At 48.6% G+C, this 576716-nt stretch overlaps 7 protein-coding genes, 1 long non-coding RNA gene, 1 other non-coding gene and 1 pseudogene across 17 annotated transcripts; 6 read left to right on the top strand and 4 right to left on the bottom strand.

Annotated features, from left to right (window-relative positions):
- The first annotated feature begins 116068 nt into the window (after positions 1-116068).
- TRNAK-UUU (transfer RNA lysine (anticodon UUU)) lies at positions 116069-116141 on the top strand. Its single transcript has one exon. It is a non-coding gene; the product is annotated as a tRNA-Lys (tRNA).
- Positions 116142-126040: 9899 nt separating this feature from the next.
- LOC149341848 (protein FAM117B-like) lies at positions 126041-269053 on the top strand. Of its 3 annotated transcripts, none has more exons than XM_089544097.1 (8): positions 126041-126676; positions 239978-240138; positions 244114-244200; positions 246126-246350; positions 247098-247166; positions 247310-247466; positions 253831-253969; positions 258715-269053. In XM_089544097.1, exons 1-8 carry the CDS (start codon positions 126412-126414, stop codon positions 258902-258904), a joined length of 1293 nt encoding a protein of 430 aa, XP_089400223.1. In that variant the 5' UTR covers positions 126041-126411; the 3' UTR covers positions 258905-269053. The 3 variants fall into 3 exon arrangements, with proteins under 3 accessions (XP_089400223.1, XP_089400225.1, XP_089400224.1); XM_089544099.1 differs by lacking the exon at positions 126041-126676 and adding an exon at positions 228699-229170; XM_089544098.1 differs by lacking the exon at positions 126041-126676 and adding an exon at positions 229204-229588.
- On the top strand, positions 173833-178172 carry LOC149341849 (uncharacterized). 2 transcript variants are annotated; one of them, XR_016282976.1, is made up of 4 exons: positions 173833-174105; positions 174328-174417; positions 175506-175617; positions 177502-178172. It is a non-coding gene; the product is annotated as an uncharacterized LOC149341849 (long non-coding RNA). The 2 variants fall into 2 exon arrangements; XR_016282975.1 differs by having other exon boundaries at positions 173833-174417.
- Positions 269054-270275: 1222 nt separating the features above from the next.
- PGAP3 (Per1-like protein PGAP3) lies at positions 270276-297218 on the bottom strand. The gene is made up of 8 exons (XM_089544100.1): positions 296547-297218; positions 293256-293408; positions 291008-291070; positions 288187-288248; positions 286461-286597; positions 283062-283263; positions 281536-281709; positions 270276-275482 (listed from the first exon to the last, which is right to left on the bottom strand). Exons 1-8 carry the CDS (start codon positions 296916-296918, stop codon positions 275410-275412), a joined length of 1236 nt encoding a protein of 411 aa, XP_089400226.1. The 5' UTR covers positions 296919-297218; the 3' UTR covers positions 270276-275409.
- A 234-nt stretch (positions 297219-297452) lies between these two features.
- LOC149341845 (late secretory pathway protein AVL9 homolog) lies at positions 297453-337359 on the top strand. Its single transcript, XM_089544092.1, has 17 exons — positions 297453-298027; positions 299447-299576; positions 300173-300258; positions 306313-306541; positions 307538-307617; positions 307830-307899; positions 314852-315014; positions 315589-316011; positions 318218-318368; positions 319857-320123; positions 321917-322051; positions 323201-323339; positions 326020-326100; positions 328903-329026; positions 330255-330308; positions 331626-331717; positions 335225-337359. Exons 1-17 carry the CDS (start codon positions 297950-297952, stop codon positions 335368-335370), a joined length of 2448 nt encoding a protein of 815 aa, XP_089400218.1. The 5' UTR covers positions 297453-297949; the 3' UTR covers positions 335371-337359.
- Positions 311842-312506, bottom strand: LOC149341846 (uncharacterized; annotated as a pseudogene).
- Positions 337360-339945: 2586 nt separating the features above from the next.
- Positions 339946-342540, bottom strand: Cog7 (conserved oligomeric Golgi complex subunit 7). The gene has a single exon (XM_089544084.1). The coding sequence runs from the start codon at positions 342233-342235 to the stop codon at positions 340004-340006; it is 2232 nt and encodes a 743-aa protein (XP_089400210.1). The 5' UTR covers positions 342236-342540; the 3' UTR covers positions 339946-340003.
- Positions 342541-342605: 65 nt separating this feature from the next.
- Positions 342606-466908, top strand: GckIII (Germinal centre kinase III). 5 transcript variants are annotated; one of them, XM_089544089.1, is made up of 8 exons: positions 342606-343174; positions 441586-442134; positions 452290-452475; positions 453807-453952; positions 455900-456122; positions 458772-459113; positions 461370-461566; positions 463377-466908. In XM_089544089.1, the coding sequence occupies exons 1-8, from the start codon at positions 343160-343162 to the stop codon at positions 463387-463389; spliced, it is 1671 nt and encodes a 556-aa protein (XP_089400215.1). In that variant the 5' UTR covers positions 342606-343159; the 3' UTR covers positions 463390-466908. The 5 variants fall into 5 exon arrangements, with proteins under 5 accessions (XP_089400215.1, XP_089400214.1, XP_089400211.1 ...); XM_089544088.1 differs by lacking the exon at positions 342606-343174 and adding an exon at positions 384066-386273; XM_089544085.1 differs by lacking the exon at positions 342606-343174 and adding an exon at positions 400129-400563.
- A 2470-nt stretch (positions 466909-469378) lies between these two features.
- Positions 469379-544076, top strand: MED14 (mediator complex subunit 14). Its single transcript, XM_089544083.1, has 36 exons — positions 469379-469602; positions 472439-472580; positions 475692-475824; positions 477363-477457; positions 478836-478914; positions 479619-479748; positions 483138-483178; positions 484163-484250; positions 484708-484815; positions 485269-485312; positions 488032-488120; positions 488858-488996; positions 490958-491072; positions 492031-492156; positions 495372-495450; positions 498813-498972; positions 499524-499890; positions 503465-503496; positions 504656-504781; positions 506224-506300; positions 511187-511298; positions 511700-511898; positions 516090-516181; positions 516297-516449; positions 521231-521308; positions 523937-524013; positions 526207-526324; positions 526952-527236; positions 529561-529711; positions 531549-531776; positions 532159-532409; positions 533209-533391; positions 535970-536077; positions 539066-539188; positions 541261-541447; positions 543872-544076. The coding sequence occupies exons 2-36, from the start codon at positions 472468-472470 to the stop codon at positions 543931-543933; spliced, it is 4548 nt and encodes a 1515-aa protein (XP_089400209.1). The 5' UTR covers positions 469379-469602; positions 472439-472467; the 3' UTR covers positions 543934-544076.
- A 2158-nt stretch (positions 544077-546234) lies between these two features.
- LOC149341841 (uncharacterized) lies at positions 546235-573867 on the bottom strand. 2 transcript variants are annotated; one of them, XM_089544090.1, is made up of 7 exons: positions 573622-573867; positions 558355-558483; positions 557172-557381; positions 553710-553818; positions 549337-549416; positions 549220-549248; positions 546235-547633 (listed from the first exon to the last, which is right to left on the bottom strand). In XM_089544090.1, exons 1-7 carry the CDS (start codon positions 573707-573709, stop codon positions 547526-547528), a joined length of 753 nt encoding a protein of 250 aa, XP_089400216.1. In that variant the 5' UTR covers positions 573710-573867; the 3' UTR covers positions 546235-547525. The 2 variants fall into 2 exon arrangements, with proteins under 2 accessions (XP_089400216.1, XP_089400217.1); XM_089544091.1 differs by having other exon boundaries at positions 557211-557381.
- Between the last annotated feature and the right edge of the window lie 2849 nt (positions 573868-576716).

Genomic DNA, 576716 nt, shown 5'->3' with positions numbered 1-576716 from the left:
CCCGTATACAGCGCTCCTCGAACCTTCCACCGCTCGACCTCGAGATCGCTTTTGAGGACGCCGAGGATGCATGATCTACGTACGACAAGGCGCGATCTCTGTATGTGCGCGCTGATATCTGTGCGCTTCTTCATTTGAGGTTGAGTTATGTAACGACTGGCATTCCTGCCTGTTGCTGGGATTCGACGTCGTCGGTGGCTGAGCTACCTGTCACGCGAGGGAGGCGTTGGGCCACGCGACTAATCATCTCGGCTGCGCTTCATGCCCTGTCTCTGCGTTTATTTCAACCCGTCGCCGTCCTTCGTGCGTGAATTCTGCGAAGTCTAGGTGGCTTTGGTTTGGTCGCTGGAAATTAGATGCAACCGGCGGCAGCTTTCGTCGCTCTGCAGGGGTGGAAGGAGTGCGCCCGATTACGTCGTCGAAAAAGATGACGGAGCGGACAAGAATAGCTGACGTATGCTTCGCTGAGCACCAACACAACATTTCACGCGCTGCACTACACGTCTTCCACTTCATTTCCCTAGCACACACGGGAGTGCACGGAAGAAAGAAGGACGCGGCTTCGCCGGGTGGTCTTGCAAGGCTGTTCTTCGAGTGTCCCCATCGAGTTATGCGCGTGTGCTCACGCACAGAACAGGTTAAGCGTCCAGTGGCCTTTCCAGTAACGACTCAAGAGAGCTTTCTGTCGCGAGGCTGCAACTCTTCTGCATCTATCTCAGCCGCAAGCAATGTTGGCTTTGCAGTAACAGACATGCATCGTTTTCATCGTTTTTCCGTAGACCGATAGACTGAAAAAGGGAGCAATAGTGGGTTCTAGGACAGTATGATACTCAGTGCGAGGTCCTGCTGTTTAGCTGTATACAGCCCGGCTTCATTAGTCTGGGTGCAGCATTTAACCGCATACACCATCGATGTTTTCTTATTTTCTAGCGAGCTTTTCGAGCATGTGTGTATGTGCTTTACGAGTGAAAATATTTTGTTTTGTTTTTTTCTAGCGAATGTTAACTGCTTATCGTGGGCCCTGATCAAGGTGGTTAAGCTTGGTGTCAAGAAACGGGCACAGCGATATACAAAACACACCTGCCAATATTGTAACATTTCGGAGCAATCGGATAGTCGTATTATATATTTCATACATGTGAACAAATTTTTATGGACAGTTTCAGTAAGTTTTCATTTTTGTTGCTGCTGGAATATTAGCCTGTTTGAAATTCTCTCCAAGGTGTTAGTGCAGTAAAGAAAACATAAAAAAGGTGTTTATGGAAGAAAAGATGACGGGAGCTTGCCGCGATGGTACGGCGAGTGATCCGCGTCAGCTCCTTAGCGAAATTTTTGACGAAATGATGATAGAATGCATAACGAGTTTGGTGATGGTTGCCGGGATCGTCCATGGATATCTAATATATCACGAATGTCTGTTATTGCGTTCACCCGCATTGTCATATGCTTTGTGCAATTTTCGGTTCTCGCTTCCTCACTATGCCTGCATGCTTCGTGGTCGGGGAACGCGTGAACTTGCCTACTGAACCTCAGATCGACGCTCGTTATCCCTGTTATCGTCGGCAGCACTAGATTGGCTTTTAGAGTGAGGTCTCTGATGCGGCGACAAAAGCGAATTGGCAAGGACGATTTGGCAAAGAGCGCTGGAAAGCCGCGAGGGAAGACTCGAGTAATTTCAGGACGTTTTTCTCGAGGCGTCTTGTTTCGTTTCGAGGATAGCACGACGCGCGAGCTGCCTGCACTGTGTGGTCACGTGATTGAGGACGCACCTGTGTCGTGCCTGTGTGCGGCAACCAACACCAACACCGACTGCGCGAAACCTGGGGAGACGAAACTGAATAACTGGCTCTGTGGAAAGCTCCATTTGCCATGTTTTCCTCGTGTTCACGATGTGATGCCTCAAGGAATGCATCTGCGAGCAGCATGATTCTAAGCAATGCAGCTCCCGGAATGCTATATACAGTATATATAAGCATTACGTCACTGAGTAATACTTGTTGGGAGCCTAGATGGTGCATATTTCCAGAAAAGGGGGGTTGCTTCTGTCCCGTCTCGCTTGCTGTCTGTTGTGCTTTGCGGTGCTACAACCTTTTTCTGGAAGCATTACGTCAGACGCTATTAACGCCAGCGGCCAAGTTCCCGGTCGTGTATAATTACACCTGCAGCTTTTTGGCATCGCTTTGGTGTCGCGTGTGCCAAGCTTCAATTTTACATGAAGCTATGCAGAATTTCGGCGTTGTGAAGAATAATAAGAAAAATGATGTCAATTAATATGCTCAACCCCCGACTCTTCTTTGTTCTGCAGGCGAACCTAGGCGTACGAAGGATTTATAAATGTCTACTCCGCCTGTTCTCAAGGTCTTCATGCCACTGCTCGTTCGGTAGCCACTCCAAGTCACGAATACCAACTTATCTATCACATCCGCCGAGAGAAAAGTTTGCATCATTTTTATCATGTCAGTACTCGCTTGTGCATCTAAAGCTGATGCTTATCGGGCTGATCAGAGAGCATGAAGTTAAATTAGGGACAACGCAGCGAGCTATGGAAAGAAAGACGAGAGGGGTAATACAGGATGAGAGCAGAGCGGGTAAAGAAACAAACGCGATTTAATAATATTTTAGCTGAACTCAAGCAGTGAAAATGTACAAGATAAAATAAGAAAGCCCATTCCGTTATGTTTTGTTAAATTTCAACGACTGTTGGCTTCTTTCATATATTTATAAGGATGACTTGTAATGTGAAGAGCGGATAGCCGATGTTCGCTTAGGGTAACGGGATGGATTCCAAAAAGGGAAGGGAAACGTTGGCCAGAGACGGGTCATGTGGACGGATGGCATTAGGAAGTGTGAGGCTATAGGCTGAACGCAGCTCGCACAGGACAGGGTTGTTTAGAAGGATATGAGAAAGGACTTTGTACTTCAGTGGACGTAGCTGGAATGACGATAGTTGTGGTGGTGGTGATGATGATGATGACGCGTCTGCCCTGCCTGGAGAGAGCTTTGCTCGTAACATCACTGGCCGTAAGTCAGCAATTATCAACACGAAAATTGCTCGATCCTTTCAGCTCAGAGTGCAAGTTTCATTGGACTGTATTCATTTCCCACAGTAGCCCGTCGTTCTTGGAATGAAGTAGCAATAACTGTCGCTGCTTGAAAGTAATCAGCAACGCGCAAGTTGGTCGAATGAGGAAATGTGCAGTGTGGGAAAATACTGGGACGGGCTGACATCCCTCCAAGTTTCAGGAGGCAATGCAAAGTCCGTGCACTGCCCGCTGTATGTTTTCCGCCGACATTCCCACCAGGCGACAAGTACAAACGAGAGCCTCGATCCTCCTCCTCCTCCTCGAGCGTCACGCGACCACACACACGGCCCCGCCGCACTCCGAGAAGAGCGGGAAGCCGCCGTCACAGCGCCAGCAGCACTGTGCAACATCAACAAACAGGCGCGCAATCACGCTTTCGCGCCGCCGGGCGTGAAAGTGACCGCTTTACGGCCACACGTCTCGGTTCCCGGCCGTGCTGTGCGGCCCCCCCTCCTTACCGCGGCGAAGAGAGCGGTCCGGGAAGGAAAATGCAGTCTGTGGTTCCTCGTTGCGCGCGGCGGCATCTCGGACTCTGTTTCGGGGAACGTGAGGACGCTGGGCAAATTCTCTGCCGAGCTAGTGCGTCCGTTTCTGTTTTGTTTGCTTCATTGATGTCGCCTTTCTAGGCACAGGTTGGCCGGAAGGAGAATTTTTTTACTTCTGTAGCGAAGCTACGAGCTACTCATGTACTCTCATTTGAATCCTATAGCCAAACGGGCGAGTTGGTGGTACATATTGAAGGCAAACAGCGCAACGACGCAGACAGAGTGGAAGAAAACACAGGACAAGCGCTGACTCACAACTGAAATTTATTCAAGGAAAGCAGTACATTTTATAGAAAAAGTGGCCAACTTATCAGCTAGTGCAAAGACAAAACCCATGTTTCTACGTGGCATCGAGGTAGGCAACCTCACTGTCATATAATGAAATAGATGGCTTACAGACGCATAACCTTGTTTTTTTCTTCATGTGATATGCTTCCATAATCTCACGTGTTAATCGGGCCGGGTGTTTGTAGAGGATATCCCAGTAAGGCAATGAAGGAAAACAAGATTGGCAGTCTCGAACATGGTCAACTAGATTATTAGATTTGTTAGCTTCCAGATTTTTTGCATGCTCTTTCAAACGTGCATTGATGCAACGCCCCGTCTGCCCGATATATATTTGTCCGCATGACATTGCGATTTTGTATACTACCTCTTCTGCGCATGGCACATACATTGTTTCGTGCTTAACCCCACAAGTTGTTTCAGATTCTTTTCGTTGCTCAGCCTTTTTTTCCAAAACAGCACAAACCCTTTTAAGTTTCTTGGGTGCGGAAAAAACAACCCCTACGCATACCTTTTTGCCACATTTTTAAGATTATGTAACAGGCGATGTACATAAGGGAGAATGGCAAACTTTTTTCTTTCCTTCTCTTTTCCCGGACTAGGCACCAAATATGGATTCTTAAGCTTTCTGGCTACCTTGTTTACAGCCCAATAACATAACACCATCTGGGTATTCAGCTTCCTTTAACCTTTTAACTTGTTCATTGAAGCTATTGGTTGCCATATGGATACAAGATTTTGATAATGAGGACAAAAGAGATGAGACAACAATTCCTGTTTTAACTGTTTTGGAATGATGCGATTTATAATTTAACAGCGGTTTTTCCATCCTTGGACGATATTCCCAACAGACGTGTCCCGTCTCAACCTTCAAACTCAGATCTAAAAATTGTAGCTTGCTACCGACCGTGACCTCAGTGGTGAACTCTAGACCTAAAGCATGTTCTTTAAATACTTTTAGTACATCAGTCATGCGCCTAGAAAAGTTAGTTTTTTCTACAAAAATTAAGAAGTTATCGACGTAACGAAAAATGCGTGACGCCATTCCAGCCAGCATGCCAGCATTTGAATGTTGAAATCAGACATAAAACTTATAAGCACGGACCTCTCAGCAACATGCAAGAGGAGGTACACTGAGAGCGGTGGGTCCTATTGTCTAGTGCTAATAAATAATCATCCCTAACGTCCGTTAGGCAACTTCTACAGATAGGACGCTGTAGTGTTGAGCCAAATAAGACTCACGCATGGACAGGTGTCTACTGCAGCTTATTCCTTTTGCAAAGCGCGTATGTTTTACAAACATAGCGAACGTGTCTGTGAAACTTTTGAAGAAAGTCGATGGGCAGGACGGCCTTCCCCAGGCGTTGTTCGTTTGATGATTGCGACGCTATTTATGGACGCCGTACGAGAGGCATCCTCGTGTTGTTGCGGATGAAATCCTAGAGCTTTGACGGGACGGTTAAATCTAAAATACAAAAACGAATCAAATGCCTCTTACCTTTTTTTGGTTCGCTGCAAGGAAAACCTCGCATTCTGAGTGTTTTTCTTCTGTATTTTTTCTTATTTGATGTTCCTGATCCCAAACCCTTTTTTCTATCCGATTGTCTGAAAAATGCTATGCCAGACACCATTCCAACATCTGTGTTACCTCTGGAGCAGCTGGATTGCTCACCAAATCCTTAAGAAAAAGACCTAATAACTTTTTTGAAACTCTACTGTCTTTTGACATTAAATTAATTTGCTTTAATCAGGACTTTCTGGTACCTTTTACTGATGAATTCTTAATAACTTTCTAAAAAAAATTGGTCACCGTGGTTCTAGTTTCTTCCTAATGATTGCTTTTCTGAAGACTTATTCTTGACTCTGTGATGTCTTACCAGCCATTGCAAAACCCGCCGCAAATAATCAGTTCCGTACTGCAAATTGAAGGCCGAAATAAAAAAAGCAGTAACAAAAAGAAAAAACTTCCCAGATTTGGGGGGATCCGAACTAACCACCTTCATATGTTCAGCCCACCGCGCTCACCACTACACCAATAATTTATCTTTATTGCGCGGAAATCAAATCCGCTGAGCTACCAAATGCTTTACGTACACACCTGCTATCCCGCGATGAATACACACAACTCCACGTTTGTTTTCTCTTTATTGCATGGGAAAACTGCCGAAAAGGAAAATCTGAATATGCTCATGCCACAAAACACTAATCTGCATAATACCAGCCCGCCATTATTATGCAGCCCAGGCTGCCGATACAACGAGATAGGAAATAAATGCTCAGTAAGTGCCTCAGCCATCTGCCTTCTGAAGAGGTTATACAGGCAATCTAAAGAAATGCGCACAGTGAGGAAGTTAAAGGTGTCAGCAACTTTCTTAAGGGATCTCCACAAAGGCCCCTCACGTGTCTTCGTCGATGCGAATAGGAAAGGCAAGTAAGCACTGATACGCCTAATAAGCGCAGCTACTAAAAAGGAGTGTTTTGCCAATTAAAAAAAAAAAAGATTCGCAACAAACTGATGCACGAATAAGTGAACATCGCCTGTTCTACCAAACTCTAGAGAAAGAAAAAGGTTGTCACGACGACGACGCATGGTATCCCTTTGGGAGCGCCATACGAAGGTAACGAATATTCTGTACATCACCTCCACTTTCTTCCTCACGCAGTGTAGAACCTTCAGGACGTAGGCAAGTGTTGCAAATAAGAAAATGTTGCAGACTTGAGCCCGAGCGAACACTGACAGTTCCCTACCTATGCAATCCTGGGTTTGTCGCATCATGGACGTTATCTGTGAATCCCAGTAGGCTCCACTGTTGCGAATTTGGTGCAGAGGAACCCCTAGGCACTGAAGGGAGCCGCGGTCTCAGCTTATGCCACCAGAATGACTTGGCCTCGTACCCCAATGACCCAACCAAAATGCTCTGGATTTCTCTAAATTAAGAGCCACACCTGATACCTACCAAAATTGTTCAGTCAAATGTAAGGCCTGAAGTACACTCTTTTTGTCAGTACGAAAGACGGCGACATAATCACCAAAGGCTAGAATCTTAATATCACATTGTACTGGGGAGAAACCACAGATAGTTACGCTGTTTATAACACTGAGGCAAAATGGTTCAAAATGTAGGGCAAACAACAAAGGCGATAATGGACAGCCTTGGAGAACAGACGATTTCAGTGGCATAGGTTTGGTCAGCTCTTCGTTAACAATTAGCCCTGTATAGGATTCCTTATAACGGAGTCGTATGCCCCTCAGCAAAACGTCACCAATATTTGCATGTTCCAATACCGCAAACAAGAAATCGTGACGAACTTTATCAAATGCCTTCGCAAGGTCAATTTGAATAATAGCTGCTTGGCCGGTCTCATCTGATACTCCAATACGTGCAATAGGGATGTGGGTTTGGATACTCTGACCTCTGATACCGCAGACCTAATGCGCGCCTATCAAGTCAGCGACAACTACCTGCTGACGACCACAAAGAACCTTAGCAAAAAATGTGTAAACTGCATTACAGAAGGAAATAACTGTTTCCGATTGCAATAACCTCACTAACAATGAAGCGATGCGACCGTCACTGACATTGTTTGCACAACGTATATTAGTTTGTGTTGTTGCACTTGTCACTTTGGTATTTTACTATATATTTTATTTATTCTTGTTGTTCCCACCATAATGTTAAAATGATGTATTGCTGATGCTGGCATTAGAGCTTTATACTTGTACTGTTATTTTATTGCTTATGTGTGCCTTTCTTGTGAAACTGTTTTGTTTTCCCACCCTGCTAGAATCCCGACGCCAAGAGGCTGCGTATCAGTGAATCGGAAAATAAATAAATAATTGAGGCGGCCTCACGGAAGCAAAGATCTTTTTCGCTCAACCGGTTGTCATCTTGACGGTTTCGAAACCTGCCCTTGAAAGGTTAAAGCATGAGTTCCCCTCTGCGAGGTTGACCCTTAGTTCTCCGCACTCGGTGCAGAAACTGCACAGCACAACCGTCTTTGTATCATGCACCAACCAGCCCAAATTTCCACCCTTTTGAAGCGTCTTTGTAAGTTTGCAGTGGGTATACCTTCGTCTTGGGCAACGAGGTGGCAAAGTGCATCGCCCGAAAATCGCTGTTTGCTGATCCGTCAAGAAAGGTTCCTCAACATTCAGAGGTCCTGAGAGGAAACAGAGCTCAACCATTTCAGATCTCTGTGGTGGCCACGGGGCCACCCGACCAACCGTGTGCGACCGAGGGACTAAAGAGATCTGAAGCTGATCTGCTGCACCACATTAGAAAGGGTTGTGCCTGTAGCTCAACGCGAATGCATAAGACGGGTCTGACATCGTCACCGCTGTGTGCTTTGTGGGGTTTGCACGTGGATCTAGAACGTTACCTTATGTGGTGTCCAGGTTACTACGCGGAAAGATGTGTCCAACTCGCTTCCTTTAGAAGGGCAGGAGAGCAACACGGTTCACTTCAAGACACTGTTTACCCGCGTAGAAACCGCCGATACAGACAGCCGCTTTCCGTCCTTTTCTGAGTTTCCTTCAAAACACTGATCTGGACTCTAAATGGTGGGAGCAGCGGTTGATGGCTATTTCGAGGGCTATTTTGGGGCACAACTGTGGCACAGCTGTGCTGTGTCACAGGTCTGTGCTCCAAACTCTCGCATTTAATTAGTACTTAGGTGTCGCTACAGTTGAGTAATAGCCATAAAAATAATCGCAAGGCTAACCCCACCAGTAGCTTGCATCAACCTCAGCCTCAACTTTCACATTCCGCCAGGCTGTGCGATGATGCCAGCTAGCAGAAGGTTTCTCTGCTAACCCAGCCAGGAGACGAGGGCAATGTCAACATACTGGGACGTCACTTCGTTGAGTGGCCTCTACGCCCCGTAAGGCTGATATCCTCCGTCCATACGTGGCATGTAATGGCTGTCCTCAGAACTGACATATCTTAACCAGCTAATACGAAAGCAGTGTGCACACTGACAATCCGTTCAAACGCGAGGCTATTTCGCTTCGCGCATAGAAAGCGGCGTGGCTCCGCTTGCTCTCAGCTTCCGCAGAACTGCACGGAACTTATCGAGGCGAGCTGCGTGGGACTGAATGCGGTGGCAGCGGCTGCAAAACGCGGAAGTGGATGTTGCCATCTGATTGAGCTCAATCCTGCGGCGAACGCTGGCCGCACCGTCGAATTATGCAGCCCGACCGGGACTGTCGTGAATACGTCCACGCCGCCGTGGCCGGCCCGGCGGGGGAGCGGAAGCGCCGGCTCGTGCGCTCTAGCTTCTCTGCACAGTTTTGATATGTCACGTGGTTTTGACAGCATAGCGTAACACGGGGACAAGGTGGAAAGTGGTACAATCGTCGATGTTAGTGTCTCCTTCTGCCTCGCACCGTTGTTACTTTGTGTTGCGAAAAAAAAAAAAAACAAGAAAAATCCACTTGGCAGCCATTCATCACAGCGTAGGCCAACGCCGTGTTAATGTTTGTTTCTACCTGAATGGGACCGTACACCCAGCAACGTAACAAGTTCTCAGCGCGATGAACGCTCAGCAAGTACTGGGATCAGGGTTCGGGCGAGTTAGTTCGTCATGACGAAGCTTGTAGCGCTTGAAGACACGGACAGATACGAAGTAGACTTAAACGAGTGGTCTACTTCGTCGCTGTCCATGTCTTCAAGCGTTACAAGTGCTCGGAAGACAGCACAAAGAAGTGCCCATCTTATGTCTTACTATGTGCGCGGATTCATTGCGGTGAACATTTCTTCCGCAGGCACTGTGCTCCGTCTTTTCAACGGGGCTTTCTGGCCTTCCTGTCTTCACCTTCTGGGTCCAACCACTTTCACCAATTTGATCGCATTCACCGCCTGTCGCACGACAATAGTTACAACATGCATCGAGCACTACTGCCTCATCGCTGAAAAAGCATATCAAGGCATGTGTACTAACCAGCAGACGTCATCACCACGCCAGGAGCTGCCCTGTCGCGCTAAACGATTGCGCGCAGAGGCTCCCTTTGCGTCCGTTGGCCGCCTGTGAGGAACGCCTGCACGACTGTTGCACGAGCGCTGTCCTAGCACAGTCTTCTTTTCGGAGGTCGCAGGATGCAGGGCGCATGGCGACCGCGCACGCCTTCAGCTGCTAGTGTGTAGCTGTCGTGCTGCGCGACGTTACAAAATGCGGCAGTGCTGCGTTGTACCCCTGCTGTATTGCTATGATCGTGATTGTAAGCTTGCACCATTCTCGGAGATTCTCCCCGACAACCAATCAGACGCACATTCTGGTTCATGCGGAGCTAAAACAAAATTCAAATATCAGTCAAATGCTGTCAAGGAAGACAGAATCGTGTTTAAGTGACCCTGCTTTCCAAGGTATTTTAACTGAACCCAACCACTCCGGAACAGTCGTTATAGTTGCTGCCGCCATTGCTGCATGTGTGCTTGGCGGAAAGAATGCACGCATAAAGCCCTGGCGAAATTGCACGAACATGAAAACTCAACGAAGCGAAATATGGGCACTGAACGCTGGTCCAAATGTGAAAACGCGCGATTAAGTACCTTGAGAGAAATGCGAAAATAATCAAACGTGCGAGCTCTTTACATTCATGTGAGTTGACTGCGGCCGAGAGCGAGACATGAAGCATAAGGTGAAGTGTACGACGAGGAATGGCGGTAAAGTGAACCGGAATGGAATCCGGTTTGCTACGTCGCACGTGCGTAAGCGGTCGTACCATCTACCATCACTACCTGCGTCGGTCTTGTAAGCCTGTGCTGCGTTCGGTTATTAGAAAGTTTGAGAGGGTAAATCGGCTGATTTGGTAACACTCGTTCTAGAAGGCATTTCATTCCTGCGGTTGCCAACCAACGCGCCAAATAACCTCGCCTCGCTGTCGGGCCGGTATTCTCGTGCCGAGCACATACGAGCAAAAACCGCTGCAGTGCATTGCTTGGTTGCCCGTCGCTGAACGTCGTTTCTTTTTCACTCAGTGCAAGCGACAGTTGCCGCTGAACAAAAAAATGCTCCAACCGCTTTAGTCTCGAGTCAAATAATAACGCGTTCATTGTTCTCTTTTATTTATTTACTTTTTCAGGCAGGCATACTCAGTCGGAGCACTGCCGAAGACTCGCACTATACAGTGACGCAGTTATGCACTTACTGGTGAAGTAATGTCTTGCGTAACCTGCTGTTCCAGCCTACCGCCGAGACGTACAGAATAAAAACTAAAGCAAAGAGAGCTGATAATATCGACTACACTGGCACAGTCTTCACTCGGCTGGAGGACATGCCACTGCAAGTCTACCGCGTGCTTAGACTTCGATCAAGCAGGTGCGTGAAGACGCATGTGTTGAAGAGCAAAATGCCTGCCATGCATTAGATCGTAAGTACACGGCTCCACCGAACAGCAACGCACGCGCAGGAACGTGCTTATAGAAATAAAATCAGCGAGTGCCGCTACATGCGCGGTGTGTGAGGGCTATAAAGGAAAAAGAGAGCTCAGTACCATACGGCTGGGTCAGGGCAAGCGTGTGTGTGTGCGGCAATAAAAGGAAAAATGACGACGGGCATTCCTGAATGCGAATATTTGCGCGGCGAACTAGCAGGGCAGAGAGAAGAGGCCGCCGCTGGGTGGTCAGCGCAGAAAACGCCGGCAAGACTGGCTGAACGGCAACCGGCGCTGCACGCGAAGCGAGCCTGTCGCTCTTGACAAAGGACCCCTTTGACCGCGAAACCTCCGTGACCCCCGGCGGGTCTTTGATCAGCCTCAAAACGAGCCACTAAGTAGAATACACCGACTCGCTGACCGCACGCCTTTCGGCGGCGGCTGCTCTCCGACTCCGCGTTTCTGCCATGCAGCAGAGCCGAGGCTGAGGAGTAACTGTGCCCGCGACAGCGACTTCCGAGGAGGAAAGACGAACTGGTCAGGATTTGAAGTTGCCTCATGCTGTGAAATGTGATGGCGCATGCATCGACAAATGAAACACAAAAAAGGGGCAAAATTCATCACCTTCTTCGTGAGTGCGGTGTGCACCTGGCTGATGACTGTAGACTATGTGGTCACTGGACGGCAGCTTTTGGCTGCTTACCTTAGCCCGCCAGCGCTCCTGCGTTTGTCAGTCACGTAGGGCTCCTAGTGACAGGTGCTCTTGTGAATGCGGCTATTGGCCTCTCCGTGGTGTTCACAAGCAGCAGTGAAAGAAAAAAAAAACCTCTGTGTACTTGCGGACAGAGGCAGGAAGCTCGCGCTACCGCTTCTCCGTGCTTGGAGGGATTTTGGAGAACGCGAGAGCATCTCGTTTGTTTCTAGTACTATCACCAGTTGCTGTAGCAGCAAAATGGCTTTGCGGCCAAAAAAAAAGTATCTTTCGAAGAAAGGGGTCATTATGACGCTATCTCTATGTAGGCATAGATGCAAATTTTCAAAGGTAACTTTCTCTTAACATTGGCACCGATATAGTCTCACACAAGCAACACGGCGGCGCATAAGGATGACACAGGAGGGGAAGGGGATGTACATAGAGGTGTGCTCCTCTTTCAGGCGAAAAATTTTGCGTAGAAAAATTATGCCGAACCCCATTTCTTCGAGGCAGTAAATCCAAGAAATTCATGACTTAACCCCCCCCCCCCTCCCAACTCCACCCTGTGGCAACCACCCTCCCCAGCGGTAACCTATAAATCCGTCCCTATCTGTGTCTCAGCTTGATTTCTGAGACGCAGTTATGATGCATAAATACAGAATTACAAACGCAGTAATTCCCAGACATTCTGTATCACGTAGTGTACACGCGTCTGTGGTCACGCGGTCCGTGGCTTTCTTTTTTAAACAAATATGCGAGATAGCGCGTTGCGCTGCGTATAGCTCCACTTCTGGAGTTACTTTGTTCTGACGCAGAACGCTCCACAGTTAGTAAAGCGTCGTCTGTTTTGAACAGCTTGTGATGACGAGACATCGTGCCTCTATGAAGCCGTCCCGAGCAGGCCTTGTCTGGGCCTGTAAAATTAGAGTCAGGCCGCGCTCAGATTTCGCTCGTCCTGGCGTATGCAAATGTTTCGAGACCTCAGTGTGTTTCAATCCCGGTGGGTGAGCTTTAATAGTAATTGCAGCCAGAGAAAGCATAAACAGGCACAGCAGTGTTTCAGTGAAACGTGAAGTGTTAACCATTCCTTTTCCCTTCTCTACAGAAGCTACAACGAGAGCAGAGGAAAATACAGCGGATCGTCGGTGAGAACGAGACCCAATAGTACCAAAAAAGGGGCAGGAAAAAGACTAATGCATGACTCCTCAGTCTCTTTATTACTTTCACTAGTTTGGGAACAGTTTGGATCCATGCACTGAACAGGTGCTATCATTTCTCTTGTTCTCAAATAAAAAAAAAACATAATAATGTGAAACGTTCAGTGCGAATACAGTTGTAACGCCTGCACAACAGTCTCTGTGCGACCGGCTTCGACAGCACTGCACCCTATTGAGGAGGCATATAAGTAAGGAAGCGGGTTTCTTGGAGCATATTGCCGTCGCGGTACAGCGCTCGACACAATGGAAGCAGATTTGCGCCTTTCAATTTTTCGCTTCATGACGCGACCGAGTTTGCACAATGGCATGTAAAGAGAGCTTTACGTGAAGGATTGCGCCAGACCGTTCACCGATGGTGTTGCAATGTCCCTTCAACCCACTATTGAATATGCCGTGCTTTCTCCCAATATAGTTAACGTCGTTAAAAGAAAGAAAGAAGCGATTCTCAGAGCGCATACAAGATGAGCCAGCGTTTATGGCGGCTCGTTTGAAAAACCAGTTATTGCCATCAAATTTCTGTGACAGCTGTCCTGAGCAGGTAGAAAGCTATTTGTTCTTTTCACTGGCATTTATTTAGTTCATTTAGTTAAGGCCAATCGCTTATGCTCGGACAATGAATGCGGCAGTTTTTACAGGAGTCCTAATCCCGCAGTTTGCTGCGAAGAAAGAGTGGCTCTGTCATCTTGCAGTACTTCTCGCCTCGCTATGCCTCGCTTTTCGTTATATACCTAGTAAACGATGGCTTTCCCAGGATCCACAGCACCGTTAACTCTCGATTTCGCTGCAAACGTACTGCGCGACAAAGACGTCCACGCATCAAACTTGATGCGGGATATGTCATAGATCACATCTGAGAACAAAATGACAGCATGTGCGGTGCTTGATGATTGAAAGCGTCTTGTACGCATGAAACCGGCCGCACAAGCGTGTGAAGTCGACTCTGTCTTAGTGTGGATGTTGGCCTGCGCTCGTCGTGTCTTTGGTAAACGGCTGCCTCGAATTTCTTGTAAGATGTCTGTTGCATATAAGTGATCGTGGGAGGGAACAGCGCGAACAAAACGACAGACGAAGCAAGAGGACACAAAGACAGCGCTCGTCTTTGTGTCCTCTTGCTTCGTCTGTCGTTTTGTTCGCGCTGTTCCCTCCCACGATGTATTATTACAAACTCGCCCAGCTATCCATCCTTCTTCAATGCATATAAGTGAGCACGCCGTGTACATTTCTCCGGGAACATGGATATGCGTGTAGCTTCGATTCCTTCTGTCTTCCACTTGTTGCAGTGGTAGCTTTCAACGGCAAGATGTCCGCCGATCTCGTCGTGCGACGTCCACTCCCGGCCCGTGGCGCAGGGGCGGCGCAGGACATCGTGTGTGCGCGCGCGCGCGTGTGTGTGTGCGTGTGTGTGTGCGTGCGTGTGTGTGTGTGTGTGTGTGTGTGTGTGTGTGTGTGTGTGTGTGTGTGTGTGTGTGTGTGTGTGTGTGTGTGTGTGTGTGTGTGTGTGTGTGTGTGTGTGTGTGTGTGTGTGTGTGTGTGTGTGTGTGTGTGTGTGTGTGTGTGTGTGTGTGTGTGTGTGTGTGTGTGTGTGTGTGTGTGTGTGTGTGTGTGTGTGTGTGTCAGGTGCTAGTGCTCTCCTCATGATGTCTGTTCAGAACCGATTACGTGTTTGCTTCAAGTAAAACTACGCATATGTTCGTTGTCTTCTAGACCATCAACGAGTTCAGGAGGACGTACTCAAAAGCATAATCGTGAGCGTTGTCGATAACTTATGCGCGTATTTCGTCAAGGTGCCGAAGTGCGCACCCGCGAAGCTCACCCGAAGCGACAGTGAAAACAAGACCCTGTCCGGGCTAGAACGACCGAAACGACGCGCAAACAGTGTCAGGGTCCCGAATTTCTCCTCGAGGAACTGCAGCTGCTCTGTAGCCTGATACCCCTGTAAGTCGCAAAAGATTCGTGATGCATGGCGCTACGCGGGCCTTAGCGTGAGTTTAACAACCCATTACATGTTCTATTCGGGACAGTATAGAGGGGCCACTTAAGCTCCGTCTTAAGGGCATGTCGCGATGGCGTGCTGGGTAAGTTCCATATGTGCAGAAGGAGGTCGCTCTCTATTTTATACGTTCATAGATCCCTGGGAGTCCTCATACCCTTCCCGGCATAGTGGTGCAGCGGTTAGGCGATGCGCCACTGCTCTGGGATAGCAGGCGCTCCCAGCGGAGGGCTTAGTGTGGCCCAGATTGCTCTTCCCGAGCGACCAATCATTAATTTAATGGTCACCTACCATGGTGGGCAGTTTGCTCACTATCCCATGGGCAGGTTACGATGGCGCTGCAAGGTCACGTGACCTAGGTTGGTGGCCAACCTGGCTCCTGGGTTGCACTCTCGGGGCCACCTGCCAGTCATGCTCGTGATGTTGCACACACGGCGATACCCGGCTTTACCTAGCAGAGTGAAGCTATCACTTCAAAAAAAGTAGTTGCTGCCTCGTCGATGGTAACAGTCATCACCATGGATAAGCATAAGAATTACCGCTGAAATCCTCAGCAGCTGCGGTAATCGCCTGCTAATTCTTCTTTCGTTTTGTTCTGCTTTGAAACTCCTGAACTCTGTATAGAATCGGAGACTGTAGGACTAAAAGGAGATTGAGCTAGTAAGGGTAACTGCTCGCCGTAGCGAGCAGTTTGCCAGGAAAGAAACCATCGTATCATCGTTACACAGAACATCGTAATCCCCGATCTACGCTACCTCGCTTCCTGGCCTTCGCCCTGCGCTTGCCACGCGTTCCGCGATTCGTCCCTCAAACACATTTCGCGCGCCTCCGTGCGGCGTCAGAGCCAAAGCGAGCGTAGTTTCATGGCACGTGCTGGATCGTTCGCTCGCGGGCGTACGAAAAAGCTTCTCGCGTGCGCACGGGACCGCGGCACCTTGAAGAGCCCGCTGCACCCCTCATGCGCGGCTTGTCTCTTGTGGAGATCGCCGAGTGGCTATCGGGGCGCACGCCATCCTCTCTGCTGCTGCATTCTCCGGCCGGGCCGTGGCTAGTGGCCCATCTCATTGGCGCTGCCGATCACGCTCGCTGCTCCGCCAGGGCAGGACGTCCGATCGCGATAGCGGCGGGGCTTCAGCAGGGAGTTGGGCCGCTCGGCGAGATTCCCTTTCGGTGAGGTCCGAACGAAGCAGGAGCGAAATGAGGCCCGATAAAGACGCGCCGGCATGCCCCGCTCTGTGCCTCGCGCTCAGCTTCCTATATGCGACAGCTTGCCTTAAATGCATGCAGCGCGGTGGGACCTGTACTGCTGGGGCTAGGAAACCGGAGACCTGATTCGCGGCAGGTATTTTCAGTGAAAAAGAAAGCGAATCGTGTTTAGGCAGCTCGCAATGAAGGCAAAAACGCGATTTCCGACGATGCGACGACAACCACGTCTGCGGCGGTCAGTGTAACATCATGAAGCGTTTTTTTATTTATTTTTTTCTTGCGGTTGGCTTCGTGCTTTTAGTCCGGAGACTAGCTAGCTGGCGGTATAGCTGCGGGTTCTTCAGAGCTGCACGCTTTTGGGTGAGAGAGGATGCGCTGCGGTTTCTCGAAGCGCTCCGTCTTGGCCGAGTTATAAACAGGATCGCGCGCGGACCGGGCCATCTGGATCGACACCGGCTGGCCTTGGACACAGGCTCGACGTCGCGGTGTCTTCTTCTTCGCGCCATCTCTTCTTTTTTTTCTCTCTCTCTATCTTTCCCGCTCTCCTTTGCTCGACCGGTGCTGCATTTGCGGGCGGCCGCATGGCCAGCTCATTACGATGCGCGCGCGACCACTGCAAGCTAACGTGTGCGCGTTCCGTGGAAACCTCATGTTCTCCTGTCTCAGGGCCGCTGCGACGCTGCTTGCATCACGGTCGCGGTTCATATCTCACGTCTCTCTTTTTTTTTCTGCCTTTTTATGCCACGGTTGCTTCTGATCTTTTCGGGGCACCGCCGACTACTTGGCTGACCTTTCCAGGAGTCGCGTTGAGGAGCTGGTCCGTAATCGGGGGCCCTTAAAGGGGGGACGGTGGCAGACTCGGCTCGGTCTTCAGCGTTCGCTGCGCCCGCTAAGTGTGAAGAGTGAATTATTTACAAGCTGAAAAGAGACGAGATTAAGTGCTCGGTTATTTGCTCTCCAAAGTGCGCTCTTCATAACTCCATGTATCGACTGGCGCGATCATTAGGGCCCGGTGTGTCCTCGGGGCGATCGGCAATTGGTATGCAGTTCAGTCGGCCCTCAGGGGGTCCTCTCGAACGTAAGAGATATGGCTGAAGCTGTCGGTTATTTCAGTTTTTTGCTACTAAAGCTCGTGTGTTGGTATCAAGCATCAAGTTCGGAGAACCTGGCGTGGGGCTCAAACGATCTAGGTGACAGCAGCACACAAGAACGTTCTTGATGGCGATGACTCAAGGAGCATTGCCACCCAACATGAAATCAGTCAATAGCACCAGCCACTTAGGCATCCAGTTCGCAGCTTCGGGCACCGAATTCCGTTGAGGAGGCTTTAAATTTCATCTCTCGCGTATTTCATCTTTTTCGTATTTTTCGTATCTAATTCGTATCTAGCGAATATCTGTAGTAAATATACATAAAGATCTGTGACGAGTACTTGCGGGCTGAATTCCTATAGTGGTGCCACATAAAAAATACTTTGGTAATTTGTATTGAATGAATTTCTGTAGTGAAACTGCATCAAAATTTTCGACGAATTCATGTGGACTTAATTAATTTCTTTAGTAATCCCATATCAAAAGTATGTAAATAATTTGTATTGCATCAATTTTTATAATGAAACTTATCTAGATCTTTGACGAGTTTGTACGGTCTGATCTGAATTTCTGTAGTAAAACCACATCAAAAATTTCATGGGGTTTAAATAGAAGTAACGCCACAGAACCTAAGCTTCTGCCGACATCCTGTTGAGTCTATAAGAACCCCATAAAAACTCAACAAATATGCTATGTTCATTTCTATAAGGGGCAGAAACTTCACAGTTGAAAAAAAAAAATCGTCCTGGTACTACTACGTCCTACTCCTAAATCTACTCCACATTTCCCCTAGACATTGGATCAACTTCCCACTTCGAGTTGTTGATCAATTCGCTCTCGCCCTAACATAAGCTTGCCGTCCCGGTTAGCTCAATTGGTAGAGCGACTGCTCCGGTGAGGTTGTGGTCCCGGGTTTGAACCCGTGGACCAGGACGAATTTTTCTTTAACTACGATATTTCTAAGGAAGCTATATAGCATTCCTTTGCAGCCGTATGACAGCTCTTGGGTGGATGTCAATCACTAATTACTCCCTTACTACGCCGTTATTACTGCGCTGCTTTCCGCGAAGTAGTCGTAGCCGTCGCGCAGGACAAAAAGGTGGCGCTTGTAGCGCTGGTGACTTCACGACTGCCTTTACAATCTTCTTGATTGGTCGACTTTATGAGTCCATAGCGCTTCGTCCAGCAGTGGGCGTCCATGAAAGTACTCAAAAAAGACTCCACCCCAAGCAGCAATTTTAGTGGCCCGTCCGCCACAATCACAGCATGCCCTCTAAAAGTACTCACACAGCGACGTTTGCTCCACGTACCAGAACTTTTAGCTTTTTTTTTTCACCCAATGCATCGCTTATTGCCTTGTATATGTGCAAAAAATACTTCAAAACGATTTATTGCTGCAGGGTGTCTCGCATGTACCCTCTTCAGTACGATTTGCGAGGAAAGGAACAAAGACAGTCTTCACAGCCACTCAGGGAATTACGGAGGGCACTTAAGAAGCTTACGTACGAGTAATGAAAGAGCATTCCAATTCTATTCCAATTCATTTGCATTCTAATTTTATTCCTATTCTAACAAATTCCATTCTAAGTATATCCCAATTCCGTTCTAATGCTACCCTCTTCCTATGTAGTTTGTGCACTTGTAAGTACTGGTATACTGACTATTACTGATTAACATTTCATATTTTCCCGCCTTTGATGACGTCACACCGTTTCAACCACTCACGAGTTTTTAACACCGCCACTTTTTTGGGCGACGCCAAGTTTTCGCGTCAATTAGTCATCTAATGCGTTCGCATTAACACTAACACCACGTTATGCGCTGATCTCTCTCGGCTGCTCTGCTGACAAGGAGAAAATGACGTAAACCCCGTGCGTTTCTTCTCGACTTCATCATCATCATCATTTATTAACCCTTAAGGGTCCCGTGGGGACATTACATAAGGGGGGGGGGGGGGGGGGGGATACAAGTGTCCGACGGTCATACATAAGAAAAGGCAAAAAAAAACAAGAGAGAGAAAAAAAAGAATAAAAACTAGAAAGAAAGCTAGACAAAGCAAAACAGTAAACAAATTATGAACTCAATCAAAGAAAATGTGAGAAACAAGCAAAATAGTAAATACATTAATATGGTCAATCAAAAACAATGTGAAAAAAAACATACAGAAATACACACCACAGTAAAACAACGCGTCCAATAAAGGGATCGTTTTGTAGCACATCGCAGCTGATACGTGGAAAGTTTTATTTTTCTTGGAAATGGTCGATGAGTAGCTGTCTAAAGTTGGAAGGATTAGTTTCAACGACAATGCTTTCGGGTAGGTTATTGCAAAATTCGATCGCGCAAGGAAGAAACGATTTGTTGAATGCATTGGTGGAGCCGTGCAAGCGCTGTATGCTAAATGAATTATATAAACGGCGAGATGATCGTACCGGAGTGCGCAGAAGGTTTTCACGAAGTGCTGCAAAATTAAAGTACAGTTTGTGGAATAGGCAGAGGATTGAAATTTTTCGGCGAAGCGCTAATGATTTGAGACCGAGAGATGATTTCATGAGAGTAACACTGAGCCGAGGTGTGTACTGTGAGGTGATGAAACGTGCTGCCCGGTTCTGGATGGCCTCGAGTGAGTCAATGAGGTAGGCTTGGTGCGGGTTCCATATTGTTGAGGCGTATTCTAGTTTGCTGCGAATATATGTTTCATATGCTAGTTCTCTGATGGCTGGGGGGGGGGGGGGGGGGGGGGGGGGGACATGGCAAGTGATCTCCGGATGAAGCCAAGTGACCTGGAAGCGCTAGCGCATAATTTCGTTATGTGATCTGCCCATGTTAGACTAGTCGTTATCTCAATGCCGAGGTACCTGTATGAATTTGTTTGAGACAAGACTATGGAGTCCAGGGTGTATGGGAAATAAAGATTGGAGCGTTTGCATGAAATGTGCATGAATTTACAGTTTGAAACATTGAGCTGCATTAACCAGTCGGAGCACCACTTCTGGATTCTGCTGAGGTCTTCCTGTAATATTGTCTGGTCACTGCTGTTGCTGATGCAGCGATAGATGACGCAATCGTCCGCGAAAAGACGGACGGTTGATGAGATGCCAGAAGGTAGATCATTGATAAATATTAAAAACAGTAACGGAGCAAGAACCGATCCCTGGGGGACCCCTGAGATTACTCGAGTAGTTTCGGAAGTACGACCGGCGATGACTGTGAACTGTTGGCGGTTGGTTAAGAAGCAATGAATCCAGGATAAAGTAAGAGGGTCGAGTGACAGACGGGAGAGCTTGGACAGCAGGCGTTGGTGGGGGACGCGATCGAGGGCTTTGGCAAAATCTAAGTAGATGATATCGGTTTGAAATGAGGAGTCTAAATTTAAGTGAAGATCAGTAGTGAGCTCGAAGAGTTGTGTTTCGCACGAAAAGCCTGCCCTGAAACCATGCTGAATGAGAAAGAAAAAAGAATTCTGATCGAGGTGAGATGCAATTTGTGAGTATAATATGTGCTCGAAGAGTTTACACGAGATACATGTCAATGAAATCGGTCGGTAATTCGAGGGGTCGGTGCGATCTCCAGCTTTGAAAACTGGTACAACTTTGCTTATCTTCCAGTCTTCCGGAAGTTGGCTAGTTTCGAGAGATTGGGCGAAAATCAGTTGTAGGATTTGGCTTGTAATGTATTTTGTTCCTTTGAGGATCTTGGCGGGGATGTTGTCTGGTCCAGGAGAAGTGTATGGTTTCAGGTTGTCAATGAGATTTAAGATTCCCTCTGACGTGTTGACAATAGGTGGCATAGGTGCATAGTTAAGGTTAGGCAGGTCAAAGCTGCCTATCTCTCCCGTTATGTACAGAACTTTGGTCCAAGGTGTATTGCCATTATTATTACTCGCCGTTTACGGCATTTATTTTCACTTCCGTCTTATAACGAAGGGGTTTGTAACGTCCTCCTCAGTCGGCGAGGTTGGCTGTATACGTTCGCCTTTGTTGTGTAAGAAATGAACCTCTTCACTGCTGATCGCCAGGGAGGTCTGTGGACCCAACTCCTCCCACAGCCTTGGGCCCACAAGGACGCTCGGCAGTGTTCTTTCTTCGGGAAGCGAACAAAAGGAAAGTGGCGTGCGCGCATGCCTGCGTGCATTCCGCCGAGTTAGGCAAGGACAGACCGGACGATGGCCCTCGTCGCCACTGACTCGTCTCGGTGCGGTTGCGCGCGCGCAGTTATGACAGATGGTATCTCGGACGAGGAACTGACGCTCACTCGTGGCCTGGGGCCATCGAACACACTACGACAGGTCGCCGGCGCGCGAGGAACGCCGTTTCGACGTACTCGATCGAGTGTCCAAGGCCTCGGTTAATAGCACGGGTCCCAGGGCTTGTAGCTGCATAGCTGCTTGGAATAAACTTGCCGTCATCCTAAATCTCGTTCCGAAGCCACTGAAACAATAGAACGAAATATGTCATTAGTGGAGCGAGCAAAAAATTAGACGCCGCATTCTCTTGCATAATGCATGGAGTGTGAAAAAAATGACGCCTAGCGAAAACGTTGGGGTTTCTGAAAACTAGTTCGATAAAAATATTTCGCATACTGCTAATGTTGGGGATATATTATACAGATCATCGTGGAGGCTAGCGGGCAAGAACCCTACGGCTTTTGTTGCTCTTCATCGTCCACGTATAGAGGTCTTCTCTCTAGTGGCCGCGAGTTGAACTTTCTTTAGTAGCATGGTCATCTAGACTTTTCTTCCTGCAACCGTTCACAGCAGGTGGCGTCCGTCCAACTCAGCGGCCAGCGTTAGGCTGTGTGTGCTTGTGCGGTGTGTGAAAAATAGAATAGCAAATAGCTCTATTCCGAATGCCACGTTTTCCCGCACGGTGGGTTGGAACGGGGAGGACGCCGAACCGGTTCGCTAAGTCGCCCGAACATTTCGTTGCGGAAAAATTCTGGACACTGAATGCAGGTATAGCTGCAGGTACTTAGTCCAGATTGTCTGTGAATAGGATAGTCAGCTGTTATATTTAATTTTGCAACAGGCAGTGCCAGCCTCGTAGTGATTATAAAATATGTTGTGGTCCTCGAAGGTGGGAGCCATCATGCATCAAGTGCAATTCCATCTGATCCGCCATGCCATGTCGTTCTTTGCCTTTGTAGGCTTTCTAGGTGCACACACAAAACATAGATGTGTTTGCCTGCAGCCCATATCTTCAGGGCCATTAACACTACGAAAGCTGCATGTGCGTTTATGAGCTAGAAGACGCAAGCCAAAGAAATACTTGTCTCGCTATTATCGGCCGATTTCGCAGGTAATATGCGCTCGTAGACAAATATTGTTTTCTTGTCGCGGATGCCAGGGCATACGCTACACCGCCATTCACTTCAAAACAGTGGCAATCCTTCCTTTTCGTTACGGACGTCACGAGTTCAACTCTACGGGCAGATTGATTTTTAAATCCAATTTTCTGTACAATAAATGCTTGTTTTGCTCATGTACAAACGTCGAAATGGCGTGAAAGAGCCAGGTAATTAATTTTTACTCACAGCGATTTTAAGGAGTTGCCCTCATTGCCACTTTAATGTCTCCTTTCTCTCCATCTCTCTACTATAGTCTTTCTTTTTTTCCTCTTTTTCTATCTTGTTCAGTTTTTTATTTCTGTCACCTCCAATGAAACCCGTTCGTTTAGAGTACAGGTATAGTACAGCTGCAAGAATAATACTGTTTTTTTTATCAACTCTAAAAAACGATGGCAATGACCTTGAGTCTCTTCATCTAGGGATTTGTATTGTCTAAGCGTTATCCACAAATGCCGCGTGCTGTTCTCGAGCAACAAAACGAAGAAGAAATCGTTCGAACGTCCTGCCCATTCACGTCTTCGTACACCTCCTGATTCTTCGTCGATCCTCCAGTACGGACTTGGGCCACTAGACGCCTGGCGAACAACATCCACGTAAAAATGTCTGAGGCGGAGACCACGAACTCGATCGCTGGAAGAGATCGGACCTGTAACGGAACCAAGAGCGGCTCGGCAGGCAGCGAAGTTAAACCCAAGAAGCGCGGATCGCAGGGCCGCTCGCGCAAGAAGAAACCGCGCACCGTCGCCCCAAGAGAAGCCCACACTGGGTCTTCCAAGGACTCATCCAGGAGTAGCGGATCCACAAGCTCCAAGTCATTCGGTTCAACGGGGCGAGCGCCCACCAGTGTGGCGCCAGAAGCGGCTAGGGCTGGCGAAACGCCTGACGTGCCAACGGCAGCGACACCACGGCCGGCGCCCTCGCAAGACTTGGTAGCGCTCCACTCGACACAGACCAAGGAGGAGTTGAGTACAGCGGACTACCTAGCAAATTCTGCAGCTGAGTGCTCAGGTAAGCCTACGACGAAGCCTGCAGCCATGCCTCCAGCTGTGCTTGCAGCCCAGTCTCCAGGACGTCCTGTGCCTACAGCTCCAGCTAAAGCTTCCGCGATGCCTGCGGCGAAGACCTCGGCAGAGGCTGCTGTTCAGCCCAAAGCGGCGGCTGAGGACACGACAACAGGGACGGCTGTTGGTCAGCTGCAGGTCGACTCCAACGTTCAAGCCGCCACGACTCCTGCGGAAGGGGCCGTTTTGTCGAGCCACACGACTGGACCGCCGAAAACGGTGGATCACTCTGAGGCTTCTGTAGAGCCTCCTTATTCATGCCCATTGACTTACGAGGACGTTTTCAGGGATGGAACTGAAGGGAAGACCCTGGCGAAAAGCAGCTTTCTGCCGTTCGACCGCCCGGACCCTCTGGTGAGTGACTGTGCCTATAGGCAGTGTAGGTAATTTCGAGCAGTAACTCACAGCGACTGAGCTTATGAGGATAACTGAGGGCGACCGAGGCTCTTACTTCCCCTTTTCTTATCGAAAAGAAAGAACTAGATACCTCGTCCATTGGTTCTACATCATTCACAACCGTCCGAATCTGCGAAGGTTGCAGAGGTTTCAGCAACAGGTTGGACTGAACTTAGCTGCTTCTCAGTGCAGTCGGCACAACGAAGCGCACTCCAGGCAACAATATCAACCTTACTGAACCCTTTCTCCTTATCTACGTGCAGAACTTAACTGCGCATGTGGTTACTTAGTCGAACGTCTTATATCTGCTTCACTGATGGCTTGCACATGCGAAACGCGGTAGACGGCTGTAGCCTTGAAAGCGCAAATGAAGTTACTAGTAACTGTTCAAGTCGCCCAGCTACGCTCACTAGCTCAGACATTAAGTTTATGCAGCTGTCTCAATAACCCCAGGAGCTCAAAGCAAATATCTGTAGCAGCCGATTAAGCCGATTGTACGATGCGGAACGAGGCGCAACAAAGCTTGCGGAGAAGTGCGCTCGATGTTTTGCGCGCTCACTCCCGCGCTCATCTTTGCGCAGGTCTCTCTGTCGGGCAGCAGCCTCAGGGCGCTGGGTCTTGGCTTCAGGGCTTGCGTATTACTTATCGCCGGTGTCACCGTGCTGCTCGCCTTGTTGATTATTGTGCTCGGTATATACAGGACCGATGACGTCGACAATATCCTCTGCAGCACTGCCGACTGTCGTGAACATGCGGCCTTGATCACTACAGGTCTGGACTACAGCCTCGACCCGTGTCACAACTTTAGCGTCTTCGTGTGCTCGGCATGGAAGCAACGACCGTCGCCTCTGCCTCAACAGGTCATCGAAATGGCCCCCTCGACTCAGGCTGACGCACTGGCGAAATGGCTGGTGGGCTTCAAGAGCATGCTGGATACCGGGACGTCGAGGATACCGGTCGGCGACAGAGCTGGAGCCATGTACGACGCTTGCTTGTCTAGGAATGGCTCCCAGGTCGCCTTGCTGCGAAGTTTTATGGCCGAGCTAAACATATCATGGCCCGACCGGCCGTCACTCAACGTTAGTCCAATGCGCGTCCTCGTAAACATGGCGTACAACTGGCACACACCTCTTTGGTTCGACGTCCGCATTGTAAGCACAAGAAGCATTCGCGTAATAGTTTTGAGCCCGGGAGACTATGTATTTCCGGCTTTGAGGCGTCACAAGCGGCTCGTAGCTTCTGGAACGTACGAAGAGTACTGGCGCACCTTCTACGAATCATTCAGAACCGCCCTGTACCAAGGCGACGAAGTTTCTCCGGCGACCGACGCCTCTAGAGTTCAGCCCACGCCGTCGGCGGAGATGCAAGGCTTCGTGTTCACGGCGCTGTTTAATGCCACTACAAGGGACATGCGAAGCACTCTTCGTTCTCGTTTCAAGATCGAACACTTCGACGAAATGGCAAAGAAGGCTCATGCCTCTGAGTGGCTTTCCGCGCTAGAGGAAAGCCTCAAGCCTTCGCCTAGTTTCACATCTGCGGACGAGGTTTTCGCCAGTGGCATCGACGTCGTGGCCGCCACGGACGCCATATTTAGCCGGTACACAAGGGCCGATATACTCGAAATTATCGGTTGGTCCTTCGCCGACAAATACGGACCGCTAGCGGACGACAAGCTGCTGTCGGGAAAGTTCGGCGAGCACAACTCGCTCAACGCTCGGCTTGTGCTATGTGCCGTCGAAGTGGAAAAAGCGTACCAACCGCTCGTCACGGGGCTTTCCCTTGTGTCCCAGTTTTTTCCCGAAACAAGGAAGGCAATCTACGAAGAGCTACACAGCGTCGTCAACACGGCTCGAAATATGGTCGCCGACGCCCGTTGGATGGACGACAACGCCAAGGCACTTTTGCGGCTCAAGTTCGAAAACGCGAGCTTCAACCTGCACACACCGCTAGTGACTCGTATCCGAGAAGCCTTCTCTGCGGTGTATAGCGCATTTCCAAGCAACTGGACCTCGTTTTTGGATACCTGGAAGGCAGTCCTGCAGCTGAGCGCACAGTCGAAGCGCCGCTACGCTGGCCACGACGGTGCAGCGAGTATACTCGCCGGCTCCCGCTTGGCCTACTTCGACTATGATTACGTGTCGAACGAGGTGCTCATGGCGGCAGCAGCCCTGTCGAAGCCTTTCTACTACACAGAGGGGACCAAGTCAATGTTCTACGCTGGTATCGGCTTCTTTTTTGTCAAGGAGCTCCTCAAGTCCATTGACGACACTGGGATAACGGTTGACCTGATGGGGAGCATAGGCCTGTCCAATAAGACCGACTCCGGTAACGCGAGCGACCCGTGGCTCTCCGCGGAAGCGGTCGAGCGCTCGCGCAAGAGATCGGCGTGCCTGCAGCCTACCCACGCCAGCATCTTTCCGGAGATCCCGGCCCTCCAGGTCGCCTACGCCGCGTTCACGGGGGCTCTGGCTTCACTGAATGATAGAGAGAGACAGCTTCGGGTTGCGATTCGCTTCACCGAACACCAGGTAAAGAAACCGATTCCACAAAGCACCCATGCGATTGTTCTTCAGTCGGTGTTCAGTCTACATTTTGGGACATGTGTAATTTATGCATGCTTACAGCTCCTGTGCATCCTCGAAGGTGCAGTGAAGCGCACTGCTTACCTTGCCAGGAACATGAATGCGGACTGCCACGAAATTTTATTGCATTTAATTAGTACCGTGTGACAGAGGGAAACGACGCATACGAGGAACTGCGCACGTGTGCTGCCCTTTTCAGAAGTATAGAGTCCAAAGGTTTTAATTCTGGGCCATGCTGTGTCCAGCCTTCCATTGCGCTTGAAAGCGATAGCAACTCTCATCCCCACCCCTTCATAAGTTACAGCCTCAGCGGATGCTACACGAGATAGATTGGCTTAGAAGTAAAGTCCTTGGGTCTTTAATTTTGACAAATTCCGTACGTGTCGTGTTAGATGACGCACAATATACGTAAGCATGCAGTTCCACACCTTTACGGCCACTTATTTTTAAAGGACTATGTGCACCAAACTTTTGCTTGAGTGTTTTATTCCTTCAGACGATGCGTCCGACATTAGTATACAGGGAGCAGCCCATGGTATTCGACTACGACCGATAAATAATTTGAAATTGAATTTCTTTTTGACGCTGCTTCGGTTTTCGGTTGTATCAACCGAAGGATGGTTGTTACGTTTAGTCGAACTTTAGGTCACTTGAGACGCGGAAAAACTGCAATACAACTTCTGATACGTCGTTTATTGTAATTCTAGCTCTTTAAGCAGACTGGTTTAAGGGCTCTACTGAGTTATAACTACGCGTCAGTGTTTATATTGCAGTTTTACCTTTCCTCACGTGACCTTATCTTCAACTACACGTCACAGCCATCATTCGGGTGATTAAACCGAAACAGCATGATAGAAGAAATTCAATTACAAATTATTTAATGGTCGTAGACGAATACCACGCGGTGATCCATGAATTCTAAAGTGTAACGCATCATTTGAAAGAAGAAAACACGCAGTAAAATTAGGTGCCTTTAGTCCTTCAAAGGACGGCGCGTATTTTTATCCTTCAGCCTGATCAGAAAGCCTGGCGGTGGTGGCAGCGCGAGTCGCTTATACTTCGACGTTTACTATGCGCTCAACTCTTTAAAGCGCCATGTACTATACACAATTGTGCACACAGCGAACTCGCATCGTTTCCTCTGTCCCACACCTGTCATTGATTTCTTTGTTTCAGGCGAATTTAGTATTCTTCATATCGCAAAAAGAGTGCATTTTTAACCAACTAGAGAGCACATTACACAATATTTCGACAAACAGTTTTACAGGTTTGGTCCCCAATAATGTCAATTTTTTTTTCTCAATTTATTGCGTCATATGCATATTCGAAACAGGGTGATTTCATGATATCTCAGGTGTTTATATGGCAAGTTTTGGTAGTTCCGATGTTTGAGTTTTCAACCATTGGGTTTCAACCAGTTTTCAACCACTTTGTATAAAATTTTGCACCCGCCCGTAAAAAGTTAAGCGTTGATGTTTCGCGTTGAAAAACTGACGATTTGGTTTTCTTGGGGCCTGGATATGCTATTTAGGCGGATAAATGTTTTCATCTAAGGTAACTAGCGTCACCTGAAATAGCAAGCCAACAAATATAGCATCGGCCAAAGGCTAAATCGAACACGGCGCTCACATTGACGTCATAGAGATGTCGTTCGTCCTTGCTCCGGTCGCTGTTCTTTGCGTAGTCGCGATCTCTGCTGCGGCGTCTCGCTTGCATTGCGACTGACGTTTTTGTCTCTGCTTTTTTTTCCTCACGTGTGTTGAAATCGCCTTGCTGTGCTGCAGATGTTCTTCCTGACCATGTGCCATCTGATGTGCGCTCAGCACGGTGACGAGGGGCCGCTGTTGGGTGACTGCAACAAAGCGGTCAGCAACTTCCCCGCTTTCGCCGACGCGTTCAGCTGCCCCAAGGGTGCACCCATGAGTGCTTCGAGGGACTGTCTCTACTTCTGAATGTCACGCCGAGGATGGACAGACTCGTCGGCGCCACACCGCAGGACGAGTGCCTGCGTTGATAAAGCGAGCCGTCAACTCGGACAGCTCTTTGGACTATGCTTGATAACGTGCTTTTGAACACAACTATTGCTTACTCTGCTCATGTTATATTTTTTTTTCAGTCTCTTTTGTTTCCTTCATCGCGCTGTAGGCAGTCGCCCGTGTAAGCTTCTTGAAGATCCTATACGGAAGGTCCTACACTCTTTAGGAAGTAGGAAAATGTGTTTCCCTAACCGCGGCTCTTTCCGTATCATTCTTTATGTTCTTGAATTCCGTGTGTGTGTTCTGTGCATTCGACCATGTACTCTCCCGTTCCTAATGTAAGCAGAGCCTCGTAAATACCGAAGCAACAAGCTGTTCGGCGTGTGTTTCGATTATAAATATTGCCTGTTTGGAACATTTTGTGAGGCGCATGCAATACGATTCCGTTATCATGTAGCAAAAGTTTTGAGGTGCGGACATTTTGCACCAAACATGAGCTCGCCTAAATTTCTTGATTGCTTCTTTGCGCACTATTCAAGAGAAATGTTTTGTGAAGCAACTTCGGAGAGCTGTACGTTGCACATTAAGTTCATCGTAAACAGCGCAAAGGGACAAGAAAACCAAGAACCTCGCACGGTACGTCGCTCCTGCGGTGTTGGTCTGGAGCACATTCACGTCCAGGAAGAACGGAAACACTGAGGAAAAGCGAGCCCGATGTATAAAAATGTACTTCAGTAGAGTTAGTTGCTGGGCTAGTTGGTATTCGCGAATTAAGGTAAGGTGTTCTCGAATCAAGAGTGCGACCCCAGCTGAAGTCAGTGCTGTGTTCGTCTTCCTTCCAGTCCTTCTCCATCTCTATCTTTGGCCTTATTTATGCCTTTGCGCTGTTTACTAAACCTAATTCGAGAATACCAACTAGCCCCGCAACTAACTCTACTGAAGTGCATTAATTACTCGTCGTTTTCGTACAAACCGTCAATACAGCATTGTGCACTAGGGCTGCCATGTGCTGGCACTCGTGCAGCGCCTGCGACTGAGAATAGTGTAGCTTATTGTGCAGTTTCTGTGCATAGCTTGCCGAGCTGGCCAAACGCGAGGAACCAGTCGCATAAGGAAAACTAACACTTTGCACACAAAACCAAGCCGTGATTTCTGGCTCACGAATTCTGCTAAGAAGACATTTTTACCCTCTCTCTACAAACTTGTCTTTTTTTTTTGGTCCCTGCAGTTTCTTGATCGTCCTTTCTTCAGTAAAAAATTATATCTTGGCCATACATGCGCATTCAGGTATTTTAAAGTATGCCGGGAACAATGTTCGGCGCAGAGATTATATCATGTTCCTCTTAACATCTGCGCAGCAATTGAAGCTTTGCTGCGTGTGACGTTTATCTGTCTTCGAACAGTGACGGGTAAGCCTTTTTGCTTCCTGTGTACAGCGGTCCGGCGTGCACACAGAGAGGAAAATTTGAGATGATGCTTGTTATCGCTTTGTTATGTGCAGCTTTCGTCGATGACACTTAAAGAATCATGATTTGTTGCCGGAGCCGCAGCTCTACACATGACGATACCCAGCAACCGCCCAAATTCGCGATTTCCGTTTATAAAAGTTCATCCAGGGCTACATTCGTCGCCATCCGTTATTTACGGCCGACTCACAACACTAAAGCTGTTTTGGTTGAAGCAGCGAGTCAAGCGCCGTCTCGACGACTCGCCTTTTGCCGTGACGCGGTCATCATAGCGACGTCGCGTTCTTTACGCAAAAACACGGCCCTGTCCTTAGCTCATTTCGTTCTACACAGCGTGGCATCTGAAGGCGGTCATTTCAGTCGAGTCAGCGGTTTTATAAGGACAAGCTCACGTTCTTCGGAGACTCCTACGCAAATAGATGGCTATGAAAGGAGTCGTGTAGCCGTATACGAATGCCAGCGACGCCTTTTGCTGCGCTAAAGTTCAGAATCGCCAAGGTTGCGCTTGTGGTGCAAACATGCAAGACGTTCGTATTGGTAGTCTCGTTTGTTTCCATGTCCCGACATCGACATAGTGTCGACGTTCAGCCCGGTGTTCCGGGCGAGGTGCAGTGCAGCCACATTCCTGTTTGCGTGACTTCAGGGGCCACCTGACCGCGACAGCGTTCCGTACCGAAAGTAATCGGCGGAAGAATAAGCCGCGTCTATCGCCGGCATCGAAGGAAAAGTCTCACGGGCCGGCGAGGAACTGCGCGGGCGAACATTCAGGTCACGCGGAAAGCTCTGGGGGAGGAGACCGTGCCGTACGCTCGCGTCCATGTTTTACACGAGCCCGGTGCCCTTCGCGCATGCGTTCACCGGCGAAGCGGAGCGGATGCGGAACGGACAGGCCATGACGACACCGCTGCAACTTGTGAGGGGCGCAAAAAAATGTTAACGTGCGCTTATGGTGGTGGTGGTGGTGGAACTTTATTACCAGCGGATTAGAGGAGCGACCCGAGAATGTAGCAATTCTAAATAATCCGATGGAGAGTTTCTATGGTACAGCGTTACCGTATACCTCTGCCGTATGCTGCTACAGGCAGCCGTCGCAACGCATGCGCAGAAGGCCCCGTACGTGACCTTTCAGGGTCATCGGTGCAAGCGCTGTAGGCGGCTGGTGGTGTAGTTGGTTGGTTGGTTGGTTTATGGGGTTTAACGTCCCAAAGCAACTAAGGCTATGAGAGACACCGTAGTGGAGGGCTCCGGAAATTTCGACCACCTGGGGTTCTTTAACGTGCACTGACAACGCACAGTACACGGGCCTCTAGAATTTCTCCTCCAAAGAAATTCTAGCCGCCGCGGCCGGGACCGAACCCGCGTCTTTCGGGTTAGCAGCCGAGCACCATAACCGCTTAGCCACCGCGGCGGCAAGCTGGTGGTGTAGTGAGAATGCGGTTAAGCTCTCTACTCTCTATAACTGGTTGACGTCACTTGCATCACGGGTACATGGCATGGCCTTGAAGATATCTCTGAGAACGCCTTGGCACTTGAGTTGTTTTACGCGAAGCTATGATGCGCTTCAGCGGTGCGTTGAAGCCGGAAACAGAAGTGCGTCAATCGCCATTCACCTCAATACGGCTGTATACGAAATCACTGGTGAAGGCTTTTGAAACCAATATTTGCGTTCTATGCGCTGCTTCCCAAGATGGAGGTAAATAATTTTATGTAAAGAGCTCACTGCAGTCGTCCGAGAATAGTTTTTGAAAAAACATTGGAACCTCGGACGCGTAAGCTGCGCGAATCGAACTGGGACCATCATGAGGACAAGTTAATATCTAATTCCCTGTCAACTAGACTTTCGCAATCGAGAGCGGGATTCCGTCGATGTACGCAGGGACCATGCCGTTGACTTAGCGTATTACTATTGCACTGTGCGTATGTCTGTTTGAAAAGGGATGAAGCTCACAGGATGGTTACCAACCCGCAATTCAGCCGCATCTGTTTACGGAGATAAATGTGATACCGCTTATTTATTATTATTTGAATTTGTCTTCTCCGGTAGCGAACGCGTGACGTCACAGTGGTCGTACAACTCCGAACGGCGCACTGCAGTTGCGTAATACTTGACGTCACTGCATGTTGACCAATAAGCTGGCACGGTGTGGCGGCAACGCCGCAGGGCCGAGAAACGCGCATGAACAGCTGGAGCTGCTAAAATGCATAAACATTTCTTCCTCATCCTTGAGAGTTACTTCGCTGTCAGTTCATACTGTTAGATGATGTCGTAATTGCTCTGCCCAGAAAGAACTCTTAACGTCGCATACCTTGAGTCCCGATTCTTGTAGCATTTCCTCATACCGATCAGGGACATATTGTAAATGTGTTTGCTTGTGAAATTCCTGCGGAATGCGAAAAGCAGAACCTGCTGACACTGTTTGTCGCAGCAGGTGCAGTTATCACCAAATGAGCCGTGGGATTACGCTATGACCGGTTGGATTACGACATATCCCAGCGAATTCTCAGTTCTGGCCTCAATAAACAAGAACCCTCTTTTCAGTCACATGCACTTATAAGGTGTAAAATGTATCGAAGACAAGTATTGTGCTGAACATCTTCATTGCCGTGGCCTTACATTTTGTACTCTGCCGAGCAGTAGGGCTGGCAGGTTGGCCTAGACTAGGAAGTGTGCATAAATTGTTACGTGATTTCAACTTGCTGCACGCTTCTGTTCCGTTTGATACTTGACGACCCGGGATAGTGTGAACACTGTGTCGCAGGTGCCAGTAAACCGTTGTTTACATCTTTTTGCAGTTTAGCTTGTCTGCTCTAATTTTAGTAGCTTATTATTTGTTGTGCTTTCATGTGCGTTTTAGTTATATTGCATCAAAACGGTGCAGATGGATTGACCAAATGTGAGGCGAGCTCCTTTCAGTGGTCCTCGCAACGACCAATACAGCTCAGACGGCATCGCCACCCTTACATCGCTTCATAATCTTCAGTGCATTTCTCCTGCATCCCTGAACCATAGCAAACCCTTAACGATTCGGGGCAGAGATACAAGTCCAACACCGTTCTAATGCGTTTTCACTAGAACCTGCAAGTTAGCAAACTGGTTTCATCTGCAGGTTAATGATGATGATGATGATGATGATACCGGTTAACCTCCCTGCCTTTCCTCCTCCTCTTCTTCCTCCTCCTTGCACTGAACCCCCATCCTGGAAAACTATGTCCGTCCATCCGTCCGAAACCTCGCTTGGCAGGTGGCAAAGTGGAGAGCGGGAAAAACCCCTTCTTCACTATTAGGGAGAGGGTAGGGAGAGGGGCAGGGAAAGTGAAAGTGGGAGAGGGAAGACGAAGAGGTGGTGAGAGGCGACGGTTGGCGGGTGAGAGAGAGTGGAGAGGTAGTACGGCGTGTCACACTGTAATTGACGCACTTGATCACACCATGCGCTCGCACGGTGTGAACGTATGGAGGCCGCATGTCGGTATCTCTAAAGTTGTTCTTTGTGTTTGTGTTTGCATAAAATAGTGATGGCGAAGGGTACAATATTTAATCGCAGGATAGACATCGGAATGGCAACGTAGACGGCAAAGCGACAGCCTAAATGTTATCGCATTTCCTTGGTTAACGCATCGCTAAGAAGGCACCTAATTTTTTGGTCTTGTTTCCTTCCAAGTACCAGCCATGGGCAGTATCGAATATACATTTATTTCGACATTATCATTCGATACATATTGTGTGTCGGTATTGGGTACCGCTTGACGGAAATGAAAGTTTCGTAGTATCAGCTTCGAAAGTACATCTTTAGTGTATCGTGTGTTTTAAAAATACTCGATACTCAAAAAATAAATCTGCGGCAGATTTAGAGGCTGTTGTGAGTCAGACGGCGGCGCACTCCCTGGTGCGCCGCCGGAAGAAGAGCAATTCAGAAGAAGAATTAAGAAGAAGAAAGATACACAAAAGAAATTTACATTTTCGCTTTATGGAGATTTAACGTTGAAGAACAGCGCAGGCTATGAGGGACACCGTAGTTGAGGGCAGCGTTTCGATGTATGGAGGCGAAACGCAAAAAAGGCGCCCGTGTGCTGTGCGATCTCGGTGCACGTCAAGGATCCCCAGGTGGTCGAAGTTATTCCGGAGCCCTCCACTAGGGCACCTCTTTATCTCCAACCTTTCTCCCTTCCCTTACGGCGTGGTGTGCGCCGATATAAGTGAGACAGATACTGCGCCATTTACTTTCCTCAAAAACCAATTTACGGTGATGCGGAAAAGGGAAAAGAACGCAAAATTATTGAAGCGTTGCAGATAGCCCTGACAGGTGTGCAAGTAAGGCTTCCATCCGCATGCACAGGAAGGGAAGGGAAAACTTTATTTACACTAATGGTTTTTCCTGCGGTTTGGGGGCATCTTCAGAGACTTCTTGGTTCTACCCCCAGGAGCCTTCTCTGTCGAAGTCGTCCGCCTCTAATCAGTGGTCGGTTGCCCTCAGTCCAGGGCTCCGCTGGCCACTGCCGCCCGTTGAGCTCGCTGTACCAGACCTTGTTGGTCTTCGCAGCGGTCGCTGGACAGCAGAGTCTCCCACTGCTCCGCACTCGGGTTTTGTATTTTGGGGACCACGTCTATGTTTTGGCAGGCCCATGTGATGTGGTATAGTGTAGGTTTTTCGTCGCACCAGGGACATTTGTTCGTGTATATCGTAGGGTGCATTTTGTTTAGTATATGTAGGTTTGGGAAAGAGCCTGTTTGTAATTGTCTCCAAGTGACAGCTTCCTCTGTGCTGAGAGATTTGTGCAATGGGGGATATCGCATTCTTCTGCCGCATGCACAGTAATAAATTGGATGTTCTTAGCTTGAAAAGGGGACTGTTCGTTTGACTATATTGTGCATTTGGTGCGAGTGCGCTTTGGTGTTAAGGAGCTGGCGCAATAAACCGACTAAGGCTCTTAAAGGGGTTGCGAAACACTGCTTGAGGGGATACCGGCTATACTTCAGGTGGATTCTTTATGACACACAGATGTTGACTGAAAAAGAATTACAGGAATCGATGCACAGGAACGGGAGTTATTCAGTGAAGAAATTTCAAAATACAAGCAAACAAAACGCTGCCCTCAACTCGATTTTGGCGGGGCTTCCCACTCCTATTTCGCTCTCCCAATGACGGCACCTGGCGCAACCAATCAAAACAGCCTGCCGGAGCACGTCGCGGAAGTTTGCACTCCATGGTTGCCTGCTCTCTGTAACTAGTTCTTGCTGAGACTGGCAGCGTCGTTTCCATGCCAGAGCTCTTGGTGGTGTATTTGTATTTTACTTGCTTTGCAGGGCTTTTATCTAAGACAAACAAGTTGTTTTTGTTGACCTAAAATAAAACGCAGACAGGTGACAAAATGTGTCCCTATTTATTCACACAATTTGCAGTATATTTACTGTTTGTCCGATCATCAAGCTCGCGCCAGGTGATGTCATATCCGCTGCTAAAAACCCGCCACTGTGTGGCGACACCATCAGAGCCATGAAGTTGTTTTTGGGAGGACATAAAATATTAAAAAACGAATATATGCGGTATTAACGACGCTAATAGCACCATTGTAACTCACAGTATGCGATCAACAGGCAAAACAATCAAAAAGGATTGTGTTTCTGGGCCCCTTTAAGTGGGCTGGCTGGTTGCTGAGTCGAGACATGTTAAGTAGCGCAAAAAATGCACGGAGAGTACATATGTGTATAGCGTGTGTCCTGTCGCATCTGTGCTGTCCGCGTCTTTTTCTGCGCAAGTTAATGGCTCGCTGCAATAAGCCACTTGTTAGCCTTCGCTCGTCCCGTGAGTGTCTTTTTTGTGTCCCGTCCGTTGAGCAGTTTTTATGTTTAAACAGTGTCATACAAACTACTCTAGCACCGCACTCTTCTGTTAAACAAAATTCTGGGTGAATAACTGTTCGGCTATTCCCAGAGCACGGACTCGCAGCTTTTAGCACAGGGCAAAGGCGACAGCCGGAAAGGAGGCAGCCGGTAAATGTATACTGCTGTAACAAACGGAGAGCATCAGAAAAAGTTTCAAGTTTATTCGTATGTAGTTAAGCGCTCAGAGAGCGGATCGCATGAAGGGCACTAGCCTTAGAGAAGATTTTGTTGGGCTGCTTGAGGAAATGATAGTTTCAACGCCACCATGGCTTCATTCCAGAGCTAAATTCGCCCACAGTGGAGCTTTAAAAAAATCGTGTGGTTGGATTAACCGTTTCAAATACAGTGCGCTGTATCAAATACACAAAGATTTCAGAAACCACGAGGGAAGCTTCTTAACTTAGCCAATAATACTATCAAACTTTATTCGCATTGACGATTTCAGGGGTGCATCGAAGTATCCACAATAGAGTATCGAGTATTTGTGTCGGAAATTGATTTCGGTTCCGTATATCCTGTATCAGTATCGGAAATACAATTTTTGAAGATATCGGGTATCGGTATCGAAGATACTTATTCGAGGTATCGTGCGCAGCTCTGCCAAGTGAACCCAGTGAATAAGCCGAAACGTCTGTGCCAGCTATACAGGAGACGCACGGTATAGTTGCGGTGACCCGCGAGTTTGTGCGTCCGTCGTATGTTTTTTTCTTCGTCTTATCCTTTTTATGTGCACCGCCATCTTGAGCGCTCAGAATCTGCCACGCGAGTTCTCGTCACTACTACGCTCCTATGCGCTATTTTAAAGAGGTAGTTGAACGCTAGCCGAACGAGTTCACTGACGGAGCACAAAGGTTGGAAACCAATGCGTGCTCTTTGCAGAGAGCGTGGTGGCGTCCTGTGACACAAGTGAGATGCAGGCGTGCACTCCTGCCGGCAGGAATGCGAAATTCAAGGCTGTCCGCGTTCTGTTTCATTTCAGCGCACGTTAAAGAACCCCGGTTGATCAAAATCCCATCCCTACACTACAGCGTCTCTCGTGTGACCCAAGAGCAGCTTCGGGATCACCACATTCCGTTAGCTCCTACCTTATTCCCGTAGTCGTTTCGATCTTAAAATAGTCGCGCTTGCCAAGCAGCTGACGGCCCAGCTTAACTCGCATGGCCGTCGTATTCCAGAAAGTCGAGAGACCATAATTCACGGCACCGCGCCGTGCTTCATTTTCTCCCAGCTCGTGACTGGCTAGTTACTTAGCCGGCGTCGCCCGGCGTGTCCCAACGGGATCTTCCTACGTCGCCTAAAGCGCGCGCATATATAGACGCGGAGCCTGTCCAGCGATCCACTTCCTCGTGCGATGTGCGCCGGACCGTGTAACGACGGCCGATCGCTAACCGATGGAGCGGCGTCTCCTCCCGACCAGCTGGCCGCAGCGTGACGGCCTCCCACGGTACACTTTCCCCGTGCGCGACCTCCCTCTTTCTTCGTCCCCTGGGCGGCCGTGCTCCCTCCCTGTGAGAAGTGCGCCGGCTGGCCGAATCGAGCCTATTCCAGGCAACTGCGTCTCGAGCCAGACTTCGCAGATCGTCTGGCCGACCGTGGCTGCAGAGAGGGGTTGACACGGCCACTCTTACCGCCACGCGGCTGACTCGTTTCGGAGACTTGGCAGGCGCGTTTCGGTTGCGACGAAATAAAGAAGGACAAGTAGTGATGACCTGTATCGGCACCCGGTGAATGATCAAGCGTGAAATGCTCGTGCAGGTATAAGCTACCGCGTTTTGGCTCTGCGCAGATCGTCATCGCCGACCTATGGCACAGTTTTGTCCGTTTACTGGGCGACTTGGAGCAATCGTTTATTGGACGGCTCGCAGTGCACTGAAGTCCTGCTCTTCGACGACTGCCGTTTGCATTGCCACTAAATATGGGGATACTTTCGCAGTTTTTCGGCAGTAGGTATGTCCTGCTGGTTCTCCTAGACAGTGAGCACGGTTCTTAGGGAATCGGCACACGGGGAGGACAAGAATAAAGGGTGAACGGACACGTGTGGTCATGCCACCTGGGTGCATAATATATGAATATGCACCAAGCTTCTCAAGCCACAAAAGCAGCCAGGAAGATCCAGCTGGAGGAACATAAGCGAATGGAAGAGACGCCACGTCCAGCAGCCAAGGAACCTGGCCGGTACTCATTGAAATAGCAGCCATGGAGTGTACTACGTGTTCCCTGCAATGCATTTCATGCTTACGTCTACTATCAAGAACGATATATAGGCACCATTTCAGTGCGAAAGCACTATTCCGATGAGTAATCCCCGAGCAAGATCTTGCGGTGTTTGGGGGTGTATCCCATCACTGCCGCGCTCTGCCGTCCCCGCTCCCGACGCGCGAGGGCCATGTGCGTCGGAATCACCCGATCAACCGCGCGGCGGCGATGGACGCACGCTGCTCGTGCCGCGTCCATGGCCGCGTCTTTTCATGAGGTTGCCCTTTAAGCGGTGTTGCCTCAATTGCTCTCGCTCGTCCTACTCTTTTCAACTACTTTGAAACCTTACCATTTACGACATGAAAAACAGCGCGATAAGCCAACAGTAAAGTAACAAGACAAGTCAACGTTCATTCAATTATGCTTTCACACATTTATAGAATTTAGGCAAAAACTCTCTCTCTCTGTCATTTCTTTTTTGTCTCGATGCTGTGGCCATTGGCCATCCAGGCTACAGTGCGCATGACCCTCGTTTGATGTTCCACGCGCGGCGATATTTAATGGAGCCTCGTATCTAACCATCGGCATCGCGATGGCGCCATAGCCACGAAGGGCACACTGCGACGCACACGAGCACAGGCGACGCCTTGGAAGCAGCCTACGGGCCCATGTTACACCGGCTCTCTCGTCCCGGTTGCCTGTCTCGACTGCATTCCCTTAAGAGCTGTCCATAGCACGCATCTGCCAACCTGACTCTTCTCAAACACAACGTTATATTCATCCTTCCCGGCAGCTACACAATCTTCCATTGACTTCCCTTTTCTTCCACCATAGTGGCTTCGGACAAAAATAGTTATAATAATTGTTATGATTATTGTATTATATTGAGACTACACTCCGTGTTCCTATGCACGTTAAAGAAAAATTGAGTGAGTGGCCCATTGATTATTTTTAATAGTAGCGGTGGTAGCAGTCGTAATAGTAGTAGTAGCAATGGTAGTAGTGGTAATAGTGGTAGTATAGTAGTAGTCGTAGTAGTAGTAGTATAGTGTGAGGCCATGTTTAGTTGCAGTAAAGACTGCCTTTTTGCATCACTCTATCGTTCGATCCTGGCGTACAGGAAGGAATGAAGCTTTAGTAGCCGCAGTTTCATTCGGAGTTAAGCATGAACCCCCCCCCCCCCCCCCCCCCCCCCCAACATATCCGCAGCCAACGCAGAAAAACCAGCCCCGTTACTCCCAGTTATTTCATCTGACTCGAAAAATTCAAGATGAGGGTAAGCTTCCCTGCGCCTACTTTCGTCAGCGCACCGGCACGGAGCGACGCCTCCGAGACTCGCACTGACAGGCTTAACGTCGCGCTTCTGGATTTCTTTCCTGAAAAGCGTGCCGCGCAGATTACAGCCGCTCGCGGCAAGATCGAGTAACACGTGTCGTCGCTGGTGCCTAAGCGCACTCTCGCTTAATCGATTTTAAATTCGATTTGCCCGGTCTCCGAATTGAAGTGAAGGCATATGATCCGCAGGAGCCTCCTCAGTGCAGAGACGCTTCTCTCTGCCGAGATCGGTGGCTTGGAGCAAGTGTTTCTGTTCAGGGCGAGAATCCGACGAGTGTAACGTCATGCTTCCTTGAGATAGGAGCCGCCCGTGATCGATGGCTGGCAAAGAGCAGCGATCCGCGGAACTCACGGTATATACACCCCGAATCGCGAGCATGCTCCACGAGTCCCACTGACCTTGGCAGACCTTTTACTCTTTCGTTTTTCTGCAGGGGTCGGCCTAGCCGGCCTCTCTCTCTCTCTCTCTCTCGTGCACGGCCGAAAGGCACGTGGCCAGTGACCCCGAGGAGAGTTATAGGTGCGAGTCGAGCGAAATCAGCCGCAGCCGGCGCGCTCTTACGGGGTCGAGCCGTGCGCGCGCAAGCGGTCGATACCCAAAGAAAGTCACGCCGGCGTGCATGCATACGCCGTTCCGAATTCGCTGCCCCGACCGCCTCTGCACGGCTCGATGAATTCTGCACCACTACACGCTAGCGCGTGCGACTGGCATGTATACTATAGGCGGTGCCTACGCGAACCTACGCTGCGACAATGGGAGCCTCTGCGTCTCAAGGACCCGCTCACTGTACGCGCCTCCGCATACATGCGGCGCCGACTTTGAAAAGTGTTCTTCGCGAAAGGCAATTGCTCCTTTCAAAAAATGCCGGCGCGGCCCGCCGAAGCGAGAGCGCGTCCTGTTATGTATAGGAGGAGGGAGCACGCTGAAGCTTCGCCCTATATGTATGTGCGCTCTGGCCCCGAGACCCCCCGCGCGCTGATTAACCTGCGTTGGCGGCGGCGGCGGCGACGACGAGAACCGCGCCCGCCAGCGCGCTCCCCTTGCTTTTGACCTCGCGAAACTCAGTGCGCGCTCGGTGCGTCATTAATCTTGAATACGATAGGGGCCTGGGAGCGCGCTGCTCTCGCGCACTATTCCCGATACGCGTAATTGGGCATTGTGATGCTGATGTCAGCTGAATGGAAGGGGGAGCGATACGAGAGCATTCCAGAGCAGCCTTTTTTCTTGGGTTTCTTTTTGCTGCTGCTCCGCTCGCTTTTCTATAGCGTCTGCGTGACCTGGCGCTGGCCTGTGCCCCAGGAGCTCAGTTAATGACCAATTGGATAGGACTGCAGCGATGGTGTAGAGGTAGAGCGTCCGCCTCGCGTGCAAGAGGACGAGGGTTCGAATGCCGGTGCCGCGCGATCCTCCACCGGATAAAGGAAAAATCCGCGTGTTGATGGAATTGCATAACCAAGCCTGCGGTCCGGCCTGATATTGGTCACCAAAACCAACAACGCACTTCCTCACAAGAACCCGACTTGGCAACAGAATAAGTGTAGACAGTTGTTAAGCAAGCTATAGAAAGAAAAGATTTTTATTGCGCAAGTGCACGGTGAAGGAGCATAGATGGGCACTGATAGCAGAGGTGCTCATGGAAGGCCGTTAACCTTCGGCCAAATAACCCTCGGCCCTCCGTTCCTAGCAGCTGCGTAGCAACTGCCCAAGACGGCGGTCAGACGTGTGACGCAGCTAAGTATGCGAAGGTAATGGAGACCTGCGGGCAGGTCTCCATTAGAACCTGAACCTGGTGATGTTTAACGCTAGAATCTTATCACGTGAGGCTAATCTAGCAGTGCTGTCCGAGGAACTGGAATGTCATAGGATTTTGTAAGGTTAAGAGGACAGGTGAATTCGTATACGGTGCTAAAGGGCGGGCACGTACTATGGTGTCGTGGATTAGCCGACAGACGAAAACTAGTTGTGAGAGTCCTCATCAATCAAGATATAGCTGGCGACATAGAGGAATTCTATACTATTAACGAGATGGTGGCAGTTATCGTAATTAAGTTTAATAAGAGGTACAAAGTGAAGGTGGTACAGGCCTCCGCGCCTACATCCAGCCGTTATGATCAGATCGTCGAAGGTTATGTAAAGGCGTGGAATCAGCAACGAGCAAAGTAAAAACACAGTGCACTGTACTGATGAGCGACTCCAATGCCAAGGTAGGCAAGAAGCAGGCTAGTGACCAGGCAGTAAGCGACTATGCCATATGCTCTAGGTTTAGCAGGGTGGAGGAGTTACTACTAGAGTTCTCAAGGAGAAATAATTCACAGATCATGAATATCTTTTTCGGCAAATGAGGGAGAACAGGAAGCGGACGTGGAAGAGCCCGAATGGTGATTCTAAAAAGGCAATGAACTTCATACCGTGCGCTCACCATATGCATGGCATCGTGCAGGATGTGCAGGTCCTAGGAAAAGTGCGTCGTAGCGACCACAAGATGCTGAGGTCTCGAATTAGTCTATACTCGTAGAGGGAACGGAAGGAACTAGTGAGTCGGAAGTCATCAAGAAGTTAGCGGTAAGAGGGAAAGTACACGAATTTAGGATCTCGCTGCAGAACAGATGTTCGGCTTTAACTGAAGACGACGACCTTTTTGTTGCATCAATGAACGATAATCTGACAGCTATCGTTATGGAGTGCGCCGTAGAAGTTGGCGGTAGGATGGTTAGACAGGATACCGGCAAGCTATCTCAGGAGAAGATCTGATTAAGAAACGCCAAAGCATGAAAGCCTCAAACTCCACAGAGAGAAAGAGTTGGCAGAGCGATCAGTCAATAAGCAAAAGGTAACCGACATAAGTAAGTTTAATATGGAGAGAATCTAGCATGCTCTAAAGAACTTAGGTAGCCTAAAAGCGGTGAAGAGGAAACTATGCATAGGCAAAAACCAGATGTATTTGTTAAGAGACAGCGAAGGCAATGTCATTAGCATAATGAATAAGATAATTAATCGAGCCAAAGGGTTCTGCACAGATCTATACAGTAACCAGTGTAATCAGGACGTTAAAGAAAGAGGCAGTAGAGCACAGCACTGGGACATCCCGCCAGCAACGAAAGAAGTAAAGAAGGCTTTAGGAGCAATGAAAAAGGGGAAAGCTGCTGGTGAGGAGCAGGTAATTACAGCAGATTCGTTACTTGCAAGATGTTGCACTTTACCCAAGGTGCAACACCTTGCGTCTTTGGACATTTCTCAATGGCCTTTGCGGAGCCTGTTTGATAGCGGTATTAGTCTGTACCTTGGAGTTCCTTTAGGACCTTTACTCCGTTGTCCTCTTTTGTGCGCCGCAGCGCCTGTTTCTCATCGCTAAATGTGAGGTGACATTGCTCATGCTTCTGACCAAAAAACTTATTCAGCGGTATTGTTAGTTGTATACTGTTAGGACTGTGTGTGAGAGAGAGAAAGGGAGGGAGGGAGGGAGGGAGGGAGGGAGGGAGGGAGGGAGGGAGGGAGGGAGGGAGGGAGGGAGGGAGGGAGGGAGGGAGGGAGGGAGGGAGGGAGGGAGGGAGGGAGGGAGGGTATTGAGAGGAAAGGCAGAGAGGTTGCCCTGAAAAATGACCATCTGGCCTGCTACTCTAGTCAGCACTGGGAACGGGAAGAGGAGAAAAAAGAGGACTGTGAGCGTACTAATGGGAAAACTATGAGGACGTGGGGATGCAAATGTGCTCTGCACTGAGTAAACGGAATATCATATTTTTGAAATCTCCTGGGCCCCAATTTTTTTTCTTCTGTTTAAGGCATGAAATGCTCACAAGAAACCAGCCAGCCCACTACTTTCAGTCAACCGATCGCAAAAATTGGGAGCCACTGAAAGCACAGCCTGCCGAGTATCTCGAACTTTCGTCCGCGTTATGTGAATGTCTCTGCGGTCTCAATATCGCAGTCTTGCCCAACGTAATGTGTCGCCGGTCACGAAGCAACAAACAAAATGGTTGTTTGGTTTATGGAGTTTAACGTCCCAAAGCGACTAAGGCTATGAGAGATGCCGTAGTGAAGGGCTCCGGAAATTTCGACCACCTGTGGTTCTTTGACGTGCACTGACATCGCACAGAACACGGCCCTTTAGAATTTCGCCTCCATCGAAATTCTACCACCGCAGCCGGGATCGAACCCACGTCTTTCGGGTCAGCAGCCAAGCACCATAACCAATGAGCCACCGCGGCGGCGATGAACAAAATAAAAATAATAAAACAGAAAGCGACGGTGCAGCCAAACTAACCTCTGGCTTCAGTACCTTCTTCTCCCTAATTGCTGAATCAGCACCACAACCGATAACACAGTTTCTCAGAAAAGAATGCGCATGAGCGACAAAAGGTGGCGCACAATTATTGTTGTCACGCTTAGGACTGCTGTCCTAAGAAGTCACTTCGCTTCCGTTGTTGCAGCTTCAGCACTTGAATAATTTCGCTGACTGGCCCCGAAAGTACGACCTGAAAGGTATAGCGTGCTCATCGTCATCCCTAGCAGCCATTCTAGAGATCTGATACTGTGAAGGCCCAGAAGCGTTATCATATATAGTGGCATGTCTGGCCCAAACCTTATCCCGTCTTTGCCTGTTCGAAGGTCATTTTCAAAATTCGTTATAGAGTATCAGAGAAAAAAACACAGCCCAGGAAAAGTAAGACCCAGGGGGAATACTTTAATGGGTTTCAGAAGTGTGAGCATGGAGGCAAGGACCAAACCTTTCTCTCAAAATTACGCGCTTTCTGTGCTGTCTCTAAAATCTCCCTATTCCTTCTTTTTATGCGACATCTGTATAATAAAAAAATGTTGCAGACTTTGTTCCGCAGTATTGTTTGCTTATATATGGTGCCTTTCGCAACCTAGACATCTTCCTTGAGACGTAAGAACCAGAAACCGGCTGAGCCAATAATAAATTTAGCTCAGTTTTTTAGAATAATGCAGTTCTGCCGAACCACGGGCAGCTGAATCTTTGTTTGCTCTTTCCACGATACCGAAATCCAATTGTTATTCCACACGCCTGCTTCACGTACCCTGGGTGGACGCTCCCAACCGAAGTGGACAGCCTAGTCTTCCACAGCTCATCTGTATTTCGAAGGATCTGCGTTCACTCGCTGTGCGTAAGCAATAGCCAAGCATCAAGGTTGCCAAGCATGCAGCACTGATGTTATTGTATCACTAAAAAAAAAAGAAGAATAAAGCGTCTTGATAAACATATTTCCCGTATGCAATGCTTTATGTACGTCGTATTCTGTGTATGCGCCTGCACATAGGGCAAAACTCTTCGCACTTGACAATGGCGTATGGTAAGCAGAAGCGCATCGATCGGAGTGCCCGCTTCAGCCGGTCGGCGAATGAGCTGAGTGCAGTAGACATAGCGCTGTGAGGAGGAAGCGTAACCTGTTCGGTGTTGCAAATGACAATTGCAACAAATGGTGCTATCTGCCGGCGGGTGATATAACAGAATTACACAGTATGACTTCTGCTCGCCTTGGATTTTGCATGCTCCGCTCGTTGGACACCTTTGCCCGATCTCCTCCTCTTCATTTGACCGCAGAACCGTCTTCCCCATCTGTCAGTGTGCGCTGGCGTGCGAAAATAAGGTTGCTCAGTGTGACTTCCTCTCGCTTTCTGGCATCAAAACTCACTTTCTTCTTGCAGCTAGGTTGCGTCAAGTTTTTGCCGCGTATGCATGTTGTCCGCATGTGCAATTACAGTCTTCATCACATGAGAGTATCCACCACTGCCAGTGGCAACGCTTCAGTCGTATTACTTGCTGTTCGTGTGATTCACCGTTCATGCCGCGATTTACGCCCGCCTGTCAGTGTTTTGTCCCTCGGAGCACATTGGTCAGCTCTTATATAAACGCATGAGGCGATTTAAAGGGAGAGCGTAGGTTTCTAGAGGCATAAGCGGGCTTCCATATTTTTCACCAAGAAGGACCGCATCTGTCCGTCTGACTGTCCCAAACTAGCACAGTTATTCGACATCTCCCAATCAGTTCGGAGGGAAGTAGAATCTATGAACGCGAGCCGACGGCTTCCATAAGGGTGGCTCTAAAGCGCTCGAATTCCAACCACAAGTCGGCCTGGAAGCCGTCGTCGTCCGCTCGAAGCTTCCACTCGACTGCGAAGAAGTCGGGAGAAGTGCGTTGTGGGCCTCAGTGTCCGAAAGCCTCGTTCGTGAGAGCGAAAGCCTCAAGATAGCTGCCACATCTTCGATCAGACTTGGTGGTTTCAGACACCTGGCAGATGAAGTATGCAAAGTCTTGAACGGCCTCGATGCTTTATAAATAAAGTATTTTCACAGACACAAAAACTGGGCAGAAAACTGTACCGTCCTGTTCTTTCCTTGTCGTTTATTAAGCGCGCACTAACTATAACCCGACAAAGACACTTTCACAGCTCGACGTTGCCGCAGGGTTGTTCAACATGGTTCTGTCGTCGAGCAAGCGATGCCTAGGCAGGCGTCATAAACGCCGTGCGCGTGCTCGGTGCGTGCCCACAGGCGTGTGGAGTGGTTGTGGGCGCATAGCGTCACTCAGGCGTTTCGATGGAGGCGAAACGCAAGAGGCGCCCGTGTGCTGTGCGATGTCAGTGCACGTTAAAGATCCCCAGGTGGTCGAAATTATTCCGGAGACCTCCACTGCACCTCTTTCTTCTTTAACTCCTACCTTCCTCCCATCCCTTACGGCGCGGTTCAGGTGTCCGCCGAGATATGTGAGACAGATACTGCCCCATTTCCTTTCCTCAAAAACCATTTTACCAGTTTTACTCTCTCACGCTACCTGAAGGTCGTATACTGTCCAGGGATTGGTATACTGGCGGCGCGGATGCTTCGTGAAAAGGTGACCCTCACGGCCTGCGCCTACGGATGAGCCTGCGAGATGAATCGGGCATAGGCGTGCACTTTCTTGATGCGGTCGTCGTTTTTATAGAATCGCTGCGCGGGCAATAAGGAAGGATTATTCCGAGAGCACGTGCGTCCAGATTTTGCCAGCCCGTGAGGTATGGCTCAGCAGCGGGCGCGCAGCTCCGCTCCGTGAACAACACACTCCGTGCGGGCGGCCAAAAAGGGGTCATTGGCGTCGTGATGGGCTCCGCCTGGCCAGACCTGCTCCCGATGGGCGCCTAATTGCGGAGGCCTCCTTCTGGGTCGTCTCCAGCGGTTGTGCAACAGATTGATGGGTGTGTTATACGGCCCGCAACGATCCCGCGCTCTGCGTGTACGGGTAAGCTTCACCGCGATCGTGCTTTGTCCTCCGCCCCTTCACCTTCCTCGTAACTACTGCGCCGTTCGTCTCACTGAAAGTCGCCCGACGCGCGCATTGTTCTTCTGCAGCACAAAGAGTGCACGTTTTTCGCCCCAAATACCGTGAGCGCTGCAACAAGCGCTGCAGACTGGCGCAGTGTCGCCCACGCATGCGTTCGTCGTATGCGGCGTGTACAGGTGCCGTCAAAAGTAAATGGAAGGCAATATTCACGAAAAAAAATTAATCATTGGCCCCCAAATTAATGCGTCCTTGAATACATATGTGCAGCCTAATTGTGATTTTGCGAATTGCACTGTGCACCAACAAGCATGAATTATTAAGCTTTAGATTTGAAGAAATTAAAATTTTTTGACAAAGTCGCCTTCCATTTACTTTTGACTGCGAGTGTACGATGCAGCTGAACTGCGACGCGGGAAACGAGGAGCGCAGAACAATACCAGCGAGATGAACGTGCATGGAAGTTCCGACTGCAGTCACGGCACCATATGAAGCGTTCTCTAATCTAGTACTTCTTTCTTGTGATCTCCATAACGTCAACTTGCCTTTCGCGTTCATTGCTGCCACTAAGCTCAGTAGTAGCAGACGTTCCATTGTGTACTGAAATACGGTATGCAAGACACAAGTGTGAACTATAGGTGGCCAAGGATATGCCGGAAAGCAGAATGAGGAAACAAGAACTGGAGGACCGCACCTGCGCATGACATGTGCTGTATGTTTCCGCCGGCTGCACCTAGCAGAAAACGCTTAAGCTTGCGATTGTTGTGAACCCTTCGCATCATCACCGCATCGAAACTGTTCCTGATATCCTGCTTTGACTGATCTACTAGTTATTTCCGTCAATTTCCTGAGTGCTATGTGACAACCTCCAGTTTCTTCACGTGAAAAGGAACGCTTGTTCGTTTCGCGTTCATTGTACTATAGTTGAGCCGGCGCTGGAGGAGTCTGGGCTTTTGATATTGACCAATGCAGAACAGAACGACCTAGCTACTCTTGCACCAAGGCGCAGAAGCACGCATCGATTAAGCGCGGTTCCATCTGCTCGAGCTGAATTTCGCGTGGCTTTTGTTACGTACTTCTTCCCGCTCGAAGCGGAAAGAAACGGATCCAGTACTTTGGGCGCGCAGTCGCTGGAGTGAAATTTTCCAGGGAAGATGTTTGCCTGTGAGAGGCAGTGCGAGCTTCAAAAAACTTCAGCCTTCCACATTTAACACTAGCACGCTAATAACGCATTAGCATTCTTTCTGCAGACGATGTCGCGATTTCTAATCACTGCACTATGCGACTCATAATGTGCTACAAATATCGCTCTGTAAAAATATATACACGAAATAATCCCTCACTCATTGAAACCGAGGAGAGTATACTAGAATACTGCTCTGTTTTTATGGTTGTGCAGATTTTAGAAGAAAATTAATTGGGGGGTCATTTCAGAAAGGGTAATAATTTCGCAAATAAAAAATAAAAAAGCTCTGCGGGACGCTTAAGTCACCCTGAGAGTGGGACGCGATAGCATTAGATTTCACATTTGTTGCAGCTTCTATTGCAGTCGCACTGCTAACTGCATGTAGCAGGTATCCGTTATCCCGACATTTGCATATATCATTTTTTTTTTTCTGATTGCTTATTTCGATTCTGTGTCTAGGTTGCTGTCCAGAAACAAGGTTGCTCATGACGCGGTGGGCAGGTTGTGATGACGTCACAAGGTAACGCGAGCTCTCTCGACTAATCATTAATTTAATTTCGACCTGCCACTGTGGGCAGGTTCTGAAGACGTCACAAGGTCACGTGACCTGTCTCGACCAGTCTGCGAATTTCGGTTTTGGAGGGACGGCAAGGTAATGCTAGCTCATAAAAAGTCATATGCCGTCGGTGGGATCCGAACTCACAACCTCCGCATGTTGCGTACGATGATCTACTAACTGAGGCACGCAGAGGCGGAAACATTTATGCTCCGTGCAGCCTCACCTTGAGAGCACTAACCTGCACCACACAAGTGCCCCTTGCGATGTGGCGCAAGGCAATCAGCGGCAGCTGCGCGAGGACCCTCTCGTGCTTCCTAAGGCATCAAGGCTGACTTCGGGTGCAACGAGCAGACTAGTAAAGCGGCCATGAGGGGGCTTACTATAGCACACATATTTGAAAGAAGCCTACAGTTTTTGAAATCAAAGAAAGCATAAGGGAATGTGACTGTTGTCATACATGCTATCTATGTTAGGGTTAAGTGCATAAAAACCACATGGTAAGAAGTGGTGTGTCCGCAACTTCCCACGTTGATCCATTGATATAGGGTAATCCCCCAAGGATGAGTAAGTTTGTAGTAAGGGAGTAATTACTCATTGGCATCCACCCAAGCGCAGCCATATATGACTACAAAGGCAAGCTGTACAGCTTCCACAGAAACTTCGTAGTTAAAGAAAAATTTGTCCTGGTCATGGGAGCGAGCCGTCCCGATTAGCTCAGTTGGTAGAGCGACTGCCGCGGTGAGACGGTGGTTCCGGGTTCGAACCCCGGACCAGGACTAATTCTCGTTTAACTACGATGTTTATGTGGAAGCTATATAGCTTTTCTTTGTAGCCGTATGGCTGCGCTTGGGTGGATGCCAATGAGTAATTACTACCTCATAGCTACACTCACATTGCACCTGGATTTGTGTCCTCGTAGTTCCCGCGCTCTTTACCAGCGAACTACACTACCTGTCCAAGGTCAAATCGAAGCTGCTGTTGAACAGATGAGCGTTACGACCACATTACAGCCTTTCCTGGCATTTCTCTCGTTCTATCTACTCTTCCTGCTGCGTTCGCCGCTCGCCTTTTGTTAGGGCTAGACTGAGTATTCTTCTGCCGTTCCTCTTTACATGTTTGTGGATCCTTTCGCGTTTGTTTTGGTAGCCAGACAAGCGAAGCACTCCGCTTGCCAGTCCAGCCAGCATATAGGCTCTTCCCCCGTAAGACTAGCAACATATTCTATATGTACACACCCGACCAGGAAACGCAGCACCAGCTTTTCTCGATATCACGGGCGATGGCGTTAAGACCTGTTCTGCAAGCTCTTATGTTACCTTCTAGGCAAATCATCTGCTTGTTCTTTTTTTCCCTACCGCTATGATTGCTGACTATGTCTGCTCAGCGCAACGCGACAGGCAGGGTTCGCGGGTGTAAGTCGACAGCCGCAGTTATTTCGGCAGTCAGTTCGAGGTGCGGAAGTGTCGGTCCCTGCAACCCATGACGAATGCATCGACATCGGCGCAGAAAACGCGGCGTAATTCGTGGGACTCGCTCACCAGCTACACGCCTACACACGGCGTTCGCAGAGGTTATTCCAGGAGACCGCGTTCAGGTTCCGCTTTTCCCTGCGTAGACGTTTACGTATATGGAGCAGAACAACGAAGAACTCCCGATCAATCTCTGTTTTCTTGCACCCTGCGGCGTCTACACCCGCTGCGGAACACAGATCGCTCAACAGGGCGCCCCCCCCCCCCCCCCCCCCCCCCCCTCTGATATCTGCTGTTACTTCCGGCAGAGGCCTGTACCTGCCAGAAGACACGTCACAGCTAGTTCTTTCTGCTGCCGCAGTCACCCTCTACACAAACCAACTCAGCTCTGCACTCCACATTGTTCTGACAAGTGTAATAGCTAGGTGCTGCGTTACATAACAAGCTGAAGTCGTCTTGAAGGTTTTGCAGAAACTGTTCTGGATGAAAGCCAGCGGCAAGTTTCGATTTCTTTCTTCAAACTCCGATGAAGTGATTAAGAAGCACGACACCGTCACAGTTAATTTTTATACACAGAAGTTTGCTATGTTTTGGATACACTCGATGTCTTCGTGATATTTTTTCTGCAACGTCTTCTGATGATGCCATACCAGGGCACGAAGTTCCACCTGCCTCAGCCTAAGGTCGCTGCTCTCTGTTCTCGGTTCCATACCTCCACAAGGGTATATACCTTACTATCGGTGAACCTAATGCCGGAGAGCCGCTGCCTTATGGGGCGGGAAAGACGGCATTCAAACGAGCTGTGTAGTGTATTGTAGGCGGAACGGTAAACCACTTCCGTTTAGAAATTCCGAATCATCCTTTCAGATGTGGATTGACGCTGAGAAAATTGCCAGGGAAAAAAATGGCTATAAATGCAAACATCGTCTGAGCAAGTGAGAATGCGTAGGAACGTTTGTTTGTTTGTTTGTTTGTTTGTTTGTTTGTTTGTTTGTTTGTTTGTTTGTTTGTTTGTTTGTTTGTTTGTTTGTTTGTTTGTTTGTTTGTTTGTTTGTTTGTTTGTTTGTTTGTTTGTTTGTTTGTTTGTTTGTTTGTTTGTTTGTTTGTTTGTTTGTTTGTTTGTTCCTGGCAAATCATGTGGCAATGATGGGCATCCGCGGTTTGATCGCCACCTGTACAGTTTCTACCCCGAAGGCTCGAGTGGCAAACATGCAGCGTCACCACTGAGGCCACCGCCTCGTCACGTCGCAGCAGCTGCTCCCCTCTATTCTCGGCAACGGGTATACCACAGTATATGCGCTGTGCGAATGAGGACCAAACAAGCAAGGACGAGCCCAAGCGGTCGAACTTGTCAGCAGACACGTGTGAAACGCTGCTAAACTCGCTGCCCCTTTCGCCAGTGTCTCGCCGGTGGAAACATTGCCCTTTGCCGGCGCTGGAAAAGAAAACAATATCGAAGAAACATTTACACTTTCGCGCACGGTAAGCGTATCACAAGCAGCACCGCGCACTGTTCCAACTTTAGACGCATGCTCTCTGGTGCCGTCTCTGCAGGACGGGAGAATTATTTTCGTTCTCTTTCTTCTGTCGTGCAGCAGCCAGCCTGCGCTAGGATGTCAGCCACGGTCCCCCGTGTGTGCCGCATCGCTCCGGGGGAGCGCACAGAAATTCCCAAAGGGGTGCCATCGCAGAAGTACGAAACTGTCATTGAAAGTATCAAGGAGGCACTGATACTGGCGAGAACGGATGTAGTGAATAAAAAGTTAGACGCATCGCATCCTTTTCGACATCAGTTATCCGTCTGGGAAAGGATACGCTATTACCACTTGGTTCTTTCCGCTCCGACGTCAAAAGGGAAGCGGTCAGAGGGCGAATTGATGAAGTGATCACGAGACAAAAAATTCGCTGTGGCTTAGCTTGGTTAAGCCCGGTAATTGCGAAAGCAATATCCGTACGTACGCCATGGTACAGCTGGTAGTGTAGCTGGTGGTGGTGCTTGTGGTTAGACTTGTGGTGATGCATCGGTTATATAATCCAATCCAATCCAATCTCATGCAATCCAATCTATTCCAATCCAATCCACTCCACTCTAATGTAATCTAATCTAATCCAATCCAATGCAATCCAAACCAATCCAATCCACTCCTATTCAATCCAATGTAATCTAATCTAATGTAATCTAATCTAATCCAATCCCGTCCAGTCCAATCCAATCTAATCTAATCCAATCTAATGCAATCAAGGTGAAATGAAGGTCAATGGTGGTCACCGCCGCGGCACGATGGTGGTCACCGGCCGCGGCACGGCAACGGCGTGAAAGTGCAAGTAGTATTGCTTTCGCAATAAAACTGTGCCTCGGCGACCGCCGAGATCCACGGCAGTGAGCCTCTAACAGCGATCGCCGGTGAAAAGGTAAAGAAGACAGCCTTCGTAGAAAAGGAACAGTTAGGAGGCGATGTACCACATAGTTTCCAAACATGCTCGAAGAAGGCTGGAACGCAAAGTTGGAGCGAGTTTCCGAGTTGTCTCGTCGCAAGTTGTAACGCAAAGCTTGAAAGAAAACACGAACAACCACAGTCGAGAATGGAACATGTGCATGGTTTGACGAGGCGTGTTTTATCCTAGGTTTCTCGAGAAAAATGCGAGACAGCTTGCACCGTTCTTTGCTTTAAACGGCGCATGCAGTCTTGCGTTAAACAGCGCAAACGCCAGAAAACCTGCGAACAAAAAGCACGTATTTTACTACCAAAGCACGCGCCCGCCTGCAGCCACAAAACGACATTCACTGACCGTAAACTTAGCGTGCTTCTTTTTTTTTTCTTTCTTTCTTTTCGCCATGTCGTTCATTGATTGTTGGCACTTACGCAGCGTCGTAAACTTTTGCAATCTCTTCATCTTGATAGCTCGCGCTGCCCGTCAACGCTTTCCTTTTTTTATATAGGCGGTGCAGGTTGTAAACTTATTTCCATTACGACTGACTTCGTTTACGCATCTGGGTCGTCAACGGTTGCTGCAAGCACGCTCTTGGCGTATCGGTTTGAGGCAGCAAGGATTTTTTTTTTTTTCTCATTCGACTTGAAGCAAGTGAGGTGTCTCCGTGTTATAACTGGCAAGGAAAAATAACCAACACGCAACGCTAAGTGTCGGATGAGGACGATGCACTGAAGCTATTGCCTGATGTTTGTGACAGCATCACCTGTGAGCTGTAGCGCAGTGGTCGCGAGAGGTCGTGTCGGTAGCTTTTTTTAAGCATGAAATGCTTTTAGCTCCGTTCTCCCCAAGCTCAGGAGAACATCATCCGGGAATCGCGGCGAACCGGAGGGAGAACATGAAGTGAACCTTGTCGCAAGCTAAAGGAACGGGCGCGCCGGGAACGGAAGCACTCCGTGCCGGCTTTTGAAGGCGCTGCAATCGAGGCGAAGATCGGATTACTAGCTGTAGCGCTGTAACAGTGCGTGTTACTACAGCGATTCCACCTCATCACTCGCAAGCCGCGACGCCAGCCGGCATGGAAGCACCGCAGCTTGGGGCTAAACAACAGAGAGATCCAAGACGGACACAAAAAAAGAAACAGTTGCGGTTCAACCCGCCTTAGCCTAGTAAGACGAGCGAAAGCTCAGTTAAGCATGGTTAGATATGGTTTAGCTTTGATTAAACTTTATTGCATACCAATGGTTTGGCTTGAAATTTTCTTTATTAAAGTGAGGACTGTCTTGTGATCCGTGACGCCACATGCTTTTATGTAGCGAACGGCGCATCACGCAATTTCCGGCAGTTACGAGAGCGCCGTCAGCTCCGCGTCGACCGGGATGTGGTGTCGCCCGTTCTGCGGACGGCGAGAGTTCGTATGGTTACATTTCATGACATAACCATGCACTGCCGCTTAGGTAGATTTCTATATCCCCCCGCACATAGTTCTCTCACCAAACCCCAGGAGGTTGCGTGGAGGCAACTCCAAACGAACACCTTCCCCAACCCCGAGATACATGCCCGCATATATACCCTGGGGTCTACTCCCCTTCCTGTCAACTATGTGGCGAACATGCCACTCTAGCCCACATACTCTGGGATTGCCCTCGGGACTCCCCCCCCTCGAGGCTTGCAGCTCTCGAATCCAGACCAGTGGGAGGCCGCATTGCTCAGTTCCGACTCGGACACACAGATCCGGGTTGTGACAAGAGCCCTAGAAGTCGCCGAACGCCACGGGCTCATGGCCGCCTGATGGGGCTATAACCCGACACAGTCTGCTACATTTGTCGCGGAAATAAAGTTTATCCTCCTCCTCCCAGCTGTGGGGAGCGCAGCGAGTAACGTGATTCGATAGTTGTGAGGCGAGCGAGCGCTGTAGGCTCAACGCGCGCAGCTGCGTCGAGGCGCAGCGAGTCACGTGTTATGACGTCAGAGCCAAGCCACCGCTCCTCCTGGTTTGAAGGTCAGATTTCACAGCCACATGACCTTCAGCTTTGTACGGGAGGCGTAGAGCTCTTGCTCTCGTCATGGGTCATGACTCTCGTTCTTCTCATATAATGAAACTTGGCGCTAGCTTGCTTGCTGTCGTCGTCAGTAGCGAAATAATTTACCGACGAGCTTGATATGACGGCCACAAAGTTCATTGTATAGTCACCTCGTGTTGCGTGCCCTCAAGTGGAGATCAGTGTTGCTTCTTTTGACAGGCACAGCTCTAACTCCATGGGTTTTAGCGCCGTCAGTAGTGCCTCACTGTTTCACACGAATAATGGTTTTGTACGATTACTCCCGCAGATAGCGAATAATCATACAAATATTCAATTCGGTTTCGAGAAAGCCCCCATAAACCATTATAAATCATTCGTGTTGCTAGCCGTTTGCGAGATGAAGTCGCAATTGGGGCATCCTCAGCGCATCTTATTTTTTTCCTCCTCGCTGCTTTCATACATTACCAGCGAAAGCTGTTATTGGTCTATCCTGAATAAATCTTGATGACAGTTGTCCGGCCTTTGTTTAGACAGTGCCATACAGAGTCTATAAACAGTCCACTGATATCCTTGCAGTGGTCACGCTGTTACAAGTTCGTGAAAGGAGCGTCGCCTATACCTCGTCAGACGAAGGAAAGCAGCGACGGGATGAGAAACGTTTGTAGTAGGAGTATTTAATAGTATCCCAAAGTGGTTCAGGCTATGAAGGACGCCATAGTGGAAGGCTCCGAAAATTTCGACCACCTGGGTTCTTTAACGTGCACTGACACCGCACAGCACACGGGCTTCTAGAATTTCGCCTCCAACGAAATTCGACCACCGCGGCCGGATCGAGCCCGCGTCTTTCGAGTCAGCGGCCGAGTGCCATAACCACTGAGCCACCGCGGGGGCTACAACACGAATGAGTAATGCAGCAACTATATGTATAGTCCGAAAAAACTTGAAATTTACACTAGATCTTGTCGTGGAGAGTAGGCGTAAGCATAAAATGCATTGCAGGTGAGGCGTACCACGCGGGCGTCCCATAGATTGTGGCAGCTGCATTCGAGTCTTGAGGAGCCATCAGCCGTTTTTCTTACCTGAACACCGTCCTTGGCTTCCTTTGCCTCCTTTTGGTGTATAACGCCAGAACGCAGTATACCGAACTCTAGAACCTTCGCCTCGGCTGAGCTACGCGTGCTGGCGCCACCTCCTCTTCTTCGGCACATGTGCCTCTCTTCTCTCGCAGCGCGGTTGAGGTTTCCCCCAGAAGGGAGATAGTTACATACTACGCCTTCCTTCTTCTCAAAGCCAATTTTTCTCTGCGTCCTATAAAAGAAATGCAATCTTTTTGGTTGCTGCAACGCGCCTATTTTTTCAACGTGAGGCTGCGACGAGCTGCGCGGCCCGCGCATGCGCAGTAACAGCGGCGTAGCACCACCTAGAGATGCTGCTGTTGATTCATGTGCTGCCCCGGCAGCAGCACAGCACTTAGCTATAAGCGTGTGACTGAAAGTTTCCCCAAAGCTCGTTTAAGTTCACCTCGGTGTCCTTCCTCCGTTCTGGCGCCATGGTCACTCACTGCCCGCCGACAACGATAGCTAAAAACATTTCAAGCCTTAAAAAGCTGCGAATGAGAAAGCAGACGGGAGGAGAGTGCAGGCTACGAGTCCAGGAGAATGATGTAATATAAAACAAGACCTCCTATTCTTACTCTGAAGAACCCAATGCAGACGCATCGCTCCCGAATGCTCAAGATCTGTGCTCCTGAGAACTTTTTTGTGCGTGCAGCACAATTTCCTCTTTAACTTTTTTTATTGCACGGCAATCTAAAGCGTATAAACAGTGAGCACGTACAACAGCATTCTCAGACCATTGCCTTGCTCAAAAGGGTGGTGGTGAAAACCGTCCATTTAATTAAGAGAATGGTTTGGTTTATGGGAATTTAACGTCCCAAACCGACTGGGGGGACGCCGTAGTGAAGGGCTCCGTAAATTTCGACCGCCTGGGGTTCTTTAACGTGCACTGACATCGCACAGTTAACGCGGCTCTATAATTTCGCCTCCGTCGAAATGATTGAAAGGAAGGGTGACGTGCTCAAGTGTATACGTGGTCATCGCGCGCTTTAGTGGCAACATAAAGTATAGTGTCATGAACTCTGTTCGTCCGCCTTCGAACGAGAATACGTTATGACATTCCAATCTATTATTCCCTCGCCAGCCGGGGACTAATAACCGACACTCTTGTGTTCAGCTGACAGTTTCCTTCGGAAGCGCCCAACTGAACGCACCACCGCCATTCGAGACGAAAAGAAATGGAAAGGGCACTGAAATTGAAACCGAGAGAGCAGTGGCGAGGGGGGACACTGCAAAAAGTGAAAGACCCCTGCAACAGCGCCTTGCACGAATTCATGACTGCGCGCAAGCAGAGCGACCCGAGCTGACAAGTCGACACCGCGTGCAGGCACGCTGGCATATACGCACGCACACACGGCTGTCGGGCTGCGGCGGCAGCGTCCGGAAAGTGGGTCGCGCGTCGAGCTTTTCTTTCCCATGCATGTGAGGACGAAGAGCGTCGCGATCCCGCTCACGCACGCCGCGGAGACATCCTTCGCATTCCTCGCATTCATCGCGGCCGCCGAGGAACGCGGGCCCGGCGGCGGACGGACGCGACCTGGCACGATGCGCAGCCGTTCCCGCGTCGCGCGCTCGTGACTGATCTGTCACCCGTGGGCGCACCACGGCTCTGCTGCAGATCCTACCGAGACAGAGACAGAGCCAATGGAGACCGTTTTCGCGATTGTGTGCAAATGCACGCCGCCCTGTCCCCCCTCTTTTCAGTGCGACCAAAGCTGCGTCCTCTAAGGGAAGATACATCTTGTAGAAGCCGTGGCCACTGTCAGGCCGAGTGCCGGCTTTCAGTCCAGGTGAATAAATGTCCGGCGAATAAAAATCGTCAACTAATTGGCTTCTATTACATGTTTTCTTGCCCCATTGTACTTGGCGAAAACTGAGGCTGTGCGCGACGTCATTCCTGACGTCTGTGCGGTGCTCATTGCTCGGCAGGGTATGTTATAAATAAAGGAGTGAACCAAGTCGTACTAACGAGGTAGTTTGGGCTCGTTCGTGTGACATGAGATGAAAATATGTAGTAAAGGGAGGGCATTTAATTGGGTTTATTGACAAAAAAAAAAACAAATTGAACGAGGGAGGGGGGAGTGGGGAGCCTCAGGGCATATACATACAGCGCATCACAAAACGAGGACAACAAAGAAAGACGGGAGACAAGCGAGCGCTAACTTGCAACAATTTATTCTGAACCGCAGAGCAAATACAAAGGCATGTGATGGCCTGACCTCATGCATGCGCAGCCAGCAAAATAATCAGTGACATCGCAAGTTATGCAACTCCTTCCGAGACAGAGCAATAGACTACTGTGACACACAAGTATCAACTAAAGTATCTGTCATTTCAACTCAATGATTTCGCGCGTCAGGTGGGAATTGCTTTTCGTGACGATGGTACATTCTTTTTAGAGTGATCTACACTAGAATTCTGCTTTGAGTTCTGCACTTGGATCTACAGTAGATTTGAATTTCCTGAAGTGATCATCGAGGAGCCCTCCACGCATGCCGGTCGCATTTTTACTATGTTCACTGAGGCGATCGTATTAAACGCAACTTCTTAAACAAACGTTCGGCCTCCGCGGTGGCTCAGTGGTTATGGCGCTCGGCTGCTGAGACGAAAGACGCAAGTTCGAACCCGGCCGCGGCGGTCGAATTTCGATGGAGGCGAAATTCTAGAGGCTCGTGTACTGTGCGATGTCAGTGCACGTTAAGGAACCCCAAGTGGTAGAAAAAGCGCCGATCTCAGTGACAAAAAAGCTATGCTACGCTTAACAAGGTTTGTCGATCGTGGAACCACTTCTTTGTATTGTTTTGTAGCGCTAAGCCTCACTACAAAAATCATGCCTTAATAGCTAGCATTCACTTCCACTTTGCACATTTCTACAACTACTGCAAAAGCTTCGCTTACGTTCAGGTATCAAAAACGCAACCTTCGGGAAACGCCCGTAAGCATATCAAACATTCGTTCGGCCTCAACTTGAATTCCCGTCGTCCATTTGGTCATCGCACCAGGTATCTCTAATCAGGTCACTCGAGTCCATAGAGAATTGCGCCGCGCGTTTCATCGTCAGCGATCATAACACGCACTCCATTGTAACTACCCCGAAGACCTTACGAATTTTTGCACCTTTAAGTCCAAAAAGAACGGTCGCGCTCCTGTGCTTGCTACAAAAAATGCGTTACAGCCAGCATTTGACATCGACCCTTCCCTCTTTCGCAACCATACCGTACTTCAACATTTAACCGTTGAAGTTTCGAGCGCCTGTTCGGACGCACGAGTGCGTTTATCAGCGCTGTCATGTGCTGTAACGCTTCGACTGTACTGTTCTTCCGGCATGGTCATGCAAGTAACAATCGTTACTCGGCCGCTCTGAGTGAAGTAATAGTTGATATATTCTCTGAGTTTCCCTTGGGTCGGTGTGTTTTAAATGTTGAGTAACCGCTATAGAGAAGACAGGAGCGTAGCGAAACACCGAATGACCTCTGAAATTCGCATTAGCGGCGCCAGCCTGCTGCGTTGAAGCTTCTAACTATTTTGTAATCTAACTACTTTCGCAATGATTCTGAAGTTTAAATGGACTTTGAATGGATATTGAATAAACAGACTGGGGAGCGATATGGTGGTGATGTTGTCCTCGCTATTAAAAAAAATATTTTCATCCACTTCGCCGCCATCATTTCGAATTGCACGACGAATGCATATGGATTGAAGTTAATCTAAAAGGCACAAAAAAACTTAATTGTCTGCTTATACTAACTGTAACATCTCTTGGTGCCGACGCATTAGAGCGTATCCTCGAACCTCTTGGCGATGGCCTTGATCTGGAGCGCTACCAGGTCACACTTTTTGGCGACTTCAATGTTCCTGATCATTAGTGGAAAGATGAGGGCTAATTCTCGAACGACGCTCACCTGTCAGCCAAAGCTGCTTATTTGTTTAATTTTTGTTGTGTATCGAACCTTGAGCCTGTTAACCCATGCGGCGACGCTTTGGACGTGCTACTGACGAATATCAGCAGCCATACTGTATCGCCTGTTTGTCATCCTCTTGTTGATGTGTGGCATGTTTCTTTTAGTGCTCCTTTTTTTTTTCTTCCAAAGCCTTTGCTTTTGAAATAGTCAGACACTCGCCCCGATTATACCAAGGTGCCAAGGGGAATTTATTAGTACTTTCATAAGAACAGAAAATTGGGCTGGTTGGTGAGGATTCATACTTGGCAGCGCGAAAAAACAGGTCCAAAGCGAACGAGCGCCTGTGTGGTGTCTCCTCGTTCGCTTTGCTCCTGTTTTTTCGCGCTGCTGTTTTTATGACTATATGCGCGGCAGTGCCCACCGTATCAATGTAGCAGTCGCCTGACTGACAAACTTCGTCAGCGAGGCGATGGATCGTTTTATTCCGCGAAAAAAACACAGAACGTCAAAGCACCCTTTCCGATTTTCAGCCGAACTGAGGCGTTCTAGGCGCAGGAGGCTTCACTCACGTAGGACTATGAAGAAGAACACCGACAACGGCGTAAAAGCGGAGTTCAAGGTCAGCAGAGCCGAAACTAAAAGGCTGTGTAGACGTGACAGAGATGCTTATCATGATTCTATCGAGAAGAGCCTCAGCGACATCCGCAGAATTTCTGGCGCATTGCTAGCGCAAGAGCCAAGCATCCCACTCTCCGCATAGCCCTGATTTCAAACGCCAGCTATATTTACTGACGCTTCAGATATTTGTGAGATGTTTGCATCGTACTTACAGGAAACGGCACTAGCGCTCTTGCTCTGGAAAGCGACGGCGCGTAGTGTGTAATGCAGCTAAGAGTTAGTACAGAAGATATTGCCGACGCTGTCCGTCATCTACCACCTACAACATCCGATGGCACTGGTGGCATCCCTCCTTTCGTCGTTGAGCGTTGTTGCGACGTCCTGGCGCCACTTCCACTGGATTTTCCCACCGCTTGGAAAAAAGCCGGAGCGCGCACTGCTCCCGGCAGCTGCAGGCCTGTCTCCCCTCCGTCTACCTTTGCTAAGGTGTTTGAGGTAGTCATTCATTCACAACTGCCGTTTGTATTCAGAAGCCATCTACACGGCTATCAGCATGGTTTTCGAACAGGTCGTTCCGTTGAAAGTAGCCTTGTCAGTTTTCTTAGTATAGTGTTGCTCCTGCAGTCTTCTGCCAAGAGCAGGTAGACGCTGTTAATTTTTGACTGGAGCCCGGCCTTTGATGTAGTAGACCACTGCATTCTTCTGGGAAAGCTGTCGAATTATGGTCTAAGTCCCATTACAGCTGTTTCGCAAGCCACCTTACAAGGTAGGCAAGGTCGCGTGAGCTACGGTGGACAAAAGTCTCATCCCTTTAGTGTGACATCGGGGGTTCTCCAGGGATCCAACTTGGGTCCTCTGCTATTCAATCTCTTCATCAATGACCTTTGCGAAATTGTTGCTCACTCTCAGATGTCCCAGTGTGCTGGCAACCTAACGATATTCCACATAATCCGCTCTCCTCGTGACTGCAGCTTAATTCAAGAGGATGTGAACTCTGCGCACAGACGGTGTTTGTCAAAAAGTTGAACTTTAACGTAAAAAAGATGCCTCAGCTCTTGCAAAGCGGTGAAAGCTGCAAGTAGGACAAAGCCAGCAGACCACACTGACAGAGCGCCGTCAGTAACGCCAACTTGTACAAGTCACGGAATAAATGTATAGTGGGACAGCGCATAGCGAAAAACTCGGTGACTGAGTAACTTCCTCACTGAGCATGAATTACAAAGGCAGCCTCAGTCCATGTCTATTATGATAATGCGAACCACTTTGCGTGTTCGCGGTCTGCGCGCTAATAGCTGTGCGACGCAGATACGCAGCGCAATCGGATCGAGTCTACACTAACACTGCGTTCTTTCCCTTTGAACTGAGTTGACAAACATTTCCGTTTTATGCAGCGTCAAAGCTGATGGAGTATTTTTAGAGCATGCGCGTACTGTTTTGCGATAAGAGGGCTCCGGGAAACGGATGTACTCGTAGCAGCAGCCACAGGCGCAGTCTATTTTTCCGGGCCGCTTTATCAACACTTTCGCGACGTCGAATCCGCGTGGGAGGTAAAACCGGCACTCGGATATACGTGCAGAGATAGCCACTACGGGGATTCGGCGGAGTGGTCGTGCTCGCTGTGTTGCAGGGCTCTTTCTAAGCGGTTTAGAGGTTAGTTCAGTAGTTTGTGTTTGAGTGAACAATCCAAATGGTACAGTACAGTGAGTGCCGACGATCTCTGCAGGGAAGTTCGAGTGTATGCAATGCTACATTGGACAGAACAAAAATGCGAGGCGTCCGTGGGCTGAGGGCGAACGTGCCAAATGAAGTGTGAATACGATAGCGAAGGAATGACTCGGTCTTCAGCCGACACCTAAAGGGGGAGAAAGCAGTCCGAGTAATGTAATTGCGGAGATTAACTAGGTATTCAGCTGTCATCTGTTCGTCGCAGTTTGTACAGGAACGGAGATGCAACAGATCGCTTCTTCTTGCTTTGTAAGCAGATTCCACCAATAAGGGTTTAAGCAGCATGTCCTCAATAGTGCCACCATTTTTTTTTCTTTTTGCCGGCATCCGGCATACCTATACAAAACAAGCTGCATAGTCCTTATTCCAGAGCCTTTGCGACGTCACTATTTGTCTGTGCGTCTGGCTGTGCTTGTTTGTCACTTGCATGAGGTGCACATGATTTGGGCCCACAACACGTTTGCGTGCACGTTTGTGCGTGGTATGATTCATTCATTCATTCATTCATTCATTCATTCATTCATTCATTCATTCATTCATTCATTCATTCATTATTTATTTATTTATTTATTTAAATGAGCGCGCAAAACACAGCAAAGGATTGACACGTATGCACGATGCCGTCACGACAGACTGAGCTATATACAATGCAAGCATCGTCGCCAGTAGTAACCTGCCAGACATATAGGCAGAAAAACTTCTCTAGTTACATCAAGGCCTGTCTCGTATTCCAGCAACCCTTCCTCAGTTTTCACCGTGTGCTGCTGACAATGTAGTCTTCAGCCTTGCATAGTCGGGCAGGCGTGGGCAGTCACGGGGCTGGCGTAACTTGTGAGCGGGGTTTCGGGCACGGCAGAAGACAGGTCTCTTCCTCATCTATACGCTTTTCATCGCGCTTCGTTAAAACGCAGAGGCTCTGACGGCTCCGAGATTGACGCATCAATGGGGAGCCGCGCTTTGTAGTGCATGAACGGCGCTGCATGTGAAGAGCGCTGACTCAATTTTCAGAAGCTGCGGGAGCCTGCGAAAGTTTTACTGGGGACGGATGACGCTGCGACGCTAAATCGCGGGCGTTTCGTTGCGCAAACCGTTTAGTGCGCGGCGTGGGTCGTCGTCGCCTCAGATCAGCCAAGCGCGCGTGGGGCTTGCTGGATCTTTCGTGGGGGAGAAAAAAAAAAGGTGTAAATAAAAGTAACTAAAAGAAACAAAAATGCGGCTTCTCGCTCTGGTCCGTCTCCCTTGCGCGTGGCCCGCGTATGTACTCGAGTTTTTCCGTTTTGTTTTGTTGCGCCCTACTGAAGACCCGGGATAAAGCGGTGCTGCGCTGTAAAAAATAATAAATAAATCATGCCTCCTCCCTTTCAGAAAACCGACAGCAGCTTTTCATTTGCCCGTCCCTTTCTCTAACCGCGCTCTGCTTGTCGAAGGGTGCGCTCCTGCCAATCTTGCTCTGTTTTCATTTCACGCTTTTTTTCTTCCTCGTTGGCGCCCGAGCAACTGGGCGTTGCGACGTTCGTGCGGCTGACTGCGGGTCGAGAGTGGCGGCTGCCCGAGATTACCGTGGGTGCGCGTGCCATGATGGGCGCCGCCGCCTGCTCGCGTTTGAGCGAGAGCAGCCAGCGTCGCGCGCGCCCGGGGATTACGTCAGTGGACGGCGCGAGGCGTCGGCGGCGACGTCGACTCATCTGGGGTGACGGGGGCAGGGAGCGGGTGGGCGACGGCTGCACTGCCATTTCGCCGCCGAGGCGGCCCAAGCAGGTGCCAGCGACGGCGGTGGCTGCAATCAGAGCGTTACCATCGCACGAGCGCACCCCATTTGAGGGGAGCCAGTGTGGGCTTTTTACCAGAAAAAAATAAAAAATGCTCGGTTAAAGGGTGGGTGTGTGTGTGAGGCGGGCGGAGGTAATGAAGTCTTTAAATTGTGCAGACTAGAGGCACCAGCTTCGTCCCCGAACTCTAAGCGCAATGTTTCTACTTCATTTTCGAGTTCCACTTGGAGGTCTGTGTGGTGTATGGAACTAGAGGGCCAGACTGGTTGTGGTTGTTTTCGGCGATTAAAAGGCAGCACGCAACCACAACGGGAAACGTGCACTGCATTCTACATACAGCATGTGCGCTCGGCTGGTCTGGGTTACGTGTACAGTCAGGCCGGAATGAAAAGCGAACACGCATATGTCATACATTTCTGCTTTGTAGCGAGATATTCCTTTACAACCTATTTTCGATTATGGATTTCAGTAGGCCCTTTACCCAGACACATGAATCAGGTTAGTTGTACACTTCAGCTGAAAGTAGGCAGGTAAAATATTTCGTTTTCTTGACATGCTCTGTTCGCGTTTCATTCCGGCCTGACTGTACACATGGTGACCCTAACTCTCTCTACGTGTGGTCTAGCTTAGGCGGAATTTAAAAAAATATCGGAAAAGCTGGTTTGGAGGATGGCGAGACCGGTGTACCAGCAGCCTTGACGATCCCTGCATCCGCTGTAGGTTCACGGACAGCACAAACACTGCTGTGCCGTAGCATCTCATCCATGCATGCATTGACATCTTGGCAGCTTGCATCGGCGCTTACTGTACACCTGTGTCAATTAGTTTCCTTATACCCTTAAGTCGCAACGAACACATACGACATGGCTTCGAGGAGCAAGGTTCCTGGATTACCACACACAGCTTGCTTACGGAAAGGTTCAGAGCGAAGAAGAGCAGACAGAAAGGACGAAGGAAAGACGCTGCTTATTGAGGAGAAGAAATATCGCCCCTCTTTCCCCGGCCCTTCGTTTTTGCTTCTCTTTACATGAAAGTCCTGCCCCCTCCTGTATCGTCGCAACAATTGTTTGCGTTAAAAGGGCGCGTTGTTGAGCTGGTCGGTACCGTATCCAAAGAAGACGCGACAACAAGGACACTGACACAACTCTGACTCGAGTACGGCGATCTTCATTCTTGGCACGTAATAAACAGAGAGGGAATCCAGAAATGACAGGAAATGGGCAGAAGGTTAAACCTCACAGCAGACCAGAGCGGGCCACAATGATAAAACCTCGTCGCCCTGGTATGCGATCTCTTTCACGACAGAGGAACCGAAGACATCGCTTATCATGACGATTGCGTTTTAATGAGTGGTGAGTTTTGGTTTGTTCCGTGGAATGTCTGTTTCCTATTTCCTTTCTTTCTTTTTGCTTCCTTTCCTATTTATTGCTTAAACGAACACAGCCGTAAGTAAGCGCTATACCCTTGTTATTCTTGCACAGCGGAAAACTCATTTCAGTTAGATGTTTCATGGTCAAGAATCTTGGGAGCGCACGAAGATAGCACGTAAGGAGAAACATGAAGCTGCAGAACAGGTGCTGCCTCCTAGATTCGTTTTATTTCATGTGCTAGTCATATTTTCTATAGGTTGAACCTGTATCAAAATAGAACCACCAAAGAGCACATCAACGTAGAGTCGTATTTCAGCGTAAAAACTATTGCAAACCATACCGACACAGAAGAACTGCGTTGCTTCATTTATGTTGATATGGCCGATCCAGCATGTATAGAAGGTGGCTGACACGCGCAAAAAAAACAGAGTTGGATGTTAGCGCCGGTTCTACGTCTTTAATGTTTCTTCTTCCGTTCCATCTTCTTTGCGCAGCAAAGTTGCTTCTTTTTGTTCCGTCCTGTTGCACTGTTCAAAATCTTCGTCATGTAGTGTGTAGTACGTTGATGTCACATGGTTTAGTTTCCCACCAGCCTCGAAAGGGAAGCCGACGCAGTAATAGACTTTGAGGACAACCCCTTTTCCTTTAATGCGCCGCAGCGTCTATGGCGAGCTCAAGAGCGTTTACGATAAGCAAAGCTATCAGGGCGGCCATCAGCCGTGGCTCGACTGCCGTCTCTATAATCGGTTCGATTACTGGGTCCCCTGCAATCCCGAACAAGTCGCACTTCGGGAATGGCTTCACCAACTACCCCTCTCACCGTTTGCGCTTCGACTCGAACAAAAACAAAACACTTCTCGTCACTGCGAAAACACTGTAGCGAGCGAGCGAAGTACCGCGCGATCAGAGATCCTCGCGAGGTTGAGATACGCAAAAGAGGGTCTTTTACCTCGAGTAAACCGGGCCAGCACGTTTTATCGCTCGAAGAATTGCTCAGGAGGCGCATGAGGAGAATTCTCTCGGAGACTTTCACGCGTCCTTAGCCGTCGTAAAACAGCGACCGCGCAGAGTTCCACGGGTTTGTTGGCAGCACACAGCGCGACCAGTTACGCACGGTAAAATTTGACAAATTGCGCAGATTACTTCGCACCTAACCGGTTTCTTAAGGAGAAATACGCAGGCAGGTAGTTAAACGGAGTGGTTTGGAGTGCTCTAGTGTGTCTAGGTACTGAATGCAGATGATAGCGCTTTTCACCGTCGTCTGGTAACACTTTACCCTGGATCCATTTCAGGTGCCTAGCGAACTCCGTGCTATACGGCCAGAGCAGTGCATGCTTGCGATAATTGTGGCTAATATGTTCGTCATTCTTCAATTTCAATTTCTGACGAGTTGCTGCTCAGCCCTGCGTGAAATTTTCGGCATTTTGTTTCATTTAGTGAAGCATTTTAGAAGGCTGAAGCGAGAGCAGTGTGCGGTAACAGTGCATGATTCTGTGCGAATTATGACTGGGATCAACGCGTGCACTAGCGAAATCTGCTAGCACAAAAACAATCGCCCCAGGTTCCAGAGCAAATTCATAAGCGCAGTAACTATATGTGCTTAAAACAAACGTCATTTTTCTATTAAAGTGATGTCACGTCATTATAGGTTCAAATTTTTAAGGCATAATAAAGCAGTTGCATGGAAAGTTTTTTTTTTTTCTTTTCAGCGTGATGATAGTAAAGAGCTCTTTGGCCTTGTAAGGACAAGATAAGACAAAGAAAAACTGCCCTTTGCAGGGCGTCGGCGACGTTTCAGCTGGGGCTGCAGCAGAAAATGGGCTTCGGGCTGTTTACCACCCTCGCCAATCGCTGCGTGCCAACAGGATGCAGCTCAAAGTTGGAAATCGGGAAAAGCGGCGGGGCATCCTCAACGTGATGGAAAGCACAATGGTCCAAACAAAACTTGATTTTGTTAAAAACTGGAAACTACTAGGAAAATGTTTTGTTTCTGCTACGGCTTTGATTAGCAGTACTCAAATTGTGCTAGTCCCTGCCTGAGATGTGCGAAAAGTACTTTTTCAAAAGCGAATTAAATACGAATAATGTAGCTATAGACTGGATTGAAGTCGAACCTAATACCGATAGAACTGTGTCGAATATGAATCGATATTTGTACGAATGCTAGCTACTTATGCGAGTATTCGTACAAAATGAACAGTCGCACGGAATAGCGAAGCGCTAGCTGCGCGGCTGCTGTGCGGCGCTATAAGTTGTGGAGTTGCTGCTGTATAGCTGTTCAGAGATTCAACACTGATCTCCATACTCAGGACTCAGCACGAAATCAGTTTATTAGAGGCTTTTAGCATTGCGGCGATGTATAAGCCTAAAGGTATACTTTAGGGTGCCTGGATGCCCGCTCGCCTCCGCTTTCAGGGTGCGGACACCCTTTGTACCACCCCGCGCCGCTGTTTCCCCCTCGCAGCGGCATGTTCCAGTCGCGGCAATGTTTATTTCATACCCAGCATATCTGAAGAAAAGCATTTCTTAGCGGGAAACCTTTTATGAACGTATCTTTTTTCATATAATGTAAGATTTCACTGTAAGAATCAATATATCCGCAGTTCACCGGACGGCAGTCGTACTTTTTTTTTTCTGTTAACGTTTTTCCTATCGTCAAAAGCTTTCCCTATTGGTTTTCTATGGCATTCTTATATGTCCGATGCGATCAATGCAAACACTTTAACAGAAAGAAGAATGGACCATTACCTCTAATATTTCCGCAAGTGTATCTTGCAATTTTTTAATTTTCAGAATTTTTGTCCGAGAAAATGGGATACGGTTCGGTAGCTTGTAGAGGTACCGGAAACAGTATTTCTGAGAGAACCGAGTATCGTGCCCAGCCCTGTTGGTTACGCGCCGAGTGCGAATGAAGCCTAGTGCTCCAAGAGGGCATCCCTCGAGCGCACAAGAGATGTTTCCATGAGCTGGCGCGAGGTGCGCTTGAATCGGGGCACCCGAGATTAACTCTGGGTCACAGAAGGCACCGACGACAGCTGAAGCGTCTACCTTAATTCATGTGTGGTGGTCGCGTTAGAATTTTTTATTGATCTTTTTTCACATGTCAGTGATTGATATAGGGTGTGTGCTAACAAAATATGAGCCTGATTTTCTAATCACATCAGCTTCGGTTATCTCCCTTAAGTCTATATTATTTTACTCTTTTTACTCTGCTATTGCTTAGCGCTCGTGTTTGCTTGTTTGCTTACTTGCTTGTTTGCTTGCTTGCTTGCTTGCTTGTTTGTTTGTTTGTTTGTTTGTTTGTTTGTTTGTTTGTTTGTTTGTTTGTTTGTTTGTTTGTTTGTTTGTTTGTTTGTTTGTTTGTTTGTTTGTTTGTTTGTTTGTTTTAACTCTGTGCTCGTGTGCACTTCTTCGTAATCAAACAGATAACAAAACCAACGCCACTTATAGCCCAACTGTCTGTGTTCTTGTGCTCTGTGCGCGTGCGTCATTACGCCACCGATCGTCGGTCGCTTGAGGTGAACGCCCGCTCGGAGGCCACTGCCCCTCTATTGCTTGAATAGAAAACATGGCGGCCGTGTCTCCCATACCAACATCATCATTATCATCATCATCCTCAGCCTGACTACGCCCACTGCAGGGCAAAGGCCTCTCCCATGTCTCTCCAATTAACCCTGTCCTTCGCCAGTTGCGGCCATCGTATCCCCGCAAACTCCTTAATCTCATCCACCCACCTAACTTTCTGCCGCCCCCTGCTACGCTTGCCTTCTCTTGGAATCCATTCAGTTGACACCGGTTATCTTGCCTTCGCATTACATGACCTGCCCAAGCCCATTTCTTCGTCTTGATTTCGACTAGGATGTCATTAACCCGCGTTTGTTCTCTCACTCACTCTGCCCTTTTCCAGTCTCCGCCTATCATTTTTCTTTCCATAGCTCGCTACATTGTCCTTAACTTAAGTTGAACCCTCTTTGCTAGCCTCCACATTTCTGCCCCATAGGTGAGTACCGGTAAGATACAGCTGTTGTATACTTTTCTCTCGAGGGATATTGGCAAACTTCCATTCATGATCTGAGAGAACCTCTCATAAGCGCTGCACCCCATTCTTATTCTTTTAGTTATTTCCCCTCTCATGACCCGGATCAGCTGTCACTACATGCCCTAAGTAGACATATTCTCTTACTACTTCCAGCACCTCGCTTCCAATTGCGAACTGCTGTTCCCTTGCTAGACTGTTGAATATTATTTTGGTTTTCTGTATGCTAATTTTCATTGATCACGCTTTGCAGTGCATGTCCTGAGTGGCTTAGCAAGGCAATGTCATCAGCGAATCGTAGATTGTTGATACCAGCAATTCTGGACCAAAGCATTTTCTACGGGAAATAGTTTATGAACGCAATTTTTTCATATATTTTAAAATACCACTATAACAGTCAATATATCCGCGGATCTCTCCGCGGCAGGCTTGCATTTTTTTGCTATTACTATTTTTTCTATCGTTAAAAGCGTTCCCCGTTGATTTCTTACGGCAGGCTTAACTGTTCGATTCAAGAGATAAAAAACTTCAAAGGAAAGATGTTGCTGCGCATCGAGACAATGTACCATTAACTTCAACATTTCCATAACAGTGCCTTACAACATTCTAATAATCAAACTTTTTGTCCAACAATGCTGGACTTGGACGCAGGCGAAACGAAGAGCAATTTTTTAAATTATGTGGAATACCTCACGTTTGCTGGAAAGAGTACCTTATTTCGAAATGCACTAGGAAATTTCGCACTCAATTAGCCTCGCCCTTTTCGAAAATTGGCGTGTTCTATCGATTCTTAGAACGCCCTCGAAAAGACCTTGACACGCGACACATTAACTAGAGCTCTTATCGGCTCACCGTCCTTCGCACCACTGTAACATGACGAGCAAAGCTAGCCGGAACAACCACGGTGTAGGAACAACCAAGGAACATAACTATAACATAAACATGACGAACTTTAATAAACGTAGTTTTAAAAGAGTAATTCAGCCATGTTACATGGTTATTCACTTAATGCTGGAAGTACGGCTGAACAAGGCGTAATCAAACATTGACATCGGAGCTAGTAGCTAGACAGAGTTTTTATTTCAAAACTCTACTGAATAAAATATAAACATTCTGCATCCCGCGTAAACAGCATTCAGTTGCACTAAACTTTTAACTGGGTGCTTGCCAGCACAAACAGCAGCGTAAAGAAGCGTTTTACAATGCAATAGAAACAGCACAAACAAAAATAAATCAAGGCACTGGAGTGCCAAATGTGATAAGAACAGAAATTGCATGGCACTGATTTCGTGTAAAGAAAACATTGAGAAATCAATTTTTTGTCGTGAAGATTTGCTTTAGGGCACAAATTATCTAGTCCAACAACGCGGTAAAAGCCCCGTATCCGCAACGCTGCCGTGAACAAGCCTATGACAAGCACACTATCATCATCAGAATAACATCTAAGAGGGAAGCCCTTTGATTCCTTCTTGAACTTCTCAGGCTAAAATTTTAACTCCATTTCCCGAATTGAAATGTTGTAACCTTCTGTTTTATGCAACGCATGTTCTCAGCAACTTTCCTCCATGATGGTGACCTTCCTCAAACTCCGTGTTCGTCGCCAGAGTATCCAGTGGAAATCCCGGCTGTTAGGATGGTGCTGTCACCTGGAGGCAGAGAGATGAAACCGTCGCTCATTGCTGCGTTTACGTCCTGGAGAGCCTGCAGCACCGCAAAGCACGTGCCAACGTTCTTGAGTGCGGGCACAGGAACCAGTATTATTCTCACTTGGGTCATGTAGAACTGAACAGGCGCTGCGCCGTCTGTATATTGTTCGAATGCCTTGTTCAGGGCTCACCGAAAGTCCTCATGCCAGTCCTTGTGTGTCTTAAACAGTCACCGAGAAGTGCGATGGAACTCCTCCTGTTGTCTCTCCCGCAATAGTCAGATTTACAAAAGGGCGTCAAATGATGGCGAAACGGCCAGCTATGTTCGCCACTGGATCCCCCGCTATATGCTGAAACGAAAAAAAGAATCCTTCACTACTGCTGATCACCTTCAATATACGTAAATAATATACCGGGTGTTTCAGCGAACTTTCAAAAATTTTCAAAAATAGGCATCTTAGGGTAAAATTATGGCTTTTGCAGCATGGTATTGTCAGGCATGGCCGACACCAGAAAACAGGTGAATCATATTAACTAGTGAGCAGATTAACTAATTTCTAATAATTAACTTTTTAACTATTATTTATAAGTTCCTCGTTGCAATTATAGATCTGTAGCCGGTCGTTAGTAATAACCATATCAGTTTTTAGAATTTCAAAAACTATTACCTTTGGAGCTGTCGCTCGACAAAATTTGGCTTTTTCGACTAGTTACGTGCACTGGAGGGGTTGCTTTGCCTGCATGCTTCAAAAGCGCATGTATTTTCGCACGATGCAGCCAAACTTTGTCGAGAAACAGCGGCGAAGGTAATTGTGTCTCCGAAGTTCTAAAAACTAATATCACTATTACTGATGACAGGCTATGAATCTCTAATTACAACTAGACGCTAACTCCACTAGTTAAAAAGTTAATTATTAAAAATTAGTTACCCACCTTACTATCTGAGACGATTCACCGGTTTTCTGGTGCCTGCCAGCACTGGTAATACTATGCCACAAAACCCATATTTTTACCCAAAAAGCCTATTTATGAAAATTTTGAAAGTGTTCGCTGAAACACCCGGTATATCTGTGTGTGTGTGTGTGTGTGTGTGTGTGTGTGTGTGTGTGTGTGTGTGTGTGTGTGTGTGTGTGTGTGTGTGTGTGTGTGTGTGTGTGTGTGTGTGTGTGTGTGTGTGTGTGTGTGTGTGTGCGTGCGTGCGTGCGTGCGTGTGTTTGTGTGTGCGTTTGTGTGTGTGTGTGCGTGCGCGCGTGCGTGCATGTGTGTGTGTGTGTGTGTGTGTGTGTGTGTGTGTGTGTGTGTGTGTGTGTGTGTGTGTGTGTGTTGGACAAAATTTAAGCTATCAAAATAAACAAGGACACCAGATTTCTCGTTTTTTTATATTATTGACGAGTCCACAGGAAAGACGCCTGGGCCTCTTAATTACGCTATAATTAAATTGCTTATGTCGTGTTTTTACGGCTTTGGTTCAAAAGTTCGAACAGTGGCTTTGACGTCACTTGGAGGTGAGGTCCCGTGAGAGACAAAAACAGCGATGTAGTCGCTGGTTTTTCGCTTCAATTAATTGCAACTTTCACGTGGGCCTGTCACAAGAGCCAGAATGAAAACTAATGAAAAAGCAGTTGTATCGCATTTTTTATGCCTAACGTGACTTCAACCGCACTAGGAAGTCATAGCCATCAAGTCCATGACACCATTGCTGCAGCCGGAACTGAAACTATGTGGGAGCGGAAATTCGATCATAAATTATCTACCCCCCATTGTGAATTCCACATGGTTATTTATGTTTTTATTTTAATGACCTGTGCATCGTTCATTCTGAGGGAAAGAACACTCAATGAAACTATAATTTTTCAACTTATTTAGTGATATCAACTGCGCTGTTTTATTTCGGTTCGGTCAGTTATTCCAAGTTCAGACTCAGAAACTGCTTTCGGTTATCATACCCAAAAATTCTGGGCAACAGCATTTTTCAACAGGAAATAGTTTATAAACTTTTTTTTTCATGTATAGTGATCTAACTACAACAATTAATATATCGTCCGATCTCCTCCAGGCTGGCTCGCTTTTTTTTTTGCTATTAACGTTTTTTTCTGTCGCCTAAAACGTTCCCCGTTTTTTTTTTTTTTATGGCAGTCTTTACTACTCGATGCAAGCGACGAAAAGACTTTGGAATATATATTTTGCTACGCATCGAAAGAATGGACCATTACCTTCTATATTTCAATAACAGTACCTTACAATATTGCAGAATTCGATTTTTTTTTTCTCTAGAATCCTGCACTTGAAATGAAAAAAAAAAAACGTTTCCAATGGAAAGCACAGCTTCAGAAGCAAACAAACGATATGATTTGTTTAAAGGGCGTAAGAAGACGTCTTCTAGCAAGTTTCACTTGCAGGCGTTGAGTGGAACATTATGCGATTTTTAATGTTGTGAGAGAGGCTGCTCGGCATTTCCACCCGCGCATCGAGTGTCGTCAGGGTGCACTTGTCTCAGTTATTGTGACGTCACCGAACCCAGTGGTTGTTCACTAAGAACTTGCCGGCGACGCCGACGTCATCAGGAATCAGGTATCCGGGTTGGCCGCGCAACCGTGACGTCAAGGTAAACTTCAGCGCTGGCGCCTACCAGGTGGGTGAAACTTCTTCTACCTCCCGGCAGCCGCGAATTACAGACGCCAGCGCCAATTCCTCCTTCAGTTACGTCCACAGCTGTTGGTGACAGAATAACGGCGCATTAATCTGCATGACAACGAACGACCGAAACATGCGGGCGCGGGGGGTGTTCGCATGGCATCTGCTTCACGCGCGGACTAGTCCAAAATCGGGCCCGCTAGGGGAGGTGGGCGGATGTATCGTTGTCCGCCTGCTCTGTGCGCCGCACTTTACTTGAGTTCTCGCGCACCATTTTTTTTTTTTTTTTTGCTGTTGCGGCTTATAAAATTAGTTGCGGTTTTGTTTAACAATGGTGTACTCAGCAGTGGGTCAATGTGCGAAGAACAGAGAAGATATTTTCTATGATTTTATTCACACATATATCCTTCCCGTTACTTTCAGGATATTTCTCAGAATACATTATATGTCTATTTAACAGCATTCCGTACAATACTGATAATGTGCGTCGACACATCAGAGGTGTTAAGGCTATCCCAAAAGGCAGAGCTGACATTTTCGCTACATTATTTGGCGCATCATTCTCGCAATACCTGTGCGATCATTCCGTGCATACTGGTCACGCAACACAGAAAGGATCATTCTGTGCACAGTGAGTGCATGCAATTTTATGTATGCACTGTGTGCCTTAAAATCGTAGATAATTGAAAATGAATTCCAGTATTTATGTGAAAAGGTAGAAGCAAACCATTACCACACAGTGGCCTTCACTGTCCAGCTAATATATGCGACACCAATAGAATTCAGTTAACATACATTTGCAAAATCGGTTCCTACAATATGCCGACTCTTCTGCGGACCAAACATTAATGACTAAATCATAGTTCATGACCCACGGCGCCGAAATGAGCGGTGGCTTCCGAGAAAGCGAGCGCAGGTAGCGGTTCCAGTCGTATTTATGCGGGTCTCGCTGTACTCCTCGCAGTTTCGAAGGTCACGAGCACCAAACCAAAGACCACCGTAGCTATAGTATCACCGACGTCGCTAACACATGAAGGGACACGACGACAAAGTGTCTGTGACCGACATCGCTAAGCAGGCGACAGCGCCCGAGATAACACGACTGACAGAGTTCGCGAAACACGCAGAGGATGCGCGGCGGCTACAGCGGCCGCGCGGGTCAGAAATTCAAAAGGGATAAAGAGAGATCTTTTCTCCTTTCAGGAACTTCGTGCGGTTAGATCTAGCCCTTTATCACAGACGGCAGCGCCAACTCCTCCTTCAGTTACGTTCATAGCGGATGGTGTACAGAGTTACGGCTTCCGTTTCTCCAATTAGACGGTAATGGAAGTTTCTCACGCTTTCCTGCCCCCAGCTGCGCCTACCAATACCGAAACTGCCGGCGCAAAATCGATTGTGAATAATTATTAACGTTGCGCACTATGCTTTTGAGCTCATTTTCACTACCACTAGGCCTCCAGGCCTTTTTCTAGGCAGGAAAACAGACACGCAACAACTTTGGGTCTCTAACGTTCTCACATATTGATAGTCCTTAGAGTGGCTAGTTTTTTTGGTTGGTGCATACATTTTCTCGGGAAGGAATGGCGCTGCAATAACAGGGTAATGGAAGAAGAGAAGCTCGTGCGCATTGTGTTCGTCGTCGTTTTCTGCTGTTTGCAAGTGGTGTAGAGAGCGTGGGTGGCCGTTTGAAGACGCATGTCATCTTCCAATGCTATCAGACAAAGAAAGCATCAAATTTTTTGGATAAATAAAAAATGTCTGGACTTCGTCTAACTTTTTTTTATGCATTGAAAGCGACGGAAAAAACTTTGAGGGCGGCTAAACTTTGATAGATGGAGGTTGAACGGTCCCATCAGTGTCAGCGGATTGTACGGGAAACCCAGCGGTGCGCGGGAGAAGCGTTATTCCGGTAGGCTCTTTTGCTGCCTCCAAGAATTTCAGCCTAGGCAGTAAAATCTCGTCTTCGGGCTCCTTAATGCATTTCTTCTTTTTCCAAACATTACAGTTGGTAAAATAGATTATTGGCTGTCAGTCCATTCCAGCACACATTCCAGGTGCGCTTCTATTGATTGCGCGTAGCCGCTGGACGTTTCGAGCAGCACGCAAGCTCGAGAGTAAATCAAGCGAGTAATGCCGACAGCGAGAAAACAGAAGAAACACGGATCGTTCTGCAGGCGCTGTTCGACCAAGCAAACTCGGTTTTTATGGTTCTACGCTGTTTCTATGCACGTTTACGTTTCAAAAATGGTCGTTTAGTTAGTTTTTTTTTCTTCTTCTATTTCATCGCCTAATGCGACCATCGCCGTCGAACTTCAACATGAGTTCTTCATTTTGCTTCCGTAACCTGCCACAGCTGTTTTGAAGTTTGCTGGGAAAGTGAATTTGCAAATAGAGAGAACTAAAAATTTCGACAGGCCGCGCGGATCTGGCGCTGGAAAAGGATTATTGGCAAGCTAACTTGCTTGTGACACGTTTCAAAGGAGAAGGGCCGCGTAAGGGTCGTTATTCTGCTCTTCAATACCGTAATAGTGTTCGCCTACCGAACACTTCGCTTACCAGAAACCGAATTCATTGAGAATGATTTTGTACTCTGCGTCCTAACTCTGGCATTTCTCAGCTGCGCTTTGACAGCACGGGTAAGCCGCATTTCATGACTTCGCATTGCGGTCGTCGTTTGAGGTAAATTGCGGAAAGAAAAGCTAAATATCTCCCCATGCCTAATGGAAACGCGGAAGGAAGTTGGATCGCACAACAGAAATAGTCGTCTTGAAAATGCTGCGCCTCTTACCGATGGTTTAGAGCCGGCTAATACCCTGCCGGATAACGCACGTCCTCCAGACTGAGGCTGCGTAATAAATACCGAGCCAGACTGGCGCGCTAACCGCGCCGTCTGGCATCGATCGCCGAGCGTCTTTCAGTTCCGCACAATACAGAACCTGCAGTCACGTGTACTTCTTCTGCATGTACCCCCATTTCCTCAGGTGGAGGTCTTTATTGTTTTTTTTTCATTCACCGTTCCATGTCTTCCATTCAATTTCGCCCATATCGCGCGCGCGCCTGTGTGCGTGCGTGCGTGCGTGTGTGTGTGTGTGTGTGTGCGTGCGTGCGTGTGTGTGTGTGTTTGTGTGTGTGTGTGTGTGTGTGTGTGTGTGCGCGCGCGTGCGTGCGTGCGTGCGTGCGTGCATGCGCGCGTGTGTGTGCGTGTGCCTGTGTGTGTGCGCGTGCGTGCGTGTGTGTGTGTGTGTGTGTGTGTGCGTGTGTGTGTGTGTGTGTGTGCGTGTGTGCGCGTGCGTGTGTGTGTGTGTGTGCGCGTGCGTGCGTGTGCATGCGTGTGTGTGGGCGTGTGCGCGTGTGTGTGTGTGTGCGTGCGTGCCATCGCATTTTTCTTATGATTACTTTGTGCCTTTTTTTCATTTCCTTAATCTTAAAGTGCGAACTTCAAGTAAGGTTAAAGCTCGTGCGAAGGCGACTCCAAAAACGAGTACGCGAACCAGTAACACGTGCCCTCAGATGCCCACACACTCACACATACAACCACAGCCTTTTTCGCACAGGTGCTTGGCGAATGATTAGGTGGAGAGAAGTAAAATTGCAGTGAGGAAAGGAAAAGTGCGCTTACCGAAACGTTCTGAATGAATCGCCTCAATCTCAGACTTAAAGGGACTATGAAACAAATTTATTGAGATTATGTAAAGATAGGCAATCCATCACTCGTCACTCCAGCGCAAGAATTTTTGAGCTAGCATCAATAACAACGAAGTTATAGGCGATTAAAAATCACCCTCCTCCTCTCCCCCCTCAACTCGTACGCGCGGGGCACCATAAAAAAATAAAGAAAACAGCTCCGGGACTGGGCTCCGCCCATGAAAACGTCATTCGCTGACGTTCGGTTTACAACTTCCGGTTGTCGCACTCGCGAGGAGCAGCGTGCGTCGGCAGCGTCTCTCCGGTCTCGGCGCTTTCTTGGATTGCGGCGCGCGTCGGGTTTCTTTGCTAGTTGGCAGAATGGACCCGGACCTGTTCCCGGCTCACACAATGTTTTATTTTTTTGTGCGCTGGTTCGGCCGTCACACCGATGCTGCCAAGTCTTGGTGTGAAACACCGTGCATATACTGAGCCTAGCTCTCGAATGATGTTGGACACCCGGCTGCGGGATCGCAAAATCGCGCCGCCCGGCTTAGAACACAAGGAACATACGGTATTACGGTCGTAAAACGGACGGGAGAGTCAAAGAAGGTCGGGACCGAGTCTGCATGTCGAAGCAGCAGCCGAATGTGAACAGCAGCAGTACGTAGCCGTCAGGACAAGGCCCTCCGCGACAGCTAACGCTTCGAATTCGTCCTGTGCCCTAAGTAAATGCGGCACCTTTTTTTAAGTTCTCGTAGATAAAATTGTCTTCCATCGCAGATCATATCGTGTAAACGTCCATACCGATCGCTGTAAGCTGGAAACTCACCTTCCCGGCGGGAAGAAACAGTGTCGGCAGCGACTTCGGTCGAAGCTTCAGCTGCTTGACATTCATGCCTGACTATCGAACGAGCGCTGGGTTATAGTAATAAGCGTCAGGTGCGAAGTGCCGACCGCAAACGCGGAGTCTTCGGCGTGCGTGCGACGCTGGCAGTCCTATGCGCTCCATCCAGGCTGCTCGCTCACGCATGTCTCTAGGAGTAACATGCCTGAGTTCAACACCTCGCCAGTCACTGGGTTTGCAGCCGACGACACAGCAAGGCGTATTCATCTTGGGCGGTCGAAAAAGGCACTGCTAGTGGCTCCTGAACTCGCGACAGAAAGAGGCGGCAGAGGTAAATTAAAACCATATGCGCGAAGGCAATGCCCTCGCTCGCGCTTGCCCCAGGGGGTCGCGCGGCAGCTCGAGCAGACGATTTTCACCGCTACCGGAAGTGTGCCCGTGACGTCGAAGCTGCGGCGGCTCTAGCGAATGACAGCGTGTGGTGGCCTGCCGACGTCATGGGACTAGTGACGTCTATCTTCCCGGTTTTGGTTTCAGAATTGCTCCCTACGAAGACACCAAGCGGCCCGCGAATTTTGAAAAACACGGTTTTTAAAAATTCATAATAAATTGCCGGCTGAGTTCCGAAGACTCATACTTGGTGTCAATGCTTCTGAGCATCACTTCTAACATTTGCAAGCGGCTTTTAATTCTTTTCATGGTCCCTTTAACTACTGAGGTGCGTATTTCTGAGAACGTGTGCGAGTTATATCCTTTCAGCGCCTGAATTCGGTTAAAGTTTGGCGATATTTTCATTCCTGAATAACTCGCACGCCGCGCACGCTGCCTTCCTTTTCTGCCGTCCATAGAGCATTCAGCTCTTTTCGCCGTCAGCGCTCTTCACCTTGTGTCGCTTCGAGCACCAATCTTCCGCCGACTGAGGGCCAGAACATTACCTATTGGCGCTCTGTTCTTGGAACATACGCGAGCCTTTCATTCGCACACTTTTCGTCTGGTTAACGGCAGACGTCCCATCGTTAACCTCCCGAGACCGCCTTTTCCATGGCGGCATGCAGGTGCTGCCTAAATGGGCGCCGTTAGCATATGTATGTGACGATCCCCGCTCTCGCGTCACGACCGGGAGTGGGGATACGGGGGTCTAATGGTGCGGTTCATGGCGCACGCCGCTCAGGCTCCTTCTTTTCACTGCGGTTTAGCTGTAACTGTGCCGTCCTCAGCCAAGCGAGAGATGGCTGTGTAACCGGACTGCGATAATACCTGGTTTTCGTCCGTCGTCTTGGTCGTTCGTTTATTTTGGTGCCACTTCGGGGTTGTTTCCGGTTTTTGTTTGATTAGCACAGTCGGATACAAATGAATAATGAAGCGGCAAATGCCCCTCAAAGCAGGCCCTCCAGCCAATGGCGTCGACCGATTGTCATGACGTCGTATGTATTGTTCACTCGCACCTGCTATCGGGACACCTCAGAGGGCTGGCAGTCGCAAGGAGGTCAACCGCGATTTAATGTATGAACCACTACGTCATGAAAATAGGTAAACGCCATTGGCTGGAGGGCCTCCTTGGAGTGGCATTGGCCGCACCGTTATTAAGCTGCATCCGACTGTAGCCCATTCCTTACTACCAAATATTTCTTAATTTATCAGTTTTTCTGCCTCCTTGCATGCGGAAAGTTGTGTTAGGTGCTTCTTGGAAGTTTCTTTCATTGTCTCGTTGCGTGTGCGCCTATAATTTATTGTGTCTCTTTATCCTATTATGCCTGCCTGCCTGCCTGCCTGCCTGCCTGCCTGCCTGCCTGCCTGCCTGCCTGCCTGCCTGCCTGCCTGCCTGCCTGCCTGCCCGCCCGCCCGCCCGCCCGCCCGCGTGCCTGCCTGCCTGCCTGCCTGCCTGCCTGCCTGCCTGCCTGCCTGCCTGCCTGCCTGCCTGCCTGCCTGCCTGCCTGCCTGCCTGCCTGCCTGCCTGCCTGCCTGCCCGCCCGCCCGCCTACCTGCAATGAGCTCCTTTAGAGGTGCTCCCGTGCATGTCGCTTCCTACTCCGTCGTTGCTGCGCGATCCCAGAAGTGTTTGTCCGCTTGTGCGTGTGCTTGAATGTTGCGCAAAATCTAAGGCCTGGCGAGTTGGCGTTGTAGCATCGCGGGAAAAAAATGAAGCAACAAAGGATACGGAGCGCTGTACTCTATATCGCTGTTGTTTGTTTGTTTGTTTGTTTGTTTGTTTGTTTGTTTGTTTGTTTGTTTCTTTGTTTGTTCTCAAGATGCTGAAACTATTTTGAAGTATTTATAGACCTTTGCATCGGGCGAGGGAGTTGTCGAAACACCTCCTCTCTGTAGCTGTCGGAAACCGCTTCCGCCACTGCTTCCACCGTGCTAGCGCGAGGTGCTCACGACAGTCCGTTGAACAATATGGCAGCGTCCAGGGAGCCCTTATTGCAAGGGTCTATGAATACATACCAAGCTGAGTACACTCAACTTGGGAAGTTGAGTGCACAAAAACTTATCTGGCATTCCGCCGACTCTTGGATGGGCCCACAGAGCGACTACTAGACGGCCAATGGCTAACCTGCTGCGTCCTTGGCCGGGCACCGGTCATGCGTAATTTAAAGGCTTCCCCGTGCATAACGTACATATTTATGCTTGACTTTCGCGTACAGACCCAGCTCTAACCTTAACGCGAATGCGCAGCACCGACTGGGCTCAATTATTACCCTGATCACGGTTATTATGGCGTAGTGCATCGGGGTTCGCGGCATCCGTCAAGTAGTCTGGTTGGGCCGCCATTTATTCAAACGAGAGACCCTTATCTGCGCACAGGCGGCGTGAACCGAGAAGTAAGCCAATATTTTACGCAGTTCTCTCAGCGTCTCGCCCAGAGGCCGTCCTATATACTCGCTGATATCGTAATAGAGCGAATAATAAGCGTGCCTTTCTGATCGAGATGGGAGTCGCACCTCGAACCTCTTGATCTGTTATCCAACCGGTTGATCCTTGTCAGCGCCAGCGTGCTCTCGCAGCAGGAAACGCTGTCGGCGCAGCACGCATTGCCTGCTTAAGTTCGTAGAAAACTCTCGCAAGTCACAACCAGCAAAGGCCTATGCAACGCTCCGTGGATGACCGCAACAAATGTCATCCCTGCTGTGACGCCGCTTCGGGCTTGGTTATATGCTTCCGACTGCGGAATAAAAACCGCATTTCTTTCCTGCATTTAATGTGGGCTATTTAACTAATTTAACTTGGGCTATTTTAAAACAAATTTCTGAAGAATAAACATAATAGAAGGGAAAAAAACTGCTCCACTTTTAATCGAATCTGACGTGCGGTTCTAGCTGTAGTAATACTCGCCGGATTTGCACTTCCCCTAAATCTAACTTAACCCTTGCACGTCCCATTCGCGCTGGATTCGTGCGCAAATTGCCCCATGTTTTCACCTGTCTAATATAGTGAACGACGGGGACACGACCCAGTGGTGTTATTAGTGCGTATAGGGTGACCTGCAATTACTCTCAGCGGAGAACCCGGCGAAAGGGCGAGGGGAGAGCGCTGTGAAAAAGCTCATCGATAGACAGCAGCGATAGACATAAATCAATGCTGAGCCTTTGGCGTTTCTAGGGTGGGCGCCAGTGCTCTGGCGGGTTTCTAACCCGCATGCGTCCAGGCGTGCCCGTTTGCTTTGTGGGAAGAATAGAAGAAAAGTTTGGTTTAGTTTCTGGGGTTTAACGTCCCAAAGCGAGTCAGGCTATGAGGGACGCCGTAGTAAAGGGCTCCGGAAATTTCGACCACATGGGGTTCTTTAACGTGCACTGACAAGTTGCAACAGTAGTCGCAGTTTAGTGGGGCAGCAGTAACTGAAGCCAGCGTGTGTCAGATGCAACGCGTACAGAGAGCCAGAAGTACTAGAAGAGGAAGTAGGCTTGGCAGAAAGTCCCAAGGTCGTGAGATTCGATACTGAGACGTGTATATCGTGTTCACTCAAGCGGAGAACGGTAGGCTTATTGAAGCTTTCGTCCGCATCAAGCGTACCTCATATTTCGTTCAGCCCACCAGGCCATACACTGCTAGTTTCTTTCCATGCATGTGGTTCTGCTGCGTAACAGGCGTGTGCTGTGGCAGAGCCCTATTCAATTTCTTTCGTGAATGAACTCTCTCCTTACCGCGCCGTAGGCAACCGGTCATATATGACCCACGTTTTGAACCTGCCGCCAAAAATTCAAGACGGTGCTCCTGGGCAAGCTGCGCCATCCAGATTGCTTTTATAACACCATTTCTTTGGTTCCAGCTTTTTAAAGCGAAAGCTTTACTACTTGCACTTTCAAGCCTTTGCCGTGCGACGGCGGTGCACATGAAATGACCTTTCGCATGACCTCTGTGTGACGTCACGCCGAAGAGCTCGGCGACCATCTCGCGCCGTCTGCGAGTAGTGGCGGTGCCACCGACGGCCTTAGATTAGATTGGATTAGATTTGATTAGATTACATCAATTTGGATTGGATTCGATTGGATTATATTATATTATATTATATTATATTATATTATATTATATTATATTATATTATATTATATTATATTATATTATATTATATTATATTATATTATATTATATTATATTATATTATATTATATTATATTATATAAGATTAGATGAGATTAGATTACATTACATTGGATTGGATTGTATAACCGATGCATCACCACAAGTCTAACCACAAGCACCACCACCAGCTACACTACCAGCTGAACCATGGCGTAGGTACGGATATTGCTTTCGCAATGACCGGGCTTAACCAAGCTAATCCACAGCGAATTTTTTTCTTTTTTTCATTTTCTAACGCGAGGAGGCGATGTGAAAAGTGAAGCTTTGAACGGACGTAGTCCGCCGGTCGCCGATCATGGCGTCCGTTTCGCCACGCGCTCCTAAAAGGCGAAAGGCTAAACTGAGCACTTTTGTCGTTCTTATGCTGCCTTTATTTTTTTTTTTAGAGCAGTAGTGGTGAGTTAGAAAACCATGCGGAATGGCCGGATTTGAGTTCCGATTGCGAGACTTCGTCTAAGAGGCCCGTGATATCAGCGCTCGCTCGGTCGTGTTTCGTTTTGCCGTTCACGCTGTATTTTATGCAGTGCGCTTGATTTGTAAATTATGAGAGTGGTTTTATTTGGTGCTTTAGGATTTTGGCAACATACTGTCAGGTTATTTTACCAAATGCGCCAGAGATTTTTTATTAGGATGATCTCATGGAAGGCCACGCCCGTTTTCATCCATAGAACTAAATCGCTACCAACAGAAAAAAAAAATGAAAACGTAGGAACTGCAAGCTCTCGTGTAAAAGAAAAAAAAAACAAGAACAGAACTCAGAACAGCCCCGCCGCGGTGGCTCAGTGGTTACGGCGCTCGGCTGCTGACCCGAAAGACGCGGGTTCGATCCCGGCCGCGGCGGCTGAATTTCGATGGAGGCGAAATTCAAGAGGCCCGTGTGCTGTGCGATGTCAGTGCATGTTAAAGAACCCCAGGTGGTCGAAATTTCCGGAGCTCTTCACTACGGCGTCCCTCATAGCCTGAGTTGCTCTGGGACGTTAAACCCCAATAAACCAATAAACCAAACCAGAACTCAGAACAAGTGTATACTGTGCAGCGCACCCCACAACTACCCCCACTTCGTGTCCTCACGTGACTGCTTTCTCCAGTGGCGCAGCAGTCATACTGCCAAATTTTAAGGGCCACGGAAAGCGCAGTGTGGGTACAAACTTGAGCGAGTCTGTAACAGCGATCCATGGTAAGTGAGGTAGCGCAAAACGGGACAAGGGACAGAGAAAGCGCCTGTGTTGTGTGCGTCTTTCTCTGTCCCTTGTCCCGTTTTGTGCTACCTCACTTATCAAACTGCTGTGTAATATATATGCACGCACCTGAAAATCGCAAGAATGGTAGATAAGAACATGTGCAACGTGTTGTATATATTTATTTTTGTCATTAATTTCTGGATCAGTGCAGCGGCTTATTTTTGTTTTGGTTGTATCCGTTTTTGTGTTACCAGCTTATTTAAGTAATTAATTTTCGAATAGTTTTGCGCACACAACTCGCATTTTTTTATTCGGAAGTATATAATCAATTAGCTACAGTTTGATATATCGCAATGCGCAATGCGCTGCAGCCTGCTTTTAAAAAAATGCAGATAGGGCGCGGAACGAAAGAAACGCGGTCCCGGCGCGCAGCGCACGCGTTAATCACAATGAGCCAACTCAGCTGTACCTACGGGCCAGCCAATGTCTCGTTGTTAAACGCGTTCGTCATGCGACGTTGATTGCACAAAGTTGCAAAACTTTAAGCTGGGATGAAAGTTAACCGCAGCGAAGTTCAGACGCCTCGGCATCCGACCCCTTACAACGTGGCTTGAAATATTGCGTGCCAAGAGTGCTGCTTGGAGCGATAAATCATCCTGCGGTGACCGGCCGACGCACAATTTGGAGCCCATATGTGCTACAGCATTGGCGCGATGCCCCGGAGGGACCGGTGTAATCGCCAGTTCGCAATTCAGCGAGCAGGGCGACTGTTCGGGCTGTGCGCTTCGTTGCCGGCCACATAGGCAAACACTGGAGCTCCGCCATGACCGACCCTCTCTCAGGAAACATCCGGGACTGGATGTGTAGCTGATGCGCATAATCCGCAACAAAACCTGCGCGGGCACTTTTGTCGTTAAGATCTTACGTGTAGCCTCCCAAATGTTAAATTGCGCGTTTGTGAAATCTCAGCTGAGCACTTTCTATTCTATGTCTTGAGTGTGAGAGCACTAATCTTGAGGTTCTGACTCGACCAAAGTCGTCTAACATTTGTCTGTCCGTCCGTCCTTCCGTCCGAGAGCAACATGGATCGCACAAATTCCACCAGTGGCAGCACCTGCCTTCCCAGGGGAGTGGCACACCACTTAACCGCTGCACCATATAGCGCCAGAAGTGGTACGAGGACTCTCAGTTATCTGTGAATGTTAAGCATAAAAAGACCGATCCTTCACATATGGATGCACCGTGCTGTCGCTCTGTATACGAATCTTGTAAACTTTTCTCTCTTTTTTTGTCGTTTATTTATTTTTCATGACGAAAAACAGAGGAGAAACAACGAAACACGCAGCGTTCTGGCGTGTTATCTCTTTTTCGTCCCGTCTCTACGCTCTATTCTCCGCCATGTGTTCTAAGAAAGTCTTTGAAATCGCTCCAGAGAAACGTTTCGTCGGAACTTCGATGGACAGAATATATCAAGGAAGGTATTTGCTTAAGCGTTCTTTGCTGACGAATTATTTGATGTGCCATCAGTTGTAATGTTTTTCACGAATGCGTATATTTTTATTACTGTCCCGCAGTTTGCTGTAGAGTGTCAGGGGTTAGCGAAAAAAAAGGTGATTTCTCTTGCTGCAAAACAAGAAGCGGAGCTATCGATTCCCTGCTTAAAATGTAGCCTGGCAGAGAGGCACGAATAGAATCTGTGCGCCATTCTTTCCACCCTGTTCCGTCACGTTGCATTTAAAAGCTTCTTTCCTCAGCCTCCGATAAAAAGGAAGAGATATCTTTCTTTTAAAAAGAAAAAGAACTGCAGTGACTATGTCTAACATTTTGATATCGACGGCGCGGGTCTATTTTCTCAGCACCGAAAAAAGCATATAACTCGAAATATAAATTAGCCCAACTTTTGGCTTCTATATCGTCACATGCTGGAGAAACAAAATCTGCCCCGAAATAAATGACTTTAGCTGCGCAGCTTTCCTCCGTTAACTAACCCTAGCTGAGGCGTGTGTAGTATGATCCCCATACAACTAAGTGGCTGCACTGCTGAGCCTCGGGCGAGTTAATTAATCGCTCTTTATGCCGCCGCATTTGACTGCGAGCGCAGAGAGCCGTGCGTAATAGATAATGCACGCTTCTCATAACGCCTGATCGCGGCTGTCTCTCGTGCAGTGCGGCAATGTGCTGGGCTGGGGCGTGTTTTAGCGGGCATTGCATAAATTATCGGACAAAGAGTATTTTCTCCTGAAGCTATGGTAAGGGGCTATGCTGAAAACCTCTCGGCAGAAATGCGTGCCTACGCGTATAGTGTAGAAATCGCAAGATGAAAGCAAAAAGTTTAATTTTGCGTGCAAGATTTTATTTAATCTGACATCCAGACGGGACACATGTGAATTGTGCACCGCTCTTATAGGCAACGCGGTCGGTGCGGCGACTGAATTCTTTTGCGAAAGACAGGTCTCAATGTAATTACCGTTTCTTGTGTGATCGACGAACATGGATGCCCACGGTGTTCCAGACACGGAGTGAAATTCTGCTGCGGAATTATCATGCTGAGAGTGAGAGAAATATGAGGAAAAAATGTTGGTTCTTTCTTTACGATATTCTTTAAGAAGAAAACGTGCTGGCATTTAGGCGCTACTTCAAAATATTGGGGGTCGCGGCGCCCTATGATTTGTCCACTAGTGGTCACGCAAGAAAAGTATACAACAGCTGTTACCGGTGCTTACCTATGGGGCAGAAACGTGGAGGCTAACGAAGAGGGCTCAGCTTAAGTTAAGAACAACGCAGCGAGCTATGGAAAGGAAAATGATAGGTGTCACGTTAAGAGATCGGAAGAGGGCGGAGTGGGTGAGGGAACAAACGCGGGTTAACAACATCGTAGTGCAAATCAAGAGGAAGAAATGCGCTTATGCAGGGCATGTAATGTGAAGGCAAGATAACCGCTGGTCCTTAAGGGTAACGGAGTGGATTCCAAGATGAGGCAAACGTAACAGGGGGCGGCAGAAAGTTAGGTGGGCGGAAGTTTGCGGGGATACAGTGGCCGCAATAGGCAAAGGACAGGGTATTAATTGGAGAGACATGGGAGAGGCCTTCGCCCTGCAGTGGGCGTAGTCAGGATGATGACGATGATGAAGATGGTGGTCACGCGGTGTTAATGACGTCACAGCCCTCTCAATTGCATTCATAGATCGCAAGGAGTGCTCATAGCACTACAGGCACAGTAGTGCGGCGGTTAAGAAATGCTCCACTGCCTCGGTAGGTTGCTGTTTCAAGCGCACCTACCAGTGTGGCTTGGAGACCCGGACTGCTCTGCCCGAGCCCCCGTAAGGCTCATGCACAGCGCAGTGGTGAGCAGGGAGAAACTGCATTGAATTTGGCAACGGTGGGCAGTTTGCTGACAATCGACAGGCAGGTTGCCATCTGCCATGGTGGGAAGGGTGTGATGACGTCAAAAGGTCACGTGACCTCTCTCGACGAATCGGGAGATTTCGTGGTGAATTTCAAATCTGGCGCTGCTCCCAGACCGGTCAGTTGAGGGTTACGTGACCCTGATGAAGTGATCAGGAAAATGACCAATCGAGAAATTTCGTTATGGAGAATTCGGAAGTTTTTATGAGACAGCGGCCTTAATTCTACCACATTAAAAGGGTATGGGAGACGGAGGTAATAAGGGAGGCGGGCCTCACAGTAGAGATAGGGCGCCTCGATTTTAGTGCAGCCGATTGGAGGGGCGTTTTATCGAGACACTTTAAGTAGGGACCGTTTAGTGCGAACCCTCTCCGATCACTTGTCATCAGACGGCGCGTTCTCACTGGTTAGCACTTCAACATGGCAATGCTATATTTCCGTTTCTCGGAACGCCGCCTCGTGATAACGTCGTCACGTGGTCAGTTTTCTGTTACGGGATGTACTACCTACTACCGTTACTGCGACGAAGTCAAAGATGCTGGAAACTTCGGAAAACCTCACTGTAAGAGCCACTGGTATAAAAAGAAAACCCGAAAATTCTTCAATCCCAATGAAGTCAAGTGGCCGCTCTTCTAATCTTGGGACCATTGAAATTTGTGACCACTTGAAATTTGTGCGCACTTGAAATGTGTGATCACTTCCAGAAATTAGTAAACCTTAACCTGGTTAGGCTTTATTTCAATAGTGATAACAGATCGCGAACTAGTGTTAAATACTACAGACAATGTCCGTCTAAGCACTGAACACGCGTCAGAGAGCGTAGCAGGCCCTCTGGATTATCGCGCTCCGAGCAGTCTACCGAAGAACAGCAGCAACTATTCCCAGAAGCACGATTTCGCTAGCATATTTATTCCTCGTGTCGAACCCCTCTTCAGCGACGGCACCTTGCGCTGAGAGCTATCATTTCGAAACTTTTCACCGCGATTGCTTACACGTCGGAGGAGCATCTGTTCTTGGATGTTCCCGCCTTGGTAAGCGCGAAATGAAAAAAATTAAAAGTACTGCAGCAGCAGCACTCGCGTGAAGCACTGCAGGGGCGTGGCGGAGACGGCTGGGGCAACTTGCTCACAGCTCCGCGGCCCACATAAATCCCCTCTAAACAAGGACAAAGTGCTCGCCGTCGACGTTCTGGTATAACACCCTTGTGTATGTGGGAGGAGGGAAATCAAGAAAGATGTACGTATATACGGGGCGGGATATTGATCCGTGTTCGTTCCTCGCAGTAGCTGCTGCTCTTGCTGGCCGGTTAAAACTTGCGCGATAGCGTCGTCAGCCGGGGCGGGAAATTAAACGCGGGTTGGGAGTTGGGGAAGAGGACGGGGGCGAGTACGCGTGTTCCCCAGACGGTTCAATTTATTCCGGCAGATTCCTCGCTCGCCGCTGAGCAGCACAGGCACAGCGAGACCCGCTACCGAGAGAAAGCGATGCGGAGTGCAGGAGAAGCAAGGACAGAGTGAAAGAATGACACAAAAGCCTCCGCTGCGCGGGAGAGACTGCAATGTATGCGAATTACCGCCGGCGCCACTGCAAAGGAGATAGAAGCACTGCGGTCTTTTACTGGGGGAAAATGGAAACTTATTTGGCGGCCCGTCCGCTACGCGTGGCTGCACTGAAGAAGGAAGCGCGGATTCTGCGCAGTGAAATGGTGGGACGCGCGTAGGACGGGCATGGAGGGGAAGGGAATGTGTGACGACGAGGAGACGTGCGGCGCTTCCCGAAAGTTTCCAGGCCACTTGGCCGGTTGCTTCTCCGTTGGCAGCCCTGTCGCTCTGTTGGCGCTCTGAACTTATCTACTTTTCCCCATAAAAACAAATGGACAATCCGCCAGCCAACATTTCGCCAAGAAGACTTGTCTTTCTTCTGGCTTGTGTGGTCAAGAATCTAAAGTCAGTTGCCATATGCTGCCTCCATCTGCAGCCCATACCAATCATCCTACGTTTCCGCACTAGAACTAGTTGAGAACAATCCTGTCCGTTTGATTTTCTCAAATTGTACTGCAAGTATAGTACCTTCAAGTACCGCGAGTACATATGCTTCAAATATCACATCAATACCCAGCCTATCGCTGCGAGGAAAACTGACACGTCCGTGTTTATCCACAAAATATATCATCATGATTCTTTACGCAGTCATTTTATTATCGCTCCTAACTATCGCTCATTTCGTGTTGACCATCCCCAAAAGGTTCGTTGTACTCATGTTGGCACAAATATCTTCTTCAATTCTGTTATTCCTCTAACGTCTACTGACTGGAACCACCTTTCCGCAGACATTGCTTGCGCCTCTTACTATACGCCTGTTTTCGTCACCTTTTCCTCAGCTATTGCAGCTGTGACGGCAGAACTTCAGTATATATGCTAAAAAATATTTTTCCTTGTTCATTTCGTGCATTGTTTAGCCTTCTTCACGTCTTTTATTTCACTAAACCTTTTTTTATTATTATTTTCCCGCGCGCACATAATTCATGCAGTTTTTATTTGCCATGTCCGTTCTTTCGTTCGTTCGTTTGTTTGCTTGCTTGCTTGCTTTAACCCACTCCCCGCTGTAAAGCCATTGCGCTAGGAGGTATAGTAAACATACATTAAAAAAATCAGTTTTTTCGCTTTCTCCTTGGCGCTGTCGGGCGGACTTAGGCCGAAGAGGACGAAGGGGAGCACGGATTAGCTTTTCTCTTCACTTCTCCCTCTCGGGAGATCCACACGAGGCCGCCCCATCGGCCACTGCGCGCGCGACGCTGAAAAATCCCCCCCCCCCCCCCCCCTCTTGAGCGTGCCCCTCCACACGTATACTCCCAAGTAGTAGCAGTAGTAGTAGTAGTAGTCTTAACACGATGGTGTTAAGGCTCCCGTTCTGAAGAAAATACATCGGCGTCGTTGTCTGCGTTGTGAGCGAAAAATCAGCCTGGACATCCACCCAGGGTGGCCAGCCTATGGCACAAGATTCTGCTCGACCTCGCGCAACCCGCCGTGGTCGAAAAAGGGGATGGTCACGTGACCCTGTCAAGTCATGCTGGGTCACGTGACCCTGTGACGTCATCACAACCTGTCCGCCGGACTGTGAGCAAACTGTTGTGAAGGTGTAGGTTGCGCAACCACGGGACGAACCACGAAGAAAAGACACAGAGAAAAGACAGAGAAAAGACACAAACTGCCCACCGTGGCAGGTGGCACTTCAATTAATGGCTGTTCGCGAGAGGTTGCTCGGGAAGAGCAACCTCGGTTGCTCGGGAAGAGCAACCTCGGTTGCACAAGCTCCATCGACGGCAGCACCTGCCATCGCATGGCAATGCCACATCGTTTAACCGCGGCACCACTGCGCCAGCAGTGGTATGAGGACTCCGCGGCATCTATGATAGTGCAGCAGAGAATTACCAATTCCGCCTATATGGGTATTTACCTCGCTATCGCGTCATACTCTTAAGGCTGCGCTTATTTGTCTCCTCCATTTTTTTTGTTTTGTTTCGGAGTTGGCTTTGAGCATATTCAGGACAAGAGGCTAAAAGATGCAGATAGTCTTCGCGATGCAGACGTCTCGAATGAAAGAAATACAACTGACGGGAGCGCGCGAGCAGTCAAGCATGTCAGAAAGTCAACGAACGTGAAAAAAAAAAAAAAACAGCGAGTTGAGCGAGTTGGTACATCTTGAGAAAAAAAAACAGCGCAGGAACAGGGACACAAGAAAAGACGACGACGGGACAGCGCCTGTCCCATCGTCTTCTTTTCTTGTGTGCAAAGAAAGAGGGGTGAAGCATGCTGCTAAAAAATACATCAGAATTTTCCCGCCAAGAAATCCCCAGTTTAGCTCCATACCTGCCCTGCTTATTCTTCCTGCTTTTGGTTTTTATGTTTGCCATTACCGAACTAGTTTATCGCCGGGTATTCCCCAATGCAAGGAAGGCCCGGCAGCTAGCAGACGGTGGCGTCCGCGCATCGTTCATGTCGATGATTGGTAAAGAGACTGGCCTGAATGTGTCGTAATACCGAGAACGGAGCGCACTTTGCTGGCTGGGTGACATCGACGCATTATATCATTTCTTTAATGTCGGCCCTGCATTTAAGACACAAGCGACCGTCATTTCGATGTTGTTCAGTGTGGGCCCTCTTCTGTTTGTTGTTCTTGCTGTACTATTTGCGCGGGAAACGTCCAGCCTCGCTATAAAAGATTTTTCAGCAACAAATCGATTGGTTGGTCATAAGGAACCACTCTAACTGGGCCTTCCGCACATATGAACGGGAGAGAGAGGACACCGTATGTCTGCTGCATTATTTTATTCAGGAGTCGAGTTTTCTTGCAAATGAAGCTCGCTTGCCAAAAGGCAAGCGAGGTTACGTACGGTGGGTTCTTTGCCACCCATTGCTGCGTCTTTCTCTTGATATATGCAATATCTGATGTGCATTCGTCTGCGCAGACAGCAGGGTGAACGCTTTGAAGCGAGTGCCGAGCGCAAACATGGTTACAAACTGAGTAAATCCGCGTGTGCTCATGGGCAAAAAGAAGAGAAATTGACACGAATCACCTGAAAGTGAAATGCCATCGCTCCATGCGGGCTCCCATGTTTTTATTACACTTTCGGTGTTTTCTTGTTTGTTTTGTTTTTTGAGCGAGCTGTCCCCGGAGTGTTCTGCATTGCGTTAGAGGCGTCGCATAACTTAGTTATTCTGGTAACATAAACCACCACACTGGCTGCTTACTTCTCCCCACACCGCAGCCTGCCTGTCTGCTGTCAGATGAAATTCGGAATCGTGGTTCGGTGCTAAGCATTCAACAACTTTCCATGAAGACCGAGCAAAACTGCTTACTTTGCAGAGCAAGCAGAAGAAAAAAATTCAGACAGCACTTAAGGCTCGACCTCGACGCAAGTTGCGCACGGCACTTATTACGTGGACGCCTCCGGCCCCCACCACGGGTGATGGTACACGGCCGCAGTTGTCCACCAGTCCAAAACGGGCTTACATTTCGTGCCCACGCCATAACTCATGCGGAGGAGGTCGCACTGGCTGCAACCCACTCTGATTCCGAAACAATGATCTCCGACTCGTGAGGGGCCTGTCGGAACGTCGAGCAAGGCTAGACCGTTCTTCAGAATTCCACCTACACCGGGGCCCCGCTCACCGGAACCTAATATGGCCTCCCGCTCATATGGGTCTCGAGGGGATTGAGGCTGCCGCCGCCTGCGCGCTCTCTTTCCGGGCTTCGTTTCTCGACCCCCTAGGTCAGGATCTCGAATTCAGTCCCGCGTATTTCTTTAAAGACATTGTCCTTCATTACCAGTCTCGCCATAGCCTTTATCCTCGCCCGAGTAAAGGTCTATCGAAGTTGGAGGAGCGGCTTCTACTCCGTCTCTATACCAACACTCTGCTGTGCCCGGCAGCACTCGGTAGGGGAGCTGTGGGAGTGGAGGCTTCACAGAGACACACAGACCGTGGTATTTTCACCGAGAGAGTACTGTACTGCTAACGCAGTAAAAAAATGACAAAAAGGCTTCGTTATGTCTAAGTCCCACACCTCTCAACATTTAAAAAGAGAGCAGGACTAACCATAACAGGCGAGACGACCGCGATATCTTAAACCTCGCCCGTACAAATATAATGTAAGGCTAGCTGAATCACCATGTATATTGCCTGCATAAGAGGACCTGTATGTTATTCCCACAACCTTAACCCACCCTATCTCCACCTCGAGGTTGTTGGAGAAGTAGCTGGTCGATAACAAAGCCACTGGCCAGCAATGGCTGGTATACGGCGTACCGAGGTGGTGGCCGGCATCGATGGGCAGAGTGGCCTCCCGCTATCCTGCCTATTAGTCTATTGCTACAGTCGAAGAACGAAGAATTTTTTCGGATTCTGGCTTCCTTTACAAAGGACACCAAGGACAACTCAGTCCATTCTTTTTTTCTCATTATAAGTCTACTCTCTCTCTTTCTACATATATGTTGATCTTTGGGCGGCTTCAAAAGACGCGTTTAGAAAATTTCATTCATTTTTTACCGAAAAGGAGGACTCCGCGAATATCATTTTCGAGTGAATGGCGTTGTAGCCCAAACTCTGAAATCCGCTTCTCAAAAACTATGTCGACGCACTGTAATCAACTTGCGAAATAGGCCTTTAATGGCGGCACCTGCATTTCTTTCTTTTTTTACTTTAAGGGCTTATAAAAACTCCGTCATCAGCGAGAGTGATCTCTTTGCAACCAGAACGCGACAGCCTCTCAATACAAGCCCACTTTAATTTGTCCACAGTGTCCCTTTTAATACACGTGACAGCGACAGGAATAAAGGACAATTTTTGGAATGAACTAGAAACGGAATAAACCGAAGTTCGAATGAACCGGAAGTTCGAGAAATTCAAATCGGTACATCGAACAAGATGCAGCTGGAGCCGACTTCAAACGTAGACGAAGAAGGATGGTATGTACACAAAGCCGTGTCCGATAGATACAGCGCTGCTGGAACTTAGTCGCGTCGAATTTCTTCTTACTCCTTCCGGTCGTCGGCTCGGAGAGCGGAGATAAAAGGGCAAAAGAAAGCACGCGGCCAGGCGCTCAATCTGCAGGTGTGGGAGGGAGGTCGAGCACACGTGCGCGGTTGGTTGATTGAGAGTCGTCCGCGACACGCGCGGAGGCTCCCTTTGGCCCGTTTAATTTCGCGTCCTGCCGACCTCCGCTGCCGCCGTGCGCGGGTCATGAGCCCGCGTAGACGACGGCAAAACAAAGAAGCGCCGAGCAGACGCAGGGGCTGTTCACTCCCTTCTGAGAATCTCCCCCGCGCCCTGTCCACACAGTCGCCCAGAGTCGCCAGTTGCGTTCAGTGCCGTGAAAGCTACGAACGTGTCCTAGCTATCAACAACGCTCTTTCCGGTGGGCGCTTTCGGTAGGCGCAGTACCAATGTTTTCTTTGTTTTTGTTTCTTGTTTTTCTTATGAAAACTGGTTGCGATCAATATCGTGTCATTACCTGTGACAAAACTTGGGGAGCGGCGAGACGTGTGCGCCCTCTGCGAGGTAGAACTAATAAGACACGCAACACTATACGAAGTCAATTACGGGCAAAATCTGCGTGGTCCGGTGGCGCTGCTCTTTGCATACCTATAAATTAGAAGCCGCCGGGTCTGTTTCATTTTTTGTTTGTTTGTTTCTGCGGAGTTGCGCAGGTGGTTAACCTGAAAACAGTGAGCCTTATAGTGAACATCGTGAACAGTGAGCCCTACCGGTCGCTTCTGGGCCGGGGTCTACGCCACGGTGGAGATCCATAGGCATAACTCTAAGGAGCAGAGTCATATGCTGCGCAGTCGACTGGTACATACGTCCTGCGTGAGCCTCTCCACGCCGCACAGAACTAAGGAGGCGGCCGCGGGGCATGGCGGAGAGCGAAAACTAGGCAGCGCTGAGTGAATACGGCATAGCCCGACGCAAACTACGCGACGCGTTCTCTCCCGCTCGTCTTTCGCTTTCTTTTTTTATTATTACCATTATTCCCCCACGTCTTGGCGTCACGCACGCATGCGTTCTCTCGAGACGGTGAGTTTTGAGCGGAGCACTTCAGTCCCTGACTTGCGCGCCGCATGTTCCACCCACGGTGCAGTGCAGCGCCCGGCTTTGTTTGCTTGTTCAATAAGGAGAAGCTCTCGAGCTGATCTGTATAGCGGGTTTCGCTTTCAAAAGAGGCCTACGGCCGATACACTGTCGAAAGGAAACAGCAACACGGGAGTAAAAGCTTGCTGACTGTTCGTTAAGCACTGCAAGCGTATAGCAACGTTTTGAGACGCGAACTCTTGCCTCCCCGCTATAGCAAATCGACCGTTGAACGGATAAGGTCGATTTCTGGCCGTCTTGGCCATTTCAAAAAAAAAAAAAAAAAACGCAGGTGTTGGGAATTATTTCGAAATCACGCACTGAGCACTGTGCATCGCCTTAAAGCGATGCAGTGCTGATTCAGGAATAAGCGCGAATTACTGCGTGTGCGCGTATAGTTGAGCACCACGTGGGCTTCGCAAGGCCGGTCCATTCTTTGTGCTGCGTATACGCATAGCTTTGCCTTCAGGGATACTGTTTCTTGCTCCAGGTTCGTGTTGACCCGCTACATGTACGAGTCACACAGGCAGTCAGTGATGACAGTCAGGCAGATGGCCTTGATGCCTTAATGCAGATTTAAATAACTCTGAATTCTGCCCTCGATGCACTCCGGATCAGGAGTGACTTTTTACTTTGAAAGTCCAAAACTTTCCTCTCAAGTGCCGTTTATGCGCGCATGGACTGCAACATGATTTTGGCTGATTTCTCTCTCTCTGGCTCGAGAACAGAAGGAGGGTGAAATTAAACAGCTATAAAACGTGCTCTATCCGCCACTTTAATATCGCCATGAGCTAACTCAACACATCTGGAATTTATTTCTGCTGCCCATACCCCTATACCTTTCTATTCCTCGAAACATTAAAGGAATATAGGCAACAAATTTTGCTGGTGTGTCTTCATCTTCCTAGTTATGCATTACACATTAATATACATGGATCACCGCGTGGTATTTGCTTAGAACCGCTAAATAATTTATAGTCGAACGTCTTCTTAACGATGTTTCGTTTTCGGTTTCATCAACCGAACGATGTGTAGTTTACCTTTAGGCCACGTGAGGAACGACAAAAATAAACCAACATAACTGCTGATACGTCGCTTGTTGTCACTCGAACTAATCAAGGAGCCTAGTTTAAGTGTTTTATTGAGTTAAAGCTACGTATCAGCATTTATATTGCAGGTTTTTTGTGCATCACGTGTCATAAACGCCAACTATATGTAGAGTCGTCATTCGGTTGAAGAAACCGAAGCAGCGTGAGAGAACAAATTCAATTATAAATTATTTTGTAGTCCTAGGCGAATACCACGCTGTGATCGATGTATTCTGATCTATAATGCATCATATCAAAGAATAAGGCACGCACCTAAAATTAGGTGTCTAATGTCCTTTAATCCAAATTGTCTTTTTGGGCGGTTAATATGGCCACACAAACACACAGCCATCCTGTGTGTGTGTGTGTGTGTGTGTGTTGTTGTTGTTGCTGTTGTTGTTGTTGTTGTTGTTGTTGTCGTTGTTGTTGTTGTTGTTGTTGTTGTTGTTGTTGTTGTTGTTGTTGTTGTTGTTGTTGTTGTTGTTGTTGTTGTTGTTGTTGTTGTTGTTGTTGTTGTTGTTGTTGTTGTTGTTGTTCTGGGCGGAACAAGCGCAGACAACAGTCGTTTTCACCGTTTTGTGCTGATGCAGTGTGGGAGATACTATCTCCACCACATGTTAGGGGGGCGGGGGGGCGCCCAAGAAGAAATAAGAACGAAAGTGCCCAGCCCGCACCGCCTAAGCGGCCCCACCGCTGACAGGTAGAACAAGGCCCCTTCTCCAGCGTCTTCTGTGCTTGGCGGTCAGGCAGCTGAGCTACGTCGATGACGGCGAGGCGGGCACTACACGGCGCCTCTTCCTGCCGGCAGCAGTAGCGGGCTTTTCCACAGCGAAAAACCCAAACGGAAGCCTTAATTGCCTACTGCCATTGGAATGATCTCGTGGACGATCGGAAAGTACCCACTACAGCCGGAGAACAGAGCCTGTGCACAAGAATCAAAAGTCGCGCTCGGCTGCTTTCGTTTTTTGTTGTTGTTGAAGGTTTGCACACATGCAGGAAACGAGCCACCGTGACGCTCCGCGCGTATAGCGCATCTTTTTTCCTATTTCGAAATTCTGCGCGCTTCAACCTTTAATTTTTTCTGTTACTCTCTGTTCAGCGTGAAACAGAAGCCCTGACGGTCCTTTTCGTGATTTGTCGGCCTTTGTAAAACAATGTGGTGGTTTGGCATTAATGCAGTGAAAAATATACTCACTAGGTCGCTTGCGTCTCGGTTTTTCTCAGCTTATTTGCGTTAACTTCGTGTGGTTGCTCTCTTTATCAGATTGATTGATTGATTGATTGATTGATTGATTGATTGATTCGTTCATTCGTTGCTTGATTGATTGATTGATTGATTGATTGATTGATTGATTGATTGATTGATTGATTGATTGATTGATTGATTGATTGATTCGAGATCGATCTATCAATCGATTACTGCCCTCTAGCACCTACAGCACAATGCAACTTGCTGCTATGCAGCTGTGCATAGCACCCTGAAGAGGGAGGCGCATGTTGAACGCACGAGGCTGCAGGCTTCTTCTTCCTTGCATTCTGCGTCCCCCTGCCGGATGCTCTCTTTGCAGAGACAGTTGTGGGGAAAAAGCTGCAGCGGTGGGCCTCGCTCTGCGGCGTGCTCGCCCGTGCGTGCAGGGCTTTCGATCACAGCCCGCTCTTTTCTCTTGAGGCGCTTGTGTGCAGAGGTTGCTGCGTGCGTTGCGATGAACCCTGCCTTTGTTTTGCTGCGCTCGCTAGCTCCTTTTTTTCCCTTCGCGCGAGTATACGTGTTCGATGATAGCGAGGAGCTATGCCTCCGCTAAAACAGTGCAGCGCTGTGATAAGCTGCGACCAGTGTCTGCTAATTGTAGGCCTCGGGATTCAAGAAGAGCGCGTTCGCGCGCGTGCACGCAAGAACCGCTGGTGATGATGTAGTAGCCGTCTCGTGCAACCGCATAATTCATTATTGTGACTGGCCAGCGCACTGGCGCCGGTTAGTCAGGAATCAACATACTTTAGCCTGTGCAGCGAGCAGTGGCACCGGATTTCGACCCGACGCCCCCGGTCTGCACAACGCTGCGCGGTCCCGGCGAGACAGAATGTAGAAGGCCTCCTCTCTGATGCTGCGGTGCACTCTCGGGTCGGGTTGTCGTCTCGCTAGGCAGCGGCGAGGCATCTGTAGGAGCCTGGCCAATCAAGAGTTTTCGTGCGCGTCGCTCCTTCTGGCAGCGGCGGCCAGCACGCGAAGGTGCCCTAAACAAGGCTCGGGTAAAGGGGCTGTAGGTTTGAGGAAGAGGAGGCTTAACTTAAGCGTAATTCTGGCGTCAGGCACACAACCTTTAATCTGTACGTGTGGCGAAGATGTGCGGACAGCCCGGATTACCTTCTGTTCCGTTAACGAACACGCCTCCCGAGATGTAGCTTTGAAAACAGCGCCTGGAGAGACGATAAGCTGCAGCTTGTTAGGAGCCTCATTTCGATGTCTCAAATAAAAAATAAAAAAGGCTTTCCATCTTCATCGGCAGAAGACAGCCTGCTGCGTCCTTTCTCTCTCTGTCCCTGTACCTGTCGACTCGGCATGTGTCTTTCGAAGTACAGATCATGGAAGCTACTGCTCCTATCCTGACGCAGCGACTAAGGGCCCAGCCATTATTTTCATGATTTGTTAAGTCCACTGCGATGGCACATCACTCTAGAGGAAATAAGCCATTTCACTAGGAAATAAGAGCAAATGGAAATTAACTCCTCTCCCCTTTTGTCGCTTCGCTTAAGTTCTGCTTTTAGATTGCAGTTATATGCGTCCGACAGCAACTATCAGCCTGAAGATGTAAGCACATAAGACCGAAAGAGAACGAGAACGCTGGACCGTACAGTCTGTTCGCACGAGTCCACAAAAGCAGAGCTGAGCACCACTGAATTCAGAGAGTGTGACCTCTACTTATTTCCTCTTCTGACTGTCCCCTAAAAATGCAGCGAAACAGGCGACCTACACGAGTAGCTTCAATTTAGTCAGTCCTCTAAGCCGTGTGAAGCAGGTGCGGAAACGTCAATGTCAAATCGAGGGAAAAACTGCAAGCTGGAAAAGCGAAGTTAACCAGTTGTCTCAGTGATCTGTGCGATCAATACAAAGCCGAGGGCAAGAAAAAAAAAAGGTGGAGGGGGGAGAGTGGGACTTAGCGGCTGGCCAGGCGGTTTTACGAGCTGAGTCCTGTACATACATGCAACGCTTTCTGAACTGTCTTTCCATCATTTTTATTTTTTTCTGGCTGCGTCCGTACAAAAAAAAAAAACACACACACACACATACCTCTACAGAAAGGAGGGCAGTTTTGCTTCACCGTCACATCAGCGTGAGCTGTATACTTCTGAAACAACAACGTATGGTTTGTGCCTTTCTCACGCATGGATAACGACAGCATGCGCGTTTTGAGGGCTATTGTGTTCTGGTTAAAAAATTATCTGACTTGTGCCCTCTTCGTTGACCTCAAGGGAAACAGAAAGGATATGTGTATCTGTTCTCTTATTTAATCAGAGAGCAACGTATTAGGGCTGTGTAAATATTCGAAAATTTCGAATAGCTAATCGAATATGCTCCTATTCGGTTATCCGAACGACTCAAATATGGTACGTCCAAAATTATTCGAAACGAATCGAAAGTGTTCTGAACTTTTGGATTAACTGGCACGAATTTCGAATAAGGCCCACCGTATTTATCTTTGACGGTTGTTGCGAAAACTGGACCCACACCAACGGCGCGTACCGTCCCGCCGCGATCAGTATGCGTGGCATGGTGGGGTCCAGCGCCGCGACGCGGTCCATCTGTGTGGCAACGTTCAAAATGCTCACCATGGCCTTTGGCACTGGACGACGCGGCAGTTCAGCAAACCCTGCCTTGATGCCCGGAGGCCATTGCTCATGCGTAGCTGTCGTCCGCTCTAGTTTCTCTTTTCGTCAACGAGAGCAAAGCCCAATTGTCCTAAACGTATCACTTCACTGCCCTGGAGTTAGTATCCTGACTTCATGTTGAGTAGTGGAGATTAGTATTGCTCATTTTAGTTATAGCACCGTATACCGCAGCGCCTTCGCCGGCGCTTCAATGCTTCGCGAGATTGTTCGTTTTCTACGAATATTCGCACAAGTAGTGAATATTTGCACAAATATTCGATTCGATGCGGTTTTCTTAACAATCGATTCGTATTCGATTAGGTTTTTAATGAAACTATTCATATTCGATTCGGTTTGTAAGGAGTACTATTCGCTCACCCCTACAGCAGAGCTCGCTAACGGAAGATCTTTTCTTCCCTTCAGGAGTCTCCAGGGCCCTCGGAATGAGTACTGTGCTTCGTCTTTCTTCTTGAAACCCCACAAGGCCAGACATGGTCATTCAAATGCACACGAAGCTTATCTTGCCGAATTCCCCCATCCTTTTTGTTCTCCTAGTCTCCCGTTGCGTCGCTTTTTTGAAGCTGAAGAATGCTGTCTCCAAGGTGGTGGTTTAGATAAGCTAGTTGTAGTAGCATTATTATAATTTACTTTATTTAGGCAGCAAATTCAGCACTTGACAGACCAGCGCCAAGTGATACTGCAGTGCGCAAGACTTCGGCCAGGCACGCCAAAACACAAGTGCGTTAATGAAAGCTGTTTCCCTCGTCTCTTTCCCGTTCAACCTGGGAAAAAAAGATTGATTAATTGATTGATTGATTGATTGATTGATTGATTGATTGATCGATCGATCGATCGATCGATTGATTGATTGATTGATTGATTGATTGATTGATTGATTGATTGATTGCAATCGAATATCTTTCAACTACATTTATTGGCCAGCTGATTAACGATACACCATGAGCGCTACCTGTAGCTGCTGAGTCACTGTCGGGGCGTCACTCAAATCCCTCTCGCGGACGGTTCTGAAAACAGCGTCGAATCTGCGCACAGAGACGGGTTTTCTCTCAATGGGATTGCTCGGGGTTGTTCGCCCAGGTTGCTCTTCCCGCGCAACATTTAACGATCGATCATTAATTTAATTGCCACCTGCCATGGTTGGCAGACCACCTGCCACCTAGTTGGTCGTCCTACGTGGCAGGGCAATGCCGACAACCCAGTGGGCACCGTATACAAACAAAAGCTAAGCGGCTGGGTGGAAGCTCTAGTGCTAACGCGCTAAAAAAAATGTGTCTGTGTGTGTTGAAGGGGGCTGTAGGAGATGAGGATGGTGCCATGGGTGGTGAGTATCAAGTTCTTTGTCTTTCGCGCACGCATCGGAGCACATTTTATCCCGTACAGTTCATCAGTGCTGAGGCAGTGAAACATCCTCTTGTTACGCGACTTTCCCAGACAAATCTCGCGCCACTCCACATGCGTTTTGATTCCCCCATACTGACCTGTAATTGGGCCTGGCATTCAAGGAATCCGTGTGAACACTGCCCTCATGCTGGCGGTCAGGCGCTCGTCCATGTTTACCGCTTAGGGACCGTGTGGTCTCCTCGCATACGGTGAAGCACTGCTGCTGCGGGGATGCAGATTGCGCAGGCGATTTTGACAACCACGCAAGCGCATTCCTTCAGGCGTCCTTGCGTCCCTTTTAGCCCGACTTCACATCCAGCACACTCAATTCACAGAGGAGAAATGCCGCCTTCCCGTACACTGGAGACGCGCCCTCCATGTGCGGCCTCTCCCCACCAATATGTCCAAAGAGGATCATAATGGCAGGCGCCTGGCGCGGGCGGAAGCCTTGGACCGCCATTTCGGAGCAAACTAGGAGTCTTCTACGTGGACGCGTTCGGCCCGGACCCCAGGGGATGGTACACGGCCGCGCTCGTCCACGAGGGTAAAACAGTAGACGCCCTTACTTTCAAGGCCCAGTCAGCAATTCACGCAGAAGAGGTTGCCATCGCTTTGGCAGCCTCTAACACCTCCTGCAAATACATAATCACCGACTCGCGAGGGGCTTGTCGAAACGTCACGCAAAGGTGGGTTACTCCCCTAGCTTATCGCATTTACCAAAATTGTAGCCGAGACTCGGATCCCACGCACCGATCACTCGTTTGGGCTCCAGGTCACCAAGGCGTCCACGAAAATGAGGCAGCCGACGCGCCTCCCGCGCGCTCTCTCTCCGGGCATTTTCCACGGAACCCGACGCCGACCAGGACTTTGATTTCAATCCAATTTACATTTTTAAGGAAATATGCGATTATTACAAATCCACGCACCAAACTCTTCCCACCCCGTGCAAAGGGCTGGGGAAGGTCAACGAGCGGGTACTCCTACGCCTGCTCACCAACACGATGTTGTGCCCGGCAACTCTACAACATTTTGATCCTCAATAAGACGGGCGGTGCTGCGTCAACCGCCAATGGGGTGCCTGACTAGGCATCCCACCTAGTGGTTGTAAGGGCGTGACCCTTCAGGTCGCGACCCCCAACACCTCTCCCTATGATTAAATTAATGTTTTCACCACCACCCACTCTATGAGGAACGCCGTAGTGAAGGGCTCCGGATAATTTCGACCGCCTGGGGCTCTTTAACGTGCGCTGACATCGCAAAGTACACGGGCCTCTAGAATTTCGCCTCCATCGAAATTCGACCGCTGCGGCCGGGATCGAACCCGCGTCCTTCGGGTCAGCAGCCGAGCGCCATAACCACTGAGCTTCCGTGGCGGTATTTATTTATTTCAAGTTACCCTCTTGGCCGAGAGGGCATTGCGGAGGGGGAACATGGGACATTCCTCGAACATGGGGCATAGTAGATATCCAATTCTGCATTTTTTTTTTTTTTACAACAGCCCTAGGACTTCAATCGAAGGTATCGAGTCGTTTTGCAGTCGCAGATAGACGGTCGGACGTGAGCTTTACGGAGACATTTTTCCGTCACTATTTTCGCCATCTTCTCCATGCTTTGCTCGGGTTTCATGATGTGCGCTGATGGTTCCTCACATTTCGCCTGCCGCTTTTGTATCTATAGGAACAGGAAAGACTCAGCTTGAAGAAGGTAAGACAGGAAGTGTGCGCGTGTGCTGGGACGTCACACTCCGGCTTCTCCCGACGCGACAGCATTGATGCAGACTTTGCGGAAAAGACCCGCTACCTTTCAACCTCCATCGTCCCTCGCGAGCGCCTTCATCGTCTCTGGTGAGAACACGAAGGCCGCGAATAAGTGCATGTGTGAGCCGCTGCTGCGGTGGCGGAGGGGAGGAAGGGGATAAAGAAGGGGAGGAGGAAGCCGGGAAGTGTAGCGAGAAGGAGGCTTAGGTGAAAAGCCCGAGCATCCGACGTGGTGCGATCGATGGCACAGCGCGGCAGGCAAGTCCCGGTTCCCGCCGCGTCGGCCTGCCCTCGACCTTGAATTGGCTCGTCTGTGCGGCCCCTTCCCCGAGAAGGGGAAGAAGGAGGGGAGTACGGCGAGGTCTTCCCCATGGCGAGGCAGCACTGCATACGCGCAGCAATACACTGTGGCAGACGCCGCCTCTCCCTTCCTCCCTCCGCAGGGAAGGAAGGCTCTGCAACGCCGCCGTGCACCGCAGACTGCCGGGCTCCTGTTACGGCGGCGTCCAACGGCGGTTCGCTCTCTACGCGCCGCCGAAGAGAGGGGCATGCGAGGTGAGCTACTGTGTAGCGGCGCGCCCGGAGCCAGGCCGGACGGGGCCTGGCGACAGCTGCTGGACGCGCCGACTCGTGCAGGAAGTCTTTTTGCCTACCACTCTTCTTCCTTCTGCTTCAGTCATTCAGGGGTCTTTTTTTTCCGCTACTTCTTCTTTTCTTCCTGCTCTCTCTTTTCCTTTCTGTTTTCTTTCCTTCCTGCCTGGTTTTAAAAATGTTCCCTGTATTTCTTCTTCCTTTGATGTTTTCTCAATACCTTTACCTACCTTTCTTTGTCTGCCGCACACTCGTAAGGGTTCATGTTTTTATGTGCTTGGCATGGGTGTACAATGAAATGTACCCCTTCTTCCAAATTCCATCGTTTTTCGTTCGTTAGTGCTTGACGAAAACGGGCTACCGTAACTCGTCGACTTCGCTCTCGTGATCGCGGCTTGTGTCTCTCCACAGCTGGGTTTGCCTGCAGTCCGGCCCGGCGATGATCAGCGGCGCCGGTAATCCTCTGTGTTCGATCCCGAATAGGTGGTGGTGGTGAAAACTTTTTAATAAACAACAGGAGAGTTTGCAGACCAAAAATGGCCCTTTACATAGGTGGAGTCCTTAGTCCGGGACCCCGCTGGACGAGGCCGCTACTCGCGCCCGTTGGACTAGAGCCCTTTGAGACTCCAGCCCCGAGCAGTTGAGCAGGGCTGCCTCCCATGCCTCTCGGGAAGGGGAAGGATTGGGGGGAAGGGAAGGATTCTTTTGACAGGCCCAAACCATGTGGAAGGTATCGGAAACTTCCCCACAGTGAGGGCAGCGCCCATCAATTTTGGGGTCGAAATGTTTCACTATTGCAGGACACAACAGAGTGTTGGTCTGCAAGCGCCTCAGAGTTCGCTCATCAGCTTTACTCAGGCCCTTAGCAGGGACCGGGAAAAGACGATGGCGTTCGCAATAGTCGTCCAGAATTTCTCTGAACCGCAGAAGCGGTTGCACAATCTCCGAGCCGGAAGAGCCTGGGTGAGGTGCCCGGTAGGTAAGCGCTCGGGCAGCCGCGTCCGCAGCCTCATTACCTCTAACGCCCTGATGGCCTGGAGTCCAAACTATGCGTTTGGGTGAAGGGTCCGATTCCCTCACTGCGCGCTTTAATATACTCCAGGCTAAAGGTGAAATCTCGCCAGCCAGGTAGTGTTGACAGGCTCGACGCGAATCTGTCACGATTACCTTCGAATTCAAGTCCGAGGCGGCAAGCGCAATGGCTACTTCCTCAGCCTGTGCTGAATTTCGAGCTCGAAAGGAGAGCCCATTAACGCATTGATCCTGGTGAACTACTGCGGCCGTGTAGAATCCATTGGGCGACGGCCCTGCCACGTCAACGTAGTATACACCCTGTTTGGATCCGTGTTGGTGTTCGAGGGCCCGAGCGCGCGCCTCTCGTCTGCCTTCGTGTGTATGTGTGTCCATGTTGCGCGGGAGTGGAGGGACCCAGAGCTTGTGACGCCATAGCTCCGGAATCCGACACGTCTCCTCTGGAGTGCACTCGTGTTGGATGTGCAAGCGGTCTAGCAGGCGGCGCCCGGATGCCGTCTGCGAGAGTCGCGTATATTGGTTCACGAGGTAGGCCTCTCGTAACTCCTGGTAGGAGTTGATCACCCCCAACGCCGACAACTTAGCATTGGAGGTGGCCACTGGGAGGCCCAGTGCTCGCTTTGTAGCCTTTCTAACGATGGTGTCGATTCTTATTTCTTGTTGTTTCGTAGTGCGAAGGTAGGGAGCGGAGTAGAGGATCCTGCTGGTCACGAAGGCATGGGCGAGCCGAAGCGCGTCCCTGCCTCGCAACCCGCCGCGCTTGTTAGAAACGCGATGGATCATGCGTCCGACCTGTTCGCCTACGCGCTTGAGTTTGGCAATAGTGGATTCCGGGCTGAGCCTGTTATGGATGAACAGACCTAGTATGCGGAGCTCCCGAAGCCGAGAAGCGATAGATCTTGCCAAGCAGCACTATGGGCTGGAGTGGACGAGCTTCAACTGCTCGCGCTCATTGCCCCACAAAAATGCGCCGAAATTCCCTTCTACTTTTCGGTGATATGGTATTGCGAATGTTGCGGAAGCCACTTGGCCTTTACGCTTTGCACTTGGGCTCTACTGCTTCCGCGTTCGGGGCGTTCTTCCGCGATGACAGGACGTGGGGGCCATGTATTTCGGTTTCGCGTTCCGAAGTCCGGCGATGAATTTATTTACTGGGAAGTGCCGGAGACCACTGCACCCAGCTTTTACGCGAGACTGAATTGTTCACTGAGGATAAAAAGAAAAGTAAAATCTATTGATATGGTCATAGCATTCAAACAGCAGCACTAATATGCTTGACGGAGTGATTTTCACTGTATCAGTATTCTTACGCGGATGATCTGCAGTGTTTGGCACTCCAGCTTGCAAGACGAACTAAATCAGGCCAGGAAACGTGAAGCTGTTATGCACGAATGACTTTTCAGCGGTCGTTCTCGCTTTCGTACGTTATCTGACCTTCGCGAATTTCAAATGGATCACTCATTGCATGAACAACACGCATGAAACCTGTTTGACGCGCTTTCTGCGTCAAGCCAGATTCAGCCAAACTTTCCCTGAGCCTATGGCATTGTTTCACAGTTTGCACCAATGAGATAGCAGTATCAGTTCTGAGACACCTCATTTGCTTCGCATCTTGTTTCTGACCGACGGCTTAATGGCGGCATGGGTAATATTTTTGCCACATATGTAAAATCGAGAACTAACATACTAGAGTGAGCAAATAGTTCTTCCACGCAGGTTGCAGAGAGATGAAGCTCCAAAGAAAAAAGAAGAGGAAAGAAAAATAAATTTGCATGCTGTTGCACTGCTGAATGTGAGCCGATGCAGGACACTTCGATGCAGCGGATGAGCCAAAGAACCCGCTGGCTTTAGAAACCGAGAAAAGCACTGCTGAATCGTATACAGAGTTTTCTCTTAATGACGGGCACTGATACTGATTAATTAGCAGCCTTAGCAGCTCTGGAATATGGAAATTGCTGAGCACATACATACGGTGACTTCTGATTGACTCACCGTATCATAGCATTGCCACGAAGTCTGTGTTTAATTCGCCACAAAAAAAAAAAAAAAAAACTCAGAGTCACATAGTATTCGGCAAGCCGCAGCATACAATGCAAATCCCGGAAAATCTCGGACCGTCAGCGATACGCAGCACCGAACGAGGCTATGACGCTCAGTTTGGAAGCCTTGCCATAAACGTCATTGTCAGTCCTGTTAAATCATCTGCAGCACAACGTGCTCCCCGCGTACTGGCTGTCGAGCTGTGGATAAAATTGATTATCTGGCTCTTTCTGGTTACACGTTAAATTTTTTTCAGAAAAAAAAACAAAAAAAAAACCATTATGGCTGAGAAAATTGAATTCAAAAATTTTCCACCCTCCCGATCCAAACTCAAGACGTTCACATCGAGACGGAACTGGTTCGCGCTGTCTTGAATTGAATGGAAATGTAGCATAACCTCTGAGGTCTGCGAAAAAAAAAATGGTGTGGACGCACGCAATTTGCTTGCGAAATCGGCCGGGGATGGCGACAGCTGCGGGTAGTTTTCTGGTCTTTTCCAGCCTGTGAAGGCTCTCTTTTCGATGAGATCAATAAGTACTTTCTTCTGGGCGAGTTGGTTCATAATTTCCAAAGGTAAAAACTTGCGCGAACAGTAGAAGAAGAAGGAGACGGTACAACAGGACAGAGCGCTCTGTCCTGTTGTACCGTCTCCTTCTTCTTCTACTGTTTGCGCAAGTTTTTACCTTTGGAAATTTCGATGAGAGTGGCCACTCTTGTGGTTAGCATGCCTTAGTCTATCGATAGAGGCCAATTTCAGTCTGTCCTTGGCGTCACTTTAATTGAAGGTGGCCTGTACTGTACGGTACTGTACTCCGGTATTCTAAAGACATAGAGACCACTCACACTGAAAACAAAGCCTTTTATAGGCTACCACAGAAACTATATCTAGGTGTTGCCATCACCGGCTGATTTTGCAAGCAAAACACGTGCGTCGACATCTAAGTTTTACGCGGATCCCAGAGGCTATGCTACCCAGCTGGTCTATGCGAAACAGCGCAAGCCAATTCGTCTCGATGTGAACGTCACGAGTTTGGACAGGGAGAGGAAGAATTTTTAAACTCCGTTTACTCAGCCATAAATGTTTTTTTTTTCTGCCGGACAAACAACAAATAGCGACAAAGAACCGGAGAATCAATTTTTACTCAGAGCAATAATGAGATGGAGTGGTCCTCAATGTTCCTCCAAGCCAAGAACAGGACGCAAGCGTAATCCTAATGGCTCAAAACTGGTCTCATTTAACTGAACGACTCATCTGATCACGGGGAAAGGGGTCCAGCTGAGTTCGAGAACTGTTTATACACGACGAAGGGCAGAACGACCGGTTCGAGCCATGGCTGTCTATCCCGCTATCATGCACTGAAGCGAGGAAAAGGGGAAGGAATTGGGGTTGTAGCTGGTGGCAGTGTGGACGTAAAAGATATAATGGAATAATATTAATATAATAACTTTATTTGCCATCAAAATGTACATCACGAACGAATGAACGAGTGTGCACAAACAGAGTATCATATGTCGGATTACAGTCGTGAGGGGAGTCCGCGCTGCTTAGGAAGAAAAAAAGCTGCCGAACAACCTGGAGGGCTTTTCGAGCCTCTTGCCATGTGCGATATGTCACAGGTAGCAGAGAACATTAGAATAACATTATAAAAATGCTGAGTTGCAGAAATCTACCTTAGAATGTTACGTGAACACTAGAAATTAATAAATAACGTTATGTGTTAATCTCGAGCATTAGTTTAACATTGAAAGTAAACTTTATTATAATGCTGACAATTAAATGTCAATTAATGTTAAGAATTAACAAACAATGTTATATTTTATATCATAAACATTTGTTTAACGTTCCAAGAAAACGTTGTTTTATTATAGCCTTCTAAACATTATTATGATGCTCGAATCATAACAATAAAACAACATAAATATAATTTAAGAACCGCGTCTCAGAACTTTTCCTACTGTTCTTGCAGCGAACATGTTTTTCAGCTTTAGCAGTACTTTGCAACTAAACCTCTTAGACTGTGCCCACCATAGATCGCGTGCACAGCCCCATTAAGTTTTTGTTAGGAAACTATTTGTTACCCGTGCGCCACTGTCACACATGGCACACACCCCATTAATGGGCATATAAGCTTGACTCCATTTCATGCTGTTGTGAAGGTATAGGATGCGCAATCAAAGGACGAACCACGAAGAAAGACACAGAGACACACACGAGCGCTCTGTGTCTTTCTTCGTGGTTCGTCATTTGATTGCGCATCCTATACCTTCACAACATCATGTACCAACTAGGCCCAACCCAAGTTTTATTGAAGTTCCATTTCATGCTTTCGAAGGTGAATGTACACCGCGTACGAATTGCAAGTTGTGCTGGACAGTAGAGCAGAAGTGTCTCCCTCATCGCTGGTACAATTGCAAAGCGTCGATGAAATTGTGCACCGTCACGGGAGTGGACCTGCTTGCTCGTGCAGGGTGGCGTCATCATTTTCGAAAATGTTACGTTTATGTGTCTAAATGTTTGATTAATATTAGGAAAAGGTTATTTAACATGTATTTGCTCATTACAAAAGCGTTAGAAAAAGAGATGAACATTCAGACCATGCTTGACCAAAACAATAATGTAACATTATTGTAATGTTTCGGTCCTACCTGAGTGTGTACTAGTTGCATGTTGTGCTAGATGCTATGCGGTGGAGCTCATATGTCGCCTTCGCTGTTGGTTCTTGCGAAGCGTTACAACTTATAAGTTGTGGGCCGTCTCAACTGGTGGGCCTCCATGCTCGTGTATAGATTAATGCTTTCTCATTTCTGAGAATTTTAAATTTATTTCTGTTAATGGCGTGTTGGTGCGGGGCGTGGGAGCCCCGCGTGCGAGGAACCTCTCAAAGCGGTTGCTGGGTGGAGACTGGGGTTTATTTCTTTAGAGGGAGAGAGAGAGAGAGAGGGCGAGTGTACAAGAATGCACTTTCGCTGCTGTAGGAATGCAGACGGTAACGGTAAGGGAATTGGGAATGCGTCAGTCGACAGGGCCGTGGGGACCAGATGCCGTCGGGGGAGACGCCTGCTAGCTTTTGTGGGTGCTAGCTTTTGTTGGAGCGGCCGGCCCGCGCTTGTTTCTGGGAAGCGGGCGGTGAGTATGCGCGGAGGAGGCAAGGGTTGCTGGAGCGGCCTGGCGTCGCTTGGTCGACGAACACAACATCCCTTCCTCCTTAGTTGTGGTCACCGTATCGGTCGGGCGGGCGCCTTTCACGTTGGGGTCTTAGCACTTGCTGTTGCGTGGACCCTTTGGGTCGGTCTCCGCAATGTTGTGTCGCACGGTCGTCCAGACTGGCCACAGGTTCTCCATGTTCGGAGGGGGGCGCTGTAGACAGGTCGAGCACAGGCGAAGTTTCCGCTGGCAGCGTGATCACGTACGTAGCTGGCACAGTGTATTGTTCACTTGCTGCTGGTCCGTTCGTCCGATCGTGGGGCGGCGGATCTTCCGTCGGGTAGGCTGCTGCACCTGGTTTAATGTGACCAAGGTGCCTACGAACCGTTCCGTTTCTGTGTTGAGGTCTCGTGGACTTCTGCGGAGCTCGTCACTCCCTTGAGTCCTCGCTGCTGCCTTGACGCACTTTTTGATGGCAGGGCCAGGTCCAAAGCACGCTTCTGGTGGCGTCGATGTTGCAGACGTTGTCGTCAGCACTCCAGAGTTGTAGTCAGCTGTCAAACCTCTGAGGCTGCGACGTAGCTGCTGATCGAGTGGCTTTCTGTCGGCTGCGTCGATGTTGCAGACGTTGTCATCAGCACTCCAGAGTTGCAGTCCGCTGTCAATCTTCTGAGGCTGCGACGTAGCTGCTGATCGAGTGGCTTTCTGTCGGCGTCGTCGATGTTGCAGGCGTTGTCGTCAGCACTCCCGGGTTGCAGTCGGCTGTCAAACTTCTGAGGGCTGCGACGTAGCTGCTGATCGATTTGCTTCCTGCCGGCGTCGTCGATGTTGCAGGCGTTGTCGTCAGCACTCCCGGGTTGCAGTCGGCTGTCAAACTTTTGAGGCTGCGACGTAGCTGCTGATCGACTTGCTTTCTGCCGGCGTCGTCGATGTTGCAGGCGTTGTCGTCAGCACTCCAGGGTTGCAGTCGGCTGTCAAACTTTTGAGGCTGCGACGTAGCTGCTGATCGACTTACGGCAGTTGGTCACGTCGCTGGAAGCGTTACGGCTGTACAGCTCGGATGGTCAAGCGTACCGGCTGTACAGCTCGGATGGTCTGCCATCGACGTGCTTCAGGAGAAGTGTGACTATGGTATCCATAGCTGACTTCTCCGGGAGTCTTCGGTGTGACCAGCACGCGAGCAGTCTCGAAGGTGTCGGTCCGCATAGCGTCAGGAGGAGCGCGTGCTTCTTTTCTTCGTCGGAGACATCGTTTGCCACGAGGTAGAGTGTGAGGCGCTGAATCCACGATCCACGAAAAGGCTCGATGACACCGTGCAGTCCTCCAGTAGCCATCGGCGACACCTCGAACTGCGTACGCTCTACATCCCGCTTCTCGTCGCCAGTGTTAATGGCGGCGTTGGTGCGGGGCTTGGGAGCCCCGCATGCGAGGAACCTCTCAAAGCGGTTGCTGGGTGGAGACTGGGGTTTATTTCTTTAGAGGGAGAGAGAGAGAGAGAGAGAGGGCGAGTGTACAAGAATGCACTTTCGCTGCTGTAGGAATGCAGACGGTAACGGTAAGGGAATTGGGAATGCGTCAGTCGACAGGGCCGTGGGGACCAGATGCCGTCGGGGGAGACGCCTGCTAGCTTTTGTGGGTGCTAGCTTTTGTTGGAGCGGCCGGCCCGCGCTTGTTTCTGGGAAGCGGGCGGTGAGTATGCGCGGAGGAGGCAAGGGTTGCTGGAGCGGCCTGGCGTCGCTTGGTCGACGAACACAACAATTTCTTTAAATACTTAGTCAATATTGGAAAGATGTTATTCAACCGTTTTTTTAATGAATTTAAGCGCACAAGAACACGCGCACAAGAAGAGGAAGCACGCAGGACAGGTCCATAGCTTTTTTTTTAAAAAAGAAAGCTGTGGACCATCTAGTCCAGACAGAAGTTTTGTTAAAATATTCAAACATTAATTCGTAACATGACATAAACGTTGCAGAAAAAAGACATTAAGAACATTGAATTACCTTTTGACCTGAACAAAAATGTAACATTTTTTCTAATGTTTCGGTGCTACCTGAGGTATTATGTCATCCAACGGAGGTCTGGTGCTGACTTACGAAACGACCAAATAACAAATCTGTCACAAACGGGTTCATCAGCCCCGCTCCTATTGGTAGAAATGTCCCCCAGTCCGTGCCGACCAATAGGAGAGGGGCCTTGTGACCGTTTTGAGACTGTTTCGAGATCGTGATCGTTCCGTAATTCGGCCCATGGTGTCGAAACAAGCCGGTAAAGCGGTTAACGCTCGTCTTTCTCGCACATACATGCAGGAGACCGAGATTGCGTAACGTAGTCCACACTGCTCAAGCTGAAGCACTAATTATAACCTCAATAGCTTCGCTTAGAGCTCTCTTGTAGAAGGGGATACGGGCGTTATACTTGCTAAAGCTATCCAACATGCTCTGTATGCAAATTTATAGCGATATTAAATTTATAGCCTCGTCGCTGGGGTAATCCATGAGCGTGCCCTTAACCGCGCACTGTAATCAGATTTGCAATCGGGCTGTGGATGGTCCCCGGAAAAGCAGGATAGCCTTCGGCTTCCTTTTCAGAATCGCCCTAGCCTTCGGTTCTGTAAGTGTGGCCTTCAGAAAGCTGCGACATTTCTAACTGCTGCGAATTCTTAAACGCTGCATCGTAGTTACCCCTTCGAAGCGCCAGTTGTTCGTCTACCACTGGATGTACACCCACTCCTCGAAATCTGGAGCGGTTCTTAGGTTTAAGGAATGTTGTAACCCTTTCCGACAGTACGTCCATTGTATTTCAGGAGCGCACCCGAAGCAAATAAAGAGCGCTCTGAAAAATCTCGCAAGCTGACCGTACAAGAAGAGATCGCTTAAGAGAACTGTCTTAATGAAGCCTGCCAGGTGCATAGGCGAAAGCGTTCGCACTTTCTTCTCTATCTCAGAAAAATTAATAATTGCTGAGCTTCGCCAAGCTTCAGGTTTTTTACTATAGCAGAAATGCGTCACATGAGTGAGTGGTTTGGCAAATTGGTGCAAAAGGAGGAGGCCCCAAAGCGAATCTGTCAGGGGTGCCTTCTATTGCAAAATGCCCAAAACAAGCACAAAAAAAGAGCATAAATACAAAGTTATAATTATGTTGTAATCCATGAACAACACGAACATTCGAGACTGCAAAGATAACTCATTAAAATTAACAAAAATAGTAACACGATATATTTACATCTTTTCTGACAAAAATGTTTTGATCTGATTAAAGAATAACTGAACTGTTTAATGCGTGCATGCGAGCTCCAAAACGTTATTGCTGTAAACAAAGGAATTTGTTGCCATAATTAGTGTTAACTTTTGGAAGCAGCAAATTGTTATTCTGCGAAAATATAGTCAGGTTACTGTTTCTGAGGCAAGATTAGGAAAGAGCAGTAATTACAATATTTTCATTAGGAGCACTGAAGATGAACGAAGCTAGTTTTACCTGGAGTGGAGACTACGGTGCCTCTTTATTTCTTTCTTTCTTTCTTTGTTTCTTTCCTTCCTTCTTTCTTCCTTTCTTTCTTTCTTTCTTCCTTTCTTTCTTTCTTTCTTCCTTTCTTTCTTTCTTTCTTTCTTTCTTTCTTCCTTCCTTCCTTCCTTCCTTCCTTCCTTCCTTCCTTTCTTTCTTTCTTTCTTTCTTTCTTTTTTGTTTATTTATTAATTTATTTTTATTACTCCCTTCCCTTGCGGCGCGGTTCGGGTGTCCATCGAGATATATGCGACAGTAACTGCGTCATTTCCTTTCCTCAAAAGCAATTTCATTTTCATTTTACACTTATTTCCCCCGGAAGATATGCAGTTAGTGAGCTCACTGCGTATAAATGCAAAATGAAGTGCACGCAGAATATCTTGCTGAAAGTAATGACATGTCCTGGGAAGCATCCGGATACCGAAAGCGACTTTTTAATGCAGGAATGCATTCAGCGGCTGCATTTTCAACTCCCATTGTCCGCCACGGTAAGGCACACCTGTCTCGGTTTTGAGAAGAGGAAAGGCGGATAGCTAGTTCGCTTTGTCGGTGGACACCACGCCGACTAAAAGCTTGGTAACTCATTCAGTCGGCGTTCGTGGCGCGCTTGAGGCGTCCACCGACAAAGTAAGTCAACTACCTATGCGCCTTTCCTTTTCTCAAAACCGAAAGAGTTGTTACACCGCGAATCAGATTAGGCTGGGAATGACGTGTTTGCTTCATGCAAGCCGCCCCTGCTTCTCTCTCTCCTTGAGCTTGGAGCGCGCGTCTTAGGCGGAGCGCCCTCATTGAACGCCGGTGTACTTTGCGTGGTGTGGCAGGGGTAAGGTAGTGCTTAGACACGAGTATTCTGCCCTCGCTTCTTCGAGCGCGGCTTCGGCCACTTATTTGTTTTTTCAGCAGCGTCCGCACCGGCGGACGCAGTTGTTGCTGCGACGCGCGTCTTTTCTTTCATTTTTCTCTTTCCTCTGATCTTTTAACTCTCCTCTATCTGCACGTGGCAGCGGTGGTGGCTTGGCTCGAGCCAGTAGGCAGGCCCGTGCAATTTCCTTTCCATCCTTCTCTCAGTCACAACAACAAGGTAGTGCTTATCTGTTTTTTTCAGCATCGTCCGCTTCGGCGGACGCAGTTGTGGCTGCGACGCTCGTCTTTTCTTTTCGTTTTCTCTTTCCTGTGACCTTTCAACTCCCCTCTATCTGCATGCGGCAGCGGTGGTGGCTCGGCCCGAGCCAGTAGGCAGGCCCGTGCAATTTCCTTTTCATCCTTCTCCCAGTCACAACAACAACAAGGTAGTGCTAGCGCACCTACTGCGCATTTGATTAACTACTCAAACCGGCTGTATTTTTATGAACTACGCGAATGGGAGCACATGCATTGCGCGGGCACCGGATGCTACCCTCATCACCCGCGACGACCTTAACGCCGACGCTAAGAAATCGCAATGGTTGCCAGCTAGTGTTCTTGCGCGAACTACTCGGTGTCACAATTGTTACAACAACGAAACCCGGTATGTTTAAAAAGTAGGATGATGTGGTTATTCAAAGTGGATTAACGTTAGCGGCTGTTTATAATGGGAATGAAAAGACATAAAATTTGTTTTATTAGGGTTGATTTTCAGCCGGCTATTTTGACACCAAATGACTAGAATTTCAAGTTCAGCACGTTGCAATTAGGTCATTTACGTTTTTGTCGGTAGTATATAGTGTGGTATTATCAGCGTATAGAATGCAGTTAGGTTTGGTAAAATAACAACTTGACAAATCATTAATGCGTATTCAGTTAATTAGTGGACCTAAGTTAAAACCCTGCGGTGCATCTTGGTTGATCACTGGCTGTGTAAAAATGTCGTCAGACTGGACTATTTGAATTCGGGTTTTGTTTGTTCGTTCCCTGCCATATTTTTGCTTCCTTGCACTGGATATTTTGCCAGGCAAACGACAAAAGCCAGCAAGTCAAGCGATAGCTTGAGCAAAGTTTTTTTCAGTTCTCTGCGTGTCGTCACTCTGCATAGACATCTTTCGGGCCCAAGCTCTGCAAGGTATGCATGCTTTCCGCTCACTGGTGACATCTGGTGACGCGTAGCCTGGCTGCGGCTGCAAACGAGTGGACTGGCCAAAACAGAGGACCCTCCCGCACAAGTTTGGAGCTGCGCCAGCTGCCGCCGTCCTCACTACCATGCCTTCGGTGCCACGATATGTGGCCTTGGGGAACGGTGGACGGGGGAAGGGGACAAGGAAAGTTCCGCCAGTGCTTATGCTACTACGATTTTACTTCTGAGCATATCGCTGTATAAACAGCTAATCACGAAGTGAACAAGGGAGGGTAAATAAAGCCTCAGGGTGCTTGCGAACGTTTCGACAAGATAACTTGTTCTTGTCTTGCCTTCTACAAGCCCTCTTGTCGAAACGTTAGCAAGCACCCTGAGGCTTTTCCCTCTCTTGTTCACTTTGTGATTGTCAAGAACCATACGGCAGGATACGTTGTTGGGCGAGTTGGTTCACGACGAAGGGAAGGTAAGTACGCAAAAAAAAAAAAGACGACCACGAGAGAAGAGACAGGACGGGACGAGCGCAATCAGGACGGGATTGCGGTCCCGTCCTCTCTCTTCTCTCGTGATCGTCTTTTTTTTTTTTTGCGCACTTACCTTCCCTTCGTCAACAACCATATGCCTGCCCACTTTCCATCATAACAGGTTTCACGCACGACAGTTTTTCTCATTTGCATTGCCTTTTAGACATTCGTTTGCGATCGTATGGGAACTGGAGTAGGCTAAGAGCACTGTTGTAGGTTGCCAGAATTATTACTTGCCGTTTCAATACAGAACAGACAAAAAAAAAACATCTGAAAAATGAAACAAGGTGCTACATGATATGCTAAAGCTTTTAGAGGCCGTCTGCCGTGTCCGCCCGGATAGCTCAGTCGGTAGAGCGTTAGGCTTTTAACCTAACGGTCCGGGGTTCGAGCCCCCGTTCGGGCGTTGAATTTTTTTTTTTGTACTTTGTGGATAAATTTATTGCTGGGATATCGTGGTTTCATTTCACATTCAGAGAAGCATTTCTGGGCTGCTTTTCGAAGGAAACCAGCTGATATATTTCCCGCTTGATAATTCATTCTAAGCAATTTACGGGTTGCTAATATCATTCTATTAAGCATACAATGCGGTCTTTCACGCAGGGCCAAGCTTTTGGGCCACTGTTGGAGGGGTTGGTTCGGGGGAGCGATCCAATTTGCATTATGCATTTCTTTGAGTTTCCCCCCCCCCTCAAAGAAAAAAAAAAGATAGGGTTTCACGTGGTTTTGTCAACGAAAAATTCTCGCTTGTGGAGCGGGTGTTCTTAATATGCCCCTGCTTTCTCAGCTGTCTTTTTTTTTTTCTGAACAAGTGCCTGTGCGAGTTATCCTCGCGTCTCATATCCACACTTAGAGACCGCTATTCTCGTTTTTTTTTTCATCGGGAGGATGACAAGGGCCTCACAAACGACAGGATGGGCTATAATCAAGGGCGTCCGCAGAATTTTTTGCAGGGGGGGGCCCCATTGGTTGTTGGCGCCGGAGGGGGGGGGGGTATGTTCGTAGCAAAAAGGCACTATTTGCGGAGTAAATTTATTTATTTATATACAAATAAAATAAATAAGTAAAATACACGCATGAAAGAAAAATTACAAACAGCAAATTAAAGCGAGGCTAGGAGAGATACATTGGAGTTTATCAACGAAGAAACAATTAAAATTAATAAAAATGCAAAAAGATACTATCACTTCGTGAAGAAGAGTGCTCAGTCTTGCTGCATACGGGTTCTCGACACACCCGGGTTGATGACCAGCACACAGCACAATATGTTCACAAACACGCAACGACAGTCACTCAGTCAGTCTTCCTTGAACAGAAACTGTAGACGCCTCGGATTTTTCTGGGCGAATTGCGTGATGACACTGGTGATAAATTCATTTCTGTGCTTCATTACACGCTCTCGGTGCACACTCATCATACAAAGGCCGTCCAGTCTGTCGTTTGTCATCGTTGAGCGTAGCCACGTTTTCACTCTCCTCATTGTACTGAAGGAGCGTTCGACCGTACAGGTAGTAACTGGCAAAGCCAGAGCCACCTCAATGGCTTTTGCAACACCAGGGAAGAATGTCTTGGCCTGATGTAGAAGCTCGCAGTAAGTTATTTCTGATGGGTCCCCAGTTTTGTTGCACCACATCTCGTACCAAGAGATGGCCTCTTCCTTGAAGTTGTCGATGCCGTAAAAGCACTGGAGTTCTTCGGCGAGAACAGCGAACTCAACACGGCTCAAGTGCTTCATTTTTGATGGATGCAGCTGGAGAAGTTTGAAGCTCCTCTCATTGCTTTCAGAAAAGCGCCGAGCTAAAGAAGCAGTGAGGGAGTCCAAGTACGGCACATATATTGCCACACGGTAGTATTCCTCTGGCGACTGAATCCCGTAGTTGTCTCGGTGGGCCTGACGAGAGACTTGTCTTGGTACAGATATCACCACATTTAAGTGATTGGCTGCCTCCCTTGCTGCATTCATGATGTTAGAGAACTCCTCTACAGCGTTTGTCCGGTGGCCGCGAAAAATACGTTGTAGCTCAGTGATGTGGCCATGCACAGAATGGAAGTCCATGGATACACCTTGCAGAATGTTCGTAGCTGGTTCGAGCCGAGCGCTGTACTTCGCTACAATATGCAAGCAGACGATGAAAGATGAGCTTGTTGTTGCGCAGTAGAGGATGTGAGCTCGTTGTCTAGTTGCAGCGTTCGAGCATGATTCCGTGGACGCGAGCTGCTCGAGTGCTTCGACTATGGCCACGTAATGCTGAGAGAAGATCCTAATAGACTTGTACTTTGCAGACCATCTTGTCTCACACAGCATCGGAATGTTGGGCACCAATTTTCTCCGGAGCACGCTCTCGCGGAAGAAGTTTATGGTTTTGTTTGATTATCCCAATTGTGTTTCGAATTTCAGAGACGTCGTTCAATCGTTGATGACGAGATTTAGTTTGTGACTTGCACAGTGGAAAAATAGTGCCTTCGGGAACTGTTTTTGTATAATTTTGTTCACTCCAGCTTCTTTTCCAGCCATTGTAGAGCATCCATCGTACCCCTGTCCAACGAGGTTCGAAAGAATCAGTCCGACATTCGTCAAAAGCTTCAAGATTGCCGCGGCGATGCAAGCGGAGTTTAATTGCTCCAGCTCTACAAATCCCAAAAACTGCTCTCGAACGCACACTTCGACTTCCGCCTTGTCAATAAAGCGAACGCGATATAGACATCTGCTCTTTTCCTGAAATATCTGCAGTTTCGTCAGCAAGAACGGAAAAAGCAAACGCTTTGTTAGTTTCGGTAACTATCTGCTCTCTCAGGATGTCGCCACAGATTGTGATGATCTCGTTCTGGACGCGGACAGAAGTGTACTTGGCATTGCCAGCAGAAGAAGCGAAGTGCTCCTGAAGTAGAGTATCTCCAGCTTCTACACGAAAGTCAAGCAGATCATTGAAGACTCCACTATCGGACTGCTTGCCGCGAATCGGCAAGTCATGCGTCGCGCAAAAGACAATGGTGGAAACTATTGGAAATAGTTTCTCACGGTTCCTTTCAACTTGCGCGTGCAGTGCTCTGTTCAGCTGCTGTACAACGGGTAGCTGCTTGCCTTTCATCACATCCATAAAGTTCTGTGAGGCCGTCATTGCCTCCTGGTGCCATTGGGATTTTACGTGATCCCTGCACGCCTCGTGCATTTTTCTGTAGTTACTGAAAGCGCGCACGATAAAACTACCTTGAGTACCCCGGTGAACACGCGGAGGAAAAATGACGCAAAAACGACAAAAGGCGCCTTTCGCTGTCGCTGAGTACGCAAGCCAGGGGGCGTAATCTCCCAGCCACTGATGTCGAAAAGGCCTCTTTCCAGGTGTTACATCCTTTTTAAAATCATATGTGACATTTGGCGACCATGGCTTAGTAAGAAGACGTAACTTCAAAAAGTCCGGTATGCCAGTGAGTTTAGCTTTGCCTAGAAACTCTCCTAAGTCATATTCTTGAGGCAAGTTATTTGTTTTCTTGATGTTGTCTCCGGACTTCGATCCCAAGCAAGGAGAAAGGGAATCGTTTCGGCTTACTGCGTGACCGGAGCTCGCTGGTGGAGTTCCTTCCATGGAGACGACGACGCCGGCTACTGTCCGGTGATGAAAGGTTGCATCGCTCTGGTCAAATCCGGACTTGAATCCCAAGAAAGGAGAAATGGAATCATCTCGGCCTGCTGCATCACCTGAACTCACTGTTGACAGAGTCCCTTCCATGGAGTCGACGACATCAGCTACTGTCCGGTGATAAAAGCTTGCATCACTCTGTTCAAATGCTACACCGTTGTCACATGTCACACCAGAATCTGCAGGGGCGCATTTGGATAATGCTTCGTCAGACAACCGCTGACGCTTGAAGAAGCGTCGAATATCCATCATTCGGGACCGCGCGAGACAAAGCTGGCTATGGAGTTCCTCGGGGTTGGTAGTGTTAAAAATATATACACATTGATTGGAAAAACGGTTGAATGCGTACGTTGGAAACAAAAAATGACTATGTATGCAGCGAAAACTTATTTACAAGATAAATGCACGCTCGCAGCTTCATACACCTCGCTCCATCTTGCTCGCGCAACCGCACAGTCGAGTATTTGCACACACACTACTCGCCGCTCGTCGTTTTCTCGTCCGCTGTCTTGGTTGTTCTCAGCTTCGTTGACAACCGGCCACTAAAAACACCGAAGAACAAACAAAGAGGCGCGCACTGTTGTGCTCGGAGATCGGGACCAGGGTCTTCACCGCATTAGGACGAAGCAGCCAGACTACGGAGGGAAGCCTTCGGGAGGAATAGCAAAGCTGGAAGGTTTATTTTACATTTTGTACAGTAGCACGGAGACCAAAGTCAGAAAATGAGGGAGGATGATCTGGCACCCCACAGATTGCTGCTTAAATGCAGTTCAGATTCCCCAGGTACCCAGGTAGGGAATCTGATCTCGGGTTGAGCGTCCAATGGGCTGCTAGCGTCTTCTTTGGCTCCGCCCTCCCCCCGTGACGGCGCACACCGCACAGACACACACATACACGGGCAAGGAGGAACTTGGCGTCTCTGAGTCGCGAACTGTTTTCCCAGGCCCAAAGGTCGTTTGCTGCTGAGTGACGATCCTGATCGATGGGGACGCGAGCGCTGACCGCTCACACCGGTGACCTCTTCAGTTCGGTGGAAGGGACAAATCAGCCGTGTCGTCCCTCGGCTTTGTCTGCTGCCCAGGGCGCACGCGGGTAATGAGTTAGCGGCGCCGCCGCCCCGCCGTCGTCGCCACTGGGTCTCGTCGGTCAGTCCACGGGCAGTCCGGGAGAAGCACCGCGCTCAGCCTTCCCGGCGAAGGGATTAGACGTCTTTGTGTACGCCGACGCCGTCGCCAGTAGCTGCCCCACGCAGTGTCTCTTTTGTCTCCCCCGGACAGCAGCGCTTTCCGTCGCAGTAGCCTGATGACGCCGGTCTGGCTCGCCTGTTTCCGCTGCCAGTCCCCAGGAACGCAGTCCGGCACCAGAGCCGCATTCAGCATCGCCGGCGAAGGGGATTAGAGCCTTTGTCCCCGCAAACGCCGAGCCAGAAGCCGCCTCCAGGCCAGCTTTTCCTTGCGTCTTCTCCGAGAAACAGCAGCGCTTTTGGCCGCATACCTGATGACGCCTGACTGTCTCGCCGTTCTCCGCTGGCTGGGCCTCCGATCATTACAGCACACGCAAGGAACGCCGCGCGACTTCCGAGGGGAAGGGACACTCGCCACTCCGGTCGGAAAATTTGTTTTGTGTGTTTTTATGAGGTTCAGAGCCCCAAAACGACTCAGGCTATGAGGGACGGACGGTCTCTTTACCATGCACTGACATCGCACAGTACATGGGCGCTGTTGGTATTTGAGGCCCAGCCAGAGGTGACAGGCGAGCCAGGCAGGCGCCATCGGGCTGCCTTGACCAAAGGCGCTGGTTTCCGGAGAAGACGCAAGGAACGCTGGTGTGGGGGCGCCTCTGGAGACTGCGTCGCCGTGAACAAAAGCAGCTAATCCCCTTTGCCGAAAATTCTGAAAGCGGCGCTTGTACCGAACTGCGCTCTCCCGTGGATCGGAGACAGCGAGCGGCGGCGGCGCCAACTCATCGCCCGCTTGCCCCTGAGCAGTCCGACAAAGCGGGGATGGACACGGCTGATTTGTCCCTCCCTCCTGAAGAATTCATCGGTGGCCGGGGTGTGCACTGTCTGCCTCCGTGTCGCTATCTCTCTAGAGATCAAAGAAACAGGCACACATCTCAAGACGGCTCGAAACACATGCTCGCCGGTGCCGCTGTATGTCTGCAACGACGCGTCCCCGGACGCGGCACTTTGCAGATGTGACCCAAAGCGTGGAAGCAGGGCCGCTTTTACTCTTTTGGCTGAGCGCACCGCCGCCCCTGACGTGCGGCCATCACTCACGGTTCGAGTGAGTGATTTTCCAGGGGGGTGCAGCCGCCCCCCCTTGCCCCCCCCTCCGGACGCCCATGGCTATAATACATGCACCGAATTTGTTATCCCCAGCATCATCAGCCAAGTAGCTTAGGTCCAGTGCGAAGATGATGGCATCTAGCTCCCTCTCAATGAGCCCTGTCTTACGCGAGTAACCACCCTCCCATCAAATTTTCTAATCATTTCTGCCCTCGAGCCTAGTTAACTTCCTAATGCCCCAGCCTACCTTTTTTCATTCCTTGGTGTCCATCTATAAGTATGCTACACTAATAAAGAGAGGTCTGATCGATCGATCGATCGATTGATTGATTGATTGATTGATTGATGATTGATTGAACGAGCGATTGGTTTGTCGGTTGGTCAGTCGGTCGGTCGGTGACTGACTGACTGACATGAATTTTTCGGCATTTCGTTTTGTGAGTGACCGCTTTCTTCACACTCGAGCTGACGGGAACTTCACGCATATTCACCGAAACAACTCGAAAGCAGGAAATATTCCAGTGTTCCTCTGTGCCACGCTGCCTCGCATGGTTGGGGCGGTTGGTCGCACTCGAGTCTTGCCCTCGGGGCCACCTGACGCGTCATTTTGTCGCCGCCTGTGGAGTGGCCTCTGTACTTCACGATGATTTCTGGCTTCCGGGTCCTGCAGTCAGACAGTGGCATTTGTGCCCGCTACAACAGGCTGCGGTGTTCTCACGCTTATGCCGTCTGCAATTCACGACTCAACTCTGCAGTGTTTCGTCGAGCCCAGATGGTGCCGCTTCTTCGAGCGCGCAAGTTTGAATATTACCCATCTTTGTGATCCCGTGTGTAGGATATTGCGCTCCATAATTTACTATCTTCAAGCATTACTCGCTTATGCATGCCAGACCAAATTCAGCGCCCGCATTTTTTACTGTTTTTATTTTATCGTTTTCTCCACCTCGCATTTTCCGGCTTTCTCAGCCCAATTCATTTCCCCAAGCAGAGCAGCGCGTTAGCAATTTTAAACACCGGCTAAATTCTCCGTTTTTCATGAGAGGTTTTTCTCTCTCTTTCTTACCGTCCTGTAGAGGTACAATCAGTACAGTTGTAGCTACTTTGCTTCGTAAGTAGACTGCGTTAAATGCCCGAAAGAAACGAAGCTGCTCTCTCTCTGTTTTTTAAGCCTTCAATTGAGCGCATTTAAAAGCACGTCGCTGCATATTTCAAAAATCAGACGGGGGAAAAATTCCTTCCCTTTCTTTATTTTTCTGCTTTAATGTCTACTTTACTCTCGAATGCTCTCAAGCAATGGTTTCAACATACTTCCCGTTTTTGAATCTCTGTCGTTATTGCGTGAATGGCGATTTGATTTCCGAGTTGTTGCGCATCAATAGACAAGGAACTGAGAACGAGGTCAACACGTACAGCGCTATGTGTGTCCATCTCGTTCACAGTCCCTTGTCTGTTGATGCGCTATAACTCAAAAATATGAACCAACAAGCTTGAGTTTCGACGACGTGACATTTTCGTTTCACAGTGCACAGAACTGCGCACCGACTCAAACCGCAGAACTTTTGACGGTGCATATACACGTGCACTACAGCGAACAAGTAAGGAGTCGAGGCAGGGGCACTCCAGCTGGAACGAAGATACGCTGCAAGCAACGGAAAAAGCGAAGCGGTGGCGCTCCAGTGCTGGTAGCCAGTCGATGTCTCCTCCTCGTAAGCCCGCCGAGGCGACGACGGGTGGGAGACAGCGCCCCTTACTGTCGCCTCCACCGGCCCCGGAGTCGTAAAGCTTTCTTGTTCTTTCTCGTTGTATTATTTACTTCTGCCCCGACCCGCTTCCCCTCGCCAAACTGTCCACACTGCAAGGCAGTTTAGAACTGTTGGGCTGCGAAGCAGAGAGCTCCCTAGTAGCACAGATTGCTGCTGGAACATTGCAGCAATGTTACCTATTTAGGCTGCATTAACGTGGCTAGTGTCCTCCTTTGGCAATATCAAGACAACATATGTGAAAAACATTGCTGCTACATTTCCCACGATGTTGTGTCCACATATGTACAACATTGCTGCAACGTTGCCACAATGTTTCATAACATCATATGTAACATTCTTGAAAATTTTAGCAACCCTGCACAAGCATGCAGGCCTGCCAATTGGTAAGCTTCACAACATATCATAGCGCTTTTCGAGGACCAACGAGAGCGACCGGCACTTGAGCTCCACAATACAGTACAACATATCTCGTACACTCACCTCTGAGCGGATAACATAGAGTCAAGCTTATATAGCCGTTCCTGAAGGGTGTCCCAAGGGTGACAGTGGCGAATAGGTAATAAACAAAGCTTTGCGACATATTAATTGAGCTGTGCATGCAATTTATAGCAGGCGCAACAGAAGAGGTTCAGTTGCAAAGTGCTGCTAGTTGAAAAAAATGTTTACTGTAGCAACAGTCGGAAAACTTCTGGAACTCTGTGCTTGAAATATATTTGTAATGTTGCTTTATTGTTATGATTCAAGCATTTTAATAACGTTCATCAGGCTGTATTGCCTCAACGTTGCTTCTCGATGTTGTTCCAAAGATGGCAGATGGTATGTTATCCTAACGAATTTCTGAACATTTGGCTGCAATGCTAGTAGAGAGTGTCATCCTGACCAACTTATGGGCATGTTGCTGTAACGTTGGAGTATGTTGCACAACATTATAAAACATTGGCGACATTGTCATAACGTTCTGGCGACATTTTGTGCTACTAGGGAGGGAGTGCGCGCGTGTGCACGAGTTTGGTGGTGTCTGCTCACTCTCCGGTACTTGTCTCCCTGGTGTACCGCGCTGTAAAGGAGGCACACGAAGAACAACAACAACAACTAAACATGAACGTTCCCATGAAAGCGAGGTGCAGGGGAAACCACGGAGGGGGACTCTAAGGTTCATTCTCTCTTGCTGAGCTTGTGTCCGTGGTTAGTGCGTGTTTAGGATGGCTGTGGGGAAAGGACGACTGGATTAAGCTGCAGGCAGTGTTTTGTGGCCTTTCTTGGAGTGCTTGGCTTGCTCATGAGTGAATGTTTGGTCGCGCACCGAATTTTATTTGCGTTCATTGCTATTGGCGATCAGCAAATCACCCCCCCCCCCCCCCTTTTTTTTTTTGCCAGATGTTGCGGGAAGAGGCGTCGTTGGATGTGGTTGCTCGAAAATAGAAAGGGGAGAAATGAAGACAGCGTCGGAGGATGTTCACTAATTTCATCATCAGCTAAAGACGTTTCCGAGCAGCGCATTCTGCCATATATAGGCTATGTCCTATCGAATGATAGGAAGCAGAACAGGCAGTAACGACTAATTTTGAACTGAACTAGGGATTCTGGGTTTTTTGCGCAAAAGACACGACACAAAAGAAACGAGGTAGACAGGACAAGCGCTTAGGCACCAACAAATGCTTAGGCACAAACTAGTACTGCAAAAGCATACTCGCATGAACTAGGGATATTGCGTCCAAGATTTTGTGGAGGGTGGGAGGGACGTAGCAAAGAGTAAGACAAAGAAAGGGACGCGGTAAAAGGTAAGCGAGGCTATGCAAGTTCAAAACGCCGGCAGTCTCCACTTCATGGCGACTTCGTCCAGAGCTTGTTGCAGTGCTTATCTCCGCTATCCGCCTGACCGCTGTGGCAACGCGTCGTCTCTCAGAGCAAGTTTCATGCGCTTTACATATTTGAACCATGACTCAAAAATTATCATGCACGCACAGCGTCGTTACGTTATGAATACCGCGAGCATAAGCCTCGACGTCACTGCTAAATGGAAATGGAGGAGAAACGTCGCGCCGGTCTCATTAGCTATCCAGCCTGTCGCGGATACATAGTAGACATTCCTGGGAGCAGCTCAGGGGCGTTCGAGCTGAGAGGCGGACAGATCGTTACAGAACGCGGGGCGCTGCACGCTTCGCCGCGCCAGCGCTGATGGCAGCCCGACAGAATTCGTCTGCTGTGCGCGGTCTTGCTTGCGCCGAGAAAACAGGGTGGCTCGTTTCGGCGCCGACGAAGTCTGTTGCCCAGGGACAGAAGTAAATAGCAAACAGGAACAGAAAAATCGCAGCCTGCGTCGCAGAAACCACCGGATTCGGGAGACACGACGCATCGGCCTAGAGCCACGTGATGGTAGTTTACTGGGGCAATACGGCAAGGCGCGAGGAGCCGCTGTGGGAGCGTCGCTGGCGCCGCTACTACAACAACGCGCGAGGGCCTGCAAGTCGTGACGTAGTGTGCGTAGGCCCCACCTCTTCATTGATAAACGGCGCGTACAGCCGGCCAACGGGAGAAGCGCCTGCCAGTCACGTGCTCTACCCACGTGACCTGCCTCTCGTTGGCAGCGTGCTCGCCGGCGCCGCCGCCGGCTGGGAGCGAGAATTACTTTTTTTGACAGACGGCACGGGCAGGGACCTGTGGTGGTGCTGTGTGTTTTGCGCTGCCGTCTGCATTATTTTTTTTCGTTCGGTGCGTTCGTTTCGTTCTTCGTTGTCTAGGTTCTCTTGCCTGGCCCTTAGGTAAACCCCATCATCGGCCGTTTCATTGTCTGCCGACTGGTTTAGTTCTAGGTGGTGGCGATCGCCGCAGTAAACAACGCTCGCGGCAGCCAACCGCCGGCCGGTCTCACGCATAGCGGACGGTATTGTCGGTCGCTAAAAGAACGAAGGATTACGTTCCACGCCGTTCGAGTTGTCAGTCTGAGGCGTGTTTCAGGGCTTGAACAGCTTGCGGTGTAGGCGCGCAATGTCCGCGATCCCTCCACAGCGGATCCGGCTATCGCCGAGCTCCGTGGCTGCGGCTGCAGCGTCTAGCAAGCCGGTTCGCCCTACGCTGCCGCTGGCGTTGATGCGACAGGGAAGCCCGACACAGAGGAACGTTGCCAGGAGGGCGTCTCCCTCCCCTCCGGTGTGCTGGGCGCATGACAGCGTCCGAATCAAAAGCAGACAGTCGCCAGATCAGAGGATATCACCGGAAATCAAAGCCTCATCGGCGGCGCAGGGGCCCAAAGGTGAGCTAAGCCTACCACTTCTCTGCGATACCGGCTGCGGCCGGAATCGCCTCGCGTTCTTGCTTGGCCGGTTCGCCCGCATGTGCTGCTGGACGCTGCACAGCCCGCAGCTTGAGCCGTGGCTACCGTATCTCAGCTGGCCTGCACCGTTTGCAGAGCCGTTCGATAATTCTTGGCCGTGAACGCGAGCGAGCGACGTAGCAGCATTTTTTCTTAACTGTTTTTCCCTACTGCGCATTCGTGCAATGGCGCAGTGGTGGCTTCACAAGCCCCATCTCTGTACAGTACTACATACTTGAATATTTGATTGTAACGCACGTAAGTGCTGCTTATCGTTAGCACAAACACAGCTGCGCAGATCTACCACAATTTAACCTCATTTACTACGACTTCGCTGTAGCGGTAGTGCGCCGGGAAGTTTTGTTCCGGTGTCGTGTATATTTTGTTTGAGCGCGCTTTGTACTACGTGGTGCGATCGTGTCGCCTTGGTTTGGTCCTTCACTTGCTTGTGCCTGAAAGTCGTTTTACTGACTTTCTGCCAGTTTTGTTTTAAAAATCATATTAACGAAAGAGATTTTTACAGGGTTAATGTCATGACTCACTTCTGGCGTGAATCTCTTGAGTTGCTTTTGATGTGTACTATATCTACAAAATGTCCGTGCTATTATCTGACGGTATGTCATTCCATTGTTCTCGATGGTAGTACGTGGCCATGTGGGCTCGCATCAAGAATCATCCCCTGGCATTTAGTTGTGCATGCACAGTAATCGTGGATTCGTTTTTTTTTTCTTTTTTCATGTCAAAAGCATCAGATATCTTAAGTCGACTCGTGCAAAAAAATAAAAGGTATGACACTTGTCTCACAGGCCTACTTTTGTTGTAAGCTTACGCATTTTTCAGTCCTTCAGTTATTGAAATCCTCAGGGTCGTCCAGTTCGTGTAATTTATCAGTGTTCGTTTGACATTGTTTTGCTCGCAACCTGTCACTTCTCCACCGCCACCACTCTCAGCATGTGTTTTTTTGCGGGACTCGCGTAAATTTCAGGTTCGCTACCTTCGTTTTTGGGCAGTTCTGTGCGAATAACGAAATTCCTTTGCTGACTTCCTTCACGCAAGGTTAGCGTCCGTCAGCTCGGAGCCTTTCGGATGACTCGTAGTTAGAAGCATTGCTTTTTTTTTATTATTGGGTTGTCAGGGAGAAGAGAAGCAGGACAGGCCTTGAGCAAGGCCACTCGATGCTGGCTTTGCGGAAGACGGAGTGTTCTAGCATGTGGCTGTCTGTTTTCGTACGAACCCGGAAGTAGTGCCGTCGTTGAGTGCGGAATCGTAAATAAACCGTTAAACTTCGGCTGTGTAGTCTGTATACATGCAACTCAGAAACGAAACGGCCCCTCAAAGGGGCGGCCAATGGTGTGGACCGCTTCTTCCCCTGGCTAGGGTGAAATCGCAGGGAGGGGCAGGTGAGTGGGGAGTAACCATGCGCGGATGAATCCGATTAACCGCGGCGTCATGAAAATCGGTCGAAGCCAGGAGGGCCTGCTCTCGAGGGGCATCTGCTGCTTCGTTCTTGAGTTGTATTCCATGACTAAAAATTAGGAGACGCTTAGGCACCGCCTAAGAGTCGAGTTGAAAGTCCTTTATTAGGTAAGAAAGACGCATGGCCGTGGGAGTGAGGTTGCTAGACAGCAACTTCACATTGCTCTGACATCAGAATCAGTTGCTAGAAGGGATAGTTGAGGCGGTAGGGTCGGATCTCGGAACGCCCGGTGGCGAAGCCAGGGCAGTCCCGCAGCAGGTGGGTTATGCCGCCCGCCTGTGTTCAAAAGGTATCGTTCTATCCACATCGCGGCTCGAGGACCGTGTGCACTCGTATCTCTAAGCCATATTGACGCGCGTAGAATTGGTTGGTTTATGGGGTTTAACGTCCCAAAGCGACTCAGGCTATGAGGGACGCCGTAGTGGAGGGCTCCGGAAATTTCGACCACCTGGGGTTCTTTAACGTGCAATGACGTCGCACAATACACGGGCCTCTAGAATTTCTCCTCCAAAAATATTCAGCCGCTACGGCCGGGATCGAACCCGCGTCTTTTGGGTTAGCAGCCGAGCACCATAACCACTGAGCGAACTGCTGAAGGGGTTGGCAATTTCTGTCCGTGCAGTTTTCTGGCATTGGTACCAGCGTCAGGTCGTATTATTGCTGACAATCTGTTAATGACAGCTCAGTGAATTATTATCCGAGATCGCGTCATACACAAGGCCTACACAATCTTTTCCGACACGTTTCTGAGGCCTTCCTCTCAATCTTGAGTCACGGCGACGGCTTTTCCATCGGACGACCTGTGTACGCTATTGCCTAAAACGAAGTGGTCAAAAATAGGTGTCGTCTAAACGCTGATTTCCTCGTCACTGCCATTATGGCCATGCAGATAAAATGAGTAAGCAGTGAAAAGCGCTCTCGTTCGTCCCGCGCAGTGCATCACGTATCATTTTGGCTGCCGTGCTTATCAGTTGCAGCGCTTGGTTTCTATTCTGAGGGATGTCTGTTATTCCATCATGGCCCCTTGTTTCTTGCAGCGGTGTTTCATGACCTAATACAGGGAAAAGAAATAACAGGAAGGTCAGCGCTTTGCGAGTTGCGTTGAATCGATCTTTGAGCTCCTCTGTGTCCTTTATTGTGCGTTGCTTACATCTGCTTAAGCATCGTAATTTTACCACTGTTCGCGCTTAGAAAAACGAGAAAAAGAAAAAGTGTGCCCTCTCAGCACCGAAACCACACGGTCTAGAAACACAGCTGCAATCGAATATGTTTTTGATCAATGACTGCTTGACATTTCCAGACACCCAGAAAGAGGCTGGCGCAGTGTACACCGTTTTATTCTCCGCGGCGTTTGCTTTAAATTTTATATTTTCGCGTGGAGTTGACAGTGTTTACTTTTTCTGAATTGCCCTTTAATTTAGTCAAGCTGGAGCGAGAAGCTGCGTCGCGTCGATTGGTATTCTTCACACTTGGCGTGCCTCTCTTGGCTGCACTGACTGCGGGCCGCGGCCAGCACCCGGCAGCTGCGTTGTTCACCGTTTGGTGTGCACTAAAGTTCTCGCTGCCTCGAATTTTCTACTGAAGGCGCTTCGAGCGCTTTCGGCGTATGCGCGGTGATCGAAGTTGTCGGCGGCATATGGGCCGCGGTTAGGTTTGCTTTGCACTGATTCCCTGATTTTTTTTTTTTGTTTTGGAGAAATCTGTTGTGGGCTAATCGGTGAATCTGTTCAGCGTCAAAGGCGCATGAAGAAAAGGAAAAAAAAGCAAGTAAATGGAAAAAAAAAATGTGTAGGGCTCGCAGAATTCAGTCAGTTGTAGCCTGCGGCGTTCTTTTCAATAGGGCGGCACGGAACGCATGGATACGAATATACATCACGCCACTGCCGTCCGTAGGCAGGCTTGACGAATACGAGTAGTATAGGACGCTCTTGCTGGTTGGCTACCATCAGGGATTAGTGGCTCGTGAATGGCACATTTCGAGCACGAATACTTAACCCTGGGGAGACGTTGCTGCGAAAGGTTAGTGCTGTCCCGATTACTCTGCAGTCCAAAGGTGCGATGTGTGTACTCTTCGTAAGCGGAAATGAACCGCGCTTGTATTTTCTTTCTTGAGTTGTTATATACATACCCTTGTGTCATGGAGGTTTTCTGTTGCTGTCGACGTAGTTGTGTATATGTCGCAAGCGAAAGGTCGGTACCGTCATCCATTACCAATTAATGTAGCAGATGTTTGTAGCCTGTATGTGCCACCTGTGCGCGGTCTCGACATCCGTGTGATGCGAAGTGGGGAGAAGCTTGCGCCGTTGCCGTGGTGACGCAGCTCCCATTCGCATTTCGGTGTGGCCGCGCGGGGCGGTGCACAACACTGGCCTCTGGGGAAGTAGATGAGCGAAGGCGGTTTAGTTCGTTAAAGCTACAAAGCTAGTTAAAGTGAGGTTAGCTTGGAGCGTATATGTCAGCACTTCATTTAGAATTTTTTTTTTTTAGGCGGGCGTAGCAGTTGTTTTGTTTGCTTCTGACGATGCGTACTGGCGGGGGAGTGACCCCCGCAGGGCTGCTGGAAAACATGGGTCGTCCGGCTTAGAAAGGCAAGGATGGGGGAGGGTACCTCGTCCAGTGCGAGACGTGCGACCAATGGTGCTTCCCGGACGAGACGGGGTTTTCAAGTGTGACAGAGGTGCAGGAGACGAGCTTTGTTTGCAGAATGCGGGAGATAATCGGGAAGTTGCAAAAACAGCTGGCGAGTGAGGTCGAGAGGGTGAATAAGGAAGAAAAGGAGCGGGCGTGGAGTTCGAAGCAAGGTTCGAGAGTGAGCGGAGCAGGAGGGTAGAGAGCCTCTAGAGCGAGAGAAAAGAGGCCAATTTGAGAGGCGGGTGGAGGAGTTCAGATTGAGACAGAGGCAGAAAGGCTGAAAGCATAGCGAAGCAGGGCGGACGTGGCAGTGTGGAAATCGCTGGAGGGAGGAGAGCACCTGTAGAAGGCAGCGAAGAACAGAGGTGCCGTGGCGCAGCGGTGTCCCAGGGGTCAGCGCCAGGAGCGCAAGCGGACCGGGGTGCAGGCGGAGGAGCGAAAGAGGACAGAATTCGTAAGACCAAATGTCTTCCGGGTGAAACGAGAACTCTCTGACGTCTAAAGACATCAGGGAGTTGGGCTTGGAACGGGAAATAATCGTCTTGGGCTATATGAATGCTCATTTGGAATACTTTGATGGAGCTACAGATGCAACAGAGAAGATCTTAAGAGAATTTTGTGGGGCCCATGATCTAGTAATGGCTAAGGAAAAGAAAAGGGAAATGACAAGGGAAAGAATTAGCTCTCACAGTTGACTGCCGCCTAATGTCCCACAAACTGTGTGACAGGTTAGGTAGCATGGAAATCGACGAAGAAGGTGCGAAAAGCCTGGATTAAATAATTTAAATTAATTTTGATAGGGTAGTATCAGCAATAGAAACTCAAGTGAGAGAAGGTAAACCTAACCTCGACGATGTACAGCTGCAGGAAGTGTGGAAACACATTGGAGAAATAGTATCCAGGCAGCTGAATAGGGAGTGGACATATGATGACCTAGTGGGGATTCTTCAAAGGAGTTAGAGAAGGTCCAAATCAAAAAGGGAAGAAGGAAGGGAAAATATAAACTAAAAGGACGTGGAATTTAAGGCAGCTGTAGCACGACGCCAAGAGGCATCTGGAGAACACAGATTGGCAAAGAAAAGGGGGGTCACACCGGGTGGAGTGGGTTCAGAATGGAGTAAATACCTTCAGAGCAAAAGGGAGGCATCAGTGTTAATTCAAGCCACAATAGGAACAGCAGGGGTCCAGCGGATGATGGAGATCAATATATATATATATATATATATATATATATATATATATATATATATATATATATATATATATATATATATATATATATAAGGAAAGAGTTGAAGTACACTTCTTAGAGAAACATTTATTTACCGACGGTTTCGGACGGTGGACCGTCCTTCATCAGGGTAAGGTTGTTTCATCAGGGTGGATGAAGGACGGTCCACCGTCCGAAACCGTCGGTAAATAAATGTTTCTCTAAGAAGTGTACTTCAACTCTTTCCTTATGTTATCAGCAGTCGAGAAAGTTTTTTCATCGTAGTATATATATATATATATATATATATATATATATATATATATATATATATATATATAAAATTCTGCAAAGAGATTTTTGGAGCACATAAGGAACAGAGGGGGTCCAACACTCACTGACCACACAGGAGGGGGACAGACAGAGTAGAGGCAGAGGAAGCACAGTAATACATCAGACAAACAATCGTGGCTGCATTTGCAGGGCCTGAGGTCAACGAAATAGAGGAGAGCAATGGCAGCACCAGGGCAGGGGAGGAAGAGCTCAGAGAGATGACTGGAAAGGACAGAATAGAAAGCAGGGTTCCCATAGGAACAGCGACAGGACCAGATGGCATATTTGGGAGGTTAATATTAACATGCTAGGCCGAAAAAAAAAACATTAAAAATTACGACGACAGGTCATTAAAGAGATAATGGGGGGGGGGGGGGGGGGATCCGTACCAAAAGATTAGAAATTGAGCAGGATGAGACCAATATACAAAGTCTAGCAATGCAGATGGTAAAGATGAGATTGGAAGAATGGGCGGAATATGAGCAGGTCTTAGGAGAGCTGCAGAACGGTTTCCGAAAGGACAGAAGGTTGGAGAATAGTCTCCTCGTTATCTCGATGAAAAGAGATAGCAGATGCAAGTTGGAGGTGGATTGGATACCATTTTTAGACATTAAGGGGCATATGAAATTTTGAATCAGGAAAAGCTTTAGGGCCAACTGAAGGGATATGGTTTAGATGGCAACCTGGTCGAGTTTCTTCAATGTTCATATACAGACAAATGAGGTGGTGGTAATATGGGCGGGAGAAACTACAAAACCTGCTAAAATTAAAAGTGGGCTAAGACAGGGCTGTCCACTATCAGCCCTATTTTTCATGATATACATGAGTAAAATGGAAAAGAGGTTGGAGGCGAGTAAGGAAGGAATTGATGTGAGTTATATGGAGGCCCAGGCCCGAAAACAAGTCAATTCTAGCCGGACTGATGTATGCGGGCGACACTGTACTGCTAGTAGATAAGCGCGATTGCTTGCCGGAACTAGTTAAGATCTGTGGAGGGGAGGGCGATAAGCTAGGTCGACATTTCAGTAGAGAGAACTCTGGCCGCCGCGGTGGCCCAGTGGTTATGGTGCTCGGCTGCTGACCCGAAAGACGCGGGTTCGATCCCGGCCGCGGCGGCTGGAATTTCTTTGGAGGAGAAATTCTAGAGGCCCGTGTACTGTGCGATGTCAGTGCACGTTAAAGAACCCCAGGTGGTCGAAATTTCCGGAGCCCTCCACTACGGCGTCTCTCATAGCCTTAGTCGCTTTGGGACGTTAAACCCCATAAACCAAACCAGAGAGAACTCTGGGATAGTGGTACATTGTGATGAGAAGGGAGACCCACTAGAAATACAAGGCACTAAGTTTGACCATGTGTATAACTATAAGTATCTAGGCATGTGGCTAAATGGAGGGAAAAAACATCTGGAAGAGCACGAAAGGATTCTGAAGGACAAAGGGAAAAGGAATTCAGGCATTATGAATCATTGAGCACTATGGAAGTATAATAGGTATGAGTTTGTGAGAGGTGTATGGAAAGGAGTTACGGTACCAGGCCTTACATTCCATAGTGCAGTCCTGTGCATGAAACCAGAAGTGCAATCAGTCCTAGAAATCGGACAAAGAAGTGTACGCAGGTTAGCCTTGGGTGTACACGGGGACACTAAAAATGAGGTAATCCCAAGGGGACATCGGCCGGGCGTCATGCGAAATTCGAGGGGCAATTAGCTAACTGAAATATGTTCAGAGACCTACCGAAATGGGGGAAACATGGTGGGCAGAAATGTTGTATAAGTACCTATGTATGAAAAGTATCATATAAAATGGGCGAACAATACCCGAAAGCTAAGTACTAAATACCTGCCGGTGAAGGATGGGGCTCAGCAAAATATTAGTGTGGGAAAGCAGGTAAAGATGAGGGAAATATGTGGAACGAAAGAATGCAATGAAAATCAGAGCTAGGCATGTATAGGGCACTAAAAGAGGATAGAAAGAAGGAACATTTATTTGATGTCTCGCGGGGCAGTGAATTGTTTTCCGAAGCTAGGACAGGGATTTTGAGAACGAAAACATGCAAGTCCAAATTTGAAGATGTGGATTTATTATGCGCTGCCTGTATAACTGAAACGGAGACCATACAGCACTTGGTTTCGAGGTGCGCGAACTTCCTTCCAGAGGGAACAATGACAGACGTAGAAGACGCGGGTTCGATGCCGGCCGCGGGCGGTTGAATTTCTTTGGAGGATAAATTCTAGAGGCCCGTGTACTGTGCGATGTCAGCGCACGTTAAAGAAGCCCAGGCGGTCGAAATTTCCGGAGCCCTCCACTGCGGCGTCTCTCATCCTTAGTCGCTTTGGGACGTTAAACCCCATAAACCGTAGAGGGGGCGCTGGGATTTTATTGAGAGGATGGGCTAATGGATGAGAAAAGCATGGCTTTGACAAAGGGAAGATTAGAAGATTGGCGGAGAAAATCAAGGGAGGAGTGAATTTGAAAAAAAAAAAGAACATGTCGAATTAGGCAATTTAAAGCGAAATTGAGAGGAAACATGTGATGGGGTAAAAAAGGGGGGGGGGGTCACAGGCTAGGTGGCGCAAGCTGCCGCCCTGTAGAGTGGGTAAAGCGATTATCATCCATCCATCCAGCTGCTTATACGAGTAGATTTCCTCTTCTGCTTCTCCTGTGACTTGGAGTACTTGTACAAAAGCGTACAAACATTATCAGTTTCCACAGGACACCGTCTAGGTTGCATGCATGCATGCATTTCCAATGACCTTACAACACAAACAGCAGAGAACAGGTCCGTAGAAATGATGATTGCTAGGCGAACTATTGTCTGCAGGGGAAAGAGTTGTTGCGCTGCAGTTTTGAGCCGAGGTTTGAACGCCGCCGTACGGATCTGTCTCGGCTCTAGGTGGGCGCGCCGTGACATGACGTTCTGTACGCAAATTCTGCTTTATCGCGACCTGCGATCTAGACGTGGTGTGTGGGAGCGGTCCAGGTGCTCCTTCTCACGCCTGGCGGCGTGAAGTCGACACTGCGAACCCCCCCCCCCCCCCCCCTTTTTTTTTTTTTACGACGTCCGCGCATTGTGCAGGGAAGGGGCTTCTGTATGCCTGCCGGTTTTCTGATAGACGCGGCTTCTACTCAGTAAGCCTCACTCACATTCTCACATTTCTGAGGACTGCCGTGGGGAGAAATGAGGCGAGAGGGAAAAGGGCTAGCACGGAACTGATTGTTAAATATTACTCACTTTTTTTTTAACGAAATCGTGGTTTATCGTGAAATGGCGTCCGTTACATAAACCGGGTGCTCCGTCGTCCAGTAAGCCCACCCACTCCTCGGTCCCGACACGCCTCTCTCAGCGGTGTCTGCTAATGTCAGCATCTTGCTGCCCACGCCGACGCAGTGTCGTCTTCGTTGTTTTGCCATGAGCCCACTGTGTGGCGTTCGATTATGCGGGCTGCAGCAAAAACAAGTGAAAAGAGATTGCTTAATGGATGCGTGCACTTCCCCGCTTTCGTCTGCCGTGAGAAAGTATTGTTAGATCCTGATAGGCTGTCTCCCGTTTTAATCACTTCAGTTAACCAATTGATGGGTCTGCCTGCTAATCGAACGGTAGTTTTTCATCTACCTACAGCTGTAATAGCTCTTACGTGCTATTAATTACTGTTGCATGTAGAACTGGTTGACTGGTTTCATGCGCGTTAGGAATATGCGAATCGAATATGATTAGACTACAGCGTTGCCACATCACCTAAAATTGGGTTGTGCATGTTGTTCTAATTGCGTATTTTGTCCTCGTGCGGATGGCAATCTATTCACCTAGTACTTGTGTTGAGAATATAATTTTACGAATTGCTTTCAAGACCAGAACGCTACGTCAGACTTGACTAAAAGTGACGTCAGTCTCAAGAGAGTGTATGTGCGAAAAAGGAATATGACGTGTTGGTAGATTAGCACGTTGACGTCGTTGGACGAACACAGCGTTCAGTGAACTTCTCGTGCAAATATCGGAAGTCGTTGAAAAGAAACTTCGGACAGAGAAGCACCCCGGCGTTGCCCCAACGCACCGTATATAGAAGTAAAATTGCGATGTGGCGCCATTATGAAAGAAGCAACCTCGACACAAAACGTGGCTTACTCAAAGTGCTTATGAAACATGCATGAGCCTGCAGTGGTGCAGCACGTGTGTGCCACGGGCCAAATGAAGATCCATTTGCGAGGCTTTCGAGCACACGCTTGTGGAGCATGCTGAGAACTGGATTGGCTCGTTTTGTTCCTTTTTGGGGGGCGCATGCGAATCAAGAAGCAGCGAACTTGGGACATCTGTTTCCTGGGTGCAGATAACGATAAAAGAAGAAGCGGGGAGACCGATTACCTTTCGTGCAACGCCGTCGTCTGGAAACTTGGCTTTCTCGCAGCAGCGTCGCGAGAACTGGAACGGGCGTTTGCCAGCGGAATATCCGCTTTGTCGGCCTCATGGCCGCAGTTAGCCGGACCAGCCTGTCAGGGATATTTCCTGTGGGGGTTGCAGTGCGTGCGTGCTTTGCGTTTTTGCTGACCTAGCCTGCATGCTTTCCGAAGTATTCGCGGTCGCGTGTGATCAAGACTGTTCGCTCCAAAGGCTCATTCTTCACCGCCGCCTCACGTGGCTCTGTTCGGTGAGGAAAGGAGAACGAGAGGAAAAGGGGAAGAGGGAGAAAAAATATGCTGGCTGGGCTCTCATGCGTCGTCTCTTTCGCAGTTGGTGGCACGCACGCAGTGAGCGAAACACGCATATAGCCATGCTTGCGCGGCAGTGCTAACGAGGCGCCGCGTGAATGGCCATTTTCTTCCCCCAGGAATGGCAGGTCCGTGGTGCCTCCGTTTCGTATTGACCTTCCCGGAAGCCGCGATTTCGTCGTTCTGCACACTCCAGAAATCGGGAGAAGTTGCGCGTCTTTGTGTTGCGCAGACACAAAATTTCGAAAGCGAACAAACGACTTGATTTCATTTGTGGGCGTAAGGAGACGCCTTCTATAGCTAATATGGTTTTGAATGTTTTCCGAGGAGCGGCTTGTCATTTCCACCTGCTCATTGAGTGACGTCGACGTGCACTTGCCCCAATTATTGTGACGTCACCGAACCCGGTGGTTGTTCGCATGAACAGCCAGTGCTTTCCCGCGACGCCGCCGCCATCAGGAATGTGGTAGTCCATGTTGGGACGCCTACCGAGACCGCAACTGCCGGTAACGAATAGTTTGCTGTTGTTAACGCTGCCCAGTAATGTTTTGAGCTCATTTTTTATGATTACTAGGCCCGTAGGCCTCTTCCGAGGCACAAAACACCAAAACTGTCTGTACCTCTTTAGGCTAGGAGAAACCTCTGCCAGAGAGGCTGGTGCAGATGTTTCATCACACTTATGGCTTAGCCCAGTCGGCGATCCGGACCACGTTCTCTTGCTCCGCGAACCTAAATGCATACTTGGGTCACTTGGATTCGAATCCTGAGTTCTTATTGGTCGAGGCGAATTTTGTGCTCCTTCGCCGGTTCAAGCTCTGCTCTGGGTCGCCTGTTGAAATACGAAATTAGTGCTGTAGTGCGCAGCGCGGGCGCAGACACGTCTGAGCTGAGCTGCAGTGCCACGTCACCGGGATAACGTCTATATTTAAACAACCTGGAAAGAGAACTCGTGGACACCTGTTAACTTTCTTTTTTTTTTGAGGATGGACGTTAACATGTTTTAGAGGCAAATTTGTTTAATGCTTACTTAGCGTGTTTATCAAACCTGAACCTAGAGCTATGATGGTACGCTGTGTTGAAGGACACCTGATTAAGCGTTCACAGTACACCCACCTAGGGCTCTGTTACGTGCGCCGAAGCCTCGACTACGTGCGAGATTTTGCAGTATTTTGATGCCTCAGCTTATAACTATACTAAACTCTGACGTCACATCCATCGTTTCCATCGTTCGGCTGTTGAAACCGAGAGCACTGGACAGAAAAAAAATTCGATCATGAATTATTTACCTGTCGAAAGCAGATACGACCAAGTGATCCATGTTTACCAACGTCTTACGCCTGATGAAAAAAAAATAAGAAAACAAGCAACCACAAATTTTCTCGATGCTGCTAAATTTCCGTTTCATACTTCTTTGGTGTATGGAATAGTTCGATAAGCCAGACTTTTGTGGTGTGGCAGTTGTATTCACGTAAAGTGCGAATTAGCTGCCGACTGGGGTAATAATGCTGTTATTGATAGATGTGCTGCGTGAGGTGCACATACAAGTGCAGACTTGGCCATTGAATTTCAGGCTGCTTGCTGCAGGGTGCTTAGTATTGAAGATTTCTCACGGATCCGCCATCACGCTGACTACAAGCGTCAATAGTACACGTGTAATGTTTAGCGCTGGAAAGATTGCGTGGTTGAGACAAATGTGTCTGTTCTGCACCTTTCCCCCCTGTTTCCCTTATCCTCAGTGCGGTGACAGAAAGGGGGCGACCGAAAAAAAGATGCCGGGATTCGCTCCGATCGCACGCTAAGCACAGACAGGGGTGTCTGCCGAAACCATAGAGTTTCTTACTATTACCTAGAGGGAAAGCTGGCGGCGCTGCACTTCAGCCACCATGGACGCTCAAAGCATCATGGGGCGGTGAGCTACTTGTTGCGGAACAGTCGTAGTTTTTCGGGAACACGGAGTGGCACTACTGAGATATTTCATTCCGAAAACGCTGTTCGTGTGTGCGCAGACGACTTTCGCGCGAACGCAGTGTGCAAAAACTATAGTAGTAAAAACGCATAGACACACGACGCCAATAAAAGGTTTACTTTTCCGAAATGCCATTAAAAAACTTCTTGAAGTATCTAAGCAACAACATTTTTTTTGAAAACATATTTACTTTTAAAAAAGCACCTGTTCATTACGAAATATTAGTTTTTATAGTGTTCACTACTTGGCCAATAGGAGAGCGAGTCGTCTCTTATTTTGGGCAAACTTTGCACCTAAATGCTCTTCTGCTCGTTTGTTGCAATCATTAGACAAGATATTGAATGTTAGGACGTTTGTAGTTATCAAACAGCTTTATTTTTCTATTATTTTTTGGCCAAAAGTTGAAGTTCTGTAGTCGGTAGCTCACCGCCCCATGATGCTTTGAGCGCCCATGGTGGCTGAAGCGGTCTCGAGGGGTCTCCATGCAAACTCCTATAGACGGGTTGCCAGCTTTCCCTCTAGGTAATAGTAAGAAACTCTATGGCCGAAACAAAGAGTTCGCTCCTAAGGTGCATCATGCGCAGGTAGTTCTGCACTCTTTCACTGAGTGACCCTTCTGACTGAGGTTCTCGAGTGGACACTACCGAAATGCTGAGGCGATCATTCTGTACCGCTTTTCGGAAACCCGTGCGACGTCATTCATTTTCTTCTTTGCCCGTGTCGCGTTTTCTGTGCCGTTCGCCGAGGCCTACTATACGCGCCATGGCCGCGCTAAGCGGCGTTGTCGTCGCCGCCGCCGTAGCTGTGTGCGCTCTTTCCAACCGCTGGCTTCGCATCGTCGTGTGTGCGTGTGTGTCGAGATAACTCGCAACCTGTGTATCGTTTCCGTTTATTTCCCTCCGGCTGCTGTGTTTTGCCAGCAGCCCGTGAACAAAGGAAAAAGCGAAAAGTAGTAGACAACAAAAAGAAGGTGAAAAATGGAGGCACGAAAGGCCGCCGCTGGTTGTTCAGTGGAGCGCGTATAACGTTGCCTCCGGCTGGGAGAGCTGGCTGCTTCTAAGAGCACGAAGCCTCTGCCGCACTGCCTGTGTTCTTACCCCACCTCTCTCTCTCTCTCTTTTGTCGTTTTACGACCTGTATTTCAGTAAGCCGGCGCATGCGGGGCGCGGCTTTCAGCGGCGCTGCATGCGTGCGCAAGCCGCGCTGCTGCTTGTGTGCTGCTGCGTCTGTGTTCCGCGGATGCATGGTGTGCCCTATAGCGGAGAGCTTGGTCTGCTTCGTCTGTCTGCCTGCGCGTTTTGTTTGTTCGCTCTTTTTCTCAAATGCCGTGCTGTCTTCGCAGCGTCGTTTTCAGTTCCCGCACTGTTGCGCGTGCACTCTGCTTCCGCTTGTAGCAGCCCCCCGATTTCGCCGACTTCGGGATCAAAATTTCTCGACGGAGGAGTTGGAAGGAGACGTCCGTCGTCTGGGGGGATCCAGGGAAAGAGGAAAGAAGAAAAAAAAGTGAATGAAATTCCGCATACGAGTGAAAGGGTGTTTACGGTCGCTGGAAGGAAAAACTTTGAAGCAAACCGCCCGAAGCTGCTTGGAAGTACACGAGTATGCACATGAAGCGGAGGTTGGCGAAGAATTTGATTAGCATCCTGGCGTGCTTGTCGGCAGTGGAAGCAAGTAGCGAAGTCTGAGGTGGGCGGATCTGCATTTACACGCAAATACTCAGGGAGGAACCGCAGTGAAACTCGTTTACACGTCCACATAACATTGCAACGCAGCAGCAGATGCTTGGGTAAACAATCGTCGACGGTCACACTGCCGCGATGCCGGTCTCTAATTTAACTTGTTGTACATTTGCGTCGTTATTTGTCCAACTGTCGAGGACTTAGAAACGCAGGGACGTTTTATTCCTGGCCGCATGCCCCATTAAATGCTTCGTACTGTAACTATCTAGTTCACTGCACCGTAACCAAAAATTCCCCCCATTAGGCTCGAAAATTTTCGTCTCAGGAATTAAAAAAAAAAAAGGACAGTTTCGGCCCACAAAATTCCCTGAAGCTCCTTGAAAATTTCCTTTTCGCCATATTTTACTCCTCATATGCCCTCAGCAAGGGTAAACTCCCGCAAATGGAACATTGCTGCGCTGTCCCTGTCGGGTGTACTGCTTACTGCGTCACATTACGCAACTGGTCAGGTGTGTGGTATGGTGCGGTATGTGGGCGTTTAACCAAGGCCGTGGCATGTTGCAAGTTGCGCGTCCGCGCCGTGGGTGCCGCCACTGTCGAAACGATTGCAGCGATCATGGTACCGGCGCTAAAGGCGACTGCAGTTTAGCATAATAAAAGTAAAATTTCTTGACCACAGTGGGTAGCAGAAACATGCTTATGAACTAAATTATAACCAGCCATAAGTATTAAAAGTAAGATATAAGAGAAATGAATTTGCGAAGATGACACTTCGCGCCTGCGCCGCCGCGGGTAACGTCCCTTTAACGTCCCTTAGCGCCACGTGGCCTACGCCGATTGCTTTCGACCACCTTGGGTTGCTTACCGTGTACGCCGCAGCTGCTGAGCCACTGCGGCTAGTGATGATCGTAGCAGCCTTTGGCTCCATGCGCCTATAATTACTTTTTCGTTTAACCGCCGTGGCCGCTGCTTTGCATAATTATCGGCCCCACGCGGCTAGCAGGTTGTGGGAAGTTCAGGACTACTGAGTACCACCCCGCTCCAGATGTTCCAGCTTATGCCTCCCCACGAGCCACCATCTTCTCGTCACTGGTTGAGTGCTGCATTCCACCATATCCGTTACTTTGTATTGGGTTAAATCGACCGCATCTCTGGAAATGATTTATGTTCGAGTGATTTAGTTTCCTGACATGAGGGGGGCGGGGTGCATGCCAGCCATCTTCACCGATTGCATGTTGGCATCTTTCAGCTGGGAGCATTCTCTTGAGCCACTTTCGCTGGAGTGTGGTTCACGCCTTACCACGCTACAACGAAAGCGGAGAGGGAGCAGGCCGACTGTGTCCTCAGGAAGGCCTACAAGATCGCTTTGCACCTACCCAGGAACGCATCAAACGAAAAACTGCTCCAGCTCGGAGTCAGCAACACCTTCGACGAGCTCGCAGAGGCTCAAACGGGTGCACAACTGGTTAGACTCAGAGGCTCCCCCACAGGAAGGGCGCTCCTGAAGAGGTTGGGTCGGAACACCGGTGGTCTGGCTGACAGATACACAGAAGTACCAGACGACCTCAGAAGGACTTTCAATGTAGGGCCATTGCCTAAAAACATGGATCCCAACTTACACGAGGAGAGGCGGAGGGCTAGGGCCGAGCAGATGGACAAAAGGCTAGGCCGATCCGAAAACACACTATATACGGACGCTTCTATGTACGCAAGCGTAGAGAAGCGCACAGCCGCTGTAGTGGTAGTCAATGGTACAGGGGAAATGACCTCCTGCGCTTCAGTGGGAGTGTCGGGGATAGCGGAGGCCGAAGAGATTGCCGTCGCGCTGGCGGTAGCCGAAGGCTATAGAAGAGGCCGCTCCCTGAACATTCTAACGGACTCGAAAGAAACATGCAAGAGTTATACGAAGGGCAACATTAGCGGCATCGCCCTTAGGATCATCGGCGAGGCGGCAGCTTCCGCTGGAAAAACGCCTATACAGCATATCATCTGGGTGCCAGCTCACGCAGGCGTAGCAGGAAACGAAAGGGCGGACAGCCTGGCTCGAGGGCTCACTTACCGAGCAGGCTTATCGGACGCCCCGGAGTTACGGCTACTCACGTGCGAGGGAGGCTACGCAGAGACCCTACAACTTTATAGGGGAACTAGATTGAGGTATCCACCACCACACAGAGCACTGACTAGGGAAGAGGCTGTAGGATGGCGTAGGCTGCAGACGAACACTTTTCCTAACCTGTACATATACAGCAAAATGTCACCAACGCAATTCAGATCAGACTGTCCCTGGTGCGGCGGTACACCTACACTCTATCACATTACCTGGGAGTGCGAAAGAAACATAGCATTCCACAATTATCAACCACCGAGTGAGGAGCAATGGGAGAGCTGTCTCTCCAGCAGCGAGCTCGAGGTCCAGAGGGCCTTGGTACAGCACGCTGTTGAAGCGGCACGACTCAGTGGAGCCCTGGACTGAGGGCCCACCCTTGCTCGAAGACTCAAGTCGCCAGCGCCCAAGCAGGACGACCAAGAAGTCTTCATCTCCGCGAATCTCTTGAAAGAGCAATAAAAGTTTTCTCTCTCTCTCTCACGACATCGTATACCTTATTGCCTGCTGAATGTCCGACGCTCTGCTAGACACAGTTGTTTTCTGGAGGTTGCCTTGCCTCTGTGCTTCTTTCGGCCCTCGCGGTACCGAGGGAGAGCTGTAGTTTGTTAAACCCTTTCCGAAGCCTTTGCATGCGAAAGAGGTGCCATCTCGCAGTCCTGACGGCAACACGCGCGGCCGCAGCGACAGTCACTCCCTTACAAAAGTTGCACACTGCATGTGGCAACAAAATTTGCGTGTGAGCAAGGGCACGTATTTCTCCTTTTATACAAAATATTAACGAGTTAATGCCAGATTAGGAAAACCTCTGCTTAATGCAGGCAGGAAGGCACTTAATGCAACTTCTGGATAACCCCGTGTTGTTGTCGCAGCAGTTGCTCCCACTTAGAGAGGCTTTAATGAAACGTCCATCTGCTGCGAATATTTGGTAGTAGTCTGGGAGCTTCGCGTCCGATACAGGGTTTGGAAACTGACTTTACTTTTTGGCACATACCTGCCCGCTGGGATACATTGGCTTAACTGAACACACCAGGGGTGTGCGAATAGTTTTTTTTTTTTTTTTTTTTTTTTCAGAATTGAATCGAACACAAATAATGTAGCTTAGCTGCCGATTCGAATTCGACAAGTTCAGCTGATAACCGAATCGAACAGTGACAGAGCCGAATTGAATGCGAATCGAATACTTTCACGAAATTTGCCGCTTGTGCGATTATTCGTAAAAAAAAAAAAAGTGTGCGAAAGAGGAGCGCTACCTCCCCCTTAAGGTATAGCTGTATGGCTTTCAAAAGACTCTATACACTCTGTGTACTAATCCACCACGTTCGTCCTTGCATGGAGTATTCGGTGGCATACCCTCGGAATAGTGTATACTGGTGCGCGAATCGCTGCTTGGCATTTGCGGGTTTCGCTTTCTATCCCCTCCTGGGCTTCCAGAGTCGAGAATCAAATTTGCATGCAGTTAGCGCTCGCTCAGCCGGCATCCACGAGGCGAACCGAAAACAAAAGGCGATGGGCCGCTGTTGTAGCCACCCTGGTTTTCTTTGACGATCATTTTGTTACCTCCCCTCCCTCATCTCGGGGCGCTGTGCCAAAATATTGATTGCGGGCTGGGCGAACTTAATCTGAAAAGTCGGAGAGGGAAGAGAGTGAGGGGGACTACGCGGCTCGAATATCAATTCCTCTCGGTCACGCGGCGTTGTTTCGGACTCCGCTTCGGCGGCGCCTTGTTTCGTGTCCTGGTCTCTCTCCCTCAGCGTTTCTCTCTCTGCTCGCTTAAAAACGTTTGCGCGGTCCTCTCGGCTCTTCTCCGGAATCGAAAATTAAAGGAAGGCGGCGCTGCTCGACAGTGGTTCATGTTTACTGTTCTCTGTGATGATGTGTGATCGCAGTCGTGAAGCGTCTCTGTTCGAGGTGGACGATGTATGGGCGCACCTGGGTTTGACATTTTTTCGTTTTCTTTGATGTTGCAGCTCTCTTAGTGTGCGTCTCCAGTGCACGACGTCAGCGTCGATGTGGCGCCGGTGCAATGCTGTTGGGGCTCGAAAGTGAAAACCCGGAAAGAGCGCTGCCCAGGCGAAAGCAGGGGGGACGCGGAAGAAATAAATATGGGATGCCAGATATATCGGTTTGCGGTAAACAAAGCAGAATCTATGCCAAGTTGTTAAGGATCTTTTCGGCGCATTACGCTTCTAGAGAACAATTCGTATAAGTGTAGAGATGGGGGAATCGAGCTGCACTATAACAGACTTGCGATCGCGCGGAGAGTTGTAATGTTTATGCACTCGCGTTGCCGACGATTGCTGCGAGACTGGAACAACGTGGGCAGTGCGATTTGATGCATACAGGGTGCTTAAGCCAATTTGTCCCAAGGGTTTAAGAACGAAGATTTGCCAGTGCTGGGTTATAGGCAGTCCTCATGACCAGGTCAGCATACATTTAATTGCTCGTAATTTTACAATTACGAAGCAAATTAGCTGATCGCTGTGACCGGTAGCCTACCGTAATACCGGGGTTGGGGGACATCAGAAAACAGGTGTCATATTAACTGTAGTAAGCTAGTTAACCGATTTCTATCCACGACGCTGTAGGTTAGTAGATTTTCGGCGCAACTTGGCAAGAGACGGGCGCTTTCGAAAGCTCGCGGCTGCGGCTAGCGCGAGGCAACGTCTCCCGGTGCACTTATTCACTCACATGTGCCGCGTGACCTTCTCCCTCAAGTGTGGGCTGGAGCGGAGAGCAGCGGCGAGCGCAGCAAAGCGGCAGAGCCACGCGCTTCTATCGCTGCGTGATGGAGCGAATTCCCCGAGCCACAGCACCGATTGCGCTTTCGAAATTCTAAAAACTGATGTGGCTATTGCTAACGGCCGACTGCAAATCCTGAATTGCAACCTGGAGTATATTATAAATCAAGCCTATAGTGGCTGAAAAAGTTAACTATCAGGAATTCGTTGGCGTGATTTACCTGTTTTCTGATGGCCGCCATCTCTGGTATTACTATGCCTCAGTCACCTCAAGGAGCCTATCTTGAAGCATTCTCTGAAACACCTGGCGCATTGACACAGCAGTGGAAGGTGCAGGGGTTTAAGCGCTCGCGCCGGCACCTCGTGCTCGCTGGCTTCGCCTCGTGTTGGCGCATGCCTGTTAGGTTTGCGCGGCTTGCTTGGCTGCGTTGCGTTTCCACGTGTCGCGCTGCTTGGTCGCATCCGTTGTTGTGTGCGCGTGGTGTGTACGCGTCCGCGCCTGCTGCCTGCCTGCACGCGTCGACCCTTCGCGTTGCTCATTCCTTTTGCCCCTCCGCTCACCTGCGTGATGACGCTGCTGTTTCGATAAGTGCGCGACGATGAGCAGACCCTGACGCGACGGTGTCTGCAGGCTGTGGGCCTAAAGGACTATTTTTAACGCAGAGAATCGCATCACATTCCTCCTTATACAGCTCCCCTTTATGCGGCGCACTCATAAAGGGTCTCTCTCTCTCTCACACACACACGCACACACACACACACACACACGCGTGCGCGATTTTCATGGATACTGTCAGAAAACATAGTGTGCGCTTTGATTGTCTCTGAAATGACCAAAAACAAGGTCGAAAGTTTGCCCTTCAGCAAATGCAGAGCGAATATCAACGAGAGTGCAAACTCTGCCGTAACAGGCGAGGCTGCCTGCAGAAATCTCCTTGAGGCCACTGAATGGAATTTATTTGCGCTGCAACAAAGCTCCTCCCGGCTGCGAAATGCGGCACAAGAGATCAGAAGACTGCGGAGGGCGTACCGTGGAGGTAGGAAAAACGTCGGAGTTGCCCTTAAGCGTTGGTCGCCTTAGTCGTGAAAGACAGAGCTAATTCCCGGAAATTCGCCGACGTTTGTTTCGGTAACCTGACTTGTGGATTGGTAGCGTTCTTACTGTGCAACGTCGGAAGACGCGTGGATGTTTTGTTCTAAAGTTTTCTGTTCAGCGCCAACGGAAGCATGCGTGTCTTCAAAATCAATAAAGGAGCAATATGGACAGCCCTGGTACATTTGGTTCCCGATCAGGCGAAACAGGAGAGAGGGATGGGGAGAGAGCTATACGCGTATAGAAGTGCCCGGATAGGCGAGGTGTGGACTGTCAGGAAGCGCTGGATGTGAGCTGCGCGGGGCAGCTTTTCAGTTGCTCTGGAAGTGCGGAGGAAGTGTTGAACTGTACTGCGACAGGCGAACGGAAAAAGCGGTCTTCTCGAAAGGAAGCTTCGTTAGCGCAGAAAAGACCTCCTCTGCATCAGCCTTTTCTGATGGGCTGGAGATTCATCGTGACAGGGTTTGCGATGGCTAGCTCTGCGTATAGGGTTCCTGAGAATGGCGTGCGAGACCATCTCGGAGCGGCACGTGACCAAACGCCTACGGACTGTGCGACAGGTTGCAGGTTCCTGCAGAATGCAAACTGCAATGAATCAGCAAACACTCCTGGTGATTTAATGTGCTTCTTTAATCGTCGAGCCACTCCGTAAATGCTGCAAGACAGCCCCGGCCGGCGCAGATGGTGACAGGGCGAAGAATCGTCTAGGCAGGTTGAAAGCGAGTTGGTTTTATTTTTCGTTTTCATCAGCGCGTGCACCAGGAGTGAGCAGAGAGAGGCGCGAAGACAAACAAGCGCCGAGCTTTCGGTGCTCTGTCCTCGCGCTGCTGAAAACGCGGTGCAACAATACCTACTAGCCTGACGGCTTGTCCTGTTGAGGTTTTGTTTCTGCCGCCTCCTTTCGTGCCTTATTGTGCGGGTGCGCAGTCAAGTGCCACCACTGAAAACGCTCGTGTATGCCTCGCCATAGGGTGCCGGCGCAGGTGTGCATATGGAAGAAGCGAAGAACGCATACAATGCTGCATTGCGGCACGCCGAGACGAGCGAAGGCCGGCGGGTGGATCGTCGAACGGGGACACCACGATATATACGAACCATTCACAGCCGCCCGCCGTGAGAGTTATATATGCGCGAGAGGGGGGGGGCTTCTGTTCTGTCTTCGTGCCCGTCAGCCGCTGGCCTCGTGATTGTGTACACGCTTTCACGCCGTGCAGAAGGCGCCCCTGTCTACTACACGGCGAGGCACTCAGTGTTCGAGGAGGTATACTGCCATGGGAAAGCGGGAAGGGTCGCTTGATGGCTGTCTGGATCGCCCTTTGCGTCCTATAGGCAGCACTCGAGGTTTGTTTTATAGCAAAGGTGTTACTCGTTCGTGGGTCGTCGTTGGTGTAGCGTATCACGTGACCACCTCGTGGCCACGTGATCGTGACGTCAACGTCACGTGACCAACGAGCCTTTAGAGCGCGCACCGCACAGGTGTTCGTGGAGCTTCTTCATTGCATCGCAAATAGCAGAAGCACGAAGAGCTGCGGTGGTGAAACGCGTTTTGATAATCATCATCATCATCATCATTTTTATTCCAACATCCACATTACAGATGCTGAGGACCGTCAACAAAAAGCTTCTAACTGGGCTTGACGGGGTTCACGGCCCCTAAAAACATGGCATTGGCAACAAAACTAGAATACAAACATAACGCATCAGACATAGGAGGATGTGGTACAAAATCAAGACATAAGCAAAAACAATTACAAGATTAGGAGAGTGTTTAATGAAGTATACAATGTACGGTGCAATGCATGAAAAAGGTAGAAAGTGCAATTATTGGGGCTATGAAACAACTCGTTTGTTTAGAAGCGACGGGGCATATTACTTAGCATCTGGTAACCATAGTTAGTGTGTGCTCTAGGTATTTCCCACAGTTCAGTACTGCGAATCAGAACCGCACACCTTAAAGAAAAACCACTACCTTATTAGCAACTGCAGGCAGTAAAAGTAGAACTAGTGGAAGTGCTCGCCATCCAGTGGGCAGGTTGTGATGACGCCGCAAAGCCACGTGACATATAGGTGACCCACCTGCTTCCTAGGCTGCTTCCCTGGAGACCACCTGCCTCAGTCGTGCTCGTGATTTTTCGCCCACAAGTTACCTGTCAAGGTTCAAACCAAGTTAGCTGAGACGGCTGCTTTACTGAATGCAGTTAAAGTTGAATCGCAACGTTCTACGCAGCTCCGCTGCCGGTAATCGCGCACAACCCAACGGGTACAGACAGAAACAAAAGGGGAGCGCACACTGTCTCTAGAAGGTGGCTTTACACCGATGGATCCTTCAGCACGAACCTGGCCTGTCGCAACCCAGAGAGTGGGCGGCGGGCCATCCCAGTTTAACCTCGCGAAAACAGCGCGACTCGCCTGTGAGCCGAGACAGGGACGCGATTAGAATCTGCCCCGCTAACTGTGCTCTTGGGAGGAATCTGAGAAAGCCCAATTGGGAGAACAAAGCCACTGGGAGACGCGTATTCTTTTAAAGTTTCTTGTCGGAGGTGTACAAGCACCGACCTGCCACAGCGCTCTGCAGCTCCCGTCGTTAATTAAGCACGTTGCCATTTCTCCGGAAAGTGCTTCCAACCAGGGAGAAACGCGTTCCTAGAGTTCCAACGGCGTGGGACGTTGACCTGTCCGGAGGAGATCGGGCTCGGTTCCTCCGCCCGCGCCCCCCCCCCCCCCCCCCCCCCCCCCCCCCCCCCCCCCCCCCGAGAATGACGCTGAAGATGACAAATTAGGCTGGACGCTGGCCTTTGTTTTCCCCCTAATGGCGCTGCTGCTACGCACGGAGGAGCGAGTGCGCGCGCGCTCGGCCGGCCGCGGATTCCACGTCCATTGTTCCAGCTCAGAGGACCCGGTGGCTAAATCTGCGCGGGCCCCTCCTGGGTAGCAGCTGTGCTGAGCTACGTACGGGCGCACACACACACGCAGGCGAAAATCTCAAGCACACAGAGCCGTGCGCACGGCAGCGGATCCGGTCTTGAAGGCGTCCGGCGGCTGCGGCCGACAGCCACAATGGCGACGCGATATATGCGCGACTATACATAGACTATGCGGCGCTGCTTTTGAGGCAAGCGAATGCGTACTTCTCGTACACAACGCGCGGCGTGGTGCCAGCCGCGCATGCAGACGGCAGTGTGGAGGCGGAAGCATGCAGGCGCCCTCTGCTTGGCCACCACTTCAGTGGTCACATTGGTGTGCGGCTAAGGGTTCTTTCCCCGAGCTGCGCATTTTGTGTGGCTTACGCGGGCACGAGGGGAAGATGATGCTACGAGGACTAGAAAGGCGCGATAACTGCTTCACTCTCGACGAAGCGCACCTCAACCGCAGCGCGATGGAACGGGCGCGAAGGGAGAGCGAGTGGAAAGCACCGAGCACACGCCATTCCCACATATATGGACAACACGCTGGCATTGCGCACGGTATAACTGCTGGTTTCAGGCAAAGTGCTTCGGTTCGTGTGTACACAAAAAAGGCCTCGTAGAAAATTAACGAATGCCGCTTGGATCAGCTCCGATGTGGCAACCCACGGTCAGCTATAGTTTGTCATTGTGTTGTGCCTCATATTTTTTGTTCTCTTGACTGTATACGTATTCCAGCCTCGCTTAGAGAAACTGTCACGGCGTGTTGTTTTCCGTGGCGCAGCATGTCATTTTAACGCAACACGAACAAGGAGGCTGTACTAAGAAGCACGAAACAGTAGACCGTGCGCAGCGTCTCTCTTACACACTAACCGAGGTTGCACAGCCTTGTGACTGGAGAGAGTCCGCGAGCACGTTCCAAACGAGCCGTCCCGGAACCGAACCGCTCGTGCGACGGCCACCGCCACGACCGATGCGTTGCAGGCAACGACCCCGGCGCAACAACGGGGGACTACGCGCCCGGTCCCGCCGTTATTTACGGGCGACACCGATGGGCAGTAAACATTGCGCCTGCAGAGAAGCGCCCGGCGCGGTTCGCTTCGAAGCTGCACCCGCCGCGTCCGTTGGCGTTGCAGCATCCGGTCATATCTGCTATTATATGCAAGGCTCGCCAGCGAAGCAACGACGCGGGCACGCAGTCGCGTTTTTACGACCCAGGCGATACCTTCGGAAACCGGAAAAAAAAAAAAGGAGAATAATGGAGCCGGCCATGACGCGTATATATCACGCCAACCAAAAAACCGCATGCACGCCGCCGCCGTGCGCCTATTTAAGGCAGCCAATCTGTGCAACGCGGCGCACGCCGAAAGCAGACCCACGTAAACAGGCGGCCGGATTTTTCTACGTTATAAAGCGAGGCGCAGTATGTAGAGGATGTGTGCGAAGCCCAAGGCTGCGTTCCAGGTGCGTACAGCCGCGCCATTTCAAAGGCGCTGGCTATTTGTGCGCATGCAGCCGGCGCACACAAACGCCCGCCGCGCACTGGTTGATTTGGGGGGAAAAAGCAGATTCAGACGCCGAGCCAAATGCATGGCCACACCGCTACTGATTGGTTTGATTTGGTTTATTGGGGTTTAACGTCCCAAAGCAACTCAGGCTATGAGGGACGCCGTAGTGAAGGGCTCCGGAAATTTCGACCACCTGGGGTTCTTTAACGTGCACTGACATGACACAGTACACGGGCCTTTAGAATTTCGCCTCCATCGAAATTCGGCCGCCGTGGCCGGGATCGAACCCGCACCTTTCGGGCCAGCAGCCGAGCGCCGTAACCACTGAGCCACCGCGGCGGGGAAGGGGGGGGAGAGTGCCGACCGCAGTTGTCGATAGGCCAGAGTATACAAGGAACTCTACCTTGCGTCCAGGAGCGCGTAATGCGCACTAGAAAAAATGAAGCATTTGCGAAGCAGTATTGTTGCAGTGGTGCTTTCATAAAGTGGTCATCTTCCGGTTTGAATACCCTAAATGGCCTCAGTCTCAGTCGCGAAGTCCAGGAGGCTGAACATCTCTTTCCTGGGGCCTGCATCCCCGTGACGATGCCTGTGGGATTGCCCAGATTAGAAACGCGCAGCAGATGATGCACTTTTAGCTCTATACTTTTTCTGTCTCTAATGCGCATTTGGGGTTTTTAAAACTTTCGGATTAAAGCAATCGACGACGGCCTGTGGTGCCGAAATGGCGCTGCAACACCGTGCAACAGACCAGCATCGATCGAAATCAAGAACTCTCGCACCGTGGACACCACCCGAATAGTCTGGGGCAGTGAAGGCGACAGAGCGCCGCCTTGAAGACTGGTGGCGTAACCGGGAAGCCTGGTGAAAGATTCCCCCTCCTATTTTCTTGACCAATGCATAGCATTTTTGGCATAGAGCTTTTTTTACTTTGTACCTTTTATCTTTGTTTTTATTTATTTATTTCAAAAATACCCTGAAAGGACCTCTTTCAAGGGTACTACATATGGGAGGGCAGTGAAAAATAATACTCGCAACATAACACTGGAAATAAAGCAAACAAAAACAAACATGAATTACTAAACAAAAACGCACAATATGCTACTTAATTCTGCGAAAAAATTTCAAGTTACAACGCGAGCATTATGACAAGAAGATAGAATGATAAATACAGGTAAATCGGTAAAGCTTAAATGCATGGCAACAGAATTTTAGGGTGCATAACGAATCGTCACAACGTGTCTCAGCAACTACGAACACAAGAGCCAATTTGTCGGCGATCTACATTGCCTCACTAGCATCAGAGGGGAACTGCACACGTGAATATAGCTGACGTTTGGGAACCTCGTACTCGGCTTCCTTAACAGGGAATGCCGGCATTGATCACTCAGTCATTTGACGTAATGACTCACAACACGTTCCCCGATCTCCTTTTCGCGGCTTGCAAGTCCGGTCGCTACCAGTAAGCAGCGAGTCCTCTGAGAGACGCGGTAGTAGGTTTTTCATCACTGTAGCAGCCGCTTTGTCTGTCAATATTCTTGTTATGCTTTAAAAAAAAATGGTTATTAGGAAGGAAGAGGGCGCAGTCACTCTCAGTAGACACCTGAGCCGCTCCGTGGAAGAAAGGGACGAAGGAGGCAGTGCAAAAAGGGAGAGGGAGAGAGGCGTTCGCAGACTGCGTTGGTGCCGCGGTTTTGCTAGGCTGCCTCTTTCATGCTCCCTTCGGCTTTTTGTGGAGTGGCCGGTGTACCCCCAAAAATGAAATGAATGGGCGACTACGGTCAAGAGATGCGAGGTTCAGAAGAGTCTCTGCGAGTTGCGCCGGCCATGCTATATCCAGAGCACTGCACGGGATCGTTGTTGAGGAGTACATTGCCTCGCGCAGCGACGAAGAGTGAGGCCCTGCAACGTCCGCACCATGTCACCGGACGGGCCGGAAACTGCAGCGGTGCCTGGGGAGAGAGATTGCTTTGTGCTCTGTTGACCTTGTTGCTGCACGTGGTCGTCACTCGCGCTGCCTCACTGCAAAGCTCGGGCCGCATTGAGCGATAACCTCGACATTCGGCCTCTCACTTGTGTGGTTGTGCAGGCGACCGTTCTGTTTCTTGCTCCTGCTGTGCGCGCGCGTGTGTTTCGCTCGCGTGCATAATCATGAGCATGTGTTGTGCGTTGTCGCACGCGTAGTCCGATCAGGACGTTTGATGAACACGTCGGTTGAAGAAATCGGGACAGAACAGTGGAGGTAAGATGTGCATAGCTGCATGCGAAGCGATGGCGACATTTGGCTTCCACTTTTTCCGCTGTCGAGTTTACTTCCAGGTGCATCACCACATGTCTGCATTACGACGCCCGTAACTGCGTTTGTTCGGCATTCTGTGGTGGTGCGCCGGTGGGCAGTTTTAACGATGCATCCAGCTTGGCTTCGCCGCTGTAAGCATCCTGGCTGTCCCCACGGCAGTCGGCCCAGGTATAACGCACTTGTCTTGCCGTCAAGCACCGCCACGATTGCGTTTCGCGGTCGTTATGCTAATGACATCTGCTGCCTCTTATCGTTCCCTTCTCGGTGCTTGTCGCCAGTGTAATTATTCCTTGTCCTGCTACACTGTGCTTATGTACTGCGCACGCATAGGACGGACAAGCGTTTTCCTTGCACCCGCTGTCGATGCCGCGCTCCGTACGACCGGCCCAGGCATTTACTGGTCGATAATTGTTCGCGCTAATTGTTCGCGCTGCATATACGTCTGCAAGCTCGGGACACGCGTGCGACGTTTTGTTTTTGTTTTGTTTTCTCCTGGGTGTCTCAGCCGAAGCTATCCCTCTCCTTTACTTTGCTGTCGCGTTCATTTCTCAGCGACAGCTGCGATTGGGTCACTATTAGCCGACGAGGAAAAGGTTTGGTTTATGGTTTGTGGGGTCCCAAAGCGACACGGGATATGAGGGGCGCCGGAAATTTCGACCGCCTGGGGTTCTTTTACGTGCACTGACATGGCACAGCACACGGACCTCAAGAACCTCGCCTTCATCTGTAGCCCCGATCGAGTAGAGTACCGGTGGGAGTGCATTTCTGCAGCACCTGCACCGAGCGCTTCGCGTGCCTGCGAATTTTGAAATTTTATGTTGCGTCTATACGCTTGGCTGTGTTTCATGCCGGGCGCCGGCGAATCAGCAGGCTAAAACAGATTGTGACCGCAATCGCTCGCCGTGTGGCGCGAATAACTGTGCATATTTGCGGACAGTGGCGCCGCCTTGTGCAGCGAAAGCTTCGCTGGATCAGGGGCCGCGGCCACGGATAGTTCCTGTTTGTTTGGCGCCGATGTTTGCGGCAAGCTTGGGCAGATTCGCATGGCCGTCGACGTTTTTGAAACTGTGCGCGAGCGGCACTTGAAAGCTTTGAAGACAGCGCCGGCAATTATGCGCGGAGGGTTGCCTGGAATTTCCGTAAGCTGACACTTGATGGACACTGTTGTTCAGAAGGACTAGTCGTTTTCCAATTGCATGAAAGTGTCTTTGGAGCAGATTTTACCTCCTCTACGTAGAGCACTATTTGGAGCGGTGCACTCGACTTTTCACGATGTTTCTGTTTTCCTCAGCTCGGCGTATTCGATGAGGGCAACAAAGTCTGTGGAGAACGCTCGGGTTTATGTTGAACTTCGGTAATATTGATCAGATACCCACTGCTCCACATGGTATCTCAGTAAGGCATGTTGACGGGCTAGTTGGTTTTTCATCTTGAAACTTGGGGAAAAAACCCACCTAGGCGCAAATGATTTCACGACACAAAAAGAGACGAAAAAGAGACGATGGCGCCTGTCCGTTGTCTCCTCGTCTCTTTTTGTGTCGTGAAATCATTTGCGCCTAGGTGGTTTTTTTCCCAAGTTCCACATGGTATGGGAAAAAAAAAATGCAGAGGACACCTACGCTCCGCCTTAAGGGTATGACGCGATAACGTAGTGGGTTAATTCCCATATATGCGGAAGGTTATTCTCTACTTTACATTCATAGATCCCTGGGAGTCCTCATACCCATACTGGAGCAGTAGTGCAGCGGTTAAGCGATGCGCCACTGCCCTGTGATGGCAGGTGCTCCCAGCGCTGGGCCTTGTGCGGCACAGGCTGCTCTCCCTGAGCGATAAATCATTAACTGTCACGTTCCACGGTGCGCAGTTTGCTCACTATACGGGCGGACAGGTTGTTATGACGACGCAATGTCACGTGACCTAGGCGGGCCACCTGCCTCCTAGGTTGCTCTCTGGGGACCACCCGCCAGATCCACGCTAGTCATTTTTCGCTCACAACGTCGACACCGGATTTTCTGGTGAATGATGCTTGCAACGCTACCGCGTTAAAATTGGAGAGGACTCTTAAGCTCCGCATTAAGGTTATGACGAGATAGCTTAATGCGTTAATGCCTATATATGTGAAGGACTGCGTACGGGAGGCCTAGGCATGGCCCAAAAGAACCCTCCATCGACTAACACCAGAGACACTGTGTCTGGCTCAAAATTATCGCCCTGTCCCGTCAGCGCAGGCGGTTGTGTGGAATGCAGCGGGCGCAACACAAAGACGTGCGAAGTAGCCAGAGGGCAAAAGAGGAGAGGCCGCGCGCGGAGCCCAGCGCGACCACACGCATCCCTGCGGCCCGCTTTGCAGCGCGTCCCCAACTCCCCCCCCCCCCCCCCCCCTTTGGCGCAGAGACAGGCACGTTTGTGCGTTTGTGTGTGCGCGCATGCACGCCTGCAGACGGCCTTGTTGCGAGGTACGGGCTGTGGACTCGGAGAAGGCTAGGAGTTGGGTCTTTATTAAGGGAAGTTAACCCAAAAGAAAAGAAGGCCCCATGCCCTTGGAAAACAGACTGTCTCCCCGGGCAGCTGCTCACTTCCGCTGCTAAGGGAGGACTCCTTTGTCCGTTGACGGCCAAGTTTTCGAATGCCGTGGTCGCGTGTCCAAGCCGCGGTTCTTGGAAGAGACCACCCCGGGTTGCGATGCGAGAAGAGAGAGGACAGCCGTGACCCTCATAAATATGTCAGCTTCGAGAGGAGTGCGTCTTCGGCTGAATATGAGACCCGCGTTCGCGAAGAGGCCGGCACCCTGCGGCGCAGAGGGTAGGCCGGGACGCTCGCGGCAAAGAGAGTTTCCCGGAGTTCGCGGGCCCTCTGGCCTGCATTGTCTTGCAACGCGACGGCCTTACTAATGGCTCGAGGTGGCGAGGGAGGCCGGCAAGTTAGCACCAAGAGGGCTCCCAGCAGAGGAGGCGAGGAGGACACCGAAGGAAAGAAGGAGAGTCCTCAGAGAGGCGTTGGAGACAGAACGAGAAGAGAACGGGCAGAGACGGGCGAGGTGGACGGAAGCAGATCGCGCTGGTCTGGAGTCGGTGAGGCCGGACCCGAGGGCATCCGCTGCAAACTGACCGCCAGCCGAGACGCCCAAGAAGCCGGACGCCACAACCCGTCAGAGTACCGCCAGCCGAGACGCCCAAGAAGCCTGACGCCACAACCCGTCACAGTCACCGAAACGTGGGACCGCCACCAGGCTGAGCGCCACCCCCGCCAGAGCAGCCGAGAGCGAGGCAGCGGTGACAGCGATGAGCGGAAGACAGCGGTGAGCGGAACTACCAGTTTCACCTTCAGGCAGAGTGAGAATAAATTAGGTTGATTCGGAGGCGTTGTGTGTGGCTCATTTCTCCTCGCTTCAGCAGAACCCGTAGATAGCAACAAACAACTGTGTTGCATTGTGACTGACCCCCGACAGGCGGGAACGTCACAAGTGGTGGCAGCGGTGGGATTTTGCTGAAGTTGTGGTGCGAGACATTCACCCTCGTACCCGAGGAGAAAGGGGCCAACATGTCGCTACCGCAATCGCAGAATTCTCACGACGGAACGTTGGGAGCTAGTGCAGTAATGTTGGGCGGTATGATTCCGACGTTCACGGGGGACGACACGGGTCCCAAAATCAGGGACTTCCTGCAAATTTTAGAACAGGTGGCCAACATGGGAGGATGGCAGGAAAAACAAACGATTGGGATGGCACGGTGCAAAATGGTCGCGGCGGCTCAGGATTTCGCATGGAGGGATGAAGAGGTGGCTAGCGCTGCCACATACAAATCTTTCAAAACGCTCGCATTAAAGCGTTTCGACAACGAACCGGCGAGCACAAAAGTTGAAAAATTCTTAAATGCGCACCAAAACGTTAGTGAGGATGCACGCTCTTTCGCGAGCCGTTTGAAGAGACTCGGGGCGGAGACCTTGAGGGACATTGATGGCGAGGACACGTCGAAGAAAAGTGTAAGGAATGAGATACTAAATGAGCAGCTTCTTTCCCAATTTCTTAATGGCCTTCGTGACCCAGTCCGGCGGTTCGCTTTGTCGCGGGACCCCAAAACCTTTTCCGACGCTGTGGAAGTGGCAGCCAGGGAGGAGGAAATTGAGAAGACTTTGCGTACACGCGCTGCGACTGTCAGGCAGCTTGAAAACTTTGAGGAGAAGGACGCACTCGGAATGCGGTTGGAACGCCTAGAGAGACTCCTAGAGGAAAGCCTCCGAATGCGCAACCAGACTGAACCGAATGGGGAGCCCCGCCAGCGCGGTAACTTGGGCGTTTGCTTTTCATGCGGCAGGCCGGGACATTTCGCTCGCTTCTGTCGGGCGCGTCAGACGCCCCGCTGGTCCAGGCCAGGGTCAGGAACCCACTTTAATAACCGTCGCGACGAGGACCAGACCACAGCAAAGGTGCAGGGAAACTGAGTACGGCCTCCGTCGTCAACCGGGATGAACGGGGGCAGTGCGAGGCAGTAGTGAACCTATGCCGGGAGACGAGCCCGATAATCGAGTGCAAGGTGGCAGGCAGACCCGTGAAGTGTCTCGTGGACACAGGTTCCAAGGTCAGCCTATTAAAGCGCAGCGCACTGACAGGTATAGACTCGAACTGGGAGAATGTGTTCGAAAGGTGCGAGAGCCAGATAACTCTTATCGGCATCACTGGAGACCGCATAGGCACGTTCGGAGTTTATCGTATACCTTTGGCACTTGGCAGCCACACGTTCATTAGTAAATTTTTCGTGTGCGACGACAGTGTCATGCTTCCTGTAGCCGGCATCATCGGACAAGACATATTAAGAGACCAACGGATGGACATGTTGTTCAGCCAGGGCATGATTCGGGTAGGCGGAGCTTATATCCCGATTGATAACTGGGCGCGCGATAGGCCGGCGATACAGGATTACGAGTGCGGTGGGCCCGAGGGGAGCATATCCGTCGCGCTGATCGAGACTACGGTGCTGCCGGCGATGAGTGAGTGCATTCTGGCCTGTAGGCCTTTGTCTCCCGTATCAAGCGGACAGATGAAAGTGATAGAGGTGTCTCGACTGGAAGTAAATGGACTTGTAGGAGCGCCCGCCCTCATTACAACACGCGAAGATGAGGCTATCCCCGTCAGGGTGGTCAACCTAACCCTTCAGGACATACGCCTCTGGAAAAACAAGCTACTCGGGGATTTGGTAGACGTGGAGGTAGACAAGCCGATTCTAAACGTTAACTCTAAAGAAGCGGCCGATACGCGGGAGAGTTTGCTGAGGATGTTTGAGCTCTCGCACATTGAGGAACCACAGAGGGTCGAAATCGAGGGTCTGATTTCGGAGAATAGCTCGATATTCTCAACCAGCAGAACGGACCTCGGGTGTTGCCAAGCCATTAAGCAGCGGATACCCACTGGGGACGCTCCTCCCGTCTACCGTCGAGCCTATAGGATCCCTTTCGCCAAAAGGGAGGAGATGGAAACACAGATAAGTGACTTGCTCAGGGCCGGCGTCATCGAACATTCCACGTCGCCGTGGGGCGCACCGGCGTTACTGGTAGCGAAGCCCGATGGAAGCTATCGCTTCGTTGTTGACTACAGAGACCTTAATAAGGTTACTAGGGTGGACCCCTACCCGTTGCCAAACATTCACGAGACCCTGTCGCAGCTTGGGAAAGCGAAGTATTTCACTGTTGTGGACATGGCGAGTGGGTATTGGCAAATAGAGATGGATCCCCGTGACAAAGAAAAAACAGCTTTCAACACTCCTTCCGGGCACTACGAATGGAACCGTATGCCGATGGGACTCGTGAACAGTGCGGCAGTATGGCAGAGAACGGCCGACGTCATACTCGCAGGCCTATTGGGCAAGCTTTGTCATGTGTACCTAGATGACATCATTATTTATAGTGAGTCCTTTCAGAGCCACATGCGGGATGTGAAACGGGTTTTCGGTCTCATTAGAGAGGCAGGACTTAAGCTGAAGCCGGCCAAGTGTCAATTCCTGAAACCACAGGTTAAATACCTGGGACATGTTGTTTCGGCCGCAGGTGTCTGGCCTGATCCAGAGAAGTTAGAGTGTGTGAAGAACTTTCCGCGGCCGAAGAGCAAAACCGAAGTCCGCCAGTTCCTTGGTCTTGCCACCTATTATAGGCGTCACATCCCTGGTTTCGCTGCAGTAGCCAAGCCATTGACCGCACTAACGAGCAAACAACCTTTTTCGTGGTCTCATCAGGCTGAGGGAGCTTTTCAGGAACTAAAGGACAAACTTGTAGAGGCACCTGTACTTCGCTTCCCAGATTTCAGCCAACCATTCATACTAGCAACTGATGCATCTAAGCATGCCTTAGGCGCGGTCCTGTCACAGATGCACGATGGCGAGGAACATCCGGTGGCTTACGCGAGTAGACAGCTTAACGCGGCTGAGCAGAATTACGGAGCAACCGAACAAGAATGCCTAGCAGTGGTGTGGGGAGTACGCCACTTTCGTTGCTATCTCTTCGGACGCCCTTTCAAAATTGTTACCGACTCTCAACCGCTAAAGTGGCTAATGAATGTCAGGGACCCGAACTCTAGACTGGCTCGCTGGAACCTGCTTCTCCAGGAATATAGTTTTGAGGTCCTTCATCGCCCGGGGAAGACAAATCAGAACGCTGATGCGCTCAGTCGCTCTGCCGTAACCCGAGTAACCCAGTTTTTGCCCTCTGTGGAGTGGTCCCATCTACACGACGAGCAGAGGAGGGACCCATCAATTAGGAAAATTGTAAACAAGTGTGAGAACGCGGGGGGAAAGGAAGCTGGCCGATGTTTTTTGGATCGGCAAGGTATTCTAAAGTTCAGGGAGAAGGAGCATGACCCGGGTCGGAGCGTTGTTCCATCGTCTATGAGAGGGGAAATTCTGCGGCTGCATCACGACATACCGAGCGCGGGCCACCTAGGTTTCCGAAAAACCCGTCAGAGGGTCAGCAAAGGGTACTTCTGGCCTGGCATGAGGAAGGACATCGCTCAGTACTGTAGGAACTGCGAATCCTGCATGCTTCGAAAAACCCCGAAAGGAAGGAAGCCCGCTCCACTGCAGGTTTTCCAGGACGTAAACGGACCGTTCGAAAGGACTGCCATGGATATCGTAGGGCCTTTGCCGAGTACGACGTCCGGCAAGCGCTACATTCTCGTGTTTGTGGATCACCTGACGCGGTATGCCGAAACGTTCGCTCTGGAAAACCAAAAGGCTGAGACTGTTGCGAGGGCATTTGTCGAAGGGGTTGTATTGCGTCACGGAGTTCCTTCACAGCTACTCACCGACCAAGGAGCTAATTTCACCGGAAAGCTGATGCAGAGTGTTTACCGCTTGCTGGGTGTCAAAAAGCTCCAGACAACAGCCTACCACCCTGAATGCAATGGGGCCGTGGAGAGGTTGAACCAAACGCTGATTAAGATCCTTTCGCATTATGTACACAAAGATCAGCGCGATTGGGATCTTTGGCTGCCGTTCGCTACGTCAGCGTACAATTCTGCCGTCCACGAAGGAACTCAGGAAAGCCCCTTCTTTCTACTTTACGGGAGGCAACCAGTGCTCCCCGGGGCAGCATATGAAGAACCGAAAGGCCACTATGGCACCCTAGACAACTACCAGGCTGAGCTTGCGCAAAGGCTGAGTGACGCGCACAAGACGGCAAGAGAGGCCCTCCGGTCGGCCGCAGAGTCACGAGTAAGGCGTCTAGAAAATGCTAGCAAGGAGGCAGATTTCAAGGTAGACGATAGAGTGTATCTGCACGCTGAGGTCCCATCAAAGGGACTTGCGAGAAAGCTGTCGCCACAGTGGGTCGGCCCGTATCGAATAGTGGAGGGCCTGTCTAACGTGACCGTTCGCATCCGCCACACGCAGTCTGCACAAGAAAAGATAGTCCATGTTAATAGGCTACGTCATGCCGGAGGTGCCGAGGCCTTCTCCTGCACTCTAGGAAGTTCGGCGCGACCACGCCTGACGGAGAGCTCTGGGTCTCCCCCGACCGATGTCCCCGAAAATGGCCTGCAGAGCGTCCCACCGGAGGTATTGTTAGAGCTCGCCAATCAAGATGAGACTCGCGCTTCGGGGATACCCCTGCCAACACATAACTACGCTCTAAGAAGCCGCGGGCCGCGTATATACCCTCCATAATCACATATAACCTTTGTAATACATTTCGGAATCTAGGATGATCCTACGAGCTGCTGCGATCATTTGTTTTGTATGCTAATAGCCTGGACTTAAGGAAAAAGACGAGAGAGAATGGGGAAAATCGTCTACTTTTACCTGTACTCATGACTTTTCTGCGGTTGCGTGTTTTACTTAGAAGGCGGAATTGTCCGCCGTGTGAAATTTACTCCTCTGCCTGGGGGGACTGAGGGTCCGCCCACATTGTGCCGTGTTGTGAAACCAGTGCTTGTGCGCGACGACGATGTTTGGCAGCTTTGTCGTGCTCGAAATATGACTGCTGCCATAAGATTGAGTTGCGAACTTTGCGACGTACTGTTGGTTGTGAAAGTGCGGTGACCACAAAATTTTCATAGAAAATTTCTTTATAAGAAGAGGGGGTTGTGAAGGACTGCGTAAGGGAGGCCTAGGCATGGCCCAAAAGAACCCTCCATCGACTAACACCAGAGACACTGTGTCTGGCTCAAAATTATCGCCCTGTCCCGTCAGCGCAGGCGGTTGTGTGGAATGCAGCGGGCGCAACACAAAGACGTGCGAAGTAGCCAGAGGGCAAAAGAGGAGAGGCCGCGCGCGGAGCCCAGCGCGACCACACGCATCCCTGCGGCCCGCTTTGCAGCGCGTCCCCAACTCCCCCCCCCCCCCCCCCCCTTTGGCGCAGAGACAGGCACGTTTGTGCGTTTGTGTGTGCGCGCATGCACGCCTGCAGACGGCCTTGTTGCGAGGTACGGGCTGTGGACTCGGAGAAGGCTAGGAGTTGGGTCTTTATTAAGGGAAGTTAACCCAAAAGAAAAGAGGGCCCCATGCCCTTGGAAAACAGACTGTCTCCCCGGGCAGCTGCTCACTTCCGCTGCTAAGGGAGGACTCCTTTGTCCGTTGACGGCCAAGTTTTCGAATGCCGTGGTCGCGTGTCCAAGCCGCGGTTCTTGGAAGAGACCACCCCGGGTTGCGATGCGAGAAGAGAGAGGACAGCCGTGACCCTCATAAATATGTCAGCTTCGAGAGGAGTGCGTCTTCGGCTGAATATGAGACCCGCGTTCGCGAAGAGGCCGGCACCCTGCGGCGCAGAGGGTAGGCCGGGACGCTCGCGGCAAAGAGAGTTTCCCGGAGTTCGCGGGCCCTCTGGCCTGCATTGTCTTGCAACGCGACGGCCTTACTAATGGCTCGAGGTGGCGAGGGAGGCCGGCAAGTTAGCACCAAGAGGGCTCCCAGCAGAGGAGGCGAGGAGGACACCGAAGGAAAGAAGGAGAGTCCTCAGAGAGGCGTTGGAGACAGAACGAGAAGAGAACGGGCAGAGATGGGCGAGGTGGACGGAAGCAGATCGCGCTGGTCTGGAGTCGGTGAGGCCGGACCCGAGGGCATCCGCTGCAAACTGACCGCCAGCCGAGACGCCCAAGAAGCCGGACGCCACAACCCGTCAGAGTACCGCCAGCCGAGACGCCCAAGAAGCCTGACGCCACAACCCGTCACAGTCACCGAAACGTGGGACCGCCACCAGGCTGAGCGCCACCCCCGCCAGAGCAGCCGAGAGCGAGGCAGCGGTGACAGCGATGAGCGGAAGACAGCGGTGAGCGGAACTCCCAGTTTCACCTTCAGGCAGAGTGAGAATAAATTAGGTTGATTCGGAGGCGTTGTGTGTGGCTCATTTCTCCTCGCTTCAGCAGAACCCGTAGATAGCAACAAACAACTGTGTTGCATTGTGACTGACCCCCGACAGGCGGGAACGTCACATATACACAGAATTGGGTCATTCTCTACGTAACATTCGTAGATTCCTGGTAGTCCTCACACCACTCCTGGCGCGCGACTGCCCTGCGATGGCAGGTGCTGCCACTGGTGAGGCTTGTGCGACCCAGGTTTGCCCTTGCCGAGCAACCTCTAGCGGCCGATCATTAATTTAACTGCCACGTGGCACGGTGCGCAGTTTTCTCACAATCCGGTGGGCAGGTTGTGATGACGCCACTATGTGGTCTGACCCACGTGGCCCACCTGCCTCCTCGGTTGCTTCTCTGGGGATTTTTCGTGGATATCTCGCTCACGGTCAACGGCGCCTGGTTTTCAGCGACACGAGCTCCTTAAGGCTATTGCGTTAATGATAGTAATGCAGCGAAATCTGGAGCAACAGTCTCACTTCCCTGCAGGTACCTGAACCGCGCCAGGGGGGAAGGGATGAAGAAGGGAGAGAGAAATAAGCGGTGCAGTTGAGGGTTCCGGATTAATTTGGCCCCCCTGCAGGGTTCTCTAGCTTGGTTCACTGAGTCCTACTAATTCGTTTTCGCTTTACCAGAAAATTAAGGCAGGAATCGAGGCTCCCAAACACGCTTTGTTATGGCGTACTCCAACGGCTGGAGCTGGTAGCTCACTTCCGCTTACTGCCGTGTTTTGATGGCGGGACAGTTGACTGCGCTGTTTTTCCCCTTGTGCGTGTTCGCCATTTACGCGCACCAGCGCACCGCGCTCAGGCGTTGCGGATGTCAACGGCGAAGCTCGATACTCGTTGTCGCCCCCCCCCCCCCCCTCTCTCTCTCTCTCTCTCCCTTGCGCGGCCGTTGACATCGCCGCCTGTGCGCTCTCTTCGCCATTCTTTTCCTGCCCATCTCGACGCCTGTCAGCCTCTTTGCGCACTTTTGCGACCCGGAGAGGGGGAGCCGCTGTTTACTTCCTCTTCTTTCCCCGCTCTGTATTTTTATCCCCGTTTTGTCTCTTCGCCGATTTCAGTGCGTGGCTTTGTTATGCTGAAGGAGACGGAACGTTCCAGCGCGGCTGTCATTCGCATCTGCCGATGTTTTCGCTTATCTGCGTTACCTGCTGTGCGTGCCTTAAGCCAGTGTTGAGAGCAGTTGAGTGCAGCTTTTCCGCTGGGTTTAATTATCTCACGCTGTTAGTCTTCTTCCAGCCGCTAACTTGTGTCCTCTGCATCCCAAGCGTGTACGTCGCGGCTTCGAAGCTGCCTGAGTCCACACTTGCGTGTCATGGTCTTTGTGCTAGGCGCCTTACGCTTGTCCCGATTCCCTGGCTAGTGAGTGTGCCGCTTGATTCTCCTTCGAAGCCGGGAGTTCGTCTTGGAAGAGCTCAGGCTGTCACTGTTCGCCATCGACTCGCCCGCTGTTCGCGAGTCGCCACTGGGAAACTGAGCTTGGAGAAGGCTTCACTTCCCGTCATCGTTTCTGACACAAGTCAGCAGCGCTGGGAAGGAGGTCCATAGCCGGAGACACGTCGCCGGCCTCGTGACGTGTCGGCACAAGGCACGCTCGGTCCCCTTTCGGCATGCGAAAGGCAACGCGAAATAAAACACAAGGGGAGCCTGGTTTTCCGTGTCGTCTTCCCGTCGCAGAGTGACAATGGCGAGAATCGGCGCGTTGTGCACCCGACCGGACTGCTGTGGAGCTCATCAGTCGTCGCGCCTCGTCTTACGAAAACAACCACATTTGCCTCGTGCGTGTGTGTGTGGCATAAATGCACGCACTGTCCGTCTAGTCGCAGGCTGAAAGATTGGATTGTTTGCCTTCCTCCTGTGCAGTGCATTATCCGTTCAGCCGGCCTGGCTGATCTGACGCGGAATTTGGGTCAGCTGCGGCGTCCGTGGGCGGAGGAGGAGGACACACCCCTTCAGTTTATCATCGCTTTCTCCTCTCCCTGTAGTAGTGTGTGTTCGGTAATATAGACCTTTTTCAGATGCGCGCGGCCATCTTTCGACAGCAGCGCCGTCTTGCGTCTGGCCGATTGCTCCGCCATGTTGGCTTGGGCGGCCGCCGCTGCGATAGAGGCAGCGAGTACTCGCCGCGCTGTTCAGCCTTATCCGAGTGTTGATTTTTGCATGATTTTGGCCTGCAAAGTGTTGCACTGTATGCACTGAACAACTGTGAACAAAATGGCCCGTGTTTCGGCGAGCGGCGACGCGGATGTTTCCCTGCAAGTTGTGCCGAAAATCGGCATTGGAGGTGCGCTTCTACGCAAGTGTGCGCAATTTCTTTAACGGCTTTCTGGTATCTATAATGGAGACATTTATTAATGCGAGCACGGAGCTTGCTGAGCGCTTCTATGTTGTAGTTATAATTATAAAAGAAAAACCGCTCCCTTCCGAGCTAACAGCAGTGTTGCTGTCAAGCGCTCAAGCGGTCTGATCTGCGTTGCGCCGGTGACACGAACTGATTGAAATTGCGCTCGACCGCGTCTTTCACTACATTTTCCCTCCGCACTGTCCTAAAAAACGGTACTTTCTGTAGTGCTACATGGAGAAGGCAGCGCTGGAGCGCATAAGCGCACAGAATTCTGTTCCGGCTTTTGGCTTTGCATAAATTCCTTGATTACTTCGTACTAACGGTAAAATAACTGGTGAAGCGTGCACATGTAGGGTGGTCCACTCTTAGCGTGGACATGCGAGTGTGTGGCAGCGCTCTTCGGAGCACCAGTGCATCCGTGGCCGCGGCGTGCGTCGAAGCAAAGTGTCGCAGGAACAGAGGAAACTGGATTTGGAGCTTCGCGTCGTCTGACATTTCGCTAAACTCAGAAAAAGAAGTAGTAGAGAGTCGTGGCCTTTGAACGCGATGTAATTTATACACTTGAAACTGGTGCACCTGCTGTGACAGTTATTGAGGAGCATATCTGCTTGGTCAGTCTCGGGTGCGGCCGCTGATTAATGCCGAAAGAGCGAGAAAGCGCGTGCGTGTGGTCGGGTGGGCACTGCGTGCCTGCTGATTGCACGTCCCTAATAGACACATTTTTTTTTAAACAATCGGGACTTTGCATTATGGCGTCAGTTGAAAAAAGAATTTGGTCGAAGCATCAGGTGTCACGATGCAAGGTGGACACGCCAAAGCTGCGGCCTTCAGTTTTTTAAGTCCTGCTGGTTTATCGGATATTTACTGCAAGCAAACAGCTGTGGCATTTGCGCAATGCATCATGGCTTTCAAGTACTGTCAAATAGCTATGTTTACAGTGCCGTTGTCTTTATGTAATCAGTCGCCAGTATCGGCAGTTATAACAGAAATGTTTCACGTAACCCGCCGTGCTGCTGCATCATTTACCCAAGTTATTACTTATGTTTTGATTTTGCAAGGGTTACAGACAACACATATCTTAGCGACATCAGCAGTAGGTGCTCGCGTGTAAGGTATGTGTAGCTGAAAAAGCCCGCAACCGCACTGCCGCCGTGGCTCTCTGTGTTCTTCACACTGCTCCGCTTCAAGCCGCCTTCGCTTAATGTAGTTGTTTGAACAGCAGACGACTGTGCAGTGGTTTCCCGAAGACCTCGTTGCAGCTTTAATCGCACATACACCCAAATCGGGCTAATACAGCTAGGCAACCGCATACAGTAAACACGGAGAACCGCAGAGAACGCACGGGACGCACGGACACCGCCTTTCCGAACCAGCCAGAGAGGAGGAAAGCAACATGGCGGTCTATACGTCGCCATCGGCAACCGTGCGACGGCGCGCTATCCAGAGCCGCCCCTTAGGTCTCTGCAGCGATAAGAACGTCACGGAACGACCGCTGCGTTTTCTGCTATCGCGTTCAATTTCATTTGGACGGCGGGGTAATATCCCGGTGGATAGCAGCGGCGGTGAATGCGTCGTTGTTGTCGGCGGTGTCAGGGCAAACGGTTCGGGGCTTGTAGCAATGCTGTAGCAATTTTAATTGCTGGAAATAATTCGCGAGTTACTTGAGTCTTTCATATTTTTATTATGTTGAAAGTAACTGGGTTCTGGATGACTCGAAACTGACGCCATGCTGTGTGGGCGTGCTCTGTGTTCAAGCTAGCCTCTTGCCTCGTATCACGCGCGCGATGTGTTTTAGAGGCCTGTGCGAGGCGCCTTCTCGTTCATCATGCATCCGTGAACGCCGCCTATTGTTCGTGGAGCGGCGGACGCCTGCTCTGCTGGCGCAAGAACCTTTGGCAGGCGCGTAGGAGCGAAAAAAAAGAAGAAAGCGACAGTGGAGGTGATCGAATTGAGGGTTTGCATTGTGGTGACATTCATGAACATGGTTTTATATATGCATATGCTTTGGGGTTTGTTGACGCCGCTTGTACAGAGACGTGCGTTGTGTTGAGCCATGCCGTACGTACACGTACAGTCAGGCCGGAATGAAACGCGAACAGAGCATGTCAAGAAAACCAAATATTTTACCTGCCTACTTTCAGCTGAAGTGTACAACTAGCCTGATTCATGTGCCTGGGTAAAGGGCCTACTGAAATGCATAATCGAAAAAAGGTTGTAAAGGAATATCTCGCTGCAAAGCAGAAATGTATGACATATGCGTGTTCGCGTTTCATTCCGGCCTGACTGTACATCGCCCGTCAAGTTTTCACGCCGAAGTGTTTGATCTTGTAGTGGAGCATTCGAGGCACCCGTCTAAACGTCTGTGTGGCGAAGATAACCCTTGTCGTATAGCTTTTGAAGGCACTTTGTTCTTCCCTTGAGTGCGGCTCAGAAGCAGGCTCTGTGGCCGAAGACTTTTGACCGGGGATGTACGTATGCTTAAGAAAAATTTCTTGAAGTGGTTTGGTAGATGCTTTGCGCCCCGGAAACTCATACTGCGAGTGTGAAGTCACCTGTTTTTTTATAATTTTATAAAGCCTGCGTATTGCAAGCTGCATTGTAGACATAACTGTATACTCTTGAAAAATGAGAGGCCAGCGTGACTTATAGCAACAGTGTTGACTGGAAATGATATCCAACTCAAGCAGAAAAGCCAGAACACATCAGGAAGAAGTAGTTCTAGCTCGTTTACTAGGAACATATTTTTTCATCCCTCCTTTCTCTTTGACAAGGAGGAACTTGTAAAGATCCTCACCATTTTTGGTTTCTGAAGAGACGCAAACATTTTAAAACTGCTTTTGACATCTTTGAAATATTAAGCAGGCTTTTAGCCAAAAGCAAAAAAAAAATGGCTGAGGCTTAACTTGGTTAACCCTGGTCAGATGCGAAGCATATTGATGGCTAGGCTTGTTAATACATGGCTTTCCTTGGTTGAATACTTGGATCATTTTAATACAACCACTATAAGCCTTCGTCGTGGGGGAAGACAACGGCATGGCTACAGCGGAACGCCGACTAACCCCCGAGACGCGCGTTGGGTGGGCGCCTGGATTGCCACGGAAGCCGCGTCCGCCTGCCCGGTGGAGCGAGCGTTTCACCTACACCGAGTGTGAACGCGCGTTCGAAATGCGCGGGAATGCCGCTCGAGGACATTCCGGTGTCTGGGCGATGGCATCGTTCTCCCTCTCCCAGCGCGTGACGGCGATCTGTCGTGACGTCATGTGTCACGTGGTATGTCACGTGGTATGTCACGTGGTATGTCGTCACTGTACCACGTGGTCTGCACGGCGTGCAACCACAGCGACGGCGCGAGGTGGACCCTCATCTACCTCTGTCGTGACGTCATGTGTCACGTGGTGTGCACGGCGCGTAACCACGGCGAAGGGCTGTAGTGCACCTCTAGTAATATGCTTCGCATAAAAAAAGTCTAACCTAACCTTTTGTCTGGCGCATGGTAGCTTTTATTTCACCTGCTCCAATGAGCCAAACATGTGACTGACGAAATGTTTCTGGATCTTGACCTATTTCTGAACCCTCCGCTCACACCGGGAACTGTGACCTCGGTACTAGCGTAATGTGTTACGTGATTTTTATCACCTCTGATGGTTCATCTTTCAGAGCTTCTAAAGGATCCTTATTGAAACAATACAGGCAAGCTCAAGCTTACAGTGCGCACGCGCGTGCGGACAAGAACGTATGCGCTGCCTTTTTTACTTTATTTTTTTGTTATTTCGTGGCGCGAGAGCCGGGCCTACGTGAACCAAGCCCACTTGAATCTCACCACCGCACAGGGAGCGCTGCCATTGGTCGGCAGGTGAACGGGGGATTTTTCGGTCGTGACATACGGCGCCGCACCGTTCACTCACGAGAAACTTTCGTCGCATTAGATGGCGGCTTCGTAAAACCCCGAAGAAGAAGAAAACAGTCGCGTTACTTTGCCGGCCTGCGGTTTGGAGAGGGGTGACGAAAGTGGAACGGCCCTGTGTACGCGCAGACACGGGCGCGCAAAAGCGCGGGAACAATGCGTTACGGTCTCGAAGAGAAGTGGGCTGGAAACAATGCTCTCTTGCGCTCTCCGGGGGCTGCACCGCAGTGCACGCCGACGTGGAAAGGTCGGCAGTCCGGCCTTGGGGCCGTCGTGGCGCCCGAGTAGGCGCCGCGCGCTAACGGGCGGCGTGGAGCTCTGTCTCGACAGAGCTGTCCAACCGGCGATTATAGTTGGTTACGAGCTCCTTGGGTGGCGTGCAGCCTCAGTTTTCCGTTACGATCGAAGTGCTTGGTGTTACGGGCGAAATGCGCTCATTTAATCGTACAGCTCCTTTTGTTAAGTTGCGGCCCTCGAACACCTCACTGTTCCCGTTCGTGAGCTTGTTCCTGTGTTTTTCATCAATGTATCGCCATTCTTCGTTACCTGTGCGGCGCCAGGAGGGAAGGCACATTAGAGCGCGTTTGTTCATTTCTTACGTTCGATGAATCCCACGCTTGGACATTATTATGTTACCGACGTGTGAATGTCAGTCGATTATCGATCTGCCCGGAAAATGATCGGTCGTGGGCGCCTCGTGAGCTGTGACACCGTACGAATGGTCGTGTCGCCTGTGGGAAGAAGAGCCCCCTGTGTCGTCGAGCGTTTTCTACGGCATGGCGAACTGACCCGCAGCGACGAACCCCTCATCCCCTGTGGCGCCCGCTCCTGCCTGCGTGGCCTACTGAGGTCTGGGCACCGGGCTGAGCGCGCGGCCTTGCCTGGAGAGTGCTGTCAAAGCTCGGCTTCGCTTCTACCTTCCCAAATTAAACGAAATGTCCTTGGCGCTGCCGCGGACGAGTGCGTATCGCGGTATCTCGGACGCGCGCACAACATGTGGTGGGAGGCCGTGCTGAGGTATGTAGATAGTACACTCTAAGAAAAAAAGGTGTAAGAAGGGTGCATCTTCACGACTTATGCTATCTGAAGGCGCATGGACTAACGATGCACTTTGCAGAGTGCATCATTACACCCGTGTCGAGGTGGTGGAGGCCGTTAGTCTCTTTCAGAAAACTTACCCCCTTTTTTACTCTTCAAACCAGCTGTGTTCCCTCTGCGCGAAGACGCTGTACAGCAAAGTATGCAGCCCTCACCGCCTCCCCTCCCTCTCGAAGATGGCCCTCTCCCGAAAGCGGGGCGGCGGGGTTATTTTGAGGACAATAGTTAAAAGCTATGCTGGCTCACGCTCCCCACTGCATAGACCCTTTCATCCGCGCTGGCAATACTGACCGCGCCTCCTCGCTTCTTCAAGGGACCAGAAGCTATTTCTTGGAAGAACACGTACAGCGATCTTCTGCCCATCTCCGCCTGGAGGCGGCTTGGCGGATGCACAGAACGTTACTGAAAAAAGATGCATTGGCCGCGATCAGCCACGACAACTATCACGCATGCTAACATGCTCTTGGTTGCTAAAGACCAAAATAATCACTAATATTCGGTGCATGTGCTTTCATACTCATGATTGGATATCATTTTAAAAAGAAGTAAGTCAGCAAAGACAGACGGCATGATCTGTGCTGTGTTACTCCTCTGACCAATCGCAGCTCTGAACGAAATCAACAGTTTAGCGCTTCAACACACCAGAGGCATGAAAATTATTGCGCTTATAATTTCGGCTTGTGGTTACGCTTTTATTAAAGCGGTAATAAAAGCTTTAAAAGGAACAGTTTTGCTTCACAGCCAGCGTAAGCTCTATTAGTCAGCGCTGTTCTTCATTTTCAAATAGCGTACAATAAATACCAGGGCGGTTAATTCCCTCCGTACAATTTCGAATAACGTGCACCGCTTTTCGAATAACCCCTCGTTGTGGCACATGTTCCTGAGCAAATAACAGACGAATAACAGAAAGGGTTCAGGTTACATGCATACAAGTTAATAAATCAAAATCAGACGAACGAGCGAGATTGTCGACGCAGTAATTTTATGTTAGCTGAAGATGCAATGTAACGCAAATCCCGAATAAATTGCACTCTCATATTTCTGCTCCATTTCAACAACAAAAAAGAGCCCTACTCGCTGATAACCACGTGATCTTCACCACTAATACTGACAACGCTGAAAAACAAAAATGCAAGAAACTAGGGAAGGAATAATTCTGCATCTGAACTGAGTTGTGAACGTGGCCTGACCATTCCTTATATATAGGTACTTTTTTGTTTAGAGCACTTTTACCAAGACACGAGCCAGGCCTCAGAGTCGCATTTTTGCTGGTCTACTATGAGATCACCAGCATTTGTACATCTGCTCGGAAACTCCTCAACGCAGCGTAAAAGACATTTCTACGTTTCCTTTCCAACAAGTGTACGGATCCTTTCTCTCGGCACAAGATAGCGAAGCCCATAGTAATCAGTTTTCGAGATAGCTGCATTTCCTGACCATGTTTTGGCGCATACAAGTGTTTCACCTAGAAGCAATTCAATTTCAGCTTATTTTAAATTGATAAACAGGGAGCGAGGCGACCAAAGCGATTTAAGTCTATTCCAACTTCTCTTGCATATGAAATTGTGCTGCACGCCTACAAGAGCAGAAATTAGCTTAAACTCAGTGTACGTGTACGTAACTTTTAGCTTTTAGGTTGTTCCGCGCAGCTTTAATGCAGTCAAGTAGTACTGATAGTCAGAAATGAAGCTGACTGCCTCCATTTTTTTTTCGAACTGTAGCGCTATGGAAGCATCGAATTCCGCAACAAACCGGGAGCCAGAGGAAACAGTAATCAAGGCGCTTATATTGCGGCAGTGCATTGTGAATTCTTATGTAATGGTTCATGCGTCAGGAAATAACTCTTTCTTTTAGAGGCTAATGATAAGGACTAAACAGTACATTGCACTAGATAGACGCAGCCCGAAGACCCAAGCTCGAAAATAAATGAAACTACGGCGTATAAACCGGCAGGTTTTCCTTCATCATCGTAAGTTGCTTCGGATGACTGAGATTTTTGTCTTGTACGCACAAATAAAACTGAGCTAAAGGACACCTTGTATCGCACTGACGAACCAATCTTTAACAAAAGCATAAATTCAGCGGTGGCAACTGCCTATATAGAATAAAATGAAGGCGCGTAAATAGACGGAATCGCCCGAATAACCAGTCGGTTGAAGCGTCTCAACGGATGCTTGCTGGCATAGCGCTGGCAGTGCTCCATTTCTGCTCTGTTGACCCATTTTGAAAATATTTTGAGAACTTCGCGAACACTGGAACGATGAGAGGTGAGAACTGCTGCATCAGCAGTGGTCGACCGTCGTTTGAAGCCCTCTTCTGCGCCATCTTCCTCAAATGTTCAAATGTTGTGAATCCCCTTTGTTTGCCTGACGCTTCTGATCTCTCGATGCGGCTTTATTAAATCCATATCTCTACAGCTGTATCTATTTCGATTGAGTTAAACTATTTTTGAACAGAGCGGTTTTTTTGCTTTCTTCGGATTCTCCTCACACTTGCGGCCCCATAAGCACAAAAGAAAGTTGAAATTTCTCGCAGCAATATCACGCGGCAATATCAGTATTTAAAACTGTTACTGTACCTGACATTGAATCAATAATGCTGCAGCATTTACATCGCTTTTTTAGCCGGTTCTGTGAATGATTTAGAAGTACAGGAAGGGCAGTTTATTGATATATATTTCGCAGTGCCTCCTGTACGCGGTAGTAAATGAGAGCTGACGAGAACTTCCGAATGATGCTCGTAACTTTAAGCTGCAGCTGCTCTGAAAACTATTCTGTTGCATACGCCACACATTTACGGCAGCATCTGCGTAATTCATACTGCGTAATAGCTGGCTGCATTAAAAGCTTCAAAGGGATACTGCAAGGACTGACAAGACGAGTCTCGCCGCGCTCGTTGTCTCCGATAACGGAAGAGTTGTGCGCACGTCGAAAGCGCGGAAAAATACGTGCCACAAGGGCAGAGAGGCGCATGCAAAAATAATAAGCTACCAGCACATTGCAAGGACCAAAGGTCGTCGCCCCGCACGCGGGCAGCTTGACCTTGGGACACTACTGGGAACGCAGACGTTCTTTCAGTCAGCGGAGAAAAGGAAAAGAGGGGAAGCGCGGGGTCCGGCGGAACGAAAGAAAGGCACGAAGCATGGAGGAAGGAAAACCTCCTCTGTAATTCCTCTAAGCAAGCTTTGGAAGCGATGGCTGGCGATGGGTTGTAGTTTCTCCATTCTCCCTCTTCAGGTCACGTGCCTGTCTATTTGGATTGGCCGCTCGCGTTGAGTCGAAGACGAAGCCGCTGTTTACCGCGCCTGGGTGCCGTGCGTGCAAGTCGCGACGCGCATTCCTCTTTTATTTTGTAGTACGGGCCTGTGTGCGTTTAGGTTCTGTTCAGCGATCACTTCATCGTGCAAGCTTCATTGATGTGTGACGCTGCAGTGGGCGACATCTTCGCGAAAGAGTCAACGTCTGAAAGAAACAGCGCACGCCAGATCGTCGCGGCGCCCTCATCGTACGGATTCTTTGCGCACAATTTCAACCGTACAAGTAAGTGACATTTTCGTTTGGTGATACGGGTTGTTTCCCGCCGTCAAGTTATGGTGTGTTCAATACAGATTTTTTATCATGGATTGTGTGCGCGAGCCGCTGCTTGTTGCTATTTCTTGTTTTGAGCCGGTCGCGTGCGGCCGGAGGGAGCCTATCGTGTACAACACACGATCGCAGCGGCGCAATCTGCCGGCGTCTTTCTCATGCTTTCTTTCGCTGCAGGCTCTGATCCTTCGTCTGCCGTGCGAAAGAACATTGCCGGTTGTCTCTTCAACGCCAAGTATTTGTCCCTGCTCACGACCATTCAGTAAGGTAAGTCCAAAGCGCAGTCTCCGTTCAGAAAGGGGCGAGTAAATTAGTGTGCGCGCTTCTGTGGCACGTACTGCGTGCAGTGCTCACATCTACTGCAGCACTGTATGTGATTCTTATTGGACAATAATCCCTTTATAATTTTAGCGCTGCAAGGCAACTCCTTCTGCCAGGCCGCTTTTTTTTTTTTGCGAATGGACGGCGTCAATTTTTTTTTCTTTACCACGGAGTAGCAAGCAAACGATAAAACAGTAAACGTGAAATTTATTTATTCATAGGCAAGAAATTAGCAGCTCATTTGTGCTCTGCGCTTCCAGGCATGCGGCCGTTTTCGCTTACACTTTGCAATATTTTTGCTAACCCAGAATGTGACTTATCATGCCAGCAGTTTTACTGCATTCGAATGGCAAGATGCGCTTGCTAATGGTGTTAAGTTGATATGTAACTGGCTCTTCACTCAGGCTGAGAACTAATAGAGAAAAGTGAACTTGTTTAGTTCTTTTTACTAGTGAAAAAGTCGGGGCTAGTTGGTGGCCAAACATTAGCTCACAAAAGCGTACAGTCTATGTCACCTCTTTTAGTGCTCTTGTATTCTCTTATGAAAGAGTGAGACTTTAGGTTTGATGTCGCTCTAAGAGGTTGAATAGAAGAATACGCTAGTATCTAAGCTTTTCTGTTTAGAACAATAAGGATTTTGGTTGCACTGCGGTAATCTGTCAACAAAAAAAAAATTCTGTAATGAATACTGTCAATCTCGTAAGCAGTAACAGTATAGTTCTTTCTTTTTTCTGCAGTGGCTGTTAGAAGATATGTTAATTATGTTAGGCACTTAGTGACAATTCACTGGTAATAGGCCATTGTGCTGTAGAAGTTTGCCTAGGCTTATTATGCCAGTGCACTGCGTCAATTATGCCTGTTATAAATATGTGGCAAGTGCTGTAATGGATAAAATTTAGAATAAAAAGTTGTTTCTCGTTTTCAAACTATTCCTGTTGTTTTTTGAGCATGTGTGCTGCCATTACGTGGTTTAATGAACATATAAGTTATCAGTAACCATTACACTAACGCTATAAATGACACCTCTATTGCAGTGCACCTGGGAGAAGGAGGGATGCAAAGGTGCACAACCATTGTCACTCCTAGCACCGAAGTTCAGCCTGGATTCTTCAAAACCGTACGAGTGGCCGGGACTAGATGTGTGTGGTATGTATGTTTTTATGTAATTGGGACATTGTTGCAAGTTCATCATCACTTGATGTCGATCCGTGAACATAGTATGCTATGTTGCGCAGCTGCAGCTATTCTATTACAGAGATTTTAGAGCTTTTCAATGTTTTCGAGGACTTAGTTCTGAAACAATTTCTGAATAATGGTTTGAATAATTGTGACCACTTTTTATGGCATGAAGTATAAATGCAGTTTTTTTTCTGCAAAAGTAGGCTGGACTTCAGCAAAGATTTCATATTGAATTAGTTTGAGAGGCGCTGCCTACAATCCATGTTGCTGGCGTCAGAAAAAAATGACACACAGTTATGGTAATGCTTGGCAGGGTGGCATGCTACCAAGCTAATATGACTAGCACCGTTTATGCATGTGAAGCTTAATGTGATATGCAGCTATGTGAGGCTGTTAATCTTCTTTGCACTGTTCACACTTTCTTTTTGAGCAGGAAGGTGCTGTTCACTGATGTGAATAATTTCCAATAACTCACATGAATCCATATTAGTTTTATTTAACATCGGAGTGAACTTAAAATTTAATTAAGCTCACGTGCCCTGCATGTGACAGCAGATATGGACGGCAACTGGTTTAATAGCCATTCTTGCATGCTGTCAGTCAGTGTTTACAATTTCATTATGCTAAGCATCTGAAAAGATGTGTAAAGGTAACAAAACATTCTGTTGTGCCAGCAAAATGTAATTCATGAGGATTACTGGTGCTGCATATGCTGCAAGCATTAGATGAAGCAGCACTGTCTAAATAAAAAGTCGAGATTTGTAATTTCCTCAAGCAAAAATAGTGCTTTACAAGGAGACTGTTCTATGCTGCTTGTGTAGTTAATGTAGTCTGTCAGTGAAGGCCAGTCCATAGCCAAAGCTTTTTGCACAGGCATAATGTAGAGGTGTAGTATGAAACAGGTTATGAACGTGAATAAAAAGTATCTTTATTATAATGTGGTCCAAATAATTTTTTTTGGTATGAAGTTACCTCATGCATGGAGACAACTCTTGAGATGTGTAATTTGCCCTTGCTATTATTTCACGTTTAGCCGAAAGCTTTTCCTTGTTTTCCAGGAGTGGTAGACTAAGATTTATAGTGCATTGCCTTTGTGCATAGGCCTTTCACCAGGTATTTAAACTGTATCGAAAGGCTGTGACAAAGGAATGCACCCAGAAATGCCATCACAGGCACAAGCTTCCTGCTGTTTGCTAATCTGAAATGAATTCACAGGTAATATATGCAGGGAAAATTACAGTTGGAAGTATCACTCATTGATGCTCAGATAATCACCTACACTTCCCTTTTAGGAAGAAAATTCACTGTATGGGCAACAAAACATATAATGGCATCAGAGACCAGAGACATATTGTTAGCAAGGGCTGCATGAAACCTTAACCACTCTAGATACAGAGAAATAAAAACACGAGAATGGAGGGAAGGGTTTGTTAAACGGCATTTCATTTTATCACCTTTTAGTAGCTTCCATTTCATGCACATGTTTTTCTGTTTCTTGATATGACCCTCTTCTTAGTCTGGCATCCAGGATGCCTACAGCCTGACCGTGCAGCTGGGCACAATATTCTGGATTTTTCCTGAGAAGCCAGTGTGCTTGTGATAATGTCAGCATATGTGAGTGATTAAGTAGCTGCCATTTAGGACATGTTTTGTTTTTCCTGCATATCTTTTCTGATTTTGGTTCTCATTAATAAACAGAAGCCTGCACTTGTGGCATTGTTTTCATGCATCGCCCTTTATCCCTGCCTTTTATGTGGTTTACACTTTTAGACCTGAATTAACTAAGCCCATGGTCACGTCGTCTGAGCTTTGTGGTTGCAAAATTCATTATACGTTTTCTTCTCTGTGCAGGTCAAATACATGGTACATACTGCCTCCACCTGTATGAAGAAGACTGCCAGGGTCATTGCTGTAATATGGTGTAGCATGTGACAAAATAAATATGACGGTATGTTTCTTTTTCCGATTCGTTTATGAATTCTTTGTGTACATTCTGCAGTAGTACCTGCACCTGAACACACAATGACACAGACCATCTCACATGAAAGATTTCGCAACATTTTGACACTGCCTGCACTTCCAGAAAGACTCGGGCTTCTACCATATGGGTCAACTTTAGTTCTGCATTCAGTGGGCAGGTTTACGCTACAGAAGGGTAATAATGCTCTCGTGTGGACAGTATAAATACACCACCGAGTAGTGCATAGATACCCCTTGCAGTAGGGCATTACTTTGTACCACTAGAAGGGTAACTTTATCCATCATGTAAGGGTATAAGCTTGCACCACAGGGGTGCAAACTTTGCTCTGTTTATGACGGTATAAGTTTAGTCTTTGACAAAGTAACTTTGCACTTCTATACGTAGCATAAATTTACCTGCTAAAGGTGCAAACTTGCACCTTGCATGCTAGGATATGTTTATGCTTTCCTCAGGCTAACATTTACCCCTTTTAGAAAGGCGTAATGTTATACCTAACTGGTTTAAAGTTACTCTTCTTATGTCAGTGCAAGTTTAGGCTATTAGAGCGTAGCATTACTCTATGTGCGAGAGCATAAATACTTAGTCTCCAAGAAACAGCATAACCTTACCCCCAAAAAGGTGTCAGCTCAGCGACAAGTGTTTTACCCCCCAAAAAGACTAAGATCACACCTTTTTTTCTTAGAGTGTAGGCCTGTTGGTCTTAAGCCTATGGTTGTAGTTGTAGTATAACAACATTATTCATCGGAAAGTTTGAAGAAAGGAATCGCGAGATGTTTGGATTGAAGTTCATGGTGGGCTCTCCCACAGTGGACGTCAGGTGTCTACACAGCACATCCTTGCAACGACCTCTTCGGCCCTGCCCGTTGCACGTAGTTCCGAGCTGGATAACACAGTCTCCCACTGCTCTGGGCTGGAGAGTCGTGAATGCTCTGGGTGTTTGCCCTCCGGCCATTGAAAAGAATCTGATTGAGATTGGCTTTGGGTGCTCCGCAGTTTACGCATTCCGGTCTGAATTCGTCCGGAGCTAATTGGAAAGAAATGTACGGATTAATAAATCTACAGCCTATAGTATTGAGGCAATGGAAGTGCCTGCGGAAGTGGCAACTTCCAGTAGTCCGTCGTTTTTGGCCGCTTCATAGCTCAAATATTTAAAAAGAACTTGTAGGGGCTTTTTTTAGGCACTTAGTTTCACCGCGTGATTAAAACGAGGAAGTTCCGCCACTTTCGGAACATTCCAAAACGACACAACCGAGCACACATACTTCGGCGTGAACAATAGATCGGTGATGAGATTCAAAATCATTCCATCAACTTCTGTTTGTAGTAATAAGCCCGTCGAAATTTACGTTTCTTCAGCGGGAAGTGGGGGGTAACTTTTACTGTGACGTCCGATCTGCGCAGCGGCCGAGAGGAGGCTTCCTCTGTTGCGGTCATGAGACCTTCTCCGTACACTGCAGCCTGACATTGCACTAAAAAATATGCCGGGGTTTGCGATTTGGCGTCACACTCTGGAGGTTCGGTATTATGTGCGATCGGCACGGCTCGTAATCAACCGCCGCTTTCTTTATCTCCCAAATATCGAAGGGCTGCAAATTTAACCGGTTCCGTTATCGCCTTTTTTTTTTTGTTTCCCCCGAGTGTGCGCGCGGACACTCGTGAGAGAGAGGCTGCAAACGGACGACGATATGTCGCGCTGCACGGCGTGTGTGTGCCTCTGTACACATCGGTCCTGTGGCAGCCTCTCACATATACGTGGCGCCCTCGCTTCCAGCGCTTCCGACCACCGCGCGGCCTCGGCTATGTAGATGGCGAGGGGCTCGTCTTCTCCGCGTTGCAGACGGCTCCAATAAATTTTCGTTGCCCTGGCCGGAGCGCCGGGAGGCCGAAGTAGGCGGATTACGCGGAGGAGCACGGCCGAAGGATGTTATTAAATCGACGCCGTATGTACAGTAGCGCTGGCTCCCCGGCTTTCGCGGGGTAGAGTTAAGCAAGCGAGACAAGACCCGCGGTGCCCGCTTATAAATTTCGCCGCACCGGTTTGGCTTCCCACGCACGCACAGACTTGACAAGGCCTCCTGCGCGCGTTTTCTGTGCCTTCACGAGCCTCCGGCCGCGCTCTGTGTATCGCGGAGTGTATCTCTGCGCGTGTAATGCCACTCGGACTTTGTAGGCGTGCGGCGGGCTCTGTTCCATGCGGGGTATGGCGGCGGGAATGAAAAGACAGATGAGAGCACTCGTCTCGAAGAGCTACACGCGCCGCAGGACGACACCGCCGCGATAAAGGTCGCGGACGCGTTTGGAGCGCGAGTGGGTTTATCGAGCGCTGATCTTCCGCACAGCGAACGCGCGCCAAGAAGCAGTATGTGTACCCGCTCCCACTTTGCGCTGCCCTCGGCTTGTCGTTTTAAGATTTTGTCACCGTAGGGGTTACGGAATATTAGGAGGCAGGACGTCGGTAGTGGCACGCGTGAGTCACTGCTTTGCGGTGGCAAGCCGAGCTCGGTCTCCGATTCCACCGGATTTTCTCCCGGACGGTCAGACGGCCTCGTCGTGCCGTTGAGTTTGAAAGATAGCGCCAAGTCAGACGTGTAGTCCGACACAACTTGCCTCCAGTGAAGCTCCGTCCACATTCGGGACCGCCGCACAGAATTCCTCCACGACAACAGACTATGGTTTGTCGTTAAAACTCCTCTTTTTACCTAAAGAACAAGCTAATCACAAGAAAAAAAACAAGCTCTGGAATTTTGACGCCTGGCTTCTTTAATATAGCGAGCCAGTAAAAAGCGGATTTCATTTACTGTTGTCATTGCCCAGTGGAGTAATGCAGGACGCCGTAGACCGTGGCCTAGTGTTATCAACTGCCGCTTTTTTTCTTTTTAAATTTTACCTTGCTGTATACTCCGTTTCATACATAGCCGTCAACGCTGCCAGACCTCGTCTGTCCGCGCAGGCTAAGTCCGTGTCCAAAAAGTAGTTCGCGATGCAACCAAAGTGAACACGGGCACATTTCTTTGCGACAGATCATAAGTGCTATGACTGGCAACCTCACTTCGTTTTACCTCTTGCCACATTTTCGTCCGCCGACTCATCGAGACGAGAAGAATGACATTTGGCGTTATAATATACGGCTGGTTGAGCGAATCGCCCCTACTCTATCCGTGCCTAAAAAATATGCTTCACACTCGAAGAACGAATGATACGTGGCGAAGGTGGTTTCGCGGACGCGCTACTTCCGCAGCCTCTGCCTGCTATGTACGAAACTGAGTATATAGGCGGTTTCTTATTGCTTGCAATGCTAGCGCCGGTAAACGGGACGCTTGAAAGGCTCACAGCAGGAGCGCTGCTATTACGCTTAAAGGTTTTATTGAGAGCGGCGCGGCAAATGAGGCAGCTTGAGCAACACTAAAGCGCAGCAGTGATAGATTGCGACAGGATGAGTACGTTCAATTTTTTAGAGTTAACTGAAATGAAAATGTTTGCTGCCTACAGCCTCGAAGGTGTACCATCTTCCGTTGCTATATAATGAGGGAAATGATATAAGGTAACGCAGTCTACAGCTGCCTCGCTGATTGTGAAAGCTTCGCTGATTGCGCGCCTGAGCTTTTCTTTGTTTTTTTTTTTTGCTTTCAAAATCTTTCACTAGTCGAGCATGAACCCGCAATCTCGGCAATTGAAGTGTGAGGTTGTGTAGGGGGCAGAAATACACGCATGACCGCAGTGACATAGCTTACGGTCCTCTCTTATCTTTATTCATAGTCTTCTCTCGATACCTGCGGTTTGAATACGTCGCAGCAAACAAAGGAAAAGCCGCGTCCGGCGGACTTGCGACGTGGTCGTTGTGCCAAAAAACGCGTCTTCGGTCACCCACGGCACTCCGGTCTCGCTCGCCGTCTTGCTTTCAGACGACCAACTGCAACAGCCGCTATAGTTAAGTTCACTGTGCCACGATCTTTGTTCAGAAGTCTATGGTAGTGCTCGAGGAGTCAGTGGAGGAGTCGAGATGGGGTTCTGTTTTGGCCACACTTGCGAGCGACAGCCTCACTCCACGGAATTAAGCCGTTGTCCATAATTGCTCCGAAGAGAGAGCATGAAGGCGTGTTGCGCTGCTGAGGCAGTGACGAGAGGACACGCTGTCGCGTTGGTGCGTTAGTTCGCTTGCATTGAGATGCCCGTGGGAGCTGGGGAGAGCAAAACAGGCATGGTAACAGTAAAAGAGGGAGGGGGATCCATAGCGGTTGGCGTATCGGCGGAGTAAACGATCGCGCCGATGGGAGGGGGGACGCTTCACTAATTAAAAGGCGCGATTGAATCGTCACCGCACGTTTCTGGCAGTCCACTCGCACACCCGTCTTTCGTTGGCCCCCCCCCCCCCCCCCCCCCCTATCTTTTTTTTTGCTTTCTTCACCCGTTTCTGACCTGTTCTCTTTATTACGCCCTGTGGTGACATCTCTCGGTGCTCGCGGGAGTTTTGCCGTTGGTCTGATGGCGAACACGCATGTGTGAAATTTCATCGTTTCCTGGGCCGCTTTCCTTCACTGCATTCTCGGCAGCCGGGGCAGAGACGTGTGCTACAAGTAGGGCAAGCGATGGTGAGCCATCCGCACCATGTTATCAGTTAGGAGAGAGAACTCTTCTCACGCTGACACCTTATATTCGGTGAGAAGACTGTCGCCAAATAAAGTGCTTTTTTCTCTCTCTCTTCCTGGACATCTGTTCCGCAGCCTGCCGAGGACGTCGTGGTCGGTGCCTTTAGCCAGGCACGTCTCAGCCAGTTCAACCCTTTTGTGGTTCGGGACGACGCGGCGTGCTTTACGTCAATTCGTTTACGCCGGGCATCGAATTAACGGCAGATTGGGATGGAACTTCCATTTGCCCCTGTCCTCTTCTTGAACGAAACGCAGTTCCCGCTGTCGACGCATTGCACGCAAGTAGGACGTCAAACCGTGAATGAAGTGAGAGAGATGCCTGCTATAGTAAATCGTTGACGGTTATTTGAGGCGGGGATGTGATAGCAGGCACTACCGGCAGCGCTGCGTGATGCGATGCCGCGTATTTTGTACGCCCTGCATGCCAGTCTGCGTAATCCCACGTCGACGCAATGCCAGGAGGCGTGGTCCTGCGCTGTACTTTTAGTCGGTGCCGGTCAGATTTGCTGCGTGGGTTGCGCGACTGTTTCTGCCTTTGACTGTCCGCATTCATCTTCAAGCGGGTGCTCTGCTCTGTAGTTGCGCAAAGTACGTTTGCGAGCTTGCGCTGTCAAACTCCTCGCAGACTGACAGTCGCCCGTGTAGCTCCGGGCGGATTGCATGCGCACACTTGCCGTCGGTGTGTTTCCAACTCTGTTTCCCGTCTTTACTTCTTCGTCGGTAATTCTGTTATCTTTTTTTTTTTCGCTCGCGCAAGGACTGTCAATAGAGGTCTTTGTGCTGCTGCGGCGGCTAGCGAACCGCGAAGCGAAACAGAAACGGGCTACGCAAATCAAACAGCGTCGAAAGAGAGGGGAAATAAATAAATAAAAAAAAAACTAAAGGCTAAGCGCAGCTTCACCTTCCGCGGCGTTGTGCGGGTTCGTTGGTGGGCCCATTTTAGTTCCCGCTTTAGAATTTCCCGTCCCCGCTCGGCTCACGACCGGAGGCTGCCTGTCACGCCACCGCTCGCGCACGGCCCTTTGTTGCGAGCTCTTCGGACAAAGCAAGGACGCAGCGGTTCAAACGCGGCGATCTTTGAATAGGCTAGCCGGCGTTGATGTAATCGCGCGTTTGAACAGGCGTCCGCCAGCGTCCGGCCGCCTCCCTGTCTGTCTCTCACCCGCGGGTGTTTGCGTGGCGTATAATGCGTGCGCAGTCGCTGTTCTGTGCACGGTCCTGCTTTACAGTGGCGCAGCGCTGCAGAAGCCAGGGCCTGCCGCAAAGCCGATCGATGTGTGGGCCATCAAACCTCTCAGCGCGTGCGCTCTAAAAGGGGCTCTCAATAAAGGTGCGGCATTCCTGATATGATAAAGCACGCGGCTTCACGAATATCCTCCAGCAAGAATTTTGTCGTAACCAAGTAACCTTGAGAAGCGTACAGCCTTTGTCAGAAGTTTAGAGTCCAGGGGGTTTGCTGCTGGGCCGCACTGCTTTGCTTGTCGTGCGTCCTCAGCGTCCCAAATCTCCTGAAGGTAAGAAGATTTTTGGGCATGCTCCCTCCGATGCGTAGGACTTCCATGAGTCCTACAGGAGCGCCACAATAGTGCTCAGAAGCAGAACCCCTGGGCTCTAAACTTGTGACAAAGGCTGTACCTGTGAATTGTGTTTACATAGTCATCACAGTGGTTGCACTGACATCCTTTATGTGTCGTCTGATGGAAAATTAAAGTATGCGGTCTCGGCCGGAGTAATACGGAGGGCAATTTGGCGCTCTTCCGTCGCTATGCGTTGAGACAGAAAGAAGGCTTGGTGCATTCATGCGCCCACGCGGCAGGTTCTTGCTAAGTATTAAACACTGCAAAATATTCTGCTAAAGGCAACGCATAAAAGGTAAAGTTTCATCGCCGATGCGTTTTCGAGATTGTTCCGACCGGGACTGTGCTAGCAAATTGTTTAGTCCAGACAGGCCGGCAAACAGCAGCAGTGGTTGCGTTTTCCGAATGTTTCAGCTCAATCGCGTTGCATCTCCCATTGCACGAAAAATCCGGCTTCGTCGTCGTTAGCAAAACATCCCCGGAGAAGCTCCAACCAGGGGGGGCCACCTAGGTCACGTGACTTTGTGACGTCATCACAAGCTGCGCACCGTATTGCGAGCAAACTGATGACAGTGAGTTAATAACGCTCACTCGGGAAGAGCAAGCTGGGTCGCCCAATCCCCACGGGTAGCAGCACCTGCCATCGCAGGGCAGCAGTGTTTCATCGCTTAGCCACTGCACCAGGAGTGGTATGAGTGCTCAAAGGGATCTGTGAATGTAAGGTCGGGAGCGGCCAATCCCGCTTATGTGTGCAATAAGCGCCATCACGTCACACCCCCTGTCGCAATGTTCAGGCTGCACGGTTTTCTTGTTGTGGAATGAATGTGGCTTGAAGGCGCCGTGTGGCAGAGCATTCAAGGTATTACATGTCAAGCAGCAAACTTGTCTACCGCTAGAATAAACTTTCTCATCGTATTTCAAGGCCATTTGGCGCTTTAGTGGCTGCAATATGCGGCTCAAAAGCAAAGCCTGGGGCCTGGAAACTTTTGACCAAGACTGTGCGTCTCCAGTTGTCAAAAATGTACTAAAAAAACAGAGACGGGTACTTTTACCTGGACAACAGCCAATCGTGTCACTCGGACGAGAGGTGTATGGGCTGCACGATTCCGTTTCCCTGCGATCTTTCTCCTCTTCCCTCGCAGGACGACCAAGAAGTCTTCATCTCCGCGAATCTCTTGAAAGAGCAATAAAAGTTTTCTCTCTCTCTCTCTCTCTTCCCTCGTTTGATGTTTCATTATTCTCGCCGCCGCTCGTGCTGCGAGAGCGTGCAGTGATTTTCTTCCTTTTGCCGAGGCCGTCGCATTATTATCGAGGGGCGCATTCTCTTCTGACCGCAGCCGGGTGCGAAGAATGCGCGAGGCAGAAACAAAAGCAATAAAAGAGCGAATTGTAGTAGCTGTGTTCGCATCTGCGTTGGTGCACCGAAGGCGGCGTATCCTGGGTGAGGCGTTCGAAGAACTTATTTCGCTCGGTTTGTCCTTACCACGCCGCGCCGACTTGCCGTATCTGGAGATAATAATGGCGGTGGAGTAAGGGCCGAGCGAGGTTGCGTGTGGCAAAAAGAAATGGAATGGAAACCCTGTTGCGTCGAACCGCAGCTGTGTGTTCCGCGCTGTCCTTGGTGGAAAGCATTCTCCTTTGCAGCCTGGGGTAGTTGTAACGTTTCTTTCTTTCTTTCTTTCTTTCTTTCTTTCTTTCTTTCTTTCTTTCTTTCTTTCTTTCTTTCTTTCTTTCTTTCTTTCTTTCTTTCTTTCTTTCTTTCTTTCTTTCTTTCTTTCTTTCTTTCTTTCTTTCTTTCTTTTTCTTTCTCTCTCTCTCTCTCTCTCTCTTTCTTTCTTTCTTTCTTTCTTCCTCTTCCTTTCTTTCTCTTTCTTTCTTTTTCTTTCTTTCTTTCTTTCTTTCTTTCTTTCTTTCTCCCGTTTATTATCGTTACCTACTACCTGTAGCGCCGGGGCTAATGCAGGTAACTGTCAGCGAAGGGCTTTAGCAGAGCAGAGAGCAGCGTATATGTGTACCAGACTGTTAACGTAACAATTTGGTCTAGTTGGTACTCATTCAGGTCTGGTACGCTGAATGCGTACCAGACCGGTCCGCGGTGCCGGTGGCACCTTATACGTGTGCTTTTGTACGCCTCCGTTGCGCTAAAACTGGAGAATTATAGCACGGTGGAGGCGTATTGGCGTTGACGTGTGCCAGATTAACCTACGCCTCCTGCGCACATGCAGTTGCACGATGTGGAGCACATGGGACGCGCACCTGCCACTGCGAGCGCGCAGCAAGCATCTGTTAAACCGGCATGCGTTTATGCTGATACGTCTTCGCTATGCTAAAGCTCTACTCTGGAGTGTCAGTGGCCGACTCTGGTATTGCAGGCAGGACCACCGAACAGGCAGAGTACATTTGCATCCACTCGCGGACAGACTTGTGTGTGCTCACATGATATGAAGTACCCGTCCACTGACCTGCGCACGCAGAGGCGAGCGTGTGCAAGCCTAGGCTGAGGGCGCACGTTATTTTCTTGTGTGTACGCAACCCTTAAAGACGGCTGGTTTTAAGAAAAGGTATTATATCGTGGAAGTCTCCGCATATGCAACGTGCGTGCTCTTCGCGAAACCACTCGCTTTAGATGCCTGCACGCGAGCAGCAGCAGCGGCGGGATGCAACGTCGTGCGATAGGAAAGAAGAACCCGTGCAACGAGCGGAATAATTACGAGGAAAAAAGAAAGCAGGCCCGCGTAGAGGGTTTCCGCGTCGGCGCGCGCTACTGCTGTCGTTTCGTGTTTGCCGGAGCGAAATACAAACAGTCCATGAAAACAGATCCCTTAACCAAACAGGGCCAAATATTTGCTTTCGGGTTATTAGCCCAGCCGTGTTGCTCTAGAAGAGAAAACAAAAATGCGGGCTAACTGCGCCAAGGCACGTCATGCGAGTGTACACGCGCGCGTCTGTGCTATCATAGCTCGTCGGTCTTGAGAAGAGCCCGGGGGTGTGGCAGGAAGAGAAATGGAAAGGGGAGCCTGTGCCGGCTAAAGCACAGTTAGCCAAGCGAGAACTGGTTAGGAGCGTGCCATCGGATTGATATTCGCTGCCGTCCATCGCGTGCTAGTCGCCATCTTCTATAACTGTCTTCCCGCGAGGTGCCTGCAATTTTGCCGTCTTTCGACGTGTATGCCGTACTATTCGCCGGCAGCGTCAATCGTCGTACGCGCTCTCGTGGCTCAGCACGAGTCTGAAAACGTTGAATTATCCTGACGTTAGGCCTGTCATTAGACACGAGTGGACAGCTGGCCGCTGGCTGGCGGAGGAGATGTTAGTAACGTGTTTCTCCGTACTGTCCAAAATCTGTCTTCCTTGGTTGCATGCGCCCTTGCTCTCAAGCGTATCAAGCACTTCAAAGCACAGGCACGATTGCCGCCGAAAACGATGCGGTGGTGATATTTCCCTCCTGTCATTTGGAATGGATCCTTTGCCTCGTGTCGCTTTAGCTGCCTTGTTGGGCGTCCCCGTAGGGCTTCCGGGGCTGAGTCTTGCGCTCTGGGGGCTGGGCAGGACTTGGGCTCTTTAGCAGCACACCTTTGCCGTGCCTTAACTACGCATGCCAGTAAAGGCCAAGTTGTGTCGACAGCAGGCGGAGTAGCGACATGAGAGCGGTAGCTATTCTGCGTCGCTGTGCTCGGACGCGGCAGGTGCTCGAAGGCGGATCTGTTCCGCGCACCTATACGCGTGCATCAGCTCGCTGTTGTTTGGAGCAACGACAAGAAAAAAGAGCAACACTGAGAGCAAGATTGCACTCCCCATGGCAGCAGCCGCAACCAGCACTGCAGCCGCCGATCGATAAAGGCGACGTTTCACATCGTTTCCGGACAAAAAACCTCGTCGTTCGCCGCCAAACGGACGACCGCTGAGCAACCGACGAAGCGGGTCTTTTATTCTTTTTTTTTTCTTCCTTGCGCGTGCGGACACCGCGGCTCCGCCGAACGAAATTGGGCTTTTCTTGGTTGTTTAGAAGTGCGCTTGCCTCGGGGAAGGTTTCTTCTTTCGTTCTCTGCTTTAATACTGTTATTACTCTGTTCCCCTGAGCGGAACCTTTGTGCCGACGCACCCCTTCATTAGCTGCTCGAAACTTTCTACACGCCGTGGGTCCAGTTGCGTGCAGCACTACTGAAGCGTGGAGGGCGTGCGTGCAAGCGCAGCTTCTGCGCCAGACACGGCATGTGGTTTCTTCCCGGAATGGGACCGGCTAACGAGGCGGAATGCTTTTTTTTTTCCTCCCGATCTTGCGCTAACTGAAGCGGACGGACGTTGAAGGCCACTCAAACCATAGCGTCCCTGATACGAAGTCTAACTTGGGAGTCACGACTGACGTAAAAGGCCGCACGAATCAGCAGTGCGGTTGTTGGACAGTGTGTATTTGTATTGCGCTCTCTTTTTCTTTCCACGATTGGACTGACCGACGTCCGCAGCACTGCCGCCACTGCACGCAATTACTGCAAGGAGCGTGTCCGTGCCCGAGCTTTGCTCGCGTGTTTTTCGCTGTTGCACACTCAGTAATACAGCTCCGCAGTAATTGTTGACTGCGTTTCGCCCTGCCCCCTTTTATAGCTATGGCTTCTCACTGCCCGTGTGCTTTCTTTTTTTTTTTTTTTTTTACGCTAGAGTCCTTCGTCGCGGTCTTTTCCTGCCTCTTGTTTCCGTGGCCTCTAGTACTTTTATGTTTTTCTGTGCACTTTGCTCTTTCGCCAGCATTTTTCCTGTACTTTTTCTCTCTTGCCCATCGATGCTTTTGTGCTCGTGGCTATCGGTTTACAGACACTACTTAGTTTCGCTTTTGACAGCCTCTATCTCTTCAGTTGTCTCTGCTCCCCCTCTGCGGCGCTTAAGGGACGCAACGCTTTGTGCTTTTTGAGCGGCTTTGAAAAGGAGTGGTTATTATGCACCACATTTCACGATCGCAGCGCAGGACGAAAGTTGTTTCCCCTATCGGACCGGTCGTGTTTGCTGATTGGACGGAATGGTACGAATGTTTGAGCAGTACAAGCGGTCTCAGATATTGGCCTCGAGGTACTCCACGCGTGTACTAAAATGGAAATGTTATTCCCCACCCCTCTGTTTTTCCTGAGGCGACACTATCATTGCGTACGTATATATGTGCGCGGCCACATTTTTCGTGGAATAATATAGACAGCATGACGACAGCTGCACCTGCTACAACGCTGCGCTTCTGGCACTGTCATTCAGCTGTTGTTCTTGTGTGGTAGGATCTCGAGTCTTTTGCCTATAAAAACAAAGGCAGAAATCAGCTCTAAGGGCTGGAATGGAAGCTGTGTACACACAGTCCTTGTGCTGACAGCACAGGCCTTCTTTCTGGCGTCAGGCCAGGTTTCCTCCGAACCATTTCTGAATTCAACTGCGTGCAAAGCTGCTGCGTCGCTCGAATTCTCTGCGGACACCTTTTTTGCTGACCGTGCGTATGCAGTGAGTGCCAATGTTACCTGGACTTTTTTTTAATTATTATTCACTGCGCTATCTCGCACCGTACGCTGGTTGTCTGTGCTTACTCTCTGGAGCAGTGTAATGAGACACGCGTCAGGTCACGCACTATAGAAGCACTGGGAGGTGCGTTTGTCGTACTCTTGCTAGTGCAAGTGACTGAGCTATGACTCATTGGTCACAACCAGCTTTCGCCTACGCTTACAGCGACGTGCAGCAATATGTTGGTTCTGACAGTGTAACCTGCCGCGGGTGGCTCCATGGCTTTGGCGTTCGACTGCTGATCATTAGGTCTCGGGTTCAATTCCGGTACGGCGGAGGTGAAATGGAAAAATAGCCGCGTGATCTGCGTTGTCAGCGCGCGTTAAATAACACCCGATGGTGTGTAATAATCAGTTGCTCGCTGCAGGTGGTGGTAGCGGCGTAAATATACAGGCGGGATTAGCCTCACACAGGCCATTCGGCAATTGCTCCGCCTGCGCTTTCTGGTTGCAGCATACCCTTGCTTCTGTTGGTGCTTTCGAACGCTGCTTCTCCTCGCTTCACCCAGAGCCTATAATACATTTTCACCCACTCTCGTTTTCATGTTTTCGGAACTGGCGCGTTTTCCTTTCCTTATGCTAATTTTTCTTCTGGTTTATTCTCCCTCTCTTTATTCTTGATCGTTTTCCGATTCCGTGCCGCGTCGCGGCTTGCTCTGAAAATTCGTATAGCCGTATAGTATACGTTTCGTTAGTTCCGCCTGCTTGCTCGCTTCGTTGGTGAACTGCCTTAGATGTTATCGTTTGTACCGCATGGCTGTGTTGCCCGCCATTGTCCGTGACCTTATTTTTCCGTGAAACGGCGAGTTGAGCGAGTTGGCGCATACTTGAAGAAGGTAGGTACATTAGTACATATGAAGGTACATACTTATTTTCCCCTTTTGTCGTGTCCGGAGAGAATTCCTTGCGTTTTTACTTTCTGTGTCTACGGTTGCATTGTCCAACGCTCGCTTCCAGCCGCCCAAGTGCGTGGCCGGGTGCGAAGGAAATCGGCATGTCGTCGGAGCTGTCTACGCCCCAGCACGGAAGGGTAGACCTGCTGTTCGAGTACGCGGGCATACCATCCGCGGCAAGGCCAGTAGCAGTTTAATAAAAATAAATTAAAAATGTGAAACGCAGCTAATGCGTTTGCGGGGTGGAGCCCAACGCTGCAGGCATGGAAACTGGAGCCATTTGGGACGCATACAGTGTATAGCGGTTGTCCTGCCTGCTTTTTCCATCCTTGCGTTTTTGCGCTGCGCCCTTTCAACACCCACGATCGCACCCATCGGCGTTCAGCGTGCGTGGACCACAGCAGCTTCGGAGCGATTAAACCCCGGCTCCTAGCGCTGCGGCGCTTCGGAGCAGCCATGCACTCCTGAGTGGCGACGGCAAGGCCCACCATTCCTTATCCCCCCCCCCCCCCCCCCGAAAAAAAAAAGAAAGAAAAGAACAGAGGAAAGGGCTTCCTGCGTGTCGGCCGTGGAAAATGGGGCAGAGGGAAGAAGGCGCGGATGGGGAGCCGAGGGGCGTTTTTTCCCGCTGACGTCGTTGGCGCCTGCTGTAATGGATGCGGCCGCTTCTGCACCGTCGGTGGCGCCGCTCCCGTTGCTTTGGGTGTCTGTGGGCGCTTGTCTTGCTTCTATCTTTCTCTCTTTACTTCGTTCTCACCGTTCTCTGATGCCGGCCCGCCGTTATCGGTCCTATAGCTTAGCTACTCGTCTTGCCAGACCTGCGGTCGTTTGTAAGTGAGCTCGATTTCTCTGTTCTCATCGTTTCTCCTCTGACTGCACAGCATAGGTCTGAGCTGTCCGGGTACTCCTCGGGGTGCGAGGCTAGTAAACTACAGCACCGCGGTTGTATCGGAGGACGCTTCATTCGAGTGTCGCTGGCAAACGAGAGAGGGCGCCGTCCCTGCACCGCCACTGCGAAGAAGCGGAAGAAGTGGAACAGTCCGTCGGATCCGAGAATTTGTACGGATATGCGAACGTTTCTTCCTCTTTTTTTTCTTGTGACGTCGTTCTTGCTTCGCACTACTCATCGTTCAGGAGTGAGCCAGCAGTTGGCCTTGAGTTGCGCTTCACAGAAAGCTTGGAACATTTGGCGCGTTTGTTTCTCGTGCAAGACGAATTGGGAAATTGTGCGTTTCGAGAGGACAGAGAGAGGGAAAGGAACGAGGGCCGTTCACGAAACTTGATGAGATACACATTTTTAAAGGAAAAAAGGGGCGGAAAGAATGAAGAAAGAGCGGACTCAGTTGGTGTAGCTTTATATGCCGTTGGTGTACGAATGCAGGGTATCGAGATCTTTCTATATAGCTCCGGAGTGCACAGCGTTAGGTGGAAACCTCGATTTCCTTATCTGCCGACTACGCGAGAAGCAGGCTGCGCGCTGCTGCACTTAATTCCTCCTCGATCGAAAGGTAATTGGCGAAGAAAGACGTAGTCCCTTCCCGGAATCGCTTACTGCGAGGAGCCAGTGCAAAATGAATTAGTAAAAGAATCGGGCTGGCAGCGAGCGAGGGGTCCCGGTACATTTTTTTTTTGTTTCCCCGAGTACGTTGGGCGGATCTCACCAGCGTTTTTTCAAAGTCCGGCCATTTTTTGATGCTCGCTGGGCGATCTGCTCGATTTTGTTCTCGTTGGTTTACCGCCTAGGTTGATTCAAGAGTATTTACGATCACTGCCCGCATTGGAGTTCGGTGCGCGTACTTCTAGGGCGCAGCCGATTGTTCTGCTAAGCGCACGACAAAACTTCATGTACTACTTCGGTTGCACCGGGTTTTCAGAGTGCGAACTGCAAAATTACTGCCACTGTTGCGATGCCAACACACGGGGCACATATATGTGCTTTTCTGCCGTGTGCCGAAATCTGCTTCGTCAACTTGGAAGCTCGCTTCCTTGCGGCGAGCCGCTGTCCTCCATTGTCATCCAAATGCACATATCTGTGGCGACGACTGAGCGTGGGCCCTTCGGCTCGCACTGTAAGCTCGAATCTGCGGGGAGAAGCTGCGAGCAGGGCACTTTTAGCGTCTTGCCCGCAAAAACGTCGGTGTTTGCCCGGAAGTACTCATACACGCTTCCGGCCTTGCGGTTGCTCCTCCCTCGTGTATTGTCGTGGAACATGCCTTCGCCTCGGCAGGAGCGTCGGCTTGGTCGTCACCATCGTGCTAGTAAGCGTAGGCCTGAAACTTTTGACATACTCTTGTTTTTCCACGGCTGCGACGCAGATGCTCAAAATGTTAAGGATGAATATTCTATTTGCCGATAAAGAAGAGCTAACATGTATTTCTTGCGTGATCACTATCAAGATCTGTGTTGTTCCGGGTACGAAGGCTCGATCCCTTTCAAGTGTGCTGCTGCGCTTCGGAAGTCGGTGCAGAATTGTTGCCAGCATCAATGCTGGTGATAACTTCCCTAAATTACGAGCAGAACGAGATGAGAGATTACCGAGTCTGTGTACGAAGCCGGAGTCCAAAGGCACCGAGTGGACCAACATCTCTGCTGGCCGCCGCCGCTTGCATGCGACATGACGCTAAGACGCCGATTTGTGCGTTTTTTGATAGCGCTGCAAGAATTTCACTACGTCAAACGATAATAGTGTGCATTTATTATCGCAGATTCTTCGTGCACGTCAATGGTTCTAGACGCGACGAACGGACAAGCTGCCGGATATGCTACATAGACTCTCTGGTTGCAGCGTGCGAACAGCAAAATTACTGCTGGCTATTTACACGCAAACATATGAGGCACATGTGATTTCCTGCCGTGTGCCCATGTTCGCTTCATAAGAGTTCAAGGTTCCTTTGTGGCGAGCCGTGTTCTCCAGTCGAAGTTGAGAACGCGCGATTTGCATCGCTTGCTTGCGTGTGACGACGGCGGAGCGGGGTACGCTAAAGGCCGATTCACACGACGGACCGTTCGCCCGCGGCCCGCGCACTACGTGTTCATGCGTCAACACATTTAGAGGCGCTCTGCCGGCCGCGGCCTCTCGCGGCCGGCAGAGCGCCTCTAAATGTGTTGACGCATGAACACGTAGTGCGCGGGCCGCGGGCGAACGGTCCGTCGTGTGAATCGGCCTTAACGTTAGAACCTGCGGGGATTTAAGCTCCACATACGCGAACTTTCGCGAGAAGACAAAGCTGCGGGCTGGGCGCTTGCCTAGTCTTTCCCAAACTACCCAAACAACGTCGCTGCATTGTTTACCCGGATGCGGATTCTGGCTTTCCAGTCGTTCTTCCGTGCATCGCGGTGGAGCGCGTCTTCACCTCGGCAGGTTATTGATCTCCGCTGAACCAGCGTAGGCCTCGAATAGATTCGACACGAGTTCTCCCATGGCTGTGAGATAGAATCTAAAAATTTAGATGCTGGAAGTCAGATTTGCTCTGTCTGCCGGTGAAAGGAGCTAGCGTAGCATTTATTTATTACGGATCGTTGTATACAGTCAGGTCCGTGTTGAACCGGGCGCAAGCGCTCGATTCCCAGTATGCTGTATATACCCGCGCTTTGGAGGTCGATGGAGAGCGCAGCTGATGGAGGTGAGAGATTACGGCACTGTTTACTTAAGTGCGAAGCGAGGCACCGAGCGAATGCGTATCTCTGCTGAGTCGCGTTGCCTGCTGCCGTCGCTTGCATGCAACCTGCATGGCGCTATAGTGACAGCGGTGCTCGCAACCGGGCGCAAACACGCTGATCTGTGTCATTAGTGGGACTGTGCAGGTGTAAGAAATTGACCGACGATTATGGTACGCCCCTGCGCGAAGTTTGAGCGCAGCTTTAGTTTCCGATATATTGAGGCAAAAAAACTTTGAAGACGCTTAAGGTGCGCTTGGGAAGCATTGCTGCTTTGTCGTGCAAGGCCTCTGAACAGTCGCACTGAACGAACCCTCCTCAGTGGTGTATAGCGGCGCTGTGCGACCCTTGCCTGGTTGCGGCGTTCTCTCGCGCGTTTGCTGCTCTCGACGAGAACGCGTTGCAACGTGCTTTGTCTCATTGCTTCAGAGAGGAACGCTGAAGCCGCAAAGGACACGTCTTCGCTCGGAGCAGGCCACGAGGCGCGTGGCCCGCACAGCCCCCGTAGACGCCCATGCTTGTGCTGTTTGACGTTTCGAATGCCGATTCATGACTGGCTAAAGTTGCGACAATTAGTTTTGGGGCGTAGACCTTATGCTGATTCGGCCGCCGCGGTGGCTGAGTGGTTATGGTGCTCGGCTGCTGACCAAAAGACGCGGGTTCGATCCCGGCCGCGGCGGCTGGAATTTCTTTGGAGGAGAAATTCTAGAGGCCCGTGTACTGTGCGATGTCAGTGCACTTTAAAGAACCCCAGGTGGTCGAAATTTCCGGAGCCCTTCACTACGGCGTCTCTCATAGCCTTGGACGTTAAACCCCATAAACCAACCAAACCAACCAACTTATGCTGATTCGAACATAATGAGACCATGCTAGACGCGGACGTAAATGTGCAGGTTCGGGTAGGATTGTGCTTGGAGTCTTCGCCATGGGGTCTGGAGGGTAACCTGTGCGGGGGAGGATAGATTCTTATAGAATCCATAGGGTTGGGTAATTTCGTGGTACTAAATCATTCCCTCCATTTCGGGTTCCCCGGGTCAAGAGCCCACCGCTGAGCCGAAAAAAAAAAAAAAAAACCCGAGCGTGTTGTTGGGCTTCATCGTTCCCTGTGTGGGCGGTATACATACCAGTTCTGTTTCTCTGACCACTCTGATATTCTTTAGAATGCATCCAGCAGCTAGGGATATTCTAGCTGGGGATATTCAGCGAGAAGTTGTGTATGGCAGTCTTTGAATCGCTGAGGATGATGTCAGTATTGGCTGTATAGCTGTGGCCGCTTCTTCGGCTTGATCCGACTACTTGACCGTAGTGGTAATCGTGGAAGGAGGACGGTGGGCCGACACCACCAGCACATACTATGCACATTCCGACGAAGCTTTTGCGTTGTCCGCCAGCTCGTTATCCACAGCCGTCGAAATAAGGCCCGATGGCTGAAAGGCCATTGGATCAAATATGTCGGCGTCCATGCTTGCACGCTGTAAAGCGTCTGTAGTCGAATGGAACTCGAAGAACGAAGCGACAAATGCCCCTCAAAGAGGGCCCTCCAGCCAGTGGCGTCGGCCATTTTCGTGACGTTGCGATCAATCCTTGCTCTTTTAAAGGTGGATTCACACGACGGACCGCTTCACGGACCAATCGGTCACGTGATGTCTGACGCGCGGTCCCCCCGTCCGCGGCGAGCATTCACACGACGGGAGGAAGCAGCAGACGACAGCGCGGACGAGCCAGTCGGATTGTCGCATTGTCGGCGTAATCGTCTCTGTGCGTATCCCACAGAGCGGGAAAACTTTCCACAAGGGCAAGAAAAAAAAAGGTTGCGTCATCTGTGAACCTAGAACCGTACGAACAAGACGCGCTTTGGCTGTTAGAAAGTTCGCCAAGTGGTTCCATCTTCGCAGCTGTCAACAGGACTATGCAGTTTTTCGCGCTCTCATGTACTTTGGTTCGACCAGAGGCTTGTATTGGATTTTGTAAGCTTACTCGTTGCCAGACTAAACAGTTTAACCGCTACTGCTTTGAGAGTCACGGCCAAGGATCTCAAGCGATCCGAAGTGTGAAAAGGTCTCTCGGCCATATCACGAATCGCTGCTCGCGAGTGAAGCGGAGCAGCAGGAATCAGTGACGTAGGGTCACGTGATGCCCATCCGCGAGGGCACTTCGCGATTTGGTCCGTCGTGTGAATCCAGCTTAACGGTAGCGTGTCAGGGGATTCACCGCGCATTAACCGCCGCGCCATGAAAGGTGGTCGACGCCTTTGAGGTGCATTTGCCGCTTCGTTCTTGGGTTGCACCCGGCTGTAGTACAATGGCTTCATCCGGCACAAGATTATGCATGCAGTTGAGTCAAGGGTCTCCCGAAGCGCGGGTAATGAAGGAAAACCGCTGATGCTGCAAGTGGGATGAAAAGAGCTCTGATGGGGCCTGTGAAGTTTCACGCCAGCAAACACAGCTGCCTCGTGACGGTTCCTCCGCAGTCGGGCTGTCGCATCGCAATTTGCTGTGCCTCAGCGGCCAGCTTCGAAGAATCCGTGCCGCACGAGAAGGTCACGCACTCGTTCATGCACGCTAGCGAAAGCCAGGTTTGTAGGCGCGTTTGCTGCTGACATGTGCACGAAGTCGCATTTCATTTACCGGCCCGCCCTCCTCGCGAGCGCGGACGCATTTTTATTGTCCCGCCCCCATTCCTCTCTTCGAGTCTCGGCTCCTTATCGCCGGGTGGCATCGGTCTCCACCGTGGGCAGCAGCAACAGCGCAGCATGGCCCTCTCTTTAAAAGAGGACGTTCAGCTATTTGGCCGCCAATATTGTGGTTAGTGCGTCCGCGTGCTCCTTGGTTCCCCCGACCCTGGCATCCGCTGGAGGTGGTTCAAGGTCCCACACCGCCACCACTACTTTCCATGCCCCTCTCTGCCTCGTCGTTCCAGCCGCCCTCCCCTCCCCGGCTTTTGTCTTTAGCTGGGCGCTGTTATGCGCGAGCGGCTCTTCGCGCTCTCGCTCGGCCGTCTGGTGCGCGCGGCCCGTTTCCTCTTTGGAAGGTGCGCGCACGCACGCGCAATGCTGTGTGCGTACGTGCCTGATTTGCCTCTCGCTGCATGGCCCCTTGCACGTGCTCTGCCGCCGGCCAGGCAGCGTTGAATATGGCCCACCAGGCCGGTATTTTGGTGTACGATATACGTGCCCGGGGCCGGCAGAAGTGGGAAAGGGTGAGAATTGAGAGAGCCCCCCCCCCCCCCCCCCCAAAAAAAAAAAGAAAAAAAAGGAAGGCTCTCTTTCCTCCGACCGCGACGGGCATTCCCCGCGCGCCGTGGTCCGCTGGCGCTCATTCTTGAAATAACGCAATTGGCAGCCCCGCCGTCGTGGAAACAGCAGCAGCAATCAGAGCAGCGTGCGCTTGCTGCGGCGGGGTCTCGGTCTTTCTCACGCGTCGTCCTGGCCGGCGTATCGCGAGGCTTTTCTAATGCTCCCTCAGCGACGTTGGCATGCCCCAGTCCCCGCCATCCGTTCGCGTGCTTCTCCATTGTGTGTTGCTGTTGTTTTCTCTAAGATGGGCCCCTTGTTGTCATGCTCATTGCGTCACTCTTCGCGGAGGAACAAAGCGCGCGCCAGTAACCGGAAGGGGAGAGAGAGAGAGAGAGCAGCGGGAGCAGCTCTGCTCTCGAGGTCGGTCCCAATGTCGTTCGGGTGCGTTGAACCAGCCGCCTACGTCGTGATAGCTGCATGCCATGCGCCCATCTCCTTGCCTATGTGCGGGCCTAGTGGCGTTTCACTGGACCATGTTCAGTGCGAAACGTCGCTCCTGCTGCTTTTTTGGAACGACATTGGTCTCGTCGCTGCCAGCCGTTCGGCCGTCTTGCTGCTGAGCGTGAGGCTGTGGGTTCGATTCCAAGCCTCAAGGACGTGTTCTCGGCGGAGGCGATGTGGAAATCCTCCTCCCCCCTCGCGCATGTACTGACACGTCGCAGGGCATTAAAAGACCTCAGCGCATTAAAACGACCTCAGCCCTCGACTATACAACACTCGTCATGCAACTCAAATGTATGCCCTTCCAGGGCAAGCATCTATTGTTATCGTAGTACCTAAAACGGAAGTTCGTACCATCAGGTTCAGGTCATGCCTCCGCGAAGCGCTCATACAGCCTGCGAACGAGGCTTCCATGTCGATCGCAGCCTGGTAAGCAGAGGGGGACGCGCTGCGCTTTCACGGTGCCACCTGCCCTGTAGCGTGCCGAAGCCTCACGGAGCCTGCGCCAGAACCGTTGCGTCGGCCAGGTGCGCCCCTGTAAGTTTAGCTGGCGGTCTCGCTTTTGTCACCTAGTGCAAGTGGCTGTATAATACTGGGTAGAGAAGCCAGCAGGACAGGATTAGCAGCAACAGGCTGTATGCATCTCGTATATTGGAACGATTCGGTCTGATCGTTCTGATCGTATATAGGCGCTTGTTTCGCCGCGCCTGTACAAGATCACTTCCCGAGAAGGTGTCGAATGGTTGATTTATATTTGACATGCCACATCTCAACTGGGGGCCTCCGGATTGACTTCGACTGTTTGGGGTCCCTGAATGTACCCCGAAATCCCGTTACATGAGCGCTTTTGCACTTCGCCTCCATCGAAATGCGGTTGGCGAATTTTCGGCTGCGTCGAGCCGCAACTGGAGAAACGAATGTTTGGGTATAGGCTCCGTGGGAGCGGTCCAGTCGTTCTGTCTTCAGAGTCTGTTTAGTCCGCGACATATGTGGGTGCTCCCACGCAGTGCAGCAGCGTTAGTTGTCGGTACTCGTTTCGCAGCGTGGACGTTTTGTGGGCGTGCCGGGTTGCGCGATGAGGCGAGTTACCTCCATGAAGGGCCCAGGTATGTCCCGGAAGAGCTGCCGAGGGCAGATAAATTGAGCTGAAATTGCCACACATTCGCGTGGGAAGTAGTTGTTGTGTAGCTGTGTGCCGGCACTGCAAATGCTGCACAACAGAGGAGGCGCGCGTTTTAATGCGCTGTGGCACTAAGACGCCCCACTCACCGATTTCGCCATTGTCTGCCTGGCGACGCGGGTTGCTCGGGAAGAGAGAACCTGGGTCTCGCAAGCCCCCCCATAGGGGGCAGCACCTGCCATCGCAGGGCAGGGGCGCATCGCTTGACCGCTGCATCGCTACGTTGGGTGTGGTGTGAGGACTCCCAGCGATCTATGAATGTAGAGAAGAAAGAATTCCGCAAGTATGGCGTTAACCCATTAATGCTGTCCCTTTATACTCCTAGGACGGAGCTCAGTTGTCCCCTCAATGTTTCAGGCTCCCACTCATAGATTTCGCCGATCTTTCTGTGAAGCCTGCTTGAAGTGAAAACCGAATTGCTCGCGCACTTAATTCGCATTTGGCCATAACCGCGCTAAATCGTAGCTCATTTTTTCTTTGCCTTTCTTATTCTTTTTTTCCGCGAGTATCTGTCGTGTAATGAGTCCGCGAAGAAGAAAGTAAGTACACATTTCTCGTCTAACTAAAACCGAAAGCAGATACGAAGCTTAGATCCCTATGACCGCCTCTCGCTGAATTAACCCCGTCCAGCCATGGTTTTTTTTAAAGCATGAAATGCTTTTAGCTCCCGTTGTCGGCAGTGTGGTGACGTCACGCCGAGACCGAGAGCCATCATCCGGGCACTGAAATCCACTAAATTCCAGTCATCCGGGCTCTGAAACGAGAACATCCGCGCACCGTACGAGACTTAACGAGATTTAACAAGACTCTCTAAGCCCTCCTACGCGACCGGCATGCAAGCGCCGGTTGGTCTCCAAACGAGTCACAAAAAACTGCTGCCAGTGCCTTCTCAATGTTTATCAAGATATCAGTCGAGCTGTGGGTTTGATAATGCACGGAATTATAATTTCCGATTTCTAATAACGCGTGCAGAAAGCACATAAATGCCACGATACACTTCGTTGTCATACGTGATCTCTTAGGGGCTTCGCGCATCGAAGCAAAGCCGCGCAGGCGCACAGGGGCCCGGGGGAGAAGCGCTGCGTTCAAAGGGCAAGACATCGCGCCGAACGGGTGGTGGCGTTCCTCCCTTCCTTTACGGTGCGGTTCGGGTGTCCACCGAGATGGCAGATAATTACTGCGCCAGTTCCTTTTCTCAAAAAACCTTGCGTTCAAATGGCAAGGCATCGCGCTGAACGGGTGGTGGCGTTCCTCCCTTCCTGTACGCTGCGATTCGGGTGTCCACCGAGATGACATTAGGCCCGTAAACATTTCATGCTTACTCTACTCTCGGTTACGGGAGAGGCAGAGATTTTTTTTCTTTTTTTGTTTACCTTTTCTCATTACCACTTCTTTAGCCGCTGAATAGGCTCATGCTCATATCTGCGAATCAGCTAGGGAGGGGGTTGCTGTATACTGTACTATAAAATGTTAAAGAGAAAAAAAAAAAAGGCAATGCGCTTAATACTGGAGTAAGCGGACGGTGGCGGTTTCATTTTACTGAGCTTAGGTCACCCGAAATTGTACGTCTGGTGTCAGTGGTTTGACGAGGCTGATCGACTCTGAAAAGTCCCTGGTCTGGATCCTGTTTCGCTCCCACTTTTTTTTTCTTTTCTTTTTTCCATCTCGCTTTTGAGGCTTCCCTAGCGCATCCTGTACGCCGGACGGTGTCTGCAATGCGGTCCAAGTCTGGTCGGACGACCATTATCTATCGAGTGTATACACCTGCATTCCGTACCAAGTCCGGCCGCGCCGTCGTCTATCCGCTCCGGGCGTTTCCTGTTTTTAATTGGACTCGCCTTGAACTTCAAGAGCTCGGGTACTTTGATTTATTTTGTTTTGTTTGAAGCACCGAACGTAAGTGAGTGGTCGACTGACGCGCGCATAGTGAGGACTGCTTTGTGTAACGTTCATGCAAGCACGTTTGGTGTGCCTATGGTTTCTCATTTATTCGATGAACAAGAATTAGAATTCTAAAACTGGTTGCGTCGCGGCCTCTCTGTGTAGCACTTTGAAGTACTATGAAAACAAGTACGCGTGCTGATCGTGCCACTGCAGGGTTTTTGTTGGCGCCCTAAACCTGGTCGTGGACATTCGTGAACAGTACACGGTTGTTTCTCACGCTGGCGACCGCCTTCGACGTGGGCATAAAATGAACAGCGCATCTCTATGTGGCGATTTTGACTGGAGCGGTATTCCGCATCCTTCATTGCACGGCAGTCGGGCTAGCTCGTTTACACAGGTGCTTTGTTCTGATGTCTAAAAAATCCTGCATCCTGAAGTCGTCGATTATTTTGCACCGAAGAACTCGTTGCTCTTTGAGAGCTTCGCTCAGGTGTTCGATTAATTTTGCAGTAGCTGAGGTGCTCCTTCAGCAAGTTATCCAACCATTCGGACAGCAGCGTGATTTGTCCTAATGTCCCTCGTCATCTACAGCGTGGCGCCGTGTGCTCTTGGCGCTTATACTAGCGCACTGGAACCGCAAGTCTTTTCGCGGATGTCCTGATGTGGCAAAGCGCGCGCGTTATATCCGACGAGCAAGGAAGGGAGCGCGCTGCCCTAGTACTGCGGGGAGGAAGACTTGGCGGACAAACAAGGTTTATGTGTTCGCTCGCTCTACGGAGTTTACTCATGCTCGCAAATAATAAAAGTGGTGTTTACGCTCTAAAGCCTGCGACACTTCTGTCCCCTTTTTTTCGACGTCCTTCCGCGGTCCGTGTAAAAGGAGTGTATCGCACAAACTTGGCGTCATCGCCTGTAGTAATGTCTGCCTGGCTTCTCTATCAGACTGTCGGCGGGGCTAATTGCACCACGTACTCGGTTAAACCTTTGGCTGCGGTCCAACGGCTTGCGGCGACCCTGCAAGTGTCCACAGGTCGTGCCACGCGGTATCGGTGCTAGCTTTGGATGGGTCTGTACGGTTGCCATTACGCATAATACGGGAAACTGAACACGTCCGTGAGCGATGTGCGAGGTCTTCTCGGTTGGAGGAATTCAAGTCTCGAATCCGGGTAATACGTTTTCGTCGGGAAGGCTTAGCCTGATCGGTCTGCTGGCGCGCGTACACCGGAATGGGCTTCGGCATGCTGGCATCTCACTCGCAGTCTTCGTGTCGCTCCCCGCCGTGCAAGGCTTTCAGTCACCGTTGGCTGACGCCATGCGTCAATGTCAACGAGCCTGAACGCGTTTTTGTGGCCGCGGTGAATCCACGGTACCTAATCATCATCGTCATCATCATCATCATCCTGACTGCGCCCACTGCAGGGCAAAGGCCTCTCCCGTATCTCTCCAATTAGCCTTGTCCTGTGCCAGCTGCGGCCACCCTATATCCTCAAGCTTCTTAATCTCATCCGCCGACCTAATTTTCTGCTGCCCCCTGCTACGCTTGCCTTCTCTTGGAATCCAGTCCGTTTTAAAGGACCACCGGTTATCTTGCCTTCGAATTACATGCCATGCCCAGGCCGATTTCTTCCTCTTAACTTCGACTAGGATGTTACTAACCCGCGTTTGTTCCCTCACCCACTCTACCCGCTTCCAGTCTCTTAACGTTACACCTATCATTTTTCTTTCCATAGCTCGCTGCGTTGTCCTTAATTTAAGTTGAACCCTTTACGTTATCCTACACGGTTCTGCCCCAGAGGTGAGCGCCGGTATGTTACAGCTGTTATAAACTTTTGTCTCAAGGGATACTGGTAAACTCACTCGTTGCGTAATAGTGGTCGCGAAAGCCTACATTCAACGGACCTGTGAGAGCTTAGCGCCTGCGCTTAATGGTCGGTTCGACGCCAGTCGAAACTGCGAGCTTCGAGCTGTTCTGAGCGCATAACGACAAGGGTATCGAATTGCGCTCCCTGCGGGCTCGGTGGGAGGTGCTCTCAATTGTTCGTTTATGAACCGGCTTGGGGATCGTTATGTCGCTCGCTAGACTGTTGTGTGCACCTGGCACATGCTCGGTAGATTGTTGTTGCTGCAGTGTTCACCTCAGCAGGTGTTTTAGCACCTACGTGTGCACCCGATTGGGAGGTCTGCATGCACGTGTAGTGTGCTCCCTTGCCCGTGCGGATGTGCCTGCGCGCGGATCCTCTCCTCGACTGTGTGCGCCAACGAGGAGCCCTCTTTGGTGGGGAAGAACAACCGCTTCGTCGTCGCCGTGTGCAGTCCCAGCGCGCCTTCTTTGAACTCTTGACACGGGGGGCGCCCGTAGGTCGATAGCCTCGCCCCCGCGAGAGAGAGGTCACCGCGTGGTTGAGCCTAGCTGCCACGCGCACATAGCATTTGGTGCGCGATGCTCCACATATGAGGTGTAGCGTGTCGGCGTTGCGCGTCGTCTACGGCACGCACGCGGCTCGGGAAAGTACGCTTGCCTGGCTCGGGGGAAGAGGGGTGTAGGCAGGGGGTGGCGGCTATGATTGACGGCGTAGACGCAACACGCTGGCGCATGCACATATGCGCTCGCGCCTTTTTGCTCTTGTGCGGATGGGGTGAAGCGTGCGCGCTCGAGGAGGGACTCGTTCGTTCGTCCTCGGTGTTTTGGTTCGAGGGGGGTTGAGTGGCGCCGGCGCACGCGTGTCGGAGCAGCAGCTTCGGTGGCGGCGGACGCATATCGGTCCTTGACCCCGCCGCCGCGCCAGTTGATCGTGGACGCGAAGCGAGCGCTGCTGCTTCTCGCGCTGTGTGCCCCCCGTGCGAGCCTCGTGGTCGCAGTGGTGTGGCTTGCTCTGTCGCAGTGTCCCCAAAGTGGCTCGATGATTCGCGTTAGCTGCTGTTGCTGGAAGTGAAGCATTTCTGGGCCGCTGCCGTCGCAGCGATGTCTCTGCACATCCGCTGTTTCGTTCGTTTCCAAGGCACGAAGAGCACGCGAAACATCGCTCGCCTTTTAGGAAAAGAACTCTTCTCGAAGGTACTGCTTCCGTTGCGCTCCTTTTCCCGACGTGCAGTACAGACCTCCGCGGTGTGTGGCTCTCGTACGAGTCGCTTTCCTTGCCACTCGCGGACGTGTCGAGCGTTTGAACGCGACGCTCGCCGTTGCCGATCGAACCGCGCGATGTCTTGAGCGGGTGTCCGCGTCCTGTTGTGGAGTCTTTCGTTCGCGTAGGGCGCCAAGAAATAGCCAAGCCAGCAATGGCAGCGTTTAAGAGAGAAACTGCCACCTCCCCGAGTTGTCCACAAATCGGCCCCTGCGTTCAGTGCTGATTGAGCGTGCAGCACTTGTGGGCAGGGTGTCGAACCGCAACCGAACCTGAAACAGAACCCGTATTTTTCCCTGGAACCGAACCGAACGCATTTTTTTTCGCCATCTTGGAGCTGAACCCGAACCGGAACGATTCAAGGGAACCGTTCCGAGCCGATTCGGAACACGGTCCCCAGTTTTTTTTTTGCAACCCTGCGTGCTTTTTTTTTTTTTTTTCAGAAAAAATGCCACGTGACAGCCTGTAGATTTGCCCACCGAAAGCTGCCTGCACAGGGCAGTGGGAAAATGCCACCCAGTCTATGCTGCCACAAAATTCAAGGAAGTCTGGTGTCTAGGAAGAAACCTAACTGTCGCTTCTATTGCGCTTTCGGTAATTCTAAAACATTCTATGCCTGATTGATATTAAATAGTGTGTCTAACAGTATTCCCCTTTCACATCTTTACGTATCGTTTTAATCGAATTTTTGTCACTGCTGTAACTCATAAGTGATAATGGATTTCTTTTCTTGTTGTCATTTACCATAAAAATTACAGGATTGCACTTAAGTTTGTTAAGTTAAACCTTTCCTTTTCCTCTCTTTCTCCCTCCCCTTTTTATGCTCGAATCCACGACCTTCATGGAACTCGAACCCACGACCTTTGCGGGACTAAAACTTATGATTGACAGTTTGAGCGGACACCTTTGCAGACAGCCTCTGTCTACAACTTCCGTCCACGCCACTCGTGAGCCAAGAAAGGCTTTCGCCTTAATATTTGAAACATATTAGCAATGACCGCACCACGTTGTGCAACACTTACATTCGTACGTGTTCGTTGCTTCAGACAACAGATGAAACCCCTCACGATGGCTCAGTTGCTGTGGCACTCGGCTGCTGATTCCAAGGTCGCGGGTTCGATTCCGGCCGCGAGGCCGTATTTCGATGGTGGAGAACTGCAAAAACGCGCATGTGCTGTGCGATGTGAGCGCACGTTGAGGAACCCCAGCAGGTCTACTTTAGTCCTGAAGTCTCCACTACAACGTTCCTGATATCCTCCACGTCGCTTCGACGCGTTAAACTCCAGATACCAATACGGTTATTACAAAATAAAGGAGGTGTAAATTGGTGCAGTTTTTTTTTTTCAGAATCCCAACAGCCTTTGTTGCACGCGATGGAAATAAGCAAGGAAAGGCGGGCTTGTAACAGCGGTAGACACACTTAAGAAAAAAAAAAAAAAGAATAGCGATGCGGAAATGCATGCGCTCGCTGGCATGCGATAATGATTACACCCAGAAAGATGCTACACCAATGAAATATAACTGCGGGGAAATGATTTTGTGTTGTGCTGATGCGCTGAAATTGTGTTGAAGGGAGAATGACTGGCAAGTCGGTTTTGGGGTGACGGAAAGATGTCTGTATACACCTGCCGGTACAGAGCAGCTTCCTCTCTCAGTAGTGTGCGGTAAGATTGAGGGTGCATGCTGCAGTCCTGACGGCGCCGGCGCGCAGGAGAAATTCCCGACTGACACGATCTTCAGGAGAGACCTGTTACTCGCGCGACGGAGTCTCCGAAACTGCTGAAGGTAAAGCGTTTTGTAGATGCAAAATCCACGATCTTTTCTTCTGCTGTACCTCATCAGAGAGATTCCAGCTATGAATAGTCGATGTACACTGATTTTGAGTTCATTTCATTTCGTGGCTCTTGCCGTAAATTCCACTTTCCGCCACGGAGATTATGTTAAAGCATTGAGCAAATTTTGAATTTTTTTGATTTTATATACTAATGTCACTCAGAAAAGTAAACAGCATAGTGAGGTTGATTGAAACCCATCTACGTTCAGAATTTTTTATGGTCTAAACCAGTTCGAACCAGCACGGAATGCCGCTTCGTTCCCGAACCCGGAACCAAACCCGAAAGGCGTGAATGCGAACCGAACCCGAAAAAAATTGGCAGAGGCTCAGCTTGGTTAAGCCCGGAAATTGCGAAAGCAACTTCATCCGTTTCTTCAGCCCGCCGTCGTTTCCTAGCTTGCGCGAATCGTTGCAGCCTTGCCTTGTGCATGTCGGACGACATTGCCTGGCTGAAACGCCCAGCGTGGTTACGCCGGGACGACTGCGACGAGCCGAGTCGGAGCCCGATATATCTCCGTCTGGCGTGACGTCATCACAGCGAGCGCCTCCTCGCGGCAGCGGCGCGCAGCTGCTGCTCGGCGCACCGTGGTGACGCTGGGACGACCGCGACGAGACGAGTTGGGGCTCTCTCTCTCCGTCTGGCGTGACGTCACAGCGGAGGTCATGCTAAAGGTCAAACGTGGTTACACCACCGGGATGACGCTGAAGGGCTCAAACTGCGAGCAGTATTGCTTTCGCAATAAAAACATTCCGGTTCGACACCCTGCAAGTTGCGGGAGGCTGCTTTCATCGGCCGGGTCCAGGCGGTGCACCGCGTGAACACAGAGGAGATGACGGCGAGTGTTGTCGCCTTTTGGAAAAGATTCCTTCTTGCCGGGCATTATGCGTTACAGCAACCGGAAGCGTGTTTCGCGAACGCGTTTGTCACTCGTGACGGGCGCGTTGCGAGACACTTTTCGCCGCATCGGTTGCTTGCACAACGTCCGCCAGGTTGCGTTATCCTTGCCAACATTCGTTATCGCGTTAGTTAGTGACAGCAAGTTAATAATAATTTACAACAGACGGAAAATGAACGCAGTGAGAAGCGCCCATGGAAGGACACGAACGGAAAACTAACTGAAGGCACACAACTGCGCCCCCAAACGGAAGACGAGGGCATTACTGCGTCATAATGTATTCAGAAATAGCAAATAGGTCTTTTGTATGCGTGATATCTTGAGTTTGTGCGAAAAAAAAATGAAAATGTCATATCTTTTTCTTCACTGCTGTACCTTATGTGAAGTGCAGCTGTCTGAGCGCGGTGTGGTTGAAGCGCTGTGTGGCATGCGCCGCTGTGGCTCGAGCGTTGGAAAGTGGTCGAGCCGAGAGCTGCAGAGAACAGTAGCTTTGTCAGCTCCCATTTGATCGCCCCTGTTCATGGGGCGTTAGCGGTGACGGTATAATGCACAGAAGAGTCCCCAGACATCTTCTTCCTAGAGATGGACGCTTGCCGTAAAAATGTCCACCGGTTTATCTTTCGCCTCTTCTTCGAGTTGCTCCTTGGTTCGTCACTTTGTCTGTTCAACAGGCCGCCTTCCTGGATAGCATCTGGGGAAAGGGAATGGGGACGGAGGTACAGTCGTGAAAAATATGAGTGGGGAACACAGTTGGAGCATTCATTTATTGATTACTCCGTTATTATTTGTGACAAGCGCAGTTTTTCTCTCTCTTTAACTAGTTTTCGTCTGCGCCTACAATATCCCAATGTCGTTGTGCAATTTAGTAGAGAAATAACCAAGAAATTTGCAATTTTCTGCGTGAAGTTTGTTCCCTCTCATATTTTTCACGACTGTACCTGTTTCCCTAGAGGCTGAGGTATTCTGGCAGGGGGTGCGCAAGGGCTGCGTCGTGCTGCGTGCTCACGGGCGATTACGCGGGTTATATTTTGCGTAAATATGTCCTGTTGTTGGCAAACGGCCAACTTACCAACGGCCGTCACGTCTATTATAATGCGGAAGGTTCACGCGGAGCCAAGCGCACGTCCTTTGTCTCTTGGTAACTTCGGGCTTCTCTCTTTCTTTCCTTCTTTCTTTCTTTCTTTCTTTCTTTCTTTCTTTCTTTCTTTCTTTCTTTCTTTCTTTCTTTCTTTCTTTCTTTCTTTCTTTCTTTCTTTCTTTCTTTCTTTCTTTCTTCTTTCTTTCTTTCTCTCTTTCTTTCTTTCTCTCTTTCTTTCTTTCTCTCTTTCTTTCTTTCTCTCTTTCTTTCTCTCTTTCTTTCTTTCTTTCTCTCTTTCTTTCTCTCTTCCTTTCTTTCTTTAATTCCAGGTGAGCTTAACCATGGAGAGCCTGAGCTATGGTTACTCAAAAAATACTATGGTTACTCATGCGAAGGGGAATGAGGGGCTCGTTATAAACATGAAAGAAGCCAACAGCCACAGACACCAAGGGGCACAGGGGATATTTAATCGATTTATTTATTTTGTGGTGTTTATCAATTGAGAATATTAGTGAATATGTTATCGCTTAAAGCTAATTGATTAGAAAAGCAGAAGAAAAAACAACCACTGCCGCCGGTGGGATCCGAACCCACGACCTCCGAATTACGCGTCCGGTGCTCTACCTCTGAGCTACGGCGACGGCTGTCAAATCTTCTGCTTTCGGGGGTATTTATGTTTACAAGTAACCTAACCTTGAGAGTGTTCATCAGCGCCACCCACGTTCATAAGCGGCGGACGTAGAAAGTCCTGAGTTACCGCAGCTGTGACGTAGAACGCCATCGAACGGAGAGGGTGGAAGCTGTGTGAGAACCCTCTTATGCTTCCTATGGCATCAAGGCTGCCAGAACCGAGGCCCTCGCTAAGCAATTAAGCAAACAAGGGAAGGGGAATGAGGGGCTCGTTATAAACATGAAAGAAGCCAACAGCCACAGACACCAAGGGGCACAGGGGATATTTAATCGATTTATTTATTTTGTGGTGTTTATCAATTGAGAATATTAGTGAATATGTTATCGCTTAAAGCTAATTGATTAGAAAAGCAGAAGAAAAAACAACCACTGCCGCCGGTGGGATCCGAACCCACGACCTCCGAATTACGCGTCCGGTGCTCTACCTCTGAGCTACGGCGACGGCTGTCAAATCTTCTGCTTTCGGGGGTATTTATGTTTACAAGTAACCTAACCTTGAGAGTGTTCATCAGCGCCACCCACGTTCATAAGCGGCGGACGTAGAACGTCCTGAGTTACCGCAGCTGTGACGTAGAACGCCATCGAACGGAGAGGGTGGAAGCTGTGTGAGAACCCTCTTATGCTTCCTATGGCATCAAGGCTGCCAGACTGTCTGTGGCTGTTGGCTTCTTTCATGGTTACTCATGGTTACTATGGTTATAAAGCTATGGTTACTCATAGGTAGGGACAGGAGGGAGCTGCGCTGCTATTGACGTCGCAGTGTCTTACATTGGAGGGAACGAAGCCCGAGTTCTTTGCGCCAATTTTTTTTTCTTTTTACAGCGAAAGGTGTTTATAGACTTGGTTTAGCCACATAGCCCTACGTGCGTGGAATCTACAGCGTCAGCCATAACGCCTTAATCACTTCGCGAATCAAATTAATGGAACGTAATTTAATTCAATGGCCGCCACCTGCCAACCGAGGCAGGGCTACGCAACAACCGCACCAAGTGGCCAACCCCATTTCGCAGGAGCGACCTTGTCTCTCGCTTCCTCCTCCCCAAGTCGTCGCCCCAACAAGCAGCGAGCATTCGCCCGTAAGACCTAATTAATTTAATTAAATATCATAAGAATTGATATACTCACTCTAGAGGGAAAGCTGCATGCGCATTAGGCCCGCACAAGCCAGTGGGCAACGCATGAACGCCGCCATGATCCAACGGTTCGTGTGTGTTGCCATCTGTTTAGACACTTGCTAAATCTGGACAACGAAATCAGTTGGAACCTGGCAAACATAGTTCGTGGGAATCTGACAGCATCCAGTGTAGCTCTCGACTGCTGTAAACATGTTGTAAACAACGGCAAAATCGTCGCGTTTGGAGCATTTCTGATCGTATGCAGCGTCGCATATACCTATACTGTAACTTCATGTCTTGTTTCTTCTGAATTTTATTTGAAGGCGAGTGCCGCGATTGTGGCGCGCTTGGAGTGTATTTCGTCCATCGCGCACACGGTATTATGCATGTCCTCTGTTGCCGATTGCAAATTCACGTCGAAAATCTGCTTTGGCCCCATAAGGACGAACACAGTACCCAAATGAAATGGCGCCGATGTCCACAGCAACTGATCCGTTGGGTTTATTTTCGATAATGGGCGTTTTGTTATAGTAAATGTCGAAGGTTTCTTAAATTGCCGTGGGCTTCATGCACTTCATTTTATCTTTCTACTTGCGGAAGAAAACGGTGCCGTGTCTTTTCTGGCGCGGGATGAGCTCATAGTGGGATATTTCGTCCACAGCAACGCTCGCAGTTTCATCACGAACGACTGAGCGAGAGAGACCCCTTAATGAAAAGCAGACAATTTAGCCGGCGTTTAAAAATCACTGGCATGCTACTGTGCGCGGGGAAGGGAATTTCGGAGACAAAGACGGAAGGAGAGCAGTGCAGGAAAGGTAAATAAAGAGGGGAGAAGGTAAACGACTGAAACTGCAGTCTGCCAGTGTGCATGAGTAGGTGGAGGCAGAAATGCACGTACGAAACTGTCACCTTTACTTACCTCATGCATTGCTGCTGCAAGACGTAATCGAAACGCATTTAAGCCATAAAACCTATATCCTTTATAAGCAGCACCAATGTGTACTCTATCTAGCAAATTGAGGTAATGGCGTTAAAAAGCCAAATGCCGTGAAAAAGTAAACAGCAGCAAGGTTGATTCGCTTGGTATTATCCGCCTTTTAGTTTCGAGTGCGGGAGATTTCCATTGAAATGTGCAGATGTATCATTTGACACGTTTCCTCACAGGGGATGCGACAGGCCCGACCCTTTGGAGCTTTTATACAACGCACGAGGGTGGCTTTAGGTGCCGTGATTCCATATCCCCTTAAACAACCCGAAAACAGGCTCGAAAGCAGAAGTTTCAAACCGGAACTCCAAGAGCGCTTACTCATGAACCACGTGAACATCGTTCACACTCATCCGATATTCATACAAAAGACCACAAAGCAGTGCTAAACATTACAAAATATGTTTAAAAGCATATAAAATACGCGTAAGAGTGGCGCATAGTTATTTTTTCTACCGCAGTTTTCCGGATTCAAGTTCAAACATTAGCCATTCTTGACGTAGCGGGAAAAAACTGTGCTGGCCACAATAATGTGTTGTAAGATCATGGAGGAAAAAAACCTAAGGAGGGAGCATGACGTCACGCGGCCAGCGTTCGCTAGCCGAGTGTTTTGAAGTCGTTTTCTCTCTAGTTTTTCGCTCTCCGAGCCGGTCCTTTATGTTTTGATTCCGGTATGTTTTAGTGCGCACGTATGCGCGACCCGCGGCGCGAGCGTCTACAGCAAGGAAGTTGATCTACAGTTAGTCTGCCGCGCTAATCGGCGCATGCGCGCGCGCAGCGGGGCTAGACTTTACCGCACGCTATCACGTGCTGCGATCACGGGGGGACACACTCTTTTTTTTTGCTATATCTTTACTTGTTAAGACTAGGCTTCAAGGTTGTCGCCGGACGCTCCCTCCTCAGTTTTTTTTCCTCCATGTGTAAGATGGCATCCAAGAGGGCGGCTTAGTGGTGGACCGCGTTGCTGGCTCATCTTTACCCCCCTGGTTAACAAAGTTCAGTTCAATTCATGGCCGCCACCTACCATGGTTGGCAGGTGGAAAAGTGGAGAAGGTAATCCCCTCTTCACGTTTAGGAGATGTGAGAGAGGGAAAGTACAAGAGGAGGGATCAACCTGGGCAGCTAAACCACTGATTAATGTGGCCACGTTGATAAGCTTATATCTGCAAATGTTTTTTTGTTGTTGTTGTTGTTGTTTCGTAGCCTTGCGTGTGTTCGCTGGCAAGAAGGTATCGAGCCACAGCGCGGCGGTGGGAATCCGCGATTCGGCTGGCGGCGGCTCTCTCCGGCGCCAGTCGACTGCGTCTGCGTGACTTGCCCTCACTCGCCGATCGATGTCGCCACCTACTGCGTGGCTAGCGTGGGCGGCTCTGCAGTCACGCTGGGCGCTCGCCCCGGTGTCGTGCATGTCGTAGCCAGCTTTTTAGGGAGCATTTTCTGCGCGACTCAAAAAAGCCTGTCGGGATTCGAAGGAATTTAAATGAAGCCTAGGGCAGCTAAGTGACCAGGTATTGCTGCCGCATTTTTAATCTCCAATTCAACGACCCATGCCACCGCTAGTGGTCGCTGTTGGACGTCATTGGTGCCACGGCCAGGTGTCCGAGTAATCCTGATTTGCGAAGAGGCAGGGTGTTTTTTTCTTTTTGAACTATGGCTTGTTTCTTCTCATGTCCTTTCTTTCTTTCTTTCTTTCTTCCTTTCTTTCTTTCTTTCTTTCTTTCTTTCTTTCTTTCTTTCTTTCTTTCTTTCTTTCTTTCTTTCTTTCTTTCTTTCTTTCTCTTCCTTTCTTTCTTTCTATTCTTTCTTTCTTTCTTTCTTTCTTTCTTTCTCTTCCTTTCTTTCTTTCTATTCTTTCTTTCTTTTCTTCTCAGTTATTTATTTCTATTGTTCTTTCTTTCTTTCTTTACTTTTCGCACGAAGGTAGTTGCTTCGGGAACTCATCCTATGCTGTGCTTAGTGTTCGGCGCTGGTTCTTCTGGTAAGGCGTGCTATCATGCAAGGGAACTTGGTGCATTAGTGAGGCACCACTATGAGAGAGCCCCACCGGTTGTGTGAGCAGGTGCAGGGCCATTCCATTCCGCTCACCTTCATTGTTGCGTATATCCGCCCCGAATTCGAACGAACCCGAGGCCGAGGGCGTGCGGCGGCCCGCGGCACGAGCCACCAAACAGGCCGTGCGGTAGGTAGCCTGAATCTCTGCGGCAACTTTTTCACCTCCCCGCCGTAGCGTGTCACTGCAAGCGAGCACGTCGCGCGGCACCGAAGAAAGAAAAAAAAAAAGAATCCCTCGTGCACGGCATCTCCATCTGCTGTCCGCATTCTTTGCGTGATATTTATGGGATGTTTTATTTCTCCTCTATCGCTCTTGCTTTTTTATCCACAAAATCTCCGGGCCCCTCTGGTCGCCATTGGCTGGGGGGAAAGAGAAAGGTGGGCGCTAACGAACGGTCTTGACGTGATCTACGCTTCGCGGGCAATACGCGCCCCAGCTCAGTTCGTGCATTCGTTTGTGCTGTGGTGGCCCCCACCACTTGACGCTCTCTTTATCTTTGTGGCTCTTTTTCTTCGTCCCTTTTGTTGCGAGGACGTCGGCCGCCGCTGCGCTCTAGCGACGCGGAACGCTGCATGCGTGAATTGGGCAGCAAAGGGGAGGGGGAGAAAGAAACAAAAATGTCTGGCAACGGGGCGCGGAGTCGTCTGCGAGCCGCCCGTTCGAAGATGAATGCATTCACCCTGGCCGCCGCCCACCCTTCGTTTTTACTTTGCAGCGAATGCGCGCGTGTGTGCATTTCTTTCTTCCTTTCGTCGTTCTTTTTCCCTCTAGTCTGTCGTGCTTTGTCTTCCTTGCCGCTTCTTCCTTTAGCGCGCATGCACACACACGTGTGTGTGTGTGTGTGTGTGTGTGTGTGTGTGTGTGTGTGTGTGTGTGTGTGTGTCATCTTGCGCGCAATCACGTTGCGGGTGGTGTTATACACTGAAGCCGAAATATGAGCTTGCGGGTGGAGGGGGTAATTAAGGACGTATAATTTCCTTCGCCACCGCACTGTGGCGGCCTGTTGAGAAACGTGCGCGGTGTGCTGTGGCCCCGACACGTGCGCCGCTATTGAAAAATCGCGCAGGCGCCAAGTGGCCGGCGCGGCCGTGTAGTGCGAGAAACGAAACGCAAAAGGGGCAGCGCCTAGTGGGACGAGTTTCTCTTTCGCGTCTGTGTTTTCTTGCGTTGAGAGCAGCTCTTTGTGGCCTTTCGCCCTGATAAAACATGTCGCTCCGGGCCATTTATTATATTAGAGCGAAGATTTCTTCACGCGAAAAAAAAATAATTTCTTGTTTCGAAAGTCCGGGAGTCGACCCGTCGGTGGTCGCAAGGAGGCGCTGGTGTGCCAGGGAGGCTAGGGTGCCTCGTCCAGTCCAGGGTGCCTCATCGTAGCGCAGTTCGTTTAGTTGCGTCTTTCGATGCGTTCGCCCAAACACCACAGGAAGAGGAGGTCCTTCTCATCCAGGCGCCTGCGTCACTACTGTCAGATAGCAGTCCTGGTTCTGGTAGCGTTGAGTGAGGAGGGTCCAGTGGGCGCGAGCCTGCACGTCCCCCGCTGTGAAAGGTTGGGGAGCCGCGGGCCCACCTCGCTTCTTTTATCTGGCCTCCCGGGTAACGAGGAGGTCCACACTACCTCGCCGGAGGTCTCCCTTTCCGGGCCGGAGTTGGACCCCATTCGCTATCCAGGAGCGTATGGCTTACCTTCAGAAATATCCTTACCCACTACCGAGATTTCACGCACCGCCGGCTCCCTCCCTAACCCTAACCCAGGCCTCCCGCTGGGAGGCTCTCCCTTGCCTGTTGCCCGGCTTCTTTAGAATGCTTGGCAAATGGGTCTTATTCCCAACCTTGAGTAGAGGTAACAACCTTGTGCCGTGGCGCTCATTGGCCACAGATGCCCTTGCGCCATAAAAATTTATCATCATCGTCAATAACCATATTACATTCTTTGGAGTCCCCCCTTCTGCGGTACAAAAGGTCATTATTTAAGATATTCAGTTGAAGTATTTTAAAACAGCAGAAATCTTAAATCAGGAAACCAGGTTTCGGCCAAACTACGGCGTCACGACATGCCGCTCTATGACGTCACGGATACTTTCGCGCAAAACTTATCGTCTGCGCGTTGATTGGCTAAACTAGCAGCTGTAATCTACAGACTGGGTCATTAGTTGTATGAAGTGATCAAAAACAAGCGCGAAAGTTTGTCATTCAGCAAACGCAGAGCAAATACCGATGAGCGTGCCAACCTGTGTCTTCACTGACGCCAGTTTGTCCGTAGAAATCGCCCCGATTGAGGGCACAAAAGGTACAGTTTGAAAATTCACCTGTGCTGCAACTAGACGGCGCCCGGGAGTGAAATTTTCCACAAATGACCATAAAAGTGCGAAGAGCTTACCCTGAAAGTTTCACTAAAATCCGTGGCGGTACAAAGAACGCCCGAAGGGCCTATAATTTCCTTTATAGGAACCGCTACCGAGGACCCCATAAATGCTAACCATGTATAATGCCGCTGAAGCCTGCCAAACACACAGTGTGCTGTTGCTTGTTTGTTTGCGTGGTACCTTGATGACGTATATACTATTCGGTCCGGTCTTTGAGAATAATTGCAAGAAGCAGGCGCTGGGATGCACAGAACTGGACATTCCTGAGACTCCGGTTTGCAAGCCCCGGTCGATGCAGCGCTTCACTGCAGCGCCATCATCCGCGTTGAGACACGCGCGACTAGGTGTCAAACAATGCCGTGCGACCGGTCCACCTGCCAACAGGCAGCCGTGGTCAAAACGATGCGAGCTTTCGGCATCGCGGTGTCGTTAGTTTGAGGGCCGCCCACTGCTGCAGGGTTGGCTGGTTTTCGTTGTTTCATGCTCTTTCTTTTTCGGCTGTCACACATTTCGTCACGTTTTGGAATCACATTTACGGCGCCATTCTCCTTCACGGACACCTCCGACCGAGTATTACCGCAAACCCATCGGTCCCGGTGCGCTCGTCAAGTGGAAGGCCATGCGGAGCCACTGTGTGCAAATGCGCTCGTGGGGCCACCATGCCTGCTGCTCGTCCAATCGGCGGCGGGAGGCTGCCGGCGTCGGTTGGAAACGCATGCGCGCCAGCTGCAGTGCACCGGGGATTCCCGGAAATAACTCCAGCGCCGCGTGTTGCTGGCGGTCGCCTTGCCATGCGCGCATGCAATGCGCATATGATTAGGCGCTCACGAACGGCTGTCTCGCTTGGTGTGCGTGTACACCCGGCACTCTGCACGCTCGGCTGCAGCGTCGCTCATTACGGCTAGCTCGTCATCTTCGCTCACTCCGAGGGAAAAGAATACGAGGTGCACATTAAATGGCTGCGCGGCGAGTTAACAGTCCCCCGCCGTTCACGCAGTGACAAATAAGTCTCCTTTCGCGTTTTTGCGTCATCGGCGGGTTCGCTTAACGGTGAGTGTACACGGCCGAGCGTTGGCGTACAGAGAGTGGCGCGTCAGGTGGAAACCTAGGTGGCGCGGGAAGAAGAGAAGGACAAAAAAAAAAAAGTCCGAAGAGTGCATGACGGGAGAGCGAAAGGGAAGCGAGGCGTCTGGCGGCCGTTAATACCGCCTAATTGCGCGCCGCATTGGCCGTGGCGGCGCGGTAGTGGTGCTAGGCTGCGCGCGTGTTTTGTGGCTGTTGCGCCACTGCTCTCTGCGTGCACAGCTACAGCAGCGGCGGCGGGTTCGAAAAGACGCGCGCTGCGCCGAGAGAAACCGCGAGTCCAATTCCGAGAAAAACTGCTGCTGCATGCGGCCACGGCCACGCATCATCGCTTTCTCTCACGTTCGCGCTGCCGTTGCGCCGTGCTGCCACGTGGTAGCGCGCGTGTGCTTCACTTACTGCTAGATCCTTATACTTGCGGCCTGGAAGAGCTTGCGTGCGCAACACCTCCTAGATTTCTCTAGGTGCTTTTGGCTTGTGTGTGTGTGTGTCGTGCGCGCGCGGCGCAACAATGTTGCTCTTGCTTAATGAAAACTGGCCGTCTCTCTGGCGTGTCTCAAAGGCGGTCTGAATGCTCGGGATTTGTAGCGCCTTAAATATATTTATTCCAGCGCTGGCCTATTCCAGCGTACTGTGCGATGTCAGTGCACGTTAAAGAACCCCAGGTGGTCGAAATTTCCGGAGCCCTTCACTAAGGCGTCTCTCATAGCCTCAGTCGCTTTGGGACGTTAAACCCCAATAAACTAAACCATATATATAATATTGCTACGGACGCTGGGAGGACGACGAAGTGGTTTGTAACGAAGACGACGCGGAGGTGCGCACTTGTGTGCTGTGAGACTACTCCAAGCCGTCGGTCCCTTGCGTAGCAGGTTACCTCTGCTGTTTCTAGCCGCCAATATAAACACGGGCGCTGCCGTGTTGCCTGAACGTAGAGCCGCGTTGGGGCGCGCGCTAATTCGGCGTTCGCCGCTAACGTTAACCCAGACGCAAGATGGGCCTTGCGTTCTGCGCATGCGCACTTCGACGCCCCAAACTTCTTGGGGGCCCCGAAAGCTTTGGCCGGTTTATGTTCAATGTCTTGAATGAGACAGAGCTACGAATGCATGCAACAACAGCAACAACAAATATATCGTTAGGAAAAGACAGGCGCATCAAACGTGGCATTACATAAATCGGGGAATCCGATGACGTCACGGGCGGCATCTTGGTGTCCAGGGTGCGGCTTCAGTAGCGCCGACTAGAGCAGAAGGCGGTCATCTCATTAGACACTCGCGCGGCCTTTACAGACAACAAAATGGCATCCGCTTTGACGCCGGTGAATACCCTCTATATATGCTCTGCCGCTGAAGTGTATGCAGATTACACACATACAAGCGATTGCAATTAAAGATGGCAGGTCAGCAGTAAAATGAAGCAAAAAGTTCAAATTGAAAGGAAGTTGAAAACAGTGATCGCGGCCGCAGCGACAGTCCATTGACCACGACACAGAGCGGTTCTCGAAGGCGAAGGTCCTTCCGGAACAACTAGCAGGTTTTCAAGGGAGACGCGGTGTCGTCGGTACCTTGGAGTCCCGGGAGTGCCGGGCGGCGATTCTACCCCCGAGAAGCAGACCGAAGCGGGTAGGGCTGGGCGTGCATGGGGACGGTGCGTTGAACTATAGTAGGGTACAAAGCTGTTTATTGAGTGATCTTGTGCGTTCAAATAGAAAGCTGCTCGACGTCGCTGGTGGCAACGACTGCACTGGAACCCGGAACATTGTAGAAACAGTTGGATGGTGCTACAATAATTCCGGAGGAATATGGTGTCCTATTGCGTGTCTAAGAAGCGATAAGTGTTTCATGGCCTAGGAACAAAGAAAGCGTTTTGCGGCAATATGTCTTCCTAACAGCGCCCGTGGTGTCTGTCGTGTTACCTCCGTTGGTTTCGTGCCGCAAGCGTTTCATGCCTTGAGAAAAGTCGCCTTTAACGAGTCTGCCGGATCAGTGTACGCGCTCATGTCGATGCTGCCTATCCGCGATGAAACCGACGTAACGAGCGCAGCCTGTCCTTGGCTCCGAGCTTGTCGAAAACTGATTGTGCCGCCTGCACTGTTGCCTTTCTGGTTGGCGACGTCCTTCCCAGAAGCCTTGCCACGTTTGTCTGGCGAAGCACTCGTGCGAGGCGGGCGAAGAAAGAGCCTTTGCGCTGCACGCCCGGAGAGAAGAGCATACTGACCCGCTTTCCGAAGGGGTGTGGAGAGGGCGACCGTGGGCTTGGCGCTGACTACTACCACTGGTACTGTTGCTTACTTCTCTTGTTGACCGTGTGTGTGAACTCCAACGAGGCTCCAGCCGTTTACTTTAAGGCTTCACCCAAAGCTGAACCCCCCCCTAAAGAGGAGGTGGAGCTTCCTAATGGCTTCGCTTATTGAAAGTCTGCAAACCAGGCAGGCCGCTCGGCTTTCGGACGCGCAAACGTCCGGTCCACGACAGCGGCTGTCAGCGGGCGCTCGCGTTATAATAAGCGGGAGAATAAACGGAGTCCTTCCAAGGCGAGGAGGGAGAGTTGTAGAAAGAAAGCAGTGGTGGCGCTAGCATTACGGCGCTTGTAATCGTTGCCAAACACTCGAGAGAGTCGGCTTGTGTGTGGGGGCTTTCGTTCCGTGTGCCTTCGCTGAACGCATGGCCTTTACTTGCTCGCCATTTTATTTTCGTCCCCACCGAGAAGGCGGGACGAAGCCTCGTCTCTGATGTTCCTTCTTCCACTCGCTCTCGATCTCTCGTGTTTTATCTGTGTTTACTTTTTCCCCTTTCGCAGTATTTATATCTTTCGTTTTCTGGGCTTCGTTGGCACGCTATGTCATCGTGTGTGCGCGCGGCTATTTTATCGGAGCCCCGAGCGACGGAAAAACAACAAAAAAAAAAAACGCGCAAGGTCTTTCCTCTGATGAGGACTCCATATAGCGCTGCCAACGAATTTTCGCGTGGACCGAAACGTTCTCGCTTTATATACTTTCTTTCTTAATTTCTTTTCTTTCACCAGCGACGCTCTCTTTCGTTTACTGTTTCCTTCGGAGCTGCTGCGACGTCGCCTGACGACTGTATAGCGCTGCCAAATTATTTCGCGCCCGGTTAACTCCTTGTTTAGGTTTCACTTCCTTGCGATGCTTTCGTTTTTCGGTGCTGCCAGCCCACTTGGTTTTCGTCGGATTGCTCTCGCCGTCGATTGTAGTTGCAAGTTTATTTTTCTGGCTCTCATTTGCTTTTTCTCGGCTGTGGCGCAACGCTGTCTTTCCCCTCGGGGCCTTTTTAGGCCCGCGTCAAATTCGGCGTCGTGCTGATGGGGCGCCGTAGCGCGCGTTTAGTGACGGCTCATCGGGCGTGCAATCAGCGGGCCGAGACGTCCGCCTCGGCGATCTCTCCTAGGAAGAGAAGGAAATAATTAAGGAAAAGCTCGCTCAAATGACAGCCGGCAGCACCTGGAGGGTTGGTCCCGCAACGATAGCGAGCGGGCGTGGTCATCGGGTTTCGATTATTTACCAAGTCGGGGTAGGTATATGTAGTATGCACGTGCGCTCGTTCGGTCTCCGGGTGTTATTTCACCGTTCGCTGTAATGGGGCCGAGCGAACACTGGTGGCCACCTTGAGCTCCTTCCCTGTATCGCTCGAAATGTAATGAAGGAAGCCAGCAGTTCCCGGAATCAAGGAGCGTAGTGGTAGCTTCTGTTTTTGTATTTGGCGTTGATCAATGGAAAATTTAAGTGCAATTATTTTACCGCTGAAAGGTAATCGATCAAAAAGTAGAAAAAAGCAACCTCATGCCGCCGGTGGGATTCGAACCCAGGTCCTTCGAACTTCGCTTTCGGCGCTCGATCAACTGAGCTACGGCAGCGGCTATCCAATCTTCTTCTTTCAGGGGTGTTTATTTTAAGTGCAACCTAACCTTTAGAGTGCTCACCAGCGCCACCGTCGTCCAAAAGCGCCCTGACCGGTCGATCGGGGTCCACGGGACATTCGCGATAATACAGGATGTATACCGCGTCCGCCGCTAAAAAGATATATAGAAACATTCTCCTTGGTTTCATTGGCTGTTGGCCTCCTCCAAGTGTGTGTCATAACGAGCCTCTCATTTCCCCTTTCGTTGTCTGCTCGAGGTGCAATAGTGATCGGCCGACGTTGGCCAGTGCGCATGCTCTTCCGTGATGTCTGCGCTGGAGATTCTTTCGACAAGCACCAGCAAGAGGTCCGGCGGCGTGCATTTGTGCGGTGGAGGCTGCATTGTGAGCGCCGCGTGCCCATGAAAACCAGGGCTTGCATGCCCCGCAGAAAAAGGCCGCTGTCCTCTACATGCATGGGAATGGTAGACGCGCTGTTGACCTCTGTATTCGTGTTTCTATTGTGTTCTTGTATTCATCTTATTGTGCTTCCCGCTGATTTGTGCGGTGTACTCACGACTGTCTAGTGTAATTTATATACGGACCACACTGTGTGCCGAAATTTCTGACGCCACCTCGGGAGTTGAAAAGATAATACGTCTCTCACTATCCCCTCACAACCCCTTCCCGCCGGGATAAGTGTCGGACGCAAGAATACGTTACGTTCGCGGAAGTTGTTACTCGGCTGCTTGTAGCGCAAGGTGCGATCGCCGTTAATGCGTGCAGCGAAGCTGGATTGATTTGTGTAACATGCTTGATGCCTGGATTTGCGCCGGTTTCACCCATGGCGCCTTTTCTCGTTGCGCTGACACCGTGCTGTCGCATGTGGCACCTTCCGCTTTTCTTTTATGCGAAGCATACTAGCCGCACAACCGAGCTCTTCCTTGCTGCGCCGCGCGCGGCCGCGTAGCTACCACTTGACCTACATCGGCGCACCACGTGATATGACGTCACAACAGCTGTGAAAGCTGGGGCTCAACTCGTGCGCTCGCTTGCGGACGCGCAGCCTCCACCGGCGGCCTAACTCCCGCTCCTTCCGCTAGGGGCGCTGACGTCTCATAGTGTAGAACTATATCGATTCTGGAAAAGGCAGATCAGGAAAGAATTTTTCTATGATAACTCAAGAGGCAGTGCCCTACTTTTTGAAGCTAGATCAGGGTGTCTTAGAACGCGCAGCTACAAAAAGAAATTTAACGAAGAAGATGACACATGTGCAGTGTGTGGTAGATCTGTGGAAACAATTGAACACCTCATAATCAAATGTGATGGTATCCATCCGGATGTCGCTGCAGGCACAGTCACTCTTTCTGAGGCCCTAGGGTTTAAAGATAACAATGGTCATGTAAATAAATCTGCAGTGGAAGTCAGCAAAAAGCGATTGGAGGATTGGTGGCTGAAAAGCAGAGATGTGGCATAAGGTTAGAATTGTAGGAAACCGTAGGCAAAGGTGATGGAGAATCTTAATGAGAATTGCCAACACAGTAAACAAAAAAAAATAATAAAGAAAAGCTGAGCATGGTGGCAATTGCCACCACCCCGTTTCAAAGGGGGCGCTCTTATCCATCCATCCATCCATCCTGTGAAAGCTGGGGCTCAACTCGTGCGCTCGCTTGCGGACGCGCAGCCTCCGCTGGCGGTATGCTTCGCATCCTAGGCTTAACCATAAGCTAAGCCAGGCCATTTTTTTTTCTATCGGAGCCTGTCTGTTTTCGCTTTTTTCTATCTCGGCGCAGTGGTATCGCATCTGGACCGTCTCTCACCCAACTCACCTTCCTTATCTTCCGCGCTGTTCCTTCTTTTCCTGCCGGCCCCTTAATCTTATCGAACCCGCAATGCCCGCGGTTTTGTGTGCACTGCAGCAGTCAGCTATCTCTCCCACCTCGTAATCGTCTCTGTCCCCAGTTTCGCCCGGAGCGCGGGTCTACGCGTTTCCGCTTGGTCAGCTGTGTTTTCCTTCGGACGGTTGTCCCCCCTTGGGCCTCTTTCTTGTGCTGTTTTGTTATGCACAAACGTTATCTCGCCTTCGTGCGTCGTTTCTGGAAAGCGAGGCGCGTCCTCTCGACATATCTCTACGCTTGCGTGCACCGCGGCCTCTCTTTGCCAAAACGGGCGGCCGTGCGTTATCTGTGGCGTGATACATTGTTATCTTCCTCTCGCCCCTCCTCTTGTTTCTGCGCCACTGCTCGTTTTGTTCCCGCCTATCGGCCATCCGGGACTTCTTGCGCGTTTACTGTCCCTTCATGTCGTGGTGATTGAAAGCTACTGCTCTCTTGCGGTAATCGCCTGAGGTAGCGCTGCTTTTGCGCTTTTCGAGCTGTCGCGCTTCTCTGCGTGTGCGCGAGTTTAATTATGTTTCATCGCTCGCGGCCTCATCCACACTGTTCTGTTAATTTCTTAACATTCGGATTGAGCGAGGGCAACTGCGATTAAAATACGAGAGGTTATGTAATTAATTTTGAAGACATCCTGTGGCTCCTGGTTGCAGTTAACTTCGGAAAACAGTGTATGGTTATGCCTTGCCGTCAGTCGGCATCCCACTCTAATCGCCGTCGTGAGATTCGTGCCTATTCTGGAAATCAAAATGAGTGCATTATAGAGCTGTTGCTTTAGCAGGCCGGTTTCGCGACGCGGCGGCTCGCAAACGTTACTTCATACTCAGTGACGCCAAGACGGCATCACGTGGCCACCAGTGAGGAAGAGAGGGGGGGGGGGGGTGCCCCCGCCCCCCAAAAGCCTTTGCATGTTGTTACGTGACGGCCAGCCGAAGAATGAGATGGGCTATGAAATGATTTAATGGCCGCTGGCCTAGCGCGAGCGCTCCGTCCCGAGCCACTGCCAGCTTCGTCGTCTTCGTCACACTATCGGGGCCACCAAGCGATCGTCACGATCGGTGACGAACAGATGGGAGAAATGGTGATGGGCTTCGGAGGATGTTGGGACAGGAAGGAGAAAGTGGTGAGGTGCTGGCCGCCACGATGAAGGAGAGGGCTGAACAATTCCTAGTCAGCAAAGCTATCGGGCCGCGTGTCACCAGGAGCCGATGGCCGAGGCCCCAGGACGCGCCGAACGGCATGGGCAGGGGAGCGGTGTCGTCACGTGTGGGCAGCGTCTCGGGTCGGTGGGGTCGGCAGGTCGGGTCTGTGCGTCAGGTTCAGTTCGTCGTGTCGAGTGGTCTGGGCGGTGGACGGGGCGGGGGAACAACGGCGAGTTTGGTTCGGGTCTGGAAGGCTGGGGAACAGCCGGGCGACGCAGGCCAAGAACTCACGGCCGACGACCACGGCTGACACATGCGCCGGAGCTCCAGGAGCAGGATAGGGATGAACTCCGCACCTCACACCAAATGTTACGTGACGGCCAGCTGAGGAATGAGACGGGTTGACAGATGGCTATGAGATGCTTTAAAGGGCCACTGCCCAGGGTCCGGACATTTTTGAAAAACAAGCCCACTGCATAGATGAGGCATCGAAGATAACCTCTGCAAAATACTAGAGCCATGCGCGCCCCGAAAAGCTGCGAAAATTCAAATCAAAGCCCGCTCGTTCTTTCCTTCAACAAAAACGGGCCCGGCCCACTACTCTGAACCCCGCTGACGTCATGGGGGGCTACTTTCGCTAAAGGCACTCCATTGGTGCATCGTTCTGACTGACGGGAGAAGGTTGGGCGTAGCCTTGGCGTCGCGTCGTCTGCACAACGCTTTCCGCAGCGCCTTCTGTTCTGGCTCATGCCTACAAACCCGAGGGAGCGTGCGGCGACAGCCTTGAACCCTTGTCATAAAAAGTAAAAAATAGTAAAACTGAGGGAGTTGGTTCGCCCCCCCCCCTCCTCCCCCCCGCCGTGATCACCTCACGAGAGGCTCTGCGTACGCGCTCCCTTCTCCTTTTTTTTTTTTGTTCTATGCAAGCCCCCCAAAACAAGGTTTTAATTACTAGTGCAGCAGAGCCTTTCCCTCGCTCGCCCACTTGACCGCTCCGCACACACACCGCTTATCTTTCGTGCATCTTGCGTACGCCTTGACTCCAATGAATGACATATGCTTTGGAGCGGAGAAAAGACACAAACACACAGAGCACAAACACGCATGGAGAAAAGCAAACGGGCGGTTGCCGGGTCCGCGCTTCGCCGTGTGTTTCGAACACAACCGACTCCCGCCCCTCCGCTCGTGAAACGGTGGGGAGGCCTAAAAGAAAATGAAAAGGTGGCTCGTTAACTGGGAATGACAAACAGATGTATGAAAGGATGCGCTCGCTAACAAGTCTAGGTGGTCGAGCCGATCGCGCCTCTCGATCGTTCAGTGTGCGGAGAAAATGCAAAAACCAAGAAAAGAATTCTATTGAAGGCGGGGCCACGACGTCGCCCTGTGACGCACTCCACAGACACCACGCCTCCGGCTTACACCGGAGAAGGAAGGGGTGATTTTGCCTTGCCGAGCCTACTCGACGAGGAGCGGGAGAGAAAAATTTCGAGGAGGGATTGAAAGGGGAGGAGGCTCGCTCAAAGTGAGGTAGAGAGTGTTTGGGACGATGGGGTGGGCAGGGGCCCTTTAATGGCCACTGGCTTAGCGCGAGCGCTCCGTTGATGATGATGTCCTCAGGCTACCGCTCCGCGCCACTGCCAGCTACGTCGTCTTCGTCACAATATCTTTCCGAAGGTCCGTTTTCTGGCTCTCTCAGGGTGAGATGTGATTTTTGACGTAGAACTAGAAAGCTTTTTCCTCCGTGATGCGTCAAGTAGTCCCCTACTTTGTACGTTCACCGTGTTAGCGGCTGTCTTATTTCACACAATTTCATGTTCGATACGTTGGTAGTTGTACGAGTGCAATTCGTAGTGATTGTCGAGGTATCGTGGCCCTGCCGTGCCCCCACCGTTGTCTTGCCTTAGCTACGGCGTTGCCAGTCGCCTGTGTGAGGAGCGTCAATTTTGGAGCGTGTTAAATTAACTCTGCGAAGATAATTGGTCTTGTCAAGAAAAGGTTTTATTTTTTTTTTTGTCGCAGGAATTATCCTCTAGTTCTAAGCATGCTGCTGGCTTGAGGTTTTGATTTGATTTGATTTAATGTCCTGTAAGAAAGACAGTTGGGGTGGTTGGGGTTTGATACCCCCAACGGCCAGCGCCGACGAAGCTGACGAAGCTCGGCGTCGGCGCTCACGAACGCTGGTCTGTACTGAGCGGCACCATTCCAACAAAGATTGTGACTATCCGCATAAATTGAGTTGCCTCTTTACACTTGGTGGAGGTGCCGCCTGTTCTCACCCTGGAACTCCGCAGTCGCACCTTACCATGCTGTACCACGATGACGGACACCCCGATCCAACCTGGCCAGCCTGCTCTCACCGCTGTCATCTGTTCCGGTGCCGCGCGTCAGCGTGACCCTGCCATCTTCAGCGGCACGGACGATAGCGACGTGCAACACTGGCTGGCCTCCTACGAACGCGTGAGCGCCTGCAACAAATAGAAAGATGTCGTCAAGCTCACGCACATCATCTTTTATTTGACCGACGTCGCCAACATGTGGTTTCGAAACCACGAAGCCGGTTTTTCTACCTGGGTGGCGCTCAAAACCAGCTCGACCGACGTCTTCGGCCGCCCCGCTGTCCGAAAACGTGGCGTCGAACAACGGTTGCGCAGTGGGGCCCATCAGAACAGCGAAAACTTCAGTTATATCGTAGACGTCGTTGACTTGATCCACCCATAACTGAGGCTGACAAAATCGAGCATATTCTTTAAGGGATTGAAGACGACGCGTTTCAAATGCTAGTGTCCAAAAACACCCAAACTGTCTCCGACGTCGTCTCTTTGTGTCAGAGCTATGACGAGCTCCGAAAACAGCGTCTTATCACCCGCCGTACCATTTGCCCGGACGTCACCCTTTCGAGTTTGGCTGACGGCTGTCTTGCTAACGATCAGCCAACCCTTCTTCAGCATATCAAGCAGTTTGTGGGGGAGGAGGTCGCCCGCCAGTTATCGTTGGTTACCTGCCAAGTTCCCAACGCCACCTCTCTTCAGCGTGTTGTCCAGGGGCAGGTTGCTCGGGTTCTGCCGCCCGCTAATCCACCCCCTATGGTCGTCCGGCCAAGACCTCAGCCAGTTGTTCCAGCGACTCAGGCTGCGAGGGAAGAAGGGATCGGGGAATTTCGACCACGTGGGGTTTTTTGACGTGCACAGTACACGGACCTCTAGAATTTCGCCTCCGTCGAAATTCGGCCGCCGTGGCCGGGACCGAACACGCGCCTTGCGGGCCAGCAGCCGAGCGCCACCGCGGCGGCTAAAAGAAGACGAAGACTTGAGGTTTGACAATGCTTAGCAACGAAAAGGGGTGCCGTATCCAGCGTTTCTTGTGCGGAGACGATTCGCATGGTAGTTCCGAGGTGGTCGTCTGTCATCCTTAAAACCAAATGAGAGTTGTTCACTTTCAATAAAGAGAACAGCTGTTTGCACAAGTATGTGCTCCCGAACCTGCCAGTGATCCTCGTCGCTCGTTGCCGCAGACTTGGGAAAATTGTTTTATCTAAACAGTATAAAACTCCGGGACACCTACGTCTTTAAACGTTTGTCGTAATGTGGTGCTTGTTTGATGTTCAGTATGTTCCGTTTGCAACCCGGGCTCAACATGGTCAACTCGCACAGCGAAGGGTACAGAGAAAAATTTGAACTTTTCGAAGAGGCTGCGGATATCTTGAAGCAGTGGAAGCTCCATTGCCGCACGTCGTTCCGAAGTGGCAAGGAGGTCGGCAGGCTGGCGACGACCAGCAAGAAGGGAGCCGCTGGCTGCAGCCCTCGGAGGGATCCTTTATCCCCAGCGGAGCCAGCTCGTGTGCAAAGTTCTCTGCTCAACAGCCGCACGTTTCCAGCAACTCGCAGAGCCCGTTGGCCCTGTGATGCGAAGGAAGCGTCTGGGAGGGGAGGCGGCGGCTACGAATTTATACCTGGGAATGTAGGGAGCGACCGCGAGCCCGTGGACTCGGTCCGGGGGCGAGGGGAAGAAAAGGCTCTGGAGGACGCGGCCGGCAGCAGAGACGACGACGAGATCGCTTTTGGACACCGTGCAGAGAGGCCGCACCCTGACGGTAAACTTGTTTCACCGCACTTGTAAATAATTGTAAATAAATTCGGCACTGTGTGATCTGCAATCTTCGGTATGTCCTTGCTGGCTCGGGAGGAGAAAAAGAAGGAACCTGCCATACTCGCATGCGCTGTAAGGCCAGGTTTCGAGCTCCAGGTCGCTCGTCAAGGTCGTAAGGATGCTCATTGAAGCGCTCTAGACAGATGTGTGGACTATTGCACAAAACGAAAGTCAGTGACCCAGAGTCAGGAATTGCTGTGTTTGTTTTCACACCGGAGATTTCCACTCTGGTGTGGAAATTGTCCACTTCCGGACAACTTTCTGTGACTCTGCAGCAAAGGGAAGGAGGAGGGCCTTTGTCCCCGTGCCGTGGGTTTTGGCCGCGGGTAGTGGGTTCGCTGATCGGTTTAGGGGTGAAAGAGAGAGGGGGTTGCCTGCTCTTGAACGTCCGTCTGAAGATGATGGAGATTGCACATTAGGGGCCCTAACTCTTTTCCTCTCCGCAAAGAATGAGTGCCGTCTGCGGATTTCAGCTGTAAAACAAGTCTGGTGGTGAAGCTGACTCGTGAAGCTGGCACTAGCTTTCGGAATCTAAGATGAAACTTCAAGGGCCGGCGGGCCGCGTGTTCGAGACCTCTGGCTACATGCGCGCGCTGTGAAACGCATAGGGCAACCGCTGTCATGAAGAGTCTTTCCCCCGTAAGCGCACAAATGCCGCCGGTTGTTCTGTGTATGAACTGATCGCATCTTGCGCTTTCCGACTTTTTTTTTTTTTTTTTTTTTTTTTTGCGGCCGTTATCGAGCGACGACGACTCGCCTAGCCTTCATCGGACTCGCGTCATTTCATTGCACTGCATCGCGCCATTGTCGGTAGCCCTTGCTGAGCATAGAAACAGGTCGCTGCTTGTGCTTCGTTGCTTCTCTTCGAGAGCTGTGTCCGTGGCTGTGCAGTCGGGAGCTGGGTTGTCTATAGGGCGCTGGAGCGGTGCCCTGCTATGTGAATAAAGCGAAACCATAGCGCAGCTGCTATGTTAGTGCCGCTCGCATGACTATGTGACTGCGTTGGAGCGCAGCATGGCCTGTGGCAGCACTGCCTACTTCGAGGTTTTGCTTCTTTTGCCCTCCCAGAGCAGCGCTTGAACAAACCACACTGGCGTGCTCGGGGTTGTGTACTGCTGCTCTAGTGCGGTTTTCTGAGCACGTGGCTCGCCATTTGTCGCGTGACCTTTATAGTAGACTTTCGTCGAGTTGACTTGGGCGTGCATTGCACCTTCCGAGCTCGGGTGATGATCTGCCACGTATAGAACAGCAGCACACACTACAGAGCGCGCAGCAGCTGCGTCTCAGGCGTGGCGATTCTGGACTGCGAGCAGCGGCCGTGTTCTTGGGAAAAAAAAAAAATAATGCGGGGGGGGGGGGGGGGGGGGGGGTACGAGGGCGCGACCGCAACCGGGAGTCTCGGATAACTGACTCACCGCGCTCTAAAAGAAAGGGTTCGGGAAAGGCACGCGATGCGATGTGGCAAGCCTTAGCGACCGCCCGATTCAGCCCTACCCCCTCGCCTTTCTTATTTTTTTTTTTGCCCTGGGCTGCTGCTGCCGCTGCTTTAGCGTCGCTTGCCGCCGCAGCCGTCGGCGCGCGCGCGGGCAGACGCGCTTTTTCTGTTTATGTTTCTCTTTGCGAGGCACGGCTGCGCGAGACTGCTTGGCGCTAGCGCCGACGGCGCCGCCGCCGCTCGCGCGTTTGTTTGCTGTTCTTTTGGTTTCTCGTTTCTCTCCCGTTTGTGTTTGTTTCGCTCCTCTCTCCGTAAGCATCTCGCGCGGTTTCTCTCTTCCTCGCTCATTTTATGACGCGTTGTTTCCCTCTTCCTCGCGCGATGCGTGTCGCTGCTGCTGCGGGCAGCCGCGCGTGGCCCTACTACTGCTAGGCTTTTCTCCTCTCAGCTGCGTACTTCTGCCCTGTCGCGCCCGAGTCTCGTCCTTCGTTCGCTCCGTCCTTCGGCGATCGCTCGCTTCTTTTCGCTACCCGGCGCCTTCTTCGCCTTCTTTCTTTCCTTTCGTCGCGATCCTTTCTTTTTGTTTACTTCTTTCTCTTCCGGCGCTTCGCCTTGTTCGCCCGCCTTTTTTCGCACTCTGTGAGTGTGTGTCTGTTGCGTGTGCTCGTGCGCGCACTCGTCCGCTACCGCTCGCTGGCGGAACGCATGCGCACGCATCAACACCGGCCAAGCCGAGCGTCTCCTGGTGCGTATGTAACACCACTTATCTGTTTGATATCTCTCCTTATGCTGGTTTTTCTTCGCCTCGTGCCGCTTGCTAGTTTCATTCTCCTAGCAAGTGCTGAATGTTTGAACTTGAAACATCCGCTACTCTGTGTACGCTTTTATTGCCCAACCCATGCTTTCTTTTTCGTTCCCCTGATTGTTGAAACATGCAGTGCATACAGATGACGTCGCCCGAGTGATTCTGTGAACGCTTGTGTGTGTCTTCATGTCGAAGGCTTATTTTCTTATGCATGCTTTATTCGTTCTTATTCATGCTTGTGCTTGCGTGTGTGCTATGTTTGCCTTAGTTTCGTGTCTTCTCACCTTGTGCGGCGGACCATACCATTTTGTCGGACGCATTCACCGTTGTTTCTCGACCGCTTCGCCATGCGTAGTGAGTGAGTGGCCCATGCGAAATCCGAAGGGTGATACCGGGCGCAGGCGGTTTGCGCTTCGGCGTTTAACCGAGGTTCAGCAGCGCTTCGTGTTATGTCATGTCGGTTGCGTCGCAGGGGCTTCACGCTTTATACGCCGACGCAGCATTGATAAGCTCGTAGGGAGCGTGCGCCGAGTCGATGTTTCTTCCTTTTTGTTTTTTGTTTTTCGCTCGAAGGTCACGGGGCTCATATGGTGTCGAAGGTTTGCGCGTTGCATCATGCAGCAGTCATGAGGCGCGTTGGTCGTTTGCGAGCGTCTTCGCCAACGCTTCCTATTGCGTTCGGAGGGGAGCGCAGTGCGCCAACGGGGCGAGTGTCGCCGAACGGAGGCCGCACCATCTCGCACAAATGTCCATGCAGCTCCCTCCTCATCCCACTTGCCGCAACATACTCGGACCGCAGAAGGGCTAGACGCCGGGCGACCCCGGGCGGGGTTGCAGCCCTAGCCGCCCATCGGACTCACGCGTTCGGACACGCAGCCCTGTTAGCACACGGGAAATGGTCTAGTGTGGCTCTGTCGCAGCACTTGTTTGATTGGGGGGAGTATTGCCCGGGGTACATGAGCGAAATTACCGCCGGGTTCGGGTGGGAATGGGTTTGCAAGCGACGACAGGTGGTCTCCTGGGTCTTTGTGAGCCATTTATTTATGCGGTGGAGGGAAGGTGCATCTTCCGAGGCGAAAGTGGTGTGCTACGTCGCGAAACGAGTTCAGGCCATCCCTCGAGAAACTCGGGTCAGAGGAGCCCACTGCCCGGCCAACGAAACCTCGGGCGTAATCGTGGGCTGGCCCGTTCCCCGGGTTTTCCGAGTGGGTAGGAACCTATAGCAGCTCGATCTCCCTTGCGGGGGTGTGGTGGGTGCTTCTGAGGATTTGGAGGGTGATGGGGGAGACGCTGCCCCTTGCAAAGTGGCATTCTGCTGCTTTGGAATCGCTGAATATAATGTCAGCTGAGGTGTTGGCTGTGGCTGATGTAAATGCCGCTTGCTCCGCCGTCTCGCGAGCACCGCGTGGATTCCACGAAGACATTACGCGTTTCCGTTCTTAGTTATGGCACAAACACATCAAAACGCCAGCGAACGCAGTCAAAGCCGCGCGCACTGCTCTAGTCGCGCTCCCTGCCCATTGCTGCCCGTCTCTGGGGCTCGTCACGCGGTGTGCAAGCAATTACTTTCGTGCAACCCCCCCTCGAAACCCTAGGGGTCCGCGCGTCGGCACCGTTTTGCAGCTCGAGCGCGACCTTGCAAGGCCTCGTCTTTTGGCAGTCGGCTAACCTAGCGGTAACACTCAAGCGGAGCCGAGGAGGGGGCCGCACAACACTTCCTTACGAAGAATAAGGGGTCTGCTAACGGTGTCAGGGTGCTACCATGCTGAACTAGAATAGCTTGGTTTTGAAGCGGGGATCTGCAACTCGCGTGTCAAGAAAACCGCAATTTCAGTGTGTGTATAAGCTGCCAACTTTTGACCCCCTTCGAATTGCATTGCTGGAACCCTGACGGCCATCCCGACGACCGACCGCCCCTCTGTCAACCGGGGATATAAAACTAAATACACAACAGTCCGGAGTGGGAGCGTCGGAATGCTTGAAGCCCGCCGTGGTGCCAGCGTTAATGGCGCGCGTTCGTTTTACGAGCCCGGGCCGAGCCGGCTCGCTTTGGCGTCCGCCGCCTCCTTTCTCTCGGTCGTTTCGCAAGTGGCCCGTCGCGAGAGGCGTCAATGCAAACGAGCAAGGGGACACCCGTTTCTCGTCAGCGCGGCGGCCGGCCGGCCCTCGTCTCCGCTGTTGTCGGAACCGCGCTGCTGCGGTGTGTGCTGTCACGGCAGCGATAGACTAGCAGTCGTGCGGGGATTCTTCCATGGCACGCTTCTCGAGAGTTCCTCGACAGGACTGGCCGCGGCGAGGCCGGTGATAGGGGCAGCTCGAATGAACAGTGTGTTCGAATTAAACGAAGTAGTAAAGTACCATTGTGATATCTCCGACGCCCTTTCGCTGCAGCAGCTCAGCCTCCCGGCGTAGCGACGTAAAGTTTCAACGCACGTGAACTGCTACTTGAGAAGGTGGTGGAATGATATGCCATGATTCGATTTATTATATGCGTATGAATTTTTATCCTTTTCAGATGATCCGAAATTAAACATTTGCGAATTTTAAATGCACTGCTGTAATGTCTGTCTGAACACTTTTTTTTTTTTTTTACATTTCTCGCAACCTTTATCCCGCGTTTCCATTGCCTAGCCGTGCGCCTCTGGTTAGTCTGCTATTGGGCCTATCTGAAATGGAGCCTACATGTCTTGATTCTACGGCCTGCTTGCTAACGGCATAGCCGTAAGCACCTATCAGCGCTCAGTGCATTTCGGTTTGCGAAGGAAAACACCCACCCGTGAGAGATGTCAGTGGGCCAGATTGCCAGTGGGCCAGTGAATGCCAGATTCCCGCGGGGTAGATTCATGCTGAGGTTTACTGTAACTGGCACGCTGTGGGATGGGGCGTATTTTGTTGACTTTTTTTTTCCTTTTCTGAACCGCTGATTTTCAGTCTCACAGAAAGCCCAAGGTGAAGCGAATCAAACGTAGGCCGCCTGTGGGCGCCATAACAGCCGTGGCCTGGCTTTCGTCGATCTTTGTGCGCGAGAAACGATTTCGCTGCGTTCGTGGAACATCTTCGCCAATCTTGCACGTCTTCGGTTGAACGGCACATCGAAAATCCGGAAATTAATAAAAAAAGAAGCAAACAAGCTGGTGCTGTCGCCATCGTCTTTTGTTCCTGTTCAGTTAATGTCGCCTATCGCCTTTCTCAAGCTCCCCGGTGCTTTGTCACTGCGCGTAGTGTCGAATCGGGACTGAAGGCCGCCGACCCGACCCTCGTAACCGACAGCCGTGCTCAGCCGGCGTTTAGCCACGGCGGGGGACGCACCGACCGCCGCTCGACTCACCGCCGTTTCTCTTGTCTGGTTTCGCCACACCGCGTATCCCCTTTCGCCTGCGCGCGCATTTTCTGGCTTGCTTCCTCCCGTGAGCTTCAAAAATTTGTCCTTTTCTACCGGCTGTTTCGGAAGGCTGAGCTGTAGCTGCAGAATGCCGGTGCACTGTGGCCGTCCGTTTCGCATTTCCTGTACCCTGCTGCACACTTCGTACTTCTTTTGTGTTGTTTCTCAGCCAACCGTTCTTTTTTGCGTGTGTTTGCCCCCTTTGTGAGCTGCATTTCGTGTTCAGACAAGGGCCACGCTTACACGTCTGTCTGCATGGCCTGGAGCGATTGCGTTTGCCTAATCAGGAGAGGCGAACGCCGTCCGAGCGACTTTGTTGGAAGAAAGGGGGGGGAGCCAGGGCAGAGGAAATTAGGTTAGGTTGGTTTCGTCTCTGTCGCAGTCGCGGACTGCTAGTCTTGAGTGTCGCCCGAGGACAGGCAGATCATATGCTAAATTTTGACGTTTGACTGACTGTACAACGCCGGTTTTACTGCCACAATTTCGGCGCCACGGCTTCAGTAGCGCACTCTGTTCTCATGAGAGCGGCAGTTTACCGTGATAAATTCGTTCATTCGTTGTGTTTATAGCGGGAGTACCCCGAAGTGCGCCGAAGAAAAATATGCTGCCGCAGTATAACCAACTCGGGAGCGATTATTAGCGACAATAGTCCTTCGCCCTCTCCAACGATGGCGACATTGTGAAAGCGTTCAGCCCTCTATTCGTTGACCTTCACCCGCATAGAGCGATGCTTACGAACAATTGTACCGGCGCGAGTTTCCCGCGCGAATTCTGACGCCGCATTTTCGCGCCCAATCCGACGAGCGGTAGTGTAACAAGTAGCATCCGTAATATAAGGCGATTTCCCAATCGCCTGTGTGCAGGCGTCGAAGAGAAATTGCTTCAAGACGAGAAGGAAACGCCAAGTTTCCACCCTAAAGTTAGCGTTTTGTAGTTGGACGTACTTATGTAGCCATGAAGGGTGTGCTTATGTAGGATGCGCTATAGGGAAAAAAAGAAACCAAGAGGTAGCAACACAGCGCGCTGTCTTAGTTCTTTAGCAGTAAACGAAATCAGCATTTCAATATTCCCCTGTAATAAACAAGTCAAGGCTTCCACTGTTCCATCGATTATAATTTCATGTATTTGCGTATCGTGGAGGAACAATGGCCGTTGGCCGTGGGTGTGGGCGGAGCTTCACTGCAGGATGAGCTGTGTCCGGCTGTTGTAGGTCGCTTCTTGACGGAGCACCGAGGACAACTCTTGCAGCTGCGTTCTTCGAGATTAGAGCGCGGTACCCTATCGGTGTACCCTCCTCCTATTTGTCCTCAGTGACCATTTACTGACGGCAACAATAGTAATAAGAAACACGCACAAATGCCGAATTTAACGGCGCGTTTCCTGGCGTGGGGTGCGCACTGTCGGGCCCGACTTGGCGCCGCCAGGCCTAACGAGCGCCGACTGCGCGTACCAGCCCCGCTCGTTGTAAGCCGCGCTCGCCGGGCGTTAGTGGCGTTTGTTGGAGAATTTACGTCGGTCACGACCGCACTGTGAACTATGGCCTTACGCGGCTGGCAATTATTTTTGCGGCCCAGACAGCGGTGCATCCTGACAAATTAAGGCCCCCGAGCAAATGCGTGTGCGCGCCGGCGAATGATGTGTTCTCTCGTGAGGAGGCGGCTTTCAATTCTCGGTAACATCGGCTGAGCGGCAGCGGCGCGCGCTTTTGTTGTCACTGTTTTTACGACTCTTCGATCACTTTGACCGTGTGCCGCGTCGTCGCCGGTTTTTAGTCTTCGTTTCTTTCCTAGCTGTCCCCGGCTTTCTCCTGTTTGCGTGCAGTCGTGGAAGAGCGACACTGCTGACGGCTTTCACCGCTCTTGCTTCATTAAACTTCATCTTCCAGAGTTTAACTATGCATCTTGTTTCCCCGTTCTGCATGCGGACATAGCGGGCTCTCTCCCTTTGCTGGCATGCGTTCGCGTTGATGAGTCATTATTTCACTGCTTGCGCCTGTGCGTGTGTGCGTGCACGCGCGTGCGCGCTCGCGTAAGAGAGAGAGAAGGGGGGGGGGGGGGGACGAGCAGCATGTTCGCTACAGCAGAAGCCTGGCGCATCTTTCGCTTCTGTTTTTACTTAGCTGCGTTCTTACCAATGCGTTTAAAGCTTGTTACTTCCTGCCTAGCGCACATATGCTTAGCTAGTTTTTATGGCTTTTCGCTTGTATTGCCTTGTTTCTAGAAAGGACAGCCCTTCTTTTGACGCATTCCAGAGAGCGGCGCTCTCGAGCTGTGCATAGATGAATTAGTGAACGCATATATTACACATGTAAATGTGCGTTTAAAAGCGGGAGGAAAAGTGCGCCGGCTTTTGCCAGGCAGCTATAGGCGAGAAACGGGGCAGGTCTTTCTTTCATCGTTGAAATATTCACTGGATGCGCTGGAGCGATGAGGCAAATGATGTCTGTTTATAACATTTTTTTCTTTCTTCTTTTTATGCTCGTGCGGGCTGAATTTTTAAACCACCGACGCGCATTTCGTGATGAAAAGCCACTCTGCGATATTGCGAAACCCTGCGCGGTCAAATTCGGTCCCTGCAGGCGACGGCGACGAACGGCACAATGGTTCTGGGCTCCGCTTCTTGTGGGCCGCGTTTGAGGAACGTGTGTCCCGGAAGTTACTCCTGCGTTAAAATTGTTTTAGATCCAGAGATGGGCATCGCTCGGACCTCAGTGCCCCTCCATCGAGCCATCAAACACCACTGAGACGGAACGTGGCGTAGCGTCAAACATTCCGGTTTGCAACGACGTCATTTTCTTTATTGCGCAGAAAAGTTCGCTACACTGAGACCGCGAAAAAAAAAAAAAAAAACGATTTGTGGCTGCTACACTTCCAGGCATTCAGGTCGAGTAGAGAAATGCAGAACGCCCCCTTCAGTTTGTGGCTTCTTGCTTGGACTGCGGGAATGTGGGCACTTCACGTCACATAAAAGCCGCTTTTGCCGTGAAGATGGGAGCGCTTGTTCGTCGCGATTGGTTCCCTTAATTTGGGGACTGACTGTAGGCCGTCGAATTAAAAGTCGGAGCACCGTGCAGTAAGCTTCAAATGCGGTGCCGGTAGAACCGAACGCCGTCGAAGAGGCGGATATTTGAGGTCGTACAGCGCCTCGTGGGAAGGCTGAAGCGCAACGGCGTCTCGAGGAGGCCCTTTTCGGCACCTGTTGCGGACTTGCTCGGGGGCGCGACGAGCCCGCCTTTGTTACGTGATGGATGCACAGGTGCGTGCAGTCTGGCCGGCAATCAGGTTTATGTACTTCCAGTGGACTCGTGGCGCGCATCACCAGGATTGCTCCTCCTGGACTTCCTCCGGTAGACCTGACATATACACATCGCCTTATCCTTATTTCGTTAGCGGCTGATCCTCTAAATAGGCTGAGCGGAGTAGCACGCAATCCTTGCGACAAACTTTGCGACAAACTGCTGCCCTCTGCAGAGGCTGTAGCTGACGTCCCCTTGCAGTTAGTCCTAAAGGAAGTAACGGGTGCTCTTAGATGGACTGACGGTTGCAGAACGCAAAAAAAACCCCGAGTACTAACGCCTATAGCACTTTTAGTATGCTTTCGGAGGACGACACTGCGAAGCGCGCCGTCAGAGAAATCAAAAATTGTGGCGAGGCTCTGCAGGACCGGTCGCCTCCGCAGCCCACGTCCCGCGGTGGCCCTTTTAAGGTCCTGCGTAAGCGTGTCGCTCGCGCAGGGGACATGTCCCACGCCCCGTGTCCTTCTCCTCTCCCCCCTGGCGGACTTCCAGGGCGGCTCTTCCTCTTTTTTTCCTCCTGCGAGCTATTTGGCCGGTGGTCGTGATTATACGTCCCTGCCGTGCAGTTCATTAGCATACCTCGACCTTGGCACTGGCGTCGAGCCACCACGTCTGCGTGCGGACTCGTTTTCGTCTGTTGACTTTCGCCAGTCCTCGGTTTCTTTTTTCTTCTGTTTCACTACTATACCTGTTGCCTACATTCGCGCGTGTATTTACACTTTCGTTGTCGAAACGTTCCCACGCCACTAACCGACAGCTAGTGGCGCAGCTAGAAGCTGTACGACGTGGGTCTTTTCGCGTGCCCCAAAATAGTCTGCCTGTCCTGGCTTGCTTTCGATTGCGGCCCGAGAACTCTCGACAGAAGTCATGCACACCCGCAGGTTTGGCCAACTGCATGCACGTTCTTTTAGAGGTACAAACCCGCGTATGATAAGCTTTGCGCTGGCAGAGTGGCGCCTCCCTCTTTTCGCACCCTGGCGCCAAGAGGTGATGGGCGTGCCTGTACCAGAATCTTTTCGCGATTATGGTTGTTTGTATAAAGAAGTGAATTAAAGCTGCTGCCGCTGCATTGCGCAGTGCATTTTCCATTGCAGGCATTCGATACGATGACGGCTTCCTCTGGCATTCAGTTATAATTTACCAAATTAAGATCATTACACGCTGCAAGAGAAGGTAGGACAAGCGCTCCATTTGTGATATGAGTCCATCTTCATGAAATTCGTAATAAGCACGGACTAACTGCTGGCTGATACTTGCTTTGTCTGTCTCATTATGCACACAGGAGCTCTATACAAAACGGGTGTTTTGGTGAGACCTTTAGCTGTACAATATTCAGATGGTCCTTCGGGCATAGTAGCACCAGTGATGGTGGACGTCAGAAAATTGCATGGTGGTTGTTCCCTAGAAGGTGGTTAGCTGAATTTTGGTAGTAAAAATGGTGACTGCTACGCCTGTATGAGGGCTACATCAGTTTTCAGAATTTTGATGACAAGGTAATCTGCTGAGCGCTGTGCCACTCAATTCGCTCGAAAATGAAGCTGTGGAGCGGCGTGCACGCTGCCATGCCCAGCAGTATGCGTCCCTCGGTGGCGCACGTGTCATGAGAACTTCTGACGCCCGCCACCGCTGACTAGGAGTCTTTTTAAATAAGTATATTTGAGACTTCTCATAAACGAGGCTTTACCTTCTGCGTTGTTGCATTCAGGGACATATTAGGCGATACCTGTATCTTGGACTTCAGTGTGTGTATATATAAGTGGTATGCAACTTAAAAAGCAGCAGTTGGTACCATTGTCCTGTGTTACTCCGCTGACCATCGCTACAGCAAATGAAATCAGATGCTTGAATTTTTTTTAGCTCAGCACACATGCATGCACTCCTGCATTGGGGTAGACTATTCACAACCGCATTAACTACGTGCGCTAGACGTGCTAGTAAATGTTGATTTTCAAATCCAGCGCAGATTAAGCGGGATTGGTTTCTGATTCAACTGCGCCGTGAGGGAAGGGAGGAAGGCGGGAGTGAGAGAAGACTGCTTCGTGTTGTGAATGCGAAGGTATGCACGCGGAGTGCTCGACTGCGTAGCGATGGCGTACTACTCTGCAGTGGCCGGCCTGAGTTCGCACTGCACTTCGCAAGAAATTTTTTTTCTTTTTTTCGTTGAAAACTCACAGTAGCCGGCTTAACCTTGCGTTAAAAATTACGAGGAACTTTAGCGGCTAAAGTGGTGAAAGGCGAAAGCCTGAGTGCTGCATTCTGCTACGCGATTGTTCACTTCACATTCTGTTGGTGCATTAATTAACTGCCAATTAATGAAGCTTAATCTTTGCCTTTAGGAGTGGAACGTGACAGCGTGTTGTGGCGCTGCCAGGGAATCCACGGAACGCCACCACCCGTTCGGCGCGATGCGTTGCCCTTTGAACGCAACGCTTTTTGAGGAAAGGAAATCGCGCTGTAATTCTCTGTCATCTCGGTGGACACCCGAGCCGCACCGTGCAGGAAGGGAGGAAGTGGAGTGAAAGAAGAAAGAGAAAGAGGGGCCGTAATGAAGAAAATGAAAATTGTATTTGAGGAAAGGAAATTACGCAGCAACTGTCTCACATATCTTGGAGGAAAGGAAATTGCGCAGTCGCATATTTCGGGGGACACCGTCAAAATTCGCGCGCAGTGACGTCACGACCATTTCGACCAATCTGAAACGCGGACAAATTATACATCAGCACGCACATACCGTGCAGAGGGAGAATTGCCGCCAAGCCCTTGCCCTTGCCCTGCCTGTGGTCCGCCTTTTGGTTGAACAAGAGCACCGGCAACGCTGCAGCAAACCTGAGCACGTGAGAGCGTGCCGGTGACAAACGACGGGTGGTGGTGAAGATACTCGAGTCGGGACGGCCCGGTCGTTTCGGCCGGTTGCCGTGCGCGCCGTTCGCTCGAGCACCGCAAAACCCCCCACCGTGCGTGCAGTACGAGCGCAGCGTAGCGATGCCCGGCGCAGCCCTCGTCCGTTTCCCGTTGCACTTGTTTTGGTCACTCGTACGTTTGGTTGATGTCTTGGCGCTCGGCCCGCCCCGTTGTCCGGAAGCCCCCCGAATCTCTTCTTTCCCTCAGTAGTAGTGCGATTGATGGTGGCCGCGCGCCGTTCTCGTAATGCATCCTGTGCCACCGACGGGGACGGCGCGGACAGCAGCACCAGCGTTATGTAGCATCGACCTGCGGCGAAATCGCCCGGCCTGATTGATCCTCCCGCGAAAGAGCGTCGGATCTATATAACGCGGTTGTTCCTGCCGTCTTGCGTACATGTTTGCGGGTGCAGCGTTTGCTTACGGTTAGGCTTGTCTTCGCGGATGCATTATGGCGCATGAAAAGGGAAAACTCGACGCGCCTTGTGTATGTCCAACTCGCCTGTAATACTGGTGTGCCGAAGAACGAACGTAATGTACTTATTGATGTACAGACGAAATCAGTATAACAAATGTTATGTTAATGATCCATGCAACATGCGTGACACAGTATACTGTGCTGTTCAGAGATACCCCCATATTAATGACATGCAAATAGCTTGTTCTGGATGAACCTCCATTGCAGCTGCTCGCAGAACATTTGTCAGTTTGTCCATAACGCACAGCTCTTTCTCCCTCACCACAGTTGCTCACCATAGTTGCTGAATTTCACTGTTTAATAAATAAATCACCATTTAGTAGGATTTGAGAGCAACCTAAATAGTATGAACTGCTGTGAGTATATGCAGAGCTCACTGCATGCTTTCTCTATGCAAGGCTTCTGGGGTAGCATTAATCTGTTCCTTGAATGGGGCATCAGGCCTAGAGCACATCTTCTTTGTGGTGAGGATGATGCTTTACGGCTGCACGCTACGAGTTAAGTAGAGTGGTTTCTTTGCACTACGCACTAGCTGCCAGCCAGTGTGTGTCACCAACTGCATGCTTGGAATGAAGTCTTGAGTATTAAATGTATGGCAAATGTGCCTCTTTGACAAGATGTTTGCTTCGAACTGAACCCCATGCTTCTGATTCTTAACAACTGTTTTTGCTTATTTTTTTGTCTCTTGGCAGGTGTTTGCCTGTCTGCGGCTGAGTGCAAAGCCAAGCCGCTGAGCCTGCTCGGAGGGCTCATGCGGCGCACAGCTTCTCTGGATGCCATCTACTTGTCGGCGCAGTGGCCGAGGGACCTGCACAGCTACTGTGGCCGTCCAATGGTTGACAGGGCTACGCAGGCAAGTGGGGCATTTTTCCTCACTGTGTGAATTGCCAGTGCCATAGTTATGGCATCCGTTTTGTGAATTACATGCTTGTATGCTTCAGTGGGCGTATACGAAAAGGGATGGATTAGGTACTTTATAGTGTAGCGCACAGCACGCAGCACATAAGGTAGTCTGGACAAGTGCTACCTGTGTGCTGTGTGTTGCACTTTGAAGTAACCTATCATTAATCATCAGCCAACTAGTCCCAAAGCAAAAGCTGCTAAAGTTGACGATTGAAAATTTGGACCCCTGATTTTTTGGACATGCTTGATTATTCAGACTTTTTTGCTGCACCGTCACATGACCCATAGAGGCAATGTATAAGAGCGCCTGAAATTTCAGGCTTGCCACAACTGACTGCACGGTTTTTCAGACCTCGTTCACACTCGCCGCAAATATCTAAGCCGCTATTTAATGCAAGCAGTGGAACCTTGTTAATTCAAACTGCAAGGAAAATTGAGAACTTGATAAAAAAAAGAACAAAATTAAAATTAAAAGGGAGCCTCTGAAATGGCGGGGCCGATATTCTCCATCAGTCAGCCGAGCAAACTTGAACTGTAGTCACAGTTCATGGAACTCATCTGTGCCGAGTCTTGCCGAATGTGGGAGGAGGTAGCAGCGAACTGCATGGGAGGCGTACGGCTTCATGGAGACAATGAGCACTGAAGAAAATGGTGGCGCATTTCAAAAGTTATATGTGCACATACCTAGGGCAAAACGCACCGCTACCGTGACCTTTATATCGTAAATCTGTCAACAAGCTGGCGTTTCGATGTCGTTCAAGACACCTCGCATTGTGCACAAGCTACTGCAGAATGCGTATCGCTGATTACTATGCTGATTATGGCTCTTCAGTTGTTAGGCCTAATTACGAATGTCAACACCGACGAAGCACTTGCTTCGGCCGCTTGTCGGTTCTTATCATTTCACCATTTTCGCCTTATCGTTCGGGGCCCTTTGTACTGCAGGCACAGTGCAGTTCCCGCAGCGGCGGGTTCATGTGTTCGTCGCCGACGTGCTGAACAGCTTTAGAATGTGCAAATACTGCAGATTTGTCCCTACCCGTGCGTTCATCAACGACATGTCAGGAGCCTTCAGAATGTGCACAGTACTGCAACAACTACTGGCCCTTTCTTCCGGCATATATTGGCAATAAGCTAGTGATTTTCATGGTGCAAAATTATATTTTGGGCGTTTTTGCGGTCCCTATAGAGAGTCCGAAAAATCGGTCGTTGACTATATGCAAATGGCCTAAAATTTGTTGTATGCTCTTAGTCAGAGCATCTAGTTTAGTTGTATTTTAGTGCACTAGCGCTCATAGTGACCATTCCCCGCACTTAGCTGTTGTTTGTTTTGTGTATTTGTTGAAGCCTGCTTTGTGCAGATGCAACCTGCCCACATGTATAATACATACCAGGTGTCCCAGCTAAATGTAACCAAGCTTTTAAAAAACTTGGAATGTCCTAGCCACATGAGACCAACTGAGTTTTGTTTAGAGTCGTGTGGTCTAGTCTGCAGTATTTTTTCGTTCTTCAAAGTTAATTAATTAGTTAAGCCTAATTAGCTACCTTTTTAATTATTGTCCTGAGATACAAATTTTCAATTGAAAAGTTGTAGATCGCTCTGAAAAAGAGCTGACTGAAATGTTTGCACCAAAGTACCGTTTACGTAAAGTAGTTTTTTTACCGGCCTTAAAGGACTATAGACACCAAATTTTATTGCGTGTTTTCTTCTTTCAAATGATTCTTTAGACGTTGAATACATGGATCGCCGCATGGTTTTTGCCTACAATCAATAAATAATTTATAATTGGGCTTCTTCTTTCATGCTGTTTCGGTTTCATCAGCCGAACGATGGCTGTGACTTGTAGTTGATGCTTAGGTCACGTGACGGACGAAAAAAAGCAGCAGTATAAATGCTGGTACATAGTTTTATTTCACTACAGCACTTAAACCAGACTGCTTCAATAGCTATAATTACAACAAACGATGTATCAGCAGTAATGCCGTTTTTTTGTGCCTCACGTGACCTAAACATCAACTACACGTTATAGCCGTCGTTCGGTTGTTGAAACCAAAACAGCATCAAGAAGAAATTGAATTATAAATTATTTAGCAGTCGTAGGCAAATACCACGAGGTGCTCCGTGTATAGCAATGTCTAGCTCGTCGTTTTAAAGAACGAAACATGGAAGTAAAAATTTGGTGTCTATAGTCCTTTAAACCATAGCTCGCGCAATAAAAAACAGCTTCCACATGACAACGGAGCCACTTCAACGTCCCAAGACGCATCTTGGAGAACAAAATCCGATTTTTTTTTTTCTGAAGTGCTCCCCCCTATATGAGGCTTTGCGTGCACACTGGGGCAAAGATGTAAGCCAACAGCTGGTCACGTGAAAGCTTTATTTTAAGGCTAATAAATAAAGCTGCATAAATCGTACCTTGGTGGAAACAGCACTGCTAGCGGTTTTTTGAGGTGATCTACAACTTCTCTATTGACACTTTGTTCCTCAAAGCAGTAATTAAAAAGTTAGCTATTAGGCTTAAATAACTAATTAACTTTTAAGAATGAAAAATACTACACACTATGCCATGCGCCACGTGCACACACGCACACACACAATCAAGCAAGCAAGCACGTGCACGCGCAGCTGAGTTTCATAACAGTGGTTATGGAACTCAGCTGCTGATCCAAAAGGCACAGGTTCGATCTGGAGTGCATGTTCGACCCCAGGAGGTCGAAATTTCTAGAGCCCTCTACTATGGCGTCCTGCATAGCCTGAGTTGCTTTGGGACGTTAAACCCCATAAAACTAAACACACGCGCGCACGCACATGTATGCACACATGCACATGCCTGGCAACCAGCCCACTGTGGCAGGTGATTGTGAGAGGTTGCTCAGGAAGAGCTTCCTAGGTCTCACAAGCCCCACCGACGCACCTGCCATCGCAGGGCAGCGGCGCATCACTTAGCTGCTGCAACCCTGCACCAGAAATGGTATGAGGACTCCCAGGGATCTATGAATGTGAAGTATATAATGATCAATTCCGCATATGTGGGCATTCACCCATTATCGCTATCCGAGCGACTTCCATCCTTGAGCAACGGATCTGAACACCGGAACCGAAGTGAAAACCGATGTGCTAGCGCGCCTAATTCGCATTTGGCCGAACTACGCAAATGGACTGTCATTTTTTTTTTCCAGCCCACATATTTCATTATTTTTTATCTCTGGGCACCAGGAAGCTATATAAGGTGTGCTAGATATAAAAAAAAAGATACTCTTGTGGGGTGTGAAAAAGTGTGGCCTGAAGAGTAGCTAGCGGTAAAAGTGTGATAGGCTGTGTAATTTTAATGCATTACCTAGCACAGAATTCGTTAAAGCGTCCTGCGAGATGTTTGAACATTGGTACCTTTTCTTAAGTCATGCCATTATATTGTATTGTATTGGTGAAGCTACAACAAGTTTACTGAGGGTACACAGGCAAAAGCTGTCGTGTATGGTGTCATTATTATATTACCAGTACGTGAAGGTAACTATAAGCAAAGCAAGACTTTTTTGATAGCAAAACTTGATTTAGATGCAAATTGAGGATTCTGCTTCATCAGGTCTGCTTTGTATGCTTGCAGGTAGGTGCCTTATGATTTAATTGCATGGGTAGGCTTTCTGTGAACCTTAATTTCCACTTGCACCATTTTCTCTATGCTTTAAATCCGCTTTTGCTTGCTGCTTGTTATCCTCGAGTGGATGGTACCTTGCTTGCGTTCAGGGCACAATTTTTGTGGCTCCTCAGACATTCCGATGTGTACAGCTGTATTGAGTCTCCTCATTGTGCCCTGCTGTGGTGTTGCTTCATTGTACGGGCACAAAATTGTAAGTAGCGTTGTAAACTGTGGGAGATGAGAAGGAGCAGTGAGCCATGCAAATGCTCATCATAGTTTTGTTGCAGACGCCTGATGACTGGAAAGAAGTGGAGAGGATGAAGTTTGTTCCGAAGAAGGCCGCATTGCCACCCAGTGATTCTCTAGAAATGAAGGTGAGCCTTTCACTGTTGTCATGGTGCATTTTGCATTGCTTGAATTCATGAAGAAAAGAAAGGACTCGGCACAGCTGGGTTGCCTTTGTTTAACTGAAGATTAAAGAGCATTATTTTGTTGTGAGACTGAAATCTGCTGTAGCAAATTACCACAAATAGCAGCTACTGTCATGCAAAACAAGAATCTGCCACTGTTTTTAAATGTTACAGTGGGTGTTCAGCACACATCGAGAATCTGACATAGGCCTGTAAGTAACTAATGAGCTCGGGCTGTTAGGTTTAGATATTGGAATCGTGGTACGTGCTTATTTAATGTAGGATAGCAGCTGTAAAATGGATCCCAATATGCTGAGTTTTGGCTGCCCAGCCAATAGAAGCTGTTAAACGGGCGCACTATGTTAAATTGTTGTTAAACTTAGTGCACAGAGCAACTAAACATAGAGCATCTGTTGAATTGCATTGCCTTATTATTAAATCAAATGTCTCATTTCATCATTACCCTCCTTAATTGTGGGTGATCGCACAAATGGGGAAACAATCTTGAGAATTATGTTTGAGTACCTGACTAACTTTCATGAAGCCCCAAAGTGACTGTGCACGAGGCCTCAGAAGTATGTTTTACTTCATCGGGATCTGGCCAACATCATCACAGAAAAATATTTTTGCCTCTAAAATGGTAAATATGTCCCTTTTCAGTAATGTAGGATTAAAACAGGGCTTTCCTAGTAAGTAAATGTAGAGGTAACATGCCATATGAAGCAATGTGTCCTAGGTTTTATATGGGCAACATGGAGAAGTAGAACTGTGCTGAAAGCATGATGTACAAGTGGTAATCAGTATGCTCCACATCCGACCCAGTCACCATTATGCTACGATTTTGGTTTTATGCGGTATTAATGACTGCATAAAACCATGGTCTGCACAACATGTTCCTTCACTGCAAGTTCAGTACAATGTATTTAGAGGAAACCCCATTAGGTGGTGTAGATTTCAGTTAGGGGGTAATTTCATTAACATCTGCCTGAGCGTAGCCATATGGCTAGGCTGAAGCCCGAGTAAGGCAGAGTCCTTATAATGGGCTGGCTCTGGGATAATGGAATATTTCAAGCTGAGCACTGTGAATAGCTCCTGAAAAAAGAAAAGTTCACTATAATGTGGTGCTACTTTTAAAAGAATTTGTTGTGTTGTTTATAAAAAAATCCTCATAGAATTTAAATTTGGGACAACACTTTGTGAAGATGAACATGGTGGTAGCCCATAAAAATTGCCAGCATTGAAGAAACCTTCGTTTGAATTCATGATATTATATTGATGCTAGATCAACACACAACGGACAAAAGAATTGGACAGGAAAAAATCATTAGCATCGGTTCCTTCAGTGGTAACAGGCAAACAAAAGGAAATGAAGGTGATGCTTTGTATGTTAGTACGTAATGAATCTTCTGGATGGGTAAGCAAAATCTCAACTCTCATGTCATGATGACAGATGAATTTTGGCTCCACCAAAATGCAAAGTAAGCAATAGAGACATCCAAGGAGTACGATTATCGACAAAACAGGGCTCAGTGTAACAGGACAGAGACAAGGAGACACAGACACAGCACTGTGTATGTGTCTTCTTATCTCTGTCCTGTCACCCTGCACCCTGTTTTGCCAAGAAATGTACAGGTTCTCCACAGAAATCCAGCAACAATGCTGTTCTGTTCATTTGATGAAATCGCATTCCGAAGACCAGACGGGCAACTGCAGGCTACAAATGAAAGGTCTGAAGACTCTGAGGGCATACTTTGGATTGTACACAAAGCATGCCTATGTCAGTAGAGTGGAAGAGCTGCGTAGTTTCTTCAGGGGGGTTGGGGGAAGGGGGAGTGGTGCCTGCAGCCCTTGCTGTGTCGACAGTCTGCAGTGTGTTTTGCTATGTGCAGTACATCCGTCAGCGGCTACAGCGAACAGCTCAGGGAGGCCGAACGTCGCCACGATGGAGCCCCGTGCAAGGGGACCACCAGCTGGGGTTGGCAGCCCTGTCCCCACCGCTGTCCCCTCCGGTGGCAGCCCCGCCCCCATCAGGCCCCATCCCCATTCAGGGCAGACCGGGACGGACACCGCCTGCTGCTCCTCGCATGCGCAACAGTGTCGAGGGGCTGAACCAGGTGCTCACCTTCAGTTTGACAGTGTTTCTATCAGAACTAGTGCTTTCATCATGTGGCTTATGGCATGGATGTGGCTCATGGTGTTTGACTTTGGCTCGAAGTTGGCCATGTGGCAAATATGTTATCCTCCTTTGTTTGAAGCTTTTGCATCATAAAGGGCAAGAATATTTTGGCCAAGTGCTTACAAAATGTACCAAATTTAACTTGGTGCTAGATTTAATCCTGTAACACAAACAGTCACGTTGCACACCACAACGATTAGTGGTAGAAGTACTGTGATGTGACGTGATTTTTTTTTTTTACATACTTAATTATCACTGTGATTTTTTGTAGACAAGTTTGTACTGTGGAGGACAGTTTCACAGGAAGGGTCGAAGGCAAACCTTTGAAAGGTTAAAAAAAAAAAAAGAAAAACAGTTATAAACACTACTTATCCTTTCCCCATGTATAAAGGGCACAAAGTGAAGATTGTTCCAACATTGGTTGCGCTGTTTGATTTCACACTTCATGCTGATCATAGACTTCCTAAAACAACACAGGGAGGGACCATAAATTTTGGCACTGGACAAAGCTTCCACTTCACTTCCACTTTTGGTGGTGTCAGTGAATTATCCTGACAGCACCTTTATGCTTTGCTACTCGTGTGGCAAGAAATTTTTTTTTGAAGCAGTGTGCACTAGCAGATTACATAGGCTTGTTTAAATATCACTGTTCTAACTTTAGAATTCCTGTCTATGTGATCCCTAGGAGATTGAACGCTTGGTCCTGAAAGGCATCTCAGGAGCAGGCACGGAAAATGAAGCTGAATTGGAAAGGGTAAGCAACAATATTCTCCCTTCTGGTCGGAAAGTAGACTAGGATCTGTGCAGCATTAAGAGAGGGCATTATACTGTGTTATGGAAGGTCCCCATTGTCACAGGGGTTGTTTCCATCTTCTCTGTTTTTGCACCGCATCACAGGTGATGGGCCCCACACCTGAAGGCCACCGGGCACCCATCGCGGAACTCTTCCATTCCACATGCAGTGTGGACACCCAGACGCCCAGTGGCAGCGATGGCAGCAATGGCTTTCTCGATGGTCCTTCTCGCCACAGTTCTTCACGTCCCGACAGCCTAGGTGAGGGGTCTTCCTTGACCTGCAGTAGAACTGCTGCTGCTGAATGTCCGGCGACAGGATGCATCTTGCCTGGAACATTTCTTGTTGCTGTGGCTGCTCTGGTTTGAGCAGAGGAGAAGTTCTGACGGTGCTGTGCACTTTGTTGAAAGCAGCTTTGTTTCTATGTTGTCATGCAATGAATGTGATGAACCATGCGCTTTCCAAAAATTTCTGCTAGCCATTGGGTTCACTTCTGAGTGGCATAGCAGAGGTGCAGTAGCACCGCTAGAATTTGGGTTCCTGGAGCCACAAGGTGGAGAATTGTCCTCAAATTTAGGACACTATGGATAGTGTACCAGAAGAGCCCATAGGCAGACCTGGTGCCCTTGGAACTCTTGAAAAAGGTGCCACTTTGTGAACAAAGTGAGCCAACTTGCTTTTGTCCTTTTTTTTTTTTGGGGGGGGGGGGGGGTGCACCACTCCCATTTGCGAAATTTATTGTATGTTCTGTATGTTCTGTTGCACATACACGCTTGAATAACACTTGTAAAACACTCACTAGTATGTCTAAGCCATTTATGCATGGCCAGCCTGAATTAAGCCAGTTCTTCGTTGTAATTTACAAAAAAGTAACTGCGCAAGGGCATCTTGAGCCTCAAGGTGATGGTGCTTGGTGCCTCCCTGGGACTCCGTGACCTTCCTGCATCTATAAGGGTGAGGAACCGGTGACATTATAGGAACCCTTAATCAATACATGCCATATGGACTCAAATCCCCCCTCCCTTCTAAAAAACAATTGGGCTCAAAAAGTGGTTTGCACTGAAGCAATGTAAGCATCACCTTATCAGTACTTCAGTAACTTCCTGCAATTTTAGATTGTGTACTCTGTTGAGCAAAAGGCTCCAGTGGCTGCCAAATCAGTTTTTGTCATTGCAAAATGGCTCAAAAGCAACATGGGTAAGGGATCTGATGTAAATAAATTTTCCTCTGAAGGTTTTAGATAGAAAGACACGAGCACTTTTCGTAGTTGTGCGCGAATAAAATACCATAGCACCCCTCCTTCTTTCTAGGCGATGATCGAATGTCTACCTTAGTTTTTTACTGATTTAGTCTTCTTGTGTGGAATCTCTTATTCTAAGTGTCTTCAGCTCCTCTTTCATTGTTGAGGAGCTGGACATGCTTCAAACCTTAGCTGTCAGAGGCCCCATATTTCTTGCTCAGGCAAGGACTGTGGCTGAAGCTGCCTGGCCTGGTCTTTAATTATGGCAGTGATTTTTGTTATCATTTTTTTAGGCACGGTACGCATTTTACTTTTTAGTTATTCTCTTGGACTTAGTTGCTGACCTGACACACCATGAATCATACAATGCCTTTTAAATTCTTGGCCTAATCATCTCTGTTGGCATTACTGCACGTTCAGCAAATTTTTGAAATTATGTACATGACTTACTCGTGATGACCAATCACCTTGTGTTTGGTACTCTTTAGCCAAAGGCTCGTGCCATAAAAACCCATTGTTGTCATTACCATCATTACATAAAGGGAATGTGTCCCCCCTCTGTTTGTATTGAAGACCAAAGTGCAGGCACAATCAGTTCCATGTGCTTTGAAGCTTATATGTTGAGCATTATCTTTGGTTGGTGTGTGTCAGACTTCTTTGTTGTATGGTTGCAGACAGAATAATATGGACCGCATTGCGATGTTCTAACTCTTCCCTCGCATAGCGTAATGGAAATAGAAATGTTTACCTTGACCTCCACTTACTTCCACTTACTTCCACTTACTTACTTCCACTTACTTCCACTTCCATTTACTTGCTTAGATATGACATATCCATTAATATTTGCAATGTAACTTGCCAAAAGAGTTTGACTGCTGATGCATGGCCCATATTATTCCGTCCACAACTGTGCATGCTGCCCTCTCAAGGGAAAAAAGAAACAGGTAACACCTTCCTTTTTGATGAGAGGACTACTGAAGATACTTTAAGTTTGTGCTATGATAGATTACTATATAATGAATATGAGTGATGGCTAGTCTTTGATGAAAGTATATATGCAACTGTTCCAGTGAAATGCAGTTTTTAAATTATTTTCATGTTTCTAGTAAGACAAAGGAGCACTGTGAAAAGTTGTCCTAGAAGTGTTTGTTTATGTTAAATTTGGACCTGTCTGACACTGGAAAACCACTTTGAGTATTTGTTACTTTGTAGGGATGACTGAGCTCTAGATTTCTAACTGAGCTCTAGATTTCATTTCAGACTTCAAAGGCAGAGTCAGGTGACTTACAGTGACTGGTATGTCACCTTTTATCTCAGTTCCTTGGCAAAACTGCGTAATTGATGATGGATGGATGGAAAACCTTATTACACAAGTGTGTTTGGACCGTGCAAGGTCTCAGGGCCACCGCACAGCCCTCACATTACGCGCATGTGTCCAGGCCACGTAGGGCCATGGCACTGGCACCCCGGTTCACACAGCGAAGTTGCGGGTCTGGGTCCTGCGACGCAAGGAGGGCCTTGGCTGTCCCTGCGGGGGAGGATCGGCAGGGCAGCCGAAGAGGATGTGGTCCAGGGTGGCGTGCGATTCTCCGCAGAGAGTGCACTCTGGGGAAACATGGCGGAAGTAGGATAGACGCTGAGGGGTAGGAAGAGTTCGAGTCTGGAGTCGCCTCCAGAGGATTTGTTAGGAGTATTTGATGAAACTTCAATGAACTTTTTTAAACGCAACTTAGCTTCAGACTTCGACTTAGTCGTGCCTTGCCAGTGCCACTTACAAAGATACCTTTGCCTTTCCTCAGCTTTTTTCTTTTAGCCATCCTCTTATCCTTCCCCAGTTAGCCCCCGATTGCTGATCCCAATCGCTAGCGTTTGTAGCATGTGTTCCTACTTACAAGTAATGTCAAAAAGTTTTTTGTGGGGTAAAGATGAAAAACATTTGTGTAAAAGCAGGCAGTGGTTTCTTGTTGCTTAGACCAGTGCATTCTGATGGCACTGTGTAATTTTTGGTAATTTTTTTTCATCTACTAAATATTAAGAAACGAAGTGCTTCTGCTCACAAGGGATTGTGTGGCATAGTCTGCTCACCTGGCCATTATTAGTACAAGATCCCATGCCTTGTGGCTGCTGTGTGACGGGAGAGTTGAAGGGGTGCACTGAAATGGATCGACTATTTTGTATGACTTTGGACCTGAGAAATTATCCGTGATTTTTTTCAGCCTGTGGATGGGAAACATTTTTCTGCTGCCAAAAATTACGTTGTAAATTACAGCAGGTCCACGTCGCGATTAGTGGTGCAGTTAGTTATTTTTGAAATAATGCAGTTGTTTCATCACATAGCATGTCGATGTTTGAACGGACATCTTGCCTTATTACTCGTAACAGAAATTTAAGGGGGGATGTGGGGATCAGATCGCAAAAATCACGAAAAAAGTTGATTTTTGAACAGTACACTTTTTGGCATCTCCAACACTGTTTCTATGTTGTACTGAAATATTTTGTCCAAAAATAAACTTTAAGCGCTCTATATAAATATATTTGTCGGCATCTACACATACACAGTGTGTGCTAGCTTAGAACTTTCAGGCTTGTTCTCTCGAAAGTTTGGTTTGAGCTTAATACCTTGTTCATGGAAAGCATAGCACAGCAATGGGTGCATGGATTTTTACCCTGTTTGTTTTGTTGTGGTCACTGAAATGTGGTCTGTGTGAAGACAGTCTCAGATTTACCATTTAGGCTCGCATGTTTTTATTACGTGGTAATTAGAGCATGTTACATTCCAAACATAAAAGAAGGTGCATATTGTGTCCTTTAAAAAAAAAGAGCAGAGAAATTAACAAAAAAAAAATTAAGAGAGTCTTGATTTAAACCATACTTATTAGTAAATATTAAAAGCATTTACAGACCTATAGCTTGTTTTTTTGTCATGCTAGGCTTTCCACAAGCAAGCAACATGGGGATAACATATAAACAATGATAAAAGGGAAACTACTCAAGCTGTCATTGTGAAACTTTGTATCTGATTGTTTGATGCTGTTTTAAGCCAGCCAACCAAATTTCATCACACTGAGTGGAAAAATAGAAAAGTTGCCTTCGATCCCCTCATCCCCGCTTAAAATTCTGGTGAGTCTGCTTGCGTGTAACCAACTCCAGTGCTTCTTCATGTTAGCCCTGACAGCGTTTTCTTGTCAGTGATCATTAATACTTTCAGCACAGCTGCCTTCTTTGTCATTCATGACATGCTGCTGAATTCATTAGGTGCAGTTACCAGCATAGCGCCATGGCAGTCTGGCTGGACAGTGGATGCAGTGGTGGAAATGCTGCACCACTTCCAATTTTTACTCACTTTTGCGCCATGTTTACGCCAAAGGGTCGCTGAAAAATTTGGCGGGAACAGCGTTCCGTGGCACTGCAGTCCAGCCCACTAGCGCAAGCTGTGAGGTTCTCTTACTCTGTGGAACTCTTACTAGCTTGAGTGCTTTTGAGAAGGCGGCGCTTTCAGAACTTGGCGGCCTTTTGTAGCTTCCATGACACTGCCACAGAAGTTTATAAATGTTTTAAATTTCAGTTTAGTTTGCGAACAGTGTTTATGATTGGATTCGCACCATGCTTCTGTGATTCGAAGTATTGGAAGAAGTTTTCAAAAATCGAATTTTCTTGCTGCCCTGAGCTTGTGGTAAAACAGTGTGGCATTTCTGAACGGTGTTTGCTGTGTGGCTGTGGATGGGATTTCACATAACTGAACTAGCAGTTTGCTCATAAGGTCGACTGCTAGTGCACAGGAGAATTGCAAGCACTGTAATGCTGGGCCTTGCGTAAAAGAAATGCATTCACGGAGAGGCTAAGGGGTCGGAGAATGAAATAGTGTTATATGCGGCATGCCATTGGGCTGTGCCGTGATGCAGTCGAATAAAGCTGACCGGTGCGAGCACTCGTTACCATTTAATCACTACGATAAAAAATAGGTCGAATGGAAACAGTGTTTGTATATTGTAACTGAGCGGGCGAAATTGAAGTATGAATGCCCTTCAGTGGTGTTTGCTGGCTGCTGTCGCCTTCTAATTGCAGTTTTTGTCAGGATATAGAAACTGACTCCTTCATGCTATGCAAGACAAGGAAAAGGAGATGATGGAAATAAAAGCCTTGAAACCAACCTGTGCTACTGTATAACGTACAGCTCTGTGCGCACAATGTCTTGTGGCGTAGTTTTGTTTTCACACCTTTGGTTGTGTGCACTTGCCTGACCTTGGTGATGAAACTGCACTAATAGCTGTAACAAAATTGGTGCTGCGTGTTTCTCAAACCGAAGCTGGCTGATAGCCTTGTGAAAGCATGCTTCACAGACATGACCGTCACTCATGTAAACCATTTTTGCTGCGAAAATTTAACTGCTAGAGTTAAGGGTTCTAATCATAGTTAGGGAACAGTGCGGGAACGAGACACAAGGAACATTCAAAGGCACACATGGGCGCTGACCAACTCCACCAAGTTGATAGTCAGCGCCCATGTGTGTCCTTGAATGTTTCTTGTGTCTCGTTCCCACACTGTTCCCTAACCATGCAAAAGAACCAACTAGCCTGCCAATATGCTCTTCTAAGGTTCAAATCAGTTGCTGTCAGTCATCATGCTGACTCTCGCACCAATGTGACATCATTTATGGTTCTGTTGCAAGGTTCACCGATGGGCAAGCACTAAGCAGAATACCTCTCTTTGCGAGCACAGTGTTTGGGGCAGCACTTATCTTTAGGCGCTTGTCCCCAAGCAGCGAAGAATAGAAAGGATGGTTTTACTTGAATTATATCCTGAGCTGGCACTCTTCATCCATTTCCTAGCCGTCTTGCAGCGTTTTCACAGCCTTGCGCTTCTCCATGCTTCTTTAATAGAACTGTCAAATGTCAGTACACTAACTGCTTTGTTTGCAGTTGCATTCTCTAAGCTGTAATCATTTAAAAAAGGCAGAGCATAATACCTGTGCACTGTACTTTCCAGGATATTAATTTTGCATTTTGTGTATATCTTGTATGAATAATTAGTGAATAAAGATGGCATTGTGTTTAGCCAAACTGTGAAGACTGCAAGTGCACATGACTGAGGTGCTAGTATGCACCTGGGCTTGTCGGTTGAAAAAACAGAAAATCAGTTACATATCCTTTTTTACACACTGCAAGAGCTGAAATTTTGCTACAGAACTGCATTTTTCTTGCTACAGAATTTGGAATTGCTGCTAGAAATTGCAATTTTTGCTGCTACAAAAGCTGCTAGAAGCCTGTTGACATTTCCACCTCTGTGGATGTTGAATTGATTACGCACTTGGTGGCACTTGGAGACTTCGTGCATGGAAAGATAAATTGTAGCGCTGCATGTTTATGCATTATTCTTTTGTTCCAGAATGTGATAAAAGTGCCTCCCCAGACTTGGAAGTGAGCGGTCACACAAGCAAGCTGGGAACCAGCCCACAAATCAACAAGTTCCTCACTAGGGAGCCCCCTGATGGTTGTGAGAAGGTCAAGATCATTGATGAAGGAAGGTGCGTGCATGTTAGATTGCATGCCGAGTTGTGCGTATGCAAGAAAAGTGTGTTGCAGACTTTTTCTGGAACCAGTGCAAGCATCACAATGCAGAAACCTATGCTTTGTCTCACAGTTTATTGCCACTGGAGTGAAACCATTGAGATTCAGTCAGGAATTTAAAGTGCATGCAGGAGAAAGAGAGTCCCTATTGGACTACCGGTTAGGGAATATCTTGTGTGTGGTGCTTTTCACAATCATTTGCACAAATGCACCATTCTTAACATCTTGTGTTAAATCAAGGTGATTTTTTTTTTTTACTGCGACAGCACTTGAGGGCATGTTTCGCACTTCTGTGGGTCTGTGGCATTGGCGTAGCAAACCCTAGGAGTGCCAGAGAAGGAGAGGAGGAAAGCTGAGTGGCACTGGGCTGCCGAACTGACCAAGAGCAAAGTCTGGATTTGTGGCGCCCTATGCCATCTGGCTTTTATAGACACAAACCATTTTCGTCAACAAACCGACTTTCTTCTGCAGGCCTAGGAGCGGCAGAATTGTCACTCGAAATAAAAAATAAACCAAATGTATCACTCATGGCTTTCACTGCAGGTGAGGGGAGACAAATTGAAAGCTCGATGCACCATTTTTTTTTTTTTTTTTTACTAGTGAATGTACTGAAAAACCCAGTAACAGCGATGAATTCACTCCAAAGCAAGGGATCCTGCTGTGAAGTGTGCTGCTATAAAGTTATTTTAGCATACGCAAGAGTCGCACACGTTAATAGGGAAATAGCGTGCTAAACATGAGCATACATTAAGGCTCGATTTGAAAGTGTTTGGCGCATGCGCACTTCAAAAGACTACTATTCCGTATGCCCATTTTACACTGGCACTCCATTCCGCAGTGTCAGAACGCTGCCTCTGTACCTACCGCAGCTTGGGTAGTGCTGCAAGAAACTACCAAAATGGAGTGCAGCGCTTGCGTGCCAACCTCTGCTCCTTGGATTCATGACATGCTGTGTGTGCAGCAGTGTGCAAAATGCCGTTGCAAAACGGAGAAATTGATAGGACCCCGCTTCCCTGCCTCAATAGCCGAGAAGCTGAGTGAAAATCTTATATTTGTATAACTTACAACTTATATGTTACTATATGTTAATATGTTTTTCATTTCTGTGTTCCCCACCCCTTATGTAATACCCTCTAACGAGGGTCTTTAAGGTATTAAAGTGAAGTGAAGTGAAGTGAAGTGAAGCACCGAAGCAGATCCCATAATCTGCTCTTGCAGATTTTTGCATTACACAGGCTTGGTAACCATCACTCAGTTTTTTTATAACTTGCCTGCACTATTGCAAAGGTATGTGCTGTATAAGAATGAAGTGCCTAGGCAGCATGTCACTCTTGATTGCCTAACTCACCGAAACAAATTTGATTTATAATTTGTTCCATTTGTGTTGTATGAACTGTGGCAAAGTATAGAGGCCCGTGTACTGTGCGATGTCAGTGCACGTTAAAGAACCCTAGGTGGTCGAAATTTCCGGAGCCCTCCACTACGGCGTCTCTCATAGCCTTAGTCGCTTTGGGACGTTAAACCCCATAAACCAACCAACCTATAGTTTGCCTATAGGCTATAGGCTGCTGCAGAAAAATTATGGTCTTGCATTGACTGTATCTCAGAGAAATGTAGGGTTGTAGCCTCTTTCTGCAGTCATCGAGCTAGGCCTAAAACATGAAATGCTTTCTGTGGGCACTGCATTGCCCAGAAGAGCCATTTGTACTCCATCTGAGTAGTTCCTTGCAGCACTACCTAAGCTACTATGAGTGCAGAGGCAAAGTTCTGATGCCGCAGATTGTACTGCCAGTATAAAATTGGCACATGGGATAGCGTAAGCTAAAAAAATGGTGTGTTTCATAGTGTACTTGTGCCAAATGCTATTTCAAATCGAGCCTTACCGGAAACTCGCGTTACATATGCTATTTCCCAATTTTAGCATGCGTGGCTCTTGTGTATTCTAAATATTGTTTCCAAAATGGTGGCACCCTTCATAGCTGTACTTCTCACTTTGGACTGGATTCATTGTATTTACTGCCATTTTCAGTATGTGCACTGGCCATATATGGGGCACCGGGCTTTTGCTTCATCTCTTCTCGCCTATAACAAAATACATTAGTGATAAATTTGCTTTTGTTCTTATTTAGAGTGACAATTCTGCCACTTCTAAGCCTAAAGAGGAGCATCGGTAGTGTCTAGAACATACTGGCTAGTGTGCCGACCAAGGACGCCGAGGTGACACTGGGAGCAATGACTGCCATTGGCTGCCGCAACAGTGGCGCTGCTAACTGGGAGTGTGCTAGAAATGGCACAGCCTCAAGCATCTGTCTATCTATCTCTATTGTCTCTATTTGTGCGTATCTTGCAGGCCATCGCTCAAGTACGTTGTGACTTCCTGGCTAAAGACATGATCGCAGATTTGTTTTATTCCTTTATTTTTAGTGTAGAGCATATTAATTCACATAATAACTCACAGTATATGCACTACAGTAAACAAACTGCAATGTGTCCTGTGATGTTGCACTGTGATGCACACACAGACATCACCTGCTGTTACCTTGGACATGCTTGCTATGCGACATTCGGACAATGCACGCACTGGGCAAATGACTCGCACCAAAGAAATTATGCACTCATGCTCACGGCAACAACTGCTGCGCTAAGCACTGTCGTCAGCTGAGCGAGATCGCCGGCTTGCGGCATACAGATAAATAGATACCCGAGGCCATATACCCTTTCTGGCACACACTCGGTGAGCAGTGCCTTCAGTAATGACTGTTGGCAGTCATTGGAAATGGTGCCACCCTTTACCTCGGTGAACTGTCAGCGCTCGGCATACTAGCCAGTATATTCTAGACTCTGTAGCACTGGTTTGTTGACAAGTATGATTCCATATCCGCTTGCATACGCTGAAGTAAATGTGTGAATGTAACGAATGGCGTAACGTCTGGCAAAATACTTGCATGTAGCATACATAAGCGTGCATATGCTTATGGTATGCAGACAGCATCGATTTATAATCTTTTTTAGAGTGCAGCTCTTATGCGGCCGTTAGTGGCTAGAGCCGCGTCTCCGTCGCTGGCGATGTAAATGAGCGCGAGAGGAGAGGAGGAGAGCAAGTGGAGCGTGAGCTCCATCTCCTCGGGACCGGCCCTGTCAAGTGAACGAAAGTACCGCCGCTTGCTCATAGATGGCCCCACAGTGGTGCGCGGCATTCACGCCATCGTTCATCACCACTTCATGTGGGGAGTTTGGGTGGAAAGGGGAGGGGAGGCCTGTATGTGGTGGCATGTGAGCCTACTGCGAGGAGGGAGCGCGTGGGTGTGCTCCCTCCTCGCAGCTGCTCCACGCTCCTCTCTGTTGGCGGGTGGTGCTGTGAAATGTGCTGCATGCGGTATATTGCCTGTGTCGGCCAAGCCACTCACAGCGGTGGCTTCCCAGCATAAACCGTCTGGTTAAGAACCAGGCATTGGTGCAGCAGGCTGAACATATCTCCATCCATTTCTTTTACCACAAAGCCACGTGCATGACAATCAGAGACTGGGAGAGGAATGTTACTGGAAGAAAGAGTGTGTGTGTGGAAAATAAAGAGTTCTTTTTAACTGTATATACATACATTTATCTCACATTCTTTGCCTCTGTCATATTTATAACGAGCCCCTCATTCCCCTTCCCTTCTTCGCTTAATTGCTTAGCGAGGGCCTCGGTTCTGGCAGCCTTGACGCCATAGGAAGCATAAGAGGGTTCTCACTCAGCTTCCACCCTCTCAGTTCGATGACGTTCTACGTCACACCTGCGGTAACTCAGGACGTTCTACGTCCGCCGCTTATGAACGTGGGTGGCGCTGATGAACACTCTCAAGGTTAGTTTACTTGTAAACATAAATACCCGCGAAAGCAGAAGGTTTGACAGCCGTCGCCGTAGCTCAGAGGTAGAGCACCGGACGCGTAATTCGGAGGTCGTGGGTTCGGATCCCACCGGCGGCATGTGGTTGTTTTTTCTTCTGCTTTTCTATCGATTAGCTTTAAGCGATAACATATTCAATAATATTCTAAATTTATCAACACCACAAAATAAATATATTAATTAAAAAAAAAAAACATCCCCTGTGCCCCTTGGTTTCTGTGGCTGTTGGCTTCTGTCATATTTATAACGAGCCCCTCATTCCCTTCCCTTCTTCGCTTTATTCTTTGCCTCAGTATATTGCAAAACCAGCACACCTACAGAAATGCACTCCAGTTTCAGAGTAGGGAGTATCATAATTGTTTTTAGACTTTTTTAACCATATCTATGTACGCCACGAGCAGATGACATGCAGACAATGAGGTGCGAAGGAGAACATGCTCAGGTCTCTGCCTTCCATAGTGCTGCAAGGAATTTATGAGATGGAATATAGTGTTTGGTGAAATGCTTTAGCACTCATTATCTGCGCAGTTAGCTACCATAATTGCTTGCGTGATGAATGCACTTTTTGTCCCAAAAAATTCACTAAAAAATTTGTACCGTATGTTCAGCAGTGGAAAATGTATTAGCAAAGTTTAGTTTTGGCATGCTGATTAATGGGTGGATTCATTGTGCAGGTGCATTCATTATGCTAGTAAATGGTGTATTTTGCATTTGCCTGGCCACCCAGAAGAAGGCCTGCGCCTGCTGCAGCCACTGCTGCTTGGTGCATACCAATGCAGCTGCAGTAACATGAAAGGTGCCGACTCCATTCCAGGAAACCTGCCACTAGCCCCATGGCACTGATGGCTGACAGGGCGGAGAGCGTGCTCAAGCCGAGCAGCCAGTTTGTGCTGCGGCCCAGTCAGAGCTCGGCCTTCTGCCCACTCGTGCGGAACCCTTTCCAAGGGGTGCACCGGCCCGGTCCCATTGTTGACCCTTTCCTGCTCAACGAGAGGCTTCAGTGAGCGGAGGAGGGGCCCCACCCCCACCACCATGGACCCCATTTTCTGTTACCAGTCTCACAAGGTGGTGGCTTTGTAAGAGGGGGTGCTGCTGTACTTCCTCGTGTGATGATGATGCCTCCGAGCCCAGTGGGGCTGGCTGCTAGGAGTCCTTCTTTTTTGCTTTGCATCATGATGCAAGGGGAAATGCCTGCATGCCACCACCTTGTCCCAGTCTGCACCTCAAATTTTGTTTCTTTCCAAGAATGAGGCAAAGAGAAGCCCGCTTGTAGCCTTGGCCATATCTTTTTGTGAGGCAGAACAAGCAGTGTGCTGCTGCCACTTGGAGCATATTTTGTGCGATTTACAACTAAGGCATTCTAGTAGAGATGCTTTGCTGTAGGGATTGCAAAGTGACGAGATGAATTTGACACAGCAGTATATTCTGTGTGCCTGTGTAATTTAGTGTTTGTGGCAAGATGAAGGTGAAGTGCAGACAAATCTGTACTAACATTTTCCCCCTTCGTTTTCGTTTTTTTTCTTTTATTTCTTAGCTGCATTTGGCAGCTATGACCATTATTATGCATTTGTATGGTTTGGTGCTGCAGGCAACTTTGTTCTCTGGTCGTGCTATGTGGCAAGCAAGAGTGCTTAGTCGTGCGGAAGTGTTTAGTTGTGAGCTTTAAAGGGGCCGTGTAAGAGTTCTCAAAAGGGAGCCACTTGTTTATACCTTTTGTCAACAGATGCGAAAACAGCTGCAGAAACTAGTGCACACTATCGAATGTTATTCAGCGAGGAAAATTTGAGATATGAGAAAACAAAATATTGCCCTCAACTCAGTTTTCACTGGGCTTCCGTTTCCCACTTCACACTCGTGATAACGAAATTGTGCGGAGCCACTTGGGACGCTATCCTCACACAAAGGCAAAAGTTTGCATTTCATCATTGCCTGTTTGGTGTTGCTCGTTTTCGCATGAACTGATGGAATAGCTTCCGTGGTTACAACCACCACATGGGCTCCTCACAAAGCTGCTCTGTCACACTTTGTTGATTTGTTCAACTTTAAGTGCACGATTCTGTAACAGAGAGAGACCCTGGACATGATTTCTTGCAAAGATTAAGTGGGATATGCCAAGAAAGATCAATGCTGCCCTAGGCCATCATTTAATTCTCCTCTACAAAAAGCACTGATGCAGGGTTTGTTTTGAAGCCTGCTGTATGTACAGTTAGGAATATGTAACTATCTTTATCTTTGTTCCAAATAGCTTCTAAGTATTGAGTCAGCATTGTTGAAGCTAGGCTCTTTGTTCGACAGTGACAACTTCATCTTGCTCATCTTCACCGCTGTACAAGAGAGAGAAGCGTTGACAATGAAGATGGTGCTGCTCAGTGGATACTGCAGGAATAGGACGTATTACTGCCTATTTCTTGTTTCGAAAGCTTCTCAAGGCCATTTTAAGCCCCCGCACCATAAGTAAAGCAAAAGCGTTATATGGGCTGTCCCAGATGGTGGTTGCGGTCACCTTCTTTTTTCGCTTCCATTTTTGGTGGCATGAAAGTTCAGCTTCTTCCGACAGATCTTTTTTTTTTTTTTAACAGTCAGTAGCAGACACCCCTGAGGCCCCCCTTTCTGGTGTTGTTTCATCCATTTTTCTGTATGAGCTGCCTTCTTCAATTGATACTTTTGCTTTGCTTTATTTTGAGGCTTTCTGGCGCATTGTCAGCCAAGAGGAAAAAAATTTTAGCAAGCAACTAAAGAATTTGCACATCTGAACTGGGAGATACCTATTTTTCTGGATACACGCTGGTTTAGTGTGTTATTGTTCTATTTTTTTTTCCTTTGTTCTCTAATTGCTGCTGTTTGCCCTGACTGAGTAGTGTCACTTTCTTTCATGTTAATTTTCCAGTAGCTCTCATTCTTGCTTTAAGATCCTTTTATTGTTTTGCCTCTTTTATGCTTTTTCGAAGATGTCTAGAAAAGCTCACATGGAAAAGAAGGTGGCAAAGGAAGCTGCTGGCAGTATTTGGCACTTGGGTACAATGGTCTCTCATTGAACAACAAGTGCCAAGCACACAGGCCAGTCATTCAAGGAGTTCTCAGCTCATCGCGTTCCCCTTTTGTTTCACAGGACGCCATATCTGCAGACTGTCACTGAGTTGGAAGGGTTTCAAAATTGCCTTTAGGCCGCCTTTGAAAGGACATATAAAGGACCATGCCGTCAGGTTTTCTTGAGTAAAATCTGATAGCTGACCTTTTGTGACTGTTTACATTTGCTTGGTGGCAAAGGGAACTTAACTGCTAAGAAATTAGGATTTGAACCTCTGTAGCCTTTGCAAAAATGACACGAGTTACTGGCATCCCCATTTTCATTGTCTGGAGAGCAGATTAATTTTAGCGGATTTTCGTTTGTTTATTGGCGAGTGTCATATTTACAGAAGTGAATTGATTAATTTCTTTTTATTTTATTTTGCTTTTGCACACAAAAAAAATCTTTTGTCATCACACGTCATGGCTCAAAGATAAAGATAATGGTGCGGCTTTGTGCTTCTAAACCTCTCCTTAAAGTGAATGTCCTGCTTTGCTTTCATGGTAATTCTCTGAGCCCTAATACACCTTGCTGTTCTTTCTTGACAGCTTCTCGTATTTCATTTCTGCAACACCTGAAGGAGCAGTCCTTAATCCGCACTACTGATAATGTGAAGCTTGCAGGAATCAAGTTTGAAAAATGCATTCTTTATCTTGGAATGCTTTGCCAAGATAAATATCCTAGTTTTCAGACTGCCTATGCCTAGGTGTAAATAAGATAATGAAGACACTTGTGTGACATGTGGTTTTGTGAGAAAGGGACTAACAGCTGCAGATTGCTATTTGTTGTTGACACTGTGGCATGGCTGTTTGCACATTACTTTCTTCTCTGAGGCTAAAGTCTGAATGCAGATGAGAGTCCAAAGGTTCAGCTTACCACTTCATAACAAACCATCATATGCCATGCTGAGTAGTTAGTCAAAATAATGCAACTAAGGAGCAGCCCCCACTGTGACATTCTGGTCTTGCGCATCCCAAGTCTGTGCACACTGTAAAACATAAATGCACATTTTAGTGAAAAGTGTGCAAAGCATCATCAGAAGCATCTCTTCAGCACAAAAAGCTGATCTCGTCGCACCTTGTGATGCAAAGAAAAAAAAAAAAGCCTCGTGCAGTGGCTACAAAAACAAGTAATATCACACATACTTGCATGCAAATCATATTGTTGTAGATGTCTTTCAAACTTTTCTCATAGTTCTGTTTTTATTTTGCAAGTGGTTGTTTGCAGCAGCCATGGAGAAGTTCAGTGCCACAATTTTTCATGTTTTCACACTTCTGTCGTTAGAAGCTTAGTGAGGCAAAAAGCACTGCTGTACTGGGGCACAATGGCTGGCAAGTCTTTTTTTTTTTTTAGATGGAATTAGACACACATAAATGGGGTTGTGATTTCTTTCTTCAAAAGTGCATTGCCCCCATTCCACCTTTAAAATTGACTCTGATAAGACATTACTGTAGTCTGCTACTATGAGACATGGATGCTCACTGCTTTGCACTGACCTTAGCACCCTTAGTATGCTAGTAGCAGAGCCTATGTCTTGCATGACTGCAGTGCGTCCACCGCTGAGCATGTTTAAGAACTAAATCTTAAAATTTTTACTAAGCTCACTTAGGATATAGCTAAATTTGCGGCCTGTTGGAGTGAAATTAACATTGTCTTCTGGTCTCATTTCACTTGCTCTTCCATGCTTTTGGGACCTTTTGGCCTGAAAAAAAAAAAACCTAGGTGTTTTTTTAGTCCACCTGAACCCGTGATTGCTATGCTTAGTTATGAACTCCCACTTTCTACTGGTGGAGCTTGTTACAGGCCTTATCTAATAGAGAGCACAGTGTTATATAAGTTTGGAAGCCTGTCTTATCTCTTGAAGGCTCAGTGCATTATGGAAGTTTGCATTTCTTAAAATATGTGTTTCGGACGTGGCCTTCAGTGGGTGTTTCTCTCTTATTGCCAAAAGATGAAACCTGTTTGCGTGTTGTGAGAATGAGTGCAGACTTTAATCTGGTAAGAAATGTGTGAATGGGCACTGTTTGCATTGCTTCTAGTCTGTGCCCCTCTTTTTTTTCCTTTTTACTGCTTGCAGATTGTGTCAATATAGACTATCACTCTGTCTTAAGTGTTAGCACCTTGTAAGTTAGTCTTCCTTTTTACTTTTATATTTTTGGTGCACTAGAACATGTGAAAATTGCAAGGGCAGCACCTCATAAATTCTTCTCAAAATTACTTTCTCTGTCTTCATTTTCAGTCCAGAAAATTTTGAAGAATGTTCTGTCATATACTGTGAGGTGAGGAATGGTAGCAGGGAAAAAGTAACTTAAAATAAACTAAAGTGCAATGTATTTGGGTACATTTTTGAAAGAATTACCTACAATGGCACCCTCAAGATCCCATTTTCTCATTGGAGTAAAATTTGTTAATTTGCATACTTAATTTGCATACTTGTGGCATCAAAGTTTGCCTCTTAAGCCTCAGACTTCCTTGTCGGTTGAAGTCTATGCAGACATTTTCAGAAATACTTTTTGAAGTCAGATTATTCTAGTGAGCATTGGCTGTGAATTAAGGAACTTAAAAAAAAATGTTTGATCGTTTTACAGCATCAGAGCACAAAAGCCATTAATTAGAGCAGCCTCAGTGAGGTTCCTTCAAATTGGTGCATTAACAAATATGGTGAAAACTGGCTTTCACCTCTTGCATTCTGCTTAGTTTGTTTTCCTTCCTTTTTTACTTTAGCAGTTATGGCTTATCTGTATTTGTAGACCTTCCTGTGCACTCTTCCCTGTGTCAGCTTCTGTAGCTCAAATTTTGTATGAGGGGAAAAAATTTCTCAACTGCCCCTGTCACATTGTGTTTTATGTACGTCCACCTAGTGTGTACACACTGACACAATATTTCCAAAACATTGTTTTGTGCCTTTCATTATTTTGAGTTCTTGTGCTGACGCAGGCTTTGCAGGTGCTTGCTGCACTTGGCAGCTGCTGGAGTGGTGTAACCCCTTTAGTGACACGTGCCATTTACCCAGTCATGTGGGCACAGTCTTGCATATGTTTTGATTGTTTTGGGTTCCCTGATGTAGCTCAGACGTGTCAGAATCTCCTATGTGGTGTGTACTTTTGGTTTGTTCCTTGTATTGCATCACGGGCATTACGACTAGCTGACATTCCAGCTTTGCGTGCTTGACTCATTGTTAATTTCAGAGGAAGTTGATGTGTACTAGGAAACCAGATGAGTCGTGCTGATTAGAAATTGCTTGCCCAAAGGTACAGTAGCAGTGGTGGCGCACATTATTTTGTAATGGGGACTGCATTCCTGTCATTTCACAGAGATTGCACAAATGACGCAAGAGCTGCTAACAAAGAAGTGACAGCAACTGGCAGAGACTCTGGCATCTAGCTGAAGGCAGACGAGAGGAGGGGTGCAAAAAAAGCTTCATATGCTGCTTTTTTATCTTGCATTTTTTTCCTTTGGCTCTCGGTAAAGGCCTTTTTCTGCATTCTACAGTTTGGTGAAATAAGAGTTGTTGGCTTGCCACTGTGTGGTAAAAGTTACTATTTAACTCAACCTCCGGTAGGTGCGCTGGATAAGAAGAGGTGTCTTGTACTCTAAACATTACTCCTCGTACAGTGTCAGGCATTTTGTTAGTCTCAGCTGAGTACCAGGCGAAAGAGATGTGTGACAGTCAACCAGCCACCAGATCTTGAAAAGCACAGCCAAGGAACTGCAGTGTGGTGGCGCAGCAGCCTCTTTCCTTTGTTTGAGATGGTTTCCGCTGTCATTTATGAAGAATAGAAATGTCTACTGCTACTGTGCTTTTGGTGCAGGCAATTCTCGCATGCAGTCGCTAGTGGACTGAGCAGCTGTCTGTCTGTCTGTCTGTGGATGTATGTGCATGTGCTCTGAAACGTTCCAGTGTTGGAGGTGAGAATTGTCTACTAGCTGCGTTAGACCCTTAGTGCACCGTCTGTTGTTTGTGATGCCAGTACCATTGTGGGATTGTATTCTTATGAAAGGGAGTGTTGTCTGGGTGAAAGCTGTAAAAGGGAAGAAATTGACAAAAAAAAACATGTACCTGATGAAAAGAAAGGTAGAAGAAGATGGCTCTTCTCCTTTTCTTTTGTGTAAATATTGAATGTTACATACATATTATATATATATTATATACCTGCTGTGTACATTTCACCACCCGTGAGATATTTTTTTCATTCTTTCCGTTTGTTCGAAGAAACCTTAGCTAGTTGCTTGTCAGGTGTTGATTTCTTTTCGTTTCTTATCCTCGAGACATTTGCAGTCATTTCTGCGTGCATTGGTCTGCAGCCAGTGGCACCTTATTTCTGTATTTATGGATGTAACAAGATGCACGTCCTAAAAGAGCTTAGTCTGACTGCATAAAAGGCACTGGACTTGGAAGCAGGAGTACTGTGCCCACATGAAGATTGAGTGCTACTGGTTGTACATTTTTTATTTCTTTGTGTGTTGAGGAACTGTTTCCAACCTGGATATCTTTAAAAACAGAATCAGCAATGGCGAGATGCTACTTGAGTCGAGAACTTCTGGTGGTGGTGCATATTTTGGAAGGATCTGAACTTTGAGTAGCCGACTGTCAAGCAGTGGAATAAGAAGTGCAAAGATGAAAGTGGGTGCTTGCAGTGTTCAGGGTAACGTATGGGAAATGTTTTTGGCAGCTGATAAAGTCCGTGAGTGAAACTAGTTCTGGGTATTCCAACTCGTCTGCTTGCTTAGGCATCTTACATTGTGGTGCTTAATGGTAAGCACTCAGCAGCTCGGAAGTTAAACAATATTTTTACTTGCTGTATTCATGTTTGCTTACTGGTTGAACTTGGAAGATTGCGTGCTTTAGTGAGGTGTAGACATATGACATGGCAGTCAGGCTGATCAAAGGGTGTTCCGGTGTAAGTGACCCTGTATTGCACCATGCATGAATGAGGTAGTGCTCTCATGGTAATGGCCTTGTAGAGCCTTAACCAATGGAGCACATCAGTTTTGCTATGACAGATTGTCTGAACGGGCTTTCAGCTCTCTCTAAGGACAAAATGCGTACGTGTCAAAATTCATTACAAAACCGCAGAAAATCATTGTGGTGCAGTGTGTCGTTGTTGTGTACACGGCATGTAAGAGGGGAAAAAAAGAAACCTTTATAACACTGAACCGCTTGCATCAATCTCTCAATCACAGGAAAGGCAGCATAGAAAAAGCCCTCAGGGACCAACAAAAAGTGCTTTTTAAAATGTTATCTGCTTTCATCTTTCAAACGTTACACACTGCATGCTTGCTTTCAATTTAATGAATGGAGGGAGGGTGCCCTTTTCAGCTGCTTTTGTATCTTTCTATTCTCATTCTTTGCTTTGAGGCTTTACCCATGTTTTTCTATAGTGTCACCCTCTTTCATGTGTAGGGCGGCACAGAATGTGATGTGCATACTCGACAAGGAAATCTGTGATGTTCAAACCTGGTTTTGCTTTTTGAAGAACATACATTCTTTTCTATTTTTTGTGCATGCTAAGGCAGGGAAAGGAGGGAGTGGAGTGTTTTTCTTCGTCGTCAGCTATGTACTGTCAGAAGTCAGCTTGAAGCTTTTCTTTCAATAGCAAGGGGATAAATGACGATGGGGTGCCTACAAAGCACTATGTGAATCCTCTGTGCTACTTGCTGTTGAATTTCATTGAACCAGCACCTTTGCATTGAGCAAAACTGAGGAAGCTCATCAATGCTCCATTGTTAAAGGCTGTTGCACTTGGGATGCAACAACTGTTGTCGTCCCTGCTCACGTATTCTTAGATCTCACTCTGGTAGTGCTTTTTGTTTCTGCAACTGGGCATTTATGTTGACCAAGGTAGTGTGTCTGTAATGAAAGGAGGGTAATAACGTGTTCATTTGGCAGCAGCGTGGGTTGCTGGTAATGAAACAGTGCATATTTTCACTATGCTGTACAATAACTGGACTTTGCCATTAACTGATTTGCCTTTGCGTCATGCAAAACTTCCTTATGGCAGATGTAGCTGGAAAATACACAAGCATTTAGATGCCGCTTCTAGTGAGAAACAGCTTCAGTAAAAGAAGGGGGAAAAAAAAAGTAAAAAGAAGGCATCAGAGACCTGAAATCCTTTGGGTGTATCTTCTCACGTTGGTTGCACATATAAGCAAGGAGTCCATCAAGTATCCTTTGTAGCCGACTCCATTCGCTGTTAGTATCAGCTGTCTATCCTCCGTGTAGGCTTTTTTTTTCTATCACCTATTCTGCTTGTTGCTAAGCTTGTGTTTGAAGTCTTCGCATGTGTGAGTGCGCTTGGCCTCCCACAAATGTGCATTTGATCCAGTCAATCGATTTAGTGGGGGTCGATGAGCACTTGCGCAAACCTTTGTGTATTGCATGATGGCAGCAACTATTGGTGCCATCCCGTCCCTGCTTTGCAACAGAGCTTCTCGCCAGAGCAGACTACACGCGGCGAGGAGCTTGTGACATGACAGAACAAGTATTGAAGGAAGTGGTGGAGAGAGTTGTCTAACCCCAGTATTTTTCGAGTACAAACCCACGTGTACCTGCACCTCTGTTCACCTACCGGGCACGCAGTGTTTTCCGTCGTCTCCAGAAGCACCAATGACCCACTTGTCCCTCTTGACAACAGATGCTGCTCTGTAGAGGGGGGGCATAGTCGTCCCACACTGTTGAGCGATTTGTAGTGAAAAAATGCTTCCAAGTGCTCTACGCCCTGGCACCCTGTTAGTGCCCCCTTCAAGAGACGCAGGGAGCCAAGCAAACTTTCTGTTCTCCATGTGTGGCTTTTCCTGCCTAATAGGCAGTTTTTATTTGCAATTATCCAGGTCTGAAAAGAAGAAAGTTTCAAGAGGTTTTTGGCGTTTGACACCCAGCTGTTACGGTGCTTGCTCCAATGTTTGCCCTTGACTAGAAAACAGCACAATGGATTTATTATTGTTCCTTTACAAGAAAAAAAAACTTGTTTTATAGGCTTGCAACTGGAGCACAAAAATGAGGCATACTGCAGATTGGAAGTAATTCAGCTCTCAGTTCTTATAAGATGACAAAGCTTTGCTGACAAAAGTCAGCGTTAAGGGAGGTATTGGTTTCCTTTGCTGTGAAGTTATGTTTGGGAATGACCTGTGGGTACATGCAAAGGCCAGCGTTATGTTCAAAGTGCTGGATTGAACCACTACAGCATCACAAGTTTCATATGCAGTTCTTTCACATGATGCGTGAGTTGTGATGTGTGCAGTACTGCTAATGTAATTTTTATTGCACTTCACAAGGACAGGCCATGTTGCTTCACAGTGAAAAAATTTTCGATGTGCACAGCGCAGCAACATGTCTGTTACTTGCTGTGGCATTGGCTACGAAGGCTATTAAGGGCAGAAGGCATGTCATTATGAAATGATCAGAAAGTTTGCTTGTTCCCTTGTGGCATGTGGACAGGCTGTTGTCACTGCTTGGGCAGCTTGGAAGTGTCTGGATGCCCACTTGGGAAAGTACAAAATGTCAGGTGAAAGAAAACGAACCTGCCCCTATCTCTACCATCCAGATTTTGTGCCCCATGCTTGTTGCCTAAGTGCCCCTGTGGGGCTAGACTTGGTCTGTTGTTTTAGGAACGAAATTTTTTTGAGTGCGAGATAGAGGACAAGCCTTGTTGCTTCGTATTACAGCTTAGGCTGCAGCAGCAAGAGAGAGTGATGTGTGCACGTGTTTTCTTGGACAAAGAAAAAAAAAAGGGGGGGGGATTCGGGGAGGGGGCACAAAGGGTCTGGACCTGTAGGTGAACTACTACTACTTGCTACGGTGTGAATGTGCATTAGACGATGTCAAAAAGAAACTGTGCTCTCCTGCTTCTGTATTTTGAGAATAATAATTAGGCCACAAATCAAGGTGGTAAAAAACAAAACTGAAAAATGGAGCTGTTCGGACAAGTTTCTGCTACAGGTCTCCTTTAATGAAGCCACTGCCGCACGTACACAGTGCTGGCACAGTTTGCTACTCCTAGTGGCTTTCAAAGTACACCGCGTGACATTGCTGCTCTTCCCGAAGTGTTGTTTCATAGGGAATAAAAATAAATTGTATGAAATTGCACCAGCATTAATGTGTTTCTTTGCAGCGGATTACAGCTAACTAGGAAAGGCTCCATGCATATTTGGAATATGTACCGTTGTCTGCAGTCTTGGCTGCGTCACTGTACATATTGCGCATGAGCACATGACACAGCTAAAGTGCTCGTAGTTCGGCATGCATTTGGAAAAGAACCAGAACACAAGCTTGAGCTTGTAACAGTGATGCACACCTGCAAAGAAATGTTTGGAATGGCCAAAGGTCTTGCTCACTGCAAAGATTGTAGCCTTTTAAGACGTTCACTGTGACAGCGATTTTTGGAACCACAATCCCTGCGCATTGTGGTCCACCAGTGAGCTACTGGAAAAGCCAACTTCTAGGAACCACCAATAGATGGCAATAGCAACGCGACACGTGCACTTTTTGCGGGCTCTTCGAATAATAATTAATCTGAGCTGTCCCATGCCTTCATCACGACTCGGAATTTGTGGCCCCACAGCAGAAGACACGACATGCCCCACCGGTTACCCATGATGCAATGAATGTATTAGGGAGCAGTGAAATGAGGCTTTAAAATAATCAAAAGCTTCTGCACTGAATGCCGAGGTGTGCCTGCAGTATATGAACTCTCTCGCAGACAACAAAGTTAAGCAGTAGTTGTGTATGAACCAGTTGCAACCACTTGCTTTCTATAAAGCTTTAGCATTCCCAGTACCAACCCAAGACAACCTCATCCTGCTTTACAGAGCGTACTGTGACAGACCTGAAGTTCAGAGGATGAGGGTGAAACTTGGGGAAAGAAAAGGGAAACTACGTCCTGTGGCCTTTCAGAAGAGGCTTCAAGTTGACCTCTTTTTCCACACTCCGCTATTACATTCCTAGCATGTAACAATACGTACAATTACACAAGTACTGCGACCAGTGATTTTGCACTTGAGCGCAATCGTAATGCTGACTTACCATTTCAGTTATTCAATATTCAAATTGTAAAACTGCAGTGGAATGTCTGCTAAACTTGTACAGAGTGTATTGATAAAGTTTAAGCACTGCTGTAGCAGTAGCTGCTGCCTTTTCTCTTTGGCCTGTGGCTAAAGTGGGACAGTGCCTAATGCCCGTCGTGTTTTTGCATTGGAATTTTTTGTCGGATCCACTATGCCAATGCTATGGCTTTACATTGGTTGAGATGCACAGGAAACATGACAGTTCTCTCTATTTAAACAAGCATGCACAAAAACTGCATAAGGAGTTCAAAGCTGCATAAAGGCCTTTATTAATATTCAAAATACGAGGTAAGCAGAGCCTAGAAATACACTAAATACCCTTACAAAGCATGTGTGTACTGCTACCTTGGAACATGAAAAATAGAAAACAAGCTGGCATTGCGCACATGCCTATTATTATTCACATGTGTATACACACAGACGTAAGCTACTAGGTTTACTAGCCATTGAGTTTTCAGATGGAATGAATGATGACTTGTGAAAGTGGATGACTAGAGAAAACGTTCACAATCACAGCTAACATTTTTTTGTCACTCACTGGAAAAAAAAGTTTACCAAAACACCATCCACCTACTTAACAAGCAAATAATCTTCGCTGACGCACACACCAGAACAACATTTTATGTTACTGCTGAGGACTTCACACTGCAACAAGATATGCCATAGAGGGACAGTAAAGTTAACAATTTTTCTAACCCTGGCAAAAATGTACACATGCATGCCTTCACGCTCACACACTGCATGCAGATAACGATGGCAATGGTAAACAACAAACATTCCGGAATGTAATTACAAGTGCAGCAAATCCATGCAGGAGACAATCTTTGATCTCGTGAGGCAAACAGACAAGGCACATGGTACTTCTCTTGCACATCCACAGGACATGGGTGTTCTACGACAAGCATAACTGTCGAGACAGGTTTACAGGCCACGGTAAGTGCACGACCAATTTGTCTGTGCTTACATGTGCTTTGATCTCTCGCACAAATGTGCAACCAGTAAGCACTAGAACATTAGAAGCTGTTCTCAATGACTGCAAGAAAAAATGCAAGAATACAAAAGTTCTTGAAAATGCTGTCTGCATGTCCCAAGTATGCGGCCACTTTTTTGGTTTATGGAATGAGCTAAAACAGAAGTTCTCCACTCTGGGATACAAAACATCAAACACACTGTTGCTGTTTCAGAAACACAGATATTGCAGTACAATAAGAATTGGTCAATGAAATCAAGAAGCAGAACAGCACTTTTACAAAGTAGGAATATGTCAATTTAAAAACTCATGTAGTGCTTTTAATGTGTAATCTGCAAGCAACTTTAGGAAGTTCGCTGCATGGCCTCTAATCCAGTCTCAAGCTTCACTCGCTGTGGACAGACCTTTGTCCTTCAGCACAACCAGTAAAAACTTGTGGAGAGCAGCAAATGTGTAAGTAGATTAAAAAAAAATTTGTTCTGTCTGCACATTAAGATACGTAATTCGTACAGATTTTTAGTGGCATAGAAGAGCTAAGGAAGAACGGTGAAATGCTGAAACTGCAGTCACATTCGTCACACATTCGTCAAGAGGATAGAATAAGAGCCCTTGCCAAGAAACTGGTTGATTATGTGTTTTCTGATCGCGGCAGAGTTCTGCCTCCTAAAGCATCCTTTTCATGGAGTTGGAAGGACATCCTGTTCCCGTATCCAGAGCAACTCTGTGTAGCAAGCTTATTATGACAGCATTTTGTATTAATCATTTGTTAGTAGGGTGAATAACATTCTGAATAACCTGCTAAAGAAACTAGTGCGCAAAACTCTTACATTTTGCTTGCTTGCTTGCCTGGAGCCCGACACCTACTTTTAACAGCAATGCTCAATTATTATTTCAGCTGAAAACCATGCATTTTAAGGGTCGCAACAATTTCTGCGGAGAATTAGCGAATTGCTGCACTGACAATGGCCACTTCAAAAGTAAACGCTCCACGTGACAACTAGCAAGTGGTAATTATGCACTAACATTATCTTGAGGTCGATATGCTAAGACACCATCTCATTATAAAAAAAACTTTAAAATGGTTTTTAAGTTTTGTTCGCTAGATCATTACTGCAGCAAACTTCTTTCCCTCAAGAGCCTGCATTTTTCAAGGCCTCTTTAGAAGCCAACACAAGTGATAGGTTGTGAATGCTGTTGTTTCAAAGCTGATGACTCGTAAAATGGCAAGCCCTTAGTCTACTAAATTGAGCACAGTGGCTGCTATTCTTTCAGGCACACTACAGTAACAGCATGGAAGGCTGAAACATTCAGGCATGTTCATCAAAGCTGCCACATTATTTAGCAGCCACTTGGGAGGTTCACAGATTGAACAGAGAGCATACGTCCTGTGCTGAAATCATGGGATGCATGTTGATGTGAAGCTGAGGCTGATCCATAGCTAACCATGTTATTGCTTGCAGCTACAGAAGACAACAAAGCAATCCTACAGCTTATGCACAAAAAGTGGTTTGTACCTGATAACTGCAGTGCGCTCGTCTGCTAAGACATCACCTGCTAGCTTGAATAACTTTCTATGACACAAACTGTACCATAAAGCCAGTTCTGCAAGTAAGATTTCAGGATCTGAAAAGACTGATTTCGTGGCCAATGTGCTGTGAATTCTGAAAAAACTTCACATTAAGTGGACAAGATGAAGGAGCATAATGGACTTAACTTGCACAACTCTGACCACACAGAAAACTTGGAATCATGAAAATACCCACCATTAACACACACCTGAACACTGTCATATGACTACTAAAGGGATCTGCAAAGCTTTCTCAAGTCTCCATAGATGATCGAAAATTCTCCCTGGTCCCGATTCACACCCCAGACCACCAAGTCATCAGGGCAGTAGCTTCACCAGACAAGAAAGCCATCATGGCTAACACTTGGCAGGGCAAAGCCGAAAAGGTCAACTCAAAGTGGGGACACACGAGACTGCAAAACATTTTCCTCAGTGTAGTAGATTTGAATGAGGGAATAACATGAAATTTATGCTGCCTTGGGAAATTCCCCTGAACACTTCAAAGTAATTGTGCATGGGTTTCATGGCAGCAAGGCAAGCTTTTAAAATGCAGCTACTATATATCACTGAAAACAAAGGAATTCTTGAACATTTGCCTGGAACATTAAAGCACCTTCAATGACTGACCCAATCTTCTACTGCTTTAAGGGTTCGGAAAGTGCACTCATCACGCCTAAATTTCACACAGCTGCTCTTCCTTACTTATGCTGTTTGTTCTTTTGTGGGCCATAAACAACTTTTATTTAAACACAGACCACCTCAAACAGCACATGCCATATTGTGTTAGGCGACCAACAACAAAGCTCAGAGGGTGCTTTCTGCAAGTACAGATGTGAAAAAGTGTTGGCACAACTACACGTACGCATCTTCATTGTTCAACTCTATGAATTACTACTCTTTCATGGTAGCATTTGTTACCTTTTCTCGGGAAGCTACAATCCTTTAGTTTAAAATTCAACAGATTGTCCTGGCTTCATACACACTACCTACAATGCTCGCCAAAGCAGCTATCCCCACCCAGCTGAGGATCGCCTTTAAGTGCTCAGTTGACAACCTACTGCTACCCATGCAGTGTGCTGTTATTGGCAGTGATTTAGAGCAAGGCTGACAAGAAGAGAGGATTGCCCATTGTGTAAGTAGCCACCTGCAACTTGATTAAACACAAAGTATATCCTCACTAGCAACTTCAGCAATCACAAAATAAAGTATATTTTCTGGTTCACACTTACTGCTTTAAAGAGGATTAGCACTCTTTAAAACAAACACAAAAAGAAAATAGAGCTCCAAGCATAAAGAAGAAAAACTGTCCAAGTTTCACGTCACCATTTCCCTTCAGTAGTTCTGTCAGAAAATAACTGCAGCTTTGTTGCTAACCCTAAAAACCAAGTGTCGTAAATACTGTAGAAACTATGGATGTTTGGTTTGGTTTATGGGGCTTAATGTCCCAAAACGACTCGGGCTATGAGGGACGCTGCAGTGGAGGCCTCCCGATAATTTTGACCACCTAGGGTCCTTTAACATGCACTGACAGAGCAGAGTACACGGGCCTCTAGCATTTTGTCCGCATCGAAATGTGATCGCCATTGCCAAGATCGAACCAGCGTCTTTCGGGTCAGCAACCGAGCACCATAACCACTGAGCCACCGCAGCGGCCGAGACTATGGATGTGTTGCTGCAAAATCATGAATTTAATTTATGCTAAAGCTGCGAAACAGCTATATATTATGCAACCAACTTTTAAGATTTACTGTGCATTTTTATGGCTACTGTGCTAGTAAGTCGCAACATGCCTGCTTTTTTTTGTTTGCTTTCTTGGGCATAAAAGAAAGGCGCTGCACTGACTTTTGTTCCCGCGAGAGACTTGAAGTGCTCAATGACTGGCTGGAGCAGCGGAAGTGGCTGTGGCTCTCAGTTACAATGAAAAATTAAGTGGTGCAGTTGCATCACCTGTGCCCATGGGAAAGAAAGCCTGAAACTTGCTGAAGCTGCATAAACCACTTTTGTAAATGAATATCATCATCCTGATAATATACTTCAGGAAATATAATTTTGCTCATTAACAAAATAAGCAAATTTTTTAGTGGTTGCTTTTGAGCCCAGCTGCTGCAGATGCGCAGTGGCATCTAAGCTGCTTCGACACCGCAAGTGACCGTTCCAGAACTCGTGTGCTTCCATGACTGTTGACAATGCAGCCTACAGCTTCTACAAAAAGTCGCAGGTCATACAGCAAGAGGCTGTTTCAGAGGTGAAGCATGCCAATTTTCACACGGCTTGTCCAATGATGGTTTGCATTGTAGCAGGGTGCCACATGCACTTCTGCTGTTTCAGTCAGCCAGTGAATGCTTCAGGGTATCAAACACTGGAACGATCAATCTCCCAAGGACAAAATTTAGAATATGGGCCCAGATTCTAGACCATATATGCCACTAGCATATTCGAATTTCTCAAGAAACAGCTAGAATGAAACGTTACTTGACGTACATATAAAACACAAAGCTTGCAAAAAGCAATCTCAAATGTGCTTTGCCTCGAGTCAGCTTGTATGACAATCTGTTCACTATGCTTGATAGCTACAGTAAAGGAATCAAAACAGTGAACATAATTCGTCTTGTACATTCTCCACTCGTGAACTCTGGCAAAATAAAAATACAAATTCATGGTGCCTGTCACCTTCATCTTTGAACATGAAAAGTGCCCTTGTAAAGCACTACCACCATGCTCCATCAGCAGCTACAGCACAACATGGCACCAAGCTTCTTTTCAGTGGTTTCCTTTGCATTTGGTGACACAAAGACAAAGAACAAGGCAGTGTAAAAATGTGGCGTGCCATGGGCTGGGTTGGTCATACACACTTTGCACAGTCCCCGATGCTGTTGCCATTTTGTGTGACATGAACACTGGCCTTGACGACGAATCTAGAAGTGAATAGACGGGCCATTTCAGTGAACAAAAGGGCAAATGACCAACTTTGCAGCACAGCAGTTTTGCACCTTACTTCAGCACGTAAGGACATACATGGCCACTGTAGAAAATGCTTCGCGTAATTCAAAACTAAAAGAGACCATGAACTCATCTGCTGATCATCTCGCGCCTCTAGTACAAATCAATGGCGTCAATAAGTGAATGTCTTCTTATCCGCTTTGATTCTGTGCGGTACAAGTTAAGTTTTGCTAATCCAAAACTCCATTCCATCCATCAGTGGAATGACTGTCAAGAGGATGTTCATTCCGGCTAGTTGGCGTGTGCTCAAAGAAACAGACGAAACTTGGCAAATACGTTCGGACACAGGAAAATAACACAAAACAGATGCACTATGCTTGTTCCATTTCCTCACGTCCCGTCATACCTATACTCTGTATTGTCCATTTATATATGCCTCCTGCAGTCAAATCCCTCTGGTCAACTGTATCAGTGCAACACAGTGGGAACTGTGAAACTTGCCCCTTTCCGATGGCCAGCCAGACTAGTGCTTCCTAGACAGTACCCACTCACCAGCCAATGTGGCCTATGTCCCTGTGCAGGGCAAGGTATGCCCTGACTGCATTACCGCACGAGGTACAGTATCAAAATCACCTGCTTAAACAAGTCCAGCTGATGTTATGTTAGGTGATCACAGCAACTGAAACAGTTTTCTCATTACAATGTATACTGACAGCAACACCCTTCATCCCAGAGAAAGTCTGCCATGCATCTAATGCTGCAAAAGGGCTGCAGTGCATCATGGAAAATAAGCACAAAAAGCTTACAGCAACAAACAAGAAGCCACCGTTGAAGCTGGTCATTATTCAACTTGAACACAAACGGATGGCCCCTCTTCTTTTTTTCATTCCCCATCCATCAAGCTACAGTCAAATAATGAATGCATTCAAACTGTCCAGTTCACAATCCCATTCAAACTGGACCACCTGGTAAGCATTACTGTACTTTTGCTTCGAATAAGCTTCAGTTGCGGATGAGCTACATCTGCTCTCGGCACAATTTAAAACAGTGCAGAGGCATGCAAGCTTCTGACTGACCTGCTGGTGTCATTTCCGTGCTTCCGGCATTTCCAGTCATTATTTTTTAACATTACTCCATTAAAGGCTTCAAACTACCAAGTATTCCCTCATGCAACATGTGCTAATTCTTTTCACTGAAAATTTACAAGCTCCAGCCAATCCACTTCCTTTCAGTAACCAGGTCATTTCCTTTAGTACGAAAAAGTTAATGGTAGGTAGCCATGTGTTGATTGATGCATTTTTACATGCCAAAACAACACTGTGGGTTACTGGGGAATGCAGCAGTGGAGGGCTCCGGATTAATCTCGACAATCTGGGGTACTCTGATAGGCATTGAAAGTGTACTTAACAATTAGGCTAGCTTTTTGTTCAGCCATGTAGTTAATTACAGCAGAATTCCTTTTACTAGGGGTACGTGAATATTCGGGAATTTCAAAAACCAAATTAAATATTCTCCTATTCGGTTATTCGAATGAATCGACTAGTGTATGTTCAGAATAATTGGTGCCAAGTTCGAATAACGTCTGCCATATTTTTCTTTCACTTATTATTGAAAAAAAAAAAAAGGGACCACACATGCCACGTACCATGCTGCCACATCGGTATCATATGTGCAGGATGGAGGATTCAGAGCTGTGGTGCGGTCCGTTCATGTGGCGGTGTTCACAATCCTCATAGGCCTCAGAGATTGCATGACACAACAGAGCCCAGGAAGGTTCAGCAAACCTGGCCTTAGACCTCTGAGGCCATGCCTCATAAATAGCTCTCACCCGTCTTATGTACTGAGATGTGGCACCAGATTATTCTTTTCCGTTATCAACAGCAAAAGGTACTTCCCCTATGTGCATAACTTTATAATGATAAAATTAAAACCCCGACTTCGTATTGGAACTCCCTAATGGAGATCAGAGTGCAGTCTCTTAATGGGTGATGGTAACAAACAAAAAACAAAATTTTTTGTTTGTTACCATATCTTGCTGAAGTTTAGCAAGCAGGTATGTCATAAAATGCTGATTTCAAATATGTATTTAGATTTTAACTACCTCACTTGGAAGGAAATATATGGAAAAATAACATGTAACATTTCCTAATTACTACGTCATTTCTTATGGGCCTATAGGGCAACTTATCAGTTAAAAAAAAAGCTTTTTTAAGAACAAGCAGACATTTGCAAAGGCCCATCGTACATCCTAAAGTTAACAATTTGTTGACCATAAATAAATAACGAAGTCTAAAAAAAAAAAAACAGCGTGGCAGTAGTTAACTCATACTCGACCGAATTGCTAATCTTTCACGTTTAAAGGAAAAAGGAATGATTTAGGATGTGTGAAGGACCTTTGTACATATATTCTTAAAAAAGGTGTTCTGAACTGAGAAATTATCATAAAGGTACGTAAGAAATACACTAATTGAGATGTTATTTTGCTATATATTTCCTTCCAGGTGAGATTTAAAATCTAAATGCATATTTGAAATCAGCAATCTATGATATACCTGCATGCCAAGTTTCTAAGACCCTCATCCCCCGCAAGACAGAAAGGTGTAACTGCGAAAGCAGCACTCGACGTTGCACATGAGTACTCATTAAATATCTGCACAACTAGGGAATATTCATAAAAATATTTGATTCATTTTTCATTCGGTTCTCCCACTATTCCATTCTCCCACTATTCAATTCATATTCGATTAGGTAGTAAAGATACATTATTTGTATTCGATCCAGTTTCAAAACGTACTTACTATTCATACACCCCAACCTTTTACCTCAAAAAGACTGTCCATCAGCGCACAGTAGGAATACACATCACAGCAACGTCAGCAGGTTAGCCAAGCAGGGCCTTAAAGGGTAATTCCAAGGGTTTTTTTGAGCATTGAGTTGATAGCCATATCATGCTCCTAGAGTCTGCTCACTTCACCACAACAAATCGTGTTTCCAAATATTGAGTGGAACCATTTTAGAACATCGAAAACAACAAACTGAAAGCGAAATTCTGTCCATAGCCAGGAATGATGCTTTGTGCAACACAGCGATGACATCAAAAGCATTGCTAGAAAGACATTTGTACGCGCATTGAAAGGCTGAGATAGTGACTGAAAATGATGAATCATTTCACAAAATGCCAGACAAGACTTAGTCCAAGCCTGAAAATTTTGTTACTTAATCAGGAAGCGGGTATTAACATGCGGAGAATATTTGTGACATCAAATATGCAGTGTTACCCACAGCAATCATTTGAATTGAGGCCACAAGAATGGTAAACTTCTGAATCTATTTGAACCAGAATGAAATGTCACATGGCTGCCAAACCTGGTGGATGTAATCAGGAACGAGAGGAAAATCTGCAGTATGAGTTTCATTAATATATGGTAACCCCCCTAAGAGTTGCCCTTTAAGTGCATTTGCATGAGTTCTTACGGTACCCATGAATGCAAACTTTCTTCTGATGCTTTGAAAATTGTTTCAGCTGGGACATACAATGCATGCCTGCACATGCATATATTTTCATTCTGGTAACAATTATTCCAATAAATCAATTCATCGATTATGCTATACTCAACAATGCATAACATTGCAGCACAAGTAACAAGCAGCCATCAGAAAAAATAGAAAGCACTGTAGAATGGCTCCAAACTATGTGCTGCTGCATCTTAAAGGGGCTCTGAAACACCTCCTGAGACGAGCACATAAACTCTCTCAATCACTGCATTCTCTCGCCATGAACACCTGAGCCAAATAATGCACTTCTACACGCAGTAGAGCCCATAATTGTGCTCAAATGTTGGCAAGCCCTTTCCAGTGACTTTACCATGCTCACGCCCTCCTATGCCGCACTCTACTGTGTATTCTGTTCAGAGATGGCTATTGGCTAGATTCCTTCAGGCATCACACAGCTACCATGGCCACGACCAGTCAGCAGCGTTGGCCCCGGGGAATTTCCGAGCGCAAAGGTGTTTGGGCCGGTGGAGGAGCGCCTACCTTTAAGCATGCAAAAGGTGACGAGAGGAGAGGGAAAGGTGCGAAGGCACTGAAATTGAAATTTTTACTACCGATAAGTCAGCTTCTACAAAGCACATTAAAAAAAATTCTTGCTGTAGGATATTCCTGAAGCAGCGTCCTTTAATGTTGCAGGCATACCACACCTTTATTGAGAGCCCCTTTAAAAGCTTGCACAAATTAGCCATCACAGTTTTAGAATACACTACCTTCCCTGCAGTCAAAAAATTAATTGAAGAACATCATATTTTCACAGTACCTCTGAGCACAGGCAGAAGCTGCACAAGTTAAGGAGATTTATTTAAGGTAAACAATTCTGACTGAAATCTGCCTGGCTAGGTGAAGCACAGTACAGATGACAGCAACTGAGTCCATCATTATCTGTGTGTCTTCCAGCACAGTGCACATTCAAGCATGCATATGCACAAAACCTACCTGACTGACACACCCAAACATCCAGGTAAAACTAGATATGAAGCTGCGCAACACACTGCATCCTTCTCCTGTGCTGTAGACATTCAATGAGCAGCATTTTTCTTAACACTTGCCTACTAAAGGTGCTGAAAGGGCCAGAATTGGATTTCACTAATGAGTGGATGATGTCGCTATCTCATTAAGCAAAATTCTCACTTCCCTCACCACATGGTTCCCAGTGCTATCAATTTAAATGTCAGTATTGCCAATGCCAATGGTCTCCTGCTTTGGGCACTGATCAAGCAACCACATAAACCTATTTGACGATGCACAGAAAAAGGAAAGCGAAGCAGACATGCCACTTTGTAATACAAACAGGTTATTACAAAAAGTATTGGAAGCTTTTTTTTTTTTTTTTTTGAGAAAAAAAGATGGCTGGAATAAGGCAGTTGCTGCCAAAATGAAGCCACTGGTCAGCCTATTCTGATGGGTATAAAATAAAAGAACAGAAGCTGCATAGCCCTGGTTTTCAGGGATTTGAGAAATATTTTGGAACACTTTCAGCAACAACTGGTCTTAAAGGTGCACTGAGGATATGATGGCCTGTATAGATATATTACTGCATTCTAATGACAAAAATGCTGCTTTCACTGAAAACAGAGCCTTTATAAACTAGAGGAAGTTAAGAAATCGTTTATCGTCTATTTTTTTTGTGTAAACCTGATCTATTGATGCATTGTCCTATAATATTTTTTTGTATTGCTGATTGTACTCTTTTTTCTGCACTTGGTAAGTCGTTACGCCATGTCATTTTTTAGAGACTGCTTCTCTTGAACCCGGCACATGTTTCAAGTATGTTTTCCAAAGCACTGATAATATGCTGTAATCTGAATCTTCCCACCTGCTTCGCCTTCCAAGACAGCAGTATGTTCTAAATAAATAAAACAAATGAAATACACACACTGCTGCCACCAGCCATTTTCGCAAGCAAACTGTAGTGCATCAAGATAGACTTATGCACATGGATCCTGAGAGCTAGGCAGCACCGCCATTCACTTCTATACATCGATTACGGAGTCCTTTTCGGTATGGAAGTCATGAGTTTGAAAAAGTTTTATTCCAGTTTTCCTGGCGATAAATGCGTCTTCTGCTGCTCGACAAACGCCAACCCAACGTAGAATGAGGCACAGAATCGATTTTTACTAAGAAGAAAAGATGCTACCCTCAGTGTCCCTTTAAACAAATGCAAGGTACCCTGTTGTTACAGATATGGTCAGTTTTGATGCACCGAATACCAAACTGAAAATAATTGATGCATCCTACAAGTTAACAGCACAAGCAGATGTGTAAAGCTCTGCTCTGTAATGTCTGTAAAGAAGCAGTCTTGAAACATTACAGCAAAACATTTCCACAGTATTATGCAACACCAAAACCTATGTCAAACCTACCAAGAATTGTGCTGTGTTGAACACAAAAATTCCCTCGACTATAGTTTTGCCTCCACCCTCCCAACAACAACGACGCTAAATTTCAGTTTCAAAATGCAGACACTAGTACTCACTCTTCATGGGTCTTGCAAGATGTGCACTGGCCTGAGGCAAGCTTTTCACTACCAACTTGAAGACCTTCTCGTGGCTCCTCTGTGCCCAGCAAGAGCCAGTGGCGAGATCCGTTTGTAGCCTTTCCAGCATTTTGTACCTTGCGTAGCTCATATAGGCTGTCATCAATTAAAAACCTGGATGGAGACGAGGAATGGAGAGATTTAAGCTCACACTTTTTGTGTGCATCTTTTCTGTCTATGCACCAAGTTAGTAGAGTCCAACCTTAATATAACTAAGTTGTACTTGCAGCTGAAAATAGTATCAAGTAGCAAGTTTCATTAAATCAATATTTCTAAGCTTCAGTGCTCCAAAATGACCTCACAGGGTTATCTTGCAGTTCAAACATTTGTGAATGAAATACCATAGGAATTTGCAGCAGTGGTTACGTGACTCAGGGCGCTACATGTCATGTTGTGTAGCACGATGAGTGTAACATCCCACTTGGATTTGCAGTCAAAAGCAAAGCTGCCATGCAGGCCTATGTAAATGACTAATAAAATGCACTCACTCAACACTCGTCATAAGAACATGTCACACTACAATGCCGATTCTTTCACAGCTGGTCAATCATAGCACCTTGTTTACTATTATAGCTTTGGTGACCCATACAGCTTTTTTAGTGGGTAGTATATGATAAAACAGTTAAACGTAACAGTAAATAAATAAAGAAACCTCAACTAAAAGAGACCTTATTACAAACCAGGCTTACACTACCACAGAATAATCTTGCATAAACTCCACAGTGATGCTGCCAAGCATTGCAGCTGAAAAATTGAATGCAAGGTGAAGGACGAGTAAAGAACCAGATGACATAAGTGTCGACTCTGTTTTGGCCTTCACAAAAATCAAGAGAGACCAGCATTGACTACCCCGTCCTGTAGTTTTAAAATGTACTATAAAATCAGTAAAAAGTCGACATCTATATAAAGTTTCTCCATAGTAGTTGTTATTCAGTTTAAGGGGGTTTTAATGTCTGAAAGTGACTCAGGCTATGAGGGACGCCGTAGTGAAGGGCTTCGGAAATTTCGACCACCTGGGGTTCTTTAACGTGCACGTCGCACAGTACACGGGTTTCTAGAATTCCGCCTCCATTGAAATTCGACCATCGCAGCTGGGATCGAACCCACATCGCTTGGGTCAGCAGCTGAGCATCATAACTACTAAGCCACTGCGGTGGCACTTGTTATTCACCTTTCAAGCTGTTTTATAAATGAGCCGATATACTGTGTGTTCCTACATATCTTTTCACCCAGCTAATACAATATCAAAGGTAAAATGAAATTAGTAACAATTAAAAGGTGGCACAAACTCTGTGCAAGGGTTATAAGCTCAGCCTCCAGTAGCAACAAGCTCTGGTCTAAAATTTTTAAAATGATCCATTTTTTTTCATTTCCAGTGCTCCTAAATATTGCAATGAAGTCAGGAAAAGGCGCTCCGTTATTAATAATGCATCTGAAACATCATGGTGGCTATGTGAACATCATACCTGTACCACAGGAGAGGCAGCGGAGCCGTTCCCAGGTGCCAGAGGGCATGGGCATCGACCAGAAACCGCCATGGAGGGAAGTCGCCCAACTCCAGCAAGAGCAGCGCATCCAACATGAGTACCACAACGGTGCCTCTCCACACATAGCCACGGCGTCTATGCTGCCAGCACCAGCCAAGCCAACCAATTGAGTTGAGCAGCCCTGGACACAAACAACAATCACGATGGTGCCCAATGTGCATAAGCATGGTAATGACAGTGGTTTGTTTGTTTATTACATATATGAAATAAAAACGAAAGGAGAAAAAAGGAGGTGCTAGCCGCAAAATAAATGAACATGAAAAAAAAAGAACTGACATACCTGCACAGCATCTGAACAATGATCAATGGGAAATAAAAGGGCCACATTGAAGGGCTATGGATCAAATAATAGAGGAGAGAAATATACCATCTCCACAGCACATACATATAGCAATTTATGTTCTCTCTCTCTCACACACACACGCATGCACGCGCGCACACGCGCGCACACACACACGCACGCACGCGCACACACACACGCGCGCACGCACACACACACACACACACACACACACACACACACACACACACACACACACACACACACACACACACACACACACACACACACTGGGAGGTATGTCCATGTACTAACTACAAACAGTGGAGCTCAGCTGATGCACATGCTAGATGTCCACAGCGAAAATAGTCTTGTGCAGACATGTGAAAGCACAGGTTTTGTTAAACGTACCCAGTACACACAGTTTGTTGCTGATGTGCAAAGTGGGGAACTTAAGCACTGTTGAAGCACTGGATGTCCGGAGGGGCAAAGAACGTAGTTGACAACGTAGTTACTGTTGACAAAACTTGACATGTTCGATTTGGCCATAAAAGATTACACAGCCCCACAGTTTACTCCTTTCTTGATTCAAAAGTATAGGATTAATCAGAATTGGAACTGCACTATAAGAATATTACAAAAAAAATTATCGAAGACACTTTGGAAATTCTAAAGTGTGCTTGGCGCGGAATCACTGGGCCGCTTTGGAGCCATGCGTCTCGCTCACTCGACTGCAAGGAGACGTCAGGCGAAGCAGCAGCGATGCAGCTGCCACTGCTGATGCGCGCGCGCTCGTTCTACCGCTGCTGTGTGACGTCACGGTTGCTATGCACAGCTGCACCCCCCACTGGCAAGCCGGTAGCTAAGGAGGGGAGGAGGTTGAGCCGCTGCGCAGAGGAGAGGCCACAGTTGGCACGATTACAGAAGCGTGACACCTCTGCTAACAACCTTCTGTCGACAACGATGAGGCATTAAAGGCTTTCGCCTTGAAATTTCTGTAAGGCTAGTCACGTTGGCAAAAAAGACGAAGTTTAGAGAATTGCATTTGAAATGTGCGCCAGCCACTCAGAGGTCATTGTAGAGGCCTCAGAAAACAGCAAAATGCAGACCTTCTAAAAGGATGTCACAATAGTGAGTAATGCCGGGATGTAGGGAAGAGCGCCAGCTTTCGAACAAGACCAAGATGGTGGCCATCGGGAATGCGGTTGAGAAAAGCGACGGACACAAAGTTCTGCTACACTTTGCTTCGAGATCACTGTTTTGGCACTTTAGAGGCGTCAAGTATATCGAATTTTTAGTAGTAGGAGGTTGAATTATACCTTGAAACTTTGTAGGTAAGTACTTTGAGTGTATTGAACCTGAATATGCCATTTTTGAAAAATCAAAATTTTTCACATCTTTTTTTACCATTTCAATACCCGCATTTCTCCTCTTAAGGAATGCACCACTCCCCCGGCAGGTGGCTGTTTTAAACACAGCCAACAGTGGGACTTGCAAGATTGCTCTTCCCAAGCTCCATGAGGCTCATGCACAGCACCAAGGTGGGCAGGTGGCAACTGCATTAAATTTATTTGAACGAATTTCATGGCCACCTGTCATGGAGGGCAGATAGCCAACAACCCACCATGGTGGCCATGTTATGATGTCGCAAGGTCATGTGACCTCTCTCAACAAATCATTAATTTAACTGCCACCTGCCGCTCTGTGGATAGTTTGCTCACAATCCGGTGGGTAGATTGTGGCGACATCATAATGTCACATGACCTTGGTGGCAAGTAGCCTTCTCAACCCACCACCAACACCAGGTTTTCAGCTGGACGGGACCTTTAACGTCACGGCATTAAAAGAGATATTATGATTACACTGCAGTTGTAGATGACATGCTGAAATATGGAAGCAGCAGCTGCATCAAAATATTTAAGAGGCAACACTTCAGATGCATGCACTATAATCAAGCAAAGGCTAGCACTTGATAACTTGTATTCACGCAGCCACCTTCATGCCATGCTGCCACTATTCAGTGTTTTTTTGCGCTGCCCAGACCTGCACCCACTGGTCGTTCCTTGCTTTCTCTAATCCACTTAACTTTTTCAGTGCTTTCTCTTTCTCACCAGCCCTCACTGCCTCCTTTCCACAGCCTTCTCCTTTGCGCATTTGCATGCAGAGCGCTTTGACCCAAGTATGCCGAGAAGCTGGCTTCTCATTGTTGCTTTTTAGCATGTTAGTGAAGGTCACTTTAACTACCCTGAAAAGCTCGGGAAAGAAAATTCACACAATATTGATATCTTGGTTCTGAATATAGTGCGAAGTGCATTCTGAAGCATTATCTAATGTCTTCTGTTCAATTTCGCAGATTCTTTGATCTCAATTCACAGAATTTAAAATTTTGCACTAGAGAAAATTAGCGACCTAATGAATAATGCTACCAGTTGAGAAATAAATCTTTAAACCTATAAGTACTTGTGAATGAAACAAAATAAAGTGAACAAAACAAGTAAAACCAATCAGCACATTCAGCCTTAACCATGATCTGCACAATCTGGCAGCTTAAAGAACCAAGATATATGAACTGCCTGGCGTGTGACTACAACACACCAACCTGTAGAGAAATTAAAGAAAAGAACAGGTTATGGGAGAAAGGTTAAAAGAACATGTTCAAGGGCACAAAGCCGAAATGCATAAAAGCCACTTGCTGTTTGGCTGAGTCCAATGATAGGAGACAAAACAGTAATGTTTCTGTCCAGGTGCTGGATTATATCCATTGATATTTTACAGGAAAAATATGTTTAATGATGGAAGTCTTACAAGTTCATCAAAAAACTTGACAGATGCATTTGAAGCAGATGTATATGCAGTTACTACCACTGTAGCCTCGTAACATGCTAAAATTGTATGTGAAAGCCGTACTAGCATACACCCATATACTGCAGACGCACCTTAACGAGCTGTCACTAAGAATGCTAACAAGCCAGCACAAAAAAAAATTTTCAGCTTGTTTGACAGTACAACATCTTGTGGGCTGAGATTGACATACTTGCCTGTAATCACATTGGCTTTCATGTTGTACCCATAGTCAAAATGCACAAAGTTTAAGTACTGGATATGGTAGACAAAGAAGGCCGCAAAAGGCATGGTCACTGATACGGACAGCCACAAATTTTTTGTTCCAAGAACCCTGTAAGAGGTAATAGCAAGGGTAAGTTAAGATGCCCCAAATTGCACAACAGCCCCAACAGTTAGCCATGAACTACAAACATGTAAACTTTACACTGGTCCATTGTTCCAACATGATACTATGTGCAACAAGCATATGGGCAAATGCTGCCCGTCTGCCTGGTTTTGAAAAACATCTAATTTATTTGTACCTTCAAGCATAGGCTTCATTCACTACTTATAACTGTACCTTAGCTGTACTTGATCTCACAAACTGTTTGCAGCACTGTGAAAGGTAGAGCTCTCTCGTACAATCAAGGCCAAGGAAGAGAACAAATAGTCCCTCAAATATCTGAGCAGTGTTGTGACTATTTTTCAAACATTTATTGCAGTAACTGAAAATGTGGTTCAGAATGGTGTTTTGAAAATATAGTGAGCGTTTCATTTACTGGTTAGATTAGCAGAGGAAGTCCCCACGAACATAGCACTGCGGAGACTTGCTGCAATGCATCGCCATTCATAAACATGGCGTCCACTAAGTCAGCCGAGTCTTTTGCACGCAGATGCTGGACACTAGTGCTCTTTACTTCCCAGGAATGAAGCCACCAGTCCCGAAGTGAGGGGAAGGGAGGAACAAGTTTTGGATCAGATCGCCACAGGCTTCACAGCGCTGAAAACGACTTGTGAGATGGCGCATAGCTTACAAGAGAGAAATAAAATAAGGTACATGGCCTAATTTCCTCATTGCAAATCCTTTGTGCCATTGACATATTTGCTGTGGCAATAGCAGCACTAAAAAGAAAAGAAGAGGCTGAACAGTTTCTTGAGAATTTAAGAAGCTTGAAAATAAAGCACGCAAAGTTTTTTTTGTACAGCACTCTGAAACAGTGATCGATTAGAGCCATGGCACCATCCAGGCTTCACCACACACCACAGCATCGGTGATGGTGCCAATGACGAAAGCAATCAGACTTCATCGATCTGTGCACTGCTGTGCCTTTCAAGCTTCCAAAATCATAACACGTTATGCCTTGCCATCCAACCTTTTTTATCACATTGTTATTATTAGCTTGTACTCGAGGTTCCAGCACATGAGAAGTAAAATAATACAGAAGAGGGAAAAAAAACCTGCTTCAAAAGAGAATATTTAGGAGCTTGTAAGTAAATCCTTAAATGTGATTCCTCGTCAGTGGACGCATAAGCATTACTGCAAAGAAGAAATCAAAGTGAAAATTTTAACATGTCTACTCCTTTAACAATGTAAGGTGGCTATGATTTCACAGGGTGTCAATTGCACATTTTCCCTGTTTCCAATATACCTCTAAATCATGGTGGTCACACAAAAAGAAGATGCCAGTTTAGCAAAGAAAACACAAATATTCCACAATGTTGACAAATTCTCAAGAAGTACAGCTAGAAATGCAAAGCAGCTGTAATAAGGCCATTTCAAAAAGAACAGAACAGATGTTTAAAAATCAATATATGAATTCGCAACAGTCCACAAGAGAGAAGACAAGAAAAGCACAATAAAGCACAGCCTAACCAAGTTCCTTACAAAATTCGCCATCTAGTGAAAGATTTTCTTCTGGCCTATGCAGTTTTACTGCTTACCTCATGCATAAACTGTAGAGTGAGTAGAGCACCACGGAAAAGGCACAGTAGTAATCAAGCTTCTGCACAAAATGAAAAAGAAAGAAGTTTACAAAAGGCAATTAGTTTTTAATGATCAAGAAAAAAATTTGTGAACAGCCAATTTATTGCCACTCTCAAACGCGAGCTATGTTCACTGCTCGAGCTGTGTTTTAGCAGGCAGAACAGTCAGATGTCCAACCCTGACTGCTCTTCGGCAGTAGACTACCGCATATGAGCGAACAATGACAGAACGCTATATGCACATGGCTTTTGTGTACAGGCGCGGACAAGAGTAAACGGAGCACGCGACTGTCTTCGAATATTTTTCACGCGTCACCTAATTGAAATTTCCAGCAGTGGTGCGCGCATCCTGCTAGCGGAGGTTGGTGGGCTTTCTTGTAGACAAACAACGCTTCTTCATTACCAATGAAGAAAGCGTACTTGCACTTCGAACGCAATAGCGTGCTCCGTTTACTAATGGCCGCGCCTGTACATGCATATAGCATAGAGGCCATTTCAGCAAAAGAAATTAATTAACCACCCACCCTAACAGCTAACAGGATTCACCAGTTTTCCGGATGCTATCCAACACTGGCATACAATGCTGCAGACGCCACCACTATTTCTCAAAAAGCCTGTTTTTAAAAATTCTAGTTCACCTTTGCAAACAACTGTGTATCGCTACACCCAGTTTATCCACAGCCTTTCCCTCCCTCCATTCATCTCTCTCTCGTCATGTGTTGGGCCATTTTCCTTTCCGCTGGTCACAGTTCAGTGCTGAGCAAGGCGGAAATTAATGGCAGTCAGCACTCCTCCGTACATTCCGCTCTTCACGCATTAACACTGCCACTGCAACCTGCTGACTTACAAAAGAAGATTGGTAACACAGCTTACGTGTGCACAGGAAGGTAACCGCGCAGAAAAACAAACTATTTTGCTGCCATACCAGTTCCCATTCAGAGAGATTCCCATTAAAGCTAGAATGTGTTTATTATACTCCACTCCATTTCACCAATTTTTTTGTCTCACTTGCAGCAATGCTCGTGAATTTTGGTATGGTATGTGTGGTTTAATGTCCGAAAGCTGCACATGGACTACAAAAGATACTGTGGTACGGGGCTCCAGAATAAATGACTATAGAAACCTAATTTTATTGCTGTTTTTTTTTTCTTTCAAATGATTTGTTAGATAATGGAATACATGGATCACTGTGTGGCATTCGCCTATGACAACTAAATAATTTATAATTGGTTTTCTTCTCTGATGCTGTTTTGGTTTCATTCATCAACTTAACAATGGCTGTGAAGTACAGTTGAACTTTAAGCCACGTGAGGAACAAAAAACTGCAATAAAAATGCTGACACAGTTTCATCTTATTAAACCACTTAAACCAGCCTGCTTTAAGACTTAGAGTAGCAACAAACAATGTATCACAGTTATGTTGCCATTTTTTCATTGTGAAGTTCAACTGCATGTAACAGTCAGAAATTAAATTATAAATTATTTAGTGGTGGTAGGTGAATACCACGGAGTACTTCGTGTATACCAATGCCTAATCCATTGTTAAAAGAAGAAAACATGCAAGCAAAAATTTGGTGTCTATAGTCTTCAACTTCGACCATACAAAGTGTTTTAACCTGCAACACTCAGCACATGGGCATCTTTGGCATTTCACCTCCATTGAAATGTGGCCATCGTAGCCGGGATTAGGTCCAACAGCCGAGAGCCACTAAGCCACAGGGATGGGTGGCTTTTGAATTCTAACATTTTTGCTCACAACACAAGAAATGCAGAACGAATGACGAAAGTAAGACACGAACAAGTGCTATCAACCGAGTTTATTGAAGAACAAAACACATATGTAGGCTTTGAAAGAAATTGTAACCAGAAAGTTACCTAAAAGACACATGGGAGGACAGATATCTCAATTCCCTCTCAGACACTGCAACGAAAGGACTGCTGATATACATCTTGCCCTAGTGATGAACGTAGAAGGCCTCCATAATCTCGCGCGTTACCTTATGGCTGGGGCGGATCAGGATGCACGTGTTCTTCTAATCTGGGACGCATTTGCACTTCTTGCATCGAATTTTAAACTGAGCATCATGGTCACCTTTTGCTCTCCTTTCTTCACAATCCTTTTCATGCTTACATATGCAAATCTGCAGTATGTGAGAGGGTGTCATTTTTCCTTGTGTTTTCATGCTCTTTAGCTCTCCTGTTAACACGCCTTCCAGCTTGTCCAAGGCACATGGCGCCGCATGAAAAGGGGACCTGATAAACCACTCCTACCTCGCAAGGAATAGATGGTGATAAACGCACCTGACAAGCCTCCTCCTTTCCCTCTTGCCCCTGCACGACCTGTTTACACATTGTGCTCAATTGCCTCGGGGCAGAAAACACAACATCAATGTCCTATCTACCTGTGACCTTCTTCAGCCCATGAGACATGCAATGTGCGTAAGGAACCACTGTCGGCCTTTTTTTCTTTTCTGTTTTTGGCCAAGCCCCATTCTTGAGCTGTCTAAGCAGTCTCTCCGCTGTCCACGAAATGAATTGTGCGGGGTAGTCGTTCGCGCACAACCTGCCTGCTTGATCTGAAATGCTCACCCCTGACAGTCAGCGCTTTTTTGTGTCATACTTTTGTCATTCGTCCAGTCTTTCTTGCGCTGTGAGCAAAAATGAACACGTACAAACTCGGCCACATATCTGCTTTACTGACTTCTGACATACAGGACATTTATCTCAATCGTCTTTAAAGTTACAAACCCCAAAAAGTTTCGTGATAGAAATGAGTTACCTCAGTAAGTGGAGTGTCCCTAGCATGAAAGACAGCAGACCAGAACCAGGCATTAATTGACAACTGAAAGAGAACAAAACACAACAGCAATGTTTCTTCTGTTGCCTGCAGATTCATAAATTCATTCAATCCAAACATAGAAGTTTTGACTAAAACGGAGTGCAATCACAAATAACAAAAGAATTGCTCATGTATAATGAGGAAAATGTCAAGGAAAACTTCCCTTCCTTTCGTGCAGTTTCATGCAATTTTATGCATTAATCTTTTTTTTTCAAATTTTGTGCAATTATTTCACTGTTTTATACTCCCCTTCAAGGTGTGCTTTCTTCTTCTTCACCTTACAAGTTTCAAAATGCGTCAATAACAGGCAATTATTTGTTGCTACATGTGGTGGGAAAATTCTGCACTGAGATCCTCCACCATAAGCATTTAGCAACTGCCATAACTCTCACTTCTATTAATGTTACAAGTGAAATACAATCTCATACATCTCAATGTTCCTAAGGCTAAGAAGGTTTCCAGCCTTCATTTTGTTTCCGTGCAATAAAACTATAATATACTATTTTTGTTTGCAATCTTTATGAAAATTTTTTCAACAGTTTTTGCCAAGAAAAAAGTTAGTTCATTCCCATACACCCATTGAAATTCATACATAAAGTGCACCTCTCATGACGCATTGTTATACCAAGCACACTGCCACAAAGCTCACAGCAACCCAGAAAACTTCCAAGAACAAATGAGTTAGAACACAATATAAAACATAATCGCACCAACAGTGTTCACAGGCAGGTGTAATTCGCAAGATGATGAATCCAAGCTTCAACTGTGAATCCTTAAACTTACTGTACCTGCTTGCTAGCTATGAAATTGATAGAAGCAAGCCACATGAATGGTACTGTAAATCTGCTATTTTGTATGGTGGTAAATTAAAAACACCAAACAAATTAGGCAATTCTCGCAGGTTGTTTCTGCACAAGAAAAACTAAAAGGATTGCACCTGCATTTAAAAAATAATTATTTTGCCACACTCTGCCCCTTAAAATATGCCCAAGTTCACTTTAGTTCCTTCTGCTAAACTGATATAATTGTCAACACCTGGGAAGAGGACACAAGAAAACCACTTGGTAATGTCCCAGTCTCATGCCTCTCTCTACTGATGGGAGCAGGGTAAAAGCTCACTCTCAACTGCATTCACCACGTGTGGTAATAAAGCTCTCATTCTCAGCTCTGTGTTTAAGATAAATCACAGCATAATAGGCACTTAAATATACACAACAACATGGACGTCGCAAACAGCAAAATGGGCTAGTTGGTCGCTAGAACTGTGAGCATAATGCCAGTGCATCAGAAAAACATGACAGAGTAAGAACACAGGCTACACGGATCAAATGCTCAACTTCAACTGACAATTTACTGAATAAATGTAATTTATGCACAGGCATAATATAAATTAGATTTGAGAAGGGCCCATACACAAATAAGACCTATTCAGTAAACTATCAACCTCAGTCAAATGTTACTCCTGTGTACTCTGCATTTCTCGTTCTGAGACCTGACATGCCCACACACAAAAAAAAGCTGACACTTCCTAGCTTAGCTGTCCTGCACACTTGTCTAAATTTGGTAGTGTCACCCACTGTGGTTTTGAAGCTTTGCAGCTTCAGAGTTTTTGCAGCTTGGGCATATACTGCTTGGAAATACCCCATATGTGATACTATGGTACAGGAAGAGCTACAAAGCCACTTTAATAAAAAGATGCGCTGGTCAAACTTCCTGTACAATTTAAAGCAAGAATAAACTAACCATTGCCACCTAACATGGTAATCTACACCATGCAAAAAACAGTGATAATGGTAGCAACAAAAAAAAGAGCTTCAGGAAAAATGTACCTGGAACAAGAGATCGTGTTGGTTATTGGAAATTACAGGAAGCATTTACTTCGGTAATGTGTATAGAATAATATGTCGCATCTGCCGTCTCATTGCTTATTAGTATTCAAAGAAATGATGGCAGCAAATCTCACTGTGCAGTCCAATGATTAACAATCTTCACCGATTACAAATGACAACCAATGTCTTTGCCCTCGCACCTTTTTTTTGAGCACAAAATCTATGTGACACTAATGTGGCTGATTGCATGTCAAGAAGGTAAGCCCAAAACAAATACACCCCATGGACACATGCATTTACCTGTCACACAGCTAAATAAAGGTTCACTACTGCCAGGCTAATTACACAAGTATGCTTACCACTGCCTGCCCTTTCCAAATTATGTAGTGGGGAGCTGAAGACGGCACAACCTTCCTGAACTTGCGCCACATCCATAAGTGGCAGATGCCGTTCAGTATTGAAAAGATAACTGATGCAGGCTCCTGGATGCCATAAAACCTTTGAAACGGCCACTGCAAGTTGTATAAAAATTGAGTTTAGTTGATCACAGCGTGCAAGACGACACAGGCATACCACCAACAATTAAACCTAGGCGTTATCATATCAAGACACACTGACACCAGATTATTATGTGCCGAATTTCAGTGCACGGGCCAAAAATGCAGCTACTGTTGCAAGAAAGATCAACTACACAAACTATTCCTACTGAAACAGGCATCAAATCTGCAACAGTAGGCACTGGCAGTTGTTTTCCTAGAGGAGAAAGAGCACAAGATATTCTGTGGTATGTTGCTCAGCACAGGTTAACAGGCAATGACATGATGTCTCTGCCTAACACAAGAAAGGATGCCTTGGCCCTTATCTTCACTACAGCGCAACTATACATGCTCCTGACCAAGTTCGTGCAGATAGTGGGTCAGGTGAATCATGTGAAACTGCTGAATGACAAAACTGAGCACATTGCCCCACTTAAACCAAAAACAGGAAAGTTTGTCTCAAATGGTAGGCTCATTGGACACTAGTCCAAAGACTCAACTCAGTGAAACTATTTATGCTTTTAGCGGGCACCTGCAACAAACAGATTCTTGACAACAAACGATAATGATTTCTGGAACAAAAAGAACGTATGTAGCACAAGCAGTCAGTCGATTGCTACCAAAAGCTGATGTAATTACGGGCGTTTGTGAGAAGTTCTTGCAGAATTTCAAAAGAAACGAACCAACCAAGGAAGGCTTTTGATAAGCAGAAAAAGTAAATGCACATGATCCCTTATGTTCATCAGCTATTACACAATGCAGAAAGAATAGCTCATATAACATCACCCGTGCCTTTTCAAACCCATGCAAACTTTTGAAGGTTTGTCCAATGCTGCTGACAGGGTTAAAGGGACACAAATTGAAACAGGTCTGTATTGACAACAAACAATGAACAACAGAGGTGCTACAATCACTGAAAATGGAGCTTTTATAAACACTATAGAAGGCTAAAAAAAGAAATCCAGGTGTTGCCACGACTGACCAAATTCACAAGTGAAGTGTGGTGCATTCACAGTTGTACTGTGCGGATCCCAGAGGCTATGCTCTACCGCCATTCACTTCAAAACGATGATCATCAAATCCTTATCCTTTTCAGTGCAGACACAAGTTTAAATTGAGCGACACGAAAATTTTCAAACGTGATTCTCCCAGCCACAGACGTGCCTTTTGCTGCCGGACGAACATCGACACAGCTAGAAAGGGCTGCACAAACAATTTTTGCTAAGAAAAAAATTAGATGGTGTTGTCCCCTTGTCCCTGTAAGCAAGCTAAGAGCAAATATAAAAGAAAAATACCAAGAGGTGCGCAAATGTGTGGCAAACATGGTTTATCAGATACCCTCAGTCCGTGAACACGTGTATGTCAGACAGACTAAAATATGGTATAATGATCATGCGTGCATGGGAGCATTCCCTGTCTACATAAATTGGCACAGGTAGTGTAGAGAATGGGGGTACTTGCCATGGCTGAACCAAACTAAGCTTTAAAGGAAGCAAAAATAAAGAAAAAATAGACACTGTAGAAGCTTAGAAAGTTTGTTTGAAATGTGTAAACATGCCTCTGTTGCTTTTTCGGACAAAGGTGACTTTTCTGACTCGATATTTGTGACCTTGATGCTTTAGAATTTTTTTTTTTCTGGTTTGTTTCTGTTGTCACCAGACACTTGTTACCACATGATTTTCTATTAAATAGTTTGTAATTGGTGCTCATGTGTGTCTTGTGTCTTTTCGCCCTGTTTTTATTCACTTAGCACTGCAAGTATACAGAGTATTCACAGACGTCACAGCAGCTGCCATTTTGTTATCTATGGAGCACTGCGAAAGGACATTGGAGAGTCAAACGGAATTATCGCTGCCTGCTCTGGTCCGCACTGCTGGTGCAGGGCGCTGGACAAGAAAACGGCACCCGTGACATCACATTGATAGCACCCCCTCCCAGAAGAAAATGTAGACTGTGCAGACTTTTTTGTCCAGCTGAAAGTGGAAGAGAGGATGCCCATCTGTCCTTCATGACTCACTCTCCTAGGCAGCACTATGTTTGATAGCAGGCCTACATGGGTAGTTTTCAGTCACAACATCCCCCAAAGATGTACACACTGATGGCAAATGCAATTTAACCTGAAGGAAACTCCGCATTGAGCTCACTGTAAAAAATACTTTTGCAGTAGCACATATAAAGCAATTATATTTATAACATTCAATTTACGCTGAAAATGATGAAATTTCGTCAATTTTTTCATGTGGCAGTATTCATCAAAAGTTAATAAAGCAGTGTTTCGTGGTCTAACTACACTGATGTCAGCAGTACTGGGAGTTTAGGCAGCGCAATAAGTTGGTGCATAAACACGGCATAGACGTTCAAACTTTGATCGTGGAACCATGCTTCATTCTGTGCTTGTGCAGTTGATAAGCAAATGTGAGCCAGTAGAGAGATTAAATATCAGTATGCCAAGTTTAAAATGTATAGGCACAGTAGTTTGGCTTACATATCTGCATGTTTAGCAGTGGGTACCCAATGCTGTTTAACCTTTTTGTTACGCACGTACAGCAAGGATATTCGGCTAAGATGTAGAAAATCTTAATACGAATGAAAACTCTGAATATATGCATCAGACTCATGAAGGATACATACAGAATTAGCTTCTTAAGCTCTGCTCCTTTACAATATGCCTCGCTGCGCATTTAAAAAAAAAAAGAAAAGAAACTACTGAGAATGTTTACATTCGAATCAGTGCGAAAGGACGGATTTGCGCTACGAAGAAGACTACAATGAGCGGGCAGTGCCGCGGGACGGTGCGCTCGCGCTAGGCCAACTGCGGACAAGGGTACAGACAACGGACGATTTTGCTCGGGGTTGGCCATCGGATTAGTGCTTACGCACTTAAAGCATTCTAGAGTGCACACTGACGATGGCATTGGGGCATGATCAGTGGACACCTGAAACAAACCAATCTGCCTGCGGCGTAGGCAGCTGAAGCGGTCGAACGAAAAGGAAACACATGCACTCTTAACAAACCACCTAGGTCGCTTAAGCTGCGCGCGCGTCCTTGCGCACCACACAAGGCGCAGCAGGCTTCCACGGAAAGCAAGAAGCCAGCTGTCAAACAGCACGCACTTTGCCGTGAAACTGGGGCACGGGCTTGCCGCTGGCCTGGAGCATGTCTACAGCTTGCCACATGCAGTTGTGACGGCACTCGTCGGCACAGTCCCACAGAAGAAGAGCCATATACCACTCCTGGCCGGAGCGAAACGCTTGTTGCCCCTCGAGCGTGCAGTTGGCACCGCGGCATCGTCGCAAGCAAGATTTGTACTCGGCACTCTGATCGCCCGGTGATGCAGAACCGACGTCGAACGAGCAGAGCAGTAGCACAGCCAAGGATACGGCCACCGCAAAGCGGGTGAGACCGCCTGTGCGCGCAGGTCCGCTCATCACTTCAGGAAACAAAAAACTGTCTGACCGTCGTAGTCCTCCCCATCTTATCAGCATCTGAACTGTCGGCAGCTGATTGTGCGCGGCACTCCTCCTCGACGTAGTACCGATAGCTGCTCCGGCAATGCAAGTTCCACCACTTCCGCCCTGTTCCGCCCTGTTCTACACGAAAGACTAGCTGAGCCACGTGATGTCATTTCTGCCTCACGCGTGACACGGGGAACTGCGCGAGCGCAGCATCAAATCTCGTAGAATTGTACTGGCCAGCCCTAAATCCGCAACGACAAGTTAGCACAGGCACTGCCAATGCGCGAATGATGCAGTAGTCATTGGTGTGGATTCTTCCTTTATTTTCACTTTCGCTTCTTAACCTCCTCCCCGCTTCTCCACGCGCAATTTGCGTTGCCAGATTTCGCTATACTTTGTCCGCAAAAGGCGCAAAAGCATCCTCATCAGGAAACAGATCGCGTAAATGCGCGAAAAACTCTTATAAAACATTTAAAATGAGTAATTTTTTTATCCTCGGAGTCCACTAGTGTGTTCACTTGAATTATTGTGATGATGCTTGTTGCGGCGATCGTTGTTATCACTTTTTTGAACGCCAGTGGCGCGTCGAGCGGTTTCGGTTCAGGTTCCGGAGGCGGCCTCCCGATCCAGACGTGCGGTTTTGTATGTGATTGCGCTGTGGGGCTGGGGGTCCTGATTGGAAACAGCGTCAGACACTTGCCACCTGGAACCTTTATGCATGTCGTGTGAGCTGTTCGCAGTCAACATGACAACTTTTAATGTGTGTCCATTAGAAAGGTGTGGGCGTCCTCCTAGCATGTGCTGAGGCCTCGATGCACCGCCCTGGAATATCGACTCATCGTAGAAGTTCCGAGTCGCCGCCGACTTCTGCTTGTGCTGTTGTGTTGCTGACGTTCGCCTGTTTGTATCCCTTCTTGAATTGCTGTGGCTGTGATCTCCACATTTTGTGCTATCAACGAGCCCTCCGCGAATGGAGACTCTTAAGTGCAGCATTGGATCCGTGTCCTTGGTTGCGGTATAATCAGCGTGCCTTGCAGCGGATCGATTAATCGAGCGCGGTTATGGAGAAACCACCTGTTAACGAGACACCTATTCTCCATGTCATCGTTGTTGGCTTTCACCACATTAAGGGGTACCAGGTGAGCTGGCCGAGGCGTCAATTTCATCGATATCTTGATCTTTGTCAACGTTATGTTGCTTACATGTAGAAAGCGCTAGCACCTCATTTGCCAGTTGTCTGCTTGCGCTGCTTTCGCAAAGTTGCAGCTTGACTTTGTAGCAGTGAAAAACCGTAGAACGAAATGAATTTACGAAGGAGACAGGGCTCTTTTGGTAGAGTTAGGGCACCGTTGATCTTTTTCCCAAGCCGCCAAATCTGTTGCGGTTATCGCGGCATGTTTGCTCTGGGCTCCATTATGTTCGCGCCAGCTTCACACACCATGTAGTTGCTTCAGTATGTGTGCTCCACATTCGAGGCATTTCCTGTTTGCGTCCCGTGCAACCAGTGACCAGAACCCTAGCAAATAATAAAAAATAAAATTAAAAAAATTAGCGCGGCATTGTTAGTTACTAGTCAGCATTGTGTCCCGTCTGTCTTTCTTGTGCCCACCTTAGTGCACGTATTCTGCTAGCATCTAAACAAAGTATCAATAAACTAGCTGAAATAGTATTTCTTACGCGTTTTACAACTTAAAAACGAAGGTAGGGAAATACAACATTATAGTGACAACCAAAGGAGGAAAAGAAAATTCTAGTTTTTTGTTCCTTTTGGAGAGTTAACAGCAACATAGTGCCACTGCACAAATAAAACTACATGTCAAGCTGAGACAGCCTGCAGACCGTGCTCACTGTTGCACTTGATGGCATAAGAGCTTTGCTCAGTGCCTGCATTCACTGCAAAGAAACACCGTTTTTACCATTGGCACTTTAGAGCAACAAGTAATAATATCTGTTTGGAAGAAATGGAAAGGTTGTATTTTCACTGACCATACTCACTAAGCACCTGCCACACTTCTGTCTGGCAGATGCAGGATATTTTCAGTCCCATTAGGGGGTTCCATGCTGTGTGCAAATACAGGCCTCATCAACAGGTGTGGAAAAGTGTGTGGAAGTTCATAATAGCCAGCAGTGGCCTGCCTGCTGATAGCATTAGGACATACATCCATCAGTTGATCGGTGCAGTGAGCTAGACAAGAGGACAAAGAACAGCAGCTCGAAGAGAAGATCTGCAGGAAAATGTAAAGCTATGCACTTTCCCCATAGGGAAGAAGGTGTCACTTTGTTTTCAAACATTCCAGCTTCACCTGCAAACTTATTACAGAACTGGTAGTTCTGATATGGTACTCTCACCACTACTGTGAGAGAGTGGCTGTTCGCGCCTGCATGCAGAAGTGTTTACGGTCTGCAACATCTGAAGCAGTGTTGTCATTTTTTATAATAGCTTGCCAAAGCTTAGCTGGCTTCTTGGAACTCGAACTGCATTATCTTGCTGACATAAAATGATGACAAAGCTTTGAAAACAGACCTCTGTCTTCTGTCGTTCTGTGCTTGATGGCCAGTTGGAGTATGCTTACCCACCAATACTGGGAAGAGGAGAGACAGGAGCTCAGGAGAACCAGGATCTGCCAGACGCCTGGAAACATCTTCCATCCCTTGCATTGCCCGATGGTGCCCACAATTATGAAGAAGGTATGGCGACACTTGTCTTTTGTAGTAAATATTTACTATGCTCTTCAGACAGAAGCTTGCAGTGTATGGACAGTGCAGAGAATGGCAGAACTATTAGGGTACTTAGATTATAAAACTGTTATTTGTCATGTACATAAATTTCATGCTGTTCTGGTTGTTACTAAATTAATTTCTGGAAGGAGTTTATGTTTGCAGTCATCAAAGATGAAGGCTTGTGCAATTTTGGTACGATGAAAAGAAAAGAGTGATTGAAGCTATGTGAAGTAGTCAATGCAAATGATTCTAGTCTATGGTACTACACAAATATAACACAAAGTGTCACATGGGCATCCTGACTTCATGATACAGTTGACATGGTTTGGTTAACAACTTAAAAAATTTGTAGCAACTCGCACGTGATGACTGTGGTCGTTATCAGTTTCCTGCTTATTAGTTTCCTGGTAGGTGCAGTTGTGCAGATAAACTCAGAAATAGGCAGTGCCGTCTCCTAAAAGTAAAAAAAAAAAGAAACTTTCTGGGGTTGTAAGGATTTCTATGTGTGTGTGATGATGCGGGAAGCACACCTCTCAAACTATTCCATTTAATCTCCTTTTCAGACACTGTGTACTTTCACTTGCCAGCTTTGGATAACCCGAAGCAAACTGTTTTTGGGATATCCTGCTATCGACAGATCAGTGCAGAGGTAAACTTAGCATTTTATTTTTCTACTTTGAATCAACACGGACCTCTCTTGAAACTTTCTCATGCCTCCTCCCTTTTACCGATTGCTAACTATGCACCAATAGTGCAGCTTGCATGTTAAGTGAATTCCAAGTGCAGAGTTGTGTGTGTAGCATGCACTAATCAGTCAGGCTGATATCTTTGTTTTTCCAGCCCTGTTGTTCCAGCCCTCTTTGCCCTGAGATAGACATCTTCACTTGGCATGCACTAATCAGTCAGGCTGATATCTTTGCTTTTCCAGCCCTGTTGTTCCAGCCCTCTTTGCCCTGAGATAGACATCTTCACTTGTGGCTCAGCTGAAGGGCAGAAACATAAGGACTCAGCGTTGTTGTTGAAGTTGCTGCAGTTTATATTTAGCTTGTGAGCTAATGATGGAGTCAGTACAGAATGAGAAAGAATACGTGTTTTTTCTGCATAATCTCAATGTAGTCATCATTTGATAAGGTTTAGGATATAAGAAGTTATCTGTGCTGCTATCATGGAAGCCAAACACAAGCTGGGCACTTATATAGGCACCGTGCAGCAGTAACTCTGGCGTGACGCGTGTGCCCCTCGCGGCAGAAAGGGCAGACCAGTTGGGAGACGTGGACCCGCCCGTGCCACATAAATGCGGCGAAACTTCCCTGGAGTGCGTCATATTCTTCCTTCTTTCATTGTATTCGCGGCATTCTGTGGTCACACGTTAATTGCTGTGTAGCAGTCTGCAATAACACATACTTGAACTCACCTTGGACGAAGTTTTTCATGTCTCTAAACGAGCTACACGAAGTAAAGCAAGACGTAACAGGGGATGGCTCTCGTCTCGACAGGTAGCGAGCGGGCAGTGTCAGGATTCACTGCATGACATTGTTCCCAAAAGAGAAAAAAAAGGCACACTTACAGTACCCTGCATTCTTATTTTCTTATTTTTCTCACCACCTGAAGAAATTGAGCTACGTGGCAGTGTGGCTGCTGCATTTTCTGCTCCCACTTAGCCTGCTCGGCAGAAGGAAAGCTTGTGCACTAGGAACCACAGAACGCATCTGGTGGCGCATGCTGACGCAGTTGGTTATTACATTACCCTTAAGATGTTGGTTAGCCTATATTGGACAGACGGCTCGTTGTGCCCGCCATAGCATGCGTGAACAGCGGTACCATGTAGCTGATCAAATGGCACCTTGGTGTTCGCTGCAGAGAACTGCCCCTCCAAAGTGGTGACATTTAAACGAATGTTGTCAGCAAAACCAGCGCCACATGGAGGTCGGCCAGTGGCGGTTATGTATATCGACGAGTGATATGTATAGGATTGTCTGAAGTGGTGGTGCTTGTCTTGCTGTGTGCGTCAGAGGGCTGCTTGATGGCGTCACTCTATTTTTCTTGTCATTGCAGGGACTTGCTGTACCATCTACGAATACACACTCTAACACACACATGCCGCCGGCTTTTCTCGTAATGGGACTAGGAATGCTTTCGCACTAAAAATTGAATTTTATGTCTTCATATTTTGAAACATTGGCAAGTGCAGGGTTAAGTTAGGATGCTGGGTCAGCGACCACCTACGCGCACCAGTACAATGTGGAGAGAATGATCAATGTGTGCACCTTATTGACATTCGCAGCAGAGACCACCACTACATGCTGTTCCTTTAAAAACGCTTCTGTCATCAGGAAAAGAGGAAACTGCTTCACCAGAGAGATAACTGAAGCCTTTCAAATTAATCCTGCCTAAGTGTACTATATGTCACAATTAACTCATTCTCACAGACAGGATTGTGTAGCTTTCTGCGTACCTAGCGGGGCGTCGTATGCTAGTTTTCGGGCTTTTCGTCAACTTCTCGCATTTTCTTTTCACTTATCGTTTTTATCTCCCTATCAATTCATTCCTCATTTTCTTCCGCATCCTTTCCTTCCTCCTCCACCACCACACCCTCCACAGTGTTCTTTTCTTTTTTTTCACTCTGTGAGCCTTTGCCTAAGTGCATCCCTCCCCTCAAACATTCCCAATTGCCTAGGAACACATCCCGTTTCGTCAACGCGCTCGTGGGTGGCTTTGTGTCGCGTTGTACCACATGTGCAGGGGAGCATTCGTCACAAATCTTGTTCTGTGTTTTTCTGCTTCTTTCTTCACCGTATTTTCTTATCCCTTCTCCTTCACTTCGTTGTTGTGTTTTGCTTCTTGCTCTAGGGCACCCTTCTTGTGTCGTCTGCTCTGTTTTTCGTGCTTTGCTACTTGGAAATAGACTCCTCATGTCACCAGGGCTTGCTCATGTCTCTCTGTCTTGTGTCTTGATGTTCCCGCACTGTTTATCCGTCGCTCTGTCACTCCAACTAGCCCAGATCACCACCATTTCGTTGCAGTGATGCCAAAAACTTTCCCATGGTTGCCCCGACTGGGCGCGTGCCTGTCCCATGTGGCCACAACTCTCCCAGTGCATTTGCACCGGTGCCCACTGGTGGCGCTGCCTGTTCACTGCGAGTGCTGCCCCCTAGGTTCCTGCATGGTGCCTATAAGGTGCCCGCTCAAGCTGGCTTTTAGAAGCTTCCCATGCAGCAGACCGAGCATTCCACATAGATTTAATATCAAGTTGTTTGTGTCTGAATGCTTTGAAACAAATTCTGTAAAGACACTTTAGTTGATATGGTATGCAAATGGGAAAAAGTATTTTTGTTGCGTTATGCAATGCATATGAGGTTGACCACTTTTTGCAATGCTAGGTTTCTGTCATCTTAACTAAGCATAAAGTTTAGAAGCATTGAAACCATTTAATGGTAGAACTTTTTTTTATGTACAATATAAATTTTTGCCATATTTTTTCAATGTTTCTTGCTATTTCTGTTAACCACTTCAGTGGAGAAATATTTGTAATGGAAACAGGGATTGCTTTGGTTATATGGTTCCTTTGGTGACTGCATTACGACTTGGAAAGAAGAGCTCGAACGTTTTTGCGGCGGTAACATTCTCTTTATTGTGGACGATGTCTGTAATGTATCGAAAACATGCGCACTGTCAGCAGTTTATCTTTTCTCCCAAAAGCAGCTTTATGACTTCAATGACTGGCATTTATCAGCTTATCGTGAAATATGGGCTTAATCTTTTGGTACAGTTACTGTATTTCCTTGGAACAGGGGCATGTTTAAGGGGACGTGCTCCAGAACATAACATTTTCGGTAATATTTGGTGCCAGGTACCTGAAAATTTTATTTGACAGATCTTTGCCAGTTCAACTCTTGCCGGTCATGCATTTCAAATATGGGGGCGTTTTTGTTCGCTTATTTGTCGCCAGTGTAGGCATACGATACCTCTGAATGAAGAATATCCACTTTTGCTCACTATTATTCCTTGTATGCAGCGAAAGAAAAAAAAATTGTTATGTAAAATATTTCAAATTTTTGGAAGCAATTACAGAGGGCACTTAAGACTACTTACATGGGTTGAATGCGAGAGCATTCAAATAAAATTTTAGTTTTTTTCTTTATTAATTCCATTATTTTTATCCCCCTTCCCTTTTCTTTCTAATGATACACTTACTCATTAGCATGCAGTTGTGAGGCAACACATACCCTAGGTTCACTTTTTTCCACCTGGAAGTGTAAAAAGGTTTGTGGCCTATGGGTTGCGTGCTTGCGTCGCAGTCTGAAAGTCCCGGGTTCAATTCCTTGTGCCTTCAGAAAGAAGGAATTTTTTTTTTTGCCTGGTCCTGTGGGTTGTGGGATACCACTTTTTCTGGACATTGCATTTCGTTGCTGGTGAGCAATGTAATGCTTTTGCATTAAAATCTTGTGGGCCTTCTTGACTACATTCTTAAAGAAGGAAATGCTATAAGCATTTAGATTGCTGCTATGGTGTCTACAATGAGTGTCTGATGATGTTCCTGCAATTGTTTTGGCCATTGTCTTCATATGGTATGCATGAGTCGTTACCTTCTAGAATGTTCCGGTACCTTCCATTAGTTATCCTATGGGATTATTCTGTTCTGACCTACTAATCCGCCTACTAATCTCAGCTAATGCATGTTAATTCATATTTTCTGGATGGATCTACTTCCAGAATTTTGGGAGTTCCTTGGAATTTTTCGGAAACTATGTCTTGGAGATCCGCAGATTTTCAAACTTGGTGAAGCCCGACGACGCTGCACTGGTGGTCACATGGTGTTCATGATGTCACAACCCTTTCAGTAGCATTCCTAGATCGTGGAGAGTCCTTATACCACTACTGGTGCAGTGGCGCAGCAGTTAAACAGTGCACCACTGCCCCGGCAGGTGGCTGGTGCAAACGCAGCCACCGGTGGTGCTTGTGAGCCCCACATTGCTCTTCCTGAGCTCCTGTAAGACTCAAGAGCAGCGCCACGTTGGGCAGGTGGCAACTGCATTGAGTAAATTTTATTGCCGTGTGCCACAGGGGGCAGGTAGTTCACAACACGGTGGGCACGTTGCCACGTGCCATGGTGGCCAGATTTTGATAGCGTCACAAGGTCATGTGACCTCTCTTGACCAATCATTCAGAACTGCAAACTTAACGAGGCTCTCTGATTGGTCACTTCGAGTCACATGACCCCAGCAGACCAATCAGGGAATTTCGTTTGCGGAGAAACTGAATGCTGCATGACGACAGCCTAAATGCTATTGCATGAAAAATTAATACTCTTTTTAGAGTGCCTCTTTTTGATGAGACTGCAGTGGCTGTAACAAATTCGAATCCCATTCTGAAAGATGAATTGTAATAAAAATAGTATTAGCTGCATTCTGCATATAGTAAAGCATGTCAGTACCAAATTTTATTGTGATGTAAGAAGTGCAAGATTATTGTGCACATTAATGAGGTTGCACGAAGATGTTAAACGAAGAAAAATGTGTTAATCAAAGAGACAGCAGTGGGGCTTCTGGGGACATGGAAACGGTAGTTTCGAATTGCTTTTGTCGAGCTATGAAACTGCCAAAGGGCTCGTCTGAAAGAAAAGGTTTGTCCACCTACCTGCAGCGCTGCAGTGGTGGGAAACATTGCTATTTAGATTTGTTACCGTTGCGAAAGTAGCTCACTTCTGCTCATTTTTCGAACCGTTGTCGTGTTTACATCGCAGTTCTTAGTAATTAGATCCTGGCATTGTTGGACATAAAAGAGGAAGGCTTACACGCAGTGGCGCGGCAGAAATATTTTTGCGGGGGTGTTTATGCTACTGGTAAAAAATGAATAGAAAGAGAGCCTGCACCCAGACAATATCTTAGTCATTTTTCTGTTTTAATAAAGCCAAAGGGTTAGTTGTTTCCTTCACCGTGATATTTACATAAAAATACGGGTGCGCACTGGACTCAGAGGACTTGATTCGTAAAGGATGTTTATTTTCTCACAAAAAAACACTCGTACGAAAAGTCGTGGCTATTTACATTATTTTCACATAATATACAACAATACAAAAGCTTCTGCCCTATAGAGGCCGCTGCGGTGGCTCAGTGGCTATGGTGCTCGGCTGCTGGCCCGAAAGACGCGGGTTCGATCCCGGCCGCGGCGGTTGAATTTCTTTGGAGGAGAAATTCGAGGCCCGTGTACTGTACGATGTCAGTGCACGTTAAAGAACCCCAGGCGGTCGAAATTTCTGGAGCCCTCCACTACGGCGTCTCTCATAGCCTCAGTCGCTTTGGGACGTTAAGCCCCATAAACCAAACCAAACCTTCTGCCCTATAGCAAAGTTGTCAACTACGAATGAATGACGTTTGTCGAAACTTCTACCTCATGCATGTGAACCTGCGCCCTGCCGCACTCTTCTCGTTTTCGGTTTCACATTTTAATATATCGATGCGGTGTGTAAATAGCATGGGCGAAAAAAAGGCCTTGAAAGGGGGGAGGGGGATGCAGAACTCAGAAAATTTCTGTGGGTGTTCTGATACCGAAACATCCCCCTTGTTACGCCCGTGCTTATACAAAATGAAAGAAGCAAAAATGAAAAATGCGATTTCTAGACAAAAGTTGCCGCTTTGTGTATACAAAACCGCAGCTTGGCACATATTTTTGGTGTCCTGACTGACTTTCTTCCTGTACACAGATGTTGCTGCGTCGTGGCTCGGACGTGACCCGTAGCTCAGTGCAGAAGAGTGTCTGTGTGCTGAGCCGGCTGCCCCTTTACGGCCTGATCCAAGCCAAGTTGCAGCTGGTGACACATGCATACTTTGAAGAGCGAGACTTCAGCCAGGTGGCGCTGCTCAAGGAGACCTACCAGAACCTGAATGCCCTGTTGTCATCCGACATGCTGCATGGCGGGCAGCCATACCTGGGTGGGCATAGTCAGCTTGGTGGGCTTTGTTGGGCTTAGAGTGTGCATAGTGTCATGGTCTGGTTTTAGCAGCTGATGTTGATCCTTGCAGATTATGTATAATACTAGTGTGACTATGACATGAGTATGAATAATCTGCGCTTTTGAGTCTGCTGTTTTACAGCATGCTGCTCATGCCGTTCAGTGCTAGGCATTGCTTTCTTTCCGGTCTTGATTTTCAGTACAAAACCCTAAATGTGGTTTTGTTACCTGGTTCTGTTTTGGATAACACTTTTTGCACAGGGCATTTTCAGGAGTGTGCGCTGCTTTCCATAATGAGAGGCCATTTCAGGTGTAGTATCATTGCCCGAGTTGCTCCACATTTGTCTTCTTTTTCCTCTTTTTTTTTTAGTAACTCTTTAAGGTTAGATTTATCACAATGGTGGCCTAGAGGTTTGGGCATCCACCTCATGCATTTTGCAATGAGTACAAACTTTCCCCTGGCATGGTGCTTGGAAAAAGAGGTCTTTGACCCTTCCTTGTACAGACGAAACACCATATGCCATTAACCATCGTCATCATTTCAGGACAGGCAGATTTAATTTTCCTAATAAAGGAACCAATATAGTGTCAACCTTTATCACATGGTATATAATAAGCTGTTTCCGGAAATGAGCCATATCACTATGTCAAGACTAGCGATGTTGTGGCTGAGGAACTTTCTATCTTACTGGTCATGTGTGTTATGTGAGCCAGAAGAGACACTTCTTGTCAATACCAAATCATTTATTGAAGTTTTTTATTCTAATCGCTCTTCTGCAGGCATTAATATGGTCACGTTTTACTGCAGCATATTTACCAAATTCTAAAGGCTGGTACTCTCTGAACACTAAAAAAAAAAAACAGCTTTGGCTGGGGCATTGCAGTGTATAAATTAAAAAATATTTATGTTTCATTTTTCTCCGTTGTTTCTAACTGCTGCTACAGCATGTCTCGGTCCTTGCATCCCTGTTTGCAGGGCTCTCTTCACGTGACCTCATTCTGCACTTCAAGCACAAGGCAGTTCTGCTTTTCAAGCTGCTGCTTCTGGAACGGAAGGTGAGTTGTAGACAGCTAGGGTCACGCATGGCCTACCTTGTGTGACTGGCAGCAGGCCAGAGCACAACATGAGCAGAAAAACAGTGTTGACAGCAGGGCGTAGCGAAGCTTGCCATAGGTGTGTTGTGCTGTGGAATGCTGCTAAATCGTTGTTTGTGACACTTTTGATGTACAGCGCTGTTGCAGTCTTTTCCCTCTCTTTCCCTCCTCAGGTGCTCTTTTACAAGACCCCTGTCAAGGATCTCTGCTCCACTATTCTTACCCTCTGTTCACTGTTTCCTGGTAAGTTTTCATGGTGGAAGTGCCCCAACTTTGTTCCTTTCTTTGTCTGTCGTAGTCCAGGTTAGAAATTAAGTGTTCTGAAGTGTGGCCCATTCATCGATAAGGTAAAGTAGCTATAGTCGGGTACAACTCAAGAACGAAGCAGGAGACGCCCCTGCAAAGCAGGCCCTCCAGTGGTGGCCACTGCTTTTTATGACACCGTGGTTAATTAATTTATTTTGCCAAGGGTAATCCCCTTTCATCTGACACCCCCTGTGATTTCATGCTAGCAGGTCAAAGGGTATTAACCACGACGTCATGAGAATCTGTCAACGCTGTTGGCTTGAGGCCTTCCTTTGGGGGACATTGCCACTTTGTTCTTGAGTTGCATTTATTTTTTTGGTTTGGTTTGGTTTTTTTGAAGAAATGAAATGGCGCGGTATCTGTCTCACATATCTCGGCGGACGCCTGAATCGCACCGTAAGGGAAGGGAGGAAGGTGGGAGTGAAAGAAGAAAGAGGTGCCGTAGTGGAGGTGTCCAGAATAATTTTGACCACCTGGGGATCTTTAATGTGCACTGACATCGCACAGCACATGGGCGCCTTTTGCATTCCGCCTCCATCGAAACGCGGCCGGCGTGGTCGGGTTCGAACCCGGGTTCTCAGGCTCAATTTTTTATTAATATTTATTTGTACCCCACAGGCCCCGAAGAGCATTGGGTGAGGGGGCCATATCAGAGAAAAGGAATATACAGAAATGATGAACCGTAATAATGATACAGCGAGCGCGGTACAACTCAAATACATGAAAGGAACACAAAGTTGATACAAAACAAAGTTAAAATAGCATTACACATGAAAATATAAAATAAGAACAAAGTGCGAAACAGGAATATGCGAAAAAGAGGTAACCAGGGGCAACAGAAACAGTGCTACATCAGAAAACAGCGTTAAGAGCAACTGAAACCGTGGTCAAGCATTTTGAACAATACTAAGGCAATGAATGCATACATAGGCATTTTTTAAACTCTCCAGGATCATTGAAAAAGATTATGTTGTCAGGAAGACCATTCCAAAGCTTAATTGCTGTAGGTAATGCAGAAGATTAAATGACTGGGTATTGGCATATGTCTGGTTAAAGCTGAGTTGGTTATGTGAGCGTTATGGAGAGTGGGGAGGTGATTCCAGAGGCAAAAATGAAGGAAGGGTGTAAACATACTTATGAAATAATCACAGAAGAGAATTGGAGCGGCAAATTTCAAGCATATGTATACATATTATTAAGGCTTTTAAACTGGGAGGTACTGGCGAGGAGACTATAATTGCATTGAATGGACTCAAGCATTTTTATGAGATATTCTTGATGGGGGCTTCATATAGGTGAGACGAATTCCAACTGTGGGTGATGCGATTTGTGAACAGAGGTAGGTGAGTTTCGAAAGTTTCAGCATATGAAGCCTAACGTCCTCGATGTCTTGTTGCACACTGTTGAAATGTGAGAAGACCATGAAAGATTTGGTGTGAACTGAATTCGAGGTATTTGTACGGCATGACCATGGATAGGAAGGTGTTGTTTGTAAAGTAGTTGAAGTTAGAAGTAGCATGCTTGCGGCTAAAAGTCATTGATTTACATTTTCTAGGGTTTACAGTCATGTGCCAAACGAAAACATTTGACAGAAGTCTGTCTGGTTGGGAAAATTAATTTAGGAGAAAGCTTACTGACTCCAATCAAGTTAATTTTGGAAAAAACATGACGTTTCGGGACCGGCTCGGTCCCTTCTTCATGGTGTGACTACGGGCGAGGTGCAGCTTGGCTTTTTAAGCCCTCGTGCAAAAGTCTTCCAGGTCAGCGGCTGCAAACCATGGATGTAAGAAGAAGGAAGTGTCCCCAGGGAGCGATTAACATTCTTCTGTGTCTGTTGGATGTGTCAAGACTCGAGTAGAAGCCTCCTGTGCGGGTTAGCCTCGGTTTCCAGTACAATAGTGCCGTCAAAGTCAATCTGTCCATGGGCGTCCGGAGGGGGGGGCAAGGGGGGGCGGCTGCACCCCCCTGGAAAATCACTCCCTCGAACCGTGAGTGATGGCCGCACGCCAGGGGCCGTGGTGGGCTCAGCCAAAAGGGTAAAAGCAGCTCCGCTTCCACGCTCTGGGTCACATCTGCGAAATGCCGCGTCCGGGCACGCGTCTTTATGCCGTTTTCAAACCACGCCATCGTTAGCTCTGTTGAAGGCCGACCTGTTGCAGACATACAGCGGCACCGGCGAGCATGTGTTTCAAGCCGTCTTGAAATGGGTGCCTGTTTCTTTGATCTCTAGACAGATAGCGACACAGAGGCAGACAGTGCACAGTGCATCTTGTTTTCGCCTTCGTTATGCCGGCCACCGATGAATTCTTCAGGAGGGAAAGACAAATCAGCCGTGTCCACCCCCGCTTTGTCGGGCTGCTCATGGGCAAGCGGGCGATCAGTTGGCGCCGCCGCCGCTCGCTGTGCCTCCGATCCACGGGAGAGCGCAGTGCGGTAGAAGCGCCGCTATCAGAATCTTCGGCAAAGGAGATTAGCATCTTTTGTTCACGGCGACGCAGTCTCCAGAGGCGCCCCCACACCAGCGTCCCTTGCGTCTTCTCCGAAAACCAGCGCCTTTGGTCAACGCAGCCCGATGGTGCCTGCCTGGCTCGCCTGTCACCTCTGGCTGGGCCTCAAATGACAACAGCGCCCGTGTACTGTGCGAGGTCAGTGCCCGGTAAAGAGACCCAGGTGGTCGACATTATCCGGAGCTCTGTACTACTCCGTTCCTCATAACCTGAGTCGTTTTGGGGCTCTGAACCCCATAAAAACACACAAAACAAATTTTCCTACCGGAGTGGCGAGTGTCCCTTCCCCTTGGAAGTCGCACGGAAGTAAGCCCTTGCACGTGTGCGCGCCTCTGTATTTGTGATTCGGTGTTTTTAGTGGCCGTTTGTCAACGAAGCTGAGAACAACCAAGACAGTGGACGAGAAAACTACGAGCGGCGAGCAGTGTGCGTGCGGTTGCTCGACTGTGCGGATGCGCGAGCAAGATGGAGCGAGGTGTATGAAGCTGCGAGCGTGCATTTATCTTGTAAATAAGTTTTCGTTGTATGTATAGGCATCTTTTGTTTTCAACGTGCGCGTTCAACCGTTTTTCCAATCAATGTGTGTGACGAGTGTGCACCGAGAGCGTGTAATGAAGCACAGAAATGAATTTATCACCCGTGTAATCACGCAATTCGCCCAGAAAAATCCGTGGAGTCTACAGTTGCTGTTCAAGGAAGACTGACTGAGTGACTGTAGTTGCGTGTTTGTGACCATATTGTGCTGTGTGCTGGTCATCAATCCGGGTGAGTCGAGAACCCGTATGCAGAAATACTGAGCACTCTTCTCCACGAAGTGACAGTATATTTTTGGATTTTTTATAAATTTTAATTGTTTCTTCGTTGATAAACTGCAATGTATCTCTCCTAGCCACACTTTAATTTGCTGTTTGTAATTTTTATTTCATGTGTGTATTTCACTTATTTTTTATTTATATATAAATAAATAAATTCATACCGCAAATAGTGCCTTTTTGCTACGAACATGCCCCCCCCCCCCCCCTCCGGCGCCAACAACCAATGGGGCCCCCCCCTGCAAAAAATTCTGCGGACGCCCTTGAATCTGTCTGGTGGTCACATGTCTCGCAGTGTTCAGCGACAGCGCTGCGTTGACAGTTCATTTGTCGGACGTCCACTTTGTGTTGTCTCATTCTTTCCGCGAAATTCTTCTTCTCCCCTACGTACGAGGCCGGGCAGATCGAGCAGGGGATTTTGTATACAACGCCTTGGGCCCTTTCTTTAGGGTGACAGTCTTTCAGGCGGGGGAGAAGGCGTCCAATGGGGGTAGCCGGTTTGTGCGTTGTTAGCACCCCTTCTTTACCGAGAATCCGAGCCAGCGTCTCGCTCATGCCTTTCACGTACAGAACGCGTTTTTGCTTCTGGTGCGTGCTTGGGGAAAGAATGGAGCTGTTTTTGTTTTGTCTTTTCTGTTTGTGGCTAATGCTTCGGATGAAAGAACTGGGGTATCCATATTTTTAGAGATCGGAGACGACACGGTTCTTCTCTTTTCTTCTGTCTTCATGTGAGGAACATATGGTGTCGGCTCTCTTCAATATAGACGTAATGACAGATGCCTTGTGGGTAGTAGGATGGTTCGAGTTGAAATGGAAGTGCCGTCCCGTGTGGGGGGGCTTCCTGTATACCGAAAAGTGCAAACCTTTGTCGTGCCTTGTGAGTAGAACATCGAGAAAAGGCGGACTGCCCTGCTGCTCACGTTCAACTGTAAACTGTATGGCCGGTTCAGTTGAGTTTAGATGGGTTAGGAGGTTGTCCATCTCTGACGTTTTCACCACACAAAAGCAGTCGTCTACATATCAAAGGCTTCGGGTTGAAGATGGAAAGCGCCCGGGTTTCGACGTCTTCCATGGTTAAATTAGCCATTGTGACTGAGATCGACGCCCCCATGGCAGTTCCGGTGGTCTGTTTGAAAAATTCTCCTTTTAGGAGAAATAGGTACTGCGAAGACAGAAGTCGAGAAGGCGGCAGGCATACCTCATCGACGCTGAGTGGTGTTCTCTCATGCAGGGTCTGGTCGTTTTGGAGTAAACGGTGAGCAACAGACACAGCTAGGGGCACTGGAATGTAGGTGAATAAAGACACCACTTCAAACGAGACCAGGCTTTTGTCTTCCTCAATCGTCAGGTCCGAGACAAGATGCACGAAAGGTCCTGAAGGCTGTAGAGTGGTTGTTTTTTCGGAGAGCTGCGCTGGTACTTTGTGAAGGTAGCCTGAAAGACGTCGGAGAGGAGATAGGGTGAAATCCACGATTGGCCGCAGGGGGATGTCAGGTTTGTGTATTTTAGGTAGCCCGTAGAAGCTTGAAACTGTGCCATTTCTGGAGATGAGGTGGAGGTAAAGCCTTTTGGAATCAGGGTGCCGCTTGAACATCTCTGCTAGAATTCTGTTGAGAGCTGTTTGAGTGGTTGAAGTTCAATCCTTCGTGATCTTCTCATATGCCCCACTGCTCAGCAGGGCAGAAGCTTTATCCTCGTAGTCGCGGCGGTCCATCACCACTGTTGAGTTGCCCTTGTCTGCTGTGAGCACGAAGATGCTGGTGCCGTCTCGGAGACCCCGTAGGGCTTTTTGTTGCAGTGGAGACAGGTTGCTTGGAAGTTAGGAGGGTATCTTAGCGATGACACCAATCGCTTTCAAGCGGACTACTTCTCTAATGTGCGGTTCCAGGTACTGTCAACGCAGCGCTGTGGCCGAACACTGTGAGACATGCGACCACCAGATTGGCTTTGACGGCACTATTGTACTGGAAACTGAGGCTAACCCGCACAGGAGGCTTCTACTCGAATCTTGGCACATCCAACAGACACGGAAGAATGTTAATTGCTCCCTGGGGACACTTCCTTCTTCTTACATCCATGGTTTAAGGCCGCTGACCTGGAAGTCTTCCGCACGAGGGCTTAAAAATCCAAACTGTGCCTTACCCGTAGTCACACCATGAAGAAGGGACCGAGCCGGTCCCGAAACGTCGTGTTTTTTCTAAAATTAGCTTGGTTGGCTTCAGTAATCTTTCTCGTAAATCATGCACTAGTTTTTACACTAATCAACTATAATGTCAAGATTAGTCAGGTGGTCAAGGGTCAGGTGGTCAGTCTCTGAAGCGATCTTATGGTGAACAACACAGTCATCTGTGAAAAGATGTAAATGGAATTAAATGTTATTGGGAAGGCCGTTAATGTAAATTAGAAAAAGTAAGGGTCCAAGTACACTTCTCTGTGGTATGCCTTATGTTATGTCACATAGTGGTGAGGAAGAGCTGTTGAAAACTGTGAATTGTTGCTGTAATGAGAGAGTTTGGAAGCCAAGATAAAGTGAGAGAATCAAGAGAAAGGGTCGATAATTCAGTAAACAGCTGGCCGTGTGCAACTCTCTCGACTGCTTTTGAGAAATCTAAAAAAATGCAAATTTTTTGTTATCATCCATGTTAAAATGCAAGTCAGTAGTAAATTCAAATGACTGGGTATCACAAGAGTAGCCTTTCCTAAAACCATGCTGATTTGAAAAGAAAAAGTCGTCTCATTCCAGTTGGTTGTAAATGTGAGAAGCGAATATGTTCAAGTAATTTACAGCGTATGCATGTTAATGAAATAGGCCGATAGTTATCAGGAGAGTTTTCATTACTAGTTTTGAAGACAGGGGTGACCTTGGCTATTTTCCAGTTAGTAGGCAGTTCTCCGGAAGATAATGATTGCTGAAATACATGGCGCAAAATCGGGCTGGGAATTGAAATGGTGTTTTTAAGAATTTTCGAGTTTATGTTGTCCACTCCGGCAGGTGAGGATAACTTTACGTTTTTAATCAGTGATGCAACACCCTCAGCACTAATGGTGATGGGCTCCATGAATGGGTAGCCAGACTCGAGAACAACTGACACTCTGGAATGATCTTCCTTAGTAAACACTGATGCAAAAAATCTGTTGAACACGGTTGGACATTCAGTGTCAGCTAGCAGCAAGCCATCATTGTTGTGTAGTTGTACGAGGTCCTGTTTACTTTCGGGAGATATAGTTCGCCAAAACTTCTTAGGATTAGTCTGGAATAGCGACAAATTGACTATATTTTTCAGGAGTTTATTGAGGGCATAGTGAACAGTAAAGTGATGAGATGTGTTTGTAGGGATGTCTTTAGTTGTGGTAAAATGTGTATCTTCGTAAGATTGCTCATCAGTAAACAGTGGCTGGTTCATGCTTTTTTTTAGAATTAAGTTCTGCAGCTGGTTTTCACAGCTGGTGATATCAGCAGCCTTGTCTAGCCCCTCTTGTGACTCTTTTAGGGCCCACTTTTCTCTGGAACACTGTGGGGAATCTTTTCTTAGGCCTTCTTGCATTACTTGTTGTGTGCGACTTGTGCAGGCATGCTAGAGCAGGGCCTGCAAGAGTGCGCATGCACCACTGGCCTGCGGCAGCTGAGCTCTGAGCTGCGTCCCGAGGAGCATGACTTCCTGGAAGTTCACTTGCGGCACTCACCGAGTGAGCTGAAGCAAAGTCTGGATACCCTTGCCTCGGAGAAAGACAGGCAAGGCACACCCTACACAGGCCTTGCTGTTAGTCTTCTGTCTAAGCCAAGCCCGCCTTTTTCTACATTTTTTCCGTAGAAACCTCATGACTCACTGCAACGACTAAAACTAAGGCTGGCATAAACAATTTGGTTGTTGACAGTTTTTGTTTCAATGTACAGCCTTTATCAAATGTACAGGGACAGGGTTAATTGGAGAGACATGGGAGAGGCCTTTGCCCTGCAGTGGGTGTGTAGTCAGGCTGATAATGATGATGATGATGAAAGAACACGAAGGGTTTGCTAAACTGTGTAGTCGGGTTCTTTTAGCATCCGTGGAAGTCCTACTTTTTTCAAAATTGAGGGTGATAGTTTCTTTCGCCTTCAAGAGATTTGGAACGATGGCATTGAATAACGAACCATACACTGTGACCCAGAAGCACACCTTTTGAGCTCTAAACTTTTTGCTGTGCCTGTTGCTGTGCATTCTATTTACATTGCTTCTAACTTTTCTTAATCACTATGGAACATAGATTCCTACATGTGCATAGTATTTCTGCTTTGCCAGAGCTAAGGTGATATTTAATTTCTTTAGGAAGAAGGAGTCCAGCTCAGAAGTCCCAGTAGAGGCTCACTCACCTGAAGATTTGAGCCTCCTGTCTAAGACAATACGTAATTCGGAGACCAAAAGCCTGGCCAAGCGAGGCGAGTCTATTGAGAATGCAGCAGACGACCCCACGTCTCTCCCGATCAGCCAGAAAGATTCTGAGGAGAGGAAGGAGAAAACGGAGACCCCACGCAAAGATGCCGAAGAGAAGAAAGAGAAGACAGAGGCTCCACGGCTGTCTCTAGGGTCCGTCGGAAAAGAATTCATCAGCAAGATTCTCCCAGTCAGCCTCGCTGACATACCATACTTGAACAGGATGACAGATGACTCTGTGTTTGAGGAAGAGGACAAACTTGTCTCGGAGATAGATGAGCTACTGGACTCCGACCCCAAGGAGAAGACCGAAATGAGGCAAGTGGCCGTAACTGCTGCACTTCAAATTCTTTTTCAGTTGCCACTTGCTGTTGTGACTCAGTAGTTTGGCACTTGGCTGCTGTGCCCAAGGTGGCGGGATTGAATCCAAGCCTAAGCAGGTGCATTTCATTGCAGGTTAACGGCAAAAGTGCCCATTTGACTGTGCAGTGCCAGCACACATTAGAGGGGCCCTGCACCACTTTTTGAGCATAGTATATAAACTTGCTCAGTTGCTAGATTTGGTTTTCATGGACATCTTTGCTAAATGTTTACTATGACTTCACATGCAGCAGAGTACCCACATTCACACTTGAAAGTTGGCGAGCCCTTTCTGGCGACATTTTCAAATGTGCGCCCTCCATGATGTTACGCGTCTGCATAAGTTTTAGAAATGGCTATTTTTCAGGTTCTTTCAGATGTTTCGCAGCTACCACGACAATGGCCGGTCAGCAGCGTAGTGCTGGTGCTTCAGGAAACTTTGCCCCCTAGGAAATATTTGCAAGTGTTGGCAGCCTGGTGCGCCGCACTGAGGCTGCAGCATAAAAAAAAAATCCTTGCTTGATGATGTCCGTGAAAATGTGTCCTTTAACATCCCAGACAAAGTGCCACATTTTTTAATAATGCTTCAGGGCTCCTTAAAAGAACCTCATGTGATCTGCACTTCTTATCTATTGTGGGTCTCATAGCCAATCAGCAGCTTTAGGTTGCTGAACTGCACATACCATACCATTTGCTGAATAGACATTTGAACATTACATTTTGGGTGGTACCAAGTCTTTGTTTGTAGGGATGTTCCTGTATGAATTCTTGTGTAATTACATATTTTTTCAGATAGTTTTTGAACACAGCTATTTTTCAACAGCAGTGTGCCTAGGCATTGGTTTTGGTGATGTATGTATGACTGATGTGAATTTCAGCCAAAGAGCTCTTCATGTGCTCATGTACTAATGTACAGTAGAGCAAGTGCTTTGACTGATATGGAAATTTATTAGAAAGGTGATATAAGGCATCATGCTTTCAAGAGAGTACAATACAATAAAATTTTATTCTCTACTCTACAGCAGAATACAGAAGAATACAATAGAATACAGTTTTAATCAGTACGTAGCGCTTTGTTTTGCATAATACTTTATGCAAAGGGGTAGAACAGCAGCTAATTACAGTACAACTGCTAGCTTTATGCAGAGCGCTGCCATCCTGTTATGCAGATGGGTGTCATCTGTTTGCACTGAAGAGATTTAAAACCTTAGAATCTTGCAAAACAAGTCAGACGCCTCATTGCAGGGTTTACTTCTGCTATCCTTATTCTTGTACAAGACTTTGGCTGGCTATGACCATGATTTATTATATTCTGTGTAAGTCTGAATGAAGCATGGGAGTGCACAGTATGCTTGCCTCTGCAGACTTAACAAGCTGCTTCCATCAGTGAAACTCCATGCTTGCCTGTCCATTTGGGCCATTCCTGGCATTCACTGCTGAGTTTTTAAGCATTCTGAAGTGTGTTATGCCAGGACAACTAGATGTGTGCAGGCTTGGACTAAGCACAGCAGCAGTGCCATTATCTTAAACAGCACAGGAGCAATTGGTGCGTAGTCCTGGTGCCCGAAAAACTGTCGCCACTCATGGTCAGTGCCATGTGGTGCAGATGCAGGCAAGGAGGAAACGGCTTTAAACGTAAAATGAATGAAATGAATGATATCAGGCGTGGGCCACCAGGTATGTTGCTTGCGAATGATGATTTGTGTATAATGTGATCGTGACAAAAAACAGTTTTCATGTTTCTGAGAAGTTGCTACTTGAATTTGTCAGATCAGGTTCGTGTTTTTAGGGACTTACAGAGTTTGTTATCGGGATTTTTACCTTTTCTTTGGAAAAAGAAACATGGCACATGTAAGTAGAGGATGCATCCTATGACATGACTGTGGTGCACAAAATGTGAGCAATTTTTTTTATAGACCTCTTTACAACCCTGTGCATAAACAGAGTGGTTGGGTATGGCATTAAACCAGGCACTTTTCATTGGTGTTCTGCACTAATGCTGTAGGAGCCTGGCTGATTTTGTTTTTCTGGTGCAAAAACGGATTGGTGGAAGATTGCTGTCGCTATAGTGCATGAGTGTAGTGTTGTCACTATTGCGTTTAAAATGTTTCATTGTAAACATTGTGGCTTCACAACAACACCCGCTCTGATTTGTTGGGTGCAGGTCTAAGTTGGAATTTGTAGAACGAGAGGACTGTGACGCGGTGAAGTCACCTACGACACCTGTCCCTAGCAAAGACACCCCCAGCATCCTTGCAAACAAAGGTTTCATCTGGAGTAAACTTCCTTCTGCTATCTACAGCCTTACCTCCAGGGTATGCAGCGAGACATAATCCTCTTCTTTGCGTACAGATGCAAGCAGCATGAAAGGGAACACCTGTTTTTGCATAACCAACAACTACTGCTTTACTAATGGGTAGCAAGATTTTTTTTGTTTTTGGCTAAGCTGTTTTCCTTTGGGAGAATTACCTTCATAATTTATTATTGTTATTTTTTTTTTGGGGGGGGGGGGGGGGGGGGTTGGGGAGGGGTTATATATTCAAAAGGCAATAAGAAACCTGGTGCTTGAGTGTGAACTATGTATTCCCTTTCATGTTGTTGCTTCCTTGACCTGCTAATTTTTTGTATAGCCTAAGTATGGATTTTGTTTGCAATACATTGCATCATTTTTAGGAGAGTACTCTAGTAGAATGGATAGTTGGGCTAGTTAGTATGTGTTCATTTTGGGTGGAAAACAGCACAAACGAACGAAAGGCAGAGAACAGGGAAACAGCGCTCGTCTGTGTGTTTCTTTGTTCTCTGTTTTCTACCCAAAATATGGAAATGCCATTGAATTAAAGCGACACTGAGGACATTGAAGTTGGTCTATATTGGTAGGATACCACATTCTGATCACAAACAGATCACTCTCACTGAAAATGGAGCCTTCATAAGCTAAAGAAGACCATAAAGTGAAATACACGGGTTGCCTCATTGACCAATTTTGCAAGTAAAATGCATGTGTCAGCATTGATTCTTGTGTGCATATCCCAGGTGGTGGCAACTAGCCATTTTCGGTGTAGACATCATGCGTTTGAATCAAGTGGCGGGAATATGTTCAAAATCAGTTTTCTCAGCCATAAATTTCTCTTTTCGTGCCAGAAAGTGCTGGAGAATCAATTTTTACGGAGAAAAATAGCTGGATGGAGTTATCCTCGGTGTTCCTTTAAGTGACCAGTAAGACTGTATCATGACCACACGTTATGTGTGCTTGGTACATTGGTTCATGGAAGTGAACAAGTCACCAGAACCGAACGCAGTCCAGTGGTATTTATTTTCACATAAATGAACAATGCACTGTTTTTTGTCTACACAGGCATTATCTATTTTCAGTAAGGAGTAGAAGTTTGGGGTTATTGCTGCAACAACAACTGAGGCCATTAGGCAGCAATTTGCAACAACAACAAAAACTCCCATATTAGTTTATTTATACTAGTTGTAACGATTGCTTCAGCAGTTCTGTTTTCTCATTGCATTTTGCTTGCCTCTTCTGCACATGCCTCAGCCTTTGCACTGTAGCCTTTGTAAGATATGGGCAAATCGTAAAGCCAGCTGTACCAAATCATGACTTGATGTCTGCTTATTTTTATTCCAGAAGCAGCTGTGAATTGTTAAAGGGCACTGTTGATGTATGGGCCAGTTTTTGTGGAGTGCAGCAACTGGCAATGTGCCATGGTGTTTTTTATGTACTTTAGTAACAATTTAATGATGGCCACCACGTACGAAGAAAGTGCAGCCCTTCAATTTCATGTACACACCTACAGGAATCTCCGTCTGGTGCCACCAAGGGCAGCATCCCTGGAGGAGGGGACGATAGTGACCTTCTCAATGAGCTCGATGGATCCACCACTCCGGGCGAAGAGGGCACAGGCTTGGTGACTCTCAGCTTTGGCGGCGAAGGAGTTGAATTGAGCACTGGACCGGGTCTGGCCACTCGCGACCAAGATGACTTGCTGCTTCTTCAAAGCATTCCCAAGGTGATAGCCCTGCCAAATGAGGACTGCGGCTTGCCCCTCTCCATCTTCTCAAAGGCAAGCAGCCCTTGTTGTTCTTGAAAGGTTAGCAGTGGTGGAGGAAAGGCTGTTAGCATGCTTTTTTTTTTTTTAGGATTTTGAAGAGGGTAGTTTCTTTTGTTTTGTTGGGGAGTGACCGTTTTTTTAGGATTTTGAAGAAGGTAGTTTACTTTGTTTTGTTGGGGAGTGACCTGTTTTTCTTCCTTTTGTTTTATTTCTTGTCTTGAGAGCAGACAACCTGTGAAAGAGTGTCTGTACCAGGGCTTAAAAAATTTTGGCCCTGTAGTTTCTGGTAGCGTATTTTAGTGCACCAGCACTTATAGTGGCCATCTGGGTGTTGTGTGTTTGTCTGAAGCCAGTTTTGTGGCAGGCTGCTCACCTGCCCACCGTGTCAGACGGCAGCTCAGTTAATCGCCAGAGGCTGCTCGGGAGAAGCAACCCGAGTCGCAACCCTTGTGCCACTGTGCCACTGCTCATCTGCCTACTGGGTGGATTACTTGCCAAGGTGTAGCCAGTGGTAACCTGGAGAACCTGGGGCGTTAATTAGGCGGCTCAGCCCCTAAGCACACAGAGCTAAGCGGAATGAACAGCAGCGGTTAGGAGGAAAACGTGGTTCGAATGACGCTTGCACTGTAGCTAAATCGAAGAAGGTGGCCTGGTAATTAGGTGGTAGCCATGGTACCACCTAGTAGGTTGTAGCTCCAACTGACAATTAACACCATGCTAGCACACATATCCACATTTGGCCTAATTACCCAAATTGACTTTTTTTTTTTTTTTTTCACTCTGGCCTGGACTTGAGGCATGCACATTAGCTTATATTGATGCCTCTGCTGGATGTTTTCAATGCTTGCCAGATGTCTGAAAAGAAATTGAACAGAGATTCTTCTATCTTTTGTTGCAACATAAGGGAACTCTAAACTGATCTTTTTAGCTGTTTGTAGTGTTTCCATTCACTATCCTTTGTGTTGTTTGTGATATAAAAAAATGGCATTTGCTTCATTGGTGAAACCTAATGCCGCCATTACCCAGAACGGGAAAAAAAGAACATGGTCATGAGCATATAAAGAAAAGTACAGCATGATGATGTATGATTGTCAAAATGTTGGGAGTGTTGGGTAATTTCCACATTGCTGCTATTAATGAAACTAGGAAATTCACCTCAAATGTAAATAAATATAGTAACTCTTGTGTAAGGTGGTCCAGACTGCTTTTAAAGCACTATTAAGCAAAGTTCAGTTGCGAACAGCTTGTGGTTCTGTTCACCTTGCTGTGAATTTTAAACTGGACGTCCTGTGACTGATTTTATGTAATGTACCATTTATGACATACCTTGCTCTGAGTTTCGGATTAAATTGACTGCCCTGTGACTGAGGTTATGCAATTTGAGGTCACAAATTTCAAAATGTACTGCATGGATAGTAGTATATATGCCGTAATGCTCTTATGGTGGGTAATGCGGCGAGGAATGTTTTATATCAGTTGGAGTTGAATATATTCAAGCATACCTATAGAAGCACATGAAGCTACCTAAAGTCACACAGCTTCTTGACTCTCATAAGTACAATATGTAGCACATTTGTAATAAAATGCTGTGACATGAATTCATACATAAAATTGAAGCATAAATACAAGGATGACATATTTCGAGAGAAAGCAGTTGCAGCTCAGTCTAACAGAGTTGAATGGAGACGACAGAAAATGCCTCAGATTCCAGATCAAATTGGATGAAGTTACGCTGCTAGTTTTTCCGTAACTGCAGTCAGTAATCAGCATGTCATTGACTCACCCATTCTCTCTCATTCTCCCAGGGCTCGCTGTGTTTGCCTTATGTGTCTCTGCCCATCATAGATCTTCTGAGTGACATCAGCATTCGAAGCTGTGTTGTGGGGGCCACCAACGACCTCTTCAAACAAAAGAAACACCTCTTTGATGTCATCGTGGAGGTACGGGTGCTGTGCGCTACACTGATTTAATACCATTGCCTGCTGTGCTCATTGCACTGCCTTCCTGCTGTTGTTTCATAGGATGAGCTGCAAATCATTTGGAACATTATGACAAGGTCTGTTCATGTAGTGAATGTGCTAAAGGTAACAGCGAGGAAAGAATTAGACTTTGTGCCTGCTATTTAATGCCCGTACATGCGGTGTTGCAATACGCTGTCTTCTGACAAAGCACAGTGTTTTTAGGCCTTTCCAGGGCTGTGGTGAAGCAAGTATAAGCTCACACTTGTTACATATGGTCATAAAGGGACACTTGTAAATTTGGGATGCTGGTTGTTATCCAGTTCATAACCTTTACTAGGCATTTCGAATGCCTGAGCATTACACGGTTAAGATAATTTTACTCCTAACCTTGCTGTGCTCTAGAAAACTTCTCACATACCATTGCTAACATCTCATTCCGTAAAGCAAGCAATACTGTATATACGAAAAGATTGTTGAGAATGGCGTGCAGGAAAGAGCAACCCCTTATTGCAGACTGATGCAGGGTTAGTGTGGCTGTCGTTGTTCAGCCCTGATGTTTACATAAAGTGCCACCTTCTGCTGGAGCCCTCTCTAAGTTCAAGTAATTTATTAGTATGTCAGGGGAAGAGCGGAAACTTTTTAATGTAGTTCTGATCCTCAAATGCATTTCCAGTGTATTGTAATATCTATCGACTGATAACTGATTATTCTATTTATTAGCTTGCCCACAAATCTGAAGCACTGGGTGAGCTGCCTAACCCTGAAGAATTTAAATTTAACTTTATGACAAGTATTGAAAAGGGCTTGAAAAAATTAAAGAGAATGTAAAAAGTGTTGGAATCCATAAAATATGGCCTTCAGGCTCTCACATTACAGTATTTTTGCTCCGTACAGTTAAGTTAGTTAGTTACTTGAAATCTTTTTTTTATCCTTTTTTGGGGGAATTGGGAAAATTTGGCTCAAGGTATTTACTTTTCCTGCCTTACATATGCCTTTAATCCAATGGTCAGCAGTATTTATATCTCCTCCACGATTAATTTCCTCCAACAGTTACTCTGAGCTGCAACTAGCTTCATTGCTGCCATGTAGTTTAGTACCATCTCAATGTATGATGTTTATCCATGGCAGGTGGATGAGTGTAAGATCACAATCTTGGACAATGACCTTCGACGACAGCTCTACCTCACCATGGAAGACCTTCGGTTTGCAGACTATGTGGTCAAGAATGTTCTTGATGACTCACGAGACCTCTTCCTTGATGGCACATGTCAGTATACCTGCAGCAATTCCAGTACTCTCTGGCATGTTGTAATTAAGGCCCCTAATTTTCTGTGGCAAAAGGTCTTAAATTCCGCTTGAGAACAGGAAATCTGAAATATTCCGTTAACACGTGCGGCCTTTTGCACAGAAGCGGCCGCGCGCTTCGCCTCAATGGCCACCCAAGGTCGTTGAGAAGTTGGCTTTTCCTCACAGCTTACGAGCTTAGGGGATGAGCTTGCTGTGGGTATCTCAAAGAACAGCGAAAAAAAAAAAAGAAACGCCCTGTATTCGTAGTCTGGTTTCATATTAATGTGAGATGCTTTTTTATGAATAAGATAATTAAAAAAAACGCATTCTATTTGTGGAAATATGGTAATGTTGCTTTTGATAGGCTCCAGTGTCATGACATATCTCATAGAAGCATGTGGGCATGTTTCTGCCAGAACAGTAGTGCCTGGTGCACTAGCTTGCTTGAGCTGATGGGGAAGCAAGCATGTCAGGGCACCACCAGAATTGCTTTTGTTTCCAGATTCTGCATTTTAAGACAATTCAGATGATTAAATGATCACATTCCCATTATACTATTATTCCTACTGACGTCCACAAACAGCACAGTAAATCCTCTTTAATATGAACTGATTCAGACCGTAAAAATATTCGAATTAATTGGGTTTCTGTATTAACTGAGCAGAGCAAAAAAAAATGGGACCCAGGCAAAAAATTTTGTTGCGGGAACACGCTATGTTTATTTGATTGTCATGTAAAAAATGACCCACAACTAGTAGCCCTTGTTGGCCCCCCTCGAAAAAATGCTGGGGTCCCCAGATACAAGTTGACGTATAATAACCCCTCTTTCAATCCGTCCCACCACCAAAACATGTAACGATGCAATCTGTGGTCATAAGGGCAGCAATTTGAAGTCAGTAGACATCAAAAGCGAAAAGACAGCTCTCCACCCTGCCCTCCGTGCAAGCCCGACTAGCAGCAAACCGAACTGCAAACAGTTCTATAGTTTCAGAGTCCGGCGTGATGTAAGCCCCGGAGATAATTGCAAATTTGCTGTTGTGCTGCCTACCGCTCGTCTGAGGAAGTGACTGCCAGTGTGAACAAGCCAAGTAGATGGGTGCAGTTGGGATTTTCTTTTGCGGAACAAATCTGCATCACAACACCGCGGCCGCCACATTTTCTGCAGAACGGGAGCCATGACTAATACGGATGCATAGATCGACTGTAGTAAATATTGCGTCATGTGTCTACTCTGCTTCATCCATTCTGTGCACACAGAATACACTTGCTATACCAATTTAATCGCATAGCAGTGTCATGAATAATGAAGCATAACCACGAGAAACATTGCAAAGCTAAGATAAACAGTGCAAAACAATGACCACACAGTGCTAGCACACCCAGTTCACATTTAGCCTTACTACGCAAATTGCTCAATAATTTTTTTTGCGCTGGCATCAGTCTGCAGCAATGCCTCACAGCTCCGAGCAGCCGTTGCTTCACTGGTTTGTGGTCAAATTAGGATCTGGTATTACCACATAGCGCACCAGATCTTCGAATTAACGAGGCTAGTGCAGGCAGCCGCTTTGAATTATCCGGTCAAATTTACATTCGAAATTATGGGACCGCAGAAATTCTTTGAATTAGCAAGGTTTTAATGTACCATCAAAAAAAGATAGTGTGGCCGCTAACACACAACCTGTCACAAATGCTAAAACCGGGAATTTTGTGTGGAATCATGGAATAGTAGGGACTTCAAGTTTAGATATGTGAAGCTTGCTATAGTTGCTCATTTAAATTGCAACATTGTAAAAATAGAGCATAATTAAAATTTTTTTTTCTGATATGCACCTGATTTGGCATTTTAGCTGCTTGGCAAATATATTCTGAAATCTTGTTCATTTTGAAAGTTAGTACGCCATAAACTGAGGGGTAAATGGCTGTCTCCATGTAATAACAAAATAACTAATAAGCTACATTAGGCAAAGCTCAGCTTAGAAGAATGGCAGCCATGCATACATCAAGAACTTTTCTTTGAAGTGATTTTGTGCCATATTCACATTGGGCACACACACACACCCTACACACAACTTTAATCTTGTAAACCTAGAGAAACCTATGTCTGAACTATGGAGAGAAGTGGTCACCACAAACCACACTTTATTTTTATGTACAGAACTTGAAAAGCTAAGGAAAAAGCATTTCTCGCAATTTTAAGATCAACACATCACTTTGCAGCTTACTTCTAGAAGATGCACTTATTGACATTTCCCGCGTTTTTACGTCCTTAAAAGAAGCAAAGCTTGTAAACATGCTATGAAATTTTAAGAAAGGCCTAGGTTTTAGTTCTCTCCCACAAAGGGGCACATTTAACTCGCGTATGGCACATGATGGCCTTAGTTGCTTATGTGCCATCAAACACAACGTAGCGCAAGCTGATTTTTGCATACTGATTATAAAAACATGCTTCGCAGGGCTGTGAGGCCTAGTTACGTAACATAGGGAAGGGAATTTATTTTTGCTTTAAACTGCTTTTGAGCAATATGCATGAGTGGCTTTTGTTTGTAGCATGATGGCCTATGTGACTTTACTAAACGAAAAGGGAAAAATGGAGTGACCTATTTGATCACACTTTCAAGTGGAGCTATGGTGTGCATGTTGAAGCATTCTCTTATTTCTAGGCTGGCAAGGTGGTGAAGAGTGGCTGAGGTCCGAGTTTAAAATCTACCTCATAAGTCTTCTGAAGACTGCTCAGCTAGAAGGTGGGTTGCCCTTGATTTCATGGCTGTGGCTGCTCATTGCCTGCAGCGGCAGTGGCTGCACCTAACTACTCTTATTGGGTTGAAAATGATCTGCACCACATTTTACTTCTATAACTGTGGTACGTTATTAAGGTGAAAACCTTTTATGGCTCATGAGTGGCGTGGGCAGAATGTGTCACGCTTTGACGAATCCATAGCCAATCCACAATCCAATCCATAGCCATCACACAAGCCAGTCTATAATTAAATCCATAATCCAACAAGCAAAACCATAATCCACAATCCAATCCAGAATCCAAAAGGGTGTCGATGAAGAAAGGGAAAAAAAAGAAAACTGCAGTCTAGGTGGGAATCGAACCCGGGCCTGCGACATGCGAGACTGAGACAATTCCACTGCGCCACGACGGTTCGACGTTTGCAGCCGAATCAAGGTGCATTTAGTGAATGCAGAGTTGACTTAGAAATGTATCTTCGAGATATGTACTGAGGCACACATGAGTAATTATGAGCAGACGAATTACAGATATCGCACTTAACCAAGTACAAAAGTACGTTTCTGGTAAATTTACTTCTTGCTACTTGGCGTGTCGTAGCGCCATCTTGCGGCACCCACTGAAAACCTCCCTCGCAATGTATGATGCTGGCCCATCAGATGGCGCGTGCGTAATAATGCAGTGGACTCCAGCTCGGCCACTTAGCCATGCCTCGAGACTCAAATTCAGATGGCGGACCACGCTCAGCTTTCGCATTTTTGCACTTAAGGTGACTTAAGTGCACCTCCTGTTGGGGGTGGAGAAATTCCTTGCACTGCAGCAACGAGCACAGATCACATTACAAACATGCCACAGCACACTTTAGAGCTCTGGTATGGTAACCTCAACCTTCCAAGTGGAGCTAGCTTCACTTCACTTCACTTCACTTTATTACCTTAAAGACCCCACTTTGGGGGTATTAAATAAGGGGTGGGAGTACAAATATAGATTGAATATGATTGCTTACATGATATTTACGAAATGCATATTTAAATTGTTAACAAAACTTGATTGGCAGGTGATGGCATCAACGTCGCGGGGAAGGCCATTCCAGTCTTTAGCAGTGCGAAGAAAAAACGATGCGGAAAAAGTGATGGTGCAGCTGCGTTGGCATGAAACTGCAGTGGATGGCCGGTGCGATCAGATATGCGAGCTGGCGGTGTGATGTAGGGTGGTTGTCCAAGGGAACTGTAAAAAAACTTATGGAACAGACTAAGAGAAGCAATGCGACGATGATGGGCAAGAGTTGATAAACCTGATTGTCGTTTAAGTGACGATACACTGATGTCGTATGAATAGGCAGAATGAATGAACCTCGTGGCGCGATTTTGGACAGATTCTAGTGAACTGATGAGATATGCTTGTTGCGGGCTCCAGATAGCAGATGCGTATTCTAGTTTTGGTCGGATGAGTGATTGGTAGGCGAGAAGTTTAATTAATACTTTGAGGGTCGTGCCGTAGATGACGTTTCAAAAACCCAATGACCGGTTAGCTGATGCGACGATGTTCGTTACACGAGAACGCCAGGAGAGATCCTGGCACAAGGTGACACCTAGGTACTTGTATGAGTATACGGATTCTAGTGGAATGTTAGCAACGGAGTAAGTGAAAATATGGGGGTTACGCCGGCGGTGAAAAGATACAAGTTTACATTTATTAGGATTAAGCGACATTAGCCAGTCATCGCACCAGGCATGCACTGTGTCAATATCGTTTTGGAGCTGTGATTGGTGTTGGAAATTGTGCGGTAAATAACGCAATCGTCTGCAAACAGACGAACATTGCAAACCAGGTTTGAGGGTAAGTCGTTTATATAGATTAAGAATAGGAGGGGAGCAAGTACAGAACCTTGGGGTACGCCTGATGTTACTGGAAGAGGATTGAAACTCTGGCTGTTAACGAGAACAAACTGGGATCGGTTAGATTAGAGCAGGTTTTGGTTAACCGGCACGAAACATCCATTACTTCCATGGCAGAGGAAAGGTCTCCTCACTGTTAGTGGCGTGTTCCTTGTGTGTCTGGAAGCTTTAGTTTGTGCTTTTTAGAATGCCAGCGGCAACACCAGAGTTTTCTTGTTGCTTTTATCTGGCATTTCATCTGGTGACAATGATATCGCTCTTGGCTCCTTGCCACTCATGTGACTGCCTGAGCTGAGGATGTAATTCTGTCAGTCGAAGACATCATGCTGTGCACCTCCACTTATGTCACCTACGCATCAGTTTCATATGTTATGTTGACCACCTATAAAACTTACAGTGTAGGATTGGACGTGACATGGTTTTTTCCAGTCGGTCTGTTCCCATTTAACATACGTAACAGTTGGCTACCTTATATATACTTGTTTAAGTAAGGGCTGTCCGTTTTTTGGCTGCGCCTTTTTTTTTCGCGGTTTTCACTGCGGCTTCCAACTGTGGTTAAAAATTGTTCATCTGCCGTAACCGCCTGAACTCGCTGTGTGGTTTCTGGGAACTGCTAAAGCACTGAGAGGCGAGTGGTTATCATTTCATGTGAGTATGTGGTAGTGGGAATTTGCATGAGGCTTTGCGGGCATCGACAAAAGTTTGGCCACTTTTAGCACATCTATTGGAACAGTAGATCTTCTTCTAAATTAGTGTGTCCTTGACATTTGCACATTAAAATATTCTTACTTTTGCTTACTCTTAGTGACAAGTTTGTCGTGGCATCACGTCATGGCAAAAAATATTAAAAAGTGAAGAAACTTGTTGTGGCATCTCAGCTGTTGTATTTTTGTCTCGTTTCCTGTGCACAGATGCTATCAACACGAAGGACCAGGAGGCATTCAATACTGCCTTTCTCAGTGCCTGGAAGACCACGCACAACTTCAAGATGTGGAACAGTGTGGAGCACCCTTGTCTCGCTGACATACCAGCAGGGTGAGCAGGTGTAGACTGTTGATGCCATTTCCTGCGTAGAGAGATGAACCGAATGCTCACTTGCTCATATGCTCACCTTTTTGTGTGGAATGGTCACTGTAGCTGAAATTTTGAAGTGCAAGGAAAGAAAGAAGAGTTGTTTTGCGAAATCATTGGTTCGTGCTTTATTTCTCTCTGTTTGAATATGCTTCTCTTGTTTCCTTTTGTGCAAATTGACTTTGCTGGATATTCTAGTTTTCTTTCAAAGGGTGGGTCAGATTCTTTATTTTTAGTCGTCATTTGCTCCATGTTATGTTTGGTCTTCTGATAACTCTGTCACATGAACAGTTTTGATTCTGGTTTGGTTTGGTTTATTGGGGTTTAACGTCCCAAAGCAACTTAGGCTATGAGGGACTCCGGAAATTTCGACCACCTGGGGTTCTTTAATGTGCACTGACATCGCACAGCACACGGGCCTCTAGAATTTCGCCTTCATCGAAATTCAGCCGCCGCGGCCGGGATCGAACCCATGTCTTTCGGGTCAGCAGCCGAGCGCCGTAGCCACTGAGCCACCGCGGCGGGCAGTTTTTATTCTGATTGAGTCCAGTCCCAATTGAAGTTTAGTGTGTTCTTGACATGCAGTGCTGCTATGTGTCACTTGATCCTGATTCACGAGTTGGCCTGCTAGACATTATGCAGCATGCACTTGTAGTTGTATAAGTTGCAATAAATTGAGTTTGTCATGAAGTCAGGCAAACCCATACTGGTTAAAAAAAAGTCATTTTAAAATTTTACGCCTTTAATTTGCATTTCATTATTTTCTGACTGTGAGCGTAGCATTGGCAGCTGCTCAGTCGAAATCAAAAATCTCAATTGCACTTTGGGAACTGGCTTTGTGTTGAGTACTAGCAGGTTTGACTGCAATTGAAGTTGCCTGCGGCCACGCAGGATCTGCATTGAGTGCGATCCTGATCGACTCGATCAGGTCAGCAGCAACATTGTTACTGCCCTGACCCTGTCTGTTTTCTCCTGCGTCTTTGTCTCCGTTTTCATATACTTTCATAAATTTGTTCTATGAACTGCCACATTGTGTCATGCAATTGAAATTGCTTGGCCATATTTGTTGATGCCTTGAGTGCCCGGATAGGGGTGGCCTAATGAAGCAAACCATCATTTGAGCATGAATTTCAATCACTTGGTCGACATGGGCTTGCTGACTTTGTATTGTAACTTCCATTCTCTTTCTTAGGCACTACTACAAGGGCCAGCTGACAGTTGCTGATATGAAGCTCCGGATCTCTCAGTAAGAAGGCCCATGCAGTGCTTACACTTTTCCAGCTCCTTTAAACACTTTTTTTTACGTATTTGTATATTAGATCCTTGATCATAAGCAAATCATACAAAGAATGACAACAGATATACCCTCAAATATTGAGTCCTTGGAAATCACTCATGCTTGCACTTGCACAAGGCACACTATCAGTTTCCATGCTAGGAATGCTTGTGGAAAATAAGTCTTTAACCCAACCTCCAGCAGACCAACCATGATACATGACGCTTTTTGGCTCAGCTGCCCTTTTGCTGTTAAAATCAAATCACCATCAGTTTCTACAGCTCACATGGAAAACAAACTTTAATGTCATAGGGACGTCTTCAGAATTTTATCTTGTGTATCCAGAAGATGGAGCATGAAATTTACATGTTCATTTTACATTAATTACGTCACCTGTGGTTGTGTGGGCACCACTGGCATTTCCTTAGAAAAAGAAATGTAACCTGGACTGACTTTAGTCGACTATGAGTTATAAAAATCATGCTTACATTAATCTTTATTTCTCATTGCTTATGATTGCAATTATAATGACCAAAAGTGACTTGCAGGACCCATTGGCCTCATGATGAGTGGCTGCTCAGGACCACTCATCATGGCACCCAGTGGCAAAGAGTGCCTGTTTCTCTTTAGGCAGTGTTTGCTTTTCTGTTCAACATTGTCTAGAGTCATATAAGGCTAAGAAATGAGCTGTTTATATCTGCTGTAGAACACATTGTGATTTGCATCTGTTTTACTTCGTTGACTACATTTAAAGCCTGCATGTCCTCATCAAACTCTGCTTGTATTGTAATGCACATTTTTTTCTTTTACTTACTTTTTTAAAAATTCACCACTTCTGCAGCCCGGGTGTTATCACAAGTCAGAGTGTACTCACTGTGCTCCCACCTAGTCATCTTTTCAAGAACTGTGCAACAATAGGGGCACTCTGCATCTAACCAGCTTTCTGCTCCCAGCGGCTGCATAGCTCCAGGTTTTTTTCATGCTTTACCGTGTGGTTATTTGTAACTTTGATTTTTATATGCGTTCTATCATTCTTGTGTTTAATTGATTATATACGTCGTAAAACGTTATTGCTTGTTTCTGAAAGCACAGAGGTCTGTAACATGGAACATGGAGAAAACTTGTAAGCTTGTAAGAAAACTTTACTAATCATTTTTAATAACAAATTAGCGACATGAGTATGCAATCCGCTAACACCAGCACTGACCAGAGAGTGTGCCTCTTCGACTTTTGCATCCGTCCTCGATGCCTGACAGTTTTCCATTCCCCTGTGCACCTGCTATGCAGCTCCATCCAAAACTCGGAAAGGGGCCGCAAGCTGAACCAGGCTGTGGTGTCCACTGGGCGAGCCATGGCGCAGACCACAGGCAAGGTTGTAGGTAAGCAGCGAGTACTTTAATGCGACAGAAGCCACTACACAGCGGGCCTGCAAGAAGGGCACGCCACCTGGTGTTGCTTGTTGAACATTTATACACTGTGCCACTTGGCGATGTCCATCTCTGTTTCTCGGTTCGGGAGAGCGATTCTTATTTACTGGCACGAAATAGTCCTGTCATTCTGTCGAGCAGGGATTTCAAATGTAGCCGACATCACTGACTTTCTAAAAGCAACGCTAGTAGCTTGGAGATAAAGTTTGAAAAATGGCGTGCACAATCGTGGGTGCCACGCCACGAGGGGTTTTGAAGTTCCGTTTCCAGTGAAATCGGCATCTTTATCGTTAGAATGCGGTAATTTATTGATGCAGGTTTTAGTTAGATTTGTGCTCAGTGTTCTTTTAAGCACATTTGTTGATGTCTTACAGTCAGCTACCTCTTATGTCCCAGTGCCACGTGGCCACATAGCAAATCTACAAGATATGGGCATGCACAACCTTGCAAGTTTCTAGTTACCATACTTGTCACAGGTGCATAGGCCTGTTCCAATGACCTTCACTTTTGCATAGACCAGCAACAGTTGTGTTTCTTTTCTCGGTTAGTGCTCTATGTTTTGTGCACGTTGACTCTTATGTTTGTTTTAAGAAACTATTAGACTTCTGACGCCGCTTTGTTTATTGCGCTGTACTTACCAGGTAAGTCAACACTCTCTAGTGGCACTATCATGACCTCATACTGACTACAACTGAAATGAAAGGTGCTGTGAAGTGTCATTGGGTTCTATTTCTAACTTAAAGCACCGCAAAAAGCACAAAGCCCAAAGGGGGAGAAGCGAAATACACAGCGCTGAAGGCATGTCTCATCTCCCTTGACGTGACATGTTTTTGCACTACTATTAGAAATAGATTAAAACAAAACAGCTGAACTCTAAATCCTCTTAATATCTGCGATACTATCATATTCTTTTAAACCTATCTATTAATGACGTGCATTGCCTTCACAAGCGGGAAAATCATTATAGCCAGTTCACGCACTCCTTCAGCAAGCGAATCTATTGCGGGCAATGTCATCATTTGTGCTGGTCTCAGAGGTGTTCCTACGATTACTAATACTCCTTTGAGTTCTGATTGAAGCCGATACAATACTGTGAAAAAACGCTAGACTCTGCAAAACTGCTGCGATCTACACTTTGTGCCTTTGCTTTTCCTTCTACTTGTTTCGAAAGCAATGAAATTTCACAAGAGTTTTCTGGCTCTTCATGATTTGTGCAGACTGTTACGACACTCCATAACACTTCCAGCTTTCTGCGAATACGAAGAAAGCTGTGCCATTACTGAAAGCGAAAGAATATTGCGCACGAAGTGTGTTTGACTGACCTAACACGTCTCTGTAGGCTGCCTGCAATTTCGCCTCTCACTGCCAGGAGAGTAAGGCAGTGTTGCTGCCACAGTTGCAAACTTGAGCTTGGGTTCCCTCTTGTGTGCTTTGTGTTGAAGCAGCCGCAACGAAAGTGCTTTGAGTGCTTTTTGAAAGTGACTTAATATAAGAGGCCTAACCTTGTCACCAGTTTACCGTCACACAATAACCTCATATTATAATGAACATGTAATTGATTTCTACAAGGCCCTCGATAGTGAAGCGCACGGAAAAGTAGGACAGGTGAACCCCACTGCACAGTGACGAGCACGCATCGTGCGCTGCTCCGAACCATCGGCCAAGACATCATTTCTGCCACGCAGATCTTTGGAGAATCTTAATCTGAACTTAGAATCACTTGACATTTGCCAGTAAACTGGTCTAGCAACCTGTTTCACTTTATGTGGTTAATTCGCGCTGGTCGTCAGGCACACGTCCTGTCATCTGTACTTTCAATGCATTATGTACTTGAAGGATTTGCCGGGACTGCTATAAGTCATCATAAAAATGCGTGCCACAGCATACAAAGTGGCGCATTATCGGGGCTCTCCTGTATTTGGAGGATTTTTGCGGAAAAATGCTAGTCCCTTCTAAGGGTCATACCCTGTCAGTATCGCGCAAAAAAAGTGCGGCCCTTTATTGAGTATATACTGTATTTACTGCAAAATTTAATTTGCCAAGCACAAAATTTTAGTGATGATAATAAGCTTATATATCTCAAAACAAAAAATGCACAGAAAAAAACAAAGTAAGCAAAATTTTTCATAATATAGCAATAAAACATGCTGCAAAAGCTAACATTGTCGCTCGGAAGGTCTTTGAGCGGTAAATGTTTGTGTCAGTCCATATGATCAACGTGCCATGCAGCAAAACGCCACTCCAAGGTGAATGCTTGGTTTTCTTGCACTCTCTCCTGAGAGAGTGCAAACTATCATGGCCAAATGATGCAGATAGCCTGGAAGTATGAAATATGGCATTGTAAACATTAGGAAACTAATTGAACTAAGTGCGAAAGCGAAATTTCTTTCGTGTGAACCGTCGCCAATGTTGTGTGTTCGTTTCTTTGATCCCAGCTGTCAGAACTGTTCAATTCTGGTAACATGGGATCATCAATGGACTTGCTGTTGCTGTCCAAGTCAGAACCACCTGTCGATGATGCAGCAGAATCGCGAGATGTGCTATGGTATTTTGGTGATGGGCCTGCGTGAACTGTCATGGCTTTGGGCGATCATGCCACAGCATCATCTGCTCAGCAAGTTAAAAATTGCACTATGTTGAACGCAGATCAAGCTGCATAAAACCTGAAACTTTAGTCACTAATTCATCTACAAGGTCACATGACATGCCCGGCACCGCTGCAGCAGCTTTAACATAGGCTTTCATATATTTGATCACAGGTAATCGATGCTCTCTCGGCGTGGTCGGGAAAGAGTAAATTAATGTCTCTACAGGCATTGCTTTAGTGTAGACGATCAGGCCCGGATGCCTGTTGGTTGTTATCAGTCGTGGTATCAGTTCTGAGTCAGCAACAGCAACGATTCTGATGTAAATCTTCCCAAAGTTTTACAGTTTTACGCCAAAGCTCTGTCTTGAGGAATTCCTCCCACATTCTTGCTGCTAGGAGGGGGCATATAACAGATTTGATACATTTATGACTGTTTATCACTTGTGTTTCCATGTCTAGCATGAGAAGCAAATATGCTGAGTGATGAACAGGAAAGTTGACGCCTGCAGTTGATATTTTAAAGATTAAAAATTTAATTTTTTTTTTTTTTCATTTAAGCTGATTGCATTGTCTACTGCTTTTTCAAGCATCCATTATAGTTATAATGTTTATGGGGATAACAATGCATGTAGAGTGGTCATGGCTTTACAGCCTGAACATCTGTTATTAACGGACGGCTGTGTTGCATCTTAACTTAAATTTTGTGCGTCATTCGGACACTGTTTCATGAGCTATGAAGTCTTCTGAGCACAATCTGCAGCAGGTGACAGTTTTCTCTGAAATTGCTAGCAAATGACAATTCCCTGCACATTTGAATGTATTCTGTTCAATTTTCTTTCTTCCTTGACATGATGGCTGGTAAACACCTGCAGGTGGTGCACTGACGTCTGCCAAGTCGGTCGTCTCATCTCTGTGGTCCCACTTCAGCCCACCAACACCGTCATCATCTGCAGAGTCAGTTCCTCCAGTGTTGCCCAAAGAACAGAGTGTTGAATCAGTGTCAAGCCATAAGGAATGACCGATGTGCACCCTTCCCCTTGTCTTTTAAGCACCGAAAGTAGTATTTATTTTAAGACACTTGCCAGCTTTGGATTGAATGCATGTCACATGTTCGCTCTTAGCCAGCTGCTTCTACTCTGTGCTCCCTTTTAAAGCTTTGCACCCTTGTGTACAGTGTGTGGGGAGGGGCTTTAGTGCCTCCCAGCCCACAGATGACATGCATTTCTCTGACTCCAAGTGCGCACAAGGCTGTGCAAGAAAGCACTGCTGGCATCCATTATGCTTGCGCAATCACACACTCCTGTATTCTCTGTCTGTGCATCATATGGTTTCATGATCTGAGGCTTTGGATCTCATCAAAGCAATGTCGTCCACATGTTGATAGGCTGGCCTACTGACATACAAGCTGATGCTCTGTGCATTTCCTTTTATTTCATTTTTCATGTCTGGTGGTTTTGTGAAGCCCGAAAAATCAGTCCACAGCTGCTTTTGCAGTTGAGAGCAGGCAGTCGATTGTATATGCTAGTTATATTTTATTACTAATGCCGTCGCCCTGCGTTTTATTCATTCAGCTGGTGTTGTGCTGTCTTTTGTTTCACTTTCTTAAAAATTCATGTGTGGTGCCTGCCATGCTGTGGGCTAGAAGTTATTGGTAATTACTCAATACAAATAGAATTGCAGTTAATTTTAGGCACCACTCATGCGTACTGCTCTGTGATGCTGTATTTAACACATATAGTAAAGTGCTATGACTTCTTTAATCTTTTCATAGGAGACCAGGAAGAAACATGCTGCATTACATCACTAAAATGTGCTAGGGTAACTTCCTTTGTTTTTCGTCTCTCCTGGTGGAATGTTGAAGTAAGCTACAAATTCTGACCTTCTCATGACGCAATATTTGTGTCTACTTTTTAAAATTTGTGATGAGAAATTGTGTCAAGTACCAGTAAATCTGCAGAAAATCGTATTATTAGGCATCTAATGGCTTACTTTTGACTGTGTGTCCACTTTGACAGTCATTTCCTCTAAAGGAATAGAGACACCAAACCTTTTATAATGTGTTATTGCTCTGGATTGATGCATTACTAAACATAGGTCACCATGTGGAATAAATACTTTGTAATTAATTTTTTTTTCCCCTCTGTAGTTTCAGTTTTGGTTTCAGTTGCCAGACGATGGTTGCGGTATCTTAAGTGAGAATGAGATGATGTGAGGCATACAAAAACTGCAAGATAACCGCTGCTTTGTCGTTTTAGTTCATTCAAACGGTTCTGCTAAACTACTCCAAAAACCGAAATAGCAGTAAGTGAACGAACAGCTGTTTTGTTGCAGTTTTTGTGTACCTCACGGGATCTGGTGCTCACTTGCGACATTGCAACCATCTTTCAACTGCTGAAACTGAAACCTCAGCTGCATGGAAGAATAAATTCAGTTATAATTTAGGTACTGTGCTTAGGTGAATTGTGATGATTGATGTTTACTAATGCCTTACGCATCGTTTGAAAGAAAATTTTGGTATCTACCCGTTTAGCAGAAGCAGTGGTTCTTAGTATATATTTTTTTTTTCTCTCATATAATATCTTGTTGCTCTATGTATGGTAGGGTATTTTTGACACAAGAGGGTCTCAGGTTGACAGCTAAGTTATAAAATGTGATAAGTTTTGTCTAGTCTGAAATCCATCATGTGATATGCACAATATTGCATAAATGTAAGCAGCCATGCTTGGCTTAAGCACCAGAATGCACTTGCACAGGCCTTTGCCTTTTGTTTTTGCTTTGTGAATTGTCTGCTTTTCGCTGCTGTATTGAGCTGTGGCTTTGGCCAGCAGTACCCTCTACTGTGTTGCTGTTGCCATATGGATCACAGTTCTGCTATTATGTCTAATATAATGGTCTACTGCTGATTGGATCACTGCTGTTGTTTTTGTTGATAGGTCTCGCTCATTTAAATTTGAACTCCTATCGTATTTGAAAAGAATTATAATAAAAACAGATTACTTGCTTGCAAGGCTTGACTGATTTTTCTTTTTTCATGATGTTCTCTGAGCTCAATAGTATGTATATCTGCCATCAGAAGTTTATGGAAGAGGACTGAGTGAAAAATATTTTATTTCTTTGCCTCTAAGGCACATTGCTTGCAATTTAATGGCAAATTGTGTACTTGGCAAAATCAAAATCAGGCTGCATATATTGATTTATTCCAGTATAAATGGTATGGTGATGGTGAAATTAAATATTTTTGCTAATATTGCCTTGCAAATGCAAGGTGTGTGTAGCAGGGCGAGGACGCCATCAAAAGGAAGCGGATATGTGCTCACTGAGCATAAGCGAACATTTGACTGTAGGTGTACATAAAGCACTTTGCATGCTTCATGTCTCTCATGCGGAGGATGTTATTTGCGATAAATTGCATTTAAAGTGAGTTACTGCCTTATTATATTCAGTAATACTGACATCCAAAGTTTGCTTATCTTCCCTGTTATATACTTCATTTATTTACTTATAAAACAACTCTTAGCTGTACACGCCTTGTTTGCAGTAAAATTAATCTAGAGCCCTCCATAGCAGTGTCTCTAAGAGCCCAAGTGCAGCTTTTTTTTTCTTTATTGTTTTTCTTTCTACAGAAAGAGGCAGCCGAGACAAAAGGCTGAAAAGCCTGACGAGGCCTTGGCACCCTAACAGTTTGACAGAGAAGACGGGTGAAATAATAGAAGCAAAACATACATCACAGCACAATTAGTACATTCATGTGTATAAATGTACACACGCAAGAGCTGCCGGAACACAAACTATACAGCGAGAGTCAAATGACCAACATAACCACAATTATACAGTATTGTGCGTTTTTATCGTAAAGACTTTCAAAATTTTTCTTACCTCAACCGCTGGCTCGTTTGCAGTGAAACTGCACACAGAGCTTGCGTATTATGGTAACTTTTGTATTGTAGCAAGTTTTACAATGGTACTTACTTAGTTGAGCCGTGCATCATGCAAAAACATAGTCGTCTGCGTAGAGCGTCTGCATAGGTTTCGGTGAACCAAAACCCGCAAACGCAGTTTTTTTGCTGAAGGGCGACAGTGGCGCCATCTGTTTTCTGCAGTGAAAAGCGTCACGAGGTTTGTTGTGACACAGCACCCACAATCACCCATAATGCCAATGTTATATCCCCCGATATGAGTTCATATGGCTGAATAGTTCGATACACTAACTCATATCAACTTTTAGACCATTAGTTCAAAAAGCTCGACTGTGCAACAGGCTGATTTTATGTGGTGCTGATGTTGAGGCCCAGCTTCAGTGTACTAGTTCTGAATCTGGTCGGTCTTCTATACCTTATGCCAGTCTTTTGGATTAGCACAAGTTGAAAGGCCGAGAACAAATTTTTTGTTATGACAGTGGGTGTACAGCAAGCGATTGTAGAGTTCAAAAAGGTTGTATATAATTTGACATATTTTTTTGTGCAATATAATTTGTTTGACAGCATCCTGAATCTAATTCAACTGAGAACAATAACATTAGAGCCTGGGTGCATTGATGCAATGAGATTTGTAGGCTTTTGTAGCACCTAGGCTTATCAGGAAAACATATGCCAATCCGAAAGTCATGACCACTTTCAACTAGATTTACTGTATGCTTGCAGCTTGGTGGAGTGTGGTATTGTATCACTAAAATGTGCAGAATTTAACAAGAGCAGAAAAAGATTCATGTGCTATTGCGGGCACTTGATGGCAACTTGCATCCAAGCCTTGGTTTTCTATGACCAGATAATTCGCATACTTCAGGTGCTGTTGCACCATACTTGCAGTTACTGCTGAAACCACTTTATGCAGAAGCAAGTCGTAGACAAGAAAAATATCTAAACAGTGTCTGGAGTTCTTGCAGTTTGTTCTACAATATGAGACTAAAAAACGTAGCCGGGCTAGTTCGTGCACATTTAGAAGCTTGTGAAGATTTACACTAACTTTACAGCACAAAAATGAACACTGGGCAAATGCATATCATGTTCTAGTGCCGTCCAGTCATGTAAACCTTCATAGCTTTGAAAAATTAGTCCAGTTTCGGTTTATGGGGTTTAACGTCCCAAAGCGACTCAGGCTATGAGGGACGCCGTAGTGAAGGGCTCCGGAAATTTCGACCACCTGGGGTTCTTTATATGACATCGCACTGTACACGGGCCTTTAGACTTTCGCCTCCATCGAAATTCGACCACCGCAACCGGGATCGAATCCGCGTCTTTCGGGTCAGCAACCGAGCACCATAACCACTGAGCCACCGCGGCGGACTGAAAAATTAGTGATAACATTTTCAGTTACGCAGTAGAAGCAATGGCAGCTAAAACTTTTGTTGTCTCTACTGCTTCAATTCATTGGATTCAAAGCTTTTTTTTTTTAAAACTCCAGCAGAACCTATTTTATACACTGCAGAAATGTCACCCATTATCACATCATTCCCTTAAAAATATGTAGGAGCAGCTGTATCAGTAGTGATTAACTCATATATTTTAAACATGACTTTTTGAATGTGAGCTCACACTTGTATACACCACGCCCAGGTTGGGTGTTGCAGAGAACTCCTCAGAGAAAAAGGACAAGCTTATTAGCAGAGTTTTTTTAATTCAACAAACAACACCACCAGGGCCAAGCTCTGCCAGTCACCGTATTCCCCTCATCATCCGCACTGTTTGCACTAGCTGATTAGGCTTCCCCACCGCGACAGCTGCAAACTTTTCAGGTGGACTTTTGAGAAGGGCAGCCAGATGCTGAAGGCTCTCCAGTGGTGGTAAGCCAAGGTCATCCAGCACATTGCACAGGTAGCTGATGTCTGTGGCCAGCTGTGCCGATGCCTGCCGCGTCAGCCTTTCAATCTGCATCACTGTGTCAATGTATGTGTACATGGTGGCCTGGGCAACACAGCCCAGGAGGTAGTCTGCAACATGGTCAGTACTGATACCCTCAATGACATGAGGAAGGTTGCTGTGCTGCAGTGCAGTTGAGAGGGCTTCGTTCTCCTCAACAATGAAGGGCTCAATGTGTTGAGGTATGGTCAGCAGGTACTGGCCGATCTGCGTGATGTACTCCATGGGTGAAATGCTGAATGCTGGCAGGTCTGTTGTGAGGACACCCTCTGGATTCTCAAGAGACCACACTTTCAGGGAAGGCACACCACTGAAGTGACGCTGCACTTCGGCAAACACAGTGTCGAAGGTGAACTTGGTGAACTCCGCACAGAGCTTTGCAATGGCCCGCATGCTCTCAGGGAATGCGACAAAGTCGTCGAGGTGCACTTGTGTGGCAAAGTCCCTCAAGTTTCGCTGCATAACAGATGATAACAGCAGCGCCACATGGTCGTTTAGAATGTTGTCTTTCTTGTCATCTGATCCATCAATGGGGCTTTTTTGAACACGGAGTTGTTTCAGTGCAGTCTTGATGTTTGCAGTTATGCTCCGGTCAAAAGCACCAAGTTGAATCGAGATGTCACCAGCTGTTTGCATGCACTTGAGGGCATACTGAAACATTGTCCAGCTGTCCAGTTCGTCTTGCTTTGAAGCAGACTTCAACTGCACCAAAACAGCTTGGCAGCGTTCAAAGTAGCTACGGAAAAGTGCTTTTATGGATTTCAGCAGCTCTGCATACGAACATCCATGAAGAAAGTTGCTGCAACGCTTTTCTGCCTCTCTGGCCAGTCCGAACACCTTGACAACAGAGTCTGACAGCAAGGTTACGGAATCCCGTATGTCGTCACTTTGTGTTGGTACAAGTGACAGTTCCCCCAGCAAACACTTTTCCTCTAATTTGTCATAGTTTTCAAGGTGCATGTGAAACATCGAAAACACGGATTTCATGAGAGCGACGACGTGCGGACTAGACATTAGGTCAGAATTAGCAGTCGCTATCGAATGACCGAGGCTTTTGCAAAGCTGTTCGGAAACTTGAAGCACTTCAGTTAGGTAAACTGTCGAGCCGTTCTGCTGCTTCATAGCGGCTTCCAGGCAAAACTGCAAGCTAGGGTCGAGATTTGAGATTGCATCAACGACGACATCGGAGAGTATGAATACCGCTGGCGGGTCGGGAAAAACTTGGTTGCACCATGTCACCTGAGAGTGCCACGAAGCAACAAGAATGTCATAGAAATTATTGAGCCACTCGAGAAACGTGTCGTCGGTTTCATTTTCAACGATTTTGCGCCACGCGTCAACAAGCCTATTTCTGTGGCAGTTGTGGTAATACTTGAGCAGCTGCGGCATCCTTCGTATGTCAGAAAAGATCCGCACATAGGACTTCGCGGCCTCGATGGACTGCGTGGTAAACGCCCGAACCAAGAGTGGGCTGAGCATGGCCTCCAGCTGGTTCTTGAGCGATTCCAGCTTTTGCAAGCGCTGCTCATAATCAGGAACGTCCACAAGTATCTCGAGACTTGTCTGCAGGCCCACTAGCCGCTCGGTGATCGCCTGCACGTCACCACTCTGGAAGACCTGGTCGACATCAGCTGAAAGAGTCGTCCAGTTGTCGGCTTCCCTTAGTGCCTTATTGGCGTCCAACATCCGCAGCTTGATCGTGTCCAGCTCAAGAAGCGTTTTCATTGACGTGGAAGAGTCTTGCTCTACCTTTGCGATGTCCTTTTGCACGGCAGCCATCTGCAGCTTTAGCAGCGCTGCTTCCTGCTGCATCGTCTCGACCTCACGAAGCACTCTTGGCAGGTTCTGCTGAACTTGCTGGGCGGTTTCCTCGAGAGCACTGTTCATCTCTTGGATGAACAGCTGAAGCTTGAATGCCACTTCGGACGCGTATGCTTCCTTGTTTTCTTGAGCCTCCGGGGCTCGAAATGTATTGTTGATCCATTCTTTCGCGTCGAAGTTCTCATTTGAGAACGCCGAGAGGTTCATTCTCTACGTGCACAAATTCTACGCCAAGTTTTGTTTACAACTCGCACAACACGGCCAACGCAAACGAAGGCCACACCGACAACAGAGCCGCCCATATGAGCCAACAACCTTTTCCAGAGCGTGTATAGAGGTCGCTCCCCACGCGACTAAAATAATGCAACTTTATAGTGTGCAGAGGCAAACTTTCTAGAAGAGCACACTTTCTACAGCGTAGTACGCTAAAGCGTTGCTAAAGCCAGCCTTGCACCTTTACTTACGCAGCAACAACGACTTCCATGCTGAGAACTATTTTTTACGAAGCAGACACCAAACCGGTTCCGGCATTTTGCGGGCTCTTGCGCACTCTATTTCCGGCGCCGCTACTGTATTCATTCGCCCAATGGAAACTTGCTGTCATGGCGTCTTGCGGATAGTTCGTAAGAATTGATGCACTGGGTTGAGTTGAGTTGAGAGCATTTATTGTCGTGTGTTGCGCGCACTATGAATCACAGTGACGTGAGCGTGTAAATGCTTATGTCATAGTGCAGTGGACGCATTGAACTGTATTTGACAGTGGAGCTTTCGAAACCAAGTCCTCGGTGGCCGCCGGGCGATCGCGTATATTTTGTTAGGCTTATCGGTTACCGCATCTTCACGTTTTCTTTCGCGTCGCATCGATTCCGCTCCCTGTCAAGGTGCAAGAACAGTCCGGGCGGCCTTCACCGCAGTGCCCGAATTGTGAATTGACGCCTCGGCGCAACAGTTGTCCACGAGCAGAGGCATCGTGGGATCGCGGGGTGCTCAGTAGGAGTGACTGACTCTCCAGGTGAAATCTGTTGGGTCGCTCAGGTGGGCCTGTGTCTGTGCCGACGCTCCCTTGCAAATGACCTCTGGAACCTAGGGGCACGCGTTCGTCGATGCGTCTACGCGACACTTAACACCGACATGGCGTTCAATGAGGTGAGTCCAGTGCTTTTGGTTTCTCTCCATTTTTCCTTCATACCACTGAACGCGCTGTCCGGTTGTTCGTCCTGTCGCGTTGACGCGCTTGCAAACGTTGCCAGCGAATTCCTCCGCTCTGCTTAGCCATGTAGAGTTGCTCAATCGCGTGGCGCGCTGCGTCGTAAATACTAATGGTAAGGACAGTTTCACAGCGAGCCTCCGCGATAACCGGAAAGCGCACTTTCTGAGCAGGCGAGCGCCGATTTATCGCTGCAGCGCGCCGGTGCCGCGTCGCACCTGTGCGCTCGTTCTCTTCCGATGACACCGTTCGTACCCTGCGTGCTCAGTACGCGGCTAAGCTTTGCTTAGTGCGGGAGGAAGGTCACGCATGCTTTCTCAACTGTGATGGCGTTTATTTGTAACTATGCGGGGTGAGACGTTTGCGGAAATCTGAGGTGCGCATGCGGTTTTCGACAGCCTTGTAAATTTCTTGGTGTCAGAAATGGCAGCGTTGAACACCGGTAGGCACTTATAATCGCTGGTGGCTCACGGTGTGAAGATTTAGGAGTAGGCGTGGTTTTTTACCTACTTGCCGGGCATCCTCTGGAGTGACAGTAATCGAAGGCGAGCGCTTCTGTCGTACTCTCACTTTCGGTTAGTGTGGCTGGCCTTGTGCATTGAACAGCATTACACCTGGGTGGACGGCAGCTCAACAGGAGCCTTCATGTACTCAGCCATCAGCATTGCGAGGTGCGCAAGCATGTCACGAATTAAGCATTATGCTGGGCCATAGGTGACAGCCTTTGCAATTCTATTTCGATAGCGATCACTTCAAACGTGGTTTCGGCCTCGGAAGCAGGGGTCCTTGAGAGCATTCCTTAATTGCAGGAGGGAACAAACGTGGTACATGCGTAATATGGTGAACGATAACTTTCCACTTTTCCAGATAGCTTTCTAGATAGCTTTCCAGTCTTTTAATAAACTGAACTCTGCTTGTATTCGAAGCATCCTATTTTTGCATGGTCTTTACATAGGGACACACTGAACATTACAGAATCAGTTACATGGCCTCCTGTCGATAGAAGCACGACATTGCTAGCTGGCAGCAAACAATCTCATCCTACATCACACAGCTCATCACAACAGTGGAATACTAGTTTAGTACTGGCTATCTCCTGGCTGCGAGCTACCATTGGTCAACATCATCCATGCTGCCATAAAGCATTCCTAACTTAGTTCTCTCACTGGACAACTGCCTCTTTGAGACCCTTTGTGCTTGTTTATCACTGAAAAAATTGTTGTCACTGTTCACTTCAAGAGGTCATGTTCCTTGACAGGCCATTGACCTAGTGACCTTGTCTTGGCTACCACCACTTGGGTGTCAGTTTTGTAACATGAAAACAACAGCAGCAGCTTTGTGCCATGTTGCAGGAGTTTTTTTACTGTTGTACAATATTTCAGCTACCATGATGATCTTTGCATGCGAACTTTCAGTCTCCAGAACTAGTTGCTTCTTGTTGTAGCCCCACCTAAACTTGGAGTTGTCTTTTTGCAAAAGATTAGGAATGGTGAGAAAACCTTGGAAGTGCCAGGGAAGTTCAGGAAATTAGCGGTGAATGTATTCGGAAAGATAGTATAAAACTAATTATAACCACTTTGATATAATGCAGCACATAGTGAGGTTCGCTGGAATACTTGTGAGATGCACGTTAAAGAATTCCGGGTGGTCGAAATTTCTGGAGCCCTTCACTACAGCATCCCTCATAGCCTGAGTCGCTTTGGGACATTAAACCCCCATAAAGCAAAGTAAAGCAATGGTCACTTTATGGAGCTAAATAACTTTATTTACTCTGGCACACTTGAGTAAGGCTGTTAATACTCCCCTTGGCAGGAATTCAGCAGTTAAGTTCTAGGGAAGAATAATGTTGAGGAAAACCAGGGATGGGAGAGAAACCAGGGGCAGATTTACATAGCTGGTGGGGTTCTCAAGCTTATCAAGACATTTTCACAATAAAGCATGTTCACTGTTCTGCCTTCCATAGCTCGTTCTTCCAAAATTTTGGCCTTGATAGGTATTAAAGAGAAAGGTTGTTGAGCATTGTCTTGAACTTAACAGTGAAGTCTTTGTGGCGACAGTGTTTTTCTGTTTGGGAACTGTCATTTCACCTTCAGGGTCAAACTGGAAAGGACACGTTTTGCCACAACGGATAATTTTTTAGAAAGCTTTTGGTCCAACCTCAAGACTGTCAATGTGAATATCTTTTGCAGCTCTTTGGTGTGATAACCTTAGGAGCTATTTTGGCTTGAACTCCCTTTGTATTCACAGCCATGTGCATAGTCGCCAAACCAGTAGCGTTGTCAACGTCCATGGCTGTGATTCAAACACTGAGTTGACAGTATTTTGCACGGTTTGTTTTCTGCCACTTTCTGTTATTTGTTCTTGAAGCACTGTGTGTTGTTAGTGCATATTAAAGAATTTAAAGGTGGTCTATATTAATCCAGAGCCTTCCAGTACAGTGTCTCTCATAGCCCATGGTTCGCTTCGGGATGTTAATCCTTCCTCAGAATTTTTTGCTCTTGATGTGGTAGGCCATCCAAAGGCATTCGCTACTTTGCATAAAATAATGTGTGCTGGATGCGGAGTTTGTCCTGTAAAGCTTGGTAGTCATTTGAAAAGACTCCGATAGTGTTTTATTGAATTGAACTAGAAGTCACAAATTGACACATTGCTCAACATTTAATCACTTTGAGGGGGGACAGCAGGCAACACTACTTCAAACTACCACTGGCAATCAGTTGAACAGCCAGGAGTGCTAATGCTCGTCATGTATATGAGGCAGGCTCAATGTGACGAGTCGGATGTGCAGTCCTTTTCAGCCTTCTACTTTTGAAGGGTCCCGTCACTTAGTTGTACTCATTGTTAGTGAATACTTGTATTGATACGTGGTGGCAAGCCAAGGAACCGAGCGACATGATGACCGATGAAATGATTTTAATTGCTGCGGGCCTAGCACGGGCGCTCCGTCCCGCGCCACAGCCCGCTTCTTCGTCATCTGCTTCGTAACATTACCCAGGGCCACCGAGCGATCGTCCCGATCGATTACGTGAATTCTGAAGCATGAGCTGACGTTGAGGATGGTCAGAAAGGATAGAAGAAGATGAAAGGCTTGCAACCACGATGGATGAGATGGTCTGATGAAGAGTTGTCCCCGGAGCTTCAGGGCCAGCGGTCAGTCGCCCAGAGCCGAAGGTCAAGGTTTATAGACTCGCCGTGCAGCTTGGGCGGGGGTGCTGTCATGGTTCTTGTCATCGTCGGGTCATAACGGGTCTGGTCCTGGTCGCCGTGTCTTATGTTCGGGGCTGGGGACAAGGCGGGGGGGGGGGCAAAGCGGCTTGTCAGTTCTGGTCAAGTAGAGCTGGGGCGAGCCGGACGGCGGAGTTCATGTCCCCTAGGCTGATGACCAAGGCGAGCAGAAGGCGGCGGTGCTCCAGGGACCAGGATGACGATGTGCCCCGCACCTCACACCAAATGATACGTGGTGGCAAGCCAAGGAATTGAACGACATGACGGCCAATGAAATATGATTTTAATGGCTGCGGGCCTAGCACGAGCGCTCCGTCCCGCACCACAGCTCGCTTCTTCGTCATCTGCTTCGTAACAATATTTGTTGAACTATCCTGTCTAATGGCCGTTCAGTATAGCTGAATGGGAAAATCATAAAGAAGCCAGGACATCTGAAAGGTATATTATAGGAGATGTCCCCATTTCATAGCCCATATATTTCTTTGTTAGCACATGCTTAAGTACAGAGGATTTGTTCATTTCAGCAGGAGGGCATTGAACAGTCGGGTTGGTGTAATTCAGAACAGCCTTGTCTGTGTGCCCTTTTCCTTCATAGTTTCACTCAAAGTGAATTGCTACCAACTACTCCAGCCGACCATTTTACCAGTCTGCACATCCTTTTCTTTGTGGTTTTGGCTGTCCTTGTGCTGTTCCACCCAGAATTGAGTGCTGAGCGCAGTTTGTTTTAATGTAGGCCCAATGTAAGTTTGACCTCAGAACAGCTTTTTATTAGAAGCATATTTGTGAGTTATGCATATTTATAGATTTCATTGTACAAGTAAAATATTTGTGCACAATGGGAGGAGTGATCTTTTGTTTTGTTTGAATCATGACTGGTTGCTTTTTGTGTGGCATTCAAATGGTCTTCAAGGGACCAACAGCTGAACTTTAATTAAGGACCCAGTTTTTTCGGTGCTTAATAAACATGGTGTTGAGGGTGCTCAATTACACAATAGTTTTGTTACAAATGCTGTAGAAGATTTTTGGTGAGAATTTTTCAATCGGTGGATGTGCCTGTTTTTATGTGTCCTAATGCAAGAAGCGATGATCAGCCAGCGCAATGGCAATTATATGGCTGGGAAAGTATAGCCTAGCGTCCATTTAAGTTTTCACTCCTAAAGCTGTTAGGACACATTATTTTTATTGGATGGGGATTAAATTCAAAACACCGTGGTGCCGGCCAGTGCACAAAGCACTTCATTGCAGATTCAAAGGGACCACAGTTTTTTATCGAGCAGCGCACTGGAGACACATAAGCTAAAATCAGATATGACGAACGCTTTCAAAAACAAAAAACTGTGTGCTTAAAAGGTGTGTAGCCACATTGCAGGAAAAAAAAATTTATAGTGGATAAAAACAGAAAATTAGTTATCTTAAGAAGGACGTTGTTTTATCCTAATCAAAAACATATGAAAATGTTTTTAATGTATGTTTATTTCAAAAAGTGTACTTGACATACATCTGACGCCAGCAGTCATAACTTGTTTGGCTCATTGCAAGTCAGATTGCTTTTGCTGTTATCCGCATGAAGACAGGAGCTGTATAGTGAGCCAAAATCGCTTTGGTGTCATCACTTGCCATTCTGTTCAGTGAAATGACCAAAAACAATGGTTTTCATACAGGCATCATTTGAGAAAAATTGTAACAGTAAGAAAAAAAAATTGCACCATTTTAGTTATTGTGGTTAATTGCACAGCTAGATATATAAGAAATACGCGTACAAAGTTTCAGTAAAAAATCTTGTACAGGGATAAAGCTGGTATTTCTCACATAGAAGGAATGGCAAAGAAGTCAGTTTTGAGAAAAACGAAAAAATTAGAGATCACTGCAGCGACCCGCATTGGGAGAATGCTAAAGCATTGACGCCTCCTCGCCACTCGTTGCCTCTATAATTTCCTTTTCGTTTTTTAATCAATTTAACTGCTGAATCAGCATAATTATCATATGCTTTAATTAAAGGTTGATTTATTTACTCTATTTAGCTATTTAGCTCAATCAACCATTTTGGTTTTTCAAATTTGATGCCGTGGTTGCTTTCCCGTCCGCTTACTATACGCCGCCCTGCCTATTCAACCATCCAATGGTTTTATGCGTTTCATATTGCAATCACTCAGCTCAGCCCTTGGGCGCGGCCGGGCAGCCACCAAACCACGTGACGTGGCGTCACGACAGCCCGAGGAAAAGCTGGGCCCCAACTCGCGCGGTCGCGCGCGGCCGCAGCCACCACCTGACTCCCGCTGCTCCCGCTAGGGGCGCTGCGCTGGCGCGTGACGTCACGGAGGAAAAGCTGCTGAGAAAATCGAGTGCTGCCAAAAAGACCGCGCAATATGCAACGCATTCTTGGCTTAACCAAACTAAGCCTGGGCATCTTTTTTTTTTTGCTGATAATTAATGAAGTAATTAGTCTATGTGAATTAAACTTCTTGCTCGATTAATTATCACTCATCAAATACATTTCAATTCATTTCAAACTTTATTTTCACTCCTTTGCCCGTTTTTCCACTACTTTGCCTTCTACGGCTGTTTTCCTGTCCATTCACTATATAGACGTCCGCGCTGTTTCAATGTTTTTTTTCGTCATTTTTGGCTCTAAATTATTAACTAATCATCCTATTGACATAATTTTTGTTGCACAGCATCCTCACACCGTGCTCTATCAATCACAACCATTCGTTCGATGCTACCTCTGCTGAGAACGTTACAACTGCTGTGGGCACGTTTTGGTGACAGGACCCTGCCGACATAGCCGAGAACTACTTTCCCATTGAAAAGGAATAACTAAAAATGCCATAGACCAATCAGTGGGACAGTTAAAATCCACCATATTTAAAGCTCAGCTCCTCCTCAGTCTTTCTTTTCCTTTATTTTGCTTATTTGGCAGCTCACTTTTTCTCGTGTTTTTTGTAGCATCAGTAGATCAAAAGGAAGGTTTCCAAATATGCTGTGGTCACCTGTCGGGCAATGTTTCTGTGTGTACAGACCAGGTTTGATCCCACTGTTCTTCAAAACATCTAGCGTACCTCTGTTTCATTCATTTCTTTTTTTTTTCATCTTTTAATTTGAAGATCTTTTCATTTCCGCGATAATCTCGTGATGCACTTTGGTCAGTTGTCAGAACCTTTAAAATTCAAGTCAGGTATAACACTAGCTTCTGCACATGCCCAAATATAGATCGTACAATAATGACAATTAGGGGAGGCCCCCTTGGAAGCTACATTTAATTTAAATGATTAAATGCAAACCAAATGAAACCATGAATTAAATGAATAAATTCACAGTATCTTCTAATTCCAGTACCCAAGTCACTTAGAACTGGCATTGCATGTTTTTCGAACACATTCCACAGACGAAAACTTTGATGATGTGGCTTATGTCAGATTGAGCTTATAATGCTCAGTCTTGCATTGCTGCATTGCACTGCAATGTTCAGTTTGGCAGGTCATCAGTTCCTCTTGCCTGGTCCTTGTTGTCCTGAGGTCATTAAAACTGCCACAATTTGTTTCACCGCTCAGGCAAAATGGTAGCATTGCATGTTTCTTTTTTTTTTGCAATTTGGAATGCTGTGGCATGCAGCTTGAGAAGCATGTGCATCTAGGAGCCTTGTTTGCTGTGACGAAGGGTGATGTCATACATTGTGTGAGGGCTTGTTGACAAACAGCGAGTGGATTCAGATATCTTGGCCTGTCAGGCTATCAAATCAGTCGTATCTCACAGAAATATACTTCCCACTGCCTGTTATAAAAAGTCTGGATTTTCTGCGGCCTTATTGCAACTCATCATTGGCTCTGTCCTGGTAGCGGCTGCAACCTTTTGGTGGAGGTGAAGTGCAAAAGGCGCCCGTGTGGTGTGTGACGACGGTGCTTGTAATAGATCCCAAGGCAGTTGAACTATTCGGGCGCCCTCCACTACGGCACCTCTTTCTCAGTATCCTCACATCATTGTTCGGTTACCCGCTGAGAAAGTGAGACAGTTACTGTGCCTTTTCCTTTCCAAAGAACCTATTTTCTTTTTCCTGTGTGTGATCTTTTCAGTGAAGCTCAGGACTGCCCCTTGTCTATTGCATAGCCATCTGCACCGATATACATAGAGCAGGTGTGCTACCATGGACTGCAGCTTGGCTAAGTCAATTCATGTAGCATCATGACCATTTTTGCATGGTGTATATGCTGTTTAGGCCCGGTAACCTAGTTTGTACTGTTCATTTGCATTGCATTGCATTATTACTAGGGGTGTGCGAATATCAAATTTTTCGAATACGAATCGAGTACGAATACTTAGTTCCGAATATTGAATCGAATATTGAATACTCAAGGAAAGACGCATTTAACCTCTGCAAAATATTTATTTGAGCATCCAAGAACATCACAGTTCAAGAATCAATAAGTAAATGAACACAAAAGGTGTGTGTGGCTGTACAGAAAGTATCGAAGTCTGGAACATTATTCTTAGTAGAGTGGAATTTTCACAGAAAATGGCTAGTACACAGCACTGATTGAATCTAGCATGCCATAAGCACAAAAGCGCGTTGCTGGGATGAACATTAAAGGTTCTTGTGAAGGAAAACCAGCCGCTCCACATGGTCAGGCAGCAGTCGTTCCCTTCTAGCTGAAACGACTTCTCCAGCCACAGATAATTCCCTCTCGTTTGGCACTGAAGTGGCAGGTATTGCGAGGTACTTCGTGCACAGCTTTGACTATACCAGCTTCGCAGGTATAGCCACAAAGAAGCTCACAAGCACAGTCAGCTATGGTATGGCCCAACATTACGCATGGCTCTGGACGCCGCCATGTTGTTATGTGTATGTCGATTGGATTTGCTCACCGCAAAATGTACGCCGGTGCTCGCAATAAACTATTCGGCTAAATACGAATATTCGCATGAGATCGAATAATCGAAACAACACGAATACTGAAATTTCGAATCGAATACGAATAGCAAAAATCTAATATTCGAATTATATTCGAAAATTTCGAATATTCGCACACCCCTAATTATTACAAACATGCCAAGCTGTGAAATGTGACCAATCCTAACATTGGGATTTTGCATTGATGTTGGCATGTTGTGATCACCTAGTGGAAATGGAATGATAGATTTGAAGGGAAAAATTCGAGGGGAAATGTATGCGGTGGCCATGCACTACATGTCTTGCGTCGGACATTCCAAGTAGAAGGTATTTGAAGGGTACAGACGTATGTTGGTTGGATATCTGTCAAAATGTTTGTATAGGCTTGTTTTCTCGCCTTCTTGTCTTGCCTGAGAACTGCTCCGCCTGTCTTCTGAAGCCAGACGGAAAAAGGATAGTACTTTTTCTTTCCTTTTCAAGTTTTGCAGAGAAGTTCTGATCCATCTTGGTCAGAGTCCTTTGTGCGGCAAGCAGTTCCCAGTAGGCCACAAGAACCAGCTGCTGCAGCTGAAACATTGCATTCAGCTTGCACCTCGAGACAGATTCTCGCATGGTTGCCTTTCCCAACCAGTTGACTTCGGCTCAAGCAATTGGCCAGGTAGCAGCTGTATGATGACAGCTGATACACCAGCCAATTGCACGGGCCGAAGGCAATTGGCTGAGAATGGCAATCATGAGAGAATCCGGCCCCTGGTCACAATGAGGGTGTTTTCTTGTAATGTGTGCATACCTCCTTCCAATTTGGCGCTCTTGCAGTCATAAGCATCCGTAACCGCAGTATCCCTGTGTTGCTGCTGCCATGAGCTCATCTTTACCGCCGGCTGAAACAGCATGCACATCACTTACATCATTGAGGATGTCATAAACATTGGCCTGTATCTTCACTGCAGCATATGTAATGCAGCCTCGCACCTTGATGAAAATAGCGGGCAGGTGAAGTGCGGTTGCTTATAAAAACCACATGTGTGCACGCACACAAACATACCACCTACGTTTGCATCTGTGTGCAGTAGAGCTATTACATTTATTAATGTGAAGGCATTTCTAGGCTATGTCAGCGCGGTCGTGTCACCAAAACGTGTCCGCAGCAGTTGACATTCTCAGAAGAGGTAGCATCAAACGAGTGGTTGTAATCGAAAGAGGATAATGTGAGGATGCTGCACAAAAAAAATGTCAATAGGATGACTAGTTAATTAATTAGAGCCAAAAATGACGAAAAAACGTCGAAATAGCGCAGACGTCTATATAGTGAATGGACGAGAAAGCAGCCATGGACGGCAAAATAGTGGGAAAATAGGCAAAGGAGTGAAAATAAAGTATTTGATGAGTGATAATTAATTGAACAAAAAAGTTTAATTCACATAGCTTAATTACTTGATTAATTATCAGCAAAAACCATTGGATGGTTGAATAGGCAGGATGGCGATATCATTAGGTGGATGGGAAAGCAACCACGGCGCCAAATTTGAAAAACCAAAATGGTTGATTGAGATAAAAGAAGGTGTAATCAGAGGGAATAAATTGATCTTTAATTAAAGAATAAGATAATTACGCCAATTCAGTCGCTAAATTATAGCAAACAAGCAAATGATAAAAAGGGGCGACGAATCCCGAGGAGGCGTCAGTGGGGAGGGTGAGGTGTCTGGAAGCTTCCTGCAGCAAGAGCCGTGCGCACGGCTTTGTGTGGGTGCCTGTGGTGCTGTCGGTGTGGTGTGCCGTAACCGAGAACTCTTGCTCTCTTCCTGTTTGCCAACAAGTACGTGGGGCCGTGTGCACCCGCGTGCCCTCAGAGATTGAGCGTGCCTGTTTCGGCGACCACGGAGGCCATTAATGCTCAGTCTTTCGGATAAGTGCGCCAGCGCCCCTGCTCATCCGCGATGACAGCGGCGGTGAACGGCACCTCCTCGCCCGGCCTCTCTCGCGCCGTAGTGCGTGCCCACGAGCCGTTTGTTTTCGCCGTCAATGAGTACTGTGATGTGCTCTCTTCGCCACGCTATGCTCCACCACTTTTTTTTTTTTCCCCCGTTTTCCTCCGACCTGCACACGCGCGTACGCTTTCGTCGTCTCCCTCTTTCACACGCACGCTGCCCTCAGAGCTGTGGCGTGTAACGGTCGCTTAGCGCCGAAAACGAGTCGGCAGGGCCGAAAAGAGAACTGGTTCGCGGAAAGCGCCCTGAGCGGCGAACCCTTTGGGGTAATTCGTTTTTTCGGCTCCGTGGCCGCGAGCGGGACGTCCCGCGCCGGCGGTGCTCCCTTCGAGCCATAGCGCACGCCGCTATGCTTGGCTCTGCCAGCGCATAGACCGGTGCTTTTCTCAACTTCCTCGAGGATCCCCATCAGCGCACTTCGTCAGTCGGCATGCCCTCCCTTTTTGTTGTCTTGGGCGCCGCTTTACCCACCGCTGCGGCGGCCAAGTTTCGAATTTGGAGGCGAAATGCGAAAGACGCCCGTGTGCTGTGCGATGTCAGTGCACGTTAAACAGCCCCTGTTGTCTAACTAGAATAGACGGTGCATCGGGACCCCCGCGTGACCCCAGCGGCGTCACTAGTAGTGGCCCGCCGCTTTGGAAATTCTTCGATCCCAGCGCCGTTGGCGCCTCCAGAAGCGGTAGAATCCCTATACTATCACCTAGGCATTCAAAATTGTCTCATTTTTCGTTCACATGTTTCACGAGCGGTCACATTTTTTTCGCTAAGCCATTGCCAGACCACGTAGCGAAGTGGCTGCGTAACCGAAAATAAATATTTCGTCGTTTTATGTACCGGACACGCGACCCGACGCAAATTACTAATTCTCTTCGCAGACGTGGACGTCCGCCAGTGGCGCAGAGCAACAAAAAAATGCAGTTAGAACAGTCCGAGAGACAAATCAATAAGAGGTAAAGCAAGCAAAAAAGAAACGCTCTTTAGAAGGTTATGGCAGCAGCTTTTATTGCCCGGTTCTAGATGGCGCCGCCATCTGTAAGCCCCAGCAAAGTGGTCCTTGTGACTAGTCACTTTCTGAAGTGGTGTTTCACAGCTCGCGTGATTAGCCGCATTACAAAGAATCACCAAGGAATGCGAGAAGAAGACACTCTTCGGCTAGTGCAAATACTGCTACTTAGCCGAATCACATACGGACTACCGTTTCACGCGCTAATAAAGGGAGAGGAGCAGCAAATTGACACCATCATAAGAGGGGTATACAAGACGGTCCTTAACCTTCCTAAGAACACCTCGACGGAGCGTCTGACCGCCCTATTAATCTTCAACGCATTTACTGGACTGGAAGAAGCCATCCGCCCTTGCTGGACGAGCTCTCCTACGCCGAGTAGGCGCAGCTGCGGACATCCTCGCACTGGATGGTCAATCCCCCTTAGAAAAACAACACAGGAAATACATCAGCGTGGCTCCGATAGCGAAACATATGCTTAAAGACGTTCACACAGGCATCGTGTATCTTACCTACGGCGACGCCTAGCCAATTCCGCGAACGTGGTTTATGTGGACGCTGCAGCATAACCGCACCACGATAAGTACGCAATTGCGGCAGTGGACCACCGCTTCTCCACTCTGTTCGCTGCTTCTGTAAGAGCCGAAACACCAGCGGCGGCGGAGGCCACCGACGTGGCTGCTGCCATTGGGCATTACGAGTCCCAAGGCCAAAGCGCTCTTGTGGTAACAGACTCACAACACGCGTGTCGAAACTTCCCGAGAGGCTGAGTTCCCAAGCGCGTCAGCCGGCTCATGGGCACTACGCCGCTCGCCAAGCACCACCAAATCACCTGGACCCCAGGCCACGAGGGACTGGAGGGAAACGAGAGGGCACATGCTCCCCGCTGTTACCCCTCTACCTTCCAGGTGTAACGAACGCCTCGAGTTTGTGCATCTTCAGAGGAAAAAACTCCCCCCCCCCCCCCCCCATCTCATAGGAAATTAGGCACCCCAGAATGCCGTCTCTTGGCGGCAGATACAGACGAACACATTTCCAAATCTCCATAGACTGCATCTCATACACCCAACATTATACACCGGCACATGTCCCTGGTGCCAGGCCCGTCCTACACTCTTCCACATTTCGTGGGGATGTTGGGCCGAACCAAACACTTTACAGACGGAAAACACGTCTTTCAATTGGTGGGAGGCGCTGCTGACCAGCGATAACCTGGAGGATCAACGGGCCCTCTTACAACAGGTCCGCATGGCAGCTCGCGCGAGCGGAGCCCTGGAATGAGGACCCCACCGATGAGCTCGCACAACTCTCCTTCACTTCAATAAAGTTTTTCCTCCTCCTCATACTGGTATAGATCTTAGAGCTCTGGGGTCAAGCACCCTGATGCGTAATCCCTACTCTTTCTAGTATATTGTACCCAGGAGGTTGGAACTTATCCGTAGCCCTGCAAATACGCATCCACATCTCTGTTCCTTCATTCATCGTCCTTTCCATCGTTCCTTTTTCATCGTCACCCACGGCGCAGTACAGGTTAACGATATTGAGCAAGGCATTCGAGCAATGCCGTACTCTGACAAACAGCGGAAAAACGCTCGTGGTCGAAAATAGTTGGGAGCGCTCCTCTGCGGCGTGCGTCGTGGCCCACACTGGTGCTTTGAACCACCCTAGCGTCGTTTACGTGTACCCGACAGGGCCGAGTTGAGTCATCAGGTCAAAAACTGGCCACTAAAAACCGGCTACTAAACGCGCGCCGAGTCGGGTCGGGTCCAGTCAACTCCGCCGCAAGGGGTAGGTTGACTCAACTCGACCCTGCCCTGATGTGCTTGTAAACGCTGGCGAGTCGAAGAGTCAGGTTAGTAAGAGGGGAGATGATATAAATGCAACCTGTTTTTCGCTTGTGCTGTCGCGCCTTGGTGTCGCTGCAGTTGAACCTGTCTGGACTCGCTAAAATCGACTTCATGTAAACACGCAGTTGTCGAGTCGGGGTGGCCTTGCTCAACCCGACCTCCGACTCGGCCGGACGTTATCGTGTTCATGCAAACAGTGCTCCTTTTAACACCAGCGAGAGTTGGAAGTAACGAGAAATGCGAGTGTTGCAGGCTCGCGTCGTCTCGGCCGCGCGGCCAGTTCGGAGGGCTTCCGAATTTTCGCGTTACTCCGCGCAACTCTTTTCGTTTCTGAAACATGATGACAAAGGGCAGCTTCGCCAAAGAGCGCCGTGGCACAAGGTGTTTATTCGGTGCAAGGTGTGGTTGAAGGCCCATCCATATTCCAAGCATTTCGCCGCCTGATAGGCCGAGAGCACCAGGCCAGGGAAACGCTTGTGGTCACTGGAAAACAGGTGGGTGCTGGGGATGGGACAGCGCACCTCCCTCTCTGGAGCATGCGCAGATCATTAGGTCACCGCTGCGGCAGATCGTTTCTGAAACTCTGCTTGCCACCGTGCTTTGGAGGCGCCAGCTTCTTGACGGTTCACGCTCTGAGCCTTGCGGCCGGTCATTCTGTGCACAGTGCCATTCGCCATGACACCGACGTTTCAGAAGGGGCAGTAAACTACTGTCGGGTTTTCTACGTTTGTTTGTTCCCACCGCCATGTGATTCCAAGGCTACGATAAGGACATTACGAAACAGTAATTTTCAGGTAATGGGGCGTCCGGCAGTGGAATCAACTCATTGGACCACTATGTCGGTGTAGTTGGGTCGTTGTTTCGCGATTCTGCGGCTTCTGCTGCTGTTGGTGGTGGGGTTGATGATAATGAAGAAGGGACCAAGTCGGCAGCGCCAACCCCCCTGTCTCGTTCGTTTCCCGCTCATTTGAGGATACGTGATGTATTTCGCCATGGTACACGTCTTCCTTCAAGGACTGTGGACACCTCATTTTCTTTGCGTGTTTTCTTCTTTCAAATGATGCGTTAGACATTAGAATACATGGATCACTGTGTGGTATTTGCTTACGACCGCTAGATAATTTATAATTTAATTTATTCTCTCATGCTGTTTCGGTTTCATCAACCGAACGATAGCTGTAACGTGTAGTTGGCCTTTAGGTCGCGTGAATGCTGGAAAAAAACTGCAGTATAAACGCTCATACGTGGTCTTAATTAACTACGACACTTAAACCACCTTCTTCAAGAGCTGGAATGACAACAAACGACGCATCGGCAGTTATTTTACCTGTTTTTTTTTTTTTCGTCCTCACGGGACCTGAAGATCAACTACACCGTTTGGTTGAAACCGGAACAGTGTCCAAAAGAAAGAAATTAATGTGTAAATTGTTTAGCGGTCGTAGCCGAATAGCATATGGTGATCGGTGTATATTATACGCATCATTTGAAAGAAGAAAAACACGCACGCAAAATTTTGGTGTCCGTAGCCCTTTCAGTTTAGAACGAAAATGTTTGGGCGGCGTCGTTTTGCGCGTGGGAAAGTGTGTCCATACGGAATGCCTTTCGGATGGCTCTAAAGCCGCGCATCCCGGTAAAGCGGCAAGGTAAACGCGAACGCAGCCAAGGCGCAAGTCCGCCGAACATCCCTGTCGTGCTGCTGGCATTGCGCGCACATTTCGGGTCTCGGAATGCGACGCCAGAGGATGCGCTGTGGGCTGGCGAACTGGGGACTTCGATGGGCTAGCACGAAATAGCCTGCCCCAGTGCGTCGGCTAACCCTGCTCAGCTCCGACGAGCTTGGCTCCGTTTTCGGCTCTCCGTGAAAAACGAAGTGGCTTGCCGTTCCGTTCGTACTTTGTGCGTGCGTACGTGCGCTTTTCATTGCATACCCACTGTCGCGTGCGCTGTTCGCGTCCGGTCCTGCGCTGATAGTCTCCGCTTCGTGGGCTTTCTCGTGCGGCTCTCGCGCCAACCGTAAATCGCCTCCGGTTGTCCCTTCTAAATTGTGCCGCCATTGTTCGCCCGTTCGCGGAATATGTACCAAATAAAACGTTCACGACTCTGTTGTGCCTGGCTAACGTGCGACGTGTGCGCTGCCATTTTTTTTTCTCCCCCGTTTTTACCGCTTTCCCTCCCTCCCTCCCTACTCGTCCTTGTGTGCACCCGTTGCGTTCGTGAGAGGCCGGGGTGCATCAGATTGCCTCCACGACAAAGACGGCGACGCAGACGACGCTTCCGCCCTCGGTCTCTGTTTAGGCCGTCGTGCAGGTTCGCTTCGGCGGCGCTTTTTTTTTTTTTTTTTGCTCCGCTGTCTCGCGTAGCTGTTGTTTCGTTGCACGTGCAAAGGAAAGCTGCCGAGGAGAGAAGTTTAAAAAGAAAACGATACGGCGCTTCTCCCTTCCTCTCGCTCCGCGCGCGCGATCGCGAGTCTCAATCGCGGCGGCTCATAAACCGGAAAGACCAGCGCGCGTGCCGCTGTCGTTTCGCTGTTGCAGCGCTGCGACTGGCTCGCGCGCGCCGCCCGGTCGTCCCTGGCCTCTGGCTCCGTTTCGCGCGGCGATCGCACTATACCCTTCCGTCGGCGTTGCTCCGCAGCAGTAGCTCCTGCGCGGATTTCAAAAGCCTATGCGCGGAGATGACGCACGCGCGTTGGGTGCGGGAAGTGGAAGCATCGGAATCAGCCGCAGCGGCGTAGTGAGCGCGCACTACGCTTGCTTCTCCTGAGCTGCGCCTCGGGAGAAAGTAGGCAGAGAATTCGTTGCTCCCTGCAGCGTTAAGTCGTGGGCGTATCTCGAAGTGGCGCATCGTGTCAAAGCGAACGGCTTGTTCGCGTTGTCGCCTGGTTCGCGCAATGCACGGCATTTGGAACGCCCGCTTTCGTTCTTTCTTGTACGTTAGCGCGAACGGTACGTGCACTTCTCAAGATGATCCGCCGAGAGGTCGGCCTTTCTATCAGCCACGAGAGAGGAAGTTTGCGAGGGAGCTGTTTGCAAGCTTAGACATACGGGGCGCAGTGGAAAATGTCCAGCACCGACGTTGACCTGAGGCTTCGTTGGCCACTCGGGGGTGATGGCAGCTTGCATCCACCTGAACGTAGCCTTAGTCTGGCTGTTCTCATACGCGTGGACTGGGATTATTGCCTTGTCTCAACGGGTGCTACTCCTTGTCGAGCTTGTGTTAAGGGATAACAATGCGCGCTAGACGAATCCGGTCTCCTTGTCTTATCCTTTACTACAGGTGCCCCTTCGTCGTCCACATATGCCTAGGTCAGCAGTTATTATTGCAGTTATCATCGTACAACCGACGCTGGATAGTTTATACTCGAAGGGAGCCGAAAGTTGGTTCGAATTTTGCGCGGTTCCAGTCTTTTTGGACGAGACTGGAGAGATCTCTTCATACTAACGAGAGCCCATTGTATTATTATTGAATACCCGCTTATTGCGTCAGGACACTTCTATGCGCTTCGCGGTGTGTGCGTCGGCCACGGGATAACGGCAACAGTAGCGGCTTCTGCTGCAGCTTTTTCTTCTTTTTTTTTGACACGTTGCCCGAAAAAGAAGCGAGACGCTCTCCTTGCCACGTAATGAAGTGGGCGGCGGGGAAAAAAAAAAACAGTGCCGAGGAGGAGGAGGAGGAGGATGCCGGGCGAAGGCGGACAGCACTTTCCGCGTTCTTCGGCGGCCCGCTTTCTTTCCGTGCGCCGCCGCCAAACCGCTTTGTTATCTGGCCGTCAACGCGTTGTTGTCCCTTTGCCGCTTCCTTTTTTCCACATTTCTTTTCCTCTCCTCCTGCTTTCCGTGTTCATTCCCTTTTGAAGGACTGCGAGGAGGAAAAAATGAGAGGGGGAGGGGGCGACGGCAGACATAACTATCAGGGCGCCGACTCTCCTGACCTGTGATGATTTTTGACGGCACACTGGGTTGCGCTCGTGACGTGAGCGGCGATGCATCATCAGCATTGGCGGGCGGGTGTCGGTGCTGCGGCACTGGGACTTGATCACACGGGGCGAAAGAGGATAGTACGGAGGAGAGGAAGAGAAAAGGTCGGACGATGGCCGACTTGGGGGAAAGAGGGCTCGAAGCGAAGCAGAAAAAAAAAAAAAAAGTAGAAAAGGCCTCTCGATGATGTTCGGCCGATCGGCGACGTCTGGTAGCCGGCGTATCAATGGAATGGCCGCTGCTTTTGCTGCTGCCGCCTTTGCGGCTACCGCTGCTCGCGTGTCTGCGCACTTGTATCCGGATCTGCGTGGCCGCGAATCTATCGGATCATCGCCGAGGCGGGCGCAGTGGACCGTCGCGGTTTCCCGAGGACGCTGGCTGTTCTTTGGGGCGGCGGTGTTCTTCGGTGAGCTTTCGGTTGAGCCCCCCCCCCCCCCCCCCCCCCTCCCTTCGCTAGAGGGGCGCGAAGTGTCGTCGTCGCCTGGCGGATTTGGGACGTGCGGCGGCGGGGGAGGACACGATAAAATTAAAAGTAGGCCCTTCGCGGTATGCCTGTCCGCTCGAGGACGTGGGGGTGAGGATTGACGGGACACTGGGATCGGCACCGCGCCGGGTACTGTGCTGCGCAGTCGGGAGAGAGGAGTAGCCCTTTGATCTTGGTTCGTCCTGCAGAGGGTTGGTGACCCTCTTTCCACAAAGGAAGGGTAGCAGTGATGCAGCCCTGCGTAACAAGAGCGAAGGCTTTGCGTCACTCCGCTGGGGGGGGGGGGGGGGGGGGTGAAAGGTTCCGACGAGTTTGTTTTCGTGGCTTTTAATCCGGCGTCGCTCTAATTGGCTTTGACGTCTGCGCGCAGACGGAGGGCACGCGAGCAGCCTCTTCGGCTGGACCGACAACTTGCAGTGTACAGAGCGAAGCTCTCCTTATCAGGAACCGCAGCCACCGGCACCAGGGTCTTTATCGGGAGGTGTGCTTACGGGCACCTCGTCGTCCTGTCTGCACCAGTATCTGTCTGAGCGAGGCGCACTTTCTTTAAACTCTCGGTCGCTGTCCCTTTTGCGGCTTTTCAGTACCTTCGATGAGAGCGTAGCCGTTCTCGCTTAGACAGGAGGCACCGCGTGTTCTTGCCCAGACTGGCAGCTGCAGGGACGCTAGTGTTTTGATCTCGGTTCGCTTCTCTCGTTTTCCTTCATTTCAAGAGATGCAAAAGGGCACGCGTGCTTCGAGAGCATCCGAGGAAGGCCCGGAGGGCCATGGGTCGAGTCGGCGAGCGGCAGTTCATTAGCGACGCTCGCGCTCTCCGCTTTGCTGTTTTTGTTTTTTGTTTTCTCGGCGCCCGTGGCACTTCCGTGCCTGGAGGCAGGAAGCGCGCAGCGACTAACGGGACGAGGGGGGGGGGGGGGGGGGGGGTGGGGGGGGGGGGGGTGTGCGTGCCACCGGTAGCTGTTGCGGTGGCTTCCAGCGGAGGAAGAAAGGGAAGGCCTCCCCCCGTTGCGGCGCTCTGTGCCCCGCGCCGCGTGACAGACACAATGGTATGGCCTAGCGTGCTCTTTTTCACCGAGGTTTAGACGCGCACTCCTAGACTGCGCAGCCACCTGCCAGGAAGGAGACAAAATAGGCAACTTCTTTGCTCTCTTCGTGTGTGCTGTGCTTGCTCCACCTGAGCGCGGCGTGCCCGAAAACGGAACGAAAAATGCTTAAGGACCATTATAATTGAGGGCTGCTTGGGCTCGCGGCGAAACTTATCCAGAGAGAGACAACGCGATTAATCGGGCATTGTCTTGAGCGTGCCTTTTTTTTTTTTACTTGACCCTGTTGAATACGGGGACGTTCCGATCGAGGAATACATCCCGCCCCCCCCCCCCCCCCCCCCCCGCCCTTTTTTTTCCCCCAGAGATTTTCAGTATAAAACTGGGTCTAAAGCGGGAAATTTTAAGAATTTCAGGAGAAATGGGGTACGTATCTTTTGTTTACTGGTGAAACTGCAGCATTGCTCGATAAGCTTATGCCGTTAGCGTACGACATCGGTTGCGCTCTGGGAGTTCAGGTTGTCTGCCGAACAGTAATAGAAGGAAAAGGAAGCGGTCCCGTCTCGTGTCGTGTCTCGCCCCTCGCCTTTGCGCGAATGCAGTTTGCGCAGTGCGTTTCGGTCAACGGTGACGAGAGTTTGTCGCAGCAAAATCGGAAATGCCACCACAGCGGCGGCCACCACAAGAGCAGATGCGCCCCGCAGTGTAGCGTGCACTGCAAACACCGCTGAACGAACTTCAAAGCCGCCCGAGGCCCACGACGTGGACCGCCCCCGCTTCAGATGCCAACGCCATCCTTATGAATGCCCGCGAGGAGGCCGGAGAAGGCACTAACAAAATTCTCTCTCTCCGGCACTTCCTTCGAGGGCTCGCAAGGCTCGCCGCTGTCGCTCGAGTAGGGGAAGGAAGGAAGACAGAAAGAGGTACCGTATGGGTGAAATGTTTAGGGGAATCCCCCGAGGGGGAGTAAATTTGTAATAAGGGAGCAAAGCACTCATTAGCATCCACCCATGCGCAGCCGTATACGGTTACAAAGGAAAGCTGAACAGCTTTCGCAGAAACTTTGTATACTATAGTTAACGAAAAATTTCTCTTGTCCTGGGTTCGATCCCGTTCCTTTGGGATGCACTGTTCTGCAACAAAAAAAAAAGTGTACGATATGTGCAGGTTTCTTGAAATTGTTTATTCGTTTGCTTTCCTCACGTTAGCAGAAAGCCATTGAGGACGGCAGTTCTGTGCTAATAGCGGCGTGTAATTCATGGGGACGAGCGGACAAAGGTCCCACCGCCGGCGCGCTAGGGTGGCCAAACAACGCAAATGTATGGTGCGGTTTCTTTCTTGCTGAAGGCGTCTGTCTCCCCTCCTCCTGTCGCCCTCCTCCTCATATTAGACTGCCGAAGATGGATGCTGGCATTGTCTTGGCGACAAAGCCGCCCACATTTTCCGCATTTAGTGCCTGCTCGGGCCCGTGTTGCCGTACGCGCAGCATTCTTTAAAAAAATAAAAATAAAATAAACGGTCGGACAGAACGGCGCCTTGATTGTGTTTGGCTCTCCCGCGGCGGCGGTCGAAACGAATTCGTCGGGAGTGGCCTTTGGTGATCGATGCGCGGCGGTGGCTGTGAAGGCGTCCCGTTCGTCCTGCGCGTGTGACCTTTGCTGCCAGCGCGCTTCATCGCGCGGCCCTTTGGGCGCGACGGCGCGTGAATGACGTGGACGAGGTGCAGGTTGATTGATGCCCATTCATTTGGAAGCGTGTATTCGCTGCTTCTGCGCGAGGCTGCACGCTCTACTCTGCTTAATGCACGAACGTGGAACTCCGCCCGCCGTTTCTTTTCGGTCTTCTTGGCTATTTCGCGTTTCTTTGAATCTGTAGCGGACTTTCGCGTTTTACTTTGTTTGCGCTGTAGCTGTTTAAAAAATTCGATTTTTCCCTCGGCAGCCCACCATCGCATTGAGGGCCATAGTGCCTGTGGCACCCTTCAGACAGGCATTAATGTACTATCGCGCTCAGTATGAGCTACACGGCGGCGTGTCCGAGCGCTTGTACAATGGAGCCAATCATGACGTGTTTCCGAGTTATCGGAAGGGAGTTTGGCTGGTCCAACAAGCGCGCTGGAACCCCTCGGCCCCGTTTATCTGAACGACATTGCTGTCATTTTTTTTTTTCTTGTTCTCTTTGTGTCCGCTGAAGAACCACCTACAAGATGCTACAGCATTTTTGCCGCCGACCAGACATGGTGTGCGAAACTTATCAAGGAATGAGCGCTTCTTTCGTGCAGGAAGCACAGTTACATACTAAAAAATACCGATTGTGCGAATCGAGACGGGCACGAGCACGAAGTTTGGGGTCATTCTATGGCTACCGTTATTTCCGAAACTGATATCGCAACGAGACTAAGCGAGGGTGAAGGTGAAAGCAAGTGGAGATGATGCGCGCTTGCAAGAACAGCTGCACTCTCTCCAGGTAACTGGGCAGCACGGCACGATCGGCGCCACTGTATAACCTTGGAGAGCGCTCGGCCACACGCTCGCGCGGTGTAGCTCATACTGCAGTGTACGTACATGTGTGTACATGTGTGTACGTACTACATGTTCCATTTCAGATGCGTCTTTCTCGTCGAAGGCCATCTCGGCAGGAAAACCTGCAAACTAGCTGCCTACCCAGTCTGTGTGTGTAGCTTCCGAAAACTGCACAGCTCTGGTGCGAATCGCGGTGGTGGCAGGACACGGTCGACGAATTGTCTTTCTTCCGTGATTGGACGGCCTACGGACGAAATTTTTCTTTCCTTTCTGCAGTCTTCTTAAAGGGGCCCCGAAACACTATCTTAGTTGACTATTTTGCCTATTGATCGCATATAGTAAGTTAAAGTGGTGCTATTAGCGTCGGTAATACCGCGTATATTCCGTTTTTTAATATTTTAATGTCCTCCCAAAAACAAATTCATGGCTCTGATGGTGTCCCCACACAGTGGCGGGCTTCAGCAACGGATATGACATAACTTGGCGCGAGCTTGATGATTGTACAAACAGTAAATATACTGCAAATTCTGTGAATAAATAGAGAAACATTTTGTCACCTGTCCGCGTTTTATATTAGATCAACAAAAACAACTTGTTTGTCTTAGATAAAAGCCCTGCACAGCAAGTAAAATAAAAATACAGCACCAGGGGCTCTGTCATGGAAATGACGCTGACAGTCTCAATAAGAACGACTTACAGAGTGCAGGCAACCGTGGAGTGCGAACTTCCGCGACGTGCTCTGGCAGGCTGTTTTGATTGGTTGCGCCAGGTGCCGTCATCGGGAGAGCGAAATAGGAGTGGGAAGCCCCGCCAAAATCGAGTTGAGGGCAGCGTTTTGTTTGCTTGTATTTTGAAATTTCTTCATTGAATAACTGCCGTTCCTGTGCATCGATTCCTGTAATTCTTTTTAAGTCAGCTTCTCTGTGACATAAAGAATCCACCTGAAGTATAGCCGGTATCCCTCAAGCAGTGTTTCGCAGCCCCTTTAACTCGCGCACCTGCCAGCGCATCGCGGTTCTCGTGGGTTCGGCCTGTCCGTTCTTGCTGGCATATCGGTGCGCTCGCAACCTCCGTCCATTCATCCGTCAGGCCGGCGTGGGCGCGCACGCGCTGAGACGCCGGCGGCCCGCCTCCTTTCGTTGCACGTCGGGTTGTGCGGTGGCGTGCGTAAAGGGTTTCGCCAAAATGAACGGCTTGGTTGCCGCAATGGCGAACGAATAATACACGCGGTCGCGTCGATTCGAATGTGCGCGTCCGCCGCGATATGCCCCCCGAGTATAGATAGGATCGCGGAGATGATCATGCAGCCGGAACCCGCTCCGGGACCCTTATTATTATTGATCCTCCTCCTCGGCATGCAGTGAAGGCCGTCGTTGAGGAAAGAGTCGGGTAAAGACGTGTCTGTCCGCGCCCTCGTTCTCCCTCAAAACACCCCCTTTCCGGAGAAATACAAAACAAAAAAGGACGTGACGAGGCTGGATTCTGCCTTTGGCATTTGCGTTCGACGCCTGTACATATAATTGCAGTGGTCATCGCTGCCCCGTTCCGTGTCGAGTCGGAGGAGCGTCCGCGCACTAGTACACCTCTACGCGCGTGAACGTCTGCATATGGCTTCTCCCGCTGCCGCCGATTAGACTGCGTTTTGCGCTGCATCGGTCCCTTCGCTCTTTGGCCGCGCTCGGCGTGGCCTGGAAGGAGGCTGACTCGCGCGAAATCGAGTGCGCGTGGCGTGCGGGGACGCCATTGACCTGGGCTCACGAGCACGCTCCCTGCCCGCTTCTCCTCTTTGCTCATTTCTCGCCGGCATGGAGGAAGAAAAACTAGGAGGGAGCATGACGTCACAATCTTGAAGCCTAGTCATAAAAAATATAATGGAAAGAATCATGGGAAATAGGCCCTCACGTGACAAGGCAGTGGTAGCTCTTAGCCGGATTTCGGTTTCGGTTTCGCTCTTTCGTTCTACGAGCAACTGCGCGACCATCTGCTTGTGTTAACTGACGGCTCCGTGGTGAGCGCAAACTGCTCGCTCGCCGCAGCGGCCACCACCCCCGAGCGACGCGTGCGCTGACTGCGGCGCAGTGGAGATATTGGAGCACATGCTCCTTCGCTGTGCCGCTTCTGCAGTGCCGCGTCGCGAGATTCTCGCGGCCTGCAGGGCGCTGGGAATCATCCCGGACAGTCTCGAAGCGCTCCTGTGGCCGCGCGGCAGTGCGCGCACCCGTGACAGAACAATGGTGAGCCTCTGTGCGTTCATCGAGCAGGCGGGCTTGACTTCCCGCTTGCTCTTCGCCAGGTAGTGCACCCGTGACACGAACGCTCCGTGGGTGCTACCTCGGACGGTTATACGCGGCCGGGCGCCCCACCCCGGCCGCTAGTGCAGTGTGCCGCGCGCGCGATTAGTCCGAGACAGGACGCTACGAGCGCGCGGCTATGTATACATACAGTTTACTTCTTTTTGTAAGTGATTGTGCGCAGTGGCCAGGAGACCCCGCGCAGGGGCAGACGTAAAGCCGCCGGCACTCTCTCTCGACAGCGAGAGAGAGAAAAATACTTCACTGCTGCATTTCACGTCGGAACCGCGTATGTGCGCGAGCGTATTCGGCACGACTTGTGCCGTGCCCATGGGCGGGCCGAAGTCCGCCTGAGAAATAGAATCTTGCGCAGCGCGCCGAAGCCCTCGTCAAAACACGTCCGTCCGCCGTGAGTGCTCTGGAAGCCGCTGCGCCCTTTTTTAGAGGCTCGTTTCTTCGTCTACTCTCGAGTTCTCCGCTTATAGCATGCGCTGAAATAAACGCTCCGTATGTGAGTATAACGACGAAAGGAATTCCTCTCCATTCTCTTTATGAACCACAGTTGAACAGTGACGAGGTCGCGGCCGCACCCTTTGATGAAAAGTTTACCTGCAGTTTTCTACAGTGCACCCAAAAACTCAAGAGTGTAATCAACAGAAGTGTTGAGACGCGGAGCCTTCAGACAACCTCGAGCTCGGTACGCATTCCGCCAAAGCTGCAACACAGGCGCTGCGCTTCTGCGCTACATCGGAGCACGGACGTTCACTAAAAAGCACCGCTGGTTGGCAGTCTGGTAACTGTGGAGGAGGGCCTATTTCCCATGAGTCAGTGCGCAAAAGGGCCCTCGGCAGCGGCGTCAGAGGAGGATGGCTTGCAGAGGCTGAGCGCACTCTCTCCTAGTTTTTTTTACCTCCATGCTCGCCGGACCGTGCGCGGCGCAGTTCTCGCACCGAGGGGTCGCTGTAGCCGGCGAGTCCTCTTTTGACGCACGTCCGGGCTGCCGATGCCTTCGACGGACGCCGGGTTTAAGCAGGGAACACATGTCCGGCAACGCGTCCGGCGCGCCGCTCCGGTCGCCGCTTCCGAACTGCCGCACCACAGCAAGCAGGGACACACAAGGAGCGGTGAGCATCGCTGCGCCGCTCAACCCAAGCTCCGCCCACAACCGGCGTCGCACTTCGCCGCCGCGCAGCGGTGCCTGAGCGCAGCGGTGCCTGAGCGCTGCTTGGCTTGGTGTACAAATATTGCAAGAAAAGACGGCATCGCCTTGTTATCAGAAAGACTGCATGCTATACTCGAGCGGCGACAAAGCATGCCTGCTTATGTTGCGAGCTTTCGGCAACGGCACCGCTCGCGGGCGCTCCGGGCGACGAGCTCTGCTGCTGCCTGTCTGCCGTGGTCGTCGCTAGGCCTATAGCCTGCTCCGCATCGAAGCGGCAGGGGCCGGCGCTTCGGAAGTCGCCTGCGCTATAATTCAAGGCCTATTCTTCACTCCGCTTTGCTGTCAACAGCATCATCACACAATAAAATAATAGTATGGTCAGTTTCTGTGGCGCCTTCAGCAGCGGCTAGCGGGCGCCAGTCGAGCCGGACCCCAGCGTCGGGCCAGCTAGCGGCAGCTGCGAGGCGGTTCTCGCAACTAATTCGCTCGTACCACAGTTGTTACTTTTACCAGCAACTCGGTATTGGCCAATGAACCAGAAAAATGATATAATTTTCTCATTTCCCTATCCCAGGGTTTATTATTTACGTCAAGAACACTCATTAGCTCGTTTTTATGACGCCAGCAGACGCGATCCAGGCTGGTCGACTGGCAGGCTCGGCTTACTTCACGTTCGCACAAGAAAATACAGAACAGCCATGCTACCAGAAAGGATGCTTCCTAGATTCGAGCAACGACAGCATGCCTGTGCTAGAGTGGAGCTTTCGGCAACGACATTGCCTGCGGCAACGCCGGGCGACGAACTGCGCGCTAGTCCCCGACTGCCCTAGTCGTCGCTAGGCCTAGTGGTTTCGTATCGACGCCGCAGCCGCGGGCTCTTCGGGACTGGCCAGCGCTCAAAAAAGGTGCTACACTCGGCACCCCTTGTTCGTTCTCCCAAATCCGGGACTGTTTGAACGAAGACACGGTGTTCGGTGAAAACAGCGCTGTCAAACTAACCGTACAATTGAGCAGCCGACACACCGCTCACCACGGTACCTCTGTCGTGCTCACCTGTGACGTCGCGAACTCGACGTCATCGTGACGTTGGCGCTCTGCGCGCTCGCATTGGCTGCCGCTGCCCGCCGGAGCGGCGTGCCGGACATTCGCCGGACGCGGTGCACCGGACATATCTACGCGGTTTGACGCGTCCGGCGGTCGCCGGCTGGCCGGAGCGGCGCCGCCGGACGCGGCGAGCCGGACCGGATTCGGAGCGCCCGCCTGACATGTGTCCCCGCCTTTAGGCTTTCGAGGCGTGTCTGGGATCGCGTTCCATGTGCGAGCCCTGTTTGAGAGAAGCTGGAGTGGTGGGTGGGGGGGGGGGGGGGGGGGGGAAGGGGGGGGGGAGAATTAAGCGTCCTTCGTGATGTAGACGTACGCGACGGTTGTTTGCCCTTGCCGTTCTGGTGCAGGCTTTTCGCACTGACGTCACAGCGGCCGCCATGTTGGAAGACCAGGAAAAATCTGCGCAGCTGTACCGGCGACAATCTGTGTGTGTCTTCTGGTCCTGCGTCCTTTTTCGCTGGTTTTTCTCACTTGAGTACGGCCCGCTTACCGCCACCTGCACCGTGGGGGCGCTCCATCATGGCGCTCGTCTCTCGCTGGAGTCACTGGAAGCTTTGCCAGAGTGTCGTATTCCTCCTCTCCACGCCTGCGGATTTAGTGTGTCCAGTAAAACAATCACCTTTGTGGTGCCAAGTTTATATGCCCTCGCAACGTAATTATTACAGCTAAAGCTGTAGAAGTTTCGTTTAAGCCATTTAACATCGGCAGCCGTGACGCGCTAACGGACACATCCGAAGCGCCTACGCGCCCAATACCGCGCCGCGACAAGCGTTGGAGAACATACGCAACTCGATGGCCTGTCGCCTCCGGTCGCTGGTACTCCCGCTCAGCTCAGCTCAGCGAAGAAAACGGCGCGAAGGGCCGTACCGCATGCCGAGAACTGCGTTCTCTGATTGGTTGCAGCGACCGCAAACCAGCGAGCCACTTCCGGCGCAGGCACGAATATCTGACATTGACAGATATTTGCCAAGCGCCAGCGCCAGCTCGCGTCTGTGCCTCGCGCATGCGTAGACCGGCTCACGACATGTCTGATCACTGTGAGTAAACAAGATACTTGTTTTATCCAGCAAAGGAAAACAATCTTTGCAACCTCTGCAGTGCAAAGCAAGGTTAGAGGACACATCACCTTTTAACGACCTACGGTGCCTACGGTGGTACGGCCTACTGCCTTGGATCTTGAAATGAGATCCTGGGGCCCGCGCTTTGTTTTTCAGTAAGTCGTGGCCACCCAGACGGCTTTTTTTATTGCGAAAGCAATACTACTCCCAAGAACGGCCTTTCGCGTAGCGGCGACCACTTGGCATGTTTGACCTTTAGAATGACGCCTGACGTCATACCATGCCTAGTGACGTCACAGTGTGACGTTATACTAGGAGCGAGAGACGGGCTACCAACTCGGCTCGCCGGATAATGGCGCGCTGCGCTCCTCCCGCTAGAGGCGCTAGTGACGTTTTGGCGTGACGTCATACCAGGAGTGAGAGATGGGCTACCAACTCGGCTCGTCGGATAACGGCGGCCGCTTGGCACGGCGCGCCGCGCTCTTCTCACTGCTTTCGCAACCTACCAGGCTTAACCAAAGCTAAGCCCCCGCCAATTTTTTTTTTTTTCTTGTAAACGATGTAAAATCGACGGTTGCGTCAGGGCGATACTGCAAGCGCGCGAGCTGGCACGGCAACCCCAAAACAACTAATTTCAGCACTGTGCGTTGTGTAGACGGAAGCCGACGCGAAAGACAGGGCACTGACGGAAGTGCTGGCTGTCAAGTGTCAGCTGCCATCTAGTCCCGTATCGGCTTGACAATCTGCGACCATCTTTGTGTAAAAAAAAAAAAAAAAAAAGACTTGCAATGTTGTGTTAAGGCTCTCCAAGTCCGGTCATGCGTCAGGACTTGCACACCAGGCTGAATCGGCGCCTGTTCTCTGAGATGCATGCGGTGCGCAAGCCGTGATTCCGCCCGTAGCGCCCGGCGACTAACGGCCGAATCTATGCGCGCGGACTGCAAGCGGCAATCTCAATGCGACACGCGTAGAAAACACGCTTGCGGAGCGGGAGCTCATCTGCTACGTGTACCCCGAGCATGGCGGCCGGCGGCGCTGCTGTGGGCCGGTGCATACCACCTCTGCGTCGTTTTCCTCGTATTGTTGACGCCCTGAGCGGAGAACGTTTCCAGCAGCCGTACGTGCTGCTCTCTGCATTCCGCCCCTTCCAGACGTCGCCGTCTGACGCAGCCGTGTGGCCGCAGTGTCCTCTACTCTCCACCTTTTGTTTTTTCCTCTTTTACCGGCGCCTGCACCGGATCTGGCTGCGCTGCTGCTCCGGTATGCGCGGTGCCCATCGCTGCAGCAGATGCCGTCCCCCCCCCCCCCCCCCCCCCCCCCCTCTCCTTTGCGCACTGCAGCCGCTGTCCGTAGCACTGGCGTGGCGTGCGTCACGGCGATCTCCGCAGTTGCGTGCACCGCTGCCGAAGGCGCGCCTTGCTGCTTCGTCGCCGTTCAGTGCTTGAACGCGTCCGCGACCCGCGTGCGACGGAGGCAGCGCTGTCTGCGCGTGGATGACTTGCAGCGACCTGTAGGGTAAACTAACGAGGACGGATTTGCGGCTGTCGGCGATGCATTTATTTGTACGGGGGAAATTTGGCGGCGGTGAAAGAGACTGGGGAAGTGGTCGCCGGCGCTGAATGGCGTCTCCCCATGCACGTATCCTTCTAACACATCCGCCGACGTTTGTTGTGCTCAGAGAAAGTGGTGCCCGTCGCAGGCAGCTGTGACGTAATTTTGGTGTGCCCAAAATGCGGCGCGCATATTTCTGTGCTGTGCTGCTCTGCGTTGTTCCTCCCCCTCTGCCCTGTGTGCGTGCTCCAGTGTCGCGCTTTTGTTCTGCGCCGGTCCCTTTTCGTTATTTCTTTTGGTCACTGCGCGCGCGCTGAATGGCGCTGTCTGCGCGGACATAAAAGGGGAAGCGGAGTGACCGGACCGCCAGGCCTGGCGCATCGGGACGAAGGACGAGGTCACTGTGTCGGCACCGTACCCGGTCGTTTCGTGACTGCGGGCGGCCTGTGGTGCATTCCGTGCATGCACGGCTGTGGCTTGGTCCGGGCCACGTCTGGGCGTGGACACTGCTGCTGAGTCCGTTTTGTCCTGCCGCGGGCCCGCCTGCCTTTTGCTCGACTGTTTCCTTCGCGTGCACTTCGTCCCCAGTGGCGTCTGCGCGGCGTCCGCTTTTAAGGCCTTTAAGCGCTCATACTCGCGACCATGAGTCTGTCCGTCCGTCCGTCCGTTACATCTGAAGTAAAAGTCGTAACTAGTCATTACTAGTCACAAGTCATGACCAACTAGTCATTAACCAGTCATCAACTAATTAGTCCCGGCTAACTAGTCATGGACTAATTAGTCATGGCTAGCCAATCCAAGTCGCCCCATAGCCGCCTCGCCTACGGCCGTCGTCTCATTAGTGGCAAGGCTTTCGCCTCGCGCATTTCAGATCGTCAAAGTGTCCTCTGAATTATTTTGCGTAGCGCACACCGTTCCGTCTGAGACTGATGGCGGTTCCATTTGAACCATGGATTTACTCCATGGCTCTTCAAATGAGACAGGCTACACCGAGCACTGTTGTCGGTTCTTATACGCTCTTTCTCAGAGCAGTAGTGGTGAGTTAGGCAGCCCTGTGTAATGGCCGGATTTGAGTTCCTGTTGCGAGACTTCGTCTCAGAGGCCCGTGAAATCAGCACGGGCTAGTGCGTGTTTCGGGTTCACGTTGTATTTTAGCTGGAATAATTTCCATACCTTGTTGAATACGATGGTTCTCGTCCGAAAGGGTGTGCCGGGGGACCTCCAAGCGACCGTAGAGACCGCTTAACGATATCGCGTCATACTCTTGATGGAAGCCCCCCCCCCCTTTTTTTTTTTTTTTGCTCGAAAGGTGCCCGCCGCGGTGGCTCAGTGGCTACGGCGCTCGGCTGCTGGCCCGAAAGACGCGGGTTCGATCCCGGCCGCGGCGATTGAATTTCTTTGGAGAAGAAATTCTAGAGGCCCGTGTACTGTGCGATGTCAGTGCACGTTAAAGAACCCCAGGTGGTCGAAATTTCCGGAACCCTTCACTACGGCGTCCCTCGTAGCCTGAGTTGCTTTTGGACGTTAAACCCCAATAAACCAAATCAGTGCTATCGTTGCGCAATCGGGCTTGGAGACACTTCTGTTTAGGCGGCGTCTGTTTCGAATGCTGTACTGGCCTACATACTAAGTCGCAGTTAGCGAAGAGGGCGAGCGGCGAGTGAGGCGCGTCCCGGCTTTCGCAGCCAGCGAACGGGCGAAGACCCAGCAGGATGAACGCATTGTTACTGCCTTTTTGGACGTCAGTCGCAGCAGTCAAGATGCCTGCCAACCGGACGTAGCGTCAAGTTGAATGAAGCGCTCGGGCAGTCTGTTCTTTCCTTTCTGTCGCGAAAGACCGAAGATGATAAAACACGAGGTTGGCTCACTGCACCGGCGAAACGTTCCTCTCACCTCCCGTCCTTCGTGCCCCGCGTGTGGCCGCTTTGTCCCCCTTTTTTTTCTCTTGCGTCCAGCGGCGGGCCGTGTGAGAAGTGGACCAGCAGACCGCGATGCTTGTCTCTCGCTTTGCGGTGCGCTGGACGCTGGCTCTCGCGGGACAGTCGCGCGGCGGTTCTCGGCGAGAGCCGCCTCTCCGGGCTGGCTGCCCAGCCTCGCATCCCTCCCTGCCTTTTTACGTATGCGCGGGCCGTGTTTTCCGTGGTACCCTTGGGAGAGAACGGCGTGCTGCGAACTTCGGCGAAAGGCAGGCGCCCGTTGATACCCTATTTATAAAAGCTGGCGGTGATGCTGCTTTGTTATCGCTTTGTGCCCCGCCGCTCGCAGCTGCGAATGTTAGCGCGACGGTGTCTCGGTCTGGGAATCAATCCCGTATTCCGAGAACGGGTGTTCCACAGTCCCGTGGGCTGTGATCGCACTTTATGACGTATCGCGAACCAGTGCAGTCTGGGTGTGAAACGGGGTGTAGCCATTATTCGTCGCTGCATGTTGACCCAGGCTGTGGGAATAGACGCGCGTTTGGTTTTGGTTTCCGGACAACTATTAACGCAGTCGGAGAGAGCTGTACAATCGATTTTACTAGAAATAAATACTGGGTAGAGTTGTCCTGCGTTCCCCTTTCAGCCACCTTTTGTCTCACTTTTGTTCCCCATTATTGGAGGCTCGAGTTGACCATTCAGCTCAGTGGCCGGTGCTCTGTCATCTTAGCTCGCCTCTTGGGCCACACGGCATACCTTGTCTTCGCGTTTTCCATCGCTCCGCGTTTCGATCCTGCTGGAAGGCAGAATTGTTCGAGCACGGCACGGAACTACCGCTGTGTGCAGCTGCTGCACCCTGTCCCGTGCAAATTGAAAAAAAAAAAAAAAAATGTCTGCGACGTTCTCACCAAGCCGACCGCATTTCGCGCACGGTTCGTGTTTCTCGATGTCGGCTCCCGTGGCCTCCATCCCAGACCCGTGTAAAAGGTGTGTGCGCGTGCGCGCAGTATCATACGTGTGCGTCACCGTCTCCATGCAGATCAAGATGCACGCGAGAAAGGAGAGCATTTACCGTCGCCAGCGCGGGGATTCCGTCCGCTAATTATAGGCAAAAAGAACACTGCGCTGCGGTTTCTGCAGTTTTCTTTGCGGCGGCGGCGACAGCTGGCCCAGCGATAGCATTGTTTGCCGGCCGCGTCTTGGGAGCTTTTATCGGCAGGGGGTTCTCCCAGGCGCGCGCTCCGCTTTTGGGTTTCTTCTCTTTCCTTTTGTTTGTCCTCCCTGGGCTGTGTGTCGACGGCCGCCTTGAATGTGTCGCCCCCTCTGGAGTCTTTTCTCCATTCATTAGCTCCGCTTGCGCGGTCGGTGCGAACGGCATATTCAACGATACTGCGCCGCCGTCGAGTTCGTTCTTTCCTTTTCGGTTTCCTCGCGTCGGCGCTTGCAGGCTATTCCTGAATCCGTGGGACTGCGGCGCGGCGCCGTTTGTTAAAAGAACGGAGGGAACTTTTCCAGCTCGCTGTTTAACGCTCTTCGTTCGTCCCCCCCCCCCCCCCCCTCCTTTCTTCTTTCTTTTTTTCGTATGAGTTTTACTTCGTGCGTGTGGCTAGTTCGTCCTCTTTTCTTTCCTGGACTACTCTGTGCGCATAGAAGATTAGAAGCGAGAGTAGTGTGCACGTCCAAAAGCTTCTCGATTGCTCGCCCGTCGATGAGTGCGTCCCTTTGGTGCTGGAGTCGAAGATAGTCATTGTCGTACTGTTCTGTCGGCGCGCCGTGAAAGCACTGTCCAGCACTGTTCGGATCCATTGTTCACGGATGGAAGTTGTTCGGACACTGCACTCCTGGTGCAGTGGTCCTTTCGTTCTGAATCTTCCAGTGACGTTGTGCGCACACTTGTCGCACTGCTGGTTGAAAAGGCGAGTACAGAAGTAAATGCAGGTTCATCGCGCGTTTCACGGTACAAATTTTGTCTAGAGCGGAAGGAGCCGAGGAACGACGCGTTTCCCCGCTGCCGTGTTCTGTGCAGCTGTTCCTGCTTAGCGTCCTCTCTGTCTCCTTCTGCTTGCTCTTTAAAGGGACGCTGAGGAGAAATTGAAGTTGGCTTGTATCGACAGAATACCAGCTCCTGATGACAAAAACGCCACTCATACTGACAACAAAGCTCTTTTAACGTAGAAAAGAGCAAGAACCAAAATACAGGTATCGCCGCCACAGGCCAAACTCGCAAGTACGAGCGTGATGACGTCATAGGACAAAACAGTGTTGCTAGAACCAATGGTTCTAGCCACACTGAGACACGAGAAGCCACGAATCACTGAGGCGCAGCCAATGCATGCGCAAATCTCCTTGACGTCGCTATATGGAGCCACGTACCCGGCGGCTACGCGCGCGCCTGCAGCATTGGGACCAATCAGCGCCTGCTCACCGGCGGTAGGTGGGCTCCCGGTATTCTGCTAACGGTAACAAGGTACACGGTATGCTAAAGGTGTCTATTTGCGAGAACTTCGTTGACGACTTCGAGAACGGGACCCATCGTAACGCTGGCAAAACGCCGGTGCAAACGTAAACGATGCGACGGTAGCGACGGCCGCAATAGACGTTAGATGCCCTCAACGTGCGGCGGCCGGCGGTAGCTTTCTGTTCGGCTGCTGCTAGGCCGCTTTGCTGGCCGCCAGAAATCACGGAGTCTGCGTTACGTTATATGCACGTCATCTTTCACGTCACTTAGTCCTGTGTCGTCATAAGAGAATCCCAAGTTTGAATCAGAGCGGCGGGAAAAACTTTTTCAACTTTGAGTCCAAATTTCTTAAAAATAAATGCATCTTTCGCTGCCGGCCAAGTGGCAACAAATCCATGAAATGCCGAACTGTCGGATTTTGCTATAAACAAAATATTAATAGAGCTCTCCTCACTGTCCCTTTAATGTGGTTGTTGTTCCCGCTCCGTCTGTGCCCTTCCGCCGTCGAGGCCCGCGATGATGCGGCCCCCTCGCTCGTCCTCCGCGCGCTGCTCTCCTGCGCTCGGGGCACGCCGGTCGTTGCCGCCAGCAGCATCTGCTCGGAGCCGCGCGCTGGAGGTGTCGGCCACGCGCTGCAGGAAAGCGCCGCAAGTGCGCGAGAGCATTGTCCTCGGGGGAACGCGTCTGCTTGTCCCCTTCTCGTGGATCATTTTCTCCTTTGTTTTGTTTTCGCTGTACAAAAGGATGGGGGCTTGCATTTCGTGTGACCAGTGCTTCCGGAGTTGTCGCGACGAGCCGCTTTTGAGTCCGGCCCGCTTCCTGTGTTTGGGGTCGCCTTTGGTCTTTCGTGTGTTACCTTCGCACTGTGCCTGCGCCCCCGTGGGTTTCTTTGCGTAGTGTGGGTGGTGCTGGCTTGGAGAGAAAAAAAAAGAAAGGGGGCGGGGCCACAGAGAGCGGGGATATTACAGCATTGTGGCCCGTGGCGAAGATCACGGTGTCGAAAACTACGCCGAAGCGTGAGAGGGTGCACATGACACGGGATATATCTCCGCGATGTCTTTGCCCACGGCATGCATCGTGTTGCGGTGCTTTTATAGGCCGATATCCGCAGCACTGAACACGGTGAGAGCGAACACTTAGTCAAGCGTCGATTAGAGCTGTAGTCGAGCGCTCAAGTCCATGCGTGCACAGCGGACCTCTTCCGGCCGCATTCTTTCCGTAAGCGCTCTTGCCAGGTCTCTTCTGCCGTCCTTTCCTCGTTCTTCGACACCTTTTCATTTTGTATACCCTACTTTTTTCTTTCTAATTGGCCTGAAAATTCCGTGGGTGTTTCGCCTAATTCGTTTACGCTTGTGTCAGCCGCTGGCTTTCACGCACCCTCTATTTCGGTTGTTACTTTCAACCGTGGTAGTTTGACACAACGGGTGCGATCGCAAACCGCACCGAGCCTCCGTGCCTTTCAGCGTCTCTCGGTTAGGCTCGTGCGCAACGGGTCACACCAGTTGTGTCTCGGGGGACGCAGCTGAAACGATGGGTTGAGCCGTTGGCGGCTATTTCTCGGCAGGCGTTTTGCTCCGGATTCACTCTCCGCCGTTTCCTCGTATGATGCGGTGGCTTGCGGCTCGGGTGCGCGGAAAAGCCCCTGTGGCGGGGAACCGGTCCAGGTCGAAACCGAGAGTCACGTTAATCATTCCCCGCTGCGCAGTGATCTATCGCCGGGACATCGCACGAAACAGGATTCGCGGTTATCGGCCTGCCGCCTTTTTCGCGTGGCCGCTCGGGCCCTTATGCTTGCAGCAGGCCACGTTTGTCGTCCGGCTTGTGCTTTTTCGCACAGCAGCGCAAAGCTGAGCCGAGACACTTTGCGGGGGGATTAGAGGCCAATGAGGCATTGTGACGGATGGCCACTTCTCCTTCCTCGACCGTTCTTTTGCGCCGTTCCGCCGCAGCTTATTTCCCTCGGTTCCGCATTGACAGTTGGAGCGTGAGGCGGCTGCTTATCGTTGCTGCTTGTTGGATGTCCACGATGAGGCGATAGCGAGGTGACTGGTCGCGTGTCGACCGAGCCAGACTAGTAATGAGGCTCTCCTGGTGCGACTTGTTTTCCCGCAACAGTAACGCTGCAGGTTGCGCAAGGGCGAGCTGGGCGGATTTGTTTCCCTTTCCACCTCCTCGCGATTGGAAACTTTTAAGCGACCACCAGCCATGCTCGGTTTTTTCCTTGTCGCCCGCGGGGGCGTTCGTGATGTCGGTAAGCGCGCGTGCAGCCGTGTGCTCACGACTCGCCGGCTGCGACGGGCATCCAATGCGGCCGAGAACGCAGCCCACCTGCCCGGATGTCGCTGCTCGACGTCTCGTCGCCGCGGGGCTTCACTTCCGGCTTGGTTTCCGGCTCGTCAGAAGTGTCTCGGAAGAACTCCGGTCGGTGCACTTGCGTGCCTGCGGCAGGTCTTTATTTAAATATAGAAATGCGCTCTCGGGATCGCACGCCAAATTTCCGTGGCAACACCTTGGCTTCTGCACTGCAGAGCGTCTGGGTAACAATGCAGAACACTGATGTGTGTTATAAGCATGCGCCATACACATGCTGTGTGCAGCTTACGTTGCATACGTGACTGCTGATGTATAGCGATATAGGTGATCTGTGCTATCCAGCTGGTCTTGGAAGAACAGTGAGTAGTAATAGCCGAAGAAGATGGTGGCCTCGGCAGTGCACGGGCTTATATGGGATCTTCGGCCAGAAGAGGTGAGGCGCGGTATTCCGCCGCGAAACGCTGGACGCTGTCCGCATAACTTTTTTTTTTTTTTATCGTTACGCCCGTCTTGTATGGCGGTCACGGCGCTTGTTCATTACGTGTCTGAAGGGGGCATAAAGAGCACGCACGGAGGGCTATTTAAAAGAGAGAATGAAGACATTTCCATGCCATGCAGCTTCCGGCCGAACATCCGGCTGCATCGCGAGGGTGGGAGAGTACCCGATCGGAGTGTCGGAAGACATTAGGGCAGCGATGCATTTCGTGGCAGTCGCTGTCGGCGACATTGCGTCACTCGTGCCACGATCCGGTCGCACTCCGTGTGGCCGGCAGGTTCGATCGAGCGTCCACGCATGCGGTTTCGATCGGACTGTCGAGTGGAGTTAGAAAACCTCCTTTCCGGGTTTTTTAAAGCGCTGTTCGTGACAGCAGGGCGCGGTTTTACCGTTTTCGAAAGAACTTGCGGGGAGTCGTCTTTTCGTCGGCCCCTTTAGGCGGTTGCGTGACGTCACCGAGCAGTGCGTGCAGGATATGCATGCGAGGCGTGCAGTACTTTTTTTTCTGTTCTCACGGTGCCCGTCCAGTGATGCCCCCTAAAGCTTCGGGGTGTTTTCTATAAGGCTCCTAGTGTTTTAATGACGGGGCACCTGTGTCCCCCTTGGCAGCGGGCGCGCATTCTCCAGCGTCTGACCGGCGTTGGAATTCAAGTCACGCCTCCGTCTACACACCGACGCACGCAAAGCGATCTGCCCGAGTGGTCAGTCCGCTCAGGGGCGTCCCAGTCAGGCCCGCTTGGCCGCACCACATTATGCCCGCGGACGGGATGCATGCTTGGGCGCTAAATTGGTCTTGCATGATGATGGGGCGAGAAGTTATTCCGGTCCGCCGTTCGAAACTGTAACTGCATGCGGCGGGGACGCGCGTGTGTACAGAGCGCACCGCTGGACATGCGTGTCGCCATACTTAGCACGCGCTCCGCCGTGTTCCGGTTGATTGGTTTTGCGCGAGCCGGTCCGTCTCGGTGGGCGCGCAGAAGCATGCACAACGTGGGACCCGATTATTCGACTACGGCGTCGCGCCGCGGGATGACGGCGACACCCCCGAGGCGAGGACTGTCGTGCTCGCACTTGTGGAACGGCTCTCGTCAGGACGCCGCTTATAATAAGCATTTAGCGCCTAGCCGGGATGCGCTTAACCCCGCGTGAGGATTAGCGCCTTTTTTTTTTTTTTCCTTCGCTCCAGGGGTTGACGATTGGCGCAGGCCTCAGACGTCGCTCTATCCCCATCTCGCGCCGGACTGGCTTCGGTAGCCTCCTGTGAAGTTTGCCCCCCAGAGGCTTCTCTTAAACGATACAGCTCACTCTCGCACTGGCCTTGGCTAAAACCCGCGATACACCAGTGGTGCGGGTAGAGGCCCTCTCCTTAGGCCTCGCCTTACAAATCAGTCTTTGGGTGTACCATCGGTTGGGTGCTGCAACTTTGGTCCTTGTTCACAAGCACGTGTGCGACATATGGTGCCAGGCCTGTCAGTGAACGGTTGCTGTGATCGCATTTCTTATCGGCGTGCAGACGACAAAAATAGGCTCGTGAAAGTTTCAGCTGCGTTTTCCTGCAGGCAGTGCGAGGAATATGCCTCCGTCCACATGCTCAGTTTCTGAGCAAGACGGAGAAAGAAGAGAGAGCGATAGCGACAGCGGGGGTCCGCCTCGCAAATGAACCTCTTTCTGCCGGGTCTCGTGCGCAACCCTCCTCACTAAGTGGCAGAGCTCACACCACCACTGTCGTTCCGACTGGGAATGGAATGCAATGAAGGCGAACTTTTTGGCGCGGAACGAGCGCAAAGGAGCTAGCGATAAAGAAGGGGGGTATCGATGTCAGTTTGCGAGGAAGACCCGCGGTGTTCGCGTTTTCGTCGCTCGCGGACGTCTTCCACTTCCGACGGCTCGTAAGCACACCGCGAAGTGTGCGCGCGCGCCTTCTGACTTTCCAGTTCACCCCCAGGAGGTATCCGCGCCCGGGGCCATGCGCAGATGCAGCCGGACAAGCCTGTTGTCGCCGGCGGTGGCTGTTCAGGGATCGGCCTTGGGAGCGAACGATGTCGGCGCATCCGCTCTGACTCACATCACGCGGCGCCGACCGAGCCTGTTTGTGGACGCAGTAATTCCACTGCGAAGGACGATGGGCGCGTGCAAGCAGGCGTCTCTCCGACCGGGGACGGCTTCGTATTCCCGTCCCGTCGCGTGTTGTGGTCGTAGACCGCGTTTTCTTGATCTTTCCGAGGTGTTGACACGCAATGGTTGGACGCGGATCCGTCTTGGCAGCACGTGCTACGTTTGTGCAGCCTCCCCCCCCCCCCCCCCCCCCCTCCCCTTATGCTTGGCCGCGCATTGCGTCGGCCGTTTCGTCCAGCTTGTCAGAAGGCGTCAAGCGGGAATCCTTGGGGCAGCCGCTGAACGAAGTGCGCTTCACTTGAGCGACGGCACCATATACGCTCTCGGACCTCTCGTCCACGCCTTTCCTGCCGACGGGAAACGCACGAAAAGAACTGTAGCGCATGCAGGTGTTCTCGTTTTACGCCGACTATTTCTCTCGGCGCTCGCGGCGGGCACTGCTCGCGGCGGGCACTGCCCGCTGCTGTCCCGCGGTGTTGCAGCTTCCGCCGCGCGTGTGGTCTCCGGCGGGGCGTGGGGAGCGCCAGGCGCCGCCGAACGCGCCTCGTGCGTTCGAACGCGGCCCGCCGAGCCTCAGAGCCACCGGTCTTCGATCTCCGATGCGCGCATTTCTCGATCACGCTCCCCGGTACACATCGCGTCTGTGGTTGGGCGGCGGGTCCTTTCTTCTTCTTGGCGATTCCTTCCCTCTCTCTCTCGGCCCTTGGCAGATCGCAGAGCGGCTCCCTGGTCACGCGTGTGAGGTGGAAACCGGAAGGCGTACTCTTCTGGGCCCGCCCAGCTGTCCTCCCGTCAGGAGAAACGTGAGGCATTGCGTTTAGTTGCGGGCCGATAACTTGACGCGTTGCAGCAGCCCAGCAGCAGCACGTATCGAGCGGCGTGTCACTGGCAGTTGCGTTAGAAGGAGTGAAGGGAAGGTGTTTTTTTTTTTCTTTACGTATCCTTGCGAGAGAGGCTTCACATCTGCGAGGTCGTCATAGTCGCATCACAAGTATGTTACATAAACAAAAAGTCAAGTTTAATGACGTCGCCACTTCGGCATCGCGATGCTCACACTGCGAAGGATATGAGGTGCAGCAGGATAGAGGAGCCTGTCGGCTGGCTAAGCACGCTTGTTTCCCTCAGCCTTCTCGCAAAAATGAATCGTGCTGAAGCACCTTAATCTGAGCGGGCTAAGCGTCAAGTGATCACTTTCAAATCGCGTCAGCTGCTGCACACGCACTGATTCCTGTGTCTGTAGTTTGTTTTATGGCGCAGCTCTTAGGCGCCCGTTCGTGGCTTCCAACACAGCGGATTTATTGCAGATCAAGAGCGTAATTAATACGCTACTGATACAGCAGAAGAACTAAGAACAAACATAAAATGCCACATGCCGTCATGCCATGAAATCGGGTTTTTTTCTTCTTTCTTCGATAATGTCACAGACGGTATGCTGACGCATTGATCTGCCCGTGCTATCTCACACGCTTCTTTGATTTCTCTAGTCAAGTCGTTATGGTGCCGGTACAAAATAAATGTCTTATCGACTGTCTTACGCTCCTGATCTGCAATAAATCCTCTGTGTTGGAAGTTGGCGCTTGTCCCGTCTCGTCTTTGTCCTGAGTTTTTCCCGCGCTATGATTACTGTGTTGCAATGAATTACCAACCTGCCCAAGCATATTCTGTTCTGAAGACAATTTTAGTATAGCGCGATTCGCACTCCACTACCGTGAACAGCATCCGCTGTGAGGTATACCTCCGCATTCCTGAGGAGTGCACGCCTGCGAGAGCGTCAAGCCGCGGATCGCGCTGCGTTAAAACTGTGATAACTCGACTCTTTGTCGCTTGTATTTGTCGATTTTGTTTTGAAACACAGTTACCAGGAACGGCAAAAGATGGCGCGTGGTTGCGCATCATTTTTCGCCGTATACATGGAGGAAGAAAAACTAGGAGGGAGCATGACGTCACAATCTTGAAGCCTAGTCATAAAAAATATAATGGAAAGAATCATGGGAAATAGGCCCTCACGTGACAAGGCAGTGGTAGCTCTTAGCCGGATTTCGGTTTCGGTTTCGCTATTTCGTTCTACGAGCAACTGCGCGACCATCTGCTTGTGTTAACTGACGGCTCCGTGGTGAGCGCAAACTGCTCGCTCGCCGCAGCGGCCACCGTCGCCGAGCGACGCGTGCGCTGACTGCGGCGCAGTGGAGATATTTGAGCACATGCTCCTTCGCTGTGCCGCTTCTGCAGTGCCGCGTCGCGAGATTCTCGCGGCCTGCAGGGCGCTGGGAATCATCCCGGACAGTCTCGAAGCGCTCCTGTGGCCGCGCGGCAGTGCGCGCACCCGTGACAGAACAATGGTGAGCCTCTGTGCGTTCATCGAGCAGGCGGGTTTGACTTCCCGCTTGCTCTTCGCCAGGTAGTGCACCCGTGACACGAACGCTGGGTGCTACCTCGGACGGTATACGCGGCCGGGCGCCCCACCCCGGCCGCTAGTGCAGTGTGCCGCGCGCGCGATTAGTCCGAGACAGGACGCTACGAGCGCGCGGCTATGTATACATACAGTTTACTTCTTTTTGTAAGTGATTGTGCGCAGTGGCCGGGAGACCCCGCGCAGGGGCAGACGTAAAGCCGCCGGCACTCTCGACAGCGAGAGAGAGAGAAATACTTCACTGCTGCATTTCACGTCGGAACCGCGTATGTGCGCGAGCGTATTCGGCACGACTTGTGCCGGGCCCATGGGCGGGCCGAAGTCCGCCTGAGAAATAGAATCTCGCGCAGCGCGCCGGAGCGCTCGTGAAACACGTCCGTCCGCCGTGAGTGCTCTGGAAGCCGCTGCGCCCTTTTTTAGAGGCTCGTTTCTTCGTCTACTCTCGAGTTCTCCGCTTATAGCATGCGCTGAAATAAACGCTCCGTATGTGTATAACGACGAAAGGAATTCCTCTCCATTCTCTTTATGAACCACAGTTGAGCAGTGACGAGGTCGCGGCCGCACCCTTTGATGAAAAGTTTACCTGCAGTTTTCTACAGTGCACCCAAAAACTCAAGAGTGTAATCAACAGAAGTGTTGAGACGCGGAGCCTTCAGACAACCTCGAGCTCGGTACGCATTCCGCCAAAGCTGCAACACAGGCGCTGCGCTTCTGCGCTACATCGGAGCACGGACGTTCACTAAAAAGCACCGCTGGTTGGCAGTCTGGTAACTGTGGAGGAGGGCCTATTTCCCATGAGCCAGTGCGCAAAAGGGCCCCCGGCAGCGGCGTCAGAGGAGGATGGCTTGCAGAGGCTGAGCGCACTCTCTCCTAGTTTTTTTTACCTCCATGGCCGTATACTAGTTACACCGAGGAAAAAAAAAATTAAAAAATGCGACTTGTTCACCGGGAAAATACATCTGCGCCAAAAGCTGCTCCAAAGTGACTTCGGCCAATCGCATCACTGACTGCGTGATTCGAGCTCACGGAAAGCTTGGACAGGTTCCCGTGCAGTTGTGTGTGACCCGCGTCCTCGCATCGCACGTTTTCTCCTGCTTTGGCGCATCCGCGCAACTTATTTCCTACAGCGAGAGTTTTCACTTGAAGGGAGCGGGACCTTGTGAGACTGCTTGCTCGTTTGCGTCCACATTTTTCATCGAGTCGCGGGAAAACGAGACTCCATTTTGCAGTTTCCCGGAGGACTTTGAAGCGTGCAGTCTGTGTCAGCGTTTACCGCATTGTAATCCGGGCAGAATGGGTGAACGTAATCGCAACGTCTGGTGCCGCTGATTTCTGTTTAACGCGACCGGCGTGTGCAGCAAAGTTTCGTAATGTTTACCGGAAGTGCCTTGTTTTGTACGGGCATGCCGTGCTGAGACTGTATAGCATCTGATTTAGCCAATCTGCCAGAGAGCACTGCGGTTGCATTGATACCCTGTATAGTTGCAGCCGAATTCTGCTGTGTTTGCCTGTAGCAAGAAGAAAGGCTGCGAATTCGCCCTTTAACTAGCTGTATTTTTTTTTCAAATTTGACCGAATTATTCGTCTGTTGCAAGGAAAACGTAGGCTCCAACTCTGTGAAATAAGCTAAAGCGCGCAGAATGTATCTCTTGTAGTCGGTGGGCTGCCTTGTCTTTCACCAGCTAACAGGATTGTGGCGAGTGGTAATTGGAGCACCTATTTGTTTGTTGTTTTTGTTTGTTTTTCTCTCATAACCTCCGACTAACAGCATTATCACGTATAGGTGCGCTAGCGTTAGAGAAGTCGCAGGTAATCCCCGAGGTCGGGAAAGGAAGCCCGTTGGTGCCCCGTTGCGGCTGCAAGGGGAACTCGCCTGTCAGGCATTTTTCGTTCGTGTGTGCTGGCCGGGTGAAAACACGCCGAGTAAAAATGTCACGCGCAAATGACACGCGCTCTCTGATTGAACAGCTTTCGGTTCACGCTTCCGCATTTCTTGCGCCCTGTCATGACTGGCACCACCCGCGCGTCCCCTTCTCTCGGCGAGTTCATTTTTCTCCCCTTTGTGAACAGCCAACCTCATTTACGCTGCAGGCCACGGTTCATTAGACACTGGTTGATGGGGGGAAGAAGCGTCCGCAACTTTTCCGCCGCCCCGTGGGAGAGGAAATCGGAGCGGAGGGTGACGCAAACCGGCCGAGCGCACAACCCCTCTGGCGCGTCGCCGACGCTGTATGTACAGCGCGGCAGCCGCAGAAGAGGCCGGCAGTGTGCGCGCGTTCTGTTCAAAACGGTGCAGCGTCGTAATAGCCCGGCGGTGTCGCCACTTGGTCACGGGCCAGGGCCGAATCGGATTGTAGCACGCCCCAGAGCTTACCACTCACGACCGCCCACGATTGGGTAACCACGGCCGATCGGGAATCTTTTTCGCGTGCCGGATTCGAGCCCCTGTTCCAGCTTCCGCGACTTTGTTCGCTTTTTTTAGCGGGACGAAAGCGCAGTGTTTTGTGTGGTGGTGGTGGAGGGCCAAGCCGGGGCAGCGGCTCACCAAACGGGTTTTGTGCGTCCTCCTCCCCCTCGTGCCGCGCGGTATTCGGCCGTCGCCGCGTTCCCGGCGCGACGCTGCTCTCGACTTGCCGGCCTCCTGCTGACGTGCTAAGGTGAAGGCCGTTCGTTGCACACTGTGTTGCTGTACTGGTCGCAGCAGTACTGGGCCGCGCTCTCGAGGCGTCACCGTTCACCCGTCCACACACTCGACGACAGCGCCCGCAGCAGCGGCGGCGACGACTTCACCGTTGGGGCAGGTGTCCCGGGACTGGCTTTCTTGGCTCGCGGTGGCGGCGATGCCTTGAGTGACTGCCGCTGGCCCGCCTTCTCAGAGGCTGTGCCGCAATACCTGGGCGAAGAGGGGCAGGTATGTGGAGGAAGCGGTCTGGCTCGCCCGACGTCCTTGCCGCATTCTGCGAGTGCTGAAGGAGAAACCTGCCCGCCGAGAGACTTGTCTGCCGACTTCGGTGCGGATCGGCGATGGTTGTGGCGTGGAACTCGCTGCCCGCAGGACAGATCCTAGTGTGAAACCGTCGGCTGATTTCCTTTCGGATTACGTGCGCGCTCTGTGGTGAGGCCGCTCTTCTTTCTCTGTGCGGCTTCCCACCATCTTGCAGCCATGAGGTACTACGACCAGTGCATCAGGGTAAGTTTGCTTCCTTCCCTGCGCTCTTTTGCCGAGCTGTCTTGTGGCGTCGAAAATCCCATGCGGGCTGATGACGCATCTGTCGCCACTTCTCCCCGTATGAGTTGTCTCTTCCGCATCTGCGAGGGGTTGCCCGCTCCGCGAATGCGTGAGTCTCCGCCCTCGCGGAAAGCGCACGTCGAAGCTGCCTTCAGTTGCACTTTGGCTCTTTCTCTCTCGAGCTCGGTTAGGCTGACAGTGACTCGTGTTCTCCCTTTATTGGGTCTCCACTGCGCCTCCATTGCGCCTTCTGGCTTTCGTTAAACGCTGGCGACGACCGAGACGTTCAAGTCAAGGCCGTCCAATGGCCCTATGCGGCACGAGGCACGCATGGTCTGGATGTCACCCACCGACCGCCACTCTTATAATCTTTCGTTCAGTAAAGTTTTTACTGACTCACTTGCGCCGCGGTACGCGTACGTGACGTGCGGAGAAACACCTTGCTCGCGAGCTGCCAGTTTATTCTGCGCGGCTCCTGCCTGGCAAGTTTATGTGGTTCGGCGTTTGATTCCAAGTCCAGCGGCTTATCATCATGCGTGAGTCGTTCCGACGTTGACGCAGGATAGCTCTTCCCATACTCGTGGGGAAGGCTTCTAGAACGCGTGCACATTCAGTGCGGATGTTGCATTTCCTTTTGGGCATATGATATTTGGTGTGTAGCGCTTGCCGGAAGATGATTGGCGTTGCTCGAACAGATAAGGGCGTCTGCATGAAGCAGTAGCGACTAATGTATCGTAACAGCGTGACCAGGGGTGGTCGATAAGCGCAGCGTTGTGGCTGCCTATTTCCAAATCCGGACAACAGGTCATATGCGGCCGTGTGATTTAACGGAGAAATTACTTCGTGTGCTTGTTTACTCTCAGCGCGCATAATTGTATTCCCCTGCAGGCATTCTGCGCACACACATGCATCCTGCCTGTCGCTTGTTATGGCTGCGACAGCCGCTCTGAATGGTCGTGCCACAGCGGCGTAAAAATGTGGCCCGTCGCTGCTTTCCACGCGGCGTAACCTGCCGCGGCTGTAAAACGATTGTGGGCCGTCGAAAACGGCCGCTGTTCTTTCCATTCTCTCGCGGTGCCAAACAGGGCGCAGGCTAATAAACGGCGCTGCGAGGAAATTGCTGGCTATCTTGCTCCGGCTGGAAGTGCCGCTGTTAGGCAGCTGCTGGTGCCGTGGTGGGACAAACACTGCCCGTGCAAGCGCTCCGCTGCAGGGGAGTCACGCAGTGGCACTAAATACCACCGGAGTAGGAAGTGGTCTGTGCTCCTCGCTTTTCTTGTCTTCGTTAACGCGGTCATTTCGCCTGTAGTTTCCGGTTCGCGAGAACGAAGGCGCTGCGCAGCCTTCTAGAGAGAATTACGTTCAGCTGTCTTGCTTTTTTTTTTCTTTCGTCGAATCCAGTGCTACGCGGACACGAAACTGGAATTTTATGCAAACGCAGCGCTTAGCGAAGCGGCAGTTTTTCAGGATTGCTGCGGTGTCGCTATTCGATGCAGCCTCTGCCGTTTTCTAAGCTGTTGGAAGTCCAGATGAAAGAGCTCGCAATTGACCTCCCGCCACTTTTTTTAGTATTATTATTTATAGTAATAAACCCCCCTAAGATGACAATCACCCTCATTGGTGCCCAGATACCCGAAGTCCGAACCATCAAGGTACTAGGAATATTCCTACAGAACAGTTGGAAAAATAACGCGAGGATTTGCCTACTCAAAGCAAGCGCCAACAGTACGACGTCTCTCCTCATCTGCAGAATTGCTAACAAACACAGAGAAATGAGGGAGGCGGACACACGGCGACTAGTGCAGGCCTTCGTCCTCAGCCGTATAACATACGCTATCCCTAACGCTCTTCTCCCCCGAGCTGAGAAAGAGTCCGTAGACAGGATCATTCACGCAGCATATAAATTAGCCCTCCATCTATCTAAAAATACCCCACCGAAAAAGTGCTCCAGCTAAGGGTAATAGCACGGTCGATGAACTAGCTGAGGCGCATCTTGCAGCTCACTACGAACGCCTCTCCCACGCGACCACGGGAAGGTCTATCCTTAGAAAACTTAAAATTGGGTGCACCACCACGGCAACACCCCGAACTTTCGCTCGCCACTTCCCAAAAACATGCGCCCAGTGCATGACCAAGGCCGACGCGCAGGCAGAGCCAAGACATTGCAATAGCACTACTCCCCTTTGCCGGAAACGGTTCACGTGGAGGCGGCAGAATACCCCGATAAGGAAGCATTTGCGCTCGCGCTCGCAGACAACCACGGACAACCTTTGGGGATAACCACATCTCACAACTCCCGACTATATCGACAGAGGCTGAGGAGGCGACCATTGCGCTCGCTATAGCCGGCACCAGTGCTGGGTATGCATCCTCAGTGATTCGAAGGCAGCAATCAGGAACTTCGCCAAGAGAAGGCTCCATGCCCCAGCTCTCTCCATCCTGGCTAGAGCCAAATTATCCACAGAACGGTTCCAGTCAATATGGATGCCAGCACATACCTCCCACCCAGGGAGCACGGCAGCTCATGAATGTGCCCGAGGATTCGTCAACCGGGCACAGAACGACCAGTGCCCCTGGTTCAGGAGGAAGCGCCCGGTGGTTGCCTACCATAAAATCACCCACCACTATCGAAACGATCGACTCAAATACCCACTCCCGCACAAATCCCTTACCAAGGCAGAGCAGGTTGTCTGGTGTATCCCGCGGAATACAATTCCCGCTGCACTCTGTGCAGTCATTCTAAAGCAAACCTCAATCGCATCCTATTCTAGTGCCCAGAGGACCAACCACCTCTGAGCTTCCAGATCTCAAACCAAAGTCTAAAGCAAACCTCAATCGCATCCTATTCTAGTGCCCAGAGGACCAACCACCTCTGAGCTTCCAGGTCTCAAACCAAAGTGTAAAGCAAACCTCAATCGCATCCTATTCTAGTGCCCAGAGGACCAACCACCTCTGAGCTTCCAGATCTCAAACCAAAGTCTAAAGCAAACCTCAATCGCATCCTATTCTAGTGCCCAGAGGACCAACCACCTCTGAGCTTCCAGATCTCTTAACCAAAGTCTAAAGCAAACCTCAATCGCATCCTATTCTAGTGCCCAGAGGACCAACCACCTCTGAGCTTCCAGATCTCAAACCAAAGTCTAAAGCAAACACCTCAATCGCATCCTATTCTAGTGCCCAGAGGACCAACCACCTCTGAGCTTCCAGATCTCAAACCAAAGTCAGTGGGAGACTGCGTTGCTCAGCCCTAACCCGGAGGTACAACTCCCGCTAGTGGGCTGGGCCCTGGGGGTCGCAATGAAACGTGAACTTGAAGCCACTTAGCGGCGTCGAGAGGGCCCACTCTCTGTCTAAACCCCTGCCCTCTTTGACATATATGATAATAAACAAAAGTTTGTTCCTCCTCCTCCTCCTGTATGTACATATATGATAATAAACAAAAGTTCGTTCCTCCTCCTCCTCCTGTATGTTTGTACGAAGACGGTGCGGGCAGGGCACTTTTTTCTTATTTATTTTTAAGCCCACACTAATATCTGTATGTTTGTACGCAGTGCAGCTTGGGAAGTATTGCTCTTGTCAGTAAGAAAAAAAATGTTCCGTCTTGTAAGGTACACCACGAGACGCGGGCTGGGAAGAGAAAACTGCACGGTGCCCTAGCTGTTCGCCGTGGTGGATGTTTCGCATTTCTTCTTCGTGGGTGCACTGTCGTATTCGCTCTCCACAGCTTTCTTTCTCTTGTTTTTATTTTTCTCGTTTTGAGCGACTTCCGTTTGAAGAACGCCGCGCTGTCCTGGCGGCATCGCTGGCTGAACCCCCCCCCCCGCCGCTGCCGCCCCCCCTACCCTGGCGGAGCGGCAAAGGTAGCAGAGAGAACGTACTGCGAAAGGCGGTTGTTGTGGCGCCATCTGTTGAAGGAGCTGCGAAACAGAGCTAGTTTTATGCTTCTCCGTTTCGGCGCCCTATTTGAGTGAAATGCCAAGGTTGCGCGCTTTTTTCGGCGCCACTCGCATGTTTTTGCACCCCGTGCGGTAGCGCTCCCAGCCGTTTGCCATTTCATGAGATCGTTTACCCAGCTGAACAGTTGTTTATTAGGGAGAGGGCTACCATGAACAGCGGCTTATTATTGCGTGTGCGCTGTTTTCCATCGTTCCCATCTGTGCGGCATCGGCCGGGCTTTTGGTATGCTTTCGTGCTTGGGTTTCAGCTCTGGGCAGTATGCGATGGCTTCGCTGCTTATTTGCTAAACCTTTCTCGACATACACTCGGGGAGCGAGAGTCCTTCGACAATATATGCGTCTCAGGAGCTTTTCAAGGAACCGAAAACTGACGGAAGACGTCTAGTGAGATTGCGATGGACGTGAAACGAAGTTCTGCGGTCGAACTCTGAAGCTGTTGGCGTATCCCATAACCTGGGCATGTATCGATATTCAAAACCTAGCGTCGGTGTCGTCATTTTACTTCCAGAAAAAGCCTGTACTTCATTAGTCTAGGGCGCCAGCCTAAGCCGGCATGCGCGAGACTTGCTTTTGTACACTTGCGGTTGAAAAAGAGCCCGCAAGCCGTGTGCGTGATAGCGTGGAAGTAATGCAGCCGTGCGCCATGGTCACAGTCGCTTCGTCCACCCAAAGATAATGTTGTTTCGGCCGGGTGGAGCTGCATTCGTTGTCGCCGTGAACGATCATTAGAGAGTTTAGTGTAAACGGTACCGGACGCCTGCTGCGCACGCCAAGTGGCAGGTGCGCAACGCACCTGGCCGTGCAGCAGCCACTGCGCGTGCGCAGCAAGCAACCGGTACTTGCCGTGGTTTCCATTCTTCCGACGGCACCCCCTTCCTTCCTAACGGTGTTTTTGGTTTCCTTTTTTTTTTTTGCGCATGACGGGGAAGTTTTATCACCTTTCTCGTGAGTGTAGTAGTCATACACATTGCTAGTCCTGCGCGACACATCGACGGCACAAAATGAAAAAAAAAAGAAATAGAAACGATTACCGCATCTCATGTAACCCCAACACCACCCTAGAAATTTAGATGGACGCACCCCGTATTTTCAATTCCTGGGGAGGGTACGTGAATACGTCTCCGCCATGTGAAAGCTTTTTTCCAGCATTGATGTGCACATAGACAAGGTCGTCCACGGAACGAAAAGTTCATATATATGTTGTGGGGTTTCTTTACCGCAGCAGAAACGGACGCCTTGTTTTCAAGCTCTCCCGTGCGCCATGACACTTGTAATTGGAAGTTACTTATCGGTCCTTTCTAGGGCCTTTCTCTTCATTCCCAGGTTGGTCCAGTCAAACAACCCTCCCCCTCTATCGCTCCGTCAGCCTTCCCCGATTTAATGGAGAGCTTTAGCACCGCTGTACTGCCTGGCAGCGTTAGCAACAGTAATGCGTTACCGTATTTGCTGTACGTCTATCCGGCTGTGCTAAAACAATCAAATCACGCCGCGTAGCTCACCGGAAAACTTGTTTTCGTAATAACGACCTCCGCTGCGACGTGGATTTCCGGATGAGGGGCTTCCTACTCCATGCGTGGGGACCGCTCTCATCGTAGAAGAAATGCGCGGCTTCGCTTGTCATGTAGAGCAGTAACCTTCATCGTCAACAGGTGGCGCCACGTAAATCGTGCCCGCGAAAGGCAGCTTTGGTGCAGCGGAGAAGGAACGGACGGCCCCCGAGATCCCTGACTCAGGAAAGGGCGCATTTTTAAAACGCATTCTTAAACGTTTTAGTTTGCTAAAAGAAGTAAAGATCCTTAACATGCCGTAGTATCATTTCCACTCGATTCAAATCCTTCTCTCTGCTCTGTACTTATCTGTCGTTGTGTCCTGCATACTTACTGGTTAGTTTCATAGTCCTTTTCCACCATTGTGAGTCAACGCTCTTTCTGGGTAAGTATTTAAATACCTTAGCTGCCCGCCTGTTATCCTACAGTTTCCTCGGGCGTTCTTCGTATATTCTACTTAGCTTCCCGTGCTTCGAGCGATGCCCAGCCCATAACCCCCTGTACTTCCTCGTTTGTGGTTTGCCTGTGGGCACCTAGTACTAATATTCCGATAGCTCACTGATTTAGTTCTAATCTCGACTGAACTTCTGCCTTAAGGCACGAAAAACACATTCTGGAAAGTAAGCCCTGGCACCATTATTCCGCGGCACCAGCGCCGGCATGCGGTGGCCGCCGGAACAGAGACGCGCCGCGGAGCGCCGCTGCGCGAGAGATGGCGCGCGTGATGCTGCCTGTGTTTATGCCTGTGTTGGCAACGCTCGCACCTGTGCCGCGCTATGCGTTCGTGTCTCCGAAGTAATACGCTGAGACTTCGCATGCATGCTTTATCTGCAAGTTTCACACCTTCGACCCTTTGTCAAATTCTAAAAATCTCTTCGGTAGCCCTTTAATCAAGGCAGGCACCCGGTTCTGCGACACTGTATGCTTGCGCTCGAGCGAAGGCGCGTAGACTTAAAATTGCTCTGCAACTATAGCACTGTGCCTATAACTGTGCAGCTGAGCCAAGATTTCACTTTCCTTGTTCCACAGAACACCGCCCCAGCGCGCAATAGACAAGCGAGCTTCCAAATGCCCCCGGCGCTCACCGCGGGAGGCACGGCCAGAAAGGTCATTCGAAGCAGCGGAAGGCAGCAAATGGGCGACAGATTGACAAATGGCAAAACACACGCGCGCGCTCGCGCGCACGCACAAATGAGCGGTAGTGTGAGCCCGTCGCAAGAAGACAAGGGGAGACGTACTCCGAATACTTAGCCCCGTTTTCCAGGTGCTGAAGCCGTTACTATAGTTGCTTTAAAAGAGAGCGCGCAGCAGTGATTCCGTCTACTTTCGTCGCGAGTACCCGTTTTCGTTGGCTTTGCCGCGCAGCTGAGTATTAGCACGCGGACCATGACACTTCACCGCATGACACGACCGTCTTGTGGAGAATGCAGACGCCATACCGAAGGCTTTGGTAATGGTCGCCTTCTGGTGGTGGAAAATAGTTTTGTGCTTACGTTTTCCGTCCCATGAAATTAGCGGGACGTAGGTGCCGTCAAGGACATCAAGCGCACTGCCAAGCAGTTTTAACCATGCTTCGAAAACGGAAAATAAGCGGGGAACCGGAGTGGCGGCCCGTGTGAAGCGAGGAGGTGGGGAAAGGGGGAACTCCAACGACCTTGGAAACTCTGTCGGAGAATTGGAGATGTTTTCTAAGGAAAGGAAGTGGCGCTGTATCTGCCTTACATATTTCAGTGGACACATGAACCGCGCCGTAAGGGTAGGGAGGAATGTAGGAGTGAAAGAAGAAAGGAAGAAAGTTGTATCGTAGTGGAGGGCTCCGGAATAATTTCGACCACCTGGGCATCTTTAAAGGTGTCGAAGAGGAATCTGAACTCGTATTTTTACCGCTGTAACTTGATCTACACGTTCCGAGCGTTCTTGGAAACTTCGAATTATTGCCCTGTGCGGCCGATTTCCCTAATTTAAATCGGATTAACGTCCGGCTCCCGCCTTTTTTTTTTTTTTAGTTCCCCACAAACGGTGGGAGGAGTCGACAAACCGTTCACCCAGTCCCGTGGCGGCTGGCCTCTCTGCCATCGGCCGAGTGATACGTAGTGATCGGCGAAAGGAAAGAATCATTGTGTGCTGATAGCCTGATACGGAGTCGTTGTGTGCTGCAGTGATACATGGTAATTGACGCTAATTGCTTGTGTGGCATTCTCTGTTTGGCAGTTTTAGTGTGACACTATCGCGAAGCACTTGATGCACCGGAGGGCGGCGCGGTGGCACCACATGAACAAAGTAGCGGGTCAGTGCTTCGGTGTCTGGAGTCTCGCTTCTAGTAAGCAGCCGGCGTTCAAACCCGAGTGGATTGTCAGCTATAGGCTTCTTGCAGTCGGGCACAGCTAAGGTTGGCGGAAGCTTACGCCACGCTCGTGCAGGCGGCGTACGAGGCGTAGAAATGCTGACACGTTTTGTATAATAAATGCTCCCTCGTGTGCCTAAGCATGAATTGCTGCTAATATATTACCAGGTTATCTATGCGCAGTTACTGCGTAATATCGGTAATGCCACCTTGAGGAACATAATATATTCAGGAACTGTTGCCTGTAAAACGGTACTCTCTCGTTCAAGCTCCTTGAACGTATTGGTCATTTTACCCGCGGGCTGTAAACATATTGTTGTTCATATGCGATAGCCCCAGAATTTACCAAGCGAGTTCCTCCGCGTTTTTCAAACGCTTGTTGCGCGTGTTTTGACAGGCAATTGTGACGCCGGTATTTGTTCCAAAATCCAGCGCCGTCTCTCCGGCTGCTTTGTTGTACGCAGGCGGCAACGCTGACCAGATGACGTCGTCGTCATCATTTATTTGACCCTTAAAGGCCCCTTGGGGGGGGGGGGGTATTACATAAGGGGGTGGAGTAGTACATTCAACATGACTCACATTGGTGGGGAAAAATTAAAAAAAAACAAAACAAGAACAAACAAAACAAAAAACACACAACAAAAGCATAAATAGAAATAAAGTCAAAAAAGGGAAATAAAACAATTTACGTCCGTAGCTGCAGTGCGCCCTCCGTGCCTCCTCAAAACGCATTTCTAGCGATTTCTTTCCATCGCAGTTAACGCGTGACGTGCTAGGAGCGCGATGCAAATTTGTTTCTTCGCTTTCGAAAGCGGTTGCTCGTTCACGATTCCCTCTCGGCCGACAGAGGGTGAGGGGCCGCTTTGATGGCTGACAGATTTGGTGCGGCTCGTCTCCGGGTCTCGGCGCTGTTCGTGGCGAGCGCCTGTCTTGCGTCGTCGTCCTGTGGGGCCCGCCGTGGTCCGGATCCGTCTTCGCGAGCGTGCCCACGATTTCCTCGGCCGTCGGGGGCTGATCGGCCTCTTCCGTGCCGCGGTGACTGGCGTTTGCGGGTCACGATCCGCTGACTGCTCTGCTCTCCTGCCGGTGGGCTTTTCCTCTTCGGACGTTCGCTCGCCTGCCCGCTGGGGCGTAAGGCATCGACGCGCCCGAAATGCTGCTCTCGGGACGATGCGCGGCCTCTCTTTGTCTCTGCTTTTCGGTCCGGGCTGCGTCGATCACGCTCCCTTTGTACGCAGGGGAGGGGAGGGAAGAACAGGAACGTTTGCGCGCACGACGGCATGCGCTGTGCTGGTTCATCGGACTACGCAGTGTTGCAGGCTAGCATCGCCTCGAGGAAATATATCGTTCCCTATGAGACTTGACCAAGCCGATCCACTTTGACCGTTTAATGCCGCTGTCACACGGCCGCCTTCGATCCTTATCGAGACGATCGAGGTGGAACTCCGCGCAGATCCGGCGTTGCGAAACTACCAATTCAGTCGCGGTCCGTACCGCTCCCGATCGACCCCAAGGCGGTTCCCGAAGCGCAATCTAGGGCTGCTACGCACGTGCTCAAAGAACAATGAAAGGCAAAATAAAAATGAAACACGCAGTAAGGTACTCTATAAAAAAGGTGTGAAATTCAAAGCTTTTTTTCTTGATCCAGTGCGGCTTGATTTCCAAAGCTTTGTTCGCACTGTCAGCGCCGCAGACTACTTGAGCGGTAAAAAAACAGCACCCACGTGCACGGGCCGGTGTTCGGTGTTGGTTTGTGATGCGACCTCCTGTTGCGGCGTCACAAGCGCAGGATTTTTTCATCGGCAGTCTTTTTGTTTACTTCATTTTCCTACAAAACTCGTTTTTATACAACCGCACGGGTATGCAGCGGATCCTCTCGTAGCGACGACCCCGGGTAGAATCCTCGAACAAAATGCGCCCAAGAAAGAGAGGTCACTCGTGTTTGGACGCTGTCTCATGCCGGTGTGCCCGGAAACGGGGCGGCACACAAACTATAGCGCGAGAACTCGCACACCGGGCTGGAGGAGTGCCACTGGGGCGAGACAAGAGGGTCTGACAAACTTTAAGCGAAATAGCACAGCACTACAGACTAAGCAGGAGGGTCCTACCACCACCACAACCCCAGTTAGGAGAAGTAGCAAAATAACGTGGAGAAAGCTCCTGACAAACACATACCCAAACCCAGTTGTAGTCAACCATATATATGGTCGGAAATAAGATCAGACAGATCAGAGAGATGCTCATCACGCAGTGAAAGGGGATGTGAGAAGTCACCAGGCAAGGCTAAAAACATAAGAACAAAAGATGCCTGGGAGAACCTTCTGCGAAGCTCGGACCCAAGAGCCCAACGACTGGCCGAAGATGCCACCGGGGTCCAAGAACTACCGGCCTGCAACTAAGGTGGCTGTCCGAACCTTCGGGCTCTAACCCCCGAAGCGTGGGATAGCCCTTCTATTGGACAAATAAAAGTTTCCTCTCTCTCTCTCAATTACCTGGCCAATTCATCAGTCTCGAGATCGAGTGGGAACGTGTGGCAGAGTTGCATGTGGAGCGGGATCTAAGGTGTCCATCGAGGCACTTCTTATTTCACTCCCACCTTCCTCCCTTCCTTTACGGCGCTGTTGAGGTTGAGACAGTTACTGCGCCATTTCCTTTCCTCCATTAATTGACAGCAGACTAAAAATGGCCGCCGCGGTGGCTCAGTGGTTATGGCGCTCGGCCGCTGACACGAAAGCAGCAGGTTCGATACCGGCCGCGGCGTGCTAATTTCGGTGGCGAAATTCTTGAGGCCCCTTTACTGTGCGGTGTCAGTGCGCGGTAAAGAACCCCGGGCGGTCCAAATTTCCGGAGCCCTTCACTCGATGAGCCATGTGTGTGACATTCAGCTTATGTAACCTCCGCGTGTATCACGCCGAGCACCCCCCCCCCCCCCCCCAAATATTCCTCAAAAAAAAAAAAAACACTTCCAGTATGCATTGTTCCGTGTATGTAAATGTGTCTCAGGGAAGTAGCTGGTGGTGTACATTCAGGTTTCTTTGTGCTGCAGCGCTCCCAAAGCACGCAGCTTCATGTTGGCGTCGTGTCTTGACGTTGATTCGAAGGGAATAGCCGCGTATCCTTGCGAGGCCACTGTCTCTCCCTCCTCTTATCTGACGCGTTTCCCCGCACTCGCTCTGAATCGGAGAAGCTGCGCAGAGTGCTGTTTATGCGTGTGGTGCAGCATTGGTGTGGGAGCACCATCTCTACCAACCTCATGGGAAAACCGCGTATACGCAGGGCTTTCTCGGATGCAGGCATCGCCGCCTCCACTGCGTGCCCTTTTATTATTATTATTATTATTATTATTATTATTATTATTATTATTATTATTATTATTATTATTATTATTATTATTATTATTATGCGGCACGGGTGCGCGCGCGCATTGCGTGGACGCCGGACGCGTTGTGGGCCGCCTCATTAATCAACCCTGGCGGTGGATTATGCGCGCGCGGCACGCACGCTGGACCTGATTTATAGCGGCTTCCGCAGTTGCCTCTCGTTACCGGTTCGAAAGCTCGTCATGACCCCGAGTAAAAGCTGCTCGCTCTACAGGTCCTCCTCCCGTGGCACTGAATTTGCGGTCGCGTGTCGCCTAAACCATGCGGCGATAGCGGCCTTTTCATTTTTGAAAGAGCACCGTATCTTGAAAGCGAGGCCGGCGAGAGTTCCTTCGCTGCCATTGCCTTACCTTTTGGGCTTTCGCTCGAGCAGGAATGCGTGGTCTTTGCTACTCTGCATGTTTGTGCGACCCATAGCGAAGGTGTGTGGTGTGTGCAGGGCGGGAATTTGTGGCTTTTTTTTTTTTCCTGTGAGCTGGCACGTCTCTTCGGCTAATTTACGGAGAACAGTACTCACTGCTCGCTTTAGTAATGCAAAACAGTTCGAGGATGGCTGCGTTTGAAAGAAAAATGAGTGGGGGCGGGAACAAGGACCTGCACAGACCACATTTGTGCGTAGACCACGGGTCGAATTGCAGCAGGGGGAAAAACGTAGCGCGAAGAGGACAACGACGATTAAGACAAACATGCACAGCGCTCTGTATGTATGTCCTTCTCAGTCCTTGTCCATTTCTTCCCTGAATCATGAACAAACAAGCCCGGACGTCTACCCTTCCGCGTTGGAGCGCTTGCGGGATGCTTATTAAAGGAAGCGCCAAGTCCCATGCCGTCTGCCACGAGCGTTGCTACATTCTCTCGGTAGCCGTTAGCCGTTAAAGTAACATTTCGTACTTAGCCTTCATCTTCCCTTCTTCCCGAGAGCAAGCTTGGGTGGGCGTAGTTTAGCTTTCTCACATTGCCAAAGTCTGGCCATGGTTCGGAGCCCTGGTGGCAGACCCCCTTTTCTTCTGGATTCTGCCGGCGTCGTCCTTTTCGTAACCTCCGGCTAATTTCCCGTCCCGCGCACGTCTCCCTGCGCGCCACCTTGAGCGCCTCGCGTTGCGGCGACGTGCCTGACGTCTCCGTCGTCGTCGCGACCGGTTGCAGCTCGTCTAGCGCCCTCGCGGCGCCGGAATTTGGGTCACGGAAGCTTCTGTGTGTGTGTGTGTGTCTACCTGCCTGCCGACCGCCGCCGCCGCGGTGGTGGCGGTGGTCGTGCGCTGCTCGCGCGCCAGCCGAGCATGCGAGAAAAGTGCTCGCTTGCTCACCCGCTGCTCACGGGAGGAGGAAGGCTGCTCCTCAGCCCACTCGCGGAGAGGCCTCCTCCGCGTTTCCTTGCCCTCTCTGTTCCGATTGCGTTGTGGAGGAGGGGGAGGGGGCCTTGCGAGGAGGCCGCTCGTGGAAGGGCCTCGTCGCCGTGGTCGTCGTCGGCTCGTCGGCCAGACCGCGCCGAACGAGCGGGCTTCAACGTTGGCCTCTGCCGCTGCGCTGGCCCTTCTTCCCTTTGATTATTATTTTCGTCTCCCTGCGGCTCTGCCCGAGTCGTGACCGAACGCCGCCGTCCTCCCGCCTTCGTCTCGAGCGGTTCTGCCCCTGCGAGCCGTGCTCGTACCTCCCGCTGACTCTTCTTGTGTGTCGTGCCCGTCGTGAACGGCGGCGTGGCCTGTGTGTGTCTCCCCGTCTTTCCTGTGCGTGCGCACCGCAACCCCCGTGCTCTCCGGAAACCCGCGCTGCTCCTGCTCCTCGTTCTCGGTGTGCCTGGCTGCCCACGGCTCGCACCGTACTCCTCGTTGCCCTCTTCCCCGCACCCTCCTTCAGTTTGGCCGCCGGCGCTCGACTTGTAGCCCGGCGCGCTCGTGTCGCCTCATTTCCGGCGTGTCTTGTCTTCGACAGAACGGCACGGCGAAAAGACGACGTGAAGTAGAGGGAGCGTTGATTGCTGCGCCGGAGCGGAGAAGCGACGAGCACACCCCTCCCCCTTCTCCGCATTCGACTCACGAAGGAGTTCGCGTCTTCTGGCACGGACGACAAAGCGGGCCGCGATTGAAGACGTCGCTGCGACTGCTCGGCGAGCTTGTTGGGCGAAGGCCGTCGCTCTGTCGTCGTCTCGCGCCATGGATTAAGGCCCGACTGGAATCGATGCGCCCTAACCACATTAGCGGCGCGCCTCGGCCTTCGTGATAGCTCGGCCGTCGTTATCGCGTGAACAGGAACGAGAAAAAGCGCGCCGCTAGTCAAAGCGGGCCACCAGTGCGGCGTCCTTGTCGTCGCCTTCTCGGCGACAATCGGACCGGAACCCGGACGGAAGCGCTCTTTTGGCCCAGGAAGGAGCGGGGCGCCCAGTCAGCGGCGCGGAACGTGCTGGGCAGCAGCGGCAAGAGGAGCAGCAGCAGCCCGCCGGCCTTTCGCGTCCGACAAGCGGAAGTGTGTGCACCGCTTGTGCGCGTACCTGTGAGCTGCCCGCGGAAGTGGTGGCGTCGTCGCCCCGGCATCTGTCTTGGAGCAGCCTCCTCCTTCGGCCGTCGACGGAGGTGTTAACAGATTTGTTGCACTTTGAAGAGGCGCCAAGAGGACGGGCATAATCTGCAGTGTCCCAGCCACCCCTGCCTCTTCGCTGGCTTTGGGTTGGGCCGTCCGTTGACTCCATGGCACAGTTCTTCTCCAGCAGCACTGCGGAGCTGTTTCCGTGAGTCGGCGAAGCTGGGTTTCTCTCGGCGCGTGGTGGTGAGCGCTATGCCGTCTCGCCAGGAGCACTTGCTGACGCGCACCAGCTTCGGCGGCGGCAGCAGCGCCAGCAGCGTGTGGGGCGGCGGCACGTACGGCTCGTACCAGGCGTTGGCCGCGGCGGCCGCGCCCCCGCCTCCGTGGCAGCCCCCCGGGGGCTACCAGCAGTGGGGCTACCACAACCAGTCATTCCTCAAGTGGAGGACCTGGACGCAGCCGGCGGGCAACCCCTTCCTCAAGGGATACGACCCGTCGCAGTTTGTGAGTGCCCCTTCGTTCTCTCGACGCTGCCGCCGGATGACGACCGAAAGTGGTCCGCGGAATCATTGCATTGCGCGCGACACGTGAAGCCTGGTTGCTTGCTGGCCGTCGCTCTATGCCATTGTTATGGCTGATCTTCTAAACTCGGCCGTGACAGCTGCTTTTTGATGCAGGCGCTGTACAGATGCTCTCTGTGCTTTGCTGCACGCCCGAGGGCGTCGTAATCGGCCTGTGAACGCGAAAGTACAGTCGGCAGCAAAGGATTACGGGATGCTTGTGCTCGGGAACAAATTGATTGCTGCGCTGCCTCAAACCTTGGTCTCCTGGTATTGACACCAGTGCATGGAACAGGCTTGACGGCATTTTCGATGGTTGGATTGCGCGACGACGCTGATTTTTTTTTTTTTTCGCGCTTCAGCATTTCGTGAAATTTTGCAGCGGTTGTACATTGGTATCTTGGCCGTAATTGGGGATACCGTGCGAGCGTGAGTAGTTCCGTCTCTGTGTACTTGCAGCCGTCGGAACACTACGTTTGCGGACTTCGGCTTGTATAAAACGGAGACTTCCCGTTTTGCCACGGATTATCTCGTTTTTGGAACTATATGCCTCTGATACGCAATCTTACACATGCACTAAGATTGCACAGTCAGGTAGGAAGTTGGAAAATATTTTGATGCTGTCGAAATACCTGGCAATACCGAAAATGCCTAACCCGACACATGAGCCATGGGGGAGGAGCTGTCCAGCTCAGATTCCGACGACCAGAGGACATCAGGGCCCGAGCGGCAAACAGCCTCGAAGGGAGAAAAAGTCCTGGACGGAGAACCACTCACGCTCCGTCGTCGAAAATATTCGTAACAAGTTATTACCACCCTCACCTGCCCACCCTTGGAGTTATTAGGAAATGCCCACTAGTGCATGGTGCTTTTTTTTCGGCTCGCCCTCTAAACCATTGCCGCCGAAAAGTATAGGTATTGCGGACATAACTTGGTTCTTTGGAAACGGTGACCCATTATGCCCCGCATCAACGTGCCGTGCCTCAATGTGCAGCCTGTGTACCACATGACGGATAATTGAGTAAATCGTCTCACGGTAAACCCCTTTAATGAGTAGATTTACATATTTATCAATAGGCAGGAAATAGAAACAAGCTTGTGACAGGTCTTGAAAAAAGCTGCAGTAATTTCGGAAGAAACGCGACACATTGTGACATGGACAATTGTCTGGAGATGCTAATCGCTTAAGGTTCACAAGGCAAATAAAAGTAAACTGGCAAAGAGTGAAATTAGTGTCTACCTGCGAAGCGCATTTTTCGATACGTGGAGGACTGCTTTTCTTGCCAGCCGCGCTCTCCTTGGCCCCCCTGGCTCCCTTCGCTTTTTAGGACACCGCTTCGAGACGTCTTCGATATCGTTTCGCGTTGTTTTTGCACTAGTTAGAACGCGGTTATTATAACAACCCACCCTTTACATCTGCTATGAATTTACCTTCCATCAGTTCCTCGTAGTCGTTCTGTGTTCATTTGTTCATTTGCCATGTCGGTGCACACTGCCTGCACATTGTCTTTAGTTTCACAGTTTCGTAATTCAGAATCTCCGCTAGAAAAATGTCGCAGGGAGCAGCATCGAGAACGAGCCGTATGGAATCCATGCACAACATTAAACGTGTTCATGAAATTATATAACTTTTTTTATGTGCAGGCTTAGAAGTAATACCTCTTAGCCTGTTTTGTGACGAGCGAATTTATGGTGACTGTTATGTCTCGCTTTTGTCCTGCCAGCCCATTCTCGCAACTTTACCCATTTGGTTGTCTCGCTTTTCGGTGCCAAAGGTCTTGTCGTCTCTATAGTGTCAAAGCCGCTTCTGTTGTCAGGCTGGTCTCTTGTTCGGATTCTTACGAAGAGTTCACTGAGCCAGTTGATAGGCATGGCCACGCCGTCGAATTTCGACTGCGCGTGTCTAGTGGTGCCTGTGCCGACCTCTTCGGGAAAGGTGCGACCATGCCTCACCTAGTGAGCTTCACTAATAGCACTTAGGGTGAAAAGAACGAACTTGAAGTCGCGTGTAACGATAACCGAGCCTGTAAGAGTTGTTCGCAAGGAAATCCCCGTGACGAATGGCCTCCAACTAAATTATATGTGCCGCTGTGCAAAACCCAAGTAATAATGCAATCATTTACCTGTGAGGGGATTAAATAAAGACACCGATAGTTCTCAGTTCGCTCTTCGTAACCGAAAACCAACTTTTGCCGCCATTCTGGGATATTGTTATTTTATGTCATTGTGCCGCTGTCAGTGTTTACGCGCAGGTCGCTCGGCTACCTGCTTTGTAGACCTCGTCGGCCAATGCTGTATTGTCATATGTTATGGACGCTGTCTCTACAGGTTGTCTCACTTTAATCGATGCAACAAATTGAATATCATTGATTTATCATGGTGACACTAGCGCATTAGGCTAATAATCTAAGTTAACAAATCTACTTGAGGATCGTATCCGCCTGGTCGGATAGCCCACCCTCAAAACCTGTGTTATCTAGATGTTACCACGTATTTATAAAGAAACCTGTTTTTAATGGATCGAAACGCGCTTTACAGTGCACTCACAGTGGAGGTACGCGTCCTTGCACATTTTAGTTTCTACAGAGGACAAAACGCATGCCTAGAACGACCGAACTGTGTGTTCCGCAGCTCTCAAAGCCGGCTGCGGCCAGGAAGGCAAAAAGGCGAAAATGACAGTGAAATGCTATGAGTTTATATAACCGCACATGCTTGCATTTATACCATTTTTAACCAAATGTTATCGCTAGATATCGCGTGTTCAGCGCGAAACACGCCCAGAACGTGTTCCAGACAAGGTTTTGCCCTCTGTGCCACTGTTCACCCGTCTTCAGCACTCATTATAGGTTCTCACTTTTGCATTCGTGCAACGCATTCCAGCGCATGCGCAAAACACGTACTCTTCCCTCATAGAGCGTCCCCATTGGTCGCGAAAAATTTTCGCTGGAGCACGTAGTGACCCGGGAAGCCTCCGAGGAAGAAGAAAAAAAGGGGGGAAATGCTGTCGCCGATTTTCTCTCTCTCTCTCTCATGCGACGGCAGCCTCGTTTCGGGCCTTGAATCTACTCGTTGTGCGCGCTCTCTCAGGCAACCGAGAAAGAATACAACCGTGCTGCGGCAACGGCAGCGCGCGATCGCGCGCCGGATTAAATGCCGCTGCGCGCGGAGTCGGATATAGCCATGCACGGGGCCACGGGAGTCGGTCTTCCGTTTCATCTGGAGATCGCTGTTGCTCGGCCGACCGTTGTTCGCCGCGGTTCGACTCTCCCTCTCCCGCGGCACTGCTTCGAACGCACCACGAAGCGGTCCCTGTGCGTTTCGGATGTCGGCCGTGCTTAGCGGGGCCCTGTTGCGACCGAAGGCCGGCCAGATAAAGCAGCGAGGACGCGGAAATGCGCGCCCAGCGTTTAACCTTCGCGCGCGAACTGCGTGCGCTTGCGTGGCAATTAGCGGCGTCGCGGACTCTGCTGCCGGCTGATTGAGCGTGTCGCGACCGCGCCTTGCGTTGTAACGGCGCTGTGTCGGTGCGCCTTGGTTGGAGAGGCCCGGCGTGCTGCTTCGGTCGACGACTCCAGCTGTTGAAAACGCAGGCCTGTTCTTGTGGGCAACAGTCTCCAGTTGCGCTACAGCTAGAAAACGAAGCTAGAAATGCCTCCAGCCAGTGGAGTCAGCTGATTTTTCGTGACGGCGCGGTTTGTCAGTGGTGAACCCCTGCCATGGTAGGTTAATCCATGGTTAATCGCTTGTCACGCTAGTGTTACAGGAGGTTAACCACTGATTAACCGTGACGTCATGAAATCGGTCGACGCCATTGACTCAACGGGGCCTCCTTTGAGGGCGTTTGCCGCTTCGTTGTTGAGATGCATCTGACTATGGGCATTGCGACTGCTCGCAACGCTATACACTGAGGCTGCAAACGGGAAAACTGTCTCGTAGCTGTTAATATTATTGTTCACAACTAGGTTGCGAACAGGTTCAGAGGTGTGTGTAACTTAATGTGAATATGTGATAACGGGCTCAAAGGTGTGCGCAGTTTAATTTAAACATGTTAATCGCATTACCAAGCTCGCTATTAAAACCAGGTGCTCGCGCAAGCGATGTGAAGAAGGTAAAGGCTGCTGCGGTTACAAGTATAGCTGTACTACGAAAGGGGGCACGCTGTCTGCTATCTAACTACGATTGCTCCAAATGTACGAGTGGAAAGCACGTTTTTTCGTTTGCTCTAAATATTTATCCTCTGGATGGATAGCGACCATTTTCAGCCTAAGCGTAGAAGCTACAGCGTTCTTTCACTCCCTGTACTCGTGTTCTTGAATCAGTCTGGCTCGAGGTGGGACGGAGTTAAGTGCGCCGATTTGTTTCAAGGGAGCACCTGGAGTCGCGCCTGCACCATAATCAGATGGGGATGCTGCAGATTTTCTTCTCTCTCTGGCCTGTCTGGCGACATCAGCAAAATTAACCGTGTTGCCCAGTCTCTGCACGGGGTTCTCCGCGTTTTGTGCGCTCCGAGAGAAACGGTTTGGGGCCGGACGCGGTTTAGGCCGTGTTCGGGGTTAACGGAATTGCGCAAGTGTTTGTGAATGGATGAGTCGGGATTTGAGTGGTGAACTTTAATCTGGTGCTCCATTACGCTCAGAAGAAAGGGGTAGGAGTGTCCGGACTATGTCTAATACTTAGCTGATCCTGGCTTACTAGTGAGCGGCTTATTCTTTCGTATTACTGCTTGCCTAATGTTTCAGGGAAAGAGCACGGTCGGGAGTGACCTGTTCTTTTGTCTACCTGCGGTTGAATTGTTATGATAATAGTGCGTGCTTGACCCGGGGGAGAGCTGGCACATCGCCTGGTTTTTCCCTAACGGTGTCGGTGAGGAGTCGCCGTCTGCTTATATCTGGGATAAGTGGAGCAGGGGCATGATTGGCAAACTCAGTTGAGACCGTAAATGGGCGTCTAGTGAAGGCACCTATCTGGTCATTAAATTTCTTCCACTCAGTGCGACGCTTCTTCAGCGCGTAGTTTGCTTGCCGTGTCGACCGAATTTTCGCGCCATGATGCTCCTATAGCGGTCCTCGGCACCTTGGGCGTTTGGTTCTTCGCCTCTATTGGCGAGGAAGCGCGTGTGGTCGCGTGGCTGCATCCGGGACATTTTTAAGACGCATGCGACGCCGGTCGAGATTGCGACTCACCTCGAGACTTTCTGCCTCGATAATCGGCTCGGCGATCTGCCTCGATAATCGGCTCGGCGAGTATATATCCCTGGATCTGCCGCCCGCTCACTATCGGCTGCCTTCTCGTCCGGAGAGCGGCGTGTGAGGCGAGCCCCGGCTAGGGCTTTAGCCCCGGCTATTCTAGTTCACTGTACCCCGGCTGCTTCGCGCCCCCGGCGGGCAATATTGCCGTCCTCCGTGCAGTGGCCCTTTCACGTGCGAGCATGCCTCGTCGGCATCCATTTTGGCCGCTGCCTTGGGCCGTCCCTGCAGCGTCGTCGCGGAATATGGTTGGTCCTCCTCTGGCACGCTGCGCCTGCCGTGCCGATTGCCAGTGCGTGAGGCGAATGCGATTATGCGCTGCCCACTGTTTCTCACCGCTCGGTTGTCGTGCGTGCATCTTATAAGCGCTCAACCAGCGGAAAAAGAAAACACAAGAAAGCGTGGAAAGAAAAAGACGGGCCGGACCGCCCTTGAAATGGACTCAAGCTGTCGGTTACTGCGCGTCAAAGCAACACTTGTCTTACGTGCGTCCTTGCGCGGTGACCGGTTTGTCTTTGTTTAGTCTGTGAACCCTGTTCTTTCATCAGGAAAGGGATAGATCGCCTGTAACTCTGGCACCAATCCTCTCCAGCGTGGCGTAGTGCGGTGATAGATTCACTTTGGCTGGTGAGGTTGGAGCGCAGCGTCAGTTATATCAAAGACAAAGAAGTGTGGGCTTAAGCGACCTGCAGTTAGTTGCTCACAGTCACCGAGAGGAGGGCTGCGGAATAATTTCGACTGCCTGGTCTTCTTCAACGCGCGCTGTCGTCGCATCGCACGCGGCTGTTCTTACATTTCGCCTACCGTGGCCGGGATTCGATCCCGCGACGTCGGGTTCTGCAAGCCGACAGAGAAACTGCATTCTGCTCAATCGTGCAAACCCTCTTTAATGGCGAGAGAAACGTTCGAACTTCGTCGGATGTGAAGGGGAGCACGATTCCTGCTGCGCGATGTACTGCACAGTGAAAGAGGTTAAAGCGAAAGTCGGCACATTCTGTCCATTTCCGGTGATCGCGCCGCGCAGCAGAGACGTCCGAAAAGAGGCAAGACGCGAAACCGAGCGGCTGACTTGACGCTGCCGCTGCTGGCCAGAAATTGCTAGTGGCACGAGCGGAGTTGGTGGCCTGCACCCCCGTATGGGCCCCTCTTCCTGGGAGGGACATGCACTGTATCGACAGCGAACTTCCTCCTCCTCCTCCCGGTCCCCTGTCGCGGAAGGGAGCCGCCCGCACGCGTACACCCATAGATGGCCCCGACGGCGAAAGCGCGCCTCTCGCCGCCGTGGGCGACGCGCTCGTGGCATCCTCCCGGTGGCATCGAGCCATGGAATGCGCGCGTCCGCGGGTGTGCGCGTGCCGTTATCGACCCATTCCTTCATGGGCGATCGTGCGCACACGAGGCCGCGAAAGGGTGCTGCGTTGAGAGGCACCTCAGCGTATCATTTGGCTCCGACCGCACGAGGTTCCCGTTTCGCCGTGGTCGTCTTCGGGCGTCCAGGTATTAGCGCTGGGCGCATCGCCAGTGGGCACCTCGGGCACCCTTCACTGCGGAGCAGGTGCCCACGCGTAAAGGGGCATACATGTATGTGGCTGTCGATTCGTTCGCGTTTTTAGGCAACGGTCTTCGTACATGTACGTATGTGTGCGTGTGCCGTGAGTTACTTTTTTAGAATCGAGGTGTGCCTACCGAAAGAGGGGCGTAAGGTACGAGGCATTACGGCAGTGGTGGAATTATGATTAACTGCGACCTCCTGGAGTTTGAGGCTGCGCGACCCCGATGTGCGTACCCCTTCCCCTCATAATTCCACCCCAGTCGGATTGTTGCCGGGTATTGAACTCGCGAATAGGTGCTGAGATCCGTTCATTTGCCGAGCCATCGCGGCGTGTGCCCTACTCATGTACGTGAGGCAGTCACGATGCCTTCTCGAGCTCTCCTTTGCTGCCATTCGATTCGAGCTTCTCCATTCGTGACATCACGCAAGGTATTAAAGCGTTCCGTGTGTGTGCATGCATGTACAATCGGCCTATATTCGTCCTACCGCGCCCTCCTCTCCACATATGGTTTTCCCTGCTCCTGGTGCGGCCTTCTCCCGGCGTCATTTTTTTTCTTCTCCTGTCTTGAACGGTTGCGTTATTACGGGTCATTGGTTGAGGCACGGGCTTTTCGCTTCACGCACTCACCGCGAACTCCTTCCGCGCCAGCCGTGACTGCGCGTGCCTGGCGCGATTGTTGCGAGAGAACAAGAACCTCGTTTAGGCGCACAATGGGAGACGGTCGGGCCCTCTCAGACTCCGATAATGCGGGGCGCAGCAGTCGTGCGTATACATATAACCTGCGTAGCTTCGCTCAGTCATTCCTCTGCTCACCGGAGCAGGGCGAGCCGTTTCGGCGTGCATGGACGTGTAGTCGTCAAAGCGTCTTCTCTCCTTGCGTCTGCCTGCGCTTGGAGATGGCGGTGCACAGTCTCATCCGTCCGTTGCGATGTGGTTGAGTGGGGATCCATGGATGGACGGATGCCTGCGTGTTGGCCCCCAGCAGAGCGTAGGCACGTCGGGCTGTGTGCCGCTTCCTGCGAATGGCATATATGCAGCCCGAAAGGTGTCCCGTCGAAATCTGTAGTGTGTGTGTGTGTGTGTGTGTGGGGGGGGGGGGGGGGGTTGCAGTTTTGCATCCATCGGAAGGACGCGGTCGGCCAGTGTTCCTCATTCGCTTGCGACACTTCTTTCGTGACGACTCGTTGCTGAGCCAGGCGCATTTCACATCGCACCGCGTAAGAGCGCGGAGCGAAAGAGAGGGGGACTCGAATTCTGCCCATAGCTGTTGTTTATTCGGTCCTGCTCCATTAACAAAACTATTGAGTGCTCAGGCGTCTTGGCTGGCTACTTGGTTACGAAGCACAATGAAGTGAACAGCGCTGTCCAAGAACAAGCACAGAGTGGCGAAGAATGGGAACGAGCACAGCGCTGTTCGTTCTCATTCTTCGTTCCACTTGGTGGTTTCTCAGGCTGCGCTGTTCACTTCATGAAGTATTGAGTGGTGTTAGTTTTTGTCCCCCTGCCGATTGGCTCGGTTTTATTTGGCAGCGCTCGGGCGTGTTTGTGTAGCTTTATGTGTAAGTGTGGCGAAATTTAGGTTCGCACGCTTCGTGGACGACTGGTATAATTCTACTACCCGTTTGTTTTCCTGCTGAGCAAACGTAGCACTGTCGAAGCCAACGTAACGTGCTGTCAAGTTGCGGTGTTTGCTGAAAACGGTTGCACCTCTTCCTTTTAAAGCCCGACCCACATGGAGCGGTTTTCTCGCGGAAAACCTGCGTTCGGCCGCCCGGCGGCGGCCGCTTGGCCGCCGGCGGCCGTTCGCCGCCGACCAAGCAGTGCTAGATACGTTCGCCCGGCGGTCAGCCGCTCACCGGAAGCGGCGAATGCGAGCTGTCAGCGCGGACCAATGAGGGCGCTCTCTTCCCGCATCTAGCTTCCGCCCGCGCGCGGCGACAAACATGGCGGCGCCTTCCGAAGCCGGACCCCTCGCTTTGGACTGAATTCTTGTTGTTGCTGCCTTTTTCACTGCGTTCACTGGCCGTAAATGGAGCACCGGTCTTTCGCTTCGTCTCGCCTTGCCTATAATAAAATTTATAAGTGATAAATTTGCCTTATTTTTTTATTTAGAGTGACGATTCTCCCACTTCTAGGCTTAAGAGGAGAGCCGGTTTGTTTACAATAATGGTTCCTGTCCCGAGAACCAGATGGCGCTACTATAGGCTGAGTCTATTTTTGCGTCTCTGCTAGCAGCAGCTGCCGGTGGCTCGGCGCGCAGGGTGAAACCGAGGGGGGGTGGAGTGGAGAGGGGAGATAGCATACGCTGAAATAAAAAGTGAGAAAGCGCCCTCCAATAAACAATGGCTTTAGAGTAAGCTTACAAATCTTTTTTTTTTTGTTTTTGTCGGCAGCGGTTTGGCGGCAGCCGCCCGTTTTCCGCCTCTTGTGGTGCGGCACAGCGGCGGTGCGTCCGCGTTCCGCCGCGCCGCTCAAAATCCGCAGCGCAAGTTCGCTCCATGTGGGTCGCCCTTAAGGCACACCCGCCGCGGTGGCTCAGTGGTTACGGCGCTCGGCTGCTGACCCGAAAGACGCGGGTTCGATCCCGGCCGCGGCGGCAGAATTTCGATGAAGGCGAAATTCTAGAGGCCCGTGTGCTGTGCGATGTCAGTGCACGTTAAAGAACCCCAAGTGGTCGAAATTTCCGGAGCCCTTCACTACGGCGTCCCTCATAGCCTGAGTTGCTTCGGGACGTTAAGCCCCAATACACCAATAAACCAGAAGGCACAAGTGTTCATATAGCTGGCATCGTTGAAATCGGTGTACGAGTTACGTGTATACGGTTCAGCTAGGTTGCTGCACGTTGTTTTCTCTGTGTGTGTGTGTGTGTGTGTGTGTGTGTGTGTGTGTGTGTGTGTGTGTGTGTGTGTGTGCGTGCGTGCGTGCGTGCGTGCGTGTGTGTGTGTGTGTGTGTGTGTGTGTGTGTGTGTGTGTGTGTGTGTGTGTGTGTGTGTGTGTGTGTGTGTGTGTGTGTGTGTGTGTGTGTGTGTGTGTGTGTGTGAAAAATTTGTGCTCGTTTCGTGCCAATAGCCCTTGTCGTGTTCTCTAATGTCTCTTTTTTTCTTCGCGCTGGTCAGTAACTGATTTCTACATCCCAGCAACCCGACGTTCTTCGCGGAAACGTTCGTCGGAAAGCAGCGCCGTGATCGCGTCGGTGGGGGGGCGGAACGCGTGAGGATTCCCCGTCACCATTATTGCCGCCATTCTTTCCGCGCGAGCGAGGCTTTTGTTTCGTTTCGGAAGCGCAGTGGTTGCACCGCTGGGATCCGCGTCCGAATAGATGTGCGTGGGTGGACGTAGCAGGCCGCTGCATGAAGGTGGGCCGAGCGCTCGCGAAGCATCCCCCCCCCCTCCCCTTGTTCCTTCCCCACGCGGCGACAGCGTGGTGGCACGCGCCTCTGCCTTTGTGCGCCGGCCTTGCCTCCTCCTCCTCTGAGGTACTACGCGAGCGCGCGTCGGCGGCTTGGCTGGACGCGCAAGCACGCGGGCCCTCTCGCATTCATGGACGGCGTCGGATGCCGCCCAGGCGGGGACGACGCTCGTCCTTCGTCTCGATGCGCAACAGCGCGCCTTCTTTTCTTCCACTCGCTGCGAGTCGCGTGCCTGGGATATGCATCCCCGTTTTGGGGCTTGCGTCACGACTTTGCACTCGAGGCCTCTCCTTTTTATCTTTTTGCCCGCATTACCAAAAGAAGGCCGTCGCGCGGCTTGGACTTTTCCGAATGCAGTACACCCGGACCTGCCGAGGAAGTTGGGAAGACGCCGCCCGAGCCGTGTGACCATCCATATCGACTAACGACTGCTCGTATCACGCTTCGATCCTGAGGGATTTGTGGGGTCTTGGGGCCGCTGGACGTCGGTGTCGTTGGGGAAAACGAATGCTAACTAAGCATGCGGAAGCAACTCCGAGCGCACATGCGCACAAAGACGCGCACATAGCACCATGATCTTTGCGAGTGCTTCCACTTTTTCACAAGTAAGGCTTTTCGGCGGGCTAGTTGGTATATATTCATATTTGATAGGTTTTGCGCTAAAAAGACGTTCGCAGGAAAAAGGATTGAGACGACAGTAAAGAAGTGTCACCCAATACCCAGATCGCTGCCCGTGCTCTGGTGACACCCCTGCCCCCCTGCGGCTGAGCCCATGGTGACGACCGTCACTGGGTGCCTGAACTGAGGGTGCCGCCTAGGATACAAACCGCCGCAGTGTTCGACAAATAAACGCTTAATCTGTCCGTCTGTTTGTGGCAACCTGTGCCGAGTTCTTCCTTCGCATTGTTGTCAGGTTGCTTACCGAACGCGATGTTCTGTGTTGCACGATCGTATAGGTGAACAGAAACCCCGGGAGGAAGCTGGATCTCGTGGCGAGTTTAAAGCGCAGCCACAAAAGAAACTGGGGAAGACCTTCTTTCATCAAGGTGAAGCTCCAAAACCCCCGTACGGTCGATTGGGATTTGGCGCGCGTTAAAGAACCTCGAATGATCGGCGTTGACCGGGAGCCCTCCACTACGGTATGGCTCGCAGCCCGCTAGTGAGTTTCTTTGACACGGCTGACCACTACCCCTTGGAGGGATCGGTAGCAGCGGATACAGCGGAGCCTGGGCCGCGAATGCCGACAGTTCTGCGTCCGTTCAAGCATGACCACGAAGCTTTAGTGACTTGTAACGGTCGCCGGAGACGGCCCTCGTCTGCCTGCCTGCGAAAACGTGTCCTCGCGGCAAAGGGGTTGAATAAAAGCTGCACGCCGGTGCATCCCGTTAAAGAAGAAGAAAAAGACAGCGCGGCAACAATGCCTCTCCGCTGGTGCCCATCCTTTTCTTGAATCGAGGCACAAAAGCGTCGTCTGCCCGTCGAGACGAGGCTGCGCGTCCGCCTCTTGCGGGTCCCGTCCTTGTTCGCGGAGCTTCCCCCTTTCCCTCCGTGCGGGAGCTTACGCGGCGCTTCCTCGTTACCCCGCTTGCGTCTCTGCTGCTGCTCTTTAAATCGCCAGTCGCCCTTCGTGCGCGCGGCCCTTTATGCGTTAGCCTCTTTCCAATATAGGCTGACGTGCGTGTCAGGTGACGCTTTGAGCCCCACCTTTATCTCTGTATTTATTTATTGCGTCGCATCTTGACGATCTCTAGGGCTTCGATCTGTCTCCTCGAAATCAGCGGGGCTTTTGCAGCGCGTCGGCGCTTCGGAAGTAGTGTTAGGGTCACACCCGGGCCTATTGTCAATGTCAAGTCAAACGGGAAGAGGAGGGTGGATAAGAGCTTCGGGGTGGGAAGCTTTTGGTCGGTAGAGGTTAAACAAAGGTAAGGTTGAGGCCGTCACATGCAGCTTGTGGCGACCGTTCCCTGTAAGCTCGAACTGAAGAAGACGAATAAAGAAAATGTCCTGCCTTTTCGCCCTCTGCGTCCTAAGAGGTGGGCGGGCTGGTTGCGGCTTGAAGAGTGGTGTGTGTAAGTTTCGTTTTCGGCATATTTCATAGCGCGCGCACTCAGAGAGAATCGCGCTTGTGCGTCCCGTGTCAACACCTCCTAGACTAGGCGGTGTTGCCCGACAGCGGTCTCCCTCCTGTAGACGTACCCATGTTTACCCTTAGTGCGTGTTCTACCCTCCGCAGTGTCTCAGTGGTTACGACGCTCGGCTACTGTACCGGAGTACCGAGGTTCGAACCCGGCCGCGGCGGCCGCGTTTCGATGGAGGCGAAGCGCTAAGGCGTCCGTGTGCTGTGCGATGTCAGTGCTCATTAAAAATTCCCATGTGGTCGAAATTGCTCCGGGGCCCTCCACTATCCTCCACTATGGCACCTCTTTCTTTTTTACTCGGGCTCCTGTAATTCGGATGTACACTCGCCTGCTTGCAGTATGGCGTTGTGAAAATTGGTTTTTGAGGGAATGAAATGACGCAGCAACTGTCTCACATATCTCGGTGGACACCCGAACCGCGCCGTAAGAGAAAAGGGTAGAGGAGGGAGTTAAACTGACCACAGAGTGTGTTCATACACTAGCCGCGGGTGGAGCTGGAGTGGAGTGCAAGTTCGCTCTTGGATAAACACGTCTCGGTCACTAAACGGGGAAACGCTATATAACTGCATGGCACTGTCCTTAGTCTGCGTGGACGGCGAAGTGGGCGACGCGATCTGTGCGGGGAGGGCGCAGTGTCGCTGGTGCAGCAGTCGCTTTGTCCAGCCTTCCAGTTTTGGCCTTCCGATTCGTTCCGTTCGCGCTTCTTTGCGGGTCACGGCACTAGTTGTGTGGTAGGAAACCTCCAGTTAAGGCTCGCTGGTGCGCAAAACTGTTCCGGGAGGAAACTTCCTGCACCGCGGCGTGGTCGTTTTTTCCGAGCGCGCCTCCGACTCGCCGACTCCAATTGGGTGCACCGATGCAACACTGCAGCTCGGCAAATGTCGAGTCGGAGTACGTGGCGCCTCTTCCGCGCCCTTATTGATCCGGCACAAACCCGTACTGAGACACAAAAACAGCTTCAAAGGGCTATACATAACTTCACTGGAGACACGGCCAAACTGGCCGATGCGCTCCGCGACAAATATTTGAGTATACACCAGGATCCCCGTGGTCAGGCGTACTCGTATGCAGGTTCCGAGAACGCGGATTTGGATCAACCGTTCCAGCTCCATGACCTAAAAGCGGCCCTGGCTAAAATGAAGCGAGGTACAGCACCAGGCCGGGACAAGGTGACGGTAAAGCTTATTGCCAACCTCCCAGATCCCGCCTACGAAACTCTCCTCGATTACTTCAACACTATCTGGATTGGAGGCACAGCACTCCCCATAGATTGGAAAACGGCACTAGTAACTTTCATTCCCAAGCCAGGTAAAGCCATTAACACCGACAACCTCCGGCCCATCTCCCTCACTTCGTGTGTGGGGAAGCTGATGGAGACTATGGTCCGCGACAGATTGTCGGCTTTCCTGGAACAGCAAAACATTTTCGCAGACACCATGTACGGTTTCCGCCCACACCGATCCGCACAAGATGTCCTGTTGCAACTTCACAAGGAGATTCTCGACCCCGTCGAGCACCCCAGCAATGATAAAGTAGTCGTCGCACTTGACCTGCGGGGGGCTTTCGACAATGTGACCCACGAGATCATCCTATCCCACTTGTCGCAAACAGACTGTGGGCGCAATACTTTCAATTATATCAAACAATTCCTTACAGATCGCCAATCCTATATCCGGCTGCAAGACACAGAATATGGCCCATATCAGCTTGGCACACGAGGGACCCCACAGGGAGCTGTCCTCTCGCCATTACTATTTAATCTGGCCATGATGAAGCTCCCTACCCAGCTGGCAGAGGTCGCCGGTGTGCAGCACGCTCTGTATGCGGACGACATCACCCTCTGGGCAACACAACAATCGGTTGGAGACATCGAGACCAACCTGCAACAAGCGGCAGCTATTGTGGACGAATACGCTCGTCGCTGTGGTCTTGAATGCTCCCCGAGCAAATCTGAATTTGTGCACATACGCCCCAACTCAAAGTGCACAACCAAAATTGCCCTTTCCCTACTTAGCGGACCGATACCTGAACACGAGGAGATCCGGGTACTGGGGCTTTTCATTCATCATAGGCGCAAGATAGACACTACCCTAAACAAGCTACGTAAGGTGGGGGACCAGGTGGGTCGGATGCTCCGCCGGGTGTCCAATAAAAGGGGGGGACTACGATGCAAAGATGCCCTGCGGCTGGCCAATGCATTCGTTACCAGCCGGATTTTATATTCGGCTCCCTACCTCCACCTACGCAAATGCGATGAGAATGCCTTAGAAGTAGTTCTCCGCAAGGTTTATAAGAGAGCGCTCGACCTCCCCATAACGACGTCCAACAAGCGTCTCCTCGGTCTGGGGATGACCAACACCTTTGGGGAGTTACGAGAAGCTCATCTTAACAATCAATACTTGCGCCTAAGCAAAACACCTGCGGGGAGCCGCCTTCTGACCCGCTTACACATATCCTACGCAACACATACAGAAGAACGGGTCCGCATCCCTGAAGCCTGGCGCTTTGCACTCCAGGTGCGACCCCTTCCAAAGAACATGACTGCAGACACCCATGATGGTCGCCGTCTCGCGCGGGCGGAGGCTATTTCTCAACAATATGGCCATAAGCCAGGTGTCTTCTATGTGGATGCGGCCGGCCCACACCATGGGGGTTGGTACACGGCGGCCGTCATCCACCAAAACACTACAGTTCAGGGCCTTACTTTCCGTGCCCCAAACATTACATTTGCGGAAGAGATCGCCATTGCACTGGCCGCCGCAGATCCAGAGTCCCGAGTCATTATTACGGACTCCAGGGGCGCCTGCCGCAATATTGAGCAAGGGTATATTCCAGACCGTGCTTTCAAAATTCTCCACGCATGCGAATACACAGGGTTTCCGACCCATCGTACCATCGTGTGGGCTCCGGCTCATGCGGGTCTTGAGGGGAACGAGGCAGCAGACGCTGCCGCCCGCGCGCTTACTCACCGGGCGTCGCCTCATCCGCAGCCTGATCCGGAATTCAATTTCAATCCGGCCATCACCTTTAAAGAGATCACCTCTCTTTATCAAAATTTTCATGGTCTCTATCCCCCTCCCTGTAAAGGCCTCACCAGGGTGGAGGAGCGCTGGCTTCTCCGCCTCTATACCAATACTGTACTGTGCCCGACAGTACTTAAGCACTTCAATTCTTCTTTCTCGGGCGCGTGCCCACACTGTGAGGAGGAGTTTTCGGACACCTACCACATGGTGTGGGCATGCCCTTCCAATCCTGCCTACCCACCCCTCCTCCACCCCACTCGAGAGGACTGGGAAGCTGCCCTGCGCGGCTGCTCCGAACTCCATGCCCAACAGGCATTGGTAGCTAGAGCCCGGGCCGCTGCGGAAGCTACAGGGATCCCGGACTAGGGATCCCTCCTAGTGTTTGTAAGGGGCGGGCCCTTCCGGCTCGCCCCATCGACCTCTCACTGTAAATAGAAATAAAAGTTTTCCTCCTCCTCCTCCGTCGACGGCGCAGCGAGCGACGACCAGGAAGTGGCTGACCTTGGCGCGGGCTTCTTTTGTTTGTTTGTTTGTTTCTTCAATGAAGGGCTTCAGAACTCCCTGCCTTTCCTTGGGGACTTGCTTCTTCTCCCACCACTTCCTCCGCTTGACACCCTCCGGCGTGGGCAGGTGAAGCGTTGTTGTGAGGTTGGCCTAGTCATAGTGACAACGGTACGTGTCTATAGCGATTTAACTCGTTCCTCTAGTCGTGCAGTGCCGGTGCGCCTTGAGACACGCGCCAAGTTTGCTGAAGCGAGATCGCCAGGATGATGTACTGTACGGTCTGCTGGTTGTCGCGACATGCAAGGCCGTCGAGGTCGGTTTGGTGGCCCAGAGTGTTGGCTGAACCCGTTACTTAGTCTGCTGTTTATATACATCATAATCGTGGACGTTATCTAATGTTGCTGTTTTATCTTCCTTTTGGTTTTTGCAATGAAAATTGTTCCTCGCACTCCCCGCCTTGGTGCTGATATCGTTCGTTGCTGTACTCCGGTGTCGGGTGCGTATCGAGTTTGACGAGGTTCATTTGTCTGCACATGTGTCCGCAATGTGTAACACAGCAGTCAGACGCTGTGGCGTCTCTGAATGACCCTGTGCTGCAGTTGCTGTCGTTAAGAGGTCCGCGTAAGCGGGAGGAGGAAGGGGGTACCTGGATGCGCAACGCGGGAACATATCCGCGGAGTTGACCGTGGCACGGGGATGCCGCGCCGGCGAAGAACGCGTTCGCCTAGCTTCCCCGAGCCGTCCTCGAGCACGACCCGCTGTCTGTCCCCGACCGTGCCTGTCCCCTTTGGTTTGGGCATTCGCATGTGCACTGCACATCGGGCTTGAGGTGTGTGTGTGCGTGAGGAAAGACGACTGTGAGGGAATGTCGGCGTAGACGTCCCTGCGCGCTAATTAGCCCCGCGGACGTGTGCGAAGTTCACTCTGCGTTCTGTTGAGATTAAGCGAGGGGCCTTTGTTGTCGCGTGACCTAGCCCGCACAGTCGCGCAGGAAGCCGCCGGCCAGCCTGCGTGTTTTGCCGTTTTGGTAGGCGGCCGAAGGACTCGCGGCGGGGCCGTATACGTCGCTGACGGACAATGGGAGCGGCCGACTTCTTTTTCCTCGGCCTCGTGCGCTTCTGTGCGAGCAGCTATTATACTTCGCGTTTCGTTATTTTTTGTTTTCACACTACCATTTCACAGCCTAGGGACGTTTCGGCTGCGCTGAAGGCACACTAAAGGATCGGCGGCGTTGGCGGTCAGGTGCGCTCCAGTTTCGCGAAAAAGCAGATCATCCGACAGTATTGTGGCGGGCAAAGCGTCCTTCTTGGAAGGGAAGAATCCTGAAAGGGTCTATTATTTGTCGGCTGGCACCCAAGTTGAGGAGGCGGGGTCTCCGGCTGCATCCAGCTGTAGCTCGATGCCCACTTCACCAGTCTCGCCGCTTGGCGCGCTGAAGCTGTGCGTCTGTATTAATTAGAGGGCACACAGTATTTGACTGAAGTCTCGTATAGTGAAACGGACTTCAGCAGGACGTGCTCCTAGGCAAATTACCAGTAGTTCGTTGGGTGACGGGAGTGGACGCTTCTGGGAAGACCGACGTACTGGTTGAGAGCGACAGGGGATCAAGCGCATAGAGAGAAAGTAAAGAAAATCGCATAAGTATGGTCGCCGCAGCTGACTCATTCGCAGCGCTAGTTGCAAGTCACCGGGCTCTAGTTTTCTTTACCTCTGTCTGACATAACTGTGACCGGGAGGATGGCTCTCGTGGCGGCCAAATTACTGTCGCTTTTTGTATTGCGCCTTGTGGCCTGTGGTTCAGCAGTCTCCTGTGCTTTCACTGCAAGACCGCGTGCTGTGTCTTATTTCCTTTTGCCGTACCCACATGCGTATTTTAATGAAGTTGATTCTGGAGTGAGTAAACTTACAACGCAGTAACTTCAGTTGGCGAGTTGTTCATGACTGTTTGTGCGTTGTGCCCATGGCTCGGTAGGTCGACGTCTGCGACTTTCAGTTGCCCCCATGACGTCTGAGGAGCACGTAGCCCCTTAAACTCTATCATATTAAATCGCTGCTCTAAATCGATACGCCTGGCTGTTCGACATCTGCGCTGTTAAGCGCCAAGCTATTTTGTAGCGAGCTGTTTTCAAAGAAAGGCATTGCCACCATAGCTGAAGCCGTGGAGCAGCCTCTCTGCTTTCTTTGGAACAGGTCGTGAAGCGGTGTTTTCGCTAAAAAGAAACTGTCTCGAACCAGTGCGTTGCGCCGGTTTCACTATTTGCACCAGTTTACATCAGCACTTCTCCGATTGCGCTCTCGACCGCATAGTTTCGGATTCGACACGGTGCTCTTTGTGCCCGAGAGCAGTGGTTTCAAGTCGCATCGGAATCATTTGAGGGCAGCGGGTGTGACGGAGCGGCGCTTAAGTGAATTCTAGCTGTCCGGCAACTGTGCTTGCGTGCACTAGCCGAGTTTTGGTGAAAGCGGCAGCACTCAAGCTCCTGCTGAGCCCTTACCCACGCCTCCTCTACGCCCTCCCGCTGGTGGAAGCGGGAAGGGCCGGCGGCCCCTGGGCGAGCCGTTCCAGATCGCTCCAATTCGGAGCAGCCGCCGCCGTTAATGGTCCCCCGTGGCGCTATCGAAGCGATTGGCCTCCGATGGGGGGCGCCGGCACCGCGCGCGCGCGCACCCATTTGCTCTTCGGCCTGCGTTCGTTTTCTCTGGCGAGAGTCGTCGTGTATGCCTGTTGTGCGTGCCTGTTTATTGCAGCGCTTATTCATTGGGGGTCCTCATGCCCCCTGGTGCCTGAGCGCCTGCAGTCTTCCTGATTTCGTGCAGCGTCGTCGAAGCTCTGTGAGCGTGCCCGCTCCTGTATGGCGGGACGAAATGCGGGGCTTGCGCGCACGACCCCGTAGTTCTGTCGTCGCTGCGGCGTGGCCGCTGTAAACATGGGCCGCTTGCGGCCGTCCCGTTATCCTCTTCTTCTGTCAAGCCAGGTCTCGGCCAACTTGAGGAAGATGCTGGGGAAAATGGAATGCCACTAGTCGAAGGGGAACGAAGGTCGTGGCCCGCAGTGGCGGCCCCGCCTTTGAATGGAGTCGGTACGGGCCTGGCTCCCACTGCATGCTTTGAATGGGATTGTGTGCTCGTAGCTATTGCACATTCGGCCGAGCTAACCTTCGTTGTTTCTCTCTGTACTTTTTTTTCCCCCTGTTTTTATTTCTTCTTGTGGGGATGCGAGGCTGTCCAGGACAGGGCTTTGCGATGAGGCGTGCTGCATCAGGTAGCGCGTGGGGCGCTTTAGCGTTGCGCGTGACGGCTCGCGAAAGCCGAGTGCCCTTGTCCACCCGTCTAGCTGTCTGTTGCCGTCTCTTGACGGAAGCTTTTTACATCCCTTCACGAAAGAAATGCTCAGACACACCCCTCTGATAGAAGCCACTCTTTCGTTTTCTTGGACCACATGAACTGTATACCATTCTCACTGGCCGGCAAGGCTCCGTTCCCATTTATCACGTGATCCCGAGGGGATTATGTCGTGAAGCTTTTTGTTGCTGCATAGATACGACGAGAACAACGTAAGGTTAGCAAGACTCACTGCTGCAGCCATATCGCGCCGGGCGCTCCGCCCCGTCCGCTTGTCCAGTGCGCCGCGCGCGATTCATTAGCGGCAGGACACTACGTGCGCGCAGCTTTTTATATCGCCCAAGCTTTACCTTTTTATATATTTGTAAATATTGGAAATATTGTATAAAACACTTCCCCGTCTTTTCTGCTTCCCTCTGTACTTCTGGCTGTCCTCTCCCTGTCTTGTTCATGGAATCGACCACTGGGAGCAAGGAACAAAACAGCGATCAGTGTACAGCCAACTATAGCCTCAATCGCGGCCTTGCTTCCCTCTCCCTTTTATTTCCGCCGTCTGCAACGCGGATGCTTAAGATATGAGATAGGAATCGCTGCGGCTGGCAACATCTTTTCCTTCCTTTTTTTTTCTATTTTTCCGATAATCACCTATCCTTCTGCTACTCCTATATCGCTGTGAGAACAACGGGCCAGGAAGACATCGCCAGAAACGATTTGCTAGCTTTTTCCGTGGCAACCCGCGCGATCGGGCGTGTAGTGATTCCAGAAAACTCCTGTTCGAAACTACACGCTTGTTATCATCGTCATGTGCGGGTTCCCCCGGTATTTGTGAAAAGACTCTCCGCTGCTCAGAACGACGCGCCTCCATGTTTCTGTGCTTTCTTCGAACAGGGTTTGGGTATTCATTCTGTCGCGGAATTGTGCCAAGTTGAGTCGTTTCGTTAGGGGTTGTTCATTGTAGTGAAAACGGACTCAAACCTGCTATTACCCATTGCACAGTGTTCTCGACAGTGACAAGGGAGTCCTGTTCAATCGTGACATCTTCGTTCTTTTGCACGTGTATACAGGTCGGAATCACCGAAGGGACCGTGTCTTGCGTTTTCATCCGTTCAGGGATGAAATCGGCTCCCGCACAGATGTTCACAGCCGGCTGCGTGGAGAAGCGTTCGCACGAGGAAGTTGCTCTCGTGGCTCCTGTTCCAAGGGCCCATTATTCCCCGCATCGTCGTAATCTCGCCACACAAACGGTGCAATCAAAAGGGGGGAGGGGCATTTGTAGCACCTTCTATCGCTCGCCGCTCCCGAGTGGACGCGTCGGCTCGCGCTCGGGGAAACGTTGCTTGCGCCACGCTCGCGCTGGATTCCAAAACACGGCGGCGGTCTGACGAGGGGAAAGAAGCCGACAGAGCCTGGCGTTTGTAAACGCACTGACGCCTATTTCTCCGCTTTCTTTCACGCTGGAGCTTAAGTGTTTCTATCCAATTTTTGTTAAAGCTTGAGCCAATAGATCGGGGCGACCTGGAGGCATCCGATATTTGCCAGGACGGGCTGTGCTAAAATGTTGCTCTGTGTTGTCTGGCCCGGCTGTACGCGTTTTTGTTTTAGCGAGTCTTCGGAGGAAAATTAAGGGTGCTTTACACGCGTGTGCGCTTTCTTCATTGCTGGTATTTTTTCCCCTCTTGACTATGAGTTCCAAGTAAGTTACGTTTCACAGCATCTTGCCCCACTCACCTTTAGTTGGGCGTACGCAGTGAGCTTACGTACGCAGCGACTCTGGGGGTAACGAATGCGCATGCGCTGAACGCTGCGTATCTTACCGCGTCCCGCGGGCGTACGCACGCTACAAACCATAGCGTGCGCGTGCTACGTTAGAGGACGCGTTGACAAGATGATGGCGCGCTTGTCGCCCGCTTTGGAATGAATGCATGTCGCCGTTGCTTTCTTCAACGCGATAGCTCGCTCTGAGTGGTGGCGCTCGCTTTTATGTCGCACACTGAGAGGTTTAAGCGACAGCTAGCCCTTCGTTTTTAAGAATATTTGGCGATTTTCAAGCTTTTAGGCCTAACGGTATGCTGTGTTTTTTCCTTATAGCAAAGACACCTGGCGAAGCAATTCATCTTTTTTGCCAGTTTGAACATTTTCTCCTATTTGCATTGTTTTTCTTCTGAAACCAAAGAGAAAAAAATCTCGCAGTAAACGTACCCGCCCTAGTTACGGATAAGTTTCTTCAGCCTAGCGTTGATGTGTTTTGACTTCTTGTCACTAGGTGGCGCCACTGTGTACACGTGCGCTTGTGGGATGCTGGGACACTGCAGACTGAAAAAGTTTGGTTTGGTTTATGGGGTTTAACGCCCGAATGTGACTCAGGCTATGAGGGACGCCGTAGTGGAGGGCTCCGGAAATTTCGACCACCTTGGGGTTCTTTAACTTGCTCTGACATCGCACAGTACACGGGCCTCTAGAATTTCTCCTCCAAAGAAATTCGGGCGCCGCGGCCGGGATCGAACCCGCGTTTTTTGGGTCAGCAGCCGAGCACGTGTTGGTGCCGTTTACAGCGCACGCAACGCAGTGAGCGATGTGTGCGACCAGCGAAAAATACACGTTTTTAGCATGCCGGAGACGCATTAGTGGCGACGTATACCGGTTTACCGGACGGCTCCTACGCACGCGCAGTGTCACCACCTGGTCGCACCCATGCTACTGCGCGTGCGCAGGAGCCGTCCGGTAAACGGGTATACGTCTCCACTCATGCGTCTCCGGCATGCTAAAAACGTTTGGTAGCGTAGAGTAGTAGACATTTAGCATAGCGGAGGCGTACTAGCGTAGACGCACACGATTACCGGATGCCAGCATCTCGCAACAGCGTGCGCGAATATGTCTACGCCCAGTACGTCTCCGCTATGCTAGAGCTCTCCAGCGTTCGTTTCGTGAGAGGAAGTTCACTTCTGAAAATTCTGTCGATCGGACCACGAGCAGTGCCATCTTTTTGTTTCCCCCCTGGACTCCGAAGTGTTTGCCTGCGTTTTTCTCGCGGCGTGTTAGTGACCGCTGGAACGGTAGTGCCCGCCCCGATGAAGTGATCGTCTTCTGGCGGTAGCATGGTGTGCGTGCGTGTTTCCTCTTCCCGGTCACACCCGGGCGCGTGTCAGGCATCTAAAGTGGCCCCGAGGCTGCCCTTCTTCCTGCTGCCGGCGTGCGATCTATATTTTTCTATGCTTCTTCCTCGGAAGGGAGGCGCTCGCCCCCTTCTCCGTGACTGCGAACCGGGCCACGTATGTTGCGTAGGCGTTACGTTCTGCGTTGACTACGAGCGCCGGGTTTAGTGCCTAAAGACACGTGTAACCACATATCGTGAATGGACTACTACGAGTAACGACGCTCGGGCCCGACCCACGCTGCTGGCAGTTTGCACGCGAGGCAGGCACTGACCGTCAGGTGTAATCTCTTTGCCCTCACTTGCCCCCCCCCCCCCCCCCCCTTTCATGAATAGGTATTCTTGCCAGCCACATTTTTAACCCTTTAACCACCAGCCCCGGATTGTACTCGTCATGGGAGGTTACCAGTATGGCGAGTTACACTCGTCCAGACCGATGTCTCGCTGCTCCCACCGCCAATGACGAGTTACGGTCGGCAATTGTGTTGGTTGCAATTTTAAACACTAGAGGGCGGTAGTTATCCATGAAGTGTTTCGCGCCTTCAGCGCGTGTTGCAAGCATGGCAACTGTCATTTTCGCCAGTAATCGCCAAAACAGTTCGGCGATTTTTGGTACGTTTTTCGGAAATTATTTTGGCGGTTAAAGGGTTAATCAAGAGTTCATCAAATAATCAGTCACGTATGGTCGACGGTTTGATCGTTTAGGTGCCCCGTGCCTGGCGCTGGTTAGGACATATGTGAGCTTGGCCAAACGTATGCTGCGTGACCGTGATTGGCCGTCGTGCGTGCGCCGGCCGTTCGTTTAAGGTAAGGCGCAACTCCATGGCGCTTGGCAAATATCTGTCCATGTCAGATATTTGCGCCGCACTGGCGCCTTCGCCGGAAGTGGCTCGCTGGTTTGCGGTCGGGGCAACCAATCAGAACGCAGTTCTCTCGGCATCCGGTGCGGCCCTTCGCGCCGTTTTTTTGCTCTGTTTTATCTCGGACGTCGCTTGGGCAGCCATGGTAACTGACGGAGGATGTTTTTGTTTGTATAAAAAATCTAATACGCGAACTAACATTCAGTTTAGTGATTCAATGACTTGTCTTTTTTCTTTCTAAGATCAAGACTTCAAGTAGTAGTCCAACTCTTTCGGGTGGTTTCGGCCTAAGGAGTCTCGCAACAATGCAGCAACGCGAGCTGAACGCGAGTACCAGCGACAGGAGGCGACAGGCCATCGAGTTGCGTACGTTTTCCGACGCTTGCCGCTGCGCGGCGTTGGGCGCGTAGGCGCTGCGGTCGTGAGCCTCACCTTTATAGCGCTGTTACATGCCACCAGAGGCACCCACTGGCGTACATGCGTCTCGGGTTGTGGCGTACTGAGTTGATGTTGCCGCACGCGCATTTCGTGGTCGGCTCTGGGCTCGCTGCCTTTCTGCATTTCTGCCCCGACGAGGGGCCGGCTCCATCTTTGTTTGAGCTGTGCCTGACGACGCTTGCCACCTTCACGCTTTCGTCGCTTCCCGTGTGGCGTCGCCGCTTCTTCCAGCTGGCTCACCGTGGGTGATTCGGCCGTCCCTTCGACGAGAGCGCGCTGTTCGCCTCCGTCGCCTAGTGACCATTTTGGCGACTCCCCCCCCTCGTGATCGAGCTGGCACCTGTGGCGACAGCGCCCGCTCTTCGGTCTCTGTCGGCTTCCGGTACGCTCGGTTTCTCCGCTTGCATCTCGTCTTTCGCCGGACGGACGGGGCCGCGTGTCCCCCCGAGGGCGGCCGGGCCTCTTGCATCAGGAGGCGTGCGTGCGGTGCGGGCGTTATCTGTCGCGCACGCGCCCCGCGGCGCGGTGGGCTCCGCTTCCGCGATGGAGGACGGTCGACGTCGTCGTGCGCACGCCCAGGTATTCGGGGCCGGCGGCACCGCCGTTTCGTCAGGGGGCCGAGAGAGAGCGTGTGGCCACCTCTCCAAATTGCTCGCCCGAGTATTATTACTCTCGGCATTGTGCGTGCCGCTGGGGGGCCCAGTCTCCTCGCCTGCAGGAAAAGGCTGTAGGATTGCTGCAAAGGAGGGAGGCGCTGGCGGCCTGTACACCGCTATCCGGTGGTCTTGCATAACGGTGGAAAGTTCCGCGCCCATCTTTTTTTTTTTTTGTGCTTCGCTTCAGTTTGCCGAGAAGCCTTCTGTGTGACGACTTGTGGACGCGCGCGCGTACCAGTAGCGACTGCGACAGAACTGCCGTATTCAATGCGCCGTGCTGGCCCCTCCCCCACTTTGACCATCCCATAGTTCTTGGCGTTGCCGGCGATGGGCCATTTCGCCGCCCGGGAAGCGAGGTGTCGTGTAACGGCCCGCGTCATTTCTTTCGCAACGGCTTGTCATTGCTGGCTTCGCGGAAGGGAAACACGAGAGAGGAAGTGTGCCGATACTGGCGGCCCCGTCTGACCGTTGAGTGTGGCAAATGCGCGGCGGCGGAGAAGCGTGTGTGATTCAGAAACATTAGGAGGCGGGGAGGCATCGTGAGGGCGAAGTAATAACCACACAATGGGGCAATGAATGTGTTTAGAGGCACGCCGCGTCCCTTTCGCGTTGCGAGCGCCGTGAGAACAGTGGCGACGGCTGAGTGAGCGGCTACAGCGAGCCGTGCGGGCCGTTTCCGTGGGTCGGTCTCGTCCGCCTTTCCAGCCGCGGTCCCACGCGGTTCTTTGCCGATTGCCGCCCGTATTCTCTGCCGGCCCGATTGCGTCTTGCATCTTCCCTAGCGACACACCGTGTGCAAGATTTGTCTACATCTGCCACTGCCGCCTTGGTTTCGGTGACGGGGAAACCGGTCTTAGCCCAGCATTTGGCTGGAGTGAAGAGTTTGACTCGGTGCTCACAACTCTGAAGACCTCGTTCCTGTAACTCCTCGCGTTACCTGCATGTCAGCACACATAGCGACTGAACCAATCGCCTTCCGCAGCCACGCCCGGTTGGTCATGCGCGAGTTCCGGCTGCTTGCGATCGTGCGCTGCAAACGGTGAACTTCGTTTGTGCAGCAGCTACAAGAGCATAAGCGGATTTTGTTTTCTGTGTCAGGGCGAAAAAGCAGAGTAAAAGCTATGCCTCGCGTGCTCGCTAATACGGAACCGTCTATCCCGACGCATCAGGCTCGCCCTTGGGGAGGGTGGGAGCTCGTTCGCTTATCTGTCCGCAGTTTCTTGCAGTCGGGTTGCGGCCTTTTGTTTCCCCTTCCTGCGCGCGCAGTTCGGCGGCAGATAGGACGGACGGCGCGAGGCCGCCCTGTTTGGTCTCGCCCAGACTTGGTAAGGCAGTATAAACTTGTTGCCTCCACTTGAACTGCATACACGCGCGAGCCACTTAGTGTAAATGGCCGCCAGACGGGATGTTGCGATACGAAGAAAGCTCCGCTCGTGCGGCCCCTTTGTAATGCGCGCGTACTGGCGTTTTGTCGTTCTCCCGTTTTCTGGCCGCCCTTCGTCGCGAACCTGTACGCGACAGGTCGACCGCCAAATCAGAGCGTTAGCGCGAGCGATCGGGCGCAGCCGTGCCGGCACCGATTGCCGTTCATGCTTCCTGCTCTCCTGCGATCGGTGTTGCCGGGTAAAGTGGTAGTGAAAGGAGACGGTGCGATAACTCGCCTCTCGAGTAGCTGCGGATCGCGAACATCACCGTCGAATGCTGCTTCGTTCGTGTCGAATCGGCTCCGAGCGTTTTTACTCGTGCTGATGAATCTATCTGCGCTGGCACAGGAAGCAGTTAACGACCTCTGTACACAACGTGGCGGCTCGGCTTCAGCCAGGGACGTTTCTAAACGCCTTGTGTCCCTTTCGCTTTCCGTCGTTTCTCGCCGTTGTCAGCTGTTTGAAAGAGCGCGGATGATCCCGCACTGACTGAAACATGCATCTTTTCAGACGATGAGCTCGAGAATGATGTCCTCTCTTCCTTAGCACTGGCAGAACATTACAGTAGGCAGTCCACAGAGTACTCGGGCTGGCTATGAACTGACGAATGAAATTTCTGTGAGGGCATATGCGCCTTTGGGTGAGCAGTCAAGACACGGAGGCTGTTGCAGACTGCTGCCGCTTCCACCGTGTCGGTGCCAGATGCACATAACATCCCAGCGAGTTATGTGGCGACGCCCATGGTAGCCCCTATTGGAGAGGTCCATATACACAGCTTGCAGCGCACAGCCAAGCGATCACTGTGCGTGCGGTAGTGTTTTTTGTAAATGCCTTGCCTGGCGAAACTGACCGGAATTGCTGTCTCATCGCTAGCTGCACGCATAGGAGAATCCGCCCCGACATAGACCGGCGAAGTTGGCGAAGGATCGGAACCCACAAAGCACGCCCCGAGAGCGTTACCGCGGCCACTTTGTTTCTCTCGAGCTTTGTGGCATGCAAAAAAAACATTAGCTTATTAAGATTTACGTGCCCTTCAACGAGCACAAGGGGGGGGGGGGGGGGGGGAAGTAATCCGTAAGCCCCGTGCCTTCTTGAGGCAGCTGCTTTGAAGTCGTCCCGCGCCACCGTAATGCGGCGCTGCTGGAGCAAAAGGTGGCCGCCTTACACGGATGCATGACTGCGAACGATTTAGTGTGCGCTGCTAGGCTTGCCGGTGTTATGTTTTTTTTTCGCATTTTTTTTTCTCTTGCCGCCTTGGCCGTTTGTAGCGGCGCCCGGGGTGCCTCCTCGACTCGTCGGAAAGCGGCGATCATTTTGCGTGGCAACGGGAGCGTGCTGTGCCTCGGGCAGGCAGCAAAAGAAAAACGAGAGTTTAAAAGGGGACAAAAAAAGAGATTGCCGGGAATCTGGAGACGCTCATTAGCTAGCGGAGCAGGCCCGGCAGGCATGCGGACTCGGTTGCGGAAGTCTGACTTGACCGGGCACCAGTGGACCGCGTAGGGCCAACTCGAAATTTTCGCTCACTCTCTCTCTCTGTTTCGCTGTGCCTGTGTGCTGCGAGTAAGTGCTTGGGCGACGAGGCAACGACATCCTACGCAGTAGAGCTGTAATACGTGCGTACAGGTCTGCACTGCGAAGGAGGAAGGAATATGCCGGGTTTCCTTGCGCACGGAGTTTTCTTGCGGCGGCGTCGCCTGCTCGCCGAGTATAGTATACTTTGCGGCTGGCCCGGACTCTTGCCTCGTCTGTATGCGTTGCTGCAGCATGGAAGAAACACGTGAGAGGTGTTTCCTGGGACACCATCTAAATAAGCGCTGTGTAGGCGTTATATACCAGGTGTCCCTGCTGAATGTAACCAAGCTTTTAAAAAACACGGGGTGTCCTAGCCGTCTGAAATCAAATGAGGGTTGTTTAGAGTCGCGTGACCTAGTCTGCAGCATTTTTTTCGTTCTTCAAGGTTGACTAATTAGTCAAGATTAATTAACTAACTTTTAAATGATTGACTTCAGGAACAAAGTGTCAATGGAAAAGTTGTAGATCGCTTTGAGAAACAGCTTACTGAGACATTTGCAGCAAATATTTACGTAAAGTAGTTTTTTTACTGGCCTTTAACCATAACCCGCACATTAAGAAAAAACTTCTACATGATAACTGTGCCACTTCAACATCCAAAGACGCGCCTTAAAGAATAAAATCCGTTTTTTCTGAAGTCCTCTCCTCGTTGAGACTTTGGGTGCACATTGGGGCAGAGAAGTGAGCGAGCAGCTGGTCACGTGACAACTTTCTTTTAAGGCCTATAAATGAAGCTACGTAAATCGTAACTTGACGGAAACAGCACTACTAGCGGTTTTTCGAGGTGATATAAAACTTTTGCATTGACACTTTCTTCCTGAAATCAATAATTAAAAAGTTAGCTAATTAAACTTAACCAGTAAATTAACTTTGAAGAGCGAAAATAATACTCAAGACTAGTCCACGCAACTATGAACAACCCTGAGTTGGTTTCACTGGACTAGGACACTTCGCCTTTTTTAAATGTTTAATTACATTTAGCTGGGACACCCGGGGATGAAAGGGTGGCTGAAGAGAGTAGCAGAAAGGTACTGTAGTGCTTATTGCAACTGAACTTATAGTTCGTGTATATATAAGTATGATAGAGTCAGGTGAACGTGTGGACAGGTACACAAAAGCGCTGAAATCCACGAGGTGCGCAAGACTGAACCCTCTTGCGCAGCGCACCCACTGTTTCATTCGTTCATCTTTTTTTTTATTTTTGCAATTCTATAATTTATGACGATCTCGATTAAACTTTGACAGCTCTTTGGAAGATGCGGCCTCACAGAAGCAGGGTGCCTGGCCACCTGGAAAAGCTGGAAAACCGGGAATTATCCGGGAAATATTTTGTAGTTGGAAAAATCACGGTATTGTCAGTGATACCGGCAAAAAAGTGGTCAGGTCAGGAAAAGGACCGACCGAAATCAACCCGACGGCCCGTCGTGAATTTTACCGTGAGTGACCAGCACGCGTTCCGTTCACATTGGCTACACAGCTTTTCTTTTCTACCGTTTTGAGGCGTCGCATGGTGTACGTTTTAGCTGTCTTTTTCTCGTTGGCCACGGAGGGAGCACTGTTCATACTGGTCGGTTCTGTTCTGGTTGCCACACTCCCGTATAGGTTTTGGCTGATGCAGGACAATAGAAATGGCTATGCTGGGAAACACAAAGCTTTGTGTTTCCCACTTACCTGTTCTGTGCCCGCCCCTATAAAAGGGGATGCATTCACAATGTAAAATCACTCCTGAAGAAGATCGGTCTTCGGATCGAAACGTTGAGTTGAATAAATATGTTTCCTTTAACGAAGCGTATACTTCGCTATATATTCTTATAAGCAGTCTAGTACTTCACGCTTTCGCAGCATATATATATATATATATATATATATATATATAAATTTCCCCTTTTGAATAGGTATTGTATACTGTCCAGTATCGTCGGCCACTATATTTTTCCGCCTCTTCAGTTGTCAGAGAATTTTGACTGAAATAGTCAGGGAAAACTTGGAAAGGCAAGGGAACTTGAAGGGAGTTTAGCTTGCTGTCCCGAGAAGGCACGCGACGAAGGCTGCATTCCCGAGCCCTTTGCGTGCGTGTGCGCATAAATTCTGTACTTTTCGTCAAGTCAGGACGACGGGGTGCGGGCAGAAACTGTGCGCTGTGCAGGCTTTCAAATTTTTAATGTTTTCTTTTACCTTACATTTTGCTCACTGCACTGTTCGGCGGCGCCGCAGCCACGTGTACGTCCCCGTCGTTCGTGCAGGTTTCGCTTGCTGCGTATGAACTCGAAACTTATGAATTATGGCCGCTTTAACGGTGTACGGTGCAAATTTTCCTCTTTTTTTTTTTTTGTGGGGTCGCAGCTCGATGACTGCTTTCGCGTCCTTTTCCGCATTTCCTTTACCTCATACCATCGAGTGCTTGTTTCCGTCGAGCATTTCGTTTTTCCGCTTAAGTGTGTGGCACCGAGGGGCGGACCCTGCAGGCGCCGTGAGGTTTGCACTTTGCGTGTCGCGCTCTTACTTTTCTTCGTAGGTGCATCGAATATTTCCGGCGGCGCACGCAGCGCTGTCTCGTGGATGGCGGAAGAAGCGCCGCCGCCTGCGATGCCTTCGCCGGAATCTGCATATTTGCGTACGTGTTGGGCGCGGAAAGCAAGTCAACATGCCGATTTCCTCGAATGTTTAGTCATTCCGCATATTTCGTCGTTCAAGCGGCACTTTTCCTGTCTGCGATCAGGCATATGTATACACGCACCTTTTTTTGTTCTTCGAGTTACGTTCTCTCCCTGCATGCGAGCTCGTCTTGGTTGGGCTGCCTGGTTCTCTGAAGGGCAGCCGGCACCTTAGACTATAGTCTGCTACCATCCTTTCCTCCCGAGCTTTCGGTCGAGCCACAGCGGAGCGCCCTCGTCGTTTCCATATCATTAAACGTTTTATTCCGTCATTCTTGTATTTCTTTACTGAGGGTTGCCCGTATCCGAGTAGGGGCAAAATTGAGAGACCTGTGCTAGCAGCTTGATAATTGTTAATTGAAAAAGAAAATTGGACTTAAGCTCCGCCTCACGGATATAGCGCGGTAGCGTAAATGCATAATTGGTCATTCTCTGCTTTACATTCATTGGTCTCTGGGAGTTCCTGTACCATTCCTGGCGTAGTGAATGGTGGTTGATTATATAATGCAGCGGAAATTAAGAGGAGAAAATGGATTCGGGAGGGACGGGTAACGAGAACATTTTTTAAGGCAACATAGTATTCGAGGCAAGAAAAACGTAGCTATATGTGCGGCGGAGAATCGGGTAGGCAGAACAAGGGTAGTGGATCCATGTCGTTTGTACAGCATCCGGCTGATGACGATAATGATGGTGGTGATGGGCAGAGCGACAACGATGTGCCTACTCCATGAAGGAATCTTGCTGCAGTCCCTGCAGTTACCCTGCGATCTTTTTCGGGAGCTCGCTATCGCTGTTAATTCGAACGGACTGTTTCTTTACAGCCCAACATCGAAATGAAAGCGTCTCTTGGGCGCACACAGTGAGCGATAAGTGGCCATTCCTCTCCCAAGTTCCGTGGGCCCAATAGCGTCGCCATCCAGCGATATGGTTCGAGCCCCGTTTGAGATGAAGTCAAAGGTGGCCTGTGGCGAGGACAGCAGGCCGGTACGTGTTCCGCGGTTTCAGTGTTTGGCAGTGGAACACGTCGCGGATATTGGTATTGGGACATGCACATTGTTGTCCCCCTTGTCCATTCCCTCTCGGACGACGAAGTTTCTAGTGAATACCACAAAAGTACAAGTATGGCTGTCGTTGCGTAACGGTCCTGCGCGACCTTCGGCGTGATTCTTGCGAAGACCACGGGACTGCGTTCGCTGCCGGGTGATCTTGTGGCCACTTCCCGTGCGTGCAGTTGGCTATTGGGGCCAAGTACTGCGAAACGAGCCAGCAGCGGTGCGCGAGTCTCATTTGCGTGCTCGCGTGCGCTTGTTGCCCGATGGAACGTGGCCTCTCAGTGCATTGCGGCGTCCCCCGCCTTGCCACGGGCTGCATGCCCCCCCTCCTCCGCCTGCCTGTGCAACGACCCGCCGCGTTTTTCCCCCTTCCGCTGGCACGCGCGACCGCGGTTCGTTTTCCTGCGCGCGTGCGCGGCCGCGAGCCACCGGTCGTCCGTGAGGTTCCGGCCAGGCCGCGCAGCCCCTAAACGTCCCACTGGACCTCCACGCGCCTGCGCTGCCTGGCCGGATTTCGAAAACGCGCTGCTTTTCGGCACACGCGTGTGCTCGGTGGAGCAGCACCATGGTGTCCGTCCGGGCGAAGAAGTCGGGGCAAAAGTTACCTCGTTGCAGCTTTGGCCGTCCGGAATCGCGCAGCCTGTAAAATATGTATTGTGGGTTTATCACGCCTTTCGGGAGTATGGTGCGTGCGATTGCGAATCGCAAACGTGTTTTTCCAAACTGTTGACGAAAGCAGTCTCCAATGCCATTGACAGGGCCAGCAACGGTGCAGCGGTATTGGGCATTTCTTCGTCGACCCTGCGCGTAATATTACCGCCGATCGTTTTGAAGCCGGTGCGCCCGAAGGCTCGAAAATCACTTGCGTCCATTGTTTTCGCCGTCCCTATACTGTCATCTTGCCCCAGGTCTCGTCGCGGCGACCCGTTCTAACCCTTTGCCTCGCCTGCACTGGGTCGCGCCGGCGACTCCCCCCACCCTCACGTGCACTCTCCTTTTCTTTCTTTTTTGCCGCCGTCCTGTCAGACTACATCGCGCGCTCCTCTCCCGTGTCGTTTCCGCGCTCCTTCGACGAGCGGGGACCACCACCGGCGCACAGGGCGCGGTCGACTGACTGACCCCGTTCTCGGCGCTTTCGATGAGTCATTACTGGAGCCACTTCCTGGCGCCCGCCGTTCGCTGTCGTCGTCGCCGCAACCACGAAGGTCGTGCACCTGCCGCTTGAGCTTGAGCGCGACGTGTGTGGGTGCCAACCCGGGACCTCGCGCGCCCAGCCCAGCGGTGCCGTCTTCCGGCAGCGGGCCGACGTGAGCAAGGGCGCAGAGCTTCGCGCGGGGCTCTCTCTACCGTTTCGCGCTGGCGGAGCTTGTAGCTTTTCTGTGCGTGTTTACTCTGGTCTTCGCTTAGCCTTTGTTTGCCCGGCTTTTATGGGCGGAAAAGTGCGTCGCGGAATTTCTGCCTTCGATTGTTCGCGCTTCGTTATCTCCGCGGCTGCTTTGCAGCTGGCAGGTAGACACCTGGTGGTGGACGTGCAGGGAGTCGCCGAGGTTTGGATTTAATGATCGACATGGACGGCGAAGGGAATTTGTGATTTTGAACGCGTCGGCGCACCTCGCGCAACTACTGTCCAAAGTAGGTTTGGCGTGAGCTAAGTCGGTGCGCTGCAGGGAATGCTTTGATTTGAAGGGGGTTTTAACGAGACGTGTCGTGTGGCAGGTTCCCGTTGACTTTGGGCTCGTAGCCGCGCCAGTTGCGTTTCCAAATTCGAAAGGTCCCGCTTTTAGGTGACACGGAATTGCCCAGTTAACAAACGGCGGACGTTGTTTGGCCTAGCGTACCGTGGCACTCCCAGATTTTTCGTGCAGCACAACAGCATGAATTGCGTTGCGTTAGCCCGGCCTGCACTTGCTTTGTACCTTTGGCGCACTCGTCACGGGAGGATGGGTGAGGAGGGGGAGGTCGGGGCTGCGCTTGTTCGCGGGCCATTCGGTGTGTCCCCCCGTCGCATCATTGTTTCCCTCTTTGTCGGCCCTTGTCTTTTGCGGTCCCACGAATTCGGTGCAGCACTTGTGGCTCGCGAACAAAGCGCCGTTTGCCGTGCGCGATAAACGGCGTCCGGCGTTCCGGCAGCTTAGTGATGGCCGATTAGATTCGACCGCGCTAGGCCTCCAAATCGGAGGTTAAAAAGAATTGCAGGGAACACCTCAGCTGTGCCTTAAGATTATGACGCGGTAGCTGGCGTTAATGGGTTATTGCCCATATGTGCGGAATTGGTCATACTCTGCTTTACATGAATGGATCCCTGAGAGTCCTCATCATGCCACTCCTGGCGCAGCGGTTAAGCAATGCGCCAGCAGTGTGCGACCTCTCGCGACCAGTCATTAATCAAACTGTCACCTGCCACGGTGCGCAGTTTGCTCACAATCCGATGGGCAGGTTGTGATGACGCCGCAAGGGCACGTGACCTTGGTGGCCCACCTGCCTCTAAGGTTGCTTGGTTGGTTGGTAACAACTTTATTCATAGTCCTGCAGAGCTTTCGCCGACGGGGCCTTAGGTCTCCCACGTGGGAGACCTAAGGCCCCGTCGGCGAAAGCTCTGCAGGACTATGAATAAAGTTGTTACCAACCAACCAAGCAACCTTAGAGGCAGATGGGTTACCTAGGTCACGTGCCCTTGTGGCGTCATCACAACCTGCCCATCGGATTGTGAGCAAACTCTCTGGAGATTTTTCGCGGATTTTTCGTGACGCCGTTGATCGCGTTAAGCGATAGATTAATGAGATTAACAAGCCACACAGTAGGTCGTGAGAACGTTAATTCTTCAGGATCATGCACGTAGCCGGTTGGATGGCACCGCCACTGCGGCGAGGAGGCTAAAAAACGGATGGCGAAAAAGATTCTTTGTGGAGTACGTCCCCAAGTATCGAAAGCCACCTGGCTGCTCTCCCCGCCATTCCGCAGACGAGGAAGGCAGCAGGGCAGCGTCTATGTGCTCCTGCGCCGTGATGAGTTGTGCTGGGCCGCTTTGGAGTCTCGAGACAGCGTGGGAAGGCCGTCCACTTGCGCGTCTCTCTCTGAGGAGGCGCCCGGTGGCATTTTTTTTTTTCTGCTTGCCACGCCGCCTGGTGACTGCTAGCGTAAACGCCCCATGTGTAGCGCGCTTATCGCGGCTGTCAGAGAATGGCGAGCAAAAGGTGTAGAGGCCCGTTGCGCAGATACCGGCCGCATATACCAAGGCCACCTTTTTTCGATGGCGAATATCTCTGGCCGCGCGGAGCTCTCGCATCGCCTTATCGGCGGCTGGTCAACATCGCCTTGCTCCGTCGCGATCCGGTCTCCAGGAAGTTTCAGGGCTGACGCTTTTTCCTTTTTTTTTTTTATCAGCGCCGCCTCTCCTACGCAATCGGTGTGATGTATGCCGCGTGCATTTCATGAGGAGACGGCGGCGATCCGGCGGCTGACCCGTTGTCGACACTCGACTTGTTCGCGGCGCGGTGGTTCCTTTGTTGGCGTGCGCGCGCTGAATCTTGCCTGCCGGCGGGAGCCGCGCGCGGTAGCAGCAGCCGAGGTGGAGGTCGTCGGCGCTCACAATGGATTTCGTTGCCGCCGCGGACATGGACGACGTGAGTGGCCGCCGCCGCCGCACGGAGGCGAGGCTCGCCGCGCGATTGTAGAGACGAGCCTCGCCTTTTGTCGTGCCGCTTTTCTCGTCTGTACGTTCCCGCGAATCGTTGGGCAGAAATGTAACCAGAGCGAAGGGGAGGTAATTGAATGCATGGTTTAATGGGAGCCACTAGCAGCGTACGCTTTTTTCTTGTTTCTTTTTCACAACATCGCCAGCTGTAAAGGTTCACAGCACTGATTTTAAACTGCTCGAAAAATAACGTGGACGAAGGTTAGTGTTTTTCGAGGAAAGGAAATGGCGCAGTAACTGTCCGACTCCTCGGTGGATACCGCAACCGCGCCACATGGGAAGGGAGGAAGGTGCGAGTGGAAGAGGTGCTTTAGTGGAGGATTGCGGAATAATTTCGACCACCTGGGGAGCTTTAACGTGCACTGACATCGCACAGTACTCGGGCGCCTTTTCGCGTTTCGCCTCCGTCGAAGCGCGACTGCCACGGTCGGGTTCGGACCCGGCTACTCCGGCTCAGTAGCCGAGCCACCGCGGCGGGACGGACGAAGGAAGCAATACGCACGACAGATACAGCGCAACACTGAGCCAGCTTAGTGAAGGCCTTGCAATGTTTTCGTGCCGGCGTCGACGCACTAAGTGTTAAGCGTGCCCAGTACTCAAGCAGCGTGCGATGAGGGACCAGTAGGCATGGCAGGATTTTAAGCATTAAAAAGCTGCGCAGGAGACGGGACAGGGATCTCCTGTGCGTCCCCCGTTTGCTTTTTAAATGTTGCGCAGTAGCCACATGAGCTGCAAAATGAGGCTTATGGAGATTCAGAGCGCTTCACAAGGGCACAAAGCGCTGCCCTTGACGATCGATCAGTCACCTGTCCAGCAGCTCTGCCGCTCTGAGAAAAAAATGTAGTAGTACTTACTAACTTTGGGGTAGTAAATGAATGTCAGATATGTTACTACCCTGTTAGTAACTACAGTTAGTAACGGGAAGGTTAGTAACAGTTACTAACCCATTGAGTTAGTAACGGCTGCTAGAGTGCACGATCGCGTGGGGAATGATCAGCGCGGTGAGCATTGCGACACCTGTGAGACCCCAGGCGAAGTCTGCCGCCAAGGAGCAGAGTTTTCAGTACCTCTGTTGCGGGCCGTGAGGTCTATTTTGGGTTCTGAAATATAAAAAATGTCACGCACAAGCAAACAACACCGAGCAGTAGTACGGTATCTCGCTATGGCCGCCACCTCCGCCGTTGAGGAAAGCGATCGTTCCAGTCGGAGCGGCCGCTAAACACTTCCATCGCTAGCCTTAGTCGGCAATACCTCATGCTGTCCTTTACATTAAGACCTTCTGTTTAGTTACTTGTCTGCATGTACAGGTAGAAGCAATATGAACGGTAGCGCTGGAGCCTGTGGTGACTCCAGCCGGTCGAGTGCCTGTGGCTATTCTAAAAGCTGGAGGTGCACGATGATGCATGCGTGCAATATTTTAATTAGTAGGAATTTTTATAACCGTGCCTGATTTCAGAAGCGGAATACGCACCGAACGAGCACTACGGCGCGTGTTCAGCTGTCACACCACGTTCCAAAGCAGACGGCAGTAAAGCACGACAGGGCGTGCCTCCGGTGTTTAGAACAGCCAGAAGCGCGCGAGTGGCTCACATCGCCTCGGTAGCCTCAGCCTCGCGTGTTCCCTTTTATATTGCTTCTGCATGTACCGTGCCATATTTTTTTTGTGTAACTATTAGACTCACTTTTAAGAGCATTGATAAGACGGACAGCACCGGCGTGTGATTAAGAGGTTACAACGTTTTTACTCCACTTGCAGGCGTATTCTTAATAGCTTGAGATGATAAGCGAAACAGAAGACATTTTAGGAGATCAAGGCGCATCACTGCATGGAATTCGAGCGTTACCGCAGCCGTAGTTGTCCCGCATGGCGCCTCAGCACGATTGCATTTTTTTTTTTTTGTTTCCGGTGGTGGTTGGGCATTTAGAAGCTGGTTGCCTGGATGAAATTCGCGGCTTCATTGCATCTAAATCCTAAGGCTATAAAAAATTCCACTGATGGTTCGCGAATAGCACATATCCGAAGCAGGACACGAAAAAAGGGGGGAAGCTGTTCATTGCGTCGTCTTTCGGGATGTTGTTCAGCACTACAGCGCAGCCCACCAGATCGTACCACTTCACTGAGCCGGTATGGGTCTGTCATTGAGGTGTACTCTCGTTGTAGTTTAAAACTTCGTCAGCAACAAGCGAAACTATGCCTCCGATTGCTATTGGGGCGGTATACGCTTGGGATTCCTGGGTGCGCGTGCACATCTCAAGCGTTTCATTTTGATCTGATGTCAGCTGCTGCGTTTGCTATTGTTCTTCGTCTCGCACACGCCGGCAAGGGAGACTCCTATGCCGTTCATTTTTCGAATGTCGTTCGTTTCAAAGAAGAGCCAGTGAGAAGACAAAAAGTCTCCCCTTGGCTTCTCAATCAATTGTTCTTCTGTGTTATCTTTCGTCTGAGCTCTCGATATGGGAGGCGTAGGTACGTCCTACAGGCTGCATACTAGCGAGGACTTGAGAGCTTAGATTAACCTGTGTCTTCTTTGTTAGTCGTTGTTCGACGCCTTAAAGTGCCTGCACAGGAGTTTGTGAACAATATTTTTTTTTTTGTTACATCGTTCGACTCCGTCACTGCTTGAAATACCACCCCGTGCGCCGAAAGAGGGAGAAAGATTATCTGATTGCTCTGGCTAGCGCAAGATTTTTGTGGCGGCGACAGTTATTGCAACACCGTGACGGTCTGTGCATCGCCTCGTTTATTTATCTCTGCTATATTGTCGGTGGCCGCTGACAGTAGAAACATCGGACCTTAACAAAGTGGTGTGTGTTTAGTCTGTTTCCTTATTTAGGAGCTTTAGAATAGGGGGCCCCAAGCCCCTCCCTTCGAGAGGTTTGGGCCGCCGAAATGTGCTGAACATAAGGCACGCCTTGCGCCTTGGGTTGACGTTAGCGGCGGACGCTGTTTTGCCAAAATAGCATGCGCCGCAACGGCGCTCTACGTTCAGACAATATGGCGGCGCCCGCTGAAGCGGGGCCCCTCGCTTCACCACCCGATTCATTTCCGCTACCCTGTGTCTCACGTTCACGGCAAACTAAAAGGCGCACGAAGCTTTCGCTTTGTCTGAAGATGTCCGCACGTAAAGGCGCGTTCCTTTTATTTGGTCAGTTAGCGGTTTGGTGTGCCTTGAGGTGTATCGTGTGATGTAGTATGCGTACTGTTTTACAGGAAGTAATTGAGCAAATAACCACTAAAGCTGTCGCGTCATATCCTTAAGGCGGACCTTAAGTGCCCCCTTAATATTGCTGTTGCGTTCTTGCATCTGCATGTGCCTTTTCGTTCTTTTATCGCCTCTCTTTAGCTTCAGCCCGGAATGCTTTCCATTCTGTTGACACGCCTGAAAGATACCCCACCTGGTCAGTCACATCATGGTCAGGGCCCGTGACGTTATACTGTACTGCTGAGCATGGATTAATGGGTTCGATTCGGGGTGTACGTTAAAATAACTCGGTGAATCCGATCTCACGCCTGGGCGCTCCACTGAAGGGATTGCCCCCGCTCCCTTGTGCAGCTTTGACCCGTAAGGGTTCATGTCTAAAACCTGGCGAGTAGGTGCGTACCGCTATCATCGGAACATTTGGGAGATGTTTGTGAACACGGGCCTGGGAGGAATTACTACCAGACGTGTCATCGTCGGGCCTGGGAGGGATTACTACCAGACATGAGTCATCGTGAAGCAAAGATGCGGCGGCAGCGGCGGAAGCAGCGGCGACGGTGTCAAGTGACCGAGTCTGCCCTTGGGTCGCCGGACAGACTGATGCTGCGAAAGGTCAAGCTGTTCCTGTTAATTGAAAGACTGCTGTGTCCTCGACAGATGTCTCGTGTTTCGGACATCCGGCGGGGGAGTACGAAGACGTTCATTCACCTGCTGGGAGTCTGCGGGAAATTCCTTTCCAACGGAGGCAACGAATTTGCTGCAGTGGTCAAAGTGACACGTCAGTGTTTGCCGGCTCTGTCTCTACCCCTTCCCATCGCCCGAGCTGCGAGAGAGCCCAGCACCGCCCCCCTGCCGTGGGTGGTACCACCAGTGTCCACATCTGCCCACCTGATTGGACGTCGTTCTCCGAACTTTATTCCCCGGTCAGGGATTTGGGGAATACGAAGCCTATTAAATGGGGTGTTGTTTTGTGACCGAAGCACTCCTTTCTCGACTGTAAATATGTACAAATAAACCTGATGTACAGTTTCCTCCGTAACGGAGTTTGACACCGTCCTTCGGAGCCGGGACCTGCGGGGCTGAACGAGTCAGTCAACTCAACGGCCCCTCTGTCTCCAATAGCTAGAAATGAGGACGGGCGTTCGCGTTTAGTGTGCGGGCCACTGCTTCGTTATCGACGGTTGCGGCCACTACATTGGCGCTGCCCACAAGACCCTCGCTGCAGGTTGCCTGCATTCTCTAAAGGGACCGTGAAACATGTTCTGAGTAGAGCACATAAACTCGCTCAGTCACTACATTGTGTTGTCATGATCACCAGAATCAAATAATACAGTTCTGCTGCACACAGCTGAGAACTTACTACCGCGAGCGAATGTTGGCGAGCTCTTTGGAGCGACTTTTTGAAACTTGTGTTCTCGTCCGTGTCGTCGGTTGAGAGATGGCTGTTGGTCAGATTCTTTCAGACGCCACGCAGCTGCCATACCCGCGGCCAGTCAGCCGCGTCGCTCGGTAAATCAGGGAAGTCCCCCCCGGATAAATTTACGCGCTTGGTGCCGAGAGGGGGCGGCCGGCGGAGCAAAAAGTTACGAGAGCAGAGGGAAATGCGCGAGGACGCTGGATATCAAACAGATAACTCAGCCTCTAACATATCTAACATACGCATTAAAAAAAATATTCTTGGAAGATATTCACGAAGCGGCGTCCTTAAACCCGCCAGGCATACCGCAACCTCTCTGTGCAAGCTCTCTCTGCTCGCATTCTGTAGCGGGTGTGAAACAGCCGCGGTAGCTGACCCTTCACATTCCGTGGCCGCACAAAAACTAGGAACGGCCCTGCTGCCTTCGCCTGGCCGCTTCGTTTGCCCTTTCGGCGCTCTGCTGGCTGCCGAGTTGATGGAAATATAGCGCTCTAAAAGCCACTTGCAGCGGCATTATAAGCTGTTGAGGTATTGGTGCGTGGAATCATTTCTTTTGTGAGTGCGGCGCGTGAAAAGGCCGCGCGCGCACCCTTGCATCGCTTTCTCCCACGCGCGCATGGAGAGCGAACGAGTGCGTTAAGGCCTGTAAAGGACTCGGCACAGGTGACTTCATGACCACACTACACCGCAGCCAGGACTACAACACCGCGCCGCAGCTCGAGCATCGGTTTGCAGAGGCGTCTATGTAATCCGACGTGTTTGTATGTGGATCGGCTGAAGAGCGTGACGCCACACAAGTGAGTCAGATCACTGCCGCGGAGCACTTTAGGTCAAAGGGGCAGCGCTGTGACTCACTTCTGTGGTGTCATTTCTCTCCTCCCCCGGCCTTCTCTGCTCGTGCTGTTTGTTCCGCCCCGACGTGCTGCACGGAAAGCATTCGTGACCGGCGGCGAAGTCCCGCGCGGCAAGCCTTGGCGCTCCCTGGACAGGAAGGCGACGTGGCCGCTCATCATCAGCCTTTTTTTTTTCTGCTCCTTTTTTGCTCCGCTGAGTGCCAGATGCCGGCCAGCCATCGGAGGTCTCGTGCGCGTCTCCATGGTGGCACTGGCTCTTCGCGCGCTGTCAGTCAGGGCCAGGATTGTGCTCTCGTGGCTGCTGGGTTCGCGACACGTTTGCACGGGCTTCAGCGGCGCGCATCGCTGGGAGGATGCCTCGGCGGCGAGAAGAGTCGAAAATGCGAGTGTCTCCCCTTTCTCTCGCTTTTACGGTTGTCGGGACGTCTTGTGTGGAAATGCGTGATGAAATGCCTGCAGTGTGCTTTGCTGTGAACTGGGAGTATTCGCTGCAGGTTTCAGAACACCTGCCGAGCCTCTAACTTTAGACAACGAACGCTAAGCTTGTTCTGTAAGCACGACAGCAGTTTATTATTGTGTGGCGAGCGAAAAGCGAACACATCGCATATATCGAACGATCTTCGTTGGGATTCAGTATGCAGATAATGCGGTTTGTGTTTGAGACGCCCGGGACAAGGTGACCTCTGCTTCGCGTAGGCAGTGGACCTTGTTTTTGTGACAGCGTCCTCGTGAACTTTTCGCTTGACGCGACGTCTTTGTTGTTTTTTTCCTTGCGCAGAAGGTGGACCCTGAGCTGATCTTCACCAAGCAGGAGCGCATCGGCAAGGGTTCGTTCGGCGAGGTGTTCAAGGGCCTGGACAACCGGACCCAGCAGGTGGTGGCCATCAAGATCATCGACCTGGAGGAGGCCGAGGATGAGATCGAGGACATCCAGCAGGAGATCATGGTGCTGTCGCAGTGCGACTCCCCCTACGTGACGCGCTACTACGGCTCCTACCTGAAGGGCACGCGGCTGTGGATCATCATGGAGTACCTGGGCGGCGGCTCGGCGCTCGACCTGATGAAGGCGGGCCGCTTCGACGAGCTCCACATCGCCGTCATCCTGCGCGAGGTGCTCAAGGGGCTCGACTACCTGCACACCGAGCGCAAGCTGCACCGGGACATCAAGGCGGCCAACGTGCTCCTCTCCGAGATGGGCGACGTCAAGCTGGCCGACTTCGGCGTCGCCGGACAGCTCACCAACACCACGAGCAAGCGCAACACGTTCGTCGGCACCCCCTTCTGGATGGCGCCGGAGGTCATCAAGCAGTCGGCCTACGACTCCAAGGTGGGTGGTGGGCCCTGTGGAGAGAGTTTGTGTTTTTGGCTCCCCTTTCTTTGACTCGACAGGGAGCTGAAAGGCTCTTTAGGATGTGGACACGAAAGTAGACAAAAGCAGCATGCGTCGCAACCGTCGGCGTATTTCGTATGCTTTCTTTATTCATTCAATGGAACTTTTGCTTGAGAGGCTCGCTCAAAGAATACATGAAGAGCGTGGAGTCAAGCACCGCATATTTTACCTTGGACATAAAAAGGTTCGCCTTGGACCTTGGACATAAAATGGCACCACTTTGCGACCAAAGCATTCCATTCCAAGTATTTACAAAACTCGAATGATTAAAAAATCGCTTCGTCTTTGGCAAGGAAACTTCGCAGTCTTGGCTCGTATACCGATCACAGTCGAAAGTATATGCGGCCATTGTTTGCTCTGCCTTGTCGCCGCGTACAGAAGCACGCCCTCATTGTCCGGCTTGCTCTTTCACAGGCGGCACAGTGCGGGGCGGCGGGGTTTCATTTGCCCGTGTAAGTAATGCCGGGTCCTTATCTCGCGTTGTTTAACTTTCATTCTGCATGAGCATTTGCCGGGAGATCGAGGAGCTAGCTATCTGTACCGCGTTAAGCCCCAGCTGGTGACGTCACCCTTCGTCGCTTTCTCTCACGCACGCGCATTTCTCGCTCTAGGAACAGGCTTTGCAGAGTTTTATGTAGTAACTGTGTGGTATTGCTTCAGGGAAATCCGGTACACGTCCTTCCCCGTCCTCCTGTCCTTTCGAAAAATACAGTCACTTAGCTGGTGCCGCCGTCGGCATTGCTACCGCGGAGGTGTTGGCGGTCGAAGTTTAGATTGGGTTGCTGTCTCTCGAATACGCGGAGGGGATGCGCCTATTACCCCTTAGTAAAAATGCTTTCAGGGACGGATGACAGCGCTAAGATTTTCGAAGGCTACACCGCGAGTCTTGGAATTGCTCTGGTCCGCCGTTTTGCGCTCGTAAAATAGATACTTCCGCTTTCCAGGCGTGTACCGGCATGCAGCCCCCCCCCCCCTTTTTTTTTTTTCTTTAGCTAGGCATTCGGGGTGGTCTGTTGTTCAGGACGCGCTTATCAGGGAGGGAGACAAAGCATTAGCACTGCCCTTCGGCTCGTATGTTATCTCCGTTCCGAGTGCTGTGTAGTCGGCGTGGCGCATTCGTGGCGCCTCTAGTAACAGGTGTTCGTCGATGAGAGGCTTTGAGATCGTCGCCTCTTTCGCTCCTCTGCCTTCGGGGCAGAGTGTGAGCAATCGTTTTCATCGGGAATCGTTACGACCAAGTTGTCGCCGATATGGGGCCGGCGTCACGCCTCGCTACGACAGCCGCGGCTCGCCCCGAGTTGTCGACAGAGCGGGTCAGCAGCGCTCGCGTGGCAGCAACTAATGCGTCGAATGCCGACGCCCGTGTTTACAGCGGCGTGCCCTTTGGACTATCCTAAGGCCGCGCTTAGTTATTCGATTGTCCGCTGACATCTGTTGAGATGTGCGTTTAGTTCCGACGAGCGCGTGTGGACGTGCCTGCCGGTTTCGCTTCCGGCCGTTGTGACCAGCGCTGTAGGCTGCGATTACGAAACCCCCATCGTAACGTCGTCAGCAGGCTGAGGCCGAAGCCGAACAATGCTGCGGGTTAGGCGCAGCGTTTCTCTTCGAAACTTTCGCGTCTACAGGCTGGCGCCCAAGAACGCTCCTCCGACAGGCAACAGCCGCGGCAGCACAAAGGGCCCCCTGCATCGGATCCGTGTTTCTTGGCGGCCGCAACCATTACTCACTTGGCGCCAAATCTGATTGCCAGTGCGTACGCGACAGGGCCAGCGCCGCCGCCGTTGTGTAAAGTTAAATGTATGATAGGAAGGAGGGGAAAATGGACAGGAAGAAGAGAAAAAAAACCTGGCGCAAAGTTTGTGCTTGGCGTAGCTCCGCCGACGAGAGATTGGGTCCGCGGGACGTGCGCGCGTGTGGACGCCGTTAACTTTGTTGCTTCTTTGCTGCGCCGCCGCCGGTCTTTCCTCGCGGTAATTGCGTTTCGGGCCACACCCTGCGTTTACCCGCGCCGGCGCAGAACAATGGAGCAGTGGGATGGAGGCCCGCGCGTGTGTTTAACCACGCGCTGCCGTACGAGCCCTGACACGTCGTCGTCCGTTGTGGCGTCGGCAGCACCTACCGTGGTTCCCATTAGGGTCGCGTCGTGGCCCTGTCTGGGCTGCCAAGGCGGAAAGGGGATTAGCGAATATAACAGCAAATATGAATAAAGATGACCGGAAGGGGAGGAAGCGGATTTTTCGCTTCCTCTGCGGTTTACTTTTTTTTTTTTCACGACGCGTGACACTTCGTCGAGGTCACGTTGATGTCTTAACCGCCGCTTGTGTGTGTACATGGTGGCTACTTGGTCGGGTCGGGTTCGCAACTCCCCGGCGCCCTCATGTTTCAAGACGTGTCAGCTGGCTGACTACGCGGGCAAGTAACTGGAGGACTGCGTGCTGCTTGTCTCGTTGGTTTAATATGCGTCAAATGGAAAAACTGCTCTGCAGTACTGAAAGATTGCAGTGCGTCGCATCTAGCTGGCACCTGAGCCCGCTGCCGAAGTTACTAGTCTCGATTCTGAGCCCGAATTTCGTAAACTGGCATGCTTGGTCATATTACCCCAGACCGTGAGTATAGTGGATGAGAGGTCAGATCCTGGCGCGTGGCCGTGTGATTGGTTAAAAAAAAATGTAAAGAATGCATAAGGACGTCGTTTAGGAACGAAGGCTACTTTGGTTTTAAAACTAACAACAGTCTAGTAAATTGGTCGTCTGTGTTTTGACGCGAGCAGTAACACAGTTCAAAGACTCGATCGTAAAACCTCGTTTTGATTTAGTGAGAGGTCAGCTAGATATTTGATAGCTTTGTCGCGAAGGTTGGCTTTTTCTCTAAAATTAAAGGCCCATAGACACCTAATTTTAGTTCGAAGTGATGCGTTAGATATTAAAATACATGATTCACCGCGTGGTTTTGACCTGCGTCCACTAAATAATTTGTAATTGAATTTCTTCTCTCGTGCTGTTTCGGTTTCATCAATCGAACGGTGGCTGTGACATGTAGTTGATGTTTAGGCCACGTGAGGCACTAAAAAAAACACACACATATAATCGTTGATAAGTTGTTTCAATTTACTACAACACTTAAGACAGCCTGCTTCAAGATTTGGAAAGACAAAAAAAAAGCGTATCAGCAGTTATATAGCCCTTTTTTTTATGGCACACGTGGCCTTAACACCAACTACACGTCACAGTCAACGTTCGGTGGTTAGGCTGATGAAACCGGAACCGAAACATCATCAGGAAGTTCAGTAATAAATTACTGAGTGGTCCTAGGCGAATACCGCTGGGTGATCTAAGTTTACTAATATGTAACGCATCATCTTAAAGAAGAAAACACGGAAGAAAGAACTGCTCGTTTATATGAACGAGTACATCTGACTTCAGCTGATTCTGCGGCTGCGGTTTCTAACAGGTGTTGAAAGGTGCGATTTTCGTAGCGATGTTTGTGTACCCTTGTTTCGCTGAAATTAAAATGAGTCGCGATGTTATTGTGCAAACTGTTCACTGCAAGATAACGCAGGGTTGTGGCCATAGGGGTCCACGCGTACGTACGCAAGCAGGGCCGTCGTGTGGCAGCCTCGAAGGGATGCCTCGTGGCCCGAATCCTTGTTCTTTCTCCTTATGGCGTTTCGCTTGGATGATTAAGGTCGTTCGGCAGCATTAACGAGAGCAGACGTGCCTGGAAGTCGTGTTCTGGATTGCGTGCCGTGAGAAAGAGAAAAGGTTGGGGGGCTTAAAGTGAGCCTTGCGCAAACGATAAGTGAACGCTGCGTGACCCTGTACTGATTTGTCGGATTGGAACTACTGGTGCTGCGCTTTCTGCCAATTGCGCACGGTAACGAGCAGTGTAGCAGCGGGGCTGCTGTTGCAGTGCCCGCGCTTGCTCTAATTTGTGCGCTACTCTTTTTGCTGGTGACGGCGGTGAGGCTGAACTGTTCGCACTTTGATAGTTTGGTCGTAGTGCTTGGGAGGACTGCGCTAGAGAAAATGAATGGGAACGCTGACAGCTTCCTAGCTTTGGCCCGCACAAACTTTTATTTGTTCGGCTTCCGCAGTGACCCGAGCTGCCTCACTTTGACCTCATCACATTGCGTACGCCGGGCAGTGTTCGTGCAGCACTGCCAAAAAGCCACACCTTATTTTCCCGATCTCGCTGCCCGGAACGCTTGGCTTAACTTCGGTGGAGCTGGATAAACAGCCGGCTCTAGCCGAAAATAGGCGATTAACTTTCTGGGGTCTTAATCTGACCGTTTGAAAGGTTTGAAAGAAACCACAGCGGGGATCTGTGTCCTTTGCGTTGGTGGAATCGGGTGGCTCCCTTCCCTCGGTTAACCGCAGCATGAGGCTATTCAAGGTCACGCGGGCCGAACGACAGCGGCAAGTTCGTCTCTGCATGCATCGCTTGCGTAGATGCACGTGAACCCTGTAACGGAAATCCGCTCGGCTCATTGGCGGCTGTACAGATCCCCCGTGGCAACATCAGCTAAAAGTGCTTTGAAAGCCGGTACCCAAGGAAGCCTTCGAAAACTAAAGGCAGTGTCCGAAACCCGCTTTTGAGCCAAAACGATCACTGCCAGAACTTTTTTCGCCCTTGTCAGGTCTTGACGCACCACTGAATCGGAGTCTGTGGGTTGTGCCGTGTCCTTCTGCTTTCGTCCTCGTTCAGCTTCCACGCTATTCACTCAGAACTCGTTGCATTTCTCACTGCCAAGTCCGTGCCTTATCCTCATCCACACAGTGCCATGCTTATGCTGACGCCGATGGGCTTGTGGCAGATTCACTCCTGTGGTAATGGGTCCTGGAATGGAGAGTTGGCACCTTGGATCGCACTAGCCGCGCATGGTTCTCTTCTTGCATGGTTCCTTCTTGCAGAGAAGGAGCGTCTTTGGGCGGGGCTTTGCAAGAGCTTCGCCGCAGCGTGGTTGACTCCGCCTATGAGCCTTAAAGAATAGGGTACGAGACGCAGCCCGGGTCCGCAATACTGCCGTTGGGACTCATTTTCCGTCGCCTTGGTTCCCTATCTAACCTTGCTGACGCCTGTGGCTGACGTTCGCGTTTTATTTCAAGTGATAACATTCTGGTCTGTGCGGCTTCGGGATTTAGTGAACCCACCGAGCTCGTGTAATTCAAACAGTAGCGCAAAGGACAAATCACGGAAGAGAATATTCAATAACGACGGAGTGAGCGACAGCACGAGCGCTCGTTCCGTGTTTTTGAAGCGAAAGCTTCACTACGGGACCTCGGGCTTTCCTCGCGGCGCTTGCGGTTTTCACCTTCGTTTGACCTTCAGATAAAGCAAAGGAAAAGAAAGGCGCTTAACTGGTCCTGCGTTGGCATTGACAACGTTGTGGAAGAAACGCGGCGCCGAAGCCATAGGCCGTCGGCGTTCATTTTGTTCATTGGCGTTGTGCGTTTTAGACTACGATGATTTTTAAGGAAAGGAAGTGCGCATAACTGGCTCCCTGGGTGAGTGGACGCCTGAATAGAGCGTTGAGATACGTGGGATGGAGAGAGAGAGAGAGAGAGAGAGAGAGATGTGGCCTGCTTGCGTTAGCGCTGACAACGTTGTGGCAGACACGCGGCACTGCAGGAATAGGCCGCAGCGTTCATTCGGTGAGCAAACTCTCGCGATCAATCATTAACTGCCACCTGCCAGGGTGGGCGCGCTGCCTATCCAGTGTGCGGAACACACACAACGTTACAGACGCCAAGGCGCGTACTGTTGCCCGGTACGCCATAGCTTTCTTTCTCTACCAGGTTCAGCATGTAGTTAAACCGCAGCTAATTTTTTCCTCTTTTGGTGGATGGTCGTGGAGGCATTCGGTTTGCAGCCTTCGGGCTGCGGCCGTGTATCTGTTTTTTCAGCCAGCGTCCGCTCCGGCGGACGCGGTTGTTGCGACGCGCGTATTTACTCTCTTTTACTCTGTCCTCTTATCTTTCAACTCTCTTCTATCTGCACGTGGCAGCGGTGGTGGTTCGGCTTGAGCCAGTTGGCAGGCCTGTGCACTTTTCCTTTCCATCCTTCTCTCAGTCGCAACCAGCAACCAACCTTCCTCTTTTGATGTCCATCAAGCATTCCCTTTTTTAATTTCCCGCGCTTCATGCTTATTGGCGGAACGACGTCCCCGCTCTCTCAGGGCTTGAGCCAATAACGAAAAGCGAATGCGGGGCGCGGCTTGGCTCTGCTTCAGCCAATGACGATAAAGGGAGGGGAAATTCAAAAAGGGAATGTCATTGGTCTCACCATCTCGGATTTATATTCTGCTGAAACCAAAAGCTGTCTCTCTCAGTTCCAGTTCGTTCGGCTGGTTATGCCGAAGATCGTAGTTTTGTCTTTAGGCTTGGTAGTGGTTATCAGAGCAGTGCGCCTCTTTCAAGAGTGTGCCGCCGCGGTGGCTCAGCGGCTATGGTGCTCGGCTGCTGACCCAAAAGACGCGGGTTCGATCCCGGCCGCGGCGGCTAGAATTTCTTTGGAGGAGAAATTCTAGAGGCCCGTGTACTGTGCGATGTCAGTGCACGTTAAAGAACCCCAGGTGGTCGAAATTTCCGGAGCCCTCCACTACGGCGTCTCTCATAGCCTTAGTCGCTTTGGGACGTTAAACCCCATAAACTAACTAACTAAACTATCTTTCAAGAGTTCTGTGCCTCGAGTCTGCGTGTTCATCTGGCCCGGTTTACCCGTCGTAGTCGTCTCGTACTGTAATTTTTGTTCCGTCCGGCGAACATAACTAGCTCTGATCGACGACGAACGGCTACTTGGCCACCGGCCGCCCGACGGACGGCGTTCGTCGTTTTTTCGGCGGAAAATCTTTCCATGCCGGATACGTGGATCACCACACGGTATTCGCCCACGACGCTATATATTTCTTTTCATGCTGCTTTGGTTTCAACAGCCAAACAGTGGTCGTGACGTCGAAGTTCAGTATAGGTAGCGTGAGGCATAAGAAGACTGCGCCATAACTGTAGTTTTTTCTTTCGTGGCGATTCCGGCCCTTGAGGCAGACTGGCCTTATCGTTGTAGTAAATTAAAACGACGAAACAGCTATTATATCGCAGGGTTGACTTCACGTGGCTTGTGCTGAACTTTGACGTCGCAGCCATCGCTCAGCTGTTGAAACGGAAACAGCATAACAAGTGAAATTTAATTTTAAATTATTTAATGGTACATAAAAAAGAAAACGCACAACCCAAATTTTTTTGTTCGGACGCCTTTAAGGGAGCTGGGAACTAGGTTGAGGTGTCATCCCTTTCTCCTCAGCCGTGTACAGTCATGAACAAAAGTTTGCGTACACGCGGTGGAAAAAAGAAAAGGAATTTCTTTATTGGTTCGCTGGTGAGTTTACTGTTTTTTTTTCTTTAAGGCTGGAGCACGCTCGCCCCCTCCTGCTTCAGAGCTTTTTGTTGACCCCCTTCGCTCGATCGCATAGAAATAAATTATTTTCCGCGAACCCACATCCCCCGAACTTCTGTCACTGACCGTACATGTACTCGACTAAAAGGATTTAATACATATACCACATGCTCCCAGTGCTAAGGAGACCGACCTGTTCCTCTCCTGAGTTTCTCGGCTTGTGCGTTCTAATGCGATGGCGTCGGAGGCCCCGTTCCCCGGAAAAATCCGGCGTCGGCGTTGTGAGCGAAAAATCACGGGCATGGCTCTGGTAGGTCGTCCCCAGAGAACAACCTATATAGGAGGCAGTGGGCCACCTAGGTGACGTCACCTTTCGGCGTCCTCACATCCTGCCGACAGGATAGCAAACTGCCCGCCGTGGCAGGCGGCAGTTAAATGAATGGTTGGTCGCTCACAAGGCCCACACAAGGCCCACCGCCGGCGTTGCGAGCGCTTGTCATCGCTGGGCAGTGGTGCGCGCATGCTTAACCGCTGCACCACTGTGCCAGGAGAAGTATGAGGACTCGATCTACGAATGTAGAGAATGACCTTCTGCATATATGGGAATTAACCCATTACGCGATAGCTTAATTGGTTAATGGGTTAGGCTATCACATAGTGGATTAGCTTAAGTGTCCCCTCCAGTCACTAGCCAACGGCTTTGCTGCGGACCTCCTACGCGTTGTGTCTGCCGCCTCGGCAGGAATGCATCCGTGTCGAGGTCGCCGCAGCCGCGCGCAGTCGAAACGCGTGCCCGCTCTCTCTCGCATTCATTTCGCCCGCCTTTGTTTGCGGCGCCCGTCTCGAAACACCCCCCTCCCGCGAGATGACGCGCGGCGGTCGGGCGGCGCGAACAGGTGGGCGCTGCCGCCAGCTCATCTTCACGTAACCCGACCCTCGGCGTATGCTTTCCAGCCCGACTTCGCAGCGGAAAAGAGAAAACAAGTGACACGTTTTATGTGCTGCACCAGCATCCTGCGGCACCGAGTGGGAAGGCGTAGGACGAAGTGATTGTGGGAGAGGAATATTCGCTTTTCACCCTGAATTTATTTCATAGCTACAGTTGGATACAACTTTAAAAAAGCATTCGACTGTAGTTACTGATGATACTCCGCACCGAGAGTTCAGCTGGGTCTGTACTAGATCTTGTCACCTTCTCTCCTGGCAGTGTCAGCAGATGTGCTTTATTTTATTTTTATGCGAAGCATATTAACGTAGGTTTCGGGCCTTCGCGCGACGCCCGGCGGTGGCCACCATTGACCTTGAAGTGAGATCACATGCTGTGACGTCACGTGATGACGTCACACCGGCTGCAGATGGGGCCTCATATCGCGCCGTCGGACGTCGCCCGGCGGAGGCCTCCACGCTTCGGTTCGCGCCGTCGCGCGCGACGCGGCGGCGGCGCCACCATCGCTGCATCACGTGATATGTGACGTCACGCCAGGGATGAAGTGGCGCGCGCCCGCCGTCGCTTCAGTCTCTGTGCCCGCAACCGCGCCAGCGTCTTTGCGCCGGGCGTGTATGCGGTCAAGATGCCTCCAAACGCTAAGGACGTTAATAATAAGAATGCAAAACGAAGGCTGCTTCGCATCCACTGGGCTTAACCTTGATAAGCCTCCAACTTTTTTATTTGGGAGTTGGGAGAGGAGGGGGAGTTTAGGCGTGGCTTTGGTTATTGGGAGCTCCTTTCACACCTCCCCCCTCCCTACAGGCTCTGAGGTGCAACTTAATGCTGCCGCAGATTTTCCAGAGTGTTGCATCCTGCCCTGAAATCAGTGGCATTTTTTCCCCTCTCCCTCCTCCTTCAGATTTATTTCTTTGGTGCACTGTGCTGTATGAGGTATTCTCTCTATCAGAACTGTAGGTATGTGAATGAATGAACTACAGCAGAAAAGAAACAACAAAATAAAACAAGGTCGATATGCTAATACACTGAAAGTGCAATGCAGAGAGCTGTGTCAGGACAGTAGTAGTGGTGCGTCTCCTATTTACTTTAATACCACTTACCTCTATAACGAAGTTATTGGCTTGATATTAGTAAATAAACAAATTGTAGACATTGCCAAGCACGAGGGGCCTCAGTAAAGAAATTGAAATATTATAACTGAATGGTGCCTTGTGCTCTTAGGCAGTGGTTCTTTGTTTTTTCTGATCCGATTTTTCGGTTTTCCAATTTTTTCCAATCAGTCGTATTTCGATGGAGGAGAAATGCTAGAGGCCTGTGTACTGTTCGATGTCAGTGCAACTAAAAGAACTCCAGGCGGTCGAAATTTCTGGAGGCCTCCACCACGTCCTCCCTCATAGCCTGAGCAGCTTTGGGACATTAAACCCCATAAATCTAAAACCAAACATTTTTTAGAGGGGTGGAGACAGGCACATTCCTTGGATATTGTTCCATCATTTTCCGTTGCAGGCAACACGGACATTACTTCCTCCATGATGTCACACTTTTATAACTGTTATTAATTCTTTTGGGCTGCATTTTTCCTGCTGCAGTTGTAGCTGAAAATGATGTACCAGATAGGAGACAGTATTTGATGAAGCCGTGTTTAACGGCTGTGAGTATTACGTAGTTGAATGTGTGTGAGAACGAGTGCATCCTTTCCTCGTGCATGTCCACCTACCCTTCGAACCCTGAAACATTGGCACCTTGTGCTGCCACAGGCGGACATTTGGAGTCTGGGCATCACTGCCATCGAGCTGGCGAAGGGAGAGCCGCCAAACTCTGACTTGCATCCCATGCGTGTGCTCTTCCTGATCCCCAAGAACAACCCGCCCCAGCTGACGGGCAACTACAGCAAGCAGTTCAAGGAGTTTGTCGAAGCCTGCCTCAACAAAGACCCAGAAAATGTGAGCACCGGCCCTCTGGCACCTGTTTTGCTGCTGGGTCGCTCTTGTGGAACACATTTGATGGGCACAAGGGTTTTACGCTCTCAAAAGTTGCCATTTCTTCCCTCTCTGTGTGTGGGTTTTTTTCTTTCTTTTCGCTGCTGAAAATATTGTTGCTTTAAATCTGCTTATTGGAGGGGCACATTGCATTGGTCTTGTTTGAGTTTCTGATACACATGCTACATTGTTGCTAATTGCACTGTCTTCTCAGCAATATCCCTATAGAGCAGCACTGTAGAGCCTGCTCAGCAATATCAAATTAGTTAGTACATAACTTAAGAGTAGCGCAAAACCAGGACGACGGACACAAGGGGAGAGAACACACTCCCCTTGTGTCCGGTTTTGCGCTACTCTTACGTTATGGATCAATACCGACTTGCCCAAAGGAAGTTAGCGCCTGTGTTGTTGGTGTGTGTTATCTCCCCTTGTGTCCGTCGTCCTGGTTTTGCGCTACTCTTACGTTATGGATCAATACCGACTTGCCCAAATTTCCACCCTGGTGAATAGTTAGTACATGCTATAGACGAAAATGGTACTTGTGAGCAAAGGCAGCCCCGTAGGCATGTAAGGGCTTGTCATCTCTCCATTCTCCAGCGGAAATACTTGCATAATGCATTCATTCCGAGATATTTGTTTCCACAACTGTCACTTCAGTGTTAGGTACAAACAAACAGAATCAAACGCATTGCAGCATGCTAACTTCATTTGTGCATTGTGTAACGAAAATATGTAGAGGTTTATTCTGTACACTTGCAACCTATACTTTAGATAGCAAAATAGCCCCCATGGCAGACACCTGTGAGAGCCATTTGCATATTCCTGTAGGAAAAGCCAAACTGCTTGTCAGGTGCTTAGCCAGTGGTACTGCAGTGCAGTAAAGAGTGTGTATGGACAGTGAATAAGACTCAAGTGAAGTGCTGGTAGCAGGCGGCATTCATGAAACAGATGTACTGTGCAACCACATGCGACAAGCATCCGTGTCAAATATGGGAGGCACAGTAGCGTTTACTTTTACTATTTACTTATTTGGTTTTAGAAATTTTAAAGTCGACCATTATTTAATAGTTGTGAACAAAAAAGTTGTTCGATAATTTTTTTTTTTTTAATTTTTGAGCGTGGCCGTAGTTCCTGCAAAGGGAAGGTGCTAGCACAATCTTGTGTTTACAGAGTATGGCTAAAAGGGCTAGCTGGCAAAACATTTGCTGAGCTAGAATCCCTCTTGTTGTAATAAAACACTTAATTTTAATCCTTGCGACCTGCTCACCACGTCTTCTTTCCTCTTCTTGTTGCAGCGACCAACGGCAAAGGAACTGCTTAGGTTCCCGTTCATTCGAAAGGCAAAGAAGACCTCTTACTTAATGGACCTGATAGAGAAGTATAAGCGGTGGAAAGCAGCTGGCGGCGGCCAAAGTGACAGCGACTCCGAGGCATCTGACTCGTGAGTGACCCTCTTATGCCTGAGATAGCTGAGATAGCGCGTCCTGTGTGCCAACTGTAGCACTTGCCCTAACTCAATGCGCGGTGCTGTAGCTTAAGTAGTTGTCTTTCAGGGCACCTCTAGTGTGCCTATGGTTCCCTTCTCTGTCAGGACTGTGCCCCATTTTCTTATTTTGGATCACTACTCTTTCTGCATGAGCAGACAAGGGAAGGGAAATGAGGTGCTTGTTATAACATATATATGAAGGAAACCAAGTAGCATAGGAGAATATTTTCTCTTATTTTGTAATTTGTAGGATTAATCAATGGTGTAATTATTTACTTGCTGAAAGATAACTGATCAGAAAGCAGAATAAAAAAGAACCACATGCTGCCGGTGGGATCTGTTATTTCACTGATTACATGATTACACTATTATTATCCCATTAAGCCCACAAATGATAAAATTAGAGCAATCATTCTCCTACGCAGCTCTGTTTAGGTGGCGGTTGGCTTCCTTCATATATATGTCATAACAAGCGCCTTATTTTCCTTCCCTTGTTTGTTCAATAACTAAATGAGGGCCTTAGTTCTGGCAGTCTTGATGCCATAGGTAGCGTAAGAGGGTCCTTCCACAGCTTCAACCTCTCCATTCGATCATGTTTCATGTGGCATTCCTGTAATACAGGATGTACTACGTCCACCACTATGGACAAGGGTGGCGTTGGTGAAAACTCTCAAGGTTAGGTTGCATGCAATGAGAAATACCACTGAAAGCAGAGGATTGAACAGCAACCGTCGTAGCTCAGCTGGTGAGCACCGGACTCGAAGTTTGGAGATCGTGGGTTCAGATCCCACCAGCGGCATGTGATTGTTTTTTCTTCAGCGTTAAAATAAACTGTTATCTTATTGATTAAGCCCACAAATTATAAAATAAGAGCAATCATTCCCCTACGCAGCTTGGTTTTGGTGACTGTTGGCTTCCTTCGTATTTCATTTCTTTACATTTTAACTACTCCACTTTAACACGGGCCGCTACAACGCACTCATATATGCAAAAACTTGCTGTCCTAGAAAAGAAAATACCTCGACTGATATACAGCCTCCCGTACCAACACACAACAGAACATTTATTTCCACATTTTGAAATCGTTAATGTGTTCAAAGTATACTCCTGCAGGTTACGACATTGCTTCAAACTTGAAAACAAAAGCCACCTTTCATTTCTAAACACACTAGCCTTACTGCGAGAGTTCAGGTCACCGTATCCCCATTGCCACAGACCATACTGGACTATTCCTACCACAAGGACAAACTATGGTCACCAAATGCTAAGTTATTAGTTTTCTGCCATCGTAAATAAATTTGCATACACCATCAAGAAAGTATTGATCTTTTCCTCCTCCTTCTCCTGGCTTGAGTGCTGAAGGCGTCTGAAGATGGCAATGCACATTACGAGGACCAGGAGTTTTTTTACCGGTAGTCTGTCACCTGGTGCCATGCTTTAAGTATTCTTTACAAATACTGACATCCCGACTGATTAGGTAACTCTACTCCTGTGTCATTAACAAAAAGAGAAAAGGAGCATATATCTCAGTGGTTTTCTTTTCCAGCAATTTTTTCATACTTTGCTGCTGTATCTGGTGTCTTGTGACTAGGTGCTTTAAACTTGCCTGCGGACCCGCTGCTGTGGCTCAGTGGTTATGGCACTTAGCTGCTTACCCAAAAGGCGCGGGTTCGACCCTGGCCACGGCGGTCGAATTTCAATGAAGGCGAAATTCTGGAGGCCCGTGCACTGTGCAATGTCAGTGCACGCTAAAGATCCCCAGTTGGTCGAAATTTCCAGAACCCTTCACTGCGGCGTCCCTCATAGCCTGAGTTGCGTTGAGATGTTAAAACCCCCGTAAACCATAAACCGAATATGCCCGCGTCTCCCTAACGTGAGTTGTGCTCCCCAACCCCTGCACAGGGATGAGTCCAAGATGAACGATACATGGAAGAGCCTGCGCTGGGACCTGGGAACAGTGAAAGCCCCGCCTGGCTCACTCGACCTGCGTGGATCTCCTCCAGACAATTACCGGCCCAAAAGCGGACGCCTCAACGGCGAGAGCTCCCCAACAGGAGTTGGCGTGGTGCCCGCATCAGATGTCATCTACAGCCGCACCCCAGAACCCAAGCTGGCCTCGTCACCGGTGAGGGTTTTTACTCTTGTCACCTAGGGCAGTTTATTCCTTTTTTTTTTTTTTTTGGTTTGGCAGTATCAGTATGCCTCTGCAGCAAATGCATTAGCTGACTTAATTTTGGCCTTTTTTCTTGGGATTTATTTGTCTGAGCTTGCTCGTGCCATGTCACTTCATTGCTTTCTTGCACACAAGGCATCTAACACACGAAAGTGATGGGCTAGCAAAGCAGGTAACAAAAAGCATGTCATTTTTGTTCAGTGTAATTTCAGCATCATGCAGAATGTGGAGGTTCTTGAAACGATTCTTTGAAGTGATCACAGGATGGTAAGGTCTCAAATTAAATGCCTAGACTTGAAGAACGGAAGAAACTAGTGAGGTGGAAGCCCGTCAACGAGGTAGCAGTTTCTTCTGCCCACCGGAAAAACCGCCTACATAGTGCCGAAGCTTCCGTGCTGCTGTTGATCTCCCTTTTCTTCTCTACTCATTAGTGCACTTTTGGTAGTTTCCCTTTGTCAGCGAACAGCACCGCGTTGTTTTTTTTTTCAATGTTGAAAGCCAGTTTTTCTCTTTATTTTTTAAGGCCTTTAATGCCTCATCGTTGTAAGCAGCAGTTGTCGACAGAAATGTCACGCTTTTCAATTGGTGGAAACGGTCGTGACGTCACAGTGCGCGAATTTCAAACGGGGCCAATTGTACTTTGGCTACTAACCATGCAACCAATCAAAGGGACAGTATAGTGATGCTTCAAGCAGGTGGAACTTAATTGCTTACTTAACCATTTAGCCTAATTAACCTTTCTAGTAGGACCAGATAAATGAAGAAAACCGGGAAGGAAATTGGCCGAGCTCGGGAATCGAACCCCGGTCTCCGGAGTGCGAGACGAGCACGCTACCACTCCGCCATGCCAGCTGATGTTGGAAGTGAATACGGTGTCTTCGTTTACTCCCATCTTCCTCCCTTCCCGTTATGGCAAGGTTTAGGTGTCCACTGAGATATGAGAGACAGATACATCTCCTTTCTTCAAAAACCAATTTACCGACGAGCAAGGCGTAGAACCGAACAGGCGATGGCATTCTATGGACTCCCTGGCAGCATTGCAAGAACGGGCGATGGCTTTCTATGGACTCCCTGGCAGCGTTGCAAGACGCTCTCACGTTCCGCTCTTAAGAGGCTGGTTGGTTGGTTGGTTCATTGCGACTGAGAGAAGAACGAAAAGGAAAGAGGACGGGGCCTGCCTGCCGGACTGGCTCAAGCCGAGCCTCCACCGCTGCCATGTGCAGATAGAAGAGAGTTGAAAGATAAGAAGAAAGAGAAAAACAGAGAGAGTAAAGACGCAGGTGGCAACAACCCCGTCCGCCAAAGCGGACGCTGGCTGAAAAAACAGATAAGCAGCCGTAGCCCGAAGGCTGCAACCCACTCTTAGAGGCGAAGCTTAACATCTTAACCACACATCAGTGACACAAGCAGCAACACCACGCTTAATTAAGGCTTTCGCCTCACCGCACTTTAGGTCAACAAAGTGCCCCCTTGATTTTTTGTTTTGTTTTGTTTTCCATGCGCGCTTTGCCTCATTGCCCCAAGGCCTTCAAAAAGTTGGCTTCCCTTGCCTTCTTGAGCTTAGTGGAGAAGGCATCTCAAAAAGCACCATTATTTTGGCTTCTGTATCCATTTGCCTCCGAACGTTGGCCTCGTGATACATGCCGCGATGTCATCATTCTGCGGGAAATACATTGCCACGGCCAAATGCTTCTGCTGTTTCTACCATCTACAATTAATAAACAAAATTGTAGGAGGTGGGATGCTTGCTTTCTTCTGGCTTCTAATTCTTCATGTTTGAATTGGTTGGGCCTGTGCTTTTAAAGGGCCCCTGAAATGACTTCGATGGGCATATTCTAGTGCAACAGATCGGTAGAAGTGGACTCGGTTAGTATTCGAGTCAAAGTTAAAAGCTCTGCGTGGACCGTATAATTTACAACAAGTTTTTTAAAAATTGCTGCATGCAGTAGCTCGCAGCGGATTAAGGCAACACCTCAACCCCAGCGCCCCTACCTCAATGAATCCAGTGGGCAGTCTGTGCTAGCCTTCTCATTGGGCGTGGCCGGAAGGTGTGGGTGGGACAGGCCTAGACAGGCACGGAGGTTGGGGTCCAAGTCTCTTTTCTTTATTTTTATATTTTTTTCCCCGGTGAGTTGGTGTGTATGAGTTGAGGGGGGCGAGGAGGACCATCATTTTTAATCACCAATATCTTCGGTGGCGTTGAAGCTAGCTTAAATTTTTTTGCTGTGTGATGACAAGTGATGGAATACCAATTGCTCATGTGTTTTTCGTAACTCCAGTGTATGCCCTTCCATGGTCCCTTTAAAGGCAGTACTGTCAGCACAACAAGAAGTGCAACCTAGTTTCTTGAAAAAAAATGTCACAAAAGTGTTTTCTGTGAGGTAAATTTTGCCCTGTGAAAGCAAATGAATTACTACTGCTAGTAGCGAATGCCATTTTTTTGGAAGTGGTTTTAATTTGTTTTGCGGCAGGTGTGTTAGGTCAGAGACAACTGGAGGTCACTTTGTTGGCACATTTTATTCTGAGGCAGCTTGGAGCAGTGTCATACAAATTTGTCTGTGGCCACACCTGCGTCCATCATCACTCTGTCTCCTTCCGCAGACGCGGCCCTCTAGCATGGCCCCTGTGCCGCCTTCATCGTCGCCGTACCGGTCGTCGTACAACCGTGACCAGGGGGACGTGTCCCCGGATGGGGACAGCTCGCCTCCGCTGGCCAGCAGCCCCAGCAAGGAGCTGCGCAACCATGCGGTGTCACCTGAGCCTTTGTCACAGCACAGCCGCAGCAGCAGCAGCGGTGGTGGGGGCGTCGGTGGGAGGGACTCCTCTTCTTCCCTCGGGAGTTTGCAGTCACCGCCAGCATCGCCCACCAAATCCACCTCGCCTGCGTCACCACGGAGTGGTGATGGAAGTGGGGGCAATGCGATCGAGCCTCTCTTGAACGAGGTGGGCATTTCTTTATTCATTTTTTTTTCCACGGAAGTGCAGGGCATCCTGTGCCTAGTAAGAACAAAGAAAGAAGGTTTTACCCTTGACAGAGTTCTATATTCACTACTGTCTCTACTGCATAGCCCATTGTAGCGTGGTGTTTGTCATTGCAGCGTGTATTTCCTTGGAAATGGTGCCACCTTTCGAAAACTGTTGCCGTTTTTGTCAGCCAGGCATGTGACAAAACCTTAAAGACATAATGGCAAGGAGCCGAAGGTTTGTGACTGGTGTCCAGTCGATTGTCTCCAGGCAGTCGGCTTGTCTATGTCACAGTTGCAAATACTGTATTTGCCAGTCTATTAGTCATGGTTTGTTTCTCTGAATTTTTTGTCGGTGCGTCTTGTATAGTGGTGTGATTTATTTGCAACAGAAAATGATGAGCCACTGTGCGCTATCTTTTTCCATTGTGCAAGCTGCAGCACAGGCAGAACACTCCTCTCTTATTATTGTGCCTTCAAGTGAAGTAACTATGTTTGAAAAGCTAACCAGGGTGTAAAAGTTGATAAAAATCGAGTTATCCTTGTTATGTTATCTTATGGGTACACCAGAAAGCACAAGCCAGCGCCGCATCCAGTCCAGCGATATTGTCAAAAGTTTAGGTGTCACATCTGGCCGGCTTCGCACATTTTCCTTGCTGTACATGGCACCGTCTGTGAGGTGAAGGAGCTAGGAGGCAAAATTCAAGTTGTATATTTTTGTTATTCGCTGGAGAATGGTAACCGGGCAGCAAGGAGACAGCTCTGTGTGAAAGAAAAAAATTTCCGGGACTGGCACATACCCGCAAGAGCACTCCGGTGAATGAAACCAACAAAAATAGCAGACCATGCAGGGAATGCACGCTGGCCAGCACTGGAGAATTGTCAGCATACAGCAGCTGCTGCAAGCATGTATTTTTGGCGCACTGTCGCTTCCGGTTTAGTTGACATTACTTCCGGTCTGATGTGTCACGTGGTTGGTGGTATGCTAATGAGTGTCAGGCATTCTGTGTGCCTGTGGAAACTTCCATGACATCACGGACGCTCATGGTGCATCATGGGAAGCAGAAAGTTTCGTCCCGTGCTCGGTGATCATAGTGGGGCCAGCATGTGGCACCTGTCGGAAAACCCCCACGATCTGATGTATGTTGCTACCGCAACAGATGGTGCCTGAGCAGTCATCTTTGTTCTATGTCCATGTCTGTGTGTGGAGAGTTTGCTCGCACTCCCGGTACACACACCCGTCACAGTATTCTGTGGATCCCTGCCCACGAAGGCATAGAGGGCAGTGAGGCGGCTGACAGGACAGCTCGAAGCCATGCATCCTGAGCCCCATCGCCATTCTCCTCCGAGCCTTCGTCTCCACTAACATACTGTGAAATTATAGACTACCACCACCTTAGTCGCAGGAAATACGCAGCCCCTCACTAACACCTCACTCGTCAGGAAGCCACTATATGACACCACTGATGCAAATTGGGAAAAGGGCTTGAGAGAGTCTGTGCTCACGTGCTTCGACATTTTCCATGCGCTGAGCATGATTTGTAGCTATTGCATGTCAATAAAAGGCAGTTTCAGCTGTTCGGAGACCATCGATAAGATTGTAAAATGTGTTCTCTCTAAGGTAGTGTAGATGAAGAAGCATAAAAATTCATGACTGTTTCGCTCGGTAATCTGAGCGCAGTGATTATGATTGAATAAATTTTTTTTAATTTTTTCGATCTCAATGTGTTTGTAAGTTGTTAGATTTACTGCTATTTTTGTACCGAATTACGTGCTATTGAACTCATAGGCATTTTTATTTTTTTTTTTTAGTTTAATATATGCGGGTTGGACTGTACTTTCAAAAGTATAACTGCCTGCCCTTTTTCATGGCCACTATTATGAGCATGAACACGTTAACCCTGCTGTTGCTCTGTGCCCTGAAATTTATTCTTGCTTAGCCCATTTTTCATTGAAAGTAACACTCCCATTTGCCTTGGTTGCATAGAAATGACAAAGATTTGATCACCTTAGATGCTCATACTGAGCATGAGTGAATAAAATAGAAAAACTGTCGATATGCGGGAAAGGAGTTGTCTCCTCTATTTCTGATGTAGAGCTGTTTTCAGTAAGTATGCCTTGTGGGTCGTTTATGCATGGTTCTGCTCAAGGCTGCCACTGATGTTTTACCGGGGATCAGCAGCATTGGTCCTGTGTCACTGGCAGTCGGGTAACACAACTTTGCACCCCTGTGCAGGCACAGAGAAGGCATAAGAACAGCCATCGCAACTCTGGTGGGGAGCTGACGGAGGCGGTGGACGAGCTGCGGGATGCTTTTGAGCGTGCCGAGCGAGCCTGCCCGGGCATCTGCGATGTCTTCCTCTGCGAGATGCTGCACAGGCTTGCACCTGGCCTTAGCCTGCACCGGATACAGGATGCCCTGCAGCGGCTAAGGTAGCCTTACAGCACACCTTTCTGGACGGGTTAACAGTGAGAGCATCGAAATGTGCACATTGCATATGCCTTATCCAAGAGAGAATAGATCTTTGTTGAAGAGCAGGGAAATTCAGCAGCATGTAAAAACTGCTGGTGCGCTTCTCCAGTTGTTGGGGATAAGCATCAGGAAAAAAAAAAACAAGAAAATGAAAAAGGAAAGAAATAAAGGAAAAGAATGCGGTGATTCAGGTCACGAAATACTCTTGTGAAGCATTCCAAGTTGTTAAGCAAACACACTTGAAAGCATGTCAAGAGATCCAGTGTCGGTGCATAGAGTGTGTTCCAAACTGCTATGTTGGAGGGAAAAAGAAACAAGAATACATAAGACTCTTGTTAAAGGGGCTCTCAAATTGGTGTGGCAGGTGGTGTGGATGTTGAAGGACATGGCTTCAAGAATGTCCTCTAGCAAGGTTTTTTTTAATTGTGCCTGCTCGTGTCTGCTGCCACGCACATGCGCAGACCGGCTCTCGCTTACACGCAGGTGTGCAGGCATGCGGCACGCATGACTGGGAGTTATACATAGAGTCCGAGCTTTGGTTGCACGCAAGCCACAGTGCCATCCCGGAGGAGGTGCACTCAACCGAAACCACGCGGAGCAGGCATTCCAGAAATGTTATTCGCTCGTGGAATTACTTCGAGGGCTCGAATACTGAACATTCGAATTGAATCGAATACTTTACTATTCAACCGAACATCCAAAATTATCAAACATTCGCACATTCCTATCCGGCACTTATGATCAAAACACCCCTGCTCATTGATTTGAGGCTTAAAAATTCCGGTGTTGCATTTTCTTTCAACTGATGTGGCATCGCAACACGTGTTACCGTGGTGTAGAGATGGCCATATATCGGTGCCTGCAGCATACGGAAAAGCACGTGGTGTGCCTGCTCATGGAGTTGGTAACAGATATGCTGAAGAAGGAGCGAGACACAGAGAAAGCATCTTCGACATTTCTTGGAGCCAGACAGAAAGTAGAAGTTGGAAAAAAAAAATACACATGTATAACAGTTGCTATTGGATGCAGTAAGAAAAAAAGAGAAAATGAAAAAGAAAACTAGACCAGTGCCATTTACAAATATGATAACGTGAGCTTGTTTCATGCTCTGTTTGAAATTTTCATCCCTTTGAAAGGCTATTTTATTCATTGCTTTCATGTAACATGTTTATGGACACAACCAGCATATTCATGTATCTGTTTTAGGTGCACTTTTGTTAAAGCGAACCGGTGCCTTCAAGTTCATATTGAAGGCAGTGTGCTGTATGTGAAAATCTGGTAATGACTGGAAGGGAACCATATGCGATGGGACAGAGCAATTAATGAATTGTATTGCAGCTTCTGCGAGTCCAGGGGAATTCATAAGCTGAAGAAAACGCAGTTTCAATCACGACCAGCTGACTGACGAGACTGCTGTGAAATTGGTTAGGATGTTTGCTAGTTTTCAAATTGTTCCGTTAGCTGTTCACACTTGCAAGCTACATTTTAAGCAAGGCAGCTGTCTGGATAGGACTAAGACTTAACTAGACTTTTAAAAAATTAGCTGAGGGGGCAAGAAAAGTCGATATTGGGACTTAAGTAAAAAAAAAAACCCTCCATATGCAGTACTCGCCCTGATTGTTTGGTAGTAACCTGACGGGAGGGTTTTCGCATTATTCTTGTGGTGTTCCTGCACGCATACGCATGTGTTCACGCTACTTGAGCTCATGCATTTGCGAGAGATTGAAGTTTATGCAACCACTAACCTCTTTCTGTCTGGTTTCCGCCCAGGGAAAGTGCATAATACTTCCTCACACCTGGCCAGCCGAGTCAGGGGCGCCCCACACCATGTAGTGGCCACTACTTGCTGCAGCAGCCACTGTGCACCTCCTTCCTGCAGCAGTGTTGACCACCTGCGCCAGTGCAGCGGCACACCGGTGGCCGAGGCTGAAAAGCATCCAGTCCTCTCTCCTTCAGAGTGATGCGGGTGGAGCCAGTGTGCACTCCAGTGAAGAGCGGCCAATGACTAACCAATTGAAAACAGAGTTGCACAGCAGCAAGTGAATGCCGTTTCTACGTAGGACAGAGTTCCAGTAACCGTAGGCCCATTCCAGCTTGCAGGCTATGACTGCAGGCACGTGTAGGCAGAAGAGGAGAGAAAGTGGGAGAGATGAAAGGAAGACACAAGAAACGGGCTTGCATTACCATCAACATTGAGAGCCACCGTTATCGTCGTTACCCCAGTTTTTCCTGTGAAGTTGCCGCAACGCCTCTTGGGGAGTTGTGGTGCCAGAAGGACCTTGTCATCCACAACAACAGCAATTAATGTGCTAGTGCCACTGTTTGGCCTCATTTACTCACGTGCGCGAAGCAGTAGTTGCGAGCGCAGCATTTGCATATGCTGGGCTGCACACTTCGGGACGAGCCAAGCCTTGACATCCTAGTGGGGCAGGGTTTTTTTCTCGTTTCCCTACCCTGCCCGCCTTCTGTTGGGGCACTTAGCTCTTCCCATTGCCAATGGCCCTTGTTTGTCTAGTGCGTGCGTGTGACAACGAGATGGCCCTTGTTTCTGTTATTTATGTACATTAGCCAGTCAGCACAGTGGGTTTTGCTGCAAGATGCTTTGGGGCAGCAACACATGTCGCCAAGCAAGCAACAGTTGTCGTTTTAGGGGGAAGAAAAACAAGTGGAAATTCTACTGCTGGACACTATCACAGTGTTCTTCCTTGCTGCTGTGAGGACTACAGTGTCTTTCCACCGGCTGTACAACTGCATCATGTCAGCAGAAGTATGGCTTGCCTGCAAGCCAACAACTAGTGTACTTCTGAGTGTGTGTATGCACCATCTTTTGTACTGAGAGTTGTGTTCCAGTGAGGTGATAGACATAGTTTCAACCGCGAAGCAAAAGAGAGAAAAATACAAGTGACACTATGAAATGGTCATGCAAGCGCACATGAGTGCATCCTCTCCTGTGCACACGGACATTCAAGTGTGTGTGATTCTTGCATGAGAGCCACCCTCTGTCGTGTACAACAGTCTTCCTTGCAACAGGAGCAGCACATTTTCTCCAGAACTTTTCTCTTTCCCTTCTTTTCTTTTCCTGGTTTTCTCCTTGTTGCAGCTGCACGTGTAAGGTGCGCTGCGTTGTCCATGCCCGAGTGTATTCTTTTTATCACTGAGGGAAACTGTGTGCTGCTGTTCTTTCCACAAACCAAACTCTCCTCCAGAGTTTACATTTTTGTCCCCTTCTTCCTTCTGCAGCCCTGCAAGTAACAGGGGCACACCCTCTCACTAAAGTGTACTTAAGAGTGGCTAAGAGGACAGGTGTGGCGTATGGTATGCAAGACTCTAAAAGTCAAAATGAGCTTAGGGTGTGTGTGTTTCTTTTTGTCTTTCCCGGTTTACCTTTTTAGAAAAAGATGAAGCCCACTGCTGTTTGCTGTGGAACAGAAATAAACGTAGGAAAGGTCATGCATGCTACCTTTCGTAAGCTGCAGTCGTTTTTCTGCGTCTCCCTTGTTGCCTGGCTCAGCAGAAATCGCTTTAGAGACTTAATAAGCCACAGCACTCTTGTGGCGCCTACTTCCCGCGGTGACATATCATACTTGTTGAAAGCGATCATCAAGCTCTAGTTGTTTGTACAGCACTGAAAGAAAAAGAGTAAAGAAAAAGGATTATTTTTTTGTAAGGTAAATGTTGAGAGCGAATTGTGGAAAAAACCTCCAACGTTGGCGCCTAAGGTTGTACAGTTACCTGGCACCTCCAGCCTCTTTCTGTCCTTGTTTGGTTTCCCCCTGCTCTGTGGTCATTTTTGGAAGGCTGTGCAGCACGTGTTACACGAAGAAAGTGTTATCTCACGCACACCTTGCTACCCTGTCTGCTTGGTAGCGATGCAAAGCTGCTGGCAGCTCATATCAGCATTCGTCGAGTTTAGGCTTACCACTTCTCAAAATTTCATCATGGGACCAGCAGGGTTTAATTTTTGTAGACAAATCCAGATGACATGCAACCAGTGATATTTGTCTTTTCTTTTCTTTTTCTGCATTCAAACAACTGGCAGTTGTTGCTGACCTAGCGAGAGGTCTACTTATACATGATGCAGATATTGAGCTTCATGCTTTCAGTTTCATACAGTATCAAAGGACACCTTTTCAGTTTGTTTGAATGCTTCATTCTCTTAGTGTTCAATTGCAAAAGCACTAATACATTGCAGGGCACAAGAACAATAGGATATGCAGTAGGGGTCCTGGTGTACTTTTGCTGACAACTCTGCTTGTAGCGTTGCGTCACTACTTCTTATGCATGTGCAAATGCTTCCATTTCACTGTTTGCCAAACTGGATGGGAAAAAAAAAAAGTCAATTGTATACATTATGTTGGAGGTGACGTTACACTGTTGAACTCATGAAAATAAACTAATTTAGACCTCAGCTTCAATCAAATTGATTTCCTGAGCACCTCGTTATGTGCAGAGTCATTTTGGTTACCACATTCATACCCGTTGACCACATGCAGACATGTCCAGTGTTGTCATATATCATAGTATTCAAGATGAGGGTTACCCTCTTAATGCATGTACCTTCACACTGAGTACCTAGAGCCTAGAGAGCCTCCTATTTTTACCTCAAAAAATGGAGTTTCAATATTGTTCATATACACAGCATATAGTAAAAAGTATAAGAGATTGCTATTCTGCACACAATATTTTCGATCTTCAAGCAAGCGGGGCCAGAGTTTAGTAGGAATTTATTTAATGTCTAAAAACGTGGCCACTTCAACTTCTTGAGGCAGAGGGAGAAAGATCAAGGCTGTGCTGGCCTTTTGCTTGCTGCACGTTCAAATGCATGCCATGTAGAAGGTAGCACTCTGGGTGCGGCCTATGAGCAAGTTGTAGAGCTGTGTGGTTGAAGTTAGAAACATGCTGTTTACTGTTAAATTTGCAGCACGGGTAAAGAAAGATGCTTCCCTTTCCTGTGAACTGTTTGCTGCAAGTGTAAAATTTGTCTCTGCTTTTTGCATGATGAGCTGGCTTCCCTCTTTGGGTATAGGTCAAGTCTGTGGCCACTCCCTCTTCCAGCTCTGTGTTTGCCCTGTTTTGCCACCTATGGTCTGTAGGAGGTGTAAATTTTGCTTTGATATTTTCCTTCTGTGAGAAGAGAACTTTGACCTGTGCTTAAATGTTAAATGTTGAGAAAGGGAGAGCTGCTATTTCTTGCCAACCATCCCCCCCCCCCCCCCCCCTCTTGCTCTTTTTGCAGTGCACTGTCAACAGGAAGGTGTAAATACAAAGTGTGAAATATTGACAATAAATTTTTGAGCAACAACTGTGTTTTTGCGTTTTTTCTGTTACTTGCATGGCCTAACTTCAAAACCGTTGGTGCACAAGCACTTGAAATTCAGTAGCTTGCTAAAAATTTTATTCCTAGCAATACGGTTCAGATTAGTGTGGATCCTGCTGTCACTTTGTTTTTATTTTTTTAAGAGGAGGGTTCCAGCATAGGTGCAAAGCTCTACAAAAGACTGCACTCAAAGGTCTGTTGTGTAATAACCACACCTAAATGTCTCCTCCTCTCTGCTGCTGTTGTGAGGTGTGACCAGTGCGTTTGGCTGAGGGAACTTTCGAGGTGAACCCCAATGAATCGTGCGTCTGCAAGCACAGAATGCTGGGAAGACATTTTAAGGTATATAAGCTCGCAGCAGTTCTGGGCCCATGGTCCGCTCCAGCATGAATGAAATGTGGGCTAGTGGAAGTTTCTGCAGCAAAACGGAGATCACTGCAGCGACCCGTGTTGGAAGAATGCGAAAGCATTGATGCCTCCTTCACACTCGTCGTCTCCCTTTGCTTCACTTCAGACTGTTTGCCTATCATTTTACTTCTTCCAACTTTGACGTCTACTGCTATTTTCACACCCTCGCAATATATGCACGTCCGGGGCTATTTGAATGTCTAAATGACCTTTTGGCCTCTATTAATTACTCCAGATCAATAAGATTTATTGTACAGCGACATTTTATCGTCCTCTGTCACGTGGTTTGTTTTTCCCGCAATTTTGACGTGTAGTACTGTTTTCACGACCTCGCACTGTATCAACATCTGATACTATTTTGATGTTTGTGACATTTTTGGCTCTAATTGATTAGCTAATTACTCCGCATCGACCAAATTTTGACGTGCATCATCATCCTCTATCACATACAATCATTCTTTTTCGTTTAACTTTCACACGAACGGCGAAATCGCTGCCGACACGTTTTGCAGACGCGAAATCGTCAACATAGCCAGGTAAAGCTTTCGCTTTAATAAATTCGTACCTGCCACGTGGTGACCACGCACCATACAGCTGAGCAAGCTTAGTTAAATGGCGAGAGGCTTGTAGCATGGCCGCTCAAAGTACGCCTCCATTGAGCGGCCGTGCTTGTAGCTACAGTTCTCCCCCAGTGCACCCCAAATGCCGACCAGGTCATCGCGACGCCCTGTCGAGTTCTCCTACAAGTGAAAAAATCCTCCACGTTTGCGGAAGATATATTGGCGACACGTTGCTGTTTCTGATAAGTTTTCACTAGCCCATGATTTCCACCGTCAAAAGGTAGCCACGTCTTCTGCGGTCGGCGCTGAACAAAAACATGCGCGCGTGCACCGCCGTTTCCGGTGGGCGCGCCTCCGCCACTCCGCCATAGAAGCTGCAACGCCCAAAATCATGTCGTGAGGAGCTGAAATCAGGTACGCGCCGCCGCCACTCGCCGTAATGCATGATTCGCAGGCTACGCACCAAGCTGCATTACTGGCTAAACGCCGAAAACTACTCGCCGCTGGTGGATAAGACGCTGATGGATCTGCGCAGCGACGACGCCGATGCTGCCATTCGGGCAGCAGACTTCATCCTGGGCCTGCTTCCACTGATGCAAGCACCACCGTTCAGAGTTCACTACAACGACATCGTGTGCGCCGCCTACGTACAGCTTCTGTGTTCCAACGGTCTGGTACGCTTCAAAATGTGCGAGCTGCTGGAGATGATGATCGAACTGGACATGCAAGCCACCACCGAGCTTATGCTCAACCTCGCTGATGAGGCTGACGTCAAGCAACTCGCGGGCATCCTGACAGCCCTTTGCAGGGTCCTTCGCAGAGACATATGTATGAAGGAATTTCCGAACCAGCAGGTGCTTAGTTTTTTCGAGAAGCACTTGGACAGTGCGGACGACAATATTCGCGGCAAGGCTATTGCTGGCGCAACCCTCATGGACTATTATTTCAAGGCCACATCGTCAATGCCAAAATAAGCATTCCGGACTTTCATTTGCGGCTTATATGCGCTACTCCACGACGCTTCTTTTGTTACATTCGCATGTCTGAAAGCAGCACCAAGCACGTACCAAGCAGCACATAAATTGTTGGCACAAAAAATGTTCTGGTATGCAGAGCTGAACTTTGTGTGATGCCGACGAAATCGATAACAAAGGTCAGACGTAGATAATAAAGCAATAACTTTGTTACTTTGACCTAACAACTTACGGCAGAGTAAATATTCGCGCCATTTTCGACAGATTCTCCGAACAATTTTTCAAAATACTGAAAACGAAACTTTTGAGGCCAAACGATGATGATGATAGAGTTATATTTGCGCAGCATTAAGTCAACAGTGCGTCATGCGTAATAAAACACTGACTATAATTTGATGAAATTATCTTAATTATGTTTTATTAGCAAATTTCTTGTCTTCACGGGCTCATCCAGCCACCAGCTTCCGGACATATTCTGGAAATTCCGGATCCGGTCCCCGAAACGCCAGTGCCAGTACGCGAGTAGGGTGAACGCGAGTATGGAAGAAAAATGGAAGGTGTATTGTAGCAGTCAGTTCGTTGCCTGCAACTTAAACTGCTGTTCTTAGTTATTTATTTTCAGCAATGGCCTGTTTTTTGTGAATACTTTGCGCCTTCCTTGTTATTTATGAGCTGCTGTCCTTTCTACTTCTGTGAAGTGCTTGTATGTGGAAACTTCGCGACTGCAACTGAAGCAGGTATGATTCCCCTGGAAATCGGCGCGACCTTTGGCAGTTACATATCGTCGCACTTCGTCGCTCTGAACACTGCATAATATTGTGCAGGAAGTGAGCTGAAGTCTTTCTAGGCTGACAAAGTGACGTTTTGAGGAGTTTTAAAGCATGAAGCATGCAGTTCTAAGCGCACGTCGTATCGTATCGCCTCTCGATCGCGGTCTGTTGTCGTCGAACATGCGTTTCCTTTCGTTACTTTCCGTACGGATTTTATTTGTCGCCGAAAAAGTCAGTAAGTAGCACTGGCTTGTTACTCTAATCAGTACTGAAATCGACTTGTCCGTGCAGTCATCTTATGCTGGACATTACATTTTACAAAGAGATTCAGAGGACCAGCGAAATCTGTGGAATTTTTTTTCAGTGTAATCCGCGAGTGAAGTCTTTTCATTTTCCCAAAATGATTAAGGTGGGCTGGTTCCGGTTCGCTCAAAGCAGGTATGCGGATAAGACTAGAATAGACTGGAGTAAAGCATGTTGGTGGTATGCAAGCTGCTTAGGCACTTACGCTGTATCGCACCACTTTCTGGCAAACTACAGTTTTTCATCTTCTGCTCTTTGTAATTAGGAGAAACGTAAGTGTACTTCGCCACATGTTGCCTTGACATCCGAACCCGTTGACGAGATATGGGTATGGAAATGAAAGGCTCGTTAAGAACTAAGGAAAACAGAAGGGAATGAGTACGCTATTAATTTTCCATTGATCAACAACAAAAAACAATTCCCAATGCTTACCTTGGTGTCAGTGACCATTGGGTTCCTCTATATATCTCTTGTAGCAGAGTGCATGTTTCGCATTCATCGTTAAACAGTCGATTTCTTTATGTGTTAGTTTGAGAAGTTGAACAACAGAAGAGAGTGTGTTATCAATTATGTCTCTTTGAAGTTCGAACCCATGTGCGCTTACTAGCCACGTGTAAATTCTGGAACGCTGCTGACGCATGGGTTTCGTTTGTGTTTGTGTGTGCATGCATGCATATGGATCACTTGCTGTTTTGAACTGAGCCAGTCCACTTTCAAAAGTACGAGAGAGGAGGCTACTAAACTCCGAATAGGTAATGGTGCAATTGGACTAATAAATTCCGCCAAGTAAGCTGAAGTAGGTGCAGAGAGTTTGTGTGTTTACTGTGTGAGAGCGTTGATTAATCATGTTTTAGCATCTCTTAGTTGAAAGCTAGCTAACTTGAAAAAACTGCCAAGGCTAAAACAGAATTTTAGATTCACAAGAAAACTACTGTATCAACTCTAGAATTTTAGTGTAGGCATTTGTCTGATGCAGAATATATGTTAGAATAGTAAATAAATGCCTTCTGCGATGCTAATCTTTATGCCCAATAATGCTGAAATTAAGAACATGTTGGTCAAGAACTAGATGCTGCTACCAGGTTACCCTTACAGGAGTGCTGCTAAATGTCGGTATAATTGTGACAGTTCTGCACCTCCGTACACAGAATGGTATTGGATGCATTGTTTCCAGTCATGAGAGCTGTTATGGCCTGTGTCATTGCTGGTCACTTGAAGCCCATGCATTTTAGGGAATATGAAATGTGTCTGGGCCCAATGGCAGTAAGTTTCAAGAGTGAGAGGTGCTAGTTTGATAGGGTGCATGGACAGAACTACTTTTCTGAGTGTTTTCTAGTCTTATGCCAACCTACTTAACAAATTGTAACTAGCCCTTCATTTTGCAGTGTAGTATAAAATGTTATCTTTATTCAGAGAGATTTTATTACACTTGATTTAAGACATGGGTTGCCTTGATGGGGTGCCACGGCATGCACATTAATTAAGTCGTAGTGCTTATCTACCGCGATGCTTCAGTAGTACAGTGGGACTGTACTACTGGGGACTGAAGTCTCCAGGATGTGCATCCACCTATCTTGGCGGCGCATTGGTGCAAAGTATGCCAATGTTCTGCTGATTTCACTAGCACACTTTAGAGAACACAAGAGCAATTTTCACCTTCTCAAGCATGGCTTGCAACCACCGACTGATAACAAAGTACACGCGTTGGTTGCCTGTCGCGTGTCCTGGGGAATTTTGTCCCCGATAGTGCACACTGCTGAGCCTCAGTCAGCATGTTCAGCTCCTGGCTATGGCAGGATGGCAGGTAGATCTCAGTGAAAATGTGAAAAAAAAAAAAGACCTCATGAAAAGAGATTTAGTCAGCCTTGAAGAGACTGAAAGGCTGAGATTCATCCAGATAACAACTCCACAGCAGCCTGCCTCTTGCAACCCAAGTGCACCTTTGCCACATAAGAAGAAAAAAAATTTGGAGGATGCTTCTTAAGCTTCGCCTTTAAGAGTGGAACGCGACAGCATCTTGCAGCGCTTCTAGGGAGTCCAGGGAAAGCTTTGCCCAATGGACAAAGCGAAAATTAGTTTTCTGAGGAAAGAAAATGACGCACACTTGTCTTGATGGACACCCCAACTGCATGATACACAGCTCCTTATTATAGATCGCCAGTTTTAATCCCTGCCGCGAGCTAGGCTCTAACTTTACTAGTAAGTTTATGCTGCACGAAACGCTGAATTGTATGACACCATCTGAAACATTCTGTGGCAAGCAGTTGGCATGATACAATTTTTTCCAATGCGCAGTGCTCACAACTACTACGACGCTGACAGCTTTTCGACCAAATATACAGTGATGTAAAAATTATCTTTTCTTTTTAAACCAGAACAGCATATTACTTTTTAAGTGCTCATGCACTCGCCCACCTGGTGTGCTTTTGAGGAGATCTTGATGTTTTGCATTTAGTTGGCTTCTCAAACAAAATTTTTGTCTTGCTGTGGCATTTTGCAGAGATGGACTGACCCAGGTGCTGCCCAGAGATGTCTATGCAGGTTGCAAACACCTCCCCAGGGGCTGGCAGCATACCGCTGGGGAGGCTCATTGACTTCATCTTGCAAAGAACCTATCATGAACTGACTGTGCTCGCTGAGCTGTAAGTATTCGGAAATGGCTTTGCGTTTTGTATTATGTGAAGATGACTGGACAATCTAGGTTTCTCTATTGTCAGGGGTTGCTATTTGTGCACTCCCGTATCCTGAAGCTCTGTGAATCAGTATCGTCACTATGAGTTAAAGGTGGCCTATATAGACCACCACATTCTAACAACGTAAATTATATTGATACTAAAAAAAAAAGGGAACAAGAAAATGTGTCCACTCTTTAAGGACATCAAAAAATGCCTGCTTTCACTGAAAACAAAGCTTTTATAAACTAGAAAAGTCAGCAAAATTAAATACAGACATCTCTGCCACAGGCTGTTTTCACAAGCAAACTGTGATGACACCAAGTATTTTATTGTTCGAAGATCTGAAAGGCTGCAATCCACTTTCAGCCAGTAGTTTCAATGTGCCTAATGATCTTAAAGGTGCACTAAAGAGGAATCTGAACTCGTTTTTTTATTGCGTGAACTTGATCTACATGTTCCGAGCATTCTTACAAACGTCGAATTATTGTCCTGTGCAGCCAATTTCTCTGATTTAAATCGGATTAAGCATCCCGGCTCCCGCCTTTTTTTGAACTCGCCGCTGATGGTGCGAGGAGTCAAATAACGCGTAGAGTGCCTCTCAGGCAGTCGCGTGGCGGCTTCGCTTTCGCTTTGAATTTGTTTTTTAGGTTTCTGTAAATAAATAGATCCAGTCAGAGGCTACATAGCTGTAAATTAGGCCTACAGAAATAAAAATACGAGTGGACTCTTTGCTTTCGCCGATCGCTACATATCACTCCGCCGGTGGCAGAGCGGCAAGCCGCCACGGGACTGGCTGAAAGGTTGGTTGGCTCCTCCTACCGTCAGCTGTGAGTTCAAAAAAAGGTGGGAGCCGGGACGTTTAGTCTGATCTAAATTAAGGAAATCAACCGCACAGGACAATAATTCGAAGTTTCTAATAATGCTCGGATTGTGTAGATAGAGTTCCTGCGGTAAAAAGACAAGTTCAGATTCTTCTTTAGTGCACCTTTAATGCCATCATCAGCGCTGTGGGTTTGAATGCAGTGGTGTGAAAAAAATGTTAAATTTTCAGCTTCAAATTTTTCATCAGTGAATACTTCTTTTGCTGCCAAATGAACAACAGAGAGAGCCACGAAAAGCCAAGCCACCAAATTTTACTAAGAACAAAAAATTGGTGGAATGGTCCTCAGTGTCCTATTATGTCGTCTGTCGAGCAGAAACCTCCTCCAGTGATCTTGAACTTCATCTGGCTCTCTGCCCTGCTTGATCACACTTCTTTTGGTGTCTACTTGTTAACTCTGGCAGACCACTGGTTATCTGTTCTGTATATAGTGCGCCCTAAATTTATCAGCACACAAAGATTCTGGTTTGTGTGATCTCACTTTTGATAACGGGTTTGGTTTGGTTTGTGGGGTTTAACGTCCCAAAGCAACTAAGGCTATGAGAGACGCCGTAGTGGAGGGCTCCGGAAATTTCGACCACCTGGGGTTCTTTAACGTGCACTGACATCGCACAGTACACGGGCCTCCAGAATTTCTCCTCCAAAGAAATTCTAGCCGCCGCGGCCGGGATCGAACCCGCGTCTTTCGGGTCAGCAGCTGAGCACCGTAACCACTGAGCCACTGCGGTGGCTACTTTTGATAACAGAATGTATATATGCAGGCAAGGGCCGCACTTTTTTTTCTTTCAAAATTTTGGCAGAGTGTGGCCTTACCTGAAAGTGGCATTTTTCAGTTCCAATTTTAGGCGATATTCTGGGGTGACTACTTTATTCTCCATCACAGTTCTACTCTTTATCTAGCGCCTAGTTCGAGATAGCTCCAAAGTTGCTGTCGCTGCTGCTCGGGCCGTCATCGTCATCATCTTCATAAATGTACCCATCTTCTGTTCCGTCGATTTTCTTTTGATATTCCCGTAACATTAAAGCTTTTAACAGCAATGTCTGAGGACACAGCTGGCTACGCATTCAAATTCCAGGAGCACATGAGCTGATGTGTTGCTCTTTTTAATTGTCTGGTTGGCAGCACTTGCAAAATGGCAGACTGGCAAAACGGATGGCTCAAGATGGAACTTTTAAGACCGTCACAGGTTGCACCCGGCTGCATAGTGGTGCATTTTGGAAAATGATAATGATTAAAACAGGAATCTGTCGTCATCTGGCAGCTTGTCAGGGAACTTGTGCGCATGTGTAGAGCAATAGGCCTCTCCCTGATGTATACAGTGTGACGTCAAAAAGGTGTGCCCCGATGGGCAAAATTGTCGACTTTCGGTTCTGAACCGGTTTTTCTGGTGCTGAGCGCTCCCCCACCACCTTTGTACCCCGATTCGAAACGCCTCGCAGCCATTCTTCTCCCGGTGTGAGCCTTCTCGGTACGGCGCATGTTTTGCCCATCGGACCAGAAACACGTGTGCTGATGACATAGGCCGGGAGAGGTCTATTGATTTCAGTTGATATTTTTGAAAATATATATTGTCAGCTCCCAAACTGGAGGAGCGGCCTATACACTAGTGCGGCCCTTACCTGCATATATACAATATTGCCTTCTGTCTTCATTTTCTTTTTGTGTGTTATTATGACGACATGTGTGGATCAAGTAACACTGCCAGCGTAGACTGAAAATCAAGCAGAAATCCGCTTTTGGGAACTGCTTCACATTTCAGTTGTAATTACCATGGTTCAAGCTAGGTGGCCGCAGCATGTTGGCCCCCCCCTGGCCACATTCCGGCCCTCTTATTGATTTGCATGAAACTGTTCTGTGACACACTCAGCCATGGTTGCATTTCATTCGTTGCCGACAGTACATGTTCAGAGGCATGCAAGATCTGAGTTTTTAGGGTTCACTAATGGCTTTGGTTTCTAGGTTTTATTAGATTTGCATGGCAGTACTGTTTGAAAACTAGATAATGAAGCTTGGTTTTAACCCTTGCCTACTTGGTCTATCAGAATTACGTTTGCCCATGTAAAAGTTAAGTTAGTTTCTTCCATTAGACCTCTACTAGCAGCTGTAACTTTTTTCTTGGCCTGACCACTGCAACTTTCATTGTGCATGTAGAGGGCTTGACCAACCTGTAACTTCGCTTTTTTGCTTTGTTTTTCAGCCTTCCTCGCAAGACAGATGTGGAACGAAAAATTGAGATTGTGCAGTTTGCGAGCAGCACACGGCAGCTGTTTGTCCGGCTGCTTGCTCTTGTGAAGTGGGCAGCCAGTGCAACCAAAGTGGAAAAATGTGCTGTAAGTGTTTTCAATCTTTTCTGGTGGAGTACCTGAACGTTTTATTGCTTGATAGTGTGGTGAATTCAGGCAGGCAGTCAGTGTTCTCACCTGTAATTATGTTATGCATGTATTGCTGATTTCTTCAGGGTACTCCTTTAACTCATTCAGCTCAATAGCTGAGAAGACAGGGAATGGTGTACAAGACATAATACCATTCACAGGGCTAAGAATGCTTTGGATGTCTTCATCTTTTCCCACTGGAATTCGCAGTTAACTTAATAAGGGAGTAATTACTCATTGACGTCCACCCGAGCGCACATACGGCTATAAAGGAAAGGTATACAGCTTTCTCAGAAACTTTGTAGTTAAAGAAAAATTCGTCCTGGTCTGGGTTCGAACCCGGGACCACTGCTACACCGGAGCAGTCGCTCTACCAAATGATCTAACCGGGACGGCAAGCTTATGGTAGAGCGAAAGCGAATTGATCAATAACTCGAAGTGGGAACTGTGTTGGTCAAATGTTTAGGGGAATCCCCAAAGGTTTGGGGAACTGTGTTGGTCAAATGCTTAGGGGAATCCCCAAAGGTTTGGGGCTTCCCCTAAACATTTGGCCAACACAGTTCCCACTTCGAGTTATTGATCAATTCGCTCTCACTCTACCATAAGCTTGCCGTCCCAGTTAGCTCAATTGGTAGAGCGACTGCTCCGGCGTAGCAGTGGTCCTCGGTTTGAACCCCGGACCAGGACGAATTTTTCTTTAACTACGAAGTTTCTGAGAAAGCTGTATAGCTTTCCTTTGTAGCCGTATGGCTGCGCTCGGGTGGACGTCAGTGAGTAATTACTCCGTTATTAAAATCTACTCCACCTTGGGGGATTCCCCTAAACATTTGACCAACGCAGTTAACTTAATGCTATCCTCAAGGTATTGCACTGAATACAATTGAAATTTTTTGCCTCTTTACTGCTTGAATATGCAAAACATTTTGGAAGTTCTACATTGTTTCAACTTGGGTGTGAACTGTGCTGTATGCAGAAATTGGACAGTGAAGGTGATGCCACTCTACCCATGATGCTTTAAAAGCCGTAACTGTATATGTAGGGACTCGTCCTGGTGTGGAGGGAATTTTCAGCTGCAAAGGTTCTGCGAAAGCTCTGTAGATCTCCTTTGTGGCCATATGGCTATGCTTGTGTATGAGCTAATGAGTAATTACTTCCTTCATTGAAACCTACTTCATCATAGGGAATTCTCCTGAACACATTGGACTAATGTGTACAAAGAGATGCAGCAGTGCGGATAATAGTGCCTGAAAATGAGTCAGGATTGCTGTTGTCATATCACTATATGTGATAAATTGTTCTATCGCGTTGCTGGCTGCAGAAGTGATGTGCCGTGCAGTATATACTTGCTCATTGCTTCGGCAGTCATCATGCCTTCATACTTATTTTTTGGTTGGCCATCCCTGGCTTCCACTTGTAAGCAGTATAGCAGTAAGCATCAGTCATGCAAGTTAATTTTTTCGGTTCTTAAAGACCTTCCTTCATGCTTGCTTCTAAAGGCCATTGTAGGGTTCTTGGACAAGCAGAATATGCTGTTTGTGGAGACAGCCGACATTTTGGCCATGATGGCGAGGGAGACACTTGTGCAAGCAAGGTGAGTGTTTCATTTAACCTAGCATTACTTATTTTTATCATGATATGTTGTGTGTGTGGTATGTGACCTTTTGTTAAATAAGCTAGTAGGCCAAGATGCTTGCTGTTCAATTTTATGTTACTTGCGGGATCTGACGCAACCAATGGTCTGTGCATATTCAAAATTTTGAATAGCCCGAGAACAGTGTTTGCTATTTGATTGGATTTGCACCGTGCATTTACTGTTTGAAGTGTTTGAATCTTTTGGATGCTCACGATTATGAATTTTTATGTTAAACTTGTGACTGAACACCGTGGCGCAAGTTTCTGAGTAGCACTAGCTAGTTGCAGTCTGTCGCACTTCTCTTGTCAGTTAACCTGGTCTTCTCATGTATAAAGTTAATACCTGCACGAGGCAAATGCACGTGCATGCCCGACAGCTGCATCTGCATTATGAATGCACTGGTAAAGGAAGTGAGTGAGCACCAGTGGATTTTAACACTTTCAGTCACAACGATACGAAAGACAGCATGCATGGATGCGGGCATTGCAGGTGACAAGGGAACGGGTGAAGCTGTGGTATGGATGAGGTCTGCACTTGTTCCATAGGGACCCTGTTCATCCTACACAGTTTTCGTCTGTAGAGTCAAAACTGCCTATCTTAAGCCACAGGGGCAAGGGAAAAAAAGCAGATGGCAGAAACAAAAGTTTGGGAGCTATACTTTTCTACCTGTGTTAATTAATTCCCCCACACACTCAGGCACACGCGCACAAAAGACGCAGGTTTGATCCCGGCCGCGGTGGTTGCATTTTGATGGAGGCAGAATGCTAGTGGCCTGTGTACTGTGCGATGTCAGTGCACGTAAAAGAACCCCAGGTGGTCAAAATATCCGGAGCCCTCCACTATGGCGTCCCTCATAGCCTTAGTCGCTTTAGGACTTTAAACCCCATAAACCATCTAAACCATATTTGTTTCACAAAAAAAATGTTTGATATTTGCACTTCCTTGGCATTAACGTAACAGTGGCCTTCTGTTTCAAGGTATAAGGTTTATGGCTGGAATATGCTGTCTTGCTTTGTGCTCTAAATATTGGTCACTGGGATTTGCAACTGCTTTATGGAGTTGTGCATGTTTCTCCAAATTGAGTTGACACTTACTTTGGTTTCCAAGCTCTTGCAGACGGCCATTTGTGGAGTGTGCTCTAGTAGATGTCATATGAGGTCATGAAGAATTTTATACTGTGCAAATTTTTCGTGAAGAGAGGGGCTGCTATTTTTGCACAGTTTGGGCAGGCACATAATTAGTGCAGATTGATCTATATCAGAAACTGCTAATTGGTGGGCTGCTGTATCAGATATTTGCCTTGATTTAACATATTTTTTTGTGTGTTTCCACGCAGGCTGCCAAGCTTTCACATACCTTGTGCTGTTGAGGTCCTCACCCTGGGCACATACTCAAGGCTGCCCACATGCATTCGTGTGAGTGAGGTCTAATTTGTGCCTACCTTCACCCTTCAGAAAAATGCTGTTGTGTGGTTGAAGCCTTGTCTGAAGCCTTGTCTTAAAGTAAAAGCAATAAAATAATCATCGAGGGTAAACCCAACTGCTGCTGCAGCTTTCTTGCATTGAGTTTCATGATCGTCGTGTCAATTTTTTTTATTTAGTCACACCCATTACTTTATTATTTGAGATTTGGAGAAGGTGCGTTAACTGCTAGAATATAATTTCGCCTCTGTGATGGAAAGCCACCTTTTGTGCCTTCACAGAAATTGTGGCATGTGTATGTCATGTTTTGCCGCGATTCTCCTGTTTGCTAAATCCAATATTTTTTCTTTTTTATTCTCACTTTGATCAATATGTCTGGATTATTAGATGCACCAGTGAAGTCATTTGCATTTGTAGCATTCAGTGACTTCTAATAATTTGCTGCTCGTGGAGAGGGCTCATGTTTACCTGTTCTTTGCGTTTTGCTCTTGCATCACTCAGTGAGAACATTTAGGAAAAGGCTGTTTAAATGTTAGAATGACTTTTTTTACGTGTACAGCTACAGTGGTATCAAGCAGCTGTGAGTGTGTCTATTTTAGAGGAGTTTTCCTACTTCTTGTGGCAAAGGAGACATTTTCATTTGTGCGTGCTTTCTTCGTTTGATACCTCATCGCACGTGTGGTGGTGTGTGTGTGCAGGACAAGATTGTGCCCCCTGACCCCATCACCCCTGCTGAGAGGAAGAGCACCTTGCAACGTTTGGACCAGATCATCCAGTACCGCCTTGTGTCGTCAGACTTGCCTTCTCAAATGAGATCACATCGAATAGGCAAGTTCACCGATGCTGTGGAAACTCTACCTTATAGTTCTGGGAAAATTTGTCTCTTTTGTTGTTCGCAAACCAGTGTTGCGTGCATTTTTTTATTGTGCCACCATAGTGTATATAACATGGTAGAGAGAGGGCAGGCAGATGGTTTCTTGGCATACACAAAGTGGACAAAGAGGGGAAGGGTGCTTGCCAGCATTTCAGCAAGAGGATAAGTCCTCATGTCAAAACGTTGGCAAGCATAGTAAGGCTTTCCTCTCCCTTGCTCACTAAGTGTATATCACTCATTTAGAGTCTTCTTCACAGGTTATGCTATACATCTGTGGTATAATTGGTGTTAGTGTTGCTGTCATACTTGAGGGGTACATGATGCTAGTAGTCCTTTAGTGCTTTAGTAGCACATTTTAAAGGCACGGTGAACCCCCCCCTCCCCAGCCCCTGAAATAAAGTGAGACAAGTTTGTGGAAACAGTTTGCTTTCTGCAAGGTGAGGAAGTGGTGTAAAAAAAAGTCGCTAATTCATTTGTAAATTGGTTCCGGTAATGAAAAGCCAATTGCACGCCATTTACCTGACTCGCTCTCTCCAGCGGTCGCTTTCCCATTTGGACAGCATCGAGAGGAAACTTCCGGTAACTTCCGGAGCGTGTGTCCCACCGGAATCCGAAACTACCGAACCGTTGGCTATTCTCTTTGTTGCTACTCAGCCAGGCTGCATGCGAGGGCAATGTTTTATCGCCTTCTATCTCCGTACGCCCCTGACTGCGGGCTTTGTGATTGTATTGTTCCGCGTTTACTGCTTTGAGCTGCGCACACGCCATCATGCCATCACACCAGGAACTGCATACGTGGGGTTGGGGCGGGCGAAATATGCGTTGACTTGTAGTTGGAGTCGGCTTTTTTTTTGGCCCAGCTAGGGGCACGAGTTGCGGAATTGACTTATATGTGACAATGTACTGCATACATTATTGCTTGTTATGACCTTTGGAGAGTTCTTGTTTTGGGCATGTTTGCAAAATCTCTGCATAGTTTGCGCACCCCCTTTTTGAAATGGTAGTTTTAGGAAAAAAAGTGCACAAATTACGCGCGTAAATAAGGCGTCTTAAACAACCTCACTATGTTTCCAGACGTATTGATCAAGGTCTTAAAATTCTTGAGTGTGACGCCGGGACTGGCACTTATGCAGATTCCTTCTTTGTGAGATTGGTTGGAAAATGGAACTGGCTGACTAAATGCAGGTGTGCTGTTTCATTGAAGATGCATTTTTTTCAGTGCTGTAAACACCCTGCTTTAACACGTTTAGGTGCTGTGAGGCTATTTCTGAATAAAGAATAAAGAAACTTTATTTTCTAAATGAATACCCTGCTTACATTTCCTTTGATAACAATTGCATTTGTGGGAAAAGTCTCATAGTGTCACAGTTTTACTTAATGCTTACATGACAAAACAGCTTACTGAATGCTGTCATGAAGCATTCTGTAGTGCTCATGCCAATGCCTCGTTACTGGAGGAGTGACGTCAGCGGTCGGTTATTGGAGGGGCAAGGCACTGCTGACAGAATGTAACTAGACGCCTCACGAAACAGGCACAAGAAAAGGAACCGGAGCTGCAGCGCAAGCCAGACTAACCCTTCCGTGATCCCTCAGTACTGAAGACAAAGTGCCAGTTGTGGAATGCCATCCCAAACGCAGCGTTCACAAAGACCCGTAGCTCACTTAGCCCTTGTGTATCGGTTTTGCCATACCAGAAACCCCATGATGGACCCAAATGCTGCTGTGAACCAAAGGCGTGAAAATGAATCCACGCTGTTAGATGCCCTAGTGTGCAGGCTCTGCTGCACGCGGTGCTGTTGTGAGGTCTGGCTTTGAGGACGATTTCTGTTATACACCATCTTTCTAGTCCTCCGTGGCCTATGATTCGCAGTTTCTAGATTCTAAGCGACTAAAACTGGGAACGATCAAAGCAGCCACCACGAAATGACTGCAGCAGCAGCGCACATGGGCCACAACTATCCTCCACATGTCGGGCTGCTTCCAAGCGCATTGCGTCTCTTATTGTAGGGATCTAAAATGGCAGGATCGCTCGGAGTCAGGTCCCCAGACTGGTTTCGACAGCATTGTGGCACAATGCAATGACGTGCCGCCTGATGCTGCACTTCGTTTTCCATCCCGCAAGCGTACAATGACCACGCCGCCATCGGCGCATTTTATGCTGAGCCTAGCATTACTGCGTGCGGGCTTTTTTGCTTCATGCTAGCAGTTATATGAAAAAAATAAAGCGTCAACCCAGGTGATAAGTACTGCTATGCTACCATTTGGAAATGTCAGGATGTTTCACTGAGTTTAGATGAGCAGGAAATTCAGAATTTCTGCATGTTCAAGAGGTTTGAATAGTTTGAATTGTGAAAGTGCGGTGTGATTTGAATATTGAATACTGTTCGCAAACTATTAGTAAGTTTTGAATATTAGCACACCACTAGTTTATGATTACTTTAACAAAAAAAAAAAGTTTGGTAAAGACATTAAGACCATTTGTGTGTGGGAATGCGAAAGCATTACTGTCCCTTGGTGCATTGTACACGTAATGTTTGTATATGCATTAAAATTCTTTTCTACGAGTTTATGTGTGTGACATCACCTGGAACGCTGTACGACAAATGGTTGCATCACAATTTTGATACCAAATTCTGGGACGGCATGCAAATGAATGTGCATATCTCGTCTTTTTGAATTCCTGTTGCAAGCTAGCCTCCAACTTGACTAGTACATGTAAGCTATATGCAACAAGAAATCGTATGACGCCACCTGGAACGCTGTACGACAAATGCTTGTGTCACAGTTTTGATGCGAAAGTCTGGGAAGGCATACAGTTGAAGATGTGTATGTCGTCGGCCTCCCAACTTGACTAGGACATGTAAACTGTATGCAACGAGAAATCGTGTGACGCCAGCTGGGGCACTGTACGGCAAACTGTTGCATCACAGTTTTGGTACGAATGTCACCACATGATTGGTGCCTCATGGAGGTTGGGCAGTGAAGAGTATACCTATATGGATGAATGGCATGTATATGATTGGCTGAAGTGGTGGTACTCGGCTTGCTGTGTGCTTCATACGACTGCTTGATGACATAGCCCTCTTTTTTCTTGCCTTTGCTGGGATTTTCTTTACAGCCTACGAGTACAAACACACTAACACATACACGCCGCCAGCTTTTCTTGTAATGGGACTAGTAATGTTTTCGCGTTAAAGCTAACGATGTGAGGCATTTCTTTGCTCTTTTTTCTCGAGTACCTGTAACCGTGAAAAGTGATTGTTCATAAGCTACTGAGCAACACACCATTGGTACTATGCTTACTTTGCTAATTGTGTATTTTGTCACCTTTTTGCTCTTGCAGAAAATGGCAGGGTAACATTTCATGTGGAGCATGAGTTCGAGGTGAGTTTTTTGCTATTCATCTCTGAACAGCTTACTGTATTTTGTTCTACTGTCTGGTTAGTCTAGTGGCCTTGTAGGTAACTGCCAAGGCCAGGTAGCGTTCAGATAAAAATTAAGGAAGCTGTATAGCTCTCATTTGTAGCCACCTAACTGTCCTCAGGCAGGTGCTAATTGTAACTATTTCCTGAGTTGATTTTTTTAAAGTTATCTGTGCATTTAAACACCTTGCAAGAATTTTATAGCGAGCACAGGGATAGGTTGCACTTGAGGCAGCTACTTGAGAAGGAAACCATTATATTTGGCTGTAGGTTAGGTTGCGCTCATTGTAGGCTTGGCCTGTAATATGGACCATCAGCATAGAAGTTGTTGTGAGCTCCCCCTTTTGCTATGTTGTGTAGTGATGGTGACTGGCATGATTGGCTTAGTTGAGATACATTCATTAAATCTCAACTGGCTTTTTATTAGTTGGTCTGAAGTGCAAGTGTATGAAAACCAATTGCAGGTAATCAGTATCATGAGTGCTGCACAAAAAACAAGACTCATGCAACATTTGTGCCAAATGCCAGCTGTAGACAAAGGGTCATCAGGGCTCCCTTGGCAGCGCACATTTAACACATTCACTGTGTTGTGGGTGACCTGTGGGTCTAGTGTATTCATGCTGGGAAGCCACGAATACTGAGTCACGTGATAAAGCTCATATTTTTCAAAGAGCCCACAAAGAGTGCGCATGCCAGGTTGCTGTTGTTGTCAGTTACCTAGTTCAAAGAAGCCCGCGGGCCTCGCCGCACCCAAGAAAATTGAAGGGTGGCTCACTGGCAGGCCACGATGCGCAGGGATTAGGGCTCTGAAAATTGCTGCTTCAGTGAGCATGTTAAATACCATGGACATGCGTTCGTGGTTGCGAAAAGGAAAAGGTGTAGTTTCTGCTTACGTTTACATCAATTTTTGCACACTTCGTTCATGTACCACATGGTGTTTTGCCAGGTTTCACTTACATTGATGGGAGACGGGCCTCACATTCCTTGGAGACTTCTGGACATTGACATTCTGGTGGAAGATAAAGAAACTGGAGGTATGAGTTTTCCACCCTTTTACTCAAGTCCTTGTGTCATTACTTAGGCTATGGCTGTGGTAGTCGGTGCTGGTTGACAATTTTTGTTGTGCTTTCTGTAATCTGTAAAACATATGTCGTGTTCGTGCATATAGTGATAAAGCATTTTCTTTTACAACTGACATTTAAGTAATGTATAGGAAATGTATCGCTTACATATCACCTGCCAAATCTATCATAGGTGACAAATCCAGCCAAAATTACATGCTACAAACTCGTTGCTTCTGCAGCAGTACTCGCTAACATAACTTGCCTGCCTGCCAGTTTTTCGGCTTGCATGTATTTCGGTGCTGTTCTAAAGCTGTTGGTTGCTACTTAGTTAATTTGTTACTGTGAACCTGCTGACCATTCTTTGACCCTTTTTGGCTGCCGTGGGATGAAATGTATTACAACTAACTTTTGCATTCTTCTGCTGCAGACTGTCGTTCCTTGGTGCACCCACTGCAAGTACAGTTCATCCATCAGCTGATCCAGGCTCGGCTGGTGGACAATCCGAAGCCGCTGCACGAACTCTACACCTGTCTACGTATCCTTATTGTAATGCAAGCGTGGTCTCTGCAGTTTGGGTAACATTAGAAAAGGCTACATAATTGTGCTAGACCTGACGGATTGAATCATACCTCCTGTTCTCCTCTCTCCTGGATGAGAGTAGGAAAGCAGAGGGCACTTGCTGCATTGACAGCGGATCACTGTTTGCACAGTGCTTTTCATTCTCTATTTGTGCAATGGTACGAGTTGTGCTGCATATCTAACTGTTGTCACCTTATGACTTGCCCTTGGAGCATCTTAGGTTGCAAAAGAAAACAGGAGCACTTTTGGTTATTTATTTTGTCTCAGCCGGCAGGGCCGTGACCAAATTTTGTTTGTTCTTCATTATTATGTTGCTGCGAATAACGACAGCTCTCGGCTGGGCTGTGTTCTTTGAAAATGTTTTATATTTATAGTTTGGTGTACCTTGGCCTTGACTTTGCTCTGCCAGACTCCTTCTGCCTTAGTTTACAATTGGAGGTCATTCACTCTCAGGTGAGGTTGTCCAGCTTTTTTTTTTTCTTTTCTAGCACTGCTTTCAAGCGCAGTCACGCTTAGTGCATGCGACTATTGCGCAATAATGGTGTATTAATCTCCATGAAAATGTACGACCGAAACAAACGAGTGTTGGGGGTGTTTGCATGGTGTCTGCTTCATGCGCGGGCCGACCCGAAATCAGGCCCGCTAGGGGAAATGGTCGGTTGTATCGTTGGTTGCCTGCTCTGGGGACAGCCATGCACCACACTTTACTTGGATTTTTATGCACCCTTTCTTCGCTGTTGCAGTGCGTTAAAATTGGTCATAGTGCTGGTCAACAATGGTAACCGCAGCACTGGGCCAGTGTAGTGAAAACAGCAAAGAACATATTTTGCATGTTTTTATTGACACATCCTTCCTGTTACTTTCAGTCAAAAGCAGATATTGCTTCTCAAAATGCACTACATATTTATGTTAGAGCATTTTGTGTAATACAGATACCGTATTTACTTGCATAATTTGCATACTCTTTTTTTTTTAAATAGGGCTCCTAACAGGAGGTGCGCAAATTACTAAAAAATTTTCCGATAATGTCCTAAAAAACTCTACAAAGGTCGTAATGCACAATATATATTGTATATTGCCATCTGTATGTAGACTGGCCCCCATCTTGCATCCCTCGCTGGCCAAAAAAAAAAATGCTGACTATAAATATAACATGCATGCCCCCTCCTGCCTCGCCCCATGTTATGTGGTTTCCTGTGTAGCTCAAAACATTAAAAGCGCAACGGTACAATAGCAAAGCCAGCAGTGAGAGGCAAAAGAGATAACGGGCGTGATAAAACGTCTCCCTTGTGTGTGGTTCAGCTGACTGGTGGCAAACCGAACACCAAATGGTTTGGCAGTTTCGGATTTGGCCACTTGTGTAACTGATTGTCCGGGAAAGCTACTGCCAGTGCGAACGAGCTGGGTTTTAAACGGTGCATAGTTCATGCCCTCAGCATTTGCACCTTTTGCAACTGCACGTGACAGCGTGGCTGCACCAATCTTCCCTAGTCTGCCTTGCGTGCACCCGTGTTCATGCTGGTGTGCTTGCACAGTAGGGAGCGCAAAATATGCGAGTATGTTTTTTTAAAAAATCCGGGTAAAAAGTTGGGGTGCGCAGATTATGTGATTAAATATGGCAACACGTGTCGACACACCACAGATGTTTATCTTGGAACAGTGCAGCTGATGTTTCCAGTACATCATTTTGTGCATAATTCACACTGTACAGAAGGTATTTATTGCATGCACTTTGTACTATAAAGTTGTAGATAACTGCAGAAAAATTATTTAGTACTTATGTAAACACATGAAAACAAGCCACTATTTCACAATGGCCTTCGCTGTCCATGCTAGTACTATATATTACACCAATAGAAGTCAGTTAACGTACAGTCCCATAATCGGTTCCCTCAATGTGCCGACTCTTCTGCGGACCAAACATGATGACTGCTTCACCAACAGCAGTAACTAAATCATAGTTCATAATCCACGGTGCCGAAATGAGTGATGGCTTCCGAGAAAGCATACTCAGGTAGTGGTGCCTGTTGTATCTCGCTGCACTCTTTGCAATTTCAAAGGCCACGAGCACAAAACTGGACATCACTTTAGCTCTCACTGCACCTACCTCACTAACACATGAAGGAACTCGACATAAAGGGACCGATGCAGCAAAGCAGATGATAGTGCCTAAGAAAATTTGTGAAACACGCAAAGGATGTGCAGTGCTTACAATGGCTGCATGGTTAAAAAATTCAAAAGGGATAGAGAGCACTCTTTCCTCCTTTCAGAACCTTCTTGGCGCTAGCACCAATGCCTCCTTAAGTTAGGTTCATAACGGGAAGGGGCGTAATAACGGCGTCAGCGGAGGCTCCTTGAATTAGCCGGGATGGAAGTGGCTCGCTCTTTACTCCCCCTGACTGTGGTAGGCGATATCGATGATATTGAAGTGCAAAATGTACCAAGCCGCCATTTTTGTGATGCCAATGACAGTAAGGTGTTGCTGATGTAGTTGCATTTTCGTACTTGATTCTACGCCCAAGTCAGCCAATTTTTTTCTGGAACAAAGGTGTGTGTTAGAAGTGAGTAAATACGATATATTAAATTCATATTCGAATCTGTTCTTTCGCAATTTGATTCATGTTCGATTTGGTTTTTTGGTAAACTATTCGTGTTGGATTTGGTAGTGAAGCTACACTATTCGTATTTGATTTGATTCGAAAAAAGTCCTATTTTCGCACACCCCTACGCTTTATGCCTACACACTTGCTTACTGGTTGCATCACTGATTCTTGACCCGCCGCAGTGGCTCAGTGGTTACGGCGCTCGACTGCTGATCTGAAAGACGTGGGTTCGATCCCAGCCGCGGCGACTGAATTTCGATGGGGGCGAAATTCTAGAGGCCCGTGTACTGTGCGATGTCAGTGCACGTTAAAGAACCCCAGGTGGTCAAAATTTCCAGAGACCTTCACTAAGGCGTCCCTCATAGCCTGAGTCGCTTTGGGATGTTAAACACCAATAAACCAGCATCACTGATTCTTCATAGTATTACTTTCCCGAGTTTTTGAGTGTTCACACATTGTGGGCGTCGATGTTTGTTCGAAAGCATGCATAGTCTTGGCTTCAAGGAGGAATCATTTGTTTAAACGAATTACATTGGGCACCTCTCCATTCCCCCTGCTTTTTCCATCAGTTGGTGCGGCTGTGTCGGGAACGACTGGGTGATTTTGTTCGGGTTGAAGAGTACAGGGCCGGACAGAATCTGGTGGTGCAATACTGGAGGTAAGTTTCACCCTTGCCCTCTTGTTTAAATTTTGCTTCTGCTTTGTATCGGCTAGCTTGCTGTGATTATTTTTTTTTTTACAGGCTATGGTTGTTTCTAACTTTAGTTGCTTGTTTAAAAATTGCTACATGCGGCAGTTGTGCAGTGTTAGCTTGGCATAGTACCACGTGGCTCATGCAAATGTTGAAAGTATATGTGTAAGGAAGTACCTAACATTATTTTGGATTAAAATGAGTAACTGTATCTTTTCTTCTTTGTACTAGGTTTTTTCAAGTGCTTAACTATAGAGAATTTCCAAAAGGCATACTGTACTCTGTTGTTTCATTCCCCTTAATTCAGTTTTTTTTTTGAGCCCTGTGTTTGTGGCCTATCTTTCGAATGTTTGCAAAACAAGAATTCAAGCAAATGGCAAAAAGCAAATGCTTCCAGAGTTTGTTTATGGCAGCAGTGGCCCACACTTCAGCCGTACTGAGCAATCGGCACTGTCTATTTGATCTTGACGTGCGCTACACAAAAAAAGAAAAAGAAAAAGAAAGAAAGGCATCAGATGCAAGCGCGTCTGTACCTTGGAGTTTTGTTCATTATCGTATTTCTATTTTTTCTCTGCTTCTCAGTATGCATTGCCACTTGGTCATTTCAGCTATGTGTGGCTCTTTTGAGATAAACATCCCTGCCCTGCGGTGGGGCTGAATTGGCATCCCTAGTGAATTTTTAAATGCTGTGGCTCTGCTTTCAGGGACCAGATGTCCAAAGAGAGGCATGCATACCAGCTGAACATCCATGTGGATCCAGTGGACCCTGGGAAGCCTCTGCGGGTGGCACATAACCCGACACTGCCACACAAGGATGCTGTCTGGGCTGACCAGGCTATAAAGGTGCCTTTGAGCTTGTTGCCTGTGTAGTGTAGGAAAAAGCTGAACGGCTTGTTCTTTTAGCAGCTCTTAAGACGGAGTGTAGGTATAATTAAGGCGCTGGTGTCATTGTGTAAAAAATGATGTAATGCTATTGCATTAAAAATCACAATTTCACTCGTGTGAATGTCCGCCGGTGTGAATTGCCACAGGCTCATGAAACGGTCTGCCTTACTGAGAACTGAAGTGGATCACATGTCATCATAACAGCCTGGCGTTGTTTTATTTATTTATTTTTGTTTACTTACCAAATACTGCAGGCCCTCACCATGGGCCCTGGCAGGATGAGCAAAAAGAATATTAATATGGCAAAGTATGAATACATCACAGGGACAGCACAGAACATGAGTAACAACTTAATTGCAATGGGACATGTTCAACAGTTATGAGAAAATTTGCAAAAAGGTAGAACATGACTAGTATAGGCAAAAAGTCTTTTTATCAGTAGCGTCAATGGTCATAATTGTGTCAGAAAGCAGCTCGTTCCATTCCTCAGCTGTGTGTGGATGAAAAAGAGTACTTAAAGGCGTTTATGTTGGCATGGTACGGAGTTAGCGATTGTGTATATTGATGTCTTGCTTGTTGAGTGTTAAGGCGCGATAAGATAAGGTTGAAGACTCATAGAAAGCTTGCAGTTTCTAAGCATAAATTGAAATTTTGTCTTTGAATTTTTTGTCCTTGTTAGCAATGCTGGGCTGGCATTTTTTTCATTAAAACTGAGGGAGAGTCGGCAGTGGATTACCTTGAAAAGGTGAAGCCTATGGCTTTCTGCTGGATTGACTCCAGTGCCTCAATATTCTGTCCGGTGTACGGGTCCCATCTAGTTTAGGTCTGATGAGGCTGTGGTGTGCTAAATGCTTTTTATTCTGGAAGGAACATTTTTCAGTTCGTGGTGAAGTAGACCAGGTTTTTGGCCTAAAAGGCAACAACTGTAAAATGACACTTTTACTTTTGTTCAGTTGCTAATTTAACTGCTGTATCTATAGCTTATTGTAAATTATGGTGGTTCTGATAGCTCAGCTGTGTGCCTCTAATCTTCATGAGATGCAAGACTGTATAGTGCATTTCTGTAGCCATTAGCATCATCTCTTGTTTTAGCTTGCTTAATGTCGTGAATTTAGCTGATGTGATGATGACACTGAACAAAATTTTGCTGCCATAAAGGCTCACTGAGCTGAAAAATTGGCTTGTGGAAGGTTAGCCTTGGAGCGTCAAGGGTGTAGATCAAGGCATCTCTACACAAGCTTGCTGTGATGTTTTAAGCGCCATGCTAAATGAAAGCTTTTCTTGGTAAGCTTACTGCCCTGAGGGATGGGAATGGTTTCCCTGCATGGTTTATTTTGTTAGCTGTCAGGAGCGAAAATAAAGCAGGTTTGTGTTGTATAATAGCAGTGTTGATGTAAAGATTTTTTGATAAGCAGCCGATTTTGAGCATATCTTGTTGGTTGCCAGTTCTGATAGCTCTATCTAATAGTTCTATCGTCAGTGGAGTTCTGCTGCATGTAATCTCTACCGAGGAATTGCAGCATTCCTTGATGGACTTTCTGCTGTTCAGATTGCATCTGGGCTGCTGTTTGGATTCTCTTTCAGGTTTTGATATGTGTAACGGTGTAGCTGTTTTGAAGCAGTTTGAAAGTAACGATTTTAAAGTTTGGCCTTGCTAAATTAAATTTTTCTGCCACAGCTAATTCTTGAGTGGAAAGTTTTTTCAACATCTATCTGCATTGCTTTGACAAGAAAGCGAGTCGGCATGACAAAAGAGAGTTATTATAGCTAGGTTTGGTCAGTGTAGAATTAGTTACTTTTTTATCTCTTCAGACTGTGGGTGGGGTATTGTCTTTTCTGTTGAGTGCGTGGCAATAGCCTGGCGAAGGCATCATCATGTGCTGTTGCGAAAGGTATTCCTTGTGTGTCAATTCTTTCAGTCGGAGTTCTTGTCAGTGGAGAAGCTTCTCATTCAGACGATCCACATTCGAACAAAGCAGCGTCTCTCTGATCTCCGTGATCGGCTCAAGACCTTTCTTGGGTCCTCCGTGGAATGTGAGTACACGTGTCCAATGGCTTTTATTTATTTATTTATCTATTTCCAAATACTGTTAGCCCTTGCGGGCTGTTACAGGGTGAGAACGGTATAGTTATAGTTATATATAGTTATAGGTATAGTCAGTCAGTGCAACACAGTTCCAGCTCTTTTACAAAAGTTTCAAATGAACAAGTTTTGTTGAATACGTGTTGGTCAAGGTTATTCTATTCTATAATTGTTTTAGGCAGAAACGAAAACTTATAGACATCAACTCTTGGCACGTATGACATAACTGTGAAGGGATGGTTAGTATGTGATGACAGTCTTCCGGGTGGTCGCAAATACAAGCTGGAATCCAGATTGAACATACTACAAAGATTCGCGGCAATATTAACCGGGAGAAATATAGTGCAACTCTATGGGACATTTTTAATGTCCGCAGTGTGGAGCGTATCAACTGGCCTTAGGGTGGCATTGTGTAAGAAGAGTAGGTGAGGTATATACATGCAACAATGCTTAGGTAACAGCTGCGTACAACATAAGAAGTTTCAGTCTGCATTATTGTTTTGCGTTTTGGTGGTGCCAAGATTTCCTGCTGGTCCTGTTTTATTTTTGCTTTCTTCTTGTTAGTTTGTACCTATACGTGTTCTTTTTTTTCTGTTCTGAACTAGCGCTCTCATCACATTTTTCCCACTTCTTTACTTTCGCTTCCTTTTACAGTGTTGTGTCGGTGCTACAGTATTTGTTTTTGTTTTGATAGTACTTTGTATTTATTGTGTATTTTATTTATTCCCTCCTCTTCCCCATGAATACCCTCCTTCGAGGGCTTTCAGGGATACTTTGAATAACGAAAATAAACAGTAACAAGTGAACTGAAATAATTTATTGCAGTTAAGAAAAAGATGCACTACCATTCACATCAGAGCCATAGAAAATGCAGGAAAAAGGCAAGATTTATTTCTTTTTTGTTCACAGGTCCCATTCAGGGCTCCCCAGCTGTGCTCCAGGTTCCCCTTCTGCAGCCTTGCATGCAGTCCGAGCACCTGCTTGTCACCGTGGACACCCACACTGGATACTTTCTGGCCTTTGTGCCTCAGTACAGTGCGTTCTGCTTTTTCTCTCTCGATTCATTTATCCATGCGCATATTTTCGCTGTCAAATCTCTGACATAACTGTGTGTCTCTGTTTATTAATGGGTCGTTTCACACTAGAAGACTCACCACACTTAGCGCTTGACCCTCCACGATTTGTTCAGGAAGTTTATGGCTCTTCTTATCGCACTGTTGGGAGTGATTTCTCCAGTATTTCTGGGGAAAAAAAAATTTTCCAGTCACGTGACACCCCTTCAAATTTTCCAAATGATTTTAAAACTATAGGTCTCATTAGAAAATTTACTGAGAATTACTGCTTTTTTTCTGGGCTGTACATTTTTTGCTGAACAATTTCGAAGCATTGTACTTTAGTATCAGTCAAGAATAGACTACCAACAGAAAGTGCTTTATGTATTTCGAGGCCTTTATTTTAGCCCAAAATGTGCCATTTTGACAATTTTTTCACGAAAGATAAGTGACCTTTGTGGGCAATATGAAACTCTTGGTTGACTATCTGTGACATGTACTGATCGGAAGAAATTTTTTAGCTCGAATAGAACAGAATAACTTAATTTAAAAAATATTCCATAGTTGCAAAAAAATGCGATTTGCTGCGTATTCAGCCTTAAATTCCATGCCGAGGTGGTCCAAGTAAAAATAAAAAATGCGGCTGGTTACATAACTAATGTGACTTATCACACTTAGCAATCTTTATCTGAACAATTTTTGTTATAGGCGAGAAAAAATTTTAACAGTTGAACGCTATCACCACCGTTGATTGCTGTCTCGTGATGTCCCTGTACTGCACAACATGGCGGTAGCACTTCTCAAAATTCTCGAGTGACTAGGACATTTGGCGAGTATGTATACCGCTCCACTCTGCCTTATCTTTTCCCTCCCACCTCTTGCCCGGAGCTGACAGATATTGCCAGACTCCCGAAATATGTAACAGTAGTTGTTCGCTCAATAGAACAGATGGAATGCAGTCCCGATCCCAAGTACTGAAAAAGACTTTTGCAGCACTAGTGAAGCATCCAGCTCAGTCAGGTACTGAGGCGTGTTGTTCTTGTAAAGGTGTTGTTACAAAATTTGCTCTATGCTACAGGTTCAGCCGTAGTTACATACTAAAGTCAGCTGAGTAAATATGAAAAAGATTATGCACTGAACATCATGAGGCGATAAATTATTAATTTTTTTGTGTGTGTTTTTCGTGGAATAGTAAATAAAAAAATCCACTTTCTGAAAACATACTAGTCAGCGGCTGTGCGGAAGTGCAGAATGGCTGGTTGATGCGGGTACTTTTAAAGCATGTGAATAAATCTTCCTCAGTGGTCATAGTTCACAACGTACAACAGTCCACTTGCCCCTACTATGAGAGGGCTACCGCAGCGGTGGTCTAGTGGTCTGAGCATCCGCCTCGTGTGCAGGAGGCGCGGGGTTCGATCCCCGGTGCCGCCAGGTACCCAGTGGTGAAACAGTGGGTACAAGCTTTCCCCTGCCTAGTGCTTGGCTTCTTTAGGGTGAATATCTTGGGAAATGGGTCGTTGACCCCACCTTCAGTAAAGGAAACAAACTTGTGCCATGGCGCTCTTCGGCCACAGACGCCCTTGCACCATAAAAATTCATCATCATCATCACTATCAGAGGGCTGCATCAGGGCTACCTCGCAGTGTGCCCAAACAGCTCCAACACCTCTTCTGCTCTTTGCTGCACCATGTTTAATCGCCTGATTACGGTTAAATCAACATGTCGTTAGCAATGGTTATTCAACCCATTTTTATTTTTCCTCTGGCCCACACCCAAGAAAGCCCATGGACTGTACTGTGTGCTAAGTAGCTGCTGCAGTGCAGTTACCGTGAGAAGAGCCTCCCCGGAAAGTAAACTCTGAGCCGTGAGTTATGTAGGCCGAAAAAAACGCGACCATATTTTTTTTTTTGTTTTGATGTGCAAACATGGCAACTGCATTTGATCGTGTTACACAACCCTGCTGGACAAGCGGGAGAGAGTATGCTGTCATCAAACTTGAATCCTCACCTAATTAAGAAGGAAGCAGTTGTTTCTGCAGCTGTCAGGGGTCCCTTGAAAAACTGAGTGCAAAATGGCCAGTGTGTGCCTCCTCTTAGGAACTGGCGAGAGCATGCCATCTGCACTGCATTCTCATTGTGGGATGACAGTAATGGCATTCAAGCTTTTCTCGCCTGAAACGGGAGTTGCTGTCATAAAAATCGCTGTGCGTAATTACAATCAAATTAGCTATGTAATGAGCCATATGAAATTTAAGGCTAAATACACGTAAAATTAGTTTTTTGCAACTTTTGAACTTTTTTCATTGCTTTGTTCTTTCCCATTCGAGTTCAAACATTTTTTGTAAATAGTTTATGTCCCAGACAGCGAACAAAGTGTTTTATACTGCTCATAGATGTCTCATTCGTTTTGTGAAAAAATTGTAAAAAATGATACTTTTTGAGCTAAAATAAAGAACTAAAAATACATTCAGCAGTTTTTTTGCTTGCAGTTAGTTTTGAGCGGATACTAGGCTAATGTGATACATTGTTGACGGAAAATTTCCGGTCCAGAAAAAAAAAAACATTTTTTGTTGGTTTATTTGCAAAACCTAGGTTTTTACTCACCTGGAAAATTGAGGGGTGTCACATGACCGGAAGTTTTTTTTCGTCAAAATATGGAGGGAAATTACTTTTGACGGTGCGATGAAAAGCCAGGAATTTTCTGGAAGAAATCAGCAAGAGTTGAGTGTGAAATCTTGTGCGTTTGGCTTGGAATGACCCTAATACGAGAAAGTTCCTGCAAGTTCGTGATTTCCATTTGTTTGGCATCTGTTGGTGGACGTACTGCCACCTTAAAATGAAACACCAAAAGTCCAGTACAAGGCAACTGAAGGCTTTGGTTTATTGATGTAGATTAAGTACTCCTAGTACTGTCAGCATTGTGTGTCTCGTGTTGGGACCATCGGTGGCAGTTCTTCATGACAGCCAAAACATGCCTTGGCCGCAATTCTTACTGGCCTTTTTGTGTTTCATTTCTCTTTGTTAGTACATCGCACTCACAACCCCTAGAGTCTAAAGCCTCATTTCATTGCTTTTCGAAGTAATAGTACTCTGAACAGTACATTGAATCAGTTGTTTTGTTATACACTGCAGCTGGTCACTTGTTTTCTATGTACTCTCGTTCTTTTTTAACGTGGACTTTTTATTTCTGCCAAACTAGACCCACCCATGGTTGGGGAAATTCAAGAGGCACTCAACAAAGATACCAGCAAGCTGGACAGCCTGCTCATTGATCTCAAGTAAGGAACAGTACGGCTTACTTGAGCGTCAGCTTGAAGATGTAGGGGTGTGTGAATATCAAATTCTTCGAATACGAATCGAATATGAATACTTGGCTCCGAATATCGAATCGAATATCGAATAATCAAGGACAGACGCATTTAACCACAACAAAACTATTTGAGCTCCCAAGAACATCACAGTTCAACTATCAGTGATGAAATGAGCACAAAAGGTGTGTGTGGCTGCACAAAAAGTATCAAAGTCTCTAACATTATTTTTAGAAGAGTGGAAATATCAGAGAAGATGGCTAGTACACAGCATTGATCAAGGCTAGCTTGCCGTAAGCACAAAAGCGCGTTGCTGGGGTGAACATAAAAGGTTGTCGTGAAGGAAAACCGGCTGCTCCACATGGTCAGGCAGAAGTAGTTCTCTTCTAGCTGAAACGGCTTCTCCAGCCACAGAAAATGCCCTCTCAATTGGCACTGAACTGGCTCGTATTGCGAGGTATTTCGTGCACAGCTCTGACTATACCAGCTTCGCAGGTATAGCCACAGAGAAGCTCACCAGTGCAGTCAGCTACTGCATGGCCCAACGTTACGCATTGCTTTGGGCGCCGCCATGTTGTTATGTCTCTGTCGATAGGACTTGCGGACCGAAATGAACGCCGGTGCTCGCAATAGAATATTCGGCTAGATACGAATACAGTTGAATCCCGGTACAACGAACGCCGCTTCAACGAAATTTTCGCCACAACGAAGTAATTTGCATTCCCCGTGAAACCCCCATAGGACTTAATGTATTAAAATTTCCTCAAAAACGAAGTACTTTGCGAGCACTTGTTCGCTTCTACGAATTTTTTTTGCGAATTTTCGCGGGTGAGTGGCCCCTTCGTCTTGTCTTTCTTCAGAAGTTGAGTGCTGAAGAGCGACTTTCCCGTTCCCGCCGTTAATTTTTTTGCATCGCAGACTGTTGGGGGGGGGGGGGGGGGGGGGGAGGGTATGCGCACTCAATCGCACATCCTCCTCGCGCACACCCTCGTGTGCTTTTTTTTTTTTCTCCAGATGCCCACGTGATTTTTGAAGTGACGTCACGCCCCGCTCATTGGCTCATTGCTGGGCTTCTTCGATTGATGTAGCTCGCTGTCATGGTGCTCGCGGTTTCCTGTCAAGCACGAAAACGCGTCATGATCACTTGCTAGCGGTGTTGGCTGGTAAACGTTCGCGGCCTCCAAGCGAAGAGGGGCTCCTCGAAAGCGCGTGTAAAATGCGCCAGCGCACTCCATCTGCTAGCGTCTTCGGCCGCGTCCTCCGTGGCCGCGTCGTCTGCTAGGCACCGAGCGCGTTTCAGGCAGTCTGTGTGGACCGGTGGGCGGAGCCATCGGTGGGCGGAGCTTCGTGTCCTGTCGGAGAAAAAAAAAAGGAAAACGCGAGAGTGCAGGAAGAAGCCCACTCCGCTTCACCATTTCTTCCTTTGTGTGTGCACCGTTTAGCGTGGCCTCGTCGCGTCTCTGCTCTGCTGAATTCCTAGGATGTCGCCGCCAGCGAAGAAACGGAAATTTCTTTCGCTAGAAGAAAAAGCGCGTATTATCGCCGAAGCAGAAAGCGGGAAGAAGAAGTCGATTATTGCCGCAGATTTTGGCATCGCGCCGAGTTCGTTATCAACGATACTGAAGAGCAAAGAAAACATCGGCAAGGCACTTGCGTCGGGCACTTCAGCTCAACACAAGAAGGTGACGCAGCCAACTGCGATATTAGCCTAGGGCGGCTTACAGCCGGCGTTTTGTCATCGCAGGGGTCTGTTGAACCCCGAGTAGCAGTATCAAGACGTTTCGTTGGAGCGCGCGTGAGCATTGACTTATGCAACGCCAGGCCGGCGGCAGCAAGCCCGCGAGAGCGCCGTGGTAGCACGCAGCGGTGCAGATGCGATGAGGCCCGACGGCTCTCGAAACGATGTGGGGGAGGAGGCAAGTAGAGGAGGTGGTGAAAGAAGGAACGGAGAAGAGGAGGAGAGGCGGCGTTGGGCGAGAAGAGAAGAGGAGGAGGAGAGGCGGCTTTGGGCGAGAAGAGAAGAGGAGGAGGAGAGGCGGCGTTGGGCGAGAAGAGAAGAGGAGGAGTAGAGGCGGCGTTGGGCGAGGAGACATATGCAACGCCAGCCCGGGATCAGCTGACTCGTCTGTAATTTCTCGACAACGAAATTCCGCGACAGCGAAATTTTTCGTACGCCCCGCCGATTTCGTTGTGGCGGGATTCAACTGTATTCGCGTCGTGTCGAATATTCGAAACAACGTGAATACTTGAACTTCGAATCGAATACAAATACTAAAAATGTAATATTCGAATTATATTCTAAAATTTCGAATATTCGCACACCCCTAGATGTAATTGGAAGACATTATTGTCTTCCAGTTATATTTTATCTTGACGCCTGCATTTTTCTGCTTGCTTAACAGTAACGGTGGTGGTAGTTACTGCACTGACTTGGTAAAGATAAATCAAAATGAATTTAAGGGGGGTGTTGCTTGCAATATCAATTTTCTTTTTTTTTTGTGGATGTTGATGAAAGATATTTTAGCATGTTAGTAATGTTTTCAAACTTAAGTACACAAAATTTTAGCATTATATCGGAAGAATTATTATTTCTACAAATTTTTTCTCCCAAACCTTGTGGGAAGCCTGCAGACTCGACAAAATGTGGGAGAAGACTGGTTCTATATTCATTGCATTTCTCAATGCATGCTATGCATGATGACATTAGTTTTTTCTACTGCGCAAATTGTTTTGTTTTCATTTTTCAAAAGCAGTTGGCATAGACATGTCTAAAATGTAAACAAGATGCCATGCCAATAATCTACAATCCATTGAAATGGAAAATCAAGATTGTCATTGCGAATAGTGGAGCTCTGTGAGCGCAACAAAACAAATGTGGCTAAAATAGACCGAACAGTCATAAGAAATCTGCTTCACAAGGGGATCAATCTTGTCAGAAAACTGGAACGAAGAAAAACTTCATTTTTTTTAAAGTTTTTTTTTTTCTGATATGCAGTGCCACCATGTTTCACGAAACGCTTTTTTTTAGCGTACTTCTCAATGTATTTCGCCAAAAATTCGGGACAGCTTAGAAAACGAGGCATACGAGCGGGTACAATGATCTTCAAAAAACTGATTTTTTTGCCATTTTTTGCTATTTGAAAGCCGCGTTCCTGCTTACAGTGTGATCAGTCATAGTTTTAGGCAAATGAGACTTTATGAATGATAAAACTAGAAAGTGCAAACATAAGGTCGTGAAGAATGTTTCTGTAAGCAGCTGTACACCAGGATATGTGGTGTTTCATGTTCCTGACCTTAGTTATATTTTGTGTGTCTCCATTTGCACGTGGCAGATTTTGGATGACCGTGAAGCGTTGTGAGAAGACTCTGCAGCACCTGCCTGTTCTGACAAGCCCTTCACTTCCTCTGGTTGTCCCTCGGGGCCACCCTGCCAGCCAGCTGGGTCCACACACCCTCTACGTCAAACTGTGCAAGCATCAAAACTACTACGTGGTAGGTGTCCGAGCACAAAGTGTGAGATCCACCGTTTGGCTTAGACTTCGATGACAAATTGAGTGCTGGAACTGTGGTGTATAAGAGTCAGAACTGCGTGTGAATTTTCACGCTTGCTTCGTGCAGTGCTTGAAGGTGATGTTGAAATTAAAACACAGCCAGGTTTGCTCTTACTGCTGTGGTTTGTGGTGGTGCCGCAGTCCAGAAGATTATTTGAATATGTACCACCGCAGTACTATAGTACTATACTACTATAGTACTATACTACTATAGTACTATACTATAGTAGTGTAGTACCATAGGACCTTATGGGTGGCATGTTGACTATGTTGAGGGTTGTCATCGTCCCGCAGAAATTGTGTCAAGGCCACAGGTGATGAGTTTGTTAGGTTAGGTTTGGTTGGGTGCCTGTCCTGTGGCTCTTTGCTGTGGACTGATGAAGAGCAGGGAAAGACTGCTAGGATTAATTTTTGAGTGGGAATAAAAGAAGTCCATCAGGCAGTCCATGCCACACTGTTTGAACTGCAGCCTGCCTTCTTGTGCACAAACAGGTGGTGGACTTGAAGGAGAGCCCCGGAGACCCGCTGGAGATTGTGCAGACCTACTACCTGATGACGGTGCAGCCACAGGCTTTGCCAGATGAAGATGCGAATGTGGTCAGTGGTGGAGCGCCATCTTCAGCCAGCAGTGGGGGCGGAGGAGCTGCAACGCCGTCAGGAGCCTCGACACCCCTGAGCCAGTCCGGGGGCGGCTCGACTCCCGCCACCTCTGCCACCACGCTGCCCACAGCTGGGGGCAGGGGCTCTGAAGAGGGCTCAGCACTGGAGACGGAACTGCCCAAGGCATTTCTGAGGGCAGGCAACTTTCTACAACTGGACACATTCACCATCGTGCACGGACCCTGCACCAAGATTGATAGTGAGGCCCATTCTATCACTTCTGGACATACTGGGGTACACCACAGTCAAAAATTTGTGAAACACAGCATCAGTGAAAAAAAATTTTTTGTCGCTGTCTTTGCACGCAGCCTTGAATTGATATATGCAACCTGATTCTAAGTGTGCGAATGACACAGTACATTATTTACACCTGGAACAAAGTGCCCTGGATGCAAAAATTTTTCTCTGAAAGGTTCAATCAACAAAGTTTTGCCAGCGGATATTCATGTTTGCAGCTATTTGTGTCTTTTGGTAGCCCCTATAAAAAGCATTAAGTCTGTAGGCCATTTTTTTTTAAAAATAAATTTCAACTGCTACTTTCTTGTGGAAAAATTAAGTGTGGAAATATCGTATTGGCCATGAACTTTGACTTAATTTGCAGGTTAAAACAAATGACATAAATTGCTGATTTACCCCTCGTAGTACCTTAGTGGCTTTGCTGTTGTACTGCTGAGTGTGAGTTTGAGTCTGATCCCAGTTGCAACAGACAAAATTTGATTGGGACAAAATACTTATGCGCTAAATATCGGTACATTTTAACTCTTTTGTCACCACACCACTATGCATCTGTCACCAGTGTTCGATAGATTTGAAGCAGTTCTGCTGGTTTCGCTGCAGACTTGGTCATCATCTAGGGGGTTGTTGAGGCACTATATTTTCATTTGTTGTGTCTTCGGCATTTTGCCTTCAAGGAGGCAGTTTTTGAAATGCATGCGAAGTTGATGTTCTGGCATAGTATGCACAAAGTGTCGTCAACCTTGGGGATAGCGCAAGCTCAGAAAAATTCTGCTACGCATGATTCTGCTGCATCCACATCAGATTTTTTTAATTGTTCAAGTAGCAGTGACTCTGATGATCATGATGCAATGTTGGATTTCAATTCCAACCATGAAATCATGTAAACGCAGCTCGGAAGGTTGGCAGTTGTCCGCCCGAAAGTTGCCTCTTCCGTTTCATATCTGTTTGTCCTTGAGTCAGTTCACGCCTAGCGCTGATGCCATGAATGATGTTTCTGTTGCCTGTAGTGTATTCACACCATATGTGCACGATTTACTTCCTCAAGCCCAAAGAAGAATAGAGTTCTGGCCCGGCAGAAATCCAGGCATCGACCTAGGTTTGACGCTCAATAGCAGTCCAGAGCGGTTCGCAGAAGCTGTGGACATCTTCCAACTGTTTTTCATAGTGGATGCTATAACGACCATCTGCCTGAATACAAACAAATATGCACTGATGCATATCATGGCCAATCCAAAGGTACAGTGAGAAGGATGGGTCCTGGAGAGGGGTGACACTGCTGGAGATGATGAAGTTCATTGCCTTGTTTCTTTGCATGGGGGTCTTGGAAGTACCACATCCAAACATGTACCGGAGCACAAGCACCTTACTTGCCGGTCTCCTGCCTTCAATATTCATGTCCAGACAACGTTTCTTAGCACTCCAGGTCAAGCTCCAGGTTTTGGATCCAGGACTCAACAGTGCAGCTGCTGAAAAGCTTGACGAAGTTTCATGGCTTCTATGGCATATCAACGATCGCTCTGAAAATTTTATTCAGCCTTACCGTGATGTTTCAGTGGACAAAAGAATGGTCAATTCAAAGGCTCGATCTGGAATTTGGCGATACATGAAAGATAAAATTACAAAATGAAAATACAAAATACAAAGTGTGGTTATGGCGGATCCAAAAAGAGGGTACACTGTTCAGTTCATAATGTACACTGGAAAGCGTGAAATACTGAATGCCAGTGGTTTAGCCTTTGATATTTTTCCAAGCTCTGTAGCAAGTACCTCGACCAAGGTTACATTATCACATGGATAATTTCGATATGCCAACATTTTTGCTTCAGCACCTCCTAGAACGAAAGACACTGGCTTGCGGCATGATGAGGAAAGATCGACATGGATTCCCTACGGAACTTAAAAGTATCGCATGGAAGAGACAGGCTGAGAGAGGAGCTGTTTGCTAGCTGTTAGACAAGGGGGTTTTGTACCTTCCATGGAAGGATCGTCTCGTAGTCAATATTCGTAAGCACAGTTCACACCGCGAACAGACATGCCCACCAAGCGGAGAGAAAAAAGGAAGGAAAGTGGCAAGAATTCGTGATCAAGAAACTGGACCTTGTGCACGACTACAACGCTGGGACGCTTGGCATGGACAAGTCAGATCGCCTGATGGAGTCGTACAGTGTTCTCGAAGAATGTGTCTGCTGGTGGAAAAACTTTTTTTTTTTTTTTTTCACTGCATCGACATTGTGGCTGTAAATTTCTACATTCTGATCCATTCCTGGAGCACTGATTGCAGCACCCGGGGACACCAGAACTTTCTTGTCGTTCTGATTATGATCAGCTACGTTTTGGAATGGAACTGATTCAACAGTTCTTAGAAATTGAGTACGCTGCGCCAGTTCATGCCACTCCAGCTCCACCACCCTCAGGTGTCCAGCACGAACGTGAGAGGAAAGAAATGCATACATGCGATGCCTCCTTGTGTTTCACATCAATCACGGAACTGTTTTGTCTTGTGGCATACGGATCAAGCGCATTAATTTTTTTTTTCTATTCCAAAAAGCTCTTGAACATTTTTGTGCAAATAGGCTCTTGCAAAAACAAACATTCCCAGTTTTCAGAAGCGTTTGCTTACCTTGTTTTTTAATTTTCATGTTAGCTGATCATCATAAATATTGTAGCGGATATATTATTTTTTGTTTCGGCAGCTTATTGACTTCTTTCTTCTTAGTTTATTTTGTTGAAAACCTCATTTATGAGGTTATATTTTGATGCATCATATTAGACTGCAGATGTTTTGCTCGCAGAGAAAAAATTTACGTCAAGGACACATTGAAAACACCTTTTTTTCACGTAGTCACAAAAAAATTTTTTTACCTCAAGAGGTTTTTGAGTTATAATTTCTAACTTTTATTGCTTAGTTTATAAACAAATTTAAAGCATTTTGTGCAGTGTAGAATTTTTTAAATATTTTTTATGAAAAAGATAGGTGAACCTCGTTAAAATGAAATGGATTGTGATGAATTAATGGATATTACGAAGGAATGATGATTCCCCTTGGAAGCTTGGCCAGTGCGGGCTATAACAAAGTTACGGCTATAACAAAGTAATGGCCAGGCCCATTCAACTAAGTTATAACGAGGCTCAACTGTATTATCGTCAGTGAAGTTTCTTTCTCAACTTTTTTTTGTTCAGCAATTTTTTTTTTTGCAGTGTTTGCACTAAGTATTTGTGTTGAAATAAATGTCTTCAGAAAGCACATTCTGCTGCCATCATTTTTCTGCAGTTTAGGTTTTTCACACCTCACACATTTTGCAGGAAAAAATTTGTCTCACATCTTTCAGAAACGGTCACTGTTTTCTTGGTGACGAAAGAGTTAAAGTACTGCAGCTGGTTGAAATAAACCTAAGGCCACTGATTGTAACATTCCTCGTAGCTGCGGTATGTAAAAATGTATTGATTCTTAAGTTACTGAAATATTTCTGGCTGTGAATTTCTGTTTTCTGTGATGTTTTAGTGCACAAAAGCCAATGCATTGTTCTGTTTTTCAGTGTCCTTGCTCTCTGCTGGTGGAAAGAGGAAGGTGAGATATGCTTTATTTTTCAGAAAGAAATGTGGAATAACCTAATGCCCCTCCCCAATTATTTTTCTTAATTGCATTGAGCATTCAAGAACTTTCCTTTCTGTGACTTGTTATGGCAGCACTGTGTCTTTTTGTTATACACACATTTTCACTATGTCATTAATTGGGCTTGCCTTTTTGTTTATTCATTTAATTGTGTCCGTGAGAATTTAGAGCAGTGGTTCTCGAAATTTCAGCAAGTGTGTAGGCCAGAAATTCTCAATCTATGTTCTGTGGAACCCCAGGGTTGGTTGGAAGCCCATGGTTCCCTGGAATGCTTTGTGGGGTTCCTTGAGAACTAAATCCATGCATGCCAGAAACCCATGTTTCCTTTTACCTACTTTAATGCATGAGTAATCACTCTGTAAGTGCTCACTGCAGACTGTTGCATCGCGCAGTCGGTCACTGTTAATTAAATGTGGCCATTTCTTTTAGTGCCGTGTGACTGCATGTCCTTTTTGCTTGTGTGTTGGGCTGGAAGAGATGGAAGCCAGGACGTATGGGGTTTCTTAGCACCTTTTGAAAGAACCCCTGGCTTAGAGGGTTGTGCTATGCAGTGTTAACCATCCGGCTCACATGTATCTCACTTGGTGCCTTGTGTGTAAAAAGGATGCACACTTTAGAAATTCCGGATGCTTTCTTTATGGCTGGAAAGGCGAGCAGTAGTTGTGGTTGCAGCATCCATTTAGAGATGAGGAACCGGCTCCAACTTAAAGCTGTGTTGGGGCCAGCGAGTTACGGGGCTTTACCACTGTGACTTGGAACATTTTGCTCATATTGCTTCTCTCTGAAAAGACAGCAGAAGGCTGCAGAAGAAGAGCCATTTTTTTGGCTCATCCTATATCTTGATAACAATTTGCCCTGGCCACTGATTTCTATCACGTAATCTTGCATTGACTTGAGGAAGTGCCTCGCACTTTCTACATGATGAATGATAGTCGTTGCACACTGGCATTGATAGGAGACAGAGGGGGGAATTTCTGCATGCGAGATATTTTAAAATTGCTTTAAAGTGTTATTTAAGCAGTTCATAGCACCCTTGTTTTCTTCCTTAACGTAGCTGTTGCTAATTTCCGGAATCGTGTTATGTCACTGTTTCCTGTCTTTTTCCGGGGCACAGCTTGTGTCAGCCTCGAGTGAGACACTGGCCAAGCAGCCTCGCTACTCTGGCTACTTCATCAGTGAGCTGGCTCACGTGGTGGCCTTCTGTGATGACCGCATTCCCTTCGGTACCCTTGCTGTGGAGGTGAGTAGGTTGGCAGTTGTCTTTAGTCTGTTTTGCCACAGTGATACAATGAATCTAAATTACGCTTTTTGTTTATCTGCTCCTGTTATGCTTGGCGCCTAGGCTGAGCATAGTGAAGTCATGAACACAATGTGTAGAAGCTGCCACAGTGGTCCACTCGAACCTTACTCGATGGTGCATGATCACGTCGCCTTTTTTTTTTTGGTCTCTTCCGGGCTGCCGCCTTTTGCCCCAGACCCCCACAGCATGGGCCAAATGACGCGTGCCCCCGAGCGACATTTGCTTGCAGATGTGGCCGCACATGCTCAATAGTGATACAGTTCGGATTTGGTGTGCCAGTTGGGCCAAAATTGATTGTGCCTCAGCAACAAACAGAATTGCATTTTTCAAATTTCAAAAAATGATGTGGCTATTCTACTATACTACAGTCTGCTACAAGTTTCCAATTACAACCGAGCATCTAACTGTTAGCATACTAGATAGAAGAAGATTCATGTGTTTTCTGATGTCTACCACCACCGGCGTTACTATTCCTCCAAAAGCCAACAATACAGTTGATTCCCAATTATTAAAACGTGGAGGGGACTGAAAATTTGTTCGCATTACGTGGAGCCTGAATTAATGGGAGCCTTTTCAATGCACCTGATGTCAGCAGGACCAGAGTGTCAGCTTGAACAAACCTTCAGTTTTAATAAGCCATCAGTTCAAAGTTAGCGAATTTGAATTAACTTCTAGTCCACTGTACCTCAGCAAACCTTTCTCTTTTATTACTAGTGGCAGGCTTCATTGAAACAGTCTGTATAAATGCCATTGTTGTTTTGTTTTGCCCATTTACTGCACTGCAGGGTCACCCTTACTGATGGTGATGCTTTGCATGAAGGTACTTGGTTGCTTCACAGTTATGCTGGTGTTTCATGGCCAAAACAGGGTGCTGGTGAAGGACAAAAGAAGCACAGGCGCTGCACTGGGTGCACCTGGCATTGAGGCTGCCCCCTGCTTATGTGGTTACTTGTCTGTTTGCTGTGTATTATCAATGAGTACTTAGGCCCATTTTAACTTATATGCAGCCTAACTTCCAGACAGTGCACTCCATATGCAGTCATTGGCTGTGCTTGCTATGCTGCAGCCCATTCAGGGTGAAAAGCATTTTGGGAGGCAGCTTAACAACTTGGTACGGTGGCTCAGTGGTTTCGGTATTTGTCTGCTGATCCCAAGATCACGGGTTCAAATGCAAAAACATCTGTGCGCTGTGCGATGTCAGTGCATGTTAAGAATCCCAAAGCGTAAACTAACCCAGAGCCCTCTACTATGGCCCATGTGTTGCTTCGGGAAGTTAAACCCCGTACAGTTTGAGCTTTAATGACAGGTGGTCCTTGGTGATGGAACAACGGTATCCACATGATGCCTGATATCTGGTCTTGCTTGTTGTTTTCTGTTTGCAGCTGAACAAGAGAAATATCTGTCACCAGGGCATGCAGATTGAAGCCAATGGGACGAACTTCTTGGTCAAGATTGTACAGTGAGTGCTGAACACATGGCTGTACCACATTCTGTCTGGCTATAGCTAACCGCATTTACTTCATGCTGTGAATTAACTCACACCAGATTTTTTGCATATGCTTTGGAAAAGGCTAACAGTATGACCTTCTTGCTGTCGGGGGAACACCTTTCTTTTAACTTGCAAAAGAATTAAAAATTTTTTGCAGCTGCTGGAGCATGCAAAATGTAATTGAAATCAAAACCAAAGCCCCGAGTGTAGGTAACATTACTTTTCTGCCTTGTCTGCACTGTGCAGACTTATTCACATTCATACAAGCTACTCATGGTGCTGGAGTGGTCCTGGAGAGTGCAGATATTCGCGACTCAGTTTGGTACAGTAAGATGGTGCTGAGAAAACCAGGTGCACAAACGTTCAGAGTTTTAATTGCTTTTAGCACGGACTGTAAACAGGAGCATATCTTTGTCACCGTCATTTTTTGTTCTTATTTATGGGAAGCCATGTTTGGAAAGTGGCCTGACAGTGTGGAATGTGGAGGAGAGAGCCATCAGAAGCATTCGCAAGAAATTCACATTTTTTGCCTTTGCACTGTGAAATTGCTAGGCATGCGCAAATACAGTAGAACCCCGTTCATACGTTTTTCACCGGAGCGGGAAAAAAAAAAACGTAACAGCCAGGAAAACGCAACAGTGAGGAAAGCACCAAAAATTAACGAAAACAGTGCAGCTTTGAATTGAAACAATTTATTTCCGCAAAGTGACCTTAGGACTTTAAAAAATCGAGAATGGTAGATTGCAGTTTCTTTCGCTCGCTGGAAAGAACAACGCGTTTCTCAATAGCGTGGAAGGCCGCATTGCTGTCAGCGTCGCTTTGCGGTGCGACGCACATACCTGCGGAGGAGGTCCAGAGCCGCGACGGTTTCTCCAAAAATCGGAGTTGCCAACTCCCAGGAATCATGCGGCTCGTAGTCATCGTCATCGCAGTCAGCGGCTTCACTCACAACCGAGTTCGCAACAATCTTGGCAATGCTTTGACATTCCGACGTCACGGCGGCAGCATCCACGGCGACGTTGTCGCCTCATGCGATTCCCATGGCACCCAGCGCAGTGCACAGCCTCAGTTAGCTCTTGATCACGAGAGGCTGCTTACTACTCTTCATCTTCCATGGCAGTTTCCACTTCCATGCGAAGGCCACACCGCGCACAGCAGTGCTGTGCAGTTGACACGCTCACTGCAGTCCACGCTGAAGCGACGTTGTGCACAGCGTCAAGCACTGAAATGTTCGTAGGCTGCTCGCCGCGCTGCTCTGCGTAGGCCGCCCTGGCTGCCTGTCGACTGTGTTTGGTACGTCCAGCTTTTCCTCAAGGGGAAGCGCCTTCCGCTTACGCGACTCAATCACGCCATCAAAGCACGATAAAGATCGCGGCATCGTGGTTTAAAAGTTTGGCGTTCGCGAGGCGGATAGCCATCTAGTGGTGGCCTCTCCAACTCGCGTGCGGCTTCTTGCAGCCAGTTCCGTAGCCAAGCCTGGCCAAGACTCGTCAAAAATGAAAATGGCGGTTGGGGCGCATTGCCCGGGCGGGTTCGGGGAGCCGGTTGCGACGTATCATGCGGGATCCTTTCCTCGGCTACGACGTAACAGCGGGGTTCCCAATACATTGAATCCTATGGAAGCTATGCCGGGACACGAAGAAAACGACGTAACAGCCAGGAAAACGCAGCAGTGAGGAACGTAACAGCGGGGTTCTACTGTAGCGAGTTTTCAGTTCGAAGCGAATACAAAGCAGTAGTTATTTTGTTCAAATAGTTTTGAAGCAAAGCAAATGATTTCTAATGAGTTTGCGACTGGAAATGTAGAAGTAAAAAAAAAAAAACAGACATTAATTTGATTTATGGGGACAATAAAAACGGCGCAAAAAGGATGGGACAAAAGAGAAGAAGCTCATGGGACAAGCGCAGTCCCATGTTGCACCAACTAAGCCTCTCACTGCACCCTTCTGGACATTCGTTTGAGTTCAGTAGCATTCGCAAATAGACGGGGATTGCCAGATTCACTAAGGCAGCCGAAGTAAAAAACGAAACAATGCTTTCAAAATTATGTTAGGCAATGTTCAGTCAGCAGCAAGTCAAGGTACATCTAGCATCATAGCCTCAAGCCCTTACCATGCAATTCTTTACATGCTCCTAATCTTGAGTATAAAAGTTGCTGACAGATTTTTTTTAACACTGAAATTTCGGACACGATTCATATTTCATGGCACCGAGTCACACATCCCACAGAGTTCAGTGTAGTACAACCATGGCTGAAATCTTCGGCATGTCGCATCTGATAGTGCCATTTCTCTGACCCCATTCGCATGTCATATGGTCACAAGACTGCACTGCATATGCGGGATCACGCATTCGTATTACAGCCAGAGGAAAGCTGCAGCTCGAGTCGTCCGTTATGCGTAGGTTTAAATATGTCAGCGAAGTCACTGCGCACGAGCTGGAAGTGGAAAGCAGCATGCAGCACATAGCAAGTGGCATGCCTTCGTATACCAATCAGAGGATGGAGTACCCGGGATTTCTGGGGTGGTTCCTTGCATGGACCAACCTCGTAACGATGCTGACAAAGCTACTGTGGCTAACGATGCGTGTTGCAGTGCTCGGAACGGAGATGCATTGTCGGCATCGGTCAGCAAAAGGCACAAGGAGATGCGAGCGTACTTTCTTCACCCCCCCCCCCCCCCCCCCTCCACACACACACATTTGCCGCTGCACAAAGGTGCACCTCTCCTTGGAGACATAGGATATATTAAGACTAAGATAAACAAGAAAAATGTGGCCCTGCCCGCACGACTAACTAATCTCCCCTTGGAGGCTGCAGGCTTGAGGTACTCTGGGGTGAATTCTTTTGTCTAAACATGCGAAATGGTAGCAGTGAAGCACGGGGGAGTTGCATTTTTACGCCAAGATCTTGAGCGCAAGAAAATGGTGGTGCTCTTTGAAGCAAAGACTGTGCACATGCATCAAAGTGCTTCGCATGCCGGCTTTCTGATCATGGTACCTGAAATAAGTGGGGTTCTATCTCAGATTTAGTTTCAACCATTGAAGGGTGTAAACAGTTAAGCAGTGCCAGCTTCGGAGTTGGTTTCCAGCGGCAGCGCAACTATGACAGCCACTGCTTATGGAGCGCTTGCCTCGGCCATGTTGGCAGTTGTGCATTCTTATCTTTTTCGTCATCTTCTCCGTGCAGTGGGCACAGTGCACTCTCTGTCGTGGCATGTTCGCTTTCGCATCTGTGCTTTGTTCCATCACGCGGGCTGTTCGGCAGCATGTCGAACTCCATAGCCATCGAAGGACGAGTTTGCAGAAGGAGACGTTGCACCGTGTGCACGACGCATGCCGACATCCGGAGTGGTGTAATCACGCTGAAGTGTCGGAGCGTGCACAAGACCACCGACTGCTACTTCCAACAGCTTTATTTTCCTGAAATCTCAATCTTCAAAATGCTTAGAAAATATTAGAGGTTTTCAAATATTGCCATTTGCTTCGAAGCCCAAATCAAATACCGCATTATTCGCTTAAATATTCGAAATTTTCTCATATTAACACAACTCTAGAAATTGCTCTTTATATCAGAAGAAAGTGACTGTTTCAATCAGCCATTGCAAAGAGTTTCGTTAAAACTTCTTTTTTTGGGCTAAAAAGTTTAGCACAAACAGACACAGACCTCAAGAAAGACTACACACATGCACAAGCACTTGTGTGTTTGTGTGTATGTCGTCTTTCTTGCGGTTGGTGTCTCTTTGCTCTAAAACTTTTTACAAGATTGCAAAGAGCCAACAAAAATAGATAAGCAGTTTTATGACAGCTTGATTTTCATGATGGCCTTAGCCTTAGTAAGCTGCTTTAATGTTTTAAGATGATTGTTTTGTATATACTTGAGAGAAATAGCTAAGCTGACATGTATAACTGATTTTAATAAAGACACGGTAACTCGAACTTCAAGGGATTGGAAAAACCGTTTGAACCATAGTAAAGTTATTCAGTGAACATCTGGGCGGTGGTCATTTGCTTTTGAGATGAAATCTGCATCGGGACGACAGTTTTTCAAAGTTCGCTTAATTGCTTTACTGTGCGCACACTGCTGAAATTATTGAAGTGTAGCTGCTCCAAAATGGTAAAGGCCTCCCTCTTTCACGGTGCGGTAGTAGAGGAGCCAATGGAGCCATCTCAGTGGAGCTGGCGCAAGTGAGAAGGCTTTACCGCTCAAAATATGGACGGCACGTTACGAAAAAACAGAAAAGACGAGCAATGTGCCAGTCAGTGTCCTTCCTAACCAGAAACCGAATGTAGCTGTGCCTGACTAGATGGGTGATGCGTGGCCGAAAGTCGCCGTCTCCGGGGGCTGGGCATGAATCTCGGAAGCACGAAACTGAAACTGTGTGACCGCACTATTTTTCAGCAACAGCAGCGTGCGATCATCATTCTGCTGGCCGTTGCGCACACGGCAGAGGGTTGCAGGCAATGCTGCACTGTGCAAATCAGGCTTTCATGCTGTGCCACTCATACTTGGGTACGGGTGTCTCTCCGGAGCCCGTCCGAATTAACCACTGTGAGGCCAGCTGCATCCGAATTAACGAGAGTCTGAATTAACAAGCATCCGATGCCATAGACTTAGATAGGCATTGACCAGGACCACTCTGGCAGTCTGAATTATTTCGATTTCCAAATTAACGGGGGTCAAAGTAACGAATTTTACTGTATATGTGTTTGCTTGGCTTAGGTATTTTGCTGCTCATTTTGGCTCATGCTCCTGTTTGCTGTATAGTTGCATGCTGCATGATGCCTTGCAACTTAATGGATGGTTCGTTATTACTGCAGCGCACTGTGTGTAATTAATTTCTTGGATGGCATTGCAGGATGCCCGCGGGTGAGGACTGGGAGAAAGAGACAGCAGCAGCTCTTCAGGCAGCCACCTTGAGCTGTACACTGAGGCTTCAGGTCAAGGGCATAAAGGCTTGGTTAGCTGAGGTGAGTGCAGTTGATCCCGTACTTAGCATTTTTTCTTTTTCTGAGCACCTGGCACGTCATGTGTAAAATATTTATTAATTATGGATAGTGTCGCTGCAGCTGCGTGGTGAGTTTTAAACTGGCCATGTGGCTAGGCTTGAAAGTCACAGGTTTTGGATAAATTTAAACAGATTGCAATCTGATTTCACTTTCAGCTTTAAGTAGGTGTAATTGCCATGGCATTACATGTGTCTGCAGCATGTACACAATTGATTACATACTGTGTCATGTGACATTCTGTGACAAGGACAGCTCGGAGCTCACTTGGAGGGCCGCTGGTTGCTGGGATGTGCATAGTGGAGAAGGCCATGTGGTGGTGGTGGTCAGTTGACCTGTGCTCTCAGACTCCTTTTCTGTGGCAGTTTGTGTTCTGCAGCTGCCCACTGCCGAGCCAGTCAGCCAAGGAGCGGGGACCCCGGCGGCCGGTGTGCTTCATGTACGACTTTGGAGCTGGCACACCTGCCCAGGTAGCCTCCATGGTGGAAGAGATGCTCCAGGACTGGAACACCATTGGACACCTCTATGGCGTGGTGCTGCGGTTCGCTCAGGCCCTGCGCCTAGGCAAGTGCACGGGTTGGCTGACAACACTGTGTTTGATGCTTTTTTGTGTGTGCTTTTGAAGCTGGCTGCAGTGAGTACTTCCTCTGCCCACTTCATTAACCTTAAAAACGCGCTTGTAGACATTGATGCCTGCACTTTGCAGCGTTGGCTGTAGAGAGGCAAAAGCTGAACATTTCTGTTTTGCCCATTTCATCGTGTAAATGCACAGGTGTCCTGCATTGGTTTTTCAGCATGGGAGCTGCAAAAAAGTTCAATTTCTTGGCAGTTTAAGCACGCAGGCAGCAACTTTAAAGTGTGCCTTACACATCCTTGGGTCACCTGCACAGTGCATTTACCAATGTTGGGCTGTGCTGCCAGGCAGAAATAAACGTCACCTTTTAATGTCTTTTTTAATGTCTCATCGTTGTAAGCAGCAGTTGTCGACAGAGAATGTCACGCTTTTCAGTTGGTCGAAACGGTCGTGACGTCACAGTGCGCCAATTTCAAACGGGGCCAATTGTACTTTGGCCAATTGTACCATGCAACCAATTGAAGGGACCATATAGTGATGCTCCAAGTAAGTGGGACTGAGCTTAGTTAATTGCTTAATTACCCAAATGGCCTACTTAACTTCTCCAGTCAGGCCATATAAATAAATAAAACCTAGTAAGAAATTGGTCGAGCTCGAGAATCGAACCCCGGTCTTCGGAGTACGAGACGAGCATGCTATCCACTCCGCCATGCCAGCTCGATGGTTTGGAATGAACAAAGGCACGTCTAGTGAATATGGTGTCTTCGCTCACTGCCATCCTCCTCCCTTCCCTTCCGGCGAGGTTTACACAGAGATATGAGAGAGAAATACATTTCCTTTCCTCAAAAACCAATTTACCGACGAGCGAGGCGTAGAACCGAATGGCCGATGGCTTTCTATGGACTCCCTGGCAGCGTTGCAAGACGCTCTCGCGTTCCACTCTTAGGGGCGAAGCTTAACATCTTAACCACACATCAGTGACCACACTTTAGGTCAAAAAAGTGCACCCCCCCCCCCCCCCCCCCCTGAATTTTGACGGGTGTCCATGGAGATATGTGAGACAGTTACTGCGTAATTTTCTTTCCTCAAATACAATTTTCATTTTCTTCATTACCATCTTCGTCTTTCTTCTTTCACTCCCACTTCCTCCGTTCCTCTACGGTGCGGTTCAGGTGTCCACCGAGATGACAGAGATTTACTGCGCCATTTCCTTTCCTCAAAAACCGTTGCGTTAAAACGGCAAGGCATCCGCCGAACGGGTGGTGGCGTTCCGTGGACTCCCTGGCAGCGCTACAACACGCTGTCGCGTTCCACTCCTAAAGGCGAAGCTTAAGCTTAAGCTTAATTAGCAGTTAATTAGTATGCAGGCATTAATCAGTAATTAACCATTAATTAGTGATTTGTCATCACTTAGTAATTAGTACTCAATTACATGTGACGCCACCAGTGCCACAGAAGCACTGAAAGTGGTGCGGAAAACGCTTTCGCCTCTACGCACTTTAGACAGTCAAAGTGCCCCCTGAATTTTTTATGGGTTCCTTGTTTCAAAAGCTTCTGTAGACACCTATGCGGACACCTGTACATGAAAGAGCTGACCCATAACATTTCCGCTAGGGGTGTGCGAATAATCGAAATTTCGAATACTAATCGAATACGTTTGATACTCGCTTCATTTTTGTATTCAAGAAATTGATATTCAAGAATTTCTGAACATTCGCTAGCGATCATATACTGCACTGACCTTCATACATTCAACCGAGACAAAACCACAGTATCTGGGAAAAGTGTCCGATGATCGAGTTTAAAGTGCTATGAAAACAAAACAAGTCACCTGTTCGTTTTCTTGTCCGTTGTTTACCGCATGGACATTTGGATGTTGGTAGGCTTGATGTCATGAAAAATTCTGCAATTGGGCTTTCCCACATAGGATGCCTGATGAGGCTAAGGTGGCCAGCCATCTGCTTTGAACAGTGACAGCGAGAAATTGGGGTGGAGTAAGCCATGCCAGTTGGTTCATGATGCAAATAAATAACAGCGCGACAGATGGGACAATAAGGAAGAGACACAAGCGTGTGCTTTTGTTTTTATCTTTTCTTCATTGTCCCGTCTGTCTAACTGTTATTTATTTGTGACAATGAGAAAGTGTGCTTTTTATTTTTTTTTGTATGTTTTATCCTTCCATAATGCATTACATACTCAACGGCCACACCCGTGGCATTTGTCCTGTTGCCTTCATATCTCTTCTATCATGTCTCATTTTGGTCAACTGTGATATGCGGGACAGCCCACTTTTGGAATTTTGCGTGCGGGTCTCGAGGGGATGAGTCAAGGTGTCACAACTGGGCAAGTGATTGTGTAAAAATCCTGCCTGTTGCATGGTGCATTTTATGTAACCCTTGCACATCGGTGTATCAGCAGGCATGGTAATGATCAGAGGGTCCCATAGAGTTTCTTACTATATTACCTAGAGGGAAAGCTGGCGGCGCTGCACTTCAGCCACCATGGACGCCCAAAGCATCATGGGACGGTGAGCTACTTGTTGCGAGACAGTCGTAGTTTTTCGGGAACACGGAGTGGCACTACTAAGATGTTTCATTCCGAAAACGCTGTTCGTGTGTGCGCAGACGACTTTCGCGCGAACGCAGTGGGCAAAACCCATAGTAGTGAAACCGCGACGACACACGACGCCAATAAAAGGTTTCACTTTTCCGAAATGCCATTAAAAAACCTCCTATAGTATTTAAGCAACAACATCTTTTTTGAAAACATATTTACTTTTAAAAGTGCACCTGTTAATTACGAAATATTAGTTTTTATAGTGTTCACTACTTGGCCAATAGGAGAGTGAGTCGTCTCTTATTTTGGACAAACTTTGCACTTAAATGCTTTTCTACTCGTTTGTTGCAATCATTAGACAAAATATTGAATGTTAGAACGTTTGTAGTTATCAAACAGCTTTATTTTTCTATTATTTTTTGGCCAAAAGTTTCAGTTCCGCAACAAGTAGCTCACCGCCCCATGATGCTTTGAGCGGCCATGATGGCTGAAGTGGTCTCGAGGGGTCGCCATGCAAACTCCCATAGACGGGCTGCCAGCTTTCCCTCTAGGTAATAGTAAGAAACTCTATGGAGGGTCTCTGTCGTTAGGGGCTGTAAAGTTTCAGTTTCAGAGCTTTGCCGCTCGTCTGCGGAGACGAGCTGCAAAGCTAGACGTCCGCACTCGTCTGTTGGCTCACGGATTTGCCTGTTGTCTGATCCCAGCACCATGCCATCTTCAGACACAGACTGGCATGTCGCCAGTCTTTTCCTTTTCAGAAGCTCTCTCCCCCTTCCGATGCCAATGTGCATTCCCCTCGCTTATGTCCGTGTTCTTCCAACCCGCCTAAACTGCCCACTTTTGACAGGCTTTTCAGTGTTTGTGCGTTGGAGCCTCCTCATAAGGCTTCACCGCATTTTCGGCAGTTTCTTTCTTCTTTTTTTTTTTTCGGGGGCGGGGTGTAAGGAATTTATAAACAGACCTTCGGGTAATCTAGGCATTTCTTCCTATTCCTTGAAATCAGAATTAATGGAGTTTTGCTAGCCATCATGTTGTTTTTAGTTGCTTCATGTGTCATTTTATGGATTTCATTTTACATGACCACATTACAGGTTGGGTACTGTTATAATGTCTTATCAAGTAGTATACATTTCTGTGCACATCGTGTTTTTTTGCATGGTGCTGCGTCAGTCTAGTTCTGTTTATTTCATTTGCAAAGGCCTTACACTATTTTGAAAAAAATAAGGGCAACAGCATTTGCCTGTTTATTTTCTAAAACTTTTTTTTTTTCACACTGATTTGGTATTCTACTCGATATTTAAACCCATTTTTTCTTCATATTCCTATTTGAAAATTTCAGTATTCTAGCTTCCCTGCAAAGAACTACTGCGATGCTATATTCCGAAACTTATTTGTTGTTAAGCCAGTCTTTACTTTGTAATATGGTAAGCAGCCAGTGTAGCAATAGTTTTCAATTCTGGTGAAGTGTCTTCGGCCCCCTGTGAAGTCAGTGCTATTTCATCGGTTTTCTTGCTTTCATTGAACATTTTTCTTCAGTTCTGCATCTTTTGCCTTACTCTTGATCTTATTCTTCGATTGGGCCAGCTGTGAGAGCGTGATGTATTTCCTTCTGTTCTTTTTTTCAGACCAGCACAATACCCTCATGTCCATCGTGGACATCAAGTCCTTCACGTACAAGAAGTTGGTCCTCGGTTATGGCATGAACAAGGCTAGCACTGTAAGTGACCATGTGTGGGACATGGAGGAGATAATTTCTCGGTTCCTTTGTGACTGGTCCTTCTCTTCTCTCTTCTTCTTTACGAGTGCTTTCCCCTGGTGGCATTTCCATACAGGTGACCATTTACTGGCGTCCCTCAGAGAAGCGCTTCCACCTGGCCTTTGGTGTGGTGGGCCAGACTGCCTCGGCAAGCAATCCGCACACCGTGGTGGCTCCACAGCTGCAGCACGAGTTCAACCAGCACCGTTCTGTGGCCACCCTGGTTGAGGTGCGTATAGGGATATGTGCTGTGTCTGGCATTGCACCATGTTTTGAAAAAGAAAGTGAAAGCCGCCGCGGTGGCTCAGTGGTTATGGTGCTCGGCTGCTGACCCGAAAGACGCGGGTTCGAACCCGGCCGCGGCGGCTAGAATTTCTTTGGAGGAGAAATTCTAGAGGCCCATGTACTGTGCGATGTCAGTGCACGTTAAAGAACCCCAGGTGGTCGAAATTTCCGGAGCCCTTCACTACGGCGTCTCTCATAGCCTGAGTCGCTTTGGGACGTTAAACTCCAATAAACCAAACCAAACCAAAAAGAAAGTGAAAAGGTATACTTCATGTTATAATTGAATACATTAAGGGGGGACACTGGTCTTGCAAAGAAAATTTTATTAATTTAGTCATAGTTATGAAATTTTCAGGGCGCATGTATTTTTGTGCGCTGATTCTAGATATATGTCATTTAATTTCATGTAAAACAATTCCTTGAGCACTTATGCACTCTTTATGCAAGTATTTTGCGAAAAGTTTTGAAGAAAATTTGCTGCGGGAAACTCGCTGAAATGTATGCCATTGGGTTCTCTTGACACAAAGGAATACAATAAGGGTAAAATTATCATCCTGGCTCTCATAGAACTTGAGTAATAGGTACTGAAGCTGCTGCTTCAGAAACAGGAATACACACTTTCCTTCTTATTTCTGAAGCGAAAACTTAAGTTTATAACTTAAACTCTATAACTCTATAACTAAACTCTATAACTTAAGTTGTATGATAGGCAGGAAGACAATTTTACCCTTGTATTGTATTCAATTGTATTCCTTGGTGTCGAGAGAACCCAATAGCATACATTTCAACGAGTTTCCCGCAGCAAATTTTCTTCAAAACTCTTCGCAAAATATTAGCATAAATAGTGCATAAGTGCTCAAGAAATTGTTTTACATGTAATTAAATGACATATTTAGAATCAGCACACAAAAATACATATTTCGTGAAGATTTCGTAACTGTGACTTCATTAGTAAAAATTTTTTTTTTCAAGACCAGTGTCCCCTTAAGCAGAGGCGGACAGTACTGTGCAGTAGCTGATCACGACATTTCAGACTGCGTTGAGGAGCCGTCACGCACCTCATAGGAACGTGCACATATTCATGACCGATATTTCAGACCCTATGGATTCGAAAAGTTCGATTATTCAGACAAAAATAGGTGGTATCAATACTGTGGATAGTGTTTTGTTTTTTTCGACTGAAAGTTCATTTCTTTGACCTAATAGGCACAAGTGGGCATCGCTGTCGCAACCAACCGGTTTTCCGCCGTAGTGAAAGGTGCCGTTTTGGATATAAGCAGAGGTAGTTGGATGGACTGGCTTGGGCATAGCTATTTTTACCTCATTGTTGCCACTTGGGTTCATGGCACGCTCTTCGTTGCCATCGAAGTGGCCTGCAAAGATTGCACAATCGCATTGAAAACAGGACAGCTGCAGCATCTGCCGCAGTTTAGACATAGCAGTCATCTTCTTTGACTGCATGAAAAACTTGCTGTTCCTGTTGCATGCAAAAGGTGCTTTCGCTGCTTTCTTTGATCAGTATTGGACGCACTTTCTGTGACAATGAACTCTCGTCCTGCTGCACAATTTTTTAATGGCTGCTCACGTAAGATGACGGCTCTCTTCAATGCTTACATTAAACAACCTAAACCATCGACATTTGGGAGGCACGAATCACCATTCAGATAAGCAACTGGGAGAAGTGTCATTGTTATGACAAGGGCTGTGGGGCGCACATTTGACAGAAGGATAGCGTGATGGGATTCCGGGCTTTTTTTCATAGTCTTTTCTGCAGATCTTTTGTGCAGCTCTCTTGAAAAAGAAGGTATGGGTGGAACATTTGCATGGAAACGCAAGCACTGAAGCATATGGGAACATGCATGCTCCAACCTCTGAAAGAATAGCAGTACCGTATTTTCTGGTGTATAAGACGCGGCTTTTTTTCAAAAATCTTGCTTGTGCGTCCTATACAAGGGTGCGTCTTATATGCGAATTTTTCGTCTTTTTTTGCGAGTTCACAGATTATTCCGGTTCATGCTCAAGATTTTTTCACCGAAAAAATATCAGTACCAATAATGCGGTTGTAACACGGTTAATACTTCAATACCGGGACCACTGTGCGCGACTTTTTTACGTAATCTTTATCATGAAACGGCGGGGATGACGACTTCCGGGATCACAAACGCGCGGCCGTTTAGGAGGCCCCAAGCAAAAGTAATGAGAAACGCCAAAATATGGCGACAATCGCGTTTCTCGCCATTGTCAAGAAAAGCCAAGACAAGCCGGCGTTCTTTTGTAGTCACCCTTTGCAACTTTGCTCCGTGTACGTAGTACGAAGAGAATGTTTCAGCCGCGTTGCCACCAGAAATGGGTGAACCTTTTGATAGCGCATCTCAAGATGAAGACTTCGAAGGTTTCAAGTAGAAATAAAATGTTGTTATGGACATATGGGGATCTCTTTCGTTTTTCTTTCTTTTTTTGCTAAAACGTCTGCAGGTATGGCGTGAGTGTGGCCTTTTTCGATCACTTAGCATTGCTTAAAAATTTCTCACAGGTACGGTGCATTTCGCGATAGTCGCGCAAGCGTGTTTAATTAAGCCTCACTAGCCTAACTGGGTAAACTGGGGTGCGTCTTATACACGGGTGCGTCTTATATACGAAATTTTTCAATGACAGCTTGCATATATGGCGGGTGCGTCTTATACAAGGGTGCGTCTTATACACCGGAAAATACGGTATACTGGTTAACAAGGCAATGCAAAAAATAAATTTTTTCCATGAATCCACATTCCACAAACTTTTGTTTATTATTCTACTCGGCTTTCAGGATATTGCAGCCTTGTTCCTCATGTTATGTTCGTGTACTTTTTTTTTTCCCGGTTCATGCTCACAAAGTACCCCTTGTGGTGCAGTTGTAGTTGCGCTACATCGGGTTAATACGATGTACAGTCGTGCCTCGTTAATATGGACACTTTGGTTCTCCAGGAAAACTGTCCATGAAGTGAGTCGTCCATAATAACGAGTCGAGAAGAATAAAATGAAAATCATTTACTGAGATAAAAAAAATTGTTATTAACGTCTGCTTCTTCACATAACGATGTGCACTGGACCCAAAATTTGACAGAACAATGGCAACCCGGTGTGTATTATCATTATCGCCGTGGCCTTTGCTTTGTGGGCAGCCTTGTAGGCTGGAGGAGTTGGAACTGATTGCCTGTGTTTTGAGGACTGTGTGTTTTGGGACAGAACCACATTTCTGTACTGGCATGTGTACTCTGGCAGCAGTTTGCCCTTTGCGTCAGGTAAAATGTGGCTTTTTGCGTGGCAGCACATGATGCTAAGCTAATCAGTGCTAATCATTTCTTGTTTACTGCTGCTCCCGACAGCAAGGCAGATTGGAATGTTTCTGAATTGTTATCTGGTTGTATGCAATTTCTTTATTATCTTTTTTTTTAATTGAAGGTGTGTACTATTACAAGTGCAAATAGGTACCTTGTGTTTTTTATGGTGGGGTGAGACTTTGAAAATGGTTTTCGAAAGTTGGCTGTAGAGCAGTAGTAATAAAATCTATGGCTATAAAATTTGCAAGGAATCTTGAAGATAGACTCAGTTTGCATTAGAGCTCAAAACTAATTGAAATTTTGTCAAGTAGTATTATTTTGTTTTTTTTATTGTTTCTGTCAATGTACCTTTTTCTTAGAATCTATCATTTGCAGAATGTTGAAACTTTTTACAAGAGTAGCAACTAATGCTTTACACAGCTGATATAATTATTTGTTTTGAACAAAAACTAGATTAATTATGCTTTTTTTCTTTGTCGATGCTGTAAAATTTCTACTCGTGAATGGTTTTTTTGTAGTCAGAAAAATACAAATGAACTTGTGCCATTGATTCTGGTACCAGTTATGTAAATGGCATTGATTAACATCTTTGAAGAAAATTTTTTGCTTATGCCTTATTGTTCCCAAGAAAAGGTACAAAAGCCTCCAAAAATGTTATTTTGAGAAAAATGCCAATGAAATCCCCGAAAACCTTTTTATTCGTCAAAACTTCCCTTGACAGAATAGCTACAAGAGGAGTCCTAGTGGCTAAAAAGTGTACTGCGAACAAGGCCAAATTCCCAACCAAAACTAGAACTTGTTTTTCTGGTGAAAAACTTCAGAGCAATAAATTTTTGCAAGTATCTGAAACGAACAGATCCCATCGAGACGCACCCACTTTTCCGATGGCGATGAAAAAGGACCAAAAAAAAACATCTTTGAATTTTCGAATACCCAAGTATAATATACTTTTGAAAGATAAAGAAAATCTCTACCAGATCATCGCAAAATCTTAAATTGAATTTTTTTGACAAAACAAAATCTCACCCTACCTTAACATCCCAAAGTAAACCTGTGGTGGCATGGAAGTTTTATGGTTGTGTGACTGCTTAGTCATTTTCACACTCTACAGCTTTGAATTGCGTAACCAGGAATCTAACCTGTAGCCCCTGGCTTATCGAGAGAAAGATCTAAGGCACTGTTTCATTGTGTTCCTGCAGCAGTTTGTAATTACTGAGAAAGATGTGTGATGTTTAGAAAATTTGAAAATGTTATGGCTCTGTTTTTGGTCTGTATCCCTGCTGTATCCCTGCAGTCAATGGCCTTGTTTGCTGGATTTTTGCTTTCCTTGTCATGTCCTCTTCCTTGTCCTGCCTTAGACATAGTTCACTGCCTTTAACATCTAAAAATGTGTTTCACTCCGTAGGTGCTGAGAGACACCTATGCACCACTCCTTTCCCTCACTAAGCTTCCTTGTGCGCCCCAGCTCGGAGTCATCAACAGTGTAAGTGCTACATCAAAATACTCGTTGGCAACGCAGTTTTTATATGTAGTGAGAATTACGGATTTTCCAAGATTTGTCAGCTATTTGTATTCTTCATAACATGAGTCTCTTAATCAGTGTTATGTCCAGGAGTTGGGACAATTAAGCTAATGCAGCACTAAAAAAATATTACAAAACAATGTAGTGGACAGGACAAGCAATGGAATTAGGGCCTGTCCTGTCCATTGAATGCATGCTGACCGAACGTTTCTAAATTGCGAGTTTCTTACTTTAATGAGTAGCTCTCACAACCCTGCAGTCATGGTATCGAATGCCATTTGCTTCAGTGTGCAATGAATAATGAATGGTATGCATCCTCATTTGATACGGCAAGCTTCATTGCCATTTATGAACAGCGCTGAATTCATTTGATGTCTGTCAGCGCTCACATGAACACAGCTTGAGGTTACCGGGGCTAACAAACCTCTGACATGCAGCTAATGCACTGACCTTCTTATTAGGAACAGCCAGATCTCTGACATTAGCGCTGCTTACTTAATGCTGTGAAACCTCAGAGAGGCGAGTGAACATCGTTTCATCTGATTCCAGCGTTGTATGGCTTTGCGTTTTGCTGACATGTTGGCAACGCAGTTTTTATATGTAGTGAGAATTACGGAGTTGGAACAATTAAGCTATTGCAGCACTCAAAAAATAGTACAAAACAACACAGTGAACAGGACAAGCAATGGGATTAGGGCCTGTCCTGTCCATCATGCCCTTTTTTGTTACTTTTCGAACATGCACCAACTAGCTCAAGTAGCTATAATACAGTGTACTCCACTCATAATGATACCAGGTATAATGATATATCGCCCGGAAGGTGTTTAGCGCCAAAATTTGTCCGAAAGTTTGATAAAAAAATAAAATGCTTTGAAGCGAATGATGTAAAAACTCTGCAAATGGACCGGCATGGTGAAATCCCTGAGGGGGCATTGCATAAGGCCCAGGGAACCAAGCGCTATCATCGTCACAATCGCTGCAGGGAGCGGAGAAGAGCTTGCTTGGCCGCCGCCGCATAGCACTTTCTCACACAAACATATTTTCCACCCGTTTGTGCGTTCGTGAACTGAGTGAAAATGGCGGAGACAAAACGCAAGGTATCCCTGAACCTGCCCCCTACATTTGCTGTTGAGGACTTAATTTTTTTAAGCATTAGCTTTTCTTTGTGCTTTCGTTACCTTTTTTTTTTTTCAGCGTTAGCTTTTCTTTGCGTGTTGCTTTGTGCTGCTATCTGCAGCGCGTACCTTGGCAGCGCGCCAAGATGCTATGCTCCAATAACATCATGGCGTATTTATCTTTTTGTGGGAACTCCGGCGGCACTGGCTCCCTTCGCGAACTTCGCAGAGCGCCAAGACGCTGTGCGTCCTTGACGTGTGCCTGTGGGCCTGTGGCGGGGGCTACATGCATGGGGGAATGCGTGGTGTGTTCTTTTTTTTTTTTTTTTTTTTGCCAGTCTGCATATATAACCAGTTATAATGATTGGATTTTCCAGTTTTCTCAGTAGCGTTATAAACGGACTGCACTCTTCAGTAAAATTTGCTTCTATGCTTTTCACAGGACCATGGGTAACCAGTCTAGAAACTTAATAGCCAGGAAACACATAAAAAAAAAAAATGTGCATCTTGATCTGCCATGCACAGAGTGTTTTAACTGCCCTGCGGTGGCTCCCCATCTGCCTGAGCAGCTGTAGCAGCGAAGAGGGAGAGGGCGCATGGAGCAAGCAAAGTTCAAGCATGCGTGATTGCTTCTGCACTGTTTACATGGCAGCCGCTTTAATCCTACACAGTCCTCATCTTTTGAAACCTAGAAATTGCATTTTCAAGCTGCAGGTGACAAGGCAAACGCAGATGACAGAAACTTGCCTCGGAGCCAGCCTACGCTGCTGCATCTTGTACAGCGCTACCCGCACAGCGTTTGCCGTGGAATAGTTTTGTTTTCGCGCCTTTGGTTGTTTGCATTCATGCCGCAGCTGTGATGGAACAGCATCAACGGCTGCAACAAGATTCGCTCCATCCGTAAGCATGCGTTGTGGAACGCTTGCTTGCACGACACGAGCATGGAAGACAGGATGGAGCGCCGTTTTTCACTCTTGATCTCCGTTAGCCTCAGACCGCTGGCCTTTTGTTTGCACCATCACGTGATTACTGCTTTGAGTCACGGGCGCGTGATTCCATCCTGTGGAGCACTACAAAACAAAATGCGTCAGCTTGTAATTAGAGTCAACTTTTTTTTTGCCAGCAGAGGCTACAGGCTGGAAGGTAGACCTTTACGCGGCAGTATATGGTAATCGCAAAGTTTGTCCAATAACGGTAGCACGTTCCAGTAATGAAATTTTTTGTCTGGGTCTCATTTTTCTGCTGTGCTTGGTTAATTAGCATATTTTCCGCAGTCCCAGTGACTTCGAATAAACGAGTTTTTACTGTAATTGGTTTTTGCCTGTCAGCTGGTGCACAAAGCTGCACTTGTAACCATGTCTGCAAGTGAACAAAAAACTCATGTTCCAAATATTAGCACTGTAACATGTTTCTGCACTGAATTGTGCCGTTTGTTGACTATGCGGACATCATATTCCTTCCTTGTTTTGTGCAGAGGCCCCAGGTTCCAGTCCAGACGTTTGTCATCATTCCGCAGTCATCAACTCACCTCCGCCTTGCATATAGAAATACGTATCCTTCATGGTGCATTTCTGCAGTCAGAGCCGGAATTCAGTTCCAGAATTCACGGCCAAATTTTTATATTTGCACATTTTTGTTTGTATTTTTCACGGTCAACTGATGCTTCATGTGCTCTACATTGTGAAGTTGTTGCAGAAGAAAGTCCCAAAGTAAAGCTGTAAGAGGGAACTTCTCATCAATACTGCTGAGCCCTTTCAGGCTCCATTTTTTTCTTTCTGTGCAGAACACATATTTTTCCACTGAAATAATATATTGATGCCTCATGTTATTACTAATGGCAGAATTTTTCTGCGCAAAAATGGCGGACGATGTGCTACATCGCTCATTGTTTCGCAAAATATTATTGCCTTCGCTATATGGAGTAAAAAACTGTCTTATTTGTGACAACAAGGATCCTAAATTCACCTGGAACTATGAAATCACTGCAAGGTACAGCACACACTGATGAAAAACCGTGAGTTTACTTTGTACAAAATTGTGTACAAATCGTCCTAAAGGGTTAGTTAGTGTAGTGAGTACAGTTGAGCCCACTGATAACGAACCTGACAGTCATGCAGATTGTATTTGTTGTATTGGAAGTTTTTAGTAAGTGGACTACAACAAAAAAATTATGAAGTCAGACAAAAGTGGTGTATATGTTCTGAAAAAGACCGTTATGCATATCTTTTTCATCAGAGCATACCCATCAATCCGCTTTCTAAGCTCACCAGCATGGTCATATGCTCCCGGCTGAGACCCTGTCTGCAGATGAGCTACTTTAGGGACGTGATCATACCAATAGCGATTGAGACGTTCACGGCAGCTGGTTGTAGGTTGAGAAACATATCTTCGATCCTCGGCAAAGTTGCAAGGATGCGGCGAAGAAAGCTACTGTAGTGCATTTTGCACATAACTTACAGTAGAGTCACCATTGTGCAAAACACTCCAACAGCGCATTAGGCTCTAAATAAAACGGCAAATTGCTGCAGCTGCGAGGTTTTTTGTGCTACCTTTGTGCAAAAGCGGAGCTGCTTAGATGTAAAAACCAATTGGGAACTAGCACTTTACCCAAATACCACCAGCTGCTGTCCGATTACAATCTTCATTGATTGGTGCGCACTGCTCAACCGCTCTTTTCACGGGTGATGGCGATTGCCATCTGTGTGCTGCCCTGCATGCGGCAGAAGTGCAAAGTCGGAGATTCAATTGGCCAGGTGACGCACACCACGTAATGGGTCGGACCAGTAAGACACACCTAGTGACTGGTATTCAAAACTTTCTGTCACTGGTTGATAATTGGCCATGCTCAGAAGTTTCACTTTCAGCTGTGCTGCTGCCTCGCACTTACCATGCTTCTCGTTCCGTTTTAGATGCTTTGGTCAAATTTTTAGGGGAATCCCCCAAGGTGGAGTAGATTTGTAAATTTGTAGCCGTTTGGCTGCGCTCGGGTGGATGCCAATGAGTAATTACTCCCTTATTTAGATGCTTTGTTTGCCCAGATGGCACACACGTATGCACCGACTGACCTTGTAGCCTTTTGGCTTTTACTGAAGTTTCAATGTGCCTTCTTTATTGTTTTCTTTCTTGGGAATGGGGTTGAACTTTTCTTTGGGTGAATGACGGGAGCTGGGAAATGCTCTGTGGTCTGTCTCTGACCTGCGGGTAAGCACTCTTTCTATGACTGCTGGAGCAAGTTTGTTGTGCTTCCTCGTTCGTTATGACCGAGTGATGTGACCATGGTTTGTTGGTTTTTTCTGAAAGGCAGTGTGCCGAATAACCCCAATAAATATTTTGAAAGTCGCTCCACCCTAGTTCATGATCAGCGAGTGTTCATTATTAATGAACTGCGGTCATTATAAGTGGGCTTGACTGTATAACCGCTGACGCTCTTCGTTAATATAACATTGATTGTGTGCTGATTTCTGTCACATTTCCTTCCATACTGTGTGCAAGCTTCCTAGAAGTCCTGTGTTTTTGAGCAAGATAATGCAGCACATGTTGTGTGCAAAGGATATTGATCATATAATTAGTTGATGTTGAGAGGCATGTCTTAGAATTTAATCTTGGCAGTCTGTGCGCAGCGTTGAGGGGTACTTGGTACACTGTAGCATGATGAAGATCAAGCCTTATTAACACCAGAGTGACGTGGAAGTCCAGTGGCACCTTTCTGAGAAGTGCGTACGCTCCTCAGCTTCTGTCCTTCAGCTATGTTCTCGACATCCAATGTCGGCCGGAGGGCTTTGTGGCAGTCAGGGACGGGGCGTACAGCAAATTTGACAAGACCAAGGCTGTCGAGGACTTCACCCCAATCCAGGGACTGAGGGTGAGTGCATCATGCTTTATTTATCTAGAGTGGACTTATTTTACAGTGACAGCTGTTAAGTGCCCATTCCTGGACTTTGCGTCATAGCAGTATGTTGTAGTCATCGGTGTAACCGGTGTGTGCATTGCCATGGGAACCACTTGGAGGGTGGGTACCGTGCGAGGAGGAAGATGTGATGTGAGCAGAGAAATGTGTGACCGGCGGGTGGTTACCACAGGTGCTCTGATGGGGTTACGCAGTACACAAACTTAAATGACATATTTAGAATTGGCACACAAAAATACATGCTCCCTGAAGAATTGTGACTTCATCAATAAAACTTTTTTTCAGAACTGGGCCCTTCCTGAGCAGTAGTGATCAGTTTGGGCATAGTACTATGAAATGAATGTGTGCTTTGATGTGTCAGTACTGGCTTGGCTTTCTCATGGACAGCCATCCCACTAGGCAGCTGTTGGCATCTGAATAAAGCACAGTTTGGTGAGTAATGGTTGTAAGCATTCATGCTTCATGCTACACATTCTTTGCCTTTTGTGGTAGTGGAAAGGCTTGAGCAGACTGGCCTGGTGTGGGGTGCAGTGAATAAAGAAGGGAACGAGGATGTTTGTGTCTTCTCTCTCTCTCTCGCAGGCCTTCCTGAGCAAGTTTGTAGACGAGAGTGCGTGCCAGCTGCGGAGGCGTTCCCAGTCGGAGGATGACAACCCTCCATCGCCCATCCCTACACTGGAGGGCATGGACTCCTTCCTGGGGCCTGGTCTGCGTCCCAACTCCCCAGCTCAGCGTGGGCAAGATGGCGCCTCTGCCGCGGCTGCAGCAGTGGCCGCTGCCACCGGCGGACTGCGTTTCCACCACCCTATGACGCCCCCTTCTAACCCTCACACGCCAGCTTCACCTCATCCATCAGTGCTGTCTCAGGTGGGTTGCGCATCACAGCAGTCTTGGAGGATCGGTTCAGTATGCCAGTAGGCATACTGCTCCTAACTTGGTAGCTCAAAGCAGACTGACATGCAAGTCAGTCTCTGACATTGTTTCCACTGTCAAATGGGCCATGCATGGCGAAGATGTTGGCGAGAGCATTTATGCCCCTAATGTGTGCTACATGACCCCAGTATATTCCGGAAGAACCTGATACTGTGTCTTTTGTTTTTAGTGCGTTAGCACTTATTGTGGGCATTCCCCGCATTTAGCGATTGTGTATTTGTCTGAAGCCTGCTTTTTGGCAGGCTGCTGACCCGTCCACTGTCTGGTGCGCAACGTGCCCAGGTGTGTGTGTGTGTGTGTGTGTGTGTGTGTGTGTGTGTGTGTTGACCAAATATTTTAGGGGAATCCCCCAAGGTGGAGTAGATTTGTAATAAGGGAGTAATTACTCATTGTGTGTGTAATTAAGGGAGTAATTACTCATTGTGTGTGTGTGTGTGCGTGCGTGCGTGCGTGCGTGCGTGCATGTGAGATGCAAGCAGCGCGAGCTCTGGCGCTCCAGTCTGTCCCTGCCAAATATTTGGCACTCGCGCTACACGCGCCATCGTCTGTTGGAAGTGGGAGCCGGTTTACAACTATCGGTGGACTGCATGGTCCACTGTGAAAGCAGCCTGCTTTTACAGTCGAACCTGGATATATTGAACTCAAAGGGGCCACGAAATATTTAGTTAGATCAATCATTCTATATATAAAAAAAATGGCAGTACGTATATAAGGTCATCTAACCTCGAAGCGAGAATACATTCCACCCACATTAGTGACTTGCAGCGACTTGCCACCTGGCAGCATGCTGGCAGTGCAGCGCTCACTGGGCGTTGCTTGCTTTGGCCTGCTTCACATTGAAGCCGCTGTTGCGGACAGTGGTTTGGAAATAGCCACTGCCTTGATGGGGTGTCTAATTCTATTACCATTGCACTATCAATAGAACAATCGCTTGTTAAAATTAAGGCAGAACCGGTCTCTGCAATGCCTTCAGCAGCGAAGCATATCATGAGAAGGCTGGAGCCAAGCTTTAGTTAGTCAGGTTCACTTTACCCCATGACAACGACCTGGCATGGAAATTGAGTACAAGAGACCGAAGACCACCCTCAAGCACAACCCATGTTCACCTCATCACACGGTTTCACAGTGCTAGCGCTTCCAGCACATGCCCGTGGCTGTGCATCTTACCCGTCTCCACATGCGGAGAGTGATCGAAGAGTGCTGCTAGGAAAAGCGTCACATGCAGGGGCACGGTGCACCGTTCGATATATCGAACTATATACCAGTGAAATTAAAATACTGTGCGACTTTCTTGTATATTACGCAGGATATTTCTAGGGGATAATCTGTGTCCTCGGAGTATCCAATTCGAAATATCCGGGTTTGGTATATCCGGGCTTGACTGTAAAAAGAAAGTGATTGTAGCTGCAGAAAGCATTGGCATTACGTTGTGCGCTGCTACATGAACTGGGTAGGGTATGTATAAGCTGCAGTTACTGCTGCTGGATGGCTGAAATGGGCCTCTCCAGCTATGCTATGCATTCTGTCACGGACGCTTGGGCCAGCATTCCTGAGGAGCTCGTCGGTTGCGCTTTCAAGAAATGTGGGATGTCGAACGCACTCTACGGTACCAGAGACGAGTCCCTGACAGGGGACTCTCGGTACACTGTACATCTGACGACAACGATCTTTAATAATGCCCTGACTCCGTGGACACCTCCAAAGTGTGTGCTTGCGCCTTTGCATAGGTTGTTTGGCTTTCGTGAGTTCCTGAACAAGACTTCGAGCTGACTGCCTCCTCTTCTGCTCTTTTCATGGCACAAAGTTCTCTAATCAAGCTCATTGGCACGAGAGAGGTAGCAAGCCAGTTCCAGGCAAATGAAGATGCATGCCCCTTAATGACGCCTGGCCCGGAGGTTCCGCTGAGCACGCAGGCATGTGGCGCGTATGCTTAACTGGTCTGCATGGCGTCACCGCTGTGAAGCACGAAATGCAGTTCATATGAATGCTTTCGGTGAGATTTCTCTACTTGCACTAGGTATATGGGGATGAAAACTTCTTTTTCGTTTTTGCTGTCCCTGAAGAACAGCCCGTTTATACATGGGTCCATATTGTGTGCCAGTCTTTGCAGCGTGTTGCTTCTTTTATGCTCTCATACTTGCTTACCCGTGGCTTCCTCGGCAGCAGTGGCAGATGTCTTTTTTTGGCAGTCTTGGTGAGCCTTTGTGCAGGAGGGAGAGCTGTGACACATTAAGCAGCCTCTGGTGTCCTTTGTGCAGGCACAAAGCCCTGGGCACCTTTTTGGTGCTGGCTCCCCTGTGAACCCCCTCCATGCACCATCGCCCTCTTTCCTGGCCCCATCGCCATCTCAAGTGCCCATGCCCAGTCCGGCTACGCAGGGCTACATGGCCTCCTCTCAGTCGCAGGCTGGTGGGTGCTGTTTCTTTGCCATAGAGCACTTGCATACAGTGCAACAAGTGTGGTCGGGCATGTTGATAAGCAGCTTGTCTTATCACTTATGCACTGGTCAGTACCTTGTTACCTTTGTCGCAAATTTACTTACCGTATTTTCCGGTGTATAAGACGCGGTTTTTTTTCAAAAATCTTACTGGTGCGTCCTATACAAGGGTGCGTCTTATATGCGAATTTTCCGTTTTTTTTTGCGAGTTCAGAAATTACTCAGGTTCGTGTTCAAGCTTTTTCCACCGAAAAAATATTACTATCAATAACGCGGTTGTAACATGGTTAATACTTCAATACGGGGACCGCCGTGCGCAACTTTTTTAGGTGAACTTTATCATGAAACGGCGGGGTTGACCACTTCCGGGATCTTAAACACGCGGCCGTTTCGGTGGCCCCAAGCAAAGGTAATGTGAAATGACAAAAGATAGTGACAGTCGCGCTTCTCGCCATTGTCAAGACAAGCCAAGAGAAGCCGGTGTTTTTTTTTAGTCACCCTTTGCAAGTACGTAGTGCGAAGAGAATGCTTCAGACGCGTTGCCTTTTCGATAGCGCATCCGAAGATGAAGACTTTGAAGGTCTTATGTAAAAATAAATTGTTATGGACATAGAGTTCTTTCGCTTTTTTTTTCTTTTGTGCTAAAACGTGGGCTGGTATGGCGTGAGTGTTGCATTTTTCGATCACTTAGCGTTGCTTAAGAACTTCTCACACATACGGTGCATTTTGCAATGGTCACATAAGCATGTTTAATTAAACCTCACTACCCTAACTGGGTAAATGGGGGTGCGCCTTATACACGGGTGCGTCTTATATACCAATTTTTTCAATGACACCCTGCATATATGGCGGGTGCGTCTTATACAAGGGTGCGTCTTGTACACCGGAAAATACGGTAGTTAAAACTGAAAATTAATTGATCTCTTGAACACAGCATGTCGGCATTACTGCACCTTCTGCTGGCCTGTTGATCAACCATATTGTTGGATGGGAAGGAGCTTAAAGGGGATTCGCTATTGCATTGCTGGTAAAACTTTTAGGTTTTCATGCTTTCCACGTTTTTCTGTGTGTAAAGAGAGTGGTGTCTTACTGCAATGCTATAAGAAATTTCACTGCAGCTTGGGCAGGAGACACCTCTGAGCGTAACACGTGATGCAGCATAATGCAGTATCCAATTGCTGTGCTGTGCCATATGACCTAACTGCTGGAAGATGTTGCAATTATGCAGAGGGAAATTGCTAGAGAGAACATGAAAATATGGCAGTTCAGCACCAAATCATTGGTGAAAAAATCGGATATTAAAATTTGGCTTAGTGGTAGGAGAGCATTCATTCTTTTGGAAACTACATGCAAACAAATATTTGAATAATGAAATATAAGTAATAATGTTCAAAATGGCATGTAATAAAATGTTATGCCCATTCTACCAAAAGACACATTAGAAATGTCAAAAATTAGAAGTTTTGAGGGGTTAAAACTCGCTCATGCTCTTTTACTTTCTTTTAAAAGTAGGAAGTTTTGATTTCGGTGAATGGGGAAGCTGGAATGAAAGCCACTAACTGCAGTTAATTATAGGGGGCCTTCTGTACATTTGATCAAGGCAAGACAGAAGGGCAGAGAGCATTTGCAGTGCAGAGGCAGATTTGTGAAAAGACATGAAACATAAACACACGGTTAAATAATGACACTCACTTGGTATTCCTGTGATTTGCAGTTATCCACACTGTAATGAAATTTGCCGGTTGGGCCTTTTGCGGCCCTTTAAGCACTCGCCTTGCTGCAAGTTTGTTCCTATGCTTTGTTGCACAGGAAGCCACCCAGAGGGCGGGTCTCCGTTTCCAACACCAGGGGGCTCAACGGGCAGCATGTCATTATCGTCGCCAGTCCCTGGCACTTGGCCAGGAAGCCCATCTGTGCCACGCCCTTCCCCACGCTTGGCACCATCGCCACATGCACCCCCATCGGTTGGGGGCGCTCCCTTGCACAGCCCTCAGACGGGTGCGCCTCTCGACCACAAGCCACCTTTGCCACCTCAAGGTGAGCCAGACACACTACGTGCGGTCTCATCCATGCTCATACTTCTGATAGGCCATCTTTACACCTTAGAAATGTTTTTAATTCATTATTTTCTGAAGAATTTGATCTGTCTTTCATTGCTTGCTGTACTCTTGTTGCACTCATTTACTTTAAACATGGAAGTAGTAGTTGCTTGTATGTGCACGTTACTTTAGGTGCATCAGTAATGCCAGCAACAAAAAACAAAGTGTCCAAATGGCACCTTTGTATTTGCTTTTGTTCGGTCTATCCAGCCACTGCAGTTTTGCATGATTTGACATGCTTACTAAAGAGTGGGATGTTGCTTGTATTGGAGTTGCTGTGTGTGGGGATAAGACATGCATTTTGCACTTTGCCCTCGCAGGGCTAGGAGCTCCTGGAGGTGCGGCGCGAGTGCTTCCGCAGCGGTCATGGGCAGCTGCCATACCCACCCTGCTGTCGCACAAGGCACTCGACCTGGCCTGCCAGAGCGGGGCAGGCCACGGTGGGCCCATGGGAGGTGGGGCACTGATGGGAGGAGGGGCCCTGGCCCCCCACTGCTCCCCGCTGGAACGCTTCCTGGGCTGTGTCTTCATGCGCAAGAGCCTGCATCGTGTGGTCCAGGGAGATGACAACGTGAGTAGTAGTTGGCGTTCGAAACTCCCAGCTTGGTGCCTAGCCACACTAGGCAGGTGAATGGATCCATCAGCCGTAGGTGGAGGATAGGAGGAGGGGAGTGGAAAGGTGGGTGGAGTTGCAGAGGTATACAAGATGTGGACGGTGCGATTGTTGTTGCTCTATTGAAGCAGTTGCATCGTGCTTTCATTTATCTGTGCTTTATGTGATGACATTCAGAGAAAGATGGAGGAGTCATTCAGGTGAAGTCAGCTCTAAGTGAGGCAGCCAGAGGAAGGGAAAGGAAGGAAAGGCAAATGAAAACGAGGGCCTATTAAAGGGAAAAAAAATGGATAAAGATTTGAAGGAAAATTAACAAAGAAAGGTCTCTAGCAACAGTTATGGAATTCCAGTTGAAAATCCAGGCATCTGCAGCTAGTTTGCAGAAACTGGTGTATAAATGAGTCACTTATGAGCTCTAGCATTTGTGCTTACAGCAAGCAGCCTTACAGTTTTTGAGCAGCTGTGAGCTGTTTGTGGCACTCTGCAGGCTTGCAAACTTGAGACACGCTGTCATGCCAAATGTTGAGACAGTTTTTATTTTAGCAGCAAGAACTTCTGGCATGGATAGAGAACTCTGTACAGCATTGTGTGCTCTGTGTGTCATGAAATGTGTCTGCGTTGTTTGCTTTGCATGTTCCTGCGCTCCCCTTGTGCCTGGCTCATAGCTGGCCTGTTATGCACATTCTTGGCATGTGCTCGTTTTGCCTCATGGCCATGGAGTCGGCTGAGGGAACGCTTGCCACATTTTGTTGTGCAGATGACGATGCTGTCTCCGGCGGAGCCAGGAGTGATCCAGTTCAGGGCAGAGACACTGCAGTGCCGCGTGAGCCTGAACCCCACCACGTTGCAGTCGCTGCACCTCAAGCTCTCCCAGAATGGGCCACCTGACCAGTGGGCCCCCGAAGAACTGCAGCTGCTGGAGCGATACTTTGACACCAAGGTGCTCTGATGGGGGCTGTTTTTCCTTTTCTTCATCTTTTGGCTTCATGCCTACAGGTGCCAACAGCCGCTGGGCTGTTGGACTGGTTTTTTAAAGTTACTCACGGACTGACTCAGGCCTTGACCAAGCTACTGTCCATATTATGTGAACTAAGCACCATCTACCATTGCCCTCTCTGCCTGCACATGAACCTACCCCTTTACTTATTAATAAGGGATCTGCGGTCATTCGATGAATTTACACTGCATTCCAAACAGCAAGGGGGGGGGGGGGGGGGGGGGGGGGGGGGGGGGGCAGGCAGTTGGGAGACTATGTTAGCGTTCAGGAAAACTGTCTGCTGTTTCTCGAGCCTTACCTGAGGTTTCTTGTCTGGAATACATCTTTGTTTCATGCAGCATGTAATACAGTCAACAACTCTGTCATTCACCACTGGCAATAGCCAGCTGTTGGAAACTTGTGAAAGAGCTGAACCTCAGCTGTTAGGCTACTTGGGTTTTAGTGGGAGGGCAGAGTAGCACTTGAGTTTGGGAATTGCTTCTTGGAGCTTGCGGAGCTGCAGTAGAAACCTACTGTAGCAAACTCGGATGCAGTTGAACTCTGATATAGCAAAGTGAAACTGCAGTCCCATTTCATCTTCCTGTCCACTTTTTTTCGTTTGTAGTAAAGGTTTTTTTTTCAAATAAACAGCTATAATAAAAAGTGCCTGGCCATGGTGACATACCGTATGAACGCGTGTAAGGGCTGCACTTTTTTTTTGCAGATTTGAGGGCCAATTTTTGGAGTGCGGCCCATACATGTGATGTGCGTTTTTTTTTTTTTTGATAAGTAAAAACTCGCCAATCAGGAAATGAGCAGCATTTATTCTTTGTTCAATCGTCACTCGTGGAGTCCAGACTGCGAGCTGATGCTGTGCTCTGGTGCGTGCTCATCCCTCAAGAAGTCACGCATTATGTCCATTGTCAGCACGTAGCTGTTGTTCCGCTCTTCCATCACATGGCAGAACAGCTCTTCTTCCAGTTCAGGAAACTTGTACGACTTGCTTCGAAAAGTGCGCTTTTTGCAGCTAGTGTTCCTCAATGCATTCTTTTGATTGCACACCATCGTCAGACACTCTTCTCGTTGGCGGCGAATTTCCTGCCTGCCGCACGCTTGCGGTGTTCGAGAGCAAACTCCCAGCCGTGTAGCTATTAGGGTGCTTACCCATCGTGCTAAAATTGCAACACTTGGCGGCAACACACGAAAGCCACAACTACAGTGAACTACCACGCTATTAAAACTCCTGTGCTTTGACAGCCACAAAAAGCTGGAGATGGTGATGACACATGTCCTCGGGTGCCATCTGTGAGTGGCACCTGAAAGCTCCTGCGCGCTGTTGCTCACTGCCAAAGCTGATCACGGAGGCCATGGCGTGTCCATTTGAAGGCTATTCCCGCGTGGGTCATGGAAAGTTTGGGTGTGGCCCTAGCATGGATTTTTAAACAAGAAATATTTCCTTTGGGAAAACAGGGTGCGGCCCTTACACGGGTGCGGCCCTTGCACAGGTGCGGCCCTTACATGCGTTCATATGGTACTTCCTGCAGCATGGTGGTATCACTGCTCGTGCGAAGTCTAGGATAGCGAAGCCAACATTTGGAGGCAAATGAATTCCGAAGGCGAAAAAATGGCGCTTTTTGAGATGGCTTCACCACCAAGGTAGAGAGCTGCAAAGAGAAGCTAACATTTTGAAGACCTTGGGGTTGTGAGGCAAAGCACATGGCATGCTTGGAAAAAAAAAAAGTAAAGCTGGCTATCAACCTGGAAGTAAGGCGGCATGGGTCGCTGAGAAAGGTAAGCCAGTAAAAGTGCATTGAAAAGTAGGGAAGGGAAGAGAAGGCTGAATGTTCGCAGCACAACGGCGTGGAGCACGGGGAAAAGGTGGCAAGCAGTGGAGTTGCGGCAGCACAGAGTGGTTCTGCTGCGCTTGTTAGTGTCATGCACGTTTCTTGACTGCTGCCTCTTTAGTTATGCTGAGCTATGGAAGATGCCGTCAAGCTCCTGCAAAGGTTTGGTTTTCACATGGAATCAAACCCGCATTATGTTTGTGGCAGTGTTATATTTGCGCAAATGTGGTACTTCCACATACTCGTGGCAGCGTTGTATTTGTGCAGGTGCGGTACTTCCATAAGATGTAAATGAAAACGTGATAACATAAAATGTGATAAATGAAAATAAATATCACATAAAAGGACGATAAGAGCAGGATTTAAGATAATTCTGAGTGTTCTTTTTATAAACCAACACTGTGTGCTTAGTAAGCAACCAATTAATTACGAGAGAGCAAACTCAGAGCCATGCCATTACCACCAAATGATATCAAAAATATTTTTGCTGGTCTGAGGTACTTTACTTAGAGGGGTTCTGCTGTATTTGCTTCTTTTCACATCAGAACTTGCTCTTCTTGGACGTGTTTCCACTGCACCTTCTTGTGAGGCACTGGAATATTGTTCTGAATTGCATTGATGAAGGAAAGAGCTTTTTCATGTGACTTGTGCACAGAAGACCTAAATGCTGTGTCCTCTACTTCCTTTCTTGGTCAAAGGTGGCGAGCTTCCCATACAAGCCCAATGCTTTCATGTCATTCACAAGACTGCTTAATGCACCACTGAACATTCTCAAGGACTTTGTTCAGCTGATGAGGTTGGAGCTGGTGAGTAGCCGTCTCCCTGGAGAGCTAGCTCTGCTTCCGCATAGTAGCGCACTCTGTTGGAATGGACTGTGCATGGGTAAATTTGTGCAGAACATTGCTGCCAGTGCAGTGCAGTCGTCCACAGACCTGTCTAGAGTGCTCAAACTCCATGTCCTACAATGCTCCGCAGCACGCATAGCGACGTCTAGCAGCAAACGAACGGAGTTCAAGCTCTCTGGACAGGTCTAGGGATGACTGTACATTCAGTAGAACACCGATGATATGTTTTTCACAGGACCGAGAAAAAAAAACTTACCAGCCGGGACACATAGCAGCCGGGAAGTGTACACGAAAAAAATATGCATAAAGATCTTGAAGTCATAAGACTACTGATAACATAACTGCTTTTAGTGTGGGACTGGATATGATGCGGCTTTTGCTGTCCATCGGTCTGCCTCCCATTGGTCTCAGTGTAAATTCGTGGTGCTTAATATGCTGTCGCATGAAATGAATACCGGTTATAGTGCGGTTTTGAAATATGCTTGGTGACCATGCAGAACAGCAAATGCGTTCCCTTGCGCGGCACCAAGGGCTTCCGTGGCACGCTGCTGCTTACTCCGCAAAACAGATGCAACAAAAAGTTACGCAGCGATCGATGATCAATCTGACAGAAATGCGGCAGAGTGAATTGTTTTCTTGTATGCTGACACTCTGCTGCTTAGGTTACACTTTTTCGCCAGTGAAAGGCACTGCTTCAAGCATGTTGCCATCCGTAATCACCCAACTGGTTGCGCTGCCGACTCTTGAAGGAATGCAAATCATCACAGTAACTGTACCACGCATCTGTCTAGCCCTCACCCCACTCCTCCATGAAATTGCTTCTATCGCACTTTTCCATGGGCGGTCGCACTATGTGCAGTATGCTAAAACTTATCTAAGCGTTCGTTCGACTCAGTGGGTTGCTTTTAATTAAATGATAAATAAAGCGTCTTTGGAAGGAAGCTACCCATCTGGCATGTGTTGTGACCTGAAAAAACAAAGTTTTTGTTATAGTGTGATGCCACTTATAGAGTGGTTTTTTGCAGTCCCCGCGGCATGCGTTATAAGCGATCTACACGGTATTTGCAACTTAGCATGCGGGAACGCTCTCTCAGCGGGGTATTGCAGTCTGTAATGCAGTGCTTTCTACGGGAGCTGGCCCACGAAAATGTAGCAGCTGGGAAAACAAAGCACTTGGCAATGCAACAGCAGTGTTCTACTGAAGTGTTGTCGTGAAATTGCATGTTCCCATCTCGTCTTGTAAAGCCCGAGTCACACTGCGGAAACACAACAACGACATGAACCAAACATGTTCGCAAACGAGCCGTCAACAAGTTGGCCAACCAACTCGTTCCACAACTTCTTGTCACACTGCACGAACGGCAGGGAAACGAGACAGGTTGCTGGGATGTTCCCTCGGTATGACAGCTTCCGGGAACCGGAACAACAAACAAACAGCGTTCGTGGACCCGGTTGGCGCTGTTCGCCGGCCGGGCGAATTTCCTGGCGACACCGCACGAACCAAACCAAGCACTTTGCGGTGATTCACTGCTTTTGTGCCTTTCGTGCTTGGAAACATCGTTTTCAAAGTGCAAACATGAGCATTTTTTTCAGGTAAGGTCGTGGTTTTTTTTCGTCGCAATGGTATCTGCCGCGTACGGCGTCTTGCAGGCGGGCGCATGCAGACAGACGCGGAGGCTGCCGCGGCCACCACCGGCTGGCGGATGCCACCGCAGTGGAGAAGCACATTTCCTACGTTCCCCGTCGCATTCTTGTGAGCAGTGACGAATGCGGCTTTGTAGGGAGCCTAAAGGAATGTCTTGTGCTGTGTGTAGAGCCTACCGCGGCCGCGAGCACTAGTAGTTTCTTGACGGGGTTGTGCGCGAGATAGGACCACTCGAGCAGCAGCCACGACAGCAGACGAGTGTGCCAGTTGCTCCCGCAAACATGCTGCCGTCGTTCTCCAGCCGCCAGGAAAGTGACTTGATCAGGATGGTTGAAGAGAGGCGTTTTCCATGGGATATAACAGACCCAAAATATCAACGGTGTGATCTGAAGGAATCTGTGTTTCAAGAGATCGCTAGTTTGGACTGTATTTCACAGGTGAGCGCGAGTTACCAGTTGCCTGTCCTGCTATTTTTGAACTTGAGATGAAGAAGAAAGCAGTGCTGCATTTTTTTCTTTGAGATAGCAATCAGAATAACTTTACTGGGTTCCGATTTGATTGCAAGAATGATGCGTACAATTATATCTTTTTTTTTAGTACTCTCAGAGCGTGGAACAAACTCGATGAATCTGCCGAGATTGTGGCGTGATTTGTAGTGACCGGCCGGGTTGATAATGCATTGTGGAACAGCAGCGCAAAACACAAAATGCGTAGAAGTAGACACAGGTCACAGAAAGTAGACGCATGTAGTCTGTGTTTAATTCTTTCGCATGAAGTTTTCGAAAACGCCTTTCTCAGGTGCCCTTCTCAGCCAGTCGATCATCCAGTGCGGTTTCTCTGCGGTGGCGGCTGGTCGCCCGAGTCAGAATCGAGCAAGGCTGCACCTCAGCCGCCGCGCACAGTCATAGTTCATCCGATATTCTGCAAAACCGCCAGTAGCTACGGCAGCGCAAGGTGTCTCCAGTTTCCGCGGTTGTGCACACGCACGGAGGAGAGCGCGCGAGCAAAGCCAGAGAAGCGCCGGGGAACGTGATTGAAGTGGTTTTTCTGGTGTGACAGGGTGTTTCTGAACAAGTGGCGCACATGTGGCCAACACAGCCTGGCGGGAGACAGCGACATGTTTACCGACTGTTCGTGTTGACGCGGTGTGACAGGATCGCCAACCCGACGAAAACACTGTTTTGTCGGACGGGTTGGTGGACTGTTTCCGCAGTGTGACTCGGCCTTAAAAGTGTTCTTCAAAACAACCGTAGTAAGTTGTTACTTTATAAGTGTAAAAGATTCCATTGTTGATGCCCTTGCAGGCCCCAGACCGGAACATGAAGTGGAGTATGCAGCTGTGCCTGACCATTCCGCCTGCCGCGCCACCCATTGCGCCCTCTGGAATGAGCTCAATCGTCATGATCAAGAACAAGATGCTGTTCTTCGTAAGTGTACTGCTGTTCCTCAGCATCTGTGTCGTGTAGCTTCAGCTGTTTATTCTGGAAGCATGTAATATGCATCAATTGGCCAAGCATTCACATTAACGGTGGGAGCCACGAGTGCTTTCACAGCGGCCTGTATGCACCTAGCTGTGTTGCTGTCTGCTGGGTGTAGAGAAATTCTTGTCCTAGGCTGTGTGCAATCTGACGGAGGTTGCTGTCACTGCTTAACTCTTTCTTTGCCACACCACGATGCATTGATCACTGGCGATCAACGGATTCGAAGCGCGATTTCAGTGCTACTTGGGCCTCCAAGGACTCACTGTGCCATCAAGTGGGTTGTTTAGGCACTCTACTTTTGTTTCTTATTTAGTTTGTATTTTTCTCGCTAGGCTGCAATTTTTGAAATGCCCTTGAAGTTGAGGTTCCGGCGTAGTGCGCTTACAGCACAGTGTCAGCCACGGGGATGGTGCACGCTCAGGAAAAATCCCGCTTTGCGCGATTCTGCTGCTGCACCCTCAGCAGATTTTTTCAGTGCATCAAGCAGCTGTGACTATGACAAAGGTATTGCACCGTCGGAAGAAACTGCGCAACCTCAGCGTAAAATTTGTGCACCTGTCCACACTTTACTTCACATTTACCAACAGTGCCACACACACAGTGGCGAGAAAATCCAGTAGCCATGCAGTCGGCACCCGTTTGCGCCTCCTGTACCCATAGATAGTGCTCCAAATCTAGACATGGTCGATTATTGTAGCTTTTCAGCAGCTCACGTTAATTGTCATGGACCTGATGTAGTGAAAACAGCAATAGCTTTCGTCCTGGCGTCTGATGTTTTACGCGTCACCACTCTATTGTGAGGAAGCCACGCAAGCTGATGTTTGACTGGCCACCTCTGCGTGTTGCCATGCTTTGCTGCTTGGCATTTGCTGCTTGGTTTTGTGTGGCGTGCGCAACCGCCACGAGCTGCTTCAAAGCAGTACTCAAGCTATGCAAAAGGTCTCTCCCAGTTTCCGTTCTTTCGCTGATTAAATTTTGATTCTCCTCTTTAAGTTTGTGATGGAATTTTAGATTGTGAATTTCGCCAGTACTGAACCATTTTATAATTTTTTTACCTATTTTCTATAACGAGGCTTCACTGTAATACCTTTTTTTTAATTTTCATGCAAGTAGGTTATCAGCAATGGTACAGTGGATACACATTTGTGTTTCTGCAATTTTTTTCGGCTTCTTCACGAAGTTTTTTGGCTCAATCTGGTAATATCAAAAAGTACATTTATCGAGCTATATTTTGATACATTACATTTTAATTTGAAAATTTTTCTCTCGGAGTGATAAATTTATGTCAAGGACACTCCGTAAACACCTTTTCTTTCATGAAGTGTCGGAAAAAAATTTCTAGCTGAAAAAGGTTTGAGTTATAAATTGGCTAGTCTGTAAAAAAAAATCTGAAACATTTTGTATGTTCTTTAATGTTTTTAATATCTTTTCTTAAAGAGATATTATCTTGTAACAATATTTTTTTCTTAACTTTCAACTTTTTGTGTGCTTGGCAATATTTTTTTTTTTGCAATATTCACACCAAGTATTTGTGCTGAAGTAAGTATCTTAAGAAAACCCATTCTGTTACCATCATTTTCGTGCATATAGCATTATTTTACACTTCACACATTTTGCAGGAATATATTATGCCTGAGGCCTATCAAGAACAGTCCTTTTTCTCGAGTAACTTTGAATACTTCTGACCAGTAGCACAACAAGACAAGGGACCGGGGAATGAGTAGACACACACAGCGCTAAACATGGTAGCAAAATAGTTAAAGGAAATTAAGGAACTTTTAATTACTATGTGGACTGCCTTTGGCAGTGACTGATACTTTACTTTTACCCACTTTGAAATCTGAATAAAGATTTCATATTCTTTAGCAGTGAGTGTGTTTAAATTTCGAAATGAAGATCAGCCACACGGGGCCGTTGTGGGATGTGTGTTTATGCCGCTTTTCCTCGCAGTGGTAGAGTTCCAGCGGGCCCAGTGACACGTTGAAATACGCGGCGCCTATACTATTATGCTTGTGCAGTTGCAGCTGAGCCGGTTGGTGCCGGGTGAACCATCACACATAGCGGTTCCCGTGGTGTACGACTTGAGCGCCAATGTGATGCAAGTGGCCGACAAGCGGCTGGAGGCCCCTGGGGCACAGCCCAATGCACCTGTCACCATCATCAATGCTATGCTGCGCCGCTTCGCCGAGTTTGCACCGCCCAATGGTGAGCTGCTCAACCCATGCTGCTCCCCCCCCCCCCCCCCCCCCTACCGCTTTTTAGAGTTCTTTTATCATGCCAGTTTTGAAAAGCCAAGCATCTGCTGCGCCTGATTTCCGGACGCAAGATGGAGGCGGAGGTGCCAACAGGGAAGGTTTAGCATCAGCTATGGGCAGTGCCAACTTCTGTACAATTGGGAGCTAAATAATTTTGTTTGTTTTGTCGCACTGCATTTCGCAGACCTTGAAATCAATCACTCTTCCACAGTTTTGAAATGTAAACACCGTGGCTAGTTTCTAAACTAAGTGGGATTAAACAGCTCTGCCTCGTTTTCTCTTACTGTTGTAGCAGGCTCATGTATACGCTGTAGCCACAGCAAAACCTCATTAATTCGACCCCCCTTAGTTCAGAAATTCGGATAATTCGAACTGCCGCTGGAGTCCTGCCAAACTTTCATATAGGTCTATGGTGTCAGAAGCTAGTTTATTTGGACGTTCCAGTGCTGGGATTGGTTAATTCAGATGGGCTCTTGAAGCGGTGCAATGTCGAGGTATGACAAGCACTGCAAACGATTGTCCAGATATTCATTGCTTGGCCAGTACTGCATATTACATTCTTTCCCGTGCCCCTCTCATGCGCATGCAACGGCAGGCATGTTGACGTTCCGCAAGCCACCATCCATGGGCCAAGTCCAGCTGCATAGTTTCATTTCGGGAGCTTTGTTGCCAGCCACCCAGTCAGCAGAGCCTATTGTTGCATGCCATTTGGAACAATGATTGTCTTCTCGCTGTTTTTTTTTAGTGCGTTAGCACTTAGGCCTGCATTCAGCATTTTCACTGACCTTCCTCTGATGCCTGCTTCACTTGGAAGCAGCCTAGGTGGGCCACCTTGGTCACGTGACCGTGTGGCATCATCGCAACCTGCCCACGGTTGCAGGTGGCAGTTCAGTCAATGATCGGTTGTATAATAGGTTGCTTGAGGAGAGCAACCTGGGTCTGGCAGCATCTTCCATTCTAGTAGGGCAGTGGCACATTGCTTAGCCGCTGCACCACTGTGCCAGGAGTGGCATGAGGACTCCCAGTGCTCTATGAATGATAAGTAGAGAATGACCAATTCTGCATATAATGGGCACGAACCCATTAACGCTATCACATCACACCCTTAAGGCGGAGCTTAAGTACTTCCTCCAGTTTTAGTGCACTAGGGCCTTTCGACGCTCTCTGTCTGAGGCCTGCTTGACCTTTTGAAACCGAGCCTCAAACCAAAACCGAAATTGAAGGGGAAACTGAAGTGCTAGCACGCCTAATTCACATTTGGCCTAGCCACTCTGTCGTCCGTCATTTTTAATGCGCTAACGCTTATAGTGGCCATTCCCCGCATCTCTCTCAAGCCGGTTTTGTGGCAGGCAGCACCTGCCATCGAAGGGCACTGGCGGATCGCATGACTGCTGCACCGCAGTGCCAGGAGTACTAGGAAGACTCTGAGGGATCTATGAATGTAGAGAATGACCACTCCGCATATATGGACATTAACCTATTATTTCTTTACAAACAACTTCAATCTGTGAACACTGGATCTGAACAGTGGAACCGAAGGGAAAGCCGAGCTGCTAGCGCACATAATTCGCGCCTAACTGCGCAAATTGATCATCATTTTTTTGTTTGTTTTGTTTTTCGAAGGTGTCTTGGCGCTCCAGCGCCGATGAGTGCCTTCCCTGTGGTCCATGTGGTATTTCTGTTCTGCAGAGTTTTGAAAAAACTGTTCTCGTCACATGCTGTTTGCCTCACGTGCAGCACCATATGTGGGGGAGCTCCAGTGCTACCACATCACACACTAAAAGAAGCTGCAGGGACCATTACCGTTTTGGAGCAGTTCTGCTTCTGACACTCCTAATAGTGTGCACAAATTAAAGCGTTTGACTAAACCCATAAACCATAAACCTGGACTGTGAAAAATCGCTGCTGTCACACAGTTTTAATTTTAAAAGGAAATGATAATTTTGCAGGTTTTCACGTTATTGCACTGCACCAGAGAGAGGAGTGTCATCTTTTGCATACAGTGGATTTAGACTTCTTGGGAGCAGAGTTTTTTGTTTGAATTATCAGAAATGCGTCTTAATATGATTCAAGACGAAACGTTATTGGCTTTGTAAATATCTATATATACAAATAATATCCTGGAAGCTTTCCTGTATGTCAGGGGTTCTCAATCTTTTTAGCGTCATGGTACCCCGGCAAGTTTCAAGGGGTCCTCGGGAACTCCACATATCTTGTCTTCCATCCCTTCCTGCCGGACACGCATACAAAAAGGAGCTGGCAGATACATAGCACCTCAAGAAATGCTCAAATTTGCCTGTACACTGAAAACTCTGCAGCGAATAATTGCACTGTGATTACCCTGACAAAAAACGTCTCCACTCTCTCTTTTCAGAATGCTGCATTTTCCCATCAATACGAGAAATTCTCACCAGTCTCACCATTCCACCACAGTGAAGCATTCATCCTGCAGGGCTCAGTCGCATGAAGAAAGGAGATGCAAGTGTAGTGCACATGCAAGGCGGGGTGGGGGGAAATCTAACATCGTATTAAATCTCATGTTTTCAGTTCACACTTTTAACAAAAAAGAATGTACCGCATTGGTCTTGTTTTGTGCATTTGCTGGAGAATTGCAGGGAGGTCTTTTTATTTGTTGTTAGTAGAATCTCGATCATGCGAATCTCACTGGATCATGAAAAATATACTTATCACCCAAAATTTATATAGTCCAGAATGAATGAAATTCGTGTTTAGAATTTAAGCACATCCGTTTCCGGTTTACTAAGTTTACTTACGGCCGCGCACGACCACTGACTCATGATGTCGGCGCTGTGCTGGTCGCGTGCCTCCTCTCACTACTCGCGGTGCGCACCGTGCGACTGATGATGCCGGTATCAGCGATGTACTACAGGGGCGATGGAAAGAAATGCAAACAGAGCGAAGCCTAGGCACTTCGCTGTTCATTTCTTTTCATCATGCTTTTACTTCGGTGTTAGCAAAAGGCACTACATTTGTCCATGATGCATTCTAAAACGATTCTGATGTCTTTTTCTTACCACTCAGGTAAAAGTGCGATGAAAAAAAATTCGAACAGCAGAGGGCATAGGCGCTGTGTTCTTCGCGTTTCTTTCCATCACGATAGTATGTGTACTCGAGGGTGCGGTCATGAATCGCGCTTTTGTGTTATCCGTAGTGGGGTGAGGGGCTGTTCGTAGCATCCTAATTTCTGCTCATTGTACACAATGCACTCTAGCCAGGGCATCTTATGAATATGTATCAGCCAGGATCATATCATCGAGATTCTAGTGCCACTTGGCATTGCCTGCGTTAGCTCCAGTGTTCATGTTCCTGGAAGCTACTAAGCACCTTGTGAGACAGGAATGGATCATACCTTTATTTGGAAATGTCCGATAACAGAATGGGAAGGTAGCGAAGACGGATTCACACGACGAACCGAATTGGATATCTCGAGTACGAACCGTGCATCACGTGGCTTGATGTCATTAGTGTTCGCGGACGATGTGGACAAAAAAAGGATGACGCATTCTCACTTTGGGTTCTGCTGTTTTTCATCTGTTGTGTGAACGCTTTTAGCACGTAGACGGTCCTCTGACTTGACATGACGTCACAGATTCAGCCGCAACTTCATTCGTCGTGTGAACCCACTGAAGTGATATCAGTGAAAGCAAGGAGGTACAGTGGACCCTCATTAATTATGAACGGCCGAATTCGAACATCCGGCTAATGCTTTAGACCAGTCAGCATCAAGTATGTCATAATTCTCTCCTTAATTTGAATTCCACATAATTAAAAAAAAGTTGTGCTTTTTGAGTTTGAATTGTCCAGAGTCAGCTTTGCAATCTCCCACCCACCCCAATTCTGTCCAGTGTTGTGACGGTTAAGTAGCCTGTTTGCCAGTTGAAGTGTGCTTGAATGTTGAGCGAGGGCTTCAAAGGAGAAGTGGGAATAATATTGGCGGTGACCTGCGGATGTACCATATTTACTCGCGTAATTTGTGCTCCCCCAACTTTTGACCAAGATTTTTGCAAAAAAAAAAATATATATTTTACTCGCTTATTTTGCGCTGCCTGCTGCGTAAGCATACCAGCATGCATATGGGTGCGCCCAAGGCAGGCTTGGGAAGACCGGCGCGGCTGCGTCGCTGCGTGCGGCTGTGAAAGGTGAGTGAGTGGTGTCAAACAAAGTTGAGAATTTGTCCGTAAATTGCTTCAGGGAAGAAAAATTGCTGGCGGTATAGCATTGCTAAGCGCGAAATATTGTGCGAAAGCAATTTTTTGCAAATGGGCACCACCGCCACAAGCCTGAAAGTGCGATTGAGCTGTCCGCTGATTCATGGAGCTAGTTATGCGCCTTTCCTTTCCTCAAAAATCGACAGAGGCTACAACGTTTTCAATGCCATCGCCAATGAATCCATAGAATGCTGGTGGCCTATATTGCTCTAGTGCCGCGTTTCTGCTAAAACATTGTCAATGCAAATGCAGCTAGTGCGCATCTCTGTCACTACTGCCACGTAGCTCAAAGCACGATTGAGGTTTCCACTGACCCAGGGTGCCAGTTATGTGCATTTCCTTTCCTTTCGTGACCTTTGCGCTCAAATGGAAGTTGAAGACAATGGTATGCAGTGCTCAGTGCGAGGGTGTAACACGTAGGATGATTGGCTGCGGCGATAGCATAGTGCTGTTGTGCAGTGGCCAGCAAAAGCTGACCTGTTCAGGCCGCTGCAGGTTCGAAACTCAGTCGCTGCAATATATTTTATTTCTGCAGGCATCTCGAAGAATCCAGACAGGCTTGCTTTTTTCAGGGTTACTAATGAAGTAGTGCTTTTGCACTATCAATTGCGCACCATTTACACGGCTCGCTCGCGCCGACCGTCACTTTCCCGTACAAATGGCTGCGAGAACAAACTTCCGGTAACCTCCAGAGAATGTGTCTCTCCAGAATCCGAAACTGCCGAACTGTCGGTTATATTCTGTCTGCTGCTACTCATCCAGGCTGCATTCGAGGGCACCGTTAGATCGCCTTGTATCTCCCTATGCCTCTGACTGCTGGCTTTGCGATTGTATCATTCCGTGTTTATTGCTTTCAGTTGCGTACACGCCATTATGCAATCACACGGAGAACTACATGAGGGTCTGAGGCGGGAGCAGGCGTGGGTGTGCGTCGACTTACATTTAAAGTCAAATTTTTTTGTGGGCCAGCAAGGGGTGAGAGTTGTGGGGTCAACTTATATGTTGCAATATACCGTATACATTCTGCATTATGACCTTTGTAGAGATTTTTAAACGTATTAGGGAAATCCCAACGTAATTTGCGCACCCCATTTTTTAAGGCTTAATTTTAGGGGGAAAAAAAAAAGAGTAAATTATGCGAGTAAATGCAGTATGTGCTATAGGGCTACAATAACTGACAGAAGTTGGCACATTTATTGTGAACTGTCTGACAAAGTGGTGGAGAGGTTTTTCACGCAGGCTAGTGGGCGCAGTTATGAGTATATCAGGCATGGCTTAGTGGCTTTCAGTTCTGTTTTACTAATTCTGTAATGTTCAACTTTAAATCTGTCTTTATAGTGAATCAGCAGACAGGGTGGGGCTTGGTTACCCAACCCACCGCGTACTAACAGATTGATCAGGGGTCGAGAGAAGAGCTGTCCAGTATGCAAACAAAAAACAGTATGGTGCACTGCATCAGCGACATTTCCCATCTTCCTGGGCTTGTTCAGTGACTGCACTTTGTACCACGTAATGCTGTCAAAAATGTGACAGGGTGTACCATTGCCTAGAAAGCTCCACAAACAGCTAAATTTGGCAGAAAGTTAAAAAAGAGAATTGGCTGAATGAAGCACTAAGAAAAGCTAACATGGGTGCTTCCAGGTATGATTAAATTGTTACAAGGAAATGAGTCTGGCAAATGCTGTCCCGGTTGAAAAAAAAGTGGAAACAAGTTTATCTACAATGTGTGTACAAGGGGCGTCATACAATGACGCATGCATTGCTGGTGCCACACCTCAGCGTGGATGCGTTTCGACAGCTCACGTGCTCGTATAGAGGACAGTCTTGGGATGCGAGATGGACGAGTAATCTGAGATGGTAATCTGTGGCACGTTGGTGGCTTCCGAGTAAGTGGGTGGCCGCCTTGCCTGCAAGAGAGCCAAAGTACTGCACTGATGTCCGCTTCCGCTGCTGGGCTTTGTTTTTTTGTAAACAGCTCATGCACGCATGCGTCTTGTGAAGACGCATGCGGGCAGTTTTTATTTGCCAGTTCAACCTTGTGCATATAAACGATTTTATCATTGACTGATAGAGAAAGCTTCCTTGCACGTGTCCTTGATCATGGACAAGTTTCATACTGCATGGTGCCGAAATCAGCTGAAACAGCAGATCTGTCAACGAGATTTGGTAGAGTGCTGATGCACAACCTTGTGAGAGTTAAGAAATACTGCATCAAGAGACCCTTGAATAACGTCAGTGTGCCCAGTACAAGTGTGACAAGGTTTCAGTGCCACGATTGTGCACCTACATATGAAGTCAAATTAAATTTCCAGTAACCCAGGCGCCAACACTGTTCGATAAGCTGTGGTCAGTCCTTTAGCTTGGAAAAGTCTACCCTTCCTTTCTAAACTGCATTAATATGAAACTAACAAAGTTCGGTTATTTATTGTTTTTGGTGTATTACATAGGATTCGGATTCACTTTCTAAATGACTGACCAATTACCGTATTTTCCGGTGTATAAGACGCACCCCCCATATATGCAGGCTGTCATTGAAAAAGTTAGTATATATAAGACGCACCCGTGTATAAGACGCATCCCAATTTACCCAGTTAGGCTAGTGAGGCTTAATTAAACATGCTTGTGCGACCATTGCAAAATGCACCTTACCTGTGAGAAGTTCTTAAGCACCGCTAAGTGATCGAAAAAGGCAACACTCACGCCATACCCGCCCATGTTTTAGCAAAAAAAGAACGAAGGAACTCTCCTTATGTCAATAAGAACATTTTATATTAACTTAAAACCTTCGAAGTCTTGATCTTAAGATGTGCTATCAAAAAGCCCGCCCATTTCTGGAGGCGACCCAGCTGAAACATTTTCTTTGCACTACGTACACGGAGCAAACAAAGTTGCAAAGGGTGACTGAAAGAAACGCCGGCTTGTCTTGACAATGGCGAGAAACGCGATTGTCGCCATCTTTTGGCATTTCACATTACTTTTGCTTGGGGCCTGCGAACCATGCTGCGAACGGTCGCGGGTTTATGATTCCGGAAGTCGTCATCCCCACCGTTTAATAATAAAGTTGCTTTCGGTGGTCCCCGTATTGAAGTATTAACCGTGTTAAAACCGCGTCATTAGTAGTGGTTTTTTCGGTGAAAAAAGCTTGAACATGGACCTGAGTAATTTCTGAACTCGCAAAAAAAAAAAAAAACAGAAAAAGTCGCATATAAGACGCACCCTTGTATAGGACGCACCAGCAAGATTTTTTTAAAAAGCCGCGTCTTATATACCGGAAAATACGGTATGCTTTCGGCGTTGTCACATAGGGAGAGTGTGGTTTAAAATGAGGGCGATGGGTACCAGGCCTTTGCTTCATAGGTGCGCACTTGAGCTGCTGTGCTTATGCTTGCATTCCCTGCATTTCACTTTGCGTACAGTTACACTTATATCAAGCATTTTCTGATAGATCAGAACTGGTTGGTAATATGATAGGCTAGTTGTTTCGATGGCTTACCTTTGGAAGCAGGGTTTGCGCTTCACCGTCTGAAAATAAAAAAAAAAGTCATTGCAGGCGTTAGCCATCTCAACAAAACACAAGCTGTAAATCTATGATCGAGGGCACTGCATATACCTTTTGTGTAGCCAACTGTGAGGTAGCTGTACTTCCTGGAGATTTTTCTAGGAGGTGGGGGTGACGGTGACTGCTGGTTCCTGCGAAGAAAATTGCATCCGTGACCTCGTCTGGTATGCCTCGGGTATATAGCAGGGATGGAAGCGTCCGTGATTACAATTTCCTTTCAGCAGTCGTCACTTTATATCGAAAAGCACTGTGAAAAGTCCTTAGTGGGTCGCTGGGTCTCAGCATAGCCAGCATGGTGAGGACCCGAAAGACATGGTGACTGTTTTGATCTCAGTGGGCATCTGAAGCATGCCGGGATGAAAGGATGTGACTGCTGCACCCCAACTCTGCTGTACGCTGCTGCATTATGATGAAAGTTGAGTATTCTGGACTGAGCCTGTGCTAACGTACTTTCAAAAGCAACACTGGGCCCTTGGGTGCGAAGTGTAGCACAAATAAAAATCAACACTGCATCTCATGTGCACGCTGGCAACGCCAGCGGCCATCGTAATTTTCTGTGATTCCTTCATCCAGCCATTATCCCATAGTCAGCACGATGTTTATACTGTGTACCTAGCTCTCATTACTCAGCTGTGCAGTTAATACAAAAGGAAGTGCAAAACAGGCTTGAAGCACGCCACAATATCTCATTGCAGTTTGAGGAGTGTGGGACTTGAATTTTGGTTGTTAACTTTTTAACTGTCACAGGTGCCTATTACAATCAGATATTTGTAGCTATATTTCAGTAACAGCCATAGAGTTTTTGGACTTCTGAAAGCACTTTTATGCTGGACGCTGTGCCACAACAAACTCTGGTCATCCCTGCACGTCAGACCGAAACTGTGCACCTGTGGAGCGCATGCAGCCACATCCATTCTCGTACGTCACTTGGCAACACGCATGTCACGTGACCATCTATATATCTCGCGGGATGCTCTGCTCTGGCTGTCGAACACATTGAGCACGAAAGACTCCGGAGGGAGCGAGTGTGACTAATTTTAAGCTCAGCACAAAAGCAAGGAGTAATGAAATCTAGAAGAGTGCGGTGAGGGGCTAGTTGGTACCACGTTATGAGAACAAAGAATAACTGCGCAAAAAGACGGGCGAGAACAAGGTCGAGCACAAAAGCGCTTTGTCCCGTGTGGCTCTCTTGTCCCGTCCTTTTTGCGCAGTTATTGTTTGTTCGCAAGGAAAAAGCTGGCCCCCTAACAAACCATGGCGCATTTTGCTTGCCAGGGCCGGATCTCGGCAATCATGTGGGGCCGATCTTAGCTTACTTGCCCGGAAGAAAAAAAAAACGCACTCGCTTCAACAGCGCTTTTCTCCTGATGAATGACCTCATGTTGTCAAATGTCAATGACCCCTCCCCCGGTTTTTTTCTACCTTCATTACCCTGCCAGGGCAAAGTAGGCCGCATGACATATCTGCCGCAGAGTGACGTCTGCGGGTAGTTGTGGCTATGTGGCTGCATGACAGGCGCGATGTTTCGATTTGAAGCTCCATGATGACCAGATTTTATGGTGCCGTAGCGTCGAGCACAAAAACGCTTTCGAAATTCTAAAAACTTATATGGCTATCACTAATAGCCAGCTACAAACTACTCGCGACCAGGCGAATATTCTTAACATTTGGAAGTTAACAATTAGAATATAATTGACTGACTTAATAGTTTGCACGATTTTTGCCTGTTTTCTGACGTTCGATCGCCTTCTCTGATATCAGTTATCTGGTTCTCTGAGTCGTGGATCTCGGAATCTGGGCTACAGCACCCTTCACTTAATGCAGTGAACACGAAGTCGTGTTCGCTGTAGAAGTCGCGCGCCTCGTTCGAGTACTGCGAAAATTATTCAGTGCATTTTTCTCTGAAATAAATTCGTGTTTTGCTGCCGGACAAACATCAACACATCAGAAAAAGCCATGGTATCGATTTTTACTCGGAAAAAAAATGAGATGGAGTTGTCCTCACTGTCCGCTTAATAAAAGAGGAGTGTGAAACAAGAAAGCAGCATGAGAATGCAAAAAATACAACCAAAGAAAAAACAAACCAGGCAAAATCAAGTAAAATTAATGCTATATGTTCTCACTGGTATCACGGGCTCTAACTAAGCATGATATCTCTACCTCATGCCGAAGCCCTGAAGGGCAGCTCGCGCAGACGTTTCCTTTTTTTTCCTTTATGAGAAAAGTGCGACCAGCCAGCTCTTGTAACATCTGAACCAGGTACTTATACAGGACTTCAGTTTATTTCTAAACTCTGTATGCATTTAATTTTTTTTTTTTTTTTACGTTTGTCGCAGTCCGTAGCCATCTGCGAGCAAGGTTAGCTTTTTAGAGTTTTAAGTTAACCTTTTTTGTCGGAGGGAAGCAAAGGGGGGGGGGGGGGGGGGGGGTAGTACTCTTTCAGAGAGTGCACTATGGGCCGTATTGCATGCTCACTCAAGCGTTGCGTGCCCCTGTCACGGTGGAAAGGTGCGCACAGCTGCCCAGCGAGCAATATGGCGGCGCCCAAGTTGGTGCTTCTCTTAAATTACGGTGCACTTCCATGTCGCGGCAGCGCCTGGTGTTTAGACAGCAGAATGGGGGCTCGCATTTATATAAAGCCATGCTAGTTTCCTCGTTTCTATCTGTTGCACTTCTGCTTATCGAAAATGCCAGAAACTTGGCGCTGCAGTGCAGTTTTCTGGATGTATGCATGGCATATACAGCACTTTCCTTCCGACCGCACATCTGAAGCGGCCTGGCAACTTCTTAATGGGTCTACGTCCTGCCAAGTTTCTTTCGTACAGCTACGGTGAACCAGAATAGAAGTTCACTGTGGTAGAGCTTGTTTTAAATTTGCTCGCAGGAACAAAACGGAAAATGGGCAAACAAAGGAGTAACCTTAGCGCATGCAGTTTGTGCTTGCATTGCTGAAGAGGCGAACATTTTATCGCAGATCGGCATTTCTTGTGGTAGAAATAGCAGCCCCTTGCCGCATGTTGTCACGCTGCAGTTGCGTCCTCGTATGTTAATTTCGTAAAGAGCAAAGTGGGGTCTTTAAAACGCCTAATGTTGAGGTTGATGCAAGCTACAGGTGGGATTAGCCTTGCGGATTCTGCCGGCAGTTGCTCGCACGTAGCGACGCTTGATAGTTTATAGTTGAGCGATTTATTTCCTGTTTACACATGCAGAAAAAAAATTACTGTCTTAAATGTTAAATACCGTCTACAAATCAGGCACATAGCGGAGACCTGGCTGAGCTACATCGCTAAACACAAAATCACCCATAATAGTCAATAGTCAACTCCTGCTATCACCATCATTAGTCCAGATCGGAGACCTGGAGGAACATAAAAAGGAGGCGAGGTGCCTCTTTTCTACGTTACTGATTTCCACGTTGGTAGACACTGCCCTGAAGGGAACTGTGAGGGGTCCCTGTCTTCTTGAGGGAAGCAAACAACACGCATTTTGCCGCGTTGTACACTGTACAGCGCATAAGATAATGTTCTATATACCCGCACAGATCACATGTAGAACATAGCGGAGATGATGCCAGTCCTGTTTTATACATACACGCAGGGGTCCGAGCAGAGCCCGTGGGAATGCAATGTAGTAAACTGGCTTGGGATCTTTTTAGTCCCTTGGTCACACATGGCTTGTTGGGGGAGCACCTTTGCTCTGAAGGTACTCTTGGCATCTTGAGGGACTTGATGAGTTACCTGACAGCGCTTTATGGGCGATCCTGTCTGCCACCTCGTTGCCTATGACTCCTAGTCATGGATAATCACCGTGAATTTTGATCGAACATCCGTAGCCGGGACCAATGGTTACCCTGCGCACCTCCTATGGGGGTAGTGTACACACCCCCCGGTTTTCTAAAGGCGCTCCCGTAATTCGTAACATTTTTTTTTACACACAGCAAAGAAATTTTGTTATCTTTGTCATGAGTGTTTGACTAAACGTTGCTAGTCCTATGCGACACACGTCAACGACACAAATAAAAAAGGTCGGTGGAGACACTTAAGGCTGCTTACGTGTGAGAATGCGCAAGCATTAAAGTGCTGAGTCATGATATGCTGCAGAACGACTATAACTAAGAGCCATGACTTTCATTGGTCATAGTATGGTACATTACGTTTCATCATTCATGACTATACATGTTCCTTTACATCTGTTGTAGCATCGTGCACCAGCGTACTGCATCATCCGAATTTCGTGCCGTGGACGGCGGCGGACGGCGGCTTTTGTGCTAATGGGACATATATCGCTTTCTCATTAAAATGAAAAATTACCACTTTCCGACCCTCCTCTTCCCTCTCCCCTAGAACTTCAGACAGCCCCTAATTTTAGAGCCTGGGTATACCCCTTCCTGGGATGCACCATGCATGCTGCTTAACGTTACTCACCAGTTGCAGATGACAAACTTGAGGATGCAGGCAACAGCGAGCATGAGTGATAGCGCAAGCACGACGATGCCAAACGTCACGAAGCCGGTGCCGTAAGAAGTGACCACATCTGTAAAGTATGTACAAGGCGGGAAAGGAGTATATTGAGGTTTCTCATTATGGAATGAAAGTAAAGCAACGATATATGGTAACTTCCTCGTCTGGGAAGTATTGGATGTTTGCTGAAAACATACTTGATAAGTATTTGCTCGGGAAGCATTGATGGGGAGTCTACGCATACAGAATAGAGACGTGCACAGACTGCTATTAACTGCAAAACACCAGAAGGGATCGACGTAATGTGAACCTTTGGCGTGGGTTTAAAAATAGGCTGGCACAAGTTGATGGAAATGAAATCGCAGCAGCATTTTTGGCGGTCATCCCTGAGCAAGCAGAGATTCTTACTGAATCCATAGTAAATCAGTTATAATTCGCTAGATTTAATCCTGTTTTTTTTTTATCCGGCACCGTTATCACGAAATTGTCTTTTGAGCTCTGAACAAAGCGCACGAACCTAAAATATCCGCTGCAGGTGCGCATACTTTTGAGCATCCCGCACCGATCTATACGCTCCCATACTTGCCGCTGACGTATAGGGTGCCCAAATTAAGATCTCTTGTCCTCACCACCGGCTTGCAGCTCGGATGCAGCATCTGGACGTTAAATCCAACCAGCGCCTCCTCTATACTTTCTGTGCCTGGGAGAACGAGAGGCGAACAATGGGAGCCCGCCGTCGGGGCTAGTACGGCCTTTCGCCGCCACGCGCCGCCACCGGAGTAGGATCGCTGCCGCGCCGTTGCTCATAGAAACGCAGACCGTTTGCTGCTGTTCTGTCGTTGAGTTTTCGGTTGCATTCATGTTGTTTCAAGTAAAATCAAAACTTTTTTTAAAAGGGAGCTCGGAAGCACTTGTCGCTAAGGGTAACCGGACCATTTTAGTCGTTTCTTTCGCGGCTACTGCTGTGCAATGCGCTCGCGCGTCGTCTGCTGCGCTGATATGACAGTGCGCGCCTGCTTAAATCCACTGCGTGGAAAATTGTTCTTTCACCTCTAAGTTCGCTTGTCTGAGGGTCGTTATTTGAAAGCAGTGCTTGGCAGCAGCTAATACTGAAAGCTTGGGCTCTGGAAGAGCTCCGTTGCGTGCTGTTGTTTACTCATGTAAGTAGCACGTAAAGGCGTTAGACTGCTTCCAAAGCGGTACCTGATTCCACGTTTCCTCCGTAAAGTTTTCGAGAGTTACCATCGTCGCTACCGAAGCCAGAGTTGGCGCTAGAAAATGATGAGCTTTGCCATGTGGTTTCATCAATTGATCTGCCGCGCACCTCCTGCAAGACTGCATGGTGTCTCGAGTCGCATCGTTGACGCTCAACTTGAGCGTGTATGGTACGCGCGAAAAATGCGCCCTGATGTCAGTGCCATCAGCTATGTAACGTGAGACGCTGCATCATCTGCCTGCACATAACGCTGCGCAGATATAGAGGTTCACACATTCAATAACAGTACGTTGTGAGTCAACACTTACTCAAACTCGAAAAAAAAAGTCTTTATTGTGGAGGCTAACTTCTACACGGCAGTAAAACGTACGCCATCCTCAGAGGCTCGCGTACTTTCGCGAAAGGGGCTTTTTTGCGAAATGTTTAACTACGTCATGCTTGTCACTGACATTGAATGCGTAGTTGCAGAGAAGCGGCCTCAGGAAACGAACCGATATAAGGTTCATGAGCTTAAGCCTGTGCTCGTTGATGCCATCGCTCTTGCACTTCAGCAACTTTGAAGCGCGAAGAGCTGGGACAGCGTGCTCTACTAATGTGGTGAGAGGCTTTTTCAAGGTCTGATCGTCCTGCAGGGCACGGTCGGCAAAAGCTCTTAATGAATCGAGAACGAAGAGAAGTTGATCTGACGTAGAGCAGCCACCTCGGTCTTGGCTGCGGGTGAACTGAAGGAGTGGCTGGTTGCTAACCGGCTTCGTACACAAAGTAAGGCAGTTCTCGCAATCCATATGTTCGCCAACAACTCATGCAATGTAACCGCCCACATAAGCGGTAGCCGAGATCTGAAGCGACGGCAGGTGATGTGGCAAAATTGTGGTAGTAAGCCTCTGAAGCACCAATCTTGCTCTCGACAGCTTCGGCGCTGCTTGCACAGTCGACGTCTGGGCAGGCTTTGGAGCTAGAGTAGGAGTTGGTTGCGCAGAAAAAAGGACGTCAGCGGGTACGAGTCTTGACATCGAAGCACATTATTTGTGGGCAATATTGGATGCTGAATTAGACGTAGCGATCCCGGTCTTCAGTAGCTTTTCGAGACCTGGCAATGCAGCCCGAACATCCAACATGTCGTTACACCCGGATGACATTCGCAAACTACCAAACAGAGATTAAATTGGATCGCTGTTGAATTTTCGGGTGAGGAAGAAAAAAAAAACTTCTCTTCAGTCAGCAGATATTTGACACACGCCACTGTGGAATAGGTAGTGATCAGAATTGTCTGATAGGTTTCGTCTGTGAGAAATTCACGGGCATGCCCAGATCTTTTTTTAGCCCTTCTAAATACATAGGGAAAGTCACTTCAAGCCATTCAAGCCGCGGATCAGCACTGTCGTCGAATTGGCGAGCATCCGAAAAATGTTGGTGTATGTGCTGCGTCGTGTTGCTGATATCGTGAAGCACGAACCACCAATAAACGTTCTTCATGAAGGTAATGGTTGGCCCTGCAGCTGAAAATGACACGGCAGAAGTGCGCCCAGCCCGATCCTCGAAAAAGAAACAAGAATCGTACTGCGCGCGGCCGATCAGCAGTAGCCGAGCGCCCGCCGCGCGCGACGTATTCTACTCACACAGCGCCACCTTGCGGCAGCCGCGAGCGGCGGCGGAGCCGGCGCCCGACGGCCTGAGGAGAGCGTTCGCCCAGGCACAGAAAGTATAAAGGAGGCGCTGATCCAACATACCGTGTCATATTGTGGTTTGGTGTGGTATGGAATGTGGGATTTTTTTTGTAGACTAAAACATTCAGAATAGCCATCTTTTTTAGACACTGCGCCATTTGGGTCTCTTTTCCACTCTTTTTCTTTTTAGCTTTCTGGAACTGTCTTAAACGAGGCCCTTCAACTAGCCATCGAGGTTTAAAAGTTTATTATAATTGATGAATTCAGGTACAGAGTAAAAAATAAATACTCCGGTTTGCTCAAGACTACCGCCAAAATTACTTTTCCAGTTTCGTTCCTAGAACACGAAAAACATTTTGTCGGACCCTTGGCTTCAGTTACGCGGGACTGTTGGACTCTTGGTTACTTGGAGCATACATGTTCTACGCTATCCCCCGCCTGTGCCCCTGAGCGCTGTTCGCTCAATTAGCCAGCACTAGACGAACACAATTGTTGGAGTTCGTGCTTTATGTCGCCGCGTAAGTAAGCTTATCGTGGTCGTGCCTTGCGCGTGCGGTCTCAAGGCAGCATCCGTATACTGACGGCCGTTGTCGTCGTCCGCCCCGGTGGCGGCGCACTTCTTGGTGGCGACGCTGTCCCGGAGGGGCGTGAAGCCATCCACGCAGCTGCAGTGGCCCGACAGGTCGCAGGCGCTGTGCGGGTCCTTGTACTGGCACTGGGCATGGTAGGTGCACGAGTCGCCTAGAGATGCGGCTGCACAGAACGAAATGGGAAGTCGTTCCAACACCGTCTTGATCGCATGGATGGAAGGAACCTATCCGGCTGCCGCATGTCTTTCATCGTTAATTCACCAAGCTTACACGTTTGTATACTTGCCCGGAAACAGATCCGCTGTGTGTACAGTCATGTATAAAAGTTCGCGGGATGCGGATTTGCGAAAAAAAATTTACTTCTGCGTGGCCAGGAAAATGTACGAGGACACGTGTGTTCCATCCGCTGGAACAAATACCAACTGATTGGCTAGCGCGGTAACACAGAAATATTTTGTCTCTCTCCACCTCTCCACCTTTTCCTCATTAAAATTCCTTTTTTTTTAATGTTCACACTCATTACAACCTGGGGCCCTTATGCAGCCAGTCTTTTCTCGACTCCTCATTCTTGTGCCCACCGATAGTTGTCGGCTCAGTCGTCACGGATGAAAGCTAGTCGACTTCTCTCGTTGGCTTTGGCTCCAATACTGTATTGAAGAGGCGTAAGCATGACTCGGCGGAAAAAGAAAGCTTGAAAAGTGTGCCCTGTGGTACTTCCAACTAAAATGTTCATGTGCGACTGCGCACAAATAACGCAACTTTACAGCAATTACTGAGTCATGAGGCACAGTGCTCGTGTCTCTGCATTCTGTACCGTCTCTCTCTCAGCTTTTACATTATAGTTACTTCTAGTTCACTGTATTTTACACTGAAGTGGCCACACTTTCGAACATTGTCTGTGGAACCTATGGTCATGTGCAACTAGATCTCACTTTCTGTCTCATGGCCATGCTGGGTAGCCAAAAAGAAATGCGTGCAGTTAATGTAGTGACGGCCTCTGAGATTTTCTATGCGTATACGGCTGTCGTACATGGTTGTACGGGTTCGTGGGTTTAAGGGCAAGGGGCCATCCGGTCCATTTGTCGGCCCTGGAGTGTGCCACGTGAGCCCCACATCGACCGTAGCCGCGCGCCTACCTGGTTGGCAGTTGAACTGGGCTGACACGAAGCCGGGCTTGCAGGCGCACTGCCCCCGTACGCAGAGCAGGTTGAACGCGTCGTGACAGTCGTCGTCGTCGTTGCACGCGTCGCCCAGCCACTGGATGCCTGCGTGTACAAAGATACGGCCGCCAGTGTCCGACAGCACTTCTTGCACTGAGAGCCCGTTGCTAAATGCACAGTCCTTTCGGGCACGTAGAAGTGACAAGCACGAGCGCTGCGCTTGGTATTTATCGCGTCGTCTTTTCCAGTTTGCCGTCACTTGCATGTATACCCTTGTAGGTGCTCTCAAAATTCGCTGTGTTATCTTTGGAAAGTGGGCTGTAAAAGTGTGCTTTTGCAGATTTTGGCTTCTGCATAAGGGAAGCGTGCCGATTAGATATATGCGACAATCGGGCGTCAGCGTTGACCTCAATCGGAGGCTTTGTTGGTGTTATTATACGCAGTATGTTATGTGTAATGAACAACGCTGACGTGCTACATGCTCTGCAATGGGGAGTGGTTTTGGCAGTGCGATGTTTCGTAGCGACCTCAATGGAAGTCGAGACGCTTTTGTCCTGCAGTGGCCTCAACTTGGTTGATGTTGATGACGATGAGAATTATAAAGGGTGATTCATTCTCAATAACCGTGATTGGATAATTGAATATTAATATGCCATCATTAGGACAAGTTCGACCAGCCAGTTTGGTTTTGGAGTGTTCAACGTTCCAAAGCGGCTCAGGCTATGAGGGACGCCGTAGTGGAGTGCTCCGGGCAATTTCGACCACGTGGGGTTATTTAACGTGCACTGACATTGCACAGCACTCGGGCCTTACAATCACCAAATTACCCCTACCCACCCCCTAGTTCATGGGTCTTGGCTCGCCTCGGGCCAGCTGCAAGATCAGCCGGACCTGGTGCAGCGAGCCCGCGGCTGACAGAAAAGCTGCAAATAAAGGTTTGGTTTGGTTTATGGGGTTTAACGTCCCAAAGCGACTAAGGCTATGAGAGACGCCGTAGTGAAGGGCTCCGGAAATTTCGACCACCTGGGGTTCTTTAACGTGCACTGACATCGCACAGTACACGGGCCTCTAGAATTTCTCCTCCAAAGAAATTCTAGCCGCCGCGGCCGGGATCGAACCCGCGTCTTTCGGGTCAGTAGCCGAGCACCATAACCACTGAGCCACCGCGGCGGCTAAATAAAGTGTTTTCTCTCCCTCTCTTTCTGGGGCCTCACCTTGACCGCCGCGCTCAGGGTCGAACCCGTGTCTTTCGACTCAGCAGCCGAGCCACCGTGGCGGCTTTAGTTCGGCCAATCGAACTGTAGGAAAGCTTTTTCTTGAGAAAGTGTCCGAAAGTAAAAATTGGGTTCGAATCGTGCTTCATTAAACGAGATATGCAGTTCTGTAGCACAGCCAGATAGCAAGCGATGCTTGCTAGAAGCAATGGAGCAATTTCCCTTCAGAATGGCGCAAAGAGTAACGCTTGGCGAGTTGCGCTGCTGTTAGATTGCTACATGAACATTACACTATGCTCTCCAAAGAGTAGTAAAATTCATTCAAACAAGTAACGCTCATTAGCACTCACCCGAACTACGTCACACGGCCTTCTACGAAGGAAGGGAATTAAAGACGCTTTCCCAAAGTCTTCTCTGCTAAGAAAAAAACGTTATGATCTTCTGCGTGAACCCGGCCTTGCCATGTCTGCGGTGAAGCCGCTTTGACAAACCTTACCGGAACGGCAAGCAGAGGGCAAGGCCATGCTGAATCGATAATCTCGAAGCGGGGAAGATGTTTGCCTGTTGTATTCAGGGTAATTTACCATTGTTGATACGGTAGCGCTGAACTTGGGAGGCGCTTGTGAGCCAAGGCTCTTTTCACAAAAGTTCTCAATTTTCCAGCCGCTGATACCATGAGCGAACACTTACAGTCTTTACTATTCATGCTATGTACCTTCGACGATGGCCTTCAATTCACACACAAAAAATGACACAAAGAAGACAGCATCGCTGTGAGCGATTTGGCTTTCTGGTCGCTGTTCTTTCTTCCGCATGCTGCGAACCAAATGCGACCCGACTTCAACTGCAGGATTTAAGATTTATTGAAGTCTTCATGTTGATGCACTTTTGAAGATTCTGTAGCTATATCGAAATAAAAGCGCATTTGTCGTTTTGAAGCATTGAATTTTAGGGCGGTGTAGACTCGTCTGGACAGCGCGAGTACGGCTTAACAGCCGTATCAGCAGTTAACTAGAACTCTGGAGTTTTTTGCCGGGGGTGAATGATCGCCACCATTACTCTGGCGCGTGGGCGAGGGTTTTGCGCATGCATTCCAGCTCTTTGAATAAAGTTATAGTTCTCTCTCTTTTCGGGCATTGGTGTGCTGGCAGGGGCGAGGGATGTTACCAGACAGCGAGAAAAGAAATCGCGTAGGAGCACGGCGTGAGAATATAACGACGCAGCATTTTTCAGATATGACATGTCTATGACTCACGCGTAAGTCTGCATTTTGTCGTTGCATGCAGCTTTTATTAGACGATAGGCAACAAAACCATGGAATCCTGGACAATGTACCTCGTCCTCGATATGTGTGATGACGTCATTGGCGCGGAGATAGAGGATAACGCCGAGATAAGTCAGCTTGCTCTCACTGATGGAAGCATCCCGAAAACGGTCAACACGGGGCCAAAATGAAAATAAGACGTGGACAATCTTGGTGATGTAAGGTCGGAGTGGCACGTGATGGTTCCTCATTCCGTTGCTGTTATGCAGCCTGCAGCATGTGGCACTCCACGCTCATCAGTTGCAACTCCCGGTCACACCTTCTTCAGCCGAATTAAGACCACCGATGGACTAAAGCCTGTCCAATTGCACTGCCTTTAATTGCTTACTCTGTCATGTGCGAAGCACGCACGCCCTATCCTTACGAATGTGGCAGCAATCGGCGGCCCTGAATAGGCTTATACGAAACACTGTTTCGTTACCTGAGAGCGTCATTGACAGATTGTGATTGTGCTCTTCGATCACCACCTCCCTCTTTTCCTTTTACACTCCGTCATCCCTCTCCCCCAGTTCAGGGTAGCCAACTGGAACACCCTTCTGGTTAACCTTTCTGCCTCCACTCTTTCTCTTCCTCTCTCTCCTACCTAGTCAGTTCTATATGAACCTCTGCCACCCCGGGTACGTTTTAATTCCTGTAGTATTCACGATTTTATTCCAACATGCCACCGTTTATGTGTTCTGCATTCTGCTTGAGAGATACTCTGCCAGGGTATACCCCCTCTTTTCTTCAGATCTCGGTCACAGAATATCTACGGTTTGCTTATGTTCTGGACTCCACGCAGCGGCTGGACCGATCTAAATCGACACCATTTGATGTTTTTATTGATATGCCGCAAATGGTCCGCGGTGCTGTACAAATAAAACCGTTCACATACCACACTATCGTAATACTCTTTTAATGCGAGGGTAAAAAAATTTGCAAAAAAATTTTCTGGCGTCGGCGTTTGCCTGCAGGCTTCTCGAAAGCGCATGTATTTCGGCACCAAGTAGCCAAAATTTGTTGAGTCACAGCGCCGAGGGTAACCGCCCTCTCGAAATCCTAAAAAGTGATATGGATATTACTTACGGCGGGCTGCACGCCTGTCAATAATTAAGGAGCCTAATAGTAATAGTTGAAACGTTAACGATTAAATATTAGTTAACCCGCCTGGTAATTAGCATGTCTTAGCTGTGTTTTAATCTACTGCATTACTGACAATGCTATGCCGATAAAAGTGCTCGTCTTACTCGAAAAGCCTATATTTAAAAATTGTGGTCTTAGGTGAAACAACGCTATCGCATCATACCCTTAAAGCAGAGCTTAAGCGTCCGTTACAGTTTTTATTCAACATGCTTCGATTTTCTTGATTTCGCATGTAGGGATTGGCGTGGATGGTTCATGTCCTTTCTTGAGTTCAGGCTCCTCGGTTTTTCTTCCGCTCCGGACAGCGAACAGAGTTGGCATTCGCAGAGGTGGACAGTGCTCGTATATTGACTTCGGCGCGCAGAAACGTTCACAGTCTTACGAGAGTCAAATGGGTCGTTCATGCACGATACTAAATGTGACCATCGCCGCACCGAAACCGCTGAGGTGGTCTAATCGGGCACGACTTGGAACGTCGACAGAGCGTGTTGAGGTGTAGCGTTGCGCTACGGAAACGTTCGCTGTGTCAAACACCCATGACACTCTGCCACTCTGAGCTGAATCGCATGGAGTAACACACAAAAAAAGAAACTCTTTCTGTTTATGTTCTCCTGTCGGCGGCTCGCTGCTCTCCGTAGAATGTACTTGGAGATCCCCCTCGCTCGGCTTGGGCTTCCTCTATCTATTCCGATTCTCATATATCCTTCGGAGCAAGCGCCAAGAGATATGCCCTGAAACCAATGTGCGATTATATTCACGATTATATAATTTCATCTGGCAGATTCCTCTGCTAGAATGTGAATTCACAACTTTTCCTTCTCCGTATTTTTGGTTGGTACAAATTCCAGCTCTGCGTCCCAAAATTTTAAATATACTCCATTCCCTGTACATGAGTGCGTTTGTATCCGCTATGCACCCTGGCCAATCCCCCGCCATGGGCATGTGCCATTAAGCCTTAGGACATCATCATCATCATCATTATTTATTAATACTGCAATCCCAGGAAGGGATTTTCGCAGGGTGAGCATACAGAAAATAGGTAAGTACAAATATTAAGAAAAAAAAGTACAAAGGCCACAAATTAATAACATAGCAACATGTGCTATGGACAAAGCAACATGTGCTTTGTCCATAGCACATGTTGAAAATGTGCTATGGACTAGTGCGCTGCGTAGCACCGCAGCTAATCCTGCCAAAGTAACCCATCGCTTATAAAGGTGCCTGCTCTCAATAAATGAACAATTGACGGGCACATGCAATTGTAAATGCCACTTCTTAACCTCACCCTTCTGTTATGCCCTTAAAGGGGCTCTGAGATAAAACTGAAGTTAGCCTGTATCGATAGATTGGTTTATGATTTATGGGGGTTTAACGTCCCAAAGCAACTCAGGCTATGACGGACGACGTTGTGAAGGGCTCCGGAAATTTCGACCGCTTGGGGTTCTTTAACGTGCACTGACATCGCACAGTACACGGGCCTCTATAATTTCGCCTCCATAGAAATTCCACCGCCGCGGCCGGGATCGAACCCGCGTCTTTTGGGTCAGCAGTCGAGCGCCATAACCACTGAGCCACCGCGGCGGTGTATCGATAGATTACTGCATCCTAACTACAAAGGTTCTACTTTAACTGAAAAATAAACTTTTATAGCAAGAAAAGGCCCAAAAATGAAGTGCGAGTAGCGCCGTCACTCGCACTTCACGGAATGGTTGAGTTGTCCGCCGAGAAGTGGGACAATTACTGCTCCTTCCATTTCCTCAAAACATATTTTTAATGGTAATGCGGGCTTCAATGGCTTGCGGGCTTTTCTGTGAGATCAGTAAAGGAATGTGCGCCGCAGGGACACCGTTAGCGATGATTACACATCCGTGCGTTGGTGCAAGGAAGTAAATAACTGAGAGTATGCATAAAAAACTGGTTATTAGGAAATCAAACGCGCAGTAACTGTCTCACTTCTCTGTGGACACCTCAGATGCGCCGTAAGGGAAGGGATAAATGAGGGAGTGAAAGAAGAAAGGTGCCGTAGTGGAGGGCTCCGGAGTAATTTCAACCACTTGGGGTTCCTTATTAACGTGCACTGACATCGCACAGCACACGGGCGCCTTTTGCGTTCCGCCTCCATCGAAACGCGACCGCGATGGTCTCCGCGGTGGCTCAGTGGTTATGGTGCTCGGCTGCTGACCCGAAAGACGCGGGTTCGATCCCGGCCGCGGCGGTTGAATTTCTTTAGAGGAGAAATTCTAGAGGCCCGTGTACTGAGCGATGTCAGTGCACGTTAAAGGACCCCAGGTGGTCGAAATTTCCGGAGCCCTCCACTACGGCGTCTCTCATAGCTTGAGTCGCTTTGGGACGTTAAACCCCATAAACCAAACCAAACCGAAAAGCGACCGCCGCGGCCAGGTTCGAACCCAGGTACTCCAGAATACGCTTTAACAGCGTGTTCAAACAGCAACTGCAAATATATGTGCAAGTCTCGGCGCTACCCTCCATTGGCAATTTTCAAACAATGCTCAGGGTGGCGGAATCAGACACTGACGGGATAACATATCTGCCTTTGCATCGTTAGGCCTGCACGCGCTCGTATTTATAGGCACGACGCGCGGTGCCGATGCCCTGCGCTTCTGGAATGTGCGGGCGGGAACTGCTACTGCGGACCGGGTGGTCTTGCGCCCGCATTTCCTACAGCGCAGTTGTACGCCGAGAGGTTGCGCAAATAGGAAACGCACGGGCCGGGTTATTCCTCATGCTTTGCGCTATCGGGTCGCTTACGCCGACCTTTGTCCGAGATTCGCTGCGAGCGAGCTATATCATCACGCTATTGATACCGCATCCGCGTGTTTTCTGCCCACCGTGCGTCATTAGTGGCGTGCGGCCGATGTACAGCTGCCGTTGGCTGGCTGGCGAAGGCGTGAGGTCAAAAAGGTTAATCGGCGCGCTCTCAGGATCACTTTCTCTATCAGTGAAACGCCGCCTTGCGAGCGCCACGCCCCCTGCGCTACCTTCCGTTGTGCGCGTGTGAGGTTGAGGCTGTTGCAAGCTGTGCTCAAAGTGCCACCAGTGACTCTTGGTAGCAACCTGCAGGAGGTATAGTTAGCAGTGCTCAAAATTGCGACCCGGCAAAACATTCGCTCGCGAGATCGGCTCTCGGTGGGCCTTTGTCTCGTTGGATTGGCCAGTGAGCGAGTCTGGGCCGTCATGGACCAGCACCGTGCGATTCATTTGAATGCATGCCAACATTTTCATGAATTTTAGAAGTATTTTGTAGCGATTTTTTTTGCGATTCACTTTCTTTTTTACCTGTGCGCCATGCGTCACACTTCAATACTTGATATAGCGGCAGTCGAAGCTGACGTCAAACGCGGCAGCTACCAACAATAAATGAGGAAAAGAATGAGAAGAAGTACTGCATGATACTGTGCCCGCTGCTGACGAATCTGTGCCCGCTGCTGTCGTCACTGTCTGGTCAGCGCCGCGAATGCCGCAGTTGCCTTCCACATTTTCATAGAAGAATGCAAGCCCAACTGCTTTGCAGCTATGTCTGCATGATGCAACCTCCCACTTCGCATTTTTCCTGGGTGAGCAGAGCCTGACGGTTGTCGTTTTCCTGTCAAGTGTGGCTTCTAATTTCGAACTTCCTTGAGGGCACGTGTTATGCGGTTGCGTAATACAATGACGCGTATCCCCCTCTCGGGAGCCCGGATCCGCAACCGCGTTGGTGCACGCGCCTTGGCTGCTATGCTTTCGGGTGTCGTTTTGTGCGCGTCCGCCAAGTTGTCCGCGATGTTGAATTAAAAAGGAAAATGTGCTTTCGAGCTCCAACATTTCACGGGTCTGTTTTGTCGCGTGCAGGGGATGCAGGCAAGCCTTTTTCAGAAGCTTCGTTGTCTGCTCGTGGATCCCAGTACGGAACGAAACGCGACATGAAAGAATGTTTTGGGCACTTCTGATGAGAATTGCGCTCGGAGTCTTGCATTTTGCTTTGTAGCTTAGTCGTATGCTTCCGAAAAGAGGTAGGATATTGCCGAAATCTTAACGTGAGTTCCCTGGCCTGGAGTAATCGCGCCTTGAAGGCAACGGAGAGACAAAGTTCACTTTATCGAAGCTACAAACGAGTGTTGTTTGTACATCATGATCAGTTTGTACAAAGTGTTGTTTGTACATCATGATCAGCGCACGAGGGAGATCGCGGAAGCATTTCACATCATCAGGAAGGGCGAGGGATGCGTAAGCAAATCCTCGATTAGCTTGTCAGGGAGGGAAATGAGCCTGCTTCATTCTGGGTAGGGAGGGTGAGGTATTGACACACGTGCCTTGAATGCATGATTGCTGTTTTTTGTTTTCTCTATTTTTACGCTTGTGAGTGGCAACAGTGTATCCGGGTTTGACAAGGTGTCTTAGCGCATGTCTGTGTAAATGTATAAATTGACTGCGTACGTATGAATAAAATTCAGTTGTAAGTTCAGCGCCGTCAGTCTGTTTCCCTTGTCCTCTGTCCGTGTTTGTAAGCGCTGGTTTTTTCTACAATGGCTACAAACGAAGATGCGTCGGTTAGTAATCATTGTTTTCTTTCCGTGCTATGGTCTGTTATCGTTTTAAAATTAGCCCAATTTGTTTTGGAATGCACGTGGCGATCTCATATCTTCGTACTTGTGCACAAATGTTCATCTCTGTGGTGCTGTTAAATTTATGTCTACCATTATTTTGAAGCCTCCGAATGAGTCAGAAGTTGTGGAACGATCGGATAGAGACCGAACGCATCTGGGACTAATCGCGAATGGTAGAAAAATCATCAAGATTGAACAGAATGTTTTTTTGTGACTTGTTCCTTGTCAGAAGCATAAAGGAAGCGAAGGGGCCGCTATTCTTGCAGTATTACACACATAGCGTCCAATCTCGCATCACCGCCTCTACGAGACGCCAAAAACCCTCCTTTGACCCCGCTGTTTGAACTAAACTCGTGCTAATCCACTACCCCTCCCCTCAGATAAGCCTGTCAAGTACGTGGTCGCGTTTCGATGGATAAAAGGCACCAGCCTGCTATGCGATGTCAGTGCACGTTAAAGGAACACTTAGGGGAAATATATCAGATCAGGCTAGACTGGCAGGTTAGCTGCACGTGGAAGACGTCATTTTTATCGAAAACAAAGCTCTTATAAGCCAGAAAACTGCGTAAGAGGGAAGTACACGTGGCGCGGCCACACACGGATACGGGCCCCGCACACCGTTACCTTATACGGGCCCCTGCTCATCAGGGGTTGGCAGGAAACGAGACAGCAGACGCAGCCGCCCGCGCGCTCTCTCACCGGGCTGTTTTCCCCTCCCCACCAGATCAGGAACCCGATTTTAATCCGGTCTATACGTTCAAAAATATCGCAACCTACTATCAAGATAGCCATCGCCTTTACCCTTGCCCCTGTAAAGGCCTCAAGAAGGCGGATGAGTGGCTCCTTCTCCGCCTTCTCACCAATACATTGCTGTGCCCGGCAGCACTAAAACATTTTGACCCCTCCTTTAGCGGCAGCTGCACGTACTGTAGTGCGGTGTCTTCGGACACCTATCACATGGTGTGGGCCTGCCCCTCCAACCCGGCCATTCCCCCATCCCCAACCTAACCCGGGAGGACTGGGAGGCGACCTTGCTCGGCTGCCACGACTTACAGGCCCAACTTAGTCGGGCGTGCCCGGGCGGCGGCCACCGCCACTGGGGTCCCAAACTAGGGACCTCCACCTAGTGTTTGTAAGGATCGGTCCCTTACGGGCTGATACAAACCTACCTCCTGTCCCTTCTGAATAAATATTTTCACCACCACCACCCCCCACGCACGGATTCGCACCACTGCGACTGGTGACGTATTGACGCGCCCTCTTGGCGAACGCTATTTCGCCGTCAGTGTACACTTCCGTCGAAATACGAGGAAAGCAGCGCGGCGAGCGTAGCTGTAGTGTACTAGGTTAGCGTGGCCAAGTATGCGAAGCGTCTCATTTTAAAACAAAAACGAGTGCTGAACCTCTGTGCGGTCAGGCTGCGTGTGTGCGTTGTACACAAGTTCACAACCGCAGGCGCTCAACGGCATGCACGCTCTGTTGTGCTTGCTAGGCGGCCGGTGAAGCGGTTTGTGCTGGATGCGGGAGTTATGGAATTGCAAAGTGTGTGTTTTTCTTATAACGCTTCCGTGTAGACGCACATATATGGACGTCGTCAACGTGTGAGACGCGATGCGAGCGCATGTTTTCTGCTCAATGCAAATAAGGACATGCTGAAAAATATCTGAGAAGTACCACATGCAGGCACCTCTCATTTGGCTCATTAAAGTAAATGTTTCCAGTGCATGCAGTACGTGAGGCATCAGCACGCAAGCCCAGATTTTTATCGCCTTGGGGCTCGTTCTCTACGGCGAATCTGTAGCATGTGGATGCAATGTGCAGCTAAATCTGTATTCACGGTACACGCGCTTCCGGTCACGCGACCCGTTCGTATCGTCTTCTGTCGATGTCAACATGCTTGAGCGCGATCAGCAATCTGTACCGCAGTCTGCCATCGATAACTTCTCGTAGCTTTGAAGCGAAAAGCTTTACTAGGCTAATCAACACCGCACTTCGCGTGAGCCAGAGGCCAGATTTGCCACTTTTGCGCATGCGCGAAACCGAGCGACGTCACGCACGGCGCAGGTGGTCACCGTCGCCGCCTCTGCCGCCGCCGCTGACTCCGTCGCCTGACCTTTCACCGCCGCCCCGCGCTACTGCGCATGTGCGCCGCCGCTTCTCCTCCTCGCCACCGTTTGACCTTTCGCCGCAGCCGTGCGCAGTGCGCATTTGAAAGTAGGGGTATATAAGGCGCGCTTGCCCATAGAACGGGCGCAGACACTCGCCATGGAAGGAGAAGAAGCAACAGTCGGACAACGCAGAAACACCGATCCAGAAGTGGTAGCTTGGGAGATGGCTGAAAAGCAGCGAGAGCTTTTCGCTTCGAGATATCCAGGCTTAACTTTAGCTAAGCCACAGCCATTTTAGAGCGCAGCTCTTTTGCGTCCGTTCCTGGGTTTCGCGTCGTCGTCGGCGTTGTCGTCGGCCTCGTAACCAGCTCCGCCCCCCTTTCATCCCCCCAGCGCTAGCAGCGACCGACTGATACCGCTGGATGCCGCTGACGCCGCTAGAGAGTCAAGATAACGTGACTGCATAGAACACCGTCGCCGCCATGCAGAAAGAGGAGGAAAGGGTCCCCCCCCCCCCCCCCTGTTGTGTGGCGGATAGGGTGCTCTTCAGTTGCCGACGCGCCGGTTATTTCACGTAGGCCCCGGCACGTCGACGAATACGTGACCACCTTCCCACGGCTAGACCTGGTTCTTAGCGCTGCGGAAGCGAGGGTATCATATTGTTTGTGTCGGCATCGGCGGCGTTGTCCCTGAAACCAACTCCGCAGCTGGGGTTGACTCACTATCGAAAAGGTGAAACAGCTTATTTGCTGCGCTCAAATTTCGCATTAGGAAGTAACGTAATCGTCGGTAATTTTTTTTTTCTTTCGCACCCACGGAGCCTATTTCTACTGTATACGCGTGCGCTCAGACGCAGCAACACTCTATTTAGCGGAGATCATCTGCTTGTCGGTAGGGGTAGGGTATACGTACTATATTATATGGGATGTTTCCAACGATCCAATACAGATTTTTCTTTAAAAAGCCGTTAAACTACATCTCTGTAGTCGGTGCAGGTTGATTATATAGCATGGCGGACATTATTTATGCAACAGAGTGCAACGAAAAGACGAGTAATTAACCAAAATTAGCTGATCAACCTTTTAATTTCTGGTTTTAGAACAAAAGATTATACTGAGACACTGAAGGCCTTCGACGCTGAAGGGTAACCAAGTTTACAAAATTTCTGAATCAGCATCGTGCTTCAAGATATTGAGCGTAGAATATACGCGTTTGGCAGCACGTTAAGTCGGCTTTTCCGTTTTACATGCTATTCAAATGGCGTTGCTGCTCATGCTATCGTCACGGGGATCACGTCAAAATCATATGTGCCCAAAAAAGACGTAAACTGTGTCTGCATTTAATTCAAGAAACACGCATTTTATCAATATGCATCGTGGGAAAGCCAACTTGAAGAGATCTCAATAACCTTTTTTTTTTTTTTTTACGTTCGATATCTCGAAGAATGATGCAAATTGTGAAATTAAAAAAAAATCCGTTTTCGCCTTCAATTGTGACCTCCTTCAATTTCGTAATACAACATTATGCCCTAAAACGATAAATAAAAAGTTAATCAGTTAATTTTAGTTAATAGTCTTTTCATTGCACTCTATTAAATAAATAACGTCCGCCATATCGTAAAATCAAACTACAGACATAAAGTGTATTTCATGACTTTTAAAAGAAAAATCTGTGTTGAATAATTTGAAACACCCAACGAAGCGGCCGGCACTTTTCCGGTTTCCGGCCGTGATTCTGCTCTTCGGAAGTGGTGCCTTTGATTGGTCGGATAGCTTGATTGCAAATGCATAGTAAAAATGACGGGGCTCATTTCTCGCAGGCGGTTTGGTTGCAGAAGTGTTCCGGGACTTTCATTTGCGACTTTCTCTGCAACGTAGCCACTTTTCCACGCAGAAAAAAAAAAATTGGCTGTTTTTTGATCAATGGTCATCCCGAGTAGAATTGCGGAATCAACGGCGCGGCAATCGCAGCTGCGGCGGCACCTCTGAGTCACCCGCGTATAGTGCCTAGAATATACTATTCTAGGCACTATAGCCCGCATAGCGGAGTAGTCGGCGGTGGCCCCAGCCCCGCAACTGTGCGCCGTGTGACGTCACTCTTCCTGGAGAATGCACTGCTGGCGCAGCGGCGATGGCTCCTCTGAGTCACCCGCGCAGTGTAGGAGTCGGCGGTTGCTCCGCGCTGCTCTGACGTCACTCACTCCTCGCGCATGCGCAGTTGGGGGCTCTCTGGGGCTCCGCGAAATCGCTCACACCTAGCGTAGTGTTGCTTCCGCAACAAAACGTCGGTAGTGTTCTCGAGGAATGATCTCTCCGTCTTGCCTATTTTGATATTTTTCTTTAGTGTCCCTTGAAAGATCCCCAGATGGTTGAAATTATTCCGGAGCCCTCAACTACGCCGCCTCTTTCTCTCTTCTTTCATTCCCTGCTTCTTCCCTTCTCTCAAGGCGCGCTTGAGGTATCAACGGAGAAGGAAGATAGTTATTGATCTCTGTCCTTCCCCCAAACGGTTTTCTTTCTCTCAAGTATCACCTACTCCTGCCGCGGCGGTCGCGCTTCGATGGAGGTGAAACGCGAAACGGCGCCCGTGTCCTCTGCGATGTCCCCGAGGTGGTCGAAATTATTCCGGAGCCTTGCACTATCGCGCCTCTCTCTCCTTCACTCCCACCTTCCTCTCCTCCCTTGCGGCGCTGTTGAGGTGCCCAGCGATAAGTGACACAGTTACTGCGCCTTTCCTTCCCCCAAAACCAATTTTAATTTCTTTTCCCCTCACCCACCGCGGTGGCTCAGTGGTTAAGGCGCTCGTCTACTGAGCTTCAGTGCCCGGGTTCGAAACCGACCATGGTGGCCGCATTTCGATGGAGGCGGAACGCAAAAGGCGCCTGTGTGCTGTGCAGTATCAGTATACGATTAAGATCCCCAGGAGGTCGAAATTATTCCAGAGACCTCCACTACGGCACCTCTTTTTATCTTCACTCCCTCCCTTATGCCTTCCCTTACGGCGCAGTTGTGGTGTCCACCAATATCTGAGATAATTAGTGTCATATCCTTTCCTCAAAATCAATTTTCAGTTTTCGCGAGTTCGATCCCTGCCGCGGCGATCGAATTTCGATGGAGACGAAATTATAGAGGCCCATGTAGTGTGCGATGTCAGTGCAGGTTAAAGAACAACTGGCGGTCGAAATTTCCGGAGCCCTTCACTACGGCGTCCTTCATAGCCTAAGTCGCTTTGGGACGTTAAATCCTAGTAAACCAAACCAAAATTTTCAGTTTTCATTTCTTTTCCCCAGACATTAATGCTTCAGTAAATAAATTATACGCAAAATATTTAAATGCAATTTTGCCCTCTGAAGCAGGATGTCTATATTCAGTGGAAAGTGAAATCGTACAATGAGTAAAATGAGTGCTTTGTGGTGACTGGTCGGTACGATTGGGTGACTTTACAACTTTGCTGGTGCTCTGGTAGCGTGCACCTTGACACTCTTACGTAATGTGGAAAGGAAACACTGTTTAATTGGACGGTCAGCCAAGCTGCATCATATTTCGTAGCCGGCGCACTTTTCTGTAAACATTCAAGGCAGCATATTTCATCTAAAAACGCCTCTAAAGCGATTAGAAGGTACTATTCTTTTAAACTTACTGGTACTTTGAACGTCTGTGTGCCAACACCCCTTGTTACTATTCACTACTTATAGCAGTGCATCAGTTCTTTGTCTTTTTATAAACGAATTTCGGAATACTTTTTTTTTTCTGCAAGAAGAAACTTTAGTCGCCTGATTTGTAGGCTGGCCGGTTTCTAAACATTTCATGTCGTGTCTCAGCCATCCAGTCTTGGCTATAGTGCCTAATTATGTCACATCAATGACATCAGGGTGTAAAAACATTTCATTCTTGATTAGGCCATTCGAATCTTTTCCGGAGCTTAGCATTCTTCACAGTGGAACCATCTAATGATTCGCTCTTTTTACTCATATATTCTTTGCAAGTTCGTATGGCAGCGGTGGGACTGGCGCAAGCTGATTAGCAGTTATGCTTGGCCGCAAAGTACAAAGGTATTTCGGTGCATGTCGGCCAAGCATTTTTGTCACTTTGCCTGTAGGCATTCCTGTAGTGGGTTCCAAGAGAAGGCAAGCATAGCAGAGGAAGGTAGAAAATTAATTGGGCGGATGAGATTAAGGGGTTTGCGGGGATACGGTGGCCACAACTGGCGAAGGACAGGGTTAGTTGGAGAGACATGGGAGAGACTGTTGCCCTGCATTGGGCGTAGTCAGGCTGATGATGATGATGATGATGATGATGATGATGATGACAACGTGATACTAACGTGACTCGAGCTTCTTGACCTGAGGATAAGCCGAACGATACGCCAGCAATATGTGGTTCCCGCCGGTAAACTTATTATTAATTTAATCAAATTGTTTATTTATTTATTTTTTCCCCATAAAAGTCCTCACAGGAGGGTGTTAGACATTAATCACACACCAAAAATATCAGACATCAATAAACGATACACGGAAACCAAGAGAAGGAAAATCCATTTTAGGACGAACAAACGGTCTAACACTACAGCGTAATAAATGACAACAGAACATGAACGGAAGTCAGACGTTTCCGTCGCAGCGAAAGAGCGGTCGAGATTTGTCGTTGTTTACTTATGTGGCAATGGTACCTATGAGCTAGCTGTTGTTTACTAGCTGTAACCTCCAGGCCGCCTGCAGTCGTCCACGCCTCCGGGCTCAACAGGTGTTGCTTCCTATAACATACGGCGACTCCCTCAATGGCGGCCTGAGCGTCGTTCACGCGAACCTCGGTTACAGGAGAGCTGATGCGCGTCAGCTAAACGACCGGAAACAGCGGAAACGCATGCCTCACCGTCATCGGCATCCACGTCGTCTACGGCGTCGAACAGCGACACGATGACGAAGATGAGCAGTCTCCCGACCAGCCTTCCGGTCGCCATGGCAGGAAGCGTGCTCCTCGCTGTGTACACAGGCGTGAGCTCCTCGCTTCAGGCACGGAGCCCGCCGCTGCCGCCGCGAAAACCGCTCGACTAGACGCACTCCCGAGTCCCCTCCTTTGTGATGCCGCCGCTGACTGGACGGGGAATATCGTCACGGCCGGGCCTCGGTCGCTATCGGCCGCACTTTTTCCTTTCTTCTTTCTCTCACTTCTGTGTGTCCGCGATTATCGCGACATGGGTCCATATCGGCGGGCCGAATGCAGCATCAGGGACGGCCTGACTTGTCTCTCTCTCTGTGATCTGTCTATTGTCCGCCGTGACCGCAGTACGGCGAACCACACCACGTAGTCTGTGCGCTAGCAGTAATAACATTTGCCCTCTAAAAAGAACGAGGAAAAGTCAACATTTGGCTTCTCCGTCGCGGAGAGACGCGCTTAAAGTGGGCGTCTTCACGGCTGCAAGGCCAATCTGAGGAGCTTGGTGGGGGACTGCCTCCCTCTGAAAAGCACATATATATAGAATCAGGCCTTTTGTTAGTGGAGTGTATTCTTGCACTCAAGTGCCGTGGAGACAGCGCCACAGATTGCATTCTTTTTAGCGGTATCGCACAGATTTTGGCCTTTGAAGGCCTTGAAAACATCACGGGCCTAATTTAGCCCACTGTAAGCTTCCTTTGCGAACAAATTAAAGTTTACCCGCCGCGGTGGCTCAGTGGTTACGGCGCTCGGCTGCTGACCCGAAAGACGCGGGTTTGATCCCGGCCGCGGCGGCCGAATTTCGATGAAGGCGAAATTCTAGAGGCCCGTGTACTGTGCGATGTCAGTGCACGTTAAGGAACCCCAGGTGGTCGAAATTTCCGGAGCCCTTCACTAAGGCGTCCCTTATAGCCTGAGTTACTTTGGGACGTTAAACCCCAATAAACGAAACCAAACCAAATTAAAGTTTAGTTTACGATGTCCTAGCAGCTAAAATCAGCAAAGACGAAGAACCGGTTTTTGGCAATGTTGTAATACATGGGAGAAAAACGCAGCCGAAGCTGCGTGAATAGATGAGTTAAAGGGGACATGACTTGATATACCAAAAAATCGTGGTTTTACGTTGCAGGTACTAGGCACAACGTTGTTATGCATACTTAAAAAAAGAAGTAGAGCTTTACGCGCGCATTTCAGTTAGAAATTTCAGTTCGAAGTTATCGGCCCTAAACCCCTAAACAAAGTGAGAGCGCCGTCGTCTGCTGCAAAACTGCCGCGCGCACGGTCAGCGCAGAGCAGAGAGTGCGCCTGCTGGAGCCCGGCCGTGGCACATTGTGGTGAAGCCGCCGAGGCCTTTGGGGGGTTCCATGGTGGTGTGCCAGAGATTGCGCTCGACCCACTCCGATCTTGCCCATAGAATTTGTGGCGCTTTATTGAACGCTCTAAAGTAATTACCATTAATAGCTTCGGAAAAAAAAAAATGCTGGTCATGTGACAGCCCTTTGAATTTCTCAGAAGAGTGCAAAAGTTCGTCTCACAAAAAAAAAAGAAATGTAAAAAAATCAAATATTTTGCTGTTACGCTCAAAAAATTTTCCAGAGATAATGCATAGCATATGCATTGCGGTTTTTATCGCACAGTAAAAAATTTTTAGCACAAAGTTTTTGTGTTGTTTTAATTCATTTTTTTTCCCACGAAACACCGTTTTTGCTATTTTTTATACTCTTTCGCGACATTGGTGAGAAATATGAATATTTTTCGGCGCTTCTCTGTAATATGTGCAAACTCATTAAATGGTTTAAACTATATCGCAACACAATATATTTTAGAAAAAGAAACCCAAAATGCATAGAAAAAGTGTTCGCATTTACACAGTGCGCCGACGAACATAAACAAGGGGGAGACACCACAAAGCACTGACTGCTTTTCCACAAAGTCGTCTGCGCCCCGCCGCGGTGGCTCAGTGGCTACGGTGCTCGGCTGCTGACCCGAAAGACGCGGGTTCGATCCCGGCCGCGGCGGCGACTGAATTTCTATGAAGGCGAAATTCTAGAGGCCCGTGTGCTGTGCGATATCAGTGCACGTTAAAGAACCCCAGGTGGTCGAAATTTCCGGAGCCCTTCACTACGGCGTCCCTCATAGCCTAAGTTGCTTCGGGAAGTTAAACCCCTATGAACAAAACCACAAAGTCGTCTGGTTTTCCCGCAATTTCACCAGCCTCAGCTTTCTTTCTGGCTGATTGGTTGACATACGGTGGCGGTTTTGTTCTGTGCCTCCTGATACCTTGATTTTTATTTTTCAGCTTTCTGTTTTCTTCCTTGTACCGATTAAGGGTGTGTCCTCGTGCAGTTCGGCGCCGCTGCCAGTTTTTAGCGTGCCTCTTCGCATTTCCTTTCGTTGCTGCGCATGGGCGCTTTACTGCATATGTATACGCTGCTCGCAGCAATAAACCTTTGTTGAAGTTAGCGCTTTGTGTTGTCTCCCCTTTGTCCGTGTTCGTCGTCGGGCGGTGTGAATGTAAGCATGAAATACCAACTCGCCTGACCACAGGTTGTAAGAAAAAGTGTGTTGTGCCGCGTTTTCGGCCATAAATTTCGTACCGAGGCCTTCCTAGTAAAAATATGAAATGTAGCCCAATTGATAGCTAGTTTTATTGCACCTTCTCTCATAAATTTTTACCGGAGTCTGTGTTGTTTTAAGCGAGGAACATTTTTTTGAAGTTCAGCGCCGCACCTGCGTACATGGTTGCTCCGTACCGCCACTGCACTGCTCGGCATGCTTTCGCACGCTGCACGGGAAGAGCGCTCAGCTACCTTTAAAGAGATAACAGTGCTCCAGGGGGTTCTGTGTCGGCAGCGAAGCCTGTGTGTGGGCCGGCTGAAAAGTAAAAATCGGTCCACAGCGCCGTGACTACCGTCATGGTGGCTTAATCGCAGTGGCTGAGTACGCATGACGTAGGGAAACGAAATGATGTCGTCACCACTGCTACATGGGTAGATCGCTAGACAGCTCAAAAGCGTTGCTCTGATAGCGGA

The sequence above is a fragment of the Amblyomma mixtum genome, chromosome 5 (assembly GCF_055824585.1).
Source record: "Amblyomma mixtum isolate Tamu chromosome 5, ASM5582458v1, whole genome shotgun sequence".
NCBI lineage: Eukaryota > Metazoa > Arthropoda > Arachnida > Ixodida > Ixodidae > Amblyomma > Amblyomma mixtum.
The sequence above is the reverse complement of the archived record's forward strand: the minus strand, read 5'-3'. Positions and strand labels throughout refer to the sequence as shown.

Bases quoted from the DNA above. Each gene is read 5' to 3' on its own strand.
- LOC149341848 (XM_089544097.1), top strand. From the start codon at position 126,412: ATGTCCGCGATCCCTCCACAGCGGATCCGGCTATCGCCGAGCTCCGTG. The intron at 247,167-247,309 runs GTAAGCAACAAT...ACCGCATCACAG, and splicing joins ATGAAGCTGAATTGGAAAGG to GTGATGGGCCCCACACCTGA. The intron at 247,467-253,830 runs GTGAGGGGTCTT...CTTTTGTTCCAG, and splicing joins TTCACGTCCCGACAGCCTAG to AATGTGATAAAAGTGCCTCC.
- PGAP3 (XM_089544100.1), bottom strand. From the start codon at position 296,918: ATGCTGATAAGATGGGGAGGACTACGACGGTCAGACAGTTTTTTGTTT. The intron at 286,598-288,186 runs GTAAGCAGTAAA...TACCTCTTACAG, and splicing joins CTCTACAGTTTATGCATGAG to GGTTCTTGGAACAAAAAATT. The intron at 281,710-283,061 runs GTATGATGTTCA...GTCTCCATCCAG, and splicing joins CTGCCTCTCCTGTGGTACAG to GTTTTTAATTGATGACAGCC.
- LOC149341845 (XM_089544092.1), top strand. From the start codon at position 297,950: ATGGAGAAACCACCTGTTAACGAGACACCTATTCTCCATGTCATCGTT. The intron at 318,369-319,856 runs GTATGCAGCGAG...ACACACCTACAG, and splicing joins TCTACAGCCTTACCTCCAGG to GAATCTCCGTCTGGTGCCAC. The intron at 329,027-330,254 runs GTGAGCAGGTGT...TCTCTTTCTTAG, and splicing joins CTCGCTGACATACCAGCAGG to GCACTACTACAAGGGCCAGC.
- Cog7 (XM_089544084.1), bottom strand. From the start codon at position 342,235: ATGAACCTCTCGGCGTTCTCAAATGAGAACTTCGACGCGAAAGAATGG.
- GckIII (XM_089544085.1), top strand. From the start codon at position 400,312: ATGCCGTCTCGCCAGGAGCACTTGCTGACGCGCACCAGCTTCGGCGGC. The intron at 400,564-441,585 runs GTGAGTGCCCCT...TTCCTTGCGCAG, and splicing joins GATACGACCCGTCGCAGTTT to AAGGTGGACCCTGAGCTGAT. The intron at 459,114-461,369 runs GTGGGCATTTCT...ACCCCTGTGCAG, and splicing joins TCGAGCCTCTCTTGAACGAG to GCACAGAGAAGGCATAAGAA.
- MED14 (XM_089544083.1), top strand. From the start codon at position 472,468: ATGTCTATGCAGGTTGCAAACACCTCCCCAGGGGCTGGCAGCATACCG. The intron at 488,121-488,857 runs GTAAGTTTCACC...CTCTGCTTTCAG, and splicing joins CTGGTGGTGCAATACTGGAG to GGACCAGATGTCCAAAGAGA. The intron at 532,410-533,208 runs GTGAGTAGTAGT...TTTGTTGTGCAG, and splicing joins TGGTCCAGGGAGATGACAAC to ATGACGATGCTGTCTCCGGC.
- LOC149341841 (XM_089544090.1), bottom strand. From the start codon at position 573,709: ATGGCGACCGGAAGGCTGGTCGGGAGACTGCTCATCTTCGTCATCGTG. The intron at 558,484-573,621 runs GTGAGGCATGCG...TTGTACACGCAG, and splicing joins CGACGTGGATGCCGATGACG to GCATCCAGTGGCTGGGCGAC. The intron at 557,382-558,354 runs GTAGGCGCGCGG...CGTTCTGTGCAG, and splicing joins CCAGTTCAACTGCCAACCAG to CCGCATCTCTAGGCGACTCG.